Here is a 576,716-nt window from a genome sequence, read left to right on the forward strand (position 1 = left end):
TTAAATGTATGTTTGTGTGTGTGTGTGTGTCTTTTAGAGCCCGTAAAGTTTTAATCGGTGAAGCATAACTAAATATCGCCGACAAGCACTTTGCTCTTACTTTTAAGAAGTGATAGAAATCTGTAAGAATCAGACCCTTTCATATTTCTATATTTACTTGTATATACTCGCATTGCCTTAGTTGACTAGCATTTTACATTGCCTTAATAAAAAAGTATATTTTATGAATTATCATAATTAAGGAAATAAAAAAAAGAATTGGAATAGCCATGATTATGCAAAAGTCATAAATATTTAAAAGATTTGAAGTATACCAGTAAAATAGGCCTTGATTTTTTTATAACACAACATTAATAGTTTTTATATTTAAAACGTTATCCGTAAGCCTTTTCACTATCTTAACAATTTACATTTTAGCCAGTATTTTTGCACGTACACTCACTTAACAGGGCTCTGTACTAGGTCCATTATTATTTCTAATTTTCATAAACGATTTACCCCAATCTCTTACCTATGGAACACCTTATCTATACGCTGATGATACCAGTGTCATTTTGAATGCGACCACTACCCATGAGTTCAAAGTAATGATCAAAAAATGCTGGGAAGAAATCGAAAATTGGTTTACTGTCAATGGCCTTAGAATCAATCATGAGAAAAGTTATTACACTATATTTCGACGTAGCTCTAAAAGTACCGACTTCGACTGTGATGTACCAATACAGAAGGCCGAATGTATTAAATTTTTAGGGGTAGAACTCGATCCTTATCTGAGATGGAACAACCAGATAGATTCCATATGCAAAAGGCTGGCTAGTGCATGTTACTCCTTAAAATCACTTTCGAAAGTAGCCGATGTAACTATACTTAAAACTGTATACTTTTCCTACTTCGAGAGTATTATCAGATATTGTATAGAAGTATGGGGTAACGGAACGAACATAAACTCTATACTACTCTTGCAAAAAAAGGCACTACGAATTATTGTGGGATCTAAACACATACCAGTCACTCATCGCAATATGTTTATAGACCACAAAATATTTACAATTACGGCATTGTATTTATATCGAATATGCGTTTATATGTATGTCAATCAAAATAATTATAGAAAGGCTGAAGAAACCCATCATTTTAATCTCAGAAACAAATCAAAAATTGTTCAAATTAAATCTAACTTTATCCATTTTAATAACAGCCTTAACAATATCGGAATTAAAATTTTTAATAAATTAAGTACAATGTAGTGACCTAAGAACATTTGACATAAAGGTAAGAGATTATTTCATAAATAGACCATTCTACACAATTGACGAATATTTTGCCAACGCACTTGATTAAAATTATTTTAGGAACTGTATTTGTAACTTCGTAGACTTTTTTATTTATTTTTACATCATAACTTGACATTTATACAACATCCGACATTATTTTATACCTTCATTTATATTTTTAGCTAGATTTAAGATATTATGACTGTAATGGGGGTTCTTTTTATGAGTGGGGGTTTTATTGTTAAATTAATTATTAAGTAATTGTAGTTGTAATTATTATATAGTTTGGACTGTAATTTGTAAGCTTTATGTGTGTATGTGTAGTTTTAAATTTATTTTATATCGATTTTAATTTTAATGTATTTTCAATGTTTTTCTAATTTTGTGCCAATTAAATTATAAACATAATTGAAATTGTAATGGATAATAATTAATGTAAATATTGTAAATAATTGTATATACCTACCTTGTACCTATAAAACTGTATTTGCATGTACATGTACTTAACGCAAATAAATAAATACAATACAATACAATACAACACTTATTTCACTTTAAAAACTTAATATTGTTACTTTTTTGTTTGAGGACTTTAGTTCATAACTTTTTTATTAACTTAATCGTCTTAAAACAACTTGTTGCGAGTTGTTGACGAGTTCGTAGCGCGTCTACGAGATCGTAGCATACGTCCGGCGCCCGTAGCGGCGTAGCGATCTCTGGTGGACCTTGCATAGCTCGTAGTGCCGGTGCCGTCTATGGAACACGCGTATTCGGGAAACGAGATAATCACAAGATCTAGAAACGATATAGAGATCAACTAGATTTACATTAGATATCGACTAGATTTGACTTGGATATCTAAGTCATAACTTGTCGAAATCGTTCAAGAGGGCCTCCAGAATCGCGGAAACGTCAAATTTGACATATCTATCTTACAAATATCTTTAAATTATCCATATCGTAACTTGTTGAGGTCTAGTAGAGATCTAATACATTTTCAGAATCGAGCCGGAACACAAAACAATCGGCCCAATTCGAACAATTCTTATAAGATTTCTTCAACCAAAACCGTCACCTTTGACACTGACAGATCGTTATCGTATCGCTGTGGCTTTTAAGCGTAGTTCGAATTGGGCCGTAAAATAAATAGCATGTTAACACCGGAAACACCGGGAAAAAAGTGCCTGCTTCCGCTGACCTTAGTGGAAGCAGTATGTTTGTATGTACAGTCAACTGTAAAAATATGGGAGCACAAATCATCTCAAATATATGTCTATTAGCTCTTATGTCAACGAATTAAGAACTATGGGACTTATTTTTGAATAAGGGCCCGATTCGGATTTTGAAATAGACATCTATTAGATATCTTTTAGACATCACCAAGATACGATAATGTTTAAGATCTAACCTGTCAAATTTGAGATTTGCGCGATTCTGGAGATACTCTTGAACGATTTCCACAGGATATGACTTAGAGATCCAATTCACATCTAATAGATATCTTACTCTATCTAACGTCAAAGTGACATTGGTTGCCCGAATTGCGCTGCAAAAGAGAACTAGTTGATATCTAAACTACAACGTATCTAGAATGGATCTAGTACGTGTCGTCTCTTGTGAATATCTTGAAGTTCGAATACGGCAGTATGTCTATTAGCTCTTATGTCGGCGAATTAAGAACTACGGGACATATTTTTGAATAAATTGGCTACACCCATATTTTTACAGTTGACTGTACCTACAGTCAACGGTAAAAATATGGGTGTACAAATCATTTCAAAAATATGTCCCATAACTCTTATTTCAGCGAATTAAGAACTATGGGACATATTTTTGGATAAGTTGACTACACGCATATTTTTACAGTTGACTGTACCTACATACAGATAGGCAGATATTTCTCAAACATTATGAGGAAATATACTCGTAATAAAGCATTTGTTTTAGTTACTATTAATTTTATTTACATTGTATTTAGTTATGTTTTTTACCTTCTGGGTAATTTTACGGTTTATAGATTCACGCTACCAACCCTCTTCAGCAATAAGAACTTTAATATAATTACAATTCTAGCGACGTGCTATCGCCGGATACTCCCGACACTCTTCTGGCCCTACAGACAAAACATCCCCCAGGTCCCACCACCCCGCACATCTTGGACCCACCAACGGCAACCCAAGCCTGCCTACAAATAAAAAACAGAGACGTAATTGTGGGTATCTTGTCATTCAAAATCGGTTCTGCTGCAGGCTTGGACGGACTCTCACCCCAACATTTAAAAGACCTCACTTCCCATTCCACGGGCGACGCTGGCGAGCGTCTCGTCGAATCCCTTACTAAATTGATCAACCTCATGTACACAGGCAACGTGAACCCAGAAATAGTCCCGATTCTGTACGGGGCAAATCTCATCGCACTCACCAAAAAGGACGGAGGGGTGAGACCGATTGCCGTTGGCTCAACTTTAAGACGTCTCGCCTCCAAAAGCAGTCAGGTATATCATTTCCAAATTAAAACCACTTTTCGAACCTGTTCAGCTCGGTTTCGGTATAAAAGGAGGTTGTGAGGCAGCCGTCCATGCCTTACGTACTTACCTCTCAAATTCACCCTGTGATGTGCTGGTCAAAATTGATGTTCGGAACGCCTTTAACTCAGTAAACAGGGACACCTTGCTGGCTGAAATAAAGAACAATATTCCCGAAATCTACAACTATCTCCTGCATTGTTATGCTGACCCTACAAATTTGGTCTACCGCGAAAATGTATTATCTTCTGAAGTCGGTTGTCAGCAAGGTGATCCTCTCGGGCCGGCAATATTCAGTTTGGCTATTAATCCAATTATTCAAAATTTAAAATCAAAATTTAACGTCTGGTACTTAGACGACGGAACCCTGGGAGGCGACCTCGAATCAGTACTGTCAGATCTCTCAACTATCAAATCAAAATTTGAAACAATTGGTCTAGAATTAAACGATAGCAAGTGTGAACTTTTTATTAACAACACCTCTTTAAATTTTTCGGATATAAAACCAAAATTTGATCTGCTTACACCACACATTAAAATAACAGAAAAAGACTCTCTTTGCCTCCTTGGGTCTCCTATCTTTGAAGAATCCTATTCAAAATTCACATGCGATACTACCTCTAAATTTCAAACTTATGAAAGTCGTCTTCTCGAAATTAGTCCGCATTTCGCTTTATGTATTATCAAATTCTGCCTTTTCGTACCAAAATTAATGTATGTACTTCGCTGCTGCCCTTTTACAAAATTTCTAAATTTATTAACTCCTCTGGACGACTTGATAAAAACTAATTTGGAATCTATCTTGAACTTGCAGTTTAGCGAAGAGTCCTGGACCCAAGCATCGCTTCCCATTCGTCACGGTGGGTTAGGGATCCGCAAAATTTCAAGTGTGTCTACACCGGCGTTTTTATCTTCCGTTCATAGTTCAGCAACTCTCATAGGAAAAATCCTGAGGGCCTGTCCTCCAAACTATGAGATTACTGGCTTAACGGAGTCTAAAAACGCCTGGTCCATCGCCTGCCCGGGTAAGGATTTTCCCGAAAATCTAAATTCGCAAAGGGCTTGGGACGACATACAATGCAAAATTATTTATGACTGTCTTTTAAGCCGCAGTACAGGTTCTGCACGCGCCAGACTACTAGCAGCCGTTTCCAGGGAGTCCGGCGCCTGGCTGCACGCCTTCCCGTCGGTCCATACCGGCACTTTCCTGGAACCGCACACTCTGCGCGTTGCGGCCTGCCTGCGACTCGGCGTCCGGGTCTGTGCTCCACATAGGTGCCCCTGCGGCACTGACGTAGACGCCCTCGGACACCACGGGCTCTCCTGCCAAAGGAGCGCCGGCCGCTTCTCTAGACACGCCGCGCTTAATGATATTCTCCGCCGGTCTCTTGCCAGCGTCAACGTACCAGCTCTTCTCGAGCCTCCTGGTATTGTAAGAGATGATGGTAAGAGACCGGACGGAATGTCACTAATTCCGTGGAAGATGGGACGGGTGCTGGTGTGGGACGCCACCTGTGTGGACACCCTAGCCCCGTCTCATCTCCACGGCACTATTGCAAAAGCCGGCGCGGCGGCAGAGGCGGCCGAAAAATTAAAAAAGAACAAATATAGGGGTCTCGGCCCCGAATACTATTTCGTACCCTTCGGTGTCGAGACCCTTGGCCCGTGGGGTCCGACCGCGTCTACACTATTTAAGGATTTATCCAAAAGGATAGCAGACGCCACTGGTGATCGTAGAGCTGGCAGCTTCCTCGCACAAAGAATAAGTATTGCGATACAGCGGGGAAATGCTGCCAGCATCTACGGCACCATTCCGCAGGATAGTTTGTAATTATTTATTTTTAGATTAGTTTTATTTATTTTTAGATTTAGTTTTTAAGTTTTGTAGGTTAGTTATTTAATTATGTTTTAAGTATCATTTTTGTTTGTAGGTATTAAGTTTGTATACACTAATAAAGTTTATTATATTACAATTAACAGAATAGCATGAAAAACCGGGCAAGTGCGAGTCGGACTCGCGCACGAAGGGTTCCGTACCATAATGCAAAAAAATAAATAAAAAAAAGCAAAAAAAAAAGGTCACCCATCCAAGTACTGACCACTCCCGACGTTGCTTAACTTTGGTAAAAAATCACGTTTGTTGTATGGGAGCCCCATTTAAATCTTTATTTTATTCTGTTTTTAGTATTTGTTGTTATAGCGGCAACAGAAATACATCATCTGTGAAAATTTCAACTGTCTAGCTATCACGGTTCGTGAGATACAGCCTGGTGACAGACGGACAGACGGACGGACGGACGGACGGACGGACGGACGGACGGACAGCGAAGTCTTAGTAATAGGGTCCCGTTTTACCCCTTGGGTACCCCTAGTTTAATCTATTTCTCCTGTTACAGGCAACACCCTGTATTTCATTTGTGATTCATATTATCAATATACTGTCTAAAAATAATAAACAGGCTGTTCACCGCTTGTATTTTATATCCTACTTGAAAAGCAATCAACTTTTTTCTGCTTGAATTGATCGAGGTTTGTTGTTCTGCGAATATGTGTTTTTTTAATCTCGAACGTAGTATTAAGGATGACTTATCGTTGGCGCATCGTTTTCTATGGAAAGCATCAAGTGATCGCCTGTCATGTCATAGAAAAGTAAGCGCCGGAAGCTCTGGCCCGGACACGGCCCGGTCTATCGTGAGTCATCCTTTAATGTATAACCTCGTGCCGCCCCCCATACAAAATTAGAGCCAAGGAAGTTAGAATCGTATTGTATTTTCAATTAGGTTGAATTTCATTTGCTCGAAAAATTTTCGAGACAAATGAAATGCTACCTACTTTGTTTTTAATCAAGGTTGACATTCCAACGAAACTAAGTGTACATCCTAATGTACATTGGGCGACACGAGGATAAAAGAATGATGGAGAAAATAAATACGCATGAATTGTACATGTACATTATCATATATGTTACGGTATCCCGTAAACAATAAAAAAGGGTTTCATCCCTACCGCTACTATATCAGTACCTATTATAAACGTGAAATGAAAGTAGCTCTGCTTGTCTGCCTGTTATATCTTCACGTTTTAGCCGCTGAACCGATTAAACGAAATTTGGTATGGAGATAGTTTGAGACCTAGGAAAGGACTTATGCTATATTTTATCAAGGCAATATAGTACCTGCAAAAAACCTCTCATAAACGAAAAACCCAAAAAGGAATGCTCCAAATAAGTTTTAAGTATGTAAAAAAGGTATCTACTTACATTAAGGCCCACTTATTTCATCATACTCTGCAGTACATAAGTAAATATATGCGCAAGGCAGGCGATAAATGCAAAAGTGGACCCCAGAAAGCTTTTATCCTTTCCTTTTGCGGTTTCGTAGTACAAATCTGTAGCTGTTTTGTAAATAAAAACAGTAGGTAACAATAATAAAACGTTATAATGCTTGTATTGTGTGTTTTCATGTATGACGTGGATAGCATCTTTATTTTGGTAAATATATCATTGATGATATCTTTTGCGTGGGTAGGTAAACCTATACCAGGTGTGGCTACACGAGCAAAAAATTAAACTGTAGGCTGTACCCCTTAAATTGACCAACATTGGTTCTGTGACTTTAAAAAAACATCAAATCTTTTTTATACAATACTAGCTGTGCCCGCGGCTCCGCCCGCGTGGAATTCGGTCTGTGTCAGTAAGCGGCTAATTTCTAATCCTAATTTCTCTCCCTCTCCCCTGGAGGCGGTACTTGAAGTAAAGTTGACAGATGGATATGCTAGAGGACTGTAGTCCAGATAAAATATTTTACACTTAGGTACCACTAAATAAAACTACACTCCAAAATCAATAGTTTTTTTCGCCCTTATTAAAATTTTACACGTGATTTTAACGACAGAGTGTGACTATATCGGACGATACAGTAAGGTATGCCCGCGCGAGCGAAAGCGAAGCGGCCTTCCTGGCTAGAGCGCCACTCACCGTGGTCTTCTTCAGACTCCTGAGGAAGACCGCGTGCCGTTTGTAACCTCAATGCGTTGCGAGACTTTTGCGAACGATTCGATTTTTTTCGGGAAGGCATGGAAATGCGTATAAAATGCAGGTCCCAAATCGTTTGACTCCGCAAACGACCAGTGCCAGATTAAGATATTTTGATGCTCTAAAGAAGCATTTCTAGGCCACGGTGCCCCCTCTCCCTAGGGTCATCAAGATTACATTGAATTTTTTTGGTAAATTGAGTGACGTTCATTGCCGCATTACAGCTGAGAATGGAAATCAGTCACATCATTTTATCACGAAAATTGACAGTGCTGCAGCAGTAACGTTGCAACAGAGTACCTAATGCTGCTGCAGTCGCCATATCTTAGAATGTAATTGAAAGCGCGAGCGAAGAGAGCGCGAATATTTTTCGATATAAAAGCGAATTTTGATAGACAGTTGTACATTTTTACTTTTAGTATGGAAATCAGTCACATAATTTTATCACGAAAATTGACAGTGCTGTAGCAGTAACCTAGCAACAGAGTAAGGCTGCTGCAGTCGCCACCCGAATGTCACCTTTGTCATATCTCAGGAAGTAATTGAAAACGCGAGCGAAGCGAGCGCGAAAATTTTTCGATATAAAAAACGCAATTTGATAGACAGTTGTACATTTTTACTTTTAGTATGGAAATCAAACATATCATTCTATCACGAAAATCGACAGTGCTACAGCAGTAACGTTGCAACAGAATAATGCTGCTGCAGTCGCCACCCGAATGTCACCTTTATCATACGTTAGAAAGTGATTGAAAACGCGAGCGAAGCGAGCGCGAAAATTTTTCGATAAAAAAAATGCAATTTGATAGACAGTTGTAGATTTTTACTTTTAGTATGGAAATCATTTACATCATTTTAATACGAAAATTTACAGTGCTGCAGCAGTAACGTTGCAACAGAGGAATGCTGCTGTATTCGCCACCCGAATGTCACCTTTATCAGACCTTATAAAGTTATTTTAAAACGCGAGCGAAGCGAGCGCGAAAATTTTTCGATATAAAAAAAACACAATTTGATAGACAGTTGTACATTTTTACTTTTAGTCCCAACCAGGCGCGAATTCAGGATTTCATATAAAGAAGGGATGGGACAGTTTTTTATCAGCCTAGCTTCGCATAGGGCTCGATATTTAAGGGTCTCAGCGAGGTTGTTTGATGCAAGAGAGGTGAAAAGATGCAAGAAAGCAGAGCTTGGAATTGACCAAGTGAATTGAATTGGCGAAGTGTGAGCAAGGCAGAAGGCTCAGCTGCGAAAGAGGAAAGCTTGGATTTGGGGATCCACGCCCAAGTGTAATTAAAGCAGAAGATCAACTTTGCCGTAAGGTAGAAGGCCTCGCATAAGACCTAACGCCGAACTGCAAAAGAGTGGCTTGAAATCGAATCTATGCATGTAGTCACGTCTCTTCTACTGCTCGCTCTTTGGCTTCACTCGAAACCGCTACTCGTTTAATTTTTTTGTATTATTAAATCAACATAATCTATATATACAGGGTGATTCAGGAGACGTGAGCAGGACTAACACTGCGCATTTCGTAAATTATAAGCAACTGTTTCCTATCAATATTAGTGAGGTTAACGTTAATTTTCTAGTCGTGTTGAAAAAAAAGTTATTAATTTATTTACGACATGGATGGTCACCCTAACATTAGAATACTAAACTATCGATATTCTGCGTCAAATTGAACGTCATCACTGTCACCACGGTCTGGTTACTTTTGAAAACTCGTAATTCACTCAGGTTTGACATTTTATTTTCTTCGTAAAAGAGGTTTTATGTTTATTAATTAGGTCTTGTAGGGTGACAATGATTGTAGAGAATTAAAATTGTCCTCACCAAAAAGTTAAAAAATAGGAAAAAGTGTGGTTGTTTCACCTAAATACGACGGTGATCGATCAATTATCAGTTACTGAGTGTGCAGGATCAGTCCTGCTCACGTCTCATGAATCACCCTGTATAAATGCAAGTGTCCTGACTGACTGATTCATCAACGCACAGCCGAAACTACAAAAGCCAGAAAGTTGAAATTTGCACACCAGATTGCATTTATAAAGTGTACAAGAGATAAGAAGCGATTTTGAGAAATTTAACCCCTAAGGGGGTTAAAAAGGGGATGAAAGTTTGTATGGGGTTAAAGTTTTCTTTCAAGCTAGGAATTTGAAACTTCGTAAAAAGATATATTATTAAAATACAAGAAAACTAATTTCAGCGTTTTTGAAAATTCATCCCCTAAGGTGGTGAAAACGAGGTTGAAAATTTGTATGGATATCAAACATTTTTTCGAGTGTGGGACTTGAATCTTTGTATTTGGAGATATTATTAGAAGACAATAAAAGTAATTTCAGCGTTTTGCAAAATTCATCCCCTAACAGGGTTAAAAAGGGGATGAAAGTTTGTATGGGGTTAAAGTTTTCTTTTAAGCTATGAATTTTAAACTTCGTTAAAAGATATATTATTAAAATACAAGAAAACAAATTTCAGCGTTTTTGAAAATTCATCCCCTAAGGTGGTGAAAACGAGGTTGAAAGTTTGTATGGATATCAAACATTTTTTCGAGTGTGGGACTTGAATCTTTGTATTTAGGGATATTATTAAAAGACAGGAAAAGTAATTTCAGCGTTTTGTAAAATTCATCCCCTAACAGGGTTAAAAAGGGGTTGAAAGTTTGAATCCATTACAAATGGTTTTGAAACTTCTTAGACAGGCATAATAGCCGATTACAAAAAAAAGTAATTGCGACGTTTTTGGAATTTCAACCCCTAAGGGGCTTAAAAAGGGGATGAAAGTTCGTCTGCGGGTGCAAATTTTATTTCAAGCAAGGAACTTGAAACTTTGTAAAAACGTTTTAAATTAAAATACAAGAAAACTAATTTCAGCGTTTTTGAAGATTCATCCCCTAAGGTGGTGAAAAAGGGGTTGAAAGTTTGCATGGATATCAAACATTTTTTCGAGCGCGGGACTTGAATCTTTGTATTTGGGAATACGATTAGAAGACAATAAAAGTAATTTCAGCGTTTTGTAAAATGCATCCCCTAACAGGGTTAAAATGGGTTTCAAAGTTTGAATCCATTACAAATGCTTTGAAACTTCTTAGAAAGGCATAATAGCCTATTACAAAAAAAGTAATTGCAACGTTTTTGGAAAGTCAACCCCTAAGGGGGTTAAAAAGGGGATGAAAGTGCGTCTTGGGGTGTAAATTTAATTTTAAGCTAGGGACATGAACTTTTTGCAAAAAAAGGTATTAAATAAAAAACATGAAAACTAATTCATGTATTTTTGAAAATCATACCCCAAGATGGTGAGAAAGGGGTTGAAAGTTTGTATGGAGATCAGATATTTTGTGAGTGCGGAACTTGAATCTTTGTATAAGGGCATAGGTACCTATTATGAGAACACAAAAAAAGTAATTTCTGCAACCAACATCAAAATCCACTTGACTTAAAACTTCATACAACGTGTTAAAAAAGAAAAGTACTTAATTTCAACATTGCTTGGACATGAAAATTATAGGTACTAAAGATGTAAAATTTTGAAGATAAGATTCCACGCGGACGAAGTCGCGGGCAACAGCTAGTTATTCAATTAAATTTGTTGATATACGTACCCTCTCTTCTAAACTTAGAGTTAATTTGGCAAAATCCTTCCTCGGTGGCTTATTCATGTCAACACGTATTAAATTCAGCGCAATCTGTTAGTTTACCAGGGTACTCTATAGTGGTAGCAATATATGAGAAGAGAAATAATACTTGTAGAAAAAAATATTTTTAGATATTTTACATCTGAGGAAAAGGCAGAGCTGAAAATGAAAAATTGGGAAATTTCGCGAATGGAATAATCGCTAGCAGTAAAATTCGATTTTCGGGAAAAAATCGCTTCTCTCCCACTGATGTACAGTTAACAATGTGGGCGATAGTACGATGTTGTAATTGACGGGGCGTATTTTTAATTGGAAATTGTTACGATATTTTTACACAGAAAAACAAGCTTCTTTCGACCCTAATAGGAGAAAAAAGTAGCCAATTATTTTATGTAGGTATAATTCCATTCCATTACCATTTTTTATAGGGGCAGAAGGAATGAAAAACTTATGGAAATTATGGTACAGTTTTTTTCCTATTAGAACCGAAAAAAGAATTAATATAAAAATACCAAAATCGAAAAAAGTGTAGTGTACAACTTTCAGAACAGAAAACAGAACAAAACATACAAACATTCGTAAGTTTTTTTATAATATTATAGCGATTGTTTTGTGTATTAGCGTATTCAAGAAGTCACCTAATGCATACAGTAAAAACTAATTTCATATAAAATGAAATCAAATTGTGTCTAGATACAAACTAAATATGTCAAAAATAACTATCTACTAAAACCCGTCTCGGGCTGCCCCCGACGTAAAGGTACCCATCACGATTGCTGCGTTGCCGTATTGAATCTAAAATTTGTTGCGTTTCAAATTAGCATTAGTCCAAGCGAGTGTTTGAGTACGTATCTAAAACAGTTTATCTGTACTTTATTGTTGCATGATATAAGTATTGAGTACTCATAATCGTCGTTTATTCATCAACTTCCTTTTCTACAGGATTCCTACAAACACATCGGATTGATAAGATAGCTATCAATCCAAGCAATAAATCAGTAACATATTATCTTTATCAAGATATCTGTAGTTAGTTCAATAATGTATTATCAGTGTTGTATATCCATTTCCATAAAAACTACTTTGTTGTGTTTGAATAAAGTATGATATTAGAAAAAACACGAAAAACTCATTAGAGACATCGGAAAATTAATCAGTCAGTTGGTAATTCCTCGTCATAATAGTTGTCGAATAGGAGTTGAAATTGATTTTAATAATGTTATTTGTGTTTATTAATATGACGTAAAACGGTTTCAGCTTTGTGCCAATTGTAAATTTTATGATTAGTTTGTTCAGTGACCGAAATCACATATTGCATTTCGTAAGTACAATTGTGTTGCTACATACCTGCATTGTTACATATTTAATTAGGTAAGTAAGTAATTGTGTTGTGGTATATTTGTTTTCAAAAATGAGATGCGTTTTGCAGAACGTTATATTGATATTTCCACTCATCATCAGTATTTAAGAGCTATGCTCTTGTCGGTGGAGTAATCGCCACTCTTCTTTTTGCTGGGCCAGCCTTTTAAAAGGATATTTCCACTAGGTACATCATATTAATAGGAAGTGATTTTAAATCATAATATCCGTATTCATTATTCTGTTATTATTAAAATGAAGCTGCGTTCAAAGTCTCTCAACTTGAAGGCATAAAATTATGATATTGTAATGAGGTGTCTGTTAAAGAGAAAGAAGCACTGTTTGTTGTTTATCATTTCACTTAATATAGGTAGAAATCGTTACAGATAAAAAAAAATACTATAATGAAATAGATAGTTATAAAGGAAACCTTACATACATGCATTCAATTTTATTGTTGACGATAGTGGTTGTATGTGAATACCACTGGTGATAGTATTAGTCAAGCGCAAGCGGTAAGGCGTGCGGTTTCTAATCAGGAAATCGGTGGTTCGGACCGGAACCGGGTCGGAATAAGTATCTCAAAATCATATACCAAGTCAATCACTAATCATCAATAAGTAGGTATCATGTAAAACAAAGGCGAAGCAAGACATTGCGCATTGTGGTAGGAAAGGGATTGTAGCTCAAACCTTTTATACAACAAGTTTGCTTTTAAATTACTGATAATTATTGATAAATAAATGAACTTGGCTTGACACGCTGCCGCGTGTCTAGATACATTGTTTCCTGAGGAAGGATGTATTTATATTTTTGAGTAGAAGTAAAGTGCAAACCTTAAAATATAATATTTAAATCTAGTATCTACATCAACCTATATACCATAAAAATATCATACAATGGACCTTTTATCTCTGAAAATTATATATTATGCGATTGTGAGACGTTGTTTGTTCGTTTGTCGTCGGGTATGTAGGCGTTGGCACCAAACATTCTCTGTAAACACATTTGAAACCGCATTGTTTGCTTTATCTTATTAGAACGTGGTTTAGACATAATCACTTGTATCAACTATAGTTTGTGTTAATGAGTATTCGTATTATGGAAAAATTTATTAGAGAGTCAAACTTATTTATACTTACCGAAATGTATGAAAGAGAAATTACGTAACAAAGTAGTATAATTATGAAAGAGTCAGTTTGTAATTTAAGAGCCACGCATGCAGTTATTCGGATATTTTTTTTTAATTCCTTTATAGCTTAGGTACTAGGACTGTAATAAATTATGATTCTAGTTCATAAGATTATTATTTCATTAATTTCATTCCTTACAGCATTTTATACTTAACCTTTACTGAATACAAATTTTATTTAAGGTCCGGTTAAATATGAACAATGATTCCTTACGTCAAAGAAGCTGATGAGGCCAACGATGAGAAGGATATAGAAGAAGTTGACATTAATAATCTTTATAAGGATGAGAAAAAAACACGTACGTATTCAATTGGTTACGATAAAGTGTCATTCTATGAAACTTGTTAACTATGTAAACAAAAGTCACTAGTAAATGTATTATTCAGAGACAATTCCAATATTGCGGTTTGTTTACATAGTTAGCAAGTTCCATAGAATGACACTTTACTTTTTAATTTTATAGGTACATAGACTAAAATTGTAATTCTATATAACTTGCTAACTATGTAAACAAAAGTCCCAAGTAAATGCATAATTTTTGACAGTTTCAATATGGCGGTTTGTTTACATAGTTAGCATTAGCAAGTTCCATAGAATGACACTTTACTTGCTTAATTTATTTACCATTACATATTTATAATTTCAGACTATGACTGGTATGATAAAATTCTTCTTAACAGGCCGCTAAAAGTGATAATTGTGACCTTGCTACTGGCAATTGTAGCACCAGTACTAATCTATCAGCTGCTGTTTTTCTCGAGTATAGAGCACGCCCCTAACGATGGATTCTCGACGGGATCTTGCGTTGTGCCAAGAGCTTCTCGACTACCTTGCGGCTTGGGTAATGTCACTCAGGACGAATGCCACTCACTATGCTGTTACGATTTAAATAGCCATGTATGCTTCCACCGATATCCTTCAAGATTCTCCTATATAATCGACCTCAATATTTGGGAAGAATGGTCGGAAGAAGTGATCATGCGCCCTAGAGTTGCGAACGTACCGTTTTCATCTCAAAATAGCATACCTAAGCTCAGGTTATCAATCGACGAAGTATCGCCTTCACATCTGTCTTTATTATTTTATAATGCAGAAATAATGTCGCATGAGGGTAATAGAATTGAGCATAAGAACTATACTCACCACGTGGATTCACCTGAAATGACCGTCACTATAGAGGGGTCTCAAGGTTTGATATTTAGCACTATAAGAGGCCCTTTGATAGCTTCAAATGACATATGGGAAATAGTTTTCAAGTTAACCAATGAAACTATGTACGGTCTCGGAGAATTGCCCTTGACAGCGGGCACAGTAAAGGTCCTATACCGACACAAAGGTGACTTCAGTACTATTCCTTTAATATATGCTAAAGTGAATGAATCGTATCACGGACTCTTGATCGATTCCGACGCTCCGACGGAAGTATTTGTGCACGAAGAAAATCAGATTGTGTTGCGCAGCATCACGAATGTGGGATTAAAGTTGCATGTGTTTGTTGGACCAAAACCTAGTGACGTAATGAGTGACGCAATGAAGATTATTGGGGATAATGAACAATTAGAGTATTGGATGCTGGGAGCACATATTTGCAGGTATTTTTTTATATTACTGAAAAATTGTCAAAGATTTGTCCGGATCTTAACATCGATACAATACCTACACTTCAGTTCACTTCAGTTCCAGTAGCAGTCAAGCCTGATATAAGCTAAAACAAGCGTTCCTTGATCAAAATTATTGCATAAATGAGTCAATAATAGATAGTTAACCAAGGGATGAAATGGTACCTTTCATCCGAGTTAAACACTTTACTTGTCATTTTGAATACGAGGAAAGTAAAATACATGCGTATTAGAAAAAACACAGCTAAGTACCTGTAAACTTCAGTTGTATTTCTTGATGCTTTCAATTAACAATTTAGTTAAACTTATCGTTATTTATGGAATGGGGAGTTCATTGTCATGATCCTTACGTAGGTTGAAAATTAAATTCCGTGACGGTACCTACTCTATCAATATAATAGGATTACGTATATAAAATGTTTTTTAAATCTTGTATTAAAAATTGAAAAACATTTCCAGTGTATCTTCAAAGAGTGCAGAAGATGCTTTAACGGACTTGCAAGAATTTATGAGCTCAGCAGCTAACGAAGGCCTTCCATTCGACAGTCACTGTGGTTCGGCACCTATAGTGTTTAACTCTGACTGTGAGGATGACCAGCTCGTTGAAGAGGCAGCTGCTGTCATAAAGACAGCTGGAAAACGATATGTGCCGCAAGTATCTCCTTACGTAAGTACACAATCTATCGTACAATTGAAAAAATGGCGAAAAATTACATACCTAATGGTACCTATAAATTAAAGTATCTAAACTAAGATATTTAAATATTTGTACTAAAAATTGCTTGTACTAAAAAAATACGAGTATTTGGACAGCCCAGGGTTTACGAAAAAAAATAACCCTACTCAAATCATCTCGTCGAATGAGGGTCCATTTTATGCACACACAATGCATTTTATTCATTTCTGACATCATGTTTCACAGTAACATATACTGCTTAAGACCTGTACAATAAATATCTAAATAGAAATAGTGTTAGTTTTTTTTTCAAAACGTCCGTGTTCGATTCCCGAGCTAAGTACATATTTTTTAAATGTGTGAATGCAGTTTTCTTGTTACTAAAATCGATGACATGGTTCCTAAGAAGAGATTGTCGTATGTCTTATAGTTTCAGATTTTCCCATACTGACCGATCTAAATGGGCCACCCTGTATATGCTAGCTTCATGTATTTATATTTCTGCTCCTCTCATTACAGATTCGATACCTCGAAGTAAATGAAACAGATGAAAATGAAGCATCAGATGAAATTGAAATGCAAAGAACAGATAATGGAACATGTATAGATATAATGTCAGAGCACAGACAATACATCCTCCACAGCGCATTTCAAGCAAATTACACTTCAGATGTCTACGTGGGTTTAGTTGGTGAAGACACCTTTGTTTATCCAATGTTTGAAAACGCTTCTGTTGAATTCATGAACAGATTGTGGGCATACGAAGTCGAACTAGATGGTATTATCCTAGAAAACAATTGGCCGTTAGATGAGTCTCCGAAGAGCAACGAAACTGCGTTGTACTTGCCGTACTTTAGTAAGGTAGTATTCATTTCTTATCTTAAGTTTGTGTGTGAAGGACTTATTTATAGGCATTATTTTTATCCATTTTTACATGCTTGTACCTATTATTATGATTGCAGAAGAAGAATATTTACTATAGTTGTACAGATGTATTGCATAATTAGGTATTTTCCATCGTATTTTCACAGAAACTTACGAACGTGTCTTGCTATTTCAGTCAGTCTCGGAACAAAAAGTACTGACTGAACTAGCATGACATACTCACGAACGTTTCCGAGATAAATAAATATCATTTTATATTTTCAGAACTTAGAACAAGTATTTGAAAATACTCCAAAATGGAATGCAGTATATTACAATGACACCACTAAGTACTTCTATAAACACAACAAATATGGAAACCACGTCGTGTCCGCTTTCAAAAATCTATTCGTTACTGAGGTCCCAATGTGGTCGACCAGCAATTGGATGGATGGGAATGTGAATATAAACAGGCAAAATATCGACGCGTCTTGGACAAACCTGAAGAAGGAACTGGTGGAAGCAGCTTTAGGAGGCATTTCTGGCCATTGGTTGTGGTCTGTGCCGATTTGCGGCGACACGGATACCTTCGACCCTGAAACCCAGACTAGTTTGTGTGTCAAGTGGTACATGGCTGCAACATACATGCCTCTTATAAAAATTCACTCTTCATCCGTCCCTACTCATCCATTAGCCTTCACTGGGACTAATAAAAACTTAATGCTTGGAGCTTTAAAGAAACGCTTATCTTTGCTGCCTTATTTCTTCACGACGATGCAATCAGGACCGCTTTTGAGGCCAATGTTCTACCAGTTCCCATCCTCTGAGTATTTAAAAGACTTGAATACTCAGTACAGTGTTGGCGACGACTTGGTGATTGTACCGAATCTGTTGCCGAGCCAAACACATGTGCATTTTTGGATACCGCCGGGTGTGTGGTATGAGCTGTGGGGAGGTTTACAGATAAATGGCAATGAGGGGGATGTTGTCACAATGACCACCACGGAGGCGGACTTCTTAACTCTTATTCGCGGTGGAGCAGTCCTCATAATGCAAAAGGTAGGTACCTATTCAAAATTATCTGTTTATTATTAATATCCATGATGCTGATTTCCTGGAAAACCACCGAACATAATTAACATTCCCAAAACTATACTCAACCTAATTAAATACACTCATCCTTACATCCGTACACATCTTGGAAACCTGCAAATTTCTGCGAAAACCCGAAAGCTAATTTGTTAAACCCCAAACTACAATTGCATAACATACTATACGCAATAAACTTGTAGCTGTACCAGCAGTTCTCGCTAAACTCTATAACTATGTTCAACAAAAACCCTTACTCGATGTACATTCGAATATACTCGTCAGGTTATCCAATGAAATTTACACTTTGGGTTCAGGTGTTATTGAAGTCTTTAAGTTGGCGTTTTGCCTCGCTCCTAAATTGTCATTTTGTGCGGATACCATAAAAATCGTATCGTTATTTAATTATAATAAACTCATGACACCTATAGAAAAAATCCTTGAAGTTTGTATAAACAAACAAAGTATAAGTATAATAATAATTTCTATTATTTTTTCTAGGACGTCATGACCTCAGCCGAAGAAACCCGTTTGCGTGCAGATTTCTCTCTCACCATCGCCCTCGACTGTGTAACCAATCACACGACAGCAGATAGTTCTACAAGTATGGATTCAAATTGCCTAGCTACCGGTTCGCTGTACATCACAAGAGAGTTGTCTCTCGCTCTTCAAACAAATGAACGACAATTAAACATTAAAGCCATAGGTGAAGATTTTGATGTAATGTGCGGAGATAACGCCAAAGTGGCACATTTAATTAAAGATATTAGCGTATATGGTCTAGACGATGAATATAATAATTATGATAACCACAGGCAAGTTTCAGTCAATATAAATTTGTGTGATCTTAAAGATGCCACGAATGATGAAATTTTGTATACTTATGTTTGAAATTGCCTGGTGGAGTACGATGATAAAGATCTATTATAAACTGTATAATTTGTTTTATTATAATTAATAATGAGACACTTTTACTGGCTTATTTATTTCCTAATGTAAAAATGGTTCGAAAACTTTCGGGGAAACCAGCGCCTTTAATGTAGACATTGGAAATGTAAACGGTTTGATAAACATTTTACGCATTCCAATATTGGAAATTTCCATAACAATGTCGTACAATAGACATCATTTAGCAGGTTCCCTTTGTCTTCAAGGTCAGAACAAACCTTACGAACCCACTTTCGTTTGTTTGCACCCGTGAGAACAAACGAAATAAGGAGGTTAATTCCAACGTCGTCAGGATCGTTTTGTTTTGTTAAAATTAAGCTTTCAGCGCGTATTATTATTTATAATAATGCGTATTATTATTAATACCTATAATATTTCTTTGATTTCAATCGTAGGAAAAAAATGTTGTTCGTTGTTCGAGAAAAACGCTAGTACACGGAATAGTCCCTATGACGGAATTAGCCACATTGCATGACCTTACGTATACATTTCATTTTAATGCCCTTCACAAAATAAAAAACCGGGCAAGTGCGAGTCGGACTCGCGCACCAAGGATTCCGTACCATAATGAAAAAAAAGGGTCACCCATCCAAAGTACTGACCACGCCCGACGTTGCTTAACTTTGGTCAAAAATCACGTTTGTTGTATGGGAGCCCCATTTAAATCTTTATTTTATTCTGTTTTTAGTATTTGTTGTTATAGCGGCAACAGAAATACATCATCTGTGAAAATTTCAACTGTCTATCACGATTCGTGAGATAAAGCCTGGTGACAGACAGACGGACGGACGGACGGACGGACGGACGGACGGACAGCGAAGTCTTAGTAATAGGGTCCCGTTTTACCCTTTGGGTACGGAACCCTAAAAATTAGGGAACCATTTCTATTTAGACATTAGGGTGTTAGTCGAATGCTTAACCTACAGAAAGACTGAATTTAAGAAAGTCAATTAAGTCAAGTGTGATTTATTATTCTAGTTATTGTTTCTTATGGTTGAGCTCCTGAAAAAGCGCTGGGTGGATTGTGATAGACCTAGGTGCCTATCGGCGCGATTCGGGAAATGAATTAGATATTCACTAGATATGAATTAGTAAAGATATGTGACGTTCCACGGCAAAAGGTACCTTATTTTGATTGCAGCCATAACGTACCTTTTGCCGTGGAACGTCACATATCTTTACTATTTCATATCTAGTGAATCTTTAATTCATTTCCCAAACCGCGCCGTATACTTATCCCTTACCTTGTCAATCTTGACAAAGTTCTTATCATACCACAGGATTGACAATTGACTTTTGCCAAACGTCCATATTAGCTGGTTAGGTGGGCTGAATTTTCATTTGCCACCGTTTTGGTAATAAAAAAAAAACAATAAAGTGCGTCGTATGTGCGTTCGAAAAGAGTCGCACTAAACAATACGAGTCAGATAGTGACTTCTCGAATAAAAGGCCCCAGCGTATTTGCTGAACACATTAGTACCCATTCAGTGAGTAAGTATACGAACATGTTTAGAAATTATTGAACTTTGACATTGCACAAGGTCGGGTCAAGGACCTTTCTTCCAGAAGTGCGATATACCGGGTGTGGCCTGTAACACGAGCAAATAATTAAAACATAGATTGTACTCCTCAAACGGTGACACTTTTGTTCAACAACTTTTAAAAATTATGAAGTATTTAGACTCTCTATTTTTCATACAAAATAAATATTATCTTCAATGGACGCCATCGCCACGCCATTATCATTGTAACTGACGTTGCTTGTCATGCCTTAAACATAACAAAATTTGCGTCTTACAATAAACTTTAAAGTGTATTAAAAATCAAACCACAAGATATTTTTAAGAGCCGCCGGACATATGTTGGTCAGTATGAGGAGTACAGCTTACGGTTTAATTTTTTGCTCATATTACAGGCCACACCCGGTATGTAGCGTTTTGTCGTGCCACAACACAATAGTTGGTACGATTGGTACAGTCATGCGTAAAAAAGGGCTATTATCTAGCTGCTCGAATATTTTTTATTAAAGAGTAAAATTCACTCACTCATAACTTTTATGAGTAAAATGTTTTGTAAGGTTTGTCGAGCTTATTGTGGAAATATCTTACAAACAATAAACTTGTAGTGAAAAACATTTTTTTTGGTGGCGTTATTTATCTCTAAATTATAGTTGTGAATTTGTAAGGACGTGCCCTCTAACTATATTTGTTCCCTGCTAGTATTTAAGTTATGCTTAAGAATGATACTTCAAATGTAACGTTCCGCCGAACACTTACTAATGTATACCGATCCGATCAGCCTGTCACTTCGAAACTATTGTGTATTTTCATTAGGTGATCGTGTGGGTAGGTGGGTAGGTGTAGGTGTGTATAGTAAGTATGCAGGTGTGTAATGTAATGCTATATTATGAAAATAAATGTAATCTAATCTATAGCAACGACACTTCTTCTTTGGGACTAACGTAGTTAAACCACCATTTTAAGTCCACGTCACGTCAAGCGCAAACTGTTTGTATTTTATACAAGTGTGCCAACAAAAGTCAAGCTGATTGTGTTGTAAATGTGGGCCAGAAAATATCGAGGGAGACCCTTGACCGGCTACACGCCCGATTTAGGTTAATCACAGGCCACGATCGCGTATGTCTTACTTTCACTACAAGCATTAAGGCGGGGCTTATCAATTTTGCTAGCACAGCTTGACTGTTACGGCGCGATTCGGGAAATGAATTAGAGATCCACTAGATATGAAAATAGTAAAGATATGTGACGTTCCACGGCAAAAGGTACTTTATGGCAGCTGGCGCTTACGTCGCATAGCGCCGCAATAATATTATTGCGGCGCTATAGGTACCTTTTGCCGTGGAACGTCACATATCTTTACTATTTCATATCTCTAATTAATTTCCCGGTGAAATCAGTAAGTAAGTGCTTTTCTTTGTATGAATGAGGAGAGCACAATCGTAAAAATAATCATGTCGGCGCGAGTCGATTTGAGTCTGCAAATCACATTAATGCAGATTATGTTAAGTAAACGTAAGTACTTACCTTCTCACATTGATTGTTACATTTATGTACTAGGGACTTTTGTTTACATAGTTAGCGAGTTCCATAGAATAGAACGACACTTTATCACTGTAGCGTCCAGTGCCGACTGAAAACCACAGTTACTAGCAATGAAGGTAGTTGTCGAACGAAAGTTAGTCGGGAAGGATAAATTCTAGATTCTAGACGATTCACTAGTTTTTTTGTAATTTATGAAATAAAAGAAAGCTTTGTAAAATCATCGGCTCGGGCGACATTCACAGATATTTGTGACACAGCATCATGGCATTCAGCCGTTAAAAAAACTATAGGTAGTATTTGCTTCGTGATTCATTTTTTTCATCTTTATATGACTGTATCTCCTAAACCATGCGTCGTAGCGCAAAAATAATGTTTCCCTTAAATTCCCCACGCGCTGAATAACCTATCCCACTCGGACATGAAACAATAATCATCATCATCACATTTTTATAATTACTTCATTTCAAGTTTAATAAAAGCACTATACAAATCTCGGCGTGAGTAGGGGTTGTCGGCCTCATAACCTCGTATCTCATGTCTATTCTATTCGGCAGCCACCCCTTACTTCCCGGTCTCTAGAGTAATGTACTATTGTACAACCATTCGAAAGTACTTGTTACTATATCTAGTTACTTAAATAAATAATATTTTGATTCTTGAATCTTGAATCAAGATTCTGAAACACCAGCAAAACGCTTTACCAATTAATCAATAAAAGATGAAGGTGATATTTGTAACTGTATATATTTATTAGAGCACTTAAAAATATTAAAGGATTAGGTATTTACAGTTTAAATATATTTTAACATAAATTCCATACAAAATATGCTTTAACGACGCTTAAGAATCAATACTGTCTAACTAACATTTTTGATGTTTTTTTACCTTTTAATGCAGGTGCAGAAAAAAATAACGAATAGCATGCCATAATTGTCTAAATTTTAAATTATTAGTTACTTAGACAGTATTGATTATTAAGCGTCGTTAAGCTTTATAACTTAATTTCACTTCACAGAGTGGATTATGGAGTTTATAATTAGTAAAGAAACGAAACCATCTCAAAGCAACAAGGTTGTTTACCTCAAGTACTAAAAAACCATTACAATTTGATACTTGGATCCTTAGCAGCTGTTCTAAATTGGAGGTCGAAGAATGTAGGCAACATTGAGACATTGAAAACAATAAGTATTTTAACAATATTATGCTTGTAGTGATATTTCCTTATTAAAATTCATGGCTACGTCAAAATTTGCACGAGAAGAAGCTTATCATGCCTAATCTGGGGGTGTAGGGGAGGTAGGGGACCATTGGGCAAAAATAATCCTAAAAAGAAATCGTCCTAATTTACAGGGGGTGCCCGCACCTCCTGACTGCCCAATGGTTCTCTATGTTCAAGGGTCTAACGGGTTTAATATTAGTTAAAACTCCAGTTTATAAAATATGATGTTTAATCTTCTATTGTGGAAAAATGAGTAAATTTGACAAGCAAAAAAAAAAAGATTCCGCGTTAGCTTTTTTATATTATAGGCTGCCAGCAATACTTATAAGCTGCCAGCCTTCGCGGAGGTGTAATTCCGTTTTCTTGCCAACACTCTACCTAATATAAATATCACCACAACCACAGGCGGTTGCTCATTTAGAAAATATATCATTGGAAATTATTAGGTATATTGCAGCATTTTCCTTTTAATTGGTAATAATGATATTGGAACCAAACGTGGTATTTTTTAATGTAATAATACTTATCCTCTTAAAAACTAAGGTAACTTCCTTGGTAGGGTGCCTTATTTATGACAAAGGTACAAAAACGAAACATTTAACTATAATTCGTTTTTTAGCATTAGAAAAAGACTAATCGATATAGACGCGTCTATAATTAAGAAACGGTTTTTCAAAATCAGTAATTATTACTTATGAAAGCAAAACAATATAAATAGTCGTATATAATTTATAACTGTTACATATTTGCCGTAACTTATTTTTCTCAAAAGAGTTTTTCAATAAGAAAACACGTCATAATTCTTTACTTTTTTTATTATTCTAAAAAAACGAACTATAGCTTATACACATTAATAATCTAGTTGCTGCGTTGTTCAGTTAAAGGAATAAATATAGTAAATTTTAGTGAATTTATTCATTTTATATGGGAATGAATTAGTTTTTTACCTCCCCTTGCATATTTTTTTAACTATAAGATTCCTATAAATAAATATTATAGGACATTCTTACACGGATTGACCAAGCCCCACAGTAAGCTCAAGAAGGCTTGTGTTGTGGGTACTCAGACAACGATATATATAATATATAAATACTTAAATACATATAGAAAACAACCATGACTCAGGAACAAATATCTGTGTCATCACACAAATAAATGCCCTTACTGGAATTCGAACCCAGGACCATCGGCATCATAGGCAGGGTCACTACCCACTAGGCCAGACCGGTCGTCAAATTAAATAAATTAATTCATTAGTGCCCACTTTTGAGAACCCACCATTTTTTATAATACTGTTAGGTAATGTTACAGTAGAAAATCTAATTAAAATCCGTAACCCAGGACAGGTGTACCCAAGTTTGTACAATGGGCGCTAATGGGTTAACTTTGTTAATGACTAGAGATGCAACGGATAGTTGTTTGGCCGGATACCGGATACCGGATATTCGGCCTAATCATCGGCTGGATATCCGGTATTACGATACCGGATAGTAACCGGTTATCCGGTGCATCTCTATTAATGACAGACGCATTAACTAGATTATCGATGTGTTTGTAAAATTAAACTTAATTATTTAACATTATTTTAGTTTTATAAAATGTTATACAAAAACATATGTAGGTAATGGTTACAAGGCGTGATTAAGTATAAACTTAAAGGACTAGAAATGACTAGACAAAGTTGATACAAAGTTAGGTACCGAATACAGAATAAACTGAAAATCGTAATTAGATTCCAAAAAAAGTAAGTCAATGTTGCCACTGCAATAATTTGTTAACACGCTAAGATAATTTATTTATTGGTAATTTTACTCTAAAGATTTAAAAAAGTACTTTTATTTACTTATTTTTACATAAATACAAGACGCTCTAGTAAAAAGTGGCCACATAGTCTTAATTTTTTTGGAATCTAATTAAGATTTTCAGTTTAGAGATGAATCCATCATAATATTATCGTCATGCCAATTCACGAATAAAGTGAAAATATACAATTATACATATAAGTACCTAATATAAATATTAGGCACTGAAAAATTACTAACATAACTTGCACCTACTTATACCAACAAATTAAATTTGTAAGTATAAATTCTAATAATAAAAAATATAGCGATTCTCGTTTTTGACAATTTTAGACGTAGGTTTTAGAAATGACTTCTACATCTGTTCATAAATCCGAAAGGATAATAAGATTACGGGTCCCTTCATTCCAAATATCTTTTTTAGTTTGTAAATTTAAACATTTATAAAATAAATTAACGAATAAAAACAAACCCTTATATTCCATGATTTAAACGTAAATGTTTGACTAGTATTTGGTAAACACAAACTTAGAAAGATAATTATGTACATCAATAACAGTATACACCAAATACAAACATTCATTCTAACTATACAAATATATGTAATGGCATTTCGTTATTTTCTCTTGGCACAGGCGAGGCTTGAAATTTAGTTTGACGACCAGTTTTGTGATACAAATAATATTGAAACCAATTCAAAATAATCCACATGTCAAATACACGTAGAACAATAATTTACGCGTTCTAACTTATTGCTTATAGTTCGTTTTTCTTAGCATTAGAAAAAAGGTTAACAATTTTGACATGCATTTTAATGAAAAACACTTTGAAAAATTAATCACGGCAAATATGTAACAATTATGAATCATTCACAATTATTAACATTCTTTTGCTTTCATAAGTAATAGTTACTGATTTTTAAAAAACGTTTTTGTTTTTTAATGAAAAGACACGTCAAGATCGCGTACTTTTTTTCTAATGTAAAAAAAAACGATTTATATTACTCGTAACAGGGTATTTGACTGTATATAAAATAAATTATTTTACACCATGCATAAAATAAAGCACCAGAAGACTAATAGAGAAACGTAGACAGCAGTTATTTTTAGACCCAATTTCTATTTTAAACCCCGTATAAAACTATAAACAGTAGGTAATTTGATTGTGACGTCACATGCTAGTGTTTTATATAAATTCTATAGTAGCAAAATGGTTTTGACAATTCGAAAAAAGAAACTGATTTGACTAGTAGTCAAATACCCTGTAGTAAATACCCATTGTAATAACACACAGTTACTATTCTCTCATTATCCACCTACTTATTGGACTGTGCAAATTTTCTTTTTATATTGTCGGAGACTGCCAGTTGGCGATTTTCCTCTGCAGAGGCTTGCGTGACATAATAGTTTAAAAGCATGGCCAATGACTAATGAGTCTTAATGAACAATGTAAACAAGCTTTTAAATATTTTAGAGTATTTAAAAGTTTTCTTTAATCATTATTACTTATATATAATTAGGCCCCATTAGGCGCGTTTTGAATAGGTACGCACTTGAAAATTCTACATTAAATAATGTTTGTATTTTTGAAGTTATCTGAATTTCAAAGCGTTTGAAAGTTTATAAGCCTCTTATGAATAGTTAGAAAATGTTTTGATTGAGCTTCTCAAGGAGCTCGAGATAATTACTTGCCTTACTAATTGAAATATGACTAGACACTGTGCAACAAGATCTATTTTTTTAAATTATATCACCTGTAGTTAGTCGGTAACATAAAAGCGTATAAAATTCTTATAAGGCACATCAATCAACACAGAAACTTAGCGCGTATATTTTTTTAACATTATATCGTCTTTTATAAATTTGTTTATTACTTATAAAATCTACCTACTCTCACTTCATATTTGTATTGGTGTGAGAGGAAAGTGGGGTAAATATAACATTAAGTAATTTCGGACATTAGAATATTTGACGTCTTATAACCCTTCGCGACCTGCGTCTCGTGGGGTCGGTTTGAATAGAGGTATCTAGATAGATGGCTGAGGAGGAATCTAGAGTGAGTGGGCGGTTGTTATGATGACATGGTCTGCTGTCATTCAGAGAGGAGGTATGTGAAGGTAAGATTATTTGAAGTTATTGTTTGTTAATTCATATCATTTTCTTTTAAAAATAGAGGTTTTCAGGCCATTTGTAGGCAGTTGTTATCCTTACTGGGGGTAATGTTTGGCGTCCGCAATTACCTAAAGTACTTTAGTTAATTGCGGACAATCTAACTTGGAATAATTCATTTTATTAAAACTGCACAGAGAGTTTTTCTATCTCTATAAAGTGATCTTTAAATTATTATCCCAAAGGAGGTCCGTATTTTTCAAACGTCATTGAGTAATTCCGGACGATTAGTGACAAATTGATATAAAATGTAGTTTTGTAAAGGAATGTCCAAAGTTTAGTAATAAAGGAAATGATTTTATTTATTTATTGTGGATTTGAGTGAGTGTCCGCAATTCCCCACTCTCCCCTACAACTTAAAATCTGTTACGTAACCGGTGTTACTGTTTTTCACAAAGTATAAATTTAAGTTTAACGAGTGAGTAAAAAAAATACTTTTATCCTTTTGTATACATCTCTTTTGAGAGCGATGCTAATAGTAGCCTCGTAAGACTCAATGTACCTACCTACCTACTTTACAATGTACATATTCGTTGCAATCAATTTTTTTTGTTTCATTGCTTTCTTAAACAAATGATTCATCGCAATTTACTTACATAACAAGGTTTACATTAAAACTGATTTTTCGTATGGTGGGACTTACGAGGATATAGCTAGGAAAATGTATGTACCTATATGCTTTATTGCACATGCATTTAGAAAAAGAAACATAGGTACAGAGTAAATTAACTACAACAACGGCGAATTTATCCCTGTATGTATTTTTAGTATGTAAATAACTGAAAAACAATGTCTCCACAATGTGTAACATACAAGGCGTCATTAGGTCATAACTAACTGGCGACAAATGTGTGGAAATATTTATGGAACCGGGTCAGCGGGTCAGCACCATTTAGTGCAACTATCACAGTTACTAATCCGTGTATAGTGACTCACGCTAGAACGGCCCGGGTCTGGGCCGAGGCTTCCGACAATTTGTTTTCTATGACAGGTAATCAGTGATCACGTGATGTTTTCTATAGAAAACTGAAGTATCGAACGCCACGGCCCTGCTCCGGCACGTTCTAGCGTGACCCATCCTTAATTTCGCTGTTTGGCTTCCGTCAGACGTGGCTCACTCCGCGATTTCGTCGCGTCGCAACGAGTAGCTACAAGTACATCCGTCCCACACCAATTTTGGTGGCTAGCCATACGGCGCGATTCGGGAAATGAATTAAAGATTCACTAGATATGAAATAGTAAAGATATGTGACGTTCCACGGAAGAAGGTACCATTGCCCCGGCTGAATATTGGAGCGGCGTTAATAATAGCGTAAGCGCCAGCCGCCATAAGGTACCTTTTGCCCTGGAACGTCACATATCTTTACTATTTCATATCTAGTGAATCTCTAAATCATTTCTCGAATCGCGCCGATAGGCCGCGCGTGGCGCTTGCGTCACCTAGCGATCATATCTGTCCTAATCGTAACAGACGTGTTAGAGAGTGAATCTTACGTACCTAGTACTATTATTTATTCTGTGCTTCTGTGTTGATGAGTTCCAATGTTCGTATTAGTTACTATATCACATTGAATTACTGAGGCATGGGTGAGACCGATCTTCTGGCTTGTAGCGCCTTGTTGTCGCAGTACTGGCGGATATCGGCTATTGGCATCAAGAGGAATATGGGGACGTCATCATCTTGTTTCTGAAACAAAAATTAGAAATGTTTTTGTAGTTTGTACAATACTTAAGGATGACTCATATGCTAGACCGGGCCGCGGCCGGGCCGGACCTTCCGGCGCTTTTTTATCTATGGAAAGCACCACGTGATTACCAGAGAGCGCAACTTTGGTGCCGATGACAGACGTATGACGTGAAGCTAACTACAGAGTGTTGTTATCTAGATTATAGATACTTAAACAAATAACAATTTATTAGCCTCTTTAGTTTACTGATATTGAAACTTGAGAGTTTTTATACGTACTGGCCACGTATAAACACATAACTAACTGTCTTTGTCATGTTAAAAACAAGATTGTTGGAAATGACTACCAATTACTGTTTACTTATTTTTTTATTAGTAAAATATAACCGAAATATTATTGTTTGAAGTCGCTATGAAGTCTTTGCAGCCGTATTTGCAGAAATTTCCTTTTCTGATTGTAAAAAATGAAAAAACGTGACCAAAATTTAACAGCAAAAGCAAGAAATATAGAGAAACATTTGAAAACAACAAAGCATATTGAACGAGAAGGAGATCGTTTCGTATCGCTTTTTAATGTTTACATTATTTTTTGTGTGAATTACCAAGCATTTTTATAAATAAAGAATTATATACTATATATATTATCATTATTAAGAATCATTGAGGGGTTACAATGTTGTTTTAAAAAAACATCCTATATGCGACTTAACGTCATAATGACGTCATCAGCACCAAAGTTGCGCTCTCTGGTGATTACCAATCAGCCGTCATAGAAATTGACATGTCCGACGCCTCGGCCCGGGCCCGGCCATGTCTAACGTGAGTCATCTTTTACGGAACAACTTCGTCGTTTTCGGACAGAAATTCTATTACGTTTTTCACACTTTTACGTTTTTGTTTTATATTTAAATCCGATTATTTTTATAATTCGAGTGTTTTAATGCCCAAACTAGCATCGGCACATTAATCAAATAACTAGAAACACCATCATGAACAAAGTAAGTAAATACTACATATTACCACTAATATAAAAGACACAAAGGCTGAAATAACGGCCCACTTATGGAAACAAAGAAATGTGGGTAAAATAAAACATAGAAAAGACTCGAACACAAAAATAGCAAAGGAGAAAAATAAACGCCGCAGACATCAGTAGCGGTCGAGTGTAAGTAGTTAATTTAAAAAATACTCGTTGTTATTATAAAAATAATGAGATAAATTTGTTCTACTAATCGAAATGAAACAAAAATAGTTCTCTAATTTCTTAGAAAATGTACCTTATAAATATAATAAAGATTATTTTGTTAATAAATTAGAGGACTTTTTGTACCTAATAAATAAGGTCGTACCTAAGTTATTACAGGTTTTTAATTGGAAACGCTTGTAGCTTTGAAATATCTAGGCCAGAGGTCTCCCAACTTTTTTAGCTGAGGGCCATATTGCGCCTCTGAAACTTTCACTCGGGCCACCATCGGTTTTTGCGCCGGGGGAGAGTCTGGTTGCTGCTGTTAGGAACAGTTCCACTCTCAATGAATGTTGAATCCCTGGGCTGGCTCCCGCGGGCCGGACAGTGGGCACTCGCTTTGGGGTCCGCGGGCCGGATTTGCCCCTTGGGCTGGAGTTTGGAGAGCCCTGATCTAGGCTAAGGATTAAGTAGGTACGCCTACTGCTTTACATTATTATTAGGTAGTTGCATAATGTTTTTCCCACTTCTTAATTTTCTTGTTATTTTCAGTAAGACTCAGAAATATTCTAAAATATGTACATCTAGTATATAGTAATATGTTTTCGAATCTTTCACGTAAGGTATATAAGCGCGGGTTTATTACAGGGATTTAGTTAAAATCGAAAAACATTACCAACAACATCTTCGAGCGATTTACTTATAGGAACACAAATTGGGAACCAGTTCGAGGGAAACAGCAAATAAGATTAACACTGCTTTTGGAACAAAAACTACTATCGATCGCACAGTTCGAACATAAACGGCCACCAACACAGCCGAATGAGTACCTATCTAATATAGAAATAGCATTAGTATAAGCAACAAAATGAATGTAACGAGTACAAATCAAAAAGGCTCGTTGATAATCAACGTTAAAACTGGACTCGAACATAGTTGTACAGTCAACGGTAAAAATATGGGTGTAGACAACTTACTCAAAAATATGTCCCATAGTTCTTATTTCACTGACATAAGAGTTATGGGACATATTTTTGAAATGATTTGTACACCCATATTTTTACCGTTGACTGTATTATATTATAGGACTATAGTTACCTAATTTTACGGTAAACGAGTCCGAAAAAGTATAAACAGAAAGTTTTTGCAAACTAAGAACTTAAGATGGAACAGCGATAAAACATACGCCTCTGAACTATTAATAGGAAAAGTCCCAAAATTGTTCTAAGTACTTAAACGCTTAGGCTCAGGAAGCGGCATTCGAATTATAATTAGGTAGTTATGTATCAACCTAATATAAGTTAGATTAAGGTACTAAATTTGAAAATGAGTGCCTCATTTCGCCGTTAAGGATTAGTTTGGCGAACTTAAAAAAAATTTTACATCTTTAGTATCTATAATTTTCATATCCAAGCAATGTTGAAATTAAGTACTTTTCTTTTTTAGCAAGTTTTATGAAGTTTTAAGTCAAGTGGATTTTGATGTTGGTTGCTGAAATTACTTTTCTTGTATTCTCATAATAGGTACCTATGCCCTTATACAAAGATTCAAGTTCCTAAGCACTCACAAAATATCTGATCTCCATACAAACTCTCAACCCCTTTCTCACCACCTTGGGGGATGATTTTCAAAAATGCTTGATTTAGTTTCCATGTTTTTTTAATTTATTACCTTTTTTTTCCAAAAAGTTAAAGTTCCTAGCTTAAAATTAAATTTACACCCCAAGACGAATTTTCATCCCCTTTTTAGCCCCCTTAGGAATTGAATTTCCAAAAACGTTGCAATTACTTTTTTTGTAATCGGCTATTATGTCTTTCTAAGAATTTTCAAAGCATTTGTAATGGATTCAAACTTTGAACCCCATTTTTACCCTGTTAGGGGATGAATTTTACAAATCGCTGAAATCACTTTTATTGTCTTCTAATACAAAGATTCAAATCCCGCGCTCGAAAAAATGCATGATATCCATACAAACTTTCAACCCCGTTTTCACCACCATAGGGATGAATTTTCAAAAACGCTGAAATTAGTTTTCTGGTATTTTAATATAATACCTTTTACAAAGTTTCAAGTTCCTAGCTTCAAATAAAATTTGCACCTGAAGACGAACTTTCATCCCCTTTTTAACCTCCTTAGGGGTTGAATTTCCAAGAACGTTGCAATAACTTTTTTTTTGTAATCGGCTATTATGCCTTTCTAAGAATTTTCAATGCATTTGTAATGGATTTAAAATTTGAAACCCATTTTAACCCTGTTAGGGGATGAATTTTACAAAACGCTGAAATTACTTTTATTGTCTTCTAATAGTATCCCCAAATACAAAGATTCAAGTCCCGCGCTCGAAAAATGTTTGTTATCCATACAAACTTTCAACCCCTTTTTCACCACCTTAGGGGATGAATTTTCAAAAACGCTGAAATGAGTTTTCTTGTATTTTAATTTAAGACGTTATAACAAAGTTTCAAGTTCCTTGCTTAAAATAAAATTTGCATCCGCAGACGAACTTCCATCCCCTTTTTAACCCCCTTAGGGGTTGAAATTCCAAAAACGTTGCAATCACTTTTTTTTTGTAATCGGCTATTATGCCTTTCTAAGAAGTTTCAAAACCATTTGTAATGGATTCAAACTTTCAACCCCTTTTATTAGGGGATGAATTTTACAAAACGCTGAAATTACTTTTCCTGTCTTCTAATAATATCCCTAAATACAAAGATTCAAGTCCCACACTCGAAAAAATGTTTGATATCCATACAAACTTTCAACCACTTTTTCACCACCTTAGGGGTTGAATTTTCAATAACGCTGAAATTAGTTTTCTTGTATTTTAATAATATATCTTTTAACGAAGTTTCAAATTCGTAGCTCAAAAGAAAACTTTAACCCCATACAAACTTTCATCCCCTTTTTAACCCTGTTAGGGGATGAATTTTACAAAAGGCTGAAATTACTTTTATTGTCTTCTAATAATATCCCCAAATACAAAGATTCAAGTCCCGCGCTTGAAAATTTTTTTGATATCCATACAAACTTTCAACCCCTTTTTCACCACCTTGGGGGATGAATTTTCTAAAACGCTGAAATTAGTTTTCTTGTATTTGAATTTGATACTTTTTACAAAGTTTCAAGTTCCTAACTTAAAATAAAATTTGCACCCGAAGACGAACTTTCATCCCCTTTTTAACCCCCTTAGGGGTTGAATTTCCGAAAACGTTGCAATCACTTTTTTTGTAATCGGCTATTATGCGTATCTACGAAGTTTCAAAGCATTTGTAATGGATTAAAATTTTCAACCCCTTTTTAACCCTGTTAGGGGATGAATTTTACAAAACGCTGAAATTACTTTTCCTGTCTTCTAATAATATCCCTAAATACAAAGATTCAAGTCCACCACTTGAAATTTTTTTTGATATCCATACAAACTTTCAACCCCTTTTTCACCACCTTAGGGGATGAATTTTCAAAAACGCTGAAATTAGTTTTCGTGTATTTTAATAATATATCTTTTTACGAAGTTTCAAATTCCTAGCTTAAAAGAAAACTTTAACCCCATACAATTTTTCATCCCCTTTTTAACCCCCTTAGGGGTTGAATTTCTCAAAATCGCTTCTCATCTCTTATACACTTTATAAATGCTATCTGGTGTGCAAATTTCAACTTTCTGGCTTTTGTAGTTTCGGCTCTGCGTTGATGAATCAGTCAGTCAGTCAGTCAGTCAGTCAGTCAGTCAGGACACTTGCATTTATATATAGATAGATAGATTTCGATCGCACCAGGAATAGTTCAAGTAGGTAATATCAAAATGGAGACATTAGCATAATAAAGGTGACGTTTGGAACAATCATCTGCATTACTGCAGCAGTATTGCAGCGCGATAACACTGCAGTAATGCAGATGATTACTGCCGCTAATGTCAAAATCGCTGTTGCTGCCTGGAATTTCGACATTAATTTTGCGACAGCATTGCAGTCGGTGGTCATACTGGTAATGTCATCGCGCTTTCATACTGCAGGAGTACTTAGTATGAAAACGAACGGCACGCTTAGTTAAAACTGACCTCCAGGAATATTACGGCGCAATTCGGGAAATAGAATTAGAGATTCAATAGATAGAAAATAGAGAAATAGATAGAGTAGTAAAGATATGTGACGTTCCACGGAAAAAGGTTATTATGGCGGCAGGCGCTTACGCTATTATTAACGCCGCTCCAATATTCAGCCGGAGCAAGGGTACCTTTTGCTATGGAACGTCACATATCTTTACTATTTCGTCGGGTGACAAGCAAAACTCACTAAGTACTATCAAAAAATTAAAGTAACAATGCACTCTATTACACTTGTAACACGGTTTATTGTCCAATAATTTCAATGATGTTAGTGACTTTTGCTTGTCACCCGACGATTTCATATCTAACGAATCTCTAAATCATTTCCCGAATCGGGTCTTTAGTTTGTGTAAATGCCCACTGCAGGTTTTTCTCCGTATTCACCGGACGTACTGACGTATTAGCCATACCTATTACATCATTATGTTGTGACACGCCTCAGCCAAGTACTAAAAATAGCTTAGTCATACGCGATTCTCGAGCAATTTCACCAACCATAAACAATGATGTGTAATATTCTTATTTTTAATTAACAGTTAAGCGGAAAGACTCTTCATCAAACAAAAATCCCATTAAATTAGAAATCTCGGAAAATATTCGGACTTCATAGTGACTTTAATTGAGTCGCTTAACTTCAAACTCGGGTAAATCCATCTGTCAGATTATGCGATTTTGGTATTAAGAAAACGTAATAGGGTAGATATTTGCTGAGAGGGTCCAATGGATTTACCCGAGTTTGAAGTTAAGCGACACAATTAGGTATGACTGTTCTTGAACGATAATTGTTTATTGAGTCTTTATTAGGACTCCCAAAAAATCATTTTCATGGCATGCCAATCTGAAAACGAATCAGATTTACTTATCACTACACCTTATAAAACAAAGTCCCCCGCCGCGTCTGTTTGTGTGTTTGTTAGCGATAAACTCGAAAACTAGTAAACGGAGTTTCATGCGGTTTTCACATATCAACAGAGTAAATCTTGAGGAAGATTTAAGTGTAGGTATAATTTGTTAACTCGTGCGAAGCCGGGGCGGGTCGCTAAGTCGCTATAGTTTTTTATAAAACTGCGGAATCCCTTACCTGGAATAAAACTTCGCCTTCAAAGAATGTGAGGTGGTGTTTTCTGGTCCGTAAAAGAATACCGACGAGCTTGTCAGAGATCATTGTGTATATCTGTAACAATAACATTTGTATATAGCACTTTGTACGAACAGATTTAGAATAATGGTAACATTCCATTTCTAACCGCAGTTGCACTACCGGTACTGAACGCGTCGCTGTCATTGTCAATTTCCATAGTAAAATGAACAGTAGTGCAGCTGTCGTTGGAAATTGTCACTTTTAAGGTATGCAGCGCTATGTTGTTCGACTTTAAAATTCGACAATTTTCTGTTGTTATACACTGTAAGTGGGCGTCATAAGTTGCCAATGGAACACCATCAAAGCTATTCTAAAAGTTGGTCATGTTGAATGTTATTACCTACTAATATATGTTACCATAAAATAAGTTCTGTTTCAATCAAAAGCGTTCATATAGGAACAGCTTCGTTTATTCAGGAGCCATACTTTTATATCTACAACGCAGGCTTCGTAGGAACAGCTTGAGTGCATGTAGATTGCAGGTACCTACTCAAATACGGGAATGCACTCAGCGAATGTAAATCAAATTGATTCCAAATACATATAATGCTGCGCGTTGGAAGCCCTTTTCAAACGAGTATGTGTAAACAATACCAACACTTTGAATTCAATCAAGTCAATACTCCGACTTCACATTCAAATTTCGAGCTGGCAGACATCATTAATATTGATTTCAAATCTAAATCGATCGATTGCTACATAAATAAAAGTCAAGTCCGGTTACTTCGCCGTATGACGCAGTGCAAATTTAGATATTATACTCATCCGGCCAAGGTTTATATTGCACACAGTAATTTACGCAAGTATTCGGAATGTTTATTTTAAACGGGCAGTTTCCGCGTCCATATTAGGGTGCGCCGGCGTCGCTAATTACGCGGTAGCTTTGGTAAACGGATTCCAAATTTAAAATGTCGACCGTGAAAGCGGCGCGTCGCGGAATGTGTGACGTCACAGTTGGACGCTACTGAGTTCGATGGTACACATCTGTCCGGGCTATGATGCATTGTATCCGATTGAAGCATTATACCACTTAAGTACATACCTACCAGGATGGTGAGGTAGGAAAAATTAAATAAATAAATAATTATTTAAGGACTCTATATAGGAATAATTGGAGAATAGATGAAACAGATTCTACGTAGTAAGGACTGAATTTAAATTATTTTATTATTATTTGTTATTGAATATGGTCGGCTGAATCTGATGATATTTTTATAGAAGTTTTTTCAATCAGAGCGTTGCTGTTGAAAGACAATCTTCTCGATTATCCGTCAGACTAACACGAAAGCTACTAAAATTATAAAACTTACTACAAAGAGTCGCACAATAAGTGAGTGGGCTTCAATATAAGATATTACTCGAAGCCTGGTATAACTTTGTAGTCGTTTAGAAATTCTGACACGAAAAATTTATTCTGTTAAAATTATGAAAAAGCACGACATACATTTTTCAAACTGACGCCATTCCTGATCGTACATACCCAATTAAATTTTATTGTACTGACCTACCTCAAGAAATAGTTATAAAAATAGTTATATTTTTGAACAATAATCATCATCATATCAGCCAGAGGACGTCCACTGTTGGACATTGGTCTCCCCCAAAGAGTGCTACAATGATCGGTCTTGCGCCACCCGCATACATCAGCGGACTCCCGCGACCAGGTCATCAGTCCACCTTGTGGGGGGTCTACCCACGCTGCGTCTTCCGGTACATGGTCGCCACTCGAAAACCATTTCGCCCCAATGTCCATCGGTTCTACGTGCAATGTGCCCCGCCCACTGCCACTTAAATTTAGCGATTTTTAAACAATAAACGTTTATTTTTCACTGCGTGGCTCACTAAGTGGCTCATTATAGAAACTTTCAGCACAGCCCACGTATATGCGGTATATGTATAACAGCATAATGCAGAAAACATGAGTATATAATTAAAGGTATCAACTCTACAGTTGATAACCAATCCTACGATTGGTTACCAAGAGACCGTTTATTCGAAACGGCCTACTCACCGCAAATTGGCTTAGGTACCTCTGACCCTACTTGACCTAAATACCTACTCATCTTGTAATGTTCCGTAATCCCTATTGAAACTGAACACTCCACTTCAACTAAGCCAAATCAAGAATAGCGAAATCAAGTGGTGTTTAATGTTTATCCGATCGCTAATGTGCGAAAAATACGCGCATATAACGTATACCTATTGTCTTCCTGATTTCTGTTGTGTCAAAAGTGACGTTTCTATCTATACGTAGTAATAATAGTTCAATGGTAACCAAGGGTCCCGTTTGTTATCGAGTGCTTTATTTGCCAGTTTTTATTCGGATAATTTCAAGGGCAATATTGATGTTCCAGGACTTCTTTAAAATACAAATTCTCACAAGGTTCTTTTTCACGTTTTAAGTGAAAAATTGTAGGTATAATTAATTTATTTTAAAACGATCTATTTGTGTAGGTGTTCATTAATAAAATAACAAAATATTCCCGATATCACGGTTCTCTCAATCCTCGATTCGCTTGCTTGCGCTAATTAAGCAGACTCACTGATAATCGGTTTGATTTTGAGTGATTTTCATTTCGAATTGGTTATCAATAAAATAATGCAAGCAAACAAGGTGTATTATAAATAGTAAGGATTCGTTTATGGAGATATTCGACATGGTGTTCTGAATTCTGATTAGTAAAAAGTACAATTAATACAACTTTCATTAAGTAGGTAGGGTAAACCCTCCAGTGAATGAACAAAATCACGTTTAAGAAATATAGCAATTTCTTCCACTTGTCTTATTTTTTTTCTTCTTAACAACTCTATTTCCTATGCAATGACAACGCGTAATAAATTTATTTTCGACCAGTTAGGATGTGACTGGCGTTTGAAGTTTACGTATTTCTGGATTTGAAGTTTTGTATGGAAATATTAGATCCCAGATAAGAACAGTGTACATTTGGAGCAACATATGAAGTGCTTATTTAATCTTTACCAGTACAAAGTTTAGTTATTTGGTTAGATTAAGAGCTGAACGTTCTATTTATGTACACTTTGTCGGCGTATTATGCGATTAAGTCTTTATTTTTTATAGTTCCATTACTGGCTCATCAAATGTTCTGAAACCAGTAAATGAACAGTGTGCTCATTTACTGGTGTCGCGTAGATTTCATTTTTTTCCCAAATGTATATGTAAACGCAATCGTATTGAGCTTGTTTTTTGTGATTCTGCATAGAAAACGATTCTGATTCATTTAGCCAGTATTGGGACAAACCAAATTTCTATAGTCCATTTACTAGATTTGTCATGCCTATGTATGAACAATACAAAATTTGGCTTGTTCATTTATTGAATTTCTACTAATTCTATGTATGAACAGTGTAACCACGAACAATGCAGTGGCAAGTTTATTATTTTAAGCATTATTTGGTGAGCATGACCCCTTTTCATCAAAATATGCACGTTGGTTCTATTGTTTTAATGGTTGATTTTATTTTTTCCTTTTAATATGTAACGGGTTTCTATGTTATTGGTGAATAACCATCATTTTATTACCATCTAATCGATTCGAAGTCAATATGGAAGGATAAAAAGATATAAACGCTATCGCTATACCTATTAAAATAGAGCCGGAAACGGTATTTGTGATAAAAATGCTTTTGTTATGCTAATTAAAAAGAGTTAAATAATGTTCATTCACTGGGTTTTAGGTGTTCATTCACTAGTTTTTATGTTCATTCATTAGGTTTTTGGGTAGTTTTTGGTAAATTCTGGTATAACTCAAAAACTATGAAAGTAATTAAAAATCGCAGAAATTACTTTCTTATTTATTAAATGAAGATTGATTAAATTGCAGTTAATTATTCCAATTATTAATGAATGCTGAACAATGATTTTTCAAACTTGGATAATTGCTTAAGTGTTCATTCACTGGTGGTCTTACCCTACAATGGAAATACGAATATAACAAAATTTTGAAACGAACCATTATACTTCAGGTGGCAAATACGCCACTTAATCTAATAAGATTAAGTAAAACTTAGCCTGTGGCAAAACTCACCGAAAATAGTTCCCCGAATGAGATTACTTTTGTGGCATTGTGTAGCTCCGGAGGCAGTAGTCCTTTGCAGGGGGGCTTTCCGTATTGATTAATGATCTCGCACAGCTCTTTCATCTCTGTGCATACTCGCGCCTGTGCTTCTGCGCCTCTCAGCTCTGTCATGGATCCAGGGATAGGTCTGAAATTAAAGGGATGGTTTAATTAGGTACGATAATACCTTTTAGTCATATATAATTAATAAGGTAGACGTCCGAATCCTCATCACTGACCAACAGTTCGTTATTTTAGCAAAATGAAAAAAATAAATAAGGTAAACAATCTTGATGTGTCTTTTAATTGAAAAACACGTTTTAAAAATAAGTCTCGGCAAATATGTAACAATTATGAATCTAATACGATCATTTATATTCTTCTGCTTTCATAAGTAATGGTTAATGATTTTTAAAAAGCGTTTTTCAATTAAAAGACATGTCAAGATCACTTACCTTCTTTGTAATGTTAAAAAAAACCGAACAATAGTATGTACAAGTACATGGGTGAATTGCAAATACTTAAGTCATTAGCAAAATAATTACTTGACAGCATGATGTCAACTATTAGCATGTCCATAATTGGGACGGTGACCTTAGTTATTAATTTTATTCATCCTAAATACATTAAAATCTTATTGAAAACCTTGAAAACGGTACGTTTAATAATAATTCCTCTGTCAAAAGCCAGCAGGCTGAACTGAAGACGAAATGGTTCGCTAAATGAGTAAATAATTTGTACCTTTTAGATTTCAAGAAGATACCTATATCACTATAACTACCCATGTTATTTTTATCTCAAGAATAATATGAAATTACAATGTCTAAATAGGACATATTTTGCGATCCCCGATTGTCTGTTCTGATTATTAACTTATTAACAAACTGTCAATCAAAACTTTGACGTGTTAGTTTCGAATTCATTAACGATTTAGGAAATTAGTCTTAGCTGCTTTGATTCATACCACAGTCATACGGCTATGTTCTCCAACGTGTCACAATTATTTACCACAAAACATTTTTTGGACATAGTTTTTATTTAATTTATTGGTGAGAATCAACAAATGTTACATTTGATATCACAAGCAACTCATTTGTAATCACTTGTATTTTCATAATCTTAAATTTGATGGAAATTAAGAAGAAAATAACACAAAAGTATTAACATTAGTATTGGTCCTACCTATTGGTCCCTTTCATTGGTTCCTTTTTTTTAAAGAAAATAAAAGATATATATTTATTAAACAAAAGGTTAATGGTACATAAATAATCATACAAAAGTAACTTAAATATATCCAAATATTAAAATATTTTAATCTAAAAGACCTCTAAAAGACCTTTCAATTGGTTTTCTCGATAATCTAATTTACTCGTGTCACAGTTATTGCCAGTCACAATAACAATTGATTATTTCGAGGCCCGTTATTTAATAAATTGTAAGTATTTACTTAGGTATAATATACTTATCATGTCTAGATTTTCAAATAAGTTGAGACGCCGAACTTTTTCACTTCTAATAAATAATTTCAGAGGCACTTATCCGATATCAATGTCTCTGTGAAATTTAATTTTCCACGTTTTTTAGTAACAGAATCTGTTATAATTAAACGAAGGAATGTAACGAAACGTTTAATATGATAAACAATAATTAAGATAAATATTATTAATTCTAAGTAAATAGAGATTATATTATTAATTCTTAAACAGGTGCTCATTATAGAGCTTTCATTACGTCTGTCCCGTCCCGTACCATAGCGAGTTTGTTGCTCTATTTCATCTTTATTTGTATTGCAAACGGGCATGCCTCATATTTTGACTGAAGGGGCTCACAGATTACGGACGATATTAGCCTGTCAGTTGTTCGGAACTGTCCCCTTTTGCGTTTAACTGACAGGCGGGTGAAATTAAAGCTGCTAGAGTTAGGGCGCGTAGAGTTACTTAGAATCTTGGCTCCATATCGTCGGGTGACAAGCAAAAGTCACTAAGTACTATCAAAAAATTAAAGTAACAATGCACTTTATTAGACATGTAACAAGGTTTATTGTCCAATAATTTCAATGGTGTTAGTTAGTGACTTTTGCTTGTCACTCGACGATATGAGATTTGAAAAGTTTTTGACAGTGCGAGCCATATCGTCTCGTCTTGGCAATATTATACATAAAACGTTCTTCATCATCATCATCTCAGCCATAAGACGTCCACTGCTGAACATAGGCCTCCCCCTTGGACCTCAATACGTGCCGGATGGGGGTGAATGCCATAGTCGCCACGCTTGGCAGGCAGGTTGGCGATCGCAGTTGGGTACACCGAATTTGAAGGAAGCTGCTGCCCGTCCACTGGTGGTCTTCTTGGTCGGATAATAATGACACCTTCAGACGGACAGTGTTGCGTTTAGTTACATTTCTATCATGAAAAATAATGTAGTGTAATTTTAGTATACCTACTGCAGATTTTTAGATCGGTACCTATTCTAAATTCTAATACAATGCATTATTGTAACCTGCTAATTTTCCTTCCTTCTTTGTAAACCTACGTAATTTAATATCAGTTATTTTAATTAATCTTTATGACAATTTAATTAACACTTAAAACTATGGAGGTACTAATGTGAAAATTAACTGAAAGTATTCTATTTTTTAATTTAAATTCAATAAGTTCATTGATTAAAAATAACTTACTTTCCATATTCCTCCCTCGAGAATGTTGGTTTGACGTTTTTGTCGAACTGTCCACTGAACGCGCATATTTTCTGGCCCTCCGTGTGTGACTGCGCCTTAGTGTCGAACGCCGAGATCAGGTTTGTTAAAGATGAACTCTGGAACAAATACGGTTTACATGAGGCTCGATTCGGGAAATGAGTTAGAGACTCACTAGATAAGAAATAGTAAAAATATGTGACGTTCCACTGCAAAAGGTACCTTATGGCGGCTGGCGCCGCGATTCGGGAAATAAATTAGAGAGTCACTAGATATGAATTAGTGAAGATATGTGACGTTCCACGGAAAATGGTACCTTATGGCGGCCTGCGCTTACGTCGCATAGCGCCGCAATAATATTGAAGCGGCGGCGTTAATAATAGCGTAAGCGCCAGCCGCCATAAAGTATCCTTACCCGTGGGACGTCACATATCTTTACTATATCGTATCTAGTTAATCTCTAATTCATTTCCCGAATCGCGCCGTTAAAACGAGAAAACGTTCGAAGATAGCAATTCTTACGAGATTTAGTGGAAACAACCGAATTTATATACGTTCTAGAATGACTAGATATTTTTCTTTATCAATGTCAATTGCAAGAAATATATATTGTACGAATTCTGTAAGTTTGATTTGATTAGATTTTTTGATAGCAGATGCTTTTGGCACGTAGTCTGAATTGATCCATTACTTTTAATGCTGATTGTACTATACAGAATTACTAGAAAGAAAATTGGCTTTTGAAGAAATGTCTAAGAAAGGATTGATTTCAATTAAACCGAGTATAAATTGTAAAAAAAGTAACAAGCTCTATTAACCCTTATCTTGGCACCGTAACACCCGTGATACATGGAACTTAAAAAAATCTAGCAGGTTCACTTTACTACCTAACAGAATAATTCTGCCATCAATATGTCGAGCTACCCTCCTTACTTATAGAAAAAAATAATTGACACGAGTGTCATTGTAAATTAATTAGTAATAATCAACAACTTTTATGGAACATTATAACGCGATATTTACTTCAAAATCGGTCGTAGTTAGTGGTGCATCTGTTTTTAGTGAGTGGGCTACTGCGGACTTACATCAACGGAGACGTGAACTGTATGCTTTGTATGAGGAACGGCGGTTTAATACGAGTGATGAATTTAAAGAACATGTCAAGGAATATTCGAAGAAGTTTAAAATAGATTGTCATATAGCTAAGCGGAATTATCTAAGTCAGAAAATTAAAAATAGTCCGGACATTATTAAAGCAACTTGGAAAGTTATTAATGTGGAGACTGGTCGCTCGAAACACACAATGAAAGAACTGAAACTAAATATTGATAACAAAATTATAGATTCCAATTTAGAAGTAGCTACTGAATTTGAAAAATTTTTCACCGAGGTACCAGTATCCACAACTAAGGATTTAAATTCATCACCCTCATCTGCTGTTACATTATTAAAAGATAACGCTCCAGAGTGTTGTAGAGACCTTCATTTTGAACATGTTTGTACCTCAGATGTAATAAAGGCGTTTAAATCAATTAATGTCAAAAAAACGAATGACCTCTGGGGAGTCTCTGTCCATGCTGTCAAATCCTTAGTAGAAATTGTAGCGCCTGACTTGGTAGTTATATTTAACAACAGTGTCGATTGCGGCGAGTTTCCTGATTTAATGAAACATAGTAAAATAACTCCTTTGTTTAAATCTGGTAGCAGCTCTGACCCCACTAACTTTAGACCGATATCTGTGCTACCAACATTCAGCAAGATTTTTGAAAAATTAGTTCTTTCACAATTAGTACGACATTTTAACGGCAATAATTTAATGCATAATAAGCAGTTTGGTTTCACACGGGGTCGCTCAACAACCGATGCTGGTGTTGAGCTAATTAAGCATATTTTCGATGCCTGGGAGGAGTCACGAGATGCTTTAGGTGTCTTCTGTGATTTATCTAAGGCGTTCGACTGCGTTTGTCATGAAACATTGATCAGGAAACTACACTATTATGGAGTTAGAGGATCGGCACTGAATTTACTTAAGTCCTACTTAAATGGTAGAATACAAAGGGTCGATGTGAGTGGACAGCGATCACCGGGGTCATTGGTCTCTATGGGTGTACCACAGGGGTCAATATTGGGGCCTTTCCTGTTCCTTATCTACATAAATGACTTGCCATTCCTTGTAAAGACCCACCATGACATAGTATTGTTTGCAGACGACACCTCACTTATTTTCAAAGTCAAACGACAGCAACAAGCGTACAATGATGTAAACGATGCTATTTCAAAGGTAGTAAATTGGTTCAATGTTAATAATTTATTGTTAAATGAGAAAAAGACTAAATGTATTCAGTTTGTCACTAGTAGTAACGTAAGGCATGTGCAAACAAGTGTCATTGTGAAGAATGAGGAATTGGAATTAGTTGATAGTACAGTTTTTCTTGGTATAACTTTAGATTCTAAACTTCAGTGGGGTCCCCATATTGCTACTCTTTCGAGTAGACTGAGTTCTGCAGCTTTTGCAGTGAGCAAAATCCGTCAGTTAACTGATGTGAAAACAGCTCGATTAGTATATTTTAGTTACTTCCATAGCATTATGGCATATGGTATTTTACTGTGGGGCGGTGCTTCAGAGATAAATACCATTTTTGTTCTGCAGAAGCGGGCTATTCGAGCAATATATAAATTGAACCATAGAGACTCACTTAGAGATAAATTCAAGGAAATTGACATAATGACAGTGCACTGTCAATATATTTATGAGAATATTCTGTATGTACATAAAAATATTGTTAATTTTAGGAAAAATTGTGACATTCATAATATTAATACTAGAAATAAACATAAGCTCGCAGTGCCCTTCACACGGCTCCATAAAATTAAAAAATCATTCATGGGTAATTGTGTAAGATTTTATAATAAACTTCCAAACCATATTACTGAATTATCAATTAAAAATTTAAAAATTATGTAAAGCGTAAACTTATTTCTAAAGCTTATTATACCACACAAGACTACATGAGTGATAAAACAACGTGGGATTAATGGTGACTCGAAATAGATAATTCAATGTATGTACTTCTTTGTTAAGTTTTATTGACATTTGTTATTGACATTTAGATTTTATTCTAGAAACATTCTAGACTAGTATTTTTTATACAATTTTTTTTTATGTTTGACGATCTTTTTGTGAAATTCTTAGTATTAAATTTGATCTGTATAATAATCCAATATTACTATGGAATAATATTAACTTCAATAAATTGCTCTGATAATTAGCTTAAGATAATATATTATTATGTAAAACGTTCATAAGTGCTTGTTACTAGGCCTACATGAATAAAGTATTTTTGACTTTGACTTTGACATGGCGCCGCGGAAACAATAGATTTCGGTTCGTACTGGAAGTTTTGCATTTATTTCTTATGTCAGTATATATTTCTCCATAATCTACATTTTGATATATTTACTGTCTCTTAGTAACTAAGGACCAATTTCGCGTCACGATGAATTCCCGTAAACATTTTAATTTAAATCTCTTGAAGAATAGCAGCCGTTCTATTGACAACATTTATTAGCCAGTAATTCTGTCGTGGTAATGTCCATCACAAATCAATACGACTTGGCAACGCGGCTGGGACTAGAATAGATGCGCTGTACTGGCCCCGTAGCCAACGTGCCAATCGCTCACACTCCGTAGAGATCGAACGCAACTGTCACTGTCGCACTTATATAGAAAAGCGATAGAGAGACACAAAGCGATTCGATGGCGAAGCGATAGCGATTGTCACCGTGGCTAGGCCGCCAGTACCTACTAGCATGACTCGGAATAAAAGACGAAGAATGTCGCCGGCGTAATGGCTCCTCTACACGATGGGGCAGCGCTGGCCACTCCAAGGGACGCAGCCATGCGGTAGAATGAGATAGCAGTATCACTTGCTCCCTCTAACGCACGCGTCCCTTGGAGTGGCCGGCGTTGGCCCATCGTGCAGAGGAGCCATAAGCAGGGCCCGATTGGAAATGGAAACAAAAATAAGAAATATTGATGTAGATGGTTATTAATCAACCATTCTTATTAGGTTTTAGAACAATACGCAGAAAAAATATTGTCCTCGATTACCTTAGTCATTTATGAATTTAAACAATTTAATACGAAGGATTTTTTTTGTATTCCTGTTAAAGGGTATGAGCAGGCTAAAAAGTTCCCCACGCGCGACACAAGGGATTTGGTAAAGGTAGGTACCCATACTCGGGTAAGATCCGATGGAGGGTAAGATCGTTTGATCGCAATTGCTTCTAAAATAGTAGTTATTTTACATCACTAGCTATACAATGTGTGATGCCATTTCATCCCGCATCTCTTGCCACATTGTAGTAGCTGAGGGCTTACCGCGAACCACGTTCGAAGTGTTGCCTCCCTGTCACACTTACGTACGAATTTACAAGTGCGACATAGAGGCAACATGTCGAACGCGGTTTGCGGTAGGCCCTCTGCTCAGTCGTGTCGTGTCAGTCGTGTGTTACGAACGTTTAAAAAGAAAGTACAGAATAGTTAAAATTTATTCAATGTAGGTATGCAACTTATTCTCCGTGCTTAGAGTTCAAATTAGCAATTAGTCCGATCTTAGTTCAAGAGGGTGTTTCGGGTTGGTGTCTTGAAAAGTATGTTATTTAATTAATAAATAAATTAAATAACCAAATGAAATCAAAAATGATCATAATAGAATGAAGTAATAATACCTACATATTTTTATTGACATATCTAACACATGTTTTTTTTAATAAGAGTATTTTTTTAAATTTTTCACGAAGACCAACGAAAAAAATATTTGTATCATATTATACATATATATTTCATATCAATACAGTAGTAGTAGAACACACACCCCTACACAGTCCTAATAGAAATAAAATAACATTTACCAAAGTTAAATTTTACATGTAATATCAATAAAGGACTTGAAACCGTTTCAAATACGTGACCGTAAATAATAGTATTGTTTCGTACTGAACAATGATTTCAAACCCAGTTACAAAATTACTCGCACATAAAGTATTTGTACAATGATTTGGTCCTAAGTAAATTTCGGTAAGCGACTGTCTTCTTGTGACAAAGAGTAAGGCGGCATTCACATTCATCATCATCATCATATCAGCCATAAGACGTCCACTGCTGAACATAGGCCTCCCCCTTGGACCTCCATACGTGCCGGTTGGAAGCGACCCGCATCCAGCGTCTTCCGGCGACCTTAACAAGGTCGTCTGTCCATCTTGTGGATGGACGTCCTACGCTGCGCTTGCTAGTCCGTGGTCTCCACTCGAGCACTTTTCGACCCCATCGGCATTCACATTGGACGTGAATTATTTGCATATCAGGGTATTAAGCGACCCGGTGCGATGTGGCGATATCGGAGCGGAAATAAAGTTTCGTCGATTTTGGGTTAAAAATACACTTTTCACATGAGGTATTGGAAAGATAATGGCCGACATCAATTATTTTTATCTAATTATGTCGATTAAATTATGTTCAATTGTAATAATTTTAGTTCTAATGTGAATAATAGTGGTATTATTCACATTAGAACTAAAATGGTATTATAATGGTATATACCTTGTTACCTGGATATTAAATATTTGATATAGTGCCTCGTTGAGAATTGTTCAAAAATCCATGTTCGCTAGTAGGTCTCTAGGTAGGTATCTACCTACCACAAAAAATAACGATAAGCCTTCTGTGGCGCAGACTTCATATAATTTATATATTTGTCTTCAAAGATGAAATAGCAATTAAAATGTAGCAACTACATTTTTATTTCTCTTGAAATTATATATAGGCAAAAAAGTTAACTGAACTAATGATTAAGAAAAAATCATTTTTAAGAATTTTAAGTTCTTATTTATGGTAGATCCAGGAAATGAAAGAAAAGAATCTAAGTAGAATAAATAAGAAAAGTACTTAGAAAATATGCCAACAACTGCGAACATCAAAGAGGGAAATTTAATTACCCGGCATGGTAGCTATCTTTGCAATATTGTCTGCACTGTTTATTTCATAATCGTTCAGCATTATTACTCTATGTTGTAGTATCCGATCAAAACCGGATTTGCTGAAACCGAAGTCGAATGTTCGTTTTGGATTCAAGATTCGGTCGTTATTAAAACGAAGACTTTTATAGACGTGCTAAAATCTTTGCAAAGAATGTCGATAGCCTTTTGTTCGACATATGAACGGTGAAATTATTTAACTTTCTTATAAATATGTAAATACTTAAAAAATCTTAAATCATAAGGCATCTTAAATGAACAAAATGCGGAAGTCTAATAATTTTAATGATCTAAGTCCCACCTAAATCAAACATTCTGAAAATTTTGCGTTGAAATACTTGTCGATGGTCAAGACTTGTCGATTCAATTTTGCAAGTGCCTAAAGTTAGACCGTAAAAAGTCTGCAGCGATTTTGATAGCCCACCAGTGCAAGTATCATTTTAAACGTCAAACTTCTATGTAACACTTCCACTGCGTGGGTATCAAATCCGCTGCAGACTTTTATTGGTGCGACTATATCAGGTTTGGCAGACGGGTTGTGTGAAAGATAAAAATATTTTTTGTAAACCGGGCGGATTTTTCGCTACACATAATTTTGAAAGCCTAATGCTAGAATCAGTTATGTATCGCTGCCATACATGACCCAAAATTTTTTTATTAAGCTATGAGCTTCATCACATCTGATATTTGAGTAATTCTAGGCATTTCTAGCCTGGGAGGCAAAAAGAAGCGTGCGTCTAGTCGGGGAGGGTGGGATACAATATGCAAGTGTCCTGACTGACTGACTGATTCATCAACGCAGAGCCGAAACTACAAAAGATAGAAAGTTGAAATTTGCACTCTAGATTACATTTATAAATTGTACAAGAGATAAGAAGCAATTTTGAGAAATTTAACCCCTAAGGGGGTTAAAAAGGAGATGAAAGTTTGTATGGGGTTCAAGTTTTATTTTAAGATAGGAATTTGAAACTTAGTAAAAAGATATATTATTAAAATACAAGAAAACTAATTTCAGCGTTTTTGAAAATTCATCCCCTAAGGTAGTGAAAAAGGGGTCGTAAGTTTGTATGGATATCAAAAAAAAAATTCGAACGCGGGACTTGAATCTATGTATTTGGGGATATTATTAAAAGACAGGAAAAGTAATTTCAGCGTTTTGTAAAATTCATCCCCTAACAGGGTTAAAAAGGGGTCGAAAGTTTGAATCCATTACAAATCCGAGTAGACGCACATTTCTTATTGCCTCCCAGGCTTGAAATGCTTAGAATTACTCAAGGGACATATGTGATGAAGCTCATAGCTTAATAAAAATTTTTTGGGACAACTTTATAACTGCCTCCGCTATAAGTAATATAATAAGACTGCGTTTATTGTTTTAAATGCACCGTAAGTAATTATTATTTATAAATATAAATAATAAGTATGTATGTGTGTGCGTGTGTGTGTACCCACTTTACTTAGTGGTCATAAGCTACTTAGTAAGTTACTTAGTAGCCACGTATAATGCTGTTTGATATCTAAAAATATTAAAAAAATATTTCGCGGTGTACGAGTCCTTACTCATTAGTATCTACAGAATTTATTATTTGTTCCTATTCATATTATTTCTTACATCATCTTTTGCTTCTTATGATTTGATTGCGGAAAGGTGACTGCGTCCCTTTTATTTATCAAGCGTAAATGTAAGGTGAGTGAACACGGTACTCGTAACATCGAATTTTGCCATTTGTAAATTGTGTTGTCTTTCTACATTTGATGATTGTTGGTAACGCTATTGTCACCTTAGTAATTTAGAAATTACGATAATTTGAATTACATTTTAACAATTTACGTTGTGTGTTGTTACATGCATTAAAAAATACACGTGTAGAAATGCCACGGTCTTTATATGAACTCCTGCACTATCGGACACATCTATTTATTAAGCTTAAGATTAATAAAATTGCAATAGTTATTTGTTTTACAAGGGGGCAAAGTTGTTGTTTAATCGCTAGTGCTAATATGTTTACGTATTTCAAAACAATTTTCACAAAAATGGAATAAACTTTAACTCTACAGTTTTTTTTTCCGTTTATCCTGAAACATATTTATGAGCAGCTCTAATACATATCATTAAAATTTGTTTTATTCTGTATCATGGCGCACTACACGTAGATTTATATGATAGCAGCTAGATTAGTATATGGTGGGTGCTAACACTTGCCAGATACGCCACATTCAGAAGGAAAGTTGCCAATCTCTGTCATTTAAAGTTGTACCTGATAAGTGTTTATTAGGGGACATTAATTATCTGACGCGATGGATAAAGGGTTACAAATTGAAAGATGATTCATACTACATTTTACTTTTCGCCAGCTTCACGTGAAGATTCAGAAGAAAACATCACGTGATCGCCTGTCATGTCATAGAAAAGGGAGACCGAGGTGAGTTGTGACAGAGGACAGTTGTGACATTGTCGGTTTTTTGTAATCTAATAACTGTTAGTGAGCTCGCAATAGCGTGCGTTTGTTAGTTCAAGTTGCGAGCTAACAAACGCACACCTTTCACCTCGGTCGCCCCTAAGCGCCGGAAGCTTCGGCCCGATCGCGGCCGGTCTAGCGTCCTTATCACAACGATTTTTCTGGGCGTAATGTAACGAAGAAACATTTATCTGCCGAGATAGAGATGTTATATTAGGTAGATTCGTTTTAAAATGAGTCTCCTATAAGTCGCTGATAAAATAAACAACATTATTGTACGAATTAAATTTTCAAGGTATTTGCCAAAATCAATGATGACGTTGGTCTGGATGTAATTAGTTACTGTGTGAAACCTTAGACAAATGTAAAACTAAAGCTAAGCCAAGCTTTTTTAAATCAATGTCTGCCAGATATGTCAACTCATGATTCGATCATTTAGAATCCTTTAATTCTCAAAGGATTTAATTTAATTTCCGGGTAAATAGAACACAAAGAAAGTTCATTTATGAATTGGAATTCCAATCTACAGTAAAGGATAAATTGATTGAGTGTGCTACTAGAATTATTTGAATTTGAACCTGACTTCTACGTAGGGGAGCCGGGGGCTTAAGTAGTAAACGCTCAATTTTGACGTGGAATTAAAAACATTGTAATTTTTTGTTGCTGAATGACTCTTATTACTCGAGGAATAACGTAAACACCGCCATTGCCCGCCAGACATTGAAGCGAGTAGATGTGCATACGAGCTCTGTTTCGACCAGGTATTGAAAAAAAATTACGGGGTAAGTTGTAACAACTCTCAGTTTTTCAAAAAGTGTCTGGTATAAAAGATGCGTAAACATTTAATATTATTTTATAATCGGAATTAGGAGCATTCCACAGGCTGTCCCGTACAAACGCATTTTATTTCCTATGTTGCGAATTTTTTTTCGGCATTTAAAGCAGGCGATTATTTTTCTGTGCATAATTTTGACCATTTGTCATAGCAAAGGAAACTCTTAGACCCGCAAATCTTCAAAAAATTCGCGTTTGTACGGGACAAACGGTAGACAATTTCATGGAATGCTCCATTAGTGCTTAGATAAATACTTTAGAAACCCTCATACTCAGAATCATAAAATTATACATATTTTAGACCCCCCGTTACTTCAATATTTTAGTGAACACCGCAATGATAAATAAATGTACGCACTCATTTTCTCTTTAGTATTTAAATCTTATTTGAGTTGCAAAATATTTTTAAAACGTTAGAGACTGTTGGTACACTGTCTGCCTTTTGCGGTAAGTCCTAACGGACAAGGTTATAGTTAATTTATGAATTATTAAAGAAGATTCTAACATACATCGCTGAAATTGTATGCGTTAACTCATTAATTAGATTCACTAAAAAGGCTATTTTGATTTCACGCGTATTCATCTAAGAGTCAAATTAGAGTAAGGGTAAATAATATTAATAAAAATAACCCATACTATTTGCAGCCTTTAAAATACTTTGATGTGTTTATCGTTTGATGTGTTTATAGACATGTTATATTATGGAACGAAAATAATTTATTTCATAGGAAAAAGACAGTAGAAAAACAAATAAATAACTTATGAACTAAATACATCTATAAATAATACTAAATTAAAACTAACAACCCTAAATATATCTAAAATATTATTATATTTAATATTTATATTTAGTAGGTAGCTGCTTATTATTACCCGACTACGGCAACGCAAAAGGAGGGTTATGATTTTGACCGGTATGTATGTGGGTATGTATGTATGTATGTATGTTCATCTGTTCCCTCATAACTTCTAAAGTACTTATTATAATTTAACATACGATGTGTCATTCGAATCGTCTTAATCGTCCGCTGGTTATAGGCTATATGGCGTCCCAAAAAATGAACACTGCCCCCTCTAGAGGTCATAAAGTCACGAACCAAAAAACTAAAATTAAGTAATGATGATGTGTTATACATCATTGGAAAGAGCTCAATTAGCACATTTCAAATATATAAATATTGTTAGCGTTTGCACCCGGCTTTGCTTGCATGCGCTAGATAAAACATTACATTTTCGGTTAGCTACAAGCGCTCTGGTTTCTATCCGCGTGTTACGCGACTATGGCGATACAAGAAGGTTTTTGCAAAAGAAATTTGTTTGGCCGCTATACATGGTGTTTTTTTAATGTCCTGCAACATTTTATAACGTGAATAGGTATAGAAGTCCTGATCAGCCAAAATGTATGAAACAGTAAATTTTTTTACGAGATACGTACGCGTTCCGAAGCCGGGCGCCTTCGGCGCCCTCGTACTAAAATTGTAGAGCGTAACCCGACTTACGCGTTCCAAAGACGGCCGCCGTCGGCGCCCTCATAGGCACTAAAGGAGTCGGGCGTAGCCCGATATAGGCGGCGCTCTGCGTGCATTTCTGTACTGAGGACGCCCTCGCAAAAGTAATATAAAGTGACGTCAAAAAGTTAGTAACGACATCATGACCCCAAAATTTATTAAATAAAAAATAAGTTTAAAAACTAAAACCCGACTACTGCAAATCGCGCTCTAAAAAGTATGAAACAAGATAGAATTCTTATCTAAAATTATCAAGCAGGAAATATTATAAATGTTACCATTTTTTTTATATAAAAATATAACGTAATATAATTTACTGTTTTTTTTATATATTTACAGAGATTCAGAGGATAGCCGTGGTCGTATGCCACATTACTTTTAAATTTATAATCGTGGCATACGACCACGGCTATCCTCTGAATCTCTGTAAATATATAAAAAAAATCAGTAAATTATATTACGTTATATTTTTATATAAAAAAAATGGTAACATTTATAATATTTCCTGCTTGATAATTTTAGATAAGAATTCTATCTTGTTTCATACTTTTTAGAGCGCGATTTGCAGTAGTCGGGTTTTAGTTTTTAAACTTATTTTTTATACTTACCTAAAAACATAATACTTAGACATGGTTATGCTATAAAAGACGAATGCTAATGTATGTCATTATTTATTCCATTCAATCCTATATGTAATTTTAAATCTCGTAATTAAAAGTAAAAATTATTTCCATAATATATGTATGAGTTTTTTTTTTAGCTTTACAAAACTAATAGAAATCTTAATATGACATATTGTAAAATAATCTTTACCTTTATTGTTCATACTGGAAGATGCAATAAGCATTGATTAAATAATGACCCGGGAAATATAAATGAAAAGCTATAATAAGCATTTGGGTTACATATCAGAATACCGAAAACTGATTTACCTAATGTTGAATCACCTATGCTTGATTCACCTATTTTTAAATTACCTATCGAACATTTTACCTAAACATTGACTGACCTAAGTTTATAATACCTAAGCTCAAATAACCTAATGGACGAAACACCTAATGCACGATATAACTAATGCACGTTTTACCTATTGCACGTTTCACCTAAAGCTATTATACGTCCTAATGCACGAATCACCTATAGCTGATATACCTAATGGACGATACACTTAAAGCTGATATACCTAATGAACGATGTACCTAAACTTGATTTACCTAATGGACGAAATACCTAAAACTGTTAAACCTATCGCACGAAATACCTAAAGTTGATATACTTCCTGCACGAATTACCTAATATCGATATGCACGGAATACCTAAAGTCTATATACCTAGAACAAAATTCATATCATTTTGCCGAATGATCAAGTGGCAATTCCACCCAATAATTCGTATGATTTCCCAATCTTACAATAGAAACTGTTTGTTCGGATAACAACTTAAAAATACACTTTTTCAAACGCTACTTTTTAGGTAGTAGAATGATTTTGTAAGTCTGATACAAAATTAGTTATCTTATCCTATCTTATTAAAAACTTAATTTTTGTAAGTTAACATCATGACGATGAAATAAAAGTCGGTTTTGGCACTGTTTGGTCGCAGTTAACCTAACACGCTCCTCCTCGCTTTACTCGTCGTCGCACCTATCTCGACTCTGATAAATGACTAGACCTTATATTATAATAAAAAATAGCCAATTGAATGATTTATCTAAAAAATGTATACTAAATGTTGTATGTCCTAGTAATATTCTACTAAACAATAATTATATTTTTTATTTTAGGTACATATTTCGTTCATTAAGTGCATCGACTTCAGCTATTTTGTTCATTAGGTATGTTAACTTTAGGTAATTCGATCATTAGGTATACCGACTTTAGGTATTTCGTGCATTAGGTATATCAACATTAGGTGTTTCGTGTATTAGGTATATTAGCTTTAGGTATTTCGAGTATTAGGTGTTTCAACTTTAGGTGAATTGAGCATAGGTATTCTGAGCTTAGGTAAACCAATTGTAGGTGAAACGTGCAATAGGTAATTCGTTCATTAGGTGTTATGAGCTTAGGTTAATTGATCATTAGGTATTTAAAAAAATAGGTAAAACGAGCATAGGTGATTCAACATTAGGTAAATCGATTTTCGGTATTCTGATATGTAACCAGCATTTGATGGGCATCAGCTTTGTTCTTGTTTAAAACAGTATGAATAAGTTCATTTAAATATTATAGTCTAAAAGTAGAAAATATTTTGCATACGTGCGCTTAATTTCGATATTGTTTTGAATTGATATTTGACTTGAAAACGTAACAGCTGAAAATTGTGCTGACATAATAAAATTATTCAACTGAATTTTAATTACTTATTACAAAGGTTCACCGATGTACATTTGGAATAGTGTGGGCGATGGTATAAGTTAATTATTCTATTTGTTACATTATTAACCTCTTGTTTGCAGGTACATTATCAAAATCTGTGTGATTATGACTGTATTTAGACACATGACAGTATACCCGGTTGATTTCTTTGTATAGTTACTTCACAGATAAATATGAGTTTATTTACTTGGATAGCACACTTGTCCCTACGGCACTACTTTTAATCTGATTAGATATCTTGGAAAATTCTTGCCCATGTATTGCTGTAGTATACCAATTTCGGATATTACTGTCCTATGATGATATTCTGACTGCTTACTTACTGCTTACTTTGGGGAAGCGGTTCGAATAAAATCTATCCCTCCGGTTGCATACATTGTAACCCAACAGAAGTGTTGCATCACAATGACCCGCCTATAACAACTCAAAAGCGGTCTAGAGATTAGGCATGGGAATAAATATAATCTCGCGCAAATAAGCAGTGATAGTGATGGCTGACGCGGTTTACCTACGCTTTTTACGGCTCACCTGCGGTAATCTTCGGGAAAACACGCGTTGCATGTGCCGTGCGCGGGTGAATGACAGACGCGTGAGTCAGCTGGCGAGCGCTTGCGTCGACCTTGCGGCACCACTCGTTAGCTTTGAATGATGACCGCCTTGACGTCCTGACTCACTTCCTGCATTCCAAAACTAACAGGAATATTCATGGCATTCGGAGATAAATTTAAACGTTTATTTTGATTATTTCGCAGTTCAAATAAACAAACTGCATCTTGTTTGGATTGGAGCCGTGTTTTGAGCGGGACGCTGAAGCCGCGCGAATGAGATTGACGCGATAAAGTTTACGTAAGTCGAGGTCGAGTCGAGTCGATAAAGTTGTGAGTCGAGGGCTCACAACTAGAAGTTTTCCTTTGATATTCTGTCGCGAGATTCTAATCAGTACCACTAGATAACATGCTAGCTATTTTAATTGATAATTTAAGTAAAAACAGTCACCAGAATAATGAAATAATTATTACAAGAAATAAATTCTCTTATTCTATTATAAGTAGCTTTATAAGAATAATACCTATAGGTCCCATAAAAAAATATAGGTACGTATACCTAAAAACATACTTAAATTGTTATTTTTAGACACTTATTTCTATGCTTATAAAACATAAGCTCGGATTTATCCAGGCCAGGCACCAAGTCAAACAAAATTTAATTATATAAAGTTTAAATTTTCATTTTTGTTTAAAGTACGCCTAAAAGGCCGTCAACGCTGACCTCGTCCTGCATTCTGTTAATTTTAATAACATAGAATTTAAAATTCAATTCAATCTGATTGTCATCGCCTCACAATCGTATGTATTAGATTCCTCCTTAGCGGAAGAGGGACAGCGTGAAATAAAGTGATTATAATGTTTTACCAAGACGTTAAATTTTTATTTGGGAGATGACCTCCCTTTTGGCGCCAGCGGGTTGTAAAAGTGCCGGTTCTTTGTTCTTATTTGTTAACTCCTAAGGCCCAAGGTCCTTCCTATAGAAACTCTTTAGTTAAATGAAATTGATATCCTACTCAATTGGAACAGAGACGCTTTTGCTTTGTTGCGTTCATTTTTCAACAACGCAAAATTAACTTTATTTCCTACATTATATGTTCAAATTTCAGTGGCAAATTCTGGATTTTTAATTTGTATGGATGGGCCTTAGGGGATTTAATAGTAAATTTTCGGCAAAAAATCAAAGATAAAGATTGAAAGTTCCAGGCCCATCCAAGAGGAAATAATTATAATGGCATTTTGTTAGCATGCTGGCATTAAGGAAAGATATAATGTTTACAAGTTTTTTTGGGCGAACTTCGTAAACATTGTTATAATCGACTTAAACAATGACGTTTGGTACAACGCCTATATTTATTTATTATTACTGCGCAAATTTGAACTGCTTTATGACATAGAATCACAGAAAACCGCCTGTGTTTGGTCTGTGCATAGTATTTAATATTCCCGGTGCCCTAGCCCTATTAAAGGAGTTTAATAATGGGAAATATCTGAGCTGTGTGTGAGCTAAATGAAAATTCTAATTAGTTTAGGCACTGTTAACTCGCCTAGAATATCAAATCCAATTTTGTAATACGAGTATGTGGCATGAATACTGTCTAAATATACAATGTAAACTTTGAGAAAACAATTTGAAATTGTGAGTTTGAAATAAAATGGAACAGTTGTGTAAATTCTTTCTATGTTTCTATTCTTTCTGTATTTTCAGAGCGCATAGCATAACACACATTATGTCAGACATGCTTGTGAAACATTCACTTTGCCCAACATTTTTTAGGTTTTGAAGTTTTTCGTGACAATCAAATTGATTAGCGCGCCGCTAGCAAAATCATCCAGCGAAGCTATAACGGTGTATGTTCACTTTAATATAATACAACAAACGTTTTTTGTTTAGTAGAAAAGTATTTGACCCTGGCGTTGTGCCAGTATTATAAAGTGTGGACACGAAAAAATTTGGTCGTACATATTTTTTTGTAATTTCCTCAATAAAACGAAATTTAATGTAACTTTTTTTTTACTAATAATACATGTCAGAGGCTATAAAAATACAATACAAAAGTTACTCAAGTTTATGCGTGTGTATGACATTACGTACTTTAGACTTCACCTTCGTCATCATTCGCTGAACAACATAATCAGAAACTTCTTTACTAGCTTTTTGCCACTTCGCCTTAAAAGTTTTAACGTCTTTACAATCCGTTTTATACTTTTTTAGATTTTTTTTCACTATGGCCCAATATTTCTCAATGGGCCTCAGTTCTGGGCAATTGGGGGGATTTGCTTGTTTTGGTACTACGGTTACGTTATTATTTCTGTACCACTCCATGACAACCGCACTGTAATGGCATGTCGCCAAATCCGGCCAAAACAGTACAGAACCCGTATGTTGTTGGATGAAAGGCAGCAATCTCTTTTGCAGACACTCCTTCTTGTAAACTTCTCCATTGATTGTCCCAGAAGCCACGAAAGCTTTGCTCCTCTTACCGCAGGAGCATATCGCTTGCCAAATCATGTGACGTTTTGGGAATTTTGATAATTTAATTTTTTTATATTCATCAGGAATAGTTGCCTTATTTTTTGCCACATAAAACTGTTGCCCAGGTAACTGATTAAAATCAGCCTTGACGTATGTTTCGTCATCCATGACTAGGCAATCATATTTTGTCAGAAACTGGTCGTACAATTTTCTACAGCGTGATTTGACAGAATTTTCTTGTTTTTCTGACCTATTAGGTCTGACTACAGCTTTATAAGTCTTTAAACCTTCGTAACGTTTAATTTTCTGCACATACGATTTGGACACTTTCAACTTTTTTGCAACATCTCGGATAGATATGCCCGGATTTCTCGTAAAACACTCGACTACCTTCTTTGCCTTTTTTTTGTCCACAGGTCCACTTTTTCTACCGCTTCCTTGCTTCCGTTCCACAGTCAAGTCCTTTTTGAACTTAGAAAGTACCGATTGTACCGTCGATTTATTGATTTTCAGACACTTAGCAATGTCGTTTTGTGAAATGCCTAGATTTTCTTGAAACATGTTCACGATTTTTTTTCGTATTGCAAGTTCTTTGGACGGCATTCTTTTAATTACATCATATATTATAAAAATACCGAAACAGATTGATAGAATCGAGTATTGACAGTAAGGTTTGACATAATTTTTTTTGTTTTTAAAACAAATGAACGCCGACAGATCGCATTCAAACCGACCAGATTTTTTCATGTCCACACTTTACTATAAGTATTATTACGTAGGTATATTGAGCATTAGTGTGACTGTTATCGTAAAAACTAAATATATATCATATGATGACTTGTCAGCTGCTATCGGTGCTTCCTTGGTTTGATTTCTAGGAAAAAGCGTTATGGCCCCGTTAATACGTACCTAAATTAAATCTATACGCGCAAGGTATATGCTGACGCGTAATTAATAAGAAAATAAAGATTTTTCTTTGCTTTAATTATTATACTCGACACTCCCATGTTAAATTTTTATTGTACTATGTGTGTTGAATTACAATTTTAATATATGTATAACCTAATTTAAATATAAAAAATATATTTTAACATGTTACTTTTACCTGCCTTATAATGTATATTTAATAAAAAGGATTAGGTAATTTCCATAAAATTAAGTGATTAATAATTATCATTGTCAGTAAAAATTGCTATAAAATGAATGTATTACTTTTTGAATATAGATATTAGATATACATAATGCGTCTAAAGTTAAAACGGCCGTTTTTGTTTTGAGTTCCTAGATCTACGAAACCAGCAACATAAAAACTAGTTTGAAGTATTCAAACGGTACTTAAATACACAATACAGTACGTAGCGGCCCCCTTTTTTAATTTATTTCGTTAAAATTAAATAAATAATCACGATTATTTAGCTGTGGCGCTCGTGTGCACGTTGGGTTCTTAATTATTTCTATCAATAATTTGTTTCCCAAAGACAATAAACTCGACACCGCATTGTTTACATTTCAGTTCACAAATGGAAGCGTTATTCCAGAAATTTAATTCCATTATTGGATGAAAGATTTGGAATTGAAGGTTCTTTAAGTAATTCCTTAAAGAACCTGCAATTTTCTCATTCTGAATTAAGGCTTTCCTAAATAGTCCCTGTAAATTGCTTTAAGAAACAGCTTTATTTTACTAAGGTTTATCAGGCGTTTTTGTTACGAAAATAAAATGAAAGCGTGAGGAAAACAATATCAATACGATGAAATCTGAAGGGTTTCAATATACCTATAGACTGTGGATACCACGTGGATACAATATAAAGAGCACTTGTAATAGCCGGACCTTATATGATGGTATTTACCAATTTATATTTATATAAAAACTATATAAATAATATATATAATAATTAATATAAAAAAAACCGACTTCAGCTCCATTTTATCAAATGACGCTTTTTAATTGAAAATGCTTAGTTTGTTGATGAAAATACATATATTGTATGCTCATAAGATTTGAGGAGTTCCTTCAATCCCTCATGGAATCCGTCATCACACTAAATCTTGATAAAAATGTTCTGTATAAATCTTACTGGCTTAGTAAACTTAACCAAGCGGAAAAATCGCCAAGGTGAACTATGAATCGTTCAGAGTCCCGTTTTGATCATTAGCAGTTCCATTTCATTAATTGTCACTTTTCTGAACTAATATCTAGGTAGATACTATCTTTATTGATGAAAACAAAAAAAAAACGCTGTATGTATGCCTATAAGATTCGAGGAGTTCCCTGGATTCCTCATGGATCCCATTATCAGAACTGGGATTTGATAAAAACGGTACCAATTTGGAACTATATTGGAAGGTACCTATTTAAAAAAAATCTAAATCGGTTTACCAATGACGGAGTGATGAGGTAACATACATACAAAAAAAAACGTTCGAATTGATAACCTCCTCCTTTTTTTGAAGTCGGTTAAAAAACCGGCCATGTTTTATGAACCTACGGTCAAATAAATAGTTTTACTTATGGCGTTATTCATAAACGCGGTACTAGCCTGAATTAACTATGAATCGTTTGTTTTTATCTGTCATTTTGACTTATGTATTTGTAAGAAAGGGATAAAACATAATTTAACTAAATTAGGCTCGTACAGTTTTATGAATAAGGGGGTAAAATTTTAAAACCACTTTTGAAACATTTGCTAATGTTTTTAATTGAACAATACTAGACAACTTCGGAATCCTAAAACCAATCCTAAAATAAAAAGAGGTTTCAAACGTTTCATTCAGGTTGAAGTTTTATTCAGGTTAACATTTTGTTTGTTGATTGTTCGCAGAAATTGGTTTTTATTTGTACCAATAATACTCCACAATGTTTCTTGTTTTTTGTCTATTTACCTAAAAGTTAGTAATTCATAAGGTGCTCACATAAAATACTAGATAAAATAGATGACTTCTGAGTTTACTGAAAGTATTAGAATAGAAAAGACTGTAGTAATAGTAGTAATTAGACTGTATATGCCTGTTTTATGGTGTATTTACAAGGTACAATGTATATGTACATACTTAACATACCCATAGCAAAATAAATGCTATGTAAAAGGTCAACAATTATTAAGTATCAGATAGTTTCTCGAAGCACTTATAAGTGTGACCCACATTTCATGAATATTGAGTTCGCAACCAGATACCATCGTCATACTGCCGTATTCCAACTTCAAGATATTCACAAGAGACGACACGTACTAGATCCAGTCTAGATACGTTATAGTTTAGATATCAACTAAGTAGTTCTCTTTTGCAGCGCAATTCGGACAACCAATGTCGCTTTTACGTTAGATAGCGTAAGATATCTATTAAATGTGAATTGGATCTCTAACGGCCCTATTCTAACTTTAACACTAGAGATCATTTAGAGATGAATAAGATACGATATCGATATCATTTGTAAGTTAGATATGTCAAATTTGACGTTTCCGCGATTCTGGAGGTCCTCTTGAACGATTTCGACAAGTTATGACTTAGATATCCAAGTCACATCTAGTCGATATCTATTGTAAATCTAGTTGATCTCTATATCGTCTCTAGATCTTGTGATTATCTCGTTTCCCGAATACGCGTGTAAGTCATATCCTGAGGAAATCGTTCAAGAGTAGGTATCTCTAGAATCGCGCAAATGTCAGACAGGTTAGATCTTAACCATTATCGTTATCGTATCTTGATGATGTCTAAAAGATATCTAATAGATGTCTATTTCAAAATCCGAATCGGGCCCATAGCATCGTAGCTACATCGTATTTGATTTTATTGAATCAATGAAATCTCCTCTGCAATGTTTATATTATATTTGAGTACGTACGTACGTACGCATAACGGCGTAATAATGGCGTTTATCTTAAATTTATGTATACACGATGAATATTTGAAATACGGTATGTGTTCGTCTATTATCGAGCATATACTATAGATGTTTCAAATTTACAAAATTAAAAGGATATCAGTCTGTGCGGAAAGAGAAGAGTCGTAGAATGTATTGGTTCCCATATAGTCCACGACTCTTCTCTTTCCGCACACACTCTAGACAGGCACACGAACTTTGTTGTACTTATGGAACCCTAACTACTAGACTAGAGTTACACCAAGAAAAGTCTGCAGCGATTTTGATAACCCACGCAGTGCAAGTGTCATTTTAAACGTCAAACTTCTATGAAATTACGACGTATAAAATAATACTTGCACTGCGTGGGCTATGTCAAGTGGGCAAAATCGTTGCAGACATTTCTTGGCCTAATTCTGTATAGATAGTCCTATCTAAAAAAAGATAGTCCTATATAAAAAGGTCCCCTTTATAGGTTTCCGTTGAACACTCTTCGGGAATGGAACCTTAACAACAAATAAATCGAATGCTAATCTCGTGACATAAAATTGACTCGCGAAAATCCTACGTACGGATAAAGGTTTTATTGCGATACAAAAAATCTGACTGTGTACCACTCAAATCTTTTAGCCGGCCCCGCGGCGACTGTGTTTATTTTAACGCAATTTAAATTTTATTACGTTTTTTATTTGGTTTGGCGTATTTACATTTCAACTTTTTTAGGTCACACGGAAGCTATGTAACTGTCATAAATACCAGACATCGTTGGTGCAGCGTAGTGGTGTTAACGGAATGGGTATAGATAATTCCAACTGAAATGGTAAATTAAGGTTAATATTAACGTAATTAACGCTTATTAATCATAAGGATTGAAATTATTTATACCAATTCCGTTAACACCAATCCGCTGCACCGAAAATGCTATAAAATTTACGATATTGTCTGATAATTACCTATTTCCAATAACAAAATCTATAACCAACCAAATACGAGAAGGTACCTACATATCCAATAGCTTACACTTCTGGATGGATGTAATCGAATAGAGCCTCCTCCTTGAGTCGTATTCCTCATAGCTGAGGGTCGTGACCTCTATAAATTACTTTTCGAACGATTGCTTTCCACGTGTTTTGGTCTTCGGCAGTGGGAATGGCCTCGTGAACTTTCTGCCGGAGTTGTCACTGATTTTATCAGTCCATCGCATAGGACTTCTTCCTCTTAGATATCCCTCTTTTTTTCCTGTCACCAGCATTTTCTCCAGAGTGTCGTGTCTTCTGGCTATGTGACCGAAGAAGTCAAAGATTCTGCGTAGACAGATTGTCGATAGTCTCAGGATGATTCCCACTTCGCGTAGGATAGACACATTCGTACGGTAGTAGTAGTAGTAATCGAATAGGTAGGTACCTACATATACTGTGAAGAGTGCATTAACTTTGAGATTCGCAGCCCGATTCGAATTTTAAGGTACGTCGACATACTAACAGATCTAGAATAGAAACGATATGGATTAGATGCGTCAGTGGCAAAAGTGACTTTTCCTTTGAAGAAACGTCACATTTGATGCTGACATATGTAATCCATATCGTTTCTAGATCTATAAATTGACGTACCTATCTTAAAGTTCGAATCGGGCCGTCGTTAAATACATGGGATATTTCTCCCACTACACACCCCAAAAGGGCCCACTTCGCGACACTGTTGCTAGCATCAAAAACAGCTGATTTTCCATTAAATAGCGGTCTACATATTATAACTTATCAATAATCAAGCCACGTCATTTTACTTTAGATATTTGTAGTGGTTTCATTCATATCAATCATTAAATTAAGATTTTATTGTAAAAATTTTTTTTTGTTATTATTTCTTAATAATTTGCAGAACTGAAATACGTACAAAAAATATATCTAATTATTTGTGTCTGAAGTCATTCTTCTCATATTGATTATTAAATTAGTCGCCATAAATAAATAAATATAAAACCAACGTGCGCGTGCGTCTGCATTTAATTCAATCGGAATGAAGAGAGTTCACAGCTGTGATATATTGCGTTCGGCCTGAACGATATATTATCGTCATTACACGGTGTTGCAGATATATAGCCTAGACAGACACATGCAACACTTTATTTTAATCTTAATGCGATCCTATTATGTAAACAAGATAAACTGTGTATCCGTTTGTTCATCTATTCTATTTTTGTTCACCACGATTTAATGGAAAGCATTTTTTGAGAGCAGTTTCACATATACATATTATACTAGCGTCCCACCCTGGCTTCGCGCGGGTTAACAAATTATACACCTACCCCTTCCTCAAGAATCACTTTAATGATAGGTGAAAACCGCATGAAAATTCGTTCAGTAGTTTTTGAGCTTATCGCGAACATACAAACACAGAAACAGACAGACGCGGCGGGGGACTTTGTTTTATAAGGTGTAGTGATTTAAGGAATGTGAAGTAATTGTTTGTAAAATAAAAAAATGTGCATTGCCCTGGATAGACAAGTGTCACTCATATAAAGCAAGATGAAAACATAGTATGTACCTAGACCGAACTATTTGAATACTTTGGATGCTACCTACCAAGTATTATATTCTTTGCTACCTACTATATGACGCTGACTGGACAAGTGTCACTCGTATAAAAGCAAGATGAAAACATAGTAGTAATATTTTACAGTCAAAACACAGATAAAATTGACAGTAATTGCAAAATATGAAGAATTTTACGATTAAAACATCAACTGTAATAGTGATAACACACAAGGTCCGCTTTCATGCATGTGGGTGACGTGGTTGAAAAGAGAAACATTACTATTCTAATTATATCTCGACGCTCGCAAATAATAAATAACACAGGAAGTTTGGTTTGGTCAAATGCTGGTGAATAAAACGCCTTGGAGCCAAATTATAATAGGTCGGCCGCGTTAAAGACATACAAATTGCATTTTTACGTGCGTAGTTTCCCTAATGTTTTAAATACTTAGCACGCAAATGAATTAATCTAAAAAGACGGACAATCATCATAGTTTATGTAATTATGAAAATACTAACGACGCGCTCCGGCTTCGCACGGATTAAAAAATTATACGCCTGAACCTTCCTCAAGAATCACTCTATTGATAAGTGAACACCGCATGAAAATCCGTTCAGTAGTTTTTGAGTTTATCGGGAAGAAACACACAAACAGACAGACGCGGCGTGGGGTTAATCGTACTGTAGGTACTACTCTAAATTTCAATGATATAATAGCTGATAATATAATAATATGTAACATAAATGTATGCCATTGCAATAGCAGCCTTCGAAATCGCCTTCACCCTCAATTAAATGGCTTTCATTCATGCAACAACAGCAGGGAAGCCTTACCCGTGACCGCCTTTGCATCGGCTCATCTCCAGGGATAGTCAGAAAATTTCCGCTCATCTTCACAGCGCACACTACCGGTACTATTATATGCCCTTTGTTCTTGAAAAACGCGATATAAATAGCGCGCGAAAATTCAAACGTGCGACGTGCGTACGCGACGGCCGTTGGTAATGAAATGTTCTTTCAGACTAGAAGTTCATGAATGGGTGACGTGTTTTAAATACTCCTGTAATGTGACGTCACAGCTACGAAAGCACATACTGCCAAGCGTCTGCGTTCCGATCTGTTTGTTTGCAGATCCCTAAATAGTATCACAATCGGCGGCGGCTCGGAGTTGATGGGAAGTTGACACATTTATTCGGAACTTTTCTTGTTTTTACGAAATTTTTGTAGATTAGTCAAAAGTTGAATGAAACTTTTTGTGTTTCTTGTTTGTTCGTTTTGCGAACTATTTCTTTTTACACAGGAGACTTCGTACTTAACTGTTTGGAGGTAGGTAAGTATCTAAAGGTTGGGTAGAATTAGGTTAGAGTAAATTGTAAGTGCTCTCAGCAAGTTTCTGATATTAAAAAGTTTCTGCCACTCGTACTTAATGTGGACATTATCTGAAAAACTTCTCACTTTGCCAAACAGTAACTAGGTTTAGGTAACTTAGTAAATTTGTCTTTAAATCTAACAAAATATGCCAAATTAAAACTATGGCCTCTCGGTATTCGTAGAAATAACTAAATAAATATTAGGTATTTGTTTCATAAAAACATAATATAAGTAAATGATTGATTATAAAGTGTAATGTAAAATGTAAAACTTACTACTAGACATTGGGTACATGTGCCTTAATTAGTAAGTAGGGTTGGATTGGTTTGTCTTTCACTATTTATATACTTTGACTCTTAGGGCCGGTAGAGACGGATTGCAACCAGACTGCAAGTTGTATGGGAACCGCACGCTGATGCAGATGATACAGCCTGTATTGCAAGTCCCGTAAACCCGAAGATAAAAATTACGAACTCATTTATGCAAGATAAAAAAACGACTTGAAAAGTGGAGAATGAAGCCAAATGCGAGTAAATCAGTACATGTAAATAATATTTACATGAGAGGAGGATATCTACCCCAAGAAACTTGTGTAAGATACCTTGGTCTTCAGGTAAGTTTCCGTGAAAATACATCTCTACAAGTTGGGGGAAAATATAAAATATGACAAGTACCTAATCCTAGCACCTAGCACGACGATGACGAATAATGCTATGACAGCACCACCTAGCGCGCGCGTTGGTTAAACGACTTTTGCAGTGTGCTTTTGACGCTGTGTTTGGTTGACTCGCTCTGTAACTCTCATTTGAAGAGAACTCGGGAGCATAGCGACATCTATCGTGGAAAAGTTTCTGACGAGCTGAGCTAGATGGCGCTGCATGGCTTCATACATTTTGGGACATGCAAATAACTGCTTGCAATTTCACAGTGCAAGCAGTTAGGGACCCTATTACTAAGACTCTGCTGTCCGTCCGTCCGTCCGTCCGCCGTCCGTCCGTCCGTCCGTCACCAGGCTGTATCTCACGAACCGTGATAGCGAGACAGTTGAAATTTTCATAGATGATGTATTTCTGTTGCCGCTATAACAACAAATACTAAAAACAGAATAAAATAAAGATTTAAGTGGGGCTCCTATACCTACAACAAACGTGATTTTTGACTGAAGTTAAGCAACGTCGGGCGGGGTCAGTACTTGGATGGGTGACCGTTTTTAGGGTTCCGTACCCAAAGGGTAAAACGGGACCCTATTACTAAGACTCTGCTGTCCGTCCGTCCGTTCGTCCGTCTGTCACCAGGCAGTATCTCACAAACCGTGATAGCTAGACAGTTGAAATTTTCACAGATGATGTATTTCTGTTGCCGCTATAGCAACAAATACTAAAAACAGAATAAAATAAAGATTTAAGTGGGGCTCCCATACAACAAACGTGATTTTTGACCGAAGTTAAGCAAAAATTTGTCATATCCATACAAACTTTCAACCCCTTTTTCACCACGGGTATGAATTTTCAAAAACGCTGAAATTAGTTTTCTTGTATTTAAATTCAATACGTTTTTGCAAAGTTTCAAGTTCCTAGCTTAAAATTAAATTTGCACCCCAAGACGAACTTTCATCCCCTTTTTAACCCCCTTAGGGGTTGAATTTCTCAAAATCGCTTCTTATCTCTTGTACATAGGGAATGCAATCCCGCATGAGGAACTCAATCCCGGTATTCCGCGGGATTGCCATTTTAAGTCCCGCGGGATCCCGGTATTTGCGGGATCCCGCAAGTTAGTATACAATTTTACGAATTAGTACTAAATTTGAAGGTTGAAAACAAAGGGTAAACTAAAATTAGAAATAGTACATTTTGTATTAAAAGAATACGGTATAATGACAGTAATCAAGAATTTAAGAACGTGTGTAAAGGCTTAATTAACGCGATTTCGTAAGTCCTGTACCACTCGTGGCACACACAATGTTTTTCATCACACCTGTGAGGAAAAAAGAGGGAAAACAATAAAAAATCTGCCTAATTTCGGACGTACCTACATAACAAAATTCCCTGGGTACAAATTTAGGATCGGACGGACCGCGTCGCGTCACTTTTACGAGAAAGTGTGATGAAATAAATAGACAAATTCGGGCAAAATGCTCTTCCGTGTCATTACCCCTTTCCTCCATAGATGCATTTAGGCTCCGTGAAGAATTTTCGCCAGTAGGCACGTGCCCGAGCCTGTGTTCCTTGTAGTAACACGTAAGAACCACGTCGCTCTTCGATCCCGCAAATCCCGCGGGATCCCGCTTAATTTACGAGCGGGATTAATCCCGCAAATTGCATGCGGGATCCCGGTATTTCGGGATCCTGGTATCCCGGTATTGCATTCCCTACTTGTACACTTTATAAATGTAATCTGGTGTGCAAATTTCAAATTTCTATCTTTTGTAGTTTCGGCTCTGCGTTGATAAATCAGTCAGTCAGGACACTTGCATTTCATCATCATCATCATCATCTCAGCCATAAGACGTCCACTGCTGAACATAGGCCTCCCCCTTGCATTTATATATATAGATATGGAAATTTACTATAATTATTAATGGCGGTACATACCTCGGCGCGGCGCCCTGGAACGCGGCAGCAAAAGCCTAAAATAGAAGGCGTAAAATATGTAGGTACCTACATTTATAGTAGATGCTTTTACTAAAATGTGGATGCGAGCTGAATCGATAGCTAATAAGATAAGGCTGCTATTTAACTGATCACCAGATTTAATAAAATTTAATACCAAAAAAATCTACTTTACCACCCTAAAATAATGAATGATCACCAAAATTATAACACCATTTTAATGTGAAATGATTACCAATTTTAATACATTTTACTATCCTATTAAAGGAAATGACACCAAATTAATCATTAGTAACCCAAAAATTGTAAATAATTACCAAATTTCAAACCCCAATTTAATGTCAATTGATAACCAAATTTTTACATCGTGCTATCCCATTAAATAAAATGACACCAAAATAATCATGAAGCGCTGGTGGCCTAGCGGTGAGAGCGTGCGACTTGCAATCGGGAGGTCGCGGGTTCAAACCCCGGCTCGTACCAATGAGTTTTTCGGAACTTATGTACGAAATATCATTTGATATTTACCAGTCGCTTTTCGGTGAAGGAAAACATCGTGAGGAAACCGGACTAATCCCAATAAGGCCTAGTTTACCCTCTGGGTTGGAAGGTCAGATGGCAGTCGCTTTCGTAAAAACTAGTGCCTACGTCAAATCATGGGATTAGTTGTCAAGCGGACCCCAGGTTCTCATGAGCCGTGGCGAAATGCCGGGATAACGCGCGGAAGAAGAAGACACCAAAATAATCATTGTAAACCCAAAAATAGTAAATGACCACCAAAATTAGAACTCCATTTTAATGTAAAATTATAACCAAATTTTTAAATCTTGCTATCCTATTAAAGCAAAGCAAAATTTTCTAGTAGCATTTCGTTTCTGTATGGGTTGCAGTTCAAACCTAACCTAACCCACTTTTCTAGTAACATTTCGTTTCTGTAAGGTTCGCAATTCAAACCTAACCTAACCCACTTTTCTAGTAACATTTCGTTTCTGTAAGGTTCGCAGTTCAAACCTAACCTAACCCACTTTTCTAGTAGCATTTCTTATCTGGAAGGGTCGCAGTTCAAACCTAACCTAACCCACTTTTCTAGTAGAATTTCGTTTCTGTGTGGGTCGGAGTTCAAACCTAACCTAACCCACTTTTCTAGTAGCATTTCGTTTCTGTAAGGGTCACAGTTCAAACCTAACCTAACCCACTTTTCTAGTAGCATTTCGTTTCTGTAAGGGTCGCAGTTCAAACCTAACCTAACCCACTTTTCTAGTAGCATTTCTTTTCTGTAAGGGTCGCAGTTCAAACCTAACCTAACCCAGTTTTCTAGTAGCAATTCGTTTCTGTAAGGGTCGCAGTGTTAACCTAGCCCACTTAACTGATAGCAGTACAAACCTAACCTAACATACTTTTCTAGTAGCATTTCAGTATGCCTACCTAAGTTATGCGGTGCGGGGTACGGGGGTTGAGCAGGAGGGGCTAGTAATTTTGGCATCATTTTACTTTATTTGGTAATATGTATAAATTTTTTGGTATCATAGTGGTTTATTTAGGTGAAAATATCGCATTTATTTGGTCTTCAAGATTTGGTGATCATTAATGATTTTTGGTAATCATTCAATATATTTGGTATTCGAATACAATTTGAAGTGCAGTCGTAATTAAAATGGTGGTACATTTGTAATTTTAGGCCTTATTTTTTTGGTGTTCAGTAATTTTTTTTGGTAAGCATGATTTTTTTATTTAGGGTACCAAAGTATTTTTTGGTGGTCATTATATTTGTAGCCATAAGATAAACGTCCCAGTGCTTAACATGCTATTGCCCAATAGATGACCACCTCTTCATGTTCCAATTACGTAAGTTAAAAGGTGATATAAGTTATAGGTACTGGGACAGTGACAGTCACTCGGACGTCTACCTTACCTAAATAATGAAAAACGAACTAAATGGATAAATAGGAAGAAAGGGAAGTAGGAAGAGCCTTTGATAATAAGGCAGGTTTTAGTCAAAATTAACTCAAATGAAACGAAACAAGATATATTTGAAATACGGATATTTATTTATTTTTTCATAAAAATTCTAAATTCAATAATGTGTTTTAAACATGTAACATTTACATATATGCATTTATACAAAGATATATGCAATGTTTAGTGATTTTAATACTAAAATTGGAGCGTAACAGACTTACAATGATGCCAATGCATGTGACGATCACATTTTACACTTAAAAATAATATTTACCAAGTATTGTCAAATGGTAAAGGTTATGTGTCAATTACAATTTTAATTTGATGAGGTTAATGGAGACTGTGCGCTTTTCTTTTATTTCTAGCTCGAACCGCGAATCCGAAAGCCGTTGTTGCGATGAAACTAAATATAGAATGATTGTTGGTACACGGTAAACGATACATTAATACTGTTACTTTGTAAATGATGTATTATCACACGCTCTGTATTGTAATGTTGCCCCCGAGAGGACGAGAGAAGAGTCGATTATTTACAAATGAATGACTTGACAATGGGAATGTTCGGAAACGAGACAAAATGAACCTGGCGTTAAATGGCAAGCGATCCTTTTCGTCATGATTTTTGAAAAACTGCAACACTCTATTCAACGCATTAACGTGACAGTTTGAAATGTTTAGAAATTTTAAATGTATCTACCTTTACTATTCGGTATTTAACAACGTTTGCGACGGACAAGAAATTTAACTATTTATTTTAAACTTTTAATTTTGACACTGACTTATGTATTTAAGAACATTATTACCTTGAATAGATTGCTTGAACTCTAAACAGAACGATTAATTTTCAATTTGACAATATTTCGCTATAGCGCTATACAAATAGAAACACAGACTCAGTCGACTCGGAAATACAAATTCATTAACAAAAGTTTATTATTATATTTTTAAGACGAGTAAATATATATTATTATTTATTGAGATTTGGACTAGACAAACCACATTTTCTATCTATAGATATGTAATCCATGATAAATCCTAATATTTAGAAAATCTAAGTTCCATGGTGGTAGTGATGTGCCTCTCTACACATCGTATACATTTTCAAAGCCACCTAGACTTCATATTCTTACAAGTAATCGTAACATCACAATAACTTTAATAAACGGACCACAGTCATATACTTTCATCTATTGCGGACATTAAACAACTCTCCTTGCCAACATCAAATCCATTGCACTAACGTACACCAATGTGCACTATGTATCTTTTTCTCGCAAAATTGAAATAATTTAATCATTTGTTCAAAACCAAGACTACAAACTTCGACTTTTTTAAACATTCGGCATTACAAACTCCGGTTACATCTCTCCTACACACACATTCACATTTATTATAACATATACAACTAACATTGAGTAACACTGTTAGGTACACTAAGACACACCCGATAACATGTCGTATACAAAACATTGAAATCCAAAATCCAAAACATGTTTATATGAAACTCGATTATGCTCAGTCTGATTTTGAATTTTATATTATTTTTTTAACACTTATTAATTTAGTATAGGTAAGTTACTGCCTTCGTAATTTTGCAGGAGAGGAAGGTAGAAACAACTATTTAAGTTTAAAAGGTGATAAATAATGTTGTCCAAACAAATTTTACATCGATTACTAAAACGTCTTGGACAATATTATTTATACGTTATGATTTGACTAAGTAGTTATTTTTTTTTTCTTTAAACTACATAAAGTTACCTTTTGTGACTTGGAGAGTTTTTAAACATGTTTTGTGAATTGAACGGTATCTAACGTCAAATTCTACAGTTCTATAGCAAATCTGTGTAGAAAGGAAGCCCGTAAAGTACGTACAACTAGGAAACATTATAGACCGACCGCTTAAACGAGTCCCCGCCTGCGCGGAAGGTGCGGGCGGCAGGCGTACCCCGCCCGCACCTTCCTCAGTCCCCTTAGTCGTCTTACCCCGTCGCCCCCGTACCGCGCAGGCGAGGACTCAGTTTAGCGGTTGGTCTATAATTGTTATTTAATATTTTTTCTAAACAAAATAATTAGTTCCATAAGAGATACAACTGATAGAAGAGCAACAAGTTCAAGTTCAATGTAAGTACGAGTAGGCAGAGTATTAATAAATATGTCGTAAAGTAAGTGTAATGTTACATGCTGACCATGAATTTAGTACTTTTCAAAAGATAATTTAGATACTTAGAAAAGGATTAAAAAGACAACATTTTTGTCATAATCGTAAATGTATGAATTTGGTATTTGTATTAAATATCATCATATAAGAAATTAATTTAATTTAAGTTTATGAAATAGAAGTCTTAGTGGTATTGAAAATATACACACACTAATTATTATTTACGTGATGTTCAAACGCTGTGTATCGATTGGACTGTGATAAATATTTAATTGTCATAATTATAATATTATCTTGTTAAATCAACGATTCGTTAGTGATATTTGCCATAATAATTATAGCCTTAACAAATTATTTTTTGAGCACTGATCGTTTTAAATGCTAGTGACTTGTGAGTAAATTTAAAATGGAATGTTGATATTTGTCAAAAATGAGTACCTGACTCATAATTAGAAAAAGTTGTAGAAAATAATGTTATCCTTATCAGTGCCCTATCAATAAATGAGGTATGTATATAAAAGAAATATAACATTAACAACCAACATTTCAATATTGGATTTATCAGCTAAAACAGGTTTACATAAAATATCCATGAGATGTATCATTTTATAACAATATCACAATTTTTAATAATTTATACATAATGTTATAGGAGATTTCAAATTACACATTAGACACGCCAAGCATATTAAAAGTAAGAGCAAATATGTGATAGTATGTTATATTTAAGTTGGTATTTACATATATCAGTATATGCAACGACATGGACCACGAAAGACAACAAAGATCACTCATAACGGGACGCGAACAGAATATTTATAAAACATTACAATACTTTGGTAGAAATAATAAACCTTAATCATATTCATACCATTTTTGAAACACTCATCTCCTATACAATCATGCTTCGCGACGCTCCCGCGATTCTACACACCATACAGATTATCATGATATTATTATACAGGAAATACGCATATTTCACCGTTTCTCGACATCCAGTACATCGTTAACACTTAGTACCTTTTAACTTGACACAAGCAAAGTATTCTCAAACAAACGAGGAAATAATTTACATAAGGCCATATATTATTTTACTGTACACGTATAACGAGTAGATGATTAATTAGATAAATAATGTTGATTTAACGTTAATGGATTAGGATAAATGTATCCGTATTTGTGACAGTTTGGTCCATATAAGTATTATTACATAAATTGTGAATCGTCCACCCCTTTAGTCACCCAGCAAAATGTGCAAAAAATTAAAATTAAAGTCAATTATATTAAGTAAGTAACTTTAACCTATCAAATCCGTTCGTATGGAATATTTAAAGTAATATCACGACACGATAAAATAAGTAGTGTGTGCCTAAGAAAGTGCAAAGTGTAGATTTATTTGCTGAATACCTAGAGCGCGTGGACGTCGCGGCGACCGCGGCCGCCTACGGTCAGTCTTTTTCGCTAACTTTTAGGAATTTGTGCAAAATATTTCTACTTGTCGCGTAACTTAATACTGTTATAATATTTACAAAATACGCCACGAGGCCGCACTAAACAAAAGGAGCACTGACCGGAAACCGCCGCAGCGCCTAGCGTCATGTCTGCTTCTCCGGCGGAATCTCCGTGACCCCAGGTCTCACAACTCGAGCGGTAGCAACACATCGGAGTGTTTAGACACGAGGACCGTGGAGCGAGTATTACTGCGATCGGTGAGATCGGCGATTCTCGGTGGCGTCCGTTCGGACGTCGCTAGAAGAACTGTGGCTCGCGAGTGGCCCTTACGGGTTTCACGAGGGCCCCTGGCCCGGGGGCCCGGCGCCGGCCGGAGCCTCCGACCGCATCTCCGACTTGAGCTTGACGAACTCCTTGGCGACCTCGTCGCTGTGCCGCTGCGAGAGGATCCTGAGGATCGTCCAGCCCGTCTCGTCCATTTTAACACGCGTGCCGAGTGGGAGCCAAGCAGCACATGAGTTCTGAAATTTATAAATCGAAACATGTAATTTTATTTGTAACTTCGTAGCAGGGTAGGAAAATATGGATAAACGTTTATTGGAATGACGGGACCGCTTGTGTAAAATAAAACGTCCTTTAAAGTTATTTAGGTAAACAGACTTTACGGCCATATAAAAATTGCTCCACTGTAAGTGCGTCTCGATTATCTTATAGGTACAGGAGGAAAGCTTTAGGTCCAGTTGCAGCAACCACAGTTAAAAGACTGATCAACGTCACGCAGCAGAGATCTATAAAACTTCCCATACAATAAAATGTACCTAGCGAAAGCTTTAACGGTGACAGTCGGCTTGGTGCAACTGACTCTGAGAGTTTGAAATAGAGGAATTTTTAATCATTTGTGTCGAAAAATGGCAGTAAATGTACTGACTATTAGGTACATTATTTACTTTGACAATATTACTCTAGTCTAAATTCTCTTCGCTTTAGAACAAACAACTAAAAACCAGTCATGCGGTGTTACCTGGTCGATGTTGTCGGCAAGCCGCATGACGGCAACGCCGACTAAACGATCCTCGCGAGCGAAGCAGTAGTCGCGTACGCAGATGTGAAGCTCGAACAGCGCTAGTTGCTCGTTGGCGCTTATCATGCTGAAAATATGACAAAATTCATTATTAACATAAATTAAAGACCGACAAGAAATCGTAGACATTAAAAAGTGACAACATCGTAGTGTCGTCCCATTTTCTTCGATTGATTTGAAAGAACGACACTGTGATGTTGCCTCTTTTTAATTTCTACAATTTCTTGTCGGTCTATAATTAAGGCTCCGATTACACTGAGTTACCTAATTGCAATTTGAAGTAAAGTGAAAAATAATCTTACACTGGATTAAATACCAGGTCGTTTTCTTTTAATCCAGACAAAAAAAGGTGGAGATGGGAAGAACAGAGTTACTTTAACTCTGTCTCTGTTTGTCTGTCTGCTACCTCTTCATGCTTAAACTGCTGAACCGATTTGGTAAGATATTTGGTATGGATTGAGACAGTTCGAGACCTTATAGTTCGTTTTTTTTAGCATTAGAAAGAACTCCACAGAAGCAAGCGTACAGTTTTTATCAGGCTCTTTAATTGTTAATAATTATTGAATTATCTAATGTAGCACGGTCAATACATATAATTTACTTCAAATTATTACCGCTAAAAGTGCCGGATTTGGAACCACAAGCTTACTTCTGCGAAGTTCTTTCTAATGCTAAAAAAAACGAACTATAGGAACGAATTAGTGTAGTTTTTAACCATCATCATCATCTCACGCAGAAGCTGCAGGCAAACTGTAAATACAGATTTGCAGGGACCTGTCTAGTTATAAGCTCTGTACTGTCATAGAAGGATCATCATCATCATCCACATCATCATCATCATCAACAACATCATCATCATAATCACCACCACCACCACCATCACCATCATCATCTTCATCATCATCATCATCATCATCATCATCATCATCATCATCATCACTGTCATAGGTACTGTGTATTAATAATAAAAAAAGCTGGCAAAGATATAAACTTACAAATGGAAGGTTTCGTTGAACTTCGGACTCCAGTTGTTGCTCTTGGATTTGGTGGCGAATTTCCGCTTCTTGTCGGCGAGATGTGGCCCGATGAGGTTCACTTCGATGAACGGACGGAACATGCCGCTTTGGATCACCCACTTCAGATCGTTTGCTGCGACCACTGGATACAAAAAAAAAAAAATACTACAGATAAATAACGAAGAAAATAAAGGTTACCGATATTCGATAACATGAGTTTTGGGATAGCGTTTTAGCTCATCAGATTTAAGCATAAAAAAGATACACAGTCCGGTGCCCGATTCTGAACGATTTCAGTGCATTTAGGGGGCCATAAAGTTGTCATGAGTTATTGCTTATCGTTACACGCTAAGGACATTTATAAGTGTTTTGACGTATGTTGTCAAAGGTTACGCTGAATGCAAGGATTTTTTATATTCACTCACTACGCCTACGATTTTGTCATGTGAGTAAAATTTTGTAATATTTTGTCGCTCGAATGAGCAACCTTAGTACTGCAGCCGATTAAAAAAAACCCAAATTATAATGGAAAAGCTATAAACTAGATATTTGAGTGTATTTCTTGCCTTTCACGGTGATTTTCTGCTCCCCAGTTCCTGGATGCGTGAATATATCAACCTGCACCGACACTTCTCCGACGCTTCCTTCTTCAGCCACTGCTGCATCTGAAATTTTTGACCAAGAATTGACAGGTCATACATACTCTATCAAGAATGAGAAATAATCCTAATTTAATAATCATAATCTTTGTTCATTCGACTCTATACAGGGATATTACGTTGTGACTGATGTGCTGGTGACGCACCTGTATCGTCTAGCGCTCTTATCGTCTAATTTGTTGATCTTGATTTATTTTCCTCGATGTGGCAACGCTTGTTAGTCCTGTATTGGTTTGTACAACCAGCGTTAAAACCTTTTTAATTTAATGTCATTTTCTACTGAGATTGCAATCATCTGCCACAGACGTTACATCATAAGTGATTTCGTCCCCGGTTTAAAGCTTGCGAACTGCAGAACTATCAAGAGCAAGAGAATATTTAACAAAATCCTCTGAGTACCCAACCCATGGGCCAAGAACTCAAACTAACCTTGGTTCTGCTGACTTGTGACAAACGTCCTGATCAGCGTATCCGTCGTTTGCGTGTACAGACTGAGAGCGTATCGCAGCGACTGAAGCTCCGGGCTCTTTTCTAAGAACGTTTTCTTTAACCCGTTCCCGCCGGCGTGGAAGTATTGCTTTATGGTGTCCAGAGCGGCGTCCAGCACCGCGCATTGCTTTGGAGACAAACTCTTCTCAGCTGACAAATGCTGTAAGATTATATTATTATATTACCAGTTTGCAATATAGCCCTTACAAAATAATGGTAATTGGTGTTCATAATACCATCTGAAGAGCTTACTAAAAAACTAAAGTAAACATGTCATTGCTCGACATGCTAATGCCCAATATTTGATAATATGCTGTCACCGTATTGCTAATGAAGTTTTTGAAGATGTCATGTACCGGGACAGTGACGAGCACTCGGACCTCTAAATATTAGATATGTAACTAGGAAATTAATTTTGTATTAAGCAGAAAGGTCCGCAAACGATGCTATTAAGCTGACAAATCAATTAAAAGAGGAAAAATTCACTGTCTCGGGCGAGGCTCGAACTCACGACACTGGATTACTAGCCCATGCGCTGCCAACTGAGCTACCAAGACTTCACCCGAGGACAGCGAATATTTCCACCATAAGCTCCTTAAAGGGAGGCGCCCTAGCGACTTATTTTTTATATACAACTATTAATATTCAAATCAGAACATACCTCTTTAGATATATCCATAACTCCAGACAGCGCGTGCTTGACGTCTTGCTTGCCAACAGTGCTCTTAAAGAGTTGCGTCATATCTTCGATCTTGGCGTTCGCTGCGAGGTTCTTCGCGTTGTTGGTTAAATTCTTCAACATCATCTATGGCGCAAACGAAATTCATTACAAATATTGATAATTATACTTATAGTGGTGGCACGTGATCAAACAATGTGCTCAAAATGTCCTGTGCAAGTTTTTTAAGAACCATTTTGCACTATTTTGTGTTTTATCGGCTCAGCTACTTTTAATTTTTACACTGTGAGGAGAACGAAAGGAGAATCATAATTAACATCCTGATGAGGATTGAGTTACCTATTATTAAAAACGTATATTAAATCTTACCGTCTTATCAGTCATAGGCGGAAGCACTACGGTTTTCTCGAGGATTTTCATTACTATCTTCCACAATTCCTTGAGCAGTCGTTTAAGAACAGTCTTTTCACAGGACTCCGCATACATAGTCAATGAACCATCCTGAAATAATAAACGAAGTGTTATACTGTGTACTCTCTTATTAGAGCGGTCATGATTATGGGTGATTCATAGCTGGACACAGCAGCTCTCTTTTACTAGTACCTATAGAATATCAATGTACCTACACTATTCTCTCACGCAACAACAGGCGTAGCGTACAGTCATAGATCCCATGCAAATAAATGAAATATTGATCGCTGAAGGCTGGTGGATTATATTACCAGCAAAATCATTAACACAAAAGTATCAGACGGAATACGTTCAACAACATTATCTTTGAATAAGAATTAGAAATGTATTATTTAGGTAAAGGTAAAAAGGTATGTTGTATACCAATATATCCATGAGCGGCCTTAGCACTTCATCAGCCTCATGATGTACGGGTGGCTGTGGTTGTCCCGGCGCGTTGCCGCCGCCAACCTTTTGCAGTAGATCACCCAGCTCCTTCACACTTGCTGTTATCCTGGTCTCCAAGCTGTTGAAAATATCATTTTAGTCAACTGAAGCCTACCACTTTTTTATATTTGTATATTTAAGAAAACCTGTTTTAAAAACTTCAAGTCATGGTAGGTAACAGCATGGTTATCATTTCAAAGGGAATTTTCTGAAAATCCGCTGACACACTTCTTATTGTGTTAGATTTTCGAACGCAAGATGAGAATAAGTCAGAAGAAAACGTAGAAAAATTATTCGAGATGGATCATTTATTTCATTTCAGTAAGAAGTTCTAAACATCATCTTCTCAAGCCATTTTAGCGACGAAAAATGGGATGATAACCTAAAGGATACCCGTTGGGGATCTTTTGAATTCCTTTGGCTCCAGGCAGTCCTATCTCGTGATGAATTGACAGTCACCCACAAGTTTTTATTATATCTTTCCTTTCCAATCATTTTTATAACAAGACATAGTGTATAAGTATATTGCATACCTGTTAGCGAACATGGAAGCGAGCTCGTCAAGCGTACTGTTCAAGCTCTGTTGCAGATCATTCAGAATATCCGCCGCATCAGTCTCAAGTTTGGTGCCGCCCATAGCTTCGAACATCTTCTCAAGTTGCACACGTAGTTGCTGGATGTTGTTCATTAGTATACAAGCCTGAAAAAATGGGTTAATTTAATATTTTTATTATTGCCTCATTGAATGTCAGTACCCTTTTTGAGATTATGTAAAAATTTTGCGTTTCAGCTTGGACTGACTGCACAGCAGTCCAAGCTTGATAAGTGAAAAATGACGACGAAGAAATGACGTTTATTTTGATACCTAGTTCCACACTTGATTGGCTGCAAGGTCAGTGGAGACTGAATTAAATCTTCTAGTTGGCTGGACAATCTGAGAGTAGACTATTATGTGCGGAGTCGATATTATTCATGCCCTGTTGCAACAACCTCACTTGGTAGCCCTCGGATTTAACCCATTGTTTTTGATAGTCAACAAAAGTGAATATGAATACTCACCACTCGCTCTTCTTTCAAATGCTCAGGAAACTCTTTCTTCACAATGTCAGCGTAAGCTTCCAACACTTTCGCGATTGTCTTCGCAAACCTCTTCATGTACCGCTTCCATATCTCCGGATCGGGACACTCCAGTTTGGACACCACGTCGAAGCACTGCGTGAGTTGGGTGAACACGTCCACCACGGAGTTACTGAAGAGCGCGTGCTCGCTTGATTTTTGAAACTAGAATAAAAAATAGACTTCATTATGATTCTATTACAAATAGTGCAGTGCAGCGTATGGAAATCTCTCCAAATAGAATGTGTTAGTGAATCTCCTTAATTCAAATACCTATTCAGGTTCGGAAATGTGTTTGGGAAGAATTTAATTTAGAAGATCCCAATTTGAATTTTTATTAGTGTTGTTGTTTGTCCTACGGCACCCCGGAGGTACATAGGGCCTCCACAAGATCCTTCCACGCCTTTCTATCACGAGCAACCGTCTTAGCCTCGTTCCAGCTTAGTCCTACGGCTGGCAGCTCGTTCTCTAAGCCCCGCCTCCAGGTGTATACGGTGTAATTTTTTAACCAACTTCCAAATCTCAAAGAAGGAGGTTATCAATTCGGTTGTATGTTTTTTTTTTTTTTTTTATGTTTGTTACTCCATATCTCCGTCATTACTGGACCGATTTTGAAAATTCTTTTTTTGATTGTATGTATATGCATACAGATTGGTCCCGTTTTTATCAAAACCCAGTTCTGATGATGGGATCCATGAGGAATCGAGGGAACTCCTCAAATCTTTAAGGCATACATATAATGATTTTTGGGTTTTTATCAACAAATGAAGCATATACATGCAATAAAGTGACATTTGATGAAGTGGAACTGCTGATGATGATCAGAACGGAACTCTTCAACGACGCATAGTTCACGTTTGGCGAAATGTCGTCTTCGTTATGTTTGTTAAGCAAGTTAAGATTTTAAGCCACATTTTTGTCAAGCTCGAGTTCTGATGTTGGGATCCATGAGGAATCGAGGGAACTCCTCAAATCTTAAAGGCATGCGTATAGAGATTTTGGTATTTACATCAGAAAATCAAGCATTTTCATTAAAAAACTGTCGCATTTGATGAAGTGGAACTGCTGATGATGATCAGAACAGAACTCTTCAACGACGCATAGTACACGTTTGGTGATTTTTCCTCTTCATTATGTTTGTTAAGCAAGTTAAGTTTTTAAGCCACATTTTTGTCAAGCTCGAGTTCTGATGATGGGATCCATAAGGAATCGAGGGATCTCCTCAAATATTAAAGGCATAAGTATAGATTTTTTTTGTATTTTCATTATAAACTCAAGCATTTACATTAAAAACTGTCGCATTTGATGAAGTGGAACAGCTGATGATGACCAGAACAGAACTCTTCAACGACGCATAGTACACGTTTGGTGATTTCGAATTTCGATTTTGACTTGGACTGCGACCCGGAATCGGACCCAGAACCGGACTCATACCGGGATCCGATTGGGACCCGGACCCGGACCTGGACTCGGACCCGGACCCGGACCCGGACTCGGACCCGGATTCGGACTCGGATTCGGACCCGGACTCGGACCCGGAATCGGACCCAGATCGGACACGGATTTGGGCCCGGACTCGGACCCGGACTCGGACTCGGACCCGGACTCGGACACGGACTCGGACCCGGACTCGGACACGGACTCGGACCCGGACTCGGACCCAAAACCGGACTCATACCCGGATCCGGTCCGGACCCGGACCCGGACCTGGAGTCAGACCCGGATTCGGATCTGGACTCGGACCCGGAATAGGACCCGCACTTGGACCCGGACTCGGACTCGGACACGGACTCGGACACGGACTCGGACCCGGACCCGGACTCGGACCCGGACTCAGACCCGGACCTTGACCCAGAAAACCACTATGATACCTTAACTAAATAAACCACTATGATTACCTACCATAAAATGTAGGATGATGCCAATCTTACTAGCCCCACCCGCTCAAACCCCCATACACCGCACCGCATGTGCTGTTAAGTGGGTTAGGTTAGGTTTGAACTGCGATCCTCACAGAACCAAACAAGGGTTAGGTTAGGTTAGAACTGCGAGCGTTACAGAAACGAAATGCTACTTGAAAAGTGGGTTTGATTAGGTTCGAACTGCGATCCTCACAGAACCGAACTGCTATCAGAGGAGTGGATTGGGTTAGGCTATAACTAAGACCCTTACAGAAGCGAAATGCTAGTATAAAAGTGGGTGGTTTTACTTCCTTTTCTACATAGTGCACCATCGACAATGATCTTTCACCGGCCCCCATAGAAGTCGGTTCTTTTTTCTTTAAAATTATGTTAGTACCAAATCGTAAGTAAAGTTAATTGTTTAAGGTCACCAATTAGTAAGTTTGGGAGCAGGCATTCAATTCCAGGAAATCCAAGACCATTTACAAATGCATCAACAAAAGCACTCATTCAACATTTTATACTGTAAATACAATAAGTAGCGTAGGTTTAGCAATAACAGCCAGCTTACCCCATCCTTCTTATCCCTGTTGAAAGCTCCATTGAGATACTCAAGCGAGACGTCATCGTTCTCGTTAAGCCACTGCATCACGAAGGGCTCGAACCAGGCGGGGTACTCCGGCACCGCGCCGCAGTACGGCGGCACGTCTTTCACGTATTGCGTGTGCAGCCATTTTACCTGGAATATATTGGGTTCATTTGTTCACAGGAACTTTTGCGATATTCTTATGTTTTCGTTAGTTACTCTTCTTGATTTTGTGTGGATTGGTAATAACAGCGGAATGTCACCAAGTGCAAGATGACCAAAAGACTTGTCATCCCACATAATAAAAAAAAATATAATTGAAGAATATACGAGTATGTCACAAAAATTTTATTATTATCTAATAAAATACCTTGAAGTGCAGATTCATATAAGCGGAAGACTTGCAGAGCCGATGCTGTTCGTGTTCTTCAAGCGCGTATTTCATGTCCACGGCGAATAGCGACCACATTGTCGCTGCCGATAGCTGATGAAAAAAATTATAACGTCATAGAAATTTGTGAGTTTTGGTTGTCACCTGACGAAATATAATAGTTTTATAATTGTATACTAACCTGTCCAATATTTAACTCCTGCGGGAACTGATTCAACACAGGCGCGTAACTATTCCTGTCCTCGTCTATGACCGACACAATCAGCGCTATAAGCTTATGCCAGAAGTCCACGGAGTCCAACTGCGGCCCGTGGTCTCCGTCGCGTTTCGCTTCATTCGGATCCACCTTAGAATTGACAAGTGGCTATAAATGAAAAATGTGTTCATATTTAAGCAAAATACACAGTAAGCATAACACAATAAAGCATACACAATATTGAAATCAATAATAAAATATTTTTTTTACAAATAAGACAATCATATAAAAAGTTTATCAATTGTCACAACTCACAACATCAAAAATTAAAATATTAGGTATGATAAAAAAAACGCATTTAACCGATTTGCAAGACCGATGTGATCCCATAAGTGTTCCGTGAACAAAGTTTTGCACGGAACACTAAAAACTGTGCGATATGCAAGGTGCAAAGTGTAACAAATGAATACATAACATCAAATACCTGATATTCTCTATTATAGAGATCGTTACAATTCTCGAAGAGGAATTGATATGTCGATCTCAAGCACGCTTTTACGCAGTCTTTGACAACAGTGCTTGCTCTCGGCGGACTGCTTAGCTCTTGGACCTGGAATATTAACTGCATATTAACAAATAGTTTATAATGATATGAACAAACAGACAGCAAACATATCCCCTCGTCCGGCAAGATGCGACGCTCTCAGACAATTTGCGCATGCGGCGGCCGCCATTTTTAATATTGAAAACTTGCTGCCACGCGGCTGCGCGCCGCTCAGCGCAAAAAATTAAAAAAATGCTCTTCCGCCCGAGTAGAAAACTAAAGCATCATTCTATGAAACTGGCTAACTATGTAAACAAACTGCCATATTGAAATTGTCTCTTTTTTTTAAATCTACGTATTTTAAAAGGAACCTTTATCAAACGGGAGCCGTCGGCTCCGTTGGGCCTCTACATTAAGTATATGAGTTTCAATAAATGTTAAATTGTCTCTGAATGATGAATGATGAATTTACTAGTGACTTTTGTTTAAATAGAGTTAGCAAGTTCTATAAAATGACACTTTAGTGGATTTTAAGTATCATATAATAAACAAAGTATAAAACGAACAAGTTTACCTTCATCCTAAAGAACGTAATACTAGTGAGCAGATCAACGGTAGACTTGAGGTCCATGAGCTTCTCAGCCGTGGAGGCGGGGAAGTTGTTGCGATACATCGACAGATCTATCCTAAGAGAATTGTGCAGCTGGTCCAGTAGCTTGACAAACTTCTCTTTCTGCGAAAAAAAGGTGGATGACAAAATTCCATAGAACAATAAGAATAAGGAATAAAATATGATAAAATTAAAAGTGTGACTAATGTTTACATTTCATTTGTTTAATGTCCAGTAGTTTGACAAACTTCTCTTTCTGCGAAAAAAAGGTGGATGACAAAATTCCATAGAACAATAAGGTAAAAATAAGAATAAGGAATAAAATATGATAAAATTAAAAGTGTGACTAATGTTTACATTTAATTTGTCAAAATTTTAAAATTATTTCAAACGGGTTACCGATTTTAACCCGTTTAGAATAATTTTAAATTTTAAATGTTGGAATCTCACGGTAGTTTTAAAGTTAGATAAATCATTTTATTCTGAAATTAGATACTTCATGGATGTATAAATTAGAATTTACCCCGAAATTGGATGCGGCAAATCGGTCCGAAGCAGAAACGGCAGAGGAAGCGGTGGTGTGAGCGTAGTACGCATTGATATTCGCCAGAAGCGTGGACATTACCGCCGGCACACCCGCACACAGGTATTTCGTCGACAAACAGTGAAAGTGCCTGGAAAATAAATAAAGAATAATAGAAAATAAATCATAAGATCGAGTACAACTGTAATATATAAACTGTCATAACTGTAAGTTTTAGCCACATATACCGGGTGGGGCTTGTGACACGTGCAAATAGGTAATGAAAACATAGAGTGTACTCGCCAAACAGTGACACTTTTCTTCAATAACTTACAATAATTACGAAGTCTTTAGACTTCCTATTTTTCAAACAAAATAAATATCATCTTCAATGTACGCCATTCTCATTGTGGTTGACGGTGCCTGTCACGGCTTAACCATAATAAAATTCGCAATACATTGCGTCTTAGAATAAACTTTAAAGTAGGTACTTATATTAAAAATTAAAATACATTTTTTTTTTTAATTTGCTGAAATAATGTTGGTCGGTATGAGGAATACCCTACATATTAAATATATTTAGAACGGGTCAATGAAGTTTTGTTATTAAAATACAGCATACAGTTTAATTTATTGCTCATATTACACGCACCCGGTATTATGGCTAATGTTTTTGCACAAAACCATGAGGTAGATACAGACCGATTACACTAAAGCTTGGCGAAACGCCCTAGTGCTATTTATGCGTCGCGTTTTCGACATAAATTTTGTTAAGTAAACGCCACATCAGCGTAATTTTAGCTTCGTTGTGCTCGGTCATTGTCAACATTAGCCCGGTGCTAATAAATTCTATACTTAGTGACACAATGGCTATAAAGTGGAGCTAAGGAAATAATGTGATTTTACAATAAAGATAACAGTTTACAAAAATATTTACATATAACTAAATAACTATCTATTTAGTCTGCATTGCGTGGATCCATACCGATAATAGTTACTCACGACCTGTTTATTTAAATATACAGTGTGAAAAGATAAGTCGGGCCCTGGAGGGAAACTACCTTAAATCCTCATTAGCACGAGCTCATGCAGTTTTGTTTCTTTTTAAAAATAAAGGAACGTCTCCTTTAAGTAAAATGAGCCAGCTTAGATTTAAGGTAGTTTCCCTCCAGGGCCCGACTTATCTTTCCACACTGTATTCGCAAAAGGGCTTAGTAGAAAAAAGCCCTAGGACTACTTGTGTACACCGATACACCATGGATACACCCTTTTATTTACGAATTAATGTCTCAATTCATTACAATGCGTTACCAATAACGTAAAAACGTCTCGCCGCAATGTAAACCTTCCGATATACCCAAATTTTATTGTTTCTTGTTATTTGCGTATGTATTATTCAACATTATTCAAAGCAGTTGAAGAGGTAAACTCGTACGGACGCGCTCGGGAAATGAATTAGAGATTTACTAGATATGAATATGAAATAGTAAAGATATGATAGATTAGCGTAAGAATAATTTATACTGTAATTTATCATTATGAAATAAATAAACTAAACTAAACTATGTGACGTTCCACGGCAAAAGATACCTTATGGCGGCCGGCGCTTACGTTATTATTAACGCCGCTCCAATATTCAGCCGGGGCATTGGTACCTTTTGCCGTGGAACGTCCCATATCTTTTCTATTTCATATCTAGTGAATCTCTAATTCATTTCCGCCGCGCATTCGCGCCGCGGGCGTGTTGGAACGCGATATCATCGTGTTATTTATCGCCCGTCGTGAAAATTGATTAATAAAGCAAGCGCAGCGATAATTTTGCCATTAATTATGTTAACAATTTTAAGAGTTGTTTCAAAATTGCTGTTGCTCCGTAATAATAATTATTGATTAGTGCTCTAAATATTTAAATGAGATATTTGTTACCTCCGAACTCCGTATTTTAGTTTAGGTTTTAAATGTATCGTTCATAGTTATTTTTAATGATTTTTTGTATTTATTAGTTAATAATATATTGTTATTTATTAACATTACAATAAACAACAAATAAAACTCCGTGAATAACTTTAATTACAAAAAATGCATAATAATGTCATAGATTGAAACCTTTAAGATGCAAAGAAAAGGAGAGGTAATACAGTCAGCAGCAGAAGTTGCTAAGCGGACGAGGTGTTCAAAATTACCTTGACACCTTATTCTCTTAACAATAAAGCCGCGTCAAGTTCATTTTGAACAACTGGCCCGCTTAGCAACTTCTGCTGCTGACTGTAAGCCAATCATAACATGTAGTGTTACCATAAGGATCACTTACGTCATAGCTTGGTAGATAGCTTCTATTCCGTATCTCATAGCAAACTCATCGACGATTTCCTCGGGGTTCTCATTGAAGTAGATCTTCCACGCATCGTCCCCTCTCGCCGTGGGCAAAGTCACCGTGCCCGTCTCTTCGCAGAGGTAGTGGAACAGGTTCTCGTGGAGACACGTATACTGTAAGTAGAAATAAAAGAACCTTTTAACCGCCAGCAATTTTTGATCGAGCGTGCTCGTGTCGCCACCGACAGTAATTGTACCACGCAGAGTAAGGTTGGCATAGTTACGGGAGTTATAAATGTGCTGTAAAAACCAAATCAGATCTTTGTCTTATTTATCAGACTGTGGCGAAATGAGCTGGATATGTAATGTCTTATATATCAGACTCTGGCGGTTAAAGGGTTAATAAATCAAATAGCTTATCTTCATTTAGTGATTGAATGTTTCAGCGCACGTGACTTGCCAAAGTGCTTGCTTTCAAGTTTAAAATGTAGGGAATATGGAAAATCCACCCCCTCGGTTGAGTGGATTTTGTCTTTATTAACATAACTAAACTAAACATACAACGTTTTCGTGAGTAGAGTATGCTTAACACGTTCACTGCCAGCGACCCACTAGGCGGATTCACTCAGTTTCTCTGTTCGTAGGCGCTTTTACTTTAAATCCTACGGATAAACCACGTAATCGGCTACGCTCGTAGCACATAGCGCGCGCTGCACGCTGGCAGTAAGGCTTTATTAATTAACCCTTTCGCGGACTAACGGCCCGATTCTAACTTTAAGATACGTCAAATATTTCGGCTAGATACGATATGGATTAGATACGATATGGATATGTCAGTGTCAAATGTGACGTTTCTTCAAAGAAAAATGTCACTTTTGACACTGACATATCTAATCCATATCGTATCTTGCCGTAATATTTGACGTATGTTAAAGTAAGAATCGGGCAGTAAGGGCCCGATTCGGATTTTGAAATAGACATCTATTAGATATCTTTTAGACATCACCAAGATACGATAACGATATGTTTAAGATCTAACCTGTCAAATTTGACATTTGCGCGATTCTGGACGTCCTCTTGAACGATTTCCACAAGTTATGACTTAGATTTCCAAGTCACATCTAGTCGATATCTAATGTAGATCCCAAAAATCTCTAGTTCGTCTCTAATCTTGCAATTATCTCGTTTCCCGAATACGCCTGTTAGAGATCCAATTCACATCTAATAGATATCTTACTCTATCTAACGTAAAAGTGACATTGGTTGCCCGAATTGCGATGCAAAAGAGAACTAGTTGATATCTAAACTATATCGTATCTAGAATGGATCTAGTACGTGTCGTCTCTTGTTGAATCATTCATCTTGAAGTTCGAATACGGCAGTAAGGGCCCGATTCTAACTTTAAGATACGTCAATTAATAGATCTAGAAATGATATGAATTAGATATGTCAGTGTCATTTGCGACGTTTCTTCAAACATATCGTTTCTAGATCTATTAACTGACGTATCTTAATGTTCGAATCCGGCAGTAAATATTATTTTTGCCGCTACGGATAGCGGCAGCATACTTGCCATCATACTTAAAACAAAAACGCATCTCTACTGTAAGAATTACGGCTCAAATTCGAATGATTAGAAAGGAATGTCAAATGGCTAAAGTGTTAAGCAAAAAAAGTAAGCCAATATGTAATTACATTTTGACATAAAATTGATATCTAAATTATTTAATTTTGTTCATACGCGGGTGCGTCACGCTCGCTAATACATTTGTATGTAGATGTACGAGCGAAATGCACACGCGAATACTAACGTAATGACAACATTTATTATGTATATCATTTTGATTTTGAAGTGTACGTTCAAATTAAGGTTCTATGGTAAAATTTACTGTTATCCTATAGATTAGCACTGCTACATAATATAATATGGCATAGGCAGCCTACCGGCTACGGCGTAGCACAGTTGTGCGCTAAATATATATACGCGTTAAGAAAAGACGGGCTCGATAATAGGATTGCTCGTGTGTCTGCCTATCTGTCTGTCACTACTCCGAAACTACTAGACCGATTAGGTTGAAAGGTTTATCTAGGTTAAATACGTAAGTCAATGCATTAAGCCGGACTATATTTGTGTTGTGTAAGGGGGAGGCCTATGTTCAGAAGGGGGAGGCCTATGTTCAGAAGGGGGAGGCCTATGTTCATTGTTCAGCAGTGGACGTCTTATGGCTGAGATGATGATGATGACATTTGTTTAGTATTATTTATAGCTAAAAATTTAACGAAATTGGAATCTAATTGATTAAAAAAAATCCCCAAACCCAACACACATAAAAACAAATTAGTTAAACAAATGCCCAGCTACTTTGTTTTCAATCGGACCGTTTGTAGCGAAAATGGGACCGCGTGGGAAATCAGTGTCACGCCGAACGTAAATTGAGTTCCAGACGTGTTTGACCTCGCCCGAACTGCGGCGTTACGAACCAAAGTCAAATATATCACGGTGTATATATATATATATATATATATATATATATATACACCGTGTTTCTATTGAATTCCGTTAACTTCGGGGTATGATTAAGTACGTTTAAGAGAACTAAATGGCATAGTTAATTTTCAAAAAAAAAATTTTTTTTTTGCTTTTTTTGATAAATAATAATTTGTTTAAAAGTAATTAAATGTAGTAATTATAGCGTTGTTGTAACACGGGCATTACATTTAACTCAACCAAACAATTGAAATCTGTGACATATCAATGTCATTTCGAACATCGATCGACCGAGATTGTACTTAAGTTTAGTAGCAAATGCATGAACTCATTCTAAACACTAATCAATATGTAAACCGGCCCTAAGGCAAGTGAACACGCTTGTAGAGGCCTTATAGGAAAAAAAATAATTATTGATTATCTCCGAAATGGAGTTAATTAGAATATCGGTGTCTTTGAGAAAGTTACTTGATTTAAGCTCAGGAATGCACCCCTGAAATTAACGGAAATCAAAAAAACACGGTGTATATATATATATATTTAATGAATATTCACATGAGTAGGTATAGAGTCAGTCCATGAAAAGTCTGCAGCGGATTTGATAGCCCACGCAGTGCACGTGTTTTTTTAAACGTCAAACTTCTTTTTTTTATGACGTATAAATGACACTTGCACTGCGTGGGCTATCAAATCCACTGCAGACTTTTATTGGTCCGACTCTACGTAGTTTTTATACTGACCTCCACACTAGACAATGCCTGTCCTGTGAAGGAAAGATTGACAATATCTAAAAAAATCAATAAAGGTATTGATATACCTGGTGACATTCTTTGCTTGTTTCACTTTCCAACGCTACACTTGACAGTCAGTTTACAATAAAAAAGTCTGGGTTTCTCGACTGTACTAAGGTGAATTTGAGTAAAAGATGACAAAATACCTTTGGCCTCTATCCTCGAGTAGATGGCGATCCTTTTTGACATTTAACAAATTCAACACATATCAGTGAAAAAATAAGTCAAAGTCAAATGGAGTTCTAAATCATCTGTGTCGAAAGATGGCAGTAAATGTACTGACTACTTACATAATTTACTTTGACAATATTCCTCTAGTCTAAATTCTGTTTGATCCAACTATACGAATTCTGTAGGTACATATATACGATTGTAAATTAACGTATTGTTTACCGAACTGTCGTGCATAGTGTTTATATTCAGGGTTGTTTGTTGACAGGCGCGAGAATTACCATCTCATTTGAGATAGGATTGAGATGCGCCATTTCGACGTCTGAAGGATTTCCACCCGCTTGGTGGCAACCGCCAGGTTGCTCCGGGTGTTAAATAGATTAATACCAATTAAATTTAATACAACAAAACCAACTAATATATTATAATAATAATTTAGCCTATATACGTCCCACTGCTGGGCACAGGCCTCCTCTCAAGCACAAGAGGGTTTGGGCTGTAGTCAATGCGGATTGGGGACTTCACATACACCTTTGAATTTCTTCGCAGATGTATGCAGGTTTCCTCACGATGTTTTCCTTCACCGAAAAGCTAAAAACTAAACTAAAACTAAACTAAACTAAACTAAAATATAGTTAATTTTAAAATAGTCCAACGCCCCGATTATAACTTTAAGGTACGTCAAATATTACGACTAGATACGATATGGATTAGATATGTCAGTGTCAAAGGTGACATTTCTTCAAACAAAAACGTCACTTTTGACACTGACATATCTTATCCCTATCGTATCTAGTTGTAGCATTTGACGTACAGTCAAGGAATTTAAATTCCGACCCATTTCGTACTTTGTCACAGTGACAACCGTATGAGGTCTCTAGCAGCTTTCATATTGATTGTCACTGTGACAAAGTACGAAATGGGTCGGAATTTAAATTCCTTGACTGTACCTATCTTAAAGTTCGAATTGGGCCGTAAGTAACGGGAAAAGTCATACACGCGTACCTATTCGGGAAACGAGATAATCACAAGATCTAGAGACGATATAGAGATCAACTAGATTTACATTAGATATCGACTACATGTGACTTGGATATCTAAGTCATAACTTGTCGAAATCGTTCAAGAGGACCTCCAGAATCGCGGAAACGTCAAATTTGACATATCTATCTTACAAATATCTTTAAATTATCCTTATCGTAACTTGTTGAGGTCTAGTAGAGATCTAATTCATTTTCCGAATCGAGCCGTTAAGCATCTTAAGTAGTAGATTTAATCTACTTAAGTCCTATAAACCGCCATTCCATGTCCCAATAAAATAACTCGAAGATACAAAAACATATAAAAGTTAAATGTTATTGGAACATACAACTATTAGTTCCTAATAGTTTAGCCAACGAAATGTGGTATTTTATCAGAGCACGTATTCAGCAGAAGCGGCCATTGAATTTTGTAACAGTTCCACGAGATAACTAAGTAAACCGCAACGGGTTAATAGTTAAAATCCGTTGGCAGCATTTTGTCACGGTTTGTTAAATGTAACAGGCACGTATGAAGAGCTAACGACAAGTTTCATTAAATAATAGTTTTAACCCTTTACCAGGCTAAGGAATATATATTTCCCACATACGGCACTTTAAACATGTGTTCTATTTTAGATCTGACATTCGATTGTCATTTTTGAAATTTCAGCCTGGTAAAGGGTTAATTAAAAACACGTGAATAAAACCTTTCTTGACACTTAAACTTGTAGTAACACATTTCCAGTATTGAAGTAATTTTACGGTATAGACAACAAAAGACTTGGTTCTTTATCTCTAGTAATAAGAATGTCACAGAAGTATGACACCACATATTTTTTTATCACCGAAACATCCAACTAGATATATCTACGTCTAGATTTTTCATTTTATAAATAACCAGTCTCGTCTCAGCGATATATCACTCGACACGTTATCCATCAGGACTTGTATTTCGTATTGTGATATATGAGATCCTGCGTCACGTAAAAGGTCTGCTTATACAAATACTCATATTTGCGTCTAGACACGAACAAATAAACTCTAAAAGCACACGCCTCTGCCATCATCATTACGTAGCACGACTGTGAAATTGAGATTCACGCTCGCTGATGGAAGCGGCATTGTCCCATTTGTCTTCTTACAGACTTCATTAATTAGGGTACAAAAAATATAGTAGGGGAGCCGACGATGCTCATACAGATCTATTGGAATCGAAATATTAGATGATAAGAAGAATAAAAAGTTCTATAAATTTTTTTTTTCAGTGAGCCGGACAGCGTCTGCAATTTTTTTTACATTTCGGAAGGTTGGTGGAGGGTTAAAATATTGTTAAGTAGTTTGCGGATTTGGTCGTTTTTGTCCATGTTAACCCTTAATCAAACGGAACACTTTTTATGAGTTTTTTTAAAAACTAAGAATGGTTTTTAAGTAATTTGGGTGCTTAGATTACGAAAAAAAATATATAAAGAATTTTAGTGGGGGGAAAGGGGGGTTTTGCGGTGGGAAATAATTTCCCGTTATCCGTTACGGAATAGCAAAATTTTGAATGAAGTGGGAAATAGTTTCCCATTGTCCGATACGGTTATGAACTTTTTACTAGTTCGTAGCTCCCCCCGGCTTTGCTTGGAATTCAAGTATGGTCCTTTAACGTTATCTTCAAAAATCAAAGAAATAAATAAAAGAAAAAAGAAAAAATAAAAGAAAAAAGAAAACAAATACAGGTTTTTTTGTGTATCAGGCAAACGGGCATATATTTTTATTTATGGAAACTAATTAAAATTTAGGTGGAGAACAAACACTAGGAAATAAATTCCCACTTGATAAAACCTACCAATTTTTTTGTAAATCGTACGTTCAGGAACAAACAATGGGAAATAATTACCCACTTACTAAAACCTTAAAATCTTGGCTAAATCATATCGTCATCACAATTCTTTTCCAGCAAAACACAAGGAAGAGAAGTCTAGTTTATGATAGTATTCAGTGTGTGCACTTACAAGATTTTTTTTCGCACTTAACCTCAAAACACTAAAAAAATTGTCGTTATTGCGAAAAAAATCACAACAACTGACATTGACTTTGACGTATGGTCACAAATGGCGGCCTTTAGAAAAGTGTTGCCATTTTTCAAATTCAAAATGTTGCTAAGATTGTTTGTTTGAATGTTTTTAATCTGTATGGTTGGTATCGCTGAGTGCTGTCTTTAAAAAGATAAAAAATATTTCGTAAATTAGAATGAAGTGGGAAATAATGTACCGATATTTGATTAAGGGTTAATGCTATATTTTTTCTATAACTTAATATGTGACGTTATCTATGAAAAGGGACCTTATTGTCGATGGTGCTTACGCCATTATTAACGATGCGATATAAACACAATGCCGCGTGAATAATGTGCGGCGTAAGCGCCATCGACAATAAGGTCCCTTTTCACGGATAATGCCCCATATAACACTTATTGTAGGCATTTTCTTAATCTGACGAAGACAAGTTTGACGCCTAATTTTAACATTGTAACCGTCAGATTAAGGAAATGCGTACAAATAATTATCAGATTTAGTAAAAGCACAATTATAGCGTTAATTTGCCAAATCCACAATCTGCTTAACAATTTGTAGAATCCCCCACCAACCAAATGGGTCAACATAGACGGCTAAAAGGGGTAAAGGTAGACTACACGGGGTAGCAAGATATCACTCATATCTTAATCTGACGCGCTCGAGTAACTACAAAAATCCCCTCTGGGCTCCCCTACTAATAGGTCCTAAGACTTATTATGTTATGTATCTGTAAAAACCTTACGGACCCGGGTATGTCCTTAAACTACGTCCAAGACCGGTGGACGGGCAGCAGCGTCCCTCAAATTCGGTGTACTCGACTGCGATCGCCAACCCGCCTGCCAAGCGTGGCGACCCCCCATCATGCTAAGGGGGAGGCCTATGTTCAGCAGTGGACGTCTTATGGCTGAGATGATGATGATGATGATGATGAAAAACCTTACGTTATTCTAGTGACCTTTGTAAGTACATGACCTCCTTGTTATATTAAGACGCTTAGTGGGTAAAACGTGGAAAACTAATTAGTGATACGAAGGAAATTCCTACTTACACAAAAGAAATTCCGTGGTCGGCCGATAAGGAATCTAATTTTATCCAGGGAATTCCTTTGTTGAATTACTACCGAGAGAGTTATTTTACTTTAAACCTTTTCTGTATATTTAAACCGTATTAAATTAAACACACAGCGCCAAATTTAATGGTAATAACTCATTATAATTTTGAATAATACGAGCGAGTATTAATAAAAAGAAAATACGAGTATATCCGTAGGACGAGGCCTCTTCATTGAAAAACCACATGAAGTAATAATTGAACAAAAATATTCTACAAAATTAATTATGCGTCTGCAAAATTAATAATTAATAAACGGAGCGTCATCGAGTTATGAGCGCCTCGGCTCAAGGTTTTAATTAATCTTGATACCGAAGACTCTCGTTACATTGTCAGACAACATTTAAGAGTAAATTCAAGGACAATTTAAGGCGCTAATACGATGTAATTCATCTTCATTTAAAGGCTGACAATGGATAAGAACATAATAATATAGGTATACATTAATGGGATTATTACCGTCCCCTTATATGAGTGCTGTAAAGTTGGGTTACTTAATTTAGTCCTGGTGGGTAACTTTGGCCGTTGAGATTTACTCTGGACCGAGTAATATTCTTGCACTATAATTATGGAAATATACCATGAGGTTTGTTTTAGCTAACCTGTGATGATGTTTCATGTTTTGATTTAGACCCTTTTAAATGAGTCATGTGGGTCAAAGTTACCCTCCATTGGGTCAAAGTAACCCGAATTTACAGTACCTACCTACCGTCGTTGGCTATAACTATTCATAAACCTTAAGCAAGAAGATAAGATCTGCCTATTGATTCGGTAAAATTATGCTAAAAGTTGGGGTTGCGTCAGGGGGAGGGTGAGGTACATTAGTGTACGTAAAGCACCATGTTATACACAAAGGTATCATATACAACATTAGTTTCAGAATGGTATTAATTAGTTTGCCTTCCCCATACATAGGAGCATAATTTGACCGAATTAAATGGTCAATTAAGTGTGTTGCTTATAGTATATAGGTTGATTTACAAAATCTAGCGCGATTTTTATAATGAGGATTTTGACAATTCAGTACAAAATCTCTCGCCAGCTCTTGTGAGTCTACCTGGTTTAGGTTAGGTTGAAGAAATGTCACCTTTAACACTGACAAATCACTCTTGTATCGGAATCAGATTGCATAACTAAAACTGGAATTGGCCCTCTTTTTGCCGTCCAATATCTTATACCTACAACTCAATGAGATTTAAAATTAATTAGTGCACTTGAGTCACTTAACTTCAAACTCGGGTAAAGACAGGAATAAGACTGTCGAATGGATTTACCCGAGTTTGAAGTTAAGCGACACACTTGTGCTTAGTGCGACAAAACTGAAAACGTACTAGACTTTCCCCGAAAAGTAATAAGCTCATAAAGAACGATCACAGTCGGAAACATTTACGGTTGAAGCAAAGTGCTGAGTAGAGTTTTAGGGAAATTGAGTCAGCTGTCTCTTTCCCTCATTATGATGAAAAGTTGAGCGTGAACGGACATTATTTGTAATGTCCCGGGGACATTTTCTGTAGTAGAATTTCAAATAATGGCCATGATAATACTAAAGTATCTTTTGTGGTAATTGAATGGGATTTTTTTGTATGCCGATCTTTGAGTAGCAGCAATCATTAGGCTTAGACTAAAACTGGTTAGTCTTTAAAATAGTACGTGTTCAGTTAAATTAAAATTAAAATTAAAATACTATTTTCAGTTACTTTTTCATGAAGAAGGTCGAATATGTGAGAAGAGTCGTGGAACAGCTAGACGGCCCAATTCGAACTTTAAGATACGTCAGTTAATAGATCTAGAAAAGATATGGATTAGATATGTCAATGTCAAAAGTGACGTTTTTGTTAGAAATGTCACATTTGACACTGACATATTTAATCCATATCTTTTCTAGATCTATTAACTGACGTATCTTAAAGTTCGAATTGGTTGTTAAATGCAATAAGAAATAGGAGAGGCATGATGTTAGGACACCTTATACGGCATGATAACTTTTTCCTACACATCCTGGAAGGCAGGATTGAAAAGACAAGAGAAGAAGGGAGACCTAGAATCACTTATCTCAGCCAAATAAAAAATAATGCGTCGTATGTGGAAATTAAAAGACTGGCACAAGAAAGAAATGATTGGCGATTGCTCCACCGACAAGAGCAAAGCTCTTAAGTTATGATCAGAGCTCGGCGGGGGTGAGCTGTTTTCAGAGTTTGCACAACATGGACATGCCTTGTCATTCGATGGTATATGTGGTGTAATTTAATAACTAAAGAAATTATTTTATTTAGGCTGCCTTCCCGCTACGATCTTTACGTCGGCATTAAAAGAAATGAATTTTAAAGCAAGCTTTTTTACTAAACCTCTTCAAATAATATGTTTATCCATCCATATGCTACTATTAAAGTTTATTTGTACTTAAGGCATTGTCATTTTAGCTTAATTATAATTAATACAGTCTTATTTTAATATTTCTTTCTAAAGTGTATCTATATTAATATCTACACTTGACATCAGTGACGTCAAAATGGCTCACCCCTGCCGAGCTCTGGTTATGATGATGATGATATGTTGGGTACTTCACCTTATTCCAATGTGTTCTTAATCTAATTGTGTCGTGCTCGTAATTTGCTCAGAGCTTGCCAATTTTGAACCCCATTTAATTAAGGGGACCTTTAATAAATCAAGGAAAGATAAATTGGTTTAAATGGAGGCCTCGCAGGTAAACGACCAGCGTCCTACGATTTATAATGCTATATGTGTTTCGTAAACGGCATTAGGTATTGGTTTTCGGGTCAAGCGTCGTCGGAATCAATTCAAGATGTCTTGAATTTTTGAACAAAATGAGACGAATCTGAATTATTAAAAGATGTTCGATAGAACGTGCAGAGAAGGTGGTGTAAGGTAAGGTACGTCAATCTCGTTAGTTGAACCCACAATAATTTAGAAAACAAGTAATAATCTGTCGTATTCGAACCTCAAGATATTCACAAGAGACAACACGTACTAGATCCATTCTAGATACGTTATAGTTTAGATATCAACTAGTTCTCTTTTGCAGCGCAATTCGGGCAACCAATGTCACTTTTACGTTAGATAGATATCTATTAGATGTGAATTGAATCTCTAAGTTATATCCTGTGGAAATCGTTCAAGAGTACCTATCTCCAGAATCGCGCAAATGTCAAATTTGACAGGTTATATCTTAAACATATCGTTATCGTATCTTGGTGATGTCTAAAAGATATATCTAATAGATATCTATTTCAAAATCCGAATAGGGCCCAATAAGACATTATGGTGCGTAAAACCCACCCACACCCTTTTCTAAAGTAAATTGATAATATTATTGTAAAATTATGATAAGTTAAATCATAAAAACTTACGGCTTGGCAAAAAAGGGTATAAATTAAAAAGTGGCAACACTGTAGTGTCATCCCGTTTTCTTTTAAAAAATGGTAGGAACGACACTACAGTGTTGCCACTTTTTAATTTCTACTCTTTTTTTGCCAAGCTGTAAGCGTCTATACGCTTAAGAATTTTAACTGTTAATAGTTGTAATAAATTCACAAGTTCATTAAGAAAAACGTTGTGGTTTCAAGACAAAAAACTTTTTCTCACGCTACGGCATTTTATGGCCATTAAAATTAACTGTTTCAAAGGTGCCCCTTTTAATTTTGGTGGTTCTTATTACAAGTAATAAATTAAAAAAAAAGTATTAATTTGCAGGGTTTTACTGTAATATGTATTAATAAAATACGTAATAAATAATAGTCTGTAAATATCCAAAGTTGTAAATTGTCGATTGTTTGGTAGGTACATTTAATTTACTAATAAATTGCTGTTACCGATTGTTAATTACAAAATAATTGTAATTCATAAATCTACTGTTTATTGCAATTAAAAGTTACCAATTATTACAGTTTCAGTTTCATTATTTTATGACAGGGCCCTTGTGATGACTATTTTCCTAAAATACTCATATTCGCTATATATATTCTATATATTTTTAGGAGCTAATCAAACTATGTTTTCCTTCACGATACCATCTTTTTTCTTACTGTTTGGACGGGTGCCAATTTTCAGGGTTCGGATTTACAGATTATGCGGAACAAACGGTAGCTACGCTGGCCATATTATTTTATTGCAAATAGAATTGGTTATGGTAAAGGGAAATTTGTCAGAAGCGAAAGCGATTGGCTGTGATTCATGAGATGTATATATCTCCCGTTTTCTTATTTATTATTGAAATAAGAACATCAAGAATGTATCTATATCTACTGCCGCACTATACGCCATAAGCGCCCATATTTATTATTGACCCAATCATATTGAAGTGAAGTATTTTTGTTAGTATTATCCCTCCTTATTAAGAGGGGCTACCCGAGGTTTTCATCGATTTTTGACAAGTTTTGAATCGTATCTCCTACTTTTGCACTACAGACAGATATATGATAAACAGCTATCGGTTCTTAATTTTTTTATCTCCATAGTTCAGTCAGTAAACCTATTAGCGTAGCTGAGCACCCATGCATATAAATATATTTTCACCACACCAGCTCGGAAAGGCTTACTTTACACTTCAAAAACTGATAGCAAAGTTGCGTTTTATTCACATGTGAGGCAAAGTAATCAAATGCAAATTTTGAGTTGTTTTCTTATGTTTGCTGGTAGAATTGACTTTTAAATTATGTTTTTGGATGATAAATATTTAAAAACATTCATTTGGATTTGATTTGGTTTGATGTAGTTTGATATTTTACATTTAATATTTGCCTTGGTTTGGTGTGGTGAAAAATTTTGTGTTTCACTCGGGGGCAAATTTTGTTTAACCCTCGTGTTTTGAAACCCTCGCAACGCTCAAGATTCCATTTTCGAACCACTCGCTACGCTCGTGGTTCAATTTTGGAATCTTTCGCTCGCTCGGGTATCAATATTAGCACGAGCGGTTAAACAACAACTTTGCCCCCTTGTAAAACAAATAACTATTGTATTTATCAATTAATTTTCATTCATAATTTCTTAATGCGATTTCACAGCTCACTGTACACCGTTGTGATTTATTTCGGTTTTAAGTATAGTGTAGAAAAAAGCCTCGACAACTACATAGTTATATTAATAATTTGACCTTTATACTCGTAGAGTAGCGCCTTTGATTCAGAAATATCCGTTTTTGCCGTCACCCGGGCAGTCAGGGGTCTAATGTAATAGCGAACGTTAATTACCGTCATCATTGTTATTCGAAGAATGGGGCATTTCCAGCCATTAAAATGCCTTTTAGCGTGACATTATTATCTATGCTTTTACTGGATTCTTCTCTGGGGAATGTATTAAATTCAAGCCTATAAGTATGTGTAATATTAACCACAGGACATTATTTTTGTAATACCGATAAAATTACAAAAATCTCCCAAACAAAATAATGCTATTTATTTTAAGTGTCACGTTTTTTGGACAAGAAAACAGTACCTATGTCGAGATTGTCGAGCCTCATCCCAGACAAAATGACTAAAAAAATCGTCCAAACGCACATTTTTGTACTGATCGACCTCATTTATTTTAATGTTGCTCATAAATCGCGCTTTTTCTCACAGAGAATGAAAAGATGGCAGCTATTGTCTAACAGTCTAACTGATGAAAAATATTACGCTATTATCGTAAGTAACATTTATTAATACGTACGTATCACAAATAATTTCGCCCAGCAGTTTCTTATAATGAAATTTCAAAATCCAATTAGGCATCGCTATACCCACTCAAAACTCATCGAAGAACATCGCAATTTGTCTGAAAAGCCTTCTCGAACATTATGAGCGTAAAATTCAAGTGAAAGATCGCTAGCAGGACGCAAAGACTACAGAGTCTACAGACCCAATTGCGCCGCGGGGGGAATTCAAAATTAGGTAAGCCATTAAATTTTGAGCGTTTTTAAATTGTTCAGAATAACAATCTAAATTTAAATTCTTGATCATGTACATAAAATAATGAAAAGAATAAAATCTATCAGAAATAGTCAACTTATAAAATTAATTCTCAACGGGGTCTTCAATACGCCATTGTATTACTGCGGTATTCGAAGTTCAAGATATTCACAAGAGACGACACGTACTAGATCCATTCTAGATACGTTATAGTTTAGATATCAACTAGACCTCTTTTGCAGCGCAATTCGGGCAACTAATGTCACTTTTACGTAATATCTATTAGATGTGAATTGGATCTCTAAGTCATATCCTGTGGAAATCGTTCAAGAGTATCTCCAGAATCGTGCAAATGTCAAATTTGACAGGTTAGATCTTAAACATATCGTTATCGTATCTTAGTGATGCCTAAAGGATATCTAATAGATATCTATTTCAAAATCCGAATCGGGCCCTTAGACAATTTAGTACCTATTATTATTATAGGAGTTTCTTAATTCATTTCTTCTGAGTCAGACGTGAACATCTGTAACTGTGCCCTTTTCAAGCAAATAAATGATTTATGATTTAACTTCGCACTGTAAAAAAAGGTTTTCAGTGCAAAACCCCTTTACCTACTTAATAATATTGGTGATTGTAATATTCACAGCCAGTAATGCACCTATTTATACTCGTATAAGGTACAGTCGGCGTCAAAGATATGTTTACACTTTTGCACCTTACTCCTTTGTGATAAGGCGAAAAATGTAAACATATCTTTGACGTCGACTGTACCTAAATTCAGGAATGCACTTTTGAGTGTCATTTTTAAGTTTCCTTTACTATACTTCCTAATATTTTTTATAAATAACTAGTTTGGTTTAGTTTTTAATTACTTTTATGTTTAGATTATGTGTTATTAATAAAAGTTTCTTTCAATTACTAGTTACATGCTCTTTTGTTTTCCGAGAGTAAAAAGTAATCACTTTTTTAGGGTTACGTAGGAAAAGTATATGTCTTCAATCAGTGGTTATTTGTCCTCAATCATTATTTATACACTTTTTTTATTTGGTTTTTTAATGGCTTCTATAATCTTGGTTCAGAAATCGGTAAAACAACATCGGAACAATCTCGAGATATCTTTTTAATGTAGGTATTTGATTATTTAAAACAAAATAAGCATTGATTTTCATTGCCTTTTGGTGGCTATAAAACAGAATTATCTAAATACGCGATTATTACGAGTAGGTAATATTTAATCAACTTGTATGTAAGCATTTTGTCATGAACACATATATATAAATATCTATGTGTGCATGACTCTTTCAAACCATTCGTGCCAGCTCTCCTATACAACAAATATAGGGAAAAAGTGGTTTCAGTTAAATCTCACGAAATTTTAGTATGATGTCAATTTTCTCCTGATTATTTTTTTGTATGGGCACAACTCTCTCAGAAGTATACTTTCAGAAATAATCGATGTAATTGTTTTATACAAAATATGTGTTTGTTAACCATTTTTACGTAATTCCTCCTCCTGACAGTTGTTGGCTGCACCTTATAACGTCAATAACTGTCAGTGCGTGTCATAACAAAATATCGATTTTAGAAAACATGTCGTGTTAATAGAAAATTATATTCTCGATTATTTCTGAAAGTATACTTCTGAGAGAGATGTGCCCATACAAAAAAATAATCACGAGAGCCAAATTAAAATCATACTAAAATTTCGTGAGATTGAACTGAAACCACTTTTTCCCTATGTTTGCTGCGGGGTCCTTTATCTATAAAATCAATATTAACTCGAGAAGAGATCTAGACGAAAGTACTATTCACTCACATTCATTCGAACTCTAGTTATTGATTGTCGAAAACACTTATCCACTATTAAAGGCTTATCGCAAAATATTATTACGAACGGAGGTCCAAAAGTTCGCAGAATGGTGGGGATAAGGGGTGGAGATGTATATACAATCAAATACATGCGAGGTTCGCTGAGCACCCAACTGAGCTTAAGTGGATATTACTTTGTCACCTTCCTCGGATTACACTTGACCCCGTCTTAAGAATCAGCTAAAAGGTTCTTAGCTGTATGGCAGTATTATTTGAAAGTAATTTTGCAGTGTTATCTTTGGACGTAAAATTTTCTTTATTAGGTTTATTAGAATTCCGTACAGAGCTTCAAGAAAATATTTCACGAAAATTCTAGGTAAGTCGTTAAAGAATCGAATTGAAATCACAATCATCGCCCTAATATTATCGTACAAATACTGCCACTACACTTATTTGCTCCTTTGTTCACTAACACAATATTTCACCACTACTCTGCTATTTTCCACAGTAAAATTCTTGAACGTATAAAATTCCTCGGTCTCACTATGAACGCCGGGAGTAATGCAATTAGAAGTTGCTTGCGTGAGAACAGTGACCATCGACCCTTTTTAAACGAACCGGCAACCTAATACCTCAATCGTACCGTCGTAAAAGTATCCCTGATACATTTAAAATAAGGTTTATTTCAAAATACCGCGAATTGGAGATATAGTTAAGGCTTTTTACAGGCATAATGTGCATAAGTAATTAAGCTATACAGAAAAGCTCGTTAATAGCATGGTTAAGTGGCCCGAGACTTGTTTTCTTTGTAGCAAATGACGAAAACGTGCCAACTGGAGTTACTGTTTTCAGACCGTAGTTTGCATGTGATTTCTACGTCTTTAAATAATAATTACAACTTTGTTCGTAATTTTTCTTAGAATTGTATTCATAATAGTTACAACAATTCACATACACGGTGTAACATGAGTAAACCGAATAATTTTAAAAGCGTATTCCTGATCATATTTAGAGACAAAAATGTCCTATAAACTTTTTTGAAATTCGCCTAGTTTCAGAGATATTATCAATTTAAAAAAATTTTTTTGCCGAAATTGACCTAAACTCATATTACATTTTTTACTTCTTTTGACCTCAGAAATGCGTGGTTAAAATTATTCGGTTTCCTCATGTTACACCGTGTATAAGCCGCAAACACAATATTATATTTCAATGATTTGATATTTATTTATAATCTTAAAATTATACCAAAATTAACCACAAATTTAAATAAAGACAAAACTAACCAAATATTTAATTAAAAGTAATAGCTGTATTCAACTCTGCCGACTAATTCCAAAATACGTAAATGTCCGGCTCGTTATGAAATAAAATTACCTTGCTTGTAATAAAATTTTAGTCCTGCAAATTTAAGGTACTCTGGTAAAATAATTTCGGCTAAGTGAGGTATACTGACACAACAATTTTGAATGCTGCGTAGGTAATTAGGGTCTTTATGGTTATACAGAATTACTGGCCGTGCACGCTCCGACGCAATAATAATATTTAGCAAACAGTGTAATAGGACAATTGCTACAGTTTAAAGAAAAATACATAATACCTACATATTACTTTACTTGCAGGTTACATGGAGGCGTGCATAGAAAATTATACCTTTGCAAAGAGGGCGTGGCGACTTGAACATTGCTGCCACTTATCATTGCGTAACATTGACGTGACGTTACTTGTTGGATTATTGACTATTGTCACAGTAAATTTTGTAGTCACAGTAAATTTATTGCCATCTTTCGACAAAGGATTAAAGTTTTAGAACGCCATTTTCTTTCACTGATATGTGTTGAAATTGTTAAATTAAACTGATAATTATCTATTAAATTAAAAGTAGCTTTTTATTATAGTAATCCTAAAAAACATAGTTCCTTATCAATTGCACCAGTTTTTGTTTCATTTGGAGATTATAGTTTATACACAGAAAGGTTGCTTGTAACTTTGATGTTAGGAAATAGTAAAAAAAAGCGTTACGCAAAATAATACTAACTAAAACTTTTAAACGTTGCTTTTTTGGATGTGAAATTGAGCTTTAATTCGTCTACAAAATGATTATTAAATACACATTGGTCGCAACTGTAATGTCGTAAACATGTTTAAAAAAAACATGCCGCATAATCGTTCCAGCCCAGACAACTGAAAGAATTTTACTAAAGCGCGGAAACAAAGGCGCCTCTGATTGCGTTCTGCCACTGACAGATATAAGAGTCGCGTACACTATTCTGCACCCACAGACAAGACATCCTCCAGACTGAGCATAGTAGCTTTACCCCCTCTGCCACTATATACGGTAGTTTTACTCCATTTTCGAGTCGAAAGTGTCTTTGTGTGTCCCTGTCTTTGAACGTTCCAATCACGGCACGGGACCTAGCTCACCTCGTCCCCCGCATTTTTGGTAGCATCGGTTTCATGAATTGCCCTAAACTCCGTCTAGAGGATTCATAATAGTCTATGTCTGCACCATATATGCTTGAAATAGGAGAAAACCATACACTCAGTGCCATTTATTGTGGGGTAATGTAAGCACAGAAGGTAAGTACCACATTAATAGTAATTTTACCTAAAACTTTTAATGTTGTCCATTTTAAAACTACAATACGAGTTACCTTGTACCACATTACTACTACTTCTAATAATTGGAGTTACGTTTGACCACAAAACTGGAGACGAGCAGTGCCAAGCGAAAAAAGCGGAGTAATGCAATTAGAAGTTGCTTGCGTGAGAACAGTGACCATCGACCCTTTTTAAACGAACCGGCAACCTAATACCTCAATCGTACCGTCGTAAAAGTATCCCTGATACATTTAAAATAAGGTTTATTTCAAAATACCGCGAATTGGAGATATAGTTAAGGCTTTTTACAGGCATAATGTGCATAAGTAATTAAGCTATACAGAAAAGCTCGTTAATAGCATGGTTAAGTGGCCCGAGACTTGTTTTCTTTGTAGCAAATGACGAAAACGTGCCAACTGGAGTTACTGTTTTCAGACCGTAGTTTGCATGTGATTTCTACGTCTTTAAATAATAATTACAACTTTGTTCGTAATTTTTCTTAGAATTGTATTCATAATAGTTACAACAATTCACATACACGGTGTAACATGAGTAAACCGAATAATTTTAAAAGCGTATTCCTGATCATATTTAGAGACAAAAATGTCCTATAAACTTTTTTGAAATTCGCCTAGTTTCAGAGATATTATCAATTTAAAAAATTTTTTTGCCGAAATTGACCTAAACTCATATTACATTTTTTACTTCTTTTGACCTCAGAAATGCGTGGTTAAAATTATTCGGTTTCCTCATGTTACACCGTGTATAAGCCGCAAACACAATATTATATTTCAATGATTTGATATTTATTTATAATCTTAAAATTATACCAAAATTAACCACAAATTTAAATAAAGACAAAACTAACCAAATATTTAATTAAAAGTAATAGCTGTATTCAACTCTGCCGACTAATTCCAAAATACGTAAATGTCCGGCTCGTTATGAAATAAAATTACCTTGCTTGTAATAAAATTTTAGTCCTGCAAATTTAAGGTACTCTGGTAAAATAATTTCGGCTAAGTGAGGTATACTGACACAACAATTTTGAATGCTGCGTAGGTAATTAGGGTCTTTATGGTTATACAGAATTACTGGCCGTGCACGCTCCGACGCAATAATAATATTTAGCAAACAGTGTAATAGGACAATTGCTACAGTTTAAAGAAAAATACATAATACCTACATATTACTTTACTTGCAGGTTACATGGAGGCGTGCATAGAAAATTATACCTTTGCAAAGAGGGCGTGGCGACTTGAACATTGCTGCCACTTATCATTGCGTAACATTGACGTGACGTTACTTGTTGGATTATTGACTATTGTCACAGTAAATTTTGTAGTCACAGTAAATTTATTGCCATCTTTCGACAAAGGATTAAAGTTTTAGAACGCCATTTTCTTTCACTGATATGTGTTGAAATTGTTAAATTAAACTGATAATTATCTATTAAATTAAAAGTAGCTTTTTATTATAGTAATCCTAAAAAACATAGTTCCTTATCAATTGCACCAGTTTTTGTTTCATTTGGAGATTATAGTTTATACACAGAAAGGTTGCTTGTAACTTTGATGTTAGGAAATAGTAAAAAAAAGCGTTACGCAAAATAATACTAACTAAAACTTTTAAACGTTGCTTTTTTGGATGTGAAATTGAGCTTTAATTCGTCTACAAAATGATTATTAAATACACATTGGTCGCAACTGTAATGTCGTAAACATGTTTAAAAAAAACATGCCGCATAATCGTTCCAGCCCAGACAACTGAAAGAATTTTACTAAAGCGCGGAAACAAAGGCGCCTCTGATTGCGTTCTGCCACTGACAGATATAAGAGTCGCGTACACTATTCTGCACCCACAGACAAGACATCCTCCAGACTGAGCATAGTAGCTTTACCCCCTCTGCCACTATATACGGTAGTTTTACTCCATTTTCGAGTCGAAAGTGTCTTTGTGTGTCCCTGTCTTTGAACGTTCCAATCACGGCACGGGACCTAGCTCACCTCGTCCCCCGCATTTTTGGTAGCATCGGTTTCATGAATTGCCCTAAACTCCGTCTAGAGGATTCATAATAGTCTATGTCTGCACCATATATGCTTGAAATAGGAGAAAACCATACACTCAGTGCCATTTATTGTGGGGTAATGTAAGCACAGAAGGTAAGTACCACATTAATAGTAATTTTACCTAAAACTTTTAATGTTGTCCATTTTAAAACTACAATACGAGTTACCTTGTACCACATTACTACTACTTCTAATAATTGGAGTTACGTTTGACCACAAAACTGGAGACGAGCAGTGCCAAGCGAAAAAAGCGGCCAAGTGCGAGTCGGACTCGCCCATGAAGGGTTCCGTAACAGCAAGTAACATAATAAAATTGCGGTTTACGGTTTATGACGTATTAAAAAAAAACTACTTACCAAATCTTGTTCAAACCAATTTTCGGTGGAAGTTTGCATGGTACATCATATATTTTTTTTAGTTTTATCATACTCTTATTTTAGAAGTTACAGGGGGGGGGGGGGACACACATTTTACCACTTTGGAAGTGTCTCTCGCGTAAACTATTCAGTTTAGAAGAAAATGATATTAGAAACCTCAATATCATTTTTGAAGACCTATCCATAGATACCCCACACGTATGGGTTTGACGAAAAAAAAATTTTTGAGTTTCAGTTCTATGTATGGGGAACCCTAAAAATTTATTGTTTTTTTTCTATTTTTGTATGAAAATCTTAATGCGGTTTATAGAATACATCTACTTACCAAGTTTCAACAGTATAGTGCTTATAGTTTCGGAACAAAGTGGCTGTGACATACGGACGGACAGACAGACAGATAGACAGACAGACATGACGAATCTATAAGGGTTCCGTTTTTTGCCATTTGGCTACGGAACCCTAAAAAGTGCCCAAATAAGACATATATGTAACATAGACTATGAGGGCACCTAAAACGCCTCTCTATCTCTAGGAAGAAAATCTATTTTTCTCAAAAATGGACGGCAAAGTCGACTTTGCCGTCTAAAAAATTGGTCGCGAAGCGCGTAGTTTATGGTCAGACAAAAATTAAAAAGTTAAAAACATTGCAGTCTCGATTTTGGGACTGCAATGTTGCATACAAATTCCATTATTTGTCGAGTTCCAAACTTTTTAAAAGTTGAAATTACCATATCAAATGAAGGCACAGGCCCATTAAACAGCCAAACAGATGAATGAAATCAGCCAAACAGAGAAATGAGTACCACGACTATTTAGATGTCTCAAATAGGTTGGCGTATTTTTGGCAGAAAAATACACTTCTATTTTTTTATTAAAAAAAATAAAAAGGCGGCAAGGGTTTTATTCTGTCAAAATATATATGTAAGAACGTTGCTTTTGTAAAATATTTCTATGATATTTATATTTCTTGCACCATTTTTGAGAAAAGCACTATATATGACTCGGCTGGAAGGCTACTTGCTGGCTTCGGATTCAATTAAACGGACTCCCAAGGTCGTCCGTTTAAAACGAATCCTCAGCCTGCAAGTAGCTACTTCCGAGCCTCGACAATAATGTACTATTTATCTACTTCAATGAAAGAAATTGTATTTTATCTCATTATATTATCTCATCTTTCATATATTACATTATGAACATCCGTCCACTCACACATAATTACCTAAATTGCTAAAATAAATAATTTCTAATAACAAACCCCTTATCCAACTAGCTAGTCGCAATAAATACAAAATGTTAAACTGTTAATAAACTTATGTTTACATCAGAGATAAAAATAAACAAATAAACTGCACTCTTCAAATAAACTAACCCCGTCACGTATTGCAAGTCCTTTAATTGCTAATTACGCTTTATTGTGAGGAGCGCTAACGAGGAAATTATAAAGTTTCCGACTCACCACTGTAAACTGTTGGAACACTAATAAGTTTAGGATCATCAATTTACATGGCGACGGGTCGCAAAACATTTCACGGGTTAAGTATACCATTTTATGTTTAAGTAGCATGCGACATTATACTAGTTACATAACATTCTCGTTTACCCGTTATTTCGTTTTTATACTTTTATTTATTAATTTTAAATACATGGCTTAATATAAGTGTAGTTTTTTTAAATTAATTCTTGACCATTACTATGATTCGCACACATCTCTATATATAAATAATGTTGTCAAAATAAAAACATTAAGAAATATAAATACGATTTTATCGTTGACAAATTAAACTATTTCAACCTTATTTCTATCATTGAAATAAAATTAGCTTTTATAAATATTATTTATAAATGTACGTTTGAATTTGTTTTTTATTGAGCGAAGGTTATACAATTATCAAGAGATCTATATAAAAGTCTGAAACAAAACTTTTATTCATAGGTCGTCTATTTTTACCTTGAAATAAAACCATTCACGTAATTACACAATGTTAATTAATTTTTCCCGGAATAATTGTTACGTTAAGTGTTACATTAAGCAGAGCTTATCAAACTAGGACACGCTTTTTATCCAATACAGATGACTAGAGTAGGTAGTGAAGGAGCCGTAACTTTTAATAACATGGATTTGAAATGAAACCTCGAGAGCGGCGGGACGTCGTGCACAGAATCTTGCAAGATTGTATCTTTTTCTGTACGACCTAGAGCATGCCTTGTATTGTTGGCTTTGTACTTGAAGGCTGTTGTGAGATTCGATTTGAAAAGACCCTCGACAGTATTTTTGTATATATTTTTTTTTAATATTTTGTTATTTTAAATAATACAACTTAATTACTTTGAACTGTATTTACATCTATATCATAAGAACATCTAATTAAAATTAATAATTATCATGTACAGTCAAAGAATTTAATTTCCGACCCATTTTGTACCCTGTCACAGTGACAATTGTGTGAGGGCTCTGGCGACTTTCATATTGATTGTCACTGTGACAAAGTACGAAATGGGTCAGAAATTATATTCTTTGACTGTACGCGTGCGTAATTTGAAAATTCAACATAACTTCCTTCACACGACAGTTGAAGGTACTTATATTGACTAATTATCCCTCATTTTTTGTTGTTGGTGGACTAATTATTAGTAGCATTGGATTATATCAAAACTTCACCTGCTTTTAGCTTTTCTTTCCAATGAGTTTTCTACCACAATTTGGTTTTTAAGTGATAACGAAACGCTTATTTATAGGAATAGTCACTGCCTCATACGTGTTTCTATATATTATATTGACAACGGGTATACGTGGCTGTAGGTGTGACAACTATCAGATAGGCAAAACAAGTTGCGTATCGTGTTGCATCAAAATGGTGAACAAGTTCCACTCTGCTATCAATTGTCTTCGCAAAACAAAGAAGAATACGGATAACAATCTTATCTTCTACTCCAAAAGTTGATTAAAAATACGACAAAATTCAGTAATGAGATAGGGAAGACTCGCCGAAGCGTAACACCGCGCGCCTGAATTCGGAATAAACAATACGTTTTAATATTAACAATTGTTTCCCTTTTACAACTCTCCGGTTTATTTTCGCTGCATATTTCATTTCAATATTGAATAAATGATATCGTGTTTACCTAATAGGTATTGTATTCATTTTGTTTGTGTAGCTGTGTACCTATGATGACATCATTGACAGTATTTCAATAGTTATTTTTTGTATAAAGTCACCTCATCTGCTCATTTCGGTACTTTCACATTGGTCAATGTTAATTGATTCCAATTGATTTAACATTTGTTATATCACATTTTGTAAAATTTTAATACTTCCGACTTAGACTTAGACTTCTAAATCAATGGCATGCCCGACAACACCTATTTATAAATCCATTTAATATTTTGAAATAATTGTTTAAATAAAGCCAAAGGATATACATGTACGTAATTAAAAAATCTAATCGCAAATACGACATGCGACAATGGATCTAGTCATAGCGCGTCTTAAAGTTATAGTTCGTTTTTTTAGCATTAGAAATAAGGTAAACAATCTTGATGTGTCTTTTAATTGAAAAACACATTTTAAAAATAAGTTACGGCAAATATGTAACAATTATGAATCTAATACGATCATTTATATTCTTCTGCTTTCATAAGTAATAGTTTTTGATTTTTAAAAAGCGTTTTTCAATTAAAAGACATGTCAAAATCGCTAACCTTCTTGCAAGTTCTTTCTAATGCTAAAAAAAACGAACTATAATCATTAGAACCATTTACTAACTACTTCATTCTATCCCATCAAAGATTTAAGGATTGCGCTGCAACACACAAGAGTTATGAGAAAAGTTTTTATATAATTTTTTAAACTTAGAAGCGCTTCGCTTCTGAAACACCAGAACGGTGCAGCGTTGTAGACGTGGAACTTTTAAATATTCAAGTTAACATAAACATTTTTAAGTCTCATAGTGCTGGACGCACTCCCACGGAATTATACTTGCACATCACCTGAAGCCGACTTTGTTCGGGACAGTGGAAATTTCCTGCATAAAAGCTTGCTTAAAGCTCGGTAGTTACTGTAAGTTGAGGTGAATTTGTGGACGAACCGTTAGTGGTGGACCAAACACATTACTGCATCAGCATTTAAAATAATGCTTGTGTTGTGCAATGCACCTACATGACATGGTTTGTGATGGAACTGCAATTTCCAAGTCACATTTATATTGTCCGCAGACAGATCTTCGGCAGACATAATACGAGTATCTGTAGGTACCTAATTCCCGTCATATATTCACTGGGCTATCACCGCGAAAATCGAAGTTCTCAAACAGCGGACATCTTTCTCTGTCACTTTAATTACGCCTTCAATGGACTAAAAGAGAAAGATCCCCGCAATTTGTGAATTTTTGTTTTCGCGGTACGCCCTCACAATAATGTGCCAGACAGATGTGACGGACACACTTGTGTCCCAAGTCACTGTTTTGTGGGAGAAGGCCGATTTATGCAAGTGTGCCCAGTAATATTAATAGACTTATTTAAACTCCTACTAATCTTAAGGATAATAAATTAACTTTTGATATTCATGATCGTACGGAACGGGGGACAAAATCAAGAACCTGGCATACATCCATTATGCATGCACGAACCTTACCTATTTCTGTAGCTAACCCTTACGTGGACTTCGCTAACATCAATATTCTATTTCAAGAGCCCCTTCACGATAACATGCTTGAAATGTTACTCGCATACTGGGCTTTCTATAGAGGAATACGGAGCAAGAAATTATTCTTTTGCATTAGCAACTTCGCTTAGTTAGCCGCGCGAACTTTTCACATTTATTCTGCAAAAAGTTGCTCCATTGAACTGAGGCATTCGAGGGCTTCTTATAAACGATCTGGTACAAGACTTGATTGTTTGTTCGGAATTGAAGTCGAACAAGGATTGTAATAAATTACGGTAATTTGAATGAAATTAGGAAGGATACGTCAGCAATTGTGGTTTAGTATTATGTAGGTATGAAGAAGAATATTTTTAATAGGGGTCTCGTTTGCATTCATCGTAACAGCGTCATGTATATTCACATGTGTGCTGCATTTAAAATTACATTTATAATTGGGATTGTGAGAAATAAAGAGTTAAGTACAAGTTTGTACTGCCTATTCTATATTCTAAAATTATTGAAATTCATATTTATTCAGTTCAACTAAATTGACATATCTACCGAATATATAATACCGAAACACCCATGAATCTAGGATATACCTGGATCTGGCATGAGTGGTGGGGGTAACTGACAGAACGGGATAGTCTTATGTATCTTTCAGTAGGAGTAGCAGAGAAAGCGGTATTCGGGTGCGGCTTGTCCTTGTCACAGTCTCACTTTTTGTTTGTTCCCCACCTTTTTATTAGTATGGAGAATGGTGGGCAACAAATGAATTCGACCAATCACAGTGTCGCATTTGTGTATGTTTTGTCCCTCACGGAGGCACGCGTATACCACTTCTATGCGATCCTACCTTCTATGGAAACACCGAATAGTACCCGAAGATACAGCGAGTTCAAAATGTGAGGCGACATTTCACATTGTGATTAGCTGCAATACTTTATTAAGAAAATCAATATTAAATTTTCGCCTATCAACATAATTGCGATTCTTGAAACCCCATTTAACAGCACCAGTCACGCATGTAATGAACGCTTTGGATTTACATCCGACCCCTGAATTACATTAAGTTGAATCAACACGTCGACAACAAACCGGAACGGATGTTTAACTGTTCGCTATCTCCATCAGTCAAGTTTGTAATTGGTTGAAACACGTGATTACTGCTGGCAGAAGGCCAAAGGGCGGCATGCCAGCGTCCTTAACTACCTGTTGAGACTTCGTGGATAGCTGTTATTGTTTTATAAGAATGCGACGGAAAGGTAAGGTCCAATAAATAGGTAGTTTAGCCTATAATTGCTACACCCCTCCTTCATAAACTTGTTATAATTTTACGTGGGTTAGAATTACGGAAATTGTTATCTTACAATGCTTAACTACGAACCTTTTGGCCACTTTGGGTGTAGACGTGTAGAGGTTACTTATACCAAAGTAAAATGGTAGGGTCGTACATATACACAACTGTAAATTCCATTCATAAACTGCGTATGCACCTTTGCAACTGTGTGTCGTCCAATGTTACGAGTACGAGTTCTCCGAGCTTGGCCTGGGATTATAAGTGCTATGATAGCCACGACATGTAGGTATGTTAAAAAAGACCACACACTACCACAGGTATGTAAGGTGTAGGAGAAGACACTGCTGATTATTTAAATCAGTTTTAACCTTTCATGTGTGTGTGGTGGTCAAAAATCGTGGGTTTAACCTCGGTTGTGCTGTGTAGAACAGAATTGAGTTGAAAAAAGAGTTCTAAAAAAATGCCTATTATAGACACATGTTAAAACAGGTAATGGCGTTAAATCATACAGATTATAAACACATTATAGAGAGTAACTGACCTGGACATGATATGGCGCCACCTTCTCTTCGCCCTTGATCTCGACGTTGATGTGCAGCCGGATTGCGCCGGACACCGCCGACTTGTCTGTCCGCTTCTCTAAGTTGTACCACACGTCCATCTCACCGGACAAGGTTCGAACCTGGGAGTAAGCATTTTAAGTTACAATCATTGCATCTTAGTTTTAAAGTAGTTTTTGAAAACTTTCTTTCTTGGACATGGACAAATTCATTTTTTCCATGTTAAGTATGATTTAGGTTTTTTTGTTTACTTTATGATTTATACTTTATCTACAAATTGTATTGTGAAACGTATTTTTTAGTGATATTCTATTTCTACTTATAAGATTCACATGCTTGCCTGACTTTGATGGAATTGTGAAAGAATATTGTGACATAACACAAAACGAGATTAATGTCGTCCATTCAAACGGTTGCTACACACCGCGGGTGGTTGACACATTAGTAGAAGCTTCATCATTCAAGGCTATTTTTCATTAATGATTCAGATGAACAGTTAAATACTTACTTCAATGATCGTCTGTCCCAGGAAATCGTCAGACTCCCTCGTCAACTTCTGTCGAAGCTTAGATTTCAGGTCGTTGTCCTCATCCCACACGCGTACTTTGATACGGTCCGATGAATTATGACACTCGCTGGAAAATTCATAATCAACATTAACAATCCCTGCCATTTTAAATCTTGTTTATAGCACCGCAACATTAGCAAAACACCGCGCGCAATGCCAACATAAATTGCAAGTAAGTACAACCCGAAATCGGATTTACCAGCTCTAAATTATTTACGATTTGCTCTCGTACTTTTCAAAATAAGCGTGTACAAATACAAAGCGAGAAGCGGAAAGGAGAACTAAACTATGCAACTTACAAGTAAAATTTTTCGTTCCAGACGGGGTTCAATTCTTGAGGCATAGTTCTGGTCCGCTTCTTGACTTTGCTGACTTGGACAGTGACGTAGGGGTCCGAGGTCCCACTCTTATCTTTGGCGATTAACCCTTGAGCACAAATAACTGCCCATGAAGGGCTACTTTAGTAAAAAAATAAGCTTCAATATAGTAAACAAATTAGTTCAGGAAGCATCCAAGCATTTGAGATTTAGCCTATAATAAGAAGGTACATAAAATACTCGATATTTAGAATCCAATGCATAAAGCTATCTCTGCGTACAGGTTGATTTATTATTAAATATATCCTGTCGGCAAGTGAAAGGATCGAAAGGGGATATTTATCAAAGACTCATTAGTACCACATTTACATAGGAGCTTTCAATGGACCTTTCAAAGCCGACCTATGTCAAGCTCGAACGACTTCTGATAAACCTCTTGCCACTAAATCTTGCAAAGGTCAAACTCGCTGCTTGTGTAATTCCTTATAATAAGAAATGGTAAAATAATATTATAGGTAGATATGTATTATAATATTTATAATTTTTCTGTCGTGCCGTTTAAATTGTCAGGTGACATGTCACATTAGCATTTAATGTAAATGTGCTGCAAACATTCTTACCTTTATACTAAAAACGGTGTAAGTGAAGATCGTGTCGAAACACTACAATCGGGATTCGTGTCTAACGAGGTTGGGGGTCAAGAAGAAGACACTAGCTTCAAAAAACTACAAAACTTTTTGTCTATGCCCAAATTCCAATGCTAAAACAAGTAGATCATAGCGACTACATTATCGCAACTTCTAATGCAAACTTCGACCAGGAAAGTTTCAAAGAAGAGGTCTAAAAGATATGCGCGGCAGTCAAATCTAATGAATCCGGAATTTTCACGAATCGAAAATAATGAATGAATGTAATAATTATGTAGAAGTAAAGGCGTCAGCATCTTTACTATCAGTTCGATAAAAGTATTATCATTCGTCATGCTCTTATTTCATTCAGTAATTGAAACTTCATTCACTTAAGTTACTTGGGTGTAGCTATTTGGGAGACAGGTGTAGGGTTATGACTACCTATCAGAGAAGTTATAGTTACATTCGGGGCTCTTCATTTGCAAGTTAGTAAGCAGGCTCCTGAAATCATTCGTAACAGTAACAGTTAAGTGTTATTCTTGTGAAATACATGCAATTGTGTAATTCCAGCAGACGTGTCAGTAGTTTGCGATCATTGTTATTAATTCATGTGTTTGCATAAATTCGTGTTAAATCAAATGGAAATAAATCCATGTGCATGATTGACTTAAGTCTTGTATTGTTAGAAGGTGGTGTGTGAGATTCGTGGAATTTCCTGTTTTAATGAAACCTAACTACGATTTGTTGATGAATGTGATCAGAGGCGGTGCAAGACGACCGTGATTGGTTTGGGTTAGTAGGGATTCAAGTAGGGTATGCAAAATTTCCTTGACAACTGCAACGTATTTTAAAAATAACAGGAGTTCGCTAGAATTATGGTTGAAATATGTAAGCTTAAAAAAGAAAACATAATGAGTAGATGTCTACTCATCTACTCATTATGTTTTCTTTTTTAAGCTTACTTATGTAAGTAGTTAAAATAAATGGTTTTGCAGTTATCAAAGAACGCACTCAGAAGTCAGGCGAAGAGAATCTGTCTAATAGAGCCAAAGTTGCGAACGTGCGGTCCGGAGCCGCGAAAGACCACCGCAAACCTGTAATGGCGATCTTGCATGACCATTTTGACGTTCCCTCTATAGTGACCTGCTCTGCCTGTTCGAGGCTGTCTATGTGAGTGTCTGGATCGACGTTAAAAGTCCGCCTGGCCGCCACATGAAACGAAAGACGAAAAGTTTAAGTGTGGTGTGTGTGTTGGGCTGGGCGGGATCTTCGCTGGTCCGCTGCCGTCTCCTGGCTGTGGGTAGAAACATTGACACAGTTACCAGCGAACCTGTGATAGCTATCTTGGCGCTCCATTTTGACGTGCCATCGAGGACAGATTGCTTGACGGTGCTCATGTGCGCGGCGTGTGGCTCGGGCTCGATGCTGAACACCTGTCTGTTACATACACAGTGGTGTCAGCCATTACACTTGCTAAAGCTGTTTTGTTGTTGTTAATTTACTCGTGTTTGCTTAAGCTTAGTTGAAAATAAAACTGTATAATTATTGTAGTATGGAAATGGAAATATAAATATAAATATATAATAGAAGCGTAACTTTAAAACATTTTGTATTTACCCAATACCAAATCCAAAATAAGTGCTGACATTAAATTTGGTTTCATCAAAACTTTGCTATAAGAATAAAGTTATAAAAATATCTTTGGTGTTTAATGAGCGCAAAATTTAACTTTCAAGGCGAACTATATTTTATGATAAACGATTCATCAAACTATCAAAAAGATAAATTGGAATGTCGGTGAAAGTAGTATAACTTTACCAGAAAAAGCAATCTAAAAAATAATGCCAATTCATTTTACGTTCATTAAATTCTTAAATGCGGTATGAACAAGAAAATTACTTATTTATTATATAGTATTAAATACTCGTTAGTCAACGAACGATTTCACTTGCAATACCTGATTAGCTCGAAGATCTCCGGCTTATCTCTCTCGCGTTGCTTCATTCGTTCTTTCATGGCGGTTATGATGGAGTTAGCCTTGTCCTCTGCCCCGTGCTTCGAAGATTTCTCGGCAGCCCCTGCGAAACACACTGCTCAGGCGGTGCCGGGAGTTCTTTCGTAGAAGCAAATGCGCCGGGACGGCTGCCCGCCCCGCGCTCCTGCCCGCCGCGGCCTCTGCGAGGACACAACTCGACCAGATGCTAACTAAAGACCGAAAATATACGAACATTGATTTTAACTACCGTTGCCAGATCTGATCGCGTCGCTAACCCCGAGCGGCGCCGACCGAAGCGGACCGGAGCACGACGCCTTTCCAAAACGAATATCAACTGACAAACCATCCGAGGCGTAATTACTGCAATCAAAATATCCATACATCTGGGTTTTCGGTGCGGGAATGATTTCGGGTATTTATAACTTTGTTTATTGTAAAATAATGACTAAACTATAAATTAAACGGAGATAGTAAGGTCCAAATGTGCACAGAAATGTTAAATTAGTATCGTTTTTTTTTAATTTTTACCAGTTATTTGGCTAGTGTAAAACATTACCGCACCGAAAACCCCGCTGTATGAAAATATCACAGCAATCGCGTCGACGTCTGTTGCAACTAAAACACGTCTGAGGATATTGTCAGGTTGGTATTTCTAAAATCAAACACCCTTTAAAACTATAGTCTGTATAAGAATTGTATGTTTCAGTTTTTATTAAAGTCTATAATCTCATTTTGTAGTTATATTCTTACATTTCAAGACATCGTCATCGTTTCCGTAAGCTCTAAGCACACGTCTTAAAAAGGATTGTTAAACAGAAACATAAAGATAGTGAAAGAAACACATAAACGCGGAAGTCTATGAAAAAATAAAATGTAATTAAATAAATAAACTATGGGACCACATATAATATCGAAGTGGGCAGACATTGGAGGCGTGCACACATTGCTAGACAGGCACATCTGCGCAACAGTTTAGTGTCAGATTTAATTTTAATTAGTCGGTAGCTTGTTTTTCAAGGCTCTGTACCGATACTTAGGATCGTGTGTGAGACAGTGTAGATGTGAAGTAGGGTACAGAAAAGTAGTAAACTTAACTAATTTAATCCAACAAGGGCTTTAACAAGTTTCGGCGCTGGGCGGGGCAACCCGAAGGATCGGATGGCGGAGAGGGCCCTATCTACTTTATCTACGGTCTACACTTTGAAAACATAGTTAGAATGATTTGAATAGCATGAATATTATAGACGTAGAAAATATTTAAAATCAAAATATAAGAATAATTCACATGCAGTTAGTAGAAAATTAAAACCATAATATATCTACATCAGTATAAGATACATACTCGTACATAAGTAAAAGATAATGCTTTATTTACATATGTTTCATTCCATGTAAGATTTCATACATTTTTATGTAAGAGTTTTTTCAATAAAAATAATACTTTCTTTGATAAAAATACAGACTAAAAGTTAAGTCAGTTAAAGATAATATTATAAATAAATTATACGAAGAAAATTATTTTCAAAGTGTAGACTTCCATGAATACGGCGTGCAGTCGATAAGTGTAAATGGATTCTAGTTTTGTGTTATAATCTGGAATTTATCACACGACTGCTCGCCTACATTATCGTGCAATATCGCCGAATCCAACAATACTTATAACAATTCAGAAAAATAACATGTGTTACTTATTTTCGTAACTGGTAGCCATGCACATTGTAAAAGCATATAAGTACATTTGTATAAAAAGGTAATCGAAAGGGGCACAGACACCATGCTTTTATTATATGAGGTCAAAAATATAAAATAAATATATAAAACGACCGGCCAGGAGAGACACGACATCGATTAAAATTTATGAAGATGATTTTGTTAAGTGATTAGTTTGACGTGATCTATCCTAATACTTTGAATAACGATGATTGTCGATTGGATCTTGATGTTTTTTTATCTAGCGTGGAAACATGCAAAAACTTTACGTAACATGCATAACTTGAGCTATATTAAAATTTTGACTACCACGACATTTTGTTTACCAGTTTACCTTCAATTTAGATGCCACCTAGAGAGCGAACACTTACAAATATATACAGATAATACATCACCACTGCTCATAATTCGTGGCACGGACTTGCAAAACACGTTTCGCTTTCTATACCTACAATTATGCTGGCTAGCCAATTTCTATAATTTTGTAGGTGCTTCTAAATAGCTGTTATGTATAGCGTTTGGTGCAATGTCTAAATTGTGCACGGAGTTGAGAAACGCAGACGGGTCACTCTATTACGGCCTAATATACAATTTCTGCTCGTTTCGAACTTTAAGATACGTCAGTTAATAGATCTAGAAATGATATGGATTAGATGTGTCAGTGTCAAAAGTGACGTTTTTGTTTGAAGAAATGTCACATTTGACACTGACATATCTAATCCATATCGTTTCTAGAACCATTAACTCACGTATCTTAAAGTTCGAATCGGGTCATTTGTCTCTATAAATAAAGGAACGAATTCAAAAGTCACCAAAATATATCGACAAGTTTCCGACTCATGATAAGTAATATATTTAGTTACCGGAGTATAGCAAGTGTTACTTAATACAAAAACGCGCAACGAGGTCAAATAACTCAGCTCCTATACTACAAGATACGATACGAGTAACGCAGTCTTCAAAGTGAGGGCACAAAGGGCAACTCTTGAAAAGTCTGGTGCTCCATTAAGTGCTACTCGAAACTCCTGCGGTGAGGGGACACCTACTGCGAACATCCGTTTACTTCAAGAAGCGTTATTCTCAGATGAACATTTGTTTTGTAAAAGAATTGCGACGCCGCGGTATTGGTTACTAGGTTTAAGACCCTTTAAATAACAACCATTGCATAGTGGTAAAGGTTAATGCGTTGTATTAAATAATTATAGTACTTATATAACACAGTCTATTATTAGATTAGACGTCTTAACGACAAATGTTAAATATATTGTGTTTATTGCTTACTTATAGATATATATGTACTAAAGTTTGCATGTGATTAAAAAATATTTCATAAAGTCTCTTTAATCTTTGACTATTCCAATGACTAGTAAATGGCGCAATTTGACCATAACGAATATTTTAAAATACTTTAGTAGTTTTAAATTGAAATATAGTATTTTTTTACTAAAAGGCATTACGGGAATATTTGCACCAAATTGATTATTTCCACGTATCTTTTTTCATCCATCGGCTATTGATATAATAATATAATGAAATAAACTCTGCATAATTCCAATTTAAATTTGCAGAGCGGCAAATTGTATAAGAGGGCGAGTTCACGACTAGATAAAGAAGTTCAAAGACTTCCGTTGAGATTTGGATGGATGCCAGTCCTGTTTGACAGTGTAATGAAAATTACGCTAACCATTTAACTATCATAATTTTGTTTGTTTAAAGTAGGTACTAGTAGTAATTCAAGCGGATTATGAAGAAAAATAGAGCATCTAAAAATTCAGTTAATTACTTATTCAACTGCGAATTTATCTTAGAGCCCTTCAACGTGCACACTAGCGCCACTGCTAAATAATCGTGATTATTTAAATTTAACGACAGGTATTTAAAAATGGGGGTCGCTACGGACTGTATTGTGTATTTAAGTACCTTTTGAATACATAAAACTAGTTTTTATGTTGCTGGATTCGTCGATCTAGGAACTCAAAACAAAAACGGCCGTTTTTACTTTGGACGGAAATCCAGCAACATAAAAACTAGTTTGATGTATTCAAAAGGTACTTAAATACACAATACAGTCCGTAGCGGCCTCCTTTTTTAAATATCTTTCGTGAAATTTAAATAATCACGATAATTTAGTAGTGGCGCTAGTGTGCACGTTGAAGGGCTCTTAAAATATCGGCTGGAACGTCTACCATAAAGGAATTTTCTCTAACGGTACTTTGTGAATTCCGCAATCCACCCTCAAGCATATGGCTAAATATTTACTTAGCATATTAGTTTCACGGTATATCAACAAATATTACTCACCATAACTTTATGAAAGGTGACCTAACATTTACAATTTACATATTGAATTACACAAACGGGTCTACCGCGATATAATTTCATTTAAGAATTTAAGGTAAAACAATGAAATTATATCGCGGTAGACCAGTTTGTGGAATTAAATTAGGTTTAAGATTCTTTATTCTCACTAATAATTTGACTATTCACTTATATGAAAATATGTGTACAAAACTCGAGAGTTTAAAGTGTTAGACCTAACATATAGACATGAAACAATATTGGCATATGATAAACTTGTATATCGATACGCCCGGGTGCCTCGGCGGTGAGATCTTGTGGCGATGAGTGACCCGTCAAGTGCCGCTTGCCTCCACTCCAGTTTAATAAGGAGCGAACTGTGCTTTGCAGTCTCCAAACATGACATCACATATATCAACAAAGTGACGGCTTTCATGTCCATATTTCCCTTGACACTTTAATTATGAAAAATAATTAATGCCCTTTCTGGTTTACTTTTCAATTAGAACCTTATTTAATTTTATGTTGTATGGCATTTGTCTATTAATTGAACGTGGTTATTAATCATTTTTCATGGGGTTCCTGTTTGGTGAGACTTTGTACCAATAGTAACATTTTTTTTTATTGGCACGTAGTTATGCCTTTATATATTATAAGCATGTGTTCATATAGACGAATCAAAAGAATGTAGAAACATCGCCCAAGAAGAGACGTCTCAAAGTATCACCAAACTTTAAATTTCCCTCTATCGTGAAGCACAACTTACTCTGCAGGCAATCGGCATTGAGCAAATCCTTGCATTTCTCGTGACACTTGACACCGCACTCTGTACAACGGACGCCCTGCCTCGCAATACCCCACAGAAGGCCTTCGCATTCGTAGCAGTAAGTAGGGGAAGTGGCGGTCCATAGTAGAAAGTTGTGGGGCGTCGTTGACGAGATGGGATATATGAGCGCTTGCAATGTTTTCTTGTATACGTGCATTTTCTGAAATTTTGATTTATGTCAGTATGCTTGTATTAATTTGAGTTATTAGGTGCAATCTAATTATTATAGTTTTGAGTTACAATGGCCAGAGTTGGGCCACGCAAAATTTTCGTGCTAAGTCTATTATGCAGCCTATGTTAGTACCAATTTTGTGCAAAGTTAGCGTAGTTAGAGTCTAGTAGTTGGAAGGACATTTTAAACATTTACAACTAGGTTTCTAGAACAACTTATTTTGTTTCTAATTAGGTGTTTGACATACTTTTTTATGTGACAGCTAAATATATGAGTCTTTTTTTACAATACCCAATGTATTAGTTGCATAAAAACTTACCAACTCTTCATCGTTCAACGTGGCCCGGTGAACAGCTGATGTCAAACCTGCATTCCTTTTTGTGGCAGCCATAGTCTAAAAAATATAACAGCTTTAATATCATGATAAAAATATTTTGACAGTCCCAATCAAATACATTATGTAAGCTTTTTCTCAAGTGTCTATTTATATGAAATGAATATATGTACCTACCTACGCAAATTGTATTTTTAATACTTCAATACTTTTATTCTAATTGGATTGGCGATTTCAATTTAATCTACATTAACATGCTTTATTAAAGCTGTTTCTTAAGCCGTTTAATGTAAATAATAAACCATGAGTTTACACTACAAATAATGACTGAATAATGTTACTTTGTTATGTAAGCCTTATTAAATAGGTATTTTGTAAAATACAAATAGAAAGGAAATTATAATAAGTAAATGCTGCATATCATTTTTGTGCATGTTTTAAAACTTATTTTGGTGTGTGTGAAGAACAGAAAATTTGCGCATGAAATCAAATGATTTTTCGACAAAAATATCTTTTGAGTTTATCAAAGCCTCGCAATAAAACATTCAAGCACGGAAGCACGTGCATTCCATTCTGAAATAAAATATTATAAATAAATTTAATTAATAGATATAGCACTATGTCATAGAATTGACATTGTGTGTCAACATACTTTACCTTCCCGCGTTCGCGTTCGAGTAACTAAAGTAATTCAAAAGTTGGTTAAAATAGAAAAAAATATTGAGTCCATATAATATGCAAAACAGCCAGGATCATGCAGAATTTCAATAATCCGTTCAGATGCAAGCAAACTAGATAGATATCGTCAGATTAGTAAAAAGGTAAAAAGCGTTATTTTATAGGATTATTAATTGCCGCTATTTTATCTTTTTACCGACGATAAAAGTGTTGCATGCATAGAAATAGAAAGTGTTATTGGGAGAGAAATACCTTGAGAACCTGCGGGTCCGTGGTAAGGGGTAAAATGCAATTACATCATTAATTTTAATTAGGAACAGAATCATTCTCTGGTAACTGGTTTCGCTACGGCTAACTTCTCCGGTGACCCCTATTTATGTGACGTTAGTTAGGTAATTTGGACTTGGTAGGCCATCTAAGAATAGGTAAAGGTATTAGTGAAAGTTACAAGGGAGACACATAGTTACAGGTAACACAGAGACACCAATAAAGGGAAAAAGGAATCCAAATAGGCCCTCTGATAGTTTCAGTTTATATATATATTTAATTTGGACAATGAATGGAAGAACTTTCAAAATCAATGAGATTACACTTGAATTTGCTAAACCGTTTTGCGAACCTTTCTCCATTACAGTGTGCCAATTTACATACAAGTCATAAAAAGAGCACTTAAGGTATACACGCTTCCCGTGCAACCGTATCGCTCCATAAATTGTCCAAAACACACAATAATGGAAATATTCCGTTAAGAAGAAAACATTTATTACGCGCCTAATATTACTAAGCCTGAGGAAGCAAACGTCGATGCGAGCGGGGCGCTTATTCCAAATTCGGCAACATCGAAATACGAAATCCGAACACAAATCAGCCGCTCAAAGAATCACTCCTTTCATACATTAACGATCGAAGGGAGACCACTTCAAACGGTTGTTCCTCAGTTTCGGTTTCGTTTTTGCGAGCTGCGAATTTTGGGAATAGACACCCTGTAAACATTTACGACCAGTTTCAAATATCTACCTTCCCCGATAAGAACCTATTGATGTTCTTCGTTCATCCTTTTCTATCCCCATTAGATTTTGTTATCGATGTATTCTGATATCTCCAATTTATCAATCAAATTTGTTCAGTCATCAATTTCAATATCAATAAAACATTTGTTGCACGAAAAAAAAGTTGTCAGTGAAATTAAGATTTGGAACATCAACAAGATAAGTGACTGAAGAAACTTGTAGTTTAATATTTACTCCTAAGATAGTGTATTGAAACCGGCCAGAGAGAGAAACAGCGTACTATTGATTATATTAAGAAATAATTTATTAGTTGATGATACGGATGGAGCCATACTTACAAGTTCAGAGACGAGCGGGATGTATTTACGAGGTGGTTGAAAGTCAGGCATACTGTCAATGTTACTGTAGAAGGGGTTATCTCCTGGGTGGCTAATGACAAAAACAATTATATATTATATAAATATGAATCTGTCACAAGCTGTAGTATAAAAAAAATGAACTCCAAACAGCCTTCTGATGTTAGAACGCTATTCAATATAAAGTGATTCTTTTATCGCTAATAAAATATGAGATGTGTGACCTTTTTTACCAAACTATGTGTGTTATTGAAATAATTATAAAACATACCCATTTCCTTTTCCTTCGTTGAATCCTCCGGAACCATTCTAAAAACAAAAAAAAAACAATTAATTAAAAGAAAAATAAATAAAAATAAAAAACAATATTTTATTTTTAACAAAACAAGCTTAACAATAACATTGTATTAATACAAATTTCGATCAATTTCTGTTTTGATAATGATCAATGTGACTTTCTTGAGTGGCAAGTTTGGACAGTCCCCATCAGGTATATCGGAGCGGCTAAGGCGCTCACAAATATCTGAACACGCCTCTATTGTCAAGGCGTTAGAGTGCATGTTCAGATATTGTGAACACCTTGGTCGCTCCGATACATCAGATGGCGACTGTATTACTTAACTAATACTTGATACGTGTTTGCATTCATATTTATTGTAAGAAAATGATCGAAACGTTAACAAGGAGAATTCATATTTTAGCATGATTACTATGATTAGTTAACATTAACTCAAGATTCTGATTAAATGACGTTAATAATTTCCAGGTACGAATTTATGTCAATAAGATTACACTGTCCCATCAGACCAAGTAGTTAAATGAATATATCTTGTATATTAAGTAAATAAACCTAATTAAAACCGCTATGTATTATTTTTTGCCTACATAATCCAACATCTAATGTCATCCGCTAAATACGTTAGTACATAAAGTGCCAACTAACCTCTTTACGTTGTGTAAATATACGATAATCTAAGCGACGTGATTTCTATGACAAGTAATTTTTCCTACATTTCACAGTGATTATGTATGACTCGAATGAGACGTGATAATAATTAATGGCTTTAGGGTGTCGATTTTCAATAATCGAGCATATGCTTTGAAATATATATGTAGATAGTTATTTATTTTTGTACCTGATAAAAGAGCGGCATTTAAGCTCATCAAATTTTTATTTGATCGCACACGGCTTAAATCCAACTGTTAATTATTTTTATAGGTGACTATCGCATTACGATTACGCGAAATTGTTTTAAGTTTTTTTAATCTGCATTTCATGCTATTTAATTTATGGAATATATTTTATATTTAGAATGTGCTTTGTAGGTAAGGTAAATACATTTTTTTATGATATGAGATGATATGATATTTATGAGATTTGTACATAAAATGCCATCTAAGCCAACGACACCGTGAAAGCACACCTTTAATATATTAAAAGCTTCGTTGATGATTACTTGATTACTGATGAAGCAACAAACCCGACTACGTTAAAATACTGAATGATTACTTATTACTTGTTTTAGTTATGTAGTTATTCATATAAAACAATATTAAGCAAGATCGCTTTAGTTAAAAATTGTATAGTTTTATTGTTATAGGGATTAATTTCTCAAGCTTCGTATAAAATACTGTTAACGTACATGTAGAAAGTCCTTATTTACTAAATTATTGCCTCAATTATATAGAAAGAGCATTAATACTTTTATAAATAATGTATAATAAATATTATAAAGTTGCTATTACACGCACTCTATAAGTATAATATAATTAAATATTTGAGTTGATGTGATAGGATTGCTAATGTTACTGGAGCAAACTGGTTGAAATTAGGTAAAGTCATCACAAGTAGTTACTAATACCAACCCTAGTTTATATCCTGATTTCAGATTTTACGAGTATATTGACTATTTCATATTTAATTTTAAATTTAGGTGACACAATACCGTTTTACGCGTACGTTATCCGAGTCGAATCGTTAGTAAAATATAAACACCCTAATCTCAGTATACACCTAACAGCTACTTTCTCTGAAACACCAATAAGCTAACGTTGTAATGGAAGTTGTTGAAATGGACAGAGTATTACGTCATTGTAAAATATTTCCTACAGCTATGCCTTATGCGCAAGATTACCTATTTGATCATAATCGTTATTATTCATATTGACATTGTAAAGCGAGCATAATATTTTGCAGTTCATTCAGTCTAAATATTAATTTAACTTGTATGCTAAACGAAATATTATTTAACATTAGTGTTGCTTTAAACATATACGAGCATCTAACTTTTAACTCTAATTTCATGAAATTTCTGCATAAGATAACTTACACCTGCACTGACTTTGTCTTTCTCCGTGGACGGAGTGGTTGCCACTGGAGTGTCAGACGCCTTGTCCTCAGCTTTTCGGTCCTTCAGCGCCTTCAACAACTTCCATTTACTCCCGACAGGTGCATCTTGCTGTTGTTGTAGTTCTTGAACTGTCGCGGTCTCCTCATGAAACTGCGGCATATCGTAATCTTCGTCCAGTTCATCCCCACTTTGAACAGGACTATCTGGACCCGAAGTTTCACCCGATCCAGAATCATCGGCATAAGATTTATCATCTTCGTCGTCTCTAATAGGGCTTTCGTAGTCCTTTGAATCAGAAGTTGCAGGGAATGTTGTGATATCTTTCCATGTTTCTTTTTCGGGTGTTTTGTCATATTTAGTTTTTACGTTAGCTGTTTTAAGTTTCAATTCTCTTAAAACAAATGACATTTTTTCTTTTAATATTTCCTTGGCTTTGGCTGGATCTTCTTCATCTTCATATTCAGGTTCTTCTGGCAGTGTTGTTTGTCTTTCCATTTCACTATGTGATTGATGTTCCATTTCTTCTAGTTTCCTTAATTCGTAGCAATACCATTCATCCTCAGAATCGATGCTATCTTCCGTACTTTGTCGTCTCGATGATACTCTTGAGCCACTTCTCCACGAATGAGTACTTTTACTGTCATCATCATCATGCTTATTAGGGATATCTAAACTTTGCTGATGCCTCGTCGGAAATTTACTATGAATGGTACGGGCGCTTTGAATTGATGGACTTCTTTCTGGGTATTGAGATGTTTCTTCGGGTGCTGTAGTGTTAATGATTTCGGGAGTGCTAGTTTTGCGTATTTTTTTCTCTTTTTGACTTGGCATTTCTTCCTCTTGTTCGGGTTCGGTTCTCGGTGGAGAGAGTTCATCATCCATTTGTTCATCAGATATCGATGTAGATTTTCTTAATCTATATTTTCCTAAAGCCCTTGATACTGCAAATTCTTGCGAACTTCCACTATAGGATTTATTACTATCATTTAGACCCTCGTCTGAGGCAGCAGCTGCCTTCTTTACGTCACCGATCGTTGCAAAAAGAGATCCAGGTGATTGATCATCCTCTTCTTTTATGTCATCTTCGAAAAGGTCTACGTTTGAAATGTCAGTATCTATATCTAATTTTTCTAATTCCGATATATTATCTTTATTCATCTGGCTAATTCGTGCGAAGTGAAAGTCAATATCATCGCTCTTATCTCGTGGAATCGTATTATTTACTGAAATTTTATCAATTTCATCCATGTCATGTTCTGAAATGTCTTCAGGAAAATCTCGCCCTTGCTGGTGTAACTCTTGGATCATTTGTTGTTGCTCCACTATATCCTGGTTGTTACTTTTTCTCTGTTTTGGTTTTGGAGGTACTTTAGCAAACATATTGGGCTCATGAGCAGAATCAGAAAACACACTGTCACTATCCTCGGATTGAGCACTCGATCTCCCTCCAGACCACTCAGTTTCTGACGTTTCTGGGTCTGATAACGATTGATGACTTGCTTGATGCTTTCTTCTAGCCTTTTGTAATAAGCCTGACATGGAAGCAACTAAATGATATTTTTTCTTTCTTCTTTGAGCAGACAATATGCGTTCTTTTAAACTCTTTTCTTGTTGAGGTTGTTCTACAGTATCTACACCAGAAGGTAAAGAATGAGATCTATGTTTTTTGGGTAAATGCAAATCTGGCAGCCAATGGCTCACACTGGACATAGCAGATTTTAAGGAAGATGTTCTCTTTGGCTTTTTAGGTATTTTATCTTGGGGTTTACTTCTTGATATAGACAAATATCCTGACTCAGAGACTAACATACCACCTGAGTCTACGTATTGTTCTTTTCTTGTTTTTGAGTGTTCTGGTATCATTTGATGATTATACTCTTGTTCGTCGTAGCAATTGAGATTTCCGTTTCTTTGGTCATATTGTTGCTGCTTAAAATATTCTTGCTGTAGCTGATTTTGAAACTGTTTTCTCTCAGAAATATTTAGGGAGTGGGACTTTAAACTAGACGTATCCATTGAACTAGTTGGTGATCTACTTCCACCTTGCCATGAAAGCTGATCTTCTAATGATGTACGTTTTGGTGAATCATACCTACTGGATGTTGGATAATATGACAATGCATCAGTAAGGTTGCCAGGTGGATACGCACCACGAGATGTCGCTTTATATCCATTTTGATGAAATTGGGGATCATTAGGGCCCATTGTGTTTGCTCTGGTCAATGTTCTCTTATTTACATTTGCAGTTGACATAACAACCGTTTGCGCATGATAACTAGGTTCAGGCGGATATGAGTCTGCAACTGGTGCATTGGATTCTACAATTTCATTTCTATCTAATAATTCGGAAAAATTATTTCGGTCCTCAGAAAGCATGCCTCTTGGAGTGCTATAAACCGTTGTAAATACTGGTTGTCTATTACCAGCAACTGAATATATTGAAGGAGCTTCATTTCCATAAAAATATTCACTCATATTTAATTGTGAACTTGATGCCCCGATTGAATGCGGAATACTAGATTTCATAAAATCATTTTCTAACTTCCCTTGAAATTTATTTAAATCCCTTGATGAGAGTTCTTTGTTAATTTTATCAATTTTTCGTAAGTTATAATCACTTTTTACATTTTTACCTTCTTGGGCATATGAGTCTGTTAGTGTTTCTAAATAGGGTTTGGAATCAATTTCATAGGCCATTCTTTGAACTAATTGAGGCGATGCGTTTCTTACTTTGTGCGAGTCATGACTAGAATGCACGACCTTTCCTGTTTTTGGCGAGCCTGGGCTTTTCTCCAGGCTGGACCATCCACTCATAGATGATAAACCCGAGTCAGATTTAGCGGCGACTATATTCGTAGTATCTCTTTTCACGTGTTTTGGGGACGTTTTTGGGGATTTGGGAGACCTAGGACTTAATCGTAAATTGTCTGATGGTAAATTACCGGCCGAAAGCATTGACTGACTAGCAGCCATCGATTCATTGTTGTTTCCAATAGTGGCGAATAAATTAGCTCCATTTGGAGGAGCTGGTGGCGGTGGACTAGGGGGCTCCCGTAACCTACTTTCTTCATAATTTACTTCATATCTACTGTCAGAAGGTCTTTTATAAATTTCATGGACTGACATAGGAGATTGCTGATCTAAACCAGCTGTTTTATAAATATCGTTAATTGGTTGAGATAATCCTTTACTGGTATAATACATTGAAGGGTCTGTCATTTGATAAGATGGGCTATATTCAAACCTTTCTCTAGAAAGTGCGCTAGGGGATTTGGAAGCCTTAGCTGCATTTATTTCCGCATTTGCTACTGCCGAACTGTATGCTAACCGTCCCGTCACAGTAGTATACGGTTCTGTTGTTGTTCTTTCAGGAACATAATTTCGTCGAGGAGATACCGTTGGAGGTAAGTAATCAATAGCTCGATCCGTTACAGATTTTTCGGTAAGAGACAATCGAGATGGAGATTTTTCTCTACTGATAGATTCTTTAGGCATAGACAATAGAAAATCGTCAAAACTTTTCATAACATCGTTGATACCCCAGTTTTCTTCACCAGAATAAACATTTTTAAGTTGTTCATTTATTATATTGCCGTCTTCAACAAGTGCTTTAGCTTCGATATCAATATTGTGTTTGGATGACATTGTTTCTGGGCTAAGAATTCTAGTTTTCAAGTCTTTTAACTCTCTCGAATCTTTGTGTAATTGTGTTGTCAGCCTATCTAATTCATGTAATTTTTCTACGGCGATTTGATCTATTGTACTTAACGTCGATAAATGTACCAAATCTCTTTCGCTAATAACGGGCCCGCCCTGTAATCCACAGTAATCTTTGTAATCTGTTGCACTGTACACTTGTCTTGAACCAGCAGGTATAATTTCCATCTCGTGTTCTTCTGGCGCTTCCCAAATCATATCTAATTGTGAAGGGGGGCGAGAAGTCTCTTCGCAAACCAGATCGTCTCGATAAGCTTGGTTTAAGCTTTTGTAAAAAGCCTCATTAGACTCCATTATTTCCTCTTGTGGATCCATTAAAACAGAGCTACGCCCTATATCTAAACCTTCTTCGATACCATCTTCTACCGTTCCATTGCCTAAAATTTCTCTAATTACTTCTAGCCGGGTCATAGGATCTCTGGCAGTAACACCACGGCACGTGTAGAAGTCGAGTAACGTTGATATAACACCCTGTTGGTCCGCGAGCAGGGCCTCCAGCCTCTCGAGACGTTCCCACATTCTGACGTACTCCTGACTGAGGAGGTCGAGAGCTCGCCAGGCGTACTTGAGCTCTGTTTCGAGGATATTAAGGCGGGTGCCGAGGCGCTCCATGTAGTCACTGATGATGTAGTCGCCGGAGTAGGGGGGCAGGTCGGGCGGCAGCGCGAGGGAGCCGCAGTCGTCCATATCGACCTCGGCAGCCCCATTCTCGTCGCCCTCGTTTTCCTCCATCGCGCCGCCTGCGCCTGCCCCAGCATTGTCGTGAAATTCGCGCATCATCTCCGGGTCGGAAAATGGGTTGCACATAACATTTTACACTTTGAGTCATCCCATATCGATTTGTTTTTCACACTTTTCATATGAAACGTTCGCGTCATTTAGAGTTCTGTTAAATGTCATTATCACTTATTTTTCACATTGTCATTGTTCATTTGATCCACTTAATCATTTTATTATAAGTACTATGTTCGTTTCAACACTTTATGTAAACTTTAAACTTCGACGGAATCAAATCGGTAATTTCGATCAAAAAATACATATGATTTTAAATACAATTACATCACTTTTCTGTAAAAGACAAAAAGTTGTACTGATCTGTATATAAGTTACTTATATCCAGGCCAGTGTCATGAGTGTCGTAAGGTTAAGGAAAAGGACGGGGATTACCTCTACGGAGCACGTAAACCTTAAACTTCCTTATCATCCGTAAAGTTGGGAAGATTGAGGGCAAGTTAAGTCTCGAATATGTTTAAAAAATGTTGACGTGCTCCCTAGCGAGGCAGCTAAGCGGTTCTTATTGGATTCCACGTGAGCGATGGACTCAGAGGTGGAGGGCGTTACTCGGCGCGGGAGGGAAATGGGATCAATTAGTGTCAGGAAATGATGCGCCGAGCTTCACCACCGCTTCGCTTTACAATTAAATATTCAATTAGGATCAAGATAGGGTAAACAAAGTTCCTGCGATTGCGTTATAAATAAAAGTATCCAAACAAGTTTAAACACGATTGACTAGCGGCGCTGATGATCAAAACTTATACACAAAAACATTCGATTTATGAATATCTGTTATGAAATAATAGAGTGGAGAGGGCGTGCCAAAACCGCACGTTCTTTGGCACCAAGTAAATAAATGAAGGACGGCTATAGGCGGCCGAAACGTGACTGGCTTGCCAACGTGGAATTCCTTTGACATCGCATAAAGGAATATTTTTATGAAATATGTATTCGTGTTACACCTAGCCTTAAGCACTGGAACTTTAACAGTACATTTATCCGAATGGGCGACTTAAAACGTAAGGGAAAAAGTACGATCAACAAACAACTATTCAATAAAGTTACAGAATAATAATTGAAAAATAGTTTTCATCGAATTTTACTAATATATAAAATGATTGCTTACATGTGTACAGTCACCTGCAATAATATGTTACACAACGAAGGCCGCAAAAATATCTGACACGATCTTATTTATAGAGCCGTAAGGACGTGTCACATATTTTTGCGGCCTTCGAAGAGTAACATATTATTGCAGGTGACTGTACGCTTTTATAGTGTTTTTAAACTAGGTATGCGTCTTCCAGAATATTGTTAAATATACAGTGCAGGAAAAATCTATGTCATTTGATATCATCCCTTGATATTTGTTGCCAAAACATTGTTTCAAATCTACTTAAAACCACACAACTGAAAATTAACAGTCAAAGCAAAAAAAAACACATAAGTTATTTGCTATTGAAACGTTTGCAAGCTAAACAGCTTTTTATGAAAATTTGAAACGAAATTTCATAATTTGCAGCTTGGGGCAAATTAATCAGAGGGTAGGTAATTGTCTTGCCTCTCACGACACCTCCGAATTAGTGCCAATGGTCTGACAAAGAACGTAGTGCCTTGGAATGGCAATCAACGATTGAAATGGTTGGAGGGCCGCCAAAACCGACCAAAACTTTTGCTCAACACTAATTGGATTTGTAGTAAATTTTGTAGAGAATACTTTAAAATATCTTGTTGAATAAGACATTTCTTAGGCTTTTAACTGGAGATTATGACATCATAAATGTAAATCAGGATTATAATTAATAATGCGAAATTACCGTTAGACAGTAAAGTAAAATTATAAATTTTTAAGCATCGTGTCTTGGAGCTGTTTAATACTTACTAAAGAATACCGTTATACATTTATGTAATTGAACAAACATGATAATTTTGTAAAGCCTTTTCAAAGAACATAGCATTATATTTTACATTCTAGCCTAAGACCGTAAGCTCGGTTACTGACGTCTGCAGAATAACCCAAGATTTCGCTCAAATAGCCAAACTACTAGGAATCAATTTGGCAAAAGCCGGTTCCACCAATCGCGTCCAATCTCCAACTTAAGTCCGAACGCAATGTGTGCCGAACGTTTGTTCCGAACATTTGTGCCACATTGGATTGCGGCGCCCGAAATGGACTGGAGATTATTACCGAAAACAGGCAGGGAACAGTATGCAGCTGTTGGCAACCGTTCAAATGTTCCCCCAGATGTTACTGTTCACGGGATGTTGGATCACGGTATACTATCATGATTAATCTTAGCGTGAACGGGAGTTTTATTTGTTTATATACTTCTGAGACTTGAACTAGGCAAACGCATGTGTGTGTGTGTGTGTGTGTGTGTGTGTGTGTGTGTGTGTGTGTGTGGATTATATGTCTGTGGTGGAAGCCTCGTTGGGAGTTTGTGTTAGTGTGGGGTATTTCGTGGACATAATGCAGATTGCCCAATGTTATAGGAATGGCGAGTTTCGCTTCGAAATGGTTTTCTTTTGTTTGTGGCATTTGCCATTTTGTATCCCAAGCATATTGTAGCTATTAGTTCATTGGACGATGATATTGATGATAGCAACTTATAAGGAAATTATAAAAACGGATTAACGAACATCGTCGTTTGTGCGTGTCTGTTACAAGGTGGCTTAGTCTGAGACTAAGTCTAGTATAATCAAAGCATTTTTACTCAAAGAGCATAATTAATTAGCACAAAACTCCAACTGTTTTGTACACTAATAGCTTACCACACAGCGTCTGTGTTAACCACTGAGTCCATAGTACTAGTACTAAGTGATATTTTTACAAATATACTGTTTTAAATAGCGGAAAATAATCGTTACTAACACATTCAAATCATTTAATATAGCTAGCATTAAAGAATTCCATTCATTAGCGATTGATTAATCTTGAACCTACATTTTCCGCGCCTTGCTACAACTACACATACAAAAACGCGGTTTTTTATTAGACGTATGTGTAGGTTACGTCTTTTCAATTAAAAATGTTACGGTTGATAAAAAATATATTAAACAACTTTGCACCTTACGCTGTTGTGATATGGCGAAACGTGTTTACATATAATAGATATCGACTGCACAGAAAATGCTAGCTCGGAACGACGACCGCAAATTAATTACATTAGTTGCGGCAACATGGTGTTCGATTAAACAGTTGTTAGCGCTAGCGCTTTGTTAGTTTTTAATAAAATAAGGTAAGTATAATGAAGTTATAACGATGGAAAGTAGTGCAAAGGCTTGGTATTATGTTGATAATAATGAGTAAAATTCAATTAAGAGAAAAAAAACGCAGTTCTTATTGCGGCTCCAATTGTTAATACCGATACAAGTTATTATAATAATGAACTAAAGACTAAAATGGTGCTAATACGTATATAAGAAAGTATAAATCAATATATTGAACGAACGATTATGAAGCCCGAAGAAAATTATGGTAATTTTCAAATATTGCGTCCGAGCTTGATATATGACATACCTACATATAGTCGACTGCATTTGCCAAGTCGCCTTTCATATATTTTCTGTACCTTCCACCTGCGACTTTCAGTCCTTTTATAAAAGAAGATATTTATTTCCTTTTTTCGGCATTACACCCGTGCGCTATAAATTTTCTTTCTGTCCGGCGGAATTTATGCGGTTCTTAATTATGAGTAAACAGCACTTGAATTTTATTGAGGAATAAATTAAACGTCGGGAATCCTTACTTGACTTGAATACTAACAAAAGTTTTTCTTGTGTATGTGTGTGTGTGTGTGTGTGTGATTTTACTTCGGTTCTCAACGATGACATTGAAAAAACATATTAGATAGTCAATTTTTTCAAGCACATTGAAGCATATTATTCATAGGTTGATTTAATTAGTTTGATTTTGTTAGGCATCATTTTACTGATATCATTTAAGTTTACCTACGTGTTTTTATGGATTCAGACGAAGACTGAATTTACGAACATTTACTATTAAACTATAAATACAATCTTAATTAAGTAATTCCCAACATTAAATTTCATTAATTAAGCCAATTAAAATAGAGCATAAAAGTATAATTAACCCAAAAATAAATGCTTGCGACAAGCATTCTCCGAGGCGTATTTACAAGAACGGGCAAAGAGAAATTTAATTAAATAATGTTAAAATTGTAGCTAATTGTTCCGAATTGGCCGTATTTTTTAATATAAGTAATTCTTAATTTCACTCGAGTATAAGTAAGTAAGTAAATACACTTTATTGCACCACAAAGAAAAATACAATAACAGATTTACAGTGTAAATAATGGTAGCAACAGGCGGTCTTATCGCTGTAAGCGATCTCTTCCAGAAAACCTTGGGGTAGCAGGATATAATGAATAGAAAAGTTTTAAAACAGGTAGTGCACGAAATAAATTACAGGAATAGGAAGATTACACATTCGGTCATATACAATTATATAAATATGTACCAATAGGTACAAACAAATAGTTTAATATATATAACATACATATACATATATATAAATACATACAAAAATACAAACACAATATATATATATATATATATATACGTATATATATACACAGCGGCACATTAAGGAAGAGATAAGTAATGATTCTTTAGAAGGTTAGGTTAGAATACGAACTTGTTAAATGAAATCGATTTATCATCATGGCTTTAAGTGACCCACAGATTACCAGTTCGCCGGACGATATCAGCCTGTCACTTAAACGCAAAATTAGACAGCTCCGAAAATAACTGACAGGCTGATATCGTCCTGCGAACTGGCAATCTGTGGGCCCCTTTATAGTTCCGTAAATAATCATCCAGCGCGGATTTCTATTCTTGAACAAACAAAATTATAACAACCAACTTGTCTATTTTACGAACGCGCCATTTAACTTCGTGGTTGTTTTCTTAAACTTCTTATTGTAGTCGTTTGTCATGAAAAGTGATTTACGACCTCCGAAATGTTAAAAATAAAACGTTATCATAAATCTAAATACGCTCCAGTACATTTTTAGACTTAAATGGATACAAACGCACTTTGTTTTTCCTTCTCAAATATAAATTGATGATAAGTTTCCTAAAAACTCAAGTCATCTTTATCGTACACTAGCGACCCGCCTTGGATACACACGGTTTAAAAAATTATACAGGATGCTTCCTGTAACAGGAGCAATAAATTAAACTAAAGGCAGTACTCCTCAAACTGACGAACATTTATTCAGCCACTTTTAAAAATTATGAATCCTTTAGACTTCCTCTTTTCCATACAAAATAAATATTGCCTTCAATGTACGCTGACATCAGTGTGTTTGACGTTACTTGTCACGCTTTTCAAATAACAAAATTTGCAATACATTGCGTCTTAGAATAAACTTTAAAGTGTAATAAAAATCAAAACATGAGTTATTTTCAAAAGTTGCTGAACAAACGTTGGTAAGTTTGAGGAGTACAGCCTACAGTTTAATTTATTGCTCCTGTTATAGAAAACACACTGTATACCCAAACCTTCCTCAAGATTCACTCTATTGATAAGTGAAAACCGCATAAAAATCGTTTTTGAGTTTATTGCGAACAAACATACAAACAGACAGACGCGGCGGGGGACTTTTTTTATAAGGTGTAGTCATTCTGAATTCCATAAATTATTTTTGAAGTTGTATATAAAACCGATATTACCGTTAAATAACAGACATTTCAAAGAATTAACCGGTATCCATTCATTACCAGGCACATTTCTCTCAAAGGCGGCCGGCAATTAAATTAATTATGCAGGTCTGACTTCGGAATCTTTAAAATTTTTAAGTACCCAATCCAGTGAAAGAGTTTTAAAACGAACCCTTTACCCAACCCTACCCTCGTTGTCCCTTGAGACACGCACGGAGCCGTCCCTTTGCTGACGTTTAGCAGTTTTTTGTCCTAACAAGACCGGAACCTTGTCGGCCTGTATCAACATCGCTTTTAAGACAAATGGAGTTTTGCTATGCGGTTTCAGCAAGTCATTTCAGAAAAAAGAAAGATTAATTTATTTAGAACTTATATTGACTGTTATACTGTAAATCTATCATCGAAATAATGTGTTAAAAAGTGATATTAAGGTGGTTCGCCTAGGTTACTCAAAACTTAACTCTCGCTAGATGGCACCACTTTTGCAAAATTTCAGGTTTTATTTTTTTGTGAAATGGTCATGGTATTTGTATACTTAAAAGTATGTTTCGCGCACTCTTTAAATAAATATTGAACAATTAAAGTAAACATTGAATACTTCATTGTGCAAAAACCACCTTTTTAATTCGACGGAGTGTTGCTGTCACGCTTTTTCCTAGTATTACTCACACATGCAAACAGTGTTTCCGTGATCCTTGTAGTAGACAATTTCACACAACGTAAGTATGTTGCATTGCAATAGCGTAACGGTATGTTCGTGGAAATAACTACGTGCAAGAGGATTGGGGTTCAAGACTGGTGCGAGTAGGTAATTTCTTTTTGTTTCTCCTTTGTGTTATCTTACCTTTAAACGAGCAATTATTATATATATGTTACTGTAAAAGCCCGAAGTACGGCAAAACCTAGGATTTACCGGTAAAACTTAGGTTTTACCGATGCCGATCGGTAAAAGCCCGAAATGTTAAATCTTACTAGTTTACTTCGGGCTTTTACCAACACCGATATGGTAAATCCTAGGTCTTACCACGGCAACCGGTAAAGTTTGAATCATACACTGATTCTTGAGATTATTAGATGAAAAGTAGGTAGGTTTGGATCTCCCGGTTCTGCTGAAGGTGAAAGAGAACTCTACTAGCCTGCATCGTGGCTAGGCACCCAGGTTTAGGTATAGTTAACTTTAAAACCGAATCTGCAGCTGGCCACTTTATTGAGTAATAGAAACGCGTTCCGTATGTGTTTCGCTTTCCAGATTACCAGGGTGCCTAGCCAAGGTGCCAATGGTTTACGCTCCGTAGCGACTGAAGCGCAGCCGTGTCTGTCGCATTAATATGGCAGAGTGATAGAGAGAGGTATTACCCTAACGTTCGCTACGGAGCGAACGACTGGCATCATGGCTAGGCACCCAGATTTAGGTATAGTTAAGATTACCGCCGAATCTGCAGCTGGCCACTGTATTGAGTAATAGAAAAGCGTTCCGTATGTGTTTCGCTTTCCAGATTACCAGGGTGCCTAGCCAAGATGCCAATGGTGTACGCTCCGTAGCGAACGAAGCGCAACCGTGTCTGTCGCATTAATATGACAGAGTGATAGAGAGAGGTATTACCCTAACGTTCGCTACGGAGCGAACGACTGGCATCTTGGCTAGGCACCCAGATTTAGGTATAGTTAAGTTTACCGCCGAATCTGCAACTGGCCACTGTATTGAGTAATAGAAACGCGTTCCGTATGTGTTTCGCTTTCCAGATGACCAGGGTGCCTAGCCAAGGTGCCAATGGTTTACGCTCCGTAGCGACCAAAGCGCAGCCGTGTCTGTCGCATTAATATGGCAGAGTGATAGAGACAGGTATTACCCTAACGTTCGCTACGGAGCGAACGACTGGCATCTTGGCTAGGCACACAGATTTAAACGCTTTTTAAAAATCAAAAAACTATTACTTATGAAAGCAGAAGAATATAAATGATCGTATTTGATTTATAATTGTTACATATTTGCCGTAACTTATTTTTAAAATGTGTTTTTCAATTAAAAGACACGTCAAGATTGTTTACCTTATTTCTAATGCTAAAAAAAACAAACTATAGTAATAATTGTGTTTTTCATTCATAGACAAAATCCATTATTTTATCCACAGGAAATTTTATATATCTCTTTTTTATTGCAGTGAGGATGTCCTGATTGTAAAAATAAGAGAGATTAGGTAGAGTATAATTTCTAATTTTCTTTGTCAAAAATAAACGAATACGTGTAGCCCATACCATACTTAATCAATCGATTTATGATAATAAGAAAAATTAAATAAAAATAAAAAAACAATACGAAATTTAGATGTAACAAAAATACAAAAAGTTATGTTCCAGCATACAATTGACTGGGGATCGAACCGGGAATCTTCCGTTTGTAAGCAAAAAAGCGACTGTTTGCATAACACGCCATGATAGTTCTTAGCTAAGCTGACGAACTTCGGGTACTTATTCTCGCTTAGGTCAATTAAGTACCTGTCAAACGTCAGTGTCAACAAAATTGCACTAAACATGACGGCACTCCAAATTCGCGCCGTGGTCAGCCCGGCAACGTCGGAAATGGTATGGCAACGTCGCAAATGTATCTGTACACGACATTTGTGACACACACATACGTAAAATTGATGAAAATTTAACTATGATTTTTGCATGATTTCTGTATGAAACATTGTTTTCCTGTTAATTTCGCGCAAACGAATATTCGAAGGAAGATAAATGCGGAAATATTTATGTACTAATAGTGTGTAGTTACTTAATGAGCTTTGATTGAATTTTGTATGAAAATCGAACCACCTTAAGTTTCAATATTTTGTTTTTGACTATGCTGGTGTTCAAATAAACATTGATAAATGATTAAAGTTTCATTCTATGGAACTTGCTAGGTATGTAAACAAACCGCCATATTGAAATTGTCTCCGAATGATGAATTTACTAGTGACTTTTGTTTACATAGTTGGCAAGTTCCACAGAATGACACTTTAGAAACAAATCGACCTAAAGTAGTTTTTGAACCATTTTAATATTTTGCCGGTTAAGTAATTTTACTTATCAATCTTATCAGTTTATCAAATAGTTACTTCTAGACAAAATGTCGAATAATGCCTACAATTGAAAGAATAATCCAAGATAATGTGCTTTAGGAATCCCGGGGCAAAAAAGTAGACAAGTATCGTGAAGGCCGAGAGAATGAGCGAAATAACAAATAACAAGCGAGCAAAGGAAATGAGGCCAACAAGAATCACTGAATGTGTATACTGGAAATATAAAATGAATGAGAGATTTAGATAACGACATAATGATTATCCTTATTAAATCGTTTTTTTTAAGCGGTGGTGGCCGAGTGGATCTGACTGAGTGGGTTCAAATCCTGGCTCGTACCAATGAGTTTTTCATATCATTTGATATTTACCACTAGCTTTCCGGTGAAGGAAAATATCGGAAGGTACCTGCATACATCCGCGATTAAATTCAAAGGTGTATGTGAAGTCCCCAACCAGCATTGGGTCAGCGTGGGGACTATAGCTAAGCCCTCTCGTTTGAGGGGAGGCCTGTGCTCAGCAGTGGGACGTTTATAGGCTATATTATTATATTATAATTTATAATCCGACTTTTGTGGAGTATAACACTCAAACCGAAGCAATTGAGACATTTACAGTTAATATGATAAGTCGTTACTGGTATCAAAAAACATTTAAAGATAGCTTTTACTTGTGATATGCACCGCATCTGCTGCATTTGTGAACAAACATTAAACATCCATTAGTAGATATGTACCTACTAACTTTCTCATATCTCCGCTCGTAAAGCTAATGATTTTTTTTTGTGAAATCTGCTTCCTACATTTTTGTCAGCTTTTATGTCATCCCGGAACAAAGGCCTCACTTTCCTCCCGCTTTCTGCGAAAGCCTTTGAGAATTCTTCTCAGACGCGTAAATTGTCTTTTATTTTTTAGGTTCAGAGACGATATTTGCCTTTAAACACCTTCTTGGTAACAATTTATCAATCTTTATTTCCTTGAGAGCATATTTTGAGTGTAATAACTTATGGGACCGTGCTGAAATATATTTAAATAAGTGGGTCAGAAGGAGATAGTAGGTAAGTTACTGTCAATGGATTTCTACTGTTATTGTTATTTATTATGAACCTATAATATGAGTGAATAAGAGGTTTCCCGATTAAAAATAGTTTTTCGCTACGCCTTGACGATTTTCACTACTTAGTTAAAACTAGTTTTCCGAAACGTTTCGATACTGAACCAGTTTTAACTGTGATTTTTCAGTCAAAACTAGTTTATGCAAAGTTATTTCGAGAACTTTTGTCTTAAACTCTCGGTTTCTGTTTAAAACTATCAATAAAATCATTAAACATTGATTAAAACATAAACATTGATTGATTGATTTAAACATTGTTGATTTTTTTTCTGTTATTGTATTTTCCTTTGTGGTGCAATAAAGTGTATTTACTTACTTAAAACGCAGAAATCTTAAAGCGCCAAAATAAATTTAATTACAGATACAGAAAGTAATAAAACTTTTTAATAATAGGAAAGGGTGAATAGCCTCCCCACAAAGGGTTGGAAAATGGGATTGGTCAAATGAATTTCTCTTATTAGCTTTGTTGGGATGGGTTGTGAAATATGTGTACCTACAAACATTTGTTTGATTTCTATTTGAAGCATCCTTTACCAGCAATTTGTACTTGTTTCTTTTACAGGAAGAAAATGTAAAAAAGAATAGTAAAATTGTAATAAAATGAACACGTCTAAGGTAACTTGTGCGGGTTTAGTAAATGCTGAAAAAAGGAGCGTATATGCCAATTAGCTTTAAAATACACTCCGTGTGTGCACAATCCACTGGTAATATTTTTTTTAGGATCATTTAAAAAATTTGATTCATTTTCAATGCAAAACTACTCAAGCTGTAAGCTTTGCAGAGAAATTGACGAATAGGAAGAAAATAGTACCGAGGAACCACCTTTTCACGTGTGAATAATGATTGAAACGTAATATTAAATATATATTAACCTTTTTAGCTGAAATTTATTTCAATATACACTCGATCTATTGAACCTTTTTTACTTAAGATCTGTCTCAGTTTGCGAACACATTGTTTTCTGTCAGCAAAACGTAAGACACACCGCTTTACTCATACTTCTACTTGAACATACAACCCTGTACAAACAGTTACCAAATTCAGCACTTTACGGAATGAGCCCGCACCCCGCGGTACTTAAGAGGTTGCGTTGACAAAAGCTTCAGTTACGAATAGAAATTTTGAAAGGCATTCACATTGTGTATAGACTCTACCTACGCTCATTGTTTGTGTGAGTCATTTAATTCAAATAGCGCTTACTTGGAATTACAATTTATCAAAAGCCTTTTGTTTTTTATTCAAAGTCATCGTGGTTAAATCAACAATAAATTATCGCGAAACAAAATGAAGTGCTTGAAAAGTAACTAATGTAAAGAAAAGTAAGTTAATTTTTAAGATACGTTAATGGGACGATTGTAAATCATATAAAGGGGCCCACTGATTATCATTCCGCCGGACGGTATCGGCCTGTCAGTTAGAACGAAATTTTGACAGTTCCGAACAACTGACAGGCCGATACCGTCCGGCGGACTGTTAATCAGTGGGCCCCTTAAGGAATGCCATTTGTCAATCGACTTGCATACACGGTATGCGAGCACGCGAGTTTCTGAACTATTCTGCACCAATAAAGTTGGGATCGGCCCCTCAAACTTTCGGTATGTTTGACTCACAGTGTATTAGCAAAGTTTGCGAACGTCACAATACACAATCGCTTGGGACGATTTCCGAACGTGATAATTCTTCAGCCACCACTGGGGCGACTTTTATCGCACATTGTGGCTAGTAACTTATATTACGTGTTGGCAACTCACGCAAACTGTGACGGATTTAAAAGGCAATATAATTCATAAGGTAACAGATTTACAGGGTCATGTTAATGCTCGCTTGCTGGCACACGCAAAGAAATTAGGTGTTTTAAATAAAAGAGAAACGTTTGTAAAGGATTCTTTGTTGGCAGCTTGGCTCATTATAAAGAGTCGCTGGAGCACTGCCGTGCACGTACTTACTGTACACAGTCTACTAACAGGCCTATTCGGATTTCGAGATAATCACAAGATCTAGAGACGATTTAGAGATCAACTAGATCTACATTAGATATCGACTAGATGTCACTTGGATATCTAAGTCATAACTTGTCGAAATCGTTCAAGAGGACCTCCAGAATCGCGGAACCGTCAAATTTGACATATATATCTTACAAATATTTAAAGATATTTGTAAGATATATATGTCAAATTTGACGGTCCATATCGTAACTTGTTGAAGACTAGTAGAAATCTAATTCATTTTCCGAATCGAACCGTAAGTAGCTATCTCGTATACCTGTTTGGTCGTATTTAAGTACATTAAGGTACTCAGTCTGATGACATCATTACTATCATTAGTTTAGTATTAATTATTGATACATATTTACCTAATAATACTAATGTTGCTCATGAATGTCTCTTAACCTTTGTGGTGGTCAAATATTGATCAAACCTCCTTTGTAACGTATAAAAAATCGTTCAAGAAAAAATGCAGAAGATGAAAAATATCGGTCAATATTCTTATCATTCCGACAGGAGGTTAAAAGTCATGACTGTTGTGTTAACTTAAGTCTCGAAAGAAATGAAAAACGGCGCGCTATTAAGTATTTTTACAAAGTCACGATTGTAGAGGTCGAAGGCAGTCCCAATCCAAAATAGAGTGTAATTTTATCACAAAGAACTAGGTCGGTGTTCACTTGATCAGGTCAACATTATCATTAGTATGTTCACTTCATTCATAATGTATTACATAAACGTCAAGTAACAGCGGGGTCTATTATCGGCACGCTTTCAAACACTTTTAAATCATAAAATGGGAACAATTCCATGACAGTTTTATCACCAAATCTAAACTTGCTGTATTTTGTGGACTAATTTATTTTCTTGAGTGTTTTACGTATATTATGTATTTTTGTGTGAGCCGAGATCGATATCTATTTGCTGATACCATTTTTTATTGAGCACTTGAAACGATATTTAAACAATGTACTAAATTAGTTTAGTTATTAGATTCAATCTTCACTGGGTTGGAACTAACTTGAACTATAATTACTTCAATTTTGTATATATATAATATTACCAAGGAACTTTATGACAGCAATTAGTGTTTACTTTAAAAAGTAAACATAAACTTGATTTTTGCAATGCATTCAGAAATCGAATTAAAAACTAGATATAAAAATAATTAGTATATGATATCGTTTTCGAATCTCTCTTCTAAACCAAGCATGACTGAAATACGGAAATCTATTCAAACACTTTTTCAAATCAAGTTCTCACTGTTAAAACCTAAGGCATATTAATTTTTCAAATCTTTTTCTCTCTGACCACAATGGAGCAGCGGTTCGGATTGGTCTACGTTCAGTCATAACTCGTTAGCTACTGCCTCGAGCGGTATGCTGGCCTCTTTACACTGTAAGCGTGACTTTAAAAAGGCGTAAACGCCACGACTTTTCTATTGACCTACTACTTTTGGTATGTGCAGGTATGGTTTGCAGAAATCGCAGTATTGTGCAGAGCGCGATCCACGGCCGTTAATGAGGGTGAAACAAAAACTCATCTCATCCCGGGTCGCTATTTAGTAGTGAGCTTTCGTAGAATTTCGTCCGCACTTACTCGGTGATTTCATTGCTGACGGTTCTTGTTCTTTATCGATATCAAGTGAAATGAGAGAGTGATACTGGTAGAGAATGCTTTTGGCATTAAGTTCGCCTTTTGTACGATAAGTTTTTTTATTGTGTAGTGAAGATTAAAGAAATAAATAAATACTGAAGAGAGAATCATGATTTTTGTTATGGATACATGAAAATTTTTTTTGGTAATAATACGTAGATGGTTTTTCATACTATCTTCATTTAATATGATTAAATTATATTTAGGTACAGTAACTAACTATATTTGTATTAATATTTTTATCTAAAAGCTTAAATGAAGTGCACGATAAAATTATAAGGCATCCGAAAAAACATTTGCTTCAATTTTTAACAAACTTCAAATATAAACTGTCAGAAGTTCTACAACTCTGTTAGTTCGCAGTTTTCATATTAACGTACGAATACCCACATTAACAATAGTTGATCAGTGTGGGTGTCAGGTGAAATTAGTTCGATCAACAACTTTCAGGGGCTACCTATTGCCAGTATTTGCCTAGTGCCTAGAATTAAACTAGTTTTTAAACAACCTTTTGCATGCTGGAACCCGTTTCCAATCATTTGAAAACTGGGGTATAATTTGTTCAAACTGAAATTTGGACAGGACAAGAATAGTCTTAGATTAATTTTAATTTTTGAATGTTAACGCATTCACTGCCAACGTTTTCGTAGTGCTACGCTCGTAGTCGACCTCTGCGTTTTCCGGCTTGTAGAGGAAAGCGCCTAGAGACATAACAAAAAAATGTGATAGGAATTTCATTTTGAAATAATTACACACATGTTACTGTGTTTGCGATATGTTGAAGTTAGCAAAGTATTATACGGATTTGATTTTAATCTTTGTCGCTTTACTAATGAGTAAGAAATTTGTATGGGAACTGCACGCCAACTGCAACGCCGGCGTGCAGTTCCCATACAAGTTGCAGTCCGTATGTACTGGCCCTGAACATGACGAAAATGTATCCTTATATTCCACGTTTGCCGCTTAAGGTGACAGTCCATTTCCAACGACAGCTGCATTACTGTTCATTTTACTATGGAAATTGACAATGACAGCGACGCGTTCAGTACCGGTAGTGCAGCTGCGGTTAGAAATGGAATGTTACCATTACCCTCATTCTAAGAACACATGCGTAGATATCCCCAATCCGCATTGGGCTAGCGTGGGGACTATAGCCCAAACCCTCTCGCGCATGAGAGGAGGCCTGTGCTCAGCAGTGGGACGTATATAGGCTGAAATGATGATGATGATGATGATGCGTAGATAAACGAAGGTATGTTTATACGAGTACCTCATTTTAAAGCAAAGACAACACAATCTTCGTTACACTCTAACAGGGTGTTTTCGCTTCTGAAAACAGGACTAAACGAGCGAAACCGGCTCTTGTTGTTTTAGGACTACATAGTCTCTTGAGACCGGAAACCTCTCCCCTAAAACCTGCTAACGATTTTACACTAAATATTTTAATAACGTAATTTTAAAATGCTTTCATTTTAAACGAAGCTGCCTCAATAGCTTGCCTGTATTGAAATTTTTATTCAAATATTCTAGTTATGAAATTATGTACTCATATGCAACGGATGGATAATTACCCGCAAATTCCCTTTTCGTAATATTTTCCTTTTTTTTTCAATTTTTGTAAACGATTCGATAAAATTAAAAGTGTAGCTTAAGCAAATAAATATTGACCTACTTCTAGTATCAAAATGAATTTTCTGGTGCGCCCAGAATTTAGAATCTATTGTACATCTAGGTACTAAACATAGTGAGCCAAGCAAATTACAGAGACGGGTGGAATGTCGTATGTCATCACAAAGTCCTACATAGCACGCATAGCTTCCTTGGGCGGCCCCCTAATATACATTCCTGCTCCGAGGTCGCTTTAAGGATAGAACAAAAAAGCGACAAAGACTAACTCACAATGTACGTGTCAAGGTTTTTACTTTGAAAATGTATTTATGTAAATTTTATAACACACAAAATCTCCGTACCTAATTCCGAATCACATGTAATATTTCTACTGCTGGTAACATTATTCCAACTGTCATTTAGTTGTATCCCGTTGCGTTGCTCAGAATGCTCAGTGGTCAATCCGCACTTAAAGTGCCAAGTCGTGTGCTAAGAGCAAAATGTCATTGGTGATACTTTCGTCATAGGTATATTCACTCAACGATTTTTAATCTTACACCATCTGTAACTTGCAGTGGTGGCCGAGTGGATATGACGCCCGACTTTCAATCCGGAGGTCGCGGGTCCAAATCCCGGCTCGTACCAATGAGTTTTTCGGAACTTATGTAAGAAATATCATTTGATATTTACTACTAGTTTTTCGGTGAAGGAAAACATCGTGAGGAAACCTGCATACATCTGCGAAGAAATTCAAAGGTGTATGTGAAGTCCCCAATCCGCATTGGGCTAGCATAGGGACTATAGCCCAAGCCCTCTCGCGCATAAGAGGAGGCCTGTGCTCAGCAGTGGGACGTATATAGGCTGAAATGATGATGAATGATGATGATCTGTAACTTCTATCTAAAGATACAAGCATAACTTTAAATAACGAAACTGATAGCTGACATTTTCAAAATCAAAGTAAGGGGGGGGTTATTGTGTCACTGTTGACCTTTCACAAGCTGATTGAACGATTGGTTGAACAATAGCAATAGTCTGTCTACTGCAGCGGCATTGTGAGCAACGGGACAATTGGTCAGATTAATAATAGGGCTTATAATTGTCTGCCGACGGGGTCAAGCATAGACTACGTCCCGCAGACTTCGTATATTGAAGAATTTACTTGCGTTCGCGGCCATCAAACATTTTTTTTTAAGGACAGAGAGCTGCAAAATTGAATGGCCACATTGCGAATGGAATTCATTCAATTTTGCAGCTGGGTGTACAATCTAATACATCATTCAATATGTTTTACTACAACAACCTCTCCTACCTAAACAAAAATCGTTTTTAGTGTTCCATACAAAACTTTGTTTATTTACGGAACACTTATGGGATCACTTCGGTCTTGCAAATTTAATCAGTTAAATAAGTTTTTTTTTATATGTACCTATTTGTAATTTGCCTGTTGTCTACCATAGTTTAAGTATGCTTAATTTGTATATCATGTTCTTTTCCATATTGGTGAGCAATAAAGAATATTTGTATTCATATTGTATTGTATTGTAATTTATACGAGTAATCTGAGAAACGTAAAAGCAACGGAAATGAGAGGTTCCGCTCTTGTAATCAATTAGTATGGGAGCACCGGTGTATGATAACCGCAATTCGCCCTACATAAACATTCTAGTAGGTTGAAGATCTGCAGGGCCGGGGCATTAATTATACCAGCCTTCGGCAATCGATCATCAATCAAGCGATAGGGAGACAGGGGGCCATCCCCATTATAGGCCCTCTGGGGACTTGTCTGCGTGTTACCAAAACTCAGTACCTGACGTACATCGAAATAGGGCCCGATTCGTATTTTGAAATAGACACCTATTAGATATCTTTTAAACATCACCAAGATACGATAACGATATGTTTAAGATCTAACCTGTCAAATTTGACATTTGCGCGATTCTGGATATACACTTGTACGATTTCCACAGGATATGACTTAGAGATCCAATTCACATCTAAATAGATAACATTGGTTGCCCGAATTGCGCTGCAAAAGAGAACTAGTTGATATCTAAACTATAACGTATCTAGAATGGATCTTGTACGTGTCGTATCTTATGAATATCTTGAAGTTCGAATACGGCAGATAGTATACTTAAGCCATCATCATCATTTTCCTCGCGTTATCCCGGCATTTTGCCACGGCTCATAGGAGGCCTGGGGTCCGCTTGACAACTAATCCCGAGAATTGGCGTAGCCACTAGTTTTTACGAAAGCGACTGCCATCTGACCTTCCAACCTAGAGACCTGACTGAAGCCATAATGAAAAAAAAAAGTAGTGTAGTGTGTGGTTGCAGATTGCTCAGCCTGATCATAAGGATTCTCAGGAATTATGACTGTATTGGGCCTAATAGCCGCTGCTATACATTATAAAAACCTTATCGACTCATATAATAATTTACGAAAATAACAGCCAATAATAGATTAGATAACTATGATTTGTATAACATAATTTACCAAAATAAAAATATATTTTAGATTCGGCATTTACAAGGTTTTGAATTGATTCAACCGGTGCCATTAGCGTCAGTTTGGCTTGATATCTGTCTCAGAAGCAGATCGGCTTTTACCAAGGACTTTGCGAAGGCAACTTCAAAATTACCAACGCCTAATAACTTTAATTATAATTACCGTCACCTTATTTCCGATGGAAAGATGACAAAACCGTATATTAGGCGATCAGTTCTTTAAGTCATTTTGACAGACGCTACATTTCTTAAGATCTGTTGGGTGTTTGGGCCATATATTATATTGTAACCGATTTTTGATGCCACACACAATTCTGTATGTAGTTCTATAATTATCAAAATTGGTTACCTCATTAAGCATTGAATCATAAAAAAATTTGAGGGATAGTTATGATAACAGGCATTTGTTTTATCTTATACGTACCTTAATACGAGTTAATCTTGTATACAGGGTGTCCCAAGACTATGGGATTTTATGTAAGATGTTAAAATTCGTGGTCTTCCTTTTATTTCTGACACTATGTCAATCCAAGCAAGTTTGTTTCTGGCCAAGCATTACGTGAAACTATATTATGTTTATGTCTAATCTAGAAGACGAAGCAAAGAGGATAATTATGATAGAACTTCACTTATGGTAAGTTCGTTTAATCATTAATTATTTAGCAAAAAATAATCCTTATGATGAATCCTTTCAATTCGTAAACTACAGGGTGATTTTTTTTTTCGTGTAGCGGGTTCGATTCCCGGTTCAATCATGTAATTATTTAAAATTTATTAATGCAGTATAAATTGTTTTTTAAATTAAAATAATGTCTTCTTTCAGCAAAATATCCTATCTACGATATTTAAGGTATTTTCCTTTGACGTCCCATAGTCTTGGGACACCCTGTATAGTTATTCTACTTCGTTGCTAGCGCCCTACCCCGGCTTCGCACGAGTTAACGAATTATACTTGAACCTTTCTCAAGAATCACTCAATTGATAGGTGAAAACCGCATGAAAATCCGTTCTGTAGTTTTTGAGTTTATCGCGAACATACAAACCCACAAACAGACACACGCGGCGTGATTTATATAAATATTTATAAATTTCGGGGATCTCGGAAACGGCTCTAATGATTTCGAGAAAATTTTCTATACGGGGGTTTTCAGGGGCGGAAACGCGCATTTTTGATTTTTTATATGTTTTCCGAGCAAAGCTCATTATTTTACTTATTACCTACAATCAATAAAAGTAATTCCCATTACCAATGCGTTATATTGTACTTTAAAAGGTTTCCTGTTGGATGAAATGAGATTTTTTCCCTTAGGGAGTGTAATTTTTTTGCGATGCTCGGGAAATATACGATGACAAAATGACAGAGTTACATTTTCTTGTAAAATATGGCGGAAAAACATGATCTATTTGAGTATTCTATGAGACCAATAATTGGTGTTAGATTGTATGTAAGTTATATTATGCCATTCCGTGTTTATATGCCTACAGGGCGGCTAAAAATAACTGGATTCCCGTTGCCAGGGAGATTTTGGGATTTATGTTTAGATATACTAATAATCATCATTATCATCATCTCAGCCATAAGACGTCCACTGCTGAACATAGGCCTCCCCCTTGGACCTCCATACGTGCCGGTTGGAAGCGACCCGCATCCAGCGTCTTCCGGCGACCTTAACAAGGTCGTCTATCCATCTTGTGGCTGGACGTCCTACGCTGCGCTTGCTAGTAATACTCATAATGTTTTTTCTATATTATATACTCATTAAAATTAAAATATATTTATACATATTTTACTGGCACTTGAACTTGGACCATAGTTGTAAGTTTTGGACTAAAGTTACCTGATTTTACGGCAGATATAAGATAAGAAAAGCGCTCGCTAAAGCCTATAAATTTACAGCCACAATTTTCTTAGCAAGTTTATCTTTTTTATAACGTGCGAGGGCGTGATGAATGTACAAGGGTTGCGGCCGTGCCGACAAAAACTTTGAGAAGCAAATTGCCTGGAATCCCTTTGTAAAACTAGGTACCCTACAGGCCTACATTTCCTTTGAAGTATATTTTGTTAAAGTATTAACATGTAGGTAATACCTTTTCGTACGTAAAGATGAAATAATTTTAATAAAAGTTTTCGAAGACGGCAAAGATAGTGAAGCTAATTTATTTACAAAATAGAATAATTTTGAAAATAAGTAAGATTGAGTTATGTTTGTATTGTCTTTTATTCTATATTGATATTAAATAATTGGTTATCAAGTGTTAAATTTTTAACAAGATAGAAAGAAACGTTATTCACGTCACGTCAAAATGTTACGTCAAATCATGGGATTAGTTGTCAAGCGGACCCCAGGCTCCTATGTGAGCCGTGGCAAAATGCCGGTATAACGCGAGGAAGAAGAAGAAGGAGAAAGAAACGTTATTAGAAAACAGTAAAGAAGTAGGTATGATAATATAAAAAAAAACATGATTTAAAAGTTTGTTTACGAAATGGACGATGATATTGCTATGACACATTTTGGCAGACTAAAATCTGGAATATTATAGCTTGGTATATCTATACTAGACTAAAATGTATTCCAAAATATATCTCCTACCATAAAATACTGAGTACCGATTACTATTAACCCGCCCTGAAATTTTGATAAAGTTTTGATAAAATTAGTGTGATAACTTAATTTAAACAAAATTGGATCAATTATAGTTTCAATACAAATAAAAACAATTTATCTTTGAAAATAGACGGCTAAGTGGTTTCCAGCGTGTTACGTGACATGCAGCGTGAATAGTTTACGGACACGCATGTATTAACAATTGCATTTTCCAGGTCATAAGCATTATCGACGACCGGTCTGGCCTAGTGGGTAGTTACATTGTCTATGAAGGCGTTGGTCTCTGGTTCGAATCCCGGTAAGGGCATTTATTTGTGTGATGAGCAAAAATATATGTTCCTGAGTCATGGCTATTTTCTATATATATAAGTATTTATCTTTATACGTATATAAGTAATATAGTACAAGCTTGCTTAGTTTGGGGCTAGGTCGGTGTGTGTGTGTGTATGTGTGACCAAGTACCTATTTTTTTTTTATACATTTTGTTGAACAATTAGGTTTTTACGTCACAAATATATTCGTTTTAAATTACACCTCATGTGATATAAACTGACGTACTTATTTAATTGTGGTACTTAATGAAAACTTATCTTTGAGTTTATTTTATAGGTAGGTACGTACTTTTTGACAATATCTATTTATTAAAGATAAATAATATTTATTAGATTTATCTGATAAAGTTTGTGTCTAATAAAAGACAAATCGTATTTTAATTAGGCCGCTCAAATTTGAAGCATTAAATTCAAACGATAATACGTTCCCAACGGAGATTTGAGAAATGTCTATCGAAGAAAAGTTTCAACTTTTAGGGGAGTGAAATGAGAGATAAAACCAGATGTTTGAGGGTCTTAAATCAAGGTACTTAAAGCATAACTGCAATATTTAACTTGGCGCAGGAAAAGTTTGCGACGTAACCTCTTATAGGCTTACGGTTTAGACTCACTTGTATTAAGTCACTCGCGCGACATGTTTCGGAGAGCCTAGGTCTCCTTTCTCAAGCACTAACAGCGACGGCCGTGTATCGCGTACGCTGAACGCTGCTCGCACTGTTAGTGTTTGAGAAAAGAGACCCAGGCTCTTCGAAACATGTCGCGCGAGTGACTTAATGCAAGTAAGACTGTTAGTATGTCACACAACAGCTCAAAATCGATTACTCTTATACGACGCGATTCGGGAAATGAATTAGAGATTCACTAGATACGATATAGTAAAGATAATTTATACCTTCACTATTTCATATCTAGTGAATCACTAATTCATTTCCCGTATCGAGCCGATAGTCTCGTGAGTTCGACTCAAAAGTCAGTATACGCTATAATGAGTAAATTGGTCAAACTTTTTGTTACGTTTTAGTTTCTGAACGATCCAAAAATACGAAAACGCACATTGATTAATGATGCCGCTGTAGCTGAATATGTAAATATATTATGATACCAGGAAGACCATAACGGAGTTCGCCTTGAAGATATACACGGTGTAACATGAGGAAACAGAATAATTTTAACCACGCATGTCTGAGTTCAAAAGAAGGAAAAAATGTAATATGAGTTTAGGTCAATTTCGCCATAAAAAATTTTTTTTGTTTTGTTTTTGCAATTTTTTGAATGTATTTGTACATAAAAAACAAATAATATTGGTAAACCTGTCACTTAAAATAGATTTTTACATTTTATTTTCGAAAAACCTACTTTTTGGAAAGTGTTACTTGTCACTCTTTGACATCTATCAATAAGGATATTTAGACTACGTCGCATAGCAGCAACATCACCGTCACAAAGGCCTTTTACACTATGTAACAATAAAAACTTGTTTTTTTTTTAATTAATATTATCTCTGAAATAGGCGAATTTCAAATAAGTTTATAGGACATTTTTGACTATAAATATGATCAGGAATACGCTGTTAAAATTATACGGTTTCCTCATGTTACACCGTGTATGAAGGATATGAAAAGTGATGTTTTGAATTTAATTTTGAATCAGTTAACGTGGAATTTCGAAAGTTCAAGCCTCCTCGAAATCCTATAGTGCTCATGATTATGTTTCAGAATAAAGTGCAAAAAGTCGGCAAAAGGTAACGTGCCTCATGTATCCCTTTCCAATTTAAGGGTTAACTACAAAGGTTATATAAGAACTGATAACTCTAAAAGGGAAAGACAAATGTAAAGTATTTGCATAAAGTGGCGAGGATAAAGTTAGACTTAAACCTAGTTATCAGAATCATATCATATAGTAACAACTTAAATTCAATATAATATCTGGGTGACTGAAATTTGGGGCTACTATCAAAGTGGTGATAAAAAATATAGGTATATTTGGCCGCCCTAATTGAACCTAATAACTATCAGGCCGATTCAAACGTACACTGATATCAAAATCATTCTTGAATCATGTTATTTAGTTGGTGCGTCCGTACCAATACATGTACGGACAAGTATGAGCGGAATGCACGATAACTAAATAACATGATTTAAGGGCATTTTCACTTAAAAGTAGTTTACTTTTTTTCGAAAATTTATCTACTTTTGGGTTATTTCTACTCAGAATTTAGAGGACTATCAAAGAAAAAAAATGTCTAAAAAATGTAAGTTTTTTAACGCATTTTCACATACATTTTGTACGTATGAACCGTTACAAAACTGACACCCAAAATTTGTATGAAAAACTGGGGACACTTGTTTTCTTTACCTATTTCATTAAATAGTAGGTACTCGTGATTTTGGATCTAAATAACCCAAAAGTTGTTGACATAATTCTGATGTCAATGTACATACGAATTGGCGAGTAATGTCAAAAGTAAAACTTGAAAATTGTAAACTTCATCATCACCGTAAGAATCCTTTTCAAGAACTCATTATATTTATTTATTTGACAGTAATTTGCGCGTATTTCATATGTTTTAACACTTATGAAACCATGTATGAAACCAAGTACTCATATGGTATTAATCATATGATTTTAACATGCCTGTCATTTCGCTTGTGATATTATCTACAGACATGAAACAAGGGTATTTTGTTTGTACATCCAAGACCACACGTAACTGGGTTGGACGTGACGTTTTATAAATTGTCCCATGAAGCACAAAAATTCTTCAAACGTTCTGCGAGTTCTGGATTTTGGTATTATTAAGAGCCCTTCAACGTGCACACTAGCGCCACATCTAAATAATCGTGGTTATATAAATTTAACGAAAGATATTGAAAAAAGGGGGCCGCTACGTACTGTATTGTGTATTTAAGTACCTTTTGAATACATCAAACTAGTTTTTGTGTTGCTGGTTTCGTCGATCTAGGAACTCAAAACAAAAACGGCCGTTTTAACTTTGGACGCATAGATTGACCAATCCAGCAACATAAAAACTGGTCTGGTGTATTCAAAAGGTACTTAAATACACAATACAGTACGAACGGCCCCCTTTTTTCAATATCTTACGTTAAATTTAAATAATCACGATTATTTAGCTGTGGCGCTAGTGTGCACATTGAAGGGCTCTTAAGGATCAAATAAAAATTTTAAAAACACTATAGGTAGTTTTACCAGTTGTTGGTGTTTTGTTATAGTGTTTTTTATAGTGTTGATAAGTAATTTTTTTTTAAATATTGAAGGTGTGTATATTGTGAGATAAGACTACGCGCAGTTACACATTATTATTCGAAACGCGTAGCACCGTCAGTCACCCTTGGTTCTCTAACTAGCGCGTCGTAGCTGGTGCTACGTCAGGATCTTCGTCTGCTACGAATAACGAGCTATTAAAGCGATGTAGGGCCCGATTCGGATTTTAAAATAGATATCTTTTAGACATCACCAAGATACGATAACGATATGTTTAAGATATAACCTGTCAAATTTGACATTTGCGCGATTCTGGAGATACTCTTGAACGATTTCCACAGGATATGACTTAGAGATCCAATTCACATCTAATAGATATCTTACTCTATCTAACGTAAAAGTGACATTGGTTGCCCGAATTGCGCTGCAAAAGAGAACTAGTTGATATCTAAACTATAACGTATCTAGAAAGGATCTTGTACGTGTCGTCTCTTGTGAATAAGTATCTTGAAGTTTGAATACGGCAGTACGGCGATGTAGACGTTAATTATATCACTCGACTGTAAAAGCTCACAGCAAGTTAAAAGAAATTAAAAGAGTATTAAAATATTTAGATAGTTAAATGACACCTTAGTGATAGAAGTGGTATTACTTACGCTGAATACCAATCATGTGGATACAAGGATGACTGAATGAAGACGAAAAATGATTATCGTCTAAAAACATATGAATTATCTGGATATTCTAATTTATTTTTTAAATCAGAAGTATATACAGAGATACTAAAGTCTATTTTTTTATTCGGTAGACTAAAATGACATTTCCTAGTATGAACATAAAATGTAATTTCATACTATGAAATGTCATTTTAGTGTACCGAATAAAAAAATAGACTATACGTACTTCAAGTAAGCGTTCCTTTTTACCATAAATCAAAATTAATGAAAGTTTGTGACAACTTCATAATTTATATAGGTACTTAGGCAACGCAGCACGCGATCGTGTTCGAAATATTTCCGGTATACTTTATATCGTAACCGCTCTGTTAATTGTGATTTCGTATGTTACATAATTGACCACCTAATTACGGTAGCGACGTCGGGACATTCAGGACAAGAAAATTTATCACGTGTCTCAATATATATAACCAAGACAACGAGACGCATCAACTATCGCATACAAACTTTGTTTACCACTATTTCAAAGGAAAATGATGAATGGATCGACCGATTTTTTTGCGAAAAATTCCGCTTTCAACCCAAATACCTTTACTATAACACTTTATAAGAACACAAATCGATAAAAATAACGTGTTAACAAAATATTCTTTTCTATATCGTGCAACACGAGAGTAAATAAAGTCACTGTCACTTCAGTTACAACTTTAGTTTATGTGATGGGGTCTTTAGAAGACCGGTTCCTGTGGGCACTGCTTCCGTTACAGATATGTGGGGGATATGTGAGTGGCGGGACCGCCGCACGGGCGGCAGGCTAGGTTCGCATCCACTGAGCGGGGCGGCCGGTCGGGCGGCGGGCGCCCGGTGCACTGCCCTGCGCGCGCAATACCTCCCGCTCAATACGGCACCGCGCCCCACACACCCCGTTCTACCACCTGTAAGGCCCGTCACAACATGCCATGGGTTTTGTCAACCCTGTCCGCTTTCAATGATCAATTTTCGACACCCAACACGTTCATAATAAAATTGGCCTGGAATCGACCGTTTTTACACGCGCGGGCAGCTTTTTACTCAATTACACTTTAGTATACGTTAATATTTTTTATTTTACTACGAGCATACCAGTACGGTTACCATCAGTTTGTCACTGACATAAACGCCGTCGAGAACGTAATTTACTTTCTATACATCCCGTTTGCACTAATATGCGAGTGCGACCGTACAGCCGTACAGCTCGACTGGTAACCGTACAGCTCGACTGCTGAACCACTTAGGGCCAGTTGCACCAACCATATTTGACAGACTGATCAACGTCAGCCGGCGCGCCCCGGCGCTTTACTATTATATATTATTACTATTATATACTATATATTATATACTTCACTACTTCCCATACGAAAAAATTTTGCGAACCCTTTAATGATACGCACAGTTTGGCACAACCGACCCTTAGAAAGTGTTCGTCATCGCCTTGGTATCTAAAACGATAGATGACGAGCAGACTAACTTGTCAACCGTACTCAGTCTATACGCACCCATATAGGGTTACCAGATTCAAATTTGGAATTTCCTGACAAAATTTGTGATTTCCGAATATTTTTCCTGACATTCATATTTTTGACGACGACGACGACGGGGGGGGGGGGGGTGTCTAGCCTAAACTTAAATCGGAATTAACAGTGTGAAAAACTCAAATTTGTAACATCCCATAATCTTTTCTCTTGGATAGATGGATTTGTATAAAAAAGTCTATCAATTAAAAAAAAACTTGACATTTTCGTGTTCCGTCCCCATTCCTGACAAAAGGCCAAAATTCCAGACATGTCACGAAAATTCCTGTCATCTGGTAACCCTACACCCAGAAGAACTATAGTTCGTTTTTTTTAGCATTAGAAAGAACTCCACAGAAGTAAGCGTACAGTTTTTATCAGGCTCTTTTATTGTTAATAATTATTGAATTATCTAATGTAGCACGGTCAATACATATAATTTACTTCAAATTATTACCGCTAAAAGTGCCGGATTTGGAACCACAAGCTTACTTCTGCGAAGTTCTTTCTAATGCTAAAAAAAACGAACTATACGAGAGATCATTGGCAGGACTGAGCTTTCTTTAGCTGATAATATGACTATAATGATGATAAACCTCATTTTGTACGAAGAAATCTCGAGAAGGAGTTTACAGGTATACATTTAGACAGCAAAACATGTTTATATGCCAATATAGAATGATCCAACCATTCAACTACGCGGTATTTGGAATCACTGAATGAACTAGTTGAGTTTACGCACTGCCTGTTGAAGACTAACTATTATATTATTCAAGCACTTAAAAATGGAATTTGGCACGCACTCTATTCGCAGTTTGCTACCACCTGTATGTTCACAACATAACATGGCGTTCGTCCAAATAAACATATTTAAATGGTTTGCCAAATCCTCCTTGGTATCAACGTATTTCACAGGACTGCATCAGGCAATGTTTTTTTTTATTGTGTTTTTTTTGTTGTGTTTTATAATCTCATTTAAATATATACTAACTACATTATTTCGCTGTTAAGTTATACTAATAATATCAGTATTATAACGTATCTGATTATAATATCAAAGTCTAAGTAGGTACCTACTACCTTATATTATTTATTATCATAATAAAAATTTCATTTTCAGTAAATATACGTCTGCAGAGGAAGACCAACTGGCGTATTCGAACTTCAAGATATTCACAAGAGACGACACGTACTAGATCCATTCTAGATACGTTATAGTTTAGATATCAATTAGTTCTCTTTTGCAGCGCAATTCGGGCAACCAATGTCACTTTTACGTTAGATGGAGTAAGATATCTATTAGATGTGAATTGGATCTCTAAGTCATATCCCGTGCAAATCGTTCAAGAGTATCTCCAGAATCGCGCAAATGTCAAATTTGACAGGTTAGATCTTAAACATATCGTTATCGTATCTTGGTGATGTCTAAAATATATCTAATAGATGACCATCTCAAAAACCGAATCGGGCCCCAACAACATGAACAAAAACTGAATCTCAAAGGTGGTAGGTAAGTTAAATACATAGGTTGCGTACGGATACATATGTACGTATTACGTATAGGATACATAGGTGTCTATACCCTTCGCTACGGATATGATGGTCGTATTTGTCTACGACAGCGTGATAATAACAGTGTCTGCCCCTTTCAATCGCTTGGTGTTTAAAAGTGACACGTATATTATAACATAAAGCCATAGTACGCTTGCTGATTGGCATTTAACTGCGCACAACATTCTCTTTACACCTGCGTTTACATTACGACCTACGCATTGTCAACTCTGTTATTTTTTTTGAAACATCACCCGATTTTCGAAAGATAAATTTGTCTAGTACTAAACGATTAGTCCTTCGTAGATTCCTTTAACCTTACGTTCAATTATGTTACGCGCAAATTGATGTAGGTTGCGTAAGATTGATGAAATTGTGGTAAGTGTTTATAGCGTATATTTCTTGAACGACAACCGGTATATTAATTTTGGCTAGTGGGTTAAATTTAACTTGAATTATACCGTGTTCATTTACAACATAGCAGGTCGGTCCCCAGTAAGTAATAAGATTACTACAGTATTGAACGCGGATCATCGGGTAGGTACTTACGATGTGCTCTAGTAGGTATCTGAGGTCCTATCGCGAACCACTCATCTCTGTCACACTTACGTATGAATTTACAAGTCCGACAGAGAGGCAACACATTGAACGTGGTTCGCGGTAGGCCCTCTGTTCCCGCTAGGTACACAAATGTGACGTCCCATGGCAAAAGGTACCTTATGGCGGTTGGCGCTTACGCTATTATTAACGTTGCTCCAATATTATTGCGGCGCTAAGCGACGTAAGCGCTAGCCGCCATAAGGTACTTTTTGCCGTGGAACGTCACAAATATATATACGAATAATGTGAATATCCTTACAGTATGAAAAGCTTCATGATAAATTACGGACATGTCCGGCCGTGGCAGCCGGCCGCACTGAATGAATAAATAAAATGCCCAAACAGGGTGCGGTTATTTGAAACGACTACAAATTCAGGTCTAAAACTTACGGTATGAATATGGAATACTATGTTTTGATAATGAGTAAGTATATTTAAGAAAGGTTAATGCGTATTTACCTAAGGGCCCGATTCGGATTATGAAATAGACATCTATTAGACATCTTTTAGACATCACCAAGATACGATAACGATATGTTTAAGATCTAACCTGTCAAATTTGACATTTGCGCGATTTTGGAGATACTCTTCAACGATTTACACAGGATATGACTTAGGGATCCATTTCACATCTAATAGATATCGTACTCTATCTAACGTAAAAGTGACATTGGTTGCCCGAATTGCGCTGCAAAAGAGAACTAGTTAATATCTAAACTATAACGTATCTCGTGTCGTCTCTTGTGCATATCTTGAAGTTCGAATACGGCAGAATATCTGTTATGTTTTTAACAAGTCAAGAAAATATTTAGATGGGAAAATGTTAATTAAAAACTTACGTTGCGTTACAATTGTGTTTGTGCGCCCACTTGCAATATTTCCACCATATTAAATATATTAAGAACGGGTCACTCACCCGTTTAATATGTCTGTGTCTCACGGAAGTCTTGTTATTAAGATTTCCACGATATTTCCACCATACTTTATTGCACCACTTCCGAGCCCCCTATATTTCTATTTTACAATGCTATAAATGTGTCGGCGGGCTAAGAGTCAGCAAGTTCAAAACTTAAGTAAATTACGAATATCCCGAGCGCACCATAAAACAGGGATTCTCGGCTCGATTCCGGAAATGAATTAGAGATTAACTAGATACGATATAGTAAAGATATGTGACGTCCCACGGGTAAAGGTACCTTGTGGCGGTTGGCGCTTACGCTATTATTAACGCCGCTGCAATATTATTGCGGCGCTATGCGACGTAAGCGCCAGCCGCCATAGGTACCTTTTGCCATGGAATGTCACATAGCTTTACTATATCGTATCTAGTTAATCTCTAATTCATTTCTCGAATCGCGCCGTTTATTCGATTTTCGTGGCGAGAGGAAATAAAGACTGGCAAGTTTCCGGTGATGACATTTTAATGGTATCTAACGTGATTCTTCTATAAGTGCTTTCTTCCGGGACATCAATTTTAACTGAGCATAGAAAAACCGGGCAAGTGCGAGTCGGACTCGCGCACGAAGGGTTCCGTACCATAATGCATAAAAAAAACAAAAAAAATGCAAAAAAAAACGGTCACCCATCCAAGTACTGACCACTCCCGACGTTGCTTAACTTTGGTCAAAAATCACGTTTGTTGTATGGGAGCCCCATTTAAATCTTTATTTTATTCTGTTTTTAGTATTTGTTGTTATAGCGGCAACAGAAATACATCATCTGTGAAAATTTCAACTGTCTAGCTATCACGGTTCGTGAGATACAGCCTGGTGACAGACGGACGGACGGACGGACAGCGAAGTCTTAGTAATAGGGTCCCGTTTTACCCTTTGGGTACGGAACCCTAATAATAGGGTCCCGTTTTACCCTTTGGGTACGGAACCCTAAAAACGAATTCAATTAAGTCGAAATACTCGTAAAATTAATCTACAAGTTTATTAAAAATGTTTTGCCTCGGAACAGTAAATACAATAATTTCAAGACAAATACAGAACGATTTTTTTATACATAATATAATTTTATTGACATATACTCGTAAAATGTAATTATTTAAATTTTTATTAAGTGTGAATTCAAAATACCTATCATTATTATATCGCTGAATGCTATATAATCAATGAATATTAATATACTCTGAACTTGTTTAGTTGAAGCCGTAGTAATAACATTTTGGCAAGATGCGGGGCTACATTACCTCGATATAGACCTTATCTAAATAGTTTAGGTTTTAAAGAGCCCTATGAAGTGTTTACTGGGTACGTATAGCCAACATGCAATCGTTAACGCTCCGTAGCGAACGAAACGCAACTGTCACTGTCGTACTAGTGGGGAAGAGTAATAGAGAGATGACTACGATACGCTACGGATCTTTAACGATTGGCACGTTAGTTACGCGCCGGAATGCTCTTCGTTACTCGTTAGAAAAGACGATAAACTGTAACCAGAGAATGGGGAGAAATGTGTTACTATGTGCGCTTGTATAAGATACCTAATACCGGTCAAGTGCGAGTCGGACTCGCGTTCCAAGGGTTCCGTACATAAGTCCGACTCACGCTTGACTGCACATTTCTAATAGGTTTTCCTGTCATGTATAGGTAAAGGACTATTTAGTGTATTTTTTTCAAAATTTTAGGCCCAGTAGTTTCAGAGATAAAGGGTGGGGGGGGGATGGTCGGAAAGCCAGACAGAGACGCACGTGTGAGATACGTAGTATAAAAACAAAGATCACACTTACATTTTTACGAGATGGTTCACTTTTGCTAAGCTAATACGTACTTATATCGAAATAATAAGTTAGAACTGCTGTTCAATAACACAACTACCCTCCATGTATATTTCTTGACCATAACTGTCAGAACATAAGTAAGGTAAATAAAGTATTTTATAATAATAAGCCATGATATTAAATTTGTATTAGTTTGCGTTAATTATTCTATAATAAATTAAACTAAATGCAGCAAATACATTTGTTGAATTGAATTATTATAATAACCGGATGTGCAGGAAACATCTTACTTGTTATTCCCACCAAGAAGTGGTAGAAGGGGTGAAGTCTAATCGAATATAAGCGGGTGTCTGACAGTTGTGGGTCACTTCTCAGTTGGAGAGCTACGACGACGAACGAAGTTAAGTGTCAATTTTATTGTGATTTTATGACTTGTTATAAATTTCTGTATGTTTTCTTTGTGTTATAGTCTGATGGTATGTACGTTACAATCTTTAATGTGAATATAACCCTTTGATGAGTTTTTAATAGTTACTATGTAACGTATATTCCAACTGATTACGGTGTAATACATCATGTGGCTTATTGCTCGATCTTTATTACTATTTTAAACTATGCCAAGTGTGTACGTTAAGGTAGCCAGTACTAACTATTAAGCCACCAATATTTATTACGCATAAAATAATATTTTTGTGAATGATGTGATAATAAAGCCGATTAATTGTTCCGTAAATCTACAATATACTTTTACTTACAATCTGCTTATATAAATATATTACTTAAATAATGTCTACCATGTTTCATATTCTAAACCTTGTAGTTGTCGCTATAATAAATACATTACTTTGAGCAATAATTAACTAGTCTTAATTAAATACTGCCTTACATCCTTATTTCCTATTTTATCAACGATAATACTAAAGTAAATCTGACACACGAGTGATCCTATAAGGGTTCCGTTTTTACGTACGGAACCCTAATAAGAGCATTGATTCATCATTATAGGTACCTAAACATTATATGTCACATTAAATGGAGGCTACATGGCAAAATCCTATCCATTCAATATTACCCTTCATTTGAACATTTTGCAGGGAGAGATCGGCTCGAACTAGGATAATGCAATTTCTATGTTAGTATTTAGGTATGTACGGATGCCACGAGTGGCATATGGATAAAATGATTATTCTGCGCACAAATGCGACACGAACCTATTTATCCTCATTCCTACTTCCTCTAATTCGCGTATAAATAAACATGTCAGATATATTAGATGCATATTGTAGCGATTTTGTAATTATTAGGATAATTATGGAACTTTTTCATTGCATGATATTTTTCTTATATGCACTATGAAAAATATAGTCACTCAATCCAATCCATCACTCAAAATATAAAACAAACTTTTCCAAAATATACTTTAGTAGGTATTTATTATTATTATTGTGGTGTTGTGGGCCTTTGAGTGTCGCATCGACCAGCATTGATCTATTGTGACGGCCCTTTAAAGATCATTACTAATGCCCGTTGCATCCAGAAAGTTCCAGATTCTTTGGGCCGTAATGTTCTGTACCTCATAGGGTTGCACTACGTGTCGCCCTAGGTAGGTACTTCTTTTTGACATTAGTGGTCCACAAGAGCAGAGAATGTGCATTGCAGTCTCCTCTGACTCCTGACAGAACCTGCATGTCGCATCTTGTTTCTTCCCAATTTGAAACATATGTTTATTCAACTTACAGTGTCCAGTCAGTATTCTGGTCACCGCGCAGGTTTTGTGCCTTTTGAGTCCTAAAAGCTCCTTAGCAGTTCTGCTGTTGAACCCTTTGATTAGAGCTTTCGAGTGTTCTTGTCCTTTAACGAACTTTAGTAGGTATCTAGGTATCATAAAAAATGTGACCTGGATGTACAGTCGCCATCAGATATATCGGAGCGGTTAAGGTGCTTACAAATATCTGGACACGCCTCTATTGTCAAAGCGTTAAAGTGCGAGTTTAGATATCGTGCACACCTTGGCCGCTCCGATATATCTGATGGCGACTGTACCCGTAGCACATTTTTTTATTAAAACAATAAAAATAAATATATTTATATATTCTCGTCAGTACAGTCGAATGCATAGATATGTACACGTTTTTTCACCTTATTGCAATGGGTTAAGGTGAAGAAATGTATACATATTAATGCACTCGACTGTGCACCCTCCCTTATCATGCAAGTGATTTCTTCGACGGCCTCGGGCTGCCCTGGGGGATATTTCACGGCCAGATTGAAGAGAGCTTTTGTGCCATTTTACGCAAAAAGCCATAGGTGCCTTCGTTTGGAGGCTGAATATATTCTGGGCCTTATGTTATCGCCCCGCTGCACTCTACTCTGAACATCTGTGCTCCCAAGTAAAATCGTCGCGAGGCAATATCAGGAAAAATTATGTTAACCTCATATGTTTCATCGGTGAAACGTAAAATATGTAGGGATTGTATTTCATCTTTTTGAAGACTTGAATTTTGAGCATTTCATTTTTTTAAATAACCATATAACCATAAAAGTTCAACCAAATTGTGTACTAGTTTGAGCAACAAAAATGTTATTATTCTATATGTGGAAATTGTTATGGCTTATGTGTTTTCTGTATTTGTTTAAACATACGTATTTTTTTTCGCTGTTTTTTTCCTAATTTAAAAAGAAAATTTTTACTCAGATAATATTTTTACTCGTTTCATTAGTTAACTACTTAATTATCATGGAGAATTGAATGGTGGAAGCTTTTACCTGTTCATATACCAAATCGCCTATCACGATAGTGAAAGCGCCTCTAAAATTCCATTTCGATATAACTACTGAAGTGTTGATGTAAATCGAATAGTTTGTGTTTAGGTTTACCCTTGCCAAAGTTTCGATGTGGATTTAGGAAAGCTGCTAGGAATTTACCATCAAATATTTAGTAGCGCAGTGTTTGCTATTTGAATACGCTTTAAAGTCCTGTAGAGAAAGAAAGGTTTTTCAATATTTTATTCTCTTAAGTCCCTGCCGTGAGATCGATACGCCTTGGGAGAAAATATTCAGTTAGCACAGAACGGCGTGCCAGATAGATCTGGCTAGGTTTCTTATGATTCTTGAGTACTTTTATATAACGCCAGCTCAATCGTGCAATCAATTTTTTAAATAGACTCACAAATTGTTTTATAAGTCTCCGATATACCAATAGAGTACTATAATACAAAAGGTAATTATGGTTTGTAAGCAAAAACAAGTGCCTACAGTGAAGAGATCATTAATGGTAGATTGTTCGATTGTTGTGAATAGCGGCTCAATCTGGCCTGAGTTATTGATTGTATTGTCCCAATACATACCTACATCAATAAGATACACAGAGACTATTTACCATGTACGTGTCGGTTCTCATGAATCGAGCCCACGCGAGGGTATCGGATAGTTATCGAAGCCGTAAATAATGCTTGTTTTGACACGTTTTCCAGATTTCTCGTTAAAACTAGTTTACACATATTTTACGGAAATCTAACATACGATCCATTTAGACGAGAAAGGCCGAAGCCGAGGTTGAGCTAACTATGGGGACAATGGTTACACAATGTCTATCTATAGTCAGCTCGACGTAAGGTCACTCCGAGTAATGTCCTAATTCGGATCGTAAAGATCCTGAACAGTCTAGACTAGGCCCTGCCTCTTCTACTTAATATGGGTCAACCTTCAAATTATTTATATTAAGTTTTAAGAAAAAACTAAAAATAAGGTAAGTATATGTACGAGTATGTATTATGGTATTGGTATTTAGAAGTCATTTTTACTGTAATCCATGTAATTAGATGTAATGTAATATCGGTCGTAAAATTACCAGACGTAGGTAATGTATGACTGGTAAGTGACAGCCCTCATCTACAATTGAATAATAACGATTTCGTCAACCAATGCGGGTAGATCAAAAACTCGTAAAGCTAAAATATTGACGCCTGATTTGACATTAATCATCGAAGCACAAGCGTTGCCACATACCGACCAAAAAGTAGATAATACACCAATTAATCAAACGGTACATACGTATTATGAAAAACATAATATTGTTTTATTAACGATAGTATAAAAAATCTGAGATTTTATTTGCGAATATACAGGTACATACACAATAATCATATGTTCTCAGAACTGAGTCAATAATCAACATGCAATACATTAGACAAGATGCATAATTAAAATCATATGGATCTGTTAAGGGGAAGGGTATCGCCCTCGATAAGTAAACCATCGCATTTACCGCACGGCGACACGATAAGCGGCTTATCTTATGGGAGTTGAGAAAATATGCTTTAGCGAGCATTACTTAGAGATAAGTAATGCCCGAAAAGAGTTCCAATTGGAAATACCAACTGAACCAAACATAATTTCATAGGATTAAATCTCTCTGAAATCCTTCGTAGAGCAAATTTTAGTTTATGAGGGCCCTTTAGAGGCTGTCACGATATTGTCATAATATTTTTTGGCAGTGGACAAAGATTTCTCATGATGCACGAAACATTAGGTACCTATTTTTTGGAAAAATAAGGATTTCAAACTATCCATTTTGAAAGCTTAATTCGTGAGGATTATGCTCGTAATTTGTGGGTCAAAGCAAGCGTGTAAGGTCGCTAAGATTATAAGTCGCCTTAACCCATAGTGTTATAATTGTCGCTAATGTCACTTCACTGCTAATTAAGCAGACCATTACGGCTTAACAAACCCGTCACCATTAAATCCTGTCCCGGTTACGGTTACAGATTAATTGCTTAACTAGCGAATATTTTGATTCCAAGTTTTTATAACAAAGATTATCGCATGTTCCGTACTCATAAAAGCCTGCGTTCGTGTTTTCAAAATATTTATAATATTTCGGCGCTGTATTAAGTCCCTTCCGTTCCTTGCCCTTATTGTTTATAATACGAGTTTAATCTTTAGTTTAGGTATATGTATATGTAATGGAAAATTTAAAGCGAGAGTAACCCAACTGTTGGGTTTATCCTAAAAGCCTTATAAACAATATTAGCGGTATACATATACGTACGAGTATAAACCATTGATGTAGTTAAAATTGAGAACTAAAAAGTTTAAAAACGAATATCAAGGTACGACTTTATTGCTTTTTTTAAAGCCAGTTCAAAATTAAGCCCACGTCAGCGCAAACACTAAAACGGATCTTTTGACATACTTCATATCATATGGCACAAAATAAATACCTCACTTATAGTTCGTTTTTTTTAGCATTAGAAAAAAGGTGAACAATCTTGATGTGTCTTTTAATTAACAAACACGTTTTAAAAATAAGTCACGGCAAATATGTTACAATTATGAATCTAATACGATCATTCATATTCTTCTGCTTTCATAAGTAATAGTTTTTGATTTTTAAAAAGCGTTTTTCAATTAAAATACATGTCAAGATCGCTTACCTTTTTGCAAGTTCTTTTTAATGCTAAAAAAAACGAACTATAGCTTCTTGCATTTATAAATAAATTGCTAGAATCGTTATCCTTTTTCGTAAATTCGAGGATGCCTGTAACTGTATAGTAAAAGATTAACGCTAACCACGAATATCAGTAGCTACTTATTTAAACTTTTTTTAGGGATATATGCCCATCTCCTTACAAATAGACTTACAATTCCATCGCGTTTCCTATACGGATCGTTTCATGGCACGAGTTAAACATATTTGCTCTAACAACCGTACAATTGATAGCGAGCATCGGCCAAGTCTCGATTCAACTCGAGTTGAGTCGACGCACTAATCAATAATGCTCGTAAGCAGACGCCATCGCCATCTCAAATCCTGTTAGCTAAGGCTTAATTTTAAATTGCTTTTTATATAGCTTTGCGTTTATTTTCTTAACGGCATTCTAAGGAAGTAGGTTAGGCGATGTAGTTGTTTTTGAATTGCAAATGGGCTATTATTTAAATCGTAGGATTTAAAACTGAAGCAATTAAAGTAAGTACCTTTTGTAAATTGATATCTAAATTATAGTAGCTTTATAGAGGTAGGTCTTCTTTAAAACTTGTGAATTCTTTAGACTGTTGTATCCTTATTACGTTTGTTACCTTAAAGTAGTTGTGTTAGTCATTAAATTACGAACCAAAAAATTATAGGTAAATAAATAAACTATAAGTAACACAGAATAATGGAGGATTGAGCCGTTATGCCGTCAAGGTGTGTCTAATAAAATTGTTTTCTAAGTTTTGTTTGAAACATATATTTTGTGTAAGTCCAACGTCCTCGACGTACTTTTGACTCTTTTTCATTATTTATTACTTTTATTAGTTATTGGTAAACAGTGTATGAAAAGCCTATCGTCACAGCCCCAATTTTGTTACTCGCGTAGCGTATCATTATTTCCTCTTAGCCGTGACTCGTTTCAAATATCAAACAAAACGAGTGCAAAGTCGTGTAACAAATCCAATCCCCAAAATATTCCCAGAACAATCATGTTACGTTATTTTTAGAATTAAAAGCTTTGACATTTAAGCAAAAGAATGGTAACAAATATTTTACGACAACGCTTTAGTAATTAATTTTTAAATCCAACTAACCACCTTGTAAAAGCAAAATTAATCGATAAGTTGAATCATCGATTGAAAAGACGTTCCGATTATAGAGCTATTCGAATCGATGTTTGCACTCGCCACGTCCGTGCAACGGAATTCCATTTGACACCGTGGAAAGCAACAAGTTTTGTGATGTCATTTTCGTGCTAACCCTGGCGCACCGCCCACAATAACTACCCTGGACAGTGATTAGGGTTGCCACCTGCCAACGATTTCTAACCATTTTAGGGTTCATACCTACTTTGTTCATTTAATCCTTTGATAGTAAAATAAACTAAAGATCTCAGAAGTAAGCTCACCTCTAACATTATATATAATTATAAAGTCTTTTTGTTATTATTTTCTCGAATACTTTCCGCATGTTAAACAGCCCTAACCACACCTTACAAACTTTTACTATGGCCGATAACGGCTTTGTAAACGTGGCTGAGTTTACGAGGCCATATTGTTGACAAACACAAGTTCCGGTCAGATAAACCCGGCATTTACTGTGCCCGGTGACACATTGTCAAATAAAGAGTCATTGTGTGCCGTGCATTTCACTAGCCACGACCCTCATGGCGGAACATCGAGCGTAGTCTTTGTGTTTATTATTTTTATTGTTGAGAATAAAGCTCGATTTGTGGACTTAGTGAAATTACAAATACAGACAACTTCCTACATTCTTTAGTATTTATATGCATATAAAATTCGTAATATTATTAATGTAAATGTACAGTATACATATGTACATTTAAAGATTACTTCCAATATATTTACATTGAGTTTTAAGATGCTTGATTGTTTAAGTTTTATAGAGTTAAAATACCTACCCTGAGAATTTTGTTTTATTTTATCGTTCTAAGCTTTACAAATAATCGATGTATAAAAACGACTTCAAAGTGAGAAAAAAGATTGGAGACTTTTCTTGTGGACGATTAAAAGGCCATTAATTTTACTTTCTATGAGCCTGTTTAAGTAATTACTTTCTTCGACATCATCGGGCGTCTTCAAAATATGGTAATACATTCTTTAACGTGAATTTCGTCTCCGGGAAAGTTTCAATTAAATAATCGAAATATCTTCCATGTTTTACATTATTAACTCGACTCACACACAACTCATCTTTTTTGCTATCTGGATAAATATGGTACTCTAGTTAATAATATAAAACATGGAAGGTATTTCGATAAGTTGAAATTTCCCCGCAGTCCAAATTGCTCCCCTGCACCTTATACAACTTAATTATGTACCTCCTTGTTTTGTGTCTAATTGAAATCGTATTGATAAAAATAATGTATAATTATGTACTTCATGCTAAACAATCGTGCGTGAAAAAAAACTTAAATTGACACAAAACCGGGAAGCAGTTCAAGCTTTTCTGGCGCTCAATATTATACATTTAATGATTCTTGTCACGAAAGTTATACAAAAAGAGGGTCTAAGGGCGTTTCTGAATTAGGGGTATTAATCATTGGTTTGGTTCGAATGGGTCTATGATGCGGTATCCAATCGGTCGGTAGCGAATCGGCAGTAGGTTTTTATGGTCTCTCCAATTTGGTAGAGGACTAGACGTCCTGTTGGTATTACTACAAGATAACAGGAAAAATATCAGATACTCCTACTAAATACTCTAAAAAACTGGACACGAATGTGCTTAGTAACAACGTTCACATAAACTCGATTAAGTGTTATAAATAACAAACGGCGCGATTCGGGAAATGAATTAGAGATTCACTAGATATGAAATATTAAAGATATGTGACGTTCCACAGCAAAATATACCTTATGGTGGCTGGCGCTTACGCTATTTAAAACGCCGCTCTAATATTCAGCCGGGGCAATGGTACCTTTTGCCGTGAAACGTCACATATCTTTACTATTTCCTATCTACTGAATCTCTAATTCATTTCCCGAATCGCGCCGTTTATCTTTTTGTGTCTAAATTTCTACAGTAAAATAAACACAACTTCAAGAAAATGTTATGGCCACTCAACCTGAAAAACTTACTTTATTTTTATGACTGCCTTATTAAAAACCGAGTGGTTCAGTCCTGTGATAAAACCGTGTTAAAATCGCGCTTATTGAATGAAACTGCACTCGTAATCATGCAAGTTCAAATTGCTCCACCGGACGTCATTGGCGAGAAGTAGAACGCGATATGCATTCAAGTTCCATCTTTTAATTAACGCCTTACTGCTTTAAGGAATCTAGGAAATAGAACGGGAATTTTATTGTCATGGAAGCCAAGCCAAGTTATTGCAACGGCAATTACAGTAGTAAAACACTTTATTCCACAAAAATCAAAACAAAACAGGAAAAATAACATTCGTCATTAAGGCGAACTTACAATACAATACTATACTACTATATTTAACTATATTCAACTATATTTTTAGTATAGGTACTAAACTATCGTTTGTCTTTCGTATTACGTAGTCACTTATAAAATAATGCATATTTTTTCGAATGCTAAACAAAACTTATAGAGCGTGCCGGAGGAATCCTATATTAAAGAAATCGTCAAGTTTTATATAAAAACGACTTTAAATAAACAAAAAATATACATTAAAATAAAGTGCATGTACAGTCAGCAAAACTATTAGCTTAACGCCCCTGCATACAAATCAGATTCATCATCATCTCAGCCATAAGACGTCCACTGTTGAACATAGGCCTCCCCCTTGGACCTCCATTCGTACCGGTTGGAAGCGACCCGCATCCAGTGTCTTCCGGCGGCCAAATCAAATCAAAATCAAAATCAAATCAGATTAATTAATCAAAATCAAATCAGGTTAATGTGGAGTAAACAAATATTTTCATAGTAAAATGGATGACATTTAGCGAGACCGCTGATTTTCAGTCCCTGATCAAAAATCTTATAGGTAATTCATTACTAAGGATATTTAGTAACTTAACTAACAAAATAACTAGCCTTTCTCTGCTAATGAGAATAAGAAATTTTTGGAATTGATCTGCCGGTTATGGATGGTTTTATCCACGTGATAAAATTACTGTCCCTTTTTAACACCGCGGGATAGAAAGTGGCGGACACCGTTTTATCACGCTGTCACGTAGACAAAAACTACCATCATATCCGTACACTAACTAGGCACTGTCCTTGGTAACTAGTTGTTCTGATAATACAAAGTATACATTCGTCTTCGCACGTAGCCGAAACTCGTACGGTAGTTGAAATAGAAATCAATTTGAAAAGCGAGCCTAGAGCCTTGATTATTCGTATCCTATGTAATGAATGGGCACATAAACAGACAGGCTATCCTATCACGGGTCGCAGGTTCGACCCCTGCCATAATGAGAGATCGTTTCACTTCATTTGCCATTCAATGTCGCGTGAAGGTAAATCGTTAAAGCAATTATTGACTCTTGGTACGATTTTAAATATTTAACCCTTTGGGAGCATTACTACGAATGTTGGCACTCGTTAATCTTTTTGACATTTAAGCGTGTTTGTAGATATTATATTTTGGTGACTAGAGATGCCCCGAATAGTGACTTTGGCCGAATACCGAATATTCGGCCCCTCTCGGCCGAATACCGAATATTCGGCATGGCATGCGAACATTTTGAGTCACAATTATTATAAAAACTGTTCGCCAACAAAGCACAACGTTTGCTAAGATATATTTTTGAGTTAATCAGAATTAATGAATTTAGTTAGAGTCAGTCAAATCAGACCCATGATAAAAAAAAATCGTATTTAACTACTTTCCAAGAATACATTTTAAATATTAAATATACCTAGTTTTTGGTTATTTTTTTGTGTAATTTCTCATTTTAGGTAGGTGCAACAGATATTCGGTATTCGGCCGAACAGTAGACAACATTCGGCCGAATACCGAATATTCGACACAGTGGCCGAATACCGAATGGTTGCCGAATATTCGTGGCATCTCTAATTGGTGACCGAAGGTTAAGCGGGCAAAAGGTTATTTATTGTGAAACCGTTCGTGAAGGTCAATTTTTATAAAATATTAATACATTTTATTGGATCATAACAGAAAATATCAAAAGCCATGGAACTAGCCAAGTGCGTGATGGATCACGAAAAATAATCATAACAGTTTTTTTAGAAAGAACTTACTCGTATTGATGGCTCAAAGCTATGTGGAAAGTATTTGTAAGCTGATATTTTCATAATTTATAGACAATCTGAGAAATTTATGTTTGTGTTCAGTATTGTAGTTTTCTGAGAGTAAATAGTGTGTATGTTGGTATGTCATTTGATTTATGATACATTGAAAAATAGCAGATAATCTACGAAAATGTGTTTTTACTACTTTAACGTCGACACTCGTAATTAAAAAGTACTAGAATAACTAACGCCTTGACTAACTAGATAGGTATTTACCCAATGTTTCCATTAGTACAAAATTATACTTTTGCTACTAAAACGTTAACACTCGTAAATAATTTCAATGTACCAAAATAACTTTAACGCCCTGACAAAACTAAATAGGTATCCAATGTATCCATTAGTACAAAATCAAAGAGCAACCCTATAATTACATTCTCAAGCCTATTTATATTTGATACGTATCGAATATTCATTTAACTGACGGAATATCAACGTCCGTATAAGCTAAAGTACATATGAATATGCCAGTGCTGTTTAATAGTATATTTGATATTATATGTACTACTCGTATACGAAATATAAATTAAGAAATGGTGCGATACAGGTATGGCTTTGGTTATAATTATGTATTGGCAACATATTTTTTTGCCACAAATTGTGAATAATACTGTTAATAAATTAAAAGTGTATACAACAAAATTTCTAGTAAAATGTACTTAAACTTCAAAAGTATTGAGATGGATGTCGAAAACTTCAGCAAGTTTCAAAGTTTACAGTATAAGAAGTTCACAATAATAGCTAAGAAAAACATCACTATATTTTAAACTCGTGAAATGTACGTACTTAGGTATAAATGGATTGTTAAACCCATAAAACTGGAAATAAGACATAATTATATGGAAGGCATATTGTTTAATGTGTACTAATTCCAATTAAGACTGAGATTTCTGTATTATTTTATCAAAACAGATCAATCTTTCGTATGGCTTGTTCCGTATCTAGGTCGTTTCTCAAAAAGTTGGCACCGCCAGGTTAACGTTAACGTTTTTCAAAAATTTTGCATTTTCGCATTTTTTTTATTGGGATCTGTAAAAGGCAACTTTAACTATTAGAAAATGTGGAAGGGAAGCAATTCCTTCAATTAGTTTAGGAGATATAGGCGTTTGAAATTCAGGTTAATGATATCAAGGAGAGGTGAAAGATATTTTGTCTCCAGGTTATCGATAGTAGAAGCAGGTTATCGAGAAATAAGTACAAATTCCAATGAAAATATTGACAGGTTATCGAGAGGCGTCATTAACCTGTGTCCGTTGCCGTTAACCTGGTTTCTTGTCATCGTTCACCTGTAATGAGTGTCATCCACCTGTCCACCACATCATTTTCAATGCCTTCTAAAAATAATCGAAAAATGTGTCATCTTCTGTAAAAAGGGACCTTATTGTCCGCCATGATGATTAAAATTTTGGATTCTGACCCACCTCACCTTCGATTCGATTCCCAATTTAACAACAAGTTTCTGTGAATAAGTAAACATACAATCTTACTGTCTATTCACCCTGGCAGTACCTAGTGGAACTCAGGTTTGGTGCAACATAGGCACATGCAGTTTTGGTCATCCAACTCGTCTTGGTGAGCACTTGGGAGAGCAGAACTCAAGGGAGAGCAGAACTCAAGATAGAGCTGATGCTGGACCATCGCAGTACCTAGTGGAACTTAGGTTTGATGCAACATAGACACACGCTGTTTTGGTCATTCGACACGTCTTCATGAGGACTTGGGAGGGCAGTACCCAAGATAGAGCTGATGCCGAACCCTCGCAGTACCTAGTGGAACTCAGGTTTGGTGCAACATAGACTCACGCTGTTTTGGTCATTCGACACGTCTTGATGAGGACTTGGGAGGGCAGTACCCAAGATACAGCTGATGCTGAACCCTCGCAGCACCTAGTGGAACTCAGGTTTGGTGCAACATAGACACACGCTGTTTTGGTCATTCGACACGTTTTGATGAGGACTTGGGAGGGCAGTACCCAAGATCGAGCTGATGCTGAACCCTCGCAGCACCTAGTGGAACTCAGGTTTGGTGCAACATAGACACACGCTGTTTTGGTCATCCAACACGTCTTGATGAGCACTTGGAAGAGCAGTACCCAAGATAGAGCTGATGCTGAACCCTCGCAGTAACTAGTGGAACTCAGGTTTGGTGCAACATAGACACACGCTGTTTTGGTCATTCGACACGTTTTGATGAGGACTTGGGAGGGCAGTACCCAAGATAGAGCTGATGCTGAACCCTCGCAGCACCTAGTGGAACTCAGGTTTGGTGCAACATAGACACATGCTGTTTTGGTCATCCAACACGTCTTGATGAGCACTTGGAAGAGCAGTACCCAAGATAGAGCTGATGCTGAACCCTCGCAGCACCTAGTGGAACTCAGGTTTGGTGCAACATAGACACACACTGTTTTGGTCATCCAACACGTCTTGATGAGCACTTGAGAGAGCAGTACCCCAGATAGAGCTGATGCTGAACCCTCGCAGTACCTAGTGGAACTCAGTTTTGGTGCAACATAGACACACGCTGTTCTGGTCATTCGACACGTCTTGATGAGGACTTGGGAGGGCAGTACCCAAGATACAGCTGATGCTGAACCCTCGCAGCACCTAGTGGAACTCAGGTTTGGTGCAACATAGACACACGCTGTTTTGGTCATTCGACACGTTTTGATGAGGACTTGGGAGGGCAGTACCCAAGATAGAGCTGATGCTGAACCCTCGCAGCACGTAGTGGAACTCAGGTTTGGTGCAACATAGACACACGCTGTTTTGGTCATCCAACACGTCATGATGAGCACTTGGAAGAGCAGTACCCAAGATAGAGCTGATGCTGAACCCTCGCAGTACCTAGTGGAACTCAGGTTTGGTGCAACATAGACACACGCTGTTTTGGTCATTCGACACGTCTTGATGAGCACTTGGGAAAGCAGTACCCAAGATAGAGCTGATGCTGAACCCTCGCAGTACCTACTGGAACTCAGGTTTGATGCAACATAGACACATGCTGTTTTGGTCATTCGACACGTCTTGATGAGCACTTGGGAGCGCAGTACCCAAGATAGAGCTGATGTTGAACCCTCGCAGTACCTAGTGGAACTCAGGTTTGGTGCAAGGTCAGGTCAGGTTAGGTCCGGGTTCAGGTTCAGATAAGAGCCGGGATCCAGGTCCAGGTCCGACTCCGGGTTTGAGTCTAGGTCCGGGTCCGAGTCACAGTCCGGGTCCGAGTCCAGGCCCGAGTCTGGGTCCGGGTCCCAGCCCCAGTCCCAATCCAAGTCAAAATCTAAATCGCCAAACGTGTACTATGCATCATTGAAGAGTTCTGTTCTAATCATCATCAGCAGTTCCACTTCATCAAATGCGACAGTTTTTAATGAAAATGCTTGATTTTCTGATGTAAATCCAAAAGTCACTATACGCATGCCTTTAAGGTTTGAGGAGTTCCCTCGATTCCTCATGGATCCCATCATCAGAACTCGAGATTGACAAAAATGCAGCTTATAAACTTATCTTGCTTAACAAACATAACGAAGAGGACAAATCGCCAAACGTGAACTATGCATCGTTGAAGAGTTCCGTTCTGATCTTCATCAGCAGTTCCACTTCATCCAATGTCACTTTTGTGAATGTATATGCTTGATTTGTAAATAAAAACACAAAAATCACTATATGTATGCCTTTAAGATTTGAGGAGTTCCCTCGATTCCTCATGGATCCCATCATCAGAACTCGAGATTGACAAAAATGCAGCTTATATAAACTTATCTTGCTTAACAAATATAACGAAGAGGACAAATCGCCAAACGTGAACTATGCGTCGTTGAAGAGTTTCGTTCTGATCTTCATCAGCAGTTCCACTTCATCCAATGTCACTTTTGTGAATGTATATGCTTGATTTGTAAATAAAAACACAAAAATCACTATATGTATGCCTTTAAGATTTGAGGAGTTCCCTCGATTCTTCATAGATCCCATCATCAGAACTGGGTTTTGACAAGAACGGGACTAATCTGCATATACTTATACTTTTTACAAAACATTTTAATATATGTCTAAAACTAAAAACCCTCATAAGGTACCTTTTCCCGTGGGACGTCACAAATCTAGTTTGAGTATATGTAACGTGGATTTTAAATAATTATCGATCACCTGTCATATGGCAGGTGAAGGACGCTTCGTTCACCTGCCATTGCATCATTCACCTGACTTTTTTGGACAGGTTAACGAGACTTAAGACAAAAGTACAAAAATTTCAATAATATGCAGCTTTAACAGACAGGATAGTTTTTATTCCTAAATTAACACACAAAAGCGATATAACCGCTATATAATTATATAGTTACGAGTATTAGTTGTGGTATCAGTGACATTAACCTGCCGCAAAATCTCATCCACCTGGCAGTTTTAGCCAGGTGGACGATATGCAGGTGATGGGGAAAATGGCAGTTATATCGCGAATACACAAAATGTATTAGCTTGATGAACTCCATACTTAGGCATATAAAACTAAACTATTGTTTACGTTACATATCTTGATAGTAATGCGATAGGTTACATAATTAGCAAGATATCGACTCCAGGATAAAGAGTACTTACCCATTACAAACTCCAATTTCCGATACTTTGTCGTTTGTGTTTTATTTGCGAAGCACAATAACCACGTCTTCGTCCTACCAGGTGATAGCTGATGAGTGACGGCTTCAGCTCGTGCGGAGTGAGACGGGAAAGGTGCGGTGGGGGTTATACAATCGTCGTGAATGTGACGCGCCAGGTGACTGTTAAGAATTGCCTTGTACAAACTTTGAAGCCGAATAACTTAAAATATAAGTATAATATTGTTATGCGATAGTAATACTTTAAAACTTAAGGATATATGTTAATAAAATACGGTAATGCCGTTAAATTAAGTTAATATTTTGTGTGGTTTTCATAGCTCGGAACATCAGTACCTCGCGTTGGGACACGGCAGGTTAACGGATAAACGTAGTTACAATATTTTTTTTTGTAATCAATATTTATTAAATTTTTTTCAAAGTATTAGGCCTCTGTGTAAAAAGTCTCTCTAAATATGTATTAATTTTTTATATATAAAAATTGTACATAACGAAAAAAAAGTTCTAACATAAACCTATTTACAGGTGGCGGTGCCAACTTTTTGAGAAACGACCTCTATTTCAGAACATTTTGACGGTAATTCATACTTTCAAAGTTATTAATTCAGTAGCGATTTTTTGACAGGGGCATACGAAAAGGTCAATGATAAAATAAATAGATTTGATCTGAAACAACAAGAGTTCACGGTATCTATTCGATGTTTTCGCATGAATCTCAAAGGTATTTTTTTTAGAAAAACCTTTCTGTTGTATTAGGATGGAAAAAAATACGTTGTTACAGTTTACCCGCAAGATACATAAGCACTTTACCGTACCAGAGGCAATACCTGGAATTATCAGATTCAAATATCTGTCCTTGATAAAAATTTTGCTGTTTTTTTTTGTCGTGATAATAGGATGACTTGTTCGCCGGATATAAACATTATTGTGTTTGAAATTTGGACGCATTTTTATTCCCTTTGATATTCTTTAAAAACATATTTATTTTATGTTAATAATAAGTTTTAAAACTAACCTATAAACTCAAAAACAGTACGTATAAATGAAACACTAACAAAATTACTTAACTGTTTAGTAACATATTTAAAATAAGTTAAATGTTTATGTAATCAGTATAATCATAGAGATAAAATCATATCACAATCATTTTCCCTGCGTGTGTTAAAAAGTCGTTAAAAATGTTTTGAACGACTGGACGTACTGGACATGTAATGACTATACTTTAGTTTTCTCTAGTAAGTAAATAATTGTTGAAATATCTCATCTAACTATGTCAGCACGCATATAGTCGATTAAATTTTAGCAAGTAAAATCATACAGAGTCAAGTTAAAAACACAATTCATACTAGCCGACTGCCCCGAAAACGTAATAAATTCCTTCAGTCTTATTTAATAATATTTTATTTAGTGCCTTTTTCCCCAGCCACGGCAAAGTAATAACGCTCAAAGCGACCGCTGTAAGCGGTCACTTTTCCAAGCTCTTATCTCTATTTAAAGTGGTTTTCCATTGTAAACTTTATGTTTTACGAGTTAAGGCTGCTTTTGCGATTGCATAACTTGATAAAGTTGAACGTTGAATGTTCTCAGGCAGTATTTACTTTGAGCCGTCAGAATGGCTTGAAATAGCGTTGGTAATTAAAATTCGGAGACATTTTACTGGAGGTTAGGAATTTTGGGGGCTTTTCTTAAACAGTAATAATAGCTTCGTTAAAAAAACAACAAACCGATAAAATTTAATTATTGTTCGTGAATTAATATTGCTTTTGGTAGTTTTAGTTAAAATAAATATGTTAAGTTTATGTTAAAATGGGATAATTATATAAATAACATAGGTACTTATTAAGTATTTATAAATATGTGACGTTGCTGAACTTTGGTCATCGACTAGTTTGACTAGTTTAGACTTTCAGATCAATATCGATACTTATTTTAACAAAATATTATTATACTTTCACAAGTTATACAAGAGGATAGATCTGCCCGATTCGAACTTTAAGATATGTCAATTAATAGATCTAGAAACGATATGGATTAGATGTGTCAGCGTCAAAAATGACGTTTTTGTTTGAAGAAATGTCACATTTGACACTAACATATCTAATCCATATCGTTTCTAGATCTATTAAGTGACGTATCTTAAAATTTTAATCTTGCATGTAAGTAAATGTAACAATAGTAACTACAAGACCAAGTAGGGGTAAGTAAAACATTTTTTCTAGTTATATATGGCATACAAAAAATAACAGTTTCCTCGAAATTTCCGCCTCTTTGTTATAATATTTATATTTGGGACCTCATTTATCCGTCCTTTGCGGTCCTTACAACTTGTCGAGTCCTTACAACTTATAGTTTGTGAGATGTCGTTACTCTCCCAGTTACACAATATAAATTCATATTTTTTTGTTGTCAACCTGCAAAAGCTTGTGGTTTTTTAGGGTTCCGTACCCAAAGGATAAAACGGAACCCTATTAGTAAGACTTTGCTGTCCGTCCGTCCGTCCGTCCGTCCGTCCGTCTGTCACCAGGCTGTATCTCACGAACCGTGATAGCTAGACAGTTGAAATTTTCACAGATGATGTATTTCTGTTGCCGCTATAACAACAAATACTAAAAACAGAATAAAATAAAGATTTAAATGGGGCTCCCATACAACAAACGTGATTTTTTACCAAAGTTAAGCAACGTCGGGAGTGGTCTGTATTTGGATGGGTGACCGTTTTTTTTTTGTTTTTTTTTTGCATTATGGTACGGAACCCTTCGTGCGCGAGTCCGACTCGCACTTGCCCGGTTTTAATTAAGCTCGCCTCCATGCACCTCATTTTACATAGTAAACATAAGCAAAGAATGTTCTAACGTTTTGTTAAAACAGTCGAGAATACATGGAAAAACGATTTTAACTAAGAATAAAACCGGGTCACATCGATTTTGCGTCTTACAAAAATAGTTACGACGGCGCATAAATATGACTAAACCATTCCAAAAAATTTACAATATGTATGTATTTGTATGGACACATTTAATACGGTACACACACTTCACTTGATTACTTCACCGGATTAGCAAGCTGAAGTGGCAATGGGCAGGCCACATTGCACGCAGAGAAGATGGCCGATGGGGTCGAAAAGTGCTCGAGTGGAGACCACGGACTAGCAAGCACAGCGCAGGACGTCCACCCACAAGATGGACAGACGACCTTGTTAAGGTCGCCGGAAGACGCTGGATGCGGGTCGCTTCCAACCGGCATGTATGGAGATCCAAGGGGGAGGCCTATGTTCAGCAGTGGACGTCTTATGACTGAGATGATGATGATGATGATTCACTTTACTTACTCTGACACTTAGAAAATAAATGAAACAATAATCGAAAGTATACTGTAAGTAATGCAGTGAACGGAAATATAGTGGCTAGACTTGTTGACACCCCAGAACCACTTTCATTGATTACAAGCATTAACCGGCTACGTCAATTATCTTGTTTTTGTAAACAAGTTTTCGTTATAAAAACTCAAGTTATTGCTACGAACACTTCAATGTCACGACATCATTTGTTTTTCCTATAGCCAAAAAGAATAGATAGTATAGAGGGGTCCTGTTATAGTAAATGTTGTAGTCACTGTAAATTTACTGCCATCTATCGACACACGACTATAACTCAAAATAAACATGTATAAAATTATCAAAAAAATGTATATATATGGATAAATGATTTTATTATTTTTATATCATTTTGACCCATGTTCATTCACTGATATCTATGTGTTAAAATTGTTAACCCTTTACCAGGCCAAGGGAAATATTCCACCCACATCTTATATCGGTTACCGTAGTCAGGTTTTAACTCCAAACCACCTACAAAATATTTTGTCAATCCCTGAAAATATTATTTTATGATCTTCATTCACAACACGCTTCTAAATTGCGTAATATATCTTTGGCAGCCATTTCAATTCACTTGAACGCTAATTTCAGCAAACTACGGAGAAATTCGAACACTTTCCATAATTTCTATGAAACAGAAGTACATAGATCGAACAATTTTTTGATATTTTGTAGATTTTGAGTGTTGAAAGCAAATGTAATCGTAAACATTGCTAAATATTCATGCATTATTGTGTATGACCAGAATTAGGATGTGGGTTGACATTATCCCATGGCCTTATTAGAGTTTAACTGTGTGGGAGCTATTTTTCCCATGGCCCGGTAAATTGTCTTGTCATGTCATAAAAACTCACGTAAGTAATAAAACAGTTTTTGTGTTCAACCTAGAGCGAATTCATGTGGTTCGTAGGAGATTTGGAGTTAAACCTTGACTATTATAACCGATATAAGATGTGGGTGGAATATATCCCTTGGCCTGATCAAGAATATAATAAGACAAAATCTAGTATGACAGTTCATTACTTAGACAGGCGATGGGATAACCGTAACCCACATTTTTATTTCTGGTTTGGAGGAAGATCTCCGACTTTCATAAATACATTTTTTACAAGGCGTTCAATACGGTTGCAACAGCATATAAAGTACGTATTAAGACACGCTGGTTCTTCGGGGCCTGGTAAAGGGTTAAATATGAAACGGTGTCGTCACGCCATCTAGCCGAGCATAGGCCAAAGGTGTGTGCGCCATCTATCCGAGAATGACTTTTTCTTGATTTCCGAGGCACGTTTTTTTTCTTAGACTTTATTAATCTTATACGAAGTTACATATGTCTTTGCTATAGCTAAGACTTTTATTTTATTAAGCAAACGCATTAGAAGGAATACATTCAGTCTAGACACAGTGGTTTACCAAATTTACTGTTACAGTTCCAATCTATTTAATAAGCCTTTTGATTAGATTTTATATCAATTGCATATTTATCTTACAATAAGTTTTTGGAAAAAATTTCATTTTTGGTACAAGCTTTTATCGCTGACTGTACTTTTCTTTCCACAGGCAATTAATACTCATCCAGAAAATTCTAAAAACTCCAAACACAATTAGGTTTCGTTGTTTTATCACAGAGTTCCTATGGCCACCTCTGGTCTCCATCATCAGATCAGCTCGATGACACCATAATATTGCATTGTTATCCAACTTACGTGTGTATGCAAAATTTCAGCTCAATCGGAAATCGGGAAGTGGATCAAATTTAACTTGTAAGATTTGATTACAGACAACGGTCAGGTGAAAGGAAATAAAAGCTTGTAATGATAACACAAATAGCTTTTTTTCGGTAGAATTGCATGATATATTCTTATTTCTACAAATTGGAATGATAACCTGTTAATTTTAAATTTAGAAACAAACAGTCTTATAACAGATAACTAAATAAAGTAACAGTTACAGAAGAACCCCATGCATATTTTATGTAGATCCCATATACAACATTATATTATTTATCTACAAGGATGTTATCCAAAACTTTACAACACGAGGCAAAGTTACGGTAATAAAATAATATTCGCCCATAAGAACAAAGGCCACATTAACTGAAAAAGTAATTTGACGTCGATCCCGAAGGACCTGTCCTATTTCGCGAACGGGGTTTCACGCATTAGAGTAACGACAATACCTTACTCATAATACTTATCCTCCCTGTATAATATTCTGCCATACAATTTTCAAGACGCGCGTAAAAAATGCTAAATCACTTTATCCTTAATTCAGTTACTTACAGGGGAATTGTGTACGTTTGCGTACAACTTGTACAAGCAAACATAATTTTAACTGTGAGGCATTTCGCTGTTTATGTATTTCGCTAGCTAGTAGTTTAACGTTCCATTCTATTAAAGCTGTAATATTAATTTTAGCTATAGAAAAATATATTTCTAAGATGGTTTTGTTAACTGAATAAAACAGAACAATAGTTGAAAAGTGATATGAAGAAAATTAACACATTCAGAGCCAAGAACCCGACTATCGGGTACACTGTTCGTAGCGACTACGCGCTCCATACGGCAACCACGCGGTACAAGGCTACGAGCGTAACGCGTAGCACTTAGTGGCAATGTAGGTACCTATGTGTTAAGTAACTTTTATGTCAGGATAATATTATTTTGTTCTCAATGCAATGCAATCAAAAGCCACACACACCTACTTTAACTGGTCATCTGCAGTTAAATCGCGCCAGGTAAATTATTATAAAAAGTTATTGAATATTTATAGTATATGTTAAAATTGCTTGTATCAATAACATATTTCGCTCCGTATCTCGTATGAAAAATTTTAAAAACCGTATACAGTTTGTTTTAAAACGGACATGTGTCGATTGCAATTAATAGATTATAAAGTCATCCTTTTATATCCAGTCAATCGAATAAAAGCAATAAAATATTAAAATTAAGTAATTTCTTTCACACACACGAAACATGAATCTAATTGTCTCGAGAAAAGTGTTTATGCATATTTACAAACACCTCAGCTTTAGCATCGACCATTTTTTAAGCGCAAATCTACATTTATAATCAACTTCGAAAATAATGGTTTTATACAGGGTGGAAAGATAAGTCGGGCCCTGGAGGGAAACTACCTTAAATCCTTAAGCTGGCTCATTTTACTTAAAGGAGACATTCCTTTATTTTTAAAAATTCAAAGTATTTTTGTTTTTTTCTTCAATTTGGCTTGTCTAAAAAAATCTTAAGCACTAAATATTCGATTTTATGGATATTATGTACGACAGAGGAGTTTAAGACCTAATGTTTTTTGGAGAAATGTTATCATTAACATTAACTGTATCGACTAGTAGAATCAAATTGCGACTTTTTATTTTTTGGAATTTTTAGTCGGTTCGAGTCTCGGGTGAGGCAAGCGAGTTTTAGAAAATCTTTGAATGCAGTTTTGTTTCTTTTTAAAAATAAAGGAATGTCTCCTTTAAGTAAAATGAGCCAGCTTAAGGATTTAAGGTAGTTTCTCTCCAGGGCCCGACTTATCTTTCCACCCTGTATAATATAAAATAAATTTTGTAGTAGAGTTTTTTAATAAAAACTTGAACAAATCTACAAATGCGTCTATTTCTTCGTGCTGCTCTCCGAAATATTAACAAGAATAAAAGCAACCCAAGCGCTTCATTCTAACCGTTAGGCTTTACGAAAAACGTCCGCGGCAGGCATTTGCGTTGGATCATTATACTTAGCTTAACGTTTGACTGCACAGAATTGGTAACAAAAGAGCACACCCAGGGATAGAAGACACGCCAGTAAGGCCTTTTTGACTACGGAAGACGGAAATAATCGTATTGTCTGATGAGAAAACCGCAGAGACCAACGGAGTTTAGGCCAGGGCCGCATCCTATTTGTCTCCATCTAAACGAAGTCTGTTACAATTTCCAATAGGATAAAGTGCAATGGATGGATTGTGGACATGTATTTGATTTGTGATGGCGGAAACATTATGAACCAATAAGATTTCAAACTAAAACTATTACTTATTTTAAGTTTATGTATCACGTACAAAAATTAGAAAAACGAAATAGATAAAGCTTCATAAATAATTTCCAGGCAAATTATTTTGATTATGATCTGTTGAGCCATTAATGTTTTTAAACAAACTCATCTTCTTATTAAAGCGACGTAAGTGCCGCGAAGATACACCCATTTGCTTCTATAGCTTTTTGTATTGTATGAAGGCAAAGAACCTTCTGTTATTTTTAAACTAAATACCGTAATCGCCAAGCAGAGCGTTTTACAATTCAACCGGAATACTGCTAAGGAGAATAAAGAAATGTACATAACCAGAATCTTTTGATATGATAATAGCAAACACATTTCATTTCATGCCAGCTGTAAAAATGTCAGCTACCCTATTTGTGCGGGGTCGTGCGGAATTGAGCGGAGCCCGAGCGGAAAGGCTGACACGTCACTGATGCAGACCGGACACGGAGCACTGAATTACTCTCCAGTCGTACTAAATGGTTGCATACACTCTCTACAATAGCTGTAGGTGATTTTTAACTGAACAATTTTGGCTGAAGAATTGATCGTCGGAGCTTACTCACGAAATATAATTTTGTTTTTACCTCTAGTTTTTTTCCTTCGCCAAAAATAAATTGAGTATTGATAGCTGACAAGATTTAGTAACCAGGCCGCCTAGCCAAGGTTACAATCGCTATCGCTTCGACAACGAAAAGCATTATGTATCTCTATCACTCTTTCACATTAGTGTGACAGTGACAGTTGCGTTTCGATCGCTACGGAGCGTTAGCGATTGGCATCTTGGCTACGCGGCCTGGGTTATATTATCACTTAATACATATAACATTGGAACAAATTACCTATCGCTTCAGTCTTAATGTCGTATTTTGATTGATCGACAATAATATACTTACAACTAATATAAAAATACTGGTTTATCATAATAAAATATTACATACCTCCAACATCTAGTATATGTAAAATATATCAATAACATCTTTATTAAAGCAGTTCGTAAATATAATCCCCACTAATGATATGAAAACTGTAATGCCCTAAATTTCAGCGTCAAAGTGGATACGACTAATCGCATCCGAAATCATCGATGTCACACCAATAATGAGTATTACGAGCCGAATGCAATTTCGAGCGAATGGTCTGTGTTAGTGGTTTTGCTGGCACGCAGTATCGATACGTTGTTGACCGCAAAATCAGAATACAGGAGCTGTAAGCTATCTATTTGCTCGATTCGAACTTTAACATACGTCAAATATTACTAGATACGATATGGATTAGATATGTCAGTGTCAAAAGTGACGTTTTTGTTTGAAGAAATCCATATAGTATCTAGACGTAATATTTGACGTATCTTAAAGTTCAAATTGGTCCGTATCTTTATTTAATCAGTGCTTCTATAAGGATCTATCACTAGCGTATTTTGGTGTTACTTTGTATTTAAACTATTTTCTTGTGAAAAGATATGTCTGGAGAGGAATAAATCATTAGAATAGTGGAAATTTATCCTTCTGCTACTTAATAGTCTTTATTTTAAATAGGTATTGCCTATTATAAGTAAAAAAAAACTATTGGTAATGAAATGAGTTCGATAATGCGATAAAAATCATGGTAAGGCCAGTATTTTTATTTTATTTTAAGTAGCTTATTGCATCAATCCCACTTTCTCATGTTCAAATTAGAAGGAATAAGCAATCCGCTCCTATTTTGATGATTTCGCATCTTCGGCCTATGCCTTATGGCACACCGAACTGAGGGATAGGTATATTATAATTAAAAAAATATTCAATTGTAATTTATATCGTTCGGAATAGGCTTTATTATCAACAGGAGATAGGTATTTATATAAATAAATAAATAAAAATAAAAAGCCTTTTTATTCCTTAAACACATGTACAAACTATTTTTACACTAAATACTATTTTGTTTAATCTAGTAGTGTTAGGACCCCTTCCGGGTATAGGCCTCCTCCAGGTATATACTAATATGAAACTACCTACTCGGAATTTAAAACGCAAACAAAGAGAAACAATAAAAAAACATCTTATTTCGTTTGTTGTCGATAAGACACTAAACAAGTTACTAGTTACTCCATCCACAGTCGACACTCGATTGGACTATTAAAAAGCAAAAAAGGAAGCAACAATACAACTGAGCGAAAAAGACCTTTGAGATGCTAGTTGGCAACATCCGTGACCATTACTTACGCCTTTTAGAGACAATTAATGTGTCGACTAGCTCCAAGAAAAGACGAAATAAGCTAACTAAAACAGCTCCAACACTTCCTTAGCATAATTAGATCCGTTCACGACAAATAGCAGAAATATAAAAAAAATATCCCTACCGATAAAATAAAATGGCGGCATAGTGACTCTAGACACTAGAGCTATATTGACGTACCTAACATAAGTATTAAGTAGGGAAAAATATCAATTGAACCCGAAAATTTATTAGTTTTCCAGTAGTAGACAATTAATGACCCAGTGAACTTCAATTTAACGAGACGATTTTGTCAATACTAGCATATAAGAAACAGCCAAACCTTATTCAGTGCAACGCATCACCCCTTATTAGGAACGGAGCCTATAAGACCTATGAATAATCTTAGCAGGTCATCATTAATTTTGCCTTTTAGATACGAGTGAATAATCAAGAATCTCACATGTGTGGCAGGGTTGACACGATGGAAAACAGATACAATAATACAGCTGATATGTTACGTATCCCGTGATTGCGAACTGTTTTGTGTCGTTGTCAGTAATGGGGTCCTGTTCAAGGGGATTTATTGACAGTTCGTGCTATCGCTGATCTTGTTACGTTACTAATAAAATGCCAGATATAAATACAATATTAGATGCGCGAAAGTACAGTTAATAACTAGGCTTTACCATCAACTAAATAAGTTAAGGCATTGATAGTACGGGCGATCTTAACAACAATTAATTTGTTAATTTTCCTAACAAAAGTTTATAATATAACAACAAGAGCCTCACTTTTTCTTTAATCGTTCGTGATATTGTAGCGCAGCGTGTTCGTGCTAAATAAGTATATTATTGTACGTCCAATGCCCGTGTTAACAAAATGAATGTCGAATGAAATTGATATCAAATATCAATTCCACCAATCAATTGTATTCTCCGAGACCACGGGGACAACGCCGTCCTCGAAACGTCAGAGGTAAATCTTAAGACTTAAATACGCGATTAAGTTCCGTTGTGCAATTTAATAATAAATATCAATAACTCACGAGATAACCGCCATTGTTCTTATTATATAGTCGTGTCAGCGAACGGTCTCATAGCGAAGAGTCTCGTCCAACACCTAGAGAGACTCTCGCTGGGTGGCTGGATCAAGGGTTAGATATAGAAGGCGGTAATTTTGGACACGGCGCGTATAGTACGTCAGTTCCTCACTCTGCGGCCCTGACCACCGGCAGCTTGGACCCTGCCCCGCTGCCGGCGGCACCCTAGGTTAGGTTTTACATAATGTGTTTATATATTTTTTGTAATGTTTTGTAAATGTTTTTATATTTTACTTTTATACTCATATTGTAAAATCCTAACCTGAGACCCTAATTGAATAAAGAGAAAATATCAATAAGTATAAACTCGAATAAGCTGTAGGTACCTATGTACCAAACTATCGCAATATAAACGATCGATATGTTGAACGATTTAAACAGAACCTCTTCATATTAACGTACATATTGTATTACACTTCTGCAACCACACAATTATATCCATTATACATTATACACACAAATCGTATGTGAAGGTGATGAATAATGAACGCGGGCTGACCTACTTTTTGTAAAGGTTGCTTGTCAATAACTTCGATTTATGATTCGAGCGTGGATTTGGGCCTATAATTGTAAACATGTATGTACTTAGTTGTAAACACAAATAGATGTAGTAATAGATATGCTATTAATATTATAATAGTATGTATTATCATACTTTCTAGATTATTACTTACCTAGTACCACAAAAAGAATAGATAGTATAGAGGGGTCCTGTCATAGTAAATTTTGTAGTCACTGTAAATTTACTGCCATCTATCGACACACGACTAAAACTCAAAATAAACACGTATAAAATTATCAAAAAAATGTATATATGGATAAATGATTTTATTATTTTTATATCATTTTGACCTATGTTCATTCACTGATATCCATGTGTTAAAATTGTTAAATATGAAACGGTGTCGTCACGCCATCTAGCCGAGAATAGGCTAAAGGTGTGTGCCGCATCTATCCGAGAATGACTTTTTCTTGATTTTCGAGGCACGTTTTTTCCTTAGACTTTATTCATCTTATACGAAGTTACATAATGTCTGCCCACCAAAATCAATAAAATAAATTTTATTATTTATAGTTAAGTAGGTATCTATGTTGCATTGGGAAATCATAAGACATTATTTACATGTTGAGCAGACAGATTAACTTTCAAGCGCAACTTGTGATTGTTAAAGCACAGCTTGCTTTCTAAATATTCTTGAAATTAATTGAGTAGGTACATATACCTAGTTCTCTACGACTACAGGCCATGAATAATTCAAATAAAAATACACAGGATGTAATCAATTGCAATTTACAGCATTGCGATACATCGGGATCAATACAGACAGGCCGTTGCGACACAGCTGCATATTGCACTAAAGCTAAGCCAGCTCCAAACTGCCTTATCGGCTGCCCGCGGCATCCCCTCCTTTACACAGCCACAAACTTTTCTGTGCGGACGAGAAACTTCGGAAAATGAGCCACCGCATACTAATTCCTTAGAAGCGAGAAGACACTGGCGCCATCACTATAGGAATAAACAAACTTGTGTTGCTACACAGGGAAATAAAAAGGGTTTCAAACGCTGAGATTTCATCCGAGTGATTGGTATTTTCTGAGAGCCCTGTTTGTATTGTGATAAGGAGTGATAAAACCGGCATATAATTTTATGCAGCCTTGAGATTGACGTGCTGTGAATACTGATGAGGGTTTGGCTATGAGGCAGGTTTTATTTGAAGTCAATATACCATTAAAGTATAGGGGATTGACACGTTTATCACAGCTCATAGTTTGTATTAGGTAACAGTAAATACCTAACAATAGAAAATGTAATGTCCCAATTTACTTTCTAGTACATTTTCAAGATTTTTTTAAATAATAGAATGTGGGAAACCCAATCTCAACTGTTCCTCACATAGCTTTGTCAAGATTTTCACCCTATCCAAATTGCAATATTAGTAATGTAAAGAGGTTTCTGTAGCTAGTCAGAAATCGTCTAAATATTTAACATGTGCGAGTTGAAAACGGTAGAATTTGAGCACGGCCATATTCCCAGTGGGCGTATCGAGCCGATGGTTTCGGCAAATATTTCACCAATCGATTCCAGCCTAACATGGCAAGTTTGGACTATCTATTGCCAATGGGAGAATCGTACATACTTAATTTATTGCCACGTGTGAAATGCATCTCGGGTAACGCTACGCTACTACGCTAACGTACTTGCTCTGGAAACACGAGTAAGTACCTTTACTCTAAACTAGACGATAAATTCTGACTGTAATCATGCGCAGTGCCTATTGGATCGAGATTTATTAGAAAAAATGTGTTTAATGTAAACCTTTACCATTATTTTTTGTCACTCATACAAAATAAGGAGCATAAATAATTAAGGTAAGGTAGGGGACGAGAAAAACATAAACTAAGGTCAATGTGAAGAAAACCATCTACGAGTACAAAATCATATATAAGCAATTAGAGTTCTTGCCGTATGACGGACTTCCCTGCAATAAATTGAATAGGTATGCCGGTCTTCCCCACACTGACCTTATACCTATGTCACACTTAAATAATGACTTAGATTGAAACTCATGATCATGATTGAAAAAAATGTTCTGGAAATAATATTGCAAAGAAGAAGCGGAAAAAACAAGCGTGGTAACACGCTGGACTTTCCTGACGGATAGGTACATGTTGCAAAAAGAAATGCCACTTTAACTATAAAAAGGGGCCCACTGATTAACAGTCCGCCGGACTGTATCCGCCTGTCAGTTGTTCGGAACTGTCAAAATGTTGTTCTTGACAGGCCGATACCGTCCGGCGGACTGTTAATCAGTGGGGCCCTTACCCTTAACAGTAATTGTGCTACCACCAGTGTTGTGAATAACGCTTATTTTTAGGCTTAAAGACTCGAGCCCTCAAGACTTGTAAGTCTTGAAAACTCGACTATATTTGACAACTGTATTTATTTATTTTACGCGTATGGATGTCAAAAATTTGCAGCCTTGCGTTAAGCCTCGAGAGCCTTAACCCATCGAACGCCAGTGTCAAAAATTTACTACTGAATTAATAACCAAATTATTAATTTTATTACAGTCCAAATTGTCTGGGAGCGCTGGTGGCCTGGTGGTAAGAGCGTGCGACTTGCAATCCGGAGGTCGCGGGTTCAAACCCCGGCTCGTACCAATGAGTTTTTCGGAACTTATGTACGAAATATCATTTGATATTTACTAGTCGCTTTTCGGTGAAGGAAAACATCGTGAGGAAACCGGACTAATCCCAATAAGGCCTAGTTTCTCCTCTGGGTTGGAAGGTCAGATGGCAGTCGCTTTCGTAAAAACTAGTGCCTACGTCAAATCATGGGATTAGTTGTCAAGCGGACCCCAGGCTCCTATGTGAGCCGTGGCAAAATGCCGGGATAACGCGAGGAAGAAGAAGAAGAGTCCAAATTGTCTGGGACGGATACGGGACAAGGCAGTTGAGGGGTTAAGGGTTCGAGTCTTTAAGCTTCGAAATGAGCGTTATTCACAACACTAGCTACCGTTGATTAGTACGCACAACTTCCATTCAAGCGGAATACCAAGCGAACCTACTGCCGTATTCAAACTTCAAGATATTCACAAGAGACGACACGTACTAGATCCATTCTAGATACGTTATAGTGTAGATATCAACTAGTTCTCTTTTGCAGCGCAATTCGGGCAACCAATGTCACTTTTACGTTAGATAGCGTAAGATATCTATTAGATAAGAATTGGATCTCTAAGTCATATCCTGAGGAAATCGTTCAAGAGTATCTCCAGAATCGCGCAAATGTCAAATTTGATAGGTTCGATCTTAAACATATCGTTATCGTATCTTGGTGATGTCTAAAAGATATCTAATAGATGTATATTTCAAAATCCGAATCGGGCCCCTAGACAACTATCCAAACAGCCATAAGATATCGCAACTACGTGCTTAGCAAGTTTAGTCACGGCATCGACGGCGCGAAGCGACCGAGTCACCGTGACGCCATTCGTCTTGTTTAATTAAAACATAGTAAAGTTGACGGAACATGACGGTATGCCTAGACTGTTATGTCCTAGATTATGGAGACGGCATAAATATTCAACACGTTTTGTCTGATAATAATATTTGGAGTAATAAACGCTAGGGATAAAAGAGATTTTGGTCTCGCGGTTTAATAAAGTTATCTAGCGTTATATTATTTGGTACTGCGGCAATATCACGAAAGCTCGTTTTGAAATAAAGTTTTCAAAATACCTTTTCTACTATCGGCAACTTTATTAAAACAGTTATTTACGAAACAGAATGAACACATGTTTCGTATTCAAGTTAAAATTCAACAAGCATAACCGCTTTAACTGTGTAACGAGTTACATTTTAACATGAAATGCACCGTTTATAAAGTCTCTTAACAATATCACTTTACGGGATAATGTTGACAAAACCAGCGGCATGTAAACAATTCAACGTACGACTAAGAAGAACAATATTGCGCTGCGAATATGTAAAGTTTGTATAGGAATTTAAGAGCGTGAAGCATTTCGCGTGGGCCATAACGCTGAATGGGTTTTATCTGACGTCCCCCACCATAGTCAGACACTCGCAATAAAACTGCATAGAGACACCCTCGACTTGTGGTTTGGAAGAAAAGAGGACAACACGATTCTATTATTCTTGACGTGGTTCGAATTCAGAATAGAAAATAACGACTATAAATTCACTAAAAGTCGGCGTCGATGCCCTACGTGCTTCAACGCATGCTGAGTAGAACAACAAATTACGAATTTGAAAATAGTTAAACATCTGTTAATTTTAAGATTATGTTGTTACAAATACATTAAATAATTTATTTTTATTTTTAAATGAACACGTAGTATTACTTAAAAAAACCAATGAAAACTTCTTTTATTACTTAATATTAAACTTTTAATATTTCCGATTGAGAATTCCAAAAACAGATAAAGATTACACCCGTAGGTATGTATCTGTCAATGGATAGGTCCTACAAGAATAAGTTGAACGTATTTTATCGATCGTTCCAGTTAAAATTTTTGTTAAAGTTAAGCTGTCCTAATTCATAAGTCTCGCTATTCACAAATCTAAACGTAGGTATCTAAAACAAATCAAAAATCCTTTTTTCCAAACCCGAAAGAAATGTGGTAATAGCGGTAAGTGTCACATCGCACAATAGGTCACGGGAGCGCAATAACTCTGCGAGCTTTGTCCACTGGCGGCTTTTGACGTGCAATTTGCTCTTTTCGCTTTACATCTCCAGAATAGTGCAAAACTGACAGTTAGCGAACGACATTGTTTTTGCGACGTCAAAGCAGCTTTGTTTGAAAGATATCGGGGTGAGAGCTAGTTAGGCGTTTTCGACTTAAATTCCTTTGTTTTTCAGTGGAACCCTGCTTTAACTCGTGTCGGATTTAATTGTGACAGATTTTGCACAGTTCTTTATCGTATATTCGGAACGATCCACCATTCGGGTGAATAAAGAGAACAGTAATTTATTTTAAAACAACATTATTTTGCTTCCTAACATCTTGTTGATTACTTGCTTCGTAGGCACATTTTGTTTAGGGAGATTTATTTAGCGACAACAAACCAAATTAAGAGGTTCAGATTAAGTCTTATTCAACGTAGATTTATTACTTAACTAACCGCTCTGTATATAAATTTTCCACAAATAAGTCCTAACTACGAAAAGCGCGGTTATGTTTATGTACATTTTATTTTAAATATTTTTTCACTTCGACTTCTTTATCTTGCACATTTCTGTAAAATTTAATAGCATAGATGAACCAATTTGCTACTAATGTTATTTGTGTCGTAGTGTGATTGATTTACATCGAGTGCCTGCAACGGGGCCGCAACCGGACGCGGTCGCTTTCCGGGACATTAGCCGTGGCCGACAGTCACTGCCCACGCGAGCGACAAATGTTTTGAGTGCGCTGCTTTAATTCATGATTGCACTCGAGGCTCGTTGGACACTTACACAAGTCCGTCTTTGCTTTTTATTTGTATACACACGGGGATAGACTGTGTGTACGGTCCTGTTTTAGTTCGCTGCTATGAGGTGGGTACTGGGTAGTTTAGTTTTTTGTTACGGCTTTACACACACGTCTATGAAAACGACATGTGGTGCGACAGTCAAATGGGTCCGGAAATTTGTAGTTGGCTTACAAGTAGCGTAACTTTTACATCTTCTTCCTCTCGTTACCCCGGCATTTTGCCACGGCTCATGGGAGACTGGTCCGCTTGATAACTAATCCCATGAATTTTCATGGGCAGTGGTTTTTACGAAAGCGACTGCCATCTGACCTTCCGACTCAGAGGGGAGCCAGGGCCTCATTTACCTAAAAAGCAACTGGTAAATATCAAATATTTCGTACGTAAGTTCCGAAATACTCATTGTTACGAGTCAGGGTTTGAACCCGCGACCTCTGGATTGAAAGTGGCAAGCTCTTACCGCTAGGCTACCAGCGCTTGTCGTCCACCAATTATTGGTAATACTCGTACATATAAATTGCAAATACATTGCGTTAAGGAATTATTCACGACGACAATAAATATTGAAGCAAAAATAAATTTACTTCCATACTGTCATTTGACAGGAAGCATAATCACCGAAAACGACCACCGCTTCGAGTCCCATTTAATTTATAGTGCCAGAAAAAGCGGCCGCAGGGAAATCGAATTAATGCGAGACTAATTGGGGCTGAAAACCACTGCCGGATGGCCACAACTGTCTCCTCAGGGGTATTGGTAAAGAATATCAACGAGGCAGCGAGTAATTTTATAAGTCAATAACAAACGCTAGTTTTAAGTGTTCAGTATATACTTACTCTTGTGGTTTAACGCTGCGTCTTACGTAAGCGAACAACTGGCGAACGCAACGCGGTGCTGCGCGGCGCGGCGGGCCCAAGGCGTTCGCGTTCGAAACGAGATCGCGCACGTAGGACACTTCTATATAGTTAGGTATCAAAGGATTGATTCACCCCGAGCCGTATCGCTTCGCTTCGCGTTCGCGTTTTGTTCGCCTACGTAGTACGCTGCGTAAGTACACCCGCTTGGGTTACTAGTGATGCAAAATGCAAATTAAAAAGGTAGCGTGACCGCTAAGGAGTTGAAAATTACAGCTGCCTTGTGATCCGTTGCCACTTGTTCTTTGTACATATAAGAAAGTAGGAAGTTGGTAAAGTCCACTATAGTTATCGCGTACCGTTAAATCAAATATCAGCCAGCACTCAAGGCAGGGTGATAGACTAAAGAAATTACAAAAAAGGGTAGAAAAATTTAGCTGCGCATAGTCTAAATAAAATGGCAGCTAAATTGACGACCTGCTAATAGTAGGTGTAAAAGAGTGAAAGGATAGAGAAATAATTTCAATTACGAAGAAGAAATTTAACGCCTCTCATACATTGTTGCTTTAGTAATATAATAATAATCATCACTGTAAAAGGTCGTTTCAAAATGCTTTAACGATTGCTCATCAGAAACCCTGAAGAGATCCTGTACTCGTACTCAGGCGAGTGCAAGCCGGTCGGCAGAACAATAGGATAAGGAAAAAATGTTATTTATTTAGCGCTCAGTGCAGTTGGGGTGTCGGTTGTTGTAATTTAAATGATATATTATATTGAGCATGTTATGAATATGTAAGTAGTTTTTTAAGTTGTTGTTAAAAGATATTCTATTGTTGTATAAAATCTACCGTGGATGGAGTATCGAGACAAACCTAAGAGCCATCGCACATTTAGCGTCTTTCGAGCGTCGGCGCCTACAACTCTGTGGCCGCTGCTCGACGCAACGTCGTCGCAACTTTACTGCGCAGCGACGTCATTTTCCATAGCGACCAGACGCTGACGCTCGAAAGACGCTAAATGTGGGGTGGCTCTTACTGGTTTAACGATACTTTCGTAATTATGTTTAGATATTGTGTTGTAATTACCAGAATAAAAAAATAAATTAAAAAAATTCCGGCATCACAGCGAACCTGCACAGAGGCCGCAATGTGCCTGAATGTTAAACCTCGCCATGTTTTAAACAAATAGCTTGTCATTTTAGAATATATCAACCTCGCTCAAAGCGCAGCCACCCCAACCGCATTAGATGTGGTGAAAGCCTTACCGCCTGTAGAAGCAAGTATAGATCACTGAAAGTTCATAATCAGATTTATAAAGACCGACCTTTGCTCGAAAAATATATAAAAACTCAAAAATGCGCGTTTTCCCAGAGATAAGACCTAGCTAGATCGATTTTTCTTCCCCGAAAACCGCCATATTTATAGCGAATGTCATCGAAATCGTTAGCGCCGTTTCAGAGACCCCCGAAATATATAAATAAATAAATACCGGGTGTGGCCTGTAATATGAGCAAAATTAACTGTAGGCTGTACTCCTCATACTGATGATCAACATTTGTTCAGCGACTTTTGAAAATAACTTGTACTTTGATTTTTAATACACTTTAAAGTGTATTCTAAGACGCAATGTATTGCGAATTTTGTTATGTTTAAAGGCTCCTCTTCACGTTGGGCCAACGCCAACGCCAACGAGGGACGCAGCCATGCCGTAGAATGAGATAGCAATATCACTTGCTCCCTCTAACGCATAAATGCGTCCCTCGTTGGCGTTGGCGTTGGCCCAACGTGAAGAAGAGCCTGAAGGCGTGACAAGCAACGCCCAATCACAATGATATGGCGTGGCAATGGCGTCCATTGAAGATAATATTTATTTTGTATGAAAAATAGGGAGTCTAAATACTTCATAATTTTTAGGGTTCCGTACCCAAAGGGTAAAACGGGACCCTATTACTAAGACTTCCCTGTCCGTCCGTCCGTCCGTCCGTCTGTCCGTCTGTCTGTCACCAGGCTGTATCTCACGAAACGTGATAGCTAGACAGTTGAAATTTTCACAGATGATGTATTTCTCTTGCCGCTATAACAACAAATACTAAAACAGAATAAAATAAAGATTTAAGTGGGGCTCCCATACAGCAAACGTGATTTTTGACCAAAGTTAAGCAACGTCGGGCGTGGTCAGTACTTGGATGGGTGACCGTTACCTTTTTGCATTTTTTCCTTTTTTTTTTGCTTTATGGTACGGAACCCTTCGTGCGCGAGTCCAACTCGCACTTGCCCGGTTTTTTAAAGTTTTTGAACAAAAATTTAGGAGTACAATCTATGTTTTAATTATTTGCTCGTGTTACAGGCCACATCCTGTATGTATGTAGCTAACAAAATTATCAGCAGAGAACATAACAATTACATAAAACTCTTAAAAAGGTAAAACACCGTTAATGTTTACTACTAAACCTTTTACTGCTCTGCCACAATTTATTACCCGGATAAAGCAACATAACCGTTTGCTTGAGCCGGGGGAAGTTAGCTCAGTCAACGGAGAGGTTAGAGATCGCTTTTTAGCGTTAAGAGCGCCCGTTGTTACCTGGTTCTATTTTTCCGTTAAAACTTCTTTGTAGTTTTGCATGCATGTAAAGTGAATAATTATTGGTGCAATAACGAATATTTATTTACTTACTTAACTCAATAAGAAAGGAATAACAGAGAACGTTTATGTACAATAATAGCAAATGAGGAACGTTACAAACTAGACTTAGACCGTAGACTGTAAACTTTTATAATAATATATTTTTAATTGCATTTATTCCAATCAAAGGAATTAATTTATTGGATATAATAACTTTCTTGAATGGAATTCCTTGCCGGCGTCTATATTTCCGTGTTCTTATAACCCGGCAACCTTCAAATCAAGAGTGAACAGGCACCTTCTGGGCGAGCTCGCTCCATCGTAGGCCACGTCTACGCCTCGGCTAGTCTGTGGCCATGAGTAAGCCAATTCATAACAAAAAAAAAAACTTTTTAAATCATTAACTCCTCCGTCCCAATAAACTAGTATAAGGATTTAGAATTGATTATATTTCGATAAATATTTTCTAAACTGAAATTCCTCATGTGATTAGAGTAAGCGAGAATCCGGAATGAGGATATTTATAGTAGGTAGTGCTAAGTTCACGAGCGCTGGGCAAAGATGAAATAATACCCAGATGTATCACAGCTCTGTCCATTAAGGGGTTATGGTGCCCATGAATCAGATGCTGCCGTGTGCGCATTTTCTCGTTAGTGTCACGTTATATCCAAAAATGTTAAAGCAATTTTTTATTTTTTCATTTGTATCACACTTTGCATGATGTTTCCTTAGGTCATACTTTCATAACTCACACGGGACTTAAATGCGTAAAACTTACGTTTACTTATGGCCTGAGGTTTCGTGTGACCACGTACCGTCACGTTCGAAACGTCAGGCCATAAATGGATGCTGATATGCAATAATGTGTCAACCCACATTTATTTTGCAATTAAATGTCAACTTTAAGCGTAAATTTTTTGAGTCGACATCATATTGCAAAATGAATGTGGATTGACACATTTTTGCTAAACACCATCCAAATAAACGTAAGTTTTACGCGATTAAGTCCCATGTTACGTAGTTATAAAAGTATGAGTGCAAATCGTATTAGTTTAAATCAATATATTGTTTCCTTAGTTGCTTTTATAGTATTGTTGTTGATTTATTATAAATAATGATTAAGTTAGTGTTTATTTAGGTTGAAACCTTAATCTTAACCTTTGCGTTCTGTACAGAATGAAATCTTTGGTCCAACTCAGAGCCATTTATCCCAAAACTTAACTTTGAATTTTCCCTTGACTTATACAAACACAAACTAAAGTTTTACACACAAAGGTAACTTCAGTAGGTATGTTCCTAAGTTTTAGGAAACGTTGGTACTAAGTATACTAAGTAAATTTCACTGGAATAAGGAAGCAATGGATTTGAACACCAAGCTTTATAATTAACTTGAGTAAATATAGGATAGTTGATCTTTAAAACTGTCGCATATTTTCCTGTTTTGTAATAAAGGTACTTTCTTTGGACACGTTTCTCGACGTGGAGATGTATCCATAGAGCGACTGGTGGTGCAGGGCAGAATAGAAGGTACCCGAGCCCGAGAAAGGTCGCCCATGAGGTGGACGGACCAAATAAAGACAGCAATGGACGGCCCCTTGCACGAATGCGCAGCCGTCCGTCAGGGAGGAGTGGAGGAGTGGAGTCGAGCCGTTAAACGTGTCACAAAGGGAGACTTCCAATGATGACCACGACGGCTCTGTCAAGAGTGACCCGATCAAGAAGAAGAATATAGGTAAGGCTTTTAATTATTATCCCATCATATCTACAAGTCGTTTATACTCAGTTATGCTTTTGTATTTGAGGTAAAAGTAGCCAGCAACCGCAGGGACTAAAAAAGGTAAGTTTAATTAGTAATAAGCTTACTTTTTTGCGAGTAATTGTATGTTCGAGCACACATACACCTTATTACGTTACATTAAGGTACACATTTACATGTCAATTTTATTGCGTGAAGTAATTGCATTAAAACGTTTCTAAGGATATAAAACGGTACTTTGTTAGGTACGTAAAGTATGTTAGTAGTATTAAAACCATTTACAATGGAAGCAATGGGAGGTTGTATTCATCATAAAATCCAATATAACGTTTTAAGTGTTCCCTGGATTGAGCTTAAAATAAAACATGGTACGTGTGAAGAGATAATACTAACGATGCATTTTATTATCCACCGGATCCCACGGGCTTGGAGAGGATAAAGTGCCTTTTTATGATTCAGCATTAAGCTAAGTGCAAGACTATATTAGTCCTTGTCTTTAAAACATTTTATTATACTCATCTAGAACTATTCTATGTCATAAAATTGTAAATTGCCTTTTTTCTTGTAGATAAAATTTCTTTCGAAATAAATGGTCTTTAATAATTAGACTATCAGTTCTTACGACATACCGATTAATACCGAGTCGATGAACAGATAGACCTACTCTCGATTAACAGCCATATTCGAACAATGAGATACGTCAACTACTAGATATTGAAACGATATGGAATAGATATGTCAGTGTCAAACAAGTGTCAAAAGTGACGTTTTTGTTTGAAGAAATGTCAATATTGACACTTGTTTGACACTGACATATCTAATCCATATGGTTTTAATATCTAGTAGTTTACGTATCTCATTGTTCGAATACGGCTGTAAATTTATTACTCGCTATTCGAAATAATCTTAGAGCATTTAGTAACTGGAGACGCCTTGTCTGACATTTTCTGTACAAAACAGTCTGCCGATTTTTGCGGGGGAGGGGAACGTCAAATGAATGGCTATTTGTACGTGAAGGGGCCCACGGATTAACAGTCCGCCGGACGGTATCTGCCTGTCAGTTGTTCGGAGCTGTCAAAATTTTGTTCTAACTGACAGGCCGATACCGTCCGGCGAACTGTTAAACAGTGGGCCGTACAAATAGTCATGTCAGATAAACGTCAGTCCATACAAAAGTTTGCACAATTGCTACTCCGGTTATTAAATGTTCTAAGGAATAATATACATTATTTATTATGTAGATAAAGTTTAAAAAGTACTCAAATATGTTGGAAAAGTTTAACGAGCACAAGCTTGTTACACGCACCGCTGCACTTTTGTAAATTTTACCTTTGGATCGGTGGCGGCGTGCACGTGACGCTCGGCGCGGGACGTGGCGCTTGTTGAAAAATATATGCGCCCATTTTTAAAAGAATCGAAAACTTGCGGGTGCACCTCGGAATATTGAGTAATACATGAGGAATATCCAAGTGGAAATTGCATTTGAAATGTGTGGTGTGTCGCGTTCCTAATTTAATATTGAAACCGTATTTGCACGGGATAAGGAAATCAAAGTGAATGTTTGTTTTTTTAGATATTACCATAGCAAATAAACCTCAGTTCAAATCATATAAACGACTAAATATAATGTTAAAAGAAAGTAAAGATTGAACGGCAGTTTTCAAACTGGTAATTGAATAAATATAAAAGAAATCCTTATTAAGTTTGATTACAGGAAATATCAATTCAGAAAAGAATGCTTACATTGAATTACTTTTTACGGAAAGTGTTCAATCAGTAAAGCAAAGTTCCGCTCAGGTAACAAAGATAAAAACTTTGTTCAGGCAAGTAGGTGTTCCTAATGGTACCACTTAATCGTCCCTCGCTAGACTCGGAGTGACAAATAGCCTATTTACATTCTGGTATTCCGATAATAGAGTTCACAGCTTAGGGTATTGATCTAAGATAATGCCAGACTGCCCGCAATGCCTTTTAATTTGAAAAGCCGGATGAATCATTGAGCCAATTTTGTTCGAATCCTTTTAGTCTTAAAAGGAAAATTTAGTGACGCATATTCTTTGGAATAGTTTGTTGACTTTGTTGTTGTTTGGAAATTAATGGTATGGATTGAAAACAAGGTACTTTACACAGCTACGCAAACATTATTTTCAACAATCCTGTATGCTAATTTAAACAGCTAGATATTTTTTTCAGTTTATGTGATGTTATTATAATAGCTCAGGGTTGGTCATGATTTTCCTTGTAAAATAATGGGTTAACTTTATAATATTCAGTAACATTTTTATAAAACAGTTGTGAATGTTGTGGACTTATGAATAAGCAAAAGAAATAATCTTTAAATAGAACCCTTATTATTGAACTATAAATATAAATATCATCATCACGGAAAAACGCAACGTCATTTTGAAAACATAACCATAATTATAGAAAGGCTCTGTTGTAGGTACAGAACAGGGTAATGTTTTCAAAATGACGGGCATTTTTTTCCAAGCCTTGAATATCAATATTCAATTATCAATCTTATACATCATCAACATATCTTACAATAAGATTATGTCTTACAACAGTCTTACAAGAAAAGATAATAAGTGAACGGCACAGTGTTTTTTCTATCTAAGTCTATCAATAAAACTCAATCAGGCCATAACGAGGGATTGTGTCCTGTCACTCCGATACTAGATTAAATAAGATGAAGTTTTATCGGCCAGAACTGGGTCGGGGTGATAAAGCCGGGTCGCGGCAATCTGAATTAAGAGCAGATCACCCTAAATAGATCTCAACAATAAGATGGCGGACACATTTTAACGCCTTTTACCAAGTAAATGTTCCATAAAGCCTAATCTATTGAACGTGGAGACTTGAGGGAAATGATTGTAAGTAAAATTAGGTAGGTATAGCTTTAGGCAAGAAAATTCTACTTTAGTAGACATTGAAGATAAATGTTGATTATTGAACTGAACCGCCCCTAAGGACAGCACTTTATCGACGTGATAAAATAAGTATCACTTTTTAACACTACGCGATTGAAAGAGACATGCATATATAATATTACCTATATTGTCATGACCACGGTGTCACGTAGACAAAAGATAAATACGACTAGTTATCATAGCCGTACAGGCCCATACATTTAATAATAACAACATAGTATTTCCAATATCTGTTACAATTTTTCCAAAAAACTAGAGACTCATGACAAGTAACACACTTTACGTATTAAGAGTATACTACATTTAAAAATAAGAAATCGAGGCTTCATATGCTCGTGAAAAAATCTCAGAAAAATACGGAAATATATGTCTTAAAAGAAACCTTGAATGCAGCAATCTTGTTCTAACGAAGTAATTAGTCGCAACTCTCCCGTTTAATAGCTTTTTATACATAGCGTACAGTAGACATCAAGGTATGTATATATTTTAAACATATCTTTGTTGATGTGTAAGTTGTAATGGAAAAATATTTAGATAACAAAATACTTCTATGAAGCCGGACGGGCGATTAAATCTGTGTCTCGAATAGTGTCGATGGACTGTCAAGTTGGCAGCGATTCCGTGTTGCCAGGGAGATAGGTCTGAATCCCTTCGAAACCAGTTCGATCGCCAACTAGTTCTTACCAAAATAATTATTATCATTCTCCATGAACGGGTAGGAATGTATAGATTGTCGAGTCTTCCTTTCCCTTTCTTAAAAATATCATACCGTGCTTGTCCAGCAGCGTTTACCACGCTCTGTTCTAATTTCCGTATTTAGAATTTCACGTCAGTTTTGTTAAATGCCTTGGGATTGTAACCCTGGCAACATCGAAGAGGAGGCACCGAGGGAGAATGATTCGGCCATTTTGGGACTTGGATTTTCTTCCCCGACCTAGCCGGGCTCGGCTTTATATTAAATAATTGGGACAACGTTCTCATCTTTGGTAAGTAATCTTACATTCGTTTGTGAAGACCGTGAAATTCGGAATCTGTTGTTGGATTATGCGATTATTGACGTGAACCGTTTATTTCAGCCTGCCCTCAGGTGTACCTTGAGGTTAACCCGTTTCCCGAAAGGGCGAACCAGGAGCGTCCTGGGCACTTCGGAGTTGATATTCGATCACTCATAAACCCCGGCAAGACGATTTTCCTCCGACAGGTAAGGCGTCGTTCATATACTTTTGTCAGAAATTGTATGGCGTGCCATGCGGCCACATAAAAGTATCCCGCGTAGCGCTGAATTCTATACTGTAATATAACCCCAAAGGGTTACGCATGGAAACCCTTGTTCCTATGTGAAACGGACTCTCACGTGGCACGGACCACAGATTCTTGGCGTGACCTGAGCCAGTGGAACTAATCCCGTACCCGGAATTTTCCAGGAGGTGTCTACTAGGGGCGCGGCCTTTGGTAGGCCAGATTCTGTGCCAGTCGACCTGTGCAGCTGGCCCCGCCAGAGTCGGAGCTATTGGAACCTCCGGCCATCTGGTCGAGAGAGAGAGCCGTCGACTGTCGCTACAGTGCAGCTAAGCCTTTCACTACTTTTTCCTAAACTGCGATTTTGGACTATTCACCTTTTAGTATTAACTATCCAATAGCGCAATCGACCAAGTATCACCAACAATAATTAAAACCCGGTTAGATAAATATAAATTTAGTTTACTATCAATAAGTCGTTAAGTAGTGTTTAAGCTCAAAAGTGTAAACTTAACCAGGCCGGCAATTAAATTGTACCTGTCCACTATCGGGTTGTTTGTTTTATCCCCTTCAGGACCCTTAGTTTAAAAAAAAGTATTACAGCGGCGCCCGAATAGGTTTGGTGATATTTGGCTTCTTTCCCTCCAAAATTCAGCGAAGGTTTGAACTTGGTTGTTTTGTGCTATTGTATTTTAATGTAACTTACTTTAAAAATATTTAAATTTAATTGAGTTTTGGTTAGCAAGAGTGTCTAACCACATGTTTTTTTCTGGCACAGTCAGTACCTACTGTTGTATTTCACTTCCATGTCATTTTACGGTACTAGGTTGATTTAGGGAAGAAAATCCACTGTTTACATTTATTTTTTTAGTTGTATTTATTTTAAGGACTCTTTACATCCACTTTTATTTTTATGAAAACATTATTTCCACTGTGTTTAATGTTATTTCATATTACTTGTTGACTCTTTAAGAGTGTGCTATACCTAAACTGGTGAACTTAAACTTGTTGTTGGTCGATAACGCTATAACATTCTTAAACTTATAAACTAGGTAATTATTTCTTTTCGGGGAAAAATATAAGGAAAATACATTTAATATTTAATAGTGATAACCTTTACTACTGTAACAATGGCGAATGAGACCGCTTTGGAGGAGCGTCCAATAGCTTTTAATCTCTTAAAAAAAGATGAACTCGAGTATGAAGTGACGGTGCGCCTCGGGGTACCACTGACTACAGTGATGGAGCTCCGGAGCCAGCTCCGGAAGTTGAATCAGGAGATTCCCACTGACGAGGTCGCGGATTACAATGGTGACGTCAAGGAAGAACTGGACATAATATCTGCAAAAATGGACGACCTTCGTGACCAACTACAGTCACCAACACAGCGTCGTACTTCCTTGAAGCTTCTTAACCGCGTACAGGCGGTTGCACACCATCTTTACCACCGTCTAACCCGCCTAACACCAGCTGAATCAGAGGCCTCAAGGCATTGTGAATTAAGTGATCAGTTGGATAAACTACTATCTCGCCTTGACAATGTGTTGATTAATTTTAGAAGTGCATTGTCAAGGGATGTCGCACTCGAGGTTGACAAACCGAATCCTACGGCCTTACCAGCATGCACAAAACACCATAATTTGGTGCAAAAATTAAATTTAAAATATGATGGCAAGACCTGTGTCAAAGCTTTCTTACGTAAGTTAGAGCAAGTGCGTGTGTCACGTGACATACCGGATTCAACCTTATTTCGCTCCGCCTGCGAACTATTCACGGACGAGGCATCCTCGTGGTTTAACGGAATCTGTGATCAAGTACACTGCTGGACGGACCTGAAGGCTGTGATGATCCGTGATTACCTCCCATTAGATTATAATGTCCGACTTATGAGGGAAATACGTGCTAGGACGCAGGGTTTTGATGAGTCAATAGTTAACTATGTCAGCGTAATGCTTAATTATTTTTCCCGTTTAGAGACACCCTTACCAGAGGCCGAGAAATTGAGTATATTGGTACAAAACGTCAGACCATTCTATTCTAAACAATTGGCATTATTTAAAATAGAATCTATAGGTGAACTTAAAGATCGTTGTCGGCAGCTAGAGGCCGCCACTCAAAGCGCCAAACGTTTTGCCGAGCCTGACAGAGATTTAAGTAAGTCACTGGCCCATGATTTGGTTTATAAGCCACTCACAACAAAAACTGTCTCGGCAGTGCAAGCATCGGCTGACTTTTGTGTGCGGTGCCGCGTGGACGGTCACACCTTGAAAACTTGTAAAGCAGCTCCTAAACTCGTTTGTTATCGCTGCGGCGAGAACGACGTAACAGCCCGTACTTGCCCTAAATGTGCGTCCACACCTAGTACGTCAAAAAACTAATAACGCCGAGTCAGGGTATGGCTGATCCGGTTTCCACAAAAAATACTAAAAAATATAAAAGTAGAATATTTATTCGCACGCCTATATTTAGTAATCCCAGAAAGCCCACTCTAGAAAACCATACACAACTCAATAGTTATTTTAATAACAAATACCCTAGCTCTTCAGCACCCATTACCCTACTTAACCATCACTTACTTGCACCTAATGCTGTATCAACTTCATTGACAACAAAAGGCCAATGCCGCCCATTACATACCATATCGATGCCAATTAATAAAGCTAACACCCTTAACCCGCTCACTACCGCTGTTATACCCACGAACATAACTCCACCCGCTTCACTTCCCTATCCTACCCCTACTAACCTCACTAACACCCTTAACCCGCTTACTAATGCTTTTACCCCCACTAACATAACTCCATCCGCTTCACTTCCCTATCCTACCCTTACTAACCACACTAACACCCTTAACCCGCTTACTAACGCTTTTACCCCCACTAACATAACCCCACCTACTTCACTTCCCTATCCTGCCCTTACTAACCTCACTAACACTCTAAACCCGCTTACTAACGCTTTTGACCCCTCTAACAACATTACCCCTCCCGCATTATTTCCCCATCCGGCCTTTACTAACCTAACTAACCCCTTAAACCTCCTTACTAACGCTTTTGTCCCCACTAACTACATAACCTTACCCGTTTTACCCCCCACAATCCCTATTTCGCAAAATAACTTGACTTACCCACTTAACAAAATTTACCATAATGTAAATTACTGTGTAGAAGCACTACCTAAAGCCCCCACAGCCCATATTTGGCAAAATAACGTAACTTACCCAAATTATGAAATTTACCCAAATGCTAATTATTGTGTAGAGGAACCGACTCAATCCTCCACGACACGTATTTATCAAAATAACGAAACTTACCCACATAACCAAATTTACCCCAATGCAAATTCTTATATAGAAGCACCGTATGTGCCTTCCACGACCCATATTTGTCAAAATAACGAAACTTACCCACATAATGAAATTTCCCCTAAGGCAGATTTTAGTGTGGAAGGACCTTCTGTACCCTCTCCAACCCCTATTTGGCAAAATAACGTAACTTACCCACATAACCAAATTTACCCTAATGCAAATTATTATACAGAAGCACCGTCTGCACCCTCCACGGCCCATATTTGTCAAAATAACGAAACTTACCCACATAATGAAATTTACCCTAAGGCAGATTCTAGTGTAGAAGGACCTTCTGTACCCTCTCCAACCCCTATTTGGCAAAATAACGTAACTTACCCACATAACCAAATTTACCCTAATGCAAATTATTATACAGAAACACCGTCTGCACCCTCCACGACCCATATTTGTCAAAATAACGAAACTTACCCACATAATGAAATTTACCCTAAGGCAGATTTTGGTGTAGAAGGACCAACTGTACCCTCTCCAACCCCTATTTGGCAAAATAATGTAACTTACACGCATAACGAAATTTACCCTGAGGCAACTAACAGTATGGAGAAATCGTCTACATTCCCCATAACACCTTTATCACAAAATAACGTAGTTTATCCACAGAACGAAACTTACCAGGATACAAATCCTTATTTGGAAACATTCCCCGCTAATTCTTATAATGGGGCCTTACAGGATACAATCGGTCCGTGCAGCAATGTACGCGAATCACAGATCTCTCATGCCGACGACCAAGCATCTAAGTTCGATCGAGAGGAATGGCACTCTTGGTTGTCATTTGTTACTTTTGTTTTTGAGTCTTGCCATAGTTTGAAGTTACTAGATTCGATAAACGAAGCTGATGAACAAGGCTTGCGACCATACCTTAAAGTAAAAATTTATGGCATGTCCTATTCTGGCCTAATGGATTCTGGCTCGGAGTTGACAATTTTGGGTGGTGACACCTTTGACAAGTACTTTGAGGGTCGAGTTACTCTGCATCCGCCGCACGGTTTAACTCATATAATCTCGGCGAACAAAGTCCGTTCGCCCATCAAGGGCCATGTATTCTTGCCCGTATTTGTAGGTAACAACACGCAAGTCGTAAAGTTTCATGTGATACCGGAGGTCCACACTAAACTTATTTTCGGTCTTAACTTTTGGATAGCCTTCGGCTTCGGACGGGATATCCTCGCGCTACTAAAGAATGGAACCTGTTCCTTATCAAACGAAGAACATAACAACATCGTCTCTGAGGTCAGGTACATACACGGCTTGGAGTCTCTTTCGACGGAGGAACAACGTGAGGCAGATACTATTATTAAAGAATTTGCATCAATATCCGCCGAGGAGAAGGGGTTGGGAAGAACGCATCTGCTAACGCATTCGATTGATACAGGAGATGCGAAGCCGATCAAACAGCGGTATTACATGTTATCTCCGTACAAACTTGCAGAGCTCAATAAACAGCTAGATGAGATGCTCCAGCTGGATGTCGTCGAGCCAAGCAGCAGTCCATGGAATAACCCGGTGACCATGGCCCCGAAATCAGATGGCTCCTTTCGATTCTGCCTGGACAGCCGAAAACTAAATGAAGTTTCCAAACACGACGCTTACCCCCTACCACTAATTAATCAAATTCTTAATCAACTAGGGAACGCGAAGTATTTGTCATCCTTGGACCTTAAATCAGCCTTTTGGCAAATAGGCTTAGATTCCAAGGAATCCATGGAAAAGACCGCCTTTACGGTCCCTGGCCGCGGTTTGTTCCATTTTAAAGTAATGTGTTTCGGCCTTACCTCAGCCCCAGCAACTCAGCAACGCTTGATGGACATTTTGTTTGGTCCAGAATACAACGGCCGTATTTTTATATACTTAGACGACATAATAATTGTCTCTGAAACGTTTACACAACATCTAACCCTACTTCGCCACGTACTAGAACGACTTCGATATGCTAACCTTACAATAAACCTATCTAAATGTAAATTCTTTCGTAGGCAACTAAGGTACCTAGGTTTTCTTGTAGACGAGTACGGCTTACGCACGGACCCCGACAAAGTCAAAGCGGTGGTGGACTTCCCCATACCGAAGAGTCGGAAAGATGTTAAACGCTTCCTAGGTACGGCGTCGTATTACCGCCGATTTATTAAAAATTTCAGCAACATTGCTGGACCTCTCAATCAGTTAACGTCCACGCGAAAAGGCGCTCCACCTTTTCGTTGGTCCCCAGAAGCGGATCAAGCTTTTAATGAGTTAAAAGTAGCAATGACCACGGCCCCAGTTCTAGCCTGCCCAGACTTCTCCAAATCATTCTCGGTTCACTGTGACGCTTCAGATTTCGGCATCGGGGGAACTCTGACACAAATATTTGAAGGAGAGGAACACCCACTGGCGTATTACAGTCGATCCCTCACGCCTCAAGAAAGAAATTATTCCGCCACTGAGAGAGAAGCTTTGGCGGTGGTCAATGTTGTAGAACACTTCAGACCATACCTGGAAGGAAGTCGTCAATTTAGGATTGTTACAGACCACGCCAGTTTGAAGTGGTTCCTTAATCTCAAAAACCCCACGGGGCGCCTCGAAAGATGGGGTTGTCGTCTCTCACCTTATAACTTCACAATCGAGCACCGGAGAGGCTCAGAACATATCGTACCGGACGCCTTATCAAGGGCAGTTCCCATCTGTTTAATTGATACAAACACCACTAATAATGACCCTTGGTATTCGCAGATCTATAACAAATGTGAATCCAACCCAGGATCGGTACCTAATTATCAATTGTTAAATGGTCGCCTTTATCGCTACACCAAATCAAAGAATGCCTTAACTACCGATTTCGAGTGGAAAGAGGTGATACCAGTGGAATTTCGTGAAGAAATCATGCATGCTAACCATGCAGTCCCCACTGCTGCACATTTAGGTACCGCTAAAACGTATAACAGGTTAAAACTTCGTTACTCCTGGCCACGGATGTATGAAGATGTAGTCCGATACGTCGCCAATTGCTCGGTGTGTGCCGCTTATAAACACAGCCAACAACCGACTCCAGGCTTCATGGGAAGTGCGAAAGTTTGCAGTCGGCCCTTTCAGTGCCTCAGTATAGACCTGGTTGGACCGCTACCACCCTCAAGGAAACTAAACACTTATATATTGGTAGTAGTATGTTGTTTTACTAAATACTGTATGTTGTTTCCCTTGAGACGTGCAACCGGGGCTGTAATTTCCCAGAGATTAGAAGATCATGTATTCATGATCCATGGTATCCCCCAAACAATTATTGCGGATAATGCATCCTACTTCACCGGCGGGGACGTTCAGAAGTTGTTCGCCAACTACAATATCCCACAACTACACTACACCCCCGTTTACTGTCCCCAGGTCAACACCGTAGAGCGTTACAACAAGACCCTAGTAACAGCAATATCAACGTTCGTTGAATCGGATCATCGCTCGTGGGACGTGAATATTTCTCGTATACAGTTCGCTTTAAATACCTCAGTCAATGAAACAACATCATATACTCCGTTCCTGCTCGTGCATGGACGCCAAGCAGTACCGGATGGCACAATTTACGACGACCCCGAGGAGGTCGACGAAATCGTTTTTTCCCCCCGGGGAGAGTACCTCGACAAGATTAAGACCCTTAGGGCCATTTACCCGACCGTGAAGGAATTATTACAGAAAGCTCATGACCGCAACATCAAGTATTACAATGATAAACGTCGTGATATAGAATTCAACGTCGGAGACGAAGTGTGGAAACGCACCTTCAAGCAGAGCAACGCCGGTAAATACTTCTCGGCGAAGCTAGCACCCAAATATGACAAATGTCGCGTCATTCGGAAAATATCCCGTTTAGTCTACGAGTTGGAAGATGAGAATGGGAAGCGTCTGGGTAAATGGCACATAAAAGACTGCAAGCCAAGTTCTGTCCACACCACTTGACTCCTGTAACGAGACGTACCAATACTCCACAATCCGGGTAGTCTATTATCTTTTGGGAAAGCGCTTTATTTATTTATTTTTTTTATTTTGTTTGTCCATTGAAGCGACGTTGGCTTCAATTTTTTTTTGTTTTCTCTTTGTTTTGTCCCGTAGGCCTAGATGCGATTGTTTCCAGCGACGGCCCCGCGGACTCAATTGATGCCAAGGGACAAATCGACGTGCGATTGTGGGCCGTAATCCACGTCCTAGGGAAGTCCTTAGATTCCCTTCTCCTTACACCGTTCGGCTGGTGACACAGCTCGAGGGCGAGCTGGAATTTTACTCCTTCGTCTTTTGCCTCTGTCGTAAAATTCTCCTGGTTAGGGGGGTGTGTAATGGAAAAATATTTAGATAACAAAATACTTCTATGAAGCCGGACGGGCGATTAAATCTGTGTCTCGAATAGTGTCGATGGACTGTCAAGTTGGCAGCGATTCCGTGTTGCCAGGGAGATAGGTCTGAATCCCTTCGAAACCAGTTCGATCGCCAACTAGTTCTTACCAAAATAATTATTATCATTCTCCATGAACGGGTAGGAATGTATAGATTGTCGAGTCTTCCTTTCCCTTTCTTAAAAATATCATACCGTGCTTGTCCAGCAGCGTTTACCACGCTCTGTTCTAATTTCCGTATTTAGAATTTCACGTCAGTTTTGTTAAATGCCTTGGGATTGTAACCCTGGCAACATCGAAGAGGAGGCACCGAGGGAGAATGATTCGGCCATTTTGGGACTTGGATTTTCTTCCCCGACCTAGCCGGGCTCGGCTTTATATTAAATAATTGGGACAACGTTCTCATCTTTGGTAAGTAATCTTACATTCGTTTGTGAAGACCGTGAAATTCGGAATCTGTTGTTGGATTATGCGATTATTGACGTGAACCGTTTATTTCAGCCTGCCCTCAGGTGTACCTTGAGGTTAACCCGTTTCCCGAAAGGGCGAACCAGGAGCGTCCTGGGCACTTCGGAGTTGATATTCGATCACTCATAAACCCCGGCAAGACGATTTTCCTCCGACAGGTAAGGCGTCGTTCATATACTTTTGTCAGAAATTGTATGGCGTGCCATGCGGCCACATAAAAGTATCCCGCGTAGCGCTGAATTCTATACTGTAATATAACCCCAAAGGGTTACGCATGGAAACCCTTGTTCCTATGTGAAACGGACTCTCACGTGGCACGGACCACAGATTCTTGGCGTGACCTGAGCCAGTGGAACTAATCCCGTACCCGGAATTTTCCAGGAGGTGTCTACTAGGGGCGCGGCCTTTGGTAGGCCAGATTCTGTGCCAGTCGACCTGTGCAGCTGGCCCCGCCAGAGTCGGAGCTATTGGAACCTCCGGCCATCTGGTCGAGAGAGAGAGCCGTCGACTGTCGCTACAGTGCAGCTAAGCCTTTCACTACTTTTTCCTAAACTGCGATTTTGGACTATTCACCTTTTAGTATTAACTATCCAATAGCGCAATCGACCAAGTATCACCAACAATAATTAAAACCCGGTTAGATAAATATAAATTTAGTTTACTATCAATAAGTCGTTAAGTAGTGTTTAAGCTCAAAAGTGTAAACTTAACCAGGCCGGCAATTAAATTGTACCTGTCCACTATCGGGTTGTTTGTTTTATCCCCTTCAGGACCCTTAGTTTAAAAAAAAGTATTACAAAGTATAGCAAAAAAATATTTTAAGTGAACAAATATAACTAAAATATAAAACATTTTACATATAATTTTTAAAACTTCTTGACCTATATCATTTTATTATATTCAAAATCACTACCTTGATAAAGGTAACGTGTTCACCACTTTGAAGTTAAAAAATTAACCTCGTTAGCCGTTCGTTAAAAGCGTTGAAAGTTGTAAAGTTCATTAATTAGTGTGCCCTGTTTATCAAAAGCTTGTAACTTGCAATACAAGTGGAAGTCCCTTTTTGACAGCTTTTGTTAGAAAGGGACTTCCACTTGTATTACAACTTACAAGCTTTTGATAAACAGGGCACTGGTATATTTTACATGTGAGGTACATGTAAAATACACACTACCTCCTCTACACACTAGTGGGAACTTATCTGCACCATCTGGTTTTAAGTGGCTCCATACACGGCGCGCTAATGCACCAACCATTGGTATTTACGTCATGAACGAAGAAGTTCTTAGTGTTGTGTGCTGTTATATATTCCTTATTAATTATTTACTAATATTATAAATGCTAGTAACTCTTTCTGTCTGTATGTTAGCTTTTTAGGTACATTGAAAGCGCTGAACTGCGCTGAGCGCGAAAAAATACTACTCGTAGCATCACTAAAACAAGAATATAATATTCTTGCGTAGGTATAATATATTTTTAAGAGAACCCATGATGCCACGCCATAAGTTCCGACCACTATAAACAACAAACATCAAACACGAATTGTAAACTAACAGTAACAAGCAAGTGCGAGCACAATTTAATTGCAAACTTTTAGTGTAGGTAAGGTCTGAGTGGACGCTCGGAGCGGAGCGTTCGGCGGGGCGTGCAGCGGGGCGTCGGGCTCACAAGTGATTTGAGCAGCGTGCACTAAGGCCGCTCCTATACATTTGCATTTGTTTAACATGCAAGCCGCACGCCCCGCCCCGCTACACGCTCAACTCGAGCGTCCACTCAGGCTTTATACTTAGGTATTCACAGAGTTTCCATCTTTAGTGCCGGGATGAAAATTGTAATTATACTATTCCGTAGACTCGAGCTAGCGACTTAGCTTTGTTACAAAGGAACACTTACAGTGTAACTTCAGCATTTATGCCGGTAACAGAATATTAAAAACTTAGAACGTAGTTGGGACTATTTTACGACCTATGCGGTTGATAAAGTACGCTTTTAATAACCTTTTTGATGGTTCATCATTAAAGGTTAAGAGGTATAATTTTAATAACGGGTACTTAATTTTAGCGGAGGCAGTTATAAAGTTGACCCAAAAATTTTTTATTAAGCTATGAGCTTAATCATATATGTTCCTTGAGTCATTCTAAGCATTTCAAGCCTGGGAGGCAATAAGAAATGTGTGTCTACTCGGATTTGTAATGGATTCAAACTTTCAACCTCTTTTTAACCCTGTTAGGGGATGAATTTTACAAAACGCTGAAATTACTTTTCCTGTCTTTTAATAATATCCCCAAATACAAAGATTCAAGTCCCGCGTTCGAAAAATTTTTTGATATCCATACAAACTTTCAACCCCTTTTTCACCACCTTAGGGGATGAATTTTCAAAAACGCTGAAATTAGTTTTCTTGTATGTTTATAATATATCGTTTTACGAAGTTTCAAATTCCTAGCTTAAAATAAAACTTGAACCCCATACAAACTTTCATCCCCTTTTTAACCCCCTTAGGGGTTGAATTTCCCAAAATCGCTTCTTATCTCTTGTACACTTTATAAATGTAATCTAGTGTGCAAATTTCAACTTTCTATCTTTTGTAGTTTCGGCTCCGCGTAGCAAAAATCTCCAACCAAATTTTTCACCTTTTTACGTTTTTCTTGTAAAATTACTATGAAACTGAAAAAAACAAATATCAGCAATGAATTCTACGTCTTTGGTTTATACGAAAATGATACCAAACTTGCCCAAGTACCCACCAGGATCAGAATAGATTTTTTTTAAAGATGACGGGTGGCGGCCGTCTTTGTACCCACCCTCCCCCCCACCCCAGGCTAGAAATGCTTAGAATTACTCAAATATCAGATGTGATGAAGCTCATAGCTTAATAAAAATTTTTTGGGTCATGTATGGCAGCGTTACATAACTGATTCCAGTATTTAGAGAAAACTTTAAAGTGAACTATGAGTTGGTTAACTGGAATATATCAAAGCTAGAGTTAAATAAGTTATTGTTAGAGTTAAAATAAATGTGAATATAATTGTGTTTCCGTTGTTGGACTAAGTGGAAATGAATATATATATATATATATCTACATACATACCTACGTATATGACAAATACCGGATAGAAGCTTCATTGGTGCGATCCCCTCATGACAATCAGGACTAGTCTGACAAAAGCGCATCACATAAGAGAGAATAAATGATGTTTTATACTTTTCTTACAAATACATAAGTCAAAATGACAGATAAAGACAAACGATTCATAGCTACCTAATTCAGACCAGTAACGCGTTTATGAATAACGCCATAGAACTATCATGGCTCAGGGAATCTAACTCGAAATATAATACAAAAATTGTGAAATGTCGTCGAGACAACAAATCAAGTATAATACTTGTCACGATAAATCTACAACACAAGCTACACCCTATTAAATCGTCTGATACAGTGGTCACCTGAATCCTGCCTTTAAAAATTTCGGGTCACAATCTTTATAAACACAATATAAAAAGTGTATTAGTACACACTATTAAACTACTTTTATACGAAATTTTTTATGTTACATTGTCACATGTATAAACGGCGGCGAAATTAACAGTCCTGTCCTGTAGCGGCATTTGAACATTAGAAATCTCATCTTCATTTACAAATTTGACAATAAGCGAGCAACGTGACATAAATGCATAGCGAGTGCAGTACATACATTTTCCTCGGGTCATATATATATATATATATATAGCTCTAAGATCAAACACAATTAGAAATCTTACTAGGTAGGTAATAGAATTCATACAAAGTAGTCTAACCTTATAGTTCGGGCAGTTCACGGTTCTACAATGCCACAAAACACTAGACATTCCACGAAATCCCATCTTTGTGACAAAATAAATCACTTCCACGTTCATCGTAAAATATTCTCTATGTGACTACAAAATAGGTGCATTTTCCCTTGCCATCAAAATGCATTGTGCACTTTACGTGGTCAAATAAAACCGTCTCACACTGACATAAAATTAAGATGCCCGGATCCCCGGATAAATCGCATCCGTGGGAACCCTCTTTAAAGGCACAAAGGGCAATCCTTTGTGGCATTTTGCGTAGAAATTCTGATCATAAACGTTAACGTGATTTATTTTAATGACAAGAGACCTTATTCTGAAATTGCAATTTTATACCGGGTGTGGCCTGTAACACGAGCAAATAATTAAAACATAGATTGTACTCCTCAAACGGTGACACTTTTGATCAACAACTTTTAAAAATTGTGGAGTAATTAGACTCCCTATTTTGTACTCCTCAAACGGTGACACTTTTGTTCAACAACTTTTAAAAATTATGAAGTATTTAGACTTCCTATTTTTCATACAAAATAAATATTATCTTCAATAGACGCCATCGCCACGCCATATCATTGTGATTGACGTTGCTACGCCTTAAACATAACAAAATGCGCAATACATTGCGTCTTAGAATAAACTTTAAAATGTATTAAAAATCAAAACACAAGTTATTTTTAAAAGTTGCTGAATAAAAATGTTGGTCAGTATGAGGAGTACAGCCTACAGTTTAATTTTTTGCTCGTATTGCAGGCCACACCCGGTATAAGAAAATAATATTACACACGTAATGGTTGCGTACGCTGCATGGCATGTTCAAAGCCAAGCATTTTGGTTTTGATCGAAGTCCTGGTTGATAAATATGTATACATTATTTTACCTTGTTGCAATGGATTAAGGTGAAGAAATGTATACATGTTTATGAGCTCGACTGTAAAAGGTATGACCAAAGGAAAGTTTAATAAAGTGGTTTGTGTCGACACTACTTAGCGCCACTTGCATCATCCCACTAACCTGGGGTTATGTGGTGTCAAATTGTACCGGTACCCAGGGTTACCCCAGGTTTAACCGGTTAACCCCGGGTTAATGGGATGGTGCAAGTGGCGCTTATAGTTAAATTGCTTAATTACTAAATAAATACTCATATATTATACAAATGAAATAATTCACCGAATCGATAGATAATTTCAAAGTAGAACGAAATTATTATACTTCATGTAGGGGGGTGACGACAATTTCCAAGATATTGAGTAATTTGCGTGAGTTATTATCGTCGTGGCCCCTCCAAGTTTCCAAAATAAAATGAGGTTGAATACAAATCGGCTTTTTATAAGTATAACCTAGAATATGACTGGGTAGACAAGACAAAGATAATCTGATCATATTCCAGAAAATAAGTAATATAGTTTTATTTGTGTATTTTTATTCTTCGTAATATTTGTTACAAGTGTTATTATGCTTTCTACTTGATTACAAACCGAGCAACGATTGAGTGCATTAATTGTCTCATCACGTGGTAAATAAAAAGTATGATAACAAAGCCTAAAATAAGTCTCACTGGTTCAGTAATAACTACGTCATGCAGAAGCGAATTTAAATTAAATGTTAAGATATACCGGATGTGGCCTGTAACACGAGCAAATAATTAAAACATAGATTATGCTCCTCAAACGGTGACACTCTTGTTCAACAATTTTTAAAAATTATGAAGCATTTAGACTCCTTATTTATCATACAAAATAAATATTATCTTTAATGGACGCCATCGGCACGTCATATCATTGTACATAATTGCTTGTCACACCTTAAACATAACAAAATTCGCAATACACTGCGTCTTAGAATAAACTTTAAAGAGTATTAAAAATCAAATCACAAGTTATATTTAAAAGTCGCTGAACAAAATGTTGGTCAGTATGAGGAGTACAGCCCGGTATGTATGTAGGTCCTGTTCTAGTAAATATTAATGCATATTTATTTGTTTTGAGAAAGTGTAGTAGATAATATTGTACAATATTTTTCAGAGTCATAAATATTGCACGTTATAAATAATGCAACTTATAAGTCCAAACCAAACTTCAAGTATTAAACAGAGTTTTAGTTTCAAGTAGTAGACAGGTTATAGTTTTATTCCAGGGATTGTTTTTATTGTGTAAATATTTTAAACTAAAGTTTGCAATAAACAATTTTGTTTTAGTTTGCCTCCAAAGGAAACAGTTTCTGTGAAAAGCTTTTAGCTATGAAAGAAAAAACACAAAATAAAAATGAGAGCCACAGGGTATAAAAGTCAAGACAAACTTCATGAATACTTGACGAGATTCCGTTAAATGTATTATATAAATATTCAATACACTGTTATAAATAAGTAATTTCATAATATCAATGTCACATATCACGAAGATACCCACTGCTTACGTTCCTTCAGTATGATTCCATTGGAATTTACCAATAAATGTTGAACATATTAAACATTCTTGCACAGAGCTGACTTATACGAAAAATCTCATCAACTCGTAATATACGATAAATCATTTACAATTTTGTTTTTATGATTCGCCGAAATGGAAACTGTGATAAAAATACCATCAAACGAAGAGGTTGAACCGAATCGCTTTTAAGATTAAAATATCTTGATAAACTTGGTGTGATTTACAATGTAATGTTCGTGATAAACCGATCAGGTTTGTAAAACGATCAGGTTATATACAGGGTGATTCAGGAGACGTGAGCAGGACTAACACTGCGCATTTTGTAAATTATAAGCAACTGTTTCCTATCAATATTAGTGAGGTTAACGTTAATTTTCTAGTCGTGTTGAAAAAAACAGTTATTAATTTATTTACGACATGGATGGTCACCCTAACATTAGAATACTAAACTACCGATATTCTGTGTCAAATTGAATGTCATCACTGTCATCACGGTCTGGTTACTTTTGAAAACTCGTATCTCACTCAGGTTTGACATTTTATTTTCTTCGTAAAAGAGATTTTATGTTTATTAATTAGGTCTTGTAGGGTGACCATGATTGTAGAGAATTAAATTTGCCCTCACCAAAAAGTTGAAAAATAGGAAAAAGTGTGGTTGTTTCACATAAATACGACGGTGATCGATCAATTACCAGTTACTGAGTGTGCAGGATTAGTCCTGCTCACGTCTCATGAATCACCCTGTATATTTAGTTATCATAACAGTATTAGTGATCTACTATAACTTTATTGCATACCTACAATACATAATGTGATAATGTTACATTAATATTATTATTTGTTATCAATTATCATTGCAAAAGAAAATTTGATACCATCCAACTAAAAGATTCCATTCCTTATTAGTATGAAACTTAAGTAAGTTAATGTGGCCTGTTTTTGTAAGCTTAATCTAAAGTAAAATACCTAAGTAAGGTGTATAGTAGAAGTAGGATTATTGTTTATTGCCCGTAGGCGGCACTCTGAAATTCGGCCGCCATTTAGTCTGACTCAAACTGCACGTAGAACACGTCAAGATTCGTTTTTAATTAAGCTGAATGTAGGTAGATGAAAAGCCAAAGCGCCAAATTGCATTGACGGTACAGAAGTGGCTTTATGAAGGTATGACCAATGAGCGGCATTCGAACTAGACTTTTATGGGTACAGCAAAAAAATTCCGTTGTATAATTTGCCACATTATCATTTGACCGAAGAATTTTTTGCAAAAACCACCAGTTTCTCCTCCCGGTTAGAGGTTAAGTTATTACTTTTACTGTTGTTAAAATAAAAAACAACACTTCAGTCAAATGAAAGTTTGGCAAATGATATTATTAGACAAAACATTTTTCGTGGCTGCGATAAGTATAGTCTGTTTTATACATAAACTCGTCGGTGATATATTATACTTCCTATCCAAATCCAAGACAACAAATATAATTTACAAGCAGCAGTACATGGAATCATGCCGTCCTTGTCACACATTTTAGAGATATAATATTTAAAAAACAATTTCGCGCTATTCCCCTACCTCACTACGCCATCGTCCCTCGCCATCCCACTCTAACCCCGCTCCTCAGATACCCGTCATTACATGTTTTTGTGTTAGTCCGAATCACACGTATTTTCGCCAAAATAGTGTTCCTCTAAAAATGTCTGTGTGTGTGTCGATTGATGAAGTTAGGGTGAGTAATTTTAATATGTCTATTAAGCGCTGAATGATAATTATAGAATCAAAACATTATTACTTGTACCGCCGGCCGCCGTGGCCGAGCAACAAATGGATGGTTTTTCGGCACGGCAAGTCTAGTCTCGTTTGCAATACTTTACATGGCTAGTAATCTTTAATTTGAAATCGTATTTTCATTTAGCGTTATAAAGTCATTACGTAATAAATCAACTAAGTAAGTAATCTTTGCTTCCGTACGAAATCACTTGTTACAACTACCTCCTTTTTAGAATAAAATAATTACGGATGAAATAAGTACGGAGCTATAAATAGATAAATCACAAAATTATCTTTAACCCAGTTATATGACTAATACAAAATCCAAAGATTATAGTAATATGTACCATATTACTAACATTTCATGTTTTGAATAAAATATGTTACATTCATACTATGCAATGTTCGCTCAGTAAATTGTTTACGAATGCGAACACCATATTATTATATTATATTGACTTGCTTTCGCCTACAGATTTTATATACTGTATACTAGTAGGTACTAGGTATACAAACTATATCCGAATTGAATAAAAATTATAGATCTACCCTACTGTGTAATAAAAAAGATAGGTAACAATATTAATCCTTGCCGATTGGTAATATTTAAGTGCCTATGCACGGTAGCAAATGTGTCTTTGTGCAAATAGACTTATTCTTTACTTAACCAATAAGTTTAATTAGCATCTTATGAGGAGGTATCCTCATACCTGTAGGTATACAGATACCTACATTTTATATGTAGGTACATAAAAAAATTTCATTAAATACACGATCTACAAGATACTTGAAGAATAGTTTGACCGACTGTTGCCAGTGACCGATGTATACGACGAGCACGCGCTATGCGTGCTCCGATACCGACATAGTAAATGTATCGTAAGGATTAAAACGGATTAGGTACTGGTTTTAATCGCACATCGCAGTATCGTCGAGTCTGGGGTCCAGTCGGTGTGGTCGCCTCCTTTTGCTCATCAGATCTCCTGCTTTGTGATAAATAGACATTACTGATTGACACTATTAAGTACCAATGCTATATGCTTAACATCACATAGCCAGTTACTTTCTACAACAGTACTGTAAAACGGAGGCGTACCAAGTGTGAACAGTATATCTTTGTACGAGTAAGTAACAATTTCTTTTTATACACTCGCATATTATCAACTCAATGTAATTTTAGAATGAAATAAATCATGGTCAAAGTATTTGGGACTTGATTTGTGTAATATTATGGACTACGTCAAATAATAATACTCCGCTAGTACAATAGCGTCGAGGATCGTAAACTCATGCGTAAATCGTATCGGAAATATAAGTAAACCTCCTAATGACAACTGGGATTCAGAATTTGGTAGTTTACGTAGAGTGAGTACTTAGAAATTTAGGTATACTATGCAACGAGATGATCATCAAACAGGTAGGTAAGTACTCGGTATAAACCGTGTTACCAAATAAAAGTCAATGACAAAAGGAGAGTTTATGATATTGCACATTAAATAACACATATAAATTAAAATTCATATAGGATAAATATTTAGTTACAAACGAGAAGTCGAGGCAAAATTTTCCACATTCATTGTGTCGAGAGCTCCGCCTTCACAGCGTTGAGGTTATATTTGCCCCACTTTAATAGTGAAGAGGCTATCTTAACTCTACATTAATTGTGTCGAGAACTCCGCTTTAACAGCGTTGAGGGTAAATTTGCCCCACTTTAATAGTGAAGAGGCCATCATTACTCCACATCAATTGTGTCGAGGGCTCCGCTTTAACAGCGTTGAGGCTAAATTTGCCCCACTTTAATAGTGACGAGGCTATCTTTACTCCACATTAATTGTATCGAGAACTCCGCTTTAACAGCGTTGAGGGTAAGTTTGCCCCACTTTAATAGTGATGAGGCTATTTTGACTCCACAGTAATTGTGTCGAGAGCTCCGCTTTCACAGCGTCGAGGTTGAATTTGCTCCTCATTAATAGTAACGAGGTTATCCTTACTCCACATTTACTGTGTTGAAGATTTATGATGATAATTGCATAATATCAAAAACTACATAATAATGGCTGACTCGCTCTTCGATTGCTTCGGTCATTTGGTTTATCGGTCGCTTTGCTCTTCGGCCGCTTCGCTCTTCGGATGCTACGCTCTTCGGTCTCTCCGCTCTTCGGATGCTACGCTCTTCGGTCGCTTCGCTCTTCGGATACTACGCTCTTCGGTCGCTTCGCTCTTCTGATGATACGCTCTTCAGTCGCTTCGCTCTTCGATCACTTCGTTCTTCAGTCACTTCGTTCTTTGGTCTTTATGCTCTTCGGTATGTTTGTTCTGCAGACGCTTTGATCGTTATAAAATGAGTCAAAGATATATAACCGTGCTCCACTGTAACAGTGTTGATGCCAATGTAATGTACTTGTCATAGTCTGCATCCAGACCTTTATGTTGCCTCCACTTTAATAGTGATGATGTGACTTTACGTATGTGAAATACAAAGGAGATTTTAGTTACGTTGAAGCAATTTAACTGGTGTTAATGCAGCCTAAAATCCTGTTAAGTACACCAACAGTGCTGTATGACGAGTAAACAATATATGGAAAGAGATATAACCCTTTAACCGGTTTTACATTCACACTATTATACATACATATAACGAAGTTATGTGTTTCAAATAGCTTCAAACAGCATCTTTGTCCTGCAGTCAAATATATAGCATCTCAACGAGCCCGATTTACCTACTCGTAACAAATCCAGTACGATTTGCTTACTGGTTATCTCAGCTCTAAACTTCAGGGGACCGTCGCCGCAACTAACAAGGGCTGCACCGTGGTTGATGCATATATCCCACGACGCGAAATCAACGCTGGAATCCTTAGCTGAAAACCAATATGCACAATTGCACAACAATGCAACCAGAGTTAAATGCTGTAACCTGTTACATGAGTCGCCATCGCTAAATAGCTAGATTGACAATCGCAATAAAAGATTGATATCCATCAACAATAATAAAATTAAATATTGTCATTAATTTAAATGCTCTAGGTTGTCATATTATATTGCTGTACAGTTATAATAGGGTATTTTCCTACTACTACTACTACAAATCAGTTACCTTTTTAGAACTGTCAAAACGATTTGCTAACATGGAATTTATATGAAACATTAGATCGTGACGTCACGGTCAACTCACCTACTTTTTACACGACTGCCCAAACAAAAAGAGTGTATTGTTATATTTCTATCCAATTTATAAAATAGAACTTGTGTTTAACAATAACTCTAATCTGTGTATTTTATGCATGGTGTAAAATAATTTATTTAAATACTTATAGTACCTATGTATGAATGCTACGTAACACGAGAAAGCTTAAATAATTATTGTTGATTGTGTATCACAAGAATACTGTGCACGCTGCACAGTATGATTGTTATTTTTTAAAAAGGTTACTATAAGTTACTCCTTGAATGATAAATTTCAAGTAAATGCCTTATACACAAATATATCATAATTTAAGACCTAACTACCTACACTACAATCTACCAAAGTTTACTTGCCACTTGTATCACGTGTAGTCGTCATCGGTCAGATACGTAAAGAAAGACGAGTTATTTATTAATAAAGGTAGTCTATCTATATACATTATTTAGCCATTTACATATCGTTTGAGAATGTGACTGTCTCATTTCAATCAAAGACAGAGAGAATCGTACTATCTTTGTCTTACACCAGTACTAGCACCCAAAAGGAAAGGATGAGTATAGTTTTCCTGTTGCTGACTGACAAATTGGTTTGACCAACTATATAAATCTATAATTTGAAGCTGAATTATAATTGAAAATTTGAAAAATTATAAGTTTCAAAACAGCACCTACAGGCTTTTCTACTAGTCATTGTCCGGACTTAGTCTAAATGTATAGAAACTTGATTTCTATGACAACCTTACAATGAAGAAAAATCTCCTTTACCCACAGGCTTTGTATAGAAGAGGGTATTTATTGTTGTATTGGATCTTCATTGCAAACTGTCATAAAGTTATATTTTATTCTACTTGTCAATACTTAAAAAGACATACATTCATAGATTAATCATAACGCAAAAAATAATTACATCCAGTGAGTGGTTGGTAAAATCTAAATGATAAAAAACAGCTTATTTATTATGTATAGTGTCTGGCAGAAAACAACCTAAACCGTTGTAGTAATTATAATCTTGAATATTAAAACAATGTATATCTTAGTTAAATTTAAATTGAAATTCGAATAATATAATGGGTATAAAGTGCTATAAAAATTGGTTCAGAGCTATAACTAAAGATTGAACACACCTTTCAATGGTCTACATAAGCAAAGGCAAAATTACATTATACAACAGTTATAACCATAATTTTAAGAAGTTGTTTTTAAAAGTTATAGTTATAGTATTACAATAAAAACTAAGAAAGTTTAATTTATTTATGATTATTTTTATCTTTCACCAAAAAGGAATATAAAAGGTACCTAATTTTACCCGTTAATCAATGACGCTTATCATTATAATATACAATGCTATACTTATATAAAATTACATTTGCAGGTAAATCTCTTCAGCTGAAATCAGTCATATCAGTAACGGTATACGTAACTTACTGATTTCATATCGATATTTCATTTTATTTTCGCACCTGTATTTAGATACAAGGCTCTGAACATCTGCTTGTAAATTATATTTGTTGTCTTGGATTTGGATAGGAAGTATAATTAATAATCAAACGAACTTACCTGTGAAGTTTGATTACAATTATACGAGTATCCAAATCCAAGACAACAAATTCCCGCCCCCCAACCCCGAAAATTAAAATAAAATAGTCTCTGTTCATAACACAAAAAAGATCCACTCTGAAATAATGACGGGTATCTGAGGAGCGGGGTTAGAGTGGGATGGCGAGGGACGATGGCGTAGTGAGGTAGGGGAATAGCGCGAAATTGTTTTTTAAATATTATATCTCTAAAATGTGTGACAAGGACGGCATGATTCCATGTACTGCTGCTTGTAAATTATATTTGTTGTCTTGGATTTGGATACTCGTATAATTGTAATCAAACTTCACAGGTAAGTTCGTTTGATTATTAATTATTACTCATAGCGCATTTCGCTAACATCAGTATACAAGTTTAGTGTGAGCCAGTGATGTCAAAATGAAATCAAATTGATATAAAGTGTGAATTGTCCTCAATGCGTCCGCCCGTTAAACGTAAACATCAACTAACCGAAACTGCCGTCCACTTGAGCGTGATTGAGTAACAAGCAAACGAACCAATTTACTATTTTAAGCCTTGAAAAGACAGATAAACAAATTAAGAATTATTTTCTAAAATTTATGTGGGACTTGATTAATGATAACCGAGGTCTTGCCTGTCAAACTATAGAAAGAATATTACTCAACACGAGCATGACTTTTTTCATCCGCAATAGGTTTCACTGTAGTCAAACAGGCCTATTCGGATTTCGAGATAATCACGAGATCTAGAGGCGATTTAGAGATCAACTAGATCTACAGTAGATATCGACTAGATGTGACTTGGATATCTGTCATAACTTGTCGAAATCGTTCAAGAGGACCTCCAGAATCGCGTAAACGTCACATTTGACATATCTGTCTTAAAAATATCTTTAAATTATCCATATCGTAACATGCTGAAGTCTAGTAGAAATCTAATTCATTTTCCGAATCCAGCCGTCAGTCATCAAAAGGAAGCCCTTTTTAGAATATTGATAAAATAAGAGCTGCTTCGTAAAATAAACAAATGTTGTACAACATTAAAAACATATATTAACAAATCTCGTTATTTGATGTCGTTACGTGTCAGTATTTGAGTGTAGTACGAAAATGACTTTAGCATAAATAGCTTTAGCTTTAGTAAATATCTGCTTTTTATCTACTAAAAAATAATCTGGGAATGGTTAGATATGCATATAATAAGATTAAAAAAAAAAGATATATTATATGCCGGACAAACACAATAAATAAGAATGTCATTATTTAAAGTAAACCCATAGTTTTGTTAATAATAATTGACCGGATAGTAATTATAATAAATTGAAATTTAATAATAGGAATTAGTTTCGATTGAGAGCATAACAATATTATTTTGTCATTCTTATTGATAGTGTCTGGTTCGCAATGGCCATGAATTTACCTAGTTTCCGAGAGTGGAAACTAATTATTTTCCGATAAGTATTAATTAATGTTTGATCCGATAACTAGACGCCATTGTGCTCGCTATTAAGCTCGGTACAAGGTACAAGTGAAAGCGCCCACACTATTAGCAAATATCTATGAATAACCAATTATCTTTGCTATTATTATGCCTAGTATTTTTGGCTAACAGTGTCTTCTTTTTTCAATTATCTTTGCTGTAAGTTTTGCTAGTATTTTTGGCGAACAGTGTCTTCTTTTTTCAATTATCTTTGCTGTAAGTATTACCAGTATTTTTGGCGAACTGTAAGTATGCCTTATAGTATTTTTGGCGAACAGTGTCTTATTTTTACAAATGTATTTTTAAGGTTTCCTCTACGTGCGATAGCAAGATGTCCAATAAATAATTCTAAATAGACTCTGAAAAGATAGGTAGCCGTTGTAAAAATAATATTTCTCATGAATCCTGTTAAAAACACTAACCAAAAGTCGAAAACTAAATTCACTGTAGTTTTTGACGATTATAATGAGAAAAGTTATGACACAAGCGTGAACTGCTCATGCTAAAATATTTAACTTTACCTAACTAATTCCAAGTTGGCATTAACTTAAATCAAAATTCCTTTAATATGCGGAACTTTTGCATTCTATAAAACTTGCCATTTTAAGATGCATTTTAAGAAGCTGAAAGTTCAGCAGTTTTAAATTAAAAGTTTAAATTCATTTAAAATTAATTGCCGAAAATAAAAGCGCCATCATAAAGCGTCTAGCGGTAAGAGCGTGCGACTTTCAATCCGGAGATTGCGGGTTCAAACCCTGGCTCGTACCAATGAGTTTTCCGGAACTTATGTAGGTACTTAATATCATTTGATATTTACCAGTCGCTTTTCGGCGAAGAAAAACATCGTGAGGACACCGGACAAATTTTCATAAGCTCTAGGTTACCCTCTATCCTCTAGGGTTGGAAGGTGAGATGGCAGTTGCTTTCGTAAAAACTAGTGCCTACGCCAATTCTCCGAAATAGTTGCCAAGCGGACCCCAGGCTCCGTTGAGCTGTGGCAGAATGCCGGGATAACGCCGTGGCGGAATGCCGGGACATGGTGATAAAAGCGCCACCATACAAATTCTGGAGGTATATATACAAAGTAGCCAATTTATTTATTTATTTAAACTTTATTGCACAAAATATATACAACAATCACTTAATGCCAAATGGCATTCTCTGCCATAGGGCCAAACACAGATATCTACAATTGGTGCAGAGAGAGAAATATACCTATTGAGTGAATTAAAAAAAGCAAACTATACTTATAAACTACATAAAATTATTCCTAAATTTATTCCTTTATCCATTTTTCTTTATTCAGTAACTCAACGGTAGACAACGGTGCCGACCCGTATAATGTGCTAGTTAAATACATTTTGGCGTAACTGGGTGAGAAGGGATTTCCTTTGGAGCTGCAAATCGTTGGCGCTCGATACTGGAGCATGCCGCGGCAAATAGCCAGAATAGCCAATAATTACGGTAGATAAGATTACAGCCAGCGGGGGAGGCGTCATGAACTTTGGGAATATAATGTTATATCTGATAGGTTCTATATACCTATAACAATGTGTATAGGTAGTATGAATCCGGGCGATATGGTAGTCACTGCCAGATTCGAACTTAACTGATCGTGTAACCGTGTCCATTTTCCATCATTCTGGCATCAGTCAAAACTCGAATGGACTGATGGACCGAACTGACGCCAGACTTAGCGTGTAACCGATGTCTATAAACGATATGGATTAGATGTGTCAGTGTCAAAAGTGAAGTATTTGTTTGAAGAAACATCACATTTGACACTGACATATCTAATCCATATCGTTTCTAGATCTATTAATGGACGTATCTTAAAGTTAGAATCGGGTAGTTAATTAGTCTTAAGTTCTCTTGCTTTGTTTTGTAATTTACAGGTCGGCCCTAAGAGCAAACAAGATAAAGCTGGCTGCAAAATTGCATGGAGACATATGATTCATTCATTCATAATGTGGTTATGTGATTTTGCGGGCTACAACCAATGGAACAATTGACTAAAGCTTATCAGATTTATAAGTATGATTTTATTAACATCATAATAAGTTATAAAAAGCTTAAGAGGCGGACGAGGCATTTATTCACTTTAAAAAATGAAGTAAGAAAACCTCACTTACTCAATGAAATGTAATCTGTTGCATACCTTTTAAAAATACAATACATTTAAAAGTTTGTAATAATACATTTTCACAATAACGCTAACATTCCTTTTTATTAATGCCGGTTTTACTACAAACGTTTTAATCCATAATCCATAGATCAGGATTAAAATAAAACACCTTAAAGCGTAACAGTTTACCCATTAAATGTTTAAACTCTAGCCGCCCATACGTCAAACCTTGCCAAGCGAAACGAGATTTTATTTTGTCAATACAAAGTTCAAATTAGAATGAAACAGGAAACCTTTTTATAGGTCTCTGGGTGAATAGAGGTTAATAAGCGATTAAACGTTTTAACGTAACATAACGGTGTTTAAAACGATTACGAGCCAATGAAAAGGTTGCATATTTTCGAAAGTACTATTTTAAATTTTTTAAAGTCAACTTGCCATATAAATAAAACGTTGTTCAGCGTTAAGCTAAGCTAGATTTAGATAAAGTGCCTCGTTATCCTTGCACTAAGCTCTACGAGGTGTGTATTTGTGACGTTCCACGGAAAAAGGTACTTTATGGCGGCTGGCGCTTACGTCGCATAGCGCCGCAGTAATATTGGAGCTGCGTTAATAACAGCGTAAGCGCCAACCGTCATAAGGTACCTTTACCCGTGGGATGTCACATTTACTTTTATGTTTACTGACCCATTCGTTAATTTCATGAACTTTGCAATGCACTCTCCTCTAACAACGAGTGCAGGAACCTCTTATTAAGCCAAAATGTTGCATAAAATGGGAAAATTTTAGCATTTGGAAGCATTTCTAATTAGAAAATAAACTATTTTTTCGATGATAATAGGTACTTTCCATTATTTGAATGATATTACGATGATTACAATTCATCTTTTGTGGAGTGCACCAGAATTGTACATATATCACTTCAATATTATAAACAATAAAGTATGTATGAAGATTATTACCAGCATCCTATTATGTATCACCATATCTGTCAAATAAAGTACTAGACAAATACATTTACAAAGTAGATTATGTACCGTTAACTGAAACTGATAAAACGTATAGTTAAATTCACCACACCACACCGTAAACCGTTAAATATCACACCGTATTTCATTAAATATCACACCGTAAACCGTTGGTGGAAAGTTTATTTTCAATTGTCCCATTAATATTCAATGGCAGCTTGGCATAATTTGCTTAATTTATGAAAATCCTTCCGACCTTTAGCTATAGTAGTACCTATGTTGGATATTCATGAAAATTCATACTTACTAAATATGGGCAAGTTATGAAGTGGGTAGGTATGTTAGCGTTATCATCTTATTTGTGATCTTAGTTGCGTTTTGACATTCTAATAGAAGATACTTTAAGAACAAGACTGATAATTAATTTTAAAATGTACTTTTAAATAACAGGACAGGCCAAAAGCTTTTACAATAACAGTTTCTTTAATTTAAATATGTTTTTATTTATAATAGGCGTCGTGTAACCTCTAAACCACTGAAATAGCACTTACGCGCTGTCAGCGGCTGGCGAACTTGGCGTTAGGTTTCTAAAGATAAACTTCTCAGACGGCCTTTCTCGCGTAACCGGTCGAAAGATGCAAGCCTATTTTAAGAAGCATTAGATGGCCGCCGCAAGGCGTCAGTTTATGCTTGCATGTCTGGGCATAGTTAACCTCTATCTTCCCAGGCATCAAAACGTGCCAAGACAAATGCAATTTTCATTTGTCCAAATAATGATTAAAATTAGAATGGAATGTGAAAACTTTTTATACTCGTAGGACTTTGGGCGGCTAGAGGTTAAATTAGTTTTACAAAATCTTATGTGGTTAGAGTCAGTTAGTTTTACAAAGTCTTATGTTTATTTCTGCAATTAAGAGCGAATGAACTAATAATATATTACTCTACAGCTAATAGAGCAAAACGAATACCATACTGATTTTGATAGTTTACTATTGTAAAATTAAATTAATGCATGTCACATTTATATTTTAATTTTTTGAATGAAATTGAATTGAATTGTATAAACAAGTCTTGTCGGAGCAACCATAATGAGCGAATTAATAAATGGAAACTAAATATTTATTTATCACTAATGGAAACTGTTTTGGCTTATGTAATATTTAATTGTAATTATCTATATGTGTTATTTTTCGCTGTTTGTTTCCCATTATCAATAAATAATAAAAAAAACTAAGGATGATACGAAAACCCGAAGGGATAGTTACCTATACACTCAAAAAAGTTCACAATCAACAACAATCAAACAAACAGTGCCGAACTTAAATAGAGTTAGCCACACCTAACTAAATAATTAGAAGTGACGGAATATAGAGTAGACGCAATAGAAAGTCCACTTATTCTTAATGTGAGCATAAAATAAATCGCTTTTCTCTTACATCTACTCAAAAAACAAAGTTACTAATACTTAACGTTAGGGCGAAATTTCTGTGTTCTATTGCGACCTGACACTCTCCAGTAAGGATAACGTAGCTTCAATGATGTTACTACTTCTTAAAATCATGTTATAGTTTATCTTTTCAAAATATCTTATTCAGATTTCTTCCCGTGGCCTGAAATCTTAAAGTGCTGTAATGGTTAACATCGTACTTGGCGGACTACTTGTCATAGCTTCTGTAATGGTGATACATCATAAAATCTCATCTCACGACGTTGAAAAATGAATCAAACGATTAAGAATTCAAGGCACAAAATCCAAATAAAACTTTATATTTCAGTTGACTCTCTGGGGAAAGTACATATTTATATTTTTATAAGAAATTTATTCCTTTACATACTGTTCTCAAGGGATTTGAGTGTCATCAAGGTATTTTGACAAATTATAAATGTCGATGTCGGTTCTACTAGTACTACGTTTTTGAAACACGTATATAATCATTTGTGCGCAAAAATCATCTTCAAAATGTTGGAAAAAACGCAAACGCGGTGAATTAAAATCTGATGTTACATTTAATAAAATATAGTCTTGCAATCGTACGTCGCAAATTGGTAGGTAAGCAGAAACTCTTGAGATCATTTAAAGTGTCTTCCTTCAAATAAAATAAGAGCTGAGTAAGATTTTTTCTCGCACTTTACAATTTGTGTCAAATATCTCTGAGCACCTTTTGCGCTGAATAAGAGAGTGTTATGACAAGTCACTGCCCTAAAAACCCATAAATGTATTATTTATCGTTCGAAAGTCCCTTTGTTTTGGAAAGAAATACCCCAAATAGGATTAGATACACGTACGGCCGCCGTTTCCGGGCGTACTCTGTGTCATAAAATATTCAGACTGCCTTATTCGGGCGGAGTGCCTAACTTTAAACATCTATCGATCGCACCTCGCTCGAACAATTGACGGCCGACAAATTTACGTGCCGGTTGTGGTTAAATGTAGTGAAGTATTTAAATAAATAATGTTTACATTATGTACGTTTACATTTAGGTTTGCCGTTTTAACCAACAAATGTTCGAATAAACTGTTGTGGTGGGAGACCTGAAAGCAATGGCAGTGTTTAGGGGTGGAAAAAGTATGAACTTTTATCTATTCAAGGCAAATAGTAAAGTATGCATATCCAAGCTTTCATACTGTTTGACATATAATGTCAAAAGTCAAGTAACCAAACTGGCCCACAACCACCAAGTGGATATCATAAATATTGTGATCATAGGTATTTAAAACGAATATTACATAGTCTAATAATCGCTTTTACTTTTCGCACAAAATCCATCCAATAAAAAAAATATAGAAGTTATTATAGTATGAATTATCTCAGATGACTTTTTCGAGTTCGGGTGCTAGCTAATCCGTTATACCAACGACAATGTCTCAAAGAGCTCTTTAGCGAAGCTGTGTGCTATGAACAGTGATCGTACATTTTCCAGCATTTTTGGTGCAGCAGAGTGGTGTTAACGGAATTGGCATAGATAATTTCAACTGAAATGGTACATTAAGGTTAATATTAACGAAATTAACGTTAATTAATCATTAGGGTTGAAATTATTTATACCAATTCCGTTAACACTACTCCACTGCACCAAAAATGCTGGAAAATGTACGACCACTGGCTGTGAATTATGATCCCAACTTCATAGTAACCTAGTACATATATGTATATGTTAATTAAGTGCCTGCGTCACTAGATAGCTTCTGTGAATCGCAACGGGTCGGTAAGTGCCTCAATCCCTTAGGATACCTAACTGCACAATATTAGACTGGATCTCCGGGGTACAGTACGTTTCATTAGACCATTGCATTTAAACTTACTAATTACAGTTATTTGCTACTACGTTCACGGGGAATTCAGTAATCGTTCAGTCAGATCATTAATTAAATATTAATGATTTCAATGTATAAATAAGTGTGTAGCGAATTGTATTTAACCCTTGACCAGGCTAAGGGATATATATTTCCCACATACGGCATTTCAAACATGTCATTGTGTTCTATTTTCAATGAGTAAGACTGACATTCGATTGTTATTTTTGAAATGTTAGCCTGGTAAAGGGTTAAATTTTTTTGCGTGATAAGTATGTAAAAAAAAATACTAGAACCCGATTCATGTTATGAAATGGCTATGAATAATATGATCTGTTAGCTTTCAACAGTGACATTTCAGGTCCACGAAAGTCACTGTTGACAACTGTTAAATCACATCTGTAAACATTTCATAACAAGAAATTTAAGATAAAGGTTCCTAGTCGTGTTATGTTTGCCGTTATATTTGCGCTAAATGGGAAATATAATTCCACTTCTAATTTAGTAAGTTCATACAAGACTGATTTCAATCTGATAATTGGTTTCGGTTTCCTGACAATATCAGGGTAGTCACTACAGTGGGACTAAGCTTACCTACATGCTTCTAGATAATTGCGTGTCACTTTACCAGTTTAGGCTGCGGTAGAACCTTAGTAGAGATGAATGTACGTGTCACTGACGTAGTTAATATAAGCGAATTATTAATCACGTGGAACCTTAGAGCATTTAATAACTGGAGTCGCCTTTAGGAGCTTACTCCTTTGCAGAAAACCTTGCACAATTGTGGAAACTTTTGTATGGAATGACGTTTATCTGACATGGCTATTTATGCGTTACGTACAAAATAGCCATACACTTAACGTGCCCTTCCCCCCGCAAAAATTGGCAGACTGTTTTGTACAGAAAATGACAGACAAGGCGTCTCTAGTTACTAAATGCTCAAACTTCTTAAGCGTGGAACGGATTACTCTAAATTGCTGACAAATATCTATCCCATCACGGAACAATGCTGCCGCCCTAAGCTAAAAGGCAGTTTTTCGACATTTTGCCAAAATTGACTTTTTGTGATATTCGTAATGTAGAGATCGAGACGCATCGACCACTTTGGCCCGTTTTCCGATAAGTGGCTTAGTTTTCGAGAAAAATATCGTAAAAAGACCGTATTTGCACTAATTTTCGTTCGTTCCTAGTCTAAAAAGCGACTATTTGACAAAGCCAGGCTAAAACAACGTATATGCAGCTATACGTTTTTTTACGCTCTGGTTTGCGTAAAATCTTATCCACCATATCTAGCCTAAAAAAACGTATAAGCCAAAAACTAGGCTAAAAATACGTAAAAGACGCTATACGCACTTTAAGATTAGGATCTTTAGCAAAATTTTAGATCTGATACTAGTCTAAAAAATCGTATAATATTTTTTTTGTTTAAATGTGTCATACGACATTTTAGCCAAGTATCACTTAACTTTTTTACGTCACCATAATAGTCTTTAGAAACGTATAACTATTATACGTTCTTCTTATTTTGTATGGACGTCGTATTAAACGCAAACAAACTTTTAAAATAGTTGAAAGTGCGTCTAACTAGTCTATAACGCAGTATATGCTCCAACCTTCGTCATGCTCCCCGCGCGCCGAAAGACACCTTTACGCTAAGTAAAAGCCGTCAGCCGCAAGCGCAGGCTTGTGGCTGCCGGAATGAGAGCGGAGGTGGCTTTTTGCGCGCGAAATATTGACCGAACGCCAAGGTTAAAAAAATACTTTATTATTGCATTACCATCATATGTTATCAATAATATGTAGTGTTTACAATTAGTACCTTCGAGTATTATCATTTTTATCAAGGTATATACTTTAAAAATGCCTCGCAAATACTTCCGCTCGACAGCAAATACGTCTTTCTAGCGTAGTTTGTGATGGTAAAATTGTTCATACGTACTTTTCTACAGCAAACGTTGTTTAAGTTTTATTTATTCATTGGACAGTTTGACTGCTTTTATTTAAATAAAATCAAATTGATATTACAGCTAATCGTATCGGGTTTAATTCCTTATAAGCCAAGTAGGTATTTGACATTATGAAGAGTTTAAATCTTATTGAAAAATGTTTTAAAGGGAAATTTAATGAGAATTCTTACGGGCAGTATAACATTTTCCGCCTAAGTATTTAGATAACCAGGACAAAGGACCATGGGCATCTTTGTATGGAACCTGGGTCCATCCGAAAACCAACTGAGAATTAAGGATAATATTATATACACATACATATATATATATATATATAATATTTTACTTAAATGAAATACTTAAGTAGGTTTTATCTAGTTCATATCGCACCAATAGATTTCGATAAGAAATATCGTAAATTAATTACTGCAAATTATATTACGTTTTATTTATCATGGTATTTATATATTACAGTACTATCTATTACGTTTTATAAAAAAACAATATGTATCTTAAAATAGGTTGGTATGTTTGTGTATTAGATAATAGTTGTATGTTAAAATAGTCAAAGCTATGACTTTGTAACCTAATAGAAAAATAATTTTATTGTGAATCTAATTTTTAATTACAACCGCTAAAAGGCGTTTTAGAATTAAATAAATGACAGAGTATGTGCAGGAATTAATACATTCGTAGTATTAATTTTATTGCTAATGTAGACTACATAATTCGCTAACGTATTACCGTGCGATGAAATTCCATGCCTATTGATAACAAGCTAAAATAAATATTAGAGATGCCACGAATTCGGTAAAACATTATGTATTTTTTGAGTTACGTGTATGCAAAAACTGGTCACCTACAAAGATAAATGTTTGCTAAGATTTAAGTCAGCAGCAAGCTGGGTTCTCCATACAACTGTAGTTACGATCTCATTTTAAAACGATTAGCTAGATTGCTCTAAAACTTTGTACTCAGTAAAGGATAAGGTATATCTATGCCTGTAATTAATATGTAGCTTCAGATACCATGGAAAAAAATACAGCGAAAATAAGTTTTTCATACAAAACTTATTTTTCTCATTAGTTTTGTTGGAATATAAACTAATTAGGTACTGGCATAGATATACCTCATGTCATTGTATGTGCAATTTAGTACAATCCAACACGTTGTTTTAAAATGAGTACGAATCTCCGTTTATATGGGAAGTAAAAATTCGGCTGAGCTTACTGCGGACTCTGTTAAGTTTCGTTGCTCATGCTCATTAGAAGTGTATGTAATGTCATTAGTAGAGTCGAGTAAATCTAGTCTATTATACAAATAAAATCAGAAAGGCCGTACACTAAAAATTTGTTACATAATATGGGGCTATTCCCACTAGTTAGGTATCTACCGCCAAGTTGTTACCAGTGGTAACTACTGGGAATTTATATCCCACTTTTCTTTCCAGTAGCTACCACCAACTCAGTTTTGTGGTAACTACTGGGAACTTCTTTTTCCAGTAGTTACCACTGGTAAAAGGTGGGATTTTTTCCTAGTAGTTACCACCAACAATTTTTTACAGTACAGTTTAAATGTTTGTTTATTATATGAACACAAAACACTATACTACGAGGCTATTATTAAAAAAACAAGATCCAGCGATTACTTTTTGGATTATAATCTTAATTACCATACAAAATTAACACATAGATCGGGTTTTTCCCACTGATTACCATCAAGTTGTTACCAGTGGTAACTAATGAGATTTGTTTCCTAGTAGTTACCACTGGTAAAAGGTTGGATTTTATTCCTAGTAGTTACCACCAACATTTTGTTACAGTTCAATAGTAATAAAAACAGTATAAGTAGAATACTATAAATATAGAGGCTTTATTGAACCCTAACAAGATTGTAGTGGTAACTACTCCCATTAGTTACCACTGGTAACAACTTGATGGTAATCAGTGGGGAAAACCCGATCTATGTGTTAATTAGATAGATTAGATTAGATAGTATGGCGTTTTTTGTTTGTATATAAATAAACATTTAAACTACGTGACTGTTTTTTATTCCCATTTCTTCCATAAATACTAATCTATAAAACCGTATATTCGGTGTTTTTGTTGGTATACGTTTTTTTACACTAGCACGCTAGTCGAAAATCTGGTCAAATTCATAATTTTTCCTAGTATACTAACCAAAAAGGCCGAATAGCTCCTATAGGGTCTTTTAACTTAGGATCTCAAGTGCGAATTATTCATTGGTACTAAGCAAAAAGACAGCATGTGACATATACGGCGTTTTTACCTAGTTTCTACTTCGGAACTAAGTTAGAACGCCGCATAACGCATGTTTACCGCCTTCTTGACTAGTACGACCTACTCATTTTTAAGCTTAATACTAATTTAAAGTGTTTTTTATAAAATAAAAAAAAACTGAGCTGTTTAGGAACATACTATAAATACCTAAAATAAGTACATATATTTACCTACCACATACAAAAAGAAAAAATGGAAAAAGTTTTACCGTTTCGTAGAAATGCAAGAAAGATGTTTGGGTTGGTTTTTTGCGATTATCTCGAAACTAGCTTTTGTCGAAAAACTGCCTTTTAGACTAGGACGGCAGAATGGTGTTCCGGACCTTTGGGAGGCGTGCGCGGAGCCGAAGCCAACACGTAGAGGCCCTTTTGACACTTTAATGAAATGTAAGGGGTAAGTACACCGAGCGGATGCTGCCCTTACCCGTGTCATGGGACGCACGCAGAGGCAGCACCCGCCAGGGTGTAAGAGCTATTGAGAGTTGATGGAATCTAAAATGAACTAGGTTATTGGGTGAAAGCGATGGACTAAGTACTGAGCTATGGGGTAAAAAACCTGACAAATATTATTATTATGTACGATATCAGATTTTGGTTTAATAATTTGTTAAAATTTTGATCTTGTTATGATAATATATGATCTTGACACGACTCACGCGCACCCATAGGTGTGAGCGAGATACCTTATGAAACGATACCCCTGCTCTAATCCTTGTAAGCGATGGTCATGGTCGTATCAAGTTTAAAACTAACAAATCAGTAAATTAGAATTGGCCTCTAGTAATGGTTCACGAACATAACAATTTACAATTGAAACCATAATCTATCAGATCGCAATTACCTCTATTTAGTTATTCAATTCACTGTGTTACGTATGTACGTTACTAATTCAATGCGTTAGTAGTTCCTTCCTATGTTGGCCTAAATATGATATATAGGTAATCGTTTTAATGCGGGCACATCATTTATCACCATTGTGTATCTTACATACTACCGTATTCGAACTTCAAGATATTCACAAGAGACGACACGTACTAGATCCATTCTAGATACGTTATAGTTTAGATTTCAACTAGTTCTCTTTTGCAGCTCTTTCAATTCGGGCAACCAGTGTTACTTTTACTTCAGACAGTGTTAGATATCTATTAGATGTGAATTGGATCTCTAAGACATATCTTGTGGAAATCATTCAAGAGTATCTCCAGAATCGCACAAATGTCAAATTTGATAGGTTAGATCTTAAATATATCGTTATCGTATCTTGGTGATGTCTAAAAGATAACTAATAGATGACTATTTCAAAATCCGAATCGGGCCCATAGTTATTTAACAAAACAAGTTAAAAGGCTGTTCCTCCACTCGACGCGGTTTGTTGCGAGAAGCTCCCATGAGTCGCAAGTCGTAACAGATAAGAATAAGAGTTTAAAACACTGATACCTAATTGAATTTATTTCAATGAAATTTGTCGCCGAATGCAGGCCGTATTATATATTATCCAAAGTCGATTTTGATCAATTTCTGAATGATAAGTTCACTTGTTAACAAAAACCATATGAGTGCCGATACAATACAATACAATACTCTTTATTGCACACCTCACATACACGTAGACATACACGTAAGGATACAATCAAGGTATCCTTAGGTAATTTCCATTACGTAAATAAACAAGATTTAAATTGAGAATAATATTGGCATGACATTTTTGCCAGTGAATTTATTTACGTTTTTATTGTGTTTCGAGGTACTTTTGTTTTTTTTTTCATTTACGAAGCCATAAATTGGTACGTTTCGCTTTGCAAGAGAAATATCGACAGCCTTGATTGACGTATGGTTAGATTGGTTAGTGGAAACGAATGCGAATATTTTTTTACATATTACTATATTTATTTAAAGGGGCCCACAGATTACCAGTTCGCCGGACGATATCAGCCTGTCAGTTAAACGCAAAAGGTGACAGCTCCGTACGACTGACAGGCTAATATCGTCCGGCGAACTGATGTTTAATATGTGGCCCCTTTTAAGCTTAGTTGTACTGAATAGCATTTTACCCTGCAAAGGCAATGAAATAACTCAAAAACAGTTTTTATATGCTACGTCTGGGGTAAACAAGCATAGGACCCGCCTGACGGTAAGCGGTTACCGTAGCCTATGGACGCCTACAACTCCAGAGGCCGACCCTAACACCCCGCACCCTCATTGAGCTCCGCCAACCTTACTCACCGGCAGGAAGCACAACACTATGAGTAGGGTCTCATAGTGTTGTGCTCCTGTCTTGTTATTAGCCCACGGATTTTTTTTCAATAATTTTTTTTCCTCAAATCAATACCAACGTTAATTAGGGCTGATTTAGACGGCGCGTAAACTCGTATGCGATTTTAAGGCTCCTCTACACGATGGGCAAACGCCGGCCACTCCAAGGGACGCCATGCGGTAGAATGTAACTAAACAATCATAACGGTAGGTAAATGCAAATAAATAACTTATGACTTAAACTTATAGAAATAAAATTATTTGAAGCGTAAGCTTACGGTTTACACATTTGTAACCCCGCGGGTTCCACATTATCCCACTCGAAGGAATATTTATGACGTCAACTCTAAATAATGTAATCATATTTATTGCGAGACCAATCTTCTGTCGACAAGGACACTTCACAACTCGTACAACTGCCCGCGGGCGACTTAATTGACAATTCCAACTTTGTTATTGACAAAATGTCCTCGTGAGCTAGAAGTTATGTTACTAAAGTGATATTGACATTATTTTTTATTGCCGTGTGTGTGTTACAAGTCTATTTTCACTTTTGTATACATTTACACAAAAATGCTCAACTCTTGTCACAGAATAAATTTTAATAATAGTACTAGGTACAGAAGACTCACTCTCTAACAAAACGCGTCTGTTACGATCAGCACAGATATGGCCGCTAGGCGGTGACAGCGCCACGCGCGGCTTATGGCAAACCCCAAAATTGGGGCCCAACGGATGCACTTTTAGCTACCGGTAGCAAAGCGACGAAATCGCGGAGTGAGCCACGCCTACTCTTGTTAACAACGTAATGTCATGGTGCAAGCAACAATTATGACACCTGTATGATTTCTCGATGATATCAAGTACATACAGGGTGTGGCCTGTAATACGAGCAAAAAAATTAAACTGTAGGCTGTACTCCTATACTGACCAACATTTGTTCAGCGACTTTTAAAAATAATTTGTGTTTTGATTTTTAATACACTTTAAAGATTATTCTAAGACGCAATGTATTGCGAATTTTGGTATGTTTAAGGCGTGACAAGCAACGTCAATCACAATGATAAAGGCGTCCATTGAAGATAATATTTTGTATGAAAAATAGGAAGTGTAAAGACTTCATAATTTTTAAAAGTTATTGAACAAGTGTTATAGTTTGAGGAGTACAATCTGTGTTTTAATTATTTGCTGGTATTACAGGCCACACCCGGTATATATTCTTATAACACAATATTTCCGAGCATCCTAGCTGCATACATCGCCATTGTTAGTAGCTCGGTACTAGTCGGTACTACTTACAGGGCTAGCGTGTCTTATTTGAAATATGTGGTTTTTGGGGCAGTTGTGTAAAAGTCTGTGACAATTACTGTGTTCTAGCTCGGTGTCGGAATTTACGCAAACATCAAAGGTATTGACCACTGTTATTTTTTACACTGTGCCAAAATTATACAACAAAAGGAACTAACAGTTTTGAATTTTTCACGATTAGTTTCATTAGACTTATATCGACCGGGACATGAACCGTGATTACCTTTTGTATTGTTTTAACCAGAGTAACCCGTGCAGAAGATGCATTTAACTGCGTCGAAATATCTCGGGAGCTCTAAAACAATACAAAAGCTAGGTAATCACGATTCATATCCCGGTCGTAAGAGGAACTAACATCGGGTAAGGAACTAAACCTAATATACAGGGTGATTTCGGAGTCGTGGAGCAAGAGAGCCAGACATCATACAGAATCCAAAGATGAGCCTAATGATGTTGCTAATTATTGTAATTATTGTTTATCACCAATAATGATGATTATTTTCCAGATGACAAGTAGGAAAAATCATTTTTGCATACAATTTGGTGACCCTACTCAATGTGACGTCTTGTCGCTTTCCATACAGCGTATGTCAAAAGTCATAGGATGACCATAATTACTTAGTATAACATTAATTTTACTTAAAAAATAAGAATAATTAAAGTAATTATCTTTTAATCAAATACTACCATATGATAATGTGGATCATTTACAGAGTCAGAAAAAGTGGTTCTGGATCACGACCCAGAAATCACCCTGTATATAGGTGATTGAGTCTAAAAGTCAAAATAAATTATGTGAAAATAGTTGTCCCCAATAATGGTTGTAATGCGCGGTCACGGCGCCCAAAGTGGTTTAAATCAAAGGGGGTGCGTCCACTAATTTTCACGCAATTAAGCTTAGGGCCCCATTCATCTCAATCATTCTCGCATCTCGCCCCTTTTCTGCAAAATATTACTAAGTAAGGAAGTGCTTACTAATTTCAAAATTATGTGTACAAATGGAAGGCAGTATGTGTCATAACCAGTTTAAAATAAAAGTAGGGTCGTATTATTAGGGGGTATCACAAAATGAGTCTACTATAGATACCTATAGTATATCTAGTTTTTTGGGCCATTTGGTAATTTTCTCTCAGGGAAGATACATAGTTTAGGTTTGGAAACCCGTACTAAATTTTAGTAAGTTGTTGAAAATGGTACTGCGATCCTAAACTGCCAGAAGACAGTGTCGCGGAAATTATTAGTTTAGGTCGAGTTTTAGTAAGTAAGTAAGTAAATAAGTAAATATTCTTTATTGCACCAATAATTATACATTTTACATACATGTAAAATTATGTGTAATAATATAATGAAAATTAATGTGTAATATGTTTAAGATAAATAAAATATCGCTCGGGAGTCGCTTGCGCGAGAGGGGTCTTGATTCCCGCTCCGGATCATTCCTGGTCCAGAGGTTATCTATTGCGATTCAACGCGGAAACGCAGCGAGCGTGGTGGGGACTTTTGCGCCTGGAATGACTCGGGGTGGGTTATTTGATTAGTTTGGTTTTTTGTGTGTTTTGTTTTTTTAATGATTGTTGGTGTTTTTGTATTTTATGCCTATTTGTATGGAATGTGTATTTATAGTTTTGTTGTGTATTAGTTTTATGATAAATAAAATATTTCCTATTTCGTTCATAAAGATTTAATTCAAATATTCATAACAAATACCTGCGGAAAAGTCGATGCATATTCTAAATCAGTGTTTGTTTTTTTGGTACGGGGGGGGGGGGGGGGAGGGGGGCTTTATGTCCCAAGCTCTATTTCTTTATTAACGTTAGGATGATACAAAACAATACCAGACATGTTAAAAAATATATACCCTTAATGATGACAACGAAAGACCATACACGCACATACCCATACATACGCTAAAAAGTTTTGCTCTATTTCCGAGATAAAAATCAACCTCAGGAATAGTACATTATTGCAGAGGCCGGGAAAGGGCAATTCGTGGATGAGTTTCGATTTTGTCGGACGACGCGAAGCGGAGTCCGACAAAGAAGACGAATCCACGAATTGCTATTCCTGCCGAGGCATATATAATAGTGCTTTTCTCCAAACATGCGAGGACATAAGCTAAAATAATAATTATTTAAGCATCAAGCATCACTCAAATCAAACCTTCACATCCAAAATGTCAAAAACAATTTCCCTCTTTAATTAATTTTTAAAAGTTAAAGGCACAAACTTATTCTGCCATTCAGTACCATTCAATATTCGTTCATTCAATATAATTGCGCAATATAGTTTGTCAAACCAAATTTTCAGTCAGTAAGAACCAGGAAAACTACACCCATCCTTTTCTTTTGGGTGCTAGTACTAGTGTAAGACAAAGATAGTATGATTCTCTTTGTCTATGTTTGAAATGAGAAAGTCCTTTGACAAACTATGTAAGCTTTATGAACACGGATGAGATTTTAAAAAAATATAAAAATAATCTTTGATTTTATTAAGCAGTATTCGCACGATCATACACGTGAAATGATAGCTGATCGGGTCGTGTAGAAGTGGCTCGCGGCAATAATAATTGGCTGTTTGCGTTTTTTATTATTAAAAAGTAAAAAACACTACAGTAATAAGTTATTACTGTAGTGTTTTTTTACTTCCCGTCCGCTAGAACAGGACAGCGATAGTTTGATGTTTTTTAGTTAGAGTTTGACATTAACGAAGAACTTCCCGTACTATTTTTGCTACAGTAAGGTGAACATTTCCGAGCATATTGGAGAAAAGTATATTGTATTCTCGTAGATGAAATTAAGAGGCAGTTATACCAACGGATTTCCAATATCCAATGAAGTATTATCTTATCCCGGAAATGCACTTTTCAATTCGATACTTCTCGGCCAAGGACGATTCTCTCAAGCAACAGTTGCGATGCGTGCGGGGTCGGGCAGAGGGGCAAAATCAATAGAAGGTCCCGGGCCCGCCCCGCCAAAACATCCAAACATTCTATGTTGATGTGTTACATTTTTTCGCGACGTCGCGGTTACGACTCTTTATCTCTAAATCAGCTGCGGATAATTAAGAATGTTTCGAATATATTCCATAAGCGAACGTATTCAACACCGCCATAAGACAAAAGAATACCTTTCAAGATCTAAAATTCACGGCAAAAGCTAAAAATATTTTAAAATCCTAAATTCACAGAAAATATCAGACTTTGTAACATCAGATTCTATTTCCGAGAGTCTGAATTACGAGAATATTGGCAAAGCTGTAAATCGTGAGAATAACGATGGGATAAAACGCAGTATACGGAGCTTTATTTAGATTTCTTGAATCCAATTTAAATTTTCTTTCAATTCAATAAGAAAATCTGTGTCCTACTCAAGTCAAGTATGATACTTAGGGCTGATTTAGACGATGCGAGAACTCGCATGCGAGTTTCATAACATTGCGGGTTTTGATCGGTCGGTTGAATTGGACGTAACTAACAGTCCGCAATGTAACTAAAATCTCATGAGAGTTCGCGCGCCGTCTAAATCAGCCCTATGTCAAGTTAGCGAAAGCGAGTGCATGACTGCAATCTAATGCCAACGTGTTATATTTTGTGGAACCAGCCGCCTGCGTCAGTATCTTTAGGTATTAGTATAAAAGCAAACAAAATCTACCCTCAATTGGCTCCTTAAGCTAGTTGAGGGTAAAAATAAAAACTGGGCAAGTGCGAGTCGGACTCGCGCACGAAGGGTTCCGTGCCATAATGCAAAAAAAAAAAACAAAAAAAAAGCAAAAAAAAACGGTCACCCATCCAAGTACTGACCACTGCTTAATAAAACGCGTCGTTGCTTAACTTTGGTCAAAAATCACGTTTGTTGTATGGGAGCCCCATTCAAATCTTTATTTTATTCTGTTTTTAGTATTTGTTGTTATAGCGGCAACAGAAATACATCATCTGTGAAAATTTCAACTGTCTAGCTATTACGGTTCGTGAGATACAGCCTGGTGACAGACGGACGGACGGACGGACGGACGGACGGACGGACGGACGGACGGACGGACGGACGGACAGCGAAGTCTTAGTAATAGGGTCCCGTTTTACCCTTTGGGTACGGAACCCTAAAAATTAGCCAGCTTTAACACACATCACATGTTTTTCTGTATTTTTTCTGAATCATACTCAGGTGACATTTTTAGGACTGCCAGCAAAAGCACGTGACATTTACTCGGACAATCCTATTGACTTACATTTTCTTTCATTTTGAGAAATTTTGATATGATCACTTTTTAAAACAAATTGCATTTAACAAAGGTAAAGGTCACAGCACCCAAAAGAGATGAATATGTTTTGTATAGATGCTGAAATGAACATAATACCACGAAACATAAATATTTCCCTTTGAAATGTCGAGCACCCGGACGGTTACCTTATTCACTTGGTTAAAAATTTAGAATCTTGAACTAAGGCAACAAGCAAATACGCCCGTATAACACGTAAGCAAATACAATACGTACGTATTACAAAAAGAGAACATGTTTGTTTGATTTTTAATTGGAAACCCCAGAACTCATAATTAAATTATACTTGAGTTACATCCCTTGTTTAGCGTTCCGGTATACCTTTCGTACCACTTAATTGATTTTAATTATGCAATAATCTACCTAAAAGCTTCTGGGAATTGTAAAGAGAAATTACCCGAGGACTGATACAGACATCAGTCGCTAAGCTTGGTAAGTATTACAATTTACTTTAAAATAGGTTAGTAAGTCAGAAAGATAATTAATTAAATGACTAGAAATGGCTCACTAAGTCCATTTAGCTACCAGCCTTTTAGCTACCATTTATCAACTCAAACATTAGATCGTGTTTTCGGTACATTCGCAAATATTTTGTACCTTCCAAATCAGTAGAGAGATATATATTATAGAATAAAAACAAATTCCTACTATTTTATTAAGAAATGCGCTTTCTGTTGGCTAACAGCGCCCGTATATACAAATGTAGGTACATGATACTAGTATATGTGGAAGCAAAGACTGCAACATCCAATTGTTTTCTTCTGTAAGCTGTATAATTATTCTATCTATTTATTTAGGTAAAGAAATAAAATAGATATTACAGACTTTTTTTCTACATGTTTAACTCAAATAATAAAGACATTTCAAAAATAAGGAAATAAATCGTCGGGTGACAAGCAAAAGTCACTAACACCAGGGGTGCGAAGCTCCTGACTTCGGCCTAACTCAGCTCCGCTCGGCTCAGCATTGCTCCGAGCAATTTTTAGGGTTGGCACCACTTGACTTCCTTTTGCGTGCACGACCACAGATAAGATAATCACTTAAATTTTGACAACCCTAAATAGCCGAAAGGGATAGTGCCATATATTAGAAAGGGATAGTATGATTCGACCCTGAACCGCTGTCAAACTTCGGTTTTGTAGTGTAAGAGTAAAAACACCAGAGCACCACTTATTAACAAGATTTATTAGGGAATCACAAATATGAGAATATAGTTCTGAAAAAATATGCCAAGACGCTCTCGCGTAGAACCAATCTAAGATGGACGACCACCTCTAGTGATGTGACCTTGCCGGTTACCGTAGTGATGTCAAACACCGATGAAATGACGACCCCACCGTTTAGCTCGGCCATCTTCTGACCCGACCTACGTCCCGTCAGGTCACCGTTATCAAGGCCGCCACTGAAGACTGCCGCAGCCAACGCAGTCGCAGCAAGCTGGGCCTTCACCAGGTGGCGGTAGCCTCCACCAGTTCATTACTGGTTGGCTCCTCCGTTGAGTTGGCTCCTCAACTGGTGGGAGGCTAATGTGGGACACGTCTCATGCATGTGCATAGGTGCCCTCCAATACAGCACATGTAAACAGTACAAACTCTTATTCACGAAACTCTGTAACATACATGTGAAAAGCCTCAGTTCCTTAATATAACCAAGGCGTTATAATTCACCCTAGCGCCATCGATAGGCTTTGCATTAGCATACCACAATGTTGTTCAAAATAATCATGATAAGGTTTCGACGATATATTAATGCGCAAATGGCACAGTTAGACCCTTTGATCACAGGTCCGGCTTGATAGCCATAAAATTATACTGTAATAACCATCACAGTCAAAAGGTCTACTTCTGTAAATACATGAGAAAGATGCAGTTATGATTGGACAGAACTCATGAGCACTCTTTAGCAACACTGTTAATAAATTACATAATCACCCTTAATGGCGACGTAATCAAGTAGGTACTTCATGTCACCGCTTTCTAGCATCGTGACTAATGGCATATAACCACAGATTTGATTATTGGACAAAAAGAAAACATTACCGTGTTAAAATACCACATGCAGGCTAGAATATCACTGCCCTTGTAGGGGCAACGACCGTAGAAGTCAGCCCTTCACGATAAGGCTGTCACGGAGCCCATTGCACGCACTCATTCTACTGGGCATCTTGAACAGGCACTACCTCAACGTCTACTGGATCCGGAACTGCGCCAGCGATCTCTAGAAGGTATTAGTGCAAGCAACCCTTTCAAGGTAACCTTGAGATCATCAGTCTTAAGGTCATTTAAATATCCTTTTGTAAACAAAGTCTCAAGCCAACCTCTCAAGGTCAACAACAAATAGTACGATATAGATAAAACAGTTATCGGTAGTAGAAATAATGGTCCTCTTAAGGATAATCTCATATCACATACAATGGACCGCCTCTTAAGGCCTACACACACTGCAGATACCAGGAACAAACTAGCATCTTAAGAATAATACTATGTTATAAGCAATGGACCGCCTCTTAAGGCCTACACTGCAGAAACCAAAAACAACTAGCCTCTTAAGGATAGTATTGTCATCAGCAATGGACCGCCTCTTAAGGCCTACACTGCAGAAACCAAAAACAACTAGCCTCTTAAGGATAGTTAATACTATGACATAATTGTCATCAGCAATGGACCGCCTCTTAAGGCCTACACTGCAGAAACCAAAAACAACTAGCCTCTTAAGGATAGTTAATACTATGACATAATTGTCATCAGCAATGGACCGCCTCTTAAGGCCTACACTGCAGAAACCAAAAACAACTAGCCTCTTAAGGATAGTTAATACTATGACATAATTGTCATCAGCAATGGACCGCCTCTTAAGGCCTACACTGCAGAAACCAAAAACAACTAGCCTCTTAAGGATAGTTAATACTATGACATAATTGTCATCAGCAATGGACCGCCTCTTAAGGCCTACACTGCAGAAACCAAAAACAACTAGCCTCTTAAGGATAGTATTGTCATCAGCAATGGACCGCCTCTTAAGGCCTACACTGCAGAAACCAAAAACAACTAGCCTCTTAAGGATAGTTAATACTATGACATAATTGTCATCAGCAATGGACCGCCTCTTAAGGCCTACACTGCAGAAACCAAAAACAACTAGCCTCTTAAGGTTAGTATTATGTCATCAGCAATGGACCGCCTCTTAAGGCCTACACTGCAGAAACCAATAACAGATAGTGACAAGCAACAGACCGCTCCTTCAAGCCTTTGTTGCGATTACCGGCGCCAGGAACTAGCCTCTTAAGGATAGCATCCCTTGCCAAGACAAAAGTAACAGCCTTTCTTAAAGAGCACACAATAATTAAAGCTCTATAACAGACATTGAAGCAACCGGTAGAATTATGAACCAGCCTTTAGAGTAAAATGGTTAACAGTGAGGTGGCATAAAATAACATATCGCAAGCATTACCATGGTTACTACAATATTTAATCAAGCACAATGTGTTTATTTTCTAGGTTTTGTCGGCAAACCCGTTAACAAAACACATTAGTATGACAACAGTAACCCAGTTCTAAATCTGGAATAAAACAAAATCACAACTCGGTTCCTAATCCGAGAGTATGAAATATAAATAATAACTCAGTTCTTAATCCGAGTGTTCAATAAAAGTATAACTCAGTCTTAGTCTGAAAATATAGCCAGTTCTTAATCTGAAAACGGTACCTGAAATAACAGCATTTGCCTTCATTAGTCGGCAAACCCGTTAACAAAACACATTAGTATGACAACAGTAACACAGTTCTAAATCTGAAATAAAACAAAGTCACAACTCGGTTCCTAATCCGAGAGTAAGTAATATAAATAAAATAATAACTCAGTTCTCAATCCGATTCAATCCGAGTGTCTAATGAAATTATATCTCAGTTCTTAATCTGAGAATATACTTGTCGTCAGTTCTTAATCTGAAAACGGTACCTGAAATAGCAGCATTTGGCGTTAATATGGAAAATATAAGATAATAAGCAGTTGCTACTATGCAACCAATGTAAATGATCATGTGCAACTTGGCGTGCCTCTTCCGTGCCCCTAAATAAAGGCCACACTCTTACTATACCACGGTTGAACTACAGTAGACCCTGAACAGAAGTTCATGTTATCGAGGTTCCTCTGTTACCCAGGTTCGCCTTACCGAGGTTTCACAAATTGTATTTTTCAACCATCATGAAAGTGTGTATTGATAATGATCAATCAACCGAATCAATGGCACATATGCTTAAACCATAAAGCTTCCGATTCCAAGACACACATGGTTGATATTCTTCAGCTGTATATGTGCATTTTATGTGTAGGTAACTCATCACATCATCTTATACCTGCACAAAACTAAATAATTTTGTTAAATGCCATGCAAGCACACATTTAAAAGTAAATGAGTTCATAACATAATAAACCACAATTTATGCAGTTTGCAAAACAATGAAATAGATACTTAGTGAACCCACAAAATTTGTGAAACATTATTATTATTATTATTTTTAACTTCTGATTTATGAAACCCAGAAGCAATAAAAGTGTACTGTTGTATAATGCAAACAGTACCATAACACACTACAAGTTCAGACGAAAACCGTTAATAACTTCAAACAGTAGCTCATGAAATGATATCCTTCGGTCAATGTTCATTAGTAGTGAATGGGTTAAAATAGTTACTTAGAAAGCTTTAACCTTTAACCAAACTATTTACCTTCGTTTAATATTCATCCATTTAACACTCAACTGACGGGTACGTTTAGAGTCCAGTAGCACTTGCATGTAAAAGACAAGTATATTATGTAGACCGTCAAAGTCCATATTGACTCCTGGAAGTATTTACCTCGCTTACCATTAGCAACAACCTGCTTTATCAGTGTCATATTCAGCTCAGTAAATAAATATTTAGTTCAATATGTCCATCTCTTTCATAAGATTTAAACCTTGAAAACTCCTGTAATCATACTTCACCGGTGCAAATATTATAAAGTTATGATCAAAACTTCACCAGCAATCAAGTTTTGTTATAAGGAAATGCATCTGAAAAATACTGCTAGAACACAAATGATTATCTTTGTCAATAACTCAAACGCTTGATAATGTAATGCCAATAAAATTTTCATTAGTTTGGTAAGTCTGTTTAAATATATGTCTTTGGTACATTTTATAACATGACATTTTGTGAAAAATATTTGCAATGCAAACATAAACCAACATCCCTATGAACAAAACAATCACAACACAACATACTATAAGTTGTATGGAATGGTTGGATAAACATTTTATTCATAATTAATAAAATAATATGTACAGACAGACAGAAATTATCCTTGTTACTTTCCTTGCCATTTTTACTGAGATACTGCCTTTTACTATAGCAGTATGTCTCCAACTTAATATGAATTGCAAGGATGTATGAGGTTATATGAGATATGGAACATCTTTTTTAAAATATTCAGCCCGAGGAGGCTCCGGAAACATAGAGTGACTAAACCTGTCACAGACAATACTAACCAGCTACAAATAGATGCCAATAATTCCTTTTGCTTATTCACAAAGCGCATTTTACCAACCCTGTCCATGTAACACATACTAACCATTAGTATCCATGTAAAACATGAACAACCATTTTATTTCTAAATAAATACCTCATTTTCCATGACATCAGAGATTAGTCACTTATCAACATTTTCTGCATATAATGAATTACTTGAACATAATATAACTGGCATCCATAACCAACTAACTTTGAAATATTATCCATGTCGATTTGGGTTCATTATAGAGATCTGAGCTGATAGGCGCTCTAATGCCTTCAACGGTATGGTAATTCACTTCAAGAATCATTGCTGTCAAATTTCTGGAAATTACACAACTCAAAAACATACTAACAAAGCATTATTTCAGTCGCAATAAGCATGTTTTACACACACACATATGTGAAACAACAATTCACTTTCCTTACCGGTTTGTGTCTTTGAAAACTTGGAATCTATTTTAATTTGACTGTAAAGGGAAAGTATTAAGTAGCACTCATTGATAACTGTGAAAGCATAATATCACCATACACATAGTATCAATCAAGGCTAAATTTATATTACCAAACTAGTTTTGTATGACTTTTACTTGAATGGGTTTCTCACCGCACACAACCATTAGAAAATGATCATAGCATTGTGTTAATATGTCATGTGTATATAATCACATTATGTTATGTATCTGAAAGCACATGAATCACAAAAATAACACAACATATAAGAGAGGCAGTGAATATTTACCACTTTGGCCCCGGAGCATTCTTAGGTGTTGGATCAACGACTGCTTACCTGAGTCAACTTTAATTCTTACTTTGTAATCCCAAGGATTTATTTTATTATACATTACACCATACTGTCAGTCTATGTCTTGTAACCTTCTGCTGTGAATATTATAATCTCCATCATCATCTTGGAGTCAGCTGTATTACACTGTCCATATGTATTTTTTTTTTAGACAGTCATGATGCAACGTAAACACATACACTGCAACATAACTGCAATAGGTATCTGAAAGTAAACACAAACACAACACAAGGAAAAGATAGGCGGCAGTAGTTTAGTAGGTTCGTTTAGTTAGGTTAGTTTTGTAAGTTTATCCTTGTAGGTCTTAGACGATAAGACCTTGTATATTTTAATCCCTAACTGATAAGTGGTGTTGATGCGTTTACTCATTACAATCAGTTTCATTATTTTATATAACGATAACGTTCAATAACAATGAAACAAGAAAGGACTACGCCCGGTTAATTTTGTATTGTCAATTTCCGACAAATTATATCGCAGTAGGCGAAAAGTTCACATCGCACTTCTGAAGCTGTAAGAGTAAAAACACCAGAGCACCACTTATTAACAAGATTTATTAGGGAATCACAAATATGAGAATATAGTTCTGAAAAAATATGCCAAGACGCTCTCGCGTAGAACCAATCTAAGATGGACGACCACCTCTAGTGATGTGACCTTGCCGGTTACCGTAGTGATGTCAAACACCGATGAAATGACGACCCCACCGTTTAGTAGGAAGCTTCCTTTCTGTACGGTAGTACTATTATTTATTCTGTGCTAACACCATTGAAATCATTGGACAATAAACCGTGTTACAAGTGTAATAAAGTGCATTGTTACTTTAATTTTTTGATAGTACTTAGTGACTTTTGCTTGTCACCCGACGAAATACATTCTACATTTACTGTCGTTTACATTTTTAACAAATCCTTTATATTTTGCAGTATCAACGAAAATAATGTTTAAGTTAAATGTATTACGGTGGCGGACGCGCGGCAGATACTATCGCGTGGAATTAGCATCTCTAGTGGATTCCCCAAGGGAATGTACATAAACTCATCTTCCTGTGACATACAACTTGATTGATGAAAGTTTGTCTACATTTAAGAAAGAACAGTTTTATGAAACACTGTTAAGAATAGAAAAATAAGTACCTATACACGGTGTAACATGAGTAAACCGAATAATTTTAACAGCGTATTCCTGATCATATTTAGAGACAAAAATGTCCTATAAACTTTTTTGGAATTCGCCTAGTTTCAGAGAAATTATTAATTAAAAAAAAACAAGTTTTTATTGTTACATAGTGTAAAAGGCCTTTTTGATGGTGATGTTGCTGCTATGGGACGTAGTCTAAATATCCTTATTGATAGTTGTCAAAAAGGGACAAGTAACACTTTGCAAAAAGTAGGTTTTACGAAAAAATAATGTAAAAATCAATTTTAAGTGACAAGTTTACCAATAACATTTATTTTTTATGTACAAATACATTCAAAAAATTGAAAAAACAAAACAAAAAAAAATTTTTTTTTGGCGAAATTGACCTAACCTCATATTACATTTTTTACTTCTTTTGACCTCAGAAATGCGTGGTTAAAATTATTCGGTTTCCTCATGTTACACCGTGTATTTAAGCTCGAACTATTTATATTTAGTGCCACTTGCACCATTCCACTAACCCGGAGTTAACCGGTTAAACCTGGCGTTGCCATGGTTACCAGTACAATTTGACACTAGGTTAACGGTTTAACCGGTTTATCCCGGGTTAGTGGAATGGTGCAAGTGGGCCTTAGTGTTTCACCAATCACCTATTTTTATTTTTTTAGGTTGTTGTACAGTCGCCGTCAGATATATCGGAGCGGCCAAGGTGTTCACAATATCTGAACGCGCACTCTAACGCCTTGACAATAGAGGCGTGTTCAGATATTTGTGAACACCTTGGCTGCGCCGATATATCTGATGGCGACTGTATGTATATGGTCAATTGTTTATGAATATTTTATTTTAAATTTTATCATTTCATTTCAGTACAGTTAATTATAAAGAAACAGTAAACATTAGGACTAAATGTATGAGATTGACTTGTTTTAATCTCTTTCTAACTTGGACGGCGGTGCTGGGAGATTAACTAAGAGCTCGGAAAGCTTTAAATGCTCTCTGCAGCTCAGCAAGGATTGCTAGAAATCTACACATGGTGAATTTAACATAAAATAGCGTAGATTTTATTTCTAGGTTTCTAAATAATAGTACATTATTGCAGAGGCCGGGAAAGGACAATTCGTGGATGAGTTTCGATTTTGTCGGACGACGCGAAGCGGAGTCCGACAAAGAAGACGAATCCACGAATTGCTATTCCTGCCGAGGCATATATAGTGCTTTTCTCCAAACATGCGAGGAAATAAGCTAAAATAATTATTATTTAAGCATCAAGCATCACTCAAATCAAACCTTCACATCCAAAATGTCAAAAACAATTTCCCTCTTTAATTAATTTTTAAAAGTTAAAGGCACAAACTTATTCTGCCATTCAGTACCATTCAATATTCGTTCATTCAATATAATTGCGCAATATAGTTTGTCAAACCAACTTTTCAGTCAGTAAGAACCAAGAAAACTACACCCATCCTTTTCTTTTGGGTGCTAGTACTAGTGTAAGACAAAGATAGTATGATTCTCTTTGTCTATGTTTGAAATGAGAAAGTCCTTTGACAAACTATGTAAGCTTTATGAACACGGATGAGATTTAAAAAAAATATAAAAATAATCTTTGATTTTATTAAGCAGTATTCGCACGATCATACACGTGAAATGATAGCTGATCGGGTCGTGTGGAAGCGGCTCGCGGCAATAATAATTGGCTGTTTGCGTTTTTTATTATTAAAAAGTAAAAAACACTACAGTAATAAGTTATTACTGTAGTGTTTTTTTACTTCCCGTCCGCTAGAACAGGACAGCGATAGTTTGATGTTTTTTAGTTAGAGTTTGACATTAACGAAGAACTTCCCGTACTATTTTTGCTACAGTAAGGTGAACATTTCCGAGCATATTGGAGAAAATATAATTAATAAAGAATTCAGAAGCATTTAAGTTATTGAAGAACTCGAAAAATATATTTCTAGAAAATCGACGTGACTGATCTAAAGCAATTAGAAATTAAACAACAATGGTAATTTAACTTGCAATTATTTGAGTAATAAAATACCTATGAGTAGATTTATCTTATTAAGAGAAGTTGTATTTAAAAAAATAAAGGATATTTGCAATCAGTGTTCCGTTCGGTGTATTTTATTTTAAACACGAAATTCAACTTCGCGGCGAGAAAACCTTTTATTCACTTAGAATATTTAACAAAGTCCGATGCTAATTCAGTGTTGCCAGGATAGTGGTTTCTGCGTAGGTATAAGGCAAACAATTAGCAATTCCCTCTTAGCAATTAATGCAGGAAAATTCATTAAGTTCTGTTCTCCTGGCGTACAGTCGAGTGCATAAATATTTATACATTTTTTCACCTTATTGCAATAGGTTAAGGTGAAGAAATGTATACATATTTATGAACTAGACTGTACAAATAGCGAGCCATATTCGCATGTACAGCCAAATATAAATCAGTTTCAATTTTTTTTCTGGCGAGATAACATCTACCGAAAAGCTAATATACGGGACAGCAGAGTTGTATTTTATTTATTACTTATTTTTATTTATCCGTTAAGATGAATGAGATCTTAATGGTGATAATTGTTTAAATAAATGAAGTATAATCTAATACATTTAAACGAACAATTCCGTTTTTTATTTCGGGGATTTTGAAAACGGCTCTAACGATTTCGATGAAATTTGCTATATGGGGGTTTTTGGGGGCGATAAATCGATCTAGCTAAGAGATAAGCTCTGGGAAAACGCACATTTTTTAGTTTTTATATGTTTCCGAGCAAAGTTCGGCCTTCCTGATATTAATGAATAAAGAGAGAGAGAATTGTGAATATAAATATTTATTTGTTTAACAACAATTACTTACGCAATGGTTGAGATAATGAGTAAATAATGCAAAATAATCAATATTCTTTTAATTACCACTTATTTTACTGAAATATACTTATGTTAAAATCGTTTTGAATACCGCGTGCCCTATTTGCAAAATTCAAAGACATCCAAATGACCGTCTGGAGCTTCAGAAGTAAAGATTTCCAACAGATATAAAACCTTAATTGGATGGAGTGTTCTAGCAGTAATTGGAACTAGGGGCCCGATTCGGATTTTGAAATGAACATCTATTAGATATCTTTTAGACATCACCAAGATACGATAACGATTTGTTTAAGATCTAACCTGTCAAATTTCACATTTGCGCGATTCTAGAGATACTACTCTTGAACGATTTCCACCGGATATGACTTAGAGATCCAACTCACATCTAATAGATATCTTACTCTATCTAACGTAATAGTGACATTGGTTGCCCGAATTGCGCTGCAAAAGAGAACTAGTTGATATCTAAACTATAACGTATCTAGAATGGATCTAGTTCATGTCGTCTCTTGTGAATATCTTGAAGTTCGAAAACGGCAGTATATCTCAGATTCCCAAAAGATTTGTCATGAAAAATAAACTTTATTTTTATAACTTTAAAGATGCTTTTGCGATTACTTGCTTAAGTCAATTAAGAATTTTAGAGATCTATGTGAAAACTAACGGAACGAGTGTTAAAATTGAAGGTTAACTGGAAGAGATCCCTCAAAGGGATAAGTTCGCCTTTGTACTTCTTGCTAATTGTATGTTATTTTTAATATGTCTTTTTGTACAATAAAGAGTTTACTACTACTACTACTACTACGAACTTGTATTAGGTCAGAGTTGAAAACGGTCAGCAAATTAAAAGATAAGATGGCATTTAATCTTATCACAAATAACATATTAGACATAAAATATAATAGTTATTTTTTATGCTATAACGGCGTATGATTTGGGTAAGTATAACCAGAGTAAATTATTGCAATACCTTTTCTAATTTTGACAAGGAATGTTGCACGTGACATTCGTAACCATTAAAATGCAAGATGATATCAAATTGAACAACAATATTCATTTCAAAGTTTATGTAAGAGACAATGTACAAACAGCAATACTCGTAACTGTATATCGGTGGACCTTATTACAATAGTCATAGGGTTCATCGATGTACAGTTAACAGCGTGGGCGTTGGTACCTAGGTTGCTCCTAATTCGGTATTTCGTACGTGTTTTGGTTAGGCGATGTTATTGTCACTGGATTCAAATGCGCTGATTGTAAACTCTCGTTCGAAGTTCGACGTTATAGTTTTAGTGACAGAGTTCACTTTTAGAAAATTGTTGTGGTAGAAATAGGCAATTTTCAAAGTAAATATTCAGATAGTGTAACGGTGGTCTAATTACCTGCATTGCCGGTATTTATTAGCCCTGTTCAAACATCACACTGCATTGCCCACTAGCAAATACCATTAGCTTTGGGTAAACAGGATTGCCAATACGAATGATTTGATTCTGAGTGTCTGAATATTTGAAGCATAGCAGGCAATTCTTTTACTGCCGTTTTCAAAAATTGCAGCATGCATGAAACTATTAAACATTAATATTCTTCAATATAACTGTTTTCTTTTCTAATCCAGCTAAGCTACTCGTACCTAGATCCAACTTTAAATTTCAAAGTTTAGCATCTTAATAATAAAATAACTGATTTGCAAGACCGAAGTGATCCCATAAGTGTTCCGTGAACAAAGTTTTGTACGGAACACGAAAGAAGTTTATTTCAAGACGATCCTATACAAAATAATTGGTATACACCCACTTGCCAGAATTTCATTTGCCATAATTTCATTTGACATAATAGTCAACAGCCATTATATTGTTTCCCATTAATTACATATGCAATACTTATTGTTTACTATATTAGTCACGTACCAGAAACTTTGTTTCCTATAAAATCAATTTCAATAATATCATTTGTCATCATCATTGTAAGCCATATTTATCACTAGCCATAATAATTTTTTTTTACAGAAACCAAATGCTTCTATAAAAATGGGTTAGGTTAGGTTTGAACTGCGACCCTTACAGAAAATTAATGCTACTGGAAAAGTGCGTTAGGTTAGGTTTGAACTGCGACCCTTACAGAAAAGAAATGCTACTAGAAAAGTAGGTTAGGTTAGGTTTGAACTGCGACCCTTACAGAAAAGAAATGCTATCGGCAAAGTGGGTTAGGTTAGATTTGAATTGCGACCCTTACAGAAACCAAATGCTACTAGAAAAATGGGTTAGGTTAGATTTGAACTGCGACCCTTACAGAAAAGAAATGCTACTGGAAAAGTGGGTTAGGTGAGGTTAAATATTCTATTAAATAGTATTATTACAATGAATAATATGGACAACAACACGTATGGCACTCGTACGTTCTGGAATCTAATAATCGAGTAAACAAAGAGTATGTCACATCATTTTTATGGTAAACAAACAATTCGGGCAAATGAAATTCGGGCAAATAAAATTCGGGCATATGAGTATTATTTTATATAATTTTCGGACAAACAATATTTTGTTTGTTTACCATAAAAATGATGTGACATACTCTTTGTTTACTCGATTATTAGATTCCAGAACGTACGAGTGCCATACGTGTTGTTGTCCATATTATTCATTGTAATAATACTATTTAATAGAATATTTAACCTCACCTAACCCACTTTTCCAGTAGCATTTCTTTTCTGTAAGGGTCGCAGTTCAAATCTAACCTAACCCATTTTTCTAGTAGCATTTGGTTTCTGTAAGGGTCGCAATTCAAATCTAACCTAACCCACTTTGCCGATAGCATTTCTTTTCTGTAAGGGTCGCAGTTCAAACCTAACCTAACCTACTTTTCTAGTAGCATTTCTTTTCTGTAAGGGTCGCAGTTCAAACCTAACCTAACGCACTTTTCCAGTAGCATTAATTTTCTGTAAGGGTCGCAGTTCAAACCTAACCTAACCCATTTTTATAGAAGCATTTGGTTTCTGTAAAAAAAAATTATTATGGCTAGTGATAAATATGGCTTACAATGATGATGACAAATGATATTATTGAAATTGATTTTATAGGAAACAAAGTTTCTGGTACGTGACTAATATAGTAAACAATAAGTATTGCATATGTAATTAATGGGAAACAATATAATGGCTGTTGACTATTATGTCAAATGAAATTATGGCAAATGAAATTCTGGCAAGTGGGTGTATACCAATTAAAGGATTTTAAAACACCTACGCAACAAATTTAATGGCAAATTTTATGTCGGCCTATAAATTTTTTCAGAGTTTTCTTTTATTTCTTTTATTCAGGAACAGAATGGAAAGGCAATACAAGAAGTACTTAACCAGATTTTCTTTGCGAACAAGATTACAAGTACGGTAAGCTAAACAAAATGAGCTTAGTTAGTTAGAAATTGTTAGCCAGTGTTGTATTGAAGTGACCGAACTTTATAACATTTATGTCTGAATTACAGTTTTAATCTTACGCGCAAAATACGCAGAAAATTTAATGAAAATCGCAATGTTTAAGATAACACGTAACCGTATACGCTGCCCCGAGTTTAGTGTGGTTTATCTTTTTTTTTTTAATTAACTAGTTATAGAAAAATACGCAATAAAAATATCAAGTAAACCAAAACCTTTCATGACCAAAAAAAGTAAGACAATGTTGCCACTGCCATAATTTGTTTGTAAAATAGTAAATTCCTTTTGATAAATAATCACGCTGAGATAATTTATTCATTATTAATTTTACTCCTACTATTTAAAAAAGTACTTTTATTTACTTATTTGTACATAAATACAAGACGCGCTAGTATTAAAGTGGCAACATTTCTTACTTTTTTTGGTATTGAATTACGATTTGCAGTTTAACCCAAAAACTTTCAGTTTAAATCAATTAAAAGAACGACATCGCAGCGTAAAACGTAGCGCTCATTATAATTACTAGCAACCCGCCCCGGATTCGCAAGGGTCGACAAATTGTACACCTAAACCTTCCTCAAGAATCACTCTATTAGTTGAAGTAGTTCTGTTTTTCAGTTTATCGCGAACAAACACACAAACAGACAGACGCGGCGGGGGACTTTGTTTTATAAGGTATAGCTTGGCAAAAAAGAGTAGAAATTAAAAAGTTGTAACAATCTAGTGTCGTCCCTTTCAAACCAATTTATATAAGAAAACGGGACGACACTACAGTGTTGCCATTTTTTAATTTCTATTCTTTTTTGCCAAGCTGTATAGTGATGTATAGTCATTATACATAGCATAATGATGCGTATTCCCTATGGTGTGGTCGGTCCGTAAAATAAATGTAAGCACAAATTAAAAGGTCTTCTAACCATAGAGTGAAAGAATAATCATTTTCGTACACACCTTGTATTAACATTATTACATAAACGTGACTTGTTTATGAGCCATATCGTAAACAAAGCGGTGTAGTACAAAACATAACAATGTTGTCGTAAACAATTATGGGTAAAATATAAACAAGGAATGAGCAGGTTGAAACAGGACTCGTTTTTAACAAGATTATCCTTCTGTACACTGTCGGTAGGTGCTCATTTTTAGGGTTCCGTACCCAAAGGGTAAAACGGGAGCCTATTACTAAGACTCCGCTGTGCGTCCGTCCCTATGTCACCACGCTGTATCTCACGAACCGTGATAGCTAGATAGTTGAAATTTTCACAGATAATGTATTTCTGTTGCCGCTATAACAACAAATACTAAAAAGTACGGAACCCTCGGTGGGCGAGTCCGACTCGCCTTGCCCGGTTTTTTGGATGACACAAGGGAATTGAATATTTTATGGGCGATACTGATGATAGTTTTTTTTATATTAATTAAGTACATATACTGTATTCCAGTAGGACCCGGGTATGTCCTTAAACTACGTCCAGGATCCGGGTATGTCCTTAAACCACGTCCAAGACCACCGATGGAGCAGCGTCCCTTAAATTCGGTGTACTCGACTGCGATCGCCAACCCGCCTGCCAAGCGTGGCGATTATGGCATTCACCCCCCAAAAAAGGGGGAGGCCTATGTTCAGCAGTGGACGTCTTATGGCTGAGATGATGATGATGATTATGTGTCATAAATTTATTGATTCAATTACATTACGACTCAATATAAAACTCATGTTGTTATCATTTGCTACTAAACTTGACCATTTGAGTGTATTTTAAGCAAAAAAAGACCAGTTTTGCAAATTCTAATGTGACTTATAATCACATTTTATTAAAAAACTTTAAGCTAAAGAATTCATTCGTGTCATTGAATATACTTATGCAATAAAATTAGGTTCCATTTGCCCGGCATCTTACAAACAGCGCCAAGGAAGTTTATAGAATAAATTATGCTTTTTGCCGTTATTTTAAATTAGCATGCTACACTGCTTTACTTGAGAAAAACAGAATGGTCTTGATGAAAGCTAACTGGCTATATAATTTACTGCTACTTGTTTTAACATGATTAAAAATATAGTTAATAAGGAGCATTCCACGAAATCGTCTATCGTTGTCCCGTACAAACACGAAGTTTCTGAAAATTTAAAGGTATAAGAGTTTCCTTTTCTATGACAAATGGTCAAAAATATGCACAGAAAAATAATCGCCTGCTTTAAATGCCGAGAAAAAAGTCGCAACACTGGAAATAAAATGCGTTTGTACGGGACAGCCCGTGGAATGCTCCATAAGCGGTTAAATGGAAATATTATATCGTAACGTAAAACATATTTATTAATATAGTTTTTCAATTTCTCATTAAACTAGTTTTTAACTCGATTTATTTTTAAAACTGGTATTTTAAACAGAAACAACTGCTAAACACTTCAGATTTCTCAATAAAATACCAAGTTTCTTTATGATGATTTAAAAACTTCTCGGCAAAGTGCCTTTACAGTACGATCGCTCCGAGTGGAATTCCAGCAGCTGACGGCACCTATTCAGGACAGGCCGAGCCTTTTATTCTGTACCCGAGTTAAATCTTTTTACCTTCCATTATTTTGCAACATTTTCTGCTTCACCAGTTTCTAATAAAACTTTTGTGTAAAAGGTAAAAGTCTCACCCCGAAATCAGAAATAAATATACCTATTCAGGGTAAGAGCTGAAAGGATAGTGATCTACAATCAAGTCATTCTAATCGTAAATCTGGATTAAAAAGTAAAACAAATCATTAAAATGAAATATTTTGACATCAGTAGCCTACAAATTTATTTACATTTATTTACAAATTTTATTATTGTGTGTTTATTTACTTTAATAAAGTGACTTCAAAAATGATTATGTAAAAACAATTAAATATTTACATTTTAAGTTGACACATGTCATGTCAAGATTTTTGCACTACCTAATGTTTAACAAACTGTATCTCAAAAACGGTTAGAAATAATAACGTGATTAATAAGTGAAAAATAAAGTACGTAACCTAATCTATTCCCCGTTTGCATAATAGTCCCTCGTTCTGTTACACCCGATATTAGCATATTTAAAAGTGCCCCATGTCGAATCGACTCTGTAAATCCCGCTAGGTATGGTATCAGTGTAACATATTTAGATTATAACATATTTATTTTTTGATATATATTTTGCGGACCTAATTATTTAAGTAATATACCTACCTAATGTTTTGATACGTTGATGGACCAGAAACGCATGAATGTCCTTACTAAGAAATTCTTGTTCAATTAATATACACCTTAACAAAAAATATGTCAGACACGTAACAACTCACGTTACATTACACCCGCTTCATTCGTGTTATTCGTCACCCTTGCATTCAGAAAAGAGGTATGACGCGATTCGGATTTTGAAATTAAAAGACATCTATTAGATATATTTTAGACATCACCAAGATACGATAACGATATGTTTAAGATCTAACCTGTCAAATTTGACATTTGCGCGATTCTGGAGATCATCATCATCATCATTTCAGCCTATATACGTCCCACTGCTGAGCACAGGCCTCCTCTCATGCGCGAGAGGGCTTGGGCTATAGTCCCCACGCTAGCCCAATGCGGATTGGGGACTTCACATACACCTTTGAATTTCTTCGCAGATGTATGCAGGTTTCCTCACGATGTTTTCCTTCACCGAAAAGCTAGTGGTAAATATCAAATGATATTTCGTACATAAGTTCCGAAAAACTCATTGGTACGAGCCGGGATTTGAACCCGCGACCTCCGGATTGAAAGTCGGGCGTCATATCCACTCGGCCACCACTGCTTCCTATACCACCACCACCACTGATTCTGGAGATACTCTTGAATGATTTCCACGGGATATTACTTAGAGAACCAATTCACATCTAATAGATATCTTACTCTATCTAACGTAAAAGTGACATTGGTTGCCCGAATTGCGCTGCAAAAGAGAACTAGTTGATATCTAAACTATAACGTATCTAGAATGGATCTAGTACGTGTCGTCTCTTGTGATTATTTTAAGTTCGAATACGGCAGTGTGACGGCAACGCGAAACTACGAATTAATGCAAAGCCTCGCTGAATCAGCTTTTTTATGCCATGTACGCATTTTTATATGAATGTGGATAAAGCATAAAATATTGTATGCTATGCGCGTTATGTTGTACTTTTTGGGCGTGAAACATAAAACATATGCGTCCTCTGCATAAGCTCAGATAAAAAAGATATAGTGCTGCTTATTTGCAATTTATTTCATAATGCTGCCATGATTCCCATCAGGGTTTTACTTTATGGTAATAACTCCCACGTGATAATGCATGTCTGAATAAGTAATTTTATATCTCATTTACGGCTTTATTACTTCTCGCGCGAGATGAATACGTAAATAACAAAAACATACACACGTATAAAACAGTATTAGTTTTAGGAGAAATGATTTGCATTTTGTGCCAACCTACCTACAGTTACGATTACGGACAATATTAGGTACTACTTCCACATACAAAAGTGTTTCCTTGTCATTGTGCATCTTATTAAAATATTACGAACATTTGTTGTACCTAAGCATTACCTATAGTTGTTGTCAGCATTACCTATAGTTTTTCATTTTATCGTTTTAGGGAAACAACACATACTTAAATTAAAACATCTTGTTACTAATACAATTCATAACTTATATAATTATACTTTTTTTAGAAGATGTGTTTATATTGGGGTTATGGTTGGTTCCATTCACTACCACTATGTGGCTGGTGTTCTCACGTGCTCTCAATGTGGGCGGGGGTTCACCTCAAAGATCGGCTACGTCAGCCATATTCGAGCGCACGAGCGCCGAACTAACTAGCGGGAAACGAGATAATCACAAGATCTAGAAACGATATAGAGATCAACTAGATTTACATTAGATATCGACTAGATGTGACTTGGATATCTAAGTCATAACTTGTCGAAATCGTTCAAGAGGACCTCCAGAATCGCGGAAACGTCAAATTTGACATATCTATCTTACAAATACCTTTAAATTATCCATATAATAATAATATATAATAATATATAAGTCAGACGAAGCAACGGAGCCACGCTGTTACGTCGTCGCCCAAATCTAATGTTTAGTTTGTCTTTGGTTTTTATTTGTAGTTTATTCGTATTGTACCTTTTTTTTTTTTTGTAGTTTCACAGTGCCTTGGTTTTACTGTAATGCTGTGTTACTTATTTGACTAATAAATAAATAAATAAATATCGTAACTTGTTGAGGTCTAGTAGAGATCTAATACATTTTCAGAATCGAGCCGTGGTCGCCTTGGTCGATATCGGCCGGAAGGATCATCATCATCATGATCATGGTCGCATACCGTTGGCCAGTAACGTATCAAGTCGTATATGTCAATATCAGTTTATTAGGTACTTACTTTACATTGTAATGAATAAAATCCTCTACCTATAACTTAAGAATTGATATCTCTGAAACGATCAATCAAAAGTTATATTACAAAAGCTAGTGGGTAATTACAGTCACGTTGAAAAGTGATAAATTGCTACCAGCTACTCCGTAATTTTCATAAAAAAATAGTTATGATCACATGCTTTCATGACAATCGCAATTTGGTTGTTTAAACAGGCCGATGTGTGTGTATGAGCTAAATAAATCATGACATTCGGAACGTAATTTGATATGAAAGAGTTTCTGGCTCGAATTATGAGCTATTTGCGTTTTAATGTTTAAAACACAGCCGTGTTTTCTTTGTACACAAAGAAGTTACTTTTAACACCTACCAACGAATCACGGATTATATTTTATACCTTTAAACGAGCAATTCTTGTATATGTTACTGTAAAAGCCCGCATAACGGCTAAACCTAGGTTTTACCGGTAAATCCTAGTTTTTACCGATGCCGATCGGTAAAAGCCCAAAATGTTAAATCTTACTAGTTTACTTCGGGCTTTTACCAACACCGATATGGTAAATCCTAAATCTTACCACGGCGTCCGGTAAAGTTTGAATCGTGCACTGATTCTTGAGATTATTAGATGATAATTTTTAAGAAAAAAAACCGACTTCTATGTGGCCCGATGAAAGATTATGGTAGCTGGTGCACTATCCAGAAAAGGAGGTAAAAACCTGTTTTGTTTTAAAAAAATAACCCTGTACCTACTAACCCCTTAGTGTGTAAGCTTTACTAATAAAAATTGTGTCCATGTGTTACACGTAATAAATAAATATTCATTCATTCATTCATTCAAAACCACCCACTTTTCTAGTAGCATTTCGTTTCTGTAAGGCTCGCAGTTCTAACCTAACCTAACCCACTTTTGTTCGGTTCTGTGAGAATCGCAGTTCAAACCTAACCTAACCCACTTAACGGCGCATGGGGTGCGGTGTACGAGGGTTTGAGCGGGAGGGATTGAGAATCAGTGCATGATTCAAACTCTACCGGTCGCCGTGGTAAGACCTAGGATTTACCATATCGGTGTTGGTACCTAAAAGCCCGAAGTAAACTAGTAAGATTTAACATTTCGGGCTTTTACCGATCGGCATCGGTAAAACCTAGGTTTTACCGGTAAGTAAATCCTAGGTTTTACCGGTAAGTAAATCCTAGGTTTTACCGGTAAGTAAATCCTAGGTTTTGCCATACTTCGGGCTTTTACAGTAACATATATATAAACTTATATATCGATCTAGCTAGCTCTTATCTCCGAGAAAAACGCGCATTTTTGAGTCTTAATACATTTCCCGAGCAAAACTCTGTCTCCCAGATATTATAGCTTAAGACGAAAGTGGAGGGCCCGCGCAAAATCGCCTTTTCATACAAACGTAGTCCTTGATATTAACAATATTGACAATTTTTCTCTCTTGATATTAACAATATTGAAAATATTTTGACACAATTTGTTATACAGGGTGATTCATGAGACGTGAGCAGGACTAATCCTGCACACTCAGTAACTGATAATTGACCGATCACCGTCGTATTTAGGTGAAACAACCACAATTTTTCCTATTTTTTAACTTTTTGGTGAGGGCAAATTTAATTCTCTACAATCATGGTTACCCTACAAGACCCACTTAATAACCATAAAACCTCTTTAACCGTAATAACAGCATTTGATTACGAAGAAATAAACTGTCAAACTTGAGTGAGATACGAGTTTTCAAAAGTAACCAGACCGTGATGACAGTGATGACAATCAATTTGACACAGAATATTAGTAGTTTAGTATTCTAATTTTAGGGTGACCATGCATGACGTAAATAAATTTATTAATTTTTTTTTTCAACACGAGTAGAAAATTAACGTTAATCTCACTAATACTGATACGAAACAGTTGCTTATAATTTACAAAAGGCGCAGTCTTAGTCCTGCTCACGTCTCCTGAATCACCCTGTATATCAAGCACAGCAGCTATGTCCCTATGAATTATTTTTAAAAAATTTTATTATTATAAAAGTTAGGAGCATTTAAAAACTTGTATTAAATCTGTTTATCGCTCCAAATTTTTACAATGATAAAAAAAAGTGTAAAAATATTTTTCATAATCTAAACTGACTGCGAAATGACTACGTTTGTATGGGAAAGCGGCCGTCTCCTTTCCTCCTAACTTGGACAAAATAGATTTTGCGAATGTCTAGTTTACCATGCAAAACGGCTTTGATATCGCCGCCTCGCATATTTTGCACCAAAACGATAAATCAGTATTACGGACACTCCGATGCGACATATTTCGTGTACATTCGCGATATATAGACTTATCATCTGCTTTATTCCCTTTGAATGTTGTTTTGATGTAAATGTGAGTAAGTTTTTAAGGTAAGGCATAAGTAAACATTACTTATTCATATAACCAGACATCGTTATTTTTAAATTTTTGGTGCAGCGGAGTGGTGTTAACAGAATCGGTATAGATAATTCCAACTGAACAGGTAAATTAAGGTTAATATCAACGTAATTAACACTAATTAATCATTAGGGTTAAAATTGTTTATACCAATTACATTAACACCACTCCGCTGCACCGAAAATGCTATAAGATTAACGATGTCTGTTCATAACAAAGACAACTATTGAAGTTTTGTAAGTAATATCTACGGGGCGTTTAAGACGTTTATTAGCCACTTTTCAGTATGTAGCAAAGGTCATATGCAGCAATAAGGTTCACATTTCTCCTGTGAAAATACCAAAGCTAAGGCTGTAAAGTATCTACATAAAGGGGTACTCCTTTTCTATTAATCTCTGTGCTAAACAATTTCGTTTAAAAATTTGTATGTGCCGTACTTGTATGTGTCGTAAATAGTGTATGTGTGTAAATAGAAAGACCTTTATCAAATAATATATGAATCCTGGCCTCCAACACAAGAGCACGCCACTTTGTTTGGTCCAGAGCGGTATCCCGCCAGCTTCCGCCGACGCCGATTCAAATTCAAATTCAAAATATACTTTATTCATGTAGGCCTAGCAACAAGCTCTTATGAATCGTAATTAATCTTAATCTAATTATTAGAGCAATTTATTGATGTTAATATTATTCCATAATAACATTGGATTATTCCATAATAACGATGTCACGGAGATCCGCCTCCACTCTATCTGCCCAACGATACCTAGGATAACCGACAGGACAGGACAAATTTTGAGTCACCGCGCCAACCAAGTAAGTAAGTAAATAATATAAACGACTAAAAATTTTCTCTTTTGTTACTATTAAAGCTGTGAAAATTTATGACAATGCAAGAGCCTTGAGCATCCCGTAAAACATTTGCCATGCACGTTTTATCTATATATGGCTTTATTATGAATAAAGTTTCATATTTTTGCAAGTTGGTCTTTCGAATGAGTTCATAAAACCAATACCATGTCATGTATTATAGTTATATTTTTCAGATGTCCGAATGGCAGGAAGAGCTATTAAGAAACGTTAGAACATCTTCAAAAAAAATCCACCGCAGTATCCAAGTTGGACATGGACAACGTAACTTCTGCTATAAGCTTATAGTATCACCTAAGGTATTGGGTTCGAATAACTTTTGTCAGTTACATACAATAGTTATTATATGACAATGCTCGTACCCGGCTGAACTTTCCTATTTAACGGGACATGTACCTAAAGTTTAGATAGTAAATATTGGTATAGGTACACTTATATTATTTGGTTAATGTATGATTTCAATACAATTTAGAATAAAATATAGGTGAAGTTTAAAGAAGCAAAGTTAAAGAATATACATATACTTATTTTAATACCTAAAGAAATTGAAACTATCATACACAATTAACAGATCAATTTGTGTTTGAGTATCTTAATTAAATAGTAGTACATTCTATCTGTGGCTAACCAAATTGCGATTAAGTATAGTAAGTTTATAAAACTATAGATACCTAGGGTAAATGTATACACTAAAAATCAATACTGCCGACACAAAAAAATGGCACTGTCATATTTTTCACGCAAAACGCGCCAAGTATTGTGAGCGCTGCGTCGGGTTTTTAATTAAAATCTGGAACACTGAGCGACCGAGATAATAAATTATGGTGCTCCATACCCCAGTTTACAAGGCCCTTTGAGGCTGATTCTGTTATAATAATTTGATATGGTTTTGATCTCATTTATACACGAGCTTCAGTCAGCGCACGCCAACCAATAAGTGCGAGCAAAATGTCTTATGAGACGAATCAAAATTGAATTTCCTCAGCTCAAATCATCGTAAGCCGCTAATTCTGATTGGTCCAGTCGCAAATATATATCGGAGCGCCCAAGGTGCTCACAAATATCTCAGCACGCCTTTATTGACAAGGCGTTAGAGTGCTTGTTCAGGTATTGTCAACACCTTGGCCGCTTCGATATATCTGCTGGCGATTGTACTCACGTTCAAGGTCTTATAAAAACAATGTGAAAACCATATGAAATTATTAAAACAGAATCGTCCGCCGTGTTTACAAGTTTACAATGCAGCAACTAAGCGTGAAAACCCGATATGCAGTTAAATTGAGACTTTGTTAGTTTGTATTACCCGGAAACTAAGTGATTGCTTTGTTGTTGTCTATCTTGGGAATCGTTAGCGAGGTAATATTTCAAGTTAACTTGAAAATTAATTAAGTTACACAGCAAACATCGATAGCTTTGCTTCAATTGCAACAATGCATTTAAACGTAGGTAGTAATAAAAAAATGCACACTACGATCTAACCGATTGGTAGTGTTTTTAGGAATTCATTTTATAGGGTAATCTTACTCAGGTACACATGTAAGAATATGTAGCTGTGTATATATGTTAGCTCGTAACTTGAACTAACAAACACGCGCTATTGCGACCTAGTTTCTAGTTAATGGATTCCAAAAAATCGACGATACCACAACTCTCCTCTGTCACATCTCACCTCGGTCTCCCCTATACTAAGTATGTGACTTTGAAATGAAGCTACTAAAAAATAAACAAACAAAAAATTATACTGTTTTCCACGACAAGCAAAATGGATGGGTGTAGATTACACCCATTTGTATACAGAGATTTCCAAATATAAGGAAATCTTATAAGCAACCACGTCACGCTATCAGAAAATGGGTGTGAATTCAGCTATAATCATAAAATATATCACGTTTATGGAACCTCTGCACTAACAACAAGTCTTTAATAAAATTACAAACCCAGGACGTCGCTTGCACGGGATGCATTTAACTTCGAGGACAGAACATGATTGTAAAACGTGACGACAGTTAGTTACATCCTGTATTTGACACGGTAGAGACATTGTTTGTGAATCGATTAGATTTACAACGTTTACATTTTATAGAAGGAATTAAATTATGGATTGGATTATGGAAGAAGTACTACAAGCTTGTAAAGCTATAGGTATACGACTTTTAGCTGATTTGTGATTGTTAACACAATATATTTTCATAAAGCAGGCCACTGACGAGCCTTCCAAATGGATGCCGTTACAATGGCTTCATCCAAATGGACGGTATCTTAATATTAAACATTGTACGTTTTTGACATTCACGGACCGATTCTGGATTGCAGCGACGCTATTTGGACTGTTGGAAGGCTCGTCAGTGGGCACCTTTAAGCACGGGCGGCTTCAAAAAAACTGGATGCGAGAATATGTGTCTGTTAGCTGTTTTTTTTTAAGCCTATATTTCTCAGCAACTGGACAGATGCTGCACTTAATCGGGAGGATTGGAGGTCTAGGGGGGAGGCAGCAGTGGATTTATTAATATCTACACGAAACTATAAAAATGCCTGTTAATATACAAAAGAAAATTAATTTTGTTTGTTTGTCTATTACCTCTTCACGCTTAAATTGCAAAACTGATATAGATGAATTTTGGTATGGAGATTAACTATCTGGAATCCTGAAAAATTATATACGTAGGATAGTCTTTATCCCGACAATCATCCCTAAAGGGAGTAAAAAGGGGGGAGACATTTTCTATGGAAGAGGGATATGGAAGTACTTATTTTACGCAAATGAAGTCGCAGGCAGGAGCTAGCAAGTATCTTCGAAAAACTTAAAATGGACAATGACCGCTGAATGGATCAGCCCGAAATCTAAATCTGGTGGACCCGCGAGCACAGAAAATACTATAGAAATGTAAGCATAGTGTTGATGACTCAGTGAAGTCAAAGGCTCAAAAGTGGCTCCTATTGGCTCAGTTAAGAGCCAATAGGAGTGGTCATTACTCCATACAAATGTACTCGACTGTTTCCTCCGTGGGTTTTGATGCTAGAGCAACGATTTTTTTCAACACAGATTAATATTGTCAATATCTGTGTCGGACCGTTTTGCTTTTTTTGATATTTTTGTTTTTTATGGCCTCATTGACTATGCCGCAATGAGACGCGCAGTATTCAAAACTGATATCAATTAGCCAAAAAAGCAAAACGGTCCGACACAGATAATTTCAAAATCATTTAGATTTCCAAATTTGGTTACGATTGGTTAAGTTTTGGAGGAGGAAACAGTCGAGTACGAAACCTCAATTTTTGAGATTTTTACGCAGGATTTTTCGCCTTGTCCTTATCGCAGTACTCGCACTAGTTTAAGGAGCCGCTTCCGTTAGCGAGACGGGTATATTTACCTAAAATATTTAAAACTCAGCTCCCGTTTCGTCTTAATACAAGCTGGTTGAAAGATACCAGTGATATACGGACGTTCACTGAGTCACTGCAACCGCAGTCCTCGGTGACCCATTTCGTTCGCGAGAACCATAATGATGTTGTCTCCTTCGAGGCACTTTTCATAATAAATTGCCGATGAGAGATTGCCGGTTTCGATTTTAAAGCATATTAAATAATATTAAAGAAATATTTAAAAAATATATATTAAAGAAAATTCCCTGCTAATTGCTGAATAAAATTAGAGTTCAATTTATAAATTAGAATCTGATGTAGGTACTCGTAGTTATTCATTTTCAAGTACTAAATAAGCTAAGAACTTAAGTTTTATTATTCAAAGTACATTTAACCGTCAACAAACTTTTAAGTTTTGAGCGTATTGTAAAAGTATTCTAATCAAAATACTATTTTCATTTTGATACAAAAGTTCTGACAAAAGTTTATGGAAATATAAAACATAATTAAAACATCACTCAATTTTCAAAATCAACGCCTCTACTCATTTAATCATCGATCACAGATAAATCAAACTAACTATACCTAACTTGCTTATGAAATATTAAAGTTACATGTAGAACTAAATCTACAGGTATACCTTTGCCCAAGTACTAGCTAATTAAATCTTAAAAAAATTAAAATATAAACGGTCGTCGCATTTACTTAGCTTTAAAATAGGCGCAATTTTAAAGCTCCATTTTAGGATGGTTTAAATACAGCCCATCGTTAACCTTTTAGCATCACTCGCATATTCTCCTTTTCAGTAATTAACTTAAAAGCTGGAATGACATTCCAGATCCATTTCCAATTTATACCGCCGTCGAGGAAACATTGATTAATACTCGGCACCGGATATTACCAACGCCGGCGACTGTGGGCCCGATTCGGATTTTGAAATAGACATCTATTAGATATCTTTTAGACATCACCAAGATACGATAACGATCTGTTTAAGATCTAACCTGTCAAATTTGACATTTGCGCGATTCTGGAGATACTCTTGAACGATTTCCACAGGATATGACTTAGAGATCCAATTCACATCTAATAGATATCTTACTCTATCTAACGTAAAAGTGACATTGGTTGCCCGAATTGCGCTGCAAAAGAGAACTAGTTGATATCTAAACTATAACTTATCTAGAATGGATCTTGTACGTGTCGTCTCTTGTGAATATCGTGAAGTTCGAATACGGCAGTGTTACTCTGAATGGAAATACTTGCAAGTATTTTACCGAGTATTTTCTGGATATAAACGCCTCGGTTCTAGACCGAGACGCTTTGAAATAGGCTGAGCCTTGACCTAGTACGGGAATCCAATATGGCTTGAGTATAATTTATTTAACTATTTATTTTGTAATCCAGTACCTAAGTATTGGAAGACGCGGAAAGGAGAATTTTAACAAATCTATGCTTGATTCCTACAGTTATATTTTTTTATATATGCAATTTATATAGCAATCTTCAGATTACTATAGAGTGTCAGCGGTAAGCTTTTAACCGAATGATGTGATTTCGAACCACAAATCAAAAAAAATACTGGAATTAATAACTTAATTCTAGCAATGTCCTAGATGTTCGTAAAAGTAAAAAAAAAAATGTGGATTGCTGTGTACATCTAATATAGCATGAACATTCATAATAAACTAATTAGATTCAGTATCTTAAAATACCTACTCTTTAGGTTTGTTAGTAAGTATTACTGCAATCTACATTGGTATGTTCCACTCTCCGCGTAAAAACATTTCCACTCATATATGTAGTAACTGCGGTTTTTCCCAGTGCAACCAGACTACCCGCAATTATATTCCATGTTGCAATTCTCTCAAAGTTTAACGAGACTCAAAAACACTAATCTCTTAAGTACTTAATGCTTGCTTGTAATTAGTAAGTGCTACAACCAGTCGTTTTGTTTAAGAGTGCTATTACATTTCGGGGTTGAGCGAGTTTAGGTATTTTACGCGCTGCGGCAGGCCGTGCGAGCTCAGTATTCCGATCCCTTCTACCACACTCGCACTACAATGATGGATTAAACATTCTTGATCCTTCGCGAAGCATATTGAAATCAACCATAACAACACTAACTGTACTTAACTTATAAAGTCCTAAAACTGTTATTTGGTAAGTACGAAAATACTAAATGCAGTGCAAATGTACATAGGGGCTGTTCATAAATTACGTCATCTATTTTTGACCCCCCCCCCCCATCCCTCAAATCATCCAAAAATCATGCTTCGGATGACTCTGTTTCCTCCTACGTCATGCTACCATCATCCGATGTCCAGACCCCCCCCTCCTCCCATTTGAAACGACGTAATTTATGAATGGCCCCATACTCGTACTTATGAACGTATATTACTCGAAAGAAATTATAGGTACTCGCTTATTTACAAGAAACAAGTTACAAGAAACTGAAGATACACAGGGTCTGATGATGGAGCTGGAAGGTGGCCACGGGTACCAGTCTATCATGTAACTAAACCACTTCGTGTTTGGGCTCGTTTGATTCGTCTCAACAAGATCTTTGACACTGAAGATACACAGGGTCTGATGATGGAGCTGGAAGGAGGCCACGGGTACCAGTCTCTCATGTAACTAAACAATTTCGTGTTTGGGCTCGTTTGATTCGTCTCAACAAGATCTTTGACACAAGACAGTACTCAGGGTCTGATGATGGAGCTGGAGGGTGGTCACCATTACCAATCAACCATACAACTAAACCACATCGTGTTTAGGCTCGTTGTATTCATCTCAACAAGATCTTTGACACTAGGTGATACTCAGAGTCTGATGATGGAGCTGGAAGTTGGTTACCGGTACCAATCAACCATGCAACTAAACCACTTCATGTTTAGGCTCGTTTGACTAGTCCCAACAAGATCTTTGACACTAGGTGATACTCAGAGTCTGACGATGGAGCTGGAAGGTGGTCACCGGTACCAATCAACCATGCAACTAAACCACTTCGTGTTTAGGCTCGTTTGATTCGTCTCAACAAGATCTTTGACACTAGGTGATAAACCAAACACGAAGCCCAAACACGAAGCCCAAACACGAAGTGGTTCAGTTATGTGATAGACTGGTACCCGTCGCCACCTTCGAGCTCCATCATCAGACCCTGAGTACTATCTTGTGTCAAAGATCTTGTTGAGACGAATAAAACGAGCCTAAACACGAAGTGGTTTAGTTGCATGGTTGATTGGTACTGGTGACCACCTTCCGGCTCCATCATCAGACCCTGAGTACTATCTTAAGTCAAAGATCTTGTTGAGCCGAATCAAACGAGCCCAAACACGAAGTGTTTTAGTTGCATGGTTGATTGGTACCGGTGACCACCTTCCGGCTCCATCATCAGACCCTGAGTACTATTTTGTGTCAAAGATCTTGTTAAGACGAATAAAACGAGCCTAAACACGAAGTGGTTTAGTTGCATGGTTGATTGGTACCGGTGACCACCTTCCGGCTCCATCATCAGACCCTGAGTACTATCTTGTGTCAAAGATCTTGTTGAGACGAATCAAACGAGCCCAAACACGAAGTAGTTTAGTTGCATGGTTGATTGGTACCGGTGACCACCTTCCGGCTCCATCATCAGACCCTGAGTACTATCTTGTGTCAAAGATCTTGTTGAGACGAATAAAACGAGCGTAAACACGAAGTGGTTTAGTTGCATGGTTGATTGGTACCGGTGACCACCTTCCGGCTCCATCATCAGACCCTGAGTACTATTTTGTGTCAAAGATCTTGTTAAGACAAATAAAACGAGCCTAAACACGAAGTGGTTTAGTTGCATGGTTGATTGGTACCGGTGACCACCTTCCGGCTCCATCATCAGACCCTGAGTACTATCTTGTGTCAAAGATCTTGTTGAGACGAATCAAACGAGCCCAAACACGAAGTAGTTTAGTTGCATGGTTGATTGGTACCGGTGACCACCTTCCGGCTCCATCATCAGACCCTGAGTACTATCTTGTGTCAAAGATCTTGTTGAGAATAATAAAACGAGCGTAAACACGAAGTGGTTTAGTTGCATGGTTGCTTGGTACTGGTGACCACCTTCCAGCTCCATCATCAGACCCTGAGTACTATCTTAAGTCAAAGATCTTGTTGAGCCGAATCAAACGTGCCCAAACACGAAGTGGTTTAGTTGCATGGTTGATTGGTACCGGTGACCACCTTCCGGCTCCATCATCAGACCCTGAGTACAGTCTTGTGTCAAAGATCTTGTTGAGATGAATAAAACGAGCCTAAACACAAAGTGGTTTAGTTGCATGGTTGATTGGTACCGGTGACCACCTTCCGGCTCCATCATCAGACCCCGAGTACTATCTTGAGTCAAATAAATACATATAGAATGTCAGGTCGTTTCAAATATTTTTAATACTGTCCGGTAGTTTATTAAACTGTACCATTATAAATTATAATACTATAAAAAAAGTGCTAGGATCAAAGTCTCTCGTTGCGGTTTACACGCACACAGTAAAGCGTTTTACACGGCGCCCGCCGCACACAATGATAAAAAACCTCGTCGTCGCCGTTGAAAATGTGCGGAGCCGACCGACACACGTCCTACCTGTACAAGCTCTGCCGCGGCACTGAGCTGGCGAGCGCGCGTCATCGGTAATATAGAGTAGTTTTCAAAAAATTGCCAAAAAATTATAGTAGAATTTCATAAACACTAATGTATACCAACAGTATAAGCAAACGTTGCAGATTGCTTGAGTATGAAAATGACTTCGATATTAAGTAGATTTTCGTAGAAATTGACACTTGTTTCGGAGAGAAAATTGAGTTCGTTTTACTTTGATTTTCTCTTTCTCAAAGGTATGTAGGAAAAGTATCGTTTGATATGCCTAAAGTACAGGGTATTAGTAATACAAAATAGCCAGGTTTAGCAGAGTAAACTTCTCAACATTTCCAAATAAGAGCTTGCCGTTCAGTGCTTCACGGGGTTTTTCGGAAACGACCATCAGAAAAAAATTCATTACCTACTAATTTAATAAGTCCTTTTTTCTAATATTTACAACGATATTTAAAAAGATAAGAAGACGCTTTTACTGGAACACGTACTCATTGTTTCTAATAATGAGCACAAAGTCCTGAATTTCGTCGACTAGTATCATCAATTTTGCATTTTTTCGACTTTTCTTGTAAGAGCGCTCTTAAGAAGAAATGAGAATACAAGACTCAACTCTACCCATTATCATTTTGAGTTACAAAAAATATTCATTGAATTTTAGCTGTAAATATTAGATCCTAAAACAGGTTCTTAGAAGCCTGACGCCTAGGTGCAATGCAAATGTAGAACAAAGCAAAGCCAACAGAAAAACATTTTTGTGTTCTACAATGTCGAATACCAACAGCAAATCTTATTTACACAAAAAATAGTTTACCTAAGAACCTAAGCTAATTCATTGGTCGGGGCCCATGCCGACATTACACCGAAATTAAACTGTAGGCTGTACTCCTCATACTGACCAACATTTGTTTAAAAATAAGTTGTGGTTTGATTTTTAATACACTTTCTAACACAAATTTTGTTATGTTTAAGGCGTGACAAGCAACGTCAATCACAATGATATGGCGTGGCGATGGCGTCCATTGAAGATAATATTTATTTTGTATGAAAAATAGGGAGTCTAAATACTTCATAATTTTTAAAAGTTGTTGAACAAAAGTGTCACCGTTTGAGGAGTACAATCTATGTTTTAATTATTTGCTCGTGTTATAGGCCACACCCGGTATAGTAGCTTGCATCAACATCTACTTTGAAGCATGTTGATTAAATTTGCATTGCAACTTTGCTTGAATTTTAAATTCAGAATGACTCCCCGTTTGTTCTCGCACCTGCGGCCGCTATGGAGTCTTGTCGCGCTGCTCAAGAATTTGTCTTGTTTCGAGAATAGACATTTGGTGATCAATTTATGGAGGTAAAAGTATGCGATAAAGAAAATGTTGCACCTTAATTTTTGGTTATTTTCTGCAACATGCAAAGACAGCACGGAGACACATACACTTTTTTTACAAGCTTTTATTTAGTTTCACCTGTCCCGGTTTCCGATTGAGCTGAAATTTTGCATGCATCTATAAATCGGATGAGAATGCAATATTATGGTACCATCGAGCTGATCTGATGATGGAGACAGGAGGTGGCCATAGGAACTCTGTGTTGAAACAACGCAACCTCATTGTGTTAGGGGTTTTTAGAATTGTCTCGGTGAGTATTTACTTAGTTGTCTGTCGTAAGAAAAGTACAGTAATAAAAGCTTGTACCAAAAATTAAACTTTTGCCAAAAACTTATTAAGTATAAACACAACAAGTACCTACTATCGATAACTTTTTAGAAAAATTGTATAGGTACTAGGTAGGTGAGAAACAGATGCAGATGGGGTTCAAAATAAAAAAGGTGCATTCCGTGAAGTTGTCTACCGTGTGTGAACTTTAAAATTGCAAGTAAAAGAGTGACAATTAAGTGGTCAAAAATATAGACCAGTAAAACAATCAGCGGTTTTAAACGCCAATTTTTTTTTTTCTATTTATTACTCAAAATAAAATGCGTCTAAACGGGACATCCCGTGGAATGCTTAAAAATTAAAAACCAAGATATTCTATAATTATTAATGTAAAGTGATCTAAGTAATTCAAAGCCAGCTACTTGAATTAACAAACACATGCCATGCCACCAGTCAAGGGATAATCTTGCACGGGATTCCAAACTAGCACACGTCAGGCTCAAACCAGATTGATCAACATTGACGTTGCAGCTCAAGCCGCTAGAATTTATCGTTGGCTGCCAGTGTTAGCCGTTAGTGTAAAGTGTAACACACTAAAGGGGGAAAATTAAGGGGAAAGAGTACGACCGTGTTCATACACACGAAAACCCGATTTTCCACTGTGGATATTGACATTATAGAAATATTTTTACACAAGTTTATGTAGGTATATTATCAAGGGCTAATCCTAGCTATGCCCATTCGATTTACTTTTTTTATCAGATAGAAGTGAAAAGAATTGTGGATAAATTTTAAGAAGCTCAAGGAGCAAAATGGAGACTTTATTTAAAATGAAATGATTGTTATCAAATGTAATGAAATTACTATAAAAAGTTTTTTTTTTATGAATGGGCGTACTCATGGCCAAAGACTAGCCGAAGCGTAGACGTGGCTTACGTGGTTTATGGATAACAGATGCTTTGGTGTCACTGGATTTAGTAACTACTGACTATGGTGATTTATAATTGGTGATTAATTAAAAAATCCAAAAAGTAAAAAAAAAAGATTTGTATCATAATTATATAGCTAGTCGTTCTAAAGCTGAAATTAATCAAATATTTTGTGCAAGGCCTAGTGAATTGACTTATGCCTAAGATATTGTGCAACTATTATTTACTACCATCAAGGAATAATAGCACCACAAATTGCCAAATACAATTTCATTTTCCGCACATGTTCTTACCGAGTGTAGCAGTGCGGAACACTTCCCATACACTACAAGACAAGGCACAGGTTCACACCAACCACACATAGTTATACAAAGACGATATAAGCTTATTCGCGCTTTTACTCTTTGGAATTAAAGCGAAAGAGAGAGCGAGCGAGGAAATACATTTTCGCGAAAGTGTATGGTGGTTGGAGCAGACCCGACTTTGCACTTAAAGTTGTAAGCGTCATCTATTCACGTGTGAATGCACTAATCTAGCGCAACGAAACGGTGGCCAATTTAGACTGGATTTTCAACACAATTTCATGGCTCTTGGCGATGAATAAGCAAAGTTGTGGTGCACTCGGAACAACTGAGTTTTTACGTATGCAACTTTGCTAATTCGCAACTGACCAAGTTTCACGATAACAAGGGTGTTTTCATTAAAAAGTGAGAACAGACACGTAAAAAGATCGTTAGGTGTACATTGTACAGTCGCCATCTGATATATCGGAGCGACCAACGCGCTCACAAATATCTCAACACGCCTCTATTGTTAAGGCGTTAGAGCGCGTGTTCAGATATTGTGACCACCTTGGCCGCTCCGATATAATTATCTGATGGTGACTGTACTTAATACATATTATATTATTTTTGCAATATACGTTACGCTTATGCAATTGCATGCATGTGGTTTAAATTTTAATATGAATCAAACAAAGCAGTTTTTAGGATTGCCATTATAATTAAGTATGTAAGTGGTAGGGCTCGTATGCGACCGCGCTATAATAATGAATATAAATAATATAAACTATATAAGCTCATAGTTAATATCAAATAATTAGCTTTTACTTAAAAAGCTTTTACATAAGTACAAAGATTAATAAAATATTAGTACTTAAGTAAAGTGCTCATTGAAATGGCAGGTTTTATATAATTAATTAAGTTTCGTGTCAAAAGCAGATAGGATCTGAACCTAATACCTAATGACCTTGCCTAAATTCACTACCAAAATTACAATATTAAAGAGTTAAAATGGGTAATGAAGATTCTAGATATGAAAATATTTGGGAGTCTCAGTAACTGTAAATGAAATAATTAAAATAAAATAGCACCAGGGTATTAATTCATCAAAATTGTTGATTTATATAATTTACAGACAAAAGTTAATTTAAAACAACAAGTACAAATCGCGAAGCGTGTGGTTGACGTAACTGGTGACCGAAGAGCTGGCGGCTAACTCGCACAACGTATCAGCATTGCGATACAGCGAGGAATTGCCGCCAGCATCCTTGGTACAATGCTTCAAGGGCTAGTTAGCTAGTTATTAATTTCGTTTAGTAATACCACTGTACATATATCTTGTAAGTTCTAACATTGGTTTCTGCTAGGTAAGTAATTTTACCCCGGTAAGGTACAATATAACTTTGTTTACGTAGTCAACAGGGTATGCAAATTACTTAGGGAATTCTAGCGTGCCATTTCGTGTTGGCGAAAATTCAGCAGTGCATCCGTGGGACCATTACGGCGAGGAAGTATAAACGCGTGCACAAATAATTATACCACCCGGTAGGTACCTAAAAAAGAAACTACTTTATGAATAACTTTTGTATAGATTAGAATGAAATTTTATAAATAGTAAAAAACACACACACATAAGTTTTAGAAGACTCAACTATTTCGCATTACATCTCTAAACTTTTTTGTAAGTAGTAGAAGAATTGCGTTGCGAGACTTGCATCTTTTTACTTTTACATGTTTTTGATGGGATTAATAATTCCTTTTTTTTATCAGTTTAATAGTAATGACGATCGTAAGTTTCTTGCGAAAATACTCGCAAAATTAACACAAACAGCGCCGTAATTATAATTATTCAACGAGTACTTCATGCCACGGCTAACGTTAGGCAGACGCGTATTTTAATGGAACAGAGTGCTTGTCCATTTTAATTCAGACTGTTAGTATATTATTTCCATAGGTACCTATGTCAAGAGAGTATTCAAAAACATAGAATATGATTCTGATTTGATTTCGGCACATCTCAATAACAGACATGGACTTGTACAAGCGCGATACACGGATATTCATGAATAAGCTCGCTAGATTTTATGCGCAAGCAAACCTAATTTTACGTGTCACGTAGTCATACTGAAATACTAGCACTGAAATGCTCTGTAAGAAAAGGAAAGGAATTTCGAGTAACAGAAAAATATAATATAATATGTTCTTTAATATAGTTGCAAAAAATATTCGATCGGTATACAGACTTCGAAAGTTAGATTACTAAAAGGTAGTTACACTGTAGCGTTTTATAAAATCTAAATTACTGCCTTCATAAAAGGTTTCATTATCAATTCATTCCACATCTACGACCTCTAGTTACATGACCTCAGAGTTTACGAAACGTGTTTAAAGTCTCATTTCTGCTCGGAATGACGTCATTTACTCAAATGAAAACCTTTTATATTACGGCTTGTATGTAGCATGTAAGATTCCTTTTAATCTCTGGATACGTGGTTTTTTAATTTAAACGTTAAAGTTTTATACATTTTCGGGTAGGTGGAGCAATAAACTGGTATAAATGTTCCTAACTTATAGTTCGTATTTTTAGCATTAGAAATAAGGTAAACAATCTTGATGTGTCTTTTTATTGAAAAACACATTTTAAAATAAGTCACGGCAAATATGTAACAGTTATAAATCTAATACGATCATTTTTATTCTTCTGCTTTCATAAGTAATTGTTACTGTTAATTTTAAAAAGCTTTTTTTCTTCAGTTATAAATATAAAACATGGCAAGATCGCTGACCTTCTTTCTAATGCTAAAAAAACGAACTATAAATAGAAAACGACAACACAATTTTAAAATTACTGAAGTTCTGAATGCGTTTTTACTTTAGGATGTTACCGTCGTGATTTTCCATCCACATAATATTACATCCAAGTGATGGATCTATCAAAAAACTTTTATAATATTCGAACAAATCGAGTTCAATCCGCCCTTCCGGAGTGTTCGTGACAAAATGTCTCGTTTCGCGCCTTCACGCTTCGCTGGCAATACGGAAATATTTAGAGGGATTTTCATCTAAAGGCTCTGACTTTCAATTCTACGACAAGGTAAAAAACGTCATTAATAAATTTGATTCGTTAGATTCCGTTATAAATTCTAAATCGAAATATTCTTACCACAATGGGGTTCACAGAACAGAACTCAGAACGTGACTTTTAACGCATTTAAAAATATAAAAGACATTGAATTGTAGTGTGCTGTAATGCTTCTTACAAAAATACCATAAATGAATTTCAAAACCTTTGAAGAGTTGAAATGTGAATACTTTCCTAGGTTTTACCAGAAGCACTTTTGACTAAAGGGATTCTCTAATCCGTTACAATTGCATTTGAAATCATTTGAACACAATTTGGTCAGGCAACTGCACCTGTCAACCGTATAATTACTAAGAATGCAAAGTTAAAGTGGTCCTGTAATGGATTTGCGTGTTGCTCAATTTAAATCGTATTCATCCAGATATGTTTTTGGGGAGATCAGACACTTTATTGTTGACATAAAGGAAGTAAAGTAGACCTTAAAATATTAAAAGAAGATTTATGTTCATAGTTATTGTTTTTTTTTTGCAAATATCAAACATTATTTACTTAGAATACAACATTTTTAACTGTATTCATTGATTCCGTGAAAGGTTCTTAGGCACCTTTTCCACTTGCGTGGACCAAAGTCAACGGATTGTGGTTTTAAAGGAATGTTTTCAAAAGAAAAAGGTATTATCTTGTCCACTTTTTCAGATTGCTTTCAAACATCCTCGTAAACATATATGTGTAATCTCATTTTTACTATTACATTGAAAATACAAAGTAGCATCGTAACACCGATATAAAAATAACTTTGTAACTGTCGCAAGCGAACTAGCTCTTTACAACCTTGTGGTTTTGAAGTAACATCTGATGTTGGTATAAGTTCAATAGTAAAATACATCGAAATACTCTGAATTCTATCAGAAAGTTTATTACAACTCATAATCTGTGTTAGTTTAACGTAAGTTATTCACCAAAGAGTAGTTACGCAACGTCTTTACGCTGATGATATAATGATAATAAAATAAATAGACATCTATTCAGATATAAACTTCTTGTTAACAAACGCTTATGGATATGGATTATCTGTACAACAAGAAACTACTATTTGAATAGCCCCCTTACACTTGGATAGAGCAAAAAGTACCTACTCTTAAGCATTTAATCCGGCAAGATTGCAAAACATAAGTCAAAGTAGGTTAAGCTGTCAAATGCACGATCAGTACCTAATCGGCAAGTCATGCTAAATCATCCAGCCATGAGTATTAAAAACCAATTCGTACCTATACCTCGTGCTACTTTAACATCAGCATTATGACAAATACATGTCGAAGAATGTTAAACTAAATATAATTTTAGCTTTGATTATAATTTTTTTGTTGCCATTTAAAGCGGTGTGAAAACTTTTACTGAAATCATGCCAGAATTCGCATTTACTTTGCCTGTTTACTTTTCAAGTTAGAAAACCACACAAGAAAATTTGCTAACTCAATTTCCACGTCTGCTGTCGCCACTTCGACAATTTTCCACGCTTACTCGGAGATATTTATTCGAGCCCTATATATGTTAATATTTTCTCTGTAGATAGCCGTATTTGGGACGGTGACCTCATCTCATCACTTCGAAGCTATAATTTTCTGGAAGTTTTTGGCATCGATATATATAATAGATGTGTCCTGTCCTTTAATATAATTTATGCGGCTAGAAATTTCAACTAACAATCCTTGCAGTTCATTGAGCAATAATGAAAGCGTAATATAATTTAACAAATTACTGAAACAACAGAACAAAGGATACAGTAATTTAAAAATATTGCTGAATGCAGTAACTTTTGTTCTACTTTTCCTGTGCAGGTAGTTGAAAATAGTTGCTTAAAAAACTGCTCTGAAATATGAGAATTAAAGTCGCACTGCGGGACGCAAAACGCGAAATATTACCGCGGACAGAAAAGCTACCTGGCCGTTTTTAGGAACTTTGCAGGTTTACCGTCGCAACCCATTCATGCGGATGGAATTGCTAAATACCGTGTGATGTGACATGAATTTGAACAGAGGGTTTGTCGAGCGAAAATGTTGTCTTGTTGTGGTTATACACATTCGTGTGACATTCGCTGCGGTGTTTGTGTTGTTTATTAACTAACATTTCAGTCACTATATTTTTTAACGACTCAGATTTCGCAATACCTGCTTACGTACTTTGCAATATTACGAGTAATAGTGCCGATATGACAATGGTAAGGGATAGCTGCTACTACACATTTACTTTTATAAAACCATTTAGGCATGGCAGAGGCATGTATAAGCATAAAATAGCATGTGGTTTTTTAAAATAATTAGCAAAAGTACCTGAATAATATGCCCAAACAATACCAAATTCACAAAATGACACGAGTAAGCAAATCAAATGACAAACTGTTCTGATATTCAATGTCACGTACGTACATATAACAAGTACGCCTAATAGTATCTCCCCTTGTTAGTAGCGGCGTATCTTATTCTCTTTGCTTTTTCTTAGTCCGTTATTTAGGTGGGACTCCCTAGGGGCGTATTTCCAAGTTCGTGACTTGGTTTATTCAAACGTTCCGCCATAGTCAATTTACACTAGTGCTAATGTAATCATTTCGAATTTATTATCTGCCTTTAAATAAGGCTCTGCGAAGACACAAACTTACTCGTGCCTATTTAGTTTGAAAGAAAGTCTTTATATAGAATCAAAATAGGGATTATTAAGATTTATAACAAAAGTAAAAGAAAACTTACTTGGAGTTTCTATATGTACTACCTACCTATATGTTATTATACCTACATCTTCGAAAATGCTCGAATTGGTCACATTTGTGCTTTTTCATCAGTGTTTATTCTTTTGTAGACAGTACTATCAAGATGCATTTTTGATTTCGTATATCTCTCACGATAAGATCATTACGCTGGAAGCAAAACCTCAAATCGCTTTAAGCTGAGCTTGAGTTTAGATACGGTTAGTTAAGTTTCTTGTGTAACCTAAATCCCTCAGACTAGAGTATCTTAAACTTAGAAGACAACGCTCTATGTAAGTTAAATAGAATAGAGGAGGTAGAGGTTAGAAGAACAACGTGATCAAGAAAAGTTGTAATGAAGCGTAATACCTGTCGCTATTCTTGTAAGATGTACGTTAAATAAAAACCGGACAGATGTGAGTCGGACTTGCCCACCGAGGGTTCCGTAATTTTTATCATTTGTTGTTATAGCGGTACAAATATATAATTATCATCTGTGAAAATTTCAACTGTCTATAGCTATCACGGCTCATGAGATACAGCCTGTTGAAAGACGGACAGTGGACTCTTAGTAATGGGGTCCCGTTTTTACCCTTTGGGTACGGAAGCCTATAAAGATTATAAGGTTAATTAGGTTCTCATGTAGCGAGAAAACTCCTCCTGGTTCATATTTGTGTTGGTATTTTTTTATTCTTTACAGTCAAAAGTTGCTAGAAGTTTAGGTAATTATATTGAATTATTGAGGTCGTCACGAATTAGAGTTTTAAGCGGTAAAATTACTCCCTTCCTTGTCCGTCTCATCAACGATTAGTAAGGCTAAATTGAAACTATTATTTACCCCTCTAACTGCGTCTAAAAGGGGTCCTATTCAAAATCAGTGTGATCCGTAGCCTGTGAAATTGTAGCTGTATTACGTCACCGTGAAGTCCGGCAAAGCGATTTCGTCAATGCTTAGGAAGATTCTTTGATAGGAAATACAAAATATACTTTCGAGACCCCGTTATGTTACTTTCCTAAATTGGTATTTAATACATTCACAGGCATTGAATATTAAACGAAATTTGACGGGATTACAGACGGGTTGTCAGAGTAACTGAAGCATCACGGGCGTGTTTTGCTATCCTCTGGATAGTACGGTCATAAAATGAACATAGCATTTGACTTTTGACTGTATACAATTACTCGTACTGCGTCGCCTTAGTGATCAATAAGTATTTTCGTATCTATCTTTGAATGCACCGTTTGTCAAGGTTCAATTTTAGGGTTCCGTACCCAAAGGGTAAAACGTCCGTCCGTCCGTCCGTCCGTCTGTCACCAGGCTGTATCTCACGAACCGTGATAGCTAGACAGTTGAAATTTTCACAGATGATGTATTTCTGTTGCCGCTATAACAACAAATACTAAAAACAGAATAAAATAAAGATTTAAATGGGGCTCCCATACAACAAACGTGATTTTTGACCAAAGTTAAGCAACGTCGGGAGTGGTCAGTACTTGGATGGGTGACCGCTTTTTTTTTGCTTTTTTTTTGTTTTTTTTATTGCATTATGGTACGGAACCCTTGCCCGGTTTTATTTCTTTTGCTATTGCCTCTCAACTAATAAACTAGTGTAATTAATTGTGAACAACAAACTAACATAAACAAACAAACTTTGAACTCAAAAATCATCTGCAACTACTACTAGTAGTAGTTTCAGCATAATCGAGATAACACTGCCATGTTGATGCAATAACAATGTAGCAGTGCATACTTACGCCAGTCAAATTAGATTCTTTCCAGGAATTAATTCCCAGCAAGCTGGAAATCTTCTTAATACCTTTAATTGGTTCTAAATTAGTGAAATCTGAGTTTGCTCCATTCCACGAGTTGTGGAAAAAAATTTGCTCCTTTTCAGTTTTTTGCTTGTAGTTCAAAAACGATACATCCGACGGTAAATTTTCTCTAATTATGATAAAAATTTACATCTGAGGATCCGAAAGGTACCTTAATATGAATTTGTGGTCAAAGATTGTAAAAAAATGGCCACCACATTGAATTTTTATTTTTGTAAAATCGTGTTAAAATCCAAATAAAAATCACTAGTGTCTGATCCACAACAACCTTGCTGGTAGTGACAAGTGTAATTGATGATGGGTTCCTTCTACATCAAGTGATTTTGTCAAACCAAGGTAAAATGTATCTCCCAAGGCTCCCAAAACTATCCACACCTCCTGGGATGGAGCAACCTCGGATTATACGCATTTAAGACTAAATGAAGGTACTAAAATGATTTCCTTTGCTTTGAATTAATTCCTAAAAACGCTTTTTTTATTTAATATGATTGGCCTGACTGCACATCTGCTACTTTTACCATTTAACAGCTACAATCCTGAAAACAGTAAGTAGGTACCTAAAACGAGTAGAATCAACGCTGAATTAAATCAATTGGACCACAATTCATCTCACTCGCTCCAGTGTCAGGCCGACAAGGCCTCGCTATGACAGATTAGCACCATCACGCTTTTACTGACCCCACTGGATGTTTATGAGAATAGACCTCCATTTAATGGCGGCCATAATTCGTTCAGTTTAGTACCTGCCTCAGCTTACTACGCTCCGTGGAGATTCATATAAAGAAAACAGATATAAAAACCGGAAAAGTGCGAGTTGGACTCGCCCACCGAGGGTTCCGTACTTTTTAGTATCTGTTGTTACATATAGTGGCAACAGGAATACATCATAAGTAAACATTTCAACTGTCTAGCTATCACGGTTCATGAGATACAGCCCGGAGACAGACAGATGGACAGTGGAGTCTTAGTAGGTTATTACCCGGGTCCCGTTTTTACCCTTTGGGTACGGAAGCCTAAAAACAATAAAAGCCTATTTAGATATCCGAAGCAGCGTTTAAGTATTTATTTGTTCTGTTCAGTGATTCGTGTCTGTGAAAATGCTTTGTTCTAGATAGACATTGAAAGATACCAAATTCAGCTTGATATTTTATCTTAGCAATAGAAAACTTCCGTAGAAAAGTCGCCTTAAAATTTAATTTTTAACGGGTTGGCGCAGCCAGTTTTTAGTTAAAGCCCCAGGAAATTATTAAGCCTTTCCAAAAATGTTTACTAGGCACTGGAAATAAATGACAGTCAGGAATTAAACTCAGTTGATTGCAGCAATAACGAGTTTAAAAATGTGCTCACGTGTTCAATAAATAATTAAACCTTTACCAATTGGCTTTCAATCAACGGAAAACTAATTGTAAAAAAAGGTCAGTGTACGAGCAACCATGTGATCAGCCTACCAGATCAGATATAAGATTATGGTCCCTGAATAAAATCTGTGATCAGTTGTATCGAGTAGCCGTGTGGCGTGACGTCAACGTTTTCACTTTACAATTTCCAAAGATATATTGATTGAGTAAGATGCGTATGGTTTTTTTTTGCTTCGATTTTGACAGCTAAACGAGATGGCGCTTGGAGCTGTAGGGCTCCGCAGACTATTTAATGCAGTAACTCTAATTGTCAAAAGTTACAGTTTTGACAATTTGGTGACTACAAAACATATGGCCAGTAGGTACAGTGCCATCTGTTTACATATTATTATGCCTGTGTAATAAAATTAGTTACGCTTCTCGGCCCGATTCGAAATTTAAGATACGTCAATTCTAGAAACGATATGGATTAGATGTGCGAGTGTCAAAAGTGTCGTTTTTGTTTGAAGGAACTAGCAGTTTCTCAAAATAAATAAAGGAAATAACAGCTGAACGTATCGTGACTATGTATCCTGACTACGACTAAACTTGTTACTAATTTCCGCGATCAAGGATTAACCTTCTAAATGTCTAATCACATTTGTTATTCACATGCCTTAATCCGCATCACGAATTCCCTCTGTGCCGGCTACTCAGGCCTACTGCGAACCACGATCGACGTGTTGTCTCTCTGTCGCACTAATAAATTCATACGTAAGTGTGACAGGGAGGCAATACATCGAACGTGGTTCGCGGTAGGCCCTCAGGGAAGGTCAAGCAGTGTTAACACAAATATAGCCCTGTTTACTTGGGCTCGCCGCCACGGTATAGTGCTGGCATTAAGCCAATGGAGCTTAGTTAATTTATAATCTAGTTGAAAGCGCAAAGGATAAGGAAAGTGTCTTCGTCGTTGAAAACTCTGTAGGGTTGCGACTTTGCAAAATTTCGTGAAGCTCACAAAAACTTTGCTGAGGCCAAGTACTTATAGTTTCAGGTTCAGGCCAAAAGTACTGTAGGTTCATACACAGCCAATCGAGCATAAGTCTGAATCAAAATTTATTCTACAATTACAGGGTGATTCATGAGACGTGAGCAGGACTAATCCTACACACTCAGTAACTGATAATTGATCGATCACCGTCGTATTTAGATGAAACAACCACACTTTATCCTATTTTTTAACTTTTCGTTGAGGGTAAATTTCATTCTCTACAATCTTGGTCACCCTACAAAACCTAATTAATAAACATAAAACCTCTTTTACCGTAATGACAGCATTTTGATTACGAAAAAAATTAACTGTCAAACTTGGTGAGATACGAGTTTTCAAAAGTAACCAGACCGTAATGACAGTGATGACATTCAATTTGACACAGAATATCGGTAGTTTGGTATTCTAATTTTAGGGTGACCATGCATGTCGAAAATAAATTAATAACTTTTTTTTTTCAACACGACTACAAAATTAACGTTAAACTCACTAATACTGATATGAAACAGTTGCTTATAATTTACGAAATGCGCAGTGTTAGTCCTGCTCACGTCCCCTGAATCACCCTGTATATGTATGTAGGAATTCTAAAACTAATTTGAGTAGCTTAACTTCAAACTCCGGTAAATCCAACTGTCTGATTATTTGGTAAGAAAAAATAATAGAGTATATATTTGCTAAGAGAGTCGAATGGACCCGAGTTTCAACTTAAACGACACATTTGTAGTTGTTTTTTTCTACATAAATAAAAGTAGAAAACCACTTCAAGTCAGATCAAATAAGGATAAACCCTAAAAGACCTCTTAAGAGACATTGAAAAAAAAAAGACGTCAACAAAAAAAAATACAACTTTACTTTGTTCACAGCCAGTCAATTTCCCACCTCTTCACCGTGTAATTATATTTTCTAATAACTCATTTCCTAAATCCGACTTATTGTAGCTAAGAAGAAAGTTTGTCTTATTATGTAGCCTAAACTTTTAATTGGGTTAGTTGCCACAAGTTGAAGCCAGCGTGTATTTCACGAGCCTAAGACGTGATTTCACATGAAACATTCTGAACTCATTAATGACGATTAATGACTTGAAAATGTTTCGTTCAAACCAAGATTGCTTGTAAATATTTGATAAATTTATCATCCTAACATAATTTGAACAACTTGAAGTAAAAATATTAGGAATTGGACCGGTACTAAGGACGCCGCCACTCTTTCTAGAACGGCAAAGAAGAGAGAAAACTTTCGCATGATGATCGCCGACATCCGATAGGATATGGCACCATAAGAAGAAGAACATAATTTGAATAAAATAACCAAATAACGAATACGATGATTAACTGTCATTTATAGTAATCTCAGGGGGATAAGACATATTTATTGTGCAGACATCCAAAATATAACAAAATGTATAAATTACCTTATTGTACACCTCAAAAGTAGACAATGTGTACTTTTATGGCCCATAGCATTATGTTACGCCATTATAATAACATTTTTATTAGGTAGGTTGATAGCAAGTAAAGAGCCTAAGAAAATATCAGCAAGGGATGATACTTAGGCACATAGCTACATTTTAAGGGGCGTAAATCAAGAAGAAAATCTCGAGAAGAGGATTCTAACGAAAGATGCAACCGAGAAAATCGCTGAGATGAGAGAGGTTACATAGTTCGCTTCGATGCAGGTGGCAAATAATTGATTTTATTTTGAATTGAAGATACTTACATGTCTGACAGAAGATTGGTCGGTGGACGGATCAAAGCAAAATAATAACCTATTCCAGAATTATTTTTTTTAACTATAACCGTCATCATCTTCCAACCCAAAGGGTAAACTAGACTTTATTGGGATTAGTCCGGTATCCTCGCGATGTTTTCCTTCACTGAAAAGCGACTAGAAAACACGAGTATCTAATGATATTTCGTACATAAGTTCAGAAAAGTCGTTGGTACAAGCCCGGGTTTGCACCAGCGACCTCCGGATTGAAAGTAGCACGCTCTTGCCGCTAGGCCACCAGCGCTTCTAATATCCATAACCGTATCTGCATCAGGGTTAACAGCACGCGCAGATTAAACCACATATGAGCTGAAATGAAGCGCAGTTTGCATCCGAAATGACGCATCATGACAATGTGCCTTGATTTCGAAAAGAAGCCGATGTTCCAGTGATACTCATACGAAATTACGTCATTTGGAAACCGAGCGGTGGAAAGCGGGCAGGTAAATAAGGCTGGAGTGCAAGTCAAAGCTGCACTTGCTGCACTGGCGCCTTAATTATCTTTTTGTTGACGCAGGTTTTATGCATATGCATTATGCTGGGTTTATCAGTAAATTGTGTCTGGAAGTGTGGTAATACAACTGTTGGTACTTAAAATACTAAGTATGGTACAACAAAGATTTCATTTATTATTTATTATTTATTATTTATTAACATAAAAATATACATCTTATACAATTACAGTGTCCCACAAAACAGTTTACACGGTTTACACGGCTTTATCATCAAAGATACATCATAAATATTTGGATAGGTATTACTACTCGCATATTTTTGTTAATAAATCTAATTTTCTGGCTTTAAACTAAACTATATAATTGCAAGTTGGAGGCTGGAAAATAAAACTATGCGCAAATATACATAAACATATGTACATCGATGTAATGTGAATATTGTATTAATACGAGTATATTAACAGTCGGTCTACCCTATATTATATTATTATTAACAGTAATGACTCACTTTGATTGTCGATGTTGATTGAATCACATTAATTTGAAACTCATGTCACGTAAGCACAGTATTATGCAGCAGAGAAATTGACGGGACGTAATATCTGATAACCACAATCTGATGCATAAAATCTGCCGTAAATTGCCGCAAGTAGTCGTATATTAACTTTACAGACAAATTGCAATCAGGTGTGAATTCTCCTCAAGATTAATGATGATTCAGGGAATATAATTTAAAAAACACATAGTGGACTAATTATTAGGTACTCAAATATTACATGCTGTGGACTAATGTTTTCCTTCACAGAAAAGCAACTGGTAAAATATCAAATGATATAAAGAATATAAGTTCCGAAAAATGCATGGGTACGAGCACGGGGTTCGATCTACGACATCCGGACACAAAAAGATATAATAAACTAAATTTGAATGGGACTGGGCTGGTCATGTCTGCCGAATGCCGGACGACTTGTGGGCCAAGTTAACCACAGAGTGGGAGCCCACGAGTCTAATCGGCGAGCCGGCAGGCCTCGTCGGCGATGGCGGGATAACTTGGACTCCTTCTTAAGAGGCTGGTCAGGTATTGCACTAAATAGAGACGAGTGGAGGAAGAGGCCAGGCCTATGCAAAGCAGTGGGACACAGTGGGCTCTGAATAATAACAATAATAAATTTTAATTTAATTATTTCAGATTGCATATCAGTCCCAACACATACCTTTGCCATTACGACGGCAGTTTCGCAAACTCAATATCAGTGATAAACAGGTCAGCTCGGTAAATAAGAAAATTAAGGATCTATTACTTTATCAATCTTGAAAAACTACAAACCCATCTTAAAGCTTTGATTACATTCTTACAAAACAACACCAAATTGTGATGTAATTTCTAATCACGTTTCAGATTCCATCGTATAGATAAAATGCTTTTAGCATCTCTATTGCTAGAGGCGCAACCCCGACACGAATTGCTGTATTTCCTATATTATATTATTTTCTAGCAGAAAAGTTCCACCTTTTCGTTGTAACCGAGGGAATAGACGTGCACTCCCAGCTTCTAAACGACGAGTCACGTTCCAAACTTGAACTGTTTTGATTTCTTTCTCTAACATACTCGTAACCTTAGAAACCATTGTAACTTTTACAGGATACCTGGGAAGTTAGATGTTTTAGATGATTTGTATTATTTTTGTGATGCTTGCGTATGTATAATTGTATATATTTTGCTTGCTTAATACATATTGTGACGCAAATAGGCAAAAGTAGAGTATAACATAATATGTAAATGGGTACTGTGTCATTAAAATTGTGTCAGTTAAATTTTTCTTTATTTTTATGTAGCATTTGCCTGTTTTAAGTAAAACGAAATTCTTACTTTAATTCTTTATCAAGAAACATAGACATTTATTAAAACTCTCTGAACAAGTGAGATTTGAAGCAGCGTAAGACTTTATTATTAAAGATTTCCGTTCTGTCTATTTCGACGTCTTTTATCTTACGATTCTTAATAATTTTATTAAGAATCCTCTATTGTAAGATAAGCACGACTATTACAACTGCAACTATAAGGACGAAAAAACAATAACTGCCTAGTACTTAATGCTAACTTAATACATGTAGTTTTAGTTATAATAGCAACGTTAAATTACCAGAAACTAACTACCGGGTGTGGCCTGTAATATGAGCAAAAAATTAAACTGTAGGCTGTACTCCTCATACTGACCAACATTTTTGTTCAGCGACTTTTAAAAATAACTTGTGGATTGATTTTTAATACACTTTAAAGTTTATTCTAAGACGCAATGTATTGCGAATTTTGTTATGTTTAAGGCGTGACAAGCAACGTCAATCACAATGATATGGCGTGGCGATGGCGTCCATTGAAGATAATATTTATTTTATATGAAAAATAGGGAGTTTAAATACTTCATAATTTTTAAAAGTTGTTGAACAAAAGTGTCACCGTTTGAGGAGTACAATCTATGTTTTAATTATTTGCTCGTGTTACAGGCCACACCCGGTATATATACCTACGACTTTGATCTGCATCACAAAACACGTCATTGTCACAACTGTCAGCATTGTTGGCCCGTCCGTGATTGTGACTTACTTGTCTATCTCTTGAGAACAAAGTAATTGTCTATGGCAGAAACTTCGCTCTTGAGCGTGAAGTTTGTGTAAAGTTTGGCTGTGGTGGGTGGGCTAGGTATTCGCCCGGATAAAATTTAATACATTTTATTACTTTGATGTCTTACTTGGTAAACATAGCTGTTTTTAAGTTATAAAGTTTTAATTTACATAACTTTGAAAGTACTTAGTTCTAAAATATCTTTGTGATTGTGGTTACCTATACATAAATTTATATATTATTTACAGTGTAGTATAGTCAGTATCAATAGTAGCGTATAGAACAACGCCCCAAAATTATTTGCCAACCTCTAATGCTTTTCCTACAATTTGCATTCGAAAGTGCATGCCACACTCTATAGGTATGTTTTATAGATAGAAACATGCCTCTTTATATAAAACCTTATAGATAACAGATTTATCTCCCCAGTATTTTTGTTACAACCTGTAGGTTTACTATTGACGCGTAGTCTCGTCCGCTATTATTGAGAGTGTCAAAATTCTCTATAAACATAAAAAAAACAAAGGAGCGAAGCTATTGAATGTTATATTCTGCGCCAGAAATGGGTATTGTGCGAATCAAAAGCTATTAAGGTGGTTCTCCTTGCTCGATTTTCATACAACTTTCTTGGCACCCTAGCTCCTATTATATAGGGTTTCTTCACTTGTATATGTAATGTTTGGGTAGTATATATATTTCTGTCTTCGCAGAACGTAAAAAAATACTAGATTTTGATTAAAATTATTAAGAAAAAAGCCTTTGAATATTGGTAAAATTTTGCCTCATTGCTTGTTTGTGTGAGTGATGCTTATAGTATCGGTGTAATTCTAACATGGCGACTTCATTTGACAAGCAATCATTTTTAATTTGTCAAAGGTGTAACAGATGGCACTTTAAAACCGCAACACAGATTACCTGTGTATTTTGTTTTATTTTCACTCAATAGAGGGAGGTATATTTAATGCACAAAGCATGTTACGAGTATACCTACTCATTTAAGAATCTCCTTTCTGATATAATTTCATTCCCAGATTTAATATAACTTAATAATTATTATGATTATTACACAATAAAATACATTAATATATTTATAGAAAGGTCAGTCCAAACAATCATTCGCGTTACGGTCGTCCACCGAAAACCCTTGTGAATTCTGCTTTCGTTTCGGTAAATGTTCTCTGGAAAAGCCTATATTTATTGTAACAATGATTTTTAAACTAAAATACCTAGCTATATTTTTCTCAAAAATATATATATAGGTATGTGGAGAAAAATGTCATCTTCTTGTAAATAAACAAGATTCTATAATATCTTCTGCTTGTGCATAACAATAACATTAGTAGATGATACTTTTAGGGTTCCATACCCAAAGGGTAAAACGGGACCCTATTACTAAGACTTCGCTGTCCGTCCGTCTGTCTGTCACCAGGCTGTATCTCACGAACCGTGATAGCTAGACAGTTGAAATTTTCACAGATGATGTATTTCTGTTGCCGCTATAACAACAAATACTAAAAACAGAATAAAATAAAGATTTAAATGGGGCTCCCATACAACAAACGTGATTTTTGACCAAAGTTAAGCAACGTCGGGAGTGGTCAGTACTTGGATGGGTGACCGTTTTTTTTTTGCTTTTTTTTTTGTTTTTTTTTGCATTATAGTACGGAACCCTTCGTGCGCGAGTCCGACTCGCACTTGCCTGGTTTTTTTTCAAAAATGCTGCCTTTCACCCGAGTTAAAACACTCTACTTTTCATTTCGCATACGAGGAAAGTAAAATGCATGTGTTTTTTTAAATACATTTTTATAGTAGGTATTTTTGAGAGTAGGTATTTTTGAGAGTAGGTATTTTCAATTAACAATTTGGCCAAAAGTAATTTATGGAATGGGGAGTCAAATATCAGAATGGAAATTGTATAACAAATCCATTTATACCCAAATTTCAATTGCTTATTGTAAAAAGAATAATAAAATCGTACTTGTAATTGGAACCTAAACTGCTCTAGTGCAGAAACGTATCATTTCCTGCACACCTTTTACAACAACAATGACCCTCTTTCATATATTCGGTCAAATTGTGCTTTTTGAAAAACTAATTATAGCCAGCCTTTTATGAATGTAGTATGATACCTTAGGGTATGGTGCTTTACGCACACTAGCGTCCCTTCCCCTCCCCCTGACGCAACCCACCCTTTTTGCATGAAATATGTCCCGGTTCACAGTTTTTTACATTTTTTGAGGAAAGTATACATTTTAGGAAAAAAAGTGTCAATGAAAGAAATAATCCTTAATAAATTCTTAATAAAAAAGGTCATATTCATTTTTTTTATATCATGCACCTAATTCATGTATTAGCTTGTCAAAATTCGAAATAACATAGTTTTTACTTAGGGTTCGAAACTCATTTATTATACACGGTGTAACATGAGGAAACTGAATAATTTTAGCAGCGTATTCCTGATCACATTTAGAGACAAAAATGTCCTATAAACTTTTTTGAAATTCGCCTAGTTTCAGTTAATACCAATAAAAAAAAAACAAGTTTCTATTGTTACATAGTTCAAAACGCCTTTTTGATGGCGATGTTGCTACTATGGGATTTAGTCTAAATATCCTTATTGATATGTCAAAAAGTGACAAGTAACACTTTACAAAAACTAAGTTTTACGAAAAAAAAAACCATTTTAAGTGACAATTTTTATATACAAATTCATTCATAAAATTAAAAAAAAACCAAAAAAATTTTTTTTTTGGCGAAATTGACCTAAACACATATTACATCTTTTCCTTTTTTTGACCTCATGTATACATTTTAGGATAAAAGTGTCAATGAAAGAAATAGTTCCTTATTAAATTCTTAGTAAAAAAGGTTATATATTCATTTTATAACACTTATTATACAAGGTGTCCTCAAGAAATGCGAAAGATTTTATTTCTGAGGTCAAATTAAAAGAAGGAAAAAATGTTTGTATGAGTTTAGGTCAATTTCGCCGAAAACAATTTTTTTTATTGTTTTTAGGGTTCCGTACTTCAAAAGGAAAAAACGGAACCCTTATAGGATCACTCGTGCGTCTGTCTGTCTGTCCGTCTGTCACAGCCGATTTTCTCCGGAACTACTGGACCAATCAAGTTGTAATCTGGTACACATATGTAAGTTTGTAAACAAATGAATTTTAAACATGGGGGCCACTTTTGGGGGGTAAATGAAAAAATTAAAAAATAAAAATTTTCAAACTATATCATGTTACATATCAAATGAAAGAGCTTATTGTAAGGATCTCAAATATATATTTTTTATAATTTTCGAATAAACACTTTAGAAGTTATTCAAGAAAATAGGCAAAAAATGACTATTCCCCCCTCCCCCTTTATCTCCGAAACTACTAGGTTTAAAATTTTGAAAAAATACATAAAATAGGTCTATGATGACAGGAAAACCTATTAGAAATGTACAGTCAAGCGTGAGTCGGACTTAATTACAGTTTTTGATCCGACTCCTACGGATTTTTTAAAGATTTCACTCACGTTTCGCATAAATAATGTTTAGTTTTAAGTTTATAAAATACATATGTATGTTAGTCTGTAAGGTATTTGTAATATGGGCCTTGTTCCCTGAATTAAAAATCTAAATAAATAAATAAATAAAATAAAAAATACATTGTTAAAAATTGTGTAATATACGGAATCCTTGGAACGCGAGTCCGACTCGCACTTGGCCGCAATTTTTTAATTTTTTGAGTATATATGTATGTACATAAAAAGTAAATGTTATTGGTAAACTTGTCAGTTAACATGGATTTTTACTTTTTTTTCGGTAAACATAGTTTTTGCAACGTGTTACTTAATTGTCACTTTTTGACATATCAATAAGGATATTTAGACTAAATCCCATAGTAACAACATCGCCATCAAAAAGGCGTTTTGAACTATGTAACAATCATCATCATTTCAGCCTATATACGTCCCACTGCTGAGCACAGGCCTCCTCTCATGCGCGAGAGGGCTTGGGCTATAGTCCCCACGCTAGCCCAATGCGGATTGGATGTAACAATAGAAACTTGTTTTTTTTTTATTGGTATTAACTCTGAAACTAGGCGAATTTCAAAAAAGTTTATAGGACATTTTTGTCTCTAAATGTGATCAGGAATACGCTGTTAAAATTATTCGGTTTCCTCATGTTACACCGTGTATAATAAATGAGTTTCGAACCCTAAGTAAAAACTATGTTATTTCGAATTTTGACAAGCTAATACATGAATTAGGTGCATGATATAAAAAAAATGAATATGACCTTTTTTATTAAGAATTTATTAAGGATTATTTCTTTCATTGACACTTTTTTCCTAAAATATATTCTTTCCTCAAAAAATGTAAAAAACTGTGTACCGGGACATATTTCATGCAAAAAGGGGGGGTTGCGTCAGGGGGAGGGGAAGGGACGCTAGTGTGCGTAAAGCACCATACCCTATGGTATCATACTACATTCATAAAAGGCTGGCTATAATTAGTTTGTCTTCCCCATACATTAGAACACAATTTAACCGAATCAATAGCATGAGAAATGAAACGGATATTTCTTGTTTTCTTTGCATTAGCATTTTTCTCTCGATAATTTAATCAATTTGCAACATAAGTAGAAGAATCCTCATATATCCATAAATATCAAAATATAAAAGGACATACATTTTCAGAAGAATTCCCCGTGCGACGTTGCCAAGTGGTTTAAAGTACAACATGCTCGCAACGTTTGGATGTCAATAACTCGACAATGAAAAATTATATTTCAAATCAATTCAAACTTGATATTTTTGACAGTAATGGGTTACTTAAATAAGAAGGCATTTTTCGCCCGGGTCTACTATGGTCAAATGGTCTAGTGGCTTTTAGCTACTGAGTATAAGTCTAACAAGTTGAACAGCATGACAGGGTTCAAACCACGAACAAAGACTCATTTCTTTTTGTATTTATTTATTTATTTTGTTTCATCTTTTTGGAAATTTTATATGCCTTATTTTAAAAGTTATTTTAAGTAAATGTGTTGTATTTGATTATTTCATGTAGGTATATCATTTCAATAAAATTTTGGAAACTTATTTTATACCTGGTCAAGCAAATCTTGTCAGTAAAAAAACCGGGCAAGTGCGAGTCGGACTCGCGCACGAAGGGTTCCGTACCATAATGCAAAAAAAACAAAAAAAAAAGCAAAAAAAAAACGGTCACCCATCCAAGTACTGACCACTCCCGACGTTGCTTAACTTTGGTCAAAAATCACGTTTGTTGTATGGGAGCCCCATTTAAATCTTTATTTTATTCTGTTTTTAGTATTTGTTGTTATAGCGGCAACAGAAATACATCATCTGTGAAAATTTCAACTGTCTAGCTATCACGGTTCGTGAGATACAGCCTGGTGACAGACGGACGGACGGACGGACGGACGGACAGCGAAGTCTTAGTAATAGGGTCCCGTTTTACCCTTTGGGTACGGAACCCTAAAAAGGCGCGAAATTCAAATGTTCTATGAACGATATCCCTTCGCGCCTACATTTTTCAAATTTGCCGCCTTTTTCTACTGACAAGATCTGCTTGACCAGCTATACTTCGTCGATAGTTGACTTCTTATATACCTATTCTGCGATCCTAATTAGCCTCATGCATGACTTTTTTTTAATTATTTTAATCATTATTTATATCCTTTGAAATCGGAAAATAAAAATACTTTTATAAATCTTCCCATAATATTATTAAAAAATAATTAAAATACTGAAAATATTTTACTCACGTAAGTTTAGTTTCGAAGAATAACATACGCTTAAAATAATTCAAAAGAGAATGCTAAAATTATAAAATAAAAAAAAACTGGCATTGTCGGGGTTTGAACCATGTATCTTAGCTACAATCTGATTTTTTTCTAAATAGAGGCTACGGGTGCCACGAGCACATGACATTTGATGGTCGAAAACATTAGTTGCTTCTGAATGCGTTGTAATTCTTAATCGTTGCTCAAACAAGAATTTATTATTTAATTTCCAATCTTTTTTCAACAATAAACATTTCATCTGCTGCGCCCTCTAGGTTACTTTACTGTAACATTACGAATGTGCTGACATTTGACACTGACTTTAAGGTGACTTTAAGTACGTAAGTGTGCGTGAATGCAAGAAATTGCAATATTTTGCAGTTGGATTCCGGTAATAACGAAATGAGACAATGTTGAGTTGAACATGTCTCGATTTAGATGTAGTATTTTTTATAGTTTTCGCACATATCAACACATCTTATGAAACTTTGTATTTTGGGAGAAATAGTGAAAATCCACAATTCGTGCACAGTGACGCCATCTTTTGGCTGATAATCGGCATCCCATCCCTAGACATCCACCTTAAAGCTACAATATTTTGTTGACGCAAACTCCAACATTGTCCGAGAGGTAGACGAGCTATGCCAGTGAACATTGTATTGTATCCACGAGACACTAAACTAGCAAAGTAATATGACAAAGTAAAATACAAAGTAGCACATTGTTGTAATGTTTTTATTTATTCAATATTAAAGGTGGCTCGCTTCCCATACAAAAAACAATTGCGGTATAAGGTGTATTCGGGTAATACCGAATGTCGGATAATTCCGAAATTCAGATGAAAATCACCCTTAATTCCATCATAATTAAAGTCTCTTTTCGGAATTATCCGACAGTTTTCGACATTCGGAACTACCCGAGTAAACCTTATTTAGTAATTACACACTATTATTACATAAATATGTGCGCATCTATCTACTTTCGAATGTTTATTTGCGCTAAATTGACAGTAAAACTTTGTTGTATACAGAAATCACGCAAAAAACATTATTTTGGAATTACATTGATAAAAAATTAAAAGTGAGATGAAACACCGTTTAACACGTTGCTATTAACGTAAATGAATGCACTGATGATGAAGATAACAGGAGGCGACAAAATAACAAACATGACTCCGTGTTAATCAGTCCGCTTTCCATAATCTGAGTTTATTATAATGAAATAATAAGTATAAAAAGACATAACAAATTAAATCTTTGTTTTCTTAATTGGAACAACGGGAAAATCGACAGTATCAAAAACAGCTTTTACTGGGTAAATGTAGTAGTGCAGATTTACTTAAAAATACTTACATTTTTTTTTTTACATAAATGGTTTATAAGTGTATAAGTAGGTTTACAAACATACATACCATTTTGTCGCATAAATAGTGTTTAATTATAGGTTTATAAAATACATAATATATGTCAGTAGTCAGTACGTTAGTCTGTAAAGTATTTGTAATATGGGCCTTGTTGCCTGACTCAAGTTTTAAATAAAATAAAAATTAAGCCTATATGCGTCCCACTGCTGGGCACAGGCCTCCTCTCAAGCATGAGAGGGTTGGAGCTGTTTCAAATACCTAAATAAATAAATTACCTATGTACCTGCAAATGTTTTTTACATAAATGGTTTATAAGTGTATAAGTAGGTTTACAAACATACATACCATTTTGTCGCATAAATAGTGTTTAATTATAGGTTTATAAAATACATAATATATGTCAGTAGTCAGTACGTTAGTCTGTAAAGTATTTGTAATATGGGCCTTGTTGCCTGACTCAAGTTTTAAATAAAATAAAAATTAAGCCTATATGCGTCCCACTGCTGGGCACAGGCCTCCTCTCAAGCATGAGAGGGTTGGAGCTGTTTCAAATACCTAAATAAATAAATTACCTATGTACCTGCAAATGTTTTAAAACAAACACAAGGTTCAAAAATTATTACAGAGGAATTACAACACGAAATTATGTTAAAACAAAGATTTCCCAAATTAACGCGGTCCCTAGTGTATTTTATATTCAAAGGCAAAATTCTGGAGCCTAAATAAATAGGGGGTGAATTCCCTTTGCTCTTATCAGCACGTAGGTATAAGCAGGCAACGCAAAAAGTAACAAAGTTACTTCTTTACATATGAAGGAACTACGTTCGTACGAGTATTATGCAAATGAACGCTAAATTCTATGTAAGATTTACTCGGGTAATTCCGAATGTCGAAAACTGTCGGATAATTCCGAAAAGAGACTTTTATTATGATGGAATTAAGGGTGATTTTCATCTGAATTTCGGAATTATCCGACATTCGGTATTACCCGAATACACCTTAGAATTGTTTTTAAGAAACGAAATTATTTACATACCATTTTATTATTTTCTTCTAAAATTATTTTTTTAGTATCCAAGACTAAAGTAATGCAATTAAATTGTAATTATCAGATGTATTTCGTTTGTAATTATCCAATTAAATTGTAATAAAATACAAAATACAATACTTTTACTGAGCGAAGGACATGTATTATTCTAAATATATTTTTGCTTAAATCTCTGTTTTAAAATATTGATAATATCAATTCATAACTCACTGAGTTGTCTAACCAGCAGCTTTATTTTTCTAGTTTGGTTCTGATAATACTTACTTAATCCGGATAAACACAGGTTGCCAAAAGGCAATATTTATATAAAATCTAACACAAAACAAACCCGACTCAATAAAATACTTCAATTTACTCCGACCTTGCAATAATAGATCATAAAATATTGTATTTACTTAGAGATCATGGTCGTAAAAGCTTTCATTCACTGGATTTTGGAAGAAGACCGTGCTAGTTTATTGGGCAGTAAATTCTACCGATTCTACCGGTTCTTTGTCAAAATGAAAAGTTTGATACGGTTCACAAAGGGTATCGCTAGCCTAGAAATTGACGATATTATCTGAATAGCAATAAAATAAGTTTTTGTACAAGAATGTGGCTAATTTGATACATTTTGTCGGATAACTTTGACCTCTTATAAAGTTGACCAAGTGTATCTATGGGCCTTAGTTGCCTGATAATAAATGATATTTGATTTTGATTTTTTTAATCTTCTTCCCGATTTATTTATTTCCTATTTAATCGTGTTCCTTATTTTATCAAATCAAAATAGCATTTTTCTTCGCATGTTTTTACGTGTGGGCGACTAGAGGTTGCAGTTGCGGAACTGATGAAAGCAAATACTACTCTCTTGTAGTTTGATAAATGATAAAAGAATCAGTCTAATCATTCAAAAGGCAATGACAATTAAATATTTCAAATTAAATTTTGTTTATAAAGCTCGTAACAGTCAACACTAATTAATTTGTTCCACTGATACTGTCTTAATTCAATATTTCAAAATATTTTCTTCAATATAAGAGCTGAAATTTTTATAATACCTTCAACATTTATTTTTATAGCTTACAAGAAACGTGATGTAAGATAATGGGAGATATCTTGCTTACATTAATATTCGCTCGTTTTGGTTGCGGAGCGTAAGCTAAATTGAGCAGCTTTGCTCCTACGTGATTCAATATGACTTTATATGAAACTTGGCGTACATCTAAAGGGGCATATAGATCACCACAATTCTTATAAAGTTGTATTCTTTTAGCACAGCGCGTTAGAACTTTGCTTTCAAATTTGTTTTATAAAAGTCGTTAAGCAAAGAAATTTTACTCGGGCTCTTTTATCAAAATGCGAATATAAATTTCTCACGGGAATTAACATTGTATAAGGTTACACGTGAAATTGGCATCCACGTAATGCTTACATAAGAAGTAGATTTTATTTACATATGAACATAAGTTATTAACAAAAACATATTTTCATATATAATTGTGAGATGATAACTTTATCTTTATGATAATGAATCAAATAAATATACTTATTCAAGCTAAATTGGGTTGCGTTAACTTCCGGCCTCGTCATTATATATTCATATCAGAACAATATTGTTTCCTTATCCGATTGGCATTTGCATGCAAAATCTTAACTAATACAAAATCGGGATGTGAGTCGAAAACTTGTAAAATAGGCTTAAAAAAATAAGAATTAGATTGCAGGTTATTGAAATATATATTGTTAACAAAATGTTGCCGTTTGTATTGCTCTTAAATGTAAGCTCCAAGTAGGTATTTAAAAGTTATCTCGAATTTGGACGGAATCCCTTTCTAGGAGTACGGAATCCAGTTTTAAGCCTGTTTGAACCAGCCTTGCAAAATGTACCTATTTACTCACAGAAGCATTCCTTAACTCGTGCCGACTAGAGAAACTTTAGGCGGTTAGCATCCTTGTGCACAGAGATATAAACTAGATGTGATATAAAATAGATGTTTTAGATGGAACTGTAGTATTCTGCTTAAATAAAATAAAAGTTTTCCTCGTGAAGTTCAAAACGTATTGCGTTTTATTTGAAACAGCCGACAGCCGAGTAGAGACAATTTTATAGTATCAAGTGTGTAAGAGTAATTAGTAAATACCTGTAGGTACATACACTTTACATAAGGCTTGATTCTAAGGCTAGGATTCAAAAACAAGCACAATGGGACGGGGTACTTTTAAAAGGCTTCACATTATTTGAATGATGGCATTCAGGAAATATTAGGGTCCAGTTAGTTGTTGTTTGATGCATAAATGCAGATCAAATCCTCTTTCTTTTAAGGAATGTTCGCTTTTCAATCGCGTTATTACGATATTAAATTAATTGAAATGTGAGCCGTTAAGCTTGACATTTCCTTACGACAAAGTAATGATGCGGGTCGCAAAAAACGTTTGATCAGAAGGTTTCGAGAGCAGCATTATGTTAAATGGAAAACGATTTGTTATATTTGAATATATACAAGCATTAATATGGTTTCTACATGGTTACTTTTAGCTAAATACATTTTAACATTCAGCCAAATTTTCACTGGCAAAATTGTTAGCTCTCTTGAAAAATTTTCCATGACAATGGACTTCAAAACTTGAATAACAATCCATTTTCATAACTTAAGCATAATTGATAAAAAATACATTTTACAACTCTATTTTAGCGACGATCAAGTGAACAATGAACCTATCTCATTCATCAAACTCGACCCGGGCTACGCGTGTCAGCAAAAGCAAAAAAACAAACGCTCATCAATTGAAAAAACCAACAAAAGTCCGTTTATCAAACTGACCCAATTCGGCGACGCATTCATCCACAAAACTAAACACGTCAACATAATACCACACCATCTATCAAAAGAGGTCGTCATCGCAAGGGCGATATCGCGGGCACATTGCATCTGGCCCTTGCCCTATGAATACAATCCTCTGTTACGAGCGCGACCGATATAACTTACAAGAGCGGAGTGGCCCATAAGGCTGGCTGCAGACGTTCGGAATTTTCCGTACGGAATAACATATGCAAGAGAGGAATCGTTTGTAGAGCGACGTCCCGTTCCCACCTGTCATTCCGTACGGAAACCGAATGAAAATTCCAAACATCCGAAAATTTAATTTTCTTTTTTGTTAACCCAACTCTAACCCAACTGTTCAAGCGATCTCATACAAAGCCGAAGGCCTCGAAAACGCGTGCATGATTTCACTTATAGATTTATTAGAGGAATAGAATTCATATGAACTGTGAAAGTTTCGAATCTTGGGAATTACATGAATTTGAATGATTGTCATAAATTGTAGTGAAATTAATATCGAATAAAAAAGGGTATAGTTACAGTTACAATACCATTATTTTATTGGAAAGCTCTATAAACAAAACAAAAAAAATTTTTTTTTGGATAAATTGCTATCACTTTTAACTCAGAATGGGATTCAGACTAAAGATTTATTCTTAGCATTACTTACTCTGCTGTCCCGATAACCTTATCGTAAAACTAAGATTTGCAAATACGATCATTTATTACACAGCTCCTAGACCAAAAAGCTATTTCATTTCAAGGATAAAAAGACAAATAAAACTGGCCTGAAGGCAATCAGGTTGATACGATTCTTAATAAAATGACGGTCTACGAAAAGGATCCACAAAACCATAAGCCGATTTTTCATAAACTCGGGTGCGCAAGTTACGAAAATGATGAAAAGAATGGTTTAAAATTCGTATTGGATGTTAACCAGGCAAGTTATCTTAACGTAAACATAATTCCACCCAACTACTTGAGGAATAGGCGCTCAATTTCCATTCCCAGCCCAGGATGGTGGAAAACCCATAGGTACTATATACCTATTAGAAGATATTGACTTACTCAACTATAAAGAAACGTAGCTGAAATATACAGTACCAAATCAATTTTTAAACATAGAGATATGTCTGCTAGCAATATTCCAAATTATTAGGTATACATTATCAGTCTAATCTTTTCATTTAATTATTGGTACAGCAAAAAAAAAATACTGACTACACAACATTTTGGATTAAAATGATATGGATCTTAGAGTTCTATTCAAATCTTGTTACCAATTTTCTTCAACCCTAAATATCACTTTGATAGATTATAACCGTAACAAACGGATAACAAGAAATTACTTTCTGAATATCTCTGGAGCTCAATTAACCCAATAAAGGGGCCCACTGATTAACAGTCCGCCGGACGGTATCGGCCTGTCAGTTGTTCGGAACTGTCAAAATTTTGTTCTAACTGACAGACCGATACCGTCCGGCGGACTGTTATTCAGTGGGCCCCTTAACGATTGCACAACTGGGTGCAATATTCTATTGTAGGTACGGCACATTTACAATATTTCTCATTAAAAACATTCGACGGTGTACACAAACTTTAGTTCAACTTTTTACAGAGGTTGAGCATTCTCCAAAGGAATCAAAGAACAAAACTTGTACCTGCACAAAGGAACAATCTCAGTTTAGTTTCTTTGTTAAGTATTCAATGCAAAATAATAACATTAATAATATCTAGAACTTTGCAACATTTGAAGCAAGACGAAAGAAGAACGAAACAAGTCAACTGATTTTTTACACAAATGTCATAAAGTCTCTTGACAAATCGTAATGATTAAAGACCTTTCCGCAATCTAGCAAATCATTTGAAACAAAACTTTTCAGTTAAGTGGCCCACTGGTTAACAGTCCGTCGGACGGTATCGGCCTGTCAGTTGTTCGGAACTGTCAAAGTTTTGTTCTAACTGACAGGCCGATATCGTCCGGCGGCCTATTAGTCAGTGGTCGGCTTTAGCGTTAGGCCTCAAAATTTATTTGTCCACTTTACAATCCAAACAACCCCAGAGCTTTTGAACAGAGCGCTACCCTCAGAGAAAAAATACTACAAAGTCTGCAAAGCAACTCGAAAAGAGCCTGCGGTCATAAATTTACTGTAAAGGACAGACGTGTACTATTACAAAGAGAATCGGCATATTTTTTTATTAAAATTGTATTTATTTCATTAATAGTCCCCGCGGCGTCTTAGCTGCTGAGCATAGCGTGACCGGCTGGATGAAATAATGATTATTCTAAATACTTTTTCATTTCCAAAGCGACAGACGTGCCATGCTTGGGTGCCATTTTATCAAGATAAGATTTTTAAACCTTTAAAAACTCTAGGTTGTTATTTTTTGCTAAATTGGCTTCATTATTTCTTTTCAGTATAAGAGAAACAAAAATAATTTATTCGTAGGTAAGCACAAACGGAGAAGACCAGATTCTATGAAACAAAAACATAGGAAGGAAAAAATGCCACCCATTCTCATTTCAGCATGACGTTGATGCCTTCTAGCGATGATCTCCCGATGAGACAATCAAGTGAAAAAATCACGAAGGGTAACAACATAATCAATAAAAGTTCAAATATAGTTCGGTCCGGGGTTTTAATTTAGTGGTTAAGATTGACAAAGCCTAAAGTATCATTTGTAGTTAATTAAATAGATAATAATAACAGATTTGTAGTAGGTAATAGATGACGAGGCCTGTAGCTGATTTGCTTTTGTGCCGACTTGACGAAGCCTGCGTTGGTGATCACGAACTATGCATGGACTTTCTATTTACTACTTTATATTGCTTACCTAAATAAATATTCTAATAAAAGTTCTTCAGTTAATCAAACGAATTGTGTGACCCAAAAGCATTTACCCTTTCTATCAAATACGTTTAATTTTTTAGCTACTGTAAAATAAAAATAAAGTAAGAATAGGAAAGTCTATCCGATCAAGCTTAATCCAGTAGCTCTAACTCCTCTGCCAATAAACAGTGCACCGTATCTGACTCGACTTTAGCTTAACCGAGCAATATCTTTCACATTCTCCTATCTAACTGAAAATTTTCACAGAAAATACAACCTTATGCTGACTCTACGAAATTTGGCTTTTGATTGAAAGGAAATTTGTCAAATGAACACTTATAAGTTAACACTTGAAATACAGTTGGAAATATCTAAGTGATTTTTCTATTTTCACTGATTGTTAGTGTAGACTAATGAAGCTTTTAACATAAATAGAATGGAAGTAAATCTAGTTGGGATCAAAATAATCTCCAGCAGTAGCTATATTTTCACCTTTCAGCCAACTGACAGAGCATTTTAAATATAAATACCTATGTTTCTATGGAACGTGTTTTAAGTTATAAATAATTATGTAGTAAACGAAGTATGAATGTACCTGATACTCGTAATCAAATCCAAATCTTATCGGACATAATAACACCGCACACGTTATTGCGCTCCACTCACTATCAGTATAATGTCATTACTTAAAAAAAAAAATTACTTCAAAATATCAAAATAATTTAATAACTTCATTATCTTCCGTCATTATTTCTGTCATTTCTGATTCCATCATTCTAATTAATTCACTCAGTATTAATGTCATTTCTAGTGTCATTACATTGATATAACTCCAATACTGAAGAAAGAAATTTCAATAAACTTCATTACTTGCCGTAATTCCTTCATGCCAAATCCCTACACTATCACTAAAAATGTCACTCTTTCTAAGTAATGTCATTATTCATGATAGTGTCCGGCCCATTATAGGTAAGTTATTTACTATTAATATTTCGTATTCTAACAATACAAACTGTTGATATAACAATATTATTCTCCCAAGACACAGTTATTTGCGGCTGATCTGTAGACTTTGAACTAAAACTTGACCCAACGCGGATTAGCTCTGGCCGACTTTTAAAAAGTTCGATAGATTAAAAAAGAAAAAGTCATTCGCTAACTCGAGTTTCAGTTCGTAACTTTCTTCGTCTTACATGCGCTGCGACAGACTTTGAAAATAGTATTTACAATGCATTTATGCCGCATTTCCACATTTTTTTTTTAAATTTTGTAAATATTTATTTATTTAGAAATTTGATTCAGGCAACAAGGTCCATATTACAAATAGCTTACAGGCAACAAGGCCCATATTACAAATACCTTACAGACTAACATACATAATGTATTTCATAAACTTAAAACTAAACACTATTTAGTCGACAAAACAGCGTGGCTCCGTTGCATCGGCTGCTCAAATATGTACAGTCATCAGCAATAGTATCTTACACAACTAGGGCCGCAAAAATATGTGACACGTTCTTATTTGGAGCGCAATAAGAGCGCGTCATATATTTTTGCGGCCCTAGTTGTGTAAGATACTATTGCTGATGACTGTACCTACCTATATTATTGACAGAGCGAAGAGAAGGTCACCGTTTCAGTTTGGTAAAAAAATTGCTTTTGTATTTCTCTCCGGGATTAAGTTATCGATTTTTTTTTTCAAAATGGTAAACGGGTGTTTGCGAAGTTTACAGCTCACATTACCACAGAAAATACCACTTTTTTTTGCTAGTGTTTGAAAATATCCAATAACTTCGCGGTATGCCAGTAGTCATACAATATTGTTATTCTATTATTAAGGTTTCTGAGCTTTCAATAGATTGAATTTGAAAATGAAATTGAAATGGCAGGAATAGATTTCAAACACAGTAAACGACGTCCAAACCGCTCTAACGCTTCGCGTCCAGTGAAATTAGACGAACTGCAAAACCAATTAGGGAGATTGCGGGCGTCCAGATTGCAGCACCGCCCGCAAAGTCAGAAATCAACGTTTGTATGCTCGTGAAATTATTAATCTAGAGCGGTATCCTGATTGTCAAATTAGTCAATGTTAGGATATTGTTATGATACGACCACAGACAAGACATCCACCAGACTGAGCATAGACGCGCTACCCCCTCTGCCACGACGGTAATTTTACTCCATGTTCGAGTCGAAAGTGTCTTTGTGTGACGTCCTTGTATTTGAACGGACCAATCACGGCACGGGACTTCGCTCACCTCGTCCCGCGCACCTCCGCATTTTTGGCATGATCGGTTGCATGAAATAATTGCTCTAAACTCCGTCTAGAGGATACATAGTCTATGGATACGACCTTTCAACGTTCACGCTTCACGCGCACCAAACAGCGCAAGCAATTGCATCATATGAAAGCCTATGTAGTAGTAGATTAAGTATAGGAAATACTTATGTGTAATGTAAGTTTAGTCTGTCTGGATGAAGGAAGATCATATTTGAAATTGGCTTTATAATATTAGCTCAAGACTAAAGCGCTGGTGGCCTAGCGGTGAGAGCGTGCGACTTGCAACCTGGAGGTCGCGGGTTCAAACCCCGGCTCGTGCCAATGAGTTTTTCGGAACTTATGTACGAAATATCATTTGATATTTACTAGTCGCTTTTCGGTGAAGGAAAACATCGTGAGGAAACCGGACTAATCCCAATAACGCCTAGTTTACCCTCTGAGTTGGAAGGTCAGACGGCAGTCGCTTTCGTAAAAACTAAAAAAAAACTAGTGCCTACGTCAAATCATGGGATTAGTTGTCAAGCGGACCCCAGGCTCTCATGAGCCGTGGCGAAATGCCGGGATAACGCGAGGAAGAAGAAGAATATTAGCTCAAGACTGAAGCTTTTCAATATAAGGTTTGAAAAAGGCTAGCTAAAAGCTAGGCTAAAACTTCGCGCTACTTTGATATGGAGGATCTAATGATTAGTTATTTTTTTAAGATTGTGGCTTGTGAGCTACAAACTTTATTTTAGGTAAGTAAATAATTATATTGGGTACAAAAATCGCTCGTAATACTGATACTATACTAAAAATATAAAGAATATAACAAAAGTCCAGTAAGTAATTATTGAAAATATTGTATTTTAATGCTAGTACCATAAAATACATTTTTACAAACTTCAAAATTTGAATAGGGGAAGGTGGAACGTAAACACTCTCTGTCTGTTGAGAATCTCGCTAGAGAAATATAATACATAATATAGTATTTTAACTGTTTTAACCCTTATCTTGGCATCGTAACACCCGTGATACATGGAACTTAAAAAAATCTAGCAGGTTCACTTTATTACCTAACAGAATATTTCTGCCATCAATATGTCGAGCTACCCTCCTTACTTATAGAAAAAAATAATTGACACGAGTGTCATTGTAAATTAATTAGTAATAATCAACATGGCGCCGCGGAAACAATAGATTTCGGTTCGTACTGGAAGTTTTGCAATTATTTCTTATGTTAGTATATATTTTTCCATAATCTACATTTTGATATCTTTACTGTCTCTTAGTGCATACATATTTACAATGCCTTCAAATTTAAAAACATTTAATACACAGAACCTTACATGAAACTGTTACGTATTATATTTGATACACTGCCAAGAACTCAGAAATGTACATATCGAAAGGATTGTATTGCATTTAATACATTGCCAAGTTATCGTCAAAATAGTTTTACATGTTTTTTTATTTTTCATTATTTTTGTGGGGTTACAAAACATGCTTCAATTATTTAATATTAGTTGTCGTTTTATTTAGTTATTAAACTTTGATTTTTTAAAGTACTAGATGTTATTTAACTATATATTCGTACGCTGTAGCATTATTGCTACGCCGTAGCCTGTAGCACGGAAAAATATGTGTATGGCAAAAAATGGTCCCAAAGTAAAAAAAAATTGTATTTTTTTTTAATTTTAATTATTTGTTTACTTTTCATATTTTACTCAACTTTCTGCTGACGACTTTTTTGAAACTTTATGGGATCTAATTTTCCGCCCATGTGATCAGGTATTCGTAGATATAATTTATTTTTACAGGTTTAATAGTCATCTGATGCTTTAGATTGCGTTTAATTAGCAGTAAAATGCTAATTTCTGTTGCATTACAGTCATGTTTTATTTTTATTAAAATCTGCATTTTTCTTCTAAAAAGTAGGTAACTATTTTGTCGAGTTATTGGCATTGTATCAAATATGATACATATGATTTTCCAAAACTGGAAAATCCTGGATTTTTTTCCTTATTTTTTAATAGCCTAGTATGCCCAATAGGTGACAACAAACTAAAGAAATGTCTATATTTAAGATATTTTGAGCCTTGCCAAGATAAGGGTTAACAGCGATATTGTCTGAATATAAAGTTTATTATAATGCCTTCAATTAACCTGACCTTTTTTTAATTCAATTGTAACAACATAATATCTATTTTGGTCCACGTGGTGTAGATGTCGGCGGCCGATCGTAAGACCAGGCAGATCGTAATGTTCCTGTGTATTGTTTTGAGGATAGTCACATTAAACCAATATATAGATAAGATAGGTTCCTTAGGTTGCTTCAGATGCCCGAAGGGCAAACTGCCCAGAAATAGAGCCCCGCGTAGCGGGGCTCCGTCGACTCAGGGAACGATTCAAAGATTTTCACGTTTCACGATATGCCTGAGGGGCTACCGTGAAAACCGAAATTCGCAAATTGCGGGGATCTTTCTCTTTTACTCCAATGAAGGCGTAATAAGAGTGACAGAGAAAAATGCCCGCAATTTGCGAACTTCGATGTTCGCGGTTATAGGCCAGATCTTACGATCGGCCGCCGACATAGATACCTCAAGATATAATATTAAAATAATCATTTATACCTTAAGTAGGTACCTACTTAAATAGATTGTTTAAAATTCAGTTTTATAACTGCTTTTGTTTTAACTTGAACATCTCCTAAATGATGTAATTTAAGCACCTCCAAAGTATATTCACTGCTTTCGCGTAACTCTTAATGTGCCATTTGAGAGACACTTTAAGAAACATTCAAGCGGTTAATATGTTTATTTAATATTAACCAGAGATTACCAGACAATTTCTTCGTATCTAATAGCTACCTACTTAAATTTATTTATTTGAAAAAATAAACATGTCAAATACCTATTACTTGTAAAGTGTGTAGCATAGAGACCCTTTCTTTTCGTAATAACTTATACTTTAAATAAATAAATAAATATTGAGGACATCATACACATATCAACCTAGCCCTAAACTAAGCATAGCTTGTACTATGGGTACTAGGCGACGATATAAAAATATTTACATAGATAAACACATACTTATATACTTACATAGGAAACAACCATGACTCAGGAACAAATATAAAGCTCGGTCTCCCAGACATTCTTAGCTAATACTAGGTACATATACAGTGTGTTTTCTGTAACAGGAGCAATAAATTAAACTAAAGGCTGTGCTCCTCAAACTGACCAACATTTGTTCAGCAACTTTTGAAAATAACTCATGTTTTGATTTTTATTACACTTTAAAGTTTATTCTAAGACGCAATGTATTGTAAATTTTGTTATGTTAAAAGCATGACAAGTAACGTCAAATACACTGATGTCAGCGTACATTGAAGGCAATATTTATTTTGTATGAAAAAGAGGGAGGTTAAAGGATTCATAATTTTTAAAAGTTGCTGAACAAACGTTAGTCAGTTTGAGGAGTACAGCCTTTAGTTTAATGTATTGCTCCTGTTACAGGAAGCACCCTGTATATATATATATATATATATATATATATATATATATATACCTATTAAAGTAATGTCTCCTGGTTGGTTTAGAACTAAAGCCTAAGCTATCGTATCAGTGGCGGTTGGCTGCCTCCAGATACAACGCTGGAGCAATATGTTCGCAGATCGTACCATAATACCTTGAGCACGTTTATGCTCAAAGCTACTGAGCTAGCATAGTTACATAAGGAAGGTAGAACGTAAACTATGTTGGTGTTAATTCCCGTTAAGAGCTCAAGCTACTAAGCTTTTTATAATTTGTGATTATTATAATGCTAGTTTTACTTAAATATTATTAAATACAAATAACAAGCAGCATGACTCTTTTAACTGTATACCCCTATTCCATACAAGCAATTAGTAGGTAAGTACATATTACCGTTCCCTGGGAATCTGCCAAATCCAACACCGGAACATGCGACGCAATAGAAAACCGCCGTGTCGCCGAAATTATTTTTAGCTTGTAAGATTTTTACTTTCATTAGAGCGCTGGTGGCCTAGCGGTAAGAGCGTGCGACTTGCAATCCGGAGGTCGCGGGTTCAAACCCCGGCTCGTACCAATGAGTTTTTCGACAATGAGTTGTACGAAATATTATTTGATATTTACTAGTCGCTTTTCGGTGAAGTAAAACATCGTGAGGAAACCTGCATACATCTGCGAAGAAGTTCAAAGGTGTATGTGAAGTCCCCAATCCGCATTGGGCTAGCGTGGGGACTATAGCCCAAAGCCCTCTCGCGCTCGAGAGGAGGCCTGTGCCCAGCAGTGGGACGTATATAGGCTGAATTATTATTATTTATTATTAAAGATTTTTATTATGGTATGTATGTTAGTTTGTAAGATATGTATATAGACCTTAGTTGCCTGATAATAAATTATATTTCATTTTTAATATTATTACATTATTTTAACTACTTTTATATTTTAAGCCAATGCCGCTGTGTTGGTTTCAGATTACTTGAATTGAAATGCGATAAATCGAAACAGCGAAGCTTGGTGAGCAGCCACGCGTTTCTTGTTCAAATCCGGCCAGCAAATTAAATTCGGAGTTTACTTAACTAACCTCTCGTTAAAGGAGCCAAACAAGACAAGGCTGATTTTACATGTAGTTTATACAGTCTAATGAACATAGCTAATGAATGACTAACTACCCGATTCGAACTTTAAGATACGTCAATTATTAGATCTATACTCTCTGTATGTATTTAAATAAAAGTAAACAGAATCTACCCTCAAATTGCTCCTTAAGCTAGCTGAGGGTAGATGAAAACATTACACGATCAAATAATGTAGGTTAAAGTCAGGTCGTTCATTGACAGATACAGGCGGTTTTGTAATTGGTCGGTTAACCAATAAATGTTATAAGTGTTATAACTACTCGAAAATGTATCAATTGTTTGTTTACTTTTATTATACAAATATAGAAAAGATATGAATTATTTGACACTGACATATTTAATCCATATCGTTTCTAGATTTATTAATTGACGTATCTTAAAGTTCGAATCCGGCCGTAACCCTTTGATTAGATTTATGTTGTTGTTATCAATAAAACATAAGTGGCTACGTGTACAAATTGGTAGGTACATAAGACATGGGTAGAATGCTTAAGTGAAGCTTCTTACATGTTGTTTGGTTTACAACAACGTACTTATGAAGTAAATTGACATTGGCATTGGCTTCATCTTCAGAGGACTAAGTAAACTTTATAATAAGTTTTTGGCAAAAATCTAATTTTTGGTACAAGCTTTTATCGCCGACTGTACTTTTCTTACGACGGACAACTAATACTCATCGAGACAAATCTAAAAACCCCTAACACAATTAGGTTGCGTTGTTTCATCATGGAGTTCCTATGGCCACCTTCTGTCTCCATCATCAGATCAGTTTGACAGTACCATATTATTGTATTGTCATCAGGCCCCTGTTTCACCAACGTGACAGGTGCAAAGAATTGTAAAATCACTGTTACTGACGTCACAGGCATCCATGAACTACGGTTACCGCTTACCATCGGGCGGGCCGTATTCCTGTTTGCCACCATCATTGTATTATTAAAAAAAACTTTATGATATCGGAAAAAAACAGATATATCTCTTGCTAAGTTTATGACAATTGTCACAAGAAACACTACAATTGTCACGAAATTCCGACATGTAACTCATTACCTGTCAAGAATTACCTACAATTCTTCTAAATCTTTGACAATTGTCAGAAACTTCGCAGGAGAAATATCTGTTTTATTTCGATATAATAAAGTTTTTTTAAATAATACAATGATGGTGGCAAACAGGAATACGGCCCGCCCGATGGTAAGTGGTAATCGTAACCCATGGATGCCTGTGACGTCAGCAATAGTGATTTTACAATTCGTCGCACCTGTCACCGATGTGAAATTGGGGCCAGAACTACATACAGCTGCCAATTTCCATGACGCTACGATCCTTGGAAGATGGTTAAATTAGTTGCCTTAGATTCCATTACATAGTTACATACAGGTCGACCTAATAAAAGCTTGTTAAAAAAAACAAATATGGATGTCTATTCAAACATTTGATTGAGAGCGCCATCACGCGAAATAACATTAAAACTTTTTGCGTAAAAGACTCTCTGCCGTTTATCCGTGTAAAATGACGTTAGGAGTAGCCGTTGCTTTCTCCGTCAGAAGATGTCACTGCTATCACGTAGATGGCGCTATACTTAAAACTAAGCCGAGCTATTTTTTAGTGGGAAACGTTTTCGTTAAAAAATTATTTTGATAAGATAACAATTCATTCCTTACTTAACGAAATGCACTCGAGATCAAGCAACACGAGTACATTTTGTAAATATATTTTACACGATTATAATAATTTAATTTTATTGTTCTGACCTATTCCACCTACCTTATGTCCTTACCTACTTTATGTCGAAAACTTTATAACAACAAACGGTTTTTTACTACATTACCTGAAAACTAACTTATGTTCAGTAATTTTGCTTCTACACGTAGAATCGGAACTTTTTTCTTTATATTTATTAATATTTAAGTGTTACATTTATTCATAAGTAGGTATCTTCTTTATTTCATCGTAGTTTCGTTAACCTCTTCTTTAATAGATATGGCAATTAGGGTAAGCAAAGCTGTTCACACACATGTTCTTGTTTTCTATAAACTATCCCAGTTTATGAGCAGTCCGACAAACAATTAATTGTTCACCAACTGACCGCAGTACCTAATAATGCTTCGATTCATTTATGTACCGTCATAAGTTTGGAGCAAATATCAAACAATCAACGAGGAAAGCGGCGAGGTAAGCCAAAACAAAAGACGACGTCTAAAACAATCAGTCTTTACTCGATAACCATTGAGCCTGGCCGTTATTTGATACCTGCTTTACATTAAAAGTAAATTTGTATCTTCCTCATATTTCTTGGGGTTGTATTTAGAGGGATATTTGTTTATAAGGGAAGAAATGTCAAGTGCGTTACGGTGACCTGGAATGCGGTATAAACATAAACATGAATAAGTATATACTTTGTGCTGTACTGGCGTTCTACGTTGCATCTACTGTGGAGGTAAGAGAATTAAGTATTTACGAGTACTTCTTAAGAGAGAAATATAGAAGAGAAAGTGAGCGAGGAAAATCTTAAGTAGAAATTCTACCTGGAAAATCATAATTCAATAGCGTATGAAAGAAACCTGAATTTCACGTCCTTGGACCACTTAGCCACACTATTGTTAGTAAAATTTTGTCGGAATACATTTTATGACTAGACACAAATGTGAAGCAAAGTTATTTTAATTATACTTAGAAATTTGTGCTTCTAAAAGAGGACAAATATTTAGAAACAAAACGCATAAAATTTTATATAGTTTCAAAACAGTTACCTACATTTTGAAATTCTTGTTGTTAGTTAGAACTTCTGATTATTAAAGCCGCGGCGCGAAAAGACTCGAAGAGTTTTTGTGAATTAATTGCAAGATTACAAATACCTTGTACAATCAGCAACACTCTTAACTGTTCATCGTTGGACTTTATGCCTTTTGTAAAAAGGTTTACGAACTGTCAGTTAACAGTGTGGGCGATGGTACTTAGCTTAAATTTATCCGAAAGACTTATGATAAGTGCTGATTTTGAAATACCATTTAGTAATGTATGTATTTCCTTACGTATAAATATATTAATTTTCAGTCAGGAGACTTCCAAGAGAATTTAGTAAATGGCTACCGAGCGCTTATAGCAGACATTCAGATGCGAACACAAAAGTCAAGAGAAGATATGGATACGCTGGTGTCACAAATAAAACTTCTCATGAAAAACGAAGCCGACAAGGCGATAAACTACATGACTGTGTATTTGGAACAAATATCGTTGTATTTTCAAGTATGTTTGTTTTTTTATGTGCATTCTTCCTAGTTTTAGAACTTTGTTGTACTGAATTAAGTAAATTCATTTTTCTTCATCCAGAGCATCCTTTACCAAAGAATCATGTTTATTCAAAAATATCATATGTACTGAATCCCATTCTAATAGTGGTTTGATAATTAATACGTCATAAAAATTATATTTAAAACTATAAGAAGGTACTTAGAGTCTGCAGCGATTTTAATAGCCCACGCAGTGCAAGTGTTATTTATATGTCATCGTCTCATAATTTCATAGAAGTTTGACGTTTAAAATAACATTTGCACTGCGTGGGCTATCAAAATTTCCGCAGACTTTTCTTGGTATAACTCTAATTTATTTAAATTTGCTGCATTATTATTTGCTAATTTTTACAGTAAACTGATCGCTTTCTTACAGATCGTCATCATCATCATCAGCCTTTTATAGCTAACTGCTGAGCATAGACTCAAGAGAGACTCATTATATTGATTGTGAAGTGAATGAATGTTTTGTTTTAGGTAATCATACACGATCGGAAACCTCGGAACGGCACATATTGTAAAGAAACTATCGTCAAGCTGCTGGGAGAAAATCTACAGCTTGCCGATGAAAATGTCACTTTATGCCTCGCTTTAGGTTACCAGCGAGTCCAGCGGTTACCAGGTGAGATATAATTGTCATATTTTTGTTTCCGTGCTAATCATAGGAAAAATTAATATTCAAAATATTATTAATAATTTCCAGTTTCGTATTTGTATCCCCATCAAGGGAATCTCTCTAGGTGGTGTTTTAAAATTGGTTCCATTGTTTTTTTTGATAAGTAACCTATGTTTTAGTAGCAGCAAGTAAATTATTATAGGGAGTGATGTAATGATGTTCTCAATAATATTTATATTTGAAATTGAATACCCTTCACGGTACCGCTTCTCTGATTAATGCCTCCCCTTTGTGCCTCAAATATTACAAAAATAATTCTACAATAACTAGAATATACATCGAGATCGACTTTTTGAACGAAAAGTCTACCTTGTAAGGTGTAGTGAACCACATTTTATATTACAAAATGAAAGTGGAAATTGCAAAAATGAATCTCTAATACCCACACGGTAGTATACCGGAACTGTAACGCTAGTTCTTTCCAGCGCAAATACATTTTAAATTTTCTCTCGCATTTTTAGTCCAAACAACGTGTGGCTAAGGATATTTTGTTTGTTTTCCGCCCGCTTCTAGTTTCCGGTAAACGCATCAAGCCATATTATTTGGACCTCACCTCGTTTGTTTATAGTTCTGAACGGTTCCGTCGCCAATACTGAATTTCAAAACAAATAATATCCTATTATAATGTGTCGTGAACGTATTGAAACTAGTTTATTGTTCTGGAATAAGTATTCCAAGTTTGTTATGGTTTTATATGTTTATAATCTAAACATATGTCATATGTTCATGCTCGATAAAGCTTTATCACGCTCATAATAACATGAATTCCTTATTTTATAGCACGTATAAAGTGCCTTGAAATATTGTTAAATATATGAAAGTAAATATGGTCAGGATTTAAATTACCAGATTGTAACTACCTACCTATCGGTATGGATTTTTTTGTAGCTACGGTTATTTATGTATGAAATAATAAGTGGGTATGGTAATTTGGTATACTAAAATTCGTGTTTAATTTTAATATAGTACGCCTTTATTACACATTAATTTTTAAATATTACAGAAAAACTACAAGTACACTTTGAAACATTAGAAAACTTAAAAAAATATTCAGCATCCAAATTATTCGAGTGCCAAAAGCAACAGCAAGTTGGCGGCAACTGTTCTCATGAGAGTCAAGATCTGGAGCGGACTGTGGTAAATATTGTTTTATTTTTTCTATTCTAGATACGAGATAATGGCTTCTTATTTGAGCCATAGAAAATATCAAGAGTAGGCACTCTTGATATTTTCTTGTATAGGTATACCATAGTCTTATGTGGGTAAAGTTAAGCAGTTTTCGCTTCATATTTCTCCTACTTTGATGAATTTAGGTACATATTTAATAAAGAACTGAGATATTTATCATCAATAATGGTATTGTAAACCCAAGAACCTAATAGAAGATGAAAATAATTCATTCAGTCAGACGACTTCATTGTCTTCAAAGACAATCAAATTGGCAAAGCAAACAAAAAAGTTTGCAAAACAAAGTGTGAGTTGGTAATCAAGAAGGGAAATTAGCAGCGTGATTGACTTGTTAGGCCCAAGTATGAGGCATTTCACGCAGAGTAAACATACGGACTTGATTGCTTTGTAAGAGCGGTTTGTAATATCAACATTCATAGCGGCCGAATTTCTGCGTCTACTCAGCATTCTGACAGCCAGTGTAATATATCAACAACGGGGGACTCGAAGCTTCGAGTAAATTGGTGTTGGGGGTTGGTAGGTAGGTATATTTTACATTGGCGTAGCGGTAGAATATTTAATACTCGTAATTTACCTAAAGCCAATTCAAATGGAGCGATGAAGTTGGGTATAAAATAGGGGTTCGGTAAATGTCGTTAGTCAAAAGCCAACAAATTGTTCACAGTAACCGATAAAAGCAATTGAAATAATCTATATGTAATAGAAAAAAGCAACTAGAGTCCGACCAAGAAAAGTCTGCAGCGGATTTGATAGCCCACGCAGTGCAAGTGTCATTTATATGTCATAATTTCATAGAAGTTTGACGTCTAAAATAACACGTGCACTGCGTGGGCTATCAAATCCGCTGCAGACTTTTCATGGACTGACTCTACAAAACAGTTTGGAAATCAATCATTAAACAACCAGTTTGCCAAAGTCTAAAGTGGCCCACTGATTAACAGTCCGCCAGACGGTATCGGTCTGTCAGTTAGAACAAAAATTTTACAGTTTCGAACAACTGACAGGCCGATATCGTTCGGCGGACTGTTAGTCAGTGGGCCCCTTAAGTCTGTCATCTAATATTTGTTCTACTGACGATGCCGGCATACACGCCAATCTAATTTATCTGTCGCGTCACTTCAAAGGTCTTCCTAAAGCGGAAACATTTATGTAGAAAATTCTTAACGAATTTATCAGTTAATGAACAGAGAATTAGTAGGCATATCTACACGGAATGATAATGTTACTTAATAGTAAACGTTTTGAAACTTTCCTTGTGTACTACGTAAATGCCACATCACGGCTAAAAAATTAAGCTGAGCAATTTTTACTAATTACACGACTAGAAGTAAAATTATTTTTATTACATATAGGATTGGTTAAATTTATATTATTATACTCTTTACTCTGACATTCTATTAATCTGTAATTACTATTGTTGTGATTGTTTTATTATACTTTTTACAAGCTTTTATTTAGTTTCACCTGACCGTTGTCTGTCTATAATCAAATCTTGCAAGTTAAATTTTATCCACATCCCGGTTTCCGATTGAGCTGAAATTTTGCATGCATGTATAAATCGGATGACAATGCAATATGATGGTACCATCGAGCTGATCTGATGATGGAGACAGGAGGTGGCCATAGGAACTCTGTGATGAAACAACGCAACCTAATTGTGTTAGGGGTTTATAGAATTGTCTCGATGAGTACTAGTTGTTTGTCGTAAGAAAAGTACAGTCAGCGATAAAAGCTTGTACCAAAATTGAAATTTTTGCCAACAGCTTATTGTTGAATTTATTGTGCACCATATAATTATCTATATATATAAATGCAAGTGTCCTGACTGACTGACTGACTGACTGACTGATTCATCAACGCAGAGCCGAAACTACAAAAGCAGGAAAGTTGAAATTTGCACACCAGGTTGCATTTATAAAGTGTACACGAGATAAGAAGCGATTTTGAGAAATTCAACCCCTAAGAAGGTTAAAACGGGGATGAAAGTATGTATGGGGTTAAAGTTTTCTTTTAAGCTAGGAATTTGAAACTTCGTAAAAAGATATATTATTAAAATACAAGAAAACTAATTTCAGCGTTTTTGAAAATTCATCCTCTAAGGTGGTGAAAAAGGGGTTGAAAGTTTGTATGGATATCAAAAATTTTTTCGAGTGGTGGAGTTGAATCTTTGTATTTAGGGATATTATTAGACGACAGGAAAAGTAATTTCAGCGTTTTGTAAAATTCATCCCCTAACAGGGTTAAAAAGGGGTTGAAAATTTTAATCCATTACAAATGCTTTGAAACTTCTTAAAAAGGCATAATAGCTGATTACGAAAAAAAGTGATTGCAACGTTTTTGGAAAAATCAACCCCTAAGGGGGTTAAAAAGGGGATGAAAGATCGTCTTCGGGTGTAAATTTTATTTTAAGCTAGGAACTTGAAACTTTGTAGAAAAGTATCAAATTCAAATGCAAGAAAACTAATTTCAGCGTTTTAGAAAATTCATCCCTCAAGGTGGTGAAAAAGGGGTTGAAAGTTTATATGGATATCAAATTTTTTTTCGAGCGCGGGACTTGAATCTTTGTACTTGGGGATATTATTAGAAGACAATAAAAGTAATTTCAGCGTTTTGTAAAATTCATCCCCTAACAGGGTTAAAAAGGGGATGAAAGTTTGTATGGGTTAAAGTTTTCTTTTGAGTTAGGAATTTGAAACTTCGTTAAAAGATATATTATTAAAATACAAGAAAAATAATTTCAGCGTTTTTGAAAATTCATCCCCTAAGGTGGTGAAAAAGGGGTTGAAAGTTTGTATGGATATCAAACATTTTTTCGAGTGTGGGACTTGAATCTTTGTATTTAAGGATATTATTAGAAGACAGGAAAAGTAATTTCAGCGTTTTGTAAATTTCATCCCCTAACAGGGTTAAAAAGGGGTTGAAAGTTTGAATCCATTACAAATGGTTTTGAAACTTCTTAGAAAGGCATAATAGCCGATTACAAAAAACAATAATTGCATCGTTTTTGGAATTTCAACCCTTAAGGGGGTTAAAAAGGGGATGAAAGTTCGTCTGCGGGAGCAAATTTTATTTTAAGCAAGGAACTTGAAACTTTGTAAAAACGTTTTCAATTAAAATACAAGAAAACTAATATCAGCGTTTTTGTAAATTCATCCCCTAAGCTGGTGCTGCTGGTTTTTCGAGCGCGGGATTTGAATCTTTGTATTTGGGGATATTATTAGAAGACAATAAAAGTGATTTCAGCGATTTGTAAAATTTATCCCTTAACAGGGTTAAAATGGGGTTCAAAGTTTGAATCCATTACAAATGCTTTGAAACTTCTTAGAAAGACATAATAGCCGATTACAAAAAAAAGTAATTGCAACGTTTTTGGAAATTCAACCCCTAAGGGGGTTAAATAGAGGTTGAAAGTTCGTCTTGGGGTGTAAATTAAATTTTTAGTTAGTAACTTGAACTTTTTGCAAAAAAAGGATATTAAATTAAAAAACGTGAAAACTAATTCAAGCATTTTTGAAAATCATCCCCCAAGGTGGTGAGAAAGGGGTTGAAAGTTTGTATGGAGATCAGATATTTTGTGAGTTCGGAACCTGAATCTTTGTATAAGGGCATACGAGTAGGTAGAGGTACCTATTATGAGAATACAAGAAAAGTAATTTCAGCAACCAACATCAAAATCCACTTGACTTAAAACTTCATACAACTTGCTAAAAAAGAAAAGTACTTAATTTCAACATTGCTTGGATATGAAAATTATACGTACCGTAAAACGGGGTGAGTAGGTTTCGCGGGGAGAGTTGGGTTATGAATGGGGAGAGAAGGTTTGAGTGGGGGTTGAGAAGGGATTTTAAGGCTCCTGCTACAAAAATAATGTATTCCAATTTAAAATGGGGCTATAGTAATACGCATAATAAAAAAAAATCGATCCGATAATCTTCCAAAATCACCTTTGTATGAAAAATCGTCTCACCCCAAATACGAGGCACTACGGGGTGAGGAGGGTTTTCCTCTTTATCTTCAAAGTTATGAAATGGAACTACCCAAAATAAAATACAAACTTAAATACAAACGTCCGAACCACTTATTATATACACCATTAAGTTTTCACATGTAAAAATAAAATTTTATCGAGGTTTGAAAGTCAAATTTCACCCAACTCACCCCATTTTACGGTACTAAAGATGTAAAATGTTGAAGATAAGATTCCACGCGGACGAAGTCGCGGGCATCAGCTAGTATTTGCATAAGTATGTTTTATTGCAAATAAAGTGATTTATTGATTGATTGGTTTGGTGGCGACTGGCGACAACTAAAAACGGCACAAAATAGCGTCATCATGATAATAATATGATTTGAGGTCGACTTAACAGATGCAGTAAGAACACTTGGCATAACAATATATTATATGATATGACGCAGTATATGACAATTCCCGCATACGTACTATGATCGCCTCTTACTAGGCCCTTCTATTCACATTCTTCATCATGCTTTCGCAGTTTTAAATGACGAATTTATTATGTTTTTGACGCATTCAGCACAAACATCACTGTGTGTAAAACATACATATAGCGTATGAAATACATAAACATACATACGTAATACATGTATTAGTAATGAACAAGGAGACCGCCTGTAGGCTTCCTTCACATTAGTGCGAACAGCAACACTCTTAACTGTCCATCGGTGGGCCTTATGCCTATTGTAATAAGGTCCACCTATGGACAGTCAACAGTGTGGTATGTACATGCATCAAAATTCAATATTGACGGTACCTGCCATGTAATCAAACGCTTCAACGCACTTTAGTAAATGGTTGACGTCACTCGGGCTTAAAATTACTGTCAATAATAATTAAGAGAATGTTATTCCAGAGGTTTACACGTGTTACCTAGTAATTAGAGGCCCATATTTATTTATTTATTTATTTAAACTTTATTGCACAAATTTACAAAAAAAGAGTACAATTGGCGGACTTAACGCCTTGAGGCATTCTCTACCAGTCAACCATTGGGCTAAACAGAGACAGTAATTAATTTGGTGCAGGATTGTAAATAGTGGATATGAGAATAGACACAAGTCGACACTACAAACTATAATACTTACTATACTTACACAAATATACATTTTAAATATACCTACGTATATACAAATTCAATATACATAAATAAACATACATATATATAATAATTATGTACAGTCATCAGCAATAGCATCTTACACAACTAGGGCCGCAAAAATATATGACGCGCTCTTATTGCGCTCCAAATAAGAACGTGTCACATATTTTTGCAGCCCTAGTTGTGTAAGATACTATTGCTGATGACTGTACCATATTGTTTTAGATTGCAAATTTTCTTTTTGTCATGTTTTGGTGAGTGACACGCAAGGTTATACGAAATAAAAACAAATTTAAAAAATCCGAGCATCAGAAATAATAATAATATCATGAATGTAGTATACTCTTAATAATGGGTCGATAGAGTAAGTAGTGCTCCTATAGTATGTACGAGTAAACCAAGTCGGTTATTTTAATCAGTGCCAGGAGGTGTTAAAACTGTATCAATAATATAATATAACTTTAATTTGTAAAACGTATAATGACATCGCACGGAAGCATAATGACATAAGGATCATCGTCACCTATTAAAAATAATTCTGATTGAACATAACGCTAGCGCTAATTGCAGTTTGAGCATTACACATATTTACGAGTACATTACGAGTAAAGCATTATGTGCGATTGCCAAGTCATTATATGTACCTATTATAAATTAAAGATATGTTATCGATACAGTATTTGATTTTATTGTAACTTCGCATGATAGTGTTTCTCTATAAATTCCATAGTAACAAAATCGTTTTGGCAGTTCGAAAAAAGAAACTGATTTGACTGATAGTCAAATACCCTATTGAATAGATAGAGAATAGAATCTCGATCTTACTTTACATGCATAAAATAAAACATGTAAAATATTTCTCTTACAGTTCCTCTACGAAACATCGCCATTTCCTGTAGTGATGGCGGAGATAGGCATACACGGCTTCAAAGAAGTATCGGATCTGAGCGTTTGCCTGAAGGACATTATCTCCCGGATGATGACCCACTCGGTCAAAGTTATCGGCGATTTCAATAGGTGCATCCACAACATAGAAATGCCGAAACTGAAGTACTTATTGAAATTCATGAAGAAATATGCTTAATAAGAAGTAGATTAGCTTTAGATAGTATGATACTTGATAAAAGAAAAACAGAAATAAGAAAATTTCTGTGTATGTACATTATGAGCGATGATTGCCGTTTAAGTGCAAATACCGCTCACTTCATTTATTATATTTACGTTATCGAATTTATTTAACTATAAATAAGCCACTGACATGAATCGATTTCCACAAAAAACTTTATAAAAAAAAGGAATGCTGCAATATCTATATGACGAGGGATTTGTTCGTCCCTAAAATCTATCAAAAGGGCAAAAGGTAATTTGATATGATTGTTGTGTATGTGTACGAGTGTAAATTGAATGAAATAAAGGTCAAATAGGTTGAATGGTTGGTTATTTAGGACCTTGTCACGTCAAATATGAAATTTACAAGAAATTGGCTATTGTATTCATGGTTTTAAAGGACCATGGGCAACTTTGTATGGAGCCTGGTCCAAAAACCAACAAAAATGAGAGTTAGGTCATTAGATAGGTATTTCTATGTTCATTTCGTTCTATGGGTACCAAGCGGAATTCCATTGCAGAACTGAGTTATCGGTATTTTATTTAGTCAAAATGTCGTCACCCCTTATAAATACCCTAACTAACGATCTAAGTCTCAACTCTGTTAGTTTTTGGACCATTTTGACACATAGTCCTTTGATTTGTCTAATCGTAATTTAGTTCGTTTTTTTACTAACGATACACGCCCTACATTTTTTATGTTACTTACAAACAAGAGAATAATAAACTTGCAAGTGAAAATGTGTGAGAATAAAAAATATTTGAATTTGTTTAAATATTCAACGAAACACGAAATCAACACTATTTCGATTGAAAATTATTTAAAATAAATCGAATAGTAGGCAACGAGGCAAGGTTCGCATTGAGAATTTAAGTTTAAGTTTAATTTTGGATATTTAGTTACAAACGGCGCTCATGTTGTAAAATAATTAGTCTTGAAATAAATCTGTGTTTTATTTCTAGGGGATGACAGAGGCTAACACCAACCTAAAACTTTGTTAATATTTGAAACTTTTGAAGGTTTTTTAGTTATTTTGAGTAGGTATATTATTATATTGGTAAACTTATATTTTCACATGTCTAGACATGCAGTCACGCTTTAGCCAATTTTCTGTGCCAATGTGTGCCAGTGCAGTGGTGTTATTTTCATAAAGTTATGAATAAGGACTTATAGGTAGGTTATATACCTGGGTGGGCTGGGTGGATCAACAATTTCTTATTGTTATTCTGTCCCGTCATCGAGAAGACAATAGTAGCACAGTTTGTAAGAAGAAATTGTATATATGTCGCAGTAAGATAGATATAGCCGTTATATAGTTATAACCCTAGGGATATAATTATATGATGTAACATAGTTATACGAAAGCGATTCATTACTATCTTACTAGGTATATAACTATAATACGGCTTTAGTTTAGTGATATAGTTATATTACTGGATTAAGTTTAGTGAAATAATTGTAAGTAGGAGTGCAGCGGTGCGGCGGAGGTATAGTTATATCCCTAGGGATATAGTTATATGCCGTATAGTATAGTACGTATGTAACTACGTATTATAATCATATTCCTAGTAAGATAGTAATTGTAGGTAAGTATTAGGAGTGCGGCAGTGAGGCGGAGGTTTAGTTATATCCCTAGGGATATAGTTATATGCCGTATTATAATCATATTCCTAGTAAGATAACTATTATATATATTTTCATGCTGCTATTTTTAAGGGTTTATGAGGCATTGCGATCGATTCACGAAAGCTGGCGCGAGATTTGACAGAATTTCAATGAAAATAGCTGTCACTCAGTAGAAATATCGCGCCAGCTTTCGTGAATCGACCTGTACTTTTGCGTAATATTGCTAAAAAGTATTATGCGGCATATAACTATATCCCTAGGGATATAACTATACCTCCGCCGCACCGCTGCACTCCTACCTACAATTATTTCACTAAACTTAATCCAGTAATATTACTATATCACTAAACTTAATCCAGTAATATAACTATATCACTAAACTAAAGCCGTATTATAGTTATATACCTAGTAAGATAGTAATGAATCACTTTCATATAACTATGTTACGTCATATAATTATATCCCTAGAGTTATAACTATATAACTGCTTTATCTATCTTACTGCGACATATATAACCTTCTACTAACACGCTTGGTAGATGACCCTTTATAAATTCACCAAACACGCTTTTTTGTGGTAGTAATAAACTTTATTATTACCTAACAAGCTTTTTTATGGTAATAATAAACTTTATTACTACCACAAAAAGGCGTGTTTGGTGTATTTATATGCCTTAAAATCAGGTTTTAAAGAATATCCTAGGAATACGTAACAATGGCCACGCGTGACAAAAAAAGTTTATTCACCAACATTAATTATTAAAGCTTTAGCAATATAATAGCGTACAAAAACAGAGAAAAATAACATGAACAACTTAAGGTAAGGAAAAAAATCTCAATTGCGATTACCGTCCCGAATAGCCACTTCACTTATTAAAAACCTTACAAAATGGTTACATTCTGACTAACGATTAACAAACTCACTATACAAAAAGGGAATTAAATTAGCTTTCGGTATACTAATAAAAATACGAGAGGCATTTGTTCTCATGATAAACAAGGGCGGCCTGGATCTCACCCTATATTTCAGAGCAAAATGTCCACCGCATCCTACAGTAAGTTCTGCGTACTCATTTCAAATGTAAATGGAGCTATTTAAATAAAAATGCACTTGAAAATGCATGACTTTCCGCTCTGGCTAATGCATCTACTTCTCTATGCATTGCTATCGATTCTATTTGTACAATCGAGGTTTATTTACATAGTAAAAATATGGAATAAATCCAATAAAAATAAATCTATTTTGCACTACAGTTTGATTTCCGATCTGTATTTGTAACACTCTCCAGTCTAATACTCCAGGTTAGTAGGTACTTATTGTGATATTTGTATACCTACCAACATATAGTTTCATAATTAACACGCTTACCGTCCGTGCATTATATGACATGCACCGTCAAACTAGCTCTGTCACGTCCAAGTGACGTCAGAAATGGGAATGCTCTATACATTTGTGCATTACCTGTAATGCACGGACGTATCGATCCATGTGAGTAGTGAAGGCAAGGGACAGTTAAATTGTTAATATCAACTTTAAGAAAAAATGGTACTTACTCCCAAAACTTCACCAGATTCGAAAGATATACATAAAACTATAAGTAGGTATTAAAACAGTAAGTATTAACATTGTGCACAAATCATTGCATAAATAGGAAACAGACCTCGAATCATTTCGAGATAAGTGTTAATCGATAGTTAATCATATCAGTAAGTTGTTATAAGCGGCAGATAATGAGATAATGACAAGAGTTAACGAGTATGGCTCCAGTCAAAATCAAAATAAATTACTGCAAAACGTAGTCACCACACAGGTTTGTTATGCCATTTAGGGTTCTTGCTAAATTTGAAATTCTATAGCGTAAGTATTGAACAACCAACTTAGCTAGGATCCTAAATAGTAATGACAAGCAATGCGGTTTATTGATAAAAATATTTCGTCAACCAAAACTCACTAAATACACAAAAAAAATATATTAAACAAAAATGAACCTTGTTTTGTTACTACCTTGCGGTTCACTATGGCCATGAACTTGTTGATAATAAAAATTGAGTTTTGGTTTTCATCTGACGATTTATTTATTGGACCATCGACTTATTTGTGCAAAGGAATAAAGTAGGTATGTTGTGATTTTAGTGAATCGTTTAACTTTGATGTTTACAGTTAACATCAATGTTAAACGAACAGTAGTTACTACTGTAGTAACATCAAAACAAAAGTTAAAACTTTTGCTCCTGCTGTTGCTAGAGCAGAGGCGCATTTCTCGAACGATATTAGACGATAATTATTAGAAGTAATATTATAAGTGTACCTATTGCTATTGAAACTCATATAATTTGACAGTTTGTGGACATATAAGTCTAATCTACCTTACCTCCAGGACATTTAGTTACTACATAGAAGCTATAGTACCTAATAACAACCTCGCCCGCTATCTGCTAATTGAGTAAACTATGATTAGTCTTAATTGACTGAATTATTGACGATCATAATGTAAATTCATATAGATAAGCGTAAGAATAATTTATACTGTAATTTATCATTATGAAATAAATAAACTAACTAACTAACTATAAGATATTTACTTTAGAATTTTTCAGAGCAACTTACATCGTTTATGTAATCTGTTTCCGTTTTTTTAAATGGTTACTTTAAACGAATTGGTTTGTATTGTTTTATTTATTGAAACTACCTAATCCTAAAGATGATGTTTTGATGGTACAATTATCAAAAGGTCATATACGCGTCACTCACCAAAGTTATAGGAGCGTCGGCTGAGCAGGGTTGGTATTTCAACAGCCTGCTGAATCTTAGCGTTCGTTGCGCCATCGTGAGCGGCCCAACCGGACGTGACACGTGTATCAGCGGTGATGGAGTCGGCCGAGCTAGGGCAGATGACGGCAGAGCAACACTTCTCCTGACAGTCTCAAGAGGTACAGTCCGAGCCACCAACGTATCACTGCCCACCGAGTTAGCACTCCCACTGAACATGTTCATCAGATCCCCGATGGAACCACCGCCACTAGACCCGCCACTTCGCAGCTTATCTAAGTCAGTCAAGCTGGAGCCTCGGCGAACGCGCAAGCGAGACCCGCTAGTGCAAGGCTGGTCACGACGCACGTCAGCCTCGCTAATTGCCTGCACTTTACGGCTACGCACCATTTTTACTTTATCAGACCAGTTTAAAGTACATTACAAGCCACGTCCGGGACGCCACTGAATGCTAACACACCTGTGGCTGCACTTCATTTGCATACAAATAGCTGCGTACAAGTCGTATCAGTAAGGCCACGGCCCGCAGGATGCCGCTATCGCGACATTACGGGTCCGTTTCCGCCATCATGTAGCTCCAAACTCTTCAAAATATAAATAAATATCGTACCGTTTTAAGAGTGCGTACGGGACGAAGTTTGCTAACGGACTGAGTGGATTGCGTTGTCGCCTATGTACGTAAGAGTAACTCAGCTGAACTAATGAGGTGATCGGGTTCAAAGAGACGATAGCTCCGCGGGTGGCTACCTCCTCGGGCACCAGACTGCGGGATGCCAAAAGTACGGATATAGGATTAATATGCGTATATTAGAATAATAACGCAACTTTTTGCCCGGGTCAAATTGGAAGTATTTACAAACCTTAATTAAACCCAAAATTAATTAGCATCCAGTTTTACTTTGGGTAATTAATGTTATATCAAACACGTGTACGCCCGCAAGCGTTCCCGGTGGAAAGCTTAATTATATAATATTAGACAGTTTAATTGTATTTATGTTAAATTACTCGTACATAAGCGTTATTATAAGTATATACAGGGTGACATTTGAGTCGTGATCAGTAATATGTTTTTCTAACTCCATAAACAACGAACAATTGAATACCCCTACTCTTACTAAAATCAGACAAGATTTTTTTTTGTTTATTTTTTGTCATTTATTTTACTTTTATAAGTGAATTTAGGATATTAGAAGGGCTTATTAACATATTTAAATTAGTGAATTGAATCGCCTCTTTGAATCGGAACTGTCATTGACATCAATTTTGTCATTTGTCCCAGTTAGAAATAAAATTTACTTAATTTTTCAATTGAAATATCTTGCAAAGCTATTTAAATACCACATTGCCATTTGTAAAAGTAAAATAAATGACAAAAAATAAACAAAAAATAATCTTGTCTGATTTTAGTAAGAGTAGGGGCATTAAATTGCTCGTTGTTTATGGGTTAGAAAAACATATTACTAATCACGACTCAAATGTCACCCTTTATATTGGTTTATATATTATATACCAAAAAAAATATGACATCAACAATTACACACAACTATTACAAACAAGGAACTATTGGGAAAACAAATATTTTTATATCCACGTTTTTATTACCGTCAATATTTGCTCATGTGATAGCATTCAAGGAAGGATAAAACCCTTTATCGATAAGGTATCCCTTTGATTGTTATAAAACATAGACAATTTTAATCTCAAAAGGTTTTAGCTTAACTATCCTACCGTAGGTAGTGATACTAGTGATATAACTCAATTTAATACAATATTTTTACGACTGACGCAAAGACATGGTGTCAATTAACTTTAATAACCAATCAGACGGCCTTGTCCAATGATAGAATGATAGAAACCTAATCTACGGTTGAAGATAGATTTTCCGCTACAACAATATACAATACAATACAATACAATACAATACTCTTTATTGCACACCTCACATACACGTAGTTAATAAACTAAGTTACAATCAAATTAGTTCGTTCGACGACACTTCCCTGCGAGCCAGATAAAATAAAAAACCGGGCAAGTGCGAGTCGGACTCGCGCACGAAGGGTTCCGTACCATAAAGGAAAAAATGCAAAAAGAAAACGGTCACCCATCCAAGTACTGACCACGCCCGACGTTGCTTAACTTTGTTCAAAAATCACGTTTGCTGTATGGGAGTCCCACTTAAATTTTTATTTTTATTATTTTTAGTATTTGTTGTTATAGCGGCAACAGAAATACATCATCTGTGAAAATTTCAACTGTCTAGCTATCACGGTTCGTGAGATACAGCCTGGTGACAGACAGACGGACGGACGGACGGACGGACGGACGGACGGACGGACGGACGGACGGACGGACGGACAGCGAAGTCTTAGTAATAGGGTCCCGTTTTACCCTTTGGGTACGGAACCCTAAAAACCCACTCATGTAAATGTGACATTAATCGTATTCCCTATTGGTACAATTTGGGGCCGGGAAGGAAACACACTTCTATATAGCCTCCTAAGGCCTAGACATACAAATTAAAAATGCTAAATTTGCCAAGGAAATTTGAACCTATACAATGTAGGAAATAGAGTTGATTTTGCGTTGTTCAAAAACTGATCGAATCAAAGCATAAGCAACTCTGTTCCAATCGAATATGATTTAAATTTCATTGAACTGAATAAGTAGGTACTATAGGTAGGACCTTGGGCCTTAGAAGGATAGGGTAGTTATAATCTCGTGGGGACGATGTCCACAGACGATTATTGCCGATGTGAGCAAAGCTTGGATACGGCAGTTGGTGTTTTGAAACTACAAACATTAACTCGATCATAAAAGCTATTTGGAAACCGGAACAGCCAGGACTTAGTAGTTTAACTATAAAGCCTGAACTTTCCTGCAACATCTCTGTTTGCAAGAACTTAAGTGTCAACGCGATATTTTAAAGTATAATTTTTAATGTTAATTTAAAAGTAACCCAATACAAAATTAGTAAAATTACATACGACCCTCAATTATATTAATTCACTGTATACCGATTGAAAACACAGAATAAGACATACATATATACCTACTTTTTTAGCATTTGAACATGTCATAAAAATAAAAATTATTTGCTTTAAATTTGAACTACCTATCTAATTTTGGTCTAAGTATGTTAGTAAAATTAACTTAGTTTATAAATATAATTATGATTAACAATAAAATTGTGGGCTGTATTGTCTGAATAAAGAAATTATTTATTATTATTTATTTATAACTTTGTATATCAGAAAAGATAGATTGACAAGGATTTCTCTTACGCATTAATATGGAATAATTATGCGCAAAATCCACTTCGTCGTAATAAATTTGCATAAAACAACATCAAAAGAAAACTTTGTAATAATTCCCTGAATGTTAATATCTTCATTCTAAGTATTTCGTTTAAGGGATCTTGCGTTTGATTTTAATGAGACAATTTCAACATGTGACAAGGCTTTTGATCTTAAAAGCTTCATTCGTTTTCTTAGTCATTTTCCATACAAGTTATGGCGATTGACAGTTGTTTAAAGTATAAATTGGAGTTCATTTAATATATCCGATACCTTTAATCTTTATACATGTTCCTGAACAACAGTGAACCTACCGCAGCCGGGTGATCTCTAGAGCCTTGGACAGTGAGGTCGAGGCATCTATTTCCTACGTAGCCTACCGGTCCGCGGCTTAGTAATAGATATATATCAATATAAAAATTCAATTTATCCCTTCGGGTGGCAGCACCTCCGGTTGAACGGTAGGAGAAATGGCGCGGTCATTTTTTTAATATGCCTCTGCGTGGCAGAGGCCGCGAGAAGGTTCGGTCATAACAAGCCCGTAATTGGCAGAGACCGTCTCGTGGCATCTGTGCGACGCTGCATTTCGCGCCTAAAATAAAACCGTTGAAACTATGCCTTGCTTGCTCACTCTTACAAGATGCATTCGTCAATAAACAAGGATGGTATTCCCTAACGGTCGAATTCCCGCGTAAAACAAAGTTTGTTAGAAATACAAATATAAAAAGTAATATAATAGAAATTGCACTGACGCAAAAACAAATATAAGAAAGTTAGGTCAACGACTACGAGAAAAAAGCGGCGAGCCCAGGTATAGCGCATATTGTACTTAGTCCAGCATAGATTAGATTAGATAGATTTTAGATTTATTTATTTCATAATATTAAATTATAATATAAATTATTTTACACTAATCTATACGAATTTATATTATGGTCGTCAAGTAGGGAAATAACAATTGATTATAACTATACAAATGTCAAGCAATACACAATTTAAAAACCATTGTTAGCAATCAATTAATTAACTAAATTATTAACAATGTCAAATAATATAAAAAATTAAAAACAATGTCAATATGGCTAAGATAAGTACGGATATCTCATAAGGATCGTCAAATTATAACATCATATTTCATCATCATCATTTTTTTAAACGTCATATTTCGCCGGCTGTTCAAAGAGGCAACGCCAGCAGCGTGCTAGGCACATTTACCCGGGCACCTATCGACCGTAGTCTGTAAATTTCTATAATATTACTTTTAAATTTGTTATATAAAAAATACCATATTTTATTTTTGAATTCCGAATATCGCCTTTTTTCCACAAACCATTTCTCCCTTACAATAACACAAAGAACTTTGCTTACGTAAGAGTACCAACTATATATTTTCAAGGTCTCATTAAGAGGTCAGCGTTCGTAAAGCAGTTACTTAGGTACAATGTACACGTTCCCGAGAGCTTTTACACAGCGGGGGACATAGTGGCACTATGTCACTATATGAGTTAATCTTGTTAGTTACATTGTCACAAGAATTAGATTTCAGTTGGATACGGTTTTAACTTTGTTTTGATATGTTTTTCTTGGGTAAGAACGTAAATTATAACATCGAAAGAAATATATTATTATTTAGAAGTTAAGTTTTGTTGTAGAAAAGATATATTATTTTATCTATGTAGGTGGCTAAGTAGCGTTCAGAAGTAAAAAGTTACGTAAAACGACGGAGATAAAACATTAACTGTGTTACAATTACCGAGCAAGCTTGTGTACTTATACAAATTTACATTACTATCTCATCATTAAGTACTTACCTTATCGTAGCATCCGGTTTTATTACTTGTGGCACACCACTTGTTAAAATTTTAACAAAATAGGAATAATATTTTTGGTCATTGAGACAGTGTAATATAGATAATTTATATTGACTTTTTATAAGTTTATCAATTCATTACTAAATTTTTATATTGTTAATAACTTACCTCTTTCTTGATGGCTCAAATATGAATTCTCCATGTTGACAAAATAATAGAAAAATTGACAGTACCAGACAAAAATATCTAACTTTAACTAACTTATTTATGGCCGAATCATTTATCAATCAGCAAGAAATCTACAAAATTAATCTCGCTCAAAGTAAAAAAAAGTTAATATTAAAAAGTTCCTTATAAGTTATTTTAAAGTTCTATATAAGTGGCTGATACAATAAAAATAATAATGAAAGCAGAACCTGTAACTATTCAGATAATTCATTTTCAATAAAATAGGAAATAACATTATTATAAAATATAATTTATAAGGTATTCTGCTTTCATCGAAATGTAAAAAGGACTCACATTTAGCTGCATCACGATCTTGTTGTACGCGCGGTGCCACCGTTGCTTCGGCGTCAGCTTCGGTTGTTCAGGCTGGAACTCCAACTGTTCCTCCTCATGAGTATCCTGGTCGTCTTGGAACACCTCATCTTCATTATATTGTTCGTCTCCTTCGTTAAACTGTTCTTGATCATCGAACTTTTCCTGCTCCTCGCTAAAAGGCTCGTCCTCGTGAAATGATTCCCTGTCTTCTTCTTCGCGGTTAGCGTAAGATTCTCGTCTTTCAAATTGCTCCGGTTCTTCGGGAACTTCGTGAAATGTCGGGCGTTCTTCTTGAAATTTGACTTTTGCTTTGTCGGCAATTAATTCTGAAAAATATTTGATGCTTGATAAAACTGCTTTTAAGATTGTAAACTTACTAGGGTAATATTAATTATTATTCCAGTTTTATATTTAACTGCAACATTAATAATATATTATAACCAAATCTACTACCAATTTAAATATTTCTATAGAGATGACTTTTTTTAAATCTAAATAAATGTATACATTGATATGTTTACCTTCTTTTGTGGTAGGGACAGTTAGTTTCTCCTCAAGATGAAAAGAGCTTTGGGAAGTTCTCCGATCAACTATCGACGGGGCTTGGCTATGGTAGCTGTCTAAAGAAGGTTTTCTTATTACTGAACCGGATCTAGTCGGCGATGCAGTTTTCTGAATAGAGGGGCTCCTCTCTTCTGGCAAATGGCCTTCTTCTAGGATCTCTTCAGGGATTATATCATGTACATATTCATCGTCATGATACCTATCCAAAGATCCTGTTCTATCACGTTCAACAGATTGATCGTATTCAGTCTTATGGTACTCATCTTCGTAGGCACTTTCGTCATAACTCGAAGGGGGTAATTCTTCTGGTGCATCGGGCAACGTCCGTGTCCTTTGCACAGAAGGTCTTTGTATAGATTCTTGTCTTCTAAGCGACGGTGTTCGAGGTAATGTGATAGATGCTGAGGTGGTTGCGGTGGGCACTGGCGGCGATACGTCGGGGACGGATGCGGGTAGAGCTGTTGTACTCGTAAAAGGCGTTACTGGTGCTATAACTGATGATTGTATGTAATGGGTTGTAGTGGCAGGAACGGAAGCGGCTGCAGGCGGTTGACTCACAGCAGGTGTTGCAATAGCTGCAGCGGCAGAGCCAAATAGACTACCAAGTTTTTTAGCACCACCAGCCATAAAGTTTCCTAGCGTGGCAGCTCCAGTAAGAACGCTCGCTTGGAGTTGCTGCGTTGGCTGCTTTTGTTGTGCTTGCTGTTGTTGTCGCTGCTGCTGCAATTGTTGTTGTTGCTGTTGCTGAAGCCTCAATTGCTGTTCTTGTTGTTGCCTTTGCTGCTGCAACGCAAACTGCTCTTGATATTGTTGTTCCTGTTGCATATGCTGCTGCTGTTTTAGTGAATCCTGATATTGTTCTTGTTCAAATTGCTGCTGATATTGAAAGTCTTGTGTTTGATCCATGTACTGACTATGTGGTTCCTGATATTGTTGTTGCTGATCGTATGTCTGGTATTGTGATTGAGTGTCGTATTGTAAATCGTATTGTTGATAGTTTTGGTCTTGATAAACATCGTGTTGGGTAGTTACTGGGGGTTGCGGTAAATACGCTGATATAGTTGATGGCACTGATAAGGGAACTAAAGAGTCTTCTTCACTAGTAACTGGATATGTGAATTGTGTCGTTGTTTCCGTTTCACTCCACGGAGTTTTTTGAGCTGAAATTTTAAAGAAAATTGTGAATATGTTAAAGGTTAATTCCTCACAGAGCCAATTGGCGAGTCGGAACGTCATTTGTCGGCTGTACTAGATCACTAACTGAGTTGATTAATCTTTTATTGCGGAAACTGTTATCAAGAGTTCATTTATAAATCGTAATTCAATGACGATGGTACATTGTTACACATTACTGTTGTAAAATATTTATTGCATTTTTTAATTACCACATGTTTATGTTAAAACGAATGTTACCTGCAGCAGGAGGTGTAGCGTGTGGGGTTTCATCAAAGAAAGGCTGCATTCCATCTTCATCGTAGCTGTAACAAATAATTATGACATATTAGATCTACTACGTATAATATCAGATATGTATATACTACTAGAATATCAGATATGTATATACCTAATATACCAACACCACCTAAAACACCTACTTTTTTGATTATTTCTCTGTTTCCGCTACCCAAAGGTTGTCTGAAAGAGATCGCTCTGTAGCGATAAGACCGCCTGCTGGCTGCCTCTACATTTAATCAATTGTTATTTTCTTTTGTATTATTTGTATCTATCTATATCACTCTTTTGTAATCTTTAGTTTTGATATAGATATATTATAGCAAGCTTAATTAAATGAAGATTGGCCCTGAAATTACTTACTTCGTGTTGTAATTATGATCCTGATACTGTTCGGTGACGGCGTCCTGGTATTCCGGCTGGTACCCGTAGCTGTCATAACCATAGCTCACGTCTGGTATCGTTTTGACAGGTTCTGTGGAAAAAACAATGTCTATCAACTTATTTATGGATGAAACCTACAGTCAATTCATGTGCAAGTCGCAAAAATTTAAAGAACTTAAGATTTTACTTTTAAATAAATCCCCATAGGAAATTTTAAATTTCGAAGCTTTTTCCATGTCAGAGTTTTGAAATTTTGGATGATTTCTACCGGCATATCAGTATAAATCAATACAGGTACGGGCTGTGATACGGGTAATATGGTAAGCGTATAAAAAAAGATTATTTATGATAATTAATTAAGGGGAAAGCACACGCCATGACACATACGCGCTTTAAAGCTACCTTTTTCGAAATGAAAAAGAGTAAATATTAGCGTGACAATGGTAGAGGTAAAATATATTGCCCGCTGGTCGATCAACGTTATTACAACAACACAAAGTGCGATATTACAATAACACGAAGTGTGATATTACCACGCACAGGCAGGCTGATGACCTTACACACTACTAACCAGACTTACTAACCAACCAGAGGCGCAACACAACATTATAATAAAAAATCTCCGATAGACTGCTCCAGCGAGATAACATTCTGCTCGACTCTTTTTCAGTGATAAACGCGGCAAATGTTAATGTGAGTACGAAGCCTCAAACACATTTTGAATAACGCGCATGTCTCTACCTCTACTGACAAATTGTTTTAGGGAGCATGCATGAATGAATGTAGGCTGCTAAAGTTTAAAGCTTGAAATTTCCAATTTAGACCACAAGATGGCAGAACGACAACGCGCAAGAGAGCATGCGTGCACTGTAGGGGACAGCACCTGCTTTGACGTGAAGTGTCAATGTCAAGTTTAAGTTTAAGATTTAGGACACAAGATGGCAGATTCTCCAACGTGCACGGTCCCTAATTGTGCGTTGTGAAACCTCGTTACACGAGTGTTGCAAAAAATGGGAACGTCTACGATAGCAAATTTATATAATGATAGTTTAGATATAGCTGGTCAAGCAAACCTTGTCATTAAAAAAAGGCGCAAAATTCAAATTTTCTATGGGACGATAACCCTTCACACCTACATTTTTCAAATTTACCGCCTTTTTCTACTGACAAGGTCTGCTTGACCAGCTATACAGGGTGATTCAGGAGACGTGAGCAGGACTAACACTGCGCATTTCGTAAATTATAAGCAACTGTTTCGTATCAGTATTAGTGAGGTTAACGTTAATTTTCTAGTCGTGTTGAAAAAAAAATTATTAATTTATTTATGACATGCATGGTCACCCTACAATTAGAATACTAAACTACCGATATTCTGTGTCAAATTGAATGTCATCACAGTCTGGTTACTTTTGAAAACTCGTATCTCACTCACTTTTGACAGTTTATTTTCTTCGTAATCATAATGCTGTCATCGGTTAAAGAGGTTTTATGTTTATTGATTAGGTCTTGTAGGGTGACCATGATTGTAGAGAATTAAATTTGCCCTCGCCAAAAAGTTAAAAAATAGGAAAAAGTGTGATTGTTTCACCTAAATACGACGGTGATCGATCAATTATCAGTTACTGAGTGTGCAGGATTAGTCCTGCTCACGTCTCATGAATCAACCTGTATAAATACAGTATTCAGATGACAACTGCGTTGGTGCAGGCGTTTTTGTTGTTGCTGCATGTAACTGCCACTTATTATATCAAGGACGGTGAAGTCTTTCGGGTTAAACGGTGCAACAGTATCTAATGCTAATGCAGATGCGGTAGTCGTCCGAAGTGTCCGAACCTTCAGAAAGATAGTTACCGGGTAGGTAAGGCACGTGTTGCGACGGCGCTCGAGGCGCGCGTGGGAGCCGCCGGCCGCCGCGGGAGCGCACGGAGCCCGAGTCGCTGCCCGGCGGCACCGGCAGCGCGCGCCCGCGCTTCGGCGTCGACGAGGGGGTTGCTGTTGACAATGTATACATTAATTGATATTGCAACTATAAGAAAGCAGACCTCAAAGGAAGCGGCAACATGTTCTTGACTTCTAAAAAAATTTGTTTCATATTGCCGTAGACGAGATGCGTAGAAGAAAGTAAAAATAACTACTTAATTATATCACACGTAAGAAGGTACATTTCCAGAGTAGCTACCACGTGTGTGTTTCCATTTCCAGTGGTCCACGGAGAGAGCGCGAGTTGAGTTTCGAACGTCCGAGGTACAAAAACCAAATGTCAATCAAGTTGAACGCATTACAATTGCGACGGTGTCGGCTGCAGCGTTTGTAACGGGTTCAACACACTACATCCAATCAGTCATATATATTGAGCTCGCAACCCACGGAGCGGAACGGAGTTCAACAGCGATAGCTTTTGTTTCGTATAAGTACGTAAACGTAACTGATATCCGTAAATCCACAGGGAATGTTCAAAATGTACATATATGTACTTTCTAAAATAAACTAACCAGGAAGACTCGCGGCGGTCCGCCGCTGCCGCGGTCTGTATGGCGCCATACCGTTGAAGTCCGAAAACCGAGAGGACGCCGGTAGCTGAAACAACAAAACAGATTAGATAATCAGAATTGCACAAAACAAAAAGATTTAAACCAGTACAGACGGACCAATTGGACGACAGATGGTTGTTAAAAGCAGTTATGTATAGGCTGAACACTTTCAAATCAAAGAAACCATGCTCGTTTAATGGTCTGCCACCTCATGACACGAATCTAATACTGCCCCTACAGTTCACGCAGGTTTCCTATAAATAGAGACCTACTGACATATCTACGGGAACACGCACTTGGATCTTTGCTCGCCGCGGTCACCCTATGCTAGCGGCGCCAACGCTTGCAATACCTGTTTATGCAGCACTTGTGGTAACTGAACGACAGAAGACCGCCTCTTATTAACTATGTTCTCGTATTCCGTCGGCGTGAAGCCGTAGCACTCGTCGTAAATGTAGTTCCCGCCGCTGTCCCACTGCCGCGAATCCGCGTTGATCCTCATCGTCGTATTACGACGTCTAGTATGGGTAGCTACTCGACTTGTGTACATAATGAAACACGCACTTCAGTGGCCTCAAAACTTTTTGTTCTCTCACCTGTTTATGCGGCACTTGTGGCAACTGAACGACAGAAGATCGCCTCTTATTAACTATGTTCTCGTATTCCGTCGGCGTGAAGCCGTAGCACTCGTCGTAAATGTAGTTCCCGCCGCTGTCCCACTGCCGCGAATCCGCGTTGATCCTCATCGTCGTATTACGACGTCTAGTATGGGTAGCTACTCGACTTGTGTATAATAAAACACGCACTACTTATCACCCGACACGCACTTCAGTGGCCTCAAAACTTTTTGTTCTCTCACCTGTTTATGCGGCACTTGTGGCAACTGAACGACAGAAGACCGCCTCTTATTAACTATGTTCTCGTATTCCGTCGGCGTGAGGCCGTAGCACTCGTCGTAGAAGTAGCGCCCGCCGCTGTCCCACTGCCTTGAGTCCTCGGCCGCGTACGACATCTGGTACGGGTAGCTACTTGAGTCGAAGTACTCTTCGTAGCTGGGTTGCTGCGATAAATGCGAATGGTCCCTGGAAACACAGATTATTTATTAGGTGACGTGATGTGACGTGAAAATTTATTTAGAACTTGTATTTTTGCTTGGATCAAATTATGTGATTTAAAAAGTAATAGCTCATAATTTATTGTCATTTAGGGCCTCTGGCACCATCCCACATTTACACAACCGCTTAAACCTGGAGTTACCATGGTGACCAGTACAATTTGACACTGGATTAACGGTTTAACCGCTTAACCCCGGGTTAGTGGGATGGTGCAAGTGGCGTTTAGTGGCTGTTTTTGAATAAACAAGCTAAATAGGTAACAGCATTTTTTTATATTACGTTACTTAAACTTTCATGATTTTTACATATTATTAAATTGTACGTACAACGGGACTTAATCGCGTAATCTAAGTTTTAAGATTTACCTCCGACGTTTCGAGAACGCCCACTCCCCTTGTCCCCGTGGTCTCGGAGAAGACGACGAGAACGCCGGCCTCGAAACGTCGGAGGAGAATTTAAATACGTGATTAAGTCCCGTTGTACAATTTAATAATTAAGTTATTTTTAAGTATTTACGATTGATGTTTATTGTTGCGGGAAATGATGCAACTTTATAACCGTTAGTAATCTAATAATCATACCTAATGTGCGTGCTATTGGTATATGGGTCATAACCGTAGCCCATACTTTCGTCGTAAAGCGTGTTCTGCCTCTCGAGGCTTGGCCGCCTTTGGTCTTCTGCAATTAAAAAAAACTTAAATGTATACATATTACTGATTACATTAAGGAATATTTTTGAGATGGTTGACTTCCGTTTGCATCACTACTCCTTATAAAACAAAATCCCCGCCGCGTCTGTCCGTATGTATATTTGTTCGCGATAAACTCAATAACTACTGAATGGATTTCCATGCGGTTTTCACCTATCAATAGAGTGATTCTCGAGGAAGGTTTAGATGTATAATTTGTTAACCCGTGCGATGCCGGGACGGGTCGCTTACTTGAATATAAAAACAGCCTGCCATAATCATCACATTATGAACATAAGTTCTGTAGCAGCTGTTGTTAGTGCTGTTATTAAATATAAATACGTATGAGTTTGATCAAACTTAGAAGTAGAATGTAATATTTAAGTAAATATAACTTTTTTATTTCAATATTTTATGTCATACCTGCGGATTGCCAATCGGCAGCTGTTCGCCAAGATATCGCAGACTCGACGCTTGTTTGAGCATGTAGTTGTGACCACGTTTCTAACCTAAAACAAAAAAATCTCAGTAAATATAGTCTGTTAAGCCATTTCCGTCAGTAGAAAAAAGCTGCAAATTTCAAAAAATGTAGGCGCGAAGGGTAATCATACCATTGAAAATTTTAATTTCGCGCCTTTTTCTACTAACCAAGGTATATAAGTATCATAATATAACATGGGTTGTATACTAATTACAACACATTTTGATCATTGGGGTCTACAATGTTGTGTACCCAAGGCCGCACGTAGTGAGTAAAAGTATAACTTTACACAGAACGAACGTGATTTTCCCCGAGCAGGTGATTGGTTTGGGACTAATCGTGTGCAGCTTTTATTTGGAACTGTAATATATTTTATGCAAACTTCTAGTAATAAACAAATTATTTATTATTTTATTATTATTTTATTTGATACAATAGCAGCTCTTAGAGCTGATGCGTGTATATCGAAGCACTTGTATTTTATTTTGCACTTTTTAAAGTTCTAAAATGTGTATCCAGTCTATTTTTGAAAGTGTTGACCGACGGTGCACTAACAACAGTATCTGGTAGAGAGTTCCACACATTTACCACACGATTCGGCAAGAAGTGTTTTCTAGGGTTACTAGCACACGGAGGTTTGACAAGTTTTTTAGAGTGTCCTCTCAACCTTACATTCTGACTTGATGTGTATAGGTCTTTAATATTTGGAACATTGTAGTGACCGGACAAGATTTTGTAAGTCTCAATAAGATCGCCTCGCTTCCTTCTGTCCTCCAATGTTGTAAGACCTAATTCTTGAAGCCGTTCTTCATATGGTTTGTCTTTCAATGAAGCAACCATTTTAGTTGCTCTTCGCTGAACTTTTTCCAGTAATGAAATGTCCTTTTTAAAGTAGGGGGACCATATCTGAAAAGCATACTCAAGTAAGGGACGAAGATATGATTTGTATATTCTAATAAATAGTTCCTTAGTAATAACATGGAATGCTTTCCGGATCATATACAGCATAGAGTTTGCTCTCTTGGTGATTTTGGTGATATGTGTGTCCCATTTCAAGTTATGCCAAACAGTGATGCCCAGGTCTCTTTGACTAGCTACAGCTTGTAGGGGAACAGAGTCAATGTGGTAATTTATTTTAGGGTTTGTATTCCCTATGTGTAGAACTGTGCACTTGTCAGCATTTAGTGATATGAGCCAGTCTTTAGTCCACTGAATTATGCGATCTAAATCACTTTGGATAATATTATGAGTTACCAATGGATTACCCATAACTTTGGTATCATCAGCAAATATTGACAGTTCGGAATGTACTACACTCTTCAGGTCGGTTATAAATATGCCAAACAGGATTGGTCCAAGGACTGATCCCTGAGGAACACCACTATAGACGTTGTGTGCATTCGATAGAGTTTTCCCTACTCTTACTTTAAATATCCTGTGGGTTAGAAAGTCCGATATCCATTCAAGGAGCTGACCACGAATTCCAAAGTGCTCCAATTTAGCAATAAGCCTTCGAATAGGTACACGATCAAATGCCTTTTCGTAGTCTAGGTATATGACGTCCGTAGGCTGACGATTGTCCCAGTCACGTGTCCACTTATCAAGACACAGGAGAAGATTCGTCACTGTGGATCTTTTCGGTATGAAGCCATGCTGCTCATATACAGACGAAATCTGTTTCATTAATAAATGTTTTTGTCTTTATTTACGTTGCTATGACAGTCTAATTTGCGTATTGCGGATAAAATCTCTCTGGTAAACATAAGATGCTCCAAATCATCCCCTTCTCAGCAAACATTCAAGGTAAATAGTTTGAACCATTCACGAGAGATGGCGCTAGTATCAAAAAATATTGTTGCTCCTGAACGCCATCTGTGATTTATTTTGATAAATAGTAACCGAACAGAATAGCAGGGAAATTATACGTCCACTCATTGTGCTTTTAGTTCTAATGGCTATAGTTGTAACGAAACGGGAAACAGTTTTATCGAGATACCATGGCAACCAAACGACCCAATGGCAAAGTTGGAAACTACAACGATAAAATAAAAGTAGGTATGTAAATAGATTACATCACGTCTTGATGAATATTGTCCTGACTCCACATCGAAACTCTGAATAGAACTTATGTATTGGTGTGATTGAACCGGACTAAATTGTCCCGACCCCGCACCAAAACTCTGGATAGAGTGGTCTAGATCTGATATCCGACACAAGCATTTTACGATATTCTAGCACCACGGAACGAGTGATGTTGGCATGGCCTGTTTAACGCATTCACTGCCACCCTCTTTTCCTGGACATTCACCAGGTGCCGCACTTTGCTGTCACTATATTATTATGAACGCGTCTGTGCGTCAAAGGCACAGCGTGAAAGTTACGGTGACGCATATATGCGTCGGTGGTAGTGAATGCGTTAATAGGCATCCCCAGTACATCTCCATTCCCAGTACAGTCTGCATAGTAATGAACTATAGTTAATTTTTTTTAGCATTAGAAATAACGTAAACAATCTTGATGTGTCTTTTAATTGAAAAACACATTTTAAAAACAAGTTACGGCAAATTTGTAACAATTATGAATCTAATACGATCATTTATATTCTTCTGCTTTCATAAGTAATAGTTTTTGATTTTTAAAAACCGTTTTTCAATTAAAAGACATGTCAAGATCGCTCACCTTCTTACAAGTTCTTTCTAATGCTAAAAAAAAACGAACTATAATGAATGTCATCGATAGACGATATGACATTTATATTCAGCACAAACAGTGTTGGGGATACCACAGAACCTTGCGGAACGCCATAAGTTAATGTACATCTTACGGAACAGCTTCCATCTACTACAGCTCCATTTACTATACAGCGTGGCCTGTTTTCATTGTTCCTTGAGATTGTATGCTTAGTTGTGTATTCTTAAATTACTTACTACGTTCTTCTTTTATTTTATTAATATTGTGTCTAATGAACCTCCGGTCTGTTTATATCACTTCTCAGTTTCTGTATATTGTGTAGACTATTTTATATTATTGTATATTGTGTAGAACTGTTTTTGTTCTAAATAAATTAAAATAAAAAGCTCGTATTATGCGTCTGTCGGACAAAAATCTACCGATCCATTAGCATAGTCCTCAACCACCACCCTCAACTCTAGCTCAACGAATATTGTGTTATGAGATACTAGACGGTTTAGAATTTTGGTTAAATACATGTTAGGTGGAGTAGGTATTTGTAGTCTACCTATTTGTTCTTGGCTGACTATTGTAGTAAAGCGGGTCGGTGTCTCCGTGCATATGATATTCCTCCCTCTCCGATGAATTTTCTCTGGACACCTCCAGTGATCTCTGAAATTACAAAGAAATAGGTTAATTTAATTATGACGAGTTGAAGTTCTTCGAAACTGGAATCATAATTATTTTGTTTAAAAACTGATAGTACAGCGGCCAGGGGGCCTCCAACACTAATCGATGTGACTGAACAGTATACTACTGACAAGTGGTATGGTTGTATTCGGTAGAGTGTACTGAGTACGAAATAAGGACTTGTCACTTTCTAAGACTGTGGGGGGGGTTAACTGTGACGTCACAAAGATGGCGGTCCCGGGTTTCAAATTTTAGATAATTACTCAGCAAGTTATTATCAGATTTTCAAAAATGAGGTGTCCTGTGAAAGCTGGTGAAATGTAGAATAAAACATGCCATGTAACTAAAAGTGTAATTTAATTAATTATTTTTTTATTTACAAAAATCTGAAAACACGGGCGCGCCGCAGCGAACCGCGCGCGCTCGGTTACTTGGAGGTGCGGGCGCGACTGAGAATGCTGTACTGTATATCAAAAACAAATTAACATTTTTAAACAAATGCTATATCAAATGAAATATATTTAAATAACCAATAAAACGTGGTTATAAACTGGAGCTTGTTATCAGATACATAAGTATATAGAAATAAACATAAAATAAAAATCCATAGAAATATTCACTTTACTTTTATATTTAAAAAATAGCGGTTATTAGTGAGAGTTATCGAAAATAATTATCATTATGAACCAAATTCATGTTATTAAGCATAAGTATCCTGGTATGCGATATCTCTATACATCAGCAAATAAAAAATAAAATAAAATAAATAAACCATTTATTCACGGAAACAGCATTTAATAAAGGGTGTACCTAAACCTCCGCCAAACTGTATAACAGTTGGTATAAATAGGCTCCTCTCTTTACATACTGTTTTAGGCTATTTTACTTATTTAGGTATTTAAACTATTTTAGATACTGGTATAAGTTACAAATATAAGTTCAATATAACATGACATTCTTTAACTTAAGTTTATCCTAGCTTCATATTGTTTCAACATGAGTTTTTTTTTAATTTAGACTTAAATACATTTTTGCTGGTGCTTTTCCTAATATTTAAGGGTAAGTGTGTTGTTATAGATTATATTAACGGAAAAATTTAATGTTGTAGATGTAGTGTACGGACGCCCGGCCGGAAGCAGACGGGCTGCTACCTAATCACGTGTAGCGTCCATTCAGCCCAATTCCCTGAGGTTGGAGCTGCAGGTTACTGTCCCGGCGGCATTTCCACACCATTCTCCTCAATATCTTTTTGTTTTCCTGCAGAACAGATGTCATCTTTAAGTTCGACGTCCTTTAGTTCGTTTTCTTTCAGTGTGTCTCTCCCGAATGCATTATATCGCGATGCCACATACATAGTACATTCTGCTAGTAAGGTAGTAAGTGTAAGCGAGTCTCCTCCTTACCACAGTGTGGACAGGAGGTGTCTCTACTTACTAATTTCCATTATCTTAAGAGGTCTGTTGAGGGTGTTATGACCAGTAATGATACCCGTCAGCAGTCTCAGACTGTTTCAAAGACAGTTTCAAAAGATACCTGGTTCTCCTGTGATCTATACCTTTAGTCATCATCTTCGACTGTGCTTCCATCTCCATCCATTTACCTTTTCTATGACTCCTTTCGTAACATTCGCTGACATAGACAGAGCCGGTTCCGGACCCATTATATTCCGTCTCCGCCTCCATCCTAGCCAACAAACTGCAACCGCAGTTTGGCGAGGAATATAATTCGTGACAAAAATGTTGTGTACTTCATGATAAATAAATTAAAAAAAATCCTCGCCAATTCGTGCGCCATCTCATTTCCCGTCACTTTCTAGTGTCCTAGGTACCCATGCCACCACGACACTTCTTTATTTGCCTATCGAGTTAAGCTCCTGTCGACATTCTCTTACGAGAGAGGAGGTGTTCGATATTTTCTTTAGTGACTTTAGTGCTGCCTACTGGCTATCTGTATATATTACAATAGCGCCTTCTTGCTGCACACTCTCTTTAACTATACGTGCACAGCGGGCTATTGCACATACCTCTGCTTGGAATACCCATATCTGCACAGTGATATTGATACTTGCTCTCCCAGTTTAGGGATCACTATGCTAGTTTCGTTGAGCTTCTTCTCGAGCCATTCGTAAAGCAGATGGTCGTCGGGTGTCTGACTTCCACCTTCCAGTTGTCTCTCTCTCCTATATTGTACCCTGTATTTCTTATCAATTATCTCCTGCCTTTTTATTAGGTCGGTATTGGCCATCAACATCTCAAATTTTGATGGTGCCTCTCTTTGTATCAGCGCGTGCCTCTTGTCCACGTAGCTTCTCCATTCCTTACATGCTTTCATTCTATAGCACTGTTCAGTAGCTCTTCTCCACCCCATTCCAAGCTTCAAACCTAGCATTACCTCCAATTGCATGTGTCGGGGTCGTTCTCATATCCCCATATAGCACCCTGGGTAGTACATATCACTGCCATGTAGATCCAGCGGATTTCTACTTCTCTCGTGTCGAGGTTCCTCTAAAACTCTAAACAGTGGATGCCCAGAAAGCAGCGGTGCTGATAGCCCTGACTGTCGCGTCCCTCAGGTCAGATTCCGAGCATTGACATAGTGCCCTTTTGCATTGATATAGTGTTCTTATGACTTTTGCCGTCTGCTCCTTGATGTGAGTTTGTATCTGATCTGAGCGTACTGTCTAGAGTAACTTCCAGATATTTCAGCTCATTTACCATTTCTAGTTCTATACCTTGCATCTTTATGGGTTTCATCTCTTTTATTCTTCTATTAGTGAATAACACTAGCTTTGTTTTCGACGGATTGAGATCCAGTCCTCTCTCTATACACGTATCATTATATCTCTTACGACCTTAAAAACCGTCCCTCTCACTAGTAACACTCCGTCGTCAGAGTAAGCCTGCATGTACATACCCCCCTGTTGAACTCTTTCACCATTGAGTCTAGTAGTAGGCACTACATCAGGGGGGACAGACCACCCTTGTGGGAACGAACCCTCTTTTTGGACTAATTGTTTAATCTCTAATCTCAGCTGGAAGGCTACTTTCGACTTCGAGCCTTGACAATAATGTACTCCAATATATCTTGTGATGATAAATCAAATAAATTTTTACGTCAAAACGCAGTAAATTGTTTTTAGTCACATTTATTAGATTACCTTTTCATGCTTGGCATATAAATCATATAATACAATGAGTCCAATCGACACTGAAGTGACTACTTTTTGGGTTTTTTATTGTTAGCTTATTTCTATATACTTATTATTAGATGACAAGCACCAGTTTATAACCACGTTTTATTGGTTATTTAAGTATATTTCATTTGATATAGCATTTGTTTAAAAATGTTAATTTGTTTTTGATAGTACAGCATTCTCAGTCGCGCCCGCACCTCCAAGTAACCGAGCGCGCGCGGTTCGCTGCGGCGCGCCCGCGGTATAATCATCGTAGTTTACTTATTTATTATCGGATTCACATAATTCAAGAAGTAACGTGTAACTTAATCATCTACCTAAATTATTTATATAACATATTTTTTATCTAAGTGGCCGTTGTCATTGTGTTTTTTGGGCTACAAAAAAAGACCAATTTTATGTTTTCAGATTTTTGTAAATAAAAAAATAATTAATGAAATTACACTTTTAGTTACATGGCATGTTTTATTCTACATTTCATCAGCTTTCACAGGACACCTCATTTTTGAAAATCTGATAATAACTCGCTGAGTAATTATCTAAAATTTGAAACACGGGACCGCCATCTTTGTGACGTCACAGTTAACCCCCCCACAGTCTTAGAAAGTGACAAGTCCTTATTTCGTACTCAGTACACTCTACCGAACACAACCATACCACTTGTCAGTAGTATACTGTCCAGTCACATCGATTAGTGTTGGAGGCCCCCTGGCCGCTGTACTATGAAGACGAATGGTGAATTTTGGGATATTCTTACAAAAACCACCCTAGTCCTATTATAATAGGTAAGCATAAATTACGTCATAGAATACCTCGGCATACCACTTTGATAGCAAAGAAGCTATAAAAAAACTTAACCTCATTTTCACTCCTCTTTGTTCGCCAAGAAGTCATAAAAAAACTCTACCCCATTTTTACCCCCTTAGGGAAAAAATTAAAAAGGAGCTTTCTTAGAATACAGCGTGCCTGACAGTCACTAATTATAAAGATCGATTTAGATAATTAAATACCTACATATAGTATAAAACTGCAGCTGATGCTGGTCATAAAACGGAACTTATAAACCAAACAATAAAACATTCCAATAATAAAATGGGTCCTAAGATTTGAAACACATAACAAATTGCTACAAAATGGTCATAAAACGTAAGCGTATAACGTTTCAGACATATCGTACGGACGATTAGATCCGCATTCAATAAACGTCTATAAAATAAATATTCAACTAGATAGAGATTGGATAAAGTGAACATTTTATTTGATAGAAAAGTAACAAGCCAGTGAATTTTGTTTCAGTTGAATGCAACTTATTTTATTCCGACGTTTATGGTATTTTGGGACCTATTCGGATTTCGAGATAATCACAAGATCTAGAGACGATTTAGAGATCAACTAGATCTACATTAGATATCGACTAGATGTGACTTGGATATCTAAGTAGCAGCAGCCAGCATCTTGGGGACCTTGCCACAGGGGCCTTTTTTAGATTTAGTTTTATTTTATTTTAGAATAGTTTGTATTTTGTATTTAGTTTAATTTTAAGTTATTTTTATTTATTGTTTTTTGACTCGTTTTTGTACCATATATATGAATAAAATAGTCATAACTTGTCGAAATCGTTCAAGAGGACCTCCAGAATCGCGGAAACGTCAAATTTGACATATCTATCTTACCTATCTTTAAATTATCCATATCGTAACTAGTTGAAGTCTAGTAGAAATCTAATTCATTTTCCGAATCGAGCCGTTAGAAGTGTTTCGTTGTTTGGTTGATGGCCCTGAAAAGTAACTAAATACGGAATCAAAGCTAAAATGTTCCTTGTTTTTGTGCTAAAATATTTATTTTCTGTTTGCTGTTAGGTATCTCGCATGAATTAGATGTTAATTTAAATATGTAACTACAACTAGGTACCTGTTTATAAAAAACGTAACCGTATTCAAGACAAATCTAAAAACGTTAATTATAGTGAGTAAATAAATAAATTTTTTCAAGAAATAGATAAGATAACCAGTGTATAAAAGTGATTTATCCCTGAACGGACGCGAACATGGCAAAATTTCTAACGTTAAGTTATGGGTTGACGTGTGATTGGAAGGTCTGTTACCTCATGACCTGAATCGCAAACTCGCTTAATGCCTCTAAGCGTATCGCTGACGTACGCTTCCTTGAGCAGTGCCATCCAGTGGCCTAAATCAAAAACTTACACATGCCATGATATGTACTTATATAAATAGTTCTCCTCTCCACATAGATATATATAGTAAGACAAGAGTGAGTTTTGGTACCTACCAAAAAGACTATTATTTTCATAGTCGACATCTAGAATCGAGTAGCGGAATTATCAGTACTTATCAGTACTTGACAATAATAGATGTAGCAGTAGTACTGATAATTCCGCTACTCGATGCTAGATGTCGACTATGAAAATAATAGTCTTTTTGGTACTAAAACTGATGTATGGAGTGAGCAATCTATGTATTTTTTTCCTCTATGCCACAGTTCATGTACCCATGCTCCCTTTACGACTATTACCAAGCGTGACTCACTCCGCGATTTCGTCGCTTTGCTAGCTAGCGGTAGCTAAAAGTACATCCGTTCCACACCAATTTTGGTGACTAGCCATAAGCCGCGCGTGGCGCTGTCGCCACCTAGCGGCCATACCTGTCCTGATCGTAACAGACGCGTTTTATTAGAGAGTGAGTCTTCTGTACCTAGTACTATTATTTATTCTGTGCTATTACCTGAGCCACACGACTCCGCTGGCTTGGTCACCTGGAGAGGATGGGGGAGGATCGTGCTGTGAAAAGAGCGTATGTGGGGCATCCGGGCGGAAGTCGTCCGTCCGGGCGTCCCAGATACCGCTGGAGTGAAGAAGCCGAAAAAGACCTGTTCGCCCTCGGAATACCCAACTGGCGCGAAGTGGCGCACAATTAGGGCAGAGTGGCGCTCTCTTGTGTCCTCTTTGGGTCACTGAGCCAGGGATGTATGTATTTATCTATTTATGTATGTATGTATTACCTGTGGCGTGTGCATTTGATGCGCGGCGGTGCGGAACTGCGAGGCACTGCAATTGGCGTGCTGACCCACGGGATAGTTGAGGTCCGACGTGTAGTCGGAATCCTCGGAGTAACCCGCTGGAAAATAAATGATGCGTATATTGGACAACAGCAAGAAAGTAGGTGAGTACGTGATAAAGTAATCAATATTCTTAACTTATTAAATAATAGGTAGGAATTTTGTTAGAATATAAGTCTTAGTCTTTTATTTAATCTCGGTAATGTCAATGTCAATGGCGTTTTGTCTAACGTTTCCATTCCAAAATGTGCTCCAAGCTTGCTCACTAATAAATTTATACATAGTTTAGTAGCGCTTTTCTGAAAAAAAGCGCACCAACCATGAAGTTTTAGAGAAGGCAAAAGGGAAAAGAAAAATAATGCACATCATTGAAAAACGTAGAGCTAAATTTACAGGTCACATACTCCGACACGAAAGGTTAAATAAAATCATGCTGGAGGTCAGAATTAAGAAAAAAAGAGGAAGAGGACGACCCAGAATATCACACATGACACGGATAAAAGAATGGTGCTGTAGCCAAACACATCGAGAAGTAAAGACGAAGGCCCAAAATAGGCTGGAGTGGAAAATGCTGCAACGACAGAGGGCCCAACACAGCGACGAGAGAAAGAGGGCGTGAGGGGGGGGAGGGAAGGGGAGAGAGGGAGGGGTGAAATTGATGATGATGATAGTTTAGTTACTTTAGTTGATAAGTTTACTTACAATGAGCTATATACTGCATCTGCCGACGAGCTTGCTCGGCGCGTTCGGCGTCGAGGGCACCGTTGAGGAGATCCAGCTTGCGCTGTAAGTCGGCGCCGCCCGTGCCTTCTGCGTCTGAAATAGAAACAGTAACATGCTTATTCAATTGTACAGTCATCAGCAATAGTATCTTACACAACTAGGGCCGCAAAAATATATGACGCGCTCTTATTGCGCTCCAAATAAGAACGTGTCACATATTTTTGCGGCCCTAGTTGTGTAAGATACTATTGCTGATGGCTGTACAACGTTGTTACTCGGGTAGGTAAGTACGTAGTTTTGTCAACCGCTTATTTTCAATGAACTATACATTGATAAAGGTGTTTGAAAAATAAGTATTTCATACGGGCTGAAAATAATTGTTTCAGCCACTCAGTTACGCTATTAAAATGCCTCTTCATGAGAAAAAGAATAACCCGCAAAGGAAAAACTTACTAAAACTGTAAGCATATAGAAAAGTTATGGTTGAAGAGAAATACCAAGCAAACTATACAAAACTTACTATGAAGGATTTGTAAATCAGGATTCCCTTGACATTCGGTTCTCGAGCAATCTAAGACTAGAAATCGGTATTCAAATTCAATATACCGCAAGACTGAACTTATGGTTTGGACTGTGGGGAATACCTGAAACTTGTTAAAAAATTTGAAGTTTGATGAAAAAATAGATTTTTAGCGTATTAATCCAGTAACTTTGTCGAATTTTGTAACCTGGCTCTTTTGCGTCAAATCCGATAGTTCTGATTTTTTGCAGGCTTGTTTATGATGTTGGCCCAATGAATAGGTAATCCAAGTTTGTGACTTCGAGCGCCGAACGCAACTTTGTCAAAAATCGAACAAACCGCAATTTTTTTAGATTTGGTCGATTAAATCTTATCATAAGTGTACGGCCATTAAATCTTATTTCTGTAAAATGATGCGTCTTTCGGCCCGATTCGAACTTTAAGATACCTACGTCACTTAATAGTCTAGTAGGTTCTCGTGTAACTTTTCCCTAATTGCACACTGACCTAAAATAAAAGGTCACAAGATCACGACAGTGCGTTTAGCTCTCGTCCTATCTCCGCCATTATACGCGACCTAATTCTTGTATTAAATTAATTTCCACCCGCGCTACTACCGTCACTCGGGGGCAACGGAACATCATAAATACGCTCCGACTATGCACGCTCAACGCGGACGCCGACCGCCATGCATTTTGTAACCAATATCAAGTCAGGTATCGCCAACATAACCAAAAATCACTAATTATTTTCTTACTGTATTTATGTTATTTTTAGGGTTCCGTACCCAAAGGGTAAAACGGGACCCTATTACTAAGACTTCGCTGTCCGTCCGTCCGTCCGTCCGTCCGTCCATCCGTCCGTCCGTCCGTCCGTCCGTCTGTCACCAGGCTGTATCTCACGAACCGTGATAGCTAGACAGTTGAAATTTTCACAGATGATGTATTTCTGTTGCCGCTATAACAACAAATACTAAAAACAGAATAAAATAAAGATTCAAATGGGGCTCCCAGACAACAAACGTGATTTTTGACCAAAGTTAAGCAACGTCGGTACTTGGATGGGTGACCGTTTTTTTTTTTGCTTTTTTTTGTTTTTTTTTTGCATTATGGTACGGAACCCTTCGTGCGCGAGTCCGACTCGCACTTGCCCGGTTTTTATAATAAGGTCCACCGATGTTCAGTTAAGAGTGTCGCTATTTGTTTAATAAAGAGTTTACTACTACTACAACTACTACTATTACCACAAGTTCAGAACCATAATAAACGAAATATTTAAACCTGCTAGTAATAAAACAATTAATCATCAATTATTGATTATTGTTAAGTAGTTTGTTTTTGCAGTTAGTTGTGGTTATCACCCGATTGGCATCAGCGTCGAGCGTGAACGCTTGGAGCGTGCATTCGTGGCCGTTCATCTGAACGCCGGGTTAGAATTAATATACCCGAGCGATGTAAGTTTATTGACCTAATTTGTTTTACTACCGGATAATGGGGATATTTAGAACGATACTAAATAAGGCCTTGGTCATCCTTGAATAATAATAGCGTTCCTTTTATGGCCCTTTGGGAAAACCCCGAATAATGGATTAACCATACTTTTCCACGAGTTTTTTTCCTGCCTCAACAATAAGCGATAAAACTGGATATGTCCAGCCGGCGTATTATGGATGGCTTTATCCATCTTTATCCACGGGATAAAATAACTGTCACTTTTTAACACCATGTGATAGAAAGTGACGGACACCGTTTTATCACGCTGTCACGTAGACAAGAACGACCATCATATCCATACTAGCTGTAGCATAATAATTAAATAAGCAATTGAAATAGCCTTGTGTTAAAAATAACCCTAGTTATTCCGTTGTTAGAAATTCTGTGACAATGTTTACAATACACGAGCATAAAATATACACAGGTACAACACGCAGCACTTAAGTACTCAGGTTGTCGCACTAGATTTCTATTAGACGCAAAAAAAAACCATTTAATGCAAAAACTACCCGGTAATACCTAAAATAGCCTTATTTTAAAAATAACCCTGCTTTATTAGATTCATATCTATCAGTATTTGTACTGTAGAGCCTCGAAAATAGGGTTTAAAATTCACAGTTTACAGAAAATATGTGGCAGCAAAAAGCAAGCTTGCGTGACGAAAATGCTACGTCAGGCTTCGGTGCGAATAAATCATGACCCGCCTTAGAATTGGCTGCGATAAGTTATAACTTAGTACAATGCCTACCTTTATGTGTAAAAGGTCATGAAAATTTTCTTAAACAATTGCTGACAGCTTGAGATTTCCCCGGTCTAGAGATACATAGTTAGATTACCCGTAATACTATAATGAGTAAAAAACCTATTTATAAACAACACGAAGATGATATTTCAGTTAGACAAGACTATTATTATCAAATTAATAATTACTTATAATCAAGTTTGATAAAAAAAACCAATTTAACTTAAAAACTTATTTTACTAAAAGCCGATTCATACATATTTATTTCAAGTTAAGTTGACATTTTGGCTACGTTTATATACTTTATGAAAATATGTAGGTACATAAAAATCTCTTCGTATGAATTTTATAATATGAAACATAACTACCTCTTATTGGCTTACCTAGTATCCACCATATTCGCTTAAATCCAAGTTTGAAAATGAATCTTTGCAAGTTATTCTTTAAACTTTAGAAAATTTCATTTACTAAGTTTTCATCAAGCTTGGTGAGAGTTTCTAGCTCAGTATTCAACAAGCGCATGTGCTTAGAGAAATACGTGACTAATTTACTTTTAATTTTTGAGCTTTCAGCGCTCATGGTTGCGTTAAATCTACTGAAAATAAGCTGTTGGTTGACGTCGCCCACCTTGTTACTAGCAAAGAATATAATACTCACTAGACTTTTGTTTAGAGAATCAGTGATTATGAATGTAATGACCCTTTGATCATACTAGACCTTGAAATGAATGCACAAACTTCGAAAGTTATGCAAAAAATGCCGAGCATCACTCTTAACGATGACTCACTTTCGACCGGGCCATGTCCGGGCCGGAGCAACCGGCGCATCGTTTTCTATGGAAAGTATCACGTGATCACCTGTCATGTTATAGAAAAGTAAGCTCCGGAAGCTCCGGCCCGAACACGGCCCGCGGTCTAACGTGAGTCATCCTTTAGCGTGATGCTTTTTTTATTAGAAAAAGGTAAACATTTGACCACAATCTCACCTGATGGTAACTGCCGACGCAGTCTAGGATGGAACATGCTTACTTAAAGATGTCTATTCACTCTCGATTTAAAAAGATCCAAGTTATAGTGGACTGGGGATAGATTTGCGGGAAGTGAATTCCACTCCTTAGCCGTTCGCATATACCGGGTGTGGCCTGTAATATGAGCAAAAAATTAAACTGTTGGCTGTACTCCCCATACTGACCAACATTTGTTCAGCGACTTTTAAAAATAACTTGTGGTTTGGTTTTTATTACACTCTAAAGTTTATTCTAAGACGCAATGTATTGCGAATTTTGTTATGTTTAAGGCGTGACAAGCAACGTCAATCACAATGATATGGCGTAGCGATGGCGTCCATTCAAGATAATATTTATTATGTATGAAAAATAGGGAGTCTAAATACTTCATAATTTTTAAAAGTTGTTGAACAAAAGTGTCACCATTTGAGGAGTACAATCTATGTTTTAATTATTTGCTCGTGTTACAGACCACCCCGGTATGGTAAAGCTACTCGAAATTTTTTTCTATTTTTTTTTTATTTAATACTAGCAAACGTAAGCCATTCACGTGTCGATACGCTATTATAGTAGGTAGGTATCTAATTTTCCTGTAGATTTTTGTATACTGCATGTCTGCCAACTACTTAAGATTTTTGTACCTATACACTAAACATTTATTTGCTAATTTCAGCTAATTCACAATATTGAACTTAACATATTGGCAGTAAACAAGTTCCGAACACATTGTAACTTCAGATTAACATATTTTAAACGCCCTAAACTAAAACCATCTAACTTTATGAATATGAATACGTATTTTCTCATTTGGAAGCGGCATGGTCATATCTAAACCTCTGACTGCCACTCGCTTATGCAACCTAACCAGAAGTACGAAATTCGCAATCCCGGTAAATTTTAAACTTAAAAATTATTGGAAAATTGCGAAAAATTTCGTAAATTACCTATTTTAAAGTGTTCTTAAAAACGACTATAGGTAATATAGGTGTGTATTTAATAATATTTGATATTATACAAACCCCTGTTTAAGGTATTAGAATTCATATGAACAAAATTTCATAGGCACATCACTAACACGAAGTAACTGGCGCCTGTTCCATGTTATTTCACGGTTGAGAATACCAAACGATATTCCTAGACAGCTAGTTAAAAATACATTCTGCAGTCGGCCGTATATAAATCGATGTTGGAGGCTTTTATAGTTTCTCTTACCTTATTTACTTTCAGTTCATTCAAATATCGGTATACGAGTATTATATCAATGTATTTAAATTGCGTATCTATAGGCGGTAGGTACAATTAAAAGTTTAGTTATTTTGTTTTTTTTTTTTCATTTGGAGTTATTATCAGACCTTAATTACTAATTGATTTTGTTTTTTATGTCAATCGCAACATAACTCGATCGCATCCATACAGGTATAAAATGCAAATAATATCAAAATGTGGAGAAGAAAGTTAATAAGTAGTTAAACTTAAAGTAGACAAACAGTTAAATCGTGTATACTTTCTAAATTCTTTAAATATGTTGATATTCCGAGAGACTTACCCAGGCTACTTGAACCATTTAAGAACTTATATCGACCGGGGTATGAACCGTGATTACCTTTTGTATTATTTTCGAACTCCCGATATTACTAAAACTGTTACCATTTATGAAACCCAGCTGTGCAAGTCTCCCGGACTCCCTCTAATAATAATAGACGTTTGCCATTAGGCCCATATATCATAAAAATAAATCCAATCGTGGTTCGAAAGAGCCTCTCACACTCGTAAGACACTTAAACATAGTTCTTGAACACATACAATGTAAGTAATAGTACGCCGTAACGTTTTATTGGTCCTAAACGCCACGTAACCCTTCCTTCGAAGATCCTGCAAGACAAGGAACACGTCTTAGACGGAAATCACCTCTTTTATATGTATTTTCTAAAGAATCCAGGAGTTACGGGTTGTTACCGGTGTTCGGTTTAATCGTCAATATATCATTTAAAAAGAAGAGACGAAGATTTCATTTAAAAATAAAATAATGTTGGTTGTTTTATTTGTTCGTTTTTTTTTAATATACATGTGTGACATGTCTGGTCCGGTATGAGTTAAAATAGCGCCAGTCCGCGCACCGAAGGTTCTGTACAAAATAATGATTAGGTAACTAATGAAATTACCGAACACTCTTCTAACTAAACATCAATCTTTTTATAGTGTATCATACTTAGGTATTATTAATTTTTAAAATATTTATCTACCTTCTATAATAATGAATAATTCGAGATATAAACAGTCAGCATCAAATATAAGTATAGTGACAGCCAAAGTTGCCAAGTATATTGGATCACATCCTTGTTTCTATGGTAAGGTGTGTTACTATACATATATTTGGCCACATTGACAATACTAAAATATTGAACCTTTCCCATAAAGCTATACGACAGCTAAAATCCATCATTAACTATTAAGTACAATCTATTTGTAGTGTATTTCATTATGTACTAAAATTAATTATAATCCTTTTTTTTATTTCAACGATCCTATAAACTTTTTTTATATCCGTGCGCCAAACTCACGACACGGCGAACTACACAACTGCCTCCATAAATAGAGAGGTCATGACTCTTCACTGCCCCCGTTTCAGCCAGCGCAGCCTACCTCCGATCCGGGCTATTTCAGGCGACGCTAATTCCAAACCCCTAAATAGCCAAGAGTACCTAGACGCGTCAGACCGAAATACGGATGAAGTGCATACTTAGGTATTATTCCATTGTATTTTCAAGGAATCGTACGAACGTGTCTTGGTATTTCAGTCAGTCTCGGTACTGAGGTTGACTGAAGTAGCATGACAAATACGAACGTTTCCGAGAAAATAACTAAGGTGTATTCGGGTAATACCGGATGTCGGATAATTCCGAAAATCAGATGAAAATCACCCTAAATCATAATAAAAGTCTCTTTTCGGAATTATCCGACAGTTTTCGACATTCGGAATTACCCGAGTAAACCCTACGTATGAAAACAATGAATGCACTACATCTGTACCTACGTGAATATCATAGAATTTTATTTGACACAAGTGTTTGTTTTTGTTTTTCATATTTACTTTATATTTGCGTTTAGAGTGTGAGGCTGTTTGTGTGTTTGTTTGTGCATACGAATGTTCCCATTTATCTCTGGAACAGATTCACAAAATATTTTTTATTTAAAGGATTTGTAGTATACCAGAGTTCATTAGTTTGAACTTACCAAATGGCATTGTTTTAAATTAATTAGGTGTTTTTAAACTTAGAGCTATTATTCCCTATTTATAATTTTAGCATTGTATAAAAAAATATAATGAGGTTATTTTTGTTTATTTCTTAAAACCTTAGCGTTCTCAAGAAAAGTTAGGAGCGAAGCTCTAATAAATTAATAATCCGATAATCTCCGGTTTATTTTTAAACGGTTAAGGCCCACTTGCACCATCTCCCTAACCCAGGGTTAAGCGGTTAAACCGTTAACCTTGTGTCAAATTGTACTGGTAACCATGGTAACTCTAGGTTTAACCGGTTAACCCCGGGTTAGTGGAATGGTGCAAGTGGGCCTAAGACTCACATTAATTGTTTATTTTAATTCTATGAAACGATAAGAGTACTTATAGACAGAATTGTATCTTTAACGTTAGTCGCATTATAAAATATTTGTAACACTCTAAAATAGATTCTAATTTTAGTTGTAAGGGAAACCCCATTACACGCTATTTTAATGCTACCAGTTAAATATTTCAACGGTAAAGTTACCCTACCTATGGTAAAGTTACCCTACCTATGGTAATTAAGTACTTATAACTTCCAATCTTCCAATACGCAAACCGGCGGAGCGTAGCACAGATCACCGAGGAGCATTTACGCCGCGCAACGCACACCGGCGAGGTAAAATCCCCCGCGATACCGCGAGCGCCCGCACAGTCCGGCGCTCGCGGTCGGCGCACCACGAGCACTTCGGCGCAGGCCGGGGGATGCCGCCGCGTGTACTCTATCACACGGGATTAGTGACTAGTATGCACGAGTTCTCCCCCGTCGTCCCGGCGCTACTACGGCTCACTCGGGAGTCTATATTGTGTTTTGTTACCACACGAGAGTAATATAGTTAAGTATTTATGAGAAATAGCGCCACGTGTGTATACAATACGTGTGTGGAATAAAAAAAAATGTATACTTAGAATAATAAAACTTGAAGATGAGTTTTGGCAATCACGGTAAAGCCATTGAAACTGTAATATTTTAACACATTGCGCATGCATCCCAAGAACTTTCACCTCGGGATGAGATATAATACAAATACAAAATACAAATACAAATAATTTATTGAGAAAAGTATAGTACAGTGGTTGTTCTTAAATAAGATAGAAACTGGTATACACCTTCATTGTGGAGTTCTAGAGGTTCTCTTACAAGTCACAGAAAATTATTGTAATAACGAAAGAGATTTATTTTTAACAGATCGTCTTAATGGTACTTTCGCCATCAGATATATCAGATCGGCCTAGATGTTCACAAATATCTGAACAAAGCTTGTATTGTTAAGACGTTAAAGTGCATATTCCGGTATTTTTGATCCGCTCCGATGTATCTGAAGGCGACTATACAAGTGTACATACTGCTAACCGGGAAGCCGGTTAGGTTGGCTTAAAGTCGCCTGACACTTATTTGAAGATATGTAAGGTTCACAGTTGCTATGAAAACATTGTTTTGAAAACAATGAAAATTCTTTCAAGAGACGGTAAAGGAACTTCCTTGTTCAGATCAACCGTGAGCAACGTTGCTATGATATCCTCCTAAGGCCCAGCCATACAAAAGAAAAATCCAGAATTTGCCGCTGAAATTTGAACCTTTAGTGCATGGAATAGAGTTGATTTTGGTTTTGTTTGAAAATTATACGAATGAAAACAAATGCGACTCTGTTCCAATAGAATATGATTTAAATTTCATCGAACTGGATAAGTACTATAGGTAGGACCCTGGGCCTTAGGAGGATATCAAACAAAAAGGAAGTTTTAAAGCTAAGGTGTTAAAAAAGAAAATTCGTTAGAGGCTTTAGGGATAAGGCCTTTATTCATGAGTTTTAACGATTATAAAGAGCTAATTCTTAAAATTGTGCGTTCTAAATTTTATTATAAGTAAACTAATTATGTACTTACCTACATTAAAATTGAAAATACTTTTTACATTTTTTTTTAATATAACTCATAAGTACCTAACGCGTTATCGATATTTCTGACTTATTATTAAATTATTAAGAATGCTATGTAACCTGAGCCATAAAAGTGAATAGAGGTTATTTCATTTAACCAAAGTTGACTAACAAATTTGTTAAAAAACACACTTAAAATATTTTTTATTTCTAGCCTATTTGAGTGTCCCACTGCTGGGCAAAGGCCTCTCCCCTTAAATTCCACTTAAAATATAAATAACAAAATTACTAAAATAATAATCGTTCCTTCTACTGGACTACGGCAAATTTGCCTTAAGAGTAGTCCAGTAAAAACAAAATAAAACTGCTTTTTTTTAATTTTTGATTACACAGTTTCTTCGAGCAACACCGGCTTCCGACACGTCGGAAGGGAGGGGCCCAAGCGATATCTCGCCGTACAAATCTTTCTGCCATTTTTCGCGGGGGGAAAGGTGCACACAGTCGCATTTCTCACACACTTACATACAAAATCCAATCTGTAATGACGACACAAATACATAGAAAATGACACACGTCCAAGACAAATCTTGCAAACCTCGATCTCTTTTTGTGTACGGACGAGTGACTAGTGTCACAACACGCACACTAACACATTTTCGCTGAAGTATGCCATTGTATTCTGAGAGATGAGAAGTCGGATTTGTCGCTCGACCGATCCGCAATTTGTACTGAACGAGCAAAATCGATAAATCCAACAATTACTTGAGACTAAAATATAATAATTGTATTTAAATTTAATTTAACGTATGATATGTAAAAAAAAATATTACATGTGAAATATAACACTTTCTTTTCGTAAATTTGAAAGAGGTCGGGCCTCTTTTTATAACAAAAAACCGAGCAAACAGGCATTTTTGTGCAGCAATGTTCACGCGCGTCTGGACTCGGTCTAGTGAAAAATCCAAGTGCAACTAGTTTTATTACCCGCGCTAGATTAGATTGACGCGCTAATCTTGTACCTCGGCAGAGGGGAAATAGTTCGCACTATTCTAGCCGCCTCCCTTCCGTGTTGCTCGAAGCACAGTTTGGTCGACATATTGACCAGCGACTGCTTTCTTTATAAGAATATTGGTGCCTTGGCCGAAAGGGCCACGTCACCACCAAGGACGAAAAGGAAAGGAAAATTACAGTAATAAAATAAAACTGCGCGACTCATAATAAACTTAACTTAAAACTTGTTAAACAAATAAAAAATATAGTAGAAACTTTTACGCGACACAATTGACATTTTCCTGCAAGGGGAGATAGGGCATCCAAAACGCTATTTTCGGTTCCAATCCCGTCCTGAATACTGAGTAGCTAATATTAAAGCGTCATAAAAGTCGTCTTTAACAGAGCATCGTAAACACCGGGAAATGCGAAGTATTCAACATTGTATTTGGTTGCTTGTAATTGGGATGTTTCGTTTTTTTCATTTTCTTCGCGAGGTCTAAGTATTATATAGGTCATAGTCCGGGGTCGGACTCTTGGTGCGATTTAACGTATTAATCATGTTTCTTCTTAATTAGATAAAAAAAATAGATTAAAAAAGCATAGTAGGTAAGATTTTTTCTGCTATATACAGTACAACAACTGAGGTTCGAAACCATCATGCTTTTTATCCGCCACACACATAAAATATGAAAGAGTCATTAATATAAAGAGACATTATGACAGTACATAAATGGATAGTCCGTTATAGGCACTTACTAGTGTTTTCTGCATTTCATCCATTAGATACCGATCGATGTCACATCAAAGACCGGACACATTTTCACGCGCGGCTGAACGCCTGCAGACCTATACTTAACTTGCTATAGGTACCTAATCGTATGTAGTACGAATTCAAGAGTGGCATGAACTTAATAACTATTGAATAACTAGTGACTATTTTACTGAAATAAGACTTAATCTTACTGCCCTATTCGAACTTTAAGATACGTCAATTGATAGATCTAGAAACGATATGGATTACATGTGTCAGTGTCAAAAGTAACGTTTTTGTTCGAAGAAATGTCACATTTGACATTGACATATCTAATCCATATATTTTCTAGATCTATTAACTAACGTATCTTAAAGTTCTAATTGGGCCGTTATAAAAGTATATTTTTTTAACTTATCCTGAAGTTTTTAAACGTTTTATTGCCTTCTTAGAAAACTACGTCTAATTTTTAGTAAACGAATTAAGTTCCGTCAACCTATGTTTGTCAGATTTTACAGTTTTCAGTATGAAATTATATATTAACATAACCATAATGAACATAACCATTCATAAAAAGACCATGCAATTTTGAGACAGAAGTTCACTTTGTCACAAAAATGTATTTGGTTATAAAAGTTTAATAAAACATTTTGGTTAGATAGCACGTAATAACACATCGTTAGTGCGTAGCGAGTAAAATAAAAATACTCACGTTACGTTAAATTAAATCACTTGGTTCAAACGAAATCTCTGAAAACATTATTAATAAGGCTCCGAAGAAATTCTAAAGAAGAAGCTGTTTTATTTTTTCTAATAGGTACTTATTTAGAGCTTTCTTAACCTCATTTTGTTTTTCCAACATTCAGCCCTCCACTTCATTATTTTTTTGGACTAAATTAGGTATATGATGGGAATCTTGAAGTTTATTGCTATTCACGCAATACAATAATTTACTTAAGATAGTTAGATTCAACTGTTTCAGTTAAATTCAATTATGTTAAAATATTATCGTGACAGCCACGAAATTAGTTTAACAAATAGAATTGAATTTTGTAGTTTCAAAACCACAGTTAAAAAGTGCCACACAAAACCCGAATAAGTACTGGTGTTCACCTATCGTTTTGATCATTAAGTATGTACAACCACCGTTTGACCGTGGTTGACTGACTGGTAGGGAATTAATCTTAACGACTGGCCGGAGATTGCCCAAAATCGAGACGAATGGAAATCAAGGGGGGAGGCCTTTGACCAGCAGTGGGACACCGATAGGCTTATAATATAATATAATAAAGTATAAATAAATAAGGAAATACAAAAATAGCGATAGCATTTCTCTCTACAGAATAAAGCAATTCCTATTTCCATTTTATTTTGTATCTCCCGTCTTTTAATCGCTGTCAAGCTTTTTGCTTTCATGTTATCATCAAAGTACAAGTCAATGTCGAAAACCTTCCTAAAAAAATACCTATTTATTTTATTTTAACATTTAACCGTCGTATTTTTAAATTTCGGTGCCGTCGATTGGACAGAAAAAAGATCTGAACGAGCTCGGTGCCGTCGATTGGACAGAAACGGCGCTAGACAGAGAAGCATGGCGTTCCTTAGTGTCAGAGGCCAAGATCCACTTCGGGTCGCTGCGCCAAGGCAGTAAGTAAGTAAGTATTTTTAAATTAAAAAAAGTATCGTATTAAGGATGACTCACGTTAGACCGGGCCGTGTTCGGGCAGGAGCTTCCGGGTTTTTTCTATGACATGACAGGTGATCACTTGATGCTTTCCATAGAAAACGATGCACCAGAAGCTCTGGCCCGGACACGCCCCGGTCTAACGTAAGTCATCCTTTACGCTGCCTTTATTTAGATAAAGGTGTTTTTCTTGGAGGCCCTCTGATATTTGTGTTTTCGAATAATAAACTATTTTAAATACTATGTTAGTTTAAATTCAGATGACCAACCCGATTTGATGCGTGCAATTTTGTTTGGCGTTTAAAAGTGCGTGGACAGGTGTAACTTCCTATAACCAAAGAGAATTTTAAATAGAGAGTTACTGTCATGGTAAATTATGTAGCTACAGCACATTTACTGCCATCTTTCGACAGAAGATTAAAACTGTTAGAACGCCATTTGACGTTGATCATTATTCTTTCACTGATATGTTTTAAATATTAATATTAACGTCATCTACTCGAGAGTAGGCTGAAGGTTATGGTGCCATCGCTCGAAGAGATTGCATCATACCTTTGGCCTAGAGTCCAGTAGATGGAGTTTATATTAATAATTTAATAAGTTAACACATATCAGTGAAAGAATAAGGATCAAAGTCAAATGGCGTTCTAAGTTTTATTTTCTGTCGAAAGATGGCGGTAAATTTACAGTGGCTACATAATTTACTTTGACAATCCGCCTCTATACACTCTATTCTCTTTGCTATAACTGTTATAGATACTGGAGATATATTCAAAGCCTACAAAAGTTTCCCGCGTCATGCCGCAATATAAGACTAGGCTCACCTGCTCGTAAACGTCAAGACGTGAAAAGGGTTCGCAGCAGGCGTTTTTGTTTGCCAATACAATACAGGTCACGAATAAACACAAATAGGTTTATTTGAGATAGTACATGCGTATTGTCGTGCTACGAATACAAGTTGATGGTGATTGAAAACCTACAGACCGTACAATGTAGATTGTATCAAGTTTGCATGTTTCTGGGTTATGTTATACTTATGGAGTTACTTAAACTTCTACAAATTTTATATTGACGTTTGTGTAAATTTTAACATTTGTGTTTTTAGAAAGAAACATAATTTAAGACGGGTTTGCTAAATAGGGCATTTAGCACCGTTCATAAAACTAAAAGAACAATTTGGTGCAAGATCTCTGAGCACACATAAACAGCTAGTAGGTATGATTATATCACGTTTCGCAAATCAATCTTTTCCCCTAGGTTGGTTCAAGCACGTGAAATATATTTGTCACTTTTTTATGACAGTCGTTAGATCGTGCCTTACATCAAAATTACTCTCTCTCAAACAAAAGTATCTTTACAACTTTTGTTCACTTCAGTCAAAATAACGTGAATATCGTGATGATCAGTTTTTTCCCAATATCGCCTCCCCCACACCAACAGCCATTGACATAACTCATCCCCACTATTTCCCGCCAAGGCGTCTGTACGTTCATTCACTGCCGACGCGTCCTTGACGTCTAGCCATCAAGCCGGCCAGACGGCGCCAGGATGGCAGACGATCAAAATAAACGTCGGGGCCGGTAGTCGGGATTGTTTTTTGATGAAGTTAGCCTCCACAGAAAAGTAGGAGCCACGGGAGGTTGGAATTAACATATTGATAACCGCTTGATTTAAGTACATAGTACCTACCTAATAGATTATTTTGTACCTACAGTATTACTCGAACACGTGCAAGTGACGTATCAGCTCAAAACAGTGGCAAAGAGAAGAACGGAATGGCGTTTACTCCACCAACAAGAGCTAGGCTATTAAGAATATTAGGCGATTAATGATGAGTATTCCTCGAACACAAGCACAATTACAAGCTTAATAAGCAAGCAAGACGCATGGTAACGTAGAAATTACTAAGAGATGAGGAAGTTAATGAGCAAACTCTGCCTGCGATCCGACGTTAGAATTCTTGCATTGAGCGCTTCCCTAATAGGTAATAGTAATAGAGATTAGGCTAATGTTTTCATATCATGACCTGAAGTTTATGACTTGTCTAGATAAAAGCCAGGGTCAATGACATACATGCCTTTTGAACTACGAAAGTGTTAAATCTAAAATCTAAATAAATCTTTCAGAGGCAACTTATCGAAAAATAAACAACAACGCATTCGCTGCCAAGAACACGTTAGGTGTGTTCATTTTGTATTGGAAATGGGGCGCTTGGCACTGAAAGTGCTAAAGGATGGCCGAAGCTACAAGTTTTCAACACCGTTATCTTATTATCTTATTTGTTGGTACTTAACCTCTAAATCAATCAAAGAGATACACTAAAAGAAAAATCAATATCAAATCCAAAAATAAATGTTTAAAGTTTCTGATTTGCCCCTGGGTGTAATATTTAAGATCAACAACTGGTAAAGCATGCCACTGACGAGCTTTCCAAATGGATGCCGTTACAATGGATTCATCCAAATGGACAGGATCCTAATATTAAACATTGTATACGTTTTTGACATTCACGGACTATTTGGACTGTTGGAAGGCTCGTCAGAGGCCATCTTTAGGTATATCGCTTGGGCGAGTGGGATGCTGATATACCACACACACAGTTCCACAAAAACTGCGCTTGTAAATGAACTATTTGTAATACGGTCGCTATAACTCCTCTTCTAGACAATAATATTTACCAGACGCTTTTCGGTGAAGGAAAACATCGTGAGGAAACCGGACTAATCCCAATAAGGCCTAGTTTACCCTCTGGGTTGGAAGGTCAGATGGCAGTCGCTTTCGTAAAAACTGGTGCCTACGTCAAATCATGGGATTAGTTGTCAAGCGGACCCCAGGCTCCCATGAGCCGTGGCAGAATGCCGGGATAACGCGAGGAAGAAGAAGAAGAAGAGAATGCCCCTGACCATTTTGATCATCTTAATATTTTCAACATTCCAAATTCACGTCAGTAAAAAAAAAGAAGATCACAGCCCACGTGAATTTAACCAGTACTAAATACTTTATGATAGCTTGAAACTTGAAAGGGACCACAGGGATTTTAATATTTTTGGTTCCAACTAGGTACTCCAAGTAGCCCCACAGACTCTAAACTGATCAATATGTGAAATGGTATTGTTGCTCAGTAATAGGGAGAAAAGAAAAGTTTACGACGGAAAAAATAACAGGAAGCTGGTTCGCTAGCAACATTTTTCTTCTAAGCTCTTCATATCTTTTCGACTATATTTTTTAAAATGTAAAATATTCATGACTGAATCCATTCGTCTCGTCCTGCATTCATTATTTTCCGGGACGTCGAACAGTTTATTCAAATTAATCAAAACCAAGTAACAAGCAGAAAAAAGTCTACAGGCTTCCAGGAGGTTGTAACCCCAATTTAGGTTTCGCCGTTGTTGACTTTTATAATTATTTTAACAAGGTTGGCATCTACTCTTATTAATAAAGGTCCTTTTAAATTCTGGTAAAGGAAGAAAATGTACATAAGTATTTAAAAAGCCAAGGCCACTGCCTACCTAAAATTACTCATCATTTCATCAATTTGTGTTTATTGCGAGGTCATACATTTGCCTCTAAACGTAAGTAGCAAGTATCACTTTACCTGTATTGATATCCCTCAACTCACTGCGAAGCGAAGCGATGCGGCGGCGCGGGGTGAATCAATCCTTTGATACCTATAGAAGTGTCCTACGTGGGCGATCTCGTTACGAACTTACGAACGCGAACGCCTTAGGCCCGCCGCGCCGCGTCGCGTCGTGTCGTGTTCGCGACTTGTTCGCATACGTAAGACGCAGCGTCAGACAAAGACCCAGCAATCATAAGTACATATGTATAAGTATTCATTTATTCATTTGCATTTAATTAAAGAGTCCGCAGGCGTAGGCTTACTTGCTGCCCATCATGATTTACTCGAAGCTCAAAAAATCATGCAACATAACTTCGACTTGCTATGCAAATGGGCTCATGACGTAGGTCTCACAATAAACGCAAAAAAAACTAAAATTATCCACATACGTTCGCCATACACTAAAGAAATACGGGTCCCTAACATCGTAGCGCACACACATTACTGCTTACATAACCCTAACAATAACTGTAAATGCGATACGCTCGAACTTGTCAACCACCACACCTATTTAGGCCTAATTATAGATAACAACTTCAATTGGGGACCGCACATAGATCACATATGTTCAAAACTTAGATCCGTCATGGCTAACTTAACATTGCTCAAATACAAACTCCCATACAATACACTACGTATGCTTTACCTATCACTTGCCGACTCAATTATATGTTATGGTATCACAAGCTACGGGCGGACATACAAAACCTACTTGGAACAAATCTATAACCTACAAACAGCACTTCTGAAAACAATTGTACCGAATAAAATTAAAGAAAAATATAAAAATGATAAAAAAGGCCTATTTAAACATTGCAAAGTTATTAACGTCTTTGATAGGTTTTGTTTGTCCTTAGTAACAGAGGAGTGTAAAATCATACCCTCATTAGATAAAAAAACTCGCTCCAGTAATTTACGTACCTTAGACTATCTACCTTCATATACAACACCAAAAAGTAACAATGTATACGGTAAAAGAGTAACTGAATTTCTACTCCCATATGTATTAAACACCTTACCTAAGAATTTACAGTACGATCTCATTAACATTGTTGAAAATCACGGCAAATGTATGCCAATCCTAAAAAAATACTACCTAAGTCTAGATTAATGTATAAAATAGAAGCAGAGATTTTGATATTTATAGATTAAGTTGTGTTTACCGAACCACAACTAAGCATGTAATAGATGTAATAATAGTATTAAGCAAACGCGGAGTGGACCGCGCGATCTCGCCAACTATTACATAAACCCTAGAGGTTTTCAATAGTGGCATGCATGTAAAAATTGTATAAAAATATAAAGTGAATAAATAAACTAAAAAAAAAGAATAAATAAACTAAAAAAAAAAAAGATAAGTTAGATGGAAATATTTATTAAGTACCACATTTAAATGAAAGCAGTCATTTACGCATTAAATGATCTTATAAACACTCATGCTATTAGCATACATTATGCTATTATTAGATCAAATTATCCAATTTAAGTATCTCTTGAAAACGACGTAACATTTGACGTCAGAATTTTAATTGAGTTGTGCTAAATCTTCATTTGTTCAAGCGTAGGAGTTGAAATAAACTGCCGGCCTAGCCAAGGTGACAATCACTATGGCTACGAGAACGAAACGCTTTGTGTTTCTCTATCTTTCTTCCATATTAGTGCGACAGTGACCGTTGCGTTTCGATCGCTACGGAGCGTAAGCGATTGGCATGTTGGCTACGCGGCCTGGAGAAAATTACACAAAAGCTAAGCTTATTTTCATAAATCTAATAACGACGATGTACTGGATTGAACCAGTGTTCTTACCAGAAAGAAACCAGCGGTAAAACTGCTGAGTTACGCAGAAATAATTATTTTAAAATGAGTCTGACGTCAAATAAGACCATTTTACGAGTATAGCGCCTCGACTGAATGGCCCCGACGGTACATCTAGTTTGCCTGTAAAATCCTTTGTAACGAATTCGTATTAGTTTTCGTTTGGTCTAACATGTTCACAGAATTTATTTGTAAGAGTGTCACGGATTGTGATTCTGTTATCAAATAACCTCTAGCCGCCCAGAGACCTATAAAAAGGTCTCCTGTTCCATTCTAAGTTTAACTTTGTGTTGACAAAATAAAATTTCATTTTGCTTGGCAAGGTTTGACGTATGGGCGGCTAGAGGTTAAGTAGGCTTGTCATTATCGAGAAGAGATTGGATATGGATACCTATTATTCGACCAGGCTCACTTGAGTACTGGCAGCACCAAATACGTGAAAGCACGACGTAAACAGGTATAAATATCAAACTTTGAGTTTTACCAGACATAACGAAACACAAATTCTCCGCTAGTAATAAGTAACATCCACCCTCTGCGGACATAATGTTTAATGAAATGATATTAAAGATAAAATGTATCATATAACCCTCACATTTTGTACATTACGAAATTATTAAATTCGGCGAGTATTCTACGCTAGTACAAAAAATAGTGAAGAATAATTTTCTGCCATTTTATCCAAGCCCAACTCATTAGCGCATACCTGCCGAGAGCTGCTACTAATGAGCTTCCATAGTTCATGAATAGGACAGAATAAAGCCTAACCTCGGAGCATAAGGCCTTGAACTTGGAAACTTAACTTGTATAAAGCTTCAACTCAATTTGGCTAGGGCAGCCAGGTGGGTCGACTTTCAAACCGGAGGTCATGGGTTCGAATTTGTACCCGCCTCTCAGAAATTATGTACCTACTGACAAGCTGCCGTATTCGAACTTCAAGATATTCACAAGAGACGACACGTACTAGGTTCATTCTAGATACGTTATAGTTTAGTTCTCTTTTGTAGCGCAATTCGGGCAACCAATGTCACTTTTACGTAAGATATCTATTAGATGTGAATTGGATCTCTAAATCATATCCTGTGGAAATCGTTCAAGAGTATCTCCAGAATCGCGCAAATGTCAAATGTGACAGGTTAGATCTTAAACATATCGTTATCGTATCTTGGTGATGTCTAAAAGATATCTAATAGATGTCTATTTAAAAATCCGAATCGGGCCCAAGATCATTATCTAATAAACATCATGTGGTATACGAATACGTTGATGATAATCAAAAGCAAAAAATCAGATAATGTAAGAGATTATTCGGCTTTCTTGTATTACAGTTACTATCAGATATATGAGAGCGGCCGAGGTGCTCAAAGATATCCAAACATGCACTTTATACATCTTAATAATAGAGACTTTGCTCAGATATTTGTGATCACCTTGGATGCTCCGATATATCTGATGGCGACTATACAAAACTACCATATCACCACTAGCGTGAAACCTAGATACTTTAATCATTATCATAAAATGTAACTTTCTCGTCTCAGACCATTGACCCGAAAAAGTTTCCGAACACTAAAATTATGAGCGTTCCTCATGATAACCTAGAAATAGTGTTATTCGTTCCTTACTAGGACATAAAATTGGCAAGGCCACCAGTCCGACGGCGCCACAGTGGCACAGTTGAGCTCCTTGCCAAGATTCTGGGATCTTTCCTTTTTGCTGACCGCAATATATTTTCATATAGTGGGTTTACATCCACGATTGAGTGGTGTAAGGATGTTATTTACATGCTTAACCCGGTTACCAAACAAGTCTGTTTTTAAGAATATTTATGAAGTTGTTTAGGTCGAGAATTTTTCGCGATCGTATTGGAATAAAAAAAATTGGTACCCGAAGCTTTTCACCAATTAAACTTCTGTTGGATGATTTTAGGATAGTGATTCTATATGTGTGTTAAGATGGTCATACTAAACAAATTTCCCCATACACGAATCACGAAAAAAATTCAAATAGACCGATGAGGGTCCGAAGTGAACGATACGTATGGGCCCAGGATTTTTTTTTCACGTTACTCAAATCGGTCCCATGGGAAATCTTGTTCAGTATGACCACCTTAATACATTTTTGGCATTCGGGATCATGACCCCACAATCACCCAGGATAGTGCGATATAAAATAGTAGAAATTAAATAAAATCCTTTTTTTTATGAAATAGGAGGCAAACAAGCAGACGGATCACCTGATGGTAAGCGATTACCGCCGTTCATGGACACCCGCAACACCAGAAGGGTTGCAAGCGCGTTGCCGGCCTTTAAGATGGGAGTACGCTCTTTTCTTGAAGGTTTGAAGGTTTGGTTCCATACTAAATTGTTGCCATACGTCAAAAATGTGACAATTACATAGGAAGTAGTGCCCTCAATAATTTTCTACAGTTTCTTGTTGGACTATAAGTAAAGCTGGTTAGGGATGCCAACGACAAGTCGACGTGGAGGTCGAAAATTATAAAAGTGGACGGAGTAGACCCTAACCAACTCCAGATAATCTTTCGTCACATGATGTGGTTCATAAGAACATTGATTGGCAATGATCACGAAAACTGTATCTTACTGCCAATTACCGTTGTTGTAAAAATATATCTCGTCATGATATCGCATGGAGCCTTGAATGAGCCTTTGGTAAATTCAATCGATATAAATTGTGGTGTTGTTTCGTCTCACACCGGACTCGTTGCTTAAATATATGAATGTTTGAATTGTTTTATGTACAGGTTCGCTCAAAATGTTGATAATGAATTTTTAGAAATATTTTTCATATTTATGCGTCTTACACAAAATGTAATAAAAATTAAACTACAATAATTTAACAAAAACAAAACGTACCTATTATCTCTTTGCTACACAAATGTAAGAGTTTGTTAAAATTATCAACTATATGCCGTAGTAAATACAAAATTGATTGTTTTCCAGATATAGCAATAGATATTTTGAGTTCTTAAAATTATACTACTTACACCTACTTAATGTGGTGTATGATTTTAAAACGTAAATTTTGAGCCGGACTGATAGCTGTCACAGAAGTATTAAGAATTGAAAACCGCTGTGCGTATCAATTCTATAATGTGCGATTGAAGAGGCGTATGTTTTCATTATACCAAAAGGCGATTTAATCCAGCATTCTCGCAACAGGTTAGGTACACAGACACGAAGTATGTTGGCCACGATGCATCCTCTACATGTCCACCTGGGTTGAGATGCCCAGTAACACTCAGTATAGGTACGCATATAATAATAGTAAACTTACCGAAAGGCGGTTCAAACCGACAGTCAAGCAGCAGAGCGTGGCCCGTGGGCCCCGTGGTGCCCACAACGGCCCCGCCTCGCATCATCAACTGGGCCTCGAGCTCCACCCAGCGACCGCCGCACTCCTGCTGAACGATAAACAACTTTATTGTCGCTTTACTTCAATTAAGCACTATCTTTGAAAAACCTGTATGTACATTCCAAGCTTTCCAATTCATAAACAAAATCTGGGGTCTACAAACTGTGCCCAAAGCGGAGATGGCCATGGCCCTAGGGTCAAAAAGTTTGAAGAAAACTAGTGAGTCTAGGCAGCGAAAAGGTTTAACATCATATTAAAAATAATATTCTACCTACCCATACAAGGATCCCAAGACTGTTTTAACAATTTCGAGGGTCAAACCCGATAAATCGAGATATTTTGTCAGTTAAATGAGAGCTCTACGCACGTCACATAAAGTTCTAATTTCAAAAACTCGTTTACACGACTTACCGGGTTTTACCGCACACCCCTCAAATTTGGACTATGAGAGTGAGGAGCCTGATGAATCACGCGAATCATAGTCGTATCAAAATAAGATGTAATCTCTATAAAATTTTAAACTCAGAATCGTATTATCCTTTAAGAACTTGGTACCTATGTATCGTGTTCACTCAGAACTTGGTACCTATATAACGTGGAAAACAAAACACAGTCATTAGAGAGCTTACAGTAACTTTGTATAATTAGTATGATTTTATTTATATTTAATTAAACAAATTATATGTAAGTGATATCCATTGTCATATCTACTTTTATAAAGGCATTTATGTAAAGTTGAGAGTTAATTCTGTTAAGGTTATAATAAAAGTTCCAAACATCATTATATAATCGATAGCCGACGATGGACGTCGATAGTGCTACATTGTTTGACTTAATTAACCTCTAGCCGCCCAGAGACCTATAAAAAGGTTGCCATTCTAATTTGAATTTTGTGTTGACAAAATAAAATTTCATTTTGCTTGGCAAGGTTTGATGAATGGGCGGCTAGAGGTTATGGCCAATCTTTCTTTGATAACTTACACAAAGTAGACCCCACCCCGAGTTTTTGCTATGGCAATTATGCTTACAAAGTCAACTGCCATTTACTTCTGCTTAATTAGAAATACTAGCTGTTACTTTAAATCGACAGCGTTTTCGACGTTTTAGCGATAGTTAATATGTATTACTATGTCAATGTGTTTGGAGTTTTGTATAAAGTAAAAAGACTTGAAAATACCGGGTGTGGCCTGTAACACGAGCAAATAATTAAAACATAGATTGTACTCCTCAAACGGTGACACTTTTGTTCAACAACTTTTAAAAATTGTGAAGTATTTAGACACCCTATTTCTCATACAAAATAAATATTATCTTCAATGGACGCCATCGCCACGCCATATTATTTTGATTGACGTTGCTTGTCACGCCTTAAATTAAAAAATATACATTGCGTCTTAGAATAAAGTTTAAAGTGTATTAAAAATCAAACCACAAGTCATTTTTAAAAGTCGCTGAACATGTTGGTCAGTATGAGGAGTACAGCCTACGGTTTAACTTTTTGCTCATATTACAGGCCGCACCCGGTATACAACTCGATACCGCAATAACTTGCAACACAACTACAAAAAATTTAAGTTTTTTTTTTGGGAATATTTTATACATAGTGATTTCTACTTCAAATATAATAATATAAAAGTTACTTAGCAATGTCAATGCGGTTCCCAGAGGCTTTTTTACGAAGAAAAACCGGGCAAGTGCGAGTCGGACTCGCGCACGAAGGGTTCCGTACCATAATGAAAAAAAAAACAAAAACAAAAAAATGCAAAAAAAAAAACGGTCACCCATCCAAGTACTGACCCCTCCCGACGTTGCTTAACTTTGGTCAAAAATCACGTTTGTTGTATGGGAGCCCCATTTAAATCTTTATTTTATTCTGTTTTTAGTATTTGTTGTTATAGCGGCAACAGAAATACATCATCTGTGAAAATTTCAACTGTCTAGCTATCACGGTTCGTGAGATACAGCCTGGTGACAGACGGACGGACGGACGGACGGACGGACGGACGGACAGCGAAGTCTTAGTAATAGGGTCCCGTTTTACCCTTTGGGTACGGAACCCTAAAAATGAAAAGGCAAACTAGCTATTAGGGAATTAAGTTCACGGACAGTCTAATTAGATTTGAAAGGTATTGGTTAAATGTTGCCGATGAAATGTTAAGGTACCTAACTTAAACGGCCAAAGGCAGGAAAACAACCTGACATTTACGAGAATAATGTTAAAATAATAGGAAAGGTAAGCAGAACAATCACGGTACGTTAGATATCCAAACCAACGTCGGAGGAAACTCGATGCTTAGGGATATCCTTGCCATCAGCCACTGTGATATGAAATTTGATTACCGAACGATGTAAGTAAATAGTATGCATAATTAATTATTATTATCAATTTATCATAAACAAAGTAAAAAAACGCGTTATTTATATTAGACTATGTGAACAAAATATTGAAAACACCCTCGATGTTTTTCGTAAATATAAGAAGTAGTAGAATCATGAATTCATGAAAATGAAAGTCGTTACCAAAAATAACAATCAATATACATGTAGGTACCTAATACGTTTAAGTAAAGCCTACCGGCTCGATTCGGAAAATGAATTAGAGACTCACTAGATATGAAATAGTAACGATATGTGACGTTTCACTGCAAAAGGTACCTTATGGCGGCTGGCGCTGCGATTCGACAAATGAATTAGGGATTAACTAGATATGAAATAGTGAAGTTCCACGGAAAAAGGTACCTTATGACGGTCGGCGCTTACGTTGCATAGCGCCGCAATAATATTGGAGCGGCGTTAATAATAGCGTAAGCGCCAACCGTCATAAGGTACCTTTATCCGTGGGACGTCACATATCTTTACTATATCGTATCTAACTAGATCTCTGGTTAACACTATGTAGTTATATCGTAATTTTGATTTACTTTTACTTCCTTATATTTCAAGCAATACCTAATATTAAATATTTAAAATAGTTTTAACTGAAAGTGCCAAAAAGTATTTTTCTTCCTTGATTTTCTTACCAGATATTTTGGTACAAAACCCATCAAATTTGACTGTTGTTAGGGGCCATTACAATTTTGGTTAATTTACCAATAAGAATAACTAAAAGGGTTTCCCAATTCCACCAAGTTCGGGCACCATTGTTGTGCTACACAATGGCCAGAAGGCCTACCGCGAACCACGTTCGACGTTCCTCCCTGTCACACTTATGTACGAATTTACAAGTGTGACAGGGAAGCAACACGTCGAACGTGTTTCTCGGTAGGCCCTCAGTTATGTTCTGGATCAAGTGTTTGCTCAGACTTTGAACCATGTTAACTTAACGAGCAGTTGGTAGTTAAAACAATGGATAATATAACTCAACTTAATTTATAAAACAACATATTTGTTCGTGAAGCTGGTTGGTTGTTTGGAAGGTGGAAGTTTGAATTTGGGACACGATTAATTTATTTAAGGGGCTACCCGAGGTTTTCGTCGATTTTTAACAGGTTTTGAATCGTATCTCCTTTTTTTGCACTACAGATAGAATTATAAGACAAACGGTTATCGGTTCTTCAATCTTTTATCTCCGGTTTTGTCCACCGGATTTTGAAAAAAAATTATACTTATTTTTTTATGAATTTTTTAAACATTGTCCAAAAAAAACACTTTTTTCGTATCTAGTTTGCAGTAAAGGATCTTAGATGTACGAAATCTACATATTTGGGATCGTCTTTGAAGCGTCGAAAATCGTGTGCAAGGTTTTAATTTTAAACTAATTAAACACAAAAGTTATGGCCAGAAAACCAGTTTTTTAGCCTAAAATTGTTCAACTTTGATGCCAAATATCTCAAAGACAATGAACTTTAAAGTAAATATGGGATACTATATTGCTTAAAGCCGTTGCTGTTAATATGATAAGCTACAAAAAACATTAGAAAACTAAGGGATTCAGATCGAAGGTCATTGGCGTGGGGGAGCCCCTTAACATTAACAGTCAGTACAATACATCGGGAAAGGACCAAAATGAAAAGATCCAATCAAGCTGGCAATCGAAACGATGCCGTTTGTACAGTCAGCAGCAGAAGTGGCTAAGCGGGCAAGCTGTTCAAAATTACCTTGACACGCTCTTATTTTCTTAGCAATAAAGTCGTGCCAATATCATTTTGAACACCTGGCCCGCTTAGCAACTTCTGCTGCTGACTGTAGGATGGTGGCAGTACAAGACCAGTCGTTGACAAATCCGTGGGCAAGGTATATGACATGACCAGCTGTGAACATCTTCTAAAGTTAAATGAATAAATGATCCAATAAAATCTCGTTTTAATTTCAATGAGTGAAGATAATGTTAGTTTAAATTAATAAATAATACATATACAGGGTGTTTGGTACATCGTTTGCCAAATTAAAAGGGCAGATAGGTTGAGTCATTTGCTATCTTCTCAGGCCTAGAAATTTTTAATTTGGGGCAAAAAATTGTTTTCACTTCTAGGACAGTTTTTCGTAAATTTCAAATTTTCACTTGCGTAGTAGTAAAAAAAACCATGGCCAATTTTGTTTTTGTAGGCATGGGAAGATATTTTTTTTTTAATTTTTTTTTTTTTATGATTGAGGTACCTAGTCTCGATCAAGTAGGTACCTACATTACAGTGCCTAAAGTGACTTGGCATTACTAGATTTTCAATCTGAATCCATTATATTCCGCATTACGGGATAAGTAGCCACTTACTGGATCTCCAAAATCTCCCTCAATATCCTATAGGTAACAAACTAACAAAGAAATAAGAAATAGGGATTTCATAATTTTTTGTCCGATTGTCTGGAATGATTAGGTTACCTGAGAGGTTTCGAATCTAACGACAGTTATTATGCTGAATATCGGGCTCATTTTAATGTCTGACTTGCCTTTTCTAGTATAATATTTATTCGATTTTAGTGAATACTTTACTAGACTGTGCTCCTACTTTGACCGCTTAGAACTCGTTAGGAGGAACATTAAATTCGTAATCTTCAGTGAATTGCTAAAAGTAATTAACCAGAATCATCATCATCATCAATACCTATAAAATATTTATTTTTAGTGTCCGTACAAAACTTTGTTCACGGAACCCTTATGGGATCACTTTGGTCTTGCAAATCAGGTAAATGCGTTTTTTTTCACAGAGCGTTTGACATAGATACCTACCTAAAACTTGGAACAGTTATAGCTATTACCAACACTGATATAGTAAATAAAGTAAGTTAAAACTGCTTATTTTAAAGCAAAACGCAAGGTCTAAAAATTTAATTTCAATACACAATACGCTTAAAATAGTTTTTATAAATTGAAATCGCTTAGCCTTTTTCTTCAAAGATGGCCGGATACAACACAATGCTTTAACTCGATCAGCAATTCACGGTTAATTTCAGCAGATCGTCTATCCTTTTCTGACTCACCTCGTTATAAGCGACGGAGGTGAGAGGCAAGTAGTGGTAGCCGAGCGCCCGGTCCCAGATGACGCCTTTGTTCCACACCTCTACTAGTAAGCCCTGGTTGATGTCGTTGGTTTCACTGTGGACAAAACGTACGTTCAGTTTTTTGCTATAGGTACATAACAAAATAATTAAGATCAATGAGGTGAAGACCGGCATAAACAATTTATTGAATTAAACTTCACCGCCTAGGGTAGGGGTCTCCATACCCGACGCATTCCAATCCGGCCCGCGGGGTTCAGCATTCATTGAGAGTGGAACTGTTCCTAACAGCAGCAACCAGATACCCTACCCCGGCGCAAAAACCGACGGTGGCCCGCGTGAATGTTTCTGAGGCGCAATATGGCCCTCAGGTAAAAACATTTTGGAGACCCCCGGCCTAGGGCAAAACTCGATCTCGTGACACCCTGATGCCAGCCCCCGATCTAACAATTAAATCGCCGAGAGTTACAGCTTTTTTCCGAGGAAGTGGTCTTTTAATTTTTTTTTTCATTTCGAAGATTGCTGATGGAAACGACACAAACCTTCGGCGCTATAATATCTTGACGACATTATCCTTGGCCTCGCAAAAACAAAATTGCTCTCTCCTCATAAGAATATATTGCAGAAACCCTAAATTGGGGCAGCATGGAACACGATCTGGGTTCTCCCTGGGGGACATAAACGATTCCTGTGACCAAATACATTGATATCACGAAACATAAAAACGGTACAAGGAAACAGTTACATAGATAATTAATCAAAATTCAAAAAAAGTGTTCTGCAAGTAGATAGGCCTCAAAAATTACCGTGACTATAAATTGTCATGAATATATTTGAGGTTGTATCATTTAATATAGGAATTGGGTAAACATTGCAATACTAGTTATATATATAGTTATAATAACTTTAAAAAAAAGTAAACTACCTACTGCAAAATGTCGCGAATTGAACTACAGTTAACGAACTATACGATTAACTACAAACAAAAAATTCCTATTGGGTCTTAAAACTTAAACATTCGTGTTTTTGATCATGGCCGATTGGTGGACGAAACTCTGATCAATTTTGAGGAATAAAAAGTTAACAGAATTAATGCACGATACATCAGGAATACATTTACATTTAGACCCACCAAAATAATAGTACTTAAATCTAAGACGTTTACTAATAGGTAAATAATAATGTTTTGTCATCATCTTTTATTCGTTATAGTGTAATATTAAACTTAATGCTCTTACAATACCAAAGCCTGTATATCATCTTAATATCGTTCAATGTTACTAGAACCTAACAAGATTATACACAAATCAATACTCCGAGAACTACCTAGTTCCGTAACTGAAGTGAAACCAAAAGAGTTACGACGGTAAAGATAATGTTAAATATCCCTTTGGCGTCGCGCCAAATATCTTGGCCGTATTTCCTGACCGAATTTCTACGCAAGCAGCTGGCCTTCTATACCTCTCACTTACTCAGCTCTTGTCTAGCATAGACCAAAGTAAATGAGGCCCCTAGATGCTTAAGAAATACGCGGTTTGGGGAGCATTTATACTAGTTTTACAGAGTAGGTACTTCTGTTAGTCATATGAAAAAGCTCTGAGAGGGGTAGCTGTCAGGGCCTTTGGCCGCCTTGACGTGTACATGTAGTTAGGCGTCCCTTCTAAGGGACGAACATGTTTCGTCAAGGGTGCCTTACCATTAGGCATTGGTAGGATGTTATTGTGTGTATATAGGTATACCGGGTGTGGCCTGTAATACGAGCAAAAAATTAAACTGTAGGCTGTACTCCTCATACTGACCAACTTAAGAAATACAGTTCAGCAACTTTTAAAAATTGATTTTAAATAAATACACTTTAAAGTTTATTCTAAGACGCAATGTATTGCGAATTTTGTTATGTTTAAGGCGTGACAATCAACGTCAATCACAATGATATGGCGTGGCGATGGCGTCCATTGAAGGTAATATTTATTTTGTGTGAAAAATAGGGAGTCTAAATACTTCATAATTTTTAAAAGTTGTTGAACAAAAGTGTCACCGTTTGAGGAGCACAATCTATGCTTTAATTATTTGCTCGTGTTATAGGCCATAACCGGTATGTTATAACTAATAACATAATTATAATTGTAAAGTTTTACCTATGTACTTAAAAAATAAACATTGTGATATCTAAAGATAAATTAGTACCTATTGCACATATTTGTTGAGATTACTAGAATGTTATTTTGTTCTAAACATAATTTAAATGCAAATTTTATGTTTATATCAATATAAAGCAAAATTTGTCAGTGTACAATCAGTGAAGTTTTACTGTCACCGAAACCGAGTTGTGAAGGATTTGTTTTTCATACTTTTACAAGGGAAGTCAATATACTGACAAATAATTTTACATTGTGCGCTTACGCTACGTTTTACGCTATGATCGTAAACAAACTAAAGGCGTGGAGCCGACGAGCAAAAACATTTTATCAGCTTACCTACTGACCCAAAAATTAGTTTGTTTTGATAACTTTAAGGGAAGTTCGCGGGGCGGGGCGAGGCGGGGAGTTTCAAGGTGACTTATGTCAAATTTCTACATGACATGAGGGTGCAGGAGAAATAACTTATAGTGCGACATAAAATAGTATAAATTAAATAAAATGGAACTGAAAAAAAATCCATACTATATTGTTGCCATGTTTAAGCATTTTACGTCAAAAATGTGACAGTTACGTAGGAAGGGTTTTGATGGGGGTATTCGGGGGCGAAAAATTGATCTAGCCTAGGTCTTATCTCTAGGAAAGCGCTAATTATTGAGTTTTTATGTTTTCCGAGCAACGGTCTGTCTCCCAGATACTGTGTATACCGGGTGTGGCCTGTAACATGAGCAAATAATTAAAACATAGATTGTACTCCTCCAACGGTGACACTTTTTTTCAACAACTTTTCAAAATTATGAAGTATCTAGACTCCCTATTTTTCATACTAAATAAATATTATCTTTAATGGACGCCATCGCCAGGCCATATCGTTGTGATTGACGTTGCTTGTCATGCCTTAAACATAACAAAATTCGCAATACAAACTTTTACAAAATAAACTTTAAAGTGTATTAAAAATCAAACCACAAGTTATTAAGTAACTAAGTATAACGGGTTAGCACTGATTGACTAGCACGTTATCTTTTACGCGGATTAACAAAGTAATATTTTAATTTCCACAAGTTATTTTTAAACGTTGCTGAACAAATGTTGGTCGGTATGATGAGTACAGCCTACAGTTAAATTTTTTGGTCGTATTACAGGTACCTATAAAACGCGAGAGTTTAAGTGAATTGAGATCTCGATGGTTACAAAATATTGCTAAAGATTACGCCGAACCGTATAAAAAGAAATATATTCTCGTCGGGATTTAAAGGCCTATGATAACAGTCCCAGAGAAAGGTAAGGCTTTAAAATGATCCAAATTTATTGCCTCATTATCTAGCTAAGCTAGAATTCGATTAAGTACTTAGAGTTTGTTTGGTTGGTATTCATTATTGATTCCTGGAATTAAAATAATAATTCAATTTATGCCAAATTATCAGTGTTATATAAATAAATATTATAGGACATTCTTACACAGATTGACTAAGTCCCACAGTAAGCTCAAGAAGGCTTGTGTTGTGGGTACTTAGACAACGATATATATACTATACAAATACATAGAAAACACCCATGACTCAGGAACAAATATCTGTGTCATCATACAAATAAATGCCCTTACTGGGATTCGAACCCAGGACCATCGGCTTCGCAGGCAGGGTCATTACCCACTAGGCCTGACCGGTAGTCAAATATGTCCCTCTAGCGCCCCATTCTGAACAAAATATCTCCTCCACATCCACGTAGGAACAAAAGCTTTCATCGACAATTTTCAACCCGAACATCTAACCTTCCACCAAGACCCCGACGAACTGTGTAACAAAAGGTAAAAGGTCTACAAACCCTTCACAAACAGATGCCTAATTTAAAACCACCACCATTTAAAAGTATGAAAATCTATAATTTGGTTGCTGTCAACCACTTACTTTACTGCCAATTAGCCTTTAAATAATCGATTGTTTTATGCTGACCAATTATTTCACCAGCGAATTAAGCTCTCGTTTTAGACCGGGTCTCAATAGGGACAATTAGCTGCTTTCTGTCGGCGCTCGATTTTCAACCGAATTCCTGCGGATTTTCCGATGCTCACATTGTCTGCAAATTACAGAGTAGGTAGGTACAGTCGTCATCAGATATATCGGAGCGGCCAAGGTATTCACAATATCTGAAAAAGCACTCTAGCGCCTTGACAATAGAGGCGTGCTCAGATATTTGTGAGCACCTTGGCCGCTCCGATATATCTGATGGCGAGTGTACAGTAAAACAACGTGTGTGGGGAACACGAAAATAACTGCACGACAGTTTTGTGAATTTAAAAATGATTAACTTAGCAACCTTTGTTTAATTTTGTCACTTTCGTGGTGTTCGATCGTTTGTTTTTTCTATCGCCACACATCAAAATTTTACTTTTATCAAATTTTCCTAGTACATTTAATAATGTAAATATTTGAAGTTCGGAAATGTTTAGGTATTTTGCCTCAAATTAAAACATTAGTCAGTAAAACTTAACCAATCGTAACCAAATTTGGAAATCTAAATGATTATGAAATTATCTGCGTCGGACTGTTTTGCTTTTTTGACTACGTAATAAAATTGATATCAGTTTTGAATACCACGGCTCTCGTTGCAGCATAGTCAATTAGGCCATTTTGGCCATTTTTGAAGGGATCTAGCGCCTTAAAAAACAAAAATATCAAAAAAACAAATCGGTCCGAGTCAGATATTGACAATATTAATCTATGTTAAAAATCATTGCTCTAGCTTCAAAAACCAAGGAGGAAACAGTCGATGAGTCGAGTACCTTTGTATGTAGAAATGACCACTCCTGTTGGCTCTTAACATACGGGATCAAATGTGAAAAACCAATTTAAAAGACAATAAAGCGCTTGCTATAAACACACGTCCATTTTCAGAGATCCCATCTGGGCTATAACCGCGAAAATCGAAGTTCGCAAACTGCGGGGATTTTTCTCTGTCACTCTAATTACGCCTTCATTGGAGTAAAAGAGACCCCGAGAGATACCCGCAATTTACGAATTTCGGTTTTCGCGGTAGCCTCTCTGGTTAGAAAAAATTGCAATCCCTGTCACGTAACCTTCATTCCCCTAACAATCTGTTACTTTATATAACCGACCAGACTATTTTTAGGCCCAGAATGACTTATCTTCATATAAAGATTGTAGTTTTATGAGGCTTTTATCATTTAAGGTGGCACATGCTCCAAATCACGATGGTATATCAGAGCAAGGCGTCTACACGTTATAATAACGGGTGTGGCCCGTAACACGAGCAAATAATTAAAACATAGATTGTATTCCTCAAACGGTGACATCTTTTGTTCAACAACTTTTAAAAATTACGAAGTATTTAGACTCCCTATTTTTCATACAAAATAAATATTATCTTCAATGGACGCCATCGCCACGCCATATCATTGTGATTGACGTTGCTTGTCACGCCTTAAACATAACAAAATAAATAAATAATAAAATAAATAAAAGAAAACACTTAAAAGTGTATTAAAAATCAAATCACAAGTTATTTTTAAAAGTCGCTGAACAAATGTTGGTCAGTATGAGGAGTACAGTCTACAGTTTAATTTTTTGCTCATGTTACAGGCCACATCCGGTATAACCGAGTAAAAAGTGTAAGGGCTGGTACAGACAGACTGCATCCCGACTGCAACTTGTATGGGAACTGCACGCCGACGTTGCAGTTAGCATGCAGTCGGCGTGCATTCCCATACAATGGCAGTCGGGTTTATTATTAGAGCTTTTTAACTATTATTATTTGAGACTACTATTTTATACTTAATAAAAAACCTGGTTAACGATCTAACGTAACAACTATTCGAATGTTCAACGTCCATATATATAACCATAAAATGGACTTCTCGGAAAATTGTGCTATGCTTAGGCTTATTAAATTGTTTTTTAAATATTTTTTTCTTATTATTTTGGTAAAATTATAAAGCAAGTTCGGCAAACAATTGAACACTTTATCAATTGAAATAACTTTATCAATATTGTAAAAGTGTATTGTGTATAGTGTTTACTACTACTAATACTACGAATATTGCAAAAGTGCGAAGTAAAGACCAGTTGATTTCTGGAAACTAGACTTTGATTAAATTAACAATTGAAGATATATTATGGTACCGCCCCTACATACTCGCACCAACATATGTAGTGGGGTAATCTAGGCGCCAACACATAGATATAATAGTAGTATACATTTCTTTAAATCCAAACAGAATTTAAGACCTGTCATTAAAGTACATTTTGATTCAGGCTTAAAATTTATTGCCCTAACAGTTGTCATAATTAATGTCTAAGCGGCGAACACCAATAAAATGTTATATATTTAGTTGGTCAAGCAAATGTAGGCGCGAAGGGTTATCGTCCCATAGAAAATTTGAATATCGCGTCTTTTTCTACTGACAAGATTTGCTTGACCAACTATACTTTTCTATCTGCGGTTGTGAAAATATAATTAACAAGAAAATTCGTCCAAGTGAAACTAAAGCGCTGAATTGGCCAAGTTTCAATACCGAGAACCAGTCAACTGAATTAAACTCGTAATGCAATAAGTTGTTCGCGGGGTTTTAAGTGTAAAGTGTCAATTCGAGTGGAATTAGTGGCTGCAGTTGTTACCTAAATAAGTACATTGGGAATATTGTACAATTTTTTTTTGTGTTTAATAAAATTTCATTACACTATTACGGAAATCGCGTATCGCGGTTGGAATCAAAGGCAGATTAACAGCTGCTGACTAACTTTATTCAATTCTCTATCCTAAAAAGTTTTCTTTTAAGTGGAGCAAAGTATGAAAACAAATTCTTACTTAGGTACTTACTTAATGGCGCAGCGACCCAAAATGAGTCTTGGCTTTCGACACGATATTTTGTTCCTATACTCATCTTAGTCTTCCCGGCTTCTACACCGTGTTTTTTTTTATTTCCGTTAATTTCAGGAGTGCATTCCTGAGCTTAAATCTAGTAACTTTCTCAAAGACACCGATATTCTAATTAACTCCATTTCGGAGATAATCGATAATTTATTTTTTTCCTTTAAGGCCTCTACAAGCGTGTACACTTGCCTTAGGGCCGGTTTACATATTGATTAGTGTTTAGAATGAGTTCATGCATTTGCTACTAAACTTAAATACAATCTCGGTCGCTCGATGTTCGAAATGACATTGATATGTCACAGATTTCAATTGTTTGGTTGAGTTAAATGTAATGCCCGTGTTACAACAACGCTATATCCTACATTTAATTACTTTTTAAACTTAATTTTTTTTCAAAAAAAGCAAAAAATAATAAAAAAATTTTTGAAAATTAACTATGCCATTTAGTTCTCTTAAACGTACTTAACCATACCCCGAAGTTAACGGAATTCAATAAAAACACGGTGTATAATAGAACTCAAAACCCAAGGTATAATCATAGGCATTTCAATAGTTATAGAACCACAAAGAACCTCGCTACTGTTGTACAGAAACCTCTATTGCTTAGCAATAGTATTCCTTGTATAAATAATCAACTCCAAAGAACAATCTCCCCTAGGAACTATTACATAAAGTTCATTTCTGTTTTCGCAGCATTGTGAACTTTAGCAATCGACTTTGTCTGCAATAGTCGTCAGTGGAATTTGAGCTTTCCAGCTTTATGGTTAAAGTTCGTTTTAGCACGTGTACTTACAACAGGAAATCTTGCTCCCAGCACGGTGTGGGCCCCTTAACTGTCACCGTCGTCGACTTGACATTCTGCAGTTTGAGTGTCACGTATGTGTTGAATTGTGTTGCTGTTGAATAGAAAATTATATTATAACGCCATCTTTGATGTTTCATTGATGAGGATGAAGAAGAAGACGGCCAAATGCATTTATATATGGTTAACTTCGCGAAAAGTTGATGAAAATCTTGAGAAAATTAAAGTGGTCATATGACAAAACGTCGTGGTTGCGATCTTACTAGCCATGAAGAGTCATTCCATGTCGTAAAAACTAGTCGCATTAGGGAATCAATAGGCATATAATACATGTTTTGAACATAATATTTAAATGTAGCTTAAATAATATTATAAAGTAAATGTAACTCACCTTGTATACCGACATAACGCGCTTTTTTAACTGAAACAAAAGAAAATAACGATGTTAGTCGTTATTATATGCAATTCAGGGTCATCCATAAATATTAATATAAACACACACACACAGATAAAAAAATCAAATCTTAGCAACTTTTGATAAATGTAATTTCATAATTATAAAGACATAGCTCAAGATGATATATTTCGTGTAGTTTTGAAAAAAGGGTTTGATACAACCCTCTCTACACCCTCAGCACACCCTCTACCCTCGAGGACTTTTAGTATGTTTATCTGAACACCACAAGTTATAACTGAACCAATTTTCAAGACTACACGAATTATTTCCGCTGATTGCCCATCGGCTTTATTAGATGTGGCTAACATTGATTTCCCGATTACTTGACTCTTATTGACTGCCAAATACCAACTACCAAATGCCTATATATTTACACTAACCAAGACTACCAAAACTTCTTGAACAAAAACAAACGAATCTCGCATCACGTCCGCAAAAGCAAACAAAAGAACTCACAAGCCTAAGCCAACTTCCGAACTACCTAACTAAGAAAAAAGTGTTTTCAAAATGTCTGAGGTCATTTTCTCTTCACTGGAGAGCAATATATCAACTCAAAGTCAGATAACAAAGTGAAATAACTATAGGCGCCTAGGGAACTAAGCTTAACTTTATGAGTTAAACTTAAGTCGGCTTGTTTAAGCAACTGCCGTATTCGAACTTCAAAATATTCACAAGAGACGACACGTACTAGATCCATTCTAGATACGTTATAGTTTAGATATCAACTAGTTCTCTTTTGCAATTCGGGCCACCAATGTCACTTTTACGTTAGATAGATTAAGATATCTATTAGATGTGAATTGGATCTCTAAGTCATATCCTGTGGAAATCGTTCAAGAGTATTCCCAGAATCGCGCAAATGACAAATTTGACAGGTTAGATCTTAAACATCGTTATCGTGGTGATGTCTAAAAGATGTCTAATAGATGTCTATTTCAAAATCCGAATCGGGCCCCAAGTTGGCAGTCAACTACGAGGTCTACAAGTAATCATCGTCACTGAGAAATGTAAAGCTGTTTAACCGCTTTACGGGGATTTGTTGGTTTAGTTTTGAGTTTAATTCGATGTGACTAGGTATTAAGGTTTAACACGAAGGTTATTGAAATCATATTTGTTGAGGATTGAAAATGTATTTCTTTTTCTTATAGAGTCCATGTATTATATGTACGTAACAACACCAAAAAAAGAGCTTCAAAAGAAATTATACGACTGTCGCAAGAAACATAATCCTACATATGCCTAATACGGTGGTTAAAATCTTTCGGAAAACTCGCGGGCCCGGTGTAAAAGATCAAAATTTATCATTATCGGACCTAGTATGTCTTTTGATCCAAAACCGCTGTTCATTATCAATTATGCCACTACACATTTTCGCACATATTGAGTCGTATTAAAACTTAGTTCAGAAACATATTAGCTCGAAAACATAACCGTCTTTCTAGTGAAAAGGGGGTACAAGTCAAGTGTGTTGCACGAGACTAGTATCCCTCTTTATTAGAGCCACAGTTATTTAGTGCTCTCTACCAAACACAGGAGAACAAACCACGCCAATCGGATTAAATTTGATCAAAGAGGTCTCCCATTATTAGTTCAACATATAGGTAAACGGATACCATAGATATGCCTATTAAGCATATAAGCGCTTTTATTAGGGCTTTTTCTATTTAATTTTATTTCAAATAAACAGTACAAAATTATAACTTAAGACTATACACGGTGTAACATGAGTAAACCGAATAATTTTAACAGCGTCATATCATTTAGATCACATTTAGAGACAAAAATCTCCTATAAACTTTTTTTTACATAATGTAAAAGGCTTTTTTGATGGTAATGTTGCTGCTATGGGACGTAGTCTAAATATCCTTATTGATAGATGTCAAAAAGTAACAAGTAACACTTTGACCAAAGAAGGTTTTACGAAAAAAAATGTAAATATCAATTTTAAGTAACATGTTTACCAATAACATTTATTTTTTATGTACAAATACATTCAAAAAATTGAAAAAACAACAAAAAAAAATATTTTTTTTGCGAAATTAACCTAAACTCATACACATTTTTTTCTTTTTTTGACCTCAGAAATGCGTGGTTATAATTATTCGGTTTCTTCATGTTACACCGTGTATAACTTAACGCGAATTAATATGTGTTTAAAACGCGAAAGTTTTAAATATTACAGTGAAACCTGGATAAGTGAGATCTCAATCTTAAGCTTAAGCCTAGTCAAAAAGTCCCCCTCGAGTCGTCCCCTGCGCAAAGGTGCCCATCACACTAGCCGCATTACCAAGGCATGTCACGACGCAAGGCATGTTGAATGGCGATATGCCTATAGGTTTTCATTTCTTATATAATAATTATTATGTTCTAACATTTTATGTAAATATACCAAGTTTTTGCGCTTGGTCCTTACTGTACATGTATTTTACAAAGAGGTCTTCAATTAGTTCAATTAAATACCTATTTTTGAATGAAAATATAATAATAAATCGTATTTTTTCAATCTGCTTCCACGGTTGCGTGGCGCACGTAAGCCTGAGCCGTGCAGCCTTCAATCGATGCTGACCAGCTTGTTAATCATCTGTGACCTCATTCTTTGAACGCTTTTATGAAATTACTACGACAAGTTTGATGGCTTAAGTTAGACCAGTAAAAATCTGCATAATTTCATAGAAGTTTGACGTTTAAAATAACTCCTGCTCTGCGTGAGCTGTCAAAATCTCTGAAGTCTTTTCTTGGTTTAACTCGAGTATTTTTAATAGTTGATTCAGTATTAGATTAGAGGCTCAGACATGGAAAAGACAATCGTATATTCCGTTGCTTATTTTTTTAAGCGAGCATAACGAACCGAAAACACGATATTATTTAAAAATCGACTGTCTAAAAGTATGTTTGAAATAATCCGGTTGAATGTCCCGTCAATAATTTAAAACATAGCATAAAATAAAAATAAATGTCAAAGATATATCACATCGCTTTCATAAATTATGTTCGGTCATACTTCACAACATATGAACAAAGTTATTATAATAATTCACGACCATTAATTTTTATTTGGCTATAATAATAATTATAACCTTGTCTATCTCTTCTACAAGTATTGGAAATGGACACAAATTTAATCATTAAAATTCATAGTTATTTTTAACTTTAAAATTATTTTAAACACGGGTTTACGTGTAAGTACACGTGTCTAAAAGTTAACATTTTGTACGTCTTCATAACAACCGACAGTCGTATTATCTCTAAAATCAACTTGATTTGGTAAATGTTTCCGCACTAATGTCTGAGCAGGTAAGACCAAGACTAAGGATGGCTTGTAATGAGAAATCAATATAAAATCAAGTTTAGATTTCTCAAGTTCGAATGTTGCTCCAAACATTGAGTTTTGAAGGCCTATTATTAAGTCTTCAACGTGTTTTAGGTTAGTAACTTGGTATAAATTTATTACGAGCTTATTAATTGTAGCCTGCTTTAGCGACGCGCGACGTACCTACCGGTGTAAAAAAGCCCGGCACTTGAAAGGAAAGTAGTAGTTTTACATTTTACTATTTTAAAAAGATTTCACTATCTTTAGTTGTAAAATTAACACACGTAGGTAGCTTTTTAGCTGATAAATTTCAAGAAGAGAAGAGGGAACGGCAAGAAAGAAGAATGACAATTGTAACAAATCTTTTGAAGCTTTTTATTTCACAGCCATGATTAAAATCAAACCAAGAACTCGTTATCCATAAATTATTTCATTTTCAAAATCCTAGCTTAATAAATAATAACTATAACAGGCTAATAAAATAATAATAATATTCACCACTAATACGACGATCAAATTTAATGAACTTAACTTTTATTCGTAACTGATGTTCATTAAGGTCCAACACAAGTAGGCGTTATACCAATAGCATTGTTAAAACTTTTTCTCATCGGCACTCCAAAAACCAAACATGCACAACACAAAGATACTAAAACTATGTTACATTCTTTTGAAGTGAAACTGAGCAAGTTGAAAAAAACTGAGATATTTTATATATCAAAACCTCGGAACGCTTTGACATTGTTGACTTTGTCGTTGGATGGAGTTGCTATTTAATTATAGTATCACCTGCCGTCCGTAGCTTTGCTGGGCTTCAACAAACTTTGTGATCCTGGGCAAGGATCCCAATTACCCTTTTAAAATGCTTAAGTAGCTAGCAAAGCGGTCACATTTAATGATAAAAATAAACGTTTTCCAAAAGTATTATGTATAGGTACGGTCAGCTGCAGAGGTCACTGAGCCCCCAGCATAGAAATTTATTTGTGTGGGGGGGGGGCATGGGGTTATTAGGTGTCAAGCAGGCTCCAGGCTCCCATGAGCCGTGGCAAAATGCAGGGACGCGAGGAAGAAGTTTTTCTTCTGATGTGTTTTTTTTTACTTTTAAAATTGTGTGTTTGTGTGTTGTGGGAAAAGTGTGGACTGAATGTAGATGTAGTGACAAAAATTGAGAAAGGTATGTTGAGATGGTCTGGACATGTGGAAAGAATGAGTGAAAGAAGGCTGACAAAGAGAGTGTATGAGGGAGAAGTGGAAGTGGGAGTTGGAAGGGGTAGACCTCGGCAGACTTTTTCTGATCAGATTGGGGAAATCCTGAAGAAAGGCCAGGTCAAGAGCACCCTAAACCGGCGAGTATGTATGAGGAGTGTTATGAATGTGAAGAAAGCGAAAGAGGTATATCAGAATCGTAGCAAGTGGAAATCCGTGGTCTCTGCCTACCCCTCCGGGAAATAGGCGTGATATATGTGTATGTATGTATGTTAAAATTGTGTGTAACGCAATTAAAACAGAGTTATTTCAAGACATTCTCATTTAATTGGGTATCTAGTCTTTTGTATTCTTTTAGAATATTTCTTTAGACGTCCATCAACGTACAGATTTTCCGACCATCATCAATTTTATTACCTTTCACCTTGTAAAAACGTTTTGTAACAAAATGCAAACAAATTCGATGGGATCTTTATACATTTAACTTAATGCCACAAGAAGATGCCGCAGATTCCAAGCCATTTATTTAATTACATTTCGCGTAATCTACGACAGAGATTTATCTGTACCGTACACTGAAGCAAATGAATATTAAAAGATCCGGTCTCACTCGAATGCTACTGATTTTCTGAAAGTATTCTTTAGTGTTGTCTCCTTATCAGAAAATGTACTTAATATATAAAAAGTAAATAACGACCTCCGGTAGAGTCTGTGCGGAAAGAGAAGAGTCGTGGACTGTATGGGGCCCAATACATTCCACGACTCTATCTTTCTGAATAGAGTCTACGTGTTTGTTTTAGAATTTAATATTTGATATAAGTACTGATTTTTTTTGGTATGACTGATTCTCTTGAAATTTTGTGAGCAGGTTCGGTGACCAATTTTCAGTTGTCGATTTAGTTTTTGGAAGTTTTTCAAAATAGCGAAGCCATACATTTTTCAGTTCAAAGCTATCCTCGCGAGGTCTACAACTCACAGAGCCACTAGTAATAAGATATTTAGACCTGATGGACATTACCCAAAATCGAATTTAAACTAGTGTGAAACACTAACATTGAATAATTTTACGGTTTTAGACTCTTTTGTTTTAAGTCACTCGCGCGACATGTTTCGGAGGGCTTTGGGTCTCCTTTTTACAAGCTTTTATTTAGTTTAACCCGACCATTGTCTGTCTGTCTTGCAAGTTAAATTTGATCCACTTCCCGGTTTCTGATTGAGCTGAAATTTTTCATGCTCGTATAAATCGGATGACAATGCAATATTATGGTACCATCAAGCTGATCTGATGATGGAGACAGGAGGTGGCCATAGGAACTCTGTGATGAAACAACGCAACCTAATTGTGTTAGTGGTTTTTAGAATTGTCTCGATGGGTATTAGTTGTCTGTCGCAAGAAAAGTACAGTCAGCGATAAAAGCTTGTACCAAAAATGAAATTTTTGCCAAAAACTTATTTCAAGCACTAACAGTGCGAGCAGCGTTCACGGCGGCCGTGTATCGCGTACTGTACCTAGGCTCTCCGAACCTTGTCGCGCGAGTGACTTAAAACAAGTGAGTCTAAACCGTAAAATTATTCAATGACCCAAAATGTGTACCTAAACCTTTTAACATCGAGTCACCCAATCCAACCAGTAACATGTAATCCAAAACCTCTGTTAGACATTATAAATAACCATCGCGACCCGAAATCATTAAACAAAGCTTGTCAAAGTGGAAGGCCATGAATCACGGTGGCCAAGCTAATGCTTTTGTCGCACCCAAGCGACATGGGGTGAAATTGACGGAGGGAACGACCAAACGGTCAATAACATCAACAACTGCTAGCTGTAACTATACTCGTAGCTACAATATAATTTACGTATAAGGAACTGTCGTCAATTCTTAAGGAAAAATCGGTCAATCGGTCACTTCTATGGGTTTCTAGGGATTTCTTTAGCTGTTTTTTTAAAATGTCTTATTATTAACTAGGTGTAAAATAACAAATGATAACTGGAATAAATTAAAGTTAAGTATAGCACATTCTTACAGAAATCAACCAAGAGGTCAATTCGAGTTTCTTACATTTTGATAACAAAATTATGTCATTTTGTTATCTTTCGTACGTTTGAATTGGCCCCCAAGTAAGCTGCGTTAGCTCCTTTGTTTGCTAAGCTAACGTTTGTAACACTAGCAGCAGCAGATTAGTCCTCCAATCTCCTTCAGTAGACTCATTAACATAACATTTGAACGTACAGTCAGCAGCAGAAGTTGCTAAGCGGGCGAGGTATTCAAAATGATCTTGACGCGACTTTATTGTTAAGAGAATAAGAGCGTGTCAAGGTAATTTTGAACATCTCGCCCGCTTAGCAACTTCTGCTGCTGACTGTACGAGTAGGTAAACATACTGAAAGAGTGCTCATTTTAAGACTTGTTTTACTCTACAGAGTTGGTAGAGACGTAAAATAAATAGGCAATAAAAATAACAAATGACATTTTAAAGCTCGAAGAGTTTATTTCACTAATTAAGTAATCCGGTAATACACAGCTACAAAATAAATTATCCTTTGAAATATTAATCTAGATTAATTTTATTCCCGAATGGTGACATTTATTCCTGTGTCCTGAGTTCTGTCCATCCCACTCAGTATTCCTCAAAATTTATGTGGATTGCTTTGACCTTTACGCAAATTGTTGTCATTTTATTTTCATTTTGCTACTTTTTAAATGTTGCTACCTACAAAGATGAAAGTGATATTTCATTTAAATAGAACATTAATTGAAACAAAAGAGAGTAATTAAATGAATTGAATAAAATTTAGAATAGTGCGCCGCAATCGAAACTTGGAATATTTAAAATACTTATGGGCTAATATGGCCCACCATAAGTTTTTTTTATTAGGTTCATAATACCGCACGTTACCAAACAAGCTTACCTATACTAATAATTTATATAAACAAGAAAGATAATAATAATACGTAAAACACACGTTACAACATTTTGGTACAGTTACACAAATGATTAACTGTACCAAAATGTTGTACGAGTATAACTCAAATAAATACATTATGTATAATTTTGTGTTAAAAATGTTACTTAACCAAACTGCACCAACTCAATCTTTCAGTTTAGTTAGCCCATGACTGGTAGAGAATGCCTTCTGGCATTAAGTCCGCCATCTGCACTTTCATGTGCGTATGTTTAAAATTAATTAAGTATGAGCGAGATACAACGCAAGTGATAACAAATAAAACCAACTCCATATCTAGAAGTTCGAATAAACCAGCCGCAATATTAGTCAGGATATGAGATATATGAAAAACTTTTCTAGATGACGTACGTCATTATAAGGGTATCGTTAAAGAAATATCGCTAAGCGAGGCCGGCTCGTATATAGGATAAGTTGGACAGAGCCAGTATAAATAAAGGATGAGATATCAATATACCTACTGGGTTATTTTATATTGATCTCAGTAGTTACGATTTTAAATACGTGATTACAACTTAATAATGTGTATCTAATATAAATGTAAATCGTGAATGTTTAATATAATAACAATATATTATTATTAATTTTATATCCTGGTCACGGCACCAAATTGTAACGCTTTACCCAGCCTAAGCTCTACTATAATAGAAGAAATCGTGAATGTTTAAATCAGTGTATATTCTCTGAAGCCACTACTTTTACTACACGTACATAGGGGTCAAATCGGTACTTTTTAAGGTGCACCTGCAATAATATGTTATACAACAAAGGCCGCAAAAATATCTGACGAGATCTTGTTTGTAAAGCCATAAGAGCGTGTCACATATTTTAGCGGCCTTCGAAGAGTGGCATATTATTGCAGGTGACTGTACCATCGCCTACACTGTTAAGTTAACTGTACATCGGTGGACCTTATTCCTTTAGTGTGTTTTATTCAAGGTATACTGTGTGTTATTACTTCTGTGGGTCCCCATACTGTCGTCCCAAAGAAAAATGAGGTACATTTCCCTACAAATTACGACGTGCCATATCGTTTATCTGTCTACGAAACACTTATTACTATGAACTGCCGAGTAGAGTCCAAAGTTAAGGATTTAGGCTTCCTATTCGGCCATATTTAGTTTTGGAGTTTAGACTTACTCGTACGTACGGACTAAATAGAATAGCGTAAACCCCTACTATGAAATGAAGCTATGATTATTATTATAGGTATCTGTTGAATGACATCTGCCTGTAGAATATATTATCTTTTACATTAGAGAAATTTATTACAATTGAAATACCCATGAAAAATACAATTGTGAGTATAAAAATGCGAAATAAAACAGTCATAAGTCATAACTGAAAATGTAAACAGATCTGAAGCTCCTACAGTCAGCAGCAGAAGTTGCTAAGCGGGCCAGCTGTTCAAAATGATCAACTTCTGCTGCTGACTGTACTTAATGGAAAACGGTCACATTCCAATAAAAAGTTGTGGATTTTTGTGTTAAAAAGTTCCAAAGTGCCTCAAATACCGTGGCGGACAGATAATGTCGTGAAAAGGGAGAATGGTTAAACTGAGATGTTCGAATAATAAAGGTCAAAGTGCCGTCCATTACGGTGACCTAATATCGTCAAATTAGATTTCAAAGTTCATAAATGTGATTTCGAGCCTCTAGGGACATCAGTAAAAAAATATGACACTAGGACGCTCATCTTATTGTAATAACAGTCGGTCTAGCATGAGTTGCGTTTTCTCGCGCGACTCCATACATCTCTAGTCGCTAGCGCGACTTCCAAGTATGGACTCGCGCGTGTTAGATAAATGAATAATTTTTAATATTAAAACCTCAAAATTAGTAATCAATATTACTTTCAAGGCATAAGTTGCCATTAAGTTAAATTATTTACCTTGATTCATAATTATGTAAAACTGCTAAATCAATAACTGGATACTATTTTAAGTTTTAAGTAAAATAAATAAAATGATAAACAGATGTAATTGAAAGTAAAACTGTTTTATTAAATTAAATAATCCAATTTATTCATCTTGTCATCAACAACTAATAAATACAATCATTATTAGTTTATAATTCAATAAGAGATGATTTAATTAATTAATCAAGTAAGTACATCATTATTACAATAATTACCAACATAGTAATTACTTAACTTTCAATATTCCTTTGGCGATGATTAACTCAGTGCTGCAGCGCAAAGCAGAATGAAGAATGAATCAATAATGGATCGGTCGATCCCTTTTATAACCATTTCTACCTGGCAACTGGTTGATCATGTCACTTGTCATTCGATAAGTGACGTCACAGAAGTAGTTTATCATGTACCTCGTCCATTTATCGAATTATTCAGAATAAAACTATTAGAACATCTTTTCAATAAACTCCGTTATACATAATTATTAATTAGTAATATTAATACCAAATACTTATAATCACTTCAAAGTAGTTTATAAATCTTAGTAGTAGGTTAACTTGCTGTTTCTCTTGTCAACCGTGGTTTCGTATCGTACCCACATAAATAGCAAATTCTGTAAAATTCACGTGACGTTGTGTTAAGTGTTTAAATAGTGTAATATATTATCAACATTGGATGTCAAAGAGAAACAGGTCAGTTTTATACGTAAGACAATTTGTACATAGAATAACAATATTCTAACACGAGCGAGAACGCAACTTATACTAGACCGCCAGGTTATGAATTTGATCTGGATTTGTTATTGGACATGGATATGATCTGTCAGTGAGAAAAATGATATTTTTCAACCAGAAACGTTAGTTTTAATTGTCACTTACAGACCGTGTAGTCTGTTATTATTATTACCTACAATCAATAGGATTGAATAAAAAAATGTTTCCAAATCAAACCTATCATTACTAAAATTGGTTAAAATCTATTTACATAACCTGTCGAACTGGTCGATTCATTTATAATTTATGGCCTAAGCTTCGAACGAGGTCGGAATTGATATTTTGAATTTTAATACTTTCAGTGCCGATTCTTGAATGAATGTCTATCTATGTATCTCTCTATGTAATCTACAGAATGATCCGGTCTAGCTGATTCTTGACAGCCGAAGTGTTAAGTGGCTATGGTTAATGTGATGAAGATGGCGTATAAAATTTATTGCAGGGAAGACCGTATTAGGGAAAGAATTCATGTAATTGTATATTTACGTCGCTCAGACACAGTCAAAAAGGAAGCGCTTCATTCCCTCTGGTCTGGCTGACCTCTGTAATTTGCGTAGGTACAACAGCTGCAGAGAAAAGGTACCACCGCTACATAGAAGTTTGTATGCAGGGGTGGTACCTTTTCTCTGCAGCTGACTGTACATGTGTAAAAACGTAAGAATTAAAAGCGACGGAAGAAAACAATAAACGGAAGAAAGAAAAAAAACAATAACAAGAGACAAAAAGAAAGTTGACATGATAAAGATACAGAAGGATGTAGACAATCTTTCCTTGTTTTTACCACATTGACATTACATTGCAATTGGCTCCAAACTAAAATGTTATACCATGTGTGGCCTGTACCACGAGCAAATAATTAAAACATAGATTGTACTCCTCAAATGATGACACTTTTGTTCAACAACTTTAAAAAAATATGAAGTATATAGACTCCCTATTTTTCATACAAAATAAATATTATCTACAATGGACGCCATCGCCACGCCATACCATTGTAATTGACGTTGCTTGTCACGCCTGAAACAACAAAATTCGCAATACATTGCGTCTTAGAATAAACTTTAAAGTGTAGTAAAAATCAAACCACAAGATATTTTTAAAAGTTGCTGAACAAATGTTGGTCAGTATGAGGAGTACAGCTTACAGTTTTTTAATTTTTTGCTCGTATTACAGGCCACACCCGGTATGCTTACATTTAACGTTTGACATTTTTTTTATAATTTTTTTAAGACATCGGTGGAAATGAGCAGACGAATCTCCTGATAGTAATTTATCAGGTTTCAAGTTTTCATTTATAAAAGGGTTCGACATAATGATTAAAGTCAATTATTAAATAAAAGCAAAAACGTCCTAAACATAAGACTAAAATGTGGCAAACATTACATCCACCCATAATCGTCCTACGTGTAATGCTATTTCGAGAACCTTTATAAAATGTACAAAATAATCCATTTGATAATGAAATGGAGCTGAGGGTTTCAGTAATAAATTCACTTTCTCTTAGGGAAACGCCTGACGTTTATCATCTGCTCTAAGCCGCAACAAATTCGCCCATTTTGAACTTTACTGCTTTGTGATAAGATAAAGGGTTGCGAGTAAAATGTCCCAGAAGACGAAGATGATAGAGCAACCTATTCATTACTACCTACGTTTCATGCCTAAATGCCACCAAGCGTCTGAGAGTTAGCGAACACTGTACTCACGGACCTATTCGAACTTTAAGATATGGATTAGATATGTCACTGTCAAATGTGACGTTTCTTCAAACAAAAACGTCACATTTGACACTGACAGATCTAATCCATATCGTTTCAACATCTATTAGTTGACGTATCTTAAAGTTCGTATCGGACAATCTGTATCTTTAGGCATTTAAATAAAAGTAAACAAAATCTACTCTCAAATGGCTCCTTAAGCCTTAGTTGAGGGTAGATGAAAGCATTACATGATAAAATAATAATGTAAGTAGGTTACAGTCAAGCCGACCACTGACTAACGTTAGTCTGTCAGTTAGAACAAAAATTTGACAGTTCCGAACAACTGACCGGCCGATATCGTCCGGCGGACTGTTAGTCCGTGGTCGGCTTCAGGTTGTTCAGTGACTGATCCGGGTGGTTTTGTATTTGGTCGGTTAACCAATAAATGTTATAACTACCCGAAAATTTACAAATTATTTGTTTACTTTTATTTAAATACCTAAAGATACAGACTATAGATTGAGCTTGCATACAACTTAGGAGGAACACGCACGTTACAACCATTAAATTCTAGGTTACCTTCTAGGTACGTAGGGGAGACCGAGGTGAGTTGTGACAGAGGAGAGTTGTGACATCGTCGATTATTTTGAAACTATTAACTAAAAACTATATAGGTTGCAATAGCGCGCGTTTGTTAGTTGAAATTACGAGCTAACAAACGCACACTATTGCGACCTAGTTTTTAGTTAATAGATTCCAAAAAATCGACGATGTCACAACTCTCCTCTGTCACAACTCACCTCGTTCCCCCCTACCATATATAAGAGGAATTTACTGTGTTAACACTTAGTGGCAATGAATGTGTTAATTTATCGTCAATTCATCACAACACAACACAAAATTATTTTAATAGTAGCGTTGTTAAGGTTTATGTTGTCTGTAATAAACCTAAGTACCCGGTTGGGGTTCTCCTAATTACAATCGTGTACGGCTAGAAACATTAGTGAAATTCCAACGCTTCTACGGAACCTTACATCTCGCATTGCCCCATATTTTTTACTGACATATGTGAACGTCGTGACCTGAGCTCAAGAAAGCTTTTGCTTCTGAAAGTTCAGAGATATGCGCCCCACGTGGCATTCATTTGCGTATGAATTAGGCGTCAGTGCCATCTGCCCCCCACCCGCTCCCCTTTTCATCGGCGGCGCTTTCTAGGTTGCATCCTTATAGAGGCTGAACGTCAGTGCTCAGTGGACTACTTTATCCTCAGAATAGGCGAAAGCACTAAGATTTAATTTTTAGATTAGAGCGATTCAGTCATGGTATTTTCTTACATATAAAAAGCTAAATAATAAGTACCTAAGATCTACAAATGTTGGCTATTTTTTTTTCTATTATGAAGCAGTTTTCAAATCTACGATCACCTTAGACTATTTAATAACTGGAGTCGCCTTTAAGAGCTTACCCCTTTGCCGAAAATCTTGCACAATTATGCAAACTTTTGTATGGACTGACGTGGCTATTTATACGTTGCTTACAAATCATGTAGAAATAGCAATACAGTTGACGTCTCCTCCCCCGCAAAAATCGGCAGACTGTTTCGCACAGAAAATAACAGCCATGACGTCTCCAGTTATTAAAATGCTCTAAGACGATCACTGATAATACGCACTAAACCTAGAACCAAATTGAGGAGATCCTTCTCTTAAATTTCGGAGAAGATTAAAAACTGTGAAAATAAAATATGTTACCTAGTTACTTATTACGAACAGAGAGGTTATTTTGTTTAGATCCTAAAGCCAACAATTTTTTTTTTGAGTTTTTATATAAAAATTTTAGCTGAACTTAATGTAAAGCTTTGCAAATCCATGCATGAGTCATTTACATTTAAATTACATCAAAACAGTTTTGAGCATCTGTGCTAAAGTGCTCAAACATATCCCGCTAACTTACTTTTACATAACTAAAAATGAAAGACAAGCAATTAATATAGACTATATTCATCACACAAATTTGTCCCTCATCAACGATAGCGATTATTGTCGATGCTAGAATCCCCTTAGGTCTTAAATAATAATAATATAATAATGGCAGGTGTCCGGACCTCTTTTACAATAGCCCAGTCTCATTGTCCACCCAAACATCAATCCATAAACCGGTATACTGTTCACTTTTTCTACAACAGTCCCAATGCCTGCTGCGACCGGTTCACGGGTGTCTATTGTTGCGCCCTTGCGCCTGTGAACGGGTTCCAGCAGGCGTTCTACATGACATTAAAACTCTCCAAAGGGCCTCAACGTGTTGGATCTATATCCCCACGCAAGCCTATCAAAAGACCGGAATCTATAGGCCCGTGAAGTCAAAAAAAAAAAATAGGACCGTGAAATCCAGAAAGGAGATACAAATAATATAATAATAATATTGTTTATTTCAAGTTTTAAACTCATACAGTAAAATACAATAAAATACAACACTATAAAATAATATAAAATTTAAAATACAATGAAGCAGAAGTAAATAGGTATATAATATACATTTTGTAAGACACAGGTTTAAACCTGTGGTGAGTTTGTATTGTTTGTGTTAATGTGGTCAACTCTCTCGTGTGTTGCAAGTGCGTTCTTTAAACAACAATATCTAGATAATATACAGATGTCGCTAGTAACGTTGTCACAGTTGCATTGACTAAATTCGCGTTGATTGACGGAAGGTCAGCTGGCGGAATGGTAACGCATTGGACCGGCAATCCAAGGATGTGGGTTTCGAGTCCCACGTTGGTCAGAGTTGATCATCGTTGATTTGTTCATTATGATTGACATCTGCATTTACAATTTATAGATAACAATATCCTATTGATAACTTAATAGTAAATCCTCTTTCAAAAGTGGATGGTGCTCTGTAGCCGAGAGTTGAAAAAAAAACTTAGTGTATAGAATTTCCCGCAGACGAATAAGGTAGCATTTATTTCTTGTTTTGATATTTCACTTGTTAGTTATATACATTTTATTATGGGCTAAGAAGGCTGCCGGAACAGAAGATGGCGTCGTCGGCTACAATAATGACTTAATGACAAATTCGGCAGTCTTGTCATATTACTTGTCTCTGACCAAAACGAACATAAGTGAAACGACTGAAATAAAATTGCAATTTGTCTTACATTAATGGCTGAATAATAAACGTCAAGGATGACTTCTGAAGTAGTGGAAGCACTTAAGTATTACTTAATGTATCGCTAGTTTTCCAACTCGAGCTCGTTAAAGTCCCTATAAAATATAAAACCTGTTTTCTATCTTGAACTTAAGTGCCTGTTTAAGAGCTCTACATGTCAGGAGTCGAGTTATAATAAGGCTTGTTGTGATTGCAGAGATTTTGCTATGTCTTGATAAGGGTGAATCAACTTTTTCACCACACCAGCTCGGAAAGGCTTACTTTGCACTTTAAAAACTGATAGCAAAGTTGCATTTTATTCACATGGGAGACAAAGTAATCAAATGCTAATTTTGAGTTGGTTTCTTATGTTTGATGGTAGAAATGACTTTTAACCCTTTAACGGGCAAGACTGAAAAAAATCCTCAATTCAAGCCTCATCGCCAATCACAAGTCCAAAAAATTCTGTACAAGAAATAAATACAAAAAGATGATGTTACAGGGTGGTCTTTTTTGAGACCTTTGCCCTATAAAGGGTTAAATGATGATTTTGGACGGTAAATATTTAATAACATTCATTTAGATTTGATTTGGTTTGATTTTGTTTGATATTTTACATTTAATATTTGCTTCAGGTTGGTGTGGTGAAAAATTTTGTGTTTCACTCGGGGGCAAATTTTGTTTAGCCCTCGTGCTTTGAAACCCTCGCAACGCTCAAGGTTCCATTTTTCGAACCACTCGCTACGCTCGTGGTTCAATTTTGGAATCTTTCGTTTGCTCGGGTATCAATATTAGCACGAGCAGTTAAACAACAACTTTGCCCCCTTGTAAAACAAATAACTATTTAGCATTGCTCTCTGCTATAGTTACGTTTAGTTATCCAGGGGAAAAACAATCTTAAATTTTTGATTTTATGGTATTTAAATCAGGTACCGTTACCGGTATAACTAAAAATCTAACTATCCTAAACCTTTCACAATATTTCTTTGATATTATAGAATAGTATTTGGGTAAGCTTAATTATTGATAACATTAGCTAAATTAAGTGCATTAATATACATAAATAACCGTTATACCGAAATTGAATACCGATTTATTTGTATGAATATTTTACCGGTATTGGGTCCCTGATTTAAATTTACCAAGCACGCAATGTTGTGGTTGTTATAAGCTATAAAACATTTGTTCTAACAAACTATTGTCCTTCACACGTCATCGTATCTTACCTTCCTAATATTACCTATTACAAGTACTACAGTCTAGTATAAATTATTGGGTTATTATTACTATAGAAACGACATATCAAACTATGAAATTGTCGCAATAACTACCTGTACCATGCGACCAAAACGTCGTAAGCGCCTTAAAATTCATGGCGCTTACGCGTTTAGGTCGCGAGATTCACGCTCCGCTTCTATGGTTTGATGTCAAAACGGCAGCAACTCATGGCGCAAAATACTGCAGGTTATCTGTGCCGGTTCTATACGTAAGTACATAATTACAGTTCAATGGTACATATACATTTATACTATGAATCATGTACTAAAATAAGTGTCTTTGTATCACAAAATTCGTTTGCCACAAAAAAACGGATTTCATTATATAATTTCCCTTAAACTGCAGGTATCGATGAAATAAGCAGTACCTATGTAAGAACAAGAACATGTCATTAAGTATATCGTATCAGATCGTTACCAAAGCTAAAGGAAACTTGAAAGTAGATTGCTTTGTTCTCCGTGGCTGTTTGTATCTCTCGCTTACGTTACCATCGCCTACACCGTTAACTGTACATCGGTGGATGGGTGAATTGAATCCTTTGTGTATTAATAATGTTAGCTGGGTTCTCAGTGAATATTTTTATCTCGAAAATCTGAACAATCTCTTGCTTTCTTAATCTACCAATATGTACAGTCACCCGTAGGTACAATTCACGACGATTGTCTGCTTTTACGATTACAATATCTTTCAAGGCGAAGTCAAAATAAGTTAGATGAATTCGAAAATTCGTAAAATCGTCATACGTCATATGTCATATGTTCTCGCTGTTCATCCTGTACTGTTTCTTTTTATAAATACTTACTCGTGACGAAAAACGGTTCCGAAAGTAGGGAAAATGGTAGGAAACGAAAAAGATAAACGTCTGCTAATTATAAGCCAAGATAAAAAGCGAGCTGCAAATTGTCGCGTGTCTAACGATCATTAGAGCCTACCGCCGTCTCCGAGGTACTCGTAAAGCTGAGAAGTATAATACTCGTAAGTAAAGAAGACTGACAACCCCCAACCCCATACAAGCAAGAATCATCATAGTTGTAGATGGCGTATTTTTTATGACTATTGGATATATGCTAGTCAGAAAAAAAATATCTTTAGATAGATACTATTTTTTTATACTATACATATCTAATAATGCCAAAGTTTTAAATACACAAAGTAAAGAATTTAAATACACAAAACCGGAAATATAATATATATTTTTATCGAAAAAAATTCCAGTTTCAGGAATGAATAAAATTACAAAGATATTTTAAACAATCTTAAATCGTAAATATTTCAATAGCTAGGACCGCGAGCATTAGGAGGTTAAGGTTACACAATATACTAGCTGCCGTATTCGAACTTCAAGATATCTACAAGAGACGACACGTACTAGATACGTTATAGTTTAGATATCAACTAGTTCTCTTTTGCAGCGCAATTCGGGCAACCAATGTCACTTTTACGTTAGATAGAGTAAGATATATATTAGATGTGAATTGGATCTCTAAGTCATATCCTGTGGAAATCGTTCAAGAGTATAATATTTTAAACTTTCGCGTTTTAAATACATATTAACTCACATTATAGACGGGTCTAACGCGAATTATATTCAATTACCTTTATTTACCGACGTTTCGACACAGGTCAGCCGCGACCACGACCAGTGAAACCTGTGTCGAAACGTCGGTAAATAAAGGTAATTGAATATAATTCGCGTTCAAGAGTATCTCTAGAATCGCGCAAATGTCAAATTTGACAGGTTAGATCTTAAACATATCGTTATCGTATCTTGGTGATGTCTAAAAGATATCTAATAGATGTCTATTTCAAAATCCGAATCGGGCCCTAGATCTAACTCAGCGATATGCGCTCGCGATTCGTATCAAGCTCAAGTCGGCCTTTGACCGAATCAGCCGAAGAGTAAGAGGCAATCTAGGCAGATTTATGGTCACATATGTTTTTATAAGCTCTAACGACCTATTTGCCTAGCCACAGTAATTAAAAAGATAATGCAGCGAGTCTGCCATTTTGTATATTTATATATTTAGTTTTTTGTATTTTAAAATATCAAATAAAATGTCTTAGCTATTTAGTTATATCCCAGTCTTTTATCATTGGCAATTTGCCGTAAGTATTCTATTTTTTGCATGCATTACGATTACAATTCTTGTACTCAATAAAAGCACGTTTTTTACTTACACTAGTGAATTAAAATGAGTGAAAAACTCGGCTTTTACTTTTTATTATATCTTAACAAGGCTCACAGTCCTACCCTAATTAATACAAGTACTACACTAATTACTTAAATATAATTTAAACCATTTTCAATTAAATTGGACATAGTAGTTTACAGTTACATTTCTTTTGTTTCATTCGATTTAAAAACAAAAGAATTTCTAATTACACAAACGGGTCTACCGCGATATAATTTCATTGTTGACATTTGTTGGGACGTCAGTCTTTCCGTGACCACAGCTGGTGCAACTCAGCTGAAACGTCGGAATTAAAGGTAAAAACAATTAAATTAAAAGAATTTCTAACCATATTTCCTTGATACTATTGGTTTCAAATTCAAATCGCGTTTAATATGATGGGCCTTAGCAGGATATTGTAATAACCCCTTTCATGAATATCTAACGACACGCGTTGTACCTAATACTTATAATCCGTCAAGCCATTTAGGCTGCCGGGTGTGCCAAAGGAATAAACCCTAAAATATTAAAACGTTATCAGCCAGGTTCAACGGGCGACATATAAAAATGAATTTGTTATTCACCTGTATTTAATATTTTTTTAAATACCTAGGTACCATCACGCTCCGCGATTATTGCGCCATTTAGGGTTCTAGCTAAATTTGTTGTTCAATACTTACGCTATAGAATTTCTAACTTAGCATGAACCCTAAATGGCATAACAATCCCGTGTAGTGACTGTACTGAAAATGATTAGTCACTTCCTACTCTAGACTAATCAAAAAGATAACAAGTTTCTTTAATCTAGTTCTGTACGGATATGATGGTCGTTCTTGTCTACGTGACAGCGTTATAAAACGGTGTCCGTCACTTTCTATCCTACGGTGTTAAAAAGTGACAGTTATTTTATCACGTGGATAAAGATGGATAAAGCCATCCATACTAGCCTGGCTGGACAAAAGGGTATTAGAATGAAGATAAGATACTTTTTATTGCTGTACAAAGGCTAGTTGGTTCACAACAGAACGAGATTAAAGTACATTTGAGACAAAAGTCGCTCTAAGAGAAATAAGACTTTGCGTCTAACAAATTATCTTAAAAAGTAATGCCCGGTTGAATACAGACCCATGCGAGTGAACACAGACCCCTTTAGCGACCCGTGGCAACAGCCGGACGGACAATGCGAGGTAGAAGAAAACTATAAAACTTATATTGAATCACAAAGGTATCTCCAAAGCGGGAGGCCAATTCAAATTTGCATTTTGACATCAAAATGATTTCTTTTTGCTATTCGCCCGCCAATACATGTACGGATAATTACGGGCGAAATGCGCGCACGAATCGAACTAAAATTTCGATATCATTTTGGGTATCGTCTTGGGTCGTCCCATTCGTTTTTCGTCAAGTTCTTAAATTAGTCCTATTCTGCTTTCGTCACCCAGTCTACATTTGTCACAATCGGACTCGGTGGCTTTCAATGTAGAATGCATGACGAAAGCAGAATAGGACTAATTTAAGAACTTGACCAAAAACGAATGGGACGACCCAAGACGATACCTAATTTTTGATGTTAAATATACGTCCGAATTGGCCCCTAGTATACAGTTTACGACCAAAAAAGGTGCGGTCCTGAAGAGAGCATCATAATCATAACCCAATAATTTTGTCTCACTTATACTCGTATAAGTTACAATAGTACATTATTGCAGAGGCCGGGAAAGGGCAATTCGTGGATGAGTTTCGATTTTGTCGGACGACGCGAAGCGGAGTCCGACAAAGAAGACGAATCCACGAATTGCTATTCCTGCCGAGGCATATATAGTGCTTTTCTCCAAACATGCGAGGAAATAAGCTAAAATAATTATTATTTAAGCATCAAGCATCACTCAAATCAAACCTTCACATCCAAAATGTCAAAAAAAAATTCCCTCTTTAATTAATTTTTAAAAGTTAAAGGCACAAACTTATTCTGCCATTCAGTACCATTCAATATTCGTTCATTCAATATAATTGCGCAATATAGTTTGTCAAACCAACTTTTCAGTCAGTAAGAACCAGGAAAACTACACCCATCCTTTTCTTTTGGGTGCTAGTACTAGTGTAAGACAAAGATAGTATGATTCTCTTTGTCTATGTTTGAAATGAGAAAGTCCTTTAACAAACTATGTAAGCTTTATGAACACGGATGAGATTTAAAAAATATATAAAAATAATCTTTGATTTTATTAAGCAGTATTCGCACGATCATACACGTGAAATGATAGCTGATCGGGTCGTGTAGAAGCGGCTCGCGGCAATAATAATTGGCTGCTTGCGTTTTTTATTATTAAAAAGTAAAAAACACTACAGTAATAAGTTATTACTGTAGTGTTTTTTTACTTCCCGTCCGCTAGAACAGGACAGCGATAGTTTGATGTTTTTTAGTTAGAGTTTGACATTAACGAAGAACTTCCCGTACTATTTTTGCTACAGTAAGGTGAACATTTCCGAGCATATTGGAGAAAAATTCTATATTGACATATTTATGACATATATAAGTTTTAAAAAATCAATTTAAAACTTTATTAACATAACATAAGACGTATTGTATTGAGGTATTTATTTATTTTATTTATTTATTAGTCAAATAAGTAACACAGCATTACAGTAAAACCAAGGCACTGTGAAACTACAAAATAAAATACAATAAGTACAAAGAAACTACAAATAAAAACCAAAGACAAATTAAACATTAGATTTGGGCGACGACGTAACAGCGTGGCTCCGTTGCGTCGTTTGAGGTATTGTCATGTTAAAGCATCAGGTACTCGTTACGACGTCGTCATTCCCGCAAACAAGATGGGATGCAACTCTTTTGAAGAGCACACTCTGCTTTAAGTATACTAGGTGTCGTATACTTTCTCTCTCTCTCTCTCTCTCCTCAGCATTATTATTCCCATCTGATTGTGGGGTCTGGTGTGGTGGTAGGTGTCGTATACTTTAAGTACAGCAAATATGGATAACAAATGTACCCATACCTGCGATCATATATAACCATGGATACCGCCTTTAGGAACATTACCGTTCAAATTCTCGGGCCAAATTAGCACACATGCACAATTACGCCTACATTCAAATAAGACGACGCGTTTACAGAGCCTGTAATCAAAGCTGGTAAACGAAATAATAGTCATCTTTATTACACTAATGGTACATAGCTAAGTGTAGATGAAATGCATATAATGTCAATAACTACCAATCAGCGACATTAATCCGCTAATAACCTTCTTGCTGTACGTACTGGCCGCTGAGAGTTCGCGGTTCATATTTGATTAGAATATGACTTGGACAGGGATAGGTTTATGCCATACAGTGAAGAACCAGTCAAATAATTCACGTATAATAATTTAATGCAGATTAAAAGATAACTAGTTAAAATGTTGTTATGACATGACAGACTAACTCAACATAAGTAAATATATCATTGTCGTATATATGTATTCCGCTATAATAAGTATTTTGTATATTTTATTATCAATCTGCATGGCAGTGCGAAGTCACGTTCAGGTATAGTCTGTCCGTTTTTCTAAGATCAAGTACGCCATAGTAAATGTATGGCAAACTTGATCTTAGACTGGATCGGACTGGCTATACAGTCTGCAAAATTTACATGGGTACACGAATCGGGTCAAAAATATTTGAACAGGCGGAGTCACAATAAATCCCCACTTTCAGTTCAGAATATTTTATATGTATATAGCCGGTCAAGCAAGTTTGTCTGTAGAAAAAGGTGCAAAATTAAAATTTGCACCTTTAAAAAGACCACAGCCGTTCGCGCGCTTACATTTTCTAAATTTGCCGCTCTTATAATATTTTAAACTTTCGCGTTTTGATTACATATTAACTCACATTATACGAAACGAAACTGATTTACGTCGGTAAATCAAGGTAATTGAATATAATTCGCGTTAGACCCGTCTATAATGTGAGTTAATATGTTTGCCGCTCTTTTCTACTGACGGAAATGGCTTGAGAGAGAACCTACATATATGTGACAGTAGAGGGTGGATTCAAATGATCAACATTTTCAGATAATGTGTGTATTTGTTAAATTAATTCAGTGAAAGCATGATAGGAAAAATGTATCTACATATAGGAGACCGGGTATGATTATCTCACGGGTTATACTCGTATCTCATGAATAGAACATATTCTAGATATCTTGCCAGGCATCCACTCAATTTCATGTCTCTCTAATTGGACAGCTTTTTTCCATAGTTCTCTGCGAATAGCATCTTGTGGGAATCTGAATGGAAAGTAATGTAAAATGACAATACCAAATTTGATTATCAATTTGAAATAACTAGGTAGTTTTTTTATAGCTCCATCTCATGAAATAAAAAAGGAAAATACAAATCTGTAAGAAGGAATTTATTACTACATTTATAATTATATAGAAAATACCTAAACCAAACACAAGTTAATATAAAATTAAGGTAAAAAAGTTTTAAGTTAAACGGTTTTATTTTAATCAGATGTGTACCAAAAACTAGAAAATAAAAATTATTATACTAATCGGAGTTCTATACGTATATGTACTACCTATGTTTCTTTTCTGGGCAGTATTCATGCAAGACGTGTAGCAAAATGTAGTTTTCTCGAGTCTGATTCTAAACGCCACTTTTCGACACTATATCAGTGGATTAAGTATTAATCGGATTTTTTTCTCAGACTAAAATAAAAACGTGGGGTGTTTACTCATATTTCTTTTCCAAATATATGAATGTATTATATTTCCCAACGTATTTTTATTCCAACGCCCCACGTTTTTATTTTAGTCTGAGAAAAAAATCCGATTAATACTTAATCCACTGACATAGTGTCGAAAAGTGGCGTTTAGAATCAGACTCGAGAAAACTACATTTTGCTACACGTCTTGCATGAATACTGCCCAGAAAAGAAACATAGGTAGTACATATACGTATAGAACTCCGATTAGTATAATAATTTTTATTTTCTAGTTTTTGGTACACATCTGATTAAAATAAAACCGTTTAACTTAAAACTTTTTTACCTTAATTTTATTTTTAAGTTTTTAGTTGAGAGCCCGAAGCGTCCGGCAGGTTAGTGCTCGAACAGAGAACAATGGTTCAAGTGTCTTGATTGCGAAGGCGAAGGCCGAGCTCCGCGTAGGGCCGTAGGCCCGAAGCGTCCGGCAGGTTAGTGCTCGAACAGAGAACAATGGTTCAAGTGTCTTAATTGCGAAGGCCGAAGGCCGAGCTCCGCGTAGGGCCGAAGGCCCGTAGCGTCCGGCACGTTAGTGCTCGAACAGAGAACAATGGTTCAAGTGTCTTAATTGCGAAGGCCGAAGGCCGAGCTACGTGTAGGGCCGTAGGCCCGAGGCGCCCGGCAGGTTAGTGCTCGAACGGAGAACAATGGTTCAAGTGTCTTGAGTGCGAAGGCCGAAGGCCGAGCTCCGCGTAGGGCCTTAGGCCCGAAGCGTCCGGCAGGTTAGTGCTCGAACAGAGAACAATGGTTCAAGTGTCTTGAGTGCGAAGGCCGAAGGCCGAGCTCCGCGTAGGGCCGAAGGCCCGTAGCGTCCGGCACGTTAGTGCTCGAACAGAGAACAATGGTTCAAGTGTCTTAATTGCGAAGGCCGAAGGCCGAGCTCCGCGTAGGGCCGAAGGCCCGAGGCGCCCGGCAGGTTAGTGCTCGAACGGAGAACAATGGTTCAAGTGTCTCAATTGCGAAGGCCGAAGGCCGAGCTCCGCGTAGGGCCGAAGGCCCGAAGCGTCCGGCAGGTTAGTGCTCGAACAGAGAACAATGGTTCAAGTATCTTGATTGCGAAGGCCGAAGGCCGAGCTCCGCGTAGGGCCGAAGGCCCGAAGCGTCCGGCAGGTTAGTGTTAGTGCTCAAATAGAGAACAATGGTTCAAGTGTCTTGAGTGCGAAGGCCGAAGGCCGAGCTCCGCGTAGGGCCGAAGGCCCGTAGCGTCCGGCAAGTTAGTGCTCGAGCAGAGAACAATGGTTCAAGTGTCTTAATTGCGAAGGCCGAAGGCCGAGCTCCGCGTAGGGCCGAAGGCCCGTAGCGTCCGGCACGTTAGTGCTCGAACAGAGAACAATGGTTCAAGTGTCTTAATTGCGAAGGCCGAAGGCCGAGCTACGTGTAGGGCCGTAGGCCCGAGGCGCCCGGCAGGTTAGTGCTCGAACGGAGAACAATGGTTCAAGTGTCTTGAGTGCGAAGGCCGAAGGCCGAGCTCCGCGTAGGGCCTTAGGCCCGAAGCGTCCGGCAGGTTAGTGCTCGAACAGAGAACAATGGTTCAAGTGTCTTGAGTGCGAAGGCCGAAGGCCGAGCTCCGCGTAGGGCCGAAGGCCCGTAGCGTCCGGCACGTTAGTGCTCGAACAGAGAACAATGGTTCAAGTGTCTTAATTGCGAAGGCCGAAGGCCGAGCACCGCGTAGGGCCGAAGGCCCGAGGCGCCCGGCAGGTTAGTGCTCGAACGGAGAACAATGGTTCAAGTGTCTCAATTGCGAAGGCCGAAGGCCGAGCTCCGCGTAGGGCCGAAGGCCCGAAGCGTCCGGCAGGTTAGTGCTCGAACAGAGAACAATGGTTCAAGTATCTTGATTGCGAAGGCCGAAGGCCGAGCTCCGCGTAGGGCCGAAGGCCCGAAGCGTCCGGCAGGTTAGTGTTAGTGCTCAAATAGAGAACAATGGTTCAAGTGTCTTGAGTGCGAAGGCCGAAGGCCGAGCTCCGCGTAGGGCCGAAGGCCCGTAGCGTCCGGCAAGTTAGTGCTCGAGCAGAAAACAATGGTTCAAGTGTCTTAATTGCGAAGGCCGAAGGCCGAGCTCCGCGTAGGGCCGTAGGCCCGAGGCGCCCGGCAGGTTAGTGCTCGAACAGAGAACATTGGTTCAAGTATCTTAATTGCGAAGGCCGAAGGCCGAGCTCCGCGTAGGGCCGTAGGCCCGAGGCGCCCGGCAGGTTAGTGCTCGAACGGAGAACAATGGTTCAAGTGTCTTGAGTGCGAAGGCCGAAGGCCGAGCTCCGCGTAGGGCCGAAGGCCCGTAGCGTCCGGCACGTTAGTGCTCGAACAGAGAACAATGGTTCAAGTGTCTTAATTGCGAAGGCCGAAGGCCGAGCTCCGCGTAGGGCCGTAGGCCCGAGGCGCCCGGCAGGTTAGTGCTCGAACGGAGAACAATGGTTCAAGTGTCTTGAGTGCGAAGGCCGAAGGCCGAGCTCCGCGTAGGGCCGAAGGCCCGTAGCGTCCGGCACGTTAGTGCTCGAACAGAGAACAATGGTTCAAGTGTCTTAATTGCGAAGGCCGAAGGCCGAGCTCCGCGTAGGGCCGTAGGCCCGAGGCGCCCGGCAGGTTAGTGCTCGAACGGAGAACAATGGTTCAAGTGTCTTGAGTGCGAAGGCCGAAGCGCCCGGCGGGTTAGTGCTCGAACAGAGAACAATGGTTCGAGTGTCTTGATTGCGAAGGCCGAAGGCCGAGCTCCGCGTAGGGCCGAAGGCCCGAAGCGTCCGGCAGGTTAGTGTTAGTGCTCAAATAGAGAACAATGGTTCAAGTGTCTTAATTGTGAAGGCCGAAGGCCGAGCTCCGCGTAGGGCCGAAGGCCCGAAGCGTCCGGCAGGTTAGTGCTCGAACAGAGAACAATGGTTCAAGTGTCTCAATTGCGAAGGCCGAAGGCCGAGCTCCGCGTAGGGCCGAAGGCCCGAGGCGCCCGGCAGGTTAGTGCTCGAACGGAGAACAATGGTTCAAGTGTCTCAATTGCGAAGGCCGAAGGCCGAGCTCCGCGTAGGGCCGAAGGCCCGAAGCGTCCGGCAGGTTAGTGCTCGAACAGAGAACAATGGTTCAAGTATCTTGATTGCGAAGGCCGAAGGCCGAGCTCCGCGTAGGGCCGAAGGCCCGAAGCGTCCGGCAGGTTAGTGTTAGTGCTCAAATAGAGAACAATGGTTCAAGTGTCTTGAGTGCGAAGGCCGAAGGCCGAGCTCCGCGTAGGGCCGAAGGCCCGTAGCGTCCGGCAGGTTAGTGCTCGAACAGAGAACAATGGTTCAAGTGTCTTAATTGCGAAGGCCGAAGGCCGAGCTCTGCGTAGGGCCGTAGGCCCGAGGCGCCCGGCAGGTTAGTGCTCGAACAGAGAACATTGGTTCAAGTATCTTAATTGCGAAGGCCGAAGGCCGAGCTCCGCGTAGGGCCGTCATTGTCACCGTCACCATTCATTCACCAACCAAAACCGTCACCAAAAGTCATTGTCACCGGGACTTGATACGGATGCCAAATTTCATTGAAATCGGTTGAGTAGAAGTGGTCGATAATATAGTTAAACTAGCAAGTCTGTAATACTCTCGGTTATGGTAAGCAGTGTTTCTGCAGCATCAGGGTTTAAGGTCCAGGGTTGATAAGTCACAAAGGATTTGTTTCATAGCAACAAAAATATTAAAATCGATTGCAAGATTTGAAGCACATATATATATATATATGTAGATATATACAAAGAAGATACGGGGTCAAGCTAAATAAAACCGTTTAATGTCTTGAGTGCGAAGGCCGAAGGCCGAGCTCCGCGTAGGGCCGAAGGCCCGTAGCGTCCGGCACGTTAGTGCTCGAACAGAGAACAATGGTTCAAGTGTCTTAATTGCGAAGGCCGAAGGCCGAGCTACGCGTAGGGCCGTAGGCCCGTAGCGCCCGGCAGGTTAGTGCTCGAACAGAGAACAATGGTTCAAGTGTCTTAATTGCGAAGGCCGAAGCGCCCGGCGGGTTAGTGCTCGAACAGAGAACAATGGTTCGAGTGTCTTGATTGCGAAGGCCGAAGGCCGAGCTCCGCGTAGGGCCGAAGGCCCGAAGCGTCCGGCAGGTTAGTGTTAGTGCTCAAATAGAGAACAATGGTTCAAGTGTCTTAATTGTGAAGGCCGAAGGCCGAGCTCCGCGTAGGGCCGAAGGCCCGAAGCGTCCGGCAGGTTAGTGCTCGAACAGAGAACAATGGTTCAAGTGTCTCAATTGCGAAGGCCGAAGGCCGAGCTCCGCGTAGGGCCGAAGGCCCGAAGCGTCCGGCAGGTTAGTGCTCGAACAGAGAACAATGGTTCAAGTATCTTGATTGCGAAGGCCGAAGGCCGAGCTCCGCGTAGGGCCGAAGGCCCGAAGCGTCCGGCAGGTTAGTGTTAGTGCTCAAATAGAGAACAATGTTATGGTTCAAGTGTCTTGAGTGCGAAGGCCGAAGGCCGAGCTCCGCGTAGGGCCGAAGGCCCGTAGCGTCCGGCAGGTTAGTGCTCGAACAGAGAACAATGGTTCAAGTGTCTTAATTGCGAAGGCCGAAGGCCGAGCTCTGCGTAGGGCCGTAGGCCCGAGGCGCCCGGCAGGTTAGTGCTCGAACAGAGAACATTGGTTCAAGTATCTTAATTGCGAAGGCCGAAGGCCGAGCTCCGCGTAGGGCCGTAGGCCCGAGGCGCCCGGCAGGTTAGTGCTCGAACGGAGAACAATGGTTCAAGTGTCTTGAGTGCGAAGGCCGAAGGCCGAGCTCCGCGTAGGGCCGAAGGCCCGTAGCGTCCGGCACGTTAGTGCTCGAACAGAGAACAATGGTTCAAGTGTCTTAATTGCGAAGGCCGAAGGCCGAGCTCCGCGTAGGGCCGTAGGCCCGAGGCGCCCGGCAGGTTAGTGCTCGAACGGAGAACAATGGTTCAAGTGTCTCGAGTGCGAAGGCCGAAGGCCGAGCTCCGCGTAGGGCCGAAGGCCCGTAGCGTCCGGCACGTTAGTGCTCGAACAGAGAACAATGGTTCAAGTGTCTTAATTGCGAAGGCCGAAGGCCGAGCTACGCGTAGGGCCGTAGGCCCGTAGCGCCCGGCAGGTTAGTGCTCGAACAGAGAACAATGGTTCAAGTGTCTTAATTGCGAAGGCCGAAGCGCCCGGCGGGTTAGTGCTCGAACAGAGAACAATGGTTCGAGTGTCTTGATTGCGAAGGCCGAAGGCCGAGCTCCGCGTAGGGCCGAAGGCCCGAAGCGTCCGGCAGGTTAGTGTTAGTGCTCAAATAGAGAACAATGGTTCAAGTGTCTTAATTGTGAAGGCCGAAGGCCAAGCTCCGCGTAGGGCCGAAGGCCCGAAGCGTCCGGCAGGTTAGTGCTCGAACAGAGAACAATGGTTCAAGTGTCTCAATTGCGAAGGCCGAAGGCCGAGCTCCGCGTAGGGCCGAAGGCCCGAGGCGCCCGGCAGGTTAGTGCTCGAACGGAGAACAATGGTTCAAGTGTCTCAATTGCGAAGGCCGAAGGCCGAGCTCCGCGTAGGGCCGAAGGCCCGAAGCGTCCGGCAGGTTAGTGCTCGAACAGAGAACAATGGTTCAAGTGTCTTAATTGCGAAGGCCGAAGCGCCCGGCGGGTTAGTGCTCGAACAGAGAACAATGGTTCGAGTGTCTTGATTGCGAAGGCCGAAGGCCGAGCTCCGCGTAGGGCCGAAGGCCCGAAGCGTCCGGCAGGTTAGTGTCCGGCAGGTTAGTGCTCGAACAGAGAACAATGGTTCAAGTGTCTTAATTGCGAAGGCCGAAGCGCCCGGCGGGTTAGTGCTCGAACAGAGAACAATGGTTCGAGTGTCTTGATTGCGAAGGCCGAAGGCCGAGCTCCGCGTAGGGCCGAAGGCCCGAAGCGTCCGGCAGGTTAGTGTTAGTGCTCAAATAGAGAACAATGGTTCAAGTGTCTTAATTGTGAAGGCCGAAGGCCGAGCTCCGCGTAGGGCCGAAGGCCCGAAGCGTCCGGCAGGTTAGTGCTCGAACAGAGAACAATGGTTCAAGTGTCTCAATTGCGAAGGCCGAAGGCCGAGCTCCGCGTAGGGCCGAAGGCCCGAGGCGCCCGGCAGGTTAGTGCTCGAACGGAGAACAATGGTTCAAGTGTCTCAATTGCGAAGGCCGAAGGCCGAGCTCCGCGTAGGGCCGAAGGCCCGAAGCGTCCGGCAGGTTAGTGCTCGAACAGAGAACAATGGTTCAAGTATCTTGATTGCGAAGGCCGAAGGCCGAGCTCCGCGTAGGGCCGAAGGCCCGAAGCGTCCGGCAGGTTAGTGTTAGTGCTCAAATAGAGAACAATGGTTCAAGTGTCTTGAGTGCGAAGGCCGAAGGCCGAGCTCCGCGTAGGGCCGAAGGCCCGTAGCGTCCGGCAGGTTAGTGCTCGAACAGAGAACAATGGTTCAAGTGTCTTAATTGCGAAGGCCGAAGGCCGAGCTCTGCGTAGGGCCGTAGGCCCGAGGCGCCCGGCAGGTTAGTGCTCGAACAGAGAACATTGGTTCAAGTGTCTCAATTGCGAAGGCCGAAGGCCGAGCTCCGCGTAGGGCCGTAGGCCCGAGGCGCCCGGCAGGTTAGTGCTCGAACGGAGAACAATGGTTCAAGTGTCTTGAGTGCGAAGGCCGAAGGCCGAGCTCCGCGTAGGGCCGAAGGCCCGTAGCGTCCGGCACGTTAGTGCTCGAACAGAGAACAATGGTTCAAGTGTCTTAATTGCGAAGGCCGAAGGCCGAGCTCCGCGTAGGGCCGTAGGCCCGAGGCGCCCGGCAGGTTAGTGCTCGAACGGAGAACAATGGTTCAAGTGTCTTGAGTGCGAAGGCCGAAGGCCGAGCTCCGCGTAGGGCCGAAGGCCCGTAGCGTCCGGCACGTTAGTGCTCGAACAGAGAACAATGGTTCAAGTGTCTTAATTGCGAAGGCCGAAGGCCGAGCTACGCGTAGGGCCGTAGGCCCGTAGCGCCCGGCAGGTTAGTGCTCGAACAGAGAACAATGGTTCAAGTGTCTTAATTGCGAAGGCCGAAGCGCCCGGCGGGTTAGTGCTCGAACAGAGAACAATGGTTCGAGTGTCTTGATTGCGAAGGCCGAAGGCCGAGCTCCGCGTAGGGCCGAAGGCCCGAAGCGTCCGGCAGGTTAGTGGTAGTGCTCAAATAGAGAACAATGGTTCAAGTGTCTTAATTGTGAAGGCCGAAGGCCGAGCTCCGCGTAGGGCCGAAGGCCCGAAGCGTCCGGCAGGTTAGTGCTCGAACAGAGAACAATGGTTCAAGTGTCTCAATTGCGAAGGCCGAAGGCCGAGCTCCGCGTAGGGCCGTAGGCCCGAAGCGTCCGGCAGGTTAGTGCTCGAACAGAGAACATTGGTTCAAGTATCTTAATTGCGAAGGCCGAAGGCCGAGCTCCGCGTAGGGCCGTAGGCCCGAGGCGCCCGGCAGGTTAGTGCTCGAACGGAGAACAATGGTTCAAGTGTCTTAATTGCGAAGGCCGAAGGCCGAGCTACGCGTAGGGCCGTAGGCCCGTAGCGCCCGGCAGGTTAGTGCTCGAACAGAGAACAATGGTTCAAGTGTCTCAATTGCGAAGGCCGAAGGCCGAGCTCCGCGTAGGGCCGTAGGCCCGAAGCGTCCGGCAGGTTAGTGCTCGAACAGAGAACATTGGTTCAAGTATCATAATTGCGAAGGCCGAAGGCCGAGCTCCGCGTAGGGCCGTAGGCCCGAGGCGCCCGGCAGGTTAGTGCTCGAACGGAGAACAATGGTTGAAAATATTATAAAAAGTCATTGTCACCGGGACTTGATACGGATGCCAAATTTCATTGAAATCGGTTGAGTAGAAGTGGTCGAAAAATCGATTGCAAGATTTGAAGCACATATATATATATATGTAGATATATACAAAGAAGATACGGGGTCAAGCTAAATAAAACCGTTTAATAAAAATAGTCTACTTCATTTAGCATAACACCATCCCTATTATCCTCGCAATTTAAAAAGTCGTATGTTGTTATGAAAGTCGTATGCAGTTGTAACGTTTTAGCTTAGCACGGTAGTATTGAAAACAAATCGTCATGTTTTTTCGAAATTCTACAGAAATTATCTGATTACTACAAGTGAAAAGTGATTCCACTGTCCTTGGTATGAACTAAAATAACTTCTGCACCACTTCACGACACATGAATATATTTTTAATTGCAAAAAAACGTTGTTATTAAACGGTTTTATTTAGCTTGACCCCGTATCTTCTTTGTATATATCTACATATATATATATATATGTGCTTCAAATCTTGCAATCGATTTTTCGACCACTTCTACTCAACCGATTTCAATGAAATTTGGCATCCGTATCAAGTCCCGGTGACAATGACTTTTTATAATATTTTCAACCCTGGACCTTAAACCCTGATGCTGCAGAAACACTGCTTACCATAACCGAGAGTATTACAGACTTGCTAGTTTAACTATATTATTGTTGCTATGAAACAAATCCTTTGTGACTTATTACTGACTTCCAACTCTTCAGTTCTGATGCTGCACGGTTACTGCCTGCCTGAACCACCAGGATTGATACAGTTCTGATACTAGAATAGGATTTTAAGTATTAGGCAGGGGCACTTGCGTTTAATAATGGCCTCCAACTCCTCGATCGTGATGATGCAACATTACTGCCTGCCATAACCGACAGGTTGGAGAATGTGTCAATTTTAAAGTAGTGCTCTATGTTTTAGGAAGAGGCATTTACGTTTAATATTGTCCTCCCAAGTCATCAGTTCTGATGCTGCAGGGTTACTGCCTGCCTTAACCACCAAGATTAATAAAGTTCTGATTTCATAGTAGGATTTAAAGTATTGGACAGGGGCACTTGCATTAAATAATGACCTCCAACTCCTCGATCGTGATGATGCAAGGTTACTGCCTGCCATAACCGACAGTTTGGCGAATGTGTCAATTTTAAAGTAGTGCTCATTGTTTTGGGTAGAGGCATTTGCGCTTCATATTGTCCTCCCAACTCATCAGTTCTGTCTGATGCTGCAGGGTTACTGCCTGCCTTAACCACCAAGATTAATACATTTCTGACTTCAAAGTAGGATTTGAAGTATTAGGCAGTAGGGGCATTAGCATTTAAAAATGACCTCCAACTCCTCAGTCCTGATGATGCAAGGTGTAGCCTGCCCATACTATAGGTATAGCTTGGAAAATATGCGAAGTCCCAAGTAGGTAATCATTTTAGTATGAGGGCGCTTCGAGCCTTCGACCTTACGCGGTGCTCGGCTTTTGGCCTTCGCATTTAGACATGAGCACTAACCTGCCGAACGCTTCGGGCCTTCGGCCCTACGCGGTGCCTTCGGCCTTCGGCCTTCGCAATTAAGACACTTAACCATTGTTCTCTGTTCGAACCTGCTGGACGTTTCGGGCCTACGGCCCTACGCGGAGCTCGGCCTTCGGCCTTCGCAATTAAAACACTTAACCATTGTTCTCTGTTCGAGCACTAACCTGCCGGGAGTTTCGGCCCTACGGCCCTACGCGGAGCTCGGCCTTCGGCCTTCGCAATTAAGACACTTGAACCATTGTTCTCTGTTCGAGCACTAACCTGCCGGACGCTTCGGGCCTTCGGCCCTACGCGGAGCTCGGCCTTCGGCCTTCGCACTCAAGACACTTGAACCATTGTTCTCCGTTCGAGCACTAACCTGCCGGGCGCCTCGGGCCTACGGCCCTACGCGGAGCTCGGCCTTCGGCCTTCGCAATTAAGATACTTGAACCAATGTTCTCTGTTCGAGCACTAACCTGCCGGACGCTTCGGGCCTACGGCCCTACGCGGAGCTCGGCCTTCGGCCTTCGCAATTGAGACACTTGAACCATTGTTCTCTGTTCGAGCACTAACCTGCCGGGCGCTACGGGCCTACGGCCCTACGCGTAGCTCGGCCTTCGGCCTTCGCAATTAAGACACTTGAACCATTGTTCTCCGTTCGAGCACTAACCTGCCGGGCGCCTCGGGCCTACGGCCCTACGCGGAGCTCGGCCTTCGGCCTTCGCAATTAAGATACTTGAACCAATGTTCTCTGTTCGAGCACTAACCTGCCGGACGCTTCGGGCCTACGGCCCTACGCGGAGCTCGGCCTTCGGCCTTCGCAATTGAGACACTTGAACCATTGTTCTCTGTTCGAGCACTAACCTGCCGGACGCTTCGGGCCTTCGGCCCTACGCGGAGCTCGGCCTTCGGCCTTCACAATTAAGACACTTGAACCATTGTTCTCTATTTGAGCACTAACACTAACCTGCCGGACGCTTCGGGCCTTCGGCCCTACGCGGAGCTCGGCCTTCGGCCTTCGCAATCAAGACACTCGAACCATTGTTCTCTGTTCGAGCACTAACCCGCCGGGCGCTTCGGCCTTCGCAATTAAGACACTTGAACCATTGTTCTCTGTTCGAGCACTAACCTGCCGGGCGCTACGGGCCTACGGCCCTACGCGTAGCTCGGCCTTCGGCCTTCGCAATTAAGACACTTGAACCATTGTTCTCTGTTCGAGCACTAACGTGCCGGACGCTACGGGCCTTCGGCCCTACGCGGAGCTCGGCCTTCGGCCTTCGCACTCAAGACACTTGAACCATTGTTCTCCGTTCGAGCACTAACCTGCCGGGCGCCTCGGGCCTACGGCCCTACGCGGAGCTCGGCCTTCGGCCTTCGCAATTAAGACACTTGAACCATTGTTCTCTGTTCGAGCACTAACGTGCCGGACGCTACGGGCCTTCGGCCCTACGCGGAGCTCGGCCTTCGGCCTTCGCACTCAAGACACTTGAACCATTGTTCTCCGTTCGAGCACTAACCTGCCGGGCGCCTCGGGCCTACGGCCCTACGCGGAGCTCGGCCTTCGGCCTTCGCAATTGAGACACTTGAACCAATGTTCTCTGTTCGAGCACTAACCTGCCGGGCGCCTCGGGCCTACGGCCCTACGCAGAGCTCGGCCTTCGGCCTTCGCAATTAAGACACTTGAACCATTGTTCTCTGTTCGAGCACTAACCTGCCGGACGCTACGGGCCTTCGGCCCTACGCGGAGCTCGGCCTTCGGCCTTCGCACTCAAGACACTTGAACCATTGTTCTCTATTTGAGCACTAACACTAACCTGCCGGACGCTTCGGGCCTTCGGCCCTACGCGGAGCTCGGCCTTCGGCCTTCGCAATCAAGATACTTGAACCATTGTTCTCTGTTCGAGCACTAACCTGCCGGACGCTTCGGGCCTTCGGCCCTACGCGGAGCTCGGCCTTCGGCCTTCGCAATTGAGACACTTGAACCATTGTTCTCCGTTCGAGCTCTAACCTGCCGGGCGCCTCGGGCCTTCGGCCCTACGCGGAGCTCGGCCTTCGGCCTTCGCAATTGAGACACTTGAACCATTGTTCTCTGTTCGAGCACTAACCTGCCGGACGCTTCGGGCCTTCGGCCCTACGCGGAGCTCGGCCTTCGGCCTTCACAATTAAGACACTTGAACCATTGTTCTCTATTTGAGCACTAACACTAACCTGCCGGACGCTTCGGGCCTTCGGCCCTACGCGGAGCTCGGCCTTCGGCCTTCGCAATCAAGACACTCGAACCATTGTTCTCTGTTCGAGCACTAACCCGCCGGGCGCTTCGGCCTTCGCAATTAAGACACTTGAACCATTGTTCTCTGTTCGAGCACTAACCTGCCGGACACTAACCTGCCGGACGCTTCGGGCCTTCGGCCCTACGCGGAGCTCGGCCTTCGGCCTTCGCAATCAAGACACTCGAACCATTGTTCTCTGTTCGAGCACTAACCCGCCGGGCGCTTCGGCCTTCGCAATTAAGACACTTGAACCATTGTTCTCTGTTCGAGCACTAACCTGCCGGACGCTTCGGGCCTTCGGCCCTACGCGGAGCTCGGCCTTCGGCCTTCGCAATTGAGACACTTGAACCATTGTTCTCCGTTCGAGCACTAACCTGCCGGGCGCCTCGGGCCTTCGGCCCTACGCGGAGCTCGGCCTTCGGCCTTCGCAATTGAGACACTTGAACCATTGTTCTCTGTTCGAGCACTAACCTGCCGGACGCTTCGGGCCTTCGGCCCTACGCGGAGCTTGGCCTTCGGCCTTCACAATTAAGACACTTGAACCATTGTTCTCTATTTGAGCACTAACACTAACCTGCCGGACGCTTCGGGCCTTCGGCCCTACGCGGAGCTCGGCCTTCGGCCTTCGCAATCAAGACACTCGAACCATTGTTCTCTGTTCGAGCACTAACCCGCCGGGCGCTTCGGCCTTCGCAATTAAGACACTTGAACCATTGTTCTCTGTTCGAGCACTAACCTGCCGGGCGCTACGGGCCTACGGCCCTACGCGTAGCTCGGCCTTCGGCCTTCGCAATTAAGACACTTGAACCATTGTTCTCTGTTCGAGCACTAACGTGCCGGACGCTACGGGCCTTCGGCCCTACGCGGAGCTCGGCCTTCGGCCTTCGCACTCGAGACACTTGAACCATTGTTCTCCGTTCGAGCACTAACCTGCCGGGCGCCTCGGGCCTACGGCCCTACGCGGAGCTCGGCCTTCGGCCTTCGCAATTAAGACACTTGAACCATTGTTCTCTGTTCGAGCACTAACGTGCCGGACGCTACGGGCCTTCGGCCCTACGCGGAGCTCGGCCTTCGGCCTTCGCACTCAAGACACTTGAACCATTGTTCTCCGTTCGAGCACTAACCTGCCGGGCGCCTCGGGCCTACGGCCCTACGCGGAGCTCGGCCTTCGGCCTTCGCAATTAAGATACTTGAACCAATGTTCTCTGTTCGAGCACTAACCTGCCGGGCGCCTCGGGCCTACGGCCCTACGCAGAGCTCGGCCTTCGGCCTTCGCAATTAAGACACTTGAACCATTGTTCTCTGTTCGAGCACTAACCTGCCGGACGCTACGGGCCTTCGGCCCTACGCGGAGCTCGGCCTTCGGCCTTCGCACTCAAGACACTTGAACCATTGTTCTCTATTTGAGCACTAACACTAACCTGCCGGACGCTTCGGGCCTTCGGCCCTACGCGGAGCTCGGCCTTCGGCCTTCGCAATCAAGATACTTGAACCATTGTTCTCTGTTCGAGCACTAACCTGCCGGACGCTTCGGGCCTTCGGCCCTACGCGGAGCTCGGCCTTCGGCCTTCGCAATTGAGACACTTGAACCATTGTTCTCTGTTCGAGCACTAACCTGCCGGACGCTTCGGGCCTTCGGCCCTACGCGGAGCTCGGCCTTCGGCCTTCACAATTAAGACACTTGAACCATTGTTCTCTATTTGAGCACTAACACTAACCTGCCGGACGCTTCGGGCCTTCGGCCCTACGCGGAGCTCGGCCTTCGGCCTTCGCAATCAAGACACTCGAACCATTGTTCTCTGTTCGAGCACTAACCCGCCGGGCGCTTCGGCCTTCGCAATTAAGACACTTGAACCATTGTTCTCTGTTCGAGCACTAACCTGCCGGGCGCTACGGGCCTACGGCCCTACGCGTAGCTCGGCCTTCGGCCTTCGCAATTAAGACACTTGAACCATTGTTCTCTGTTCGAGCACTAACGTGCCGGACGCTACGGGCCTTCGGCCCTACGCGGAGCTCGGCCTTCGGCCTTCGCACTCAAGACATTAAACGGTTTTATTTAGCTTGACCCCGTATCTTCTTTGTATATATCTACATATATATATATATATGTGCTTCAAATCTTGCAATCGATTTTAATATTTTTGTTGCTATGAAACAAATCCTTTGTGACTTATCAACCCTGGACCTTAAACCCTGATGCTGCAGAAACACTGCTTACCATAACCGAGAGTATTACAGACTTGCTAGTTTAACTATATTATCGACCACTTCTACTCAACCGATTTCAATGAAATTTGGCATCCGTATCAAGTCCCGGTGACAATGACTTTTGGTGACGGTTTTGGTTGGTGAATGAATGGTGACGGTGACAATGACGGCCCTACGCGGAGCTCGGCCTTCGGCCTTCGCAATTAAGATACTTGAACCAATGTTCTCTGTTCGAGCACTAACCTGCCGGGCGCCTCGGGCCTACGGCCCTACGCAGAGCTCGGCCTTCGGCCTTCGCAATTAAGACACTTGAACCATTGTTCTCTGTTCGAGCACTAACCTGCCGGACGCTACGGGCCTTCGGCCCTACGCGGAGCTCGGCCTTCGGCCTTCGCACTCAAGACACTTGAACCATTGTTCTCTATTTGAGCACTAACACTAACCTGCCGGACGCTTCGGGCCTTCGGCCCTACGCGGAGCTCGGCCTTCGGCCTTCGCAATCAAGATACTTGAACCATTGTTCTCTGTTCGAGCACTAACCTGCCGGACGCTTCGGGCCTTCGGCCCTACGCGGAGCTCGGCCTTCGGCCTTCGCAATTGAGACACTTGAACCATTGTTCTCCGTTCGAGCACTAACCTGCCGGGCGCCTCGGGCCTTCGGCCCTACGCGGAGCTCGGCCTTCGGCCTTCGCAATTGAGACACTTGAACCATTGTTCTCTGTTCGAGCACTAACCTGCCGGACGCTTCGGGCCTTCGGCCCTACGCGGAGCTCGGCCTTCGGCCTTCACAATTAAGACACTTGAACCATTGTTCTCTATTTGAGCACTAACACTAACCTGCCGGACGCTTCGGGCCTTCGGCCCTACGCGGAGCTCGGCCTTCGGCCTTCGCAATCAAGACACTCGAACCATTGTTCTCTGTTCGAGCACTAACCCGCCGGGCGCTTCGGCCTTCGCACTCAAGACACTTGAACCATTGTTCTCCGTTCGAGCACTAACCTGCCGGGCGCCTCGGGCCTACGGCCCTACGCGGAGCTCGGCCTTCGGCCTTCGCAATTAAGACACTTGAACCATTGTTCTCTGTTCGAGCACTAACGTGCCGGACGCTACGGGCCTTCGGCCCTACGCGGAGCTCGGCCTTCGGCCTTCGCACTCAAGACACTTGAACCATTGTTCTCCGTTCGAGCACTAACCTGCCGGGCGCCTCGGGCCTACGGCCCTACGCGGAGCTCGGCCTTCGGCCTTCGCAATTAAGACACTTGAACCATTGTTCTCTGTTCGAGCACTAACGTGCCGGACGCTACGGGCCTTCGGCCCTACGCGGAGCTCGGCCTTCGGCCTTCGCACTCAAGACACTTGAACCATTGTTCTCCGTTCGAGCACTAACCTGCCGGGCGCCTCGGGCCTACGGCCCTACGCGGAGCTCGGCCTTCGGCCTTCGCAATTAAGATACTTGAACCAATGTTCTCTGTTCGAGCACTAACCTGCCGGGCGCCTCGGGCCTACGGCCCTACGCGGAGCTCGGCCTTCGGCCTTCGCAATTAAGACACTTGAACCATTGTTCTCTGCTCGAGCACTAACTTGCCGGACGCTACGGGCCTTCGGCCCTACGCGGAGCTCGGCCTTCGGCCTTCGCACTCAAGACACTTGAACCATTGTTCTCTATTTGAGCACTAACACTAACCTGCCGGACGCTTCGGGCCTTCGGCCCTACGCGGAGCTCGGCCTTCGGCCTTCGCAATCAAGATACTTGAACCATTGTTCTCTGTTCGAGCACTAACCTGCCGGACGCTTCGGGCCTTCGGCCCTACGCGGAGCTCGGCCTTCGGCCTTCGCAATTGAGACACTTGAACCATTGTTCTCCGTTCGAGCACTAACCTGCCGGGCGCCTCGGGCCTTCGGCCCTACGCGGAGCTCGGCCTTCGGCCTTCGCAATTAAGACACTTGAACCATTGTTCTCTGTTCGAGCACTAACGTGCCGGACGCTACGGGCCTTCGGCCCTACGCGGAGCTCGGCCTTCGGCCTTCGCACTCAAGACACTTGAACCATTGTTCTCTGTTCGAGCACTAACCTGCCGGACGCTTCGGGCCTAAGGCCCTACGCGGAGCTCGGCCTTCGGCCTTCGCACTCAAGACACTTGAACCATTGTTCTCCGTTCGAGCACTAACCTGCCGGGCGCCTCGGGCCTACGGCCCTACACGTAGCTCGGCCTTCGGCCTTCGCAATTAAGACACTTGAACCATTGTTCTCTGTTCGAGCACTAACGTGCCGGACGCTACGGGCCTTCGGCCCTACGCGGAGCTCGGCCTTCGGCCTTCGCAATTAAGACACTTGAACCATTGTTCTCTGCTCGAGCACTAACTTGCCGGACGCTACGGGCCTTCGGCCCTACGCGGAGCTCGGCCTTCGGCCTTCGCACTCAAGACACTTGAACCATTGTTCTCTATTTGAGCACTAACACTAACCTGCCGGACGCTTCGGGCCTTCGGCCCTACGCGGAGCTCGGCCTTCGGCCTTCGCAATCAAGATACTTGAACCATTGTTCTCTGTTCGAGCACTAACCTGCCGGACGCTTCGGGCCTTCGGCCCTACGCGGAGCTCGGCCTTCGGCCTTCGCAATTGAGACACTTGAACCATTGTTCTCCGTTCGAGCACTAACCTGCCGGGCGCCTCGGGCCTTCGGCCCTACGCGGAGCTCGGCCTTCGGCCTTCGCAATTAAGACACTTGAACCATTGTTCTCTGTTCGAGCACTAACGTGCCGGACGCTACGGGCCTTCGGCCCTACGCGGAGCTCGGCCTTCGGCCTTCGCACTCAAGACACTTGAACCATTGTTCTCTGTTCGAGCACTAACCTGCCGGACGCTTCGGGCCTAAGGCCCTACGCGGAGCTCGGCCTTCGGCCTTCGCACTCAAGACACTTGAACCATTGTTCTCCGTTCGAGCACTAACCTGCCGGGCGCCTCGGGCCTACGGCCCTACACGTAGCTCGGCCTTCGGCCTTCGCAATTAAGACACTTGAACCATTGTTCTCTGTTCGAGCACTAACGTGCCGGACGCTACGGGCCTTCGGCCCTACGCGGAGCTCGGCCTTCGGCCTTCGCAATTAAGACACTTGAACCATTGTTCTCTGTTCGAGCACTAACCTGCCGGACGCTTCGGGCCTACGGCCCTACGCGGAGCTCGGCCTTCGCCTTCGCAATCAAGACACTTGAACCATTGTTCTCTGTTCGAGCACTAACCTGCCGGACGCTTCGGGCTCTCAACTAAAAACTTAAAAATAAAATTAAGGTAAAAAAGTTTTAAGTTAAACGGTTTTATTTTAATCAGATGTGTACCAAAAACTAGAAAATAAAAATTATTATACTAATCGGAGTTCTATACGTATATGTACTACCTATGTTTCTTTTCTGGGCAGTATTCATGCAAGACGTGTAGCAAAATGTAGTTTTCTCGAGTCTGATTCTAAACGCCACTTTTCGACACTATGTCAGTGGATTAAGTATTAATCGGATTTTTTTCTCAGACTAAAATAAAAACGTGGGGCGTTGGAATAAAAATACGTTGGGAAATATAATACATTCATATATTTGGAAAAGAAATATGAGTAAACACCCCACGTTTTTATTTTAGTCTGAGAAAAAAATCCGATTAATACTTAATCCACTGACATAGTGTCGAAAAGTGGCGTTTAGAATCAGACTCGAGAAAACTACATTTTGCTACACGTCTTGCATGAATACTGCCCAGAAAAGAAACATAGGTAGTACATATACGTATAGAACTCCGATTAGTATAATAATTTTTATTTTCTAGTTTTTGGTACACATCTGATTAAAATAAAACCGTTTAACTTAAAACTTTTTTACCTTAATTTTATTTTTATAAATCAATTTAGCCATTTGTCACTGACTGTCATCTCGGTCGTACTGAGATTGCCCATCGAGCAGTTTGTAAGTACCGCCTATCGCGGGGTAGTTTGCGTTGGGTCATAATTGAGCGGACAGAATACTTCCATGTATAGCATTTCGCTGACCCATACTGATCACTAATCAAAGATTTTCTGCTTACAACTACATTACAGTACATCTCATCTTCATAACGTTCCGCCCTAGGATTATAGGATACAGTCATCATCATCCTCGCGCTGTCCCGGCATTTTGCCACGGCTCATTGGAGCCTGGGGTCCGCTTGACAACTAAATCCATGATTTGACATAGGCACTATAGTTTTTACGAAAGCGACTGCCATCTGACCATCCAACCTAGAGGGAAAACTAGGCGTTATTAGGATTATTCCGGTTCCTGACGATGTTTTCCTACATCGAAAAGCGACTGGCAACTATCAAATGATATTTCGTAAATAAGTTCCGAAAAACTCATTGGTACAAGCCGGGGTTTGCACCCGCGACCTCCGGATTGAAAGTCGCCGCCAGAATTGGCGTAGGTCCCAATAAATAGTAAACAAGAAAAATCATTCCGTGAACTAGCAACTCGCTGGCTACAAGTAAGTACAAACGGCAACACTCCTAACTGTACATCGGTGGACCTTATTACAAAAGGCATAAGGTCCACCGATGTACAGTTAACAGGGTGGGCGATGGTACGTCCAAATCCCTCGCGGGTAAACGAACTATTCACGCAACATTTGTAGTTTGCATCGCACTAGTTTTATCCTCGTGCCGCCCAACATACAAAATTATTGCCAAGGAAATTAGAATCTTATTTTATATTCAGTTGGGTTGAATTTCATTTGTTCGAAAATTTTACAAGACAAATGAAATGCTGCCTATTTCGTTTTTTATTAAGGTTGACATTCCATCGAAACTGATTGTACATCCTAATGTACATTGGGCGGCACGAGGTTAAATTCGTGCAAGCCGACGGTTATCCGTAATATGCTAAACTAAACATTTTAAAAGCAGTAAGAACAATTCGTCATTAATGTAATTATATTAGCAGTCATATATTTCTATCAAGTGACAAAGCAATTACCGTTAAAAAAAACATTTATAGAATTAGACCAAGAAAAATCTGCAACGATTTTGATAGGATACGCACTGTTATTTATACGTCATAATTTCATAGAGGTTTGACGTTTAAAATAACACTTGCACTGCGTTAATCGCTGCAAACTTGTATTGGTGTAACTCTAGTGATCATTTGATCACCATTCGGCCATTTGGCCGACTTACATTTAGGCATCAAAATGAACTGGAGTCGTTGGTTGGGCGTGGGTTGGGCAGAGCATACGACAAAAGTTAATTTTTAGGGATGTACCGACTAGTCGCCGACTAGTCGGGAAAGCCGACTATCCGGCCACATTTGTAGTCGGCGATTAGTCGGCGACTAGTCGGCAAAAATGGCCGATTAGTCGGCACTTTATTAGTGAAAGAAAAACAGAAAAAAAACAATATTTACCATATGTTTTATGTTTATTTTACTAATTTTAGTAAAATTTACCTATTCAGGGTGCATACCTACGAAAACTTTTGTTCATATAATTGACCGTTTGATCGTTATCGTATGTTGGTGGACTGATGTTTTCCTCTACTGTCGCTATATTGTGGCAGTTTGAGTGAGAAGATATAGCGGGAAAACTTTTTTTGAGCATAACAGGAGCTTTAGCTGTCATTTTCTGTACAAAGTCTGCCGATTTTTGCCGTTATTAAATGCTCTAAGGTCTTATCTGATTATACACAGAATTTGTCGCCTATTATCACCCTCTTCAATTATTTTGATGGTGATGGTTCTTTTGACCTCAGAAAAAACTGGTTAAATTCTTTCGAGTTCCTCCTCTTCCATATTAAATATATTTTAGAGAGTGCTCTAAAATATAACATTTTCTAACCAATTTCGCCTTTTATTTGTTTTTAGTTTTACCCAAACTACCAAACTTTGCATGCAATAATCATTGTAGGAACGCAATAAATGCCGACCATGCCAAACGTGTTATATCTGAGATACTGGTATACCTGTCGATCTCAACTGATTCTCGTGTAACTTCATGTGCCAGTTCGATAGTAAAAAAATTTTAATTCAGTTTTTGTTTTTTTAATGGTGGAGCCATGAGGAACTATTAATGTTATTGCAAAATTTAGAGACTTAGTCAGGGCACGTTGCTCGTAAAGAAGCTACGGATACGTTCTTAACTGGCGACTACGTACGGGGAATAGAGCCTTGGAAATACCTCCTACAAATTGTACTGACGGTATGCTCAGGATCGCAAAGTAAAAGAACTAAAGACAGAAATTGAACGAAGATTCTTGTGATAGGTCTTTGAACCTTTTAGAGAAGTAGAACACCTTTCAGCCAAGCTAAATTATGATGAATAACGCAACCAAAGCAGCAAAACTATTGTTTTTCACCTGAACTTATACGAAACTAATGATCTGGCCGACTAGCCGACTAGTCGGCCGACTAATCGGCCATTCGAGCGCCGATTAGTCGGCTAGTCGGCTAGTCGGCCAAATCAATAGTCGGTACATCACTATTAATTTTGAATTATGAATAATTTAGAATTTTGAATAACAATCAGAACCTAATATACTGCTATAATGGTCTGTAATATTGCAATAGTCATAATCATAACTCAATAATCTTATTCTAGCATTTATTAATATCTCAAAGAATACGGCATTCATACGTTTTCATTTGATACATAATATTATGTCAATTTGCGATAGGTACAGTCGGCAGCAGAAGTTACTAAGCGGGCCAGGTGTTCAAAATGATCTTGACGCGACTTTATTGTTAAGAGAATAAGAGCGTGTCAAGGTAATTTTGAACACCTCGCCCGCTTAGCAACTTCTGCTGCTGACAGTGCTTATATTATGCTACCTTGGCATTACACGGCCTTGACCGTATTCAGCTGGAAATACTACTGTTTTCAAACTTTACTGTGCACCGGTTATCCGTTATTGTTGGCACGAAGCCATTAACTCCCAACTGATTGCAAAAACTTCCCGCTTGCCAGCTGTTCCAATCTCCAACCTTATACTCCTAACTTTAAGATTAAAATTTCAGCGGCGCATACAAAAGTTTTTTCAACTTTTTGATTAATTAATACACCCTGAGTACAGTTGATGATTGTTATTAGGAGTTAATTGGATTGCGATGTTAAGTAGGTATTTAAAAGTAGCCTTAAAGGCCGGGGTCGTACGACCTCAGATTACTGCAAAATCCGGGAAATAAAAAAATGCTTAACTAAAGGCCACTTGCACCATTCCACTAACCCGTGGTTAAGCAGTTAAACCATTAACTTAATGTCAAATTGTACTGGTAACCATGGTAACTCCAGGTTTAACCGGTTAACCCCGGGTTGGTGGAATGGTGCAAGTGGGCCTAATGAGTCATTAGGTAATCGGACAATTCATCGCAAAAATAAATATTGTATGGAATATGATACAATTTGTTTAACAATTTTCAATTGCAGTTTTTGAGTATAATCTGAAAATTTTAGGACTGTGTACATAATATGAGCTTAATAAATTTTGTTCTATTTTAGATATAAATGATTTTTGATGGTTTTGCGATGATTTGACCGATCACTGCTAATGACAGAAATTAAACTACCTACTAGCAGATGACTTTGAAAGATATGCCTAATAAAAAAAGAATAAGTGAACCTAAATTAACAATTTAACAATTTAGTTTTATACATACATACATAATATGTAAAATTGAATAAATACACTATATTTAATAATAAAAATAATATATAGGTAATAATGTCTACTATTTCTGACCCTTTGTAGATCCGATGACCGTTGGGGCAGATAATTTCTCGGGTCCTTACTAAATACCAAAACACGCAAAGTGTTAGTGTACACAAAGGCAGCCCACTACCCCATGCCATGTTGTGGAGATATTTGAGGAGGATTTGCTGATAATAATATTCGAAAACTTACAATCATAACAAAATTGTATTATTTCTTCGTTATTCTATTCTGTAGTTCAAAATATCTGATAAAAGTTCAGTGTTTGAGGGGAAATATGATGAGGGGTCGAGTTTAAAAATAGTATAACAATAAGGTGACGCCAACAACACGGACCTATACCTATCCTACTGCAGCCCTTCGCGCTTGAATGAGCGCGGTCGTTAAAACCCTCACCAGTCAAAACGGCCAGACTCGAACTTTAAAATGCGTCATTTATTACGTCTAGAAACGATATGGATTAGATATGTCAGTGTCAAAAGCGACGTTTTTGTTTGAAGAAGAAGAGTTCGACCAAAACAATTACGCATTTTAGAAGCAAATTTCATATTTTTAGCTCTTGTGCATAAATTGTTACAAATTTTTAAAGGCGCGTTTTAAAGTTTTTTTTTCTATAGAGCGAAAGTCAAAAAGTCAAGTTTTGACTCGATGAAGTTACTAAAAAAGGCCTCAAGTTATCCAATATTTTTTTTGCGCCCGTATTATAATTTAAAAATCGCTGAGATTTTTCAAAAACTGCTGGAACCTACTGCACCTACGACAGCATTAAAAAAAATCTGACCATTGAAAAAAATGTGTTTGAGATTGTACAGACAGCAACACTCCTTACTCACATCGGTGGGCCTTATTACAAAAGGCATAAGGCCCACCGATGTACAGGTAACAGTGTGGGCGATGGTATAAACTATAAACGGAATGTCAACTCAGATTGCCACATACTGAAACTTTCCCAGTTCCAAGTTACATTTGAGTAGTTGCGATGAAAGTTCACAGCTTGAGGGGATCCGAGCGAGGGCGGCGAATAAAAATAGAGACAATAAGGCTGCTTCAGACGCACGTGTAGCTTATGGTGGTATTCCATCTGTCCAATATATTGGTCCAATGTGTATTGCATCTCACATTTTGCTTAATGAGAGAGTGAGACGCAATGACATTGGACAAAGAAATTGGACAGGTGGAATACCACCCTTAAGCCTTCGCGCTTGAAGAGCGCGGTCTTTAGAAAGTCAACCAATCAACCAAGTTTGTCTATGCCCTTTTCAAAACCCTTTAACAATCATTTTATACCTCAAGGTCGATATTTTAACACCACACGATTGAAAGGGATAGACGCTGTCATTATCACGCTAAAAAGTTGATAAACATGACCATCATATTTATGCAATCATGATACGCTTCCAGCCCTCCATACGGAATCCTAAAAACAGGCAAACAGCCTCGGTAAAATATAGCGATGCGAGCGGAACACTAAATGCCTCGAGCTATCTCGGGCTTGGCCAAATTATTTTAATATTGGAAATCGGCAGTAATGCTAATGTCAATCCGGCCAAATCTGTCATACGGAAAATTCCGTCAACAACCTTTTTTTTATACTTACAGTACATAATTGGTAATTTCCTCGACAAAGCAGCGATTGCTGAAACTAAAAGCAATTGTCAAAAGGCTGCATTGACCTTAGGTACTAAATCAAATCTGTAAGACAAGTAATGTCAGGTTGCCGTATTCGTACTTCAAGATATTCACAAGAGACGACACGTACTAGATCCATTCTAGATACGTTATAGTTTAGATATCAACTAGTTCTCTTTTGCCGCGCAATTCGGGCAACCAATGTCACTTTTACGTTAGATAGAGTAAGATATCTATTAGATTTGAATTGGATCTCTAAGTCATATCCTGTGGAAATCGTTCAAGAGTATCTCCAGAATCGCGCAAATGTCTAATTTGACAGGTTCTTAGACATATCGTTATCGTATCTTGGTGATGTCTAAAAGATATCGAATAGATGCCTATTTCAAAATCCGAATCGGGCCCAGGAAGTCAGAATGTATCAGTTGAAAAAACTAAATTACATTATTACTTTTTGCCATTTTCTTTTACGAAACTAACTTTTTTATAATAAAACTTCAATACGAGGAGACTACAGGAATATCTGTCAAACATGTCATGTTTGCAAGCTCAAAATAACCTCAAACCGACTACGTCTATACCTTTATGTAAAAATGCGGCTCGTGACGTAATCGTACGCAATCCGGCCGTGACCTTGGATCGAAGGTCGGATCCGGGTCCGCAGCCCTAACGCTCATGGATGGAATTAAGAGGGAAATATGCTAATGCTGTCAACCGTCTGTTGTTAAGGAATTACGGCATCTAATTGGGTGACATCATCGTTTTGAGATGGTGTTCTGTCGTTCGGGTATATTTGTTTTATCTACTATTTAATGGTAACATTCCATTTCTAACCGCAGCTGCACTACCGGTACTGAACGCGTCGCTGTCATTGTCAATTTCCATAGTAAAATGAACAGTAATGCAGCTGTCGTTGGAAATGGACTGTCACCTTTATCTGACGCAAGAGTCGGCAACGCGAATGAACACCCCTGTAGTTGCAGGCGTTCATAGGCTACGTTAACTGCTGACCATCAGGCGGACCGTAAACTTGTTTGCCACCGACGTGGTATTTAAAAAAAGGTATATTACCAACAGGTCATGTTGGTTTATTCATATGCTTTTCATATATCTACCTACTTTATTATACTTAACACAACACACAACATACCACAACACAACACAGGAATGATTGAGCTTACTCTATAGTAAGTCCTAGTCCTAGTCTTCCACAGATCGGCCTAGTCCCATGACTAGGTCGATCTGTGTAAAATTGTCCTATAATATTTATTTATTTATTTGTTTATCTATACTCTTTTTATTTTATATTTTGCAAATTGCAATTATTATTACTCAAAAGTTCATAACACATTTGTAGGAATTCTAAAAGAAATAATTGCAATTTCATATCACTTGGAAATTAATTTCACGTTTAGGTTGAGTAAGTTTTTCATTTACCGGACCCAAAAACACGGCAAAATATTTCCAGAACGTAATAAATTGATCCCTCGAACCAAACATACGGCGCGATTCGGGAAATGAATTAGAGATTCACTAGATATCGAATTGTGAATCTCTAATTCATTTCCCGAATCGCGCCGATAATCTGCACAAAAAGGCTCTAGAAATATATAAAAGCTATAACAATAATATGTTCGTGCCGTTTTCATTATGAGAATATGTCGCTTTATTTCCTCGTTCATTTTCAGCCAAATAACATGAAATCGTATTTCGAGTATCTCCGTAAATGCCGGCTCGCCCATAAAATTACGTCGTTCCAATCGTCCCGCGAGCGCGGGTGACACGGCCCGGCCACGACTTTGCGCGACCGCCGGCGGCGGCGGTGGCGGCAACCGTACTTGGGAAGGAAAGATCCGATCGCGGTGTCTCACTCCAACCTATGTTTGCCACCGCCACCGCCGCCAGTCGCGCAATATCATGGCCATCAAGCATGGTAATCAAGCCGTAAGGCGAGATGATGGTTCAGTAAGTGTGTTCTCCGATTAAGAGCCAACAGGAGTGGTCATTTCTCCATACAAACGTACTCGACTGTTTCCTCCGTGGGTTTTGATGCTAGAGCATTGATTTTTTCAACACAGATTATATTGTCAATATCTGTGTCGGGCCGTTGTGCTTTTTTGATATTTTTGTTTTTTAAGGCGCTAGAGCCCTTCAAAAATGGCCAAAATGGCCTAATTGACTATGCCGCAATGAGAGGCGTAGTAATCAAAATTGATATCAATTAGCCAAAAAAGCAAAACGGTCCGACACAGATAATTTCATAATCATTTAGATTTCCAAGTTTGGTTAGGGTTGGTTAAGTTTTGGAGGAGGAAACAGTCGAGTACGAAACCTCGATTTTTGAGATTTTTACGCGGGATTTTTCCCCTTGTCCTTATCGCACTAGTTTTAGGAGCCGCTTCCGTTAGCGAGACGGGTATATTTACCTAAAATATTTAAAACTCAGCTCCTGTTTCGCCTTATAAGGATCTCGAGATCACGATCACGATAAAGGATATTTCATGAGGTTGAGGAAATCTTACGTTTTGTATCTCTCATCATTACAAAAATGCAACAAAATAATTTCGAAGTTGTTATACCTATAAACTTACGAATACTTATATAATTATAGGTATTTATTTTTCATGCGTGTACATTGGTGTCTGAGTATGGAACTACAACACTTACCGCCATCGCCAGAAATGTATTTTATCTACCTACTCGTTATATTCTTGAAAAATGATAAAAAAATTTACTGCTCCTTAGTTTTTCTGATCATTACCTGAAAACAAAAAAATAATTTTAGGAAGTTTATATTAGAAAGTCAAATGCGAGAACGTTTTGCGACGTTTTGCTAAAGTACAGTAACGTGTATTAGTACAAAAATTACATTGACTGAACTAGCATGACAAATACGAACGTTTCCGAGAAAATACGATGGTATCGTTGTAAGCATTGTTCGAATGGGCCGACTAACGAAATCGACATAATATACAGGTCTTCCTTCCTAGTAAATAATAAAATCCTCAATAGTACATAATTTAAGATGAAAAAAACTGCGCAATGCAAGATTCACTCTGCATCTAATAGCAACCTCTCTTGGGTGATTGGGGAAATAAAACCCAGTTTTACGATATAAAATAAATATCAATAAAATCGGCTTTAGCCATAAAGTGCGTTGTACATTCAGATATCGTTTTTATGACCAGACATACACGCGTATTCGGGAAACGAGATAATCACAAGATCTAGAAACGATATAGAGATCAACTAGATTTACATTAGATATCGACTAGATGTGACTTGGATATCTAAGTCATAACTTGTCGAAATTGTTCAAGAGGGCCTCCAGAATCGCGGAAACGTCAAATTTGACATATCTATCTTACAAATATCTTTAAATTATCCATATCGTAACTTGTTGAGGTCTAGTAGAGATCTAATACATTTTCAGAATCGAGCCTAAATTCTCGTCACGTGCTATCTCTATCTCTCTCTGTTCATACAAGCACTGGGATTTAGAAACTCACCAAGTCGTAAGATATCAGGTTATTTATGGTCTAAATAGCTTACCCCACGCCTGGATATAAAAGGGTGTAAGAGCCTTAGATAATGTAAAGGGACAAACCCTCTCAACAAGAGTAACAACAATAAGGGCCAGCAATTTATCACCTTTATGTCTGGAAGATTATAAAAAATCTTATTTATCTAGTTTATTCTGTCATCGGCCAAGTAAACTGTCCAGCCTAGGTACAGCCAGACAAGAAAGTGGTCTATCAATCAGATGATAAAGTCAAAGACCACTTTCTTGGCTGACTGGACAATATTTGCCATATGAGATGATATTACTGTTGACTAGCGGCTAGCGTTGAAAATGTCGGAAAAGATCAAATGAGTTTTTCGGGAATTTATGAAATTTTCGTTTTTTTTCATCATTCACCTACTAACCAGTATTAAGAAAAATAACCGATTGAAACCTGTTTACTTCTTTTTTTTTTTCGCAAAAATTGAAGCAGTAAAATCTCATGGATTTTTTCCGTAAAAATACGAAAAAACGAGCCGTTTGGAAAGAAACGGAATTTATTCCGGAAATTTTCAACGCTACTAGTGCCACTGTGAATTGGCCCTTACATTGAAAAGGTCAATCGTAACCCGACGTAAGCCAATGGTAAGGCACGCACTGCGCGCGCTCCAATACCGGGCGCCGCAGGCACCCTCATACTAAAAGAGTCATGCGTAGCCCAACATACAGCCCGATTCAAACTTTAAGATACGTCAATTAATAGATCTAGAAACGATATGGATTAGATGTGTCAGTGTCAAAAGTGATATTTCTGTTTGAAGAAACGTCATATTTGACACTAACATATCTAATCCATATCGTTTCTAGATCTATTAATTGATGTATCTTAAAGTTCGAATCGGGCCGATAAGCTATCGTAAGGTGCGCGTCACTCGCGCTCCAATCCTTTTAACTAGTTTATCTTTGAAGTTTGTTTAGTCGTATGGCACAAGTACATAATATAGGCAATAAATTAACAATTAAAATTACAACAAAAGAATTATTAAGTCAGATGTCAACATTCAGTGTGTTCAGCCATGCGGCTGCATGGGTTGTGAGATGAAGGAGGTCTTCCGGTGGTCCAGAGTATGAATGCAGAGGGCAGCGCTGGATAATGTGTTCCATGGTTTGGGCCTCTTCACCACATTCACACAAGGCTGAGTCCTTCCATCCCCACCTGTGCAAGAGGTAGTTGCATCGGCCGTGTCCCGTTCTAAGTCTGTTCAAGCGACACCATTGCTGTCTAGGAAGATCAAAACCGGCAAGTCGATGCGCTGGGTTAACAACTCTCGAGTCCACATTTGCGGCGCACCATTCATTTTCCCAGGCTTCAGAGACGTCAAAACCTTGCACATTCTGAGCATAAGGAGGGCGTCGGGACTTCAAGCGCTGATGTGGTGGGCAGCAGAACTCTCGGTGGATTGGTAAAGAGCTATTTGATCTGATTTTCTCAGCCTCTCTCGATAGCGCTTGCCTCCTACGCAAATGTGGCGGAGCTATATTGCACAGAGTTGGCAGCCAGGGTGTGGGTGTCGACTTGATGGTTCCTGAGATGCAACGCATCGTGTCGTTTAGTTTTGTATCCACTTTAGCTACGTGTACGCTTTCTAGCCACACAGGAGCGCAGTATTCAGCGGCAGAATATACTAGGGCAATGCCAGTGGTACGCAGGCATTCGGCGGATGCTCCCCATGATGTGCCACACAACCTGTGCAGGATGTTATTTCGCGAAGCTAGCTTGAGTGAGAGTTTGGTGAGATGCTCCTTGTACGTAAGTGATCTATCAAGGGTGACTCCAAGGTATTGAGGGCATTGGTTATACCGTAGCTTTTCGCCGTTGAAATACACCGTTGCTCACGCTAGGAATTAGTCGCCAAACCCTAAAATATTCCGCCAGCCTGCCCAGATCCGCTGTAAGGGTTTTTTCTCCAGAAGTAAAGGATTTGCTTTGTGCGACCAGTGTGCTATGTCATCTGCGTAGATAAATTTATTAGCTTCCGTTGATGATAGGTCGTGGATGTAAAGATTAAAGAGCTTTGGTGCCAAAACTGATCCCTGTGGCAGACCATTATTCAGTTTCCGTCTTTTACTTCTGGAATTGCCTAAGAAAACCTCAAATTCCCGTTCACTTAACATGCTATTAATGAGATCCGCTACCTCTCTGCTTGGAATAGCGTTGAGCACTTTGCTCATGAGGCCTTGTTTCCACACTGTGTCATAAGCAGCTGTCAAGTCTATAAAAACGGCTGTGGACTTGAGCGCTTTTTGGTATCCAGCTTCGATGTGAGTCGTAAGGGCTAAAACTTGATCCGTGCAACTTCTTGCAGGTCGGAATCCAGCTTGATCAAGAGGGGTGACAGCCTCAATGAACGGCTCTATTCTGGTCAAAAGAACACGTTCAAGGAGTTTCAGTGTGCAGCTAAGAAGTGCGATTGGTCGATAGCTCTCTGCTTGATTTTCCGGTTTTCCCGGCTTCAGTACTGCGACCACCTTTGACAGTTTAAACTCTCGTGGAAGTCGGTTGTGCCGGAGAGTGAAAGAAAACAGTGTCGTAGAAAACGGATGCCAATGTGATTGTTTGTGAATTATATTGTCGTCATCATCATCATCATCATCATTGACATAAAAGTCATCATGGGTGTCGTTTTATAGGTTTCAGGGAGTGCAGAATTCAAAAATGATGACAATTTTGGAATCCAAGATGTCTGACGTGCACTTTGACATAAAAGTCATCATGGGTGTCGTTTTATAGGTTTCAGGGAGTGCAGAATTCAAAAATGATGACAATTTTGGAATCCAAGATGTCTGACGTGCACTTTGACATAAAAGTCATCATGTGTGTCGTTTTATAGGTTTTAGGGCGTGCAGAATTCAAAAATGATGACTCGGCACTCCTATGTCGACTTTTATGTCAAAGTGCACGGCAGACATGTTGGATTCCAAAACAGTTATCATTTTCTAAGTCCGCAGTCCTGAAAAGCTATAAAACAACAAAGACCTTATTACAAAAGGCATAAGGTCCTTTACCTACTGAAGACCGTTAGCCTTAACGGTACCGTTTGAATTTTATTTATTCGGGTACCGTTACTATTTGATACCTTTTCAATTGATACCTTTATATTAGATACTGGTATTTTGCCGTTTTATTTGGGTACCCTTACTGTTGGATACCTATTCTATTGATACCTTTTTTTTAGGTACTGCTATTTTGCCGTTTGATTCGGGTACCGTTTCTGTTGGATACCTATTCAATTGATACCTTTATTTTAGGTACTAGTATTTTGCCGTTTTATTCGGGTACCATTACTGTTGGATACCTAGTCAATTGATACCTTTATTTTAGGTTACCGGTCTTTTGCGGTTTTTCAGTCCTTGCATCTAAGGCAAGTTATTACGTAGACGGAGGCGTTGGCTTGCGGCCAGACGGACACAATAGAGCGATCAAGGAAGCAATCATAAAATTATTAAAAAAACAAACCCTTGTAGAGTGGTTTTATAGAAATCTGTGGACTGGCGTTTAAATCTTGAAATTGAATTTCAGTTCATCGACATTATATTTTAAAATTACTTTTAGCGCACGTTTTATACATGTACGAGGGTAATTGAAACCAATTCGTGAAGTTTAAATGTTGTTTTTGTTTTCTCTGCCCTTAAAAACTCTAATTCTGTAAAATGTTGACGCTCGTTATAGTAAGGTTACTAAAATATTTTACGGGGATAATTAGTAAGAATCCCACTACCTAGTTTTTTGTATGTAATATTTACCCTGGTAAATCGCTTATAAAAACTAATCTTATAATGACATCTATAAACTTTAAACTAAACTATAAAATTATACTACAAAGTATTTGAAGAAAGAATACTCAGTAAGTGCTTCCAAGAACACGAAGTTGCTACGAAACAGCTACGCCGCCGTAGACGTGCTACGTTGTAGAACGTAACGCTCCATCTTTTTTGATGCTAGAGCAATGATTTTTTCAACACAGATTAATATTGTCAATATCTGTGTCACCGTTTTGATTTTTTAAGGCGCTATCGCTAGAGCCCTTCAAAAATGGCCAAAATGGCCTCATTGACTATGCCGCAATGAGAGGCGTAGTATTCAAAACTGATATCAATTAGCCAAAAAAGCAAAACGGTCCGACACAGATAATTTCATAGTCATTTAGATTTCCAATTTTGGTTACGATGGGTTAAGTTTTGGAAGAGGAAACAGTCGAGTACGAAACCTCGATTTTTGAGATTTTTACGCAGGATTTGTCGCCTTGTCCTTATCGCACTAGTTTTAGGAGCCGCTTCCGTTAGCGAGACAGGTATATTTACCTAAAATATTTAAAACTCAGCTCCTGTTTCGTCTTAATCCCACTCTCCCCTACATTGTATTCAATGTTATTACCAGTAACTTAAAAAGATACACTCAACGAGTTCTGTTTTCACAGCCGCGTTAACAAAGCGTCCTGTTTACTCAAGTCCGTTTTGTACAAACGTATAATATTACGTAACGGAGCATTTTCGAACTTACCTCCTCCAGATAAGATTGAAAATTGTATGCGAAAAGTCGGAGATGCTTACTGTAATTCGGAACGCAAGTTTGCATTTGGGACCGGTTTTTTTTCTGTGTGATTACTTTTATGCGGGCAGTGTTAGTTATTTAGACTATTTCGTTCTTTTTAGTATTTTTTAGTAATTGTAGCTTATCATACAGCAACGGCTTTTTTAAGCAATATAGTATCCCATATTTACTTCAAAATTCATTGCCGTTGAGATATTTGACATCAAAGCTGAAAAAATTTAGGCCAAAAAACTGTTTTTCTGGCCATAACTATTGTGTTAATTAGTTTAAAATTAAAATACGACACGTCAAAGACGAATCCAAATAATATATGTAGTTTTCGTATATGTTAGATCCTTCACAGCAATCTAGTTACGAAAAAAGTTATTTTTAACACAATGTTTTAAAAAATCATAAAAAAATAAGTATTAATTTCTTTCAAAATTCGGTAGACAAAAATAGAGTTAAAAGATTGAAGAATCGATAGTTGTTTGTCTTATGATTCTATTAGTAGTGCAAAAGTAGGAGATGCAATTCAAAACTTGTCAAAAATCGAATTTAAACTGTTGTGAGACATACAAAAAAAATCAACAATAATCAAAATTTCTCAAAAATCGATGAAAACCTCGGGTAGCCCCTTAATTACCTGATTAGGTACCCACTGATTACCTGTCCGTCGGACGATATCGGCCTGTCAGTTGTTCGGAGCTGTCAAATTTTTGTTCTAACTGACAGGCCGATTCCGTCCGGCGGACTGTGAATCAGTGGGCCCCTTTAATCTGATTAATCTGAATCTCGCTTCTGTTCAGTTTTCTCCAGACAGGCTGAATATTAAAATCTCGATTAATATATAAGTATAGCTATCTATTTAATTACGATACGCCGAGGCGAAGAGCGCGTAAATTAATATAATGTCAGAACAGCTGTCGGCTGCGAACTATGGGCCGGGGTTAGTCTGAATCACGGGAAATGGCGGGCTGGTAAATAAATATTACAGGTAAAAGCGATAACGTAACAGCAGCAAAGACAAAAATGCGTTGGCATGACCTTTATTCACCTTTCATATATGTGTAATGGTCAAAAACTTGAAGAGTTTGTTTATTGAGTCTAAATTTGAATAACTTGACTCGTTTTTACAAGACTTAAATTCAGATTCTATTAAATTCCAGGTCGAGTCTATTATTGAGCATTTTGTAAGCGCAAGTTAAAAAGAGCAAAGCCTCCGAATTAAAGACTTCATCAACAGTTTTATAGGTTTTTTTCTAAATATCAGTAACATATAAATTTTACATGGACACAATTTGTAAATAAATCGAGTTATCTAAAATGGGCTTAAGTCTCTACAAAAGACTTGTATCTCTAACAAGTTAAAAATGACCTTGAGATTAGACTTAACGAAAAACTGATTAGAGTCTTAAAGCACAGGACTCAATGGACGCGAAAGACGCGAAACACTATGCAAAGCATGTAGGTCAGTTATTTTATACGTAATAACCCTTTAATGAAGTTTGAACAAATAAAACCGTACATGCAATTTTTAACCGACTTCCAAATCCCAAAGGAGGAGGTTATCAATTCGGTTGTATGTTTTTTTTTATTTTTTTTATTTTTTATGTTTGTTACTCCATATCTCCGTCATTACTGGACCGATTTTGAAAATTCTTTTTTTGATTGTATATATATGCATACAGATTGGTCCCGTTTTTGTCAAAATCTAGTTCTGATGATGGGATCCATGAGGAATCGACGGAACTCCTCAAATCTTAAAGGCATACATATAGTGATTTTTGTGTTTTTATCAACAAATCAAGCATATACATTCAAAAACGTGACATTTGATGAAGTGGAACTGCTGATGATGATCAGAACGGAACTCTTCAACGACGCATAGTTCACCTTTGGCGATTTGTCCTCTTCGTTATGTTTGTTAAGCAAGTTAAGTTTTTAAGCAACATTTTTGTTAAGCTTGAGTTCTGATGATGGGATCCATGAGAAATCGAGGGAACTCCTCAAATTTTAAAGGCATGCGTATAGGGGTTTTTGTATTTTCATCAGAAAATCAAGCATTTTCATTCAAAACTGTCGCATTTGATGAAGTGGAACTGCTGATGATTATCAGAACGGAACTCTTCAACGACGCATAGTTCACGTTGGGCGATTTGTCCTCTTCGTTATGTTTGTTAAGCAAGTTTAGTTTTTAAGCCGCATTTCTGTCAAGCTCGAGTTCTGATGATGGGATCCATAAGGGATCCAGGGAACTCCTCAAATCTTAAAGGCATACGTATAGAATTTTCTGTATTTTCATCATAAAATCAAGCATTTACATTAAAAACTGTCGCATTTGATGAAGTAGAACTGCTGATGATGATCAGAACAGAACTCTTCAACGACGCATAGTACACGTTTGGTGATTTCGAATTTCGATTTTGACTTGGTCTGGGACCCGGACTCGTACCCGGATCCGGTTCGGAATCGGACCTGGACTCGGACTCGGACTCGGACCCGGACTCGGACCCGGACTCGGACCCGGACTCGGACCCGGACTCGGACCCGGACTCGGACTTGGACCCGGATTCGGACCCATACTCGGACCCGGACTCGGTCCCGGACTCGGACCCGGACACGAACGCGGACTCGGACCCGGACTCGGACCTGGACTCGGACCCGGACTCGGACCCGGACTCGGACCCGGACTCGGACCCGGACTCGGACTCAGAGACCTGGACCTTGACCCGGAGAACCGCTATGATACCTAAACTAAATAAACCGCTATGATTACCTACCATAAAATGTAGGTATAAAGTATGATGATGCCAAACCCCTCCCGCTCAAACCCCCGTACACCGCACCGCATGCGCCGTTAAGTAGGTTAGGTTAGGTTTGAACTGCGATCCTCACAGACCAAACAAAAGTGGGTTAGGTTTGGTTAGAACTGCGGGCTTTACAGAAACGAAATGCTACTAGAAAAGTGGGTTTGATTAGGTTCGAACTGCGATCCTCACAGAACCGAACTGCAGTCAGAGAAGTGGGTTAGGTTAGGCTAGAACTACGACCCTTACGGAAACGAAATGCTACTAGAAAGTACTGGTTTTACCTCCTTTTTAACCGACTTCCAAATCCCAAAGGAGGAGGTTATCAATTCGGTTGTATGTTTTTTTTTATTTTATTTTTTATTTTTTATGTTTGTTACTCCATATCTCCGTCATTACTGGACCGATTTTGAAAATTATTTTTTTGATTGAATGTATATGCATACAGATTGGTCCCGTTTCTGTCAAAACCCAGTTCTGATGATGGGTTCCATGAGGAATCGAGGGAACTCCTCAAATCTTAAAGTCATACATATAGTGATTTTTGGGTTTTTATCATCAAATCAAGCATATACATCCAAAAAAGTGACATTTGATGAAGTGGAACTGCTGATGATGATCAGAACGGAACTCCTCAACGACGCATAGTTCACGGTTGGCGATTTGTCCTCTTCGTTATGTTTGTTAAGCAAGTTCAGTTTTTAAGCTTTATTTTTGTCAAGCTCGAGTTCTGATGATGGGATCCATGAGGAATCGAGAGAACTCCTCAAATCTTAAAGGCATGCGTATAGAGATTTTTGTAATTACATCAAAAAATCAAGCATTTTCATTAAAAACTGTCGCATTTGATGAAGTGGAACTGCTGATGATGATCAGAACAGAACTCTTCAACGACGCATAGTTCACGTTTCGCGATTTTTTCTCTTCGTTATGTTTGTTAAGCAAGTTAAGTTTTTAATGCACATTTTTGTCAAGCTCGAGTTCTGATGATGGGATCCATAAGGAATCGAGGGAACTCCTCAAATATTAAAGGCATGCGTATAGAGATTTGTGTATTTACATCAGAAAATTAAGCATTTTCATTAAAAACTGTCGCATTTGATGAAGTGGAACTGCTGATGATGATCAGAACAGAACTCTTCAACGACGCATAGTTCACGTTTGGCGATTTTTCCTCTCCATTATGTTTGTTAAGCAAGTAAAGTTTTTAAGCCACATTTTTGTCAAGCTCGAGTTCTGATGATGGGATCCATAAGGAATCGAGGGAACTCCTCAAATATTAAAGGCATACGCATAGATTTTTGTGTATTTTCATCATAAAATCAAGCATTTACATTAAAAACTGTCGCATTTGATGAAATGGAACTGCTGATAATGACCAGAACAGAACTCTTCAACAACGCATAGTACACATTTGGTGATTACGAATTTCGATTTTGACTTGGACTGGGACCCGGACTCGGACCCAGAACCGGACTCATACCCGGATCCGGTTCGGACCCGGACCCGGACCTGGACTCGGACCCGGGCTCGGACCCGGACTCGGACCCGGACTCAGACCCGGACTCGGACCCGGACCTTGACCCGGAAAACCACTATGATACCTTAACTGAATAAACCACTATGATTATACCTACCATAAAAATTAAATGTGTAAGTATATAAGTATGATGATTGGCATCTTACTAGCCCCTCCCGCTTAAACCCCCGTACACCGCACCGCATGCGCCGTTAAGTGGGTTAAGTTAGGTTTGAACTGCGATCCTCACAGAACCGAACTGCTATCAGAGAAGTGGGTTAGGTTAGGCTAGAACTACGACCCTTACAGAAGCGAAATGCTAGTAGAAAAGTGGGTGGTTTTACCTCCTTTTCTACATAGTATACCATCTACAATAATCATTCACCGGCCCCCATAGAAGTCGGTTTTTTTTCTTAAAAATTATCTTATAATCTTTCACCGGGCCCCATAGAAGTCGGTTTTTTTTTCTTAAAAATTATATCCCATAAACTCTTGTTAATAGCCCTTTCAGACTATTTCACTCGCGTGCTCATAAAACACTAACGAATTCCTCAACCCGTAACAGTATGGCCCTTAAACGCGCGATTAGTGATGTGCCGATGAGAACGTTCTCGTTTCTGAGAATTCCTTTCCGAAGAAATTTCCGGAAAACTTCCAACTTTTTCGAGAACGTTCTCTTAATTGCATAAATAAGTTATGAACAATCTTATTTTTTTTTAATAGAATGTTTGGGCAATTTTACTCCTGGTTTTTTATCAATTAGTATTATTTTTTATATAGCTATTAATGTTGCCAAGTATGTATTTCCGTTTAAGCATCCATGGTAGGTATTTGTCTTATGTCCTACACTAAGCGATTAAACATAAGAATTCATCGCTTTTGCAACGAAAGGTTAAAACTCTCAAAGAACATCTCCGAGAAATTTCCGGGAATGTTTCCGATAGATTTCTCTATTCTCGGGAAAATTTCGAGAACGGCACATCGCTACGCGCGATAGTGAAATCGCTATACGCTACTAATTGGACACGCTCAAGGCCACGCTCGAGTACGCTTCGCCACGCGACTATATTTGTACATCTATGACATAATATGGGATGCAAAAATGCATGAAGTGTGCAATATATTTCTGTTAATGGCATCATCGCTGCGTCGAGTCGTTTCTAGTGGCTGGTCTGTTGGACATTCCTACATTAGGAACAAATCTGTAAATTAATGTAGGTAGTACAGTGAGCTGAATAATTGCATGGACACATCATGAACGGAATACATTCATAAAGTAGCCATGACTTTTTTGATGTACCTTACAACAGTTAAAATACAAAACAACAACAACAGAACAAAATATTCTTGTGTTGTAAAGCTAAAGTGAGACAGGAAGTTTTGACATAAGTACGACACCAAACTGCTTGTTGTGAAGATCTTTTTCTAGAAGTGTTTTTACGTCTATTTTATTATCACAAATCTTCACATTGCCGAGCATATCTTTTATACCCATTTAGGTATAATTTTAAACCATAAAAGTATTTTGCCGTTTCATTTCCATTGAATAATAATTATTATTACCACAGAAACATTTACAAGGACTTTAAATTGTCTAACTCCGAGTCACAACGTCGCATTGTAACCCACGGCGCGATTTGGGAAATTAATTAGAGATTAATTAGATATGATATAGTAAAGATATGTGACGTCCAACGGAAAAAGGTACCTTATGGCGATTGGCGCTTACGCTATTATTAACGCCGCTCCAATATTATTGCGGCGCTATGCGACGTAAGCGCCGGCTGCCATAAGGTACCTTCTTTCGTGGAACGTCACATTCCGTCACTATATTACATATCTAGTGAATCCCTAATTTATTTCCCGAATCGCGGCACCAGCCGCCATAAGGTACCTTTTGCAGTGGAACGTCACATATCTTTACTATTTCATATCTAGTGGGTCTCTAATTCATTTCCCGAATCGAGCCGCCAGAGGCTTTGCCGGGCAAGTCACGCATTCTAATAATAGAATACCGGCGATCTTATGGCTCCTCTACACGATGGGCCAACGCCGGCCACTCCAAGGAAAGGCATTTATTCATTAGAGGGAGCAAGTGATATTGCTATCTCATTCTACCGTATGGCTGCGTCCCTTGGAGTGGCCGGCGCTGGCCCATCATGTAAGGAGCCATTACGGACGAGGAAACGTAGCAATCTTAGGGCTGATTTAGACGGCGCGCGAGCTCGCATGCGATTTTAGTTACATTGAGGACTGTTGGTTACGTCCAATTCAACCAGTGATCGCAGAATTCAACCAACCGATCAAAACCCGCAATGTAATGAAACTCGCATGCGAGTTCTCGCATCGTCTAAATGAGCCCTTATTTAAGAGTCCGCAGCAAGCTCAGCCGATTTTCAACTTCCCATACAAACGGAGTTTCGTTCACGAAACTACGTGTTGGATTGTAATGAAACTTTGCACATACAAATGACATGAGGTAAATCTAGTCCTCTACGGATATGATAGTCGTTCTTGTCTACGTGACAGCGTGATAAAACGTTGTCTGTCGCTTTCTATCCCGTGGTGTTATAAAGTGACAGTTATTTTATCACGTGGATAAAACCAACCATTGTAAACCGGCTGTAATTTGTTTATATAGCTCCAGTTTATAAAACAAACAAAACAGAGCAAAAACAAGTTTTGTATGAAAAACTTATATTTTTCATGCAAAACTTGTTTTTGCTATTAAAATGTGAGCGTAACTACGTTTGTATGGAGAACCGAGCTTGCTGGGGGCTCATAAGGATGACTCACGAGCCGTGTCCGTTTTATGTCCGAGCTGCATACAATAATGAGTGAAGCCAAAGTCAGATTTTTCGCAACTTTTATTTTACTTGTGTCACGTAAACTGACTGATAAATTAAGCTCAGACAGTAATGAATAGTTAAGGAGTACTGAAATTTAAAATAAATATTGTCTATGTAGGCAATATGGAAAAGACCGTCTATACAGGGTGATTTCGGGGTCGTGGAGCAAGAGAGCCAGACATCATACAGAATCCAAAGATGAGCATAATGATGTTGTTAATTATTGTTTATCACCAATAATGATGATTATTTTCCAGATGACAAGTAGGAAAAAACATTTTTGCATACAATTTGGTGACCCTACTCAATGTGACATCTAGTCGCTTTCGCGTATACAGCGTATGTCAAAAGTCATAGGGTGACCATAAATACTTAGTATAATATTAATTTTACTTGAAAAATAAGAATAATTAAAGTAATTATCTTTTAATCAAATACTACCATATGATAATGTGGACCATACAGAGTCAGAAAAAGTGGTTCTGGATTACGACCCAGAAATCAACCTGTATACCTACAAGAATTTTTAGTCGTTTTTAACCCTTGTGTTTTTAAGATCGGTAGAGCCAAATGAGAGAAGCTCTTCCCTTCTGACTGTGTCTGAGCGACGTACGTATTCTTTCTTATGACGGACTTCCCTGCAATAAATTTTATATGCCGGTCTTCCCCTCAATGACCTTACACTTTTTGGCGTTGCTGTTTTTGTTTTCTATTTATAAATTTAGGTTTTTTTATTATCTTTTTTTCCGCCAAACACGATTATAAGATTATAACGGTCCTGTAATTTTTATATGTTAATATAAGAGTACTGTTGATTAACTATGTATTGTATTCAAACATAAATCTTCAATAAGGACATCATTAAAGAAAACGGTTTCGCAGAAGAGATTTTCTCCGATCCTATTACAAACCTTAATGATATCAAGTAAGCCTTCATTTTGATTGAATATACAGCCTTAAGCCGCTTTGGAGGTAATAATAATTTACTTGTAACGATCTTTCAACCTATTGTTAAAATGGAACAAAATTTCAATCTCATTGTTTTACATTTTTACACACGTTTATGAGCTTCACTGCGTATATGTACCTACGTATCAGTGTTGGCCGAAACGTTAATGCAATTGACCATTTTTGGCCATCATAAATTGAACCGCAAAGTATAATCGTCCGTTGCGGTTTACGGTTCAATTTATAATGGTCATGGTGTAATGGTAATTTATAATGGTTATGGTGGTGTAATGTAGCGGTGGTGGTGGTGGATGTAATGGTGGTTTGGTTAATGCAATTAACGTTCGGCCAACACTGCTACGTATATCTCTTAGTAACTGGTGTTTCAAATCTTGTAACTTAAATTTGAACCACTTTCGGGTGTCTGATTGAGCTGAAATTTCGCATACTTCCATATTTCCGATGACAATGCAATGATAATGCTAACATCGAGCTGATCTGATGATGAAGTCAGAAGGTAGCCAAAGGAACTCTTCGATGGAAAAACATAAAAACATTGAGATTAGGCTCATTTGTTAGGTCTCGAGAAGTATTTTATAGACATGCAAAGGAGAGAAAGTACAGTCGGCAATAAAAGTGTGTATCAATAAACATTTTTGACGATTACTTGTTTGTTTTGCAGTCTGTGCAACGATTTTAATATGAAATGGATCTGAAAAGAGGTGGTTCACCAGTTCAGGTAGATCAGTACGAGTACGATCGGTACGAAAGATACGAAAGGAATAGGATTATTATATACATAATAGAATTCAGTAGGTACCTTCTAAAAAAATTATCAAAGGAATAACTTTGTTGAGCTAAAATAAAACCTGGATTTTACATACACAATCTCGCTTAAAACCTACGTAATAAGTTAAATAAAAGCGAGCAAAAAGGGGCTAACTGCGAATAATGTCCGGACTGGCCGTGGACTCGCCAGATGCCAAGTGGGGCGAAGGTCGCTGGGTCGAGTGAGCCAAAAATTAACAATATGTTTTTGTTATAATCCTCAGTGTCTGTTGATATTTATATGTTTTTTTTTTTTATTATAGGACATTTTTACACAGATTGACTAAGTCCCACAGTAAGCTCAAGAAGGCTTGTGTTGTGGGTACTCAGACAACGATATATATATATATATATATATATATATATATATATATATATATATATATATATATATATATATATTATAAATATGTACTTAAATACATAGAAAACAACCATGACTCAGGGACAAATATCTGTGTCTTCACACAAATAAATGCCCTTACTGGGATTCGAACCCAGGACCATCGGCTTCACAAGCAGGGTCACTACCCCCTAGGCCAGACCGGTCATCAATACTGGTGGTCATGGTGGTCGTGGTGGTGGTGTATGCACCTAAATACTTGTTATAATTACATGGCGAGAAGACTTGCTGGTGTCCGATTCGAACTTTAAGATACGTCAATTCATAGATCTAGAAACGATATGGATTAGATGTGTCAGTGTCAAAAGTGACGATTTTGTTTGAAAAAACGTCACATTTGACACTGACATATCTAATCCATATCGCATCTATATCTGTTAATTGACCACCGACTATTACTACCAAATTTGAGCCTAACCGTTTATAGTGCTCCATTGTCAAAAGAATAAAAGCCTGTGAAAACATTAAGCAAATATTTTCCAACGCCTGTTCGCCCCATCGCAATCAATAAACACAATTTCCATACGCAAAAACGGCATGCACAATTCGGGTAAAGTTGAAGGGAACCTAAACAAACGCGCCTACAACAATATGGCAGCAGTAAATGGAGGCGTCGACTCAGCTTTTCGTATTCAACGCTCTCCCCGCCCATTCTTCGCATTTCATTTCAAAGCCAAATGGGTCAGTGGATGTGCACTTATTTTAGCCCCGAGTAATTCCGTTTAATGTAGGTTTTAGTGTAATTTGCAAGGCCGTGGTGGCGGAAGGTTTTTAGTGGATGAAATCTGATTGTTTAGTACTAACCTCGATACAGTCTATATTACTAAGGTACCTGCGCCAAATAAGACTCCTGTTCTTAACATTGCATACTTTTAAAATTTAATACTTTTATGAGAGTGTTACGGGTTCCAATTTTGTATCCATGTTCGCTAGTACCTACCTACGCATGGACGGATGATAGCAAAAACACATCATTTATATCATTTTGATGTCAAAATGTAGATTGAATTGGCCTCCCGCTTTAGGGATACATTTGTGATTCAATATAAGTTTTATAGTTTTCTTCTACCTCGCATTGTCCGTTCGGCTGTTGCCACGGGTCGCTAAAGGGGTCTGTGTGCACTCGGATGGGTCTATAATTATTCAACCGAGCATTAATTTTCAAGATAATTTGTTAGACGTGTCCTTGAATCTTGTCCTGTTGTGAACAAACTAGCCTTTGTACAGCGATAAAAAGTATCTTATCTTCATTCTAATATCCTTTTGTCCAGAACTAGATTAAATAAACTTGTTCTAGATTATTTGATTAGTCTAGAGTAGTAAGTGACTAAACATTATAAGTACAGTCCCCACTCGGGATCGTTATGCCATTTAGGGTTTTTGCTAAATTGGAAATTCTATAGCGTAAACAACCAATTTAGCTACTACCCTAAATGGCGCAACAATTGCGGAGCGTGATGGTACTAACATTAAAAAATTGTGAATATCTTTTCTTTGGTACGATAATCTGTCGAATAGTGGAAATGAAATGGCATAAGTCTATAGAAAATTATGTCTTTCAGTCTGTCTAAATCTGTAGATATATGACTCAAGCCATTCGCATTTCTCTAAACCCTATTTGTCATAGCCACAGTGGTCACGTGTCGGCCATTAACTGCGACGACATGCCACACTCACGAAGACTCCTCAGTCACATGACTCCTATAGGAGCCACGGGCGACCAACCTCCCGAAGGCGATCATTATACGGGCTTGCATGTCCACTATATTATTAAGTCTGTTCATCATCGTGTTATTAGTAAGATAAGGTTTAAATGGACAATTGAAGTCAATTTATAAGCTTAATTTTATAAGTGATTGTTAGAAATTATTGCTAATTTGTACAGGTTTTTATAAGCTGATGTGAAACGAAGCTTAAATTTAAAAGTTACACAGATACAGTAAAATCAGGTAACTTTAGTCCATAATTTACAACTAATGATAGTCCTTAAACTATAGTTAGGAACCTGATTTTATGAAACGTTACGTTACAGTTACATAGATTCCTGAACAAGATTGCGTCGTCAGTAAATGTGTAGTAGCAAACTTTTATCTGTTATTTTCACTATCAGAATCGATAACACACCTAACAATACGTAGGTACCTACATGTTCGTGTGCATTATGCATTATTGACCGTAGCGTTAGCATAGGTCTCCGTTTTGACTCTGGCATTTTGTCTTCGCATGTCCGTATGTTCTCCTCTATAGATCGCAATGCTTAAATCTTCTTTTCGTGAAATTTTGTAACCAGATTCTAAGTATCAACTTAGAATCTGGAAAATTATTAAAAAGCGGAAATTGGCATACCTAAAGGATTTAAGCGCCAATAGCCGCTTCCGCTTCCGCTTTCCGCAAAGCCTCTGTTGGGGTTCCGCCAAAAATACTTGTAATAATAAGAAAAAAATAAGCTCTTCTATAGGTGTATCTATCTGGTCCACAGTGATGCATGAAAAATTTTTATTTGGGGCTCCGGCAAATATTTCGCTTGCCAAAAGGGTTCCGTCACCAAAAAAGTTTGAGAACAGCTGGCTTATATGACGCTTAAGACCATTATGAGTTCTTTGTGCGATAACGACTGAACGAACTAATTTCATTTTCTAAGCTTAAAGCGAGGTCTTCAGCTCACAGATCTACTAGTAAGTATATTGCCTCTATAGGTTCTATAAAATGCTCTATCAGGCATGAACCGTTGCCGTTGCATTTCAGCCTACCGTCTTGACATGACATCGTTTCCGGAGCACACCTGACTAGGCGCAAGCTACGAGCGGCGACGAAACTATAAGATACCTACAAGTTTCATGGAAGTTCGACATGGTACATACATTTTCATAAGTATAGGTACCTACTGATTGAATTCATTAATTAGATAAACTGCCGTATTCGAACTTCAAGATATTCACAAGACACGACACGTACTAGATCCATTCTAGATACGTTATAGTTTAGATATCAACTAGTTCTCTTTTGCAGTGCAATTCGGGCAATCAATGTCACTTGTACGTTAGATAGAGTAAGATATCTATTAGATGTGAATTGGATCTCTAAGTCATATCCTGTGGAAATCGTTCAAAAGTATCTCCAGAATTGCGCAAATGTCAAATTTGACAGGTTAGATCTTAAACATATCGTTATCGTGTCTTGGTGATGTCTAAAAGATGTCTATTTCAAAATCCGAATCGGGCCCTATAAGATACAAGTTTCATGGAAGTTCGGCATGGTACCTACATTTTCATAAGTAGGTACCTACCTACTGATTGAATTTATTAATAAGATAAAGTGTACTTAGTGTAACTAACTTTATTATTATTATTTGGTATTCGAAAAACCGGCAGGAGTATTTTCCACGTTGAAAACTGAAAGCCGTAAAAACTTAATTGCACAATAATATACGGTGAATTGGTTTTACTTGTACCCGCCTGGCATAGATGGGACGCTGTATAAATCATTCCCATTTGTTCCCACTTCATGTATAGCGGCGGTCACGTGGGGTGGGGACTGGGAATGCACGGTTTTCAAACAAAAACAGCATTTTCCTTAAACCTCGAGCATCGTATCAGACTCGAGTAAGCGTTCCACCTGTTGTAATATGTCAATACAGAGGGTAGTAAAGTTTTGTCTTCAATTTCCTGTCTCAAGTTGAGCCGCATAATACCTATCAAAATTGCACGTATATATTGTCACATCGTTTTGTTTTATTGAAATTATAGCAACAAAAATTAATTTCAAATTTTATCTGCTTTTATTTACTCGTAACTAGGCATTCGAATATTTAATTGTGTCATATAAGAACATGGAGTGGTAGGTAAATATGTAGATAACTAGAAATTCGAATACTTATGTACTGTCAACGGTAAAAATACGGGTGTAGACAACTTACTCAAAAATATGTCCCATCGTTCTTAATTCACTGACATAAGAGTTATGGGACATATTTTTGAAATGATTTGTACACCCATATTTTTACCGTTGACTGTACTTGTACCTAAGTTAATACTGGTAGATTGATCATGAGATTTCCGTTATTACCACGAACGAATACTACGATAATAGTGTTTGACGTTTAATTTTGTGTAATTGACGTGCTTTAGTTTCAGTTAAAACGATTTCTAATTACCATTATCGCTTTTATTTAATTTGGTGATATTATCAGGTCATGTTGTTTTCGTATTTTTCAGCATGACTGTATTATATGGGTGAAACAATATTTATCTCATAATATTATTAAGACTGCTGCCATTCATCCCGATCCTGAATGACGGGTTCTGGACTGAAATTATTAGATGCCCACCGGTCGAGAATTGAGCAACAACTCCGTTTCAAAGGCCATTACCGTCATATCCTTTTGTTTACGACTTAGAATACTTTATAGCAATTTTTACTTTGTCTTTTTTTTATGCTATGAATTATCATTAGGTAGCAGTCGACTCGTGTAAAATGTACTTTACATGGAGTGCGTATCGGCCTGTCAGTTAAAAGCAAAATTTGACAGCTCCGAACAACTGACGGGCTGATATCGTCCGGCGAACTGGTAATCTGTGGGATAAGGAGCTATTTAGTTTGTCGTTCTTAGTAAGGTTGACGAAATATAGAGTTAGCCGATCTCTCGAACATGTTTGAATAAGATTGGCTCACTTTATATTTCGTCAACTTTAAAAACATCGCCAAGCAAGTTGTCACTTGTCACACACCCTAATATTTTATGTGTCAATGTGAGCTTCCCTTATGTGGGTGACGCTCGAGCCTGCATACGTGATGCTTGCATAACACCGCTGTTTTGCGCCCCCGGCAATGCAAGATGGTAATTATTCCGTTGTAATAAGGTAGTATTCACGACGGGCTGAATAACTAGAAACAAGTAACACAGAGGCGGTCAATTTAGACGTTTCAGCTTAAATATCGAAGCTAGGCGCAAATTAGCTGATATGATATGAGTCTACTTTTCGATATAACTAGAAATCGTTTAGACTGCCCTGAATTATTATCTGGTCTAACGTTTCGAGTTCCAAGACGTCGAACTCGACATACAACTCTATTTCATGTTCCCTTCCACTCCACTAACTATGGTTCTAACGCCGTGTTATCACGGATCCCTCACTTGTATAACACTGAATTCTGCACTGCTGATCCTTTTGTAGGTTCTAAAAATAAATTAAAAAAACTATATATTCCATTTTGTTCAAAGAAAATTAATATAAAATCAGTTTCTGTTTTTATTACTATTGTGTTTCAACATTTAACTTCAGTACTGGTACTAATTGCTCCTTAAATAAATACATACATTTTATTACAACATCTCTTTATATCATAAGATCATAATTTTTTTCAAGCTATGTGTTCCTGGTTGCCAGGGAAATACAGTTAGTTGTACGTTCAGGTAGGTGTACTTTTTAAATTCTTACTCCTATAATAATTCTATGAACAATAAACTTTCAGTTTGAATAACTACTACATTATGAATATTATGATGTTTATCTTGATATTTTTGTGAGCGTCTGCTGGTGTCTGATTTTCAACTAATGCAATGTCATGGTTTTGTTTTGTATCAGAAGTAGGTATTTTTAACTAGATTACTTATACATTTTACAACCGGTTTATAGTATTTCTAGCGTATCGAGCATTTGTGTGTATTGTACATTCTCGTTGTTTTCTTATCTTTGTTATTTTTAATCGTTATATAATGTAACTCAATGGATGATTGTTATTGGCCTTATTTTTATGTAAGCATTAATATGTCTTAGTTATATTTACGGCTGTTGTTATCCTGAATACCAATAAAATAAAGAAAATAAAAATACAAATACTAAATATTTAGGTAGGTAGATACTAATATCATACACCCATTGGCTTCAGATGTGCAAGTTGCGGAAAGTTTCCAAAAAATCGGAAAATTTCTCGGAAATTTCTTGTAAATTGCACAGAAACATAAGAAGTTTCCATTTTACGTTTCAGGACGTTTCTATCCCCATACAAAAATATGAGAAATTTTCTGAAATTATAATTATCAGCTATTTTAGTGCCACGACAACATTTTCGTTCCAGCATAATAAAAAGTTATCATAATTAGGAAAAGGCATCAATATTGATTACAATTTTTTTTAAACTTAACTTAAAAAAGTAGATTGATACTTTTAAGATGAAGCGAGTACCTATCTATCGTTAAGTAACAGATTTAAATTGAAGGGATGTTTACAAAAACAACATAACTGACTACACTGGTTGACACCTGAAACGATTAACAATGTTCTTAAAAAAGGGTCAACCGCTCTAAACAGTTATATTGTTTTTGTAAACATCCCTTCAATTATACGTAATTTAAAGGCATAATTTGTAAAGTGTAAGTGTAATTGCTGTTGAAGCCTACAAAATGATGACAGACCGTTTTGTAAACTCGGTTCTTTTTTCGTTAAAAGTTATTAGGGTCCTAATTGGACTATTTGTGGGATTTAAACTTCGTACATGAATCACAAAGTGAAGCTAATAAAAAGTTTGAAATTAGGAAAATGTACCGCCACCCCCATTTCTCACGGTCCCGTAATGTAACTCCCACGATATAATCAATCAACGTCACGAATACACGAGAAGGGTTCAATTATTGAGATTGCAAAATACCTTCACACATCACAACTGTGAGAGTTTTCGGAAGTTTACAAGCGCTTAGAATATCTAGATGATAGGTTCGGTACAAACAGCATCACTCCTAACTGTACATTGGTGGCACGTGCAGAATAAGTAGGAGCATTCCACGGGCCCGGGCGGTCCCGTACAAACGCATTTTATTTCCTGTGTTGCGGCTTTTTTGTCGGCATTTAAAGCAGGCGATTATTTTTCTGTGCATATTTTTGACCATTTGCCATAGAAAAGGAAACTCTTATACCTGCAAATCTTTAAAAAAATCGCGTTTGTACGGAACAAACGGTAGACAATTTCATGGAATGCTCCAGTAATAGTATTATAATACAGAACGACCACGCCCCGCCCCGCCCCGACTCGCATTACCTCACCCCGCGACTGGCCGCGACATGAATCTGGCGGACTTCTGGCGTCCTCTCAGTACAGCGACTTACGGCTCGATTCGGAAAATGTATTAGAACTCTACTAGACCTCAACAAGTTACGATATGGATAATTTAAAGATATTTGTAAGATAAATATGTCAAATTTGACGTTTTCGCGATTCTGGAGGTCCTCTTGAACGATTTCGACAAGTTGTGACTTAGATATCCAAGTCACATCTAGTCGATATCTAATGTAAATCTAGTTGATCTCTATATCATTTCTAGATCTTGTGATTATCTCGTTTCCCGAATACGCGTGTTACTCAATGACGCGTGTACAGACATGCCGCGCACACATATAAACGCAAATGATTTTTGATGTATGGCGTGTCCGCCCTGTGTCGGTGGACCTTATTACAAAAGGCATAAGGTTCCACCGATGTACAGTTATCAGTGTGGGCGATGGTACTTTAACCCCTCCTATGTCGGGACGTGGATCCGTGCAGTAAGTATTAAATTCTAATTAATTAATTATTAATGCTAAGTAATTATCAACCTACTAACGTCGATCCGCGTTTCGGCTTACAAGAGGATGAGTTATATCGTGCATAACGAATTATTACTTTTTTACGCACTTCGTTGTGTAAACTAGGTACTTAAGGTACTGCAAATGACTGTATGTACCTCGTCTCTGACATATCGTTCACAAATGTGTATACATTATTTCACCTTATTGCAATGGATTAAGGTGTAGAAATGTATACATATTTATGAATTCGGCTGTATCAGCCCTGAGAGCCAATCGCCCCAAGGGATTCTCATAGTTCCCAATGGCCCTTTTGGGATGCTATTTTTTACACTACTAGGGTCAAGCCAAGACAAATAGTTCTATTTTTAGATCTAGGTACGTATACCCTTGTGGGGTTTGTATTTTGTCTTATAAATGTTCCGTTCCGTCGTGGTGTCAAAACTGAAGTGCCTATTTTGATGGATGAGGTGTCTATCGATATTATGTTTTTGTGCCCCTCGCAAGGCTTCAATTTGGCCAGCTTCTGAAAACGAATAGGTTTTGTATCCTTTTTTTTGTATTCTGTACGATAAAAAATCGGAACCACATTAGGTATACCTACTATTTTCCGAACCATTTATGTACTTGTTATTATGACAAGATAAGAGCGGGAATTTATTAGGTACTCAGATATTATTAAAAAGAAAATTCAATGGTTTTCTGATCAGAAAATGTTTTTTCTAGAAATCTTTTTGAAATCCTCTTTGAGCCGAACGCCTTTTATTAATAACATTGGGATTTACAATTAAACCGGGGAAAGGAAGCGGGACAATGAAAATACAACGAAATATCGGTACCTATTACGTAACTACACAGTACACTGTTTAGAACAGTAATTTATACATTTTGCATAGGTACATTATTTTTTATTTTAGAAGATAGGGTAAAATGAACAGTACTTTATTATGCCAAAAGATAATCATTGGTCGACAATTACCTCAAATGAACACTAAGTTTAACCCATGCAGCGCCATTTAAAATCGAAATGCGACTTCCGACTGCATATATGACACTTGTTTGGAATAGCTTGTGTAAAAGCTAAAGACGATATCCCCCATAAATAAGTTGACTTGCTGAATTAATCTGCTGCTGTATCAGCTTCATGTATTCTATAAATCGTACATTCTATTATGTACGTACCAACGTGAGCGGGGCACGCAAATTATGTCTCGAGCGTGGATTTAACGAAACGAGAAAACAATGTATATCGAGTTTGCTGGAAAGGATAAATAGTTTTATAATTGAGTAGATTATAAATCATCTGGAACAAACACAAAATCCTAATTTGGGCCAAAAAAATGTAAAAAAAAATCCATTGAGTTACGGAAAATTGCATACGTTTTCCGTAGCTCAGTGGAAGATTTTGTAGGACTTACGGTAAAGTTGCGCTAATGCTTTGAAAATCTATCCACAAAATTTTATCAAAATCGGAGAGAACTTAAAAAAACGACGACAAAATAAAAAACCGACCAACCATTATCAAAAAAAATACGTTTGTTGTATGGGAGCCCCACTCAAATCTTTATTTTATTCTGTTTTTAGTATTTGTTGTTATAGCGGCAATAGAAATACATCGTCTGTGAAAATTTAAACTGTCTAGCTATCACGGTTCATGAGATACAGCCTGGTGACAGACAGCCAGACGGGCGGACGGCCATCGGAGTCTTAGTAATAGGGTGCCATTTTTACCCCTTGGGAATGGAACCCCCTAGAAATGGCCCTTATGTTAGGTATAAAGCGTAGAGAGGCAGAATAGTAGTACATAATGTAATATAGTAAAAACAATAGGTATGTCTATTGTTTAGTATGCCGCTTCACAATGGGACGTTCTATTGTGACACTCAGAATGACTGTCAGTTCGTGACGATACTGACTATTCACATCAAAGGCTCGACTTCAAAATACATAGGAAGGACTGCCTATTCATTTCCCTTATTTTCACTGTAACTTAGGTATGTATTTATTTACATTCTGTAAAATGTTGGCTTTTTTGATTACCTACGTAGGCTACGTACGGGTAAACCCATGTAAAACACATGTAATATATGCCTAGTCGATAAAAGATATACGGAACTCAATTTTCAAAGGTTTTACAGGGTGGCCAAAAGATAAGTGCATTCTCGTTGCCAGGCAGGTTTTTGGATTATACTGAGCAACTTTTAATATGGGACCAACCCCGAAATCGGAAAAAAAATTGGCTGTTTCATACATTTCGGCCGGTCCATTTTCTATGGGAGGGTAAACATTTTTTCGCGATTTCGGGTTTGGGGGTCATATAAAAAGTTGCTCAGTATAATCCCAAAACCTCCATGGCACTTGCCAGGGAGGTTGGGAGTGGCAACGGGAAAGCATTTATTTTTTGGCCACCGTGTATATTAGGTAACGCAGCAAAATAATTATACGTGGTATACCTACTTAATTGTTATAATCTTGATATTTGAAATAGAAATAGAAAATATTTATTCGTAAGCACAAGCACAGAAAATAATATTACTTATACAAAAAATAGAAAGTAAACCTTCCATCCCATGTTTATTTTCTATTTTTTAACCGACTTCCAAATCTAAAAGGAGGAGGTTATCAATTCGGTTGTATGTTTTTTTTTATTTTTTTTATTTTTTTTTTATGTTTGTTACTCCATATCTCCGTCATTACTAGATCGATTTTGAAAATTCTTTTTTTGATTGAATGTATATGCATACAGATTGGTCCCGTTTTTGTCAAAACCCAGTTCTGATGATGGGATCCATGAGGAATCGAGGGAACTCCTCAAATCTTAAAGGCATACATATAGTGATTTTTGGGTTTTTATCAACAAATCAAGCATATACACCCAAAAAAGTGACATTTGATGAAGTGGAACTGCTGATGATGATCAGAACAGAACTCTTCAACGACGCATAGTTCACGGTTGGCGATTTGTCCTCGTCGTTATGTTTGTTAAGCAAGTTAAGTTTTTAAGCCACATTTTTGTCAAGCTCGAGTTCTGATGATGGAATCCATGAGGAATCAAGGGAACTCCTCAAATCATAAAGGCATGCGTATAGAGATTTTTGTATTTACATCAGAAAATCAAGCATTTTCATTAAAAACTGTTGCATTTGATGAAGTGGAACTGCTGATGATGATCAGAACAGAACTCTTAAACGACGCATAGTTCACGTTTGGCGATTTTTCCTTTTCGTTATGTTCGTTAAGCAAGTTAAGTTTTTAAGCCACATTTTTGTCAAGCTCGAGTTCTGATGATGGGATCCATAAGGAATCGAGGGAACTCCTCAAATATTAAAGGCATACGTATAGATTTTTTTGTATTTTCATCATAAAATCAAGCATTTACAATAAAAACTGTCGCATTTGATGAAGTGGAACTGCTGATGATGACCAGAACAGAACTCTTCAATGACGCATGGTACACGTTTGGTGATTACGAATTTCGATTTTGACTTGCGGTTCGGACCCGGACCTGGACTCGGATCCGGATTCGGACCTGGACTCGGAATCGGACTCGGACCCGCGGACTCGGATCCGGACTCGGACCCGGTCTCGGACCCGGACACGGACCCGGACTCGGACCCGGACTCGGACCCGGACTCGGACCCGGACTCGGACCCGGACTCGGACCCGGACTCGGACCCGGACTCGGACCCGGAAACGGACCCGGACTCGGACCCGGACTCGGACCCGGACTCGGACCCGGACTCGGACCCGGACTCGGACCCGGACTCGGACCCGGACTCGGACCCGGTCTCGGACCCGGACCTTGACCCAGAAAACCACTATGATACCTTAACTAAATAAACAACTATGATTACCTACCATAAAATTAATGTAGGTATAAAGTACGATGATGCCAATCTTACTAGCCCCTCCCGCTTAAACTACGGCATGCGCCAATAAGTGGGTTAGGTTAGGTTTGAACTGCAATCCTCACAGAACCGAACAAGGATTAGGTTAGGTTAGAACTGCGAGCCTTACAGAAACGAAATGCTACTTGAAAAGTGGGTTTGATTAGGTTCGAACTGCGAGCCGCACAGAACCGAACTGCTATCTGAGGAGTGGGTTAGGTTAGGCTAGAACTACGATCTCATGGCTCCTCTTCACGATGGGCCAACGCCGGCCACTCCAAGGGACGCATTTATGCGTTAGAGGGAGCAAGTGATATTGCTATCTCATTCTACCGCATGGCGGCGTCCCTTGGAGTGGGCGGCGTTGGCCCATCCTGTAGAGGAGCCATTATACGGAAGCGAAATGCTAGTAGAAAAGTGGGTGGTTTTACCTCCTTTTCTACATAGTGTACCATCTACAATAATCTTTCATGGGCCCCCATGGAAGTCGGTTTTTTTTTCTTAAAAATTATTGTATAGGTAATATTTTTTCTGTGTCTGTGCCACGAAATGGTCACATCTGAGCGTGTTTCTGCTTTGTTCTTTCAATCATTATTTGTGTATTTATTATCTGCACTGAATTGTTAAAGTGGATGGAAATAATTACGGCGGTCTAACAGGTGTTTTATGAAAGCTCTTAATTGAACTCAATGATAAATTGCTATGCACGTCATCGATTTTTCCACACAGTGCGCGGCCTTACAACTCTAACGAGCAATATACATTTAAAATAATTTGTATACGAGACTCTTACGACACATGAATGTGCAAACGACCTGATTCCCAATGTTGTACATCGCCGTATAAAGATACTTTCAGCAGCAGAAGTTGCTAAGCGGGCGAGGTGTTCAAAATTACCTTGACGCGCTCTTATTCTCTTAACAATAAAGTCGCGTCAAAATCATTTTGAACACCTGGCCCTTTAACAATTATTGCTACTGACTATACTACAATAAAATTCCAAAAACGACTTGAGGAATACGTACAGTCAAAGAATTTAATTTACTACCCATTTTGTACTTTGTCACAGTGACAACCGTATGAGGTCTCTAGCGGCTTTCATATTGATTGTCACTGTGACAAAGTACGAAATGGGTCGGAAATTAAATTCTTTGACTGTACAATATCACATACCGCGTGTTGTTACGTGTAGAGGTAACACCGATAGCTAATTTTAGATTTAGCGAACTTTAGCGCAACTTAAGAGTATCATCCCACGAATAGACCTTTCTGAACGGTTAATTTATGAACAGGGCAATTTAATTGGGATAATACAGCTAGTTGCTATGGCAGCCACCGATCTCCATCAATTTGTTACCGAGGGTCTCAATTGTTTCAAAGGTACACTACGAGGTACTGCCGTATTCGAACATCAAGATATTCACAAGAGACACGTACTAGATCCATTCTAATACGTTATAGTTTAGATATCAACTAACGGCCCGTTTAGATATCAACTAATCTTGGATTAGATATGTCAGTGTCAAATGTGACGTTTCTTCAAACAAATAGGTAAGTACGTCACTTTTGACACTGACATATTTAATCCATATCGTTTGCAGATCTATTAATTGACTTACCTTAAAGTTAGAATCCAGCAGTAGTTCTCTTTTGCAGCGCAATTCAGGCAACCAATGTCACTTTTACGTTAGATAGAGTAAGATATCTATTAGATGTGAATTGGATCTCTAAGTCATATCCTGTGGAAATCGTTCAAGAGTTTCTCGAGAATCGCGCAAATGTCAAATTTGACAGGTTAGATCTTAAACATATCGTTACCGTATCTTGGTGATGTCTAAAAGATATCTAATAGATGTCTATTTCGAAATCCGAATCGGGCCCGTAGTTCCAGTTTGACTTGTAAATTTTGACTATCAGAAGCGGTATCATAGTCGCATTATTATCACCTGTCATGGCATGCGTTACTTTCGCACTTACATAATTGTTAGAACGTGACAGGCATGATGACAAATGATAAAAACCCCTCTTAGCCCTACGGGACAAACAAGGCAGGATAATTAAAAAGATGTAGATAAAAATAAATTCAACATAAATTGAGTGTACTCAAAATCTGCTATAGCAGAATTCAGGCCTTAAACAAAACCTCCCGTAAAACGACGTTTCGTTTCAGAGGGCCTACCGCAAAATACATTCGACTTGTTGCCTCCCTGTCATACTTAAGTACGAATTTACAAGTGCGACAGAGGCAACACGTCGAACGTGGTTCGCGGTAGGCCCTCAGCTCCGTCGCATCGAAAGCAGGAAAACCTATTGCACACGGGATTTCCGATAGCCATGGCGAGTGGCGAGCCTCCTCGACTAACCGAAGCAAAACCAACCTAATTGCCTTTGTAATAAAGTCGCGGATAAAACGTTTTGCTTCTTGCATTCAAACGGCTTGAACTGAACACGTGTAACGATGTGATGATGAAATGTGCACTTTCGGTAACAGAAGATTAAGCTGATATTTCAACAGCAAACTTAAGTGGTTCGAGCTTTTAGTAGTCAAACTGTAAATCTAAGTAGATAAAAATAAAATATCTAGCCTTGCCTAGGTTCCATAAGGGTGACGACATTTTAACTAAAATACCAATATCTCAGTTCTGCAATAGAATTCCGCTTGGTGCCCATAGAGCGAAATGAAGTACAGAGAAATACCTATCTAATGACCTAACTAACTCTCAACTCTGTTGGTTTTGGGGCATAGTCTAAAAAAACATGGTCTTCTCTTCCCAAAGTGACACAAGCCTACGTCACAATAACATGGCCGCTATATATAGCGCTATCGCATATTATCATATAGCGCTGTCGCATGATGACGTAGGCTTGTGTCAGTCAGGTGACCTAGAAAAGACGGGAAGAGAGTACCAGGCGGAGTATATTATTATACCATGGGTTTGGGGCAAGGCTTCATACAAAGTTTCCCGTGGTCCTTTGACAGCTCCGAACAACTGACAGGCTGATATCATCCGGCGAACTGGTAATCAAGTATCAACCCCTTTAGGTCATTTCACACGCGCCAATCAGCGTCAGCGATCTTCAAATTCTTCAAGTTCCCATCAAAATGAGATCAAAACCGTAACAGGTCGTGAAATCTGAATGGGCCTCCAGATATCACGAACCCCGGCCCGTGCCAGGTTTCTTGGAACTTATGTAAGTACAAAATATCATTTTATATTAAACAGGTTTTCGGGGAATTCCTTATTACGTATTTAGAAATACGATATTGATATACAAATTACGTTTAAATAAATTAGTGGGCAGCTAATGAAAATGTTATCACGAAATATTTCACGCCCACGTCAAGAATTCATAAAATGTAGGAACATATTTCAAGTCATAACAAAATGTAAAGCGAAATTATTTGTTTGAGTCTTTTTTGAATTTTGTCCATATCACCTTTTTTACAATATTAGTTTAAATTATTTGAATTAACTCCGCCTGTGGTCTCAAGAGTGCCGCCGGTTCCAAGGCCGGATAAAGGGGGAGGGTTCATCGAAGGGCTAACTACCCTTCATGGTAAAACCCCAAATGGTAGTGAAGTCCCATCATCATCATCATTGGCCTGTACGTCTATTGCAGACGATTTATGGTGTAACATGCATTACACCGCCTGGGACGGAATTAAGGAAACGCAGGGATGCCCAGCACCTGCATTACCCTCTCGGCTTCATTGTCTTATGCCACAGGAAAGGCGAGCCAATACGTGTGGAGACAGGTCAGCTGCAGGAATCTGCCGCATATTTCAGGTTGGACCCTACTCCCCATACAGAAGTCCCATACAGAAGAAGTAAAAGAAGCGAAGTTTAAATTATCTTGAAAACTGTACGGCTACCATAAGTTGGTATTTGATATTTACGCTAGCGACTGCATCAACTCGATCACACCAATAGATCAATGCGTGCGAGATCGACTGCGTGCGCACATCATACTTTAAAATATGTCACATTAGCTCTTATATCAGCGAATTAAGAATTATGGGACAAATTTTTGAGTAACGGCTCGATTCTGAAAATGTATTAGATCTCTACTAGACCTCAGCAAGTTACGATATGGATAATTTAAAGATATTTGTAATATAGATATGTCAAATTTGACGTTTCCGCGATTCTGGAGGTCCTCTTGAACGATTTCGACAAGATAGATATGTCAAATTGACGTTTCCGCGATTCTGGAGGTCCTCTTGAACGATTTCGACAAGTTATGACTTAGATATCCAAAGTCACATCTAGTCGATATCTAATGTAAATCTAGTTGATCTCTATATCGTTTCTAGATCTTGTGATTATCTTGTATCCCGAATACGCGTGTAAGTTACGTATCCCACCAAAAACATAAATGTAAAAAAGGAGAGCCAAGTTCAATACAAAAATTATGCTTGGCTGTGGGCTTCGCCGCAAAAAGAATGGAAATGAGTGCCACGTTCTATGCAAAATCCAAATATGTATTTATAGGAACAAAATAACGTTATGATACTTATAACAATTATCGTCGTTAAGTATTATCGTGAGGAAACCTGCATACATCTGTGAAGAAGTTCAAAGGTGTATGTGAAGTCCCCAATCCGCATTGGGCTAGCGTGGGGACTATAGCCCAAATTAAGCCCTCTCGCGCTCGAGAAAAGGCCTGTGCCCAGCAGTGGGACGTATATAGGCTGAATTATTATTATTATATTATACTTATAACAATTGCTGTTATTTAAAATATCTATGTCAAACGGTCTCTGAGAAAAACGTATTTAACTGATTTGCAAGACCGAAGTGATCCCATAAGTGTTCCGTAAACAAAGTTTTGTACGGAACACTAAAAAATGTGAGATCTTAAAGTAGGTTAGATTTGACCCATATTTTTACACCTGACGGTGCTATAGTACATGCATTGACATTGCAATGCGCCGGTTATCAAGCATATCCGCCCGCATTTCGCAGAAGTATTTAGCAATATGCGTCAATCGATAGTAGATAAGCGTGCTTTGATTAACAATTTCGATAACTGAAGCGGTCAACGCCAGTACTTCACTGAATGGTTTATTGGATATTTGACCTAACCGATCTAAAAATAAAAACCGGGCAAGTGCGAGTCGGACTTAAAGCAAATACCATAAAGCAAAAAAAAACGGAAAAAAATGCAAAAAGAAAACGGTCACCCATCCAAGTACTGACCACGCCCGACGTTGCTTAACTTTGGTCAAAAATCACGTTTGCTGTATGGGAGCCCCACTTAAATCTTTATTTTATTCTGTTTTTAGTATTTGTTGTTAAAGCGGCAACAGAAATACATCATCTGTGAAAATTTCAACTGTCTAGCTATCACGGTTCCTGAGATACAGCCTGGTGACAGACAGACGGACGGACGGACGGACAGCGAAGTCTTAGTAATAGGGTCCCGTTTTACCCTTTGGGTACGGAACCCTAAAAACAACGGGTTGCACTCCAGGAGTGCCGGCGGAAAACTCAATGACATTGTAACAGTTTTTCGATCAGGCCTCAAATTCACATCGGTGACAGGTGCGACGAATTGTAAAATCACTGTTGCTGACGTCACAGGCATCCATGGCCTACGATTACCACTTACCATCGGGCGGGCCGTATTCCTGTTTGCCACCATCATTGTATTATTTAAAAAAACTTTATTAACTATATCGGAATAAAACAGATATTTCTCCTGCGAAGTTTCTGACAATTGTCAAAGATTTAGAAGAATTGTAGGTAATTCTTGACAGGTAATGAGTTATATGTCGGAATTTCGTGACAATTGTAGTGTTTCTTGTGACAATTGTCATAAACTTAGCAAGAGATTTACCTGTTTTTTTCCGATATCATAAAGTTTTTTTTAATAATACAATGATGGTGGCAAACAGGAATACGGCCCGCCCGATGGTAAGCGGTAACCGTAGCCCATAGATGCTTGTGACGTCAGCAACAGTGATTTTACAATTCGTCGCACCTGTCACGTTGGTGAATCAGGGGCCAGGTCACGTGTCCTTCTTACGAAGCGTCTTACGTCTTACGCACTCGCGAGTTTAACATTTTTCCCCATCACGAAATCTTACGTCTTACGGATACGTGACCTGTCGCGAGTTTAACATTTTTTACCCATCACAAGAAGTTTTCACTTCAAAAAAACACAAAAGATAATAATACATAGTGACGTTGCTGTTTTTTTCAAACAAAGTGACTATTTAATTGTCTTACTTGTATGCGAGGTAATTCTAGATTATATCAACCAAAGGAGCGTAACAAACTCGCAACTGGACGAGGAAAGCATTAGCAATAAAGAAAATGCTAGAGTCAGACCGAGAAAAGTCTACAGCGATTTTGATAGCCCACGCAGTGAAAGTGTAATTTTAAACGAGAAACTTCTATGAAATTATGACGTATAAATAACATTTGCACAGCGTGGGCTATCAAAATCGCTGCAGACTTTTCTTGGTCTAACTCTACCAAACTATCTTGATTAAGGGCGCGAAAAAAATTGTTGTCAAGAGGTGTTCCTCTGACGAATTACCTTTTAGCCCGTGTATTGTAGGTACAACGTTTTACATATGGCTCTTTAAATTTTCGACGTGCGTATTGTGCGAATTACCGCACTAGGGGGGTAAAGTAGCACCATGTGTACTGCAAAGAATAATAATAACAATTCTTTATTTCAGACGATGACAGCCATTCAGAATATTTTGTTAGTAACATTTAGCCTTAACATTGTGTTAGTAACTTATCATATTTTATTTTGCCCTGATTTATATACGAGGTATTTTTATCTTGCTCACAATCGGAGTAAAAACGAGTTCACAACACCGTCATAAAACTTTTCTATAACTTTAGAATGGGTCTCTGTTGTTTCCCAAATATGTAGTTTTAAGTCATAATATATTGTTTTTCCGAATTTTCGTTAGTCATAATTGGTTTTTCTCAGAAACGCATAACTTTTCAGGATTGCCATAAAACAAATCTAACCTAACCTAACCTATCTATAGAATAACCTTACGAAAATCCTGAAAAGTTAACGGTTTCAGTTTGATGACTAACGATACTATGACAAACAATACATTATGACTTAAAACTTTATGGGAAACAAAGGGACCCCCTTTACAATACACTATTTTGCAATAAACAATGACCGTTCGAGTTTAGTCGTAGGTAACCTTAGAGTTTTGTACACGTGCAAGCTTATTGCTAAAGTTATACAATGTGTGGTTAACATGGAAAGAACAGCAATACATGTGTTAGCAATGAACCGGAAAAACACGTGTCATATCTAAGGAATTAATGTAATTATTTATGGGCCCGATTCGGATTGTGAAATAGATATCTATTAGACATCTTTAAGACATCACCAAGATACGATAACGATATGTTTAAGATCTAACCTGTCTAATTTGACATTTGCGCGATTCTGGATATACTCTTGAACGACTTCCACAGGATATGACTTAGAGATCTAATTCACATCTAATAGATATCTTACTCTATGTAACGTAAAAGTGACATTAGTTGCCCGAATTGCGCTGCAAAAGAGAACTAGTTGATATCTAAACTATAACGTATCTATAATGGATCTAGAAGGTGTCGTCTCTTGTGAATATCTTGAAGTTCGAATACGGCAGTATGTATACGGGAGTAAGATGTGTTGAGATCTTAGAGCATTTAGTAACTGGAGACGCCTTGGCTGTCATTTTCTTTACAAAACAGTCTGTCGATTTTTGCGGGGGAGGGGCACGTCAAATGTACATCCGGCTATTTGTACATGATTTGTACGTAACGTACAAATAGCCATGTCATATAAACGTCAGTCCATACAAAAGTTTGCACAATTGTGCAAGGTTTTCCGCAGAGGGTTAAGCTCTTGAATAAATAAATAAATATTATGTGTTGTGGGTACTCAGACAACGATATATATATATAATATATAAATACTTACTTAAATATATAGAAAAAACAACCATGACTCAGGAACAAGTATCTGTATCATCATATAAATAAAGGCCCTTACCAGGATTCGAACCCGGGACCATCGGCTTCATAGGCAGGGTCTCTACCCACTAGGCCAGACTGAAGGCGACTCCGATTATTAAATGCCCTAAGGTTGAGATGTTTCAGCAGAAATAATTACTGGATCTCTTTTCACTTAAGAGCCACAACGTGCACACTAGCGCCACTGATAAATAATCGTGATTATTTAAATTTAACGAAATATATACATATAATAAAGAGGGCCGCTACGTACTGTATTTTTTATTTAAGTACCTTTTGAATACATCAAACTAGTTTGTTGCTGGATTTGTCAATCTATGCGTCCAAAGTAAAAACGGCCGGCTCTAAAAATTGTTTGGAGTTCATCAGAATTTGATAACACAGAGCGGAGCGTGGAAGTGTTATCAACTTATCATAAACGTCAAATGTCTATGAAACTATGACTTTTAAAATGAGACTTCCACGGAAGCCCTGTACTAATATCAAAGTCACTTTAGCTTGGTCGAACTCTAAACAAAATTATAATAAAGTCAACAATGTAGTCACATAAATATATTTGGTAAACAAAACCGTAATCCAACTCACATAATACCCTTCGTTCTTTTACGAATGAGGAAAACGCCAAAAGGATTATTTGAAGTATTATATCATATTATGTTACCTACATTCGTTACTTCTGAAACCAGTCGACCGCATCGGGACATGACGAGAATGTTCACTTAAGCATTTAGGTGGCTTAAACCATGAAATATTCACGCTATTTCTCATGGCGGAGAATTATTGCATTAAAGTAACAAGGAAATTGTAGCAACGGTCTTATAAGTCAGTTCAATGAAATTATTCGTGACAAAATTAAATGTATAGACTGTGAGTAAGTCAAGACCTTCTACTAGAGCAGATACAACTTTTAGAAATATCCATATGCCTACAAAATTTGTTCACATCAATCCACCCTTAAAATATCTAAGGAAAATACCAAAATTACAAAAACAGGCACATTAAATCACAACAGAACTAGTCACAGATTACCACTACAAAAACAAAACCATAGTGCATCCAGATTAATCCAAATAGACAAAACAAAACGTCACTTAGGTAGCCTTCGCTCACGGGCAATTTTAATGCGAACACTCAAGGCTTTAGCCTCGGTAATAACTTTCCTTTATATATACCGTACAAAACACTACACTAGACTTAATCGTTGACTTACTGTAACCTAGAGTGCCTGCTTGAATTAATGAAAAAGGACAATGTAGCTGCTATTTCGATCCATAGGGCCTGAGGTATTTCTCAGCTAATGTTTTCCTGCACTAAAAGCAAAACATAGCTCTCAAGATTCACAGCGGGCACTTCAGGTTGGGAGATTTGAGGGGTGCTACCTGTGACGCTGAGCAAAGACATGGTGAGGCTTGTCTTTTGAGCTGGCTTGGCCCGTCGACCCGGGGCGGTCGGCGGGGCCGCCGCCTCACCGGCCGCCGCGGGGCGCCATATTATGACTCGCGCGCCCGATTCACGCGGGCCGGCGACCGACTGACGCCCGGCTACTCGCCACCGGCCGCGCAAGCGTACTACGCTACTCTGACATCACCGGATTATTTTCGCCCGGAGAGGTAAATACCCTCACATCGATCGGACCCGGTTAAACTTGATGCAATTATTGCAGTCCTGGGCCTCATGCAGTTCCCATGGTTGGTACACTGACCCTTATCCGGCCCTGAAATTAGGTCATCCCTTCGGTTGTATTGACGTTTTCTGTTCAGTGAGCTGCAATGATATACGGCTCGATTCTGAAAATGTATTAGATCTCTACTAGACCTCAACAAGTTACGATATCGATAAGATAGATATATCAAATTTGACGTTTCCGCGATTCTGGAGGTCCTCTTGAACGATTTCGACAAGTTATGACTTAGATATCCAAGTCACATCTAGTCGATATCTAATGTAAATCTAGTTGATCTCTATATCGTTTCTAGATCTTGTGATTATCTCGTTTCCCGAATACGCGTGTCAGTGTACTTGAACACCATAACTTGAGTCGCGTTAACTTAGGTAGTTGGCGTTAGGTTAGGTAAGTATTTATAAAAAACAGTTTTTGGACTGGTGTATACCAGACGTACCACTGACTTGATTAAAACATATGCTATAGACTATTATAGTTTCGTTATTATTATGTCATGCAACTGCTAAGAATTAAAAAAAGAGATTCTCTCGTTAAGTTGTTTGGTTGTTGGGGCAATAACATAATATCGGCTTATTACCTAATACGAGTACCTTGTACCTATGCAGTGGCGGATTTGCCCTAAGGCACAGTAGGCCCGGGCCTAGGGCGGCAAGATATTTAGGGGCGGCAAATTGTGACAAAAAATTCGCTGATGGTAACAAGAAATAACTCAAAATGTAATCAATATTATGGGTGCCTTGAAAGGGGCGGCTACAGGGCCTGGGACCTAGGGCGGCAAAGACTGCAAATCCGCCACTGTACCTATGACTAAGACATAGTACCTTGTATGATAGGTACTTAAGAACCTATAAAACATAAGGAATAAAGAATATAAAATCAAATATGATTCTGAATTTTTCACAGTACCTACAGACTATACTGTGCAAATGCAATGTGTAACATTGAAGATATTAATTTTCTCACTTAATAAGAATACGAGCTATGTTTACGTAATAACAAAAGTATCAGTCTTACAAGATTTAAAGTGTAAAAGGGTGGATTTCGTGACTGCTGTCCGTGATAATAAACCGTACGTTTCGTACGGATCGTAAAACAGGGTAAACAAAATTGAAATCACAGGGCACTTACCTTTAGATGGCGCATTTGTAATACGAGTCGCGGTCACCACGCACTCCCATACCATACTAAGAACTGTCAAACCTCCTAACTATAGTCTACTATGTATTACTTATTCTGTAGTCTAGGACTACGGACAGTCATTGTTACCTATTTTTTGTTTTGTTTGAGTTTTAATTTACATAATATAACCACAACCATAATACATATAACTTTTATTTTACTCTAGCACTACGAGTTTAACACTGTAAGTCACACCTGAACGAAGATATTTTAGTTAATTTAGATTATAGTTGGGTTGTTTTACGGTACAGTCGCCATCAGATATATCGGAGGGGCCGAAGTGCTCAAAAATATCTGAACACGCACTTAACGCCTCGACAATAGAGGCGTGATATTTGTGAGCACCTTGGCCGCTCCGATATATCTGATGGCGACTGTACCTCGATATAAATGCGCGAATCAAGTTATTGTCGGATCCATTAGAATTGATTATATTTTATAATAAGCCATCCCAAACGAATATGTTGCATATTTAGGGTCCGAATAGAAACCAAATACCTACAAACCTTTTACGTCCAATGCACGCATTTATTTAATAAAAACTTTGATAAATGTTATTTTACTGGAAGAAGAAACTGCTAGAGTATATAATAAAATAATAATGTTAGAAGCAACTGAGTGGATCGACTCATAGCTCATATGGCACCCAACCGCAAAGTTGCATGTCCTCTCTATGAACGAATTCATTTATAATGTGTTCATTTAAGTTCATAAGAACACCTACCTATTTGTAGTGACGGCGGCAATTAGATGCTTTACATAGACCTACTATTCCATAGATGAGCTATACGCGTGCCTCCGTGAGGGACAAAACATACGCAAAGCGACAATATTAAAAACACGTTTTAACATTCCTGAAAACATGCCAAAAACAATCTACGTAATTCGGTCGGGTTATTAGTTGCCCACCATAAACCATACTAATTTTTTGGGGGGAACAAACTAAAAGTGAAACTGTGACAAGGACAAGCAATAATACCTCTTTCTCTGCTACTCCTACTGAAATTTCCATAAGTGCATCTCGTTCATTCGTTTGGCCCCTCCCCCGTGTTATCTGTATAATAATATAGCATATATAATAATATAGCATCATAGAGGAACAATAGTTCCTCTATGATGATTTAGGTATAAATGGTATAATGCGTAGTCTATGGTAGCTAGTCTATGTTTGAAATACTCACAAGAGTCAACACCGGGCATGAGTTCCGATGACCGATGTTCTGATTTCTTAAGAAAGTCGCAACTGGCTAGGGGAGTATCGTGAGATACATCGTTTTTATATGGAGAGATGTCAGTCGCACGGGTTGAACCTGTATTACGCTCGCATTCATACCTGAAAACCATTACGTAAGTAAAGTTAATAATTTCATATATAAGATAAACAAATAAGGTGTATTCGCGTAATTTCGTATGTCGGATAATTCCGAAAAGCGGATGAAAATTACTCAAAATTTATCATAATACGACGATTCGATATTCGAATTACCCGAACACACCATATTTAAATAAGAAATTACAGCGATGGTAACCGAAATGAGAAGTTCAGGTGCAAGACTTTTGATCCGCAGGTCGTGGGTTTGAATTCTATTTAGCTCGTACCAATGACGGTTTTGGGACGTATACACGAAATATCATTTGATAAATTAAATAATAATAAATAATAAATAAATATTATAGGACATTCTTACACAGATTGACTAAGTCCCACAGTAAGCTCAAGAAGGCTTGTGTTGTGGGTACTCAGACAACGATATATATAATATACAAATACTTAAATACATAGAAAACACCCATGACTCAGGAACAAATATCTGTATCATCATACAAATAAATGCCCTTACTGGGATTCGAACCCAGGACCATCGGCTTCGCAGGCAGGGTCACTACCCACTAGGCTAGACCGGTCGTCAAAATTACTTACCAATAGCTTTTCAGTAAAGGAAAACATTGCGAGGAAATCTGCAAACCTTGATGTAAAATCCCATAAAAAGAGGCCTGTGCCTGGCAACTGAAAATATTTATATAGGCTGAGACTATTTATTTTACAAACTAATTTCCAAGCTGTTCCACTTCGTTCAAACCATGTTCAAACATTTTTTTCTTGGGCTTTGATCTTTGTCTTAATTTTATTTCACAAGGTAATTTATCAGGTTCTGGTTATTTTTAACTGTTTAGAAGCCTGATCAAAATGAAAATCGTCCATGTAGCTGTTCCACGGGACTGAAATTTTATCAAATAGTCGGCAAATACCACTTTATTTAAAATTTCAAGCCACGTTTCTCAACGCACTTTGCGGTATTCGAAGATTACCGTGTAGACTTTTATAGCTTTAAACTTTTGTAAACCATTTTTATTATGGTACCTACACGATATTTATACTATAGTTTATTTTTTAATTAGATGTTGTGTCTGCTCAAAATCACCGACTCATTCGATCCTCATAATAAAATTTAAGTATTCAACGATTATTTTTTTGATTCCGGTATAACGTTTTTCTAAGTTTTGTGTAAAGGGGGACGACACGAAAAAAATTATGGTAATTGTTGCGTGAAAGTATGGCGTGTGCAACTTTAAATTAGACGACCCAAGTCATGTGCTTAATCGTAGGTACACTCAAGAAATTTCCATTTTTTTTTTGTTTGTGGCATGGAGCGTGAATGAGGGTGTGTAATGGTGAGCTTTAAGGCCGCCACACCGGCTTGCGTGTGCTGCGCTAAAATGTTGGAGCCGCACACGCACACGTCACGCAAGCGGTGTGCCATCTCTCATAAGGATCTGTATACTAAAACGCCGCACGCGCACGTGCACGTCACGCACACGCAGCCGGTGTGCACAGGCCTTTACTCGTACCTGCCAAAAAAAATCGAATGTGAAATACTTTTGGTAATCTTTTGGTCATTGTCAGTACGTTTCAACTCGCATAGTTTCCGGGGTTCTTTTAGGATTCTGATCAAAGCATTCGCTATTTTGGATATGCTCAGTTTCTCAAAAACGAAAACTACCTGGCAACAGAGCCTAACCCTTAAAAAACCGGCAAATCACGTCAGGGAAAGGTGTGCCCCAGACGCCACGACGCTTAAGGATATAAAGTATTATTGAACAAGTTTCATCATCATTAACTTAAAAGTTATTCTCTTGTCGATGAAGTATCTTCCAGCTTTCCCTATCCTGCGCCAGCTCTTTGACTTTTTGGTACGACACGATCCCCGATTTTTCTTTCACTTGCTCCAAAAAGCTGCGTCTGGGTTTTCCTCTTCCCCGCTTGTATCCTATCCGCCCCGCCAGGATAGTTTTAAAGAAGTGGTCGTGTCGTATTAAGCGTCGAATCATTTTTCCGCGTCTATTTTCGATGGTGTTCAGGATAGCTCTCCTTTCGTTCACTCTTCTTAGCACCTCCTCAATTCCTCATTCGTTATCTTGTCTCTCCAACTAATGCCTTCCATACGCCTCCAGCACCACATTTCAAATGCTTCCATTGTCTTTCTATCTCTTAGGGTCATTGTCCACGTTTCACTTCCATATAGGGCTATACTATAACAACAAGTTTAGCAAAATCCAAACGTTCGTTTATATCCTGCGATTTCAGCTGAAATCGCGTATTTTTAGTCACTACGCGCAGCATGTTTCGGAGAACCCCTCTCGATAAGTTTTACTTTTCGATAACTTTTGCAGAACTTACTTGTACTGAATAGTTTTACAAGAATATTCGTACCTATTTTTAAATATTGCTTCACTCTTTACCGGCTTCAAAGTTTACAACTTTTTTTGAATAACACAGGCCAGGCAGCAGTTTTACAGAATCTCTCTCTCTATGAAAGTTTTCTTCAGTATGAGGTATTTATTTACTATTAGAAGTATTAGAAAAAAAAATATTTTCGGAAAATATTTTAATTTGTTTGTACATATTATTATTTGTTTATGAGATGCCTCAAAAACGAAGTGTCATAGGCAGACATCAGATTTTGGGGGACGATGACGAGGTATGAGTTTGTAAAAACATTTTTATCTTAGTTTGACCAAAAAAATATTTTTATAAAAAAACTGGGTATGGGAAAAACATTTATTATAGATTTTATCGATGTATGTAGGAACTACCTGTCATTACATTTTTCCCTCTGAAATCCGACGTCTGGTTATAGGTTTTCAATTTCAATAGGCAAGCAAATAGCGCTCTGTCACATTTACAAGCTTTTCGATTAATACTGTAATTAGTTTTATATCACTTCCCGGTAACTGAAGACAATACATATTACCTGTATACCTAGTGCAATTATTTAAATAAATCCTAGCATAAAATAAGTACATTCAAACGTAGTAATTTGCTCCGTGGCGTCTAACTGGCCGATTCGAACTTTAAGATACGACAATTAATAGATCTAGATATGGATTAGATGTGTCAGTGCCAAAAGTGACGTTTTTGTCTGAAGAAACGTCACACTGACATATCCAATCCATATCGTTTCTAGATCTATTAGCTGACGTATCTTAAAGTTCGAATTGGGCCGTGAGATTTTATTCAACGCCTGACACCGAAACGGTTAAGAGAGTTTCAGGGGTTTCCAGTCATTGTCTTAGCAGCGCGATTCGCGAGTCGCATGACAATGAACTGCCTAATAATAGATGGGTTGTTTTAGGCTCTATTTGGAAATTGTTAACTAACCTTGAAATATTTTGGGTGTACATCTTTCTACTCACAAAAATATAACGGTTACAGGCGGTTAAAGGAAAATTGTTTCTATTGTCCCCGGTCTCCCCTACGCCAATTTGGTTTTACCTAGACAAAGATGGACAGGAGAATAAAAGTATGATTAAATAGGGTAAATAGTGAATTACTAGCCACCGGCTAATAACTGGCCAGCCTAAACTAAAAATGAATATAGAATTAGTATAAGGTTTAAATAACTGGCCACCCTTCAATAACTAGGTATAGCCACCTTATACTAAAATTAATTCTGTTGATAGGTGAATAGAACTATTTTTTAGTTCAGGGTGGCCATTTAATGACGAATTACATCATATATAGTTCCTATTTACTTTTTTATTTACCTGCTTGATTTTGGTTCACAACATGAAATGCAAAGTTTCGCTTATTCGGTGCTTTAGCTATATAATACGTTATGCCCGCATACCATAGGTTTCCCGGTATGTAATGAAAATGCTACGAAAAGACGAAATGCCAATGTGTCGTTATAAGCGCTAAATTAGTTAAGCCACTGAATCTAATACCTAAAAAAATATAAAACTACCTACAAAACTAAAACTAAACCTAAAAAAAAATACCTAAAAATCTTTATCTAGAGCATAGTGCCAAGAATGCTGGCAGCATTTCCTCGCTGGATCGCAACGCTTATGCGTTGAGCGAGGAAGCTGCCAGCTCTTTTGACCCCAGAGACCTCAGCAAGCCGTTTGGACAAATCTGTGAAAAGACTCTGGGCTCCACGGACCGAGGGTCTCAACACCGAAAGGAATAAATTTGTAGTTATCGTCGAGACCCCCGTATTTACGCCTTTTGAGGGACTCGGCAGCTTCGGCAGCGGCACCCGCTTTCTTTGTGGTACCGTGAAGTTGAGACAGTGCCAGTGTGTCCACACATGTCGCGTCCTACACTAACACTCGTCCCATCCTCCACGGAATCAGTGACATACCATCCGGTCTCTTGCCACTGAATTATTATATTTATATCCTACTAAAAAGCTATTACCAAGTTATCATATGAACCGTCTTAATCGAATGGTAGAGCTATAAGTAGTACTTTACAGCTTTACAATACGTATGTATTGTAAAACTGTATTGTAAGGCTTAGGTACAGCACATAAACAAAACAAACAAACCCAGTTTTTAACCACGATAAATGACGTTCTCAAGTAATTTGCGAGCTTGCTTAATTAAAGTAAAACAGAGCCACACAAGTTTCGAGTCCAATTTAAATAAGTTTTCAACTCGTTGTCGCTGCTTGCCGACTTAGGCCACCAAACGAAGGAAAAACAGGGGAAATAATTCGTGTGTGTGCAAATTTTGGCATAATTGTAGGTATATAAAAGTGCCTTACATAACATAACGAAAGTACTGGTAGATAGGGGGTGTGCTAATAGGTAGGGGGGGTTTAAAGGTCCCTTTTTTTAGGTTTTCGTAAATAACTCGTAAACGGTGGTTCATAGCAAAAATTGTTCTTCTACATAAGTAATCTACATAAAATTGCCTACAAGAAAGATTCCATACACTTTTTCGCTATGAGCCGCCGTTTACGAGTAATTTACGAAAAACTAAAAAAAGGGACCTTTAAACCCCCCCTACCCGTTAGCACACCCCCTATCCATCAGTACTTTCGTTATGTTTTGTAATGCACTTTTACCTATAACTATGCCAAAATTCGCACACACACGAATTATTTCCCCTGTGTGGCTGTTTTTGGTCTTCATTTGGTGGCCTAACTTGTACCCTTGTGTTTGGGGCATTCGAACATTACTAATGTGTACAATTCGATATCAACCCTGTTGTGCCCCAACTCAAGTATCCACGTCGCCATAGTAATTGTATAAAAAAGGATACTTTTACTTATGTTGGGGCAAATACTGTACGACTATACTTATAAGGTAGTGTTGCAACTCTATGTAATACTAAACAACTTTTACTACAATGTGACCAACTACGAAATAGCGAAAAAAAAATTTACGGCCGATCGGATGTTGATGTTATTATGACACAAATGTTTTTATTTTTTTAATTCGGGTTTGGTCTTAAAGTAAAAGTTATTCAGTCCATATTAAATTGCGTCACTGAAAAGCAGCCTGTATATTGTGTGAATCAAATATTACGTGAATGTAGTCAATGAGAATACAAATTCAAACCATTGTAGTATAGAGGTGAAATTCAAAGCAATTTGAAAAGTTCGAATGACACCCCAGGTATACGGATATACAAGTATATACATATAACTTACGTTTCTAGCGCGCATGACTAACATGCAAGTGAGGTAGTAAAGCCGATTTTCTGCCACCCATACAATTTACATGCTACGTGCTACAGCGTACTCGCTACGCTTACTCGTTGATGAGTTGTATAAAAATGCATTTTCATGTTTAAATTGGAGCGGTTCGGAGTTTTAAAATCTGTTGTTATCTGACCAAGTATCAGAATTTGAGTAGCTTAAAGGCCTAACTTTTATGGAGCAACACCACACGGTAACATTAAATGCAAAATGCATTTATTTCATTACTTTTTTACACATAAATAGCTAGGTAAAAAATCTTAGTGGAGCTAACATTTGAAAAGTATATTATGGTTGAAATTTCAAAACCCTACCTAGACTTTTTTTACGAAGACAAATAAAGACATTATTTGTTCTCACCAGCATGTAGATGGAGTTGAAGAGGCAGTTTAGCGATGCCATCATAAGATCGGCGAAGGACTGTGTCAAATGACACAGTGTTGCTCCACAGTTGGTTCACAAAAGCTCAGGGTGTGGATTAGAGATGCAACGGATAGTTGTTTGGCCGGATACCGGATATTCGGTCTGTCCATCGGCCGAATATCCGGTATCCGGCCGCCGAATATTCGGCCAGCGGAACTATATATTGTTTCCTACCTACATTTCGGTTTTTCAAGTGCGCATTCTGCAGGTTTGACCTGTTTCCTAGTAAACGTTCGCGCGGACTCATTTCTAGGTTCGAAATGAGTGCGCGTGCAAGTCAGTGGAATGATTAATTTTTTTTAAATAATAAACGAGTACGATTAAGTTCTTATGATTATGACCGTGTCTGTTTCTTCAATCCAATTTGTTTACTCCGAAATCAAGCAATTATACTATCCGGTATCCGGCCGGATAGTAATATAATGGCCGGATAGACCGGATACTGGATAGTAACCGGATATCCGGTGCATCCCTAGTGTGGATGCACCTTTACAGAATACTTTACACCATGTATATCGTAGGCTTTGATTAGTATCATGTTTATCAAAGCCCCGTATCCGCTGGCTTAATAAATCGCCACGAGATACGATGAGGTCTCATAATAAATTTGGGCCTTATCCCCGGGGAGGCGCGTTAATCGCGGTGGCAAACGACCACTCTCAGCCTTTTGATGTTTAAATTGCCGTAGAGCGTGTCAACAGTGCGATAAATAAGTCGATTAATGGGACCACGCCTAGCTTTTCATGGAGCGACATTTTTGTGATCTCCGTTAAGGCGATTACCTTCTGAATAATCCTTAAAGAAGAAACAACTTCGCCTTTTTAAAATTAAAAAAAAAAAAATAATTTATTTACTTGCTTATGACGAAGTGCAGGAAGCACTCCCATAAACAGCATAGGTGTATATTGGGCCAACATTCCAACAGTTTTGGAGCTTTTGTGTCTGGAGCAGCTGACATAAGATGTCCAAATACAAACGCACTCGCCTTTGTATCAACGGTGCAAATAATCCAGGTTAGTTTCCGAGTCAAGTTCGGAGATGTGTTTGTATCTTTGCTAATACTTAGCTGAATAGAAACTGACCTACCTACGATATTTTTTAATTAAATCGCGCAGTTCAAAATCTAACAGTGCCATTAAAAAAAAATGACATTAAAGACACATTATGTCATTAAAAGTTTTTTTTTCATCTTTGGTTGATAAGATCAAGGTGGTCAGCAAAAAGGTTAACAAATACATTAGCAGACTTTGGTGTATTCCAAAGATCCTATTTGTCCCCACCTCATGTATGGCGGCGGCCACGTGGGGCAAGGACAAATGGAAATACACCTTATATATTTATATACATACAGGAGGTGGGGACTGTTAAAGATTGTGTAATCTATGCCGTACATTAGGTGTAAAAAGATTTTTGTATCTGTGGTTTCCTCTTTGTCGCTGCCCTCAGCCCAATGCGGTTGTAAGATTGTGTCGTCCCATTTATTTTAATTATTTTATGTTTTACTCAGCCTTTATAACTTTTACAAACCTCTTTTAATGTAATGTTTTCGATCATATAAAACTAGATATAGTTGTGTGTTAATTTACTACGATTAATACAGACTCATATCATAACTTGGTGTTGCTCATTCGTAATCTCGGCTAGTCCCTCGTCTGCTTCCCGTGTGCTCCTTATATTCCGAACAGGTTCAGGGCCTAGGCACAAAAGCTGCAGAAAAGCTAAAAGGCGTTGAGATATTCCCAGATTACCCGAGTTACGACAATGGCGCAACCAGGGACGAGCACATGCAACATAACCTCAATGTCCACCTTAGAGAAACTGAAAGGCTTGGACAATTGGATCAATTGGAAATTCGCTGTGAAGATGGTGCTTACTCTTGATGGTTTATGGGGCTGCGTCGATGGCACAGACACGGACACTACCAAAGATGGACGGGCTTTAGCAAAAATTTGCCTGTCATGTGAGCCACACCTTTACCAAATCGTGCGGAATGCGACGACCGCTAAGGATGCGTGGAAGTCATTATCCGATACTTTCGAAGACAAAGGACTGTACAGGCGAGTACTTTTATTACGCAAATTACACAGAGTAGAATACGGTCACTTTGCGGGCATGTCGGATTACATCGAAGGTGTCCTTAAGCTCGTCACGCAGCTAGCCGATATCGGGAAGGTTATCGACGATGCAGAGACAGCTGAAATCCTGCTGTCGGGCTTGCCAGAAGAATTTAACATACTAGTGTCCAGCCTTGAAGCGGCTAACCTCAGCGGCACCTTATCAAGTGAGGTGGTCCGGACTAGACTACTTCAAGAAGATCACAGACGAAGCCAAAGTAACACTACAGACAACCTAGCCTTCATGGCTAACAGGAAGAAGAAAAGCAACAATAACTTATGTACTTACTGTCAGAAAAAGGGCCACTCCGCAAACCGCTGTTTTAAGAAGAAACGAGAAGAAGCAAGGAAAACTGGACAGGAACACACCATGTTTGCTTCTGCATACTCGGCAACACATTCTAATGAATATGTGCTCGACAGTGGAGCGTCCAGTCACATGGCTGGTGACTTGTCTCTTCTTCATGAAACTAAAAGCAAGAAATGTGTGATCACAGTAGCCAATGGACAGCAACTTAATAGTGAAGTTATTGGTAAGACTTTTATATCACCTGAATTGACTCTAAATAATGTGCTATATGTGCCTAATTTAGCAAAAAAATTTAATGTCTGTCAGTGAAATTACAAAAAATGGTTATGTTGTAGTGTTTTCTAATAATTATTGCAATATCTATAGCTCTTGTCAAATCACAGGCAATAAGGTTTTAACTATTAATAAGCAAGATGGGCTTTATAAGTTGAAAGTGGATGAGCAAACTCGACCTGACCCCCAATTAGGCAACTCTATGTCCCTGCATGGGCAAGGATCCATGAGTGCCAATGCGGCTGACGCTGTGCCTTACTCTATTATGCATAAGCGTCTTGGTCATTTGAACAAGCAAGGTATGTCGGTATTAGGTGGAGGGAATAAGTGTAGTGTCGTATTTCAGGCTGAAGACGGCATTCCTGCACAGTGCATCGCCTGCCTTACCGGGAAGATGTGTGAAACATCGTTTCCGCGGTCAAGTGCGGGGCGTGCTGCTAACCTTCTGGACCTGGTGCATAGTGACATCGCCGGACCGGTTCATGTACCCAGCTGGGGCGGAGCTCGGTATTTGCTGACATTCACCGACGACAAGTCAAGACGCACCTTTGGCTATCTACTGAAGAACAAGTCTGAGGTGAGTTCTCATTTTGTTAATTTTAAAACCTTAGTAGAAAATCAAACTGGATTGCGTATTAAAGTATTACGTACTGACCAGGGTACTGAATATTGCAATAAAACTTTGTCCGATTACCTTAAAAAGGCAGGAATAATTCACCAAACTACTTGTCCTTATTCTCCTTCTCAAAATGGTGTCAGTGAGAGAGCAAATCGTACGATTTTTGAAAAAGCTCGAGCTATGTTACAGGATTCTCAGTTACCTGATCGCTACTGGGGCGAGGCTGTTATGACGGCCATTTATTTAAAAAATAGGTCGCCTACCAGTGCATTATCGGGTGGAATTCCTGAATGCGAATGGACCGGATCTGATAAGTTAGATCTTAGTCATTTACGTGTTTTTGGCTGTGTAGCATACTCTCATGTGCCTAATCAAAAGAGACGCAAGCTGGATGCTAAGGCAAAACAGCATATTTTTGTAGGATATGGTGAAACGTGCAAGGGATATCGCTTAATAGATCCAGTTAACCCTAAAAGGGTTATTTATTCTAGAAGTGTTGTGTTCCTTGAGGACAAATTTATAGGAAACAATCTATTACATGCAAATGCTGAGGCGAAAAGAGCAAATTTTATTATTATTGATAATTTAATTAATGATAATTTAAAAAATGATAATAGAGGGAATAATACTTGCTGCAATAATATTTTAAACAATAACTGTGATATTAGTGTAGGTAATAATGATTGTGATAATAATCTTAACCCTCTAAACAGCCATGAGGATCATGTAAATTATAATTCACCTAATCGGGACTCTATAACTGTTTCAGAGAAGGCGGCAAGCACACCAGTGCAATCACCCCTGTCTGAGCTGTATCGCACAACTGAAGACGCCACTGAGGATAGCGGCGAGGCTGTGGTGCTGTCTAGCCCTGTCACCTCACCACTGCAACCCTCTGCATCTTCAGATTACGAGCCAATGTTGGCGGAAGTAGAAGAGTCTGCTGTTCCAACCAACTCTAGGCCAGTGCGGAGTACGCGAGGTATATTTCCTGAAAGGTATAATGATTTCCATATTGATTCTCTGATGGCTACAGCAAGTTCATCGCAAGAGCCACTTACTTTCCGCGACGCCATGAATTCACCTGAAAAAGACGAGTGGTATGGTGCCATGGAGGTTGAGTTGGGCTCGATGGTCAAAAATAATGTGTGGGAGTTGGTAGATCGTCCAAAGAATGTTAATATTGTGAAAAACAAATGGGTTTTTAAGAAAAAATACGACTCCACAGGTAATTTAAATAGGTATAAAGCAAGACTTGTTGCATGTGGGTATAGTCAAAAAGAAGGAATAGATTACTCGGATACTTATTCGCCTGTGGTTAGGCATTCCACCCTAAGAATTTTATTTGCAATTGCAAATCAGTTGGATCTGTGCATGGACCATATTGACGTCACCACAGCTTTTCTAAATGGTGAGTTAACTGAAAAAATCTACATGGAGCAGCCAACTGGTTTCCAATCTAATAATAATAAAGTATGTTTGCTTAAAAAATGTATATATGGCTTGAAACAAGCAAGCCGGATGTGGAACATTAAAATACACACATTGCTTGCTAAAAACGGATTCTTGCAAAGTAAATGCGAACCATGTGTGTATGTTAAGAAAAATGAGACTGAGTACATAATTATAGCCTTATTTGTAGATGATTTTTATGTTTTTCACAATAATTGTATCGAGACAGTTACATCATTGCTAAAACAGCACTTTGAAATACGCCATCTTGGTACTTTAAAAAATTGTTTAGGCATGAATGTTACTAAGTACAATAATGTAACTGTTCTAGATCAGCATGATTATATTAAGAGGCTGCTTGAGCGCTACAACATGTCTGAGTGTAAACCAGTGTCAACTCCATTACCTGTAAATTATAAATTAGAAAAGTCCAACAAGCATTTAGATGACAATGTTTATCAGTATAGGCAACTACTAGGCTCGCTTATGTTTTTGTCCGTTTGTACTCGCCCAGACATTTCATACGCGTGTAGCCAGTTAAGTCAATTCAGTACATGTTTTGATGAAAGCCATTGGCGGACTGCAAAGCGGGTATTAAGGTACTTAGCCGGTACTATCAATTATGGCCTTTATTTCGAAAAAGATAAGAACTTTGAAATAAACGCTTTTGCGGACGCTGATTGGGCTAATGACATAACTGACCGCAAGTCGTATACTGGTTTTGTAGTTAAACTTGGTAATTGTGTCATCAACTGGGAAGCCAGAAAACAGCGATGTGTCGCTCTTTCTAGTACAGAAAGTGAGTTTCTTTGTATTTCTGATGTTTGCAAGGACATATGTTTTATTAAGAATTTCTTGTCGGAAATTATTGATAAACAATTTAATGTCAATGTATTCAATGACAATCAAAGTGCACAGAAATTGTTGTTAGTCAAGGAGTATTCCCATAGAAAAACTAAACATATAGACTTGCGGTACCATTTTGTTAAAGATTTGATACATGAAGGGAATATCAGTGTTAAATACTTGTGTACTGATGAAATGATAGCCGATGTGCTTACAAAACCATTGTGTGTGCAAAAGCATCTAAAATTTGTAAAAGGTTTGAAACTAAAATGCATAACTGAAAACTCGCATCCATAGCTGTTGTTACTTGTTATGTTTTAGAGTCACAGTACTAGTTAGATTTCATGTTGTTCAGTATACTTGTTCAATATTCTATCATGTTGTAAGATTATCCAATGTACAGCATAAGGAGGCGTGTTAAAGATTGTGTAATCTATGCCGTACATTAGGTGTAAAAAGATTTTTGTATCTGTGGTTTCCTCTTTGTCGCTGCCCTCAGCCCAATGCGGTTGTAAGATTGTGTCGTCCCATTTATTTTAATTATTTTATGTTTTACTCAGCCTTTATAACTTTTACAAACCTCTTTTAATGTAATGTTTTCGATCATATAAAACTAGATATAGTTGTGTGTTAATTTACTACGATTAATACAGACTCATATCATAACTTGGTGTTGCTCATTCGTAATCTCGGCTAGTCCCTCGTCTGCTTCCCGTGTGCTCCTTATATTCCGAACAGGGACAAATAAAGACACATACACACACACACAAATGTGTCATACGAGCCCCGATGCACATGTTTTCGTCTAGTGAGACCATTTTTTGAGGTACTCGCGTTTGTTCAAAAATAATGTTTTTGTTTAAAAATTACTGATATTTAATGCTTATATGTACTAATGTAATTTAATTTTATATGGTAATACTCTGCAATAACTAAATCCAAATACAAGAAATGTCGTTTGTACTGAAAGAAAAAAAATAATGATTTTTAGTTTGTTTATTGACGGGTAGGATTACAACATATGTGAAAAGGGCTATTACTAGGGAAAGCAACAGGGCTCTGCCAATGTACTGACAATTTTGTTTCGAGCCCATGCATGCAGCAGTGCTGTAGGAGAGGACAATATGATTTGGACAAAATTTTTTAAAAGTCATTGTTTTCAGCAATAAAAGTCTCATGCAATTTTATTATACGATCAAAATAAACTACATTAAACATTGCTATTATGGTTCCCATTACTGGGTCGTTTTATGTTCATGTGTAGAATTTATTAAAATAAACAAAATTGTTGCGTGGAACTAGACGAAATAATTTGCATCGGGGCTCGTATTTAGGTATGTTCCACTGTAGCGTGAAAACGACTGATCCCATTTTGGTGAAGTATCAGTTGATTCATTTTTATGACACAGGAGGACACAGGCATACGAGATACGAAAAAACCGCAGTCTAGTTAAAGTTCTTCAAACGTTTTGCTTCTTATGTAGGTACCTATAGATAATTCCCATTAATTTTAAGGCAACCTTTGAAATTACTTGGAACGTTCTTGCTCTAGAATCTCTAGATAATGTGTCGGATTACCATATTACGGCCCTTTTGTTGAATATACGACGTAATATCTCTTGAATTACGCAAGAACTTTAGCAGGCTCTTTAATAAATTTCATACAGATGGGTACTAATAGTACCTACATTCACGACAATTAAATTAGTGTTTATTAGGGTTCCGTACCTCAAAAGGAAAAAAAACGGAACCCTTATAGGATCACTCGGGCGTCTGTCTGTTTGTCTATCTGTCCGTCTGTCACAGCCTATTTTCTCCGAAACCAATAGACCAATTAAGTTGAAATTTGGTACATTTGGTACATATGTAAGATTGTGACCCAAAGACGGACATGTAACGTAAACAAATGAATTTTAAACATAGAGGCCACTTTTGGGGGGTAAATGAGAAAATAAAAAAAATAAGTTTTTTAAACTATATCGTGTTACATGTCAAATAAAAGAGCTCATCATGAGAATCTCAAATATATTTTTTTTATTATTTTAGAATAAACAGTTTAGAAGTAATTCAAGAAAATAGGCAAAAAATTACCATTCCCCCCCCCCCCCTTTACCTCCGAAACTACTGGGACTAAAATTTGGAAAAAAATACATAAAATAGCTCCTTACCTATAGATGACAGGAAAACCTATTAGAAATATGCTGTCAAGCGTGAGTCGGACTAATTACTTATTTTTTGATCGTACCCCTACGGGTTTTTTAAAGGCAATTCACTCGCGTTTCACGTATAAAAAATACATTGTTAAAAATTTAGTAATGTACGGAACCCTTGGAACGCGAGTCCGACTCGCACTTGGGCGGTTTTTTTAGTTAAAACTTTATCACGATGTTCATTTATTTAACTATTGAACTAATATAACTTGAGAAGCATTTGCATTCATTTGTAGGTAGGTTAATGCATTTTAATTGAGTAATTTCTTGCGTTTTTTTATCGTGATTGACCTACTGTTACAATAACTATCTGAAGGAAATCGACTTGTTCGTCTGAATCAAAATTTTCAAATTCGACCTTATAGAATAATACCAATCTTAAACTGAACGTTTGAATGTGTCGATTCGTGTGGGTTCGTTCATTTTAAGATTAAATTTCATTTACAACATAAAAAAAATCAAAATGGTCGTAAGTTATTGTCCTATATTATTGGCTTTGCTAATTCCAAAGCTAACTATAAAACATGTCTACCTACTTAATTTAACATCCCCATTAACTGTCGACTCCTAAACCAAAGGTTTCATTACAAAATGCCGTTTGTCACGACCAGGCGTCCATAAAAACGGCATTATGCCTACCATTATAAGCAGCATTGTTTGTGAATAATTGAAGTCAAAGTTTTTTAACCGAATGTGTCAGCTTGTTGAGCCAAGGCTCCTCGCAAATAACCTTTGTCAATGAATTGTAGCCATCAGCGTTACGTAACCAGCACGTGGCGGTCGCAGCGTCATTCGGGAGCCGAGCATTTCCGGAAAATGCCGAAGTCGCCACGTATATCGATCGGACGAATCGCGAACGCGCGACGCGGCTGTGACGTCAGCAACGTTTGGGTGTGAAAAATAGGAGTGACTGTACAGCGTCGGACGGAGTGTTGAAGATTGAAGCTTATTGTGTGGCGGTAAGGTTGAATTTACGATGATTTTCGTTTGAGGGTTAGTTTGTTTTGGTGGTGGGTGGATTGGCGTCCCCCGCAAACGAGCCTCCTGACCCACATCTAGTAAAAGCAGAGTATAGTGCGTATTGCGTATGCACCAGCCACACACAATTAGAGTAGTTAATGCAAACATAGTAGTGTATTAAAATTACTACTCATGAAATGCGTTGGTAGACTGGTAGTAGCTAATTTAACAGTTTCAGCAATAAATAGAAATTGATTTCATTACTAAATTGATGTGTCAATGATATTTTGAGTTCCGTAAGTTTTTATAGAACATACTAGCTTTTTCCCATGACTTCGACTGCGTGGGATGTTGCTAATGATTAAAATAATACCCTAAATCCTTCCCCAGGCCTTCATACTAAATTTTTGGTTCAGTGGTTTAAGCGTGAAGGGGTTTAAACAGACAGATAAACAGAGTTACTTACGCATTTAGTATTAGTAGGGATAAAGCATGCATAAAAAAAGGTGTTACTGAAAGGTTAGGTGGAAGAGAACCGTTATTGGGATAAGTTCACTTTTGAACCTCAATTTCTGTAATACTGAAAACTTAACATATTCAGGGCCAAGAACCCGACTGTCGGGTACACTGTTCGTAGCTACTACGCGCTCCATACGGCGAAACTGTGGCTACGCGCTACAGCGTAACCCGTAGCACTTAGTGACAATCTGCCGTATTCGAACTTCAAGATATTCACAAGAGACAACACGTACTAGATCCATTCTAAATACGTTATAGTTTAGTTAGTTAGTTTCTCTTTTGCAGCGCAATTCGGGCAACCAATGTCACTGTTACGTTAGATAGAGTACGATATCTATTAGATGTGGATTGGACCTCTAAGTCATATCCTGTGGAAATCGTTCAAGAGTATCTCCAGAATCACGCAAATGACAAATTTGACAGGTTAGAACTTAAACATACCGTTATCGTATCTTGGTGATCTCTAATAGATGTCTATTTCAAAATCCGAATCGGGCCCTGAATGTGTTAAACCTGGGGCCAAATTCGACACGTACAACTGTCAGATTTCGCATCCACGTCAAATCAACAGTTGATTTTATTGCATACTGAGTGATGATTCTATCAACGGTGGATAATATCATTTGATACAACCAAAACTCAACTCTAATCTAACGGTGGTTCGGTTTGGTTTGCTTGTCACCCTAACTGTGGATTGTTAATGTCAAATTTTGACATTGTACGTATTCGAGAACTTATGATTTTTCCCACATCAACGGGAGATCAACACGATACGTCAAACGTCGCTTGTCGAATAGGGCTCCTGTTTTGTGAACCTATAGTGCTGACACTAATAATCATAATTTCAAATGATACAAACATTTCACTATCCAGCAGTACCTAATAAACACACTATGAGAGCCAGGAACCCGTGTCGCGGGTTCTCAGTTCGTAGCCGCTCCCAAAAAATAAACCATTATCATTGTCACAGACGGAAAATAATAGAGGAATATCATTCGATGCCAACTGCAGGACACTTAGGTGTATTTAAAACCCATAGGAGAATATGTTTACGGTTTTATTGGCCAGGAATGTTCAATGAGATAGAAAATTTCATCAAGGGCTGTAATACTTGTTCTGCTTATAAACACTCCACTAAGCGAACTATAGGGTTAATGGGAAAACCTAAAGTTTGTGGTAGACCTTTTCAGGTGGTTTCGGTTGATTTAGTTGGACCTTTGCCACGATCTCAATCTGGTTATACGTTTTTACTGGTAGTAACATGTTGTTTTTCAAAGTTCACACTCTTGTTTCCTTTAAGACGTGCTACGAGTGCAATTGTCGCTAAGAACTTTGAAAATTACGTTATATTGGCACATGGAGTCCCAGAGACCGTAATTGTTGATAATGGTACACAATTTACGGGAACTGAGTTCCGGAAGCTGCTGGAACGTTACAATATTCCAAAACATCATTATACTCCTAGGTATACACCACAAGTTAACCTTGTTGAGAGATACAACAAAACGATAATGACAGCAGTGGCTTCTTATGTTCAAGATAATCATCGGTCTTGGGATAAGCACTTGTTTGAAATACAATTTGCCATAAACAGTGCGGTGAATGAGTCAACTGGATTTTCACCATTTTTTTTGGTACTCGCAAGAGAACCTGTAATTAACGGTAACTTTTACAAAGATACTCAAGCCGATTATTCTCTTGATATACCAAGAGAGGAGTATGCTGGCGAATTTGGGTATTTTAAAAATGTATTTGAGGAGGTTAGGAAGCATTTATTAAATGCTCATGCAAAGAATGCTTCACATTATAACTTAAGACGTAGACATGCTAGTTTTAAGGTGGGTGATATTGTCTGGAAAACAAATTATACACAAAGTGACGCACAAAAGTTTAAAATGGCGAAGTTAGCTCCAAAGTTTGTGCAGTGTAGGATCACCAAAGTTTTATCACCATTGGTTTACGAGCTGGAGGCCATGGATGGTCGTTCACTTGGCTCTTGGCATGTCAAAGATTTTAAAGCTTGAACTGTCAACAAACAATTTAATTCTCTCGTTGCGTTTTCATAGTATTAATATGAAAACACAAAAGTGAAAGTTGCAACAGTAATATTTAAGAGAAAATAATACTAGTAGTAAGTATGATGATTGTATGAGTGTTTTATCTATGAAAGGATTTATGTATTGGCAGAATTTATAAAAAAGTTGTGTTGAGACAGTCTAGTTTGGGGTTTATCTAACATTATTTTTGTATCAGGTTGTTGGTTAGATATTTTGTTCTGATTGGAGAATTGTTAAAACTTTCAAGTTTTATAACAGAAGTACTTGTATGTCAATTGTTTATCTTACTCTGGGTAAGTGACACAAAGGTTTGGTTATCGTCAACCTTTGGTTGTATTTAAGTTAAGATTTATATAAAATTTCACTTGGTAGTTGGTAGTAGTTTTGTTAATGGTTATTTATTAACAACTGTCAGGTTGTACAGTTTGTTAAGTCGTTTAGTTCATATGTACTTTGATGAACAGTTTCGCGCGGCAGGTTGTTTTGGGATCAAGTAGGGTTGTCTTTATTGGTTGTTGGTTCTGCTTGATTTTGTCGTCGCAAGTTTTGAATTTATTTCAAAGCAGTCATCCGGGAATACAGGTACTTACATGGTAGAAGTTAGGTAGGTTTATAGTTAGTTTAAGGTTAATCGTGCCTGAGGACAGGCAAGTTCACTAATATATGGTGTTTGATATTAGTGAACCTTCTTGTTGGAAGGGGGGTATTGTCACATAGCGCCAGCTAGTGGTTTAGGTGGAACTTCGTTGGTTTTGATTATTTCTGTTAGTGTTAATTTCTTTTTAGAAATATTGAACAGGATTTAATTTAATTATAGTTTAGGTACAAATATAAATATTTGTATTTCACCTTTTTTCTTGATATTGTGTCGTTAGTTAATTAAACCTACATGTTTAAAGGGTAGCACGATATGACTGGCAACGTGCTGTTCGTATTGTAAAGAGCACTAAATTTGAAATGGAAGGAAAATAGAATAAGAAGAAAAGACGGGATTGATTAGTGTCAGAACATAATATTGTTTGTTACAAAAATTAGAATATATTAATATAAAACTCAGCGTGGAAATCTATTGTCGCTGTATATAGTTCCAGAGAAACATATTGATATATATTATTGGATACTGGGGTTTAATAGATCGAGGCAAATGTTGCTGAGGAGAGAGGTGTGTGCCCATGAGCGTGGCAAGCTGATGTAAGAGACGGGTCTTCTCAAGATCGGGACGCCTTTCATGGCCATTGTCACAAGTTCCGACCCAAATGCTATTCTTGACCGCTGCAGACTTTTCTGTAAGTGTTACGATTCGGTTCAGTGTTTAGGTGTCTGTCAACAGTTGTGCACAAGCTAAATCTCATGATATTTATTATATTTTAGATCGTCAGTCTCGTTCGTCTGGCGGAATGCAGAGGAGTTAACTTTGAGGAATTAACATCGTCTGTGGCCGCAGGTATGTGTTGGCCCTTAGGTAGCCCTTAGTACGTTCATAGTTTACTTGAAGTCCAATTTATATTATTGTCATAGATCGGTAACCTTTTGCTTTTGTCACATTTATAATGAATAACTTTAATATCATAACCAAGGTTTACTGTGATCTAATGAACAGTGTTACTTGCCAAATTTAATGCTCAGGTGTAACGTTCGTATTATAATTAACTGAATAAAGTTTCATTAAACAACTAGTTTGTTGGTGGTTTATCCTAAGTGTAAGAATACAGATATTATTGAACCAACAGCTCTACCGTTAGCAGTCTGAGCTAGAAGTTGTAATTTTAGGGTATGTAGGAGAAGAAATAAATCGACTATCAAGTGGATTCTTGTGTTTTCTTTATTTTATACATCCCTAAGTATTATGTAACCAGCCGGGTACATTTTCGTAGGTTTATAGGTTACATCATAGGAGAACGTCCGGTGGCTTACAATCCCGAATTCTTGGCACAGAAAGATCTTTTGACTATGGTTTCTTTTTTTTAGCATTAGAAAGAAGTTGCAAGAAGGTAAGCGATCTTGACATGTCTTTTAATTGAAAAACGCTTTTTAAAAATCAGAAACTATTACTTATGAAAGCAGAAGAATATAAATGATCGTATTAGATTCATAATTGTTACATATTTGCCGTAACTTATTTTTAAAATGTGTTTTTCAATTTAAAAGACACATCAAAATTGTTTACCTTATTTCTAATAGTAAAAAAACGAACTTTAAGTATTATTATATCGTATAAAAAATATTACTAAGTAGGGTACATCGCCAATTACTAGCCACCCCCCAATTACTGGCCACTTAATTTGATTTCTATTTATAGGTGAACAAAGTTCATTTTAGTATATAAGGTACGAAAATCCAATTATTAGCCAGTTTTCAATTACTGGCCACCTATTCCAAAAATGAATTCTATTTACAGATAAATAAAACTCATTTTCAGTATAAGGAAAATGGCCAGTAACTGAAATTTATCCACAACCCACTCGTTCAATAACTGGCCGCCTCTTACAAAAATGAGTTCTATTCACCTATACACAGAATTCATTTTAGTATAGGTGGCCAGTAATTGAAAACTGGCTAATAATTGGCGATGTACCCTATATCTGTACCTATGTTGAATACGACCGCATAACAATAGTCCTATTTAGTCCCTAAAATCACACACTTCAGTCCATTTATATCAACGAATACACGCCAAAAAGTTTCTCCCACATATCGGCTAGCAGAGCAACTATGTCAAATCAATAATCCAAAATGCAAAGTCAAGTAAATCGTAGAGGTAAAATCTGTTGTAAGACAACATGCTACGGGTTTAAACCCGTAGCAGTGCTACAAGGTGCTACGCGGCTTCTGCGGCCTTACGCTTCGCTTCGTCCAGTGCGAAAGATACGTCAATTAATAGATCTAGAAACGATGTGGATTAGATATGTCACGCGATGGATTAGAACTGACGCATCTTAAAGTTTGAATCGCGCCGAATGAATTTTTTGGGTTCCGTACCTCAAAAGGAAAAAATGGAACCCTTATAGGATCACTCGTGCGTCTCTCTGTCTGTCCGTCTGTCACAGGCTATTTTCTCAGAAACTACTGGACCATTGAAGTTGAAATTTGGTACTCATATATAAATTAGTGACCCAAAGATCGGCATGTTTTTTTTTATAATTCTAAAATACATATGTTCGAAGTTATTTAAGAAAATACCCAAAAAATGACCCCCCCGCCTTTATTCCGACACTACTGGGTCTAAAATTTTAAGGAAAACCTATTAGAAATGTGCGGTCAAGCGTGAGTCGAACTTATGTACGGAACCCTAGAAACGCGAGTCCGACTCGCACTTGGCCGGTTTTTTTAAGGTTTGAAGGTGTAACAAGGCTTGATTGCTAAATGGGTTAACCTTGCTTATTTCTTTTAGGTTAAATAAAAACAATACATGACAGGTACTTATTTATTTTAACTATCAATGTCTTTATATTAAAATCAACGCATATAAACTAATTTCATGGATTTAGGAAGATTTTTATTCCATCATATAATGATGATGATGATTGCATATTATAATACAATAAAATATAATTTATAGCATACGTCAATAAAAGAAAGCAATACGAAAAATTAAGTAGGTAGGGATAAACAACTGGCGGTTTTATTGCTAAAAAACGATCTCTTCTATACAACCTTTGCATGGATGTGAACCGATTATTCAGTGGTTTCAATCCATATTATTTATCAACACCTAACTCATGGGCTTTATTAATGAATTATATTTAATAATAGTAATTTTAAATATTCTTAAATCGCCAAAAATGTCCAATCACGTTAACATAAAGCCACGACGTCATATGACGCCCAGTGTTATCGACCAAACTTTGCAATACAAAACTCTACAAGTTTATGTTACAGGTACCTATATACGGTGTAACATGAGTAAACCGAATAATTTTAACTGCGTATTCCTGATCATATTTAGTGACAAAAATGTCCTATAAACTTTTTTGAAATTCGCCTAGTTTCAGAGATATTATTAATTTTAAAAAAAAAACAAGTTTTTATTGTTACATAGTGTAAAAGATTGATGATGATGTTGATGGTGATGTTGCTGCTATGGGACGTAGTCTAAATATCCTTATTGATAGATGTCAAAAAGTGACAAATAACACTTTGCAAAAAGTAGGTTCTACGAAAAAAAATGTAAAAATCAAATTTAAGTGACAAGTTTACCAATAATATGTATTATTTATGTGCAAATACATTAAAAAAACTGAAAAAAACAAAACAAAAAATATTTTCATTGGCGAAATTGATCTAAACTCATATTACATTTTTTACTTCTTTTGCCCTAAGAAATGCGTGGTTAAAATTATTCGGTTTCCTCATGTTACACCGTGTATATTAATATTTTAATATTCTCCATAAAATTGTATGCCATCAAATTACAATAATTAATAAAATGCCCCTTTTGGTGTATTGCTATGACGCCATTCGTCGTCGACGGTTAGTTTGGCGCAGAAAAGTATAAGTTCAATCTTTACACACGTAAAATGTATATTATCAATATCATAACATTCATAACTAAAGCTGCATTTTTATGATGTCGTGTATAAATAAAATACTAAATCTAATTAAAACCATATGTACAAATGCATATAATAATTCCAATAATATTATATTCTTAAATATAGTAGGAAATTTTATTACGATACAGGGTAAAATTAGTTAAAAACCTACTTTCCTTCCATGGCATTTGCACATTGCGTGTGCGTAGACGTGCGCGTGCACGTGCGCATTGTAATGAACGTATAGATCTATATAAGAGACGGCACACCGCTTGAGGAGGGGGCTGCCATGCCATCCGTCCGGGTTTCCCCGGATTTGTCCTAGTTTGGAGGCCGAGGAGGTATTCAAAAAGTCTCCGGACACTTTTTATGTGAGGTAACCTTATTGAATTTAATTAATTACCGGCATTATTCTGTACAAAGTAGGTAAAAGCCGTATAAATACACGTCCGGGGAAAAAATGCAGTTTTCGCCAAATGTCCGGGTTTTTTTTAAGTCTTTGTCCGGGTTCGGCGAATTTAGAGATGGCAGCCCTACGCTTGAGTGACGTGTGCATTCACGTCTCTAACATTTAGTGCACGCTCACGTGCACGTCTAAGCACACGCATCTGAGGGCCTACCGCGAACCACGTACGACGTGTTGCCTCTCTGTCGCACTTGTATTCGTACGTAAGTGTGACGAAGGCAACATCGAACGTGGTTCGCGGTGTGTCTCTTCCCGAATAAGATTGTGACTACGATTTAGTAATCAGGTAAACCATTCTAAATACAATTTTATAAAATATTACTTTCATACTACAGGAAAATAACGGCATATTTGGCCAAGAACAAACCTAGGCAACGTACGAGACAAGCTACAAAGACTCCAGAGGCTCGCATGCGCGGCCACCACTGGCTGCACGAGGTCCACTCCGACTGCAGCCATGGAGGTCATGCTAAACCTTTCACCGCTGCACCTACACATACAACAAGAGGCCAGTCTCTCAGCGGTAAGGTTACGAACCCTCAATATATGGTCTAACACCACAGGAGCTCTTCACACAGCATGCCTGGAAAAAGTATACAGCGAATTTCCAGTGCTCATGGTGGGCACGGATCGAATTCACAAACAAGCCATCTTTGACAAAAGGTACAAAATACAATTATTTGAGGACGACAACTACGAAGGACTCAATCCCCGGGAGCTGAGAATCTTCACTGATGGGTCCAAAACAGACAGCGGATCAGGCTCTGGAACCTTTTCAGAAGACCTGAACATGTCAATCACCACTCCGCTAGGAGCCCATAACTCGGTATTCCAGGCTGAGTGCATGGGCATCATTAACGCGGCGGCTGCCATCACTGCAAGGAAGGTAGTAGGATCCTCCATCCGCATACTCTCCGACAGCAGAGCAGTCTTAATGGCCCTAAAAAGCCATATAGTCACATCCAAACTTATACACGAATGCCACGAACGACTAATGGAGGTATGTCAGAACAATAAGATCACCTTACAATGGATCAAAGGACACAGTGGATCCCGAGGTAACGACGCCGCGGACGAGCTCGCCAGACAAGGATCGGGTGCGGGGGCGATAGGCCCGGAACCGATCCTCCCGATACCGTTTAGTAAGGTACGCTCAATGCTGCTGGCACGTACAGGGAAACTACACACAGAACACTGGCTAAACCAAACTGGATGCAGACAGGCCAAGCAGGCCATGCCTAGCATGAACGATAAGCTCACAAGGGCGCTCCTTCAACTAGGAAAGGTTCGACTGAGTATGGTAACCAGTGTCATAACAGGTCATGGACTTTTTAACAAACATCTTTTTATAACAGGTGTCACAGACAGTCCCCTATGCCGTGGATGCATGGAGGAAGAAGAAACAGCCTCTCACGTGGTGTTGGAATGCAGCGGATTGGCCCCATACAGGGCAAAACATCTCGGATCCCCGAGTGACCTCCCCGAGGTCCTACTCAACATCAAAGGTTTGATAGGATTCCTCGAGGAGCTGGGCTGGCAAGACTAGCCCACCCCCTATCACGCAAAATAGGCGCAAGACGTCGAGTTGCGGAAAATCGCCCGAGCTACAATACAATACAATACAACGGCATATTTTATTACTATAAGTTGTTTCCTTACTATTTCAGAAGAGGCTTTTTAACTTTAAAATGCCCAAGGAAATTATTCAGACAATATTTCCATTTCATAACTCTCTTCACCCATATTGGCAATAGCTTACATCATCATCATCATCTACATGACATTATTGAGACCTTCAACAAACTTTAAATACTTCTCATGTCTACCGGCATAATTGTCACATTCCTTTTGCCTCTCTTCAATAAAATCCTGCTCATGCCTTGATAATACATTAAATAGCACACAAGAATATATGCGATTGCTGTCATACCTGATAATTTTTGCCTGTTTCTGCCTTAAGTCATCGTGATTGCAATTTCTGCAGATATCCTTCACTAACACCCCATTCAGCCTGACTACTCCAAAATGATCATGCATGGAAGACAAAATCTCATGTATTATAAATCTCCGATGATACCAAAGCGTTTCATGGCCTTTATAAAATCTCACTAACTCATTATTTAAGACAAGTTCATGAAATAAAATTTCTAACTTCCGACACAAAAGAATATTATCGGCAATACAATCACAACTCTTTGAAGAATAACATAGAAGTAATTTGATAAGGTTTTCTTCAGAGTATGATATTAAATCCTCTTCCGACGCCTGCATGGTTGCGTCTTTAGGAAAATGCTTTGCTAATACTCTAACAAAACTTTTACGAAGATTCACATCTATAGAAGCCTCAAATGACTTCCAATGTTCATTTGATATAGCAAAAATATTCTTGATACAGAATTGTCTATAATGGAAGCAACTAAAATCTGAAATGTGCTTTGACACCCATGCTTCGGAGAAATTGTATTCTTTGACATAGAGGAAATTAATATCAAACTTCTTTTCAACTAGTTTAAGTGTGTGGAGTAGCCAAGTCCGGTGATTCCAGCTGTGGTAGTTGTTGGGACTTCTGTCTGAAGATAACTGGCAAATGTGAAGCTCCTCATTGATCAACGTCTCAATGTCATTCGTTTGAAGATTTTGATCTGTAACATTATAAATTATTACTGATATCGCAATTTCAATTACATATTACAAATACTTTAACTAAATACTTAAACTCTTTTAATATCAGTATTATAAGTAGTTAATATAGAAATCTTATTTATGCTGTGTCATTTAAAAAATACTTAAATAAATACAACTTTGTTACAAGAGTAGCTAAATAGAATTATTATTTTTTATTTTTACTGTACCCTTCATTTGTTTAAACTTAGCAAAATACTTATTTGAGTTGTCTGCTGAGATGCAAACTTTATTTCATGGTCTTTGCTATGTGCACGACTGGTGCTGCCATCATTTTGTCAGAATTTTTATGTTAAATCTTATGGAGTAAAATTAGTTCAAGCGGCTGCCGCTAGTACTAATGTCGGACATTCCATAAGATTACCTGTGTTTGTGACGATCTGCGCCACCGACTTTGCATGTTCCCAATAACCTTATAAGGCGCAATTTGCATTAAAATGTACACACCATACACTGCTTTCTCAAACAAACGAAATTCACACCTATTTAATATACAAAGATCAAATTACAAATAGGAAAAAAAATTTGGTATCTATGCTTTATGATTTTGCAAATAAAAAAAAAACACAAACCTTTCAAAATGGCTTCCAATATCCATCTCCTATGAGAAAATGCATCATTACACTTTGGCTTTCTTGACAAAACTAATTTTGTAAATCGTAGCTCAGCAGTCTTATCCAGCAGTAACCTTAGTACCAGTTCCTTCCGCTTGTTCCAGAAGGTATTCAATTCTGGATTTAAAAGTAATGTCACATTAAGCAGCTTTTCCAACCGCTCAGAGTTAACAGATGATTTGGCAGTTTTCCGTTTTGGCTTTACAAAGTATTTGTCCATTAATTCCGAGTAGCAGTACATGTAAACATGCTTCATACACCAGGATTCCAGCCCTAGACAGTTCTCCAAAAGCAAAACTGGAGATTTATTCTGAAAATTGCAATCCACGGGCACAATGTCGAACGAACACCTGAAAATTAAAAACGCAATATTTACAAACAGACGCAATATTTATTGAAATCGTGCCAGTTCGTCAAAATATTTACAAGTCAGCGTTCTTCGACAGGATATTATCGACATCTTTGAGTATTTTTTCTACTAAAGCGAATTTATCCTCATCCATGATTGGAGATTTTGACAGGCAGATAAGTTATTTATTATTGAGATTATTGTGAATTATCTCTGTACACTTAAACCTTAACAATTACACGTATTTAACCCATACTAATTCAACTCTGAAATAATTATTTTTCATTTGCAACTGGTTTTGACAGTACCAACACGTCAATCAAACAAAGGGTACGCTCGAAATCGAATGACATAGAAAATGATTAAGGGGTTTACAGACGTTACAATTTGACTTCGATTTATCGTCGCAAATAGGACAATCTCTAATTAGTACTTCCGATTTTTGAACGTGGGCTTGTGAATTTTCGATACACCATTGACTGCTCAAAGCTGAGGGATTTGCCTACCACGAACTACTCGTTCGTTAGTCCGTCATTGCTCGAATATGCAAGAGCGATAGAGAAGCAAATAAAGAAATTTCAATGTTCGTTTTTTGTGGTAGGACCTCTGTACCATCTATGCGAACTGGGTACCCGTTTTGGTTGAAAATTATATACATTATAGATTAAAAGCCTCTGCTCACCTTGCAAAAATCGCAGGCCATTTTAAATTCATACCCCGGCTAATAAGTCCAATCAATTCAATATATCAATTAAAAGTGGTAACACACGGATCTATATCTGAATCCCTAAAGTCTTTTCTCCTATCTTTGCATTCCCTAATATTGTTTGTAATAATAATCAGTTGTCCTAACACTTAAAACCCTAATTTTGGTTTCCCTATTATTGTTGTCAGTAGAAAAGGGCGGCAAATTTGAAAAATGTAGGCGCGAAAGGATATCGTCCCATAGAAAATTTGAAATTCGCGCCTTTTTCTACTGACAAGATTTGCTTGACCATCTATATTTATTTTTTTGCGAGGGTCGCAGTTCTAACCCTAATCTAACCCACTTTTGTGGCAGCATGTTCTAAAACCTAATCATTTTTCAGAACCTTCATCATCATCATCATATCAGCTAGAGGACGTCCACTGCTGGACATAGGCCTCCCCCAAAGAGTGCCACAATGACCGGTCTTGCGCCACCCGCATCCAGCGGACTCCCGTGACCTTCACCAGGTCATCAGTCCACCTTATGGGGGGTCTACCCACGCTGCGCCTTCCGGTACGTGATCGCCACTCGAGAACCTTTCCGCCCCAACGGCCATCGGTTCTACGGGCAATGTGCCCCGCCCACTGCCACTTAATTTTAGCGATTCGGAGGGCTACATCGGTTACTTTGGTTCAGAACCTTACATTATGGAAAATAGTCGTTATGACAATTGATCGTTAGGGCATGTGCCCATTAGGACAAACCAGTTAAGGCAAGTGACTTTAGGACAAACGTTGCTAGGGATTCAGAATGAACACACTATCGCACCACACTACAAACTTGGTGCGTCGTACCCATAAGTGAGAGCGAGAAACAGATATCTCTTTCCCTTTGAGAGCGAGAAACAGATATCTCTTTCGTGCGGTGCGATAGTGTGTTATCACTTTTAAATCCGCAATTTATTGCAAGGTGAAAAGGTCTTTGCCTTGCTTTGCCTTAAAGCTTGAATTACCTGTTTTGGAACGGTATTTAAGGTACGTTTTTAAACTAAGCTTGGGATTTACACTACATTATTTATTTCGATCTGCGTAAGCGATTAGTGGTTTATTAAAAGTAATTTAAATTAACGAAATTCTTAGTCAATTGAATGCAATTATTTTATAAATTCGTTATTAATTTTTATATTTCAAATTATGTGTGAAATAATCGCGCTATTATGTGATTTCTGAATGTATACCACATTTTGTCAGTGTCAATCTGTCAATATCTATTGTCATTATTGTCTATAAAATTAAAATACTCTGCCGAAAAGTTAATTTCTATTTGTAAATATTGATAATGTTACTGTAGGAGATAAACCAATTACCTAAAATATTAATATTCCTGTGTTCAATTTTTACCAAGATTTCACTATGCCTCGTAGTGCAAGTCCGTCCAGACATTCTTCAAAGAGAAGAAGATCTCATTCACGAGAGTATCGTGATTACAAACAGCGTAGAATATCTCCTGGCCCCAGCACTTCACAGCCAGAAACCGAATTTAGTTTCGAAAACTCTAAACGCACTTTGAATAAGATAATTCTATACAGTAACGAAAGCAATACAGTGGCAAATAGTTTAGATGACTTCTGGATATTTGTTAAAAAGTACGAAGCGACGTTGAAAAAGGCGGGTAAGCCTATCCTTGAATATCGAACTGAAGAAAAACATTTTTCTAAGTTTAAGTGCATCAATTTTAACACTAAGTTAAAATATGTTGATGTTGCTCATGATGAGAAAGAGAGAAGGAAAATGGATAAGAAAACGTTTGAAGCGTTTTTGAACGTAGTGTCAATTTATTTGGACTTTAAGAATAGGGAGAAATTTGAGAGGCTAAGGAAATTGAGGCAGGCTCAGAGAGATTTGCCAGTAGCTAAATATAGGTGAGATTTTATTGTTACCACTACTTTTACTGCACCAGCAAATAGATTTAGGTAATTTCAAGCTTTTATTTACTTTCATCTGACCATTGTCTGTCTGTCTGTCTGTGTGTAATCAAATCTTGCAAGTTAAATTTGATCCACTTCCCGGTTTCCGACTGAGCTGAAATTTTGCATGCATGTATAAATAGGATGACAATGCAATATTATGGTGTCATCGAGCTGATCTGATGATGGAGACCGGAGATGGCCATAGGAACACTGTGATCAAACAACGCAACCTAATTATGTTTGGGGTTTTTAGAATTGTCTCGATGAGTATTAGTTGCCTGTGGAAAGAAAAGTACAGTCAGAGATAAAAGCTTGTACCAAAAAAGACATTTTTGCCAAAAACTTATTTTTTTTTTGCATTTTTGCTTGCTGTGGTTTTTCTAATCAAACAAATGTTCTAAATCAAATAAAATTTTGATTGTAAGATATTTTACAGACTGATAGAGTCTGTGCGGAAAGAGAAGAGTCGTGGGATTTGAGGGCGCGCCAGTGCTATTTTATGGTTTTTGCTATGCTGACAACACTGGTCACGTGATTATAGTACGACACTAAAGGTCATGATACTTGTATCCCTTTTGTTCCGGTTTTTTACCACGGCTTACTAAACGGAGCCTGGTGGTGGTGTCGGCTCGTCAAATCAATCCTCTGATTTAGCGCAGGCACTAGTTTTCTTTTTAAAACACACTCTTGTTTTTATGTCTCACATACTAAAAAGTGACAGTGCGATTGACAAAACTGCTAAAACTAGTTAAGAATTTGTAACTTTAGTACCAAACAACTGTAATTTTAGTACCAAACAAGATAGAGTCTCATTTATGTACTACCTAATATGTGCAGTCCAACAGTTATTTTAATACAAAACCGGGTAGATCGGGTAGAAATTGGGCATTAGACCTGTAATTTTACTATCTGGGATATATTTAACCAATTGTAAACTTGACTTGTAATGTATCTGTACATTATTAATAATAAATATGAATATGAATAAAAATAGTGCATAAGTAGGTAGGCCTTATTGGGATATGTCCGGTTCTCTCATCTCACGATATTTTACTTCGCCGAAAAGTCTGCTAAATATGAAATACTTATAATTTCGTAACTAACAGAACCTAGTAAACGAACTTACAAATAAAGAAATATTTTTATGAAAAAGTTTTATTCTTTGTAATCGAAGTCTGAATTAAAATATTCAATGTCACTTATGTTAGAGCTAGTTTCAGAACAACCAGGGACTGATGTGAGGAACTGGATGTGCTTGAATCCGGCATGTAGATTACGAATTCTTGCATATCACCTACTTAGCGGTCTTTTATTCGAGATACCGTAGGTACTTTTACACAATCCTGAAAAAAAATTACATATAAATGTGCATAAAATGGCAAGTATCAAGACTATTTGTCAGTTATTTTAAAGATCATGAATGACCTGCATATTTATGAAAATTAATATATTTTGAATTAATATACTTACCGATTATGTACCGGAGACAAGTTACTTAGGGGGCTTATTAAATAGGTAATTATTTAATATTAAATACAACATCAATACCCGTGAATAGCGGAAACACGTTCCGCGACTTTTTGTAAGTCGATAGTCGGCTTTTAGCCGTTTTCTTCCCGCTGACAAAACCGAACAATGTTAAATATAATTTTTCTTGGTTTTATGTACGGTTTCATCGTGTTTTGAAAATATTTTATGCATAAAACTTGCGGTTTTTGTTAATATAATATACAATGACAGAAGTTTGTTTACTTTTTACAAGACATATGTCAAAGGTTTGATTGCCATATAAAATTTAAAATGTTAGTTCCCGTTTCTGCCACGACTCTTCTCTTTCCGCACAGACTCTACATTTATTTTATACCATGCATATGTACACGGTGTAACATGAGGAAACCGAATAATTTTAACCACGCATTTCTGAGGTCAAAAGAAGTAAAAAATGTAATATGAGTTTAGGACAATTTCGCCAAAAAAAAAATTTTTTTTTTGTTTTGTGTTTTTAATTTTTTGAATGTATTTGTACATAAATAATTAATGTTATTGGTAAACTTGTCACTTAAAATTGATTTTTAATTTTTTTTCGTAGAACCTACTTTTTGCAAAGTGTTACTTGTCACTTTTTGACATCTATCAATAAGGATATTAATTAGACTACGTCCCATAGCAGCAACATCACCATCAAAAAGGCCTTTTACACTATGTAACAATAAAAACTTGGTTTTTTTTAAAAATTAATAATATCTCTGAAACCAGGCGAATTTCAAAAAAGTTTATAGGACATTTTTGTCTCTAAATATGATCAGGAATACGCTGTTAAAATTATTCGGTTTACTCATGTTACACCATGTATAGTGCTTTTAAACTCAAGAACTCAAAAAGTAAATCATTGGCAATTTTATATTTCCTTATACAGTCAAACCTGTATATTTTCCTCACTTGTAGAAGTTTTTCTCTAAACTTATTTTCTCACTCTTAGAGGTAAGGGATCGGAGATTTCTCACTTAGGCAGGTTTGAAAAATAAGTTGCACGGATATAACTCAAACTCATAGTATACTTTATTCATGTAGGCCTAGCAACAAGCTCTTATGAATCGTAATTAATCTTCATCTAATGATCAGAGCCAAGAGACAAGACAGGGACAAATGGGCAGCATTGGAGGAGGCCTTTACCCACTAGGGATTCATTAGTAAAACACATATTATAAGTCATAGTTTTATTTTAAATTTTCTATGTAAACACTTTACAATGAATAAAGGGCATTTTTATTTTTATTTATTTTATTTTTATATAATGATCAGAGCAATTTTATGATGTTAATATTATTCCATAATAACATTGGATTATTATACAGATCAAATTTAACACTAAGAATTTCACAAAAGGATTGTCAAACATTAAAAAAAAATTGTATAAAAAAATACTAGTCTAGAATTTCTAGAATAAAATCTAAATGTCAAAAAAAAACATAACAAAAGAAGTATATAGTACTACATCGGAATATCCATTTCCTCATCAATAATCAAATATACCTAATAAATAAATAATCATTTCGAATAATTTATTTATTTTATTTATTTAAGCCTTTTATTCTCACAAATATTACAAATTTTGGGTGGTTTTACACATCATATTTTTAAAGGTGAGGTACCCATTTTTGGGCAAAGGCCTCCTCCAAGCCCTTCCAATGGTCCCTGTCTTTCGAATAATAATTAAACTTAAATTATAATCACATCTGACCTTATGAACTATAAAGTGTGACTTAAAATATAAATCAACTTATAAATCCATTATCCCATAATTGCATTATTTTTTCAGGCAAGAAATAGTAACAGCAGTACAGAATGAAAGGGTAGTCATTGTTGCCGGAGATACGGGCTGTGGGAAGTCCACACAGGTGCCTCAGTATCTACATGAAGCTGGCTTCCAAAATATAGGTGAAAAACATTTTTATTTCAAATTTTTTATGATTTTTTAGGTGAAAACTTGCTAATTTAGTAAATTAGATATGTCGGACGAATTTAAATGATTACTGCTACTGTACGTACTTATGTTTAAACTGAGTTAAGATTTGATGCCTTAATTGATAAGTATTTTCATTTTCAGGCTTGACTTAGAGCTATAACATCATTAGATAAAATATATAGTTTTTGTAAGCGGACATTCTGACAATAAAAAATACAGAATATTTTACTCCCGCGGGCCTAAAACTTTACAAGCCTCAATATTTTTTTATGTTTTATCCCTTTCTTATAGATTCAGTACTCACATTGACAGAGTAAGACAAACAATTATTAGCTAACTGAGGCTTGTATAATGTTAATGAATAAAACCAATAACGTTTACACCAACAGTTTTGATTTCTGACGGTATGATATATTAAAACATAACTCTTTCTGGTTTTAGCTTGCACTCAACCAAGGAGAATAGCCTGCATATCTCTGTCAAAACGAGTAGCGTTTGAAACTCTGAGCCAATTCCAAAGCAAAGTTGGTTACCAAATCAGATTTGAAAAGAGCAAGACAGCAGACACAAAGATAAGTTTCATCACTGAAGGATTACTGCTCAGACAAGTATGCGACAAAAGTATCTATATTTTAAATACTGTTAAGTAAAAAGTTTAGTGAAATGTGGCCCATTTTCCTATAGAGAGTTGTAATTTGTTGTCAGGTAACTGAAAGGCAATTTTGTTCTCCCTTTTTTTCTGACCACCATAACATGCTCTATTTTATAGTGCTTTCCATCCTGACCCACTTTAAACCTTCCTAATAGAACATTGCGAGGGGTGAGCAGTCAAACCCGATCAGTCGAGATATTTTTTCATTCAAATTAGAACTATATGTGACGCACATGGAGTTATTATTTGAATAACCAATTATCTAGACTTATCGGGTTTCACTTTCACCCTTCAATTGGGTTCTGACGATGAATTCTGGAAAAACATCAAGTGGGCAAATCCTCCAATGTGTTTTTCCATATCGATTGTGTTTTTTACGAAGCATTTAGAGGGAAATAATAATTATGTTTTTTTTAGATGTCATCCGAAAACCTGCCAAGCTACGACGTTATAATACTAGACGAGATTCATGAAAGGCACTTAATGGGTGACTTCCTGTTGGGTGTGCTAAAATGCCTTATACACAGTCGGACTGACATCAAGCTAGTGCTTATGTCTGCTACTATCAATATCAAGTTGTTTGAGGATTATTTTTCTGCTGAATCAGCTGTTGTTATACAGGTAATTTTATATGATAATTTTTGTTTAAATAAGAGAAAAATAAAATCATTTAAATATTCAATAAACATCAATACAAAAATAAATAAAAAATACAAAATTCAAGACGAGATTCACGAAAGGCACTTAATGGGTGACTTCCTGTTGGGTGTGCTCAAATGCCTGATACACAGTTGGACCGACATCAAGCTGGTGCTTATGTCCGCTACTATCAATATCAAGCTGTTTGAGGATTATTTTTCTGCTGAATCAGCTGTTGTTATACAGGTAATGTTATATGTAAAAAATTGTTCGTACCACATGTATGCAGATGACATGCAGCTAATGAAGCATATACGCCCCACTAAAACTGACGTCGCACTTGCAATATCGCAAATTAATACCGATTTAGAAGCTGTAGCAGGTCTGTCTTCATTATTTTGGGAACAAAAAAACAGATTGCTAAAGTACGTGAACTTGAAATCGACTTGCGAATATCAGGGCTGCCTATATCAGAATAGAGTCAGGTTAAAAATTTAGGCATCGTAATGGAAGAGTCGCTTCGATTTGAAACCCATATAAACTCTAAAATACCAAAATGCTATGGTGCTCTAAAATCATTATATAAGCTTAGACCCTACCTAACACAAAATGTTCGCGAACGCTTGTCAGATGCGCTAGTTTTATCCCAACTGGATTATGGAGACGTTGTATATGGGCCTTGCATAAGAAAAAGAACAGAACGAGCGATTCAACGTATACAAATTCATATGGTAAATGTTGCTTGAATAAGGTCTCATAACCTCTACAATGCTCTGGGAGTAATTCTGACTGCATCGCTAGGTACAAATTTCCGCTATTTTGATACATATGCCCATGAAGCCCTAAAGTATGCCGATCCAGTCACAAAAAGTATAGCGTTATTCAGGGCCCTTTAACATACATACATTTTGCGTTACTTATCCCAATCATCCCAGTATGTACTGCGTAATCTGGACATTAGTTATTTAGTAAATTATACACGGTGTAACATGATGAAACCAAATAATTTTAACAGCGTATTCCTGATCATATTTAGAGACAAAAATATCCTATAAACTTTTTTGAAATTCGCCTAGTTTCAGAGATATTATTAATTTAAAAAAAAACAAGTTTTTATTGTTACATTAGTGTAAACGGCCTTTTTGATGGCGATGTTGCTGCTATGGGACGTAGTCTAAATATCCTTATTGATAGATGTCAAAAAGTGACAAATAACACTTTGCAAAAAGTAGGTTTTACGAAAAAAAATTTACAAATCAATGTTAAGTGGCAAGTTTACCAATTACATTTATATTTTGAATGTATTTGACATTCAAAAAATTGAAAAAATAAAACAAAAAAAAATTTTTTTTGGCGTAATTGACCTAAAATCATATTACTTTTTTACTTCTTTTGAAATGCGTGGTTACAATTATTCGGTTTCCTCATGTTACACCGTGTATAGTAACAGTTACTTATTTATTATTATAATATTATGTATCATTTCAGGTACCAGGTAGATTGTTTCCAATAGAACTGCAGTACAAGCCGATATTTATTGAAGATAAACCGACGCGAGAAGACAGACTCGACCCTCAGCCTTACGTTCAAATAATGCAGTTGATTGATAATAAATATCCTAGTAAGTCTACTTTCTGTATACTAGTAAAATCGGGTATGAAATTCCTAGGCATATCGTGAAAATCATTGTCTTGTTTCCCTGAGTCGACGGAGCCCCTCTACGCGGGGCCTCTGTTTCTGGAAATTTCGCGCTTCAAGCATCTGAAACAACCTAGCCAACCTATACTACCTATCTATTGGTTTAATGTGACTACCGTTAAAACATTACGCAGGAACTTTACGATCGGCCTGATTTTATGATCTGCCGCCGACATAGTCATGGAACTTTATATCATTATAACATTTGGAGTATACGCAGTCTTTGGACCATTGTACAGGCAGGCGTGTCTCACTTCGCGATTGCGTCGCTTTGCTACAGGTAGCTAAAAGTACATCCGTTCCACCCCAATTTTGGGGAAAGCCATAAGTCGCGCGTGGCGCTGTCGCCACCTAGCGGCCATATCTGTGCTGATCGTAACAGACGCGTTTTGTCAGAGAGTGAGTCTTCTGTACCTAGTACTATTATTTATTCTGTGCCTGAGTCGACGAAGCCCCTCTACGCGGGGCCTCTGTTTCTGGAAATTTCGCGCTTCAAGCATCTGAAGCAACCTAGCCAATCTATCCTACCTATCTATTGGTTTAATGTGACTACCGTCAAAACATTGCACAGGAACTTTACGATCGGCCTGATTTTATGATCTGCCGCCGACATAGTCAAGAAACCTTATATCATTATATACCATTTGAAGTATACGCAGTCTTTGTACCATTGTACAGGTGGAGTTGACAATCAATATGAAAGCTGCTAGAGATCTCATATTATGATATGAGAAGCGTTCATAGTATAGTTCGTAGTTTTGTAATAGAGCCCGGCGGCTAATCCTACTGTCTATTGTTAAGTAAAACCGCACGTGCTACTTACCTGCAAAAAAGGGTCATAATTATTCTATATGGCACCTGAGAGCGGGCTAGTCCAACGCTCAAAAAACCAGTGTAGGTGCGCTCTCCGATAACGCGCAATTTTGCTGCTCGCTGATGAATCAAAGTCCTTGACATATTTATGACATAATACTGCTTCTCATTATAACACCGTAAAAATGCATTACATTACAAACTAATGTTTCTTACAGGTGACGAAAGGGGAGACCTTTTGATTTTCATGTCTGGAGTACAAGAAATAACAGCGATTTGCGACGCGGCACAACAGTATACCGAGAAAACGAAGAAATGGATCGTACTACCGCTACATAGCGGCTTGTCTATTGCCGAACAAGACAAGGTATGGCGCTTTCGTTCCCATCGTGGCTAACAAGCAGGGCTCGGAAACCGTTCTCATTCGTCAAACCGGTTTCGTTCATTCGCCCAGGAACGAAAAGGATTTCGTTTCCGATTGCGGTTACCGGTTAAAGAACTGTTCTTTTTGAGATAACGGTTTGTGCCATATACGTTCTCATTTCGTTCTCGAGGAACGAAATTAACCGGTTAAATTGAAAATATCGAAGCGAGATAAGAGTAAGTATTGCTATCTCTTTCACGTATGACAACGAGTTTAACCGAGAGCCTCCGAAAGCCAAGAGTAACCGGTATTATATCGTTCCCTGGGAACCATAAAGTTTCGTTCCCTCTTCTTACCGGTTAGGAGAGAGAACGTATTTTGTTAGTTCGCGTTCCATCAATTAACCGGTTTTTTAATGAACGAAATAATATAACGGTTTTGGAAGGATATTAACAGGTATTTCAATACCGGTTCCGAGCCCTGCTAACAAGCGTACGGCTTGGTCGTAGTTAGAGAACTACGACCTCGCAAATGTGAGTAAGAGAGATAGTGATATGACCTCGTTGTATAGTAGGGAGCGCCTAAGTATGCTTACCGCGAGCTGTTTAAATACTCTTTTACAAGCTTTTATTTAGTTTCTCCTCACCGTTGTCTGTCTGTCTGTCTGTCTGTAATCAAATCTTGCAAGTTGAATTTGATCCACTTCCCGGTTTCCGATTGAGCTGAAATTTTGCATGCATGTATAATCGGATGACGATGCAATATTATGATACCATCGAGCTGATCTGATGATGGAGACAGGAGGTGGTTATAGGAACTCTGGGATGAAACAACGCAACCTAATTGTGTTAGGGGTCTTTAGAATTGTCTCAATGAGTATTAATTGTCTGTCGTAAGAAAAGTACAGTCAGCGATAAAAGCTTGTACCAAAAATGAAATTTTTGCCAAAAACTTATTTAGTTTACTTTGTAGTACAGCGGATCTGTGGCATGTTTGCTACAATTTTCTGCAAATCTTATATAGATGCAATGTGTTAGCATTATTGTTATGGCAGTCCGGACTTCTATACAATAGCCCAGTCTCATTGTCCACCCACACTTCAATCCATAGACCGGTATAGGTACTATTCACTTTTTAGGGTTTCGTACCTCAAAAGGAAAAAAGGGAACCCTTATAGGATCACTCGTGCCTCTGTCTGTCTGTCCGTCTGTCACAGCCTATTTTCTCGGAAACTACTGGACCAATTAAGTTGAAATTTGGTACACATATGTAAATTAGTGATCCAAAGATGGACATATTTTTTATATAATTTTAAAATACATTGGTTCGAAGTTATTTAAGAAAATAGTCAAAAAATGACCATTCCCCTCCCCCCCTTTATCGCCCAAACTACTGGGTCTAAAAAAATACTCATAAAAGTTCTTTACCTATAGATGACAGGAAAACCTATTAGAAATGTGCAGTCAAGCGTGAGTCGGACTTATGTACGGAACCCTAGAAACTCGAGTCCTACTCGCACTTGGCCGGTTTTTTTCTACAATGGTCCCCATGCCTGCTGCGACCGGTTCATGGCTGTCTATTGTTGCGCCTGTGAACGGGTTCCAGCAGGCGTTCTATATGACATTAAGCTCTCAAAGGGGCCTCTACGTGTTGGATCTATATCCCCACGCAAGCCTATAAGACCGGGATTTATAGGCCCGTGAAATCCAACACACAATAATACGATGACATACCTGCCTATCAATGATTTTTTTCTTCTCAATTTCTAGGTGTTCGATTATCCACCAGAGGGCGTCCGAAAGTGTATCGTGTCTACGAACATCGCCGAAACATCTGTCACCATCGATGGAATTAGATTCGTCGTTGATTCTGGAAAGGTACATACATTTTATTTCATTCATTCATTCATTCAAAACTAAGTGGCGAGACTGAGGGCTTACCGCGAACCACGTTCGACGTGTTGCCTCCCTGTCACACTTACGTACGAATTTACAAGCGCGACAGAGAGGCAACACGTCGTACGTGGTTCGCGGTAGGCCCTCTGGCGAGTTATATCGTAAATCAACGAAACCATGCTATCTCTTTCACACTTGTACAGCTTTATGGAGCGGGACTGTACCTACCTGACTGTTATTGCCCGACTCGCTACTTGGTATCATTTGTTGTTGACACATTGTTTTATTACACTTGATTTCCTGCCTTAACATAAACAAAATAAAGTTGATATTTAAATAAAGCTCACGATGTATTGTTTCGCTTTAAAGGTTAAAGAAATGAGCTACGATTCAACCACAAAAATGCAGCGATTGAAAGAGTTCTGGATATCTCAAGCGAGCGCGGACCAGAGAAAGGGCAGAGCTGGAAGAACAGGTAAATTCTCTCTCATTTCAGTAAATATGAGACCTCTTTTACTGCCTACGTGTTTTCTTCGCACAAGCGTTAATTCTTACCAATTGATAGTATAGAGGGCTATTGCCAAAGTAAATTTTGTAGTCACGGTACATTTAGTGCCATCTATCGACACACGATTAAAACTTAAAATAAAATGGAAAATATATAAATTAATCAAAATATGTTTACGGATAAATGATTTTTAATTTTTATTGTTCCATACTGACCCATGTTCTTTCACTGATATGTGTTAAAATTGTTAAATATCAAACGGTGTCGTCAACGCCATCTAGCCGAGCATAGGCTAAAGGTGTGTGCGCCATCTATCCGAGAATGACTTTTTCTTGATTTCCGAGGCACGTTTTTTTCTTAGACTTTATTCATCTTATACGAAGTTCTTACTAATACGGTGTAGTGGGCAGAGACCTTTAAGTTGTCAACACTACCAATCCTTGTTGGAAAAAATGTTTAGCGCAACATTTTGTTATTTTGAATTGAGGATCTAAGCTCCTTTAATCTGAGTTATTAAGTCAGATTTGAAGTCTACTTTGATAATTATAAAGTGCTCAATATATCTTTTGCTATGTGACTCTTAAAACTATTGTGACTTGTAGCTGTATGAACTTCTTGCATTTTATGCAATTAGCTTAGTTTAAACATTTGCATTAATTCTTCAGGCCCCGGCGTCTGCTATCGCGTATACTCCGAGAAACAATACAACGAGATGGACCCATTCAGCACCCCCGAAGTTTCCCGAGTACCGCTCGCCTCCTTACTACTCCTCATGAGCTCGCTCGGCGTGAGCGACGTGAGGAGGTTCCCGTTCGTCGATGCTCCACCAGAACAAGCTATAGAGAATGCTCTATTAGAACTAAAGCAACATGTAAGTATATTTAACCGACATAGACAGCAACAATCACTACAACGAGATGGATTTAGCAGCGAAGTATCCCGCGTACTGCTCGCCTCCTTACTACTCCTCATGAGCTCGCTCGGCGTGAGCGACGTCAGGAGGTTTCCGTTCGTTGACGCCCCTCCCGAACAAGCTATAGAGAATGCTCTATTAGAACTAAAGCAACATGTAAGTATAGGAAACCGACATAGACAGCAACAATCACTACAATGAGATGGATTTAGCAGCGAAGTATCCCGCGTACCGCTCGCCTCCTTACTACTCCTCATAAGCTCGCTCGGCGTTAGTGACGTCAGGAGGTTTCCATTTGTCGATGCTCCACCAGAACAAGCTATAGAGAATGCTCTATTAGAACTAAAGCAACATGTAAGTATAGGAAACCTACACAGACAGCAACAATCTCTACAACGAGATGGATTTAGCAGCGAAGTATCCCGCGTACCGCTCGCCTCCTTACTACTCCTCATGAGCTCGCTCGGCGTGAGCGACGTCAGGAGGTTCCCATTCGTTGACGCCCCTCCGGAACAAGCTATAGAGAATGCTCTATTAGAACTAAAGCAACATGTAAGTATAGGAAACCTACACAGACAGCAACAATCTCTACAACGAGATGGATTTAGCAGCGAAGTATCCCGCGTACTGCTCGCCTTCTTACTACTATGAGCTCGCTCGGCGTGAGCGACGTCAGGAGGTTTCCATTTCTCGATGCTCCACCTGAACAAGCTATAGAGAATGCTCTATTAGAACTAAAGCAACATGTAAGTATAGGAAACCCACCCAAATAGTAGCAATTATAGCAAACTATACAATGATATGGATTTAGTACCGAAAGACAATCGAAAGTTCGGTTTCTGCCTCTCTCTCACTCTTGCTTATTCGATCGATGGAGAGGCAGATAAAGAAATTTCGATTTTCGCGTTTCGCGGTAGGCCACCTGTAAACAAACCGCCTTGGTGCATCAATGTCATAGCGAAAAATTTACAATAAACTGTTTAAGACTTAGCATGTATAAGTTACTCTATTGTTTACTAAACAAATTAGTGCTGCACTCTGGCGGCAGAACATTGCAGTAATACTCCCTAACAAACATTAACCGCCAGCATAGACTAGGAATCCTCTAGACCGAGTTTAGAGCAATTATTTCATGCAACCGATGATGCCAAAAATGCGGGGGTGCGCGGGACGAGGTGAGCGAAGTCCCGTGCCGTGATCGGTCCGTTCAAAGACACGGACGTCACACAAATACACTTTGACTCGAACATGGAGTAAAATTACCGTATGCGTGGCAGAGGTGGTAGCGCGACTATGCTCAGACTGGAGGATGTTTTGTCTGTGACCGCCAGATACACTAATGGAATTTTAACATTATTGTATACAGAACAGTAGGTACATTCCTGCTTAAAATTACACACATTTTCTACTTTTTCCAGGGCGCCCTAACAGCTAACGAAAAACTCACGGCTCTAGGACGAGCATTGGCCAACTTGCCCGTCGAAGTCTCCTTAGCCAAAGCCTTAGTAATAGGCAGCGCCACATTACCACCACATAAGCGAGATTCGGCGCTCGCCCTGGCAGCTGCTTTAGGCATAAGGTCGATTTTTACTACGAGAGCGCACAGGGATTTTGAATGCGAGGTTAGTAATACCAGAGATATATATATAACTCCGTATAAGATAAATAAAGTCTAAGAAAAAAACGTGCCTCGGAAATCAAGAAAAGACATTCTCGAATAGATGGCGCACACACCTTTGGCCTATTCTCGGCTAGATGGCGTTGAGGACACCGTTTGATATTTAACAATTTTAACACATGTCAGTGAAAGAACATGGGTCAGTATGGAACAATAAAAATTTAAAATCATTTATCCGTAAACATATTTTGATTAATTTATACATTTTCAATTTTATTTTAAATTTTAATCGTGTGTCGATAGATGGCGGTAAATGTACCGTGACTACAAAATTGACTTTGGCAATAGCCCTCTATAGTATCTATTCTCTTTGGTAATACAATATAAAAACCAGATACTTACTTTGGAATACATACAAGAATGGAAGTAGCTAAAATTAAATTTGTCATTTCACAGAACGCAAGAAAACCTGACGAGTCTGACCACGGGGATCCGTTAACTCTTCTATCGCTTTATTGTTCGTGGCTCGGTGAGAAGGTAAATTGGAATTATAATTTTTCATAAAAATAGTGTGAAATTCTGAAATGAAAGCCAGGGTTGAGCTCACAAAGGTGACAGCGAAGTTTGACAGCGGTTCAGGGTCGAATCATGCTGTCCCGTTCTAATATATGGCACTATTCCAGGGTTGTCAAAATTCAAGCCATTATCTTTTCTATATCATTATGTAACTAAAGTAACTCGAAACAGATAATAAAGACTGTACTTTCTGCGCTTCTATACTATACAAGCTTTCTATACTATTATAATAGTGTAAGATAATTAAATACCTACATATTTATGTCTCTATGTTCATGATTTTAATTTATTTATTGTTTATTGTTCTTTAAATTAGAATCTTTTTGCTTGAGATACAGGATTACATTCCTAGTTCAGGCGCATGTAACAATGTACGTAAAATGTAAAAGTTCACGCACAATGTAACATTAGCAATAAGGTTTTTCTCAATAAATGGTTTTATTCTATTCTATATATTTCTTACCTCGCTAACACAAATTTTTCAAGCGTTTTACCTCTGTAACTCAGAACCTCTTTAAGACGAACAAAAACCTATAAGAACCTCCCTACGTCGATGCCCTCGATAAGATGAAACCTCGTTAACATGAATCTCAAGATTCGTGCTATCGAGGTACCACTGTAATTCGTGTTATGTTATGTAGGCTCGTGGTGGCGGCCGCGCTTGGTGCCGCCGTCGAGGCGTGGAGGAACAGCGGTTGTACGAATTGACCAAGCTCGCTGCGCAACTTAGAAGCCTTTTACAGGTATACTACTAGTTGCTGTCCACCCAGAAGATGGACAGATGACCTTGTTAAGGTCGCCGGAAGACGCTGGATGCGGGTCGCTTCCAACCGGCACGTATGGAGGTCCAAGGGCGGCCTATGTTCAGCAGTGGACGTCTTATGGCTGAGATGATGATGATGACTAGTTGCTGCCATTGCTGGCACACTCGACTAACCTTTCCTCAATCTTATTGCAACGAGATAAAGCCTATAAATGGTGAGTTAAGTGTGTGGGTACTAAAACTATAGTCTGTATCTTTAGGTCCACTTGCACCGTCCCATTAACCCGGGGTTAAGCGGTTAAACCGTTAACCCAGTGTTAAATTGTACTGGTAACCATGGTAGCTCCAGGTTTAACCGGTTAACCCCGGGTTAGTAGAATGGTGCAAGTGGCGCTTAGGAATTTAAAAACGAGTAAACAAAATCTACCCTCAAATGGCCAGTTGAGGGTAGATAATAGTTATTTACGATACAAGTGCGGAAAAGAGGAAATTAGAAACGTGTGGCGATAAATTAAAACACGACCGAAGGGAGTGTTTTACATCGACACGAGTTGCGAATTACCTATTCGCACGTGTATCGTACAACGTTTTACAGTACATATGGCCCTTTAAACTTTTGACATACGCACGAAAAATGCTATTTTACGCACTAGTGCGGGAAAATAGGGTCATATGTACTGTAATATATATTATTATCTTTAACAGGACAACAATTTAATGGAGACTCCAGAACCAGAATCAATGTCTTCAGCTGAAAGGTCGCTAAGGCACGGTCAGATGAAACAATTGAAAAATATGAGAAGGTAAATCATCACTAAAAGCCATGTATAGTCAGCAGCAGAAGTTGCTGAGCGGGCCAGGTGTTCAAAATGATCTTGACGCGACTTTATTGTTAAGAGAATATGAGCGTGTCAAGGTAATTTTGAACACCTCGCCCGCTATAGCAACTGTACTTAGTTTAATAAATTATAAAAGGCTAAAATGAAAAGAGAAAAAAAAAATCGATATTGTTTGTGGTGACTTATAAAGATGGGATCGGATGGTTGAGGAAGAAAACTTACAATACAACAACAACACAATGTATAGAGTAAGGGCTTCTTCTTAGAAAAAAGTTTAAAGAAAAAAATATGTATACATGAAATTCTTCTATCAATTTAGGCAATATAAACAAAAGGCGGCCGAAGAGCAGAAACGCAAGAAACGCCTCAAAGTGGACTCATGGGAGATAGTCGACGAAAACGCAGACGAAGACAATTCCTTAGACATCAGGGACATAGAGTTCCGCATGACCAACGACGCACAGCGGATACACTCGCTCATAAGCGGAGCGAGCGCGAGCAGCGGGCGGGACCTTATCACTTTAAAGGTAAGTCAATAAGTGAATATTATTTATCAGTAAAATAAACTAGCGGCTCTATAAGCTGTAAACCTCGCGAACTCCCACGACTGAAGAAGTCGTTTTGAAAATAAGTTTTTGGCAAAATTTCATGATCGCTGACTGTACTTTTCTTACGACAGACAACTAAATTTTCAAATTTTTGCCCAATCTGAAAGAAAGACCTTCGCTAACGCTTCGGTCGGAATGCGACGCGCATATGATACATTCGCTCATAAGCGGAACGAGTGTGAAACCTTTTTAAACTTATGATATTACTTGTATTATAAATTTACGTAGAATAATAACTAGACGACACTGCGCCAACTAGAAAGCCATCTTATAAATAATAAAGAGAAAATATGACTGAACGCCAAACATTTTCGATCAACCCTTTTTACTAAAATATAAAGTAAAGATTTTTGTCAAAGAACTAGAGATACACCGGATATCCGGTTACTATCCTGTATTCGGCCGGATACCGGATAGTAACATTGCTTGATTTTGGAGTAAACAAATTGGATTTAAGAATCAGACACGGTCATAATCGTACTTGTTTTTTATTTTAAAATGAGTCCGCGCGAACGGTTACTAGGAAACATGTCAAACCATCAGCACCTGAAAATCCGAAATGTAGGTATAGTTCCGCTGGCCGCGGTTGTTTGGCCGGATACCGGATATTCGGCCGATGGTAAGGCCGAATATCACGTATCCGGTATCCGGCCAAACAACTACCCCTAGCGTCTCTACAAAGAAATATCGGACTAATGTGCATTTTGTGTTTACAGGTGGTGTTATGCCGAGCACTGTACCCTCAAATAGCAGTTGCAGACGAATTTAATCATTGCAAGGTAAAAATATTCATGGTATTACACAACACACAATACAATGTCAGTGGGGAGACACTCCTGACTTCGGTCGAACTCGGCACCGCTCGGCTCAGCATTGCTCCAAGCAATTATGAGGGTTGGCACCACTTGACTTCCTTTTGCGTGCACGACCGCAGATAAGATATTCACATTATTCACTTGATTTTTGACAACCCTAAATAGCCGAAAGGGATAGTGCCATATATTAGAAAGGGCATGATTCGACCCTGAACCGCTGTCAAACTTCGGGTTGGTAGGAAGTGTCCTTTCTGTATTGTTTCTTCTGTGACAATGTGCAAACATTCAAATAAATTAAGTATTCCAGTCACTCACGTTTTTAAAGTCTAAAATTGCTCGACATGCTTCTCATCATAGTCTTTTTTTGCGTCCACTTAGAAACTGACGCCTGTAATGTTGTCAACTTGTCACTAACGGTATAATATAAAAAAACTCCCTTTTTAGGGTTCCGTACCTCAAAAGGAAAAAACGGAACCCTTATAGGATCACTCGTGCGTCTGTCTGTCCGTCTGTCCGTCTGTCACAGTCAATTTGCTCCGAAACTACCGGACCAATTAAGTTGAAATTTGGTACAAATATGTAAGTCTGTGACCCAAAGACGGATATGTAACGTCAATAAATGAATTTTAAACATAGGGGCTACTTTTGGGGGGTAAACGATAAAATTAAAAAACAAAGTTTTGAAAACTATATCGTGTTACATATCAAACGAAAGAGCTCATTTTGGGAATCTCAAATATATTTTTGTTATAAATTTAGGATAAAAATTTTAGAAGTTATTCAAGAAAATAGACAAAAAATGACCATTCCCCCCCCTCTATCTCCGAAACTACTGGGTCTAAAATTCTGAAAAAAATACACAAAATAGTCCTTTACCTAAAGATGACAGGAAAACCTATTAGAAATCTAGAGTCAAGCGTGAGTCGGATTTAAGAACATAAATGCGGTTAACGTTTTTTTTGGGACACAGCCGCAATGGTTTAAGTGAAACGTGATGTAGACAGCTATTGCGAAGGCCATAGGCCGATATCCGCATAAGGCCGAAGGCCCGAAGCGTCCCAAAGTGGCGTTCCTTTAGCTTCAAGCGTGAGTCGGACTGAAGACAAAAAATGCGACTAGGCTGTAACTGGCACATAGCCGCAATGGTACTTGTAGTACAGTCAACAGCAGAAGTTGCTAAGCGGGCGAGGTGTTCAAAATTACCTTGACATGCTCTTATTGTCTTAACTATAAAGTCGCGTCCAGATCATTTTAAACCACTCACCAGCTTAGCAACTTCTGTTGCTGACTGTACTGATTGATTAGGTTACTATTGTTACGTGTTTTAAAAAGCACTAGGTATACAGGGTGGCTAAAAAATAAACTAAGTGTATTCCCGTTGCCAACGTGCAACCCTGAAATCGCGAGGAAAAATTTGGCTGTTTCATACATTTAGGCTGGTCCGTTTTCTATGGGTGGGAGGATACTTCTTTTTTCGCGATTTCGGGGTTGGTCCCATACTAAAAGTCGCTCAGTATAATCCCAAAACCTCCCTGGCTATGGAAATACACTTTTATTTTTGGCCATCCTGTAGGTATTATTATCTCTCTTCGGCCTTCGCTTTTAAAACACTTTCGGAAGTTGTAGGAAGCGCGACCCGTCGGACGCTCGAGTTTTCACTGTTTTCAGCTCTACGCATTTGGACACTTGTACTATTGTTCGGCATTTAATCTTCAGAGATGTAAAGATATAAGCCACCACGCCAGAAAACTTCATGTTACATCTGGTTTTTGATTGACCCATTCGGGTTTTTCAAGACTTTTCACGTACAAAAAAATGTTGAAAATTATGTGATGTACGGAACCCTTGAAAGGCGAGTCCGACTCGCACTTGACCAGTTTTTTTGTGGTGGTGATTCTCTCTGGTATTCTCCAGTGATAACTTGATAAGCGACCCTTGCTAAACTAAGCCTTATCTACCTAAGCCTTATGGGAATACTTTTTTATTCCAGTCAGTATCAGAGCAACTATACCACACGTGGAGCAAGCCCTTCGTGTTCCTGCACCCAACGTCGTTCTTCGGCAAACAGCCGAGGATGCTTCAGCTAAGCGAGGCCGACATCCAGACAGAGCTGCCCGCCGGCTACAAGAGCAAACTACCCGTCTCGTCTAAACACCAGATACTGTGTTACTTGTATGTTGTACCCATTCACCCAAACACCCATTCATCCTGCACCCTTGGTCGTTCGGCAAACAGCCGAGGATGCTTCAGCTAAGCGAGGCCGACATCCAGACAGAGCTGCCCGCCGGCTACAAGAGCAAACTGCCTGTCTCGTCTAAACACCAGATACTGTGTTACTTGTATGTTGTACCCATTCACCCAAACACCCATTCATCCTGCACCCTTGGTCGTTCGGCAAACAGCCCAGGGTGCTTCAGCTATGCGAGGCCGACATCCAGACGGAGTTGCCCGCCGCCTACAAGAGTAAACTGCCTGTCTCCTCTAAACACCAGATACTGTGTTACTTAATGTAGGTTTAACCATTCGCCCATTCATCCAATCACCAATACACCCATTCGATTCACTTAAACACCCATAAACCCAAACATTCATTCATCTAAACACCCATACACCAATTAACCCAAACTCCTTTTCACCCGTACACCCTTTCTCCCAAACACCAATTCACCAATAAACCACATAAAACGGCCATGCCACATATTTTGACTAAGGGCCCCCCCCACATCTGGCGTCTTTCGAGCGTCGGCGTCTACAATTCTATGGCCGACGTCGACGCAACTGCGACGTCATTTTCCATAGCGCTGGACCGACGCCGACAGACGCCGACGCTCGAAAGACGCCAGATGTGGGGGGGGGGGGGGCCTAAGGTGTAGAATTTGTGAAGTTAGGGCTTGTAGAGTTAGAAGCTTGGCTCTACAAGAGATCTGATAACTTTTTGTCAGTGTGAGCCTAATGGCTTCGTCTTGGCAACATTTTACATGAAAATGTTTTTGGTGGGTATTACACCTGAACACCCATTCACCTAAACTCTTCGCACTTTATGATTTATCGCATTCAGTGAGCAAAATCGAATGTTGCTCAATGTTTTTATGCATTATAGCAAAAAAAAACAAAAAATGTGTTAATTTCAGATCACTGCTAGAAACAACGAAGCCATACATCGTGAACTCCATGCGAATGCCCGCCGCTCAAACTCTGCTGCTATTGGCTCATTCCATCGACACAAATATCGGCTTTAGCAGGTATGTACAAAAGATAAAAAAGACGCGTGAAGTACTTACATCGAAATATTGTCAATGCATGATGCCGAAGAAAATCGCGCTGAAAATTATATAAAAAAAATGCGTGCTACGTTGTAGCCTATTTACAACACTCCAATTAGCAAATAAGTTTTTGGAAAAAAAAACATTTTTGGTACAAGCTTTAATCGCTGACTGTACTTTTCTTACGACAGACAACTAATACTCATCGAGACAATTCTAAAAACCCCTAACACAATTAGGTTGTGTTGTTTCATCACAGAGTTCCTATGACCACCTCCTGTCTCCATCATCAGATCAGCTCGATGGTAACATAATATTGCATTGTCATCCGATTTATATATGCATGCAAAATTTCAGTTCAATTGGAAACCGGGTAGTGGGTCAAATTTAGCGTGCAAGATTTGACCCGTACAAACATAGTTACATATTTACATAGGTACAGTCAACGGTAAAAATATGGGTGTACAAATCATTTCAAAAATATGTCCCATAACTCTTATGTCAGTGAATTAAGAACTATGGGACATATTTTTGAGTAAGTTGTCTACACCCATATTTTTACCGTTGACTGTACATTGCAAGTTAAATAAAAGCTTGTAAAAAAGTATGGCGCCTCCTACCGCAACTGTCAAATGTGCGACTGGTAATATTTCACCCCTTTGACCGCAAAGGATGTCAACTAACGCGAGCGGTTACAGCCTAATATCAACCTACGTGCATTCCAGCAAGGTAATCTTTTCGACGCCGTGTCAAACACAAAAGCTGCCACGCGGACGCCACGTCACCGAAGTGTCAAAACTGAAATTGAACTTTATGCATATGCACGTAGGTCTACGTTGCTCTGTGGTCTGTCGCCGATACGGTCTTTGGCGTTGAACCTGCGGTGCGGATATATCGGTCATTGGCGTCCAAAAGGTTAACGATGTTGCGTCGCACACGATAGGCGTGGCGTTCAAAGGAATAACTTACTGACACCAGCTCTGAATGTACCTATAGTTTACTACTGTGAGGAGACAAATGCTAAACCACTACTTTATTCCCTTTTTTCCATTTTGTTGTGACATCTGGCCTAGTGGGTAGTGACCCTGCCTATGAAGCCCATGGTCACGGGTTCAAATCCTGGTAAGGGCATTTATTTGTGTGATGAGCACATATATTTGTTCCTGAGTCATGGTTGTTTTCTATGTATTTAAGTATTTATATATGTCGTCTGAGTAGTAACCACAACACAAGCCTTCCGGAGCTTACGGGGATTAGTCAATTTGTGTAAAAAAAATCGTATAATTTGTGTAAATAATTCGTGTAATTTGTGTAAATATTCGTATATTTATTTATTTTCAGAATCGTGTGTGATTCGTGGCTGTTACTGGAGTTCCCGTACCCAGAGACGGGACTGAATCTACTCATGAAAGCCGCTAAGCTACGACAGCGGTGGGACGCTCTGATCAACCGGCGTTTAGCAGGTAAATATCTATTATTGTATGATTTTCTATAAGTACGTACTGTAAAGGGGACGGCCTATAAGGGAGAACACTTAGAGCATGCAAACTTGGAAATTATCGCTTCAGTATATTCTTTTTAGAAGATCACAATATAAGTAAATCAACACTCGATGGCTGTCTCTAACCGAATGCCGATTCCGCACCGCGTTCCATTTGACAGCGGGCTCATATTCTAAATTTAAATACTTATCGTGACTAGCCTGTCACAGATTAAAAAAGGCTGTAAACTGTAAAGGTTGCAAACCTTTACAGTACAATAAAATTTTGAGAACGTTGTTGTAATTTTAATGGTGACAGACGGTTTGGTGCCGTACCGAAAGGGTAAAAAAAACCGGGCAAGTGCAAGTCGGACTCGCGCACGAAGGGTTCCGTACCATAATGCAATAAAAGGCAAAAAAACTGTCACCCATCCAAGTACTGACCCCGCCCGACGTTGCTTAACTTCGGTCAAAAATCACGTTTGTTGTATGGGAGCCCCACTTAAATCTTTATTTTATGCTGTTTTTAGTATTTGTTGTTATAGCGGCAACAGAAATACATCATCTGTAAAAATTTCAACTGTCTAGCTATCACGGTTCCTGAGATACAGCCTGGTGACAGACGGACGGACGGACGGACGGACAGCGGAGTCTTAGTAATAGGGTCCCGTTTTACCCTTTGGGTACGGAACCCTAAAAACGGGACCCTATTACTAAGACTCCACTGTCCGTCTGTCTGTCTGTCACCACGCTGTATCTCATGAACCGTGATAGCTAGACAGTAGAAATTTTCACAAATGATATATTTCTGAAACATAATAAAATAAATATTTTTAAGTGGGGCTCCCATACATTAACGTGATTTTTTGCAGTTTTTTGTGTAATGGTACGGGACCCTTCGTGCGCGAGTTCGACTCGCACTTGGCCGGTTTTTTACTTGTGGCAACATGCTCATAACTGACAGTTTCTTGTTCTTCCAGATGCTAATCCAGACAAATCAGTTGAAACCGAATTGAAGAAGCAACCAAAACTGAACTACGAACAGCTACAACACGATTTGTCGTGCGATCTCAGTTCTTACATGACCAGTGAAGTTTACTACACTATAAAGAGGTTGCTACCAGGTAAGTTTACCATGCCCCTTCATATCAATGGGGTTTGTGTGATGTGAAAAGCAGTATGTGTCACACGGTATCAAAATTATTTCGTCTTGGGCGTTAACAATTGAATCCCTCATTACGCTCAGGATTCTACTTTAGAATCCCTCACTACATTCGAGATTCTATTGTAGAATCCAACGCTTCATTCAGGATTTAATGTACGCCCTTGACGGAAATATAACATTTTGATCCCTTGTAACACAAACTACTATTTCAAAATTAAACACTAGAAAAGTTAATATGATAATACCGGGTGTGGCCTGTAACATGAGCAAAAAATTTAACTGTAGGCTGTACTCCTCATACTGACCAACATTTGTCCAACGACTTTTAAATAGTTATTTGTTTTACAAGGGGGCAAAGTAGTTGTTTAACCGCTCGTGCTAATATTGATACCCGAGCAAGCGAAAGATTCCAAAATTGAACCATGAGCGTAGCGAGTGGTTTGAAAAATGGAATCTTGAGTGTTGCGAAGGTTTCAAAGCACAAGGGTTAAACAAAATTTGCCCCTGAGTGAAACACAAACATTTTCACCACACCAACCCGAAGCAAATATTAAATGTAAAATATCAAACAAAGTCAAACCAAATCAAATCCAAATGAATGTTATTAACTCGGAGTAATTAACAACGGAGACGCCATGTCTAAAATTTTCGGTACAAAATAGTCTGCCGTTTTTTGCGGGGAGGGGCACATCAAATGTATAGGTACGTCATGTCAGATAAACGTCAGTCCATACATATGGTTGACCATTGGCCGCCTATTTTCGACAGAGGGGAACGCCTGTTAATGGCGGCTCCATTGTTAATTACTCCGAGGTTATTAAACATTAATCATCCAAAATCATCATTTAAAAGTCAATTCTGCTATCTGAATAAAATGCAACTTTGCTATCAGTTTTTGAAGTGCAAAGTAAGCCTTTCCGAGCTGGTGTGATGAAAAATAACTTGTGGTTTGATTTTTAATACACTTTAAAGTTTATTCTAAGACGCAATGTATTGCGAATTTTGTTATGTTTAAGGCGTAACAAGCAACGTCAATCACAATGATATGGCGTGGCGATGGCGTCCATTGAAGGTAATATTTATTTTGTATGAAAAATAGGGAGTCTAAATACTTCATATTTTTTAAAAGGTGTTGAACAAAAGTGTCACCGTTTGAGGAGTACAATCTATGTTTTAATTATTTGCTCGTGTTACAGGCCACACCCGGTATATCAGGAACTTATAATCTTATAAAGGTATATTTTACAATAGATATCTATTAACACTATTTCCAGGTGATCTGAAGGTATTGTACTATGGGCCTGACGAGGCCCACCCGAATATCGACCCTAACCCGTTCGAAGAAGGCTACGAATGCCATGCACATGAAAAGAAGGGAGGCGTATATGTGACGGATAACATTGTTTATAATTGGTGAGTTTTCGTATACTGAGGGTTTCCGCGATCGAGATTTTCTCTAGATGGCAGCACCGTGACGAACTATTTTGAGTATTTTTTTCAAAATTTTAGACCCAGTAGGTAGTTTCGGAGATAAAGGGGGGGGATGGTAATTTTTTGGCTATTTTCTTAAATAACTTCGAACCTATGCATTTTAAAATTATAAAAAAAATATGTCCTTCTTTTGGTCACTAATTTACTTATGTGTACCAAATTTTAACTTAATTGGTCCAGTAGTTTCCGAGAAAATAGGCTGTGTCAGACAGGGTTCCGTTTTTTCCTTTTGAGGTACGGAACCCTAAAAACATGGTCAAACATGATTGGTGGATTATGACAGCTAGACCTCTCGCCACGGTGCTGTCATCTAGTGAAAAACTCGAACCCTCATTCAGAAAAGAGCGTAACTACAACTACTCCCATCTGAAGGGCGGGAACGCACTAACAACCCGTGCGTTGCGCTTACCGTCGGGCGATTCAAAATACAAATTATCGTTTGGCCCAGAACTGTCTCATTTCAAATATATACAGAGAAAATCATATTGTCTTTGTCCTTCGCTAGTACTAGTATCGAAAAGAAAGGGATGAGTATAGTTTTCCCGGTGCTTACTGACTGACAAGTTGTGTTTGCCAGAGTTCTAATCTGTCGACTGTCGTATGTCGACTTGTTATATTAGATTCCAGTAAACAAACTATCTTTATTTCTTTTTATATGTAATTTATTCTTTCGAAATATAATAGTAGTAATGGAAGTAAATACTAGAGATGCCCCGAATAGTGAATTTGGCCGAATACCGAATACCTAATATTCGGTCCCGCTCTCGGCCGAATACGGAATATTCGGCATGACCTTTTGAGCAACAATTATTATGAACATTTTTCGCCAACAAAGCACTACGTTTTCTAAGATATATTTTTATGTTGAACAGAATTAATGCATGTAGTTAGAATCAATCAAATCAGACCCATGATAAAAATAAAATATTTTGTAATCAACAAATGCTCAAAAACGTGCTTTCGTATTTAACTACTTTCCAAGAATATGTTTTAAATATGAAATATACCTATTTTTTGATAATTTTTTTGAGTAGTTTTTCTTTTTAGGTAGGTGCAACAGATATTCGGTATTCGGCCGAATAGTAGGCAACATTCGGCCGAATACCGAATATTCGGCAAAGTGGCCGAATACCGAATAGTTGCCGAATATTCGTGGCATCTCTAGTAAATACTATGTTTTTTTGCACATTTTTTTTCCTAGTGGGTCTTCCTGGATATTCTTTCTGTTCTTTTCTGTTGCGGGATCCAATGTGAGATAGTTTTAACTGCCCTGAGTGCTTAGCCAACATGCTCCTTAGCGTAGCGTAGTCATCTCTATCACTCTTCCATATTAGTGCGACAGTGACAGTTTCGTTTCGTTCGCTACGGAGCGTAAACGGTTAGCATGTTGGCTACACACTAAACTTTATTTTTATTTTCAGCGTGGTAGACAACGATTGGAGTTACACCAGCTATCAAGAATCCTACAACATCCCCTGGTCCTGCCCCAACTGCGGCATTTCCGTCTGTCTGTCCCCCTTAGAAAAACTACAACACACTCAATTCACATGCTCACTCAAAACTGAGGTCAAAACTGAAGCACCTACGACCACTAGGGAAAATAAACCGAATGCTAGAGAATATAAGTGTGAAAGTTGCGAGGAGACTTTGTATATGACGGCGGTGGAGATATTGAAACATAAGAAGAGTTGTATAAAGAAATAAAAATGTTAATAATTATATTTGTTTAATTTCGACCTTAATAAATCTCGATAGAATATTTTCGTATATCTTTGCGAATTTGATATTTTTTGATTTCCCTGCTTGTAAGTAGTAAAAATGCTTACATAATAACGTTTAAGGTACCTATACAATACAATGATAATGATGTTAACCTTTTCGACGCCGTGTCAAACACAAAAGCAATCACCCGGACACCACGTCACCGAAGTGTCAAAACTGAAATTGAACTTTATGCATATGCACGTAGGTCTATGTTGCTCTGTGGTCTGTGACCGATTAATCAGTCTTTGGCGTTGAACTTGCGATGCGGATATATCGGTTATTGGCGTCCAAAAGGTTAATAGCAATTTACTCTAAATTATACAAGCACCGCTGCGTTAAAACTTTCAAACAAGAAAAAAATACACGTTCGTCAAACTGACATTTACCCTTCCCACTTATTAGCGACACGCTTAATCCAAAGCAATAAGCGCCATTTTCAACTGAAGCCTGTAAATGGTCGCAAAGGCATAAAATCTCTAATTATTAACGAGCAACATAACGCCCTATCCGAGTGCGCAGAAGCGAAAGATCTAAAGCGTTATGTGATCGTGTTAGTACCTAATAACCTAACACTAGATGGAGCAGATCGTATAATTAGCGCGTTATTAAAATAAGGACTCTAAGCGCGAAGAATTTCGTACACTGGCCCGCCATTTCCTACCTCTATACTTATACAATAACAACTATTTATAACGCGCGCACACTCGTGACAACCGTCAGTAACTCTAGACTTGTCGACCGGGATATGAACCGTAATTACCTTTTGTATTGTTTTCGAGGTCTGATGTGTGTTTTTTTGTTATGCGTAACATTACATTAGGACAATCATTATGCGACAAGATCGGCACCCCTGCGTCGAAATATCGGGAGCTTGAAAAAAATACAAAAGGTAATCCTAATCACGGTTCATATCCCGGTCGATAAAAGTCTAGTGAAAATAACCGTGAATCATTCAAAACTGTAACCGTCAGAACCATTCTTGAAGAATAATAAAAGTAACCCTTTTCTAGATTATACCAAAGGGTTTCCCAACCTAGGGTATGCCTGTACTGGAAACAGTGTTGCCAACTTGGCATAAATGATGCCACATCTGGCATATTTTCACTCGCTTTGGCACCAAAATTTTCCATTTAGCATCTGGCATATTTTTTAGCATAATTTAGTCTAAGCCAAGTTTGCACCAACTTGGCAGCAACAATATGCGCCATCGCCTTATGTGGTTCATATTATCATATGAATTTTGACTTGACGGATGGACGTCAACGGACTGAATAAAGTTGGTCATGCAGATGTTTTCACTTTTCAGTAGAAAACGGCGGTAAATTTGAAAAATATATGTGTTTTAAGTGTCTAATATCAAGTGATATTTTAGCATTATTTAGCATAGGTGTTTCAAAAATATTTGGCATAATCTAGACATTAGTCTAGCATTTTTTCAAAATCCGAGTTGGCAACACTGACTGGAAAAGGTATAAATGCTCCATCCAGTGGTATGGCCCTAGTGATCCGTGGCCATGCGCATAGGCCATTTCATTTGCGAATGCTCGAGCTCTTAACGAAACGTCTGCGCAGGGCGGGGCACGATGCCTGACGCTGATCCACACGGGGGCATATTTTACTATATCTTTGTGTTTACCTCTTAATGCAATACATATTATATATATATTATTTTATGTTTTTAGTGGGAATAAGAGTTGAAGACAAATAGATAATGAAGCGAAGGTCGTACCAAGATGAAATCTTATGTGGTAGGTAAGTAACAGGACTGTCAAGCGTTTGACAATCCGGTTATCGTAAAATGTGGCTTTCCTTATGCACATGGATTATAAGGGCTCTTCTCTATGGAAAGACACAAAAAGTTATAACGAATCGTTCATACCTACATCGCTTTCTACTTTAAATGTGCAATTTGCGGCCGCTTACACACGAAACAACATTATGTCCAGGTACAGAATTATGGACATTTCTCCAAACGGGGAATTGTTTAGAGTCAGACTTAATACTCTATTAAAACATGTTTTCTAGATACATCTGGCTAGGCACAGGCCTCCTTTCATGCGCGAGAGGGTTTGGGCTATAGTCCCCACGCTAGCCCAATGCGGATTGGGGACTTCACATACACCTTTGAATTTCTTCGCAGATGTATGCAGGTTTCCTCACGATGTTTTCCTTTACCGAAAAGCTAGTGGTAAATATCAAATGATATTTCGTTCATAAGTTCCGAAAAACTCATTGGTACGAGCCAGGATTTGAACCGCGTGACCTCCGGATTGAAAGTCGGGCGTCATATGCACACGACCACCACCGCTTTCTGTAACCTGTTCCTGGACAAATCAATAACGTTGCATTTTGACATTTCACGCATTTGCATTACACACCTATCACAATGGATTTTAAAATGGTCGCTACGCAACAAACCGCCCCGTGTGCCCCGCTCGGACGCACGGTGCGTTATTGTGCGAATTAAAAAGGGCATCGCAATCGCGGTGCCATCAGCGGGTCACGACCGTGCGCGTGTGTGCGCGGTGTCATTACCGCACCGCCTGGGAATGCCTACACCCGCGTACAATACAAGGCTTAGCGAACGTGGGGTAGTAGAAGCGGGAAAACTGGTAAAAGTTGCTCTTCAGTTACAGATCTTTATATAGTTACACTGGTCACGACCGTGCTCGTGTGTTCGCGGTGTCATTACCGCACCGCCTGGGAATGCCTACACCCGCGTACAATACAAGGCTTAGCGAGCTCGGGGTAGTAGAACCGGGAAAACTGGTAAAAGATGCTCGTCAGTTACAGATCTTTAATTACACTGGTCACGACCGTGCGCGTGTGTGCATTGTGTCATTACGGCACTGCCTGAACCGAAAATAGCGAGCTCGAGATTGTAGAAGACTGGACGGTAAAACCCGCGTGCAATATAAGGCTTAGCTTGTAGAACCGGGAAAACTGGTAAAAATTGCTCTTCAGTTACATATCTTTAGTTACACTGGTCACGACCGAGCGCGTGTGTGTGCATTGTCTTTGCGACACTGCCTGAACCGAAAATAGCGAACTCGAGATTGTAGAAGACTGGACACAATCCGCTCTTCAGTTACAGATTTGTAGTTATACCTACTTACTGGTCACAACCGCGCACGTTATGGAACCGCCTAAGAATACGCCCATTTACACATCTAAGGCTTACCGGGCTCTGATTAGTGGAAGACTCAGGTGAAACGTTACAAATCGCTTCTTTATTGTACTATCTATTCTGTGTTTCAGTTATAGATCATGAGTTACACTGGTCACAACCGCGCGCGTGAACAATGTTTTGGAATAAAAGCATTGGATTGGAAAAGCTTTGGATGTAATTCCAGTCTTACCCGCTGTCCTAGAAGTTTAGTAACTCGACTATAGTTAAGTACTCGACTCGGTTTTTGTACCTAACAATTATCTGTAGGATTTACCTACTGTGTTGATTTAGGTATACCTAATAACTCCTAACTCAAAAGAAAATACACGGTTTTACACGGTGCATACTTTCTTGGCACACTTACTCATCTCCAGGAATATTTCAGTAATGTTCCCATACTCACAAGAACGATACAACACAGTAGATACAGTAATTATTTTTGAAGAAAACTCGCCCACAATTTCAATAATTCCCGTTGCAAGAGCTTTTATGTCATGCGGTGTCACGACACAAAGCTCCGGGGCTTAAGAACTGTATCGATTAACGTCCTCACGCCGTCAATTGTTCGAGGAAAACGTGAGCTTTCGGACGGAGCTTTAGCACGGAGCTGAACTCACCAGAGTAACAACAGAGAATAAATAATAGTACTAGGTACAGAAGACTCACTCTCTAAAAAAACGCGTCTGTTACGATCAGGACAGGTATGGCCGCTAGGTGGCGACAGCGTCACGCGCGGCTTATGGCTAGCCACCAAAATTGGTGTGGAACGGATGTACTTTTAGCAACCTGTCGCAAAGCGACGAAATCGCGGAGTGAGCCACGCCTGGTAACAAGTTCTTACTGTCAGCTGTGTGCGTTCATATAATAACTACAACAGTTATTGTATGAACGCATCACTATACGCATACGCACCTATGCGCACTGCACTTGGTATCCAATTGACGATGAGCGATGACGAGCCAAAGGAAACTTTATGCAAATTCGACAGACCACCCATACCTATATTTTATTTTAATATAATTTTCTGTGGAAGCAATACTTACTTACTTTAATGGCGCAGCGACCCAAAATGAGTCTTGGCCTCCGACACGAGTACACGCCAATTGTCTCGATCCTGCCCGCCAGTTATCGGCATGTAGATCGCGCAAGTCCGCTTCAACCGCATCGCCCCAGCACGCTTAAACTAATACTATTTTTAAGCATAATATACTCGTATGTAAAAAATAACACGAAATATAAATTTATACCTACTTGCATATGTCGATACATAAAATTAGTCCTTTAGCCACAAGACATTTTACGTCTTATGGATGACTCACGTAACACCGGGCCGTGTCCGGGCCGGAGCTACCGGCGCATCGTTTTCTATGGACAGCATCACGTGATCGCCTGTCATGTCATAGAAAAGTAAGCTCCGGAAGCTGCGGCCCGGACACGGCCCGGTCTAACGTGAGTCATCCTTTATGCAATTAAAAAACAGTAGGTAGATACAGATACTTATGGAATTACGCATGGTCCCTTTAAGTTCCCTGCCAGGAAAATATAGAAAATAAATTGAAAAAATAGAACCTGTGGCTATTCGACGCGACTTATTCACACACCAAAATGCTTATAGTTCGTTTTTTTTAGCATTAGAAAGAACTTGAGAGAAGGTAAGCGATCTTGGCATGTCTTTTAATTGAATAACGCTTTTTAAAAATCAGTATCTATTACTTTTGAAAGCAGAAGAATATAAATGACCGTTTTTGATTCATAATAGTTACATATTTGCCGTAACTTATTTTTAAAATGTGGTTTTCACTTAAAAAACACATCAAGATTGTTTATCTTATTTCTAATGCTAAAAAAACGAACTATATGGTGATGTTACTCTGGCTCGTATGCTCTGTGGCTTTTCAGAGCTTTCGCAGCCCCAACACGTACAGTCGGGAGCGCGTGCACTCAATTGCGGAGATGAATGGGAGATTTGGGCTGTGGGAATATTAGGCTTTTATGCATTTTTGTGTCTTGCACAGAAACATGGATCAGTGCCATTTCAATGTACAAAAAAGCGTTAAATCCCATGTTTGTAAAGTGACTAGGTAGGGTACAATCAAGTGAAAAAAATATGGGTGCATATATGTATGTCTCATAGATTTTAATTTGTTCACATAAGAGCTATGGGACATATTTTTGAGTGAGGTGTGCACCCATATACATAGGTCCTTATTACTCTGATAACAACTAACGGCGCGATTCGGGAAATTAATTAGAGATTAACTAGAAACGATATAGTAAAGATATGTGACGTCCCACGGGTAAAGGTACCTTATGGCGGTTGGCGCTTACGCAATTATTAACGCCGCTCCAATATTATTGCGGCGCTATGCGACGTAAGTGCCGGCCGCTATAAGGTACATTTTTCTGTGGAACGTCACATATCTTCACTATTTCATATCTAGTGAATATCTAATTCATTTCCCGAATCGCGGTGTCAGCCGCCATTAGGTACCTTTTGCAGTGTATCGTCACATATCTTTACTATTTCATATCTAGTGAGTCTCTAATTCATTTCACGAATCGAGCCGTATGACAGCTAGAACTATCAAGGATGCACTATATCTATGTTAACATCAAGGAATCAACAATTATTGTGTAAGTCCTGAAAATTCTCTAATTTGACTAGATTCCATAGACTAGAGGTTATGTTTTACCATCGAGCGGACCGTACGTTTTTGTGCCTTTATCAATGTGGTATAAAATATAATTCAACGTAACTAGGTACCTACCTAAAAATTAAAGCTATCATTACAAAGAAACCTTGACTTTCCAACCGTTTGTTTAGAATATTTAGTTCTTATGCATAATATATCATTATCTTGTAATGACATTATAATTACATTATTAAGCTCTTAAAATGTATAGTTATAGACACGTTTTATATTATTACTCGATATTATCTACCTATATAAGTATGTAAGTACATGACTTATGTTAAAAAGTTAGTTTTACTTTATGTATAGACCAGTAGATTTTTTATACCTACCACGTCACGTCCGTGGCACGTCAAGTAAAAAGTAAGTATTTTACAACATTTTCGGACACAGACTTTGAAATGGACTTGGTTATATGTATTTAAAACATAGCCATAATATAGGTACTCTGGTCTAAACTCGCGTCAAGTTTTCACGTTAGTAGACTTAGTAGTAATCAGTAGAGATGCAACGGAAAGTTGTTTGGCCGGATACTGGATACCGGATATTCGGCCTGACCATCGGCCGGATATCCGGTATCCGACCGCCGAATATCCGGCCAGTGGAACTATACCTACACTTCGGTTTTTCAGGTGCGCATTCTGCAGGTTTTGACCTGTTTCCTAGTAAACGTTCGCGCGGACTCATTTCTAGGTAGGTACGAGATGAGTGCGCGTGCAAATCAGTGGAATGATTAAATTGTTTTAAAATAATAAACAGGTACGAATATGACCGTGTCTGTATCTTAAATCCAATTGGTTTACTCCGAAATCAAGCAATGTTACTATCCGGTATCCGGCCGGATAGTAGGTTACTATCCGGTATCCGGCCGGATAGTAAAATAATGGCCGGATAGGCCGGATACCGGATAGTAACCGGATATCCGGTGCATCTCTAGTAATCAGTTATGTAGAATTCAGAATCTGAGTATTTACGCCATTTTCGCAATTATTCCAACCTACGTACAATCAGCAGCAGAAGTTGCCAAGCGAGCGAGGTGCTCAAAATGACCTTGACGCGCTCTTATTTTCTTAACTCATTTTGAACATCTCGCCCGCTTTAGCAACTATTACTGCTGACTGCAAGATGAACAGACGACCTGGGTCGCTTCCAACCGGCAACCGGTATGGAGGTCCAAGGGGGAGGCCTATGTTCGGCAGTGGACGTCTTATGGCTGAGATGATGATGATGATGATGATGACTGCTGGCTGCACTGCGATCCGTTTATTATAAAATAAGTTAACGGATATAAACTAATTTTTCCTTTAACTGTTTTATGATGTTGAGTGGAGAAAGTGGAGCAAAGAGCAGGAGCTGGGGTTAAACGAATCGTGGTCTCGGGTTTGTACATTAACTATAGTTTGTCGAAGGACTCATTTCAATCATAGACAGAGATAATCATACAGTCTTTGTCTTATACTAGTACTAGCACCCAAAAGAAAAGGATGAGTATAGTTTTCCTGGTTCTTACTGACTGACAAAATGGTATGACCAACTATAAATAGCCATTTTATTTTAAAAACCCAGTTGTTCTGTTTTATGGTTCTATTAGAAATAATTAAAAAAAATATTTAATCTGATGTTTTTTTTCTAAAGAGTCATAGGAGCCGAAACTCATACCTATCTAAGCTTTCAAAATTTCTCCATAAGTTTTCCTTTACAAATTCGGAAACTTCGGAAACGAAGCATTTTTATAAACGCCTCCAAACGAAGAAGACTTCGTTACACTCTTGACAGAGTGGTCGGGGCACAAGTACCTATAGGGGAGACCGAGGTGAGTTGTGACAGAGGAGAGTTGTGACATCGTCGATTTTTTGGAATATATTAACTAGAAAGTAGGTCGCAACAGTATGCGTTTGTTAGCTCGTAAGTTGAACTAACGAACGCGCGCTATTGCGACCTAGTTTCTAGTTAATAGATTCCAAAAAATCGCCGATTTTACAACTCTCCTCGGTCTCCCCTACATAAGTAGACTTTTGAGCGATTCGTTTAACAACACGTCGCTATTCCTCCCGTAGAGCTGCTTTCCGTGAGCATTCACTTACTGTGGCGAACACACTAGCTTTGATTTGATCGGTCCATCCGCCGGTCCGGCGGTCCAAACGCCTCCAATACCGGAACTAAAGCAGTCACTAAGGCCAAAATTTATAAATAAATATAATTACCAAGACTAGCCGTTATTTTATAGCAAGATCTACAAGCATTTGAAGACCCTTACAAACAATGTCCATTATCGCAGCGTCCGTGATCTAACACGTGGAGTCACGAGGGTTTTCAATTTACCGGCCGCCCGACTTGCTTTGGTTTACTGGAGAAAGCTCAGACTAAGAGCCGTGGAGTCGACACCCTATTCTATTGTTTATATTACTTAGTGCCACCGGACACTAGCGTCTTTTGAGCATCAACGTCAGTTAGTGCTGTTGAAAATGGCGTCGCCAACGTTGCGTCGCCATAGAGTTGACTAGAAGCCGACACTCGGAAGAAGCTAGTGTAATTTTATTTAAATCATACTTGCTATTTCCTGTCAGATGACGACTTTAAAACAAAATGTATACATAGTATTTTAATTCATAAATTGTGAAAGGCAGTACAGTCAATCTTATTAATAAAACCTTTGATCTGTAATAATTTGTAGTACGTAGCGTGAGCGCGAATCTTATGTCTGTGGTACGTGGTAATGGTCTGTAATAGTTTGTTTTGTATCTAGTTTCGTGTTTAAATTTACATCCTACTGACAGTATTGACTTTGAAAAGTTTTGCGTAGGTATAACAAATCATCTCTTGGTTTTTGACATTGTAATTTTTATTTAACAATCTACCTAACCTAACCTTGAAATAAGTGTTTGTTAGATTGTTTTTTTAGGATGTTGTCCGAAGTTCATAAATGGCTTGCGACTCCTTAGCTTTAGTTGCTAGTGGAGTGCTAGTGGCGCGATCTATCGGCGAATAGAGCAGTAAATCGCCCGTATCGGCGCCGCGCAGATCGTGCGCGATCTAGCTGCTAGGGCTTTTCCTGTTGCTACCCTCATACTTGTTGGATCAAGTTCTTATTTTATTAACTTGTAAACATATTATCAAATTATGATCTTAAGATTCATGAGTACCTAAATTAGCCTGAGGCATTGTTCCCAAGACACTGGCCGCATTCCCACTCTGTACAGTGAGGCTGAGTTTTTGCGCAAAAAGTTCTTATTGGATTGTGTTACAAGTTCTTTTTCGATATTTAATGCACTGGAGACACAGATAGGTGAGGTAAACTATCATTTTCATAAGTAAATTTTAACAATGAAAAATTTGAGATTTCTTTATAAAATGACAGTTGCTGCCGCCCTATTTTCCGCGGTAAGGATGACTCACGCTAGGCCGGGCCGTGCCCGGGCCGAGGCTTCCGACATGTCATTATCTACGACGGCTGATCGGTGATCACGTGGTGCTTTCCATAGAAACGATGCGTCAGAAGTTCCGGTCTAGCGTGAGTCCTCCTTTACCAGCCAACCCTCTTTTCCTCTTTAAAAGAAAAACGCTTGAGGCGCCACGAGCAGGCCTCCAACCCCCACCCATCTGGGGGAGCATAATACACCTGCCGCGTGTGTGGACGAGGGATCCTCTCCCGCATAGGGCTATACAGCCACGAACGCAAGTGTCGTTACCGGGATGCTGCTTAAAACATCTGACACAGATGAAAAGGCCTATTATATATTGTGATAGTCTTATTTGAATCAGAATTCCAATAAGTAGACCACCAATTAAATTGTAACAGAATCCAATGAAAATGTGCATCTTAGAACCTATATATGGGCTTACTCCGAACATCGAAGGATATAGAACCAGATAACGAAATTTCGATTTTCAATTTATGTAGGTAGTTTGTGCTACCAAAGAGAATATATATGTAGTATAGAGGGCAATTGCCAAAGTAAATTTTGTAGTCACGGTACATTTACTGCCATCTATCGACACACGATTAAAACTTAAAATGAAATCGAAAAAGTATAAATTAATCAAAATATGTTTACATATAAAAATGATTTTTAATTTTTATTGTTCCATACTGACCCATGTTCTTTCACTGATATGTGTTAAAATTGTTAAATATCAAACGGGGTCGTCAACGCCAACTAGCCGAGAATAGGCCAAAGGTGTGTGCGCCATATATTCGAGAATGACTTTTTCTTGATTTCCGAGGCACGTTTTTTTCTTACACTTTATTTTATCTTATACGGAGTTATATATATCTCTGGTGCTACGTACTCTAGACCTATTCACCAGACGATCGTTCCTCTAGTCCAGTACGCCTAGTTGACTAGGCCCACTGATGAAGATCTTTTGCAGAAAACGAAACGCTATCATTTCCATACATTATTTACGACTTTAAGTTAATCTTATCCTGGCTGCTGTCCGTAGGCGCTAACATGGCATCAGTTTCTAAGAAGCTCATTCTTATTGTATTGTGTTATTGTAATCTTTACTCTTATTATGGATCCTCTACACGATGGGCCAACGCCGGCCACTCCAAGGGACGCATTTATGCATTAGAGGGAGCAAGTGATATTGCTATCTCATTCTACCGCATGGCTGCGTCCCTTGGAGTGGCAGGCGTTGGCCCATCGTGTAGAGGAGCCATTATGTAAAATCACACATAATTTTGTATAGAACTCGCGGTCCTAGTTCAGAATTCGGGTCGGTAAGCTCGGCGGGTGCGAGTTGACGCCGCGGACGCACGACATCGCGTTTACTACCAGACCAGTAAACTGATACAATACCAGTGTAATGAGAAAACTATCGCTTGTGTCCGAGTACTATTACTTATTACATCTTTACAGTGTTGGCTCTTTTGTTTTATTATAAACCTAATTTTTAAATTTGGATTTCTGATGAAGTGGCGGAACAGCCTTACAAGTAGCTTTGAGCCAGTGGTTGTGGTCTGCGGAAGACCGCACTTAGGGGCTATTAATTCTGGTGACTGAAAGTAAAATATTTCTTATTTCTACAATAAAGGTTTTACTTACTACTTATTAGAAGAAAAACATTCAACCGAATTGGCTACCCTGCCTCCTCCTTTTGGAATTTGATGGTAATGTAGGTGTACGTACGAGTATACCTAAATATGTCGTTTCCAAGCAAAAAGTCCTTTGTCGCTTGCCATAAGGACGCTTTGACAGGTTATTCGTGTAAAGATACAAGCAAATCTCGTCCTTATGGCAAACGGCAAAGGGACCTTTGACTAGACTTCGACACATAGGTATATGACGTGTCTATGGTTCTTATTAGTCTCACTGCCCTATTCGAACTTTAAGATACGTCAGCTAATAGATCTTGAAACGATATGGATTAGATATGTCAGTGTCAAAAGTGACATTTTTCTTTGAAGAAACGTCACATTTGACACTGATATATCTAATCCATATCGTTTCAAGATCTATTAGCTGACTTATCTTAAAGTTCGAATAGGGCCGTCAGGCCAAAGGGCCTACCGCGTACCACGTTCGAGATGTTGCCTCTCAGTTGCACTTGTAAATTCGCACGTAAGTGTCATAGGGAGGCAACACGTCGAACGTGGTACGCGGTGGGCCCTCAGGTACCAGTAGGTAAATGAGCAAAAACGTGGGTTAAAAGTCATGTTGGCCTTCGTATCCCGGAATCAGTACATCATGTATTTCAGCACGTACTTATTAAAATTACTGATTTCTAGCATATTCCTAAGAAATATAAAGCAAGTATAACCGCTAAGCAGAAGTAGTGCTTCATTACACGAAGTCAGTGCCTACTGACGGGTTGACAGCCGCGCCTTAATAAATACAATACTCGCGATACACCGTCTAGTGCCAAAGTGAACTTTATGGGCATGATATTAAGGGTGTACTGGTAGATTGAATTAAGTTTGTATTAAAGTAAGACTGAAGGTTAAAAGTTAACCATCTGCTGTAAGGCTGATCGTCTACAAAATGAGATATAGGTAACGTAAAGTCACCGAACTTTAAGTCCAGTACTGCAACTATGATTAAATTATCATTAGGTACAAAATGCTGGCCTCCTCTTATCTAGAGGGCTTGTGAAAAGGTTCCAAAAAGCGGGAAAAGTTCTCGGAAGTTTTAGGAAAATTTAACAGTAAATTAAAGAAACTTTCATTTTGAATATGAAAATCTTCGATTCCTGTGCAAAATTATATGAGGAAGTTCCGAACTTTTCCGAGTGGAATTTTCGCAATTTTAAAAAATGGCCGAGGCCACATCCGAAAATCTCACGATAGTCCAAATATTCGTAGGTAAAACATTCGTGTTAGAATAAAATTCAAACATTGAAAATTTCAACTACACTCTTGTTTTCGAACTGATCAAAAATATAACCTGTAAAAGCGGTTCAATTTTTGATTCTGAATTTATCTGAAGTGCAAAAACTCCCTAAATCAACATACATTCAAGTGTCTAAGTATACATCCAGCAGAAGTTATAAGCGCATGCTTCCGGGGCGCGACGTCCAAATTGCCGAGTGCGAGGTCGAATAATTACACATAATAGCGCGATTACATTACCCTTCTAACACATAAGGTACTTTTAATATGGACACAATGGTTAGTTACGACGTTTTGTGATAGGTGGTGTCGAGGACAAGGTTGCGTTTGGTTGACGTTACATTTGGGCGTATACCTACCTACTTTTGACCGTAAAGGTGTCTGACTGACGGCCCTATTCGAACTTTAAGATACGTCAGCTAATAGATCTTGAAACGATATGGATTAGATATGTCAGTGTCAAATGTGACGTTTCTTCAAAGAAAAATGTCACTTTTGACACTGACACATCTAATCCATATCGTTTCAAGATCTATTAGCTGACGTATCTTAAAGTTCGAATAGGGCAATTAATTAAATTCAAGCTCAGCTTAAATCAAGTTAGGGAACAAAGGGGTGGGGGTCACTTAACTCTGAAGTTTATTGTACATTCCATAGCGAACAACAGAAGTTGCTATCATTGCTCATAGCTCAAATCTTTGTCTTTACGAAATAGAATATGCCTCCATTATGTTGTAGTTATTCCATTTTGTGTGTCCATTTAAATTTAGGTAGATACACTATACAGATGTAGTGCTCAAATATTTTCCATCGTATTTTCACGGAAACGTGTCTTGCTATTTCACTCAGTCTCGACTCTCGGTACAAAAAGTACTAGGTTGACTGAAGTAGCATGACATTTATCATCAAGAAATTGTTAAAGTGACGCATGACATGACATGTGATAAAAATGGGACCATCATATCAGTGCTGTAGACCAAACATTTGTCCCTAGTTTACCACCGTGTATAAAAGCTAAATCAAGTGTAAGATCTCGTAAAGCAATGACCACACGGCACGATTTGTCGCCGCGATCTGATCGCGCTCGTGATTCGTGGTGCGGGGATTAGTTGCTCTTTTAGAGTAATGTAGCGTGACTAGGTGGCGTTAGAGCGTGCCTCCTGTTTATTGATTTTATCGGTACCTTTAAATATTTTAGAAATGTATAGTTTAAGTGTCTTACCAAAGGTAGCGTCAACTACTTTCTTGGATTTTTTTTTATGATTATACGAGGCAAGCGAGCAGATGAAACGCATGATGGTAAGAGATTATCGTCGCCCATGGACACTCGCAAACAAACCAGAGAGGTTGTAAGTGCGTTGCCAGAATTCTTGAAAAATTCTTGAAGATTCAGAATTCTCTTTTCTTGAAGGTCTGAAGGTCGTAACGGCTGGAAAAGCTCTAGGTACTCAGTTTGCTCTGTAGCTTTTTTTTCTGTACTATTTTAGTTAAATACCTACCTACCATAAAATTTGTGAAATCGTTTCACAATTTCTTTTGCGGCTTGCCTATGCTTCTTACCGGGCCTATTCTAGAACTATTTGCAGGTGCTGCATACCTAAGTAATTATTTTATTTTATCGGACATTCGTAGTCTGATCCTCTAATTTTAATGCTGACTGTACAAAGAAGCATATGGCGGGTGACAGAAGCCTATGGAAGAGACTGGTCAGCAACATTAGGACATGATGTCACGATCCTCAGCATTGGGGGAACGACTGATATTGATGATGTACAAAGAAGGTACAATCACCATCATATATTATCAGAGCATCTTAAAATTTTGCAAACACACTCTACGCGTTGACAGAAAAAGACATGTTAAGATATTTATGACCATTTCAATTTTTCGATGCCTCTGACTGTAAGTCCAATCTGAATCTCTCCGAACCGCTTGGTAATTGTCCCAAAAGAGCGCTTTGTAAATAGCCGCTGGGCAATTTGCGTATCGAACCTTACTGTGTGTTCCCGTTGCTGTTGAGTCGAGCTGTTAGGGCCGATACAGACGGACTACAACCCGTCTGCACACCAACTGCAACTTCGGCGTGCAGTTCCCAACAAGTTGCAGTCGGGTTGCGGCTGTGCAGTCCGTCTGTACCGGCCCTTAGCCCAACCAGTGTGAAGTCTGAACACAATATTTTGAGTGTGAAGTTTGAACAGGATATCGGAGTAACAGGAGCGCTCCTTGCTCCTCACTCGTGAAACACTGTATATAGGTATGTACAGTCAGCAGCAGAAGTTGCTAAATGGGCGAGGTGTTCAAAATTACCTTGACACGCTCTTATTTTCTTGACAATAAAGTCACGCAAGATCATTTTGAACCCCTCGCTCGCTTAGCAACTTCTGCTGACTGTACTCACTACGCGTGCGGGCAGTGGGGAGACACTCCTCCTTTCGGGCAAACTCGGCTCCATTCTGCTCAAGATTACACCAAGCAATAATTAGGGTTGGTACAACTTGACGTACTTTTGCGTGCACGACCACAGATAAGATAGACTTGAATTTTGATAGCCGAAAGGGATAGTGCCATATATTAGAAAGGGAAAGCATGATTCTGTCAAACTTTTGTAGGAAGTGTCCTTTCTGTACGGTACCTAGTCTATTATTTATTCTGTGGTGAGGGGCAGCAATCTGGGACTAATCGTGATCTGCCTCTCTATCGCTCTTGCATATTCGAGCGACAGAGAGGCAGATAACATTATTACATTTTTCGATGTCGCCGGTCCTCTGGTTTACTTGAGTGTTGGACTACCCTGCGCTTGAAATGGGTGTCATTCTGAATCCCTAACAACGTTTGTCCTAAAGTCACTTGCCGTAACTGGTTTGTCCTAATGGGCACATGCCCTAACAATCAATTGTCATAACGATTATTTTCCATAATGTAAGGTTCTGAAAACTGGTTAGGTTTTAAAACTTGCTGCCATAAAAGTAGGTTAGGTTAGGGTTAGAACTGCGACCCTCGCAAAAAAGAAAATATGCTTCATAACATTAGGATAAGTAAATAATAATTAGGGAAAACAAAATTAGGGTTTTTAGTGTTAGGACAACTAATCATTATGACAAACAATATTAGGGAATGCAAAGATAGGAGAAAAGACTTTAGGGATTCAGATATAGATCCGCTTGAAATAACACCACAGCAACTGACAAAACCCCTTCATTCGAAAAACAACCTTGTGAACCCTGCATTACGGTAGAGATTTGGCTGTTAGTTTTGGTGTAACGAATGCTCGCACTAATTGCTATGCACGGTGCGCAGAAACATGTGTATGAGTGCGAATTGAGACCAGCAATTGAGCAGATGGATATATGGCTTGTTTGGGTGTTTAATATATACCTAATCTTGATTTTGATGAATGTACTTAATGTTGTCAACGAAACAGCATCTGCCCGCGAATACATCTGCCTAGAATTAGTACATATATACATACCTAAGTACCCACATACCATTTCCATAATAAATTCCATCCCCTCAAGGTGGTGGTTTCGGTGGTGAAAACTATCATATTGTCCTTTCCCGGGACTCTAAATTTTTCCATACAAAATTTCACCTAAATCGGTTCAGCGGTCGTGTGTGAGAGGAAGAGGTACCTAACAGACAGACCCTATACAGAAACAAATTCAAATATAGGTAAAGAGTACACTGACAGATTTATACTTAGGTACCTATTTAAGGGAACCACGAAAATAATAGCTTTAACTCATATAAAGTGTTACTTAGGTACCTAATAGGTATTAGTCGTACTTCAATAAAATCGTATACCTAACTACCTAAACATCAGAATTACTGTTTTTATTCTGAATATTACTCAAAAAGGAACACCTTATAACAAGAAAAACAAATACCTCTATGACATAAAAACTACACACTGCTGGCTACTATCTTACTATCTTTCTTCTTACAAATTAACCTCCAAACTCCATTCGAATTACTTACCCGTATTATCAATAGTAACTTCTGTCCTTCGTAGTAAAAGGTTGTAAAACTTAACCAGGCAAAGCCTCTACGTATCTACTGAAGCGCGAAGCATGAAAAGACTCAATATGCCATGAAATTTGTCTACTTTCTTGCTCCTGCGCATGCGCAAGCTAATGCTTTAGCGCCAGTTTTATTCTAATCTTCCCCAAAATAACTTTGATTTCATTAAAAATTAGAAGCACTCTTAATCTTAACATTTAATGTCTATATTTGTGTGATTTGGGTATTGACAGGTGCAGATCTAAGATGGTAAACTCGGACCATACGGGAGGTCCAATCGTCATACCTTGTCATATTTCCTATTGTGCTCTCTCACATCATTATTGTTCATTGAACATTGCAGAATCATAATTGCATTACAATTGTGAATATTTGTTGCAACAAAAGTGGATTGACATTTAATATTTTGGTCGAGGTTGGCCTATTGTTGTTTTGTCGGTGTTTGAGAATGTTGAGAATAATCTAGTAGGTGAATGGCCGGGAGCAAATATTTTGCAGGGCTTATAAAGAATTTTAAGTGCCGAACAACTGTATTATCTGTTTGGGAATAAATGTCGAATTCAAGGAAATACGAACAACAAAGCGCATAGCACCGGTTATGCAATAACTTGTATCTACTTTTAAAACAAATGTAGACCCGGTCAATTTATGAGGATAAATATTCACGCCAACGCCAACCATTGAAACTTCAGTTCCTAACTTATTTTACTTCAATTATGATTTATGTTTTCAAAAAGCTAGATGCTTACGATTAACAAAAGAACCAATAATCTCGGAAAATGACTGCGGCCTACGTGGAGATCTATCTTGTCGCGGCGTTTGGGATGCGCAGAGGGAGGCGTTGTTTGATATCCGTGTCGTCGACACTGACGTTACTGACGCTCCTTGTTACCTCTCACGACCCGTCACATCTGTACTAAAATCAGCTGAAGACGAAAAGCAGAGAAAATATTCCACGGCCTGTGAAATGCGACATGCAACGTTCACACCACTTGTAACATCTGTAGACAGCGTCTATGCACCCCAAATGTCCTCCTTTATAAAACATATGGCAGAAACCATATCTCAACGGTGGAACCGTTGTCTAAGCACCATACTGGGCTGGCTGAGATGCAGGATCAGTATCGCCGTTATACGCGCCACCAGCATGTGCATCCGAGGCACACGCCACCGGTTTAAGTCCACCGCCAGGTGGCTTGGGTTCGACGACGGTGCCGCCCTTCCACACATCCACTGAAACACCTTTTCTACCCTACCTACATATATATCTTACCTAACCCTTTGCCTGTATTACTTATGATTGTTATAATAGATGCTTACGATTTCACGGATGAAACCATATATTATTTGAAACTAAGAACCCTAATTACAAGATTCAGTAGGTATGTCTGAGTCAGGCAGACTGACGCCACCTGTTTTTATTAAAACGATGCACATCGGTGTTGTTAAATTCTCTGTTTTAAAAGTATGTTATGCTGACAATTACTGAAAAATCACAGAGACCCTGTATGAAATGAGCTGCAAAGTATCAAGATAGTTCTATAATCCGTGTATAAAATCTCAAAACTGGCGAGAACGGGTGTTAGGCGTGCTAGGTACTCGTAGTCGTGCGATTTGTCGTCGCGTCTCGATCGCATCGCCGGTCGTAATTTGGTGCGCTGCGTGTCGGTAGTCGGTGCGACCGATTCTAGTAAAGTTTGGTATGCACTGGCTTCTTCTGGCTAAACAGATTAAAGGTTGACTCGCGCTAGACCGGGCCGGGGCCGGGCCGGAGCTTCAGGCGCTTCGTTTTATAAGGAAAGCATCACGTGATCACCGATCAGTCGTCATAGAAAATGACATTTTGACTTATGTATAGGTACGATTATAATTTTTCTCTCTGTCCCTGAAAGTTAAGAGCATTGGTTGCCGAAATAATCTACTGTGTTATTTTACGCCGGCCTTTCGGGTTGTAGAACTTGCTATACGTATTAACCGATAGATGAACAGTTGAACATCGGCTGCCTGGATCAAAGCTCTTATCTACTTCAAAGTTCAGACGCATTAGGCAACCCTGTTTATGTCTTTGAATAGTTACAAAAAGTACCTAAAGAAAATTAGGGCTACCTAACTACATATATACCTATACACTCAACTTTGAAAGAAAGACCAGCCGGCGTATTATGAATGGCTTTATCCATCTGTATCCAAGACTAGAACGACCATCATATCCGTACTGCACGGGTATGATGGCCGTTCTTGTCTACGTGACAGCGTGATAAAACGGTATCCGTCACTGTCTATCATGGCCGCATTTTTATCACTTGTCATGCCATGCGTCTTTTTCGCACTTACCCATTGGTTAGAACGTGACAGGAATGGTGACAAATGATAAAGAGCCGACCATCTTAGCCCTACTGCGGTCTTAAAAAATGACAGTTATTTTATCACGTGGATAAATCCATCCATTATACGCCGGCTGTAAAGCTAAGATTTTTATCGTTTTGTCACTATGCCTGTCACGTTCTAACAAATAATACGTATGATCTGTTCGGAAACAAACTTTATGTAAGTGCGAAAGTGACGTATGGCTATGGCATGACAGGTAATAAAAATGCGACCATGATACCGCTTCTGGCTAGTAATGATCATGTTCAACGTACCAATAGTACCTAGACAATAAATAGCTCCCACTGGCTCCCCGGCCTAAGCGAAGTCCGGCGATAGTGCGCTCGTGAGCGATGCTGCGCGATAACACATTGCTTTGTTCGCTGTAAAACTCGAAAATTAACATCATTTGCCAAAGCGCGATCGCGGCACAGATATAGGCGTTGATGTGGTGTAAGATATCGGCGAAAGCGATTGTGTTACGTCAAGAGAAGAACCATTTTCATGCGATATTTGTGATGTTCAATAAAAACAATTTATGTCTATGTCTTAATGATTTGTAGTAAATTTGCAATTTCCAGAGGTGGCAGGGTATTTACTTAAGTACCTAATAGTTAAATGTAATCTAGCTTGCACGAGCCAAGCTGCAAGAACCTCCATTTGTCCAGTGACTAGGGTTAGTCACGGTTCCATCTAATCTAACCTATTGTTCCAGATATTCCATCCTACCTACTGTTCAAACTCGCACTCTTGAACACTACCGCTGTTGCTTCTCGATAGCCACACTCGGAGCTTGCTTGAAGAAGGTGAATTCTTTTATCACGTATTCGTTAGTAAACGGCTCTATACCGTAGTAAATACAGCCGATGTTAAAATAATGTTTACATTTCTTGCCTTATTACAAAGGAGTATACGTAGAATAAGCACCTTATTGTTACTGGTAACATAATGATACCTGAGGCGAATAATAACCACGAGGGATAAGTCTATATCATTGTAGAGAGACGGTTTGGTATTTAGACGTTATACTTATTTTGGTTGCTTAGGGCCACTTGCACCGTTCACTAACCCGAAATTAACCGGTTAAACCTGGAGTTACCATGGTTAATACCAGTACAATTTGACAATGAAAGCGTTGAACCGCTTAACCTCGGGTTAGTGGGATGGTGGAAGTGGGCCTTATAAATTTTGTTGCTTAAGAAAATCTTGACAATCGCTACCTCTTATTGCCTCGACCACACTTGGCAGAGTAATGTGGTGTTCAGTTTTAATAGTCGTCGAGATGTTGGCACCCGATGGCACGGTCTCATGGCGGATTGGTAGCGGATCGTCTCGGGGCCCTATCACTGTTATTGTCTTTAATTCCTTGCTGTGAAGGCATTGAAAGGATATTGCTGCTCTGTATAAGTTAAATGAGTGTTTCTGATTTTATTTTAACAGCTTACCGTAAAACGGGGTGAGTAGGTTTCGTGGGGAGAGGTGGGTTATGAATGGGGAGAGAAGGTTTGAGAGGGGGGTGAGAAGGGTTTTTAAGGCTACTGCTACAAAAATAATGTATTCCAATTTAAAATGGGGCTATAGTAATACGCATAATAAAAAAAAGTCGATCTAACAATCTTCCAAAATCACCTTTGTATGAAAAACCCTCTCACCCCAAATACGAGGCACTACGGGGTGAGGTGGGTTATCCTCTTTATCGTCAAAGTTATGAAATGGAACTACCCAAAATTAAATACAAACTAAAATACAAACGTCCGAACCACTTATTATATATGTCGTAGTCAGATCGTATAATCCGCCGTATTACATTACGGCTAGCCGTTTTCAAAAACAGGGGCGTTTTGAAATGCGGCGGTTCGACGATTAGCCGGATTGTCACTGCGATACGTTCTTCAATAAGGCGGCCCACGTTTAGCCGCATCGTACATTGTAGAGTGACCAGTTCTTTCGGTCGCCTACGTAACCGGAGTTTGACAATGTTTGCGATTTAATTTATTTCTACCATGGTCCCACCGCACTACATGTGTTTCTTTTCCAAAACATTTCCTTCAGAACTTAAATAGACGGAGCCCCGCAAGCGGGGCTCCTATTTCTGGGCGGTTTGCCCTTCGGGCATCTGAAGTTACCTAACGAACCTAACCTAATTACCTACCTACGCTTTTTTCCCCAAAGTGTAATGTTTTCACGGACGTCTCACTTAATCAATAGGTAGGTAGGTTAGGTTCGTTAGGTAGCTTCAGATGCCCGAAAGGCAAACCGCTCAGAAATAGGAGCCCCGCGAAGCGGGGCTCCGTCTAGTTAAGTTGCGAAGGAATTTTTTTTTGAAAAGAAACAGTCCGACAAACTCCAGATTTGATGGACACCCCAGCGTTTGTCAGGCAGCGCCACGAGTGTTAAAAATGGGAACTAAAACTGTCAAAGCGGCGGCTAATGACTCGCTGTATTACATTACAGCTAGCCTTGTTGAAGAACGTATGGCGCCGAATACATTCCGGCGGATTCTCATTCAGCCGCATTCAATACGGCTAATCGTTAAACCGCCGCATTTCAAAACGCCCCTGTTTTTGAAAACGGCTAGCCGTAATGTAATACGGCGGATTATACGATCCGACTGCGACATATACACCATTCAGTTTTCACATGTAAAAATAAAATTTTATCGAGGTTTGAAAGTCAAATTTCAGTCAACTCACCCCATTTTACGGTACTGAGAATATCTAAGTGCAGCTTACTTCATGCACTGTCACTGATTTTTCAGTCATAATCAGTGTAACATACCCACTTCAAGAGAATATGTGGCGATCCATATAAATGGTACATGCTCCATGCGCATAAGGACCCTTCTCTAATGGAATGCCACATTTAAACAACACCGCGTGCAATTGTAATACGTACTATTGTAGTTAAAGTAAGTTGACTAGGTGGCGTCAGGTCTACTAAATCTAGTCCAATGCCGTGATTGGTGTGCCATGCATCGAAGTTTTTCGTGGCACAAGAAGAGACACAACCGTTTTGGTGGCCTTATTTTTAGGATTCCGTACCCAAAGGGTAAAAACCAGGGCTCGGAACCGGTATTGATATACCGGTTAATATCGTTCATAAACCGTTATATTATTTCGTTCATTAATAAACCGGTTAATTGATGGAACGCGAACTTTAAAATTTAGTTCTCTCTTCTAACCGGTTAGTTGAGAGAACGAAATGTTTTCGTTCTCGAGGAACGATATAATACCGTTTAATCTCAGCCGTCTACAATATTAATACATTACCCGGCTACCCGCTCTAAGTACTCGATCTCGATGTTGACTTGACGGTGCTGCTTGCTGACTGAATTGTTTATTTTTTATACTTTTTGGGCGTGTGAGTTTTGACTGTTGGTGTTGGTGGTGTTTTGTTACATTTAAAATGGTTTCACAAAGTTGTAAATATGTTCCGGACAGTCAACCATTTTTCAATGAAGAAGAGACCGATAATTTCGATTCTTACAACTGTAAGTAAAATAAGTGGGTACACATTTTTTTTTGATAATCCTAGTCTGAAAGGATATAACGCTCTGAATTGTATTAGCAGCTTGCATTTTGTATGCAAATAAAAAAGAATATTAAATGTTGGTGGACGTCATTAAGCAAACAATGCTGACACGCTGGCGTGCAAATTATTTATTGTCTATAGATATTTATTTTGAATTTTGTTAATCCTTTTATATGACCAATTAGGATAGATTTATATTATAAATTCCAGATGTTCCATTGAAAAGAAAAATGGAAGATCATTTTGTGACCCAAAGACGGACATGTACCGTAAACAAACGAATTTTAAACATGGGGCCACTTTTAGGGGGTCAATGAGAAAATTTAAAAATAAAAAAGTTCAAACTAAATCGTGTTGATATCGACGCCCGAAAGCAAACACGTAGTAACCCACAAAAACCAAATTGTTCACCAGAGACGAAAAACTATTCGAGTTTTGAAAAAAAAATCATAACTACGTTGTTTATTATCATAGCTAACTCAAAATTGGATACAACATTCTAAATTTTTTGAAAAATTAATTTAATTAATTTAGCCGCAAGTTGTTACAAGACCATATTTTGTGGGTTACTACGTTTTGATCTTTTTTACACAGTGCGCAAACTCGTAGTAAATGCCAGTACCAGTACAGTATGGGATAGCATTTCCTTAAAATTTGTATGGACAGAAAAAACACAGTAATCCTCCTGAATATGACAAAAGATATCCGTAATAAAGTCGTAAACGTTGTGGTTTAGAAATTTTGGGTGAACAAAATGCTGTAACAGTATTTTTTTTTCTTTTTGTAAGCAATTTAGAATGCATTAAATGTATTGCCAAAAATTTTACCACACCCTTAAAAATGACTTTAATGGCATCTAAGTAAATTGCACGACATTTCAAAAGTATATTTATAAAATGTGAAGATGTTTTCGAGATTCATAAACGAACATAACACATCTATTATGATGATTTGAACTATTAAAATCAATATAAGCATTCTTAAGACTAAACAAAACACATAAATTTTGTTAAATTTTCAAGAACATAATTAAATCTTATAATAGTTATAATGTTATTATAACCAACTAAAAAATAAGAAGTCCACCTTGGAAAAGACATAACGTAATGGAAGATCAAAATCTAACCAAAGTAGAACAACGACGTTTGATTAAAAAAAGTGGTTTCTACATCCTCTTATAAAATAAAAGTCCACTTTAGACAAAACAAACTTTCATCAGATACCATAAGACCAAATTTTATTTAAGTCCCATAAAAGCATAAAATCGATACACACACCGTAAATATTGCAATTTTACATGCTTACAATTGAAAAAAAATCCTTTCTTAAATAAAAATAATCACTTTATCCAAAATCCCCGTAATCTTTTACTTCGTTACAAACACGTCGACTCACTTTCACCCCCCGAACCACACTGAGCGACGGCGTAAACGTTCAATTAATGGCCGCGATAGCCGCGTTAAAACGAAATGGCACGTATTTAACCGGTCAACTAATTAATCGAAATTGGGTAGTTTAAAAAAATAGAAATGGGTACTAAAATTAATAGTTTGGCAACAAAAACGGAGCCTAAAAATATATCAATATGAGTTGTATTTTAATGCCGTTACAGCTTTTGATTATTTTTAGGCAGGTACCAAGTATTTATTTGGCCTATGCCTATGCGCCTCTGGCGTGACTTGGTCACAGCTAGGCTGCCTTCTTTCTATAGACACGTGATTTAGGTGTGCTACTAATCAATAGACTTTAATTAACTTCACGCAATAGTGGCCTCTTAATAAACTTCAAGTGCTCAGTGCATAATTAGTGTATAGACATAATAAACTTTAACTGAGACTGCATAACCAGTCCGATAGCATAGTGTTCTTAGTATAATAATAGCATAAGCTTATTTTCTGTACTGCTAACCGTACTACTGTTTTCGTGTAAAACATTGATATTATATTTAATTGTCTCGAGCTTAAACAATAGTTTTCTTTTCCTCATCTTATTTTTACCTTTCTGTACGCCTTACAGCGTGCTGGCGCCCATTCTCTCTGTCTAAAATTAATTTTACTCATTAAATAGATTTTTAGGAATATCACAGACGTGTAGTGTGACAATAGAGCGTCAGACCCACGAACCCTGAGTACCACTGATAGTCCATAGCTCTTAAAACCCAAAACACCAATATAGCCTGTTACATTTGGCTATGTTACGTTTCAAACGTAACTAAAGGAATTCCTTTTTTTAGTTCCATACTCACAGCGACATTGTAATAAAACAGGCCGAACGAGATTGTTTTCAGCGCCATCTATCCGCACAAGGAGACACTTGAACCCTTAGTCGCGAGCTGTCGGTCTAGAAAACATTATGGTTCTTATTTAGTATTCAATATTTTCTTTAATGGTTGAAATATTTAGGTTTAGTTCCTCAAAAATATTAGTACTCGGTATCGTTGGTCTTTTAATATTATAATTTTCAAATATTGTTTGGGACATTGTTTGCAATGCCTGGCAAAATTCCTTGGCTCTGAGCGGGGTTTTTGTTTGAAAAAAGTGACAGGAGAGGAAATTGATTGTCGAACGAGATCAAGTCACTGAGATTTCCGCAGCCATGTGAGGAAGTTGGTGCAGATATTCTCTGGTCGCTTTGTACGGGAGCCATCCCTGTAAAATATGGAAATACATCTTCACTTTTTGTAGCGAGGTAAGCCACAGCGCAAATCTTTATAGAAATATAGCCCGGTTTTTTTATAACGTTCGTCTTTACTGATTTTACATTTCCTTGTTACAGCAAACAGAGCAATATGGCGTCCTAAATTGAATTCCTGGAGGATAATTTCTAAAGAAATATTTTTTTATAAATGTCAGCAGTGTAGCATCAATCGCTTCACTTGAGATCCGGGTAAGCATTTGCGATTTTATTGTAGGAAATGTAACCTTTTTTTCCGCCCTTGCCCATGTGTGTCGGATGACCGCATGGCCAATTTGTTGGTTTTCCTGTAAATGCCAGATCGGTGTGTTAGTTTAGTAATTGTCCAGTTAATTTCAGTGGAGAATCAATCCTTTTTTTTATATTGGGTTTCAATATGTGGTTTTTTTTCCCTTTAGCCTTTATGCCGGTCCCTACCCTGGGCTTTTCTGCGGGCACGTGTCGGCGCTGGGCGTTGCCGTAGACGTTGGGCTGGAGCTTCGCGCTGCTCATCGCGACGTTGGCGAAGCGGGCAGGCAGCCACCTGGACACGTGGCTGACGGTATCACCGCGTGTCACCGCGACTCTTGGCTGTTCCCCTGCGTGCCTCTGGGGCAGTGCGTAGCCACGGCTTCACCGGCTTCTGCTACGGACACGTGACTCAGGTGTGGTCAGATCTATTTTGTTATTGGCTCTCTCGAGCTCGTGACTCCTGTTGCGCATCGCGACGTTGGCGTGCTAGATAGGCGGTCACTTGGACACGTGGCTGGCGGTTTCAGCACGTGTCACCGCGGCTTTTGGCTGCCACCTATGCGCCTCTGGCGTGACTTGGTCACAGCTAGGCTGCCTTCTTTCTATAGACACGTGATTTAGGTGTGCTACTAATCAATAGACTTTAATTAACTTCACGCAATAGTGGCCTCTTAATAAACTTCAAGTGCTCAGTGCATAATTAGTGTATAGACATAATAAACTTTAACTGAGACTGCATAACCAGTCCGATAGCATAGTGTTCTTAGTATAATAATAGCATAAGCTTATTTTCTGTACTGCTAACCGTACTACTGTTTTCGTGTAAAACATTGATATTATATTTAATTGTCTCGAGCTTAAACAATAGTTTTCTTTTCCTCATCTTATTTTTACCTTTCTGTACGCCTTACAGCGTGCTGGCGCCCATTCTCTCTGTCTAAAATTAATTTTACTCATTAAATAGATTTTTAGGAATATCACAGACGTGTAGTGTGACAATAGAGCGTCAGACCCACGAACCCTGAGTACCACTGATAGTCCATAGCTCTTAAAACCCAAAACACCAATATAGCCTGTTACATTTGACACCCAACTAAGGGGCGACGCTTTATTTTTTTAAATATTGTTGTCACAGTCTGTGAATTCTGAAGAAATCTCTCTTAGCTATTTTTTGAGCTCGATATAACATACTTATAGTTTTAGGACGTCTGCTTCTGTTGTTTTTTGTTGTTTGTTTTGTTTACACTGATTTTGTGTAAATTTCAATACTACTTTAAGTAACAAACTTAATTTACTATCTGGACTTTGTCTACTCTGTGTTTAAAATACTTCTGTTAATTTAAATATTACTTACAACATGTCCCTACATGTAGATGTTGACTGTCTAAACAAAGATGAGCTCATTTTTGAGCTGAAAGCCAGAGGCTTTGAGGCAAATGAAGAGTCCACTGTTGATGATTTAAGAAAACAATTTAGACTTGCCAAAGGCACACCTCACGACAACACTAAAGGTAGCCAATATATTTCAAGCTTGTCTGTTGACGGGGAATTTCAGGTCTGTGAGGAGAAACTCGTCCAGGTGCTGCAGGCAGATCATTCTACGGCGTCGTGTCGGAGGCGTTGTCTTTCGAAGTTGTCTCACATCATTCTAAGGTTAGAAAAATTATCATTACTCAGCTCGGATCAACAGCTTAGGAAAATATCTCTTGTGTCTAGGGCCTTCAGAGCCACAGAAACATTGAAATGTAACTCGGCTTCTACTTCTAATTCTACACAAGTCATGGAGGTCAAGGATGTTACTCCAACTACCTCATGCCACAAGCGTGCCTCTCAGGTCTTGAAGTGGAATTTGAACTTTGACGGACGCACTCCAGTGCATGACTTTATCTTTAGACTACAAGAGCTTCAATACTCTTCTGAAATATCTGATCAGGAACTGCTCAGAAATGCAGTGCATCTCTTCACGGGTGAGGCTCTGTTGTGGTTTAGAACTAATAGAACTCGGTTCGACTCCGTACAGGACTTGATTGATTCATTAAAGGCGGAATTTCAGCCAATTGACTATGAAAGGTGTCTGTTGAATCAGATAAAGGCCCGTCTGCAAGGTAAAAATGAAACTGTCAAATCTTTTATAAATATAATGGAAAACCTTTTCTTGAGATTGTCTAGGCCTTTGTCTGAAACCGAACAATTAGATATTATCACTACTAACATGAGTCCTTTCTTTATATCTAGGTTGGCACTTACAGAAGTGCACACTATTAGGGAACTGAAGGAAATTTGCGCACGTTTAGAGTTGTCGAAGTTCAGGTGTGAGAATAGAGGTTATTTGAGTACTGGTAGGGATACCATTCTGCCAAACTTCTGTAGTGTAGGAGCAGATATAGTTCCCTTAACTCCTAAGCCTAGCGGTAGTAATGTGCGTGATAACACTCAAAGACAGGCAAGTGGTGGCACTGTGCTCTGTGGAAAGTGTGGTGGTGCACATCACCATTCTAGGTGTGACATTCACCCAAATCCCATCTGCTTCAGATGCAAAAAACCAGGCACCATCACCAGGTATTGTGACTGCTCAAAAAACTGAATAGGGGGTCGGAGACTATGGGTAATTTCACTGAATCACATGTCTCTGACCAAACTTTTGCTATGCCAAACAATTCATGTCTTGCTAATAAACAAAGCCACTATCCTACTAGGCCGCTGTTTAAGGTTGATGATGATGATGATAGGCCATTTTTGAATGTAGGTATTTTTGGACTGGAATGTAATGCATTGGCTGATTCAGGAGCAGCTGTCTCGCTACTGAGCGAGGATGCTTTAAAGACTTTACGCGACGAGGGGCTCACTCTCATTTTGAGGCCTCCAAATAAAAACTTAAGTGTAGGTAATGGGGCATACTTACATATGGTAGGTTATGTAGAAATCCCTGTAGCTTACAAACATGACCTGCATTTTATAAATTTCTATATTTCTACAGATATTAACATGCCCATGATACTAGGGGTAGATTTCTTAAGGAAATTTGGGCTCTGTAAGGACATACTAAAAGAGGTGCCGCCGGAGGAGGTCCCTTCTGGTAAGGTGAGCATCATTTCAAATACCAATATACACTTGCATAGATTTGAGGACTTGAGTGCACAACAAAAGTCACTTTTGGAAAATTTAGTATTAAAATTTAAGTCTATAGCGGCTGACAAAGATACTTTAGGTTGTACTGCTTTGGAGGAGCATGTAATAGACACGGGGAATAGTTCTCCAATTAAGCAAAAATATTATCCTATACCCTATCACCACCGAGATTATGTTAGGAAAGAGATAGATGAAATGTTGAAATTAGGCATTATTGAAAAAAGTAATTCTCCATGGAGCAGTCCAATTTTGTTAGTACCAAAGGCGAATGGTGAACTCCGGATGTGCCTGGATAGTAGAAAGTTAAATAGTGTCACTAAGGTAGACTCCTATCCCATGCCCAGAATACAAGAGGTTCTAGATTCCCTCAGTAATGCTAGATACCTAACCTCTCTAGATCTAAAGTCAGCTTTCTTTCAGATACTGCTATCACCCGATTCTAGGGAAAAGACTTGCTTTGTCGTGCCGGGTCTAGGAGCCTTTCATTTCAGGCGTATGCCATTTGGGTTAGTAAATTCGACTGCTACCATGATGAGACTTATGGATAAAGTATTTGGACCTGAGTTTGCAAACAATGTATTTTACTATGTAGATGACATCATAATAGTCTCTGACACCTTTGAAAAACACGTATCTCTGCTGGAACAGGTCTGTGAAAAGCTGAGACAGGCAGGTCTAACTATCAATTTAGAAAAGTCAGTCTTTTGTAGGCCATCTTTGAAATTCCTAGGGTATGTAGTGGATCACAGGGGCTTGAGAACTGACAGTGATAAGATTAAGGCCATAGTAGATTATCCTCGCCCTACTAATCAAAAGGAACTCAGACGTTATTTGGGAATGTTATCTTGGTATCGCCGATTTATAAATAATTACTCCACTGTTTGTGCTCCTTTAAATAGGCTCACTAGGAAGTTGCAAAAGGGGCAAGTTTTCCAATTTACAGAAGATGCTGAGGAGGCTTTCAGGATCAGCAAGGAACTGCTGGTATCTGCACCTATATTATGCATGCCTAGGTTTGACCGTCCTTTCATAATTACCACAGATGCATCAGAGGTCGGCCTTGGCTGTTCCTTATCACAGCTGGATGATGATGGCCATGAGCATGCTGTTGCATATGCCAGTAGGGCACTTGTCGGTGCTGAAAGAAATCACTCCACTACTGAGAAAGAGCTAAATGCGTTAATTTTTGCCCTAGAAAAGTTTAGAGGTTACATAGAGGGTTCTCCTCATAGAACTAAAGTTTACACTGATCATAGTAGTCTAAAATGGTTAGTAAGTTTGAAATCTCCAACAGGACGCCTGGCCAGATGGGCACTGCGTCTTTCTCAATTTAACTTTGATGTTCATTATCGAAAGGGTTCTGAAAATAAACTTGCGGATGCACTTTCTCGTGCTCCCATCGTTTCTGGTAACTTAAATTGTATATATCCAATTGGTTCCATACAGGATACTTGGTTTACTAACTTATTTGCTAGGGTGGAAAATACTCCACACAAGTATCCAGACTATAGGATAATTAATGGGAATTTATACAAGCGTGTCAGGGACAAGAATCCGTTAGCTAAAGACTGTGAATGGAAACGAGTAGTACCATTAGAGCTGAGACAGGATATATTGAAACAGTGTCATGATAGACCAGATGCGGCACACTTGGGTGTATTTAAAACCTTTAAACGGGTTTCACAAAGTTACTTTTGGCCCCGAATGCTAGGAGACATAAAGAAATATATTAAGAAATGTTCAATTTGTTTGGCATACAAAAGTAGCAATGAGGCATCTCCGGGGTTGATGGAACATCCTAAGCGCATACAAAGACCATGGCAAGTTATATGTACAGATATTCTCGGACCATTACCCAGAAGCTACAAGGGCCATACTTTTGTTCTAGTGGTCAGTGACTGTTTCACTAAGTATACATGTCTTTTCCCCATGAGAAACTCTTTGGCTAAAACAGTAGTAGATATCATTGAAAATAATGTGCTGTTAAAGTTTGGTATTCCCCAATGTATCATAATGGACAATGGCCCTCAGTATATTTCTAAGCACATGCAAAATTTGAAGGATAAATATAAAATACCTAAACTGTTTTATAACTGTAGGTTCACTCCACAAAATAATCCCGCGGAAAGAATTATAAGAGTAGTAGTCACTGCTATCGCATCTTATGTAGGGAAGGACCATCGCAAATGGGCAGAGGAGTTGAGTGGAATTGAGTTTGCTATTAATACTGCAGTTCATGAGGTCACTGGACGCAGTCCCTATTTTCTAAATTCTGGAAGGGAGGCTGTATTGTCAGGTGAATGGTATCCTGCAGGACCTTTGTCAACGGAGGAGTTGGTATTTGTTGATAGATCTTTGTATTCTGCTATGTTAACTCACCTCAAACCGCTGTTTGAGAATGTCAATGAACGCCTACAAAAGGCCTATCAACGTAGTAGAATGTACTATAATCGCAATAGAAGGTCTATTGAGTACGAGGAGGGTCAAGTTGTCTATAAAAAGGAATATCCACTCTCTGATGCTAGCAAGTTCTTCACACAAAAGTTAGCCCCAAAGTTTAAAATGTGTAAAGTCAAAACGAAAATATCAGCTGTTACTTATGAGTTGGAAGACTTAATTACTGGTAAATCGATAGGTATATGGCATGTCAAGGACATTCTGAAATCACAACCTGTGGGCTTGAACACCGATGCAGTTACCTAACTTTCACACTTTCTAAATTGCTTTTCATAACGTTTGTCATGTCTTAACCTCTTTCTTTCAGTAAAGTGAAGTGAATCAGTGCTTTGTGAAGTGAAAATGGTGATTATAAGTGCAGTGATGTGTAATACCATGTTCCCTTGAACATTGGATGAAGTTTCAATCCCATCTGGAGCGAAATTTTTCATTATGCACTTGTTGATAACCTCCATTTTCAATTCCTTTGGCGCTTACGACCTTTTGGAATGGGAAGCCTACACGTCAAGCGGTATGCGTTTCGTTTCACTTAAAACTTAATTGGATCTGTGTTCAAGTGTTAGTTCTTGTGTTCTATATTATGGAAATAATTTCATGGTGTGTTCCTACACATAGTGACACTAGAAAAGGGGAGACTGGGGCAATTTAGTGCCCATCTCTTTTAGAAACTCTAATTATTTATAATAACTTTAAATTTTGATTAGAAATTGAAGTTCTCTGGGTAGGTACGTTCTGTTTGTTGTGCACTGTTTCTCTCTCTATAAACAGTGTATGGGAAATTGTTTTCACTTCTGTTCAGACAAATTCTTAAGGACTTATACTTACGTAACTTTATATTTTGATAAAATAGTTTAATCTGGATGCTTCTCTTTGTATCTCGGAAAGGGGACGGTAGTCTTCGGTGTGCTTCTGCACATTTGGTACAATAGGGGAGAGAGGGGTAAAATGTGTCACTGGTTTTGACACTTAGAATATTTTTGTAGTTTCTTTTAATTAGGAATGCATATGACTGCTAACTCGTGGTCTACTTAATTTCATGCATTGGATTCTCGCTTGCGGTCCGTGCATGGGGAGTTCGTGTTCTTCTGCTGCACGCCTCCATGGAGTCGATAAGGTTGAAATGTCGTTTTCTTCCTGTCCGTACACCACGTTCTGGTGTTTCTGCAGTCTACTCTTAGCTTTTAGTGGTTGTGGAGTAGGCAAAAACTCGGACGTGCACCCCGCCTAGAATTATTCTTCGCTCGCTGCACCGCCGAGATTTACTCTCCCAATCTCTCACTAGTCGATAGTTTTCTTGCATGTTAGATTATAAACATAGTTTAACTTGATAGTTAGGATTGTGTAAACCTCATGGCATAGCCAATATAGTTAATTACATGTTAAAAAAAATGTTTCACTAACATTAACATTTTTTTTATCTAAGTTGGGTGGTAATGTTACGTTTCAAACGTAACTAAAGGAATTCCTTTTTTTAGTTCCATACTCACAGCGACATTGTAATAAAACAGGCCGAACGAGATTGTTTTCAGCGCCATCTATCCGCACAAGGAGACACTTGAACCCTTAGTCGCGAGCTGTCGGTCTAGAAAACATTATGGTTCTTATTTAGTATTCAATATTTTCTTTAATGGTTGAAATATTTAGGTTTAGTTCCTCAAAAATATTAGTACTCGGTATCGTTGGTCTTTTAATATTATAATTTTCAAATATTGTTTGGGACATTGTTTGCAATGCCTGGCAAAATTCCTTGGCTCTGAGCGGGGTTTTTGTTTGAAAAAAGTGACAGGAGAGGAAATTGATTGTCGAACGAGATCAAGTCACTGAGATTTCCGCAGCCATGTGAGGAAGTTGGTGCAGATATTCTCTGGTCGCTTTGTACGGGAGCCATCCCTGTAAAATATGGAAATACATCTTCACTTTTTGTAGCGAGGTAAGCCACAGCGCAAATCTTTATAGAAATATAGCCCGGTTTTTTTATAACGTTCGTCTTTACTGATTTTACATTTCCTTGTTACAGCAAACAGAGCAATATGGCGTCCTAAATTGAATTCCTGGAGGATAATTTCTAAAGAAATATTTTTTTATAAATGTCAGCAGTGTAGCATCAATCGCTTCACTTGAGATCCGGGTAAGCATTTGCGATTTTATTGTAGGAAATGTAACCTTTTTTTCCGCCCTTGCCCATGTGTGTCGGATGACCGCATGGCCAATTTGTTGGTTTTCCTGTAAATGCCAGATCGGTGTGTTAGTTTAGTAATTGTCCAGTTAATTTCAGTGGAGAATCAATCCTTTTTTTTATATTGGGTTTCAATATGTGGTTTTTTTTCCCTTTAGCCTTTATGCCGGTCCCTACCCTGGGCTTTTCTGCGGGCACGTGTCGGCGCTGGGCGTTGCCGTAGACGTTGGGCTGGAGCTTCGCGCTGCTCATCGCGACGTTGGCGAAGCGGGCAGGCAGCCACCTGGACACGTGGCTGACGGTATCACCGCGTGTCACCGCGACTCTTGGCTGTTCCCCTGCGTGCCTCTGGGGCAGTGCGTAGCCACGGCTTCACCGGCTTCTGCTACGGACACGTGACTCAGGTGTGGTCAGATCTATTTTGTTATTGGCTCTCTCGAGCTCGTGACTCCTGTTGCGCATCGCGACGTTGGCGTGCTAGATAGGCGGTCACTTGGACACGTGGCTGGCGGTTTCAGCACGTGTCACCGCGGCTTTTGGCTGCCACCTATGCGCCTCTGGCGTGACTTGGTCACAGCTAGGCTGCCTTCTTTCTATAGACACGTGATTTAGGTGTGCTACTAATCAATAGACTTTAATTAACTTCACGCAATAGTGGCCTCTTAATAAACTTCAAGTGCTCAGTGCATAATTAGTGTATAGACATAATAAACTTTAACTGAGACTGCATAACCAGTCCGATAGCATAGTGTTCTTAGTATAATAATAGCATAAGCTTATTTTCTGTACTGCTAACCGTACTACTGTTTTCGTGTAAAACATTGATATTATATTTAATTGTCTCGAGCTTAAACAATAGTTTTCTTTTCCTCATCTTATTTTTACCTTTCTGTACGCCTTACAGCGTGCTGGCGCCCATTCTCTCTGTCTAAAATTAATTTTACTCATTAAATAGATTTTTAGGAATATCACAGACGTGTAGTGTGACAATAGAGCGTCAGACCCACGAACCCTGAGTACCACTGATAGTCCATAGCTCTTAAAACCCAAAACACCAATATAGCCTGTTACAAATTATTATATTGGAGACCATTTATGAAGCACATTTTAAAAAGAAAACGGCTATCTATTAATTCAAAAATAAAGTTCTTTTAAAATAGTTTGTTTGGTCATTACACGGTCAACCTAACACGCTCCTCCTCGCTTTGCTCGTCGTCGCACCTATCTGTTGACTCTAGCAGAACACAGTGGTAACTATTGAAATTAGTAATTAAAAATTTAAAGATTTAATGGTATAATGGCCATTAGCCGTTTCATGATTAGAAATTTCGACTATAAGTATACTGACCATTACGTATTGGTAAATTAATTTGAGGTGTTTTGTGTAAAAAGTGACCAATATCCATAAAATTTTACTGCTTTTGTGTTAAAATACTACCTAGCTGAATCGACATGCTCAGTTATGACTATAGTTGATTACTTAGGTGTGAACAACTAGATGACAACTAAATTTTATGATCGCTTTACAATATTAGTTGCCAATTTATTGTTTTAGGCGCCAACCTAACACTTTAAGTTCCCTATAATTTTTTGGGTGGCTTGTTTTTGCTGCCAGTTTTTTAAATAATATGATGCTTATATTTGAGGCTAATATATTTTATTTGGCGCTAAAATATTAATGCACAGCCAAATTATATTATTATATGCCCAATGAAAGTTCCTGTTTAATATTTTAGTTGCCCGGTTAATAATAAGCCAAACGAAATAAGGCGCAGAAGTTTAAACCTTACGCCCTACAACAGTGAAGTAATTATTATGTGGTTAGTTTTACTTGATCCTTCTAAACGTAGTAAAAGACATGTCTCTCATATTTTAATAGTGTGTGAATTTGTGTTAAACCACTACTCGACTAAACATTATTTCCCACCAAATAGCGTAACTGCAAGACATTCACATTCATGAGCTGCAAACACGTAGTAACCTACACTTGCGTCAGACCAACGGAGGTTGTAAATGACAAAAGTATAAATTATATGGAATTAAAAATGCTGTAAATACAATGATTTAAATTATTGAGTGTTTTTGCTATTACTGCGTGTTTGCTGAGTACATTTCAAGAAAAACGAGAACTTTTTGTGTTCCTATTTTCCCCATTTTTCATCGTATTGGCACGTGGATTCGACCTCTCGACGCAGAAAAAATTGAAGATTCCAAGTATGCAATATTTTTTTTTTGACCTTCTGTGAGTTACTACGTGTTTGCTTTCGGGCGTCGATATGTATCAAATAAAAGAGCTCATTGTGAGAATTCAAATATATTTTTTTTATAATTTTAGGATAAACATTTTAGAAATGTGCAGTCAAGCATGAGTCGGACTTAATTACTTCGTTTTTGATCCGACCCTACGGGTTTTTCACACACGTTTCACATAAAAATACATTGTTAAAAATTGTGTAATGTTACATTTCTAATGTACGAACGGAACCCTTGCAACGCGAGTCTGACTCGCACTTGGCCGGTTTTTTTTTAATTTTCAAGCAGATGGGCTAATTGATGGTAGCAAATACAAAACTGATTCGTTTTCTTGTATAAATAAATAATTGGTTGATTTTAATAAATAATAAAAATAATTAATAATACCTTCTTCTATGGTCATTCTAAAGCTGCTATAAAAAAATATTAAATTAAAATTATAAAATAAAACATCGAAAACTATTTATTAACAAACAGGAAAAAACATGTAACAAACATACACTAATTAATTAATAAGTAGAAAAGTAATAAAAAAACAATAAACAAAAAAAAACATATTTCGGCGCACACAGCGTACTGCAGAACGCAAAATGATTCCTACGCAGCGATACGCTTCGCTATTTCGAGGAAAGCACTGATATTCTGCCGGTTACAAATAATAATACTCATTTTATCTTGCTGCGACGTTTTCAATTTAACCGGTTTATTTCGTTCCTCAAGAACGAAACGAGAACGTAATTGGTGTAAACCGTTATTTCAAAAGAACAGTTCTTTAACCGGTAACCGCAAACGGAAACGAAATCCATTTCGTTCCCGGGCAAATGAACGAAACCGGTTTGAGCGTTGAGAACGGTTTCCGAGCCCTGGTAAAAACGGAACCTTATTACTATGACTCAGCTCTCCGTCTGTCCGTATGTCCGTGTCCGTATGTCCGTCTGTCTGTCACCAGGCTGTAACTCGAGAACCGTAGCTATTAGGCAGTTCAAATTTTCACAGATGATGTATTTCTGTTGCCGCTATTTAGGCTAATTTAGGGCTAGATTTATGATTTATTTATTTTGTTTAATATCTGTTTTAATAAAAGCTTATTGTTTTTATTAAGGTGGCTTAGTCAGTGCCTACATAGTCGTTTTATAAAAACGCAATTTATAACAAATACTAAAAACAGAATATAGTAAATATTTAAGTGGGGCTCTCATACAACAAACGTGATTTTATTTGCGTAATGGTACTGAACCCTTCTTGAGCGAGTCCGACTCGCACTTGGCCGATTTTTTAATTTAAGTATATGTAGATACATATACCTAATAAGGATTTACTATTAGTGTAACTTGATTTTTTTCACGGTTCAACAATATTTATGTAACCTTCGCATAACCTTTGCGCCTGACATGAGCACTAAATCGTTTCCGTGTCAAGATCGACTCCCGCGCATCTTCCCGGACCTTTCCTCGGCCATTATTTGCCACTACCTGTATTTACGATGACGATTAGGCGGAAAATCAGCACAAATTACGCCAGCGACCAGCGATGGCTGTCCAGACGGGCCGGTAGTGTTGGGAAATTACCTCATTTTTTTCAGGTATTGAGTTTCGGGCGGTTTTTGGGCGTCTAGTGAGGTGAGTGATAAATTCTGTTGTCTACCTTGTAATCAGTCAAATGCAGATTATGTCATATCTCAGTCATATTCAGAGATATTTTTTATGTGTGACCAATAAAATAGGATATATGACATGACCAATAAAATAGGAGAAGACGAGTCACGTGGCAAGATAAAAATAAAATACAAAATTACAAAATAAATCAAATACTTTCCAATATATAGGTACCTACATACAAAACGATCCGACTGGACGACAGAAAGGTGGAAGAAGTGAGTCATTGAACAAAGGCTATTTGTATACGTTGGTATAAATTGTAGTCTAGTTCTTACGATAACTAGCTCCCTTAAAAATGATAACATAACAACTCAACTATACCCTCTTTGAATAACTCATAAATACATCCTCATTACTTGAAAAATGAGGTACTTTATTCTTGCGAAAATAAAACTTGGCCCATCACTATCAGCCAGTAATGATCGCGTTCCCACGCTCAGACGCCTAATGCGAGCGCACACGCATCTTTAGCACACTGGCTCCAGAGTTATCCAAAATTACACCTTATCACTTTTAAACAAGGTTCATAATGAAAGTTAAGTTGATAAGTCTGAAATAAAAATGAAGACACGTAACTTATACTTTGTAAGTATGTCATTATGGTTCAAAATCGTATGGTGACTTTAGATGGACAGTAAGTTTTTGCAGTGCAGGGGTAGTAAAATCGAGGGTTTATATAGTAGCAGACTTAAAATGGGTGATGTAAGGCATGGATTTATGTATGGTCTTAACAATTTTCTTAGGACGAGTTAATTTTAAAATAGGAAATAATTAACAATCTATTCTGCACCAGTTGCGAGGGTTTACTAACAATGTTTAATTATTGTTTGCTAAGGTACCCAACTAGGGACTAAGTAATACAGCTTATTAGGTACAGTGAAGTGTAAAAATATAGTTGCACACATCACAGGCCGGTTCGAACTTAATGAAATTAAAGATACTACGTCAATTAATAGATCTAGGATCGATATGGATTAGATATGTCAGTGTCAAATGTGACGTTTCTTCAAACAAAAACATCAGTTTTGACACTGACACATCTAATCCGTATCATTTCTAGATCTATTAACTTACTTATCTTAAAGTTCGAATAGGGCCATCATACTCAAAAATATATCCTATACCTAGGTATAGCATATATTTTTGCTCTAATGTCAGCGAATTAAGAATTACGGGACACATTTTTGAGAAGTTATGTGTATTGGTTAGCTACGACACAGGCAAGCCCTAGTGTAGGAACCAGCTCTGTATGATAATGTGGTATATGTTGTGTCAATTAATAAATAACAGCTACCTATATGCACCCATACTTTTACACTTGACTGTACGCAGCATTCGAAGAGAGTTAGAAGAGAGACAGCAGTCTAACCAGGCGAATAATTGAAATATCATGTATGGCTGATGGCAAACGCTGTGGGAAAACCTGAAAATGAAAAATATGCTTATAGTCATTTTCTATTCAATGCGTAAAAATATTCTAGCTTATTTAGGCGATTAATTGATGTTTCATGTTTAGAAGGATGGCAAACGCTTTCAGAAAACCTGAAAGTCAAAAATATGCTTAAATACATTTTTTAATACAGTTGCTCAAAAAGTGCTACTTTACGTAGCTGTTTAGCGTGCGAAAAGTTGGTTATCTCGAACTAGTGCTTTTTACTTTTCCAATTTTTTTTAATTTATACTTGTTCCAATTCACGACTACTTATTGATGAGTGTTAATATTAGTGTCCTTTAAACGTCGTAATCAGCATAAAAACCTACTGTTAATGTAAGAATACGAAAAATATTACATATTTCATATTTAATTACTTACCTCTTCATCATTATAATACGTTTATTTTTTAATATTCAATATTGAAAATTCCGTTCTTAATAAGTTGACTGAATGGAACGGAATAGCTGTCAAACGCCCATAGATATAATATACTTAAAGACGACGTCTAACCGAGCTGTCACTGTTACCACTTTTGTTTAGTGTACGATTAACAATGTTTTTCTTATTTTTTCGCAACTGTATTAAAAAACGTCGTTCGATACACGTGCGGAAATCTCATTCTTCACTCGTCCCGAGTCTTGCCACTCGCCTGCGGCTCGTGGCAAGATATCTCGGTACTCGTGAAGTAATGACATACCTTCCGCACTAGCATCGAAATGTACTATTCTATCATATGCGTAAAAATATTCTAGCTTAATACACCTATAATATGACAGCGTTTGTGAACTTTAAACGTATAAAATGCAATATATTGCACAAGAAGAAAAGAAAATGTATAAAAGTCGTGCGTTTTTTGCCACCAACGACATGGGACGTCCGCGCGCCACCACCGCCGCGGGCCAACTGACTTGTTTCAGGGTTCCGCGTCCTGAAATAATCTTTTGGGATTTTATCATACCATACAGATCATACCAAGCAGTGGTGGCCGAGTGGATATGACGCCTGACTTTCAATCCGGAGGTCGCGGGTTCAAATCCTGGCTCGTACCAATGTGTTTTTCGGAACTTATGTACGAAATATCATTTGATATTTACCACTAGCTTTTCGGTGAAGGAAAACATTGTGAGGAAACCTGCATACATCTGCGAAGAAATTCAAAGGTGTATGTGAAGTCCCCAATCCGCATTGGGCTAGCGTGGGGACTATAGCCCAAGCCCTCTCGCGCATGAGAGGAGGCCTGTGCTCAGCAGTGGGACGTATATAGGCTGAAATGGTGATGATGAATGATGATACAGATTTAAGGCCCGGCTCGTGCTAATATTTGATATTTGATATTTGATATTTATTGAAATCAAATTTTACAGCATTACAGCTAACACCAATGCACTGTAAAATCAAGTAGTAAAATTAAGTACCTAAGTAATAATAAAGCGATTAATAAGCTACTAAGATATTACATGTTTGATTCGCAAAAACGTAAAAAGTCTTTAAAAAATTAAATCTTTAATATTGATATCCGAGCAAGCGAAAAATTACCAAAATTCGAAAAGTGCAATCTTGAGCCTTGCGAGGGTTGGGCAAACTTTGCTACCGAGTGAAGGACACAAAATTATTCACCACACCGACGTTATTAAATATAGCTAAGTATTAAATATTTATATCCTTCAAAATCAACATATTATAAATTCTTATTATTCCACTATCCAACATGAGGAAACAACTCATGCATCTAATTACTTTGCCACTCTTTGTTTTAGAAGAATTAAGAGCGCCTTTACGAGCTGTAGGGCTGAGATGGTCTTGACTCTTTATCATTTGTCACCATACTTGTCACGTTCTAACAAATATGTAAGTGTGAATTGTGTGAAAGTGACGCATGCCATGACAGGTGATAAAAATGCGACCATGATACCGCTTCTGCGGGCTGACAAGATCGCATTTTTATCGCCTGATGTTACCATGCCTGTCACGTTCTAACAAGTATGTAAATGCGAAAGTGACAGACATACGAATGACATGTGATAAAAATTCAACCATGCTGCCACCGCTGCCTGCGTATTATGGACGGCTTTATCCACGTTTATCCACGTGATAAACAAACTGTCACTTTCTAACACCGCGGGATAGAAAGTGACGGATACCGTTTTATCACGCTGTCACGTAGACAAGAACGACCATCATATCCGTGCTGGTGTGCTAAAAAATAATGATATACGGAACCCCTTGCGACACGCACTTGGGTGTCGTTTTACGCTGGTGCAAGAATGTGACCGAGCGATATGGCGCCCGCGGCGCCCGCATTTATCCCGGAATAAATTATTGTGCCTTACCTTTATGTACGCACTCGATTACGCCTCGATTTGCGATGTTTTTGTGTGGATGAATATGCGATGACCAAATGAAATGTATAAACTTGTATAGTTTCCATTTTCTTGGGCTTTTATTTGTATTATGGATATCTTTAAGGCTCTAGCCTGTGTGCTCTAGCACACCGTGCGTGTAGACGTAAATGTGCGCGTGCGTTAAATTGTTGGAGCCATACACGCACACGTCACGCAAGCGGTGTGCCGTCTCTCATAAGGACCGGTATATTACAACGGGCACGTGCACTAGCAATGAAGTGACAGTTGTTTTGGTGATCAGCGAGCATAGGTACCTATTATTACTTACCTACCACGTTAAACCAGACAAGATAGAGCGTTAACGTATTATGTGGCCTTTATCCATGCGACAATTACCTACAGCGAAAATAATCAGCCCATATTCCACAAGACAAAAGCAGGACCACTTTCCTAAGCAAACGTAGGCCTACCTCTTCAGTTCACAACATACTAGGAAGTCTAGGAAGTATGAGTTGCAGCGACGCCGATCGGCACCAAGTCGAAATGTGAACGTTAACCTTTAGCATTTAATTTATAAAAAAACCGGCCAACTGCGAGTCGGACTCGCGAACGAAGGGTTCCGTACCATTACGCAAAATCGGCATAAAAATGTTTGTAGTATGGGAGCTCCACTTAAATGTTTATTTTATTTTGTTTTTAGTACTTGTTGTTATAGCGGCAACATTTGTAAAAATTTCAACTGTCTAGCTATCACGGTTCATGAGTTACAGCCTGGTGACAGACAGACGGACAGCGGAGTCTTAGTAATAGGGTTCCGTTCCTACCCTTTGTGTACGGAACCCTAAAAGCGCCGGACACGTTACTGTCAGGTGAACAATGAGGTACCCGCGAGCGGCCATTGTGGCGATCACTAATATAGTACATTTTCGTATTTATCGCACTCATTTTATTTCGATTTCGAATTAAAACTCATTTACAATGGTATTTTTGTTACATTTGGAATGCGTGCAGCAACATTGTTGCTACTACAATTATTTTTAGTATTCCGTTACAAAATTGGATCACGAAACACTTTATGGGACCTCGGTGTCCTGTGGCAATTTGGAGTAATTGTGTCCATTTTGATTTTGGCACAACAAATTATTCGCTTGCGAAATTATTCTGGTTGACTGGTTTTGGGCCACCAGTGACCGCATGATGGCTAGCGTTCCCCTCTCCTTCCTTGCCGTATCCGGCAATGGCGATTCCATCAACAATTCTTATCCGGATTATGAAATGTCCTAATGTGGCTCGCAAAACCAAACTTTGTCTTGAAGATGCGGTCACACGATATAAAGACCTTCTCAAAAGCCACCTCGTCGCTTGTGGATAGCGTTATCCAAGTGCTAAAATAAACGTATTTTTTATATAGTGCGATTGAAATGGACTATTAATATCATGCTGTCACGCAGACAAGAGTAGCCACCATATATACAGGGTGATTCCGGGGTCGTGGAGCAAGCGATCAAGGCATGATACACAAGCCCATACTGAACAACTTTTACTATGGGACCAACTCCGAAATCGCAAAAAAAAATTGGTAGTTTCATACATTTCGGCCGATCACTGTATTATGCCTTGATCGCTGGCTTTACTATGGGACCAAATCCGAAATCGCGAAAAAAAACTGGCCTTCCCATAGAACACGACAACATGTGATCGGCCGAAATGTATGAAACTACCAATTTTTTTTTTTTTTTTTTTTTTTCGCGATTTCGGAGTTGGTCCCATAGTAAAAGTTGTTCAGTATGGGCTTGTGTATCATGCCTTGATCGCTTGCTCCACGACCCCGGAATCACCCTGTATACCTACACTACATATATAGTGCACAATTTTCCTTCGTATTTTTACGGAAACGTACGAACGTGTCTTGTTATTTAATTCAGTGTCGGCAGAAAAAGTACTGAAGTTGACTGAAGTAGCATGAAAAATACGAACATTTCCGAGAAAATATGAAGTAAAACAATTATGCAATACATCTGTACATATGCATTTTATAGTCTGTAGAGCTAAATAGAATGCTTTGGGATAATAAGAAGATGGAAGAAATTGAACTCTGCTGGAGGTAGTCCTCAAACCATGAACCATTTGAAACAAACCATTTATTTTGATAAAGTGAACTCATTCCTACTCCATGGAAATAAATTTATTTCACGTTCTATTGTGATGTTCTAAAATGAACAAAAAATCAAACGGCAAAAGCATTTTTGTGTTTTATTGCACAAAATTATTGGGAGCGGTTGGCACGCGTAGTTTTTTCTTCATCTAATGATTGGCTAGGGATAGGCGCCATATGCCACGAGCTCTTTTAATGATTTAACTAGAACCGTTTGCTAAATTGAGGTAAAATGGAACGTTAGAATCGGGGTTCCGTAACATCGTGCAATATTGTGTAGCGTATAAGTTAGAAATTGAGATTTTTCTTAAAAAAGTGGTAAAATTTTGCCCCACTCACAGGCCCGCTAGGCCTTCGGTGTTCTAAGGGATGTCCGGCCCGGAGCTTCCGGAGCTTCGTTTTCTATGGAAAGCACCACGTGATCACCGTCAGCCGTCATAAGAAATGACATGTCGGACGCCTCGGTCCGGGCACGGTCCAGTCTAGCGTGAGTCATCCTAGTTGTATGTAGGTAGGTAGATGTCATGCCATGAAAGTTTTTCACCCGCAGTGCTTTTTTTTCGCTACACGATATGACCAATGAAATTAACATACGCAATATTTCCTAGCAGACATGTTTTATGTAGGTACCTACTTTCATTATATTGTTAATAAACACAAAAACAAATTTATTTATTTGATAACACGCAATTTAAGGCACTTAAAAAGCCCTTTTGATCCAGAAACCCGGCTTTAGCTTCCTAACGATCCTCTAACGGTTTCTACCGCTCTCTATAATTGGCCTCTTCATAAATCACACATCTAATTAGACCTTGAAGCAGATCGTTTGCGACAAAAACCTAAGTCAATCCATCAAGCGGATAACTTTGATAATTAGTTAAGAGTATGACAGGCCAGAGTTTAGTAAAGGGTTCTGTAGTCTATATAATGCAGAATGCTAGGAAATGTAGAGTTTTACAGCTTTTCTCAGACAGCTAGAGCTAAGTCAAAATAAGTAGGTATAGTTCGTAGGTATCTAATAGGGCCCGAGCTAATCCTATTGTCTATTGTTAAGTAAAACCGCTCGTGCCACGTGCCACAACCACCTGCATAAAAACCTGGGTACTGAGTGCCGGCGAGTCGAACATTACAGAACCAGTATAAAATGTGTCATCAAGATGCGTAACAAAGGCGCGTTATCGGAGAGCGCACCTACACTGGTTTTTTGAGCGTTGGAAACTAGCCTGCGCTCAGGTGCCAAATAGAATAAGTATGACCCTTTTTAGGGTTCCGTACCTCAAAAGGAAAAAACGGAACCCTTATAGGATCACTCGTGCGTCTGTCTGTCTGTCTGTCCGTCTGTCACAGCCGATTTTCTCCGGAGCTACTGGACCAGTTAAGTTGAAATTTGGTACACATATGTAAGTTTGTGACCCAAATACGGACATGTAACGTAAACGAATGAATTTTAAACATGGGGGCCACTTTTGGGGGGTAAATGAGAAAATTAAAAAATAAAGTTTTTCAAACTATATCATGTAACATATCAAATAAAAGAGCTTATTGTGAGGATCTCAAATATATATTTTTTTTAATTTTCAAATAAACAGTTTAGAAGTAATTCAAGAGAATAGGCAAAACATGACCATTTCCCCCCCGGCCTTTATCTCTGAAACTACTGGGTCTAAAATTTTGAAAAAAATACATCAAATAGGTCTATACCTATAGATGACAGGAAAACCTATTAGAAATGTACAGTCAAGCGTGAGTCGGACTTAATTACTTAGGTTTTGATCCGACCCCTACGGATTTTTTAAAGAGATTTGACTCACGTTTCACATAAAAAAATACATTTTTTAAAATTGTACGGATTGTTTTGTACGGAAGCCTTGGAACGCGACTGCGACTCGCACTTGGCCGGTTTTTTGCAGGTAAGTAGCACGTGCGGTTTTACTTAACAATAGACAATAAGATTAGCTCGGGCTCTATTAGAAACCTACGAACTATAACTATAGCTGTGTTTTGGTTAGGTTTTTAAGTAGGTGTAAAGGATACTAAGTCTTACATGCCATATCTTTATTTTTTGTAAAGAATAAATGCCAATAATTTATCATACTGTGCTTACTTAGTACGTACCAACATCACTTAATCAAATTCCAATTGAATAATTTAAATTATAATTTTATGTTGAACAAAACGGACCATTTGCAATGGAAATATATATCTTAGGTATGTTTTTTGTAAACATGTAGGTTTCCGTGTATGACTTTTGAACCCAGCAGATTATAATATTATTATAATAAAATATTTATAGTTTTAATAATTTAAGTGTCTTTTTTATGTTTTACCAAGAGTGCGATATAAAATAAAATGGAACTAAAAAACATCCATACTAAATTGTTGCCATGTTTAAGCATTTTATGTCAAAAATATGACAGTTACGTGGAAGTGGCGCCCTCAATAATTTTCTACAATGTCTTGTCGGAATAACTTGTATTTCGTTGTATTAATAGAACAATAACTAAGACCGTAAAGAGTCTGCAGCGATTTTGATAGCCCACGCAGTGCAAGTGTCATTTTAAGCGTCAAACTTCTATGAAATTATGAAGTATGAATAACACTTACGCTGCGTGGGCTATCAAATCCGCTGCAGACTTTTATTGGTACGACTCTACTTACTTGAAGGGGCCCACTGATTACCAGTTCGCCGGACGATATCAGCGTGTCAGTTAAGCGCAAAATTTGACAGCTCCGAACAACTGACTGGCGGATATCTGATATCTGAACTGGTAATCTGTGGGCCCCTTTAAATGTAGCTTGATACTGTCGTATCATTCTATAGTAGGTGTTGAATACTCAATTTTAATTGCAATAACTAAATGTTATTAATATAAGACACAGGTAATCAAACACAGTTTCCTGTTTTGCCTGTGGATCTCCAAAAACAAGCGAGTCAAGTGACGTTTGCCTTGCTCGATAATGATACAACAATCTCTATTTAGTTCTTTTTTTGGACAAATCTGACATAGATATATGTTTGATAGAGATTTATCTAACCCCGTAAGGCCCAATGTGCATTACAATGTACACTCTGTTTCAATCTATTTCGAACCATTTGAAGACGAAATAAAGTAGCATTTCTTTTGTTTCATTATTTTATAAAACAAACGAAAGTCACCCTAATGTACTATATAGCCAGGTTCAAAATAAAAACTGGGATGCTTTGTACGGTGGGCCTTACGAGGAATCAATGTCATGACGTAATGGCAGTGACACCGATGATTGATGTCAGTAATTATAACGTTGTTAGTTTCGAATTCAAAACACTGCCCGGATTTGAAATGGCATTGATAGTAGTGAGATATCGTCAATCAATGATGATTATTATGAATATGTAATACTTCATTCGAATATTTTGTATGTGTTAAACTTGATATTATACAGGTAGTCGCATATTCAATTCAGAAATGTAAGTACCCATGTTTAATAAATTATTACGCTGAATCTCTATATCTAAAAAGGCAATCGCGGATACTAGGATACCTAGAGGTATGTCAGTTTTCCACCTTCATGGTAGAAAAAAAAACTGCCGCAGGAACTTAAAAGTGACGTTCGGGTGTCAAATCCAGCTGCATTATTATTGCATATTCGTCGTTGCCGCCGCTGTGTCAGTCAATTTCCTTGTTAAAATGACGGAATGAACGTCACAACCGCGGCAGTAATGCAGCTGAAGTTAACATCCGAACGTCACCTTTGCCTTTGGCAGAAATTCTTTTTAGGGTTCCGTACCCAAAAGGTAAAACGGGACCCTATTACTAAGACTTCGCTGTCCGTCCGTCCGTCCGTCCGTCTGTCTGTCACCAGGCTGTATCTCACGAACCGTGATAGCTAGACAGTTGAAATTTTCACAGATGATGTATTTCTGTTGCCGCTATAACAACAAATACTAAAAACAGAATAAAATAAAGATTTAAATGGGGCTCCCATACAACAAACGTGATTTTTGACCAAAGTTAAGCAACGTCGGGCGTGGTCAGTACTTGGATGGGTGACCGTTTTTTCTTTGAATTTTTTTTTCATTATGGTACGGAACCCTTCGTGCGCGAGTCCGACTTGCACTTGCCCGGTTTTTTTCTACCATGAAGGTGGAAAACTGACCTACCTCTAGCTATCCCAGTACACCTTACGCACGAACAAGATGCGCCGACTGTACTTTTCTTTAGAATCAGTAATGTGTAGTATACAGGGTGGAAAAATAAGTCGGGCCCTGGAGGGAAACTACCTTAAATCCTTAAGCTGGCTCATTTGACTTAAAGAAGACATTCCTTTATTTTTAAAAAGAAACAAAACTGCATTCAAAGTATATTTCTTTTTTTCTT

The 576,716-nt window shown here is 37.3% G+C and overlaps 6 protein-coding genes and 1 non-coding gene across 14 annotated transcripts; 4 read left to right on the forward strand and 3 right to left on the reverse strand.

Moving 5' to 3' along the window:
• Nucleotides 1-12,670: 12,670 nt before the first annotated feature.
• Nucleotides 12,671-19,162, forward strand: LOC134669524 (sucrase-isomaltase, intestinal-like). The gene is made up of 7 exons (XM_063527120.1): nt 12,671-12,786; nt 14,200-14,315; nt 14,664-15,609; nt 16,096-16,303; nt 16,832-17,173; nt 17,462-18,235; nt 18,767-19,162. Exons 2-7 carry the CDS (start codon nt 14,219-14,221, stop codon nt 19,154-19,156), a joined length of 2,757 nt encoding a protein of 918 aa, XP_063383190.1. The 5' UTR covers nt 12,671-12,786; nt 14,200-14,218; the 3' UTR covers nt 19,157-19,162.
• Nucleotides 19,163-28,971: 9,809 nt separating this feature from the next.
• LOC134669225 (actin-binding Rho-activating protein-like) lies at nt 28,972-66,013 on the reverse strand. The gene is made up of 5 exons (XM_063526739.1): nt 65,812-66,013; nt 42,331-42,467; nt 39,624-39,801; nt 35,518-35,610; nt 28,972-29,151 (listed from the first exon to the last, which is right to left on the reverse strand). The coding sequence occupies exons 1-5, from the start codon at nt 65,866-65,868 to the stop codon at nt 29,038-29,040; spliced, it is 579 nt and encodes a 192-aa protein (XP_063382809.1). The 5' UTR covers nt 65,869-66,013; the 3' UTR covers nt 28,972-29,037.
• A 4,954-nt stretch (nt 66,014-70,967) lies between these two features.
• Nucleotides 70,968-473,074, reverse strand: LOC134669526 (protein unc-13 homolog B). 8 transcript variants are annotated; one of them, XM_063527129.1, is made up of 43 exons: nt 472,836-473,074; nt 388,177-388,206; nt 387,777-387,879; nt 379,935-380,049; nt 374,442-374,568; nt 353,341-353,454; nt 352,582-352,697; nt 346,249-346,352; nt 342,953-343,038; nt 342,422-342,518; nt 341,585-341,807; nt 340,687-340,771; nt 340,046-340,186; nt 338,174-338,285; nt 337,772-337,836; nt 336,316-337,518; nt 335,774-336,120; nt 125,597-125,634; nt 125,308-125,398; nt 123,267-123,341; nt 122,716-122,935; nt 117,903-118,035; nt 117,276-117,382; nt 115,299-115,440; nt 114,940-115,066; nt 114,413-114,553; nt 87,526-87,701; nt 85,215-85,365; nt 84,656-84,814; nt 84,022-84,147; nt 83,523-83,705; nt 83,321-83,434; nt 82,936-83,103; nt 80,407-80,628; nt 79,881-80,047; nt 79,285-79,426; nt 78,820-78,951; nt 78,433-78,576; nt 77,712-77,931; nt 77,190-77,288; nt 76,603-76,765; nt 75,548-75,674; nt 70,968-75,047 (listed from the first exon to the last, which is right to left on the reverse strand). In XM_063527129.1, exons 1-43 carry the CDS (start codon nt 472,855-472,857, stop codon nt 74,862-74,864), a joined length of 6,843 nt encoding a protein of 2,280 aa, XP_063383199.1. In that variant the 5' UTR covers nt 472,858-473,074; the 3' UTR covers nt 70,968-74,861. The 8 variants fall into 8 exon arrangements, with proteins under 8 accessions (XP_063383199.1, XP_063383193.1, XP_063383198.1 ...); XM_063527123.1 differs by lacking the exons at nt 335,774-336,120; nt 336,316-337,518; nt 337,772-337,836; ... (12 more) ...; nt 388,177-388,206; nt 472,836-473,074 and adding exons at nt 127,656-132,461; nt 157,207-157,450; XM_063527128.1 differs by lacking the exons at nt 117,276-117,382; nt 335,774-336,120; nt 336,316-337,518; ... (13 more) ...; nt 388,177-388,206; nt 472,836-473,074 and adding exons at nt 117,040-117,146; nt 127,656-133,137 and having other exon boundaries at nt 83,523-83,687; nt 117,903-118,023.
• Nucleotides 316,502-325,883, forward strand: LOC134669226 (uncharacterized). The gene is made up of 5 exons (XM_063526740.1): nt 316,502-316,809; nt 317,427-317,618; nt 318,140-318,284; nt 319,342-319,475; nt 325,512-325,883. The coding sequence occupies exons 1-5, from the start codon at nt 316,753-316,755 to the stop codon at nt 325,725-325,727; spliced, it is 744 nt and encodes a 247-aa protein (XP_063382810.1). The 5' UTR covers nt 316,502-316,752; the 3' UTR covers nt 325,728-325,883.
• Trnaa-ggc (transfer RNA alanine (anticodon GGC)) lies at nt 402,817-402,888 on the forward strand. Its single transcript has one exon. It is a non-coding gene; the product is annotated as a tRNA-Ala (tRNA).
• Nucleotides 473,075-499,759: 26,685 nt separating the features above from the next.
• On the reverse strand, nt 499,760-501,954 carry LOC134669528 (protein prenyltransferase alpha subunit repeat-containing protein 1). The gene is made up of 3 exons (XM_063527131.1): nt 501,811-501,954; nt 501,343-501,734; nt 499,760-500,730 (listed from the first exon to the last, which is right to left on the reverse strand). The coding sequence occupies exons 1-3, from the start codon at nt 501,885-501,887 to the stop codon at nt 499,862-499,864; spliced, it is 1,338 nt and encodes a 445-aa protein (XP_063383201.1). The 5' UTR covers nt 501,888-501,954; the 3' UTR covers nt 499,760-499,861.
• A 1,758-nt stretch (nt 501,955-503,712) lies between these two features.
• On the forward strand, nt 503,713-529,669 carry LOC134669529 (probable ATP-dependent RNA helicase DHX34). Its single transcript, XM_063527132.1, has 21 exons — nt 503,713-504,342; nt 507,710-507,828; nt 508,298-508,464; nt 508,926-509,129; nt 510,636-510,768; nt 511,877-512,025; nt 513,792-513,899; nt 514,287-514,392; nt 515,091-515,296; nt 516,757-516,960; nt 517,413-517,493; nt 518,174-518,275; nt 519,001-519,098; nt 519,454-519,661; nt 520,459-520,521; nt 522,548-522,729; nt 523,689-523,799; nt 525,162-525,283; nt 526,281-526,424; nt 527,740-527,878; nt 529,378-529,669. The coding sequence occupies exons 1-21, from the start codon at nt 503,834-503,836 to the stop codon at nt 529,658-529,660; spliced, it is 3,438 nt and encodes a 1,145-aa protein (XP_063383202.1). The 5' UTR covers nt 503,713-503,833; the 3' UTR covers nt 529,661-529,669.
• Nucleotides 529,670-576,716: the final 47,047 nt, after the last annotated feature.

The sequence above is a fragment of the Cydia fagiglandana genome, chromosome 12 (genome assembly GCF_963556715.1).
Source record: "Cydia fagiglandana chromosome 12, ilCydFagi1.1, whole genome shotgun sequence".
In the NCBI taxonomy this organism is placed as follows: domain Eukaryota; kingdom Metazoa; phylum Arthropoda; class Insecta; order Lepidoptera; family Tortricidae; genus Cydia; species Cydia fagiglandana.

Bases quoted from the DNA above. Each gene is read 5' to 3' on its own strand.
- LOC134669524 (XM_063527120.1), top strand. From the start codon at position 14,219: ATGATTCCTTACGTCAAAGAAGCTGATGAGGCCAACGATGAGAAGGAT. The intron at 14,316-14,663 runs GTACGTATTCAA...TTATAATTTCAG, and splicing joins TAAGGATGAGAAAAAAACAC to ACTATGACTGGTATGATAAA. The intron at 17,174-17,461 runs GTAGTATTCATT...TTATATTTTCAG, and splicing joins ACTTGCCGTACTTTAGTAAG to AACTTAGAACAAGTATTTGA.
- LOC134669225 (XM_063526739.1), bottom strand. From the start codon at position 65,868: ATGAGCGGAAATTTTCTGACTATCCCTGGAGATGAGCCGATGCAAAGG. The intron at 39,802-42,330 runs GTAAGTTATTTT...CTTTAATTTCAG, and splicing joins TCGAGGGAGGAATATGGAAA to ACCTATCCCTGGATCCATGA. The intron at 35,611-39,623 runs GTGAGTTTTGCC...TTATTGTTACAG, and splicing joins CATTCGGGGAACTATTTTCG to ATATACACAATGATCTCTGA.
- LOC134669526 (XM_063527123.1), bottom strand. From the start codon at position 132,200: ATGTGCAACCCATTTTCCGACCCGGAGATGATGCGCGAATTTCACGAC. The intron at 84,815-85,214 runs GTAAATTCTAAT...TTTTTTTCGCAG, and splicing joins TTGCCGCATCCAATTTCGGG to AAAGAGAAGTTTGTCAAGCT. The intron at 75,675-76,602 runs GTAAGTTTATAT...TCATATTTTCAG, and splicing joins TTCAACGAAACCTTCCATTT to CATGATAAGCGCCAACGAGC.
- LOC134669226 (XM_063526740.1), top strand. From the start codon at position 316,753: ATGAATAAGTATATACTTTGTGCTGTACTGGCGTTCTACGTTGCATCT. The intron at 316,810-317,426 runs GTAAGAGAATTA...ATTAATTTTCAG, and splicing joins ACGTTGCATCTACTGTGGAG to TCAGGAGACTTCCAAGAGAA. The intron at 319,476-325,511 runs GTAAATATTGTT...TTTCTCTTACAG, and splicing joins AAGATCTGGAGCGGACTGTG to TTCCTCTACGAAACATCGCC.
- LOC134669528 (XM_063527131.1), bottom strand. From the start codon at position 501,887: ATGGATGAGGATAAATTCGCTTTAGTAGAAAAAATACTCAAAGATGTC. The intron at 501,735-501,810 runs GTAAATATTTTG...TTTAATTTTCAG, and splicing joins CTGTCGAAGAACGCTGACTT to GTGTTCGTTCGACATTGTGC. The intron at 500,731-501,342 runs GTTTGTGTTTTT...ATAATGTTACAG, and splicing joins ATTGGAAGCCATTTTGAAAG to ATCAAAATCTTCAAACGAAT.
- LOC134669529 (XM_063527132.1), top strand. From the start codon at position 503,834: ATGCCTCGTAGTGCAAGTCCGTCCAGACATTCTTCAAAGAGAAGAAGA. The intron at 504,343-507,709 runs GTGAGATTTTAT...TTATTTTTTCAG, and splicing joins TTGCCAGTAGCTAAATATAG to GCAAGAAATAGTAACAGCAG. The intron at 518,276-519,000 runs GTATACTACTAG...TATCTTTAACAG, and splicing joins AACTTAGAAGCCTTTTACAG to GACAACAATTTAATGGAGAC.